Here is a 576716-nt window from a genome sequence, read left to right as displayed (position 1 = left end):
AGTGGAAAACCTTTCATTTTCTCTTAGGAGAGCCTGTGTGTGTGTGCTCCTGAAATGAGAATTTCCCGCCTTTCTATTGAACTAGTAAGAACTTGTCAGTAATACAGTTAAGTACAATTTGTTGCCTTAATAATTCAATGATGATGACAACTGAGGAAAAACTCAGAAGAGGCAGAAAGAGTTTGCTTTTGCTCAGTTGAATGGAGCCCAGAGGCTTAAATAACCTTAATGTACTTTGAGGAGAGATTTGACTGTGATTAGGACCTGCTTCAGAGATGGATTTTGGCATATTCTGGCTGAGGATTGAAAATGCTTTATCTTGTTCAATTTCTTTCTCACCTCATCAAAGCTAGGCTGGGTGGAAACTTCGTTAGTTAAAGCTTGCTATTTTCAGTTCATCCCTGCACTTTTACAAAATTAATTTTGTCATAAAATTTATTGAGACAGCCACACCTTCAGGCTGCCTCTGCATTGAAGATCAAGATTTGTGGAAAAAAAAAACCACTCTCCAGAGTTCTGTTTTTCTTCTTTGATGTCCACGAATCCAATAACAAATGTTCATTGGACGTTGGTCACAAAGCTAGACATTGTTCCCTGCCCAGGATATGCAGAGATTGGTAACATGCAATTTCTGTCCTTAAGGGATTATCTCTAGTAAGTGTATTCATATGGGGACATGGGGTAAATGGGAGTAAATAAAAATGATTCTGTCCTGGGTAACTGATGTCTTACTTTTAATTAAATATAGCTTAGGGGCCTGGGTACTTAGTCAGTTAATTGTCTAACTCTTGATTTTGGCTCTGGTCATGATCCCAGGGTTATGGGATTGAGCCCCACATCAAGCTCTGTGCTGAGTGTGGAGCCTGCTTGGGACTGACTCTCTCTCTCTCTCTCTCTCTCTCTCCCCCCCCCCCACCTTCTCCCCCATCTGCTCCTCTCTCCCACTTGCTCTCTCTCTCAAAGAATTAAAACTCAAAAAATATATATATAGTTTAAATGTTTGGTTGTCATCCAGTTCTTGATTTTAATAATTGATCATTGTTAGCCACTGTTTCCTATTTGAATGTCTCTCTTTCCATGTCTTTCTATCTGTCTGCAGGGAGGTGTTGTGGTTGCATTTTCGTCTGCATTCTCTCCTGCCTCTCTAGACACTCCTCGGAATCTTCCTGAGGTCCCACTTTTAGTGCCTCTGAAATCTCTGAAATATTGACAATTCTGAGGATTCTGTTTCTATCTTGACTATTAAACTGGGAGAATTATTTCATTGATATATGTTAATTTACATTCAAATTATAATTGGTCTCGAAGCACTGTCTCTATTTAACATCCTGTCCTCACGTCCACAGTGTTTATTAATGTGGACATTCCCAGTACACTTAGAACTCAGCAAAATGATCCTGTAAATCTCCCTCCTTCTCTTGGGTTACCTTTCTCAATAAATTGCATTTCCAACTCCCTTGTATCCCTCAGCTACTCACATTCAATGTATAAACTTTAATGATTCTACCTCCTAAATAGCCTGCAACTCTGCCCACTTCTGTCCAACACCCTGTTGCTACCCTATGGCCGCTGAGCTATAATAGTGCTCTGTCCTCGGACTGTCCTCCCTTCCTCCTGCCTGGCCTCCTCCAGTTTATTCCCCTACCACAGCCAGAGATAATTTTAAGGGCAAAATGGATCATGCCACATCATTGTTTAATATACTTAAAAGATTTCCTCCAGGGGAGGTCATGCCCATTACAATTTCAGGAATGGATATCTCTTATGGTGTAGATCACAGCTTGCACAGCTGGATAAAACTGGCCAGTCTTAAAATTGCCACGAGGAATATTCCTGATCTGCTCTGATCCCAGTTAGGTGCTTGGCTGGCCACAGCATTCCTAGGGCTCCCATTAACACCCCCATCCTGATACCATCCAGTTTCTTGTCTGTTGCATTTGTCTGTCTCCCTTCAGATGCAGGCAAGGACCTACCTCACTTACCCTGTTGCTCTGCCTGTTTATTGCCTACCATATAGTATGTGCTTCATAGATACGTATTTTTATTAAGACTTGTTTTTTTTTAAGTTGATTTATTTTGAGAGAGAGAGAGAGAGAGTGTGAGTAGGGAGGGGCAGAGAGAGAAGGAGACAGAGAATCCCAAGCAGGCTCTACACTGTCAATGCACAGACCCACGTGGAGCTCTCGAACTCATGAACTGTGAGATCATGACCTGAGCCGAAGTCAAGAGTCAGACGCTTAACTGACTGAGCCACCCAGGCACCCCTAGTAAGACTTGTTTTAAAAGTAGTTTTAGGTTTATAACAAAATTGAGGTATAGAGATTTCCCATACGTGTTCTGCCCTCACATATACATAACCTCCCGTATTATCCACATTCCCCCACCAGAGTGGTACATTTGTTGCAGTTGATGAAGCTACGTTAACACATCGTCATCATCATCCAAAGCCCATAGTTTAAATTAGGGTTCATTCTTGATACTGTACCTCCTATGAGTTTGGGCAAATGTGTAATGACATATATCCATCATCATGGTGTCATACAGAGTATCTTCACTGTCCTGAAAGTTCTCTGTGCTCCACCTAGCACTCTCCAGCCCCTGGCAACCACCGATCTTTTTGCTGTTGCCATAGTTTTGCCTTTCCTAGAACGTCATACAGTTGGAACCATGTAGTATGTAGCCCTCCAGGTTTGGAAGTAATTTCTGTGGGCTCACGTGGAGGGTTATTAGAAGTAATAACAGTCAGGGGGCACCCAGGTGGCTCAGTCTGTTAAGCATCTGACTCTGGGTCTCGCCTCAGGTTATGATCTCAGCGCATAGCCGGCTTGGGATTCTCCCCCTCTCTTCCTCTCTGTCTCTGCCCCATTTGCACTCTCTTTCTCTCTCTCTCAAAATAAATAAATAAATAAACGTTTTGAAAAAAAGTAACACAGTCAGCTATTTTTCATACTGGGAAGAGAAAGCAATAAAAGAATATTTTAACATAGCAGGGGGAGAAATGTAACTAAAACATTAGAAAGATGTAGTTTCACCTAAAAATAATGTATGGAAGGATATGGAAAGTTATTTTCATAGCAAAGAAATGTTCTGTCAACATATGATTTCTTTACCGAAATGATGTTACTCATATATTTCAATAAATCATTTCCGGAACTAGTGCCCAAACTCAACATTACTTCTAGGTCAGAAAAAGAGAAAATAAGAGGTATCACCCATTTATTGAATAATTACTGTTGCAGGTATTGTTTTTGGCAGTTTATTCTTTCATATAATATGATCATTTACAATTTTGCTCCCACAGTACCTTCTCAGAGTTTAGACTGAGTATAAAGACACATATGCTCCCTTGGACCCAATATGAGGAAGTACCATGGATTTCTTGCCCCCTTCTAGCTCTGTAGCCACAAACCCAGGTCATGTTGATGAGTCCTTCTGATAATCCACACTATCTGTGATGCTCTCCTAGCTGCCCAGCTCCCTGCCATGGCTCACCTACTGGGAGGCCTGGTTATGACACTCCTCAACACCCCTGAGCTCTTTGCCCAACCACAGAACCCAGCACAGAACCTGCACCACATAACTTGTGGTGTGTAAGAAGGTGTACCTCAGCCCCGGGCCCTACACTTCACGCCTCCTCCTGTCTGACCAGTCCTACAGATGAGAGAGGGACAGGGAGAAAAGGTAGACCTTCTGACCATTTGTGTATAAGGGTTAGACAATATCAGGCTTCCCTGTCCCGTGGGGTGAACTGAGTTCCCATTGAGACATGGGAATAATTCAGTGTAATACCTATCAGGAGAATCATTACATGGACTTTGATTTCATGTAATCCTGGCGACCTCATATAAACCTAAAAATAGACAAAGTTATATTGAGGACACAGAAAGACACAAAATCTTAGGAACTTAAAACAGCAAGTCTATTTCTCATTCATACTACATGTTTTTCATGAGTCACTTGTGACCCGTGTTTCACTCTAGTAGTGTCTTCAGCCTGGGACCCATGCCCGCCCCATGGGACCCGCACCATGCACCATGCCTGCATACCCTCACATGCTAGGAGGGATGGTAACAGCAAAGACTGCAGGGGTAAACCTCTGCCCATCACTTATGCTCCTATTTCCTTAGATAGAGCAAGTCACATGGCCATGATGTATTTAGATGGGAGAGAAAATAAAATGCCTTACAGGAAGAGGAAAAAACACATTGAGGTTCAAATATTGGCTCTACCACTTATAAGTGTTTTGATATAAGGACATTTATACAAACACTCTAGGACAGTATCCTCCACCGTGAAGTGAAAATGATATGATCAGTAGGCACCACGTGGGATTGTTGGCATGATAAAAAGAAACAATGCAGAGAACTCACTTGGAAAGTGTGAGAATGGGAATGATCACTGTGTTACATCATGATTGAGAGGACAGGCGGTTCTGGAGGTAGATAGGTTCACACCTGAGCTCCACCACTCATGAGAATCGCAAACTTCGAAATTTATTTAGCCATCTCAATTTCAGTATCGTCATCTGAAATAATAAAAAAAAATCTTCATAAAATCATATCTAACTCATAGTGTTTCTGAGAAGACTAAAATCAAGGATTCTGATTAAAAAAAATTTTTTTTTAATCTTGATTTGTTTTTGAGAGAGAGAGAGAGACAGCGTGTGAGCAGGGGAGGAGCAGAGAGAGAGGGAGACACAGAATCCAAAGCAGGCTCCAGGCTCTGAGCTGTCAGCATAGAGCCCGACGCGGGTCTCGAACTCACAAACTGTGAGATCATGACCTGAGCCGAAGTCAGACACTCAACTGATCGAGCCACCCAGACGCCCCAAGAATTCTGATTATTTATCAAAGTGCCTAAACAAAATAAAAACCCAATACACATCAACTAATGTTGCTACTGTTATTTGAATTAAAGAAAATAAGTTGATGGGACGCCTGAATGCCTCAGTCTGTTAAGCATCTGACTCTTGGTTTCGGCTCAGGTTATGATGTCACAGTGAGATCCAGACCCGCGTGAACTGGCAGTGGGAGGCCTGCTTGGGATTCCTCCTCTCTGTCTGTCTGTCTCTCTCTCTCTCTCTCTCTCTCTCTCCGCCCCCCCCCACTCCCACGAGCACTCTAAATAAATAAATAAATAAATAAGGAAGTAAGTTGGAGTTAGCCACTTACACTGGCCTGCAGCACAGCATAGAAAAATAATACTGTGATTGGATTCGTGATTTCATGTCATAGAAAAATAATACTGTGATTAGAAATGATTTGAGTTATCATCTGGGCTTTTTTTTTGTTTCGTGGTTTTTTTGTGGGTTTTTTTTTTTTGCCATTTTGAAGTCATGGGTCTAGTTGAGACTATGATATGGGCATGGTCCCTTTCCTTTTAAAGAAAACATATAAAGACAAAACATTACATAAATATTTGGGGTGTTTCCCAGGACCCCTTTTCTAGTTCAAGGTCACCATTTTAATCAGAAGGAAAGAACACAGTGACATACCCTCTTTTTTTTTTAAATATAATTCATTGTCAAGTTAGCTAACATATAGCACATACAGTGTGCTCTTGGCTTCGGAATAGATTCCCACAGTTCATCGCTTAACATGCAACACCCAGTGCTCATCCCAACAAATACCTTCCTCAATGCACAACACCCATTTTCCCCTCCCCTCCCTCCACACCTTCTCATCAACCCTCAGTTTGTTCTCTGTATTTAAGAATCTCTTATGGTTTGCCTCCCTCTCTGCTTGAACTACTTTTTCCCCTTCCCTTCACCCATGGTCTTCTGTTAAGGTTCTCAAATTCCGCATATGAATGAAAACATATGATATCTGTCTTTATCTAACTGACTTATTTCACTTAGCATAATACCTTCCAGTTCCATCCATGTTGTCGCAAATGGCAGGATTTCATTCTTTCTCATTGTCAAGTAGTATTCCATTGTACGTATAAACCACATCTTCTTTAGCCATTCATTAGTTGATGGACATTTGGGCTCTTTCTATAATTTGGCTATTGTTGATAGTGCTGCTATAAACATTGGGGTGCATGTGCCCTATGAATCAGCACTTCTGTATCTCTTGGATAAATCCCTAGTAGTGCTATTGCTTGGTCGTAGGGTAGTTGTATTTTTAATTTTTTGAGGGACTTCCAGAGTGGCTGTACCAGTTTGCATTCCCACCAACAGTGCAAGAGGAATAGGAGAAGATATTTGCAAATGACATATTGGATAAAGGGTTATTATCCAAAATCTGTAAAGAATTTACCAAACTCAACACTGGAAAAACAAATAATCCAGTGAAGACATACCCTCTTTAAAATTGTGTACCGTGGGCTGGGGTGCCTGGGTGGCGCAGTCGGTTGGGCGTCCAACTTCAGCCAGGTCACGATCTCGCGGTCCGTGAGTTTGAGCCCCGCGTCGGGCTCTGGGCTGATGGCTCAGAGCCTGGAGCCTGTTTCCGATTCTGTGTCTCCCTCTCTCTCTGCCCCTCCCCCGTTCATGCTCTGTCTCTCTCTGTCCCAAAAATAAATAAAAACGTTGAGAAAAAAAAAATTAAAAAAAATAAAATTGTGTACCGTGGGGCGCCTGGGTGGCTCAGTTGGTTGAGCGACTGACTTCGGCTCAGGTCATGATCTCACAGCTCGTGAGTTTGAGTCCCGCGTCGGGCTCTGTGCTGACCGCTCAGAGCCTGGAGCCTATTTCAGATTCTGTGTCTCACTCTTCCTGTGCCCCTCCCGACTCATGCTATCTCTTTCAAAAAGAAATAAAACATTTAAAGAAATGTCATCATCCCTTAGAGAAAGAGGCCGTCTCACGCTAGACTTGTCACAAATCAGCACCAGCACTTGCCGCGGCATCTTGTCCCTTCCACAGGAATTCATGTCAAAGGGAGTTGGCCAAGATCCTTTGGAATAAGACAAAGATGACATAGTATTCTCACCACTTGCAAATCATGTGGCTTTGCATTTATTTTCCCTCTCTGAGCATCTCTTCCTTTCATGTGCAGTGAGCATGGTCAATTGTGAGGATATTCGAGGGTCAGAAATAATACATTAACAAAGGGGACAGAATAGGTGCTCAGTGAATGAGAGCTATTTGCATTAACACTGCCTCACAATGCAGAGCGAGTTTAGGTAGAAACCTGTGCATTTGTCTTATTTCCGACTATCTCCAAGGTCATCTCTCTGAGCCCTTCCCAGAGCCCCATCTTCTTGCAGGCAGTGAGCCCTTCCCTCCCCCTTTGCCATCATACTTGTTTGCACATACTTCTGCGTATGGAAGAAAACTCCGTGAAGTCCTAACAATGCCAGATACGAGGCATTCAAAATAGACTCTGCTCCCGGGTAGCTGAGAGTGGAGAGAAAGAGCTCAATGATGGTGTAATTACAGAAGTGCACATTCACACAGCAGCCTAGGAAGACTCACATCAATACTTTCAGTTAGAGCAGAGGATCCTTGAGCTCCATGTGGTCAAGTATGCTGGTGGGTCAGAACTCAAACTCAGCTGTTCGTGGAGAGCCTTGTGCTTTTCCATAGTGGTGGCCCGTTCAGCCTGCCAGTCTCTGGTTCATGTGCAGTCCTTCAAGATGAGCCTCAGACGTGTGACGTTTCTTCTTCTCATACATTCTTCCTCTTTACTACTTGCCATGACTTACACTTACTGAATACTTTCTATGTTCTAAGCTCTTTTCTAAATGCCTTTTGTGTTTTATCAGTTTTCTATTGCTGCTCTAACAAATCACAAAATTAGGGGCTTAAAACAACACGGATTGATTATCTCATGCTCTGGAGATCAGAAGACTAACATTTGTCTCACTGGGTTAAAATCTAGGTATCAGAGGACTGCATTCTTTCTGGATGCTCTAGGAGAGAATCCATTCTCTCTTCTATCTTGAAAAGCTCTCTGCATTCCACGGCTTGTGGTCTCTTTGTCCATCTTCAAGGATGAAGATGTAACATCTTCCCATCTCTGTGTCTAACCTCTGCTTTCATTACCTTTCTCTGACTCCCACATCTCTGCCTTCCTCTTATAATGACCCTTGTGACCACCTGGGGCACACTCAGATAATCCAGGATACCTTTTCGTTTCAAAATGCCTAACTGAATCACATCTGCAAAGTTCCTTTTGCTGTGGAGAGTAACGCATCCATATATGGACATATTTTGAAGGAGCCATTTTTCTATCCAACACTCGTGTATTACTTACTTCATCCAGTCCTTATCCCAACCCCCTCAGTTAGATATGCTTATTTTCCCCACTGTATATATGAGGAGACTGAGACATGGAAGTAATTATTCCGAGGTCATATAATCTGCGGGAGCAAGATGCAACCTGGTTACTGGATTCTTAATTGTGTTGTTTGTGGGGGCTTTTTAAATCCAAACTCCAAACTCCTTAGAGAGAGGGAGCATCCCATACTCATATGCTGTGTGATAGGGATACATTTTTAAATCAGTGGACAAGGTAGGGTAAAAAACACGACAAGCAAAAAAAGGAGGGCAACAAACCAAAAATAACACCCCAACAAAATCCTGTGATTTTAGTTTGTTTTAGAAAAGGGTGATGAGCCAGAAACTTTCCCAGAAATAAGACCAGATGGAAATCTGTCCGTTGGCTGCCTCAGCAACTTTCCACACACATTTTGGCTTATCATGGTCAAATGAACCCAAAAGACACGGATCGATAACACTTGAGTCTCAGAAGAAACCACACAGAACTTTTCAGAAATTTTTTCTTGGCCTACACTCAGCCGGAAGGGTGGGCAACCTCTCCATCTGCCTGTGAGGAGTGCAGTGTGTGATTCAGCCCTTTGCCCCTCTCCTGTGTTTCAGTTATCACCACCTTTCACATCGCTTTATAGAACTTTCTCTCAAGAGCACACACATCTCCCTGTGTTCTTGGATGTGGAAATCTCCCCTGATAGGTGTGTTTGACACCTTTCCTTTGCCTGTGCAGTGTCCTGCAGAAAGTATGATGCCCCCGGTCTCTGACCTAACCTAAGACAGTGACTTTCATTTGTCTTCATCGTCCCCTTCTTTTTAAAACCCAAACAAAATCTGCCAAGAAATCTCAATACATAAAATAATTCCACAGTTCTTCTGCTGAAATGAGGAAAGGGAGTCTGAAGTCTTCTGTGCTCTTCCTGACTCCTGCGACCAACCAGCTGCTCCCTTCCTTCAGCCATGTCTCACTACACACTGTTTCCTTGCTAAGCTGTCATGAGACCTCGATTTTCCAAGGAGCAGAGTTAGAGAACCACGTGTTGGAATCTGTCGGCAATCCAGCATTGGCCCCTTTGTTACTGGTTTACTCAGCTTGAAGATACGCAGCAGCAGTACCCCCGGTGACCAGGTCCGGAACAAAACCCAGCACAGAATTCAGGCGTTCTGCATCGTGGCTGCTTCTCTCCGATTCCAGCAGCCCCCAGATCTCTGCTTGTTGCGCGTGCATCCCCAGCTCTGGGGCCCTACACTGTGTTGCGCATTTTCAAGGGCCAAACACGCTTACAAGTGCCTAAGAGGACTTCTCACTGTTTAATTTCTTAACTGGGTGCCGCTGCTATATGCAGGGGGTTCTATTTTTCCTTTGCCACCTGGTGCTGTGAGCAGCAAATTCATCAAGTTGCTGACTGGCTTGAAAGGTGCTTATAGTTAAGAACACATCAGTGAGTGACAGCTATGGCTCTGATTCAATGAAGGTTTAGGGGAAATCCTGCTGAACGATATCCTGCATCTACAGATGAGTTTAGCGGTGTTCTTTTAGGCTGGAGCAGCTGGGAGAGCGCGAGGCACTCGATCTGTTTTCATCACCCCGGGCTACTCACCTGGGTCGCACCAAGAAACTCTGGAAGTCTCTGGCTGATCCAGGTGGTGTGGCAAGTGGGAGGGCTGAGAGGTTGAATTTTTAAAGTTAATTAATTGAGTTATTTTGTGGATGAAAGGGACATTGAGGGCTATTATGTGATGTTTTCTATATTGACAATCAATTTTGGCCAAAAGAAACATTACTGATGCAGCAGTGGTCTACATTGCAATAGGGAACAGCCGTCAGTATGGTCTCTGGCCATGAAATCCTCAGGAAAACAAAGGGGAATATGGTAACATGTTCCTATTCAGGCCGTTGCCGTCTCATCATATAATAGAGCCTGTGAAAAATTTCTAAAAATATATGTAGGCTGATTTTCAGTGAAATAATTCATTTCACATATACTGCTAGATGATAAGCATTGTAGCAGCACTGTAGATCAAAAGTTGAAAATAATTCACATCCCTAAGAAATTACAGTTCTTTAAAGGAGATAAAGTGTAAACCCAAATAATGGAACTCTAACAAAACGTAGAGTCAGCATTTTCTGAACAACGCAGGGAGATACAGGGAATCACTTTGTAAATATAGAAAACAAATCCCACTATAGTTGAATGATTTGCCTAAGATATCATAGGTCATTTGTGCATTGATGGTGTTGTCCAAAGGCTGAATTTCTCAAAGATATGCCCTTTCCTTTCTTCAGCTGTATTAGCCAGAGTGCTTTTGCCGGTAAGTATCAGAGTCAGGTCAAACCAATGTGGCATGGAATGGGTAAATATATTAGCTCTTACAACTGAAATGAAAGTCACAAATAGCTTCAGGCTTGGCTTCATCCGGGTGTACAGACAATATAACCGAGGGGCTGAATCTTCATTTCTTACCCAACATTTTTTTCCAAATCGGTGGCAAAGGGTGCTGCAGGAGGGTCTAGGAGCCAAATCCTTCTTCCTGTGACAACTCGGAGGAGCAGAAAAAGAGCGGTTTGCCTCTGTAGTGCCAGGAAGCTCTTTCGGGGATGCTTGTGATCGGCCCAGCTAACGCTGTGTGGCCAGAGGAATTGCATATTTTGACGCAAATAGGTTATAGGTACTCTGCTGTGGAGGGGTGGGGGAGCCAATCCGCCGCAAGTTTTATGGGAGGTGGGGAGGAGCTGCGAAAAGCCCTGAGAAGGAGTTGGTGGTTAAACAACCGAAAACAGAACGACAAACAAACAGAACAGTAGAAAACCAAGAAGTGCCTCACAGAAAATCATTTACCCTGACTCTGCACTAACCTGAAAGGAGCTCGAGGTGGCCTTCATCGACTCCTTATGTAGTAGATGAAGCCACTGGCCGAAACCACACAAGTAGAGGGACTTGTCCAAGCTCTTGGCTCTGGCCAGCAGCTGAGCTTGGACCACGGGTTAGGTCTTCAGAATGGTTCCGTCACGCCTCACCCTTGCTCCCGGCATCCCTGTCCTTACTTGTCCAGTGAATGTCACCGCATATCTGAAACTTGAGGTAACTGTCATGATAACAAGCAGAACCTGCCTCTGCTTCCTAATACACACATATTTGCTTTCAGTCCTGTGGCTCCATGAACCAAGTGTCCAAGCTGAAGAGAGAATAAAATTATTAAATATCCCTTCAGATTAATCTGTTTCCTAGTTTTATCTCAAAATAGCCTCATTTCTGCCACTGCTGGGGACTGAAACCAAATCATGTGTATCTACGTGTCTCTAGTTACGAGAAGCACACGCACAAGAGTGATTTACTAACCTTTGAGAAATTCTTCCAGTGAGGAGCAATTATCTTTTTTATTTGTTTGATTTCACTGTAGAGGAAAGTGACAGTTCTTGCAAACCATTAGAGCCAGTGGGAAGTTTCTCATCCTGAAGTGAGACTGTGAACATGAATTCATTTCACACCTATCTGTATCAGGACTACCCTTTGCCTGGTATTCCCTGGCCATCCTTCCCCACTGGCCGTAGATCCATCTCTGCTTCATACGTTGCTTCATGGTGTATTATTTCTGCCTACGATTGATTGGCAAGGCTTAGACGTCAATGCTTCCAGCCCTAACCCTGTGTCAGTGGCATCTTACATGTATGTTGCATTTAGCACATGACATAAATTAACTTACTTAATCTTCCCAGCAGTCATATGGAGTAGATTCTATTCTTATGCCCTGTGTCATAGATATGGAAAGGAGGCACATAGGGTTGAATAAACTGCCCCCAAGTCACATCGCTGGCAAGTGACAGAGCCGGGATTTAAATCCAGGCAGCAATGTTAGTGTTCATACTCTTTAACTGTCATGGTATGTGGTTCCAAATGGCTATAAGACTGCATCTCAGAAATGTACTTAGGAACAAAAATCTGCTGCATTTGGACAGCATTATCACTGAAAAAAGTTTTCATTACCTGCTGCCTCTGTCAGGGAAGACATGACTTGAAGAAGGAGAATGATAAAGTGGTTAAGAATCCTAACTCAAAAGTCAGCCATATTTGCATGGGAACCCCACCCTTGTGATTTCTCAGAGAGCCTGGGTCTAAGTGAGCTTCCACTTTTGAAAAATGCCAGGGAGGGGCGCCTGGGTGGCTCAGTCGGTTGGGCGTCCGACTTCAGCTCAGGTCACGATCTCGCAGTCCGTGAGTTTGAGCCCCGCGTCGGGCTCTGGGCTGATGGCTTAGAGCCTGGAGCCTGCTTCCGTTTCTGTGTCTTCCTCTCTCTCTGCCCCTCCCCCGTTCATGCTCTGTCTCTCTCTGTCTCAAAAAATAAATAAAAACTTAAAAAAAAAATGCCAGGGATCCTAATGGTAAGAATACTTCTATTCGGGGCACCTGGTTGGCTCTGGTGGTTAAGTGGCCAACTTCAGCTCAGGTCATGATCTCATGGTTTGTGGGTTTGAGCCCCGCATCAGGCTCTGTGCTGACAGCTCAGAGCCTGGAGCCTGCTTCGGATTCTGTGTCTCCCTCCCTCTCTTTTCCTCCCCTGCTCACCCTCTGTCTCTCTCTCTCTCTCAAAAATAAATAAAGATTAAACAAATTTAAAAAAAAGAATACTTCCATTAGATATCTCCACCGTTGGATTTTCTGAATGCAATTTCCTTTCCCCTGTGGGAAAATTTTTCATCAGGTGCAATATTTGGGGGAAATAAACTCCTACCTACCAGTCTCCTCACCATTACAGTCTTCTCATGAAGTCTAGAGCTATTCAGTTCAGTTATAGTGTCATATGTGATACTTGTGACATTGAAAGATAGATATGAGTGTCCCCATTGTACTGATGAGTAAAATAAAGACTAAGGAATCTAAATGATATACTGAAATACTTGCTTTTAATAAATTATAGTTGTATGGGGCACCTGGGGGACTCAGTCGGTTAAGCATCCGACTCTTGATTTTGGCTCAGGTCATGATCTCACCATTCATGAGTTTGAGCCCAGCATCGGGCTCTGCGCTGACAGCACAGAGCCTGCTTGGGATTCAGTCTTTCCCTCTCTGTCTTCCCCTCCCCCACATCTCTCTCTCAAATAAAAATAAACTTTTTTAAAAAAACCCAGAAATTTATAAATACATACATGCACACACACACACACACACACACATAAATAAATAAACAAATCATCATCTGACACATCTGCAGTTGCCTTCATAGGGACTTACACACACGTGAGTCATTTTCTGGTGTTTCCTTACAACTGTGAGTCTTAAGGGGTAGGAGGCATCCCCGATTTCTCTAGGAAGGGTTAGACGCTTGATCCTGATACGTGTTACAGACACCTATTTAGAGTAAATATGGGAACTCATGTAATTATAAGCTTGCAATTCCAGTGGTATTATAATCGTTTGTTTGCATGCCTCTCCCACAGTTGCAGCGTAAAATCTTGAAGGCCGTGGGGGCTTCTTATTCACTTCCTTGTCACTAGCAAACAACAGAATATACAGCCTGCAGTGCATATTGTGTTAGCCACTGATCATTCCTCACCCTGTCTACCAGATCATATTATTTTAACATGTAAAAGCACTTTTAAACTGAGGTGAAGTAGCAGATAACCAGATTTTATCAGCGATATAAGGACAAGTTGCTAGAATGTTCCTGTCTTGAATCACTGAAAATTTAGACCTATGTGTTGTCCTGAGTCATAAGGCACTTAATAAAGAGGCACAAACTAGATGTTCAGTAAAGACTGATTTTAAATTGTATCAGAAATCATGCATTGGCTTGTTAGAGAGGTGAGAGTTCAGAAAATTAATCTGTCATTTTATTTTTTTGTATTTGTTACTTGCTTGTGGATCTTAAAGTCTGATGTGGTTTCACTCTCTCCTACTAGGCAATTCTACATAAATAACACATTTTTGGATCTACATTTTAAAATACTTGACTAATAACCAGCATTTGATTCCCCACCCTCCTAAGACCCCTGTAAAATTACAATAAAAAATCAGTGTTTAAAATGTAGTATCTTATAAGGTCCAAGGAGGCAGTTATAACAGAAAAAAAGTTACATCAAATTTCAAAAAGGTACAGCTGCAGAGAAAGTTATGACACAGAGACGGTATAAGGGTATTCTCTTAAAATCCAAAGCAGTTTCCCCTGAAAACACTCCAAAAGGAAACTGAGTGCCCTGGAATATGAGGTGGCTGTGAAACGTGTGGTGGAAGGTAGGGTGGGAGCAATGGTTACCAGCTGTGATTCTCTGCACAGACTGTGTGATTCTCAGGCTCCTGGGCCCGCTCTTCACGGCCAGCACGCACGTGAGCCATCGGAGGCTGCGTCCTCAGGGCTGATGTTGGAGATGCTGTTGTCCAATATCAGAAAATGGAAATGGGCCAGTGAAAAGATGCTGAGATGCTGATATTTGGGGATTCACGAAGACAGAGGATCCGTAGTCTGATCAACTTTCATTTGAAGCCACTGGGTGAAAAGACCTGCTCTGTCTTATGATTGTCCCATGACCAAGCAGTCCACCTCTCCCAGGGATTAGTAACACACCAAGAGCTGTTGCCAAAAGGACATAAACTCTCTTGCTGTGGATAAAGTGGCCTGCCACCTGCCACGGCATCACAGGGACCTGCACTGTGACCTCTGCACTGGAGTTTGCTACCGGCTGCATCCCGTCCCTTTCTCCGCTGCTGACCCCTCACGGCCACAGGCTCCGCCGTTCTGTTCCTTAGGGGCTGGAAAGTTCCAAGTCTCCGTTTCATCAGCATCAGAAAAGACAACGTGCACATGCTCACCTGGGAACTGCCAGTGTTCTGAGCGTCGGAATTTAACATGCCTGTTCGGGCAACGCCAGGGGACGGAAGCAGGCTCCGCCTTTTGAGGGGTAAGATTGTCAGAGAGCCGTGGACACATTTTAAAACGACCGCACACACCCCAGTGTAAAATCCAAAGCAATTTTTCAGATCTCTGAACTTGTGGTCTGGTGTCTCCCTGCAGAGAAGACGACACTGTACCTCCCAGTGTGTGATTTTTGGGTGGAGTGTGCTGTGGAAAACAAATCAGAGAACCGATTGAAAAGGACCCATCAAGGGTTTATATAAAACCTTGCATTTACCCTAATGGCCAAAAAAATAAAGAAAGAAAAGGAAAGAAAAATTTTACATGCCAAAAAAAACACAAAAAAACAGTTGCTACTCTCTCTGTACATTTGTGTTTATAGGCCCTATATTCACTACTCCAGATTCTGCCAATGGAATTTAAGGGGAACGAAAATAATATGTGGAGAAATATCGGGGTGCTTGGGTGGCTCAGTGGGTTAAGCATCTGACTCTTGGTTTCAGCTCAGGTCATGATCTCCAAGGTTCGTGGGTTCAAGCCCCATATCTGGTTCCATGCTGATAGCATGGGGCCTACTTGGGATTCTCTCTTCCTCTCTTTCTGCCCCCTCTGCCTCTCATGCTCTCTCTCTTCCCACCCCCCTCAATAAATAAACTTTACAAAACATATGTAGAGAAATATAAACCCTTAACTTAAGCATCCTTCAGTAACTGCTAAACTGTCTTAGGCAAGTGATCTCAAACTGTATACCAAAGAGAGTAATACGTATCAGAGTGGATTGAAAAATCTCATTTAACTTATTCAATAATAAATTTTATACCAAAGAAGGATAAACACTTTAAAATTCATTTGGTAAGTGAAAGGTTTGTCAAAGGTTTTACTATTTTAGTTGCACTTGGAATTTTCGTGAACACAATACAGATCCCAGATTTTACAAATGCATTTGATTCTTTCAACCTTATTTTTGTAGAACACTTATTGTAAACGTTTGATAAATTCTGGTTCGAGGTTGAGGTAATCATGGGCTGGAGAACGATTGACGGTCTGGTTCGTCAGTCTGTCTTGGCATGAATGCCTTTTGCTCTCGTGCCCTGTGCAGATACCCTTGCCTCTCACCACGGCGGCTGCGAACTCGGGACTTTACAGCTATTCCAGTTACGGGCTGGTCCCTGCAGACATTTCTGTGTATGGCACATAATTTACATCTTTCAATACACAGTTCATGAATTTAAGTTTTTCAGGATACCCCGTAACATGATTGCAAAATAGCCTCACTTTGAGATAACTCGGTTGTATAAATGAGCATTACAGAGTAACAGGGGTGGAAAGAAAAGTGGAATTAGAGCAAGGAGACATAAGTTAGAGACCCATCTCTGTTCTTTATTAGTTTATGATTGCTTCATTTAACTTTCTTCGCTGACATTTTTTTTCTGTATGTGGCGGGCTCATTAATCTCCAGCCTGCTTATTTCATCAGAATCAAGGGAGATAAGGCAAAAAGCTGGGAACTGCCAAGTGTTCTGTATGTGTCCAAAGTTAACAGATACCTGTTGAGGCAACGCATCGAACAGGTTTTGCTTTTTGTTTTTCCCAGTTAGGCAGCATCGTTAATAGGACAAGATGTGACACCCAGCTCATAAGTGGATACAGAACCTCGCTTCCCACATGAACCAGACACCCGTGGGGAACTATTTCTTTAGCAATGTCTCTGGCTTAAAGTATTGAAAGAGGCATTGGTGGAATTTGTGAAATAAGCCAAGAATTAAATTCCTTCCACTGGGACCGAAGGCAAGGCAGAGTTTGGTATTAGCCTCCCTTTTTGTTTGGATCAAGGGATAATGAGTATCTCTATAGAGAACAGTGAAGAAATCACACACAATTCAATAATTGTCAGTGCTATCCAGACGCCTCTCTTTCAGCTCAGTCAGATAAGAAGAGAAGGAAAATGAGTGCTGTATATTCATTCTGATTTTTTTTTCAGAAGACATCTGAAGCAGGGCTTAGAATTATGAGAGAAAACATACCAAAAGGGAAAGAGAGAGAGAGAGAGAGAGAGAGAGAAACAGATATAGATGTAGACACAGATACAGATGTGTGCATAGGAAAATTCTGACTTAAATGAAGGATTCTCATCATGTAAAAATAAATACAGTATGATCTGGATTTAGAGAAATCTGAAGTTTGCATCTCAAATCTATTTATTCGCACTGTGAACGTGGATGTATTATTTGACCTTTTGAATATTGTTTTCCTTGGGTGTCAGATTGGTTAAAACGATATTAAGCACTCACGAGGTTGTTGTAAAGATTGTGAGATGATACATATGAACTGCCTGACACTCCACCTAACACAGGGACACCCTGGAGCCACTGTTGGCATTTCTTAGTAGTGGGCGTATTTGTGGTACCTTGTGCACCGGTGATTAAAACCGTGCCTTTTGCCTTCAGGAAATTGCAGACAGATCGTAGAATGTAACACAAGGTGTGCTGTGCTGTATGACGCGTGTGAGATGCTGTGGTGCGGCGGGCGAGGGAGATGGAGATTGAGGGTGGAGGGTCAGAGGAGCCCCGTAGTGAAGGGAGCATTGCAGACGGGCATCAGAGAGAGGCAAAGACTTGCCCCGGTGCCTCTGTGTGAGTGAGCTTGTTTCCCATGTGCTGTCTCGTTATTTATTATTTATTATTTTCTTTTAAAGTTTATTCATTTATTTTGAAAGAGAGAGCGGGAGCGGGGCAGAAGGAGAGAGAGAATCCCACGCAGGCTCCGTGCTGTCGGCACAGAGCCCAACACAGGGTTCAGTCTCACCAACCGTGAGACCGTGACCTGAGCCGAAATCGAGTCGAATGCTCAACTGATGGAGCCCCTCCGGTGCTCCTCCCATGTGGTATTTTGAAAGACCGTGATGTGTGGATTCAGGCAGGCCTGAGTGACTCTGACAAGTAGGTTTTCACTTATTCTTCAGGCACTTATTGAGCCAAGCACTGTGGTAGCCGCTGGGGATGCAACAATGACCAGGCTGTGCTTCATGACCTGCCAGGAGGGACTCACAATGTAGGGGAGAAAATAGGTTAATATCCATGGCAGGATAAGAGTAGAGGGATCATATAATTTATCATCCAGACCACGTGCTTTTGAGTGTGTAAGTGGATCACTATCAATAATTGTCCCAGGACAACAAGCTTATACCAGGCTTGAGGATCAGACAGAACCTTGTGCCGACTCCACGCCCAAACCTGGGAGCGATCCTTGACTCCTCTCTCTGTCACTTACCCCATTTCCCATGCAAAGAGACACTACCACATCAAGGTAGTGGAGAGGTAGATAGAGAATAAAACGTATGTATATTTATAGTTTGAGCATTATGTAATTTTATAAAATCAAAGAGTTCATATTACACGTAGTCATGTCTTTGCATTAAAAATATTTTATTTTTGTGTTTGATGACTTTTTTCTTGCCATACTAAAATGCAAATTTTAATTATATGGAGTATGTATAGTATAGGATGCTTTACTTTTGTAGTAAACTGAGTTCCTAGTAAAAATATAGGAAAGCCAATCCGTTACAGAGGAAAACCATATTAATGAGGGACAGATGAAGAAAAAGAAGAAAGAGGAGGAAGAGATGGAAAAGGAGAATAATATTTCACATATGTAGTGTTTCAATGCATAAAACAGGATTTTAGGTATATTTGTAATATATTACTCAAAACAGCAGTGTAAACTGGTAGGCAGTGATAAAATCATAAGCAAACTCAGACCTCTGCGGTTTCCTATTATCCTACAGTTCCTTCAAAAAAAATTTTTTTTAATTTTTTTAATGTTTATTTTTGAGAGAGAGATGGAGCATGAAAAGGGGAGGGGCAGCGAGAAAGGGAGACGCAGAATCAGAAGCAGGCTCCAGGCTCTGAGCTGTCAGCACAGAGCTGGATGCGGGGCTCGAACTCACGAACTGTGAGATCATGACCTGAGCCAAAGTCCAACGCTTAACCAACTGAGCCACCCAGGTGCCCCTCCTTGAAAATTCTTGAGTTCAGTTTATTTATCATACTCTATTTTTCGATTGAGAGACCTAGTTGCTAATGTCCTTTTTATTTGCATCTTTCTGCAGATATAATTGTACTAAAAAGTGTACTTTTGATTTAGGATGAACACAATGTGACAGCTCCTTCTGGATGCTTGACTTACAGGTAGCTTCATGCAAATACTGTTGGTTGTCATCAGTGAAGACGTCTCTTTTTCCTATTTGGAAGTCCCTTTGGCATTGTTTTGTGAGCTATACAGAAAAGCCAAGTCTGTTAATTTTATTCATACCGTATTTTCACTTTAATTGATAGACGTCTCATGAATCAGCTGATTGGCATCTAAACGATTTTCAAAGAATTTGAGAATCGAAGGTTGTCAAGGCAGAGGAAAAGTCTCTTGGCGTTGGGCAGCTACTACAGGATGTACTGTGCCTCTTGAGGGTCCTCTTCTGTTAGAGAGCCTCCCTCTTTTGATCCAGATCTCTCTTTGGTGGCCTCCATGGCAGTACTGTGTGGTGGAACAGTGGTCTAATAATTCCAATCCTGTGGGCTTACCATTATGTTTAATTGCTGAGAATATACAAAGTTCTGAAGTCAGAAAGTGTCAGTGCAGATGCAGAGAATTAGATTTTTAAGTTTTATTTTTTTTATTTATTTATTTTTTTAACGTTTATTTTTTTTGGGACAGAGAGAGACAGAGCATGAACGGGGGAGGGGCAGAGAGAGAGGGAGACACAGAATCGGAAACAGGCTCCCGGCTCTGAGCCATCAGCCCAGAGCCCGACGCGGGGCTCTAACTCACGGAGCGCGAGATCGTGACCTGGCTGAGGTCGGACGCTTAACCGACTGCGCCACCCAGGCGCCCCAGATTTTAAGTTTTAAAGAGTAGGATCCAAAGAGGTTGGTGAAGATTGTAGTATGTATGACTTCCAGTTGTCCATAAAAAGAGGCTAGGTAGAGGTAGGGTAAATGATGTTTGAGGAGGAAAAAATGTTGAGTCTGATTTTGGGTTACACTCAGCAGTTTTTATAAATCCCACGCAGGAATCCTTAGGACCCGAATAGCCCCATCATAATAAATTTCAGCAGACATGGTATGAAAATCACTTGGTCATGCCTTCTTCACGTAAACCAGCACCTTCCAGCTGAGGTCTCTCTCACTGGGGACCACACACTGATAACTAACTTCCAAGATATTTGGTATTACCCTGTTTCTAGGAAATTGCCCCATGACAAAACCAAATCCTTTCACATCATTTCTTAGTTCATGCTTTCTCTATAGTCCTTAAATTTTAGGGTATTGTGTACATCTTGATTTTGTGATGGGGAAGAAGAAATAGAAACCCAGAGATTGCTATAGATTTGAGACAGGGTCCCAGAAGTGAATGTAATAGCAAAATCACGTGCATGTACTGGGAGTTTTCTCCTGGTGTATTGATGACAGGACTGACCAATAGATGTCAGAGGAAGAGGGAGCCATATATCAAAGGCACCAAGTATAATTTGGGCAGCAGATGCCTGTATGATGTGTCATAGATCTGGTGATCCCATGCCCCTTGCATTAGACACCCCTAGTTCAAGCGAAGCAAGAGATGTTGACAAAGTCTATTCAAATGAGAGCCTCCAGACAATACAGTGTACAGGGCTAAACTTTGATGTCACACAAACCTGATCTCCATGGCATGATAATGCCAAGTTAAATAAATTCTCCATCCACCCTCCCCTCCAGTAGCAAGGTAGGAGAGACTTCTGAAAAGGAAGGTATCTTTGTGTAAGTGTATAATACATGAGTGCCCTAGTGATTTTCTTTGATGTGTCTAAGGAGCTGTCTGATTTCATGATCATATCTGAGCTGAGATGTTGGGCTTCTCATAGGGACCTCTGGTGTTACAGTCAATCGCTTCATTCACAAGGCAAATAGAGAGAAAGGAAACAAAAATTTGTTTAGGGTCTATAGTGAACAAGGCACTACTCTAATCTTTTTAGTATATGCCTTCACATTTAAAGCCCTGTAATTACATTGCAAGAAAGTTAGTTAAGTTGGTAGAATAGAAAAACTTTAATCAGAGGTTCAAGAATTCACGTCCCCTTTCAGTGGATGCTTCATTTCATGGACAGTATACCATAGTGATCAAGACACAGATGTCAGAGCCAGATAGCCTGGCTTTGAGTGCTGGTATTACCTTTTACTAGCTGTTCAGTCATAGACAGTTTACCAGTTCTTTCTGTAATTCAGTTTCCTCATCTGCAAAATAGGGGATGATATTAACCTATCTGATAGGATTATTATATGACTTAAATGAGTAAAGGGTTTAGGATAGCACCTAAGCAAGTAGAAAGCACACACACACAAAATAAAGATCTGCTATTATTAGTATTTAGTTCTGTTAGAGAGATAGAGAAACTGAGTCTCAAAGAGGAGCTGTATCTAGCCTGAGGTGATAGTGTTAATAGTAAAGTGGATGAGCCAAGGTTCAGAGCTGGATACAACAGGCTCCTGGCCACTACCAAATTAAAAAGATGGAAAATATACAAACAAACACAAAACCAGCTACTTTCCTCCTCCCCAGTAGCTAAATTGGGACTTAAAACCATGCCAAGAGTAAAATACTGACGTTCATAGGCACACGTCCAATTTAAAGTTATTAGCACAATTAGTCATCTATTACTTCAATAGGGAGTGATTATTAAACCCGTAGTTAATGAGACAGAACCTCTATTTATAGTCTAGAGATATCTACGGTACCCAGACTTAGAGGAGCACCAGGCTGCTTTCTGGGGAGGAAAGCATCCCACGCTCATTAAAAATGCAGTGTCCTCACGCACAGCCACTGACCAGCGTCATGAAGGACAGATGGACACTGAGTTCCTGACATCTCAATGACTGGCCCCTGCCTTGATTGGCTACTCTGTTTTTTTTTTTTTTTTTTTCACATTTAATCAACCATGTTTTCAGTATAAGAAGGTCTGGGGATCAAGATATACTGAGATTAAAAATATAAATAGTATCATAGCCAGTGTTTATTGAATAACTAACACTTTGTGTGTACTATATAATATTTACCCCATGGACCAACCCACTGTAAGTAATACATGTTTTAATTATTCCTATTTTACAAATAAGAAAAATGAAGATTAGAAGGTGGGATAATTATCCTTTGGCCATTCATGGTAAGTGACAGCTGACAATGGAACTCAAGAGTAACTGACAGTAAAATGCATTTTAACCAGTCCTCTGTACTGATTCTGAAAACTTACCTTTTAGACTTTATAGTGTGTTGACAGCTAGGTTGAATACGCATGTGAACAAAGCCACAATGAACCTGCTGAGTCACAGATAGAGAAGGAATTACTTAATTGATTCATTAAAAATATTTATCGAGTGACAAATATGTATCTGATAGTATTCAACGTGATAGATATAAAAGCAACGACTAAGAATCCTACTTGCCATGGAGTTGGCATCAGCTGGAGGGAGATAGGTCGTAAATACATGTTCATTTTAGGTGCTGATGCATTCTTTGAAAGTAAATTTGGTGCTGTGTTCCACAGATAATGTCTGATGACCTTGGATAGGGTGCCCAGAGAAGGTGACATTTAAGTTTAGTGAACTGAATGAGCCAGCAGAGATGGCGGAGGATAATTACAGAGACAGGAAAGAGCTGGTACACAGGGATCAGCCAAGAGCTCTTATTCTGTGTCTAAGTAAAAACATTTTTTTTTTAAAAAACCTTGTGCATTGGCTGTAGGAAGACAATTACCATATGGGAAGGAAAAGACAGTTGTACCTTATCATTTTGGACTCCACAAATTTAACTCATTCATATGAAAATTGAGGAATACCTTCTACTAAACAGAAGAAGTTAATAAGTTTACTTTTGTCTATTGTATATAAATTTTCTTAATAGGTGTTTTACAAAAATGAGCTTATCCTGTTCTTATTCTGATTGTGTGTGGTGTGTGTGTGTGTGTGTGTGTGTGTGTGCATGCACACGTGCATGCATGCCTGGAGAGTGAAGATCGCTTACTTTGGTAGTTGCTGGTTTTCTACAGCACAATAAACCACATCTACACCTAACAGAAGGGACTGTTCTTCACACAGAAGCCCTGAACATTTAGTTGGATATGGTAACTGGGATGGATGGTGGGCCACTTTCTTTACGGGCAGATGCTTCAGTGCTCTTTGTTTAGGAAGGTTTGGTGAACCAAAGTCTGTACTGTAACAGAGATTGACAGCTCTTGACAAAAACCTGTTTCTTCTGTACACAAAGCTAGACTACATCGCTCAGCCTCCCCTGCATTCAGAGGTGGTTTCAAGACCAATTCTAAGCCACTGAAGCTGAACAGTGGTGATGGGGTCTATTTCTAGAACCCTTATGCATGCTTCTCTGTTCTTTTAACTCTAGCAGCTGAACTTTAATGGACACAACCTTCAGGATGACTTCAAAACTCATGCGTTGAAGAGGGCAGAGCCCCGTCAATCAGGAGTACCTCTATCGTAATGACCCGTTGTTCACCCACGTGATATTTTTACATGAGCTAAAATAAAGTTCTACTTCTTCTATTATATATTTGTGTATTTTACAGGCAAAACTTATGGGGGCTTTATTTATGACATTTAGCTTACTAACTAATAAAGAAGTGGAGGAAATTGAGAACTTCTCTTCTTTGACTAACCCCAGAAAAAAAAAAAAAAGAAAATAACAGAAAGCTGAAGTAGTGTGTGGGGGGACAGAAGGATGTTGCCCAATACTAAAGGGGTACACCCCACAAGAGTAGAGCCTGACCCTCTCAGAGGTTACTCAGAGAAGTGAAGATTGTTGGAGAGTGTTTGAAGGAATAGTGATCTTCCCCATGTGGTAATGAAGCAAGTATGGAACTCTGGGCAAGTGGAACAATATATACGAAAGCATGGGACGTGGCAGCACGTGGTTCATGAGGTAGGAAATTTCCTACTATACAGGCAGAGGCAATACCTAATGGGAGAAAAGCTTATGGATGAAGGTGAGGGTGTGACTGTCACAGGATTTTCATTTGAAGCAAGTAATGAAAACTGGGCCCTGCACCTGTTCCAAGGGATAGATCATTTGGAGGCAGAAATCTGGTCACACCGAGTACCAGTAGACGTGGGCAAATTGATGGAGCTCTGTCCTCAGGTGACTTCTTCCTCATGAACAGGCATGCATAGCCCCTTCCATCAGTATGTGGTGAAGAGAAAACACATGAAGAGACACGTGGAATACTTACATCGCTACTTAGCCATCGAGCTATGTAGCTTTGGTGAGGTCACCCCAGCTTTTACACCTCAGGCTTCTTGGAGCAGGAGGGGTTAAGACCATATGCTCTGTAGGGCTTTCCACCTACCAGGGGATACTTGTCAGCATTCTTTTTATGCCCCAAGTCCCAGCTCGTGTGTCATCCAGCTCAGGGGCACAAGGGGAGTATATTGAATGAGAGACTGATGAAAACGAAAACGAATCAGTGCAGCTCCTGAAGATCAGACCCTAAGAGAATCTCAATTTTATACCCACATGCAAAATGGAGAATCTTCCTTGAAATTGCCACTGACCGGGTTGAGGCGCCCGATGATTAAGGACAAAAGAAGATACAATAGGAAAAGTAATTTAGAATATGATAATCCACAATAAATATAACCACATCTAAAGCAATTTGGGGCAGGAGTAATCTTGCTGAGATTCAACTCAAGTGTGCAGAGATGCCCTCGGCATTATGAAAGTGCGTATTTACAGCTTTTCATTAAATAAGGCCTATCTGTGCGGGCCCCAGTGCCCCTGTGTCACATGCGAGGTCCTGAGGAGGCTGGAGGGAAAACAGGACGAGGCAGAAAAACGTCCGTCTTGGCCTGGCGCACAGAACGTGAGTGGGTGGCCCCGTGTGCTTGTGGAACGCCGCCCGGTTCCTGCCAGGTTTCTTGCCCATGGTGAGGTCCCTGGTTCTGCTTCTAGCTCACCGGCGCCCCCTTGGCTGGGGTTGGCTCTTAACTGTCTTCCTTTTGCGTTTTTTTACACAGCGCTAGTCCCCCTGTCTTCAGGTCAAAGTGTCCCTTTGAAAATTGAAACTATATAAATAAGAACCTAGGAGAAGCGGATTCATTCATCTGATCTTGTAAATCTCCACTTGTGATTCTGATTCCCTTCCAAGATTGAGGACTGCTGGCTTGGCCGGGTGCCTGGCTCACATTTGAACTCAAAACCCGCTGAACGCATACATGCCTGTATAGCTGGATGAGTGAATGTGTCAGTACGTTTGGTATCGGCCACTTCCGTGATCATGTGTATGATGCTGTCATAATCTGGCCTCAGGTTCTTTCTCTTCCACATATCATGCTCCAACCACACCAGACGGCCCGTGGCTCCAGAAATCGCGGGTAATTATACAAAGGCTCCCAACTGGAGAAGACGCATCGGTAAGATGGCAAGGGATGCCATGGGTAGTTTCAAGGCAGTTGATTGCAAGAGCTTCCAAATTTTCTCTTTCCTTGTATTGACCTACCTTCAAGGGCTCTTGGGGGAGTCCTTCCTTCCCCACTGTTCCTTTCACAGTTGTCCTTAAATTTCACAAAACAACCTGTCGGGCGCTCATCTACCCAAGCCCTTACTCTGGTACATTGCCCTGGGGTGCAGAAAACTCCCCAGCATATTGGATTGGTTGAGGTGTAGTCCATTCAGCACAGACCTTGCTGTCAGCTTGGTCCTGCAGCCTACTGGCCAGATGATTCTTTTAAGATATCATTGACATATAGCATATTAGTTCCATGCGTACAACATAACGATTTGTTATTTGTATACATTGTGAATTAATCACTGCAAGTCTAGTTAACATCTATCACCATACATAATCACAAAAATTTTTGTCTTGTGATGAGAACTTTTAAGACCTACTCTCGTAGCAAATTTCAAATATGCAATACAGTATCATTAACTATATAATCACCATGCTGTACATTACACCCCAGGACTTACTTATTTTATAACCAGTAATTTATACATTTTGACCACCTTTACCTATTTGGCCCATTTCCCACCTCCCACCTCTGGCAACCACCAATCTGTTTTATATATCTATGAGTTTGTTTTTGGTGGTTTTTTGTTTTTGGGTTTTTTTGGGTTTTTTTAGATTCCACATATAAGTGAGATCATATGGTATTTGCCTTTGTCCTTCTCTGTCTGACTTATTTCACAGCATTATGCCCTCACGGTCCATCCATGTTGTTGCAAATGGCAGGATTTTTTTTTCTTTTTATGGCAAAATAATATTCTGTAGTGTTCACACACACACACACACACACACACACACACACGTTCATCTCTTGATTAGCACTTAAGTTGTTTCTGTACCTTGACTATTGTAAATAATGCTGCAGTGGAGACAGGAGTGCAGGTACCCCTTCAAGACTTATTTCATTTCCTGGCGATATACAGCCAGAAGTGGGATTGCTGGATCATATGGTAGTTCTAGTTTTAATTTTTGAGGGACCTCCATATTGTTATCTATAGTGGCTACACCAATTTACATTTCCACTAACAGTGTGTAAGGATTCACTTTTCTCCATATCCTTGCCAAAATTTACTATCTATTGTCTTTTTGATGATAATCATTCTAACAGGCGTGAGCTGATATTTCATTGTGTTCTTCTATTTGAATTTCCCTGATCATTAATGATGTTGAGCATCTTTGCATGTACTTGTTGGCTATTTGCATGTTTTCTATGGAAAAATGTTTATTTGCTTCTTCTGCCCATTTTTTTTTTAACGTAAGCTTCACACCCAGCATGAGCCCAACATGGGGCCCAACGTGGGGCCAGGGCCCAAACTCACAACGCTGAGATCAAGACCTGAGCTGAGATCAAGAATCAGATGCCCAACCAGTTGAGCTACCAGGTGACCCTCCTCTGCCCATTTTTTAATTAGATGGTTTGAATTTTGCTGTTGAATTGTATTTTTGGAGTATTAGTTTTATATTTTTGGAGTATTAGTACCCAATCAGATATATGATTTGCAAATATTTTCCGTCTTTCCATCGGTTGCTTTTTCATTGTGTTGATTATGTCTTTTGCTATGCAGAAGCTTCTTCCTTTGGCCCATCATGTGATATGTCTGCATTTTCCTAATCTGAACATAAATGCAAAATCTTAAATTCATTAAAAGGGACATCAATTAGTAATAATGTTAGTGTTAATGTAGGCACGGTTATGACTCTAATAGTAACTGATCATTTAGCAAGACAGGTAGGTTTCCATTCTTCCCTGTGAACAAAGTAAGAGAAGGTTTGGCTCGAGTTGTCACCTAAGAGATTTAAAATATGATGAGAGAGCACTGTGATTTGTGACATGTAACTTGGTAGGAGTTTAAACATTTGGATGTTGCTAGAACAAAGCTTCTTCTGCTTCCATACATTTATTCTTGTGTACAAAATATCTCATACTTTGAAGCATAAAAATAAGAAATAGAAACAGAACTGAAACTGGCATATGTCTTATTCTGAGAATAAGATATTTTAAATCATGAATAATAACACAATTATATTTTGTAATTATTCCATATCAGATCTATTTTATATCATAAGGTATATATGGTTGTGCAAAGTATTTTTGTGCTAAAAGTATTTCTGATAATGATGAAAAATAAAATCAAGTGTTCTTTTAATTTAATTTTATATTATTAGAAACATGACCAACAAAAATAAACGTAATTTTGTTGCAGAGAACTATGGGTATTGATTGATGAAATACTTAAAGCAAAAAAAATATTCATTATAAAGAAATTCGGAGAGAGAACTTCAATAAAATGATGTTTTAGGAGAAAAAAAAGAATACTGCAATATTCTAGACTGTTAAAAGGAGCTTATTTATTGATTGCTATCAATGGATGTTTATGGCTATCAAGTTATTTTAATACTTAACTTCCATTTGACTCATTGTACTCAAAGTATCCTTTGCAAGTACTTTGACCCAAGATAAAAGATTTTAATGATTTCACCTAAAAGTATGAGGGAGTATACATATTTTTTCAGAAATTATTTTAGCATGTATGCAAGCAGAAAAAAAAATTGAAAAAAAGACTTCATTAATCTGCTTTTGTATCTGGCTCCTGCTTTGCCTCATCAAGTTTAAGGTTACTTACTTACTGTAAAATTGCCCCCACCCTGTGCTGTTCAATAGAAGATACTGGCCACACGTGGCTACTAATGTAAATTACTTACATAAAATTAAAAATCAGTTGCCCTGTTGCCTTAACCACATTTCAAGTGTTCAATAGCTGCCTGCGGTTAGACACTGTGGTATTGGCAGGATAGCAGATATAAAACATTTTCATCAACACAGAAAATTTTACTGGGCTCACTTCTCTGGACAGAATTTGTATTGCAGACTTTGCTTTTACTGGAATAGAGAGTTCTCTAGGATTGATAGGTTCATTTACTTTGTTTTCAAATGTCTGTTTCATATTAGACTCACATACATTTTTTAAATAAAATAAATTTACTATAAGATAACATAATTAGTGACTCCCACTGACATATTTAACTAACAAATCACAATCATACAAATTTCATAAAATCTTCTCAATGGTAGAGACTTTGGAAATGATTTAAATATATGACTTTAAAAATCTAAATTTATATCATAAACTATCACGGATAAATTTTTCACTTCTAACTTCTTTATTATGCTTGGGGTAAGTGAAGATCAGACTGCATTGCATATTTCCTCTTTTCCGGGTGATTAACAAAACGCTTTTCAAGTGTGGTCTCACCTGGTACATCTAACATTTCTGAAGGAGGATCAGCTTGGCAGGTGAAGACTCTCAGAAAAGTTAAGCGATTTGCCCACAGGTACCAGGAGAGAATTTAAACTCAGGTCTATCTCACAGTAGAAACTGTACTCCTAACTTCATGTGAAAAATGTCACCTAGAGAAGAAATAACAGTTTGCACAACTCATTCAGATACTTAGTGACCAGAATAGACATGCAAGCTGTGTCCTGATTTCCAGATGAAGTCCCCATCCCCACACCCCCTGCAGTAAGGGGTAGTATGTGTGCTACTTTAAGAGCAGGACTTGGAGCTGGGATGCCTGGGTTGTATCTGGACTCTGCTACCTGCTGATCATTGCAACTATATGCCATTTTTTGATCAGGACTGAGATACTGATACTGATACAACATTGTGTCAATTCATACACTTAATACAATGAATGTAACAACCTCACTCCTATTTCTCTGGTATTACTTATACTGGTGTATATGTATGCATGTACTTCCTCCTATGCAATTTTATCACATTTGTGGGTTTGTGTATCCACCATCAGAGTTAAGATACTGAACAGTTTTGGGGGTGTCTGGGTGGCTCGGTTGGTTAAGTGACCGACTTCAACTCAGGTCATGATCTCGTGGCTCGTGAGTTCGAGCCCTGTGTGGGGCTCTGTGCTGACAGCTCAGAGCCTGGAGCCTGCTTCGGATTGTGTGTCCCCCCCCCCCCACCTCTGCCCCTCCCCAGCTCGAGTTCTCTCTCTCAAGAATAAACATTATAAAATGTATATCAAACAGTTTCATCACCATGAGGATCCCACACTTGGCCCATTTATAACCATTCAGTGGCTTTTCTTTTAATCCTCTTTGTGTGGACTTTCACAGAGCAATTAAAAAACATTTTTTACGGCAGTCAAAAGGAATGAAATCTTGCCATTTGCAACTCCGTGGATGGAACTAGAGGGTATTATACTAAGCGATATTAGTCAGAAAAAGACAAATATCATATGACTTCACTCATATGAGAACTTTGAGACACAGAACAGATGAACATAAGGGAAGGGAGGCAAAAATAATATAAAAACAGGGAGGGGGACAAAACATAAGAGACTCTTAAATATGGAGAACAGACCAAGGGTTGCTGGAGGGGTTGAGGGAAGGGGGATGGGCTAAATGGGTAAGGGGCATTAAGGAATTTACTCCTGAAATCATTGTTGCACTATATGCTAACTTGGATGTAAATACAAAAAATATAATTAAAAAAAAAAACAAAAAATGGAGATTATAATAAAACAAGTTTTATGAGATCTAGTCTTTGCATTCTTTTTTCCTTTTATGGATTATATTTTTGGTATAAAGGATAAAAATCTATTGCATAAACCACATTCCTCAGATTTCTCCTATTTTTCCTAAAATGTGTAATTTGTTTTCACATTTATAATGTGACCCACTCTGTGGTTGTTTGATACAAAGCATGGGGTGTAGGATGAGGTTCATTTTTTTTTTTTTTTGGCCAGTTGTTCCAGTATTATTTGTTGAAAATGCTGTCATCCTTTCATCAAATCGGTTTTGCTTCCCTGCCAAAAATCAGTTCAGTATATTTATATAGTTTTATTTCTGTGTCTTCTCTTCTGTTCCATTTATCTATGTCTCCACAAATACCACATTGTCTTGATTACGGTAGCCATATAGTAAGCCTTAATATGTAGTAGAATGTAACCTTCTACTTTATTCTTCTTTTTCTAGTTGTTTGGGAGCATTTTAGGCCTGTATATTGCCATATAAGTTTTATAATAAAGTTGAATGTGTCTACAGAAATCTTTACTGAGATATTGCTATAATTTACATTTAACCTTTAGCCTGAAAGTAGATTTGGGAAGAATAAATATCTATATTATGTCGAATCTTCCAATCCAGGGATATGGTATTTCTCTTAATTTCTTTAGGTCTTCATTGATTTCTTTCATTGACATTTGATAATGTTTAACATACAGATCCTGTATATATCTTTTAAAATGTACATCTATCATCTGTCTATCTTCCCCCCACCTGGATCAATTGTAAATCATATTGAGTGTTGAGTTTCAGTTTCTTGTGTTTGTTAGCATACAGAATTGTGATTGGTTTTTGTGACCTTGTGTTCTGTGGTTATGCTGAATTCACTTTTGTAGAACTTTTTTTGTACGTTCCTTAAGATTGTCTATGTAAACAATCATGTAATCTGAGAATAGGACCATTTTATTTCTTCCTGTTCCACCTTTATACCTTTTATTTCTTTTTTCTTGCGTCATTGAAGTGGCTAGAGATTCAGTACTCTACTGGAAGAAGACTGCTGAGAGTGAACATCCTTGCCTGGTTCTTGATCTTGGGGGGAAAGCATCATTCAGTCTCCCATCATTAAATATGATGTTAATGACAGGTTTTCTTGTAGATGCTATTTTATCAAGTGGAGACAGTTCCCTGCTATTCCTGACTTGTTGAGAGTTCATGCCATGAATACGGTTGGATTTTGTTTCATGTACCGTTAATGAATATTGGATTCTGTCAAGTGCTTTCTTTACGTCAATTGATATGATTATATACCAGCAGACGCTGTTCTACTTTTGTGAACTGTTGATTTCAGTGATTTTGAGAGCCTTTGTAGTGTTATGTTGACTTTTTTTGAAAATCTGGTATCTGGAAATCCCATCGGTCCCTGCCGGTTCTGCCTGTTGGGAAGAAAGGCTTTTTTCAAGCTGGGTTGCAGTTCTTTCTAGAAGGGGGAAGGGACTTTCAGGCCCTGGTGACAGAGAGTTTTCCCTCACTGGGCTGCCTGTTGCTCCTGCCTTCCTCTTGCCAGTTTCAACTGTTCAACTTAGTTTCTCCTGTTGGAGAGAGGGAACCATTTTTGCAGATTTTCTGTGGACACTTTTTCATATGCTAAGTTCAGTGCTCCCACAAGACAGTGGTCTGGAGGGTAAATAGAACTCTCCTCTTCAAAACCAAGGAACTCCAAGGTAGCCATATTGCAGTAGAGTGGCGAAGCCAAAGGGCATTATCTGGACCATTTAGTAGAGTTAACATTGCATAATCCATTTTCTGTCTGGTTAATATTCTTTTGAAATAGAAGTTGATTTTGATTCAATTGATCCAGCTGAGATCTATGTCTAGAGAACCATAGGATAAATTACAGATCTCTTTTTCATCTTGTAAACGTAGATCAGATAAAATTGTTGATTAATGCCTTTTGAAAAGCAAAAAAAAAAAAAAAAAAAAAAAAGAAAAAAAGAAAAAAGATTCTTTTGTTTATACACTTTCAGTTTTAGCATTTCATGTGTTATATAGAAGAATTAGTGTAAAACATGACAAATGGAGGCAGACATGATTTAATCAAATAATTATTTAGCACATGAAAATGTTTAAAAAGCACATTTAAGAATTTGGCTTCATTTCATCACCATTTCTTACTTCCCATCCTGACAGAGAAATGATGCAACTTACCAAAACTTTTTAAGAAGACAGTATCCTAGAGTGACTGCTCTCATAATTGACTCTGTGGAAAACTAAACCTGAAGATGTTTCTATTAAAAAAAAAAATCCCCTGTAAACACTGCTCATGATCCTCTCTATCAGATTCATGTTGCACATCCTCGTACAAAAGACTTTGAGGCCCCCTCCAAAAAAGAAATGTGTTTAACTTGTTTCCAAACAAGTGTTTACTATATTTCCAAAATGTATTTTATCATTAAACAGTGTGATTTTTTTTTCACATGTGACCTTTACTAATCACTAAAGGATATAGAATATAGAGTAATTGGGAGCTAAAACAAAAGAAATAAACAAAGAACCTTGGAAAAGAATGGGAAACCCTGCTTCTGTTTATGGAGATGCCTTAACATTTCCCTACATTTGACCACACTGTAGGCAGGCTTCTTTGTTTTAGACCCTGACTCCCCTTTCCTTAAGTATTTACTTTAGAAAACTTGCATTTGTAAGTTTTTTCTCTGCCCTTTTGAGCTGTTGGTAAATCTTTTTAAAAGTCTCTTTATCAATTTTACAAAACAAGAATGTCTTTCCCAGATACTTGAGAGCCACCCCTTTGAAATGCAATCATCAAATAAATTATCCCTCTCCCACAGTCTCTGCAGGAGGGTAGCAGCTAAGTTGGGTGGGCACCAATTAGCAAACACAGATGGTCTGATCACAGTTGAAAATATCTGCCAAATCAGGAGATAATGTGTTAACACATCCCGTTGATCATCCTCACTCCTGAAGTCCTCCAGTGCTTTGCTGTTCATTCGCTGCCCCGGCCCCGTGCCCCCCCCCCCCCCCCCAGTGCCCTTTGTTTCAGCAGCTGAGTTCTTAGGTCTGGTCTCTCTGTCCTATTGCAATAGCTTTGAGTAAAGTCCTCTTTGACTGCTTAACCTTGTCCAGAGAAATTTTTTCTTTGACACTGTTGATCCATTTTTGCCCCAGTTCTAATCCCATGAGTACTGAAGAAATCAGTATTAAGTAGTTGGGGCCTAGGAGTCAAATTACGGTAGGACAATAAAAGTAGATAGAAAAACAAAAGAGAAAGAATTTGGCAAGATATCTATAAGAGAACTGAGGAGACAAGAGCCATAGAAACAAGCTTTAAATAATTTCTAAAGAACAGGAGGCAAGAGAGAAGTGTGGAATTAGAGAAGATTAGAAACCAGTAAAAAGATAATTAAAGATGGTTCCAAATAACAATAATCTCTCCATTTAGGAAATATAATTAAAAAAATAAAATTTAAGGGGTGCCTGGGTGGCTCAATCAGTTAAGCATCCGACTTCCACTCAGGTCATGGTCTCATGGTTCGTGAGTTCAAGCCCCGCGTCGGGCACTGTGCTGACAACTTGGACGGAGCCTGGAGCCTGCTTTGAATCCTGTGTCTCCCTCTCTCACTGCCCTTCCCCCGTTCACACTCTCTCTCTCTCTCTCTCTCTCTCTCTCTCTCTGTCTCTGTCTCTCAAAAATGAATAAACATTAAGAAAATTAAAATAAATAAAATAAAATTTAAGAATTTGGCTTGTTTTTGATACATGCAGATGCGTTCCCTAATATTTTTCTCTCCTATCTTGATCTCATATACTATTGAGTAATTGTGGCTAACTGTGTGACTTCAGTCATGTAAGATATGGGTGTTCTGGGATTTCTTAAAAGATGGCAGGCAGGCCATTTTTGAGAATTTTTGGACGGACAGAATGATACTAGTATTTTACATGGAAGCACTGGCATTTGCTGTGCTTTGCAGCATCAGCATCACTGATATGACCTTTTCTACTGACTCTTTTTTGTTGTTGTTATCAGAGATTTTCTGCAAAAAGAATTGGATTTCAAGCTGAGCCAATGGTTTTTATCAGCGATGCAAAAAGTTAATATTGTCTCCTTATTCCTAGATTTAATTTAGCCTTGATTCTGTAAACATATGTAAAGTTCTGTTAATGTTATTTTTTTGCTTTATATTCTGTGTAAAATTGCAAAGGTACCTTAAAGTTGAGATTAGTTTTTGATTTGTTTAATTTTGTTTTGTTTTCTTAATGCAAATTCTGAATTTTATTTCTGTGTCCTGATTTCCAATGACTTTACACCACCTTGAGATGTTATAGAGTTTTTCAATAACTTCACTGTGAACTTAAATGTAATCCGAAGACCTATGTGATGTCAAAACATATTTAATCATATTTACTAATTATTAATGAAAACTAAAGGTAGGTTTTGTAAATAAAACTGTCATGTAATCATGAACTATTTTTATTTTTTTATTAATTGACATACAACATTATGTTACTTCCAGGCATACAACATAATGATTCAGTGTTTGTATACCAGGAGTCAAAAATATCCCAACAAACAAAAGTCTGGGTCCAGATGGTTCCCAGGAGAATTCTACAAACATTCAAAGAAGAGTTGATACCTATTCTTATCAAACTGTTCCAAAAAAATAGAAATGGAAGGAAAACTTCCAAACTCATCCTAAGAGGCCAGCATCACCTTGATTCCAAAACCAGACAAAAAACCCACTAAGAAAGGAGAATTACAGGCCACTATCCCTGATGAACATGGATGCGCAAATTCTCAACCAGAATCTAGCAAATTGAATCCAACATACATTAAAAGAATCATTCACCACAATCAAGTGAGATTTATTCCTTGGCTGCAAGGTTCAGTATTCACAAATCAATCAACATGATACACCACATTAATAAAAGAAAGGATAAGAACCATATGATCCCCTCAGTAGATGCAGAAAAATCGTTTAACACAGTATAGCATATAAACTTGGTAAAAGTCCTCCACAACATAGGGATAGAGGAAAATACCTCAGCATCATAAAGGCAATATAAGAAAAGCACACATCTAATGTCATATCAATGGGGAAAAACTGAGAGCAACATACAGAAATCTGTTGCATTTCTATATACCAATAATGAAGCAGCAGAAAGAGAAATCAAGGAATTGATCCCATTTACAATTGCACAAGAAACTAGAAGATAACTGGGAATAAACCAAACCAAAGAGGTAAAAAATCTGTACTTGGAAAACTATAAACACCTATGAAATAAATTGAAGAAGACACACAAAAAAAGTGGAAGAACATTCCATGCTCATGGGTTGGAGTAGCAAATATTGTTATGTCTATAATACCCAAAGGGATCTACACATTTAATGCAACCCCATCAAAATACCACCAGCATTTTTCACAGAGCTAGAGCAAACAACCCTAAAATTTGTATGGAACCACAAAAGACCCTGGATAGACAAAGCAATCTTGAAAAGCAAAGCTGGAGGCATCCCAGTTTTGACTTCAAGTTATATTTACAAAACTGTAGTGATCAAGACAGTATGGTACTGGCACAAAAAGACACATTAATAATGAAACAGAACAGAAAACCCAGAGATGGGTCCACAACTATATGGTCAACTAATTTTTGACAAAGCAAAGAATATCCAATGGGGGAAAAATCTCTTCAACAAATGGTGTTGGGAAAATTGGACAGCAACATTCAAAAGAATGAAACTGGACCACTCTCTTACACCATACACAAAAATAAATTCAAAATGGATGAAACTCAAAATGAACTAAACATGAGATAGGAAGCCATCAAAATCCTAGAGGAGAACACAGGCAGCAGCATCCTCTTTGACATTGGCTGTAGCAACTCCTTACTAGACACATCTCTGGAGGCAAGGGAAACAAAAGCAAAAATGAATTATTGGGACCTCACCAAGATAAAAAGCTTCTGCACAGTGAACAATCAACAAAACTAAAGGGCGACCTATAGAATGGGACAAGATATTTGGAAAAGAAATATTTGGTAAAGGATTAGTATCCAAAATCCGTAAAGAATTTATCAAACTCACCACCCCCAAAACCAAATAATCCAGTGAAGAAATGGGCAGAAGACATGAATAGACATTTTTCCAAATAAGACATCCAGATGGCTAACACACATGAAAAGATGCTCAATGTCACTTATCATCAGGAAAATACAAATATAAAGTATAATGAGATACCACCTCACACCTGTCAGAATGGCTAAAATGAACAACACAGGATACAGCAGGTGTTGGCAAGGATGTGGAGAAAGGAGAACCCTCTTACACTGTTGGTGGGAATTCAAACTGATGCAGCCTCTCTGGAAAACAGTATGAAGGTTCCTCAAAAAGTTAACAATAGAACTACCCTATGACTCAGCAATTGCACTAGTAGGCATTTACCCAAAGGATAAAAAAGACTGATTCAAAGGGGTATATCTACCCTGGTGTTTACAGCAGCACTGTCAACAGCAGCCAAATTATGGAAAGAGCCCAAGTGTCCATGAACTGATGAGTGGATAAAGATGTGGTGTACACACACACACACACACACACACACACACACACACACACACACATTCACACAAGGGAATATTACTCAGCCATCAGAAAGTATGGAATCTTGCCATTTGCAATGACGTGGATGGAGCTAGAATATATTATCCTAAGTGAAATGTCAGTCAGAAAAGACAAATACCATATGCCTTCACTCATATGTGGAATTTAAGAAACAAAACAGATGAACTTAGGGGAAAGAAGAATAAAGAGAAGGAGGCAAACTGTAAAAGAGACAAACAGCGTTGCTGGAAGGGAGGTGGTCAGGGGATGTGTTAAACGGTGATGGGTATTAAGGAGGCTGCTTGTTGTGATGAGCAGTGGATGTTGTGTATAAGTGATGAATCACTAAATTCCACTCCTGAAACTAATACTACACAATATGTTAGCTAACTAGAATTTAAATAAAAACTTGAAATATTAAAAAAAACAGTATTTGTATGTACTGTGAAATAATATGACAGTAAGTCTAGTTACCATCCATCACGATACAAAGTACCAAATTTTTTTTCTTGGAATGAACATTTTTAAGATTGCAAATATGCACTACAATATTAATGACTATCATCATACTGCTGTATGTTACATTCATGTTGTTACAAACGTCAATGTTTTATCCTTTTTATGGCTAAGTAGTATTCCGTTATGTGTATATGTGTGTACACATTTTCTTTATTTATATATTACATATTGACTTTATATCAGATATATATATATACATATATATATATATATATATATATATATATATCTCACCTCTTCTTTATGCATTTATCCATCAATGAATACTTAGATTGAGTCCATATTTTGGCTATTATAAATAATGTTGCAGTGAACATGAGGTACATATATTGTTTCAAACTAGTGTTACTATTTTCTTCAGATAAATATCCAGAAACATAATTGCTGGATCATATAGTGGTCCTGTTTTTAATTTTTTGAGTAACTTCCATAGTGTTTTCCATAGTGGCTGCACCAGTTTACATTTCCACTAATAGTGCATGAAGGTACCCTTTTCTCCACATCCTTGGCAACGTTGTTATTTCTTATCTTTTTCGATAATAGCCATTCTAAACAATGTAAGGTGATACCTCTTTGTGGTTTAGACGTACATTTCCCTGATGGTTAGTGATATCAAGCATCGTTGGCTATCTGTATGTTTTCTTTGGGGAAAAAATGTCTATTCAGATCCTTTGACCAATTTTTAATTGGATTGTTTGTGTTTTGCTATTGAGTTGTATAAGTTCATTATATTTTGGGGGTATTAACCCTTTAGTGGATATATGACTTGCAAATATTTTCTCCCATGCAGTAAACTGACTTTTCATTTTGTCGATGATTTCTTTTGCTGTGCAGAATTTTTTGGCTTAATGTAGTCCCTTTGTTTATTTTTGCTTTCACTCATTTTTTTTTTTTTTTTTGTGGATTGAGATCTAAAAATAAAAAATAATTGCCAAGATCAATGCCAAGGAACTTACCACCTATGTTTTCTTCTAGGAGTTTTATGGTTTCAGGATTCAAGTCTTTACCCTCATTTTGAGTTAATCTTTGTGTATGGTGTAAGAGAATAAGAAATAGTTTCATTCATTTGCATGTGACTCTCCAGTTTTCTCACCACCATTTATTAAAGAGACTGTCCTTTCCCCATTGTATATTACTGGCTCCTTTGTTGTAAATTAATTGACCATATACATGTGGGTTTATTTCTGGGCTCTCTGTTCTATTCCTTTGATCTTTGTGTCTGTTTTTATGCCAGTTTCATACTGTTTTGATTACTATAGTTTTGCAATACAGCTTGAAATCCGGGAGCATGATGCTTCAGCCTGGCTGTTCTTTCTCAAGATTGCTTTGACTGTTCAGAGTCTTTTGCAGTTCCATACAAGTTTCAAGATTAGATGTTCCATTTATGTGAAAAATGCCATTGGGATTTTTATGGGGATTGCATTGAATCTGTAGATTGCTTTGGGTAACATGGACATTTTAACAATACTTTTTCTACTAATCCATGAGCGTGGAATATTTGTACCATTTATTTGTATCTTCTTCAATTTCTTTCATGTTTTATAGTGATTTTCAGTGAACAGATCTTTCATGTACTTAGTTTTAGTTATTTCTAGGTATTTAATTCTTTTGAGGCAAATGTAAATGAGATTTGAAAAAAAATTCTCTTTCTGATAGTTCATTCTCTTTCTGATAGTGGATAGAAACGCAACAGAATTTTGTATGTTTATTTTGTGCCCCGAAATATTACTGTTTACAGAATTTTTCTTTACAATTTTCTCAATATAAAATGTCATCTGCACATAGTGAAAGTTTTAGTTCTTCCTATCCCATTTGAACCTTTATTTCTTTTTCTTGCCTACTTTCTCTGGCTAGGACTTTTAATACTATGTTGAAAATGGGTGTCCTTGTCTTGTTGCTGATCTTAGAGGGAAAGTTTGGAGGTTTTCACCATTGATCATTTCTTCTGCTTCATCTAGTCTGATGTTGATACAGTATATTTTTCAGTTCATTTATTGTATTCTTCAGCTCTGTGACTTCTGTTTGGTACTTTATTATTTTTTCTATCTCGTTGTCGAAGTTCTCACTGAATTCACTCATTCTTTTCCCAAGTCCAGTGAGCAATTTTTATGACCATTTGAACTCTATCAGACAAATTACTTACTTCCATTTCATTAAGGTTTTTGCCTGAGGTTTGACCTTGTTCTTTCATTTGGAACATATGTATTAAGGGAAACCACTATCTATTCCAGTCCTGAATGAGTGGACTTGTGTAGGACATGAACCTTGTCTTCCAGCCTTGCCCTAGCTCTTGTTTGTTTCTCAAACCTTTGTGATTGTCTAAGCAGCTTGATGTGTTATTGATGGGCCCAAATTGTTAAGGATGTGCCAAGACCTGTCAGTGTTCCAAAGGGAGGGATCTTAGCATCTAGTTTCAGACTGATTGGAGCCAGACCCTCAGGAAGCAGCTTTTAAAGTATACAAATACCTATGATCCTTTGTAATTGCAATCACAAACCCTGCTGGCCTCCAGACCAGAGGATCTGGACATGTCCCCCGGGCAACAACGGCAAAAATCAGGGCTTCAGACCAGTGGGAGTTACCGAAAAGCCGTAGTAATGCCCAGGGAGAGCACAAAGATGGCATCCCCTTGCCTACTTTTCCTGAGAGCTGCTCTTTTGCCTCTTGATATATGGCAAATCTGAAGTCTTCCCCTCAGGCTGAAGCTCCAGGACAAGTAAATAGGCCTTTGTCACAGAAAGACTGGGTATATGTTTCAGTCGGCTCTATGTGTAGTGTCGAGAGCTATCTTTGCAATTGTTACAGTCCCGTGGGACCCAGGAATGGAAGCCTGCCCAGCCACCAGAGCCAGGCAATCAAGGAGGGTCCTCTGGGTGGCCTGGGTGTGCCTGCCACATCTATAGGGCTGTGGGAGAGCACATGGCTGAGGAATGGCCTCTGGTGCCATTAAGGCAGAAGGAAAGTGCAGAAATGGCTCCGGCCCCGACCTCTGTCCTGGGGAGAGTCCCAGTAAGTTCCTGCCCCTCTGGCAGCAACTTTGAGATTAACAAATGAATAACCCTCCTGAGTAGTCTGCCTGCTTTTGAACTACTGCTTTCTTGCTGGTCTCTGGAGCAAGCAAGTCCAACTGCAACCCTTTATGAGAAGTGCCTTAGCTCCTGCAGCCTTTGGATCTCCTGGACTTGGTCCCCACTGGTCTCTAAAGCCAGACATTCTGAGGGCCTGTCTCTCCATTGCTGGTCCCAAGGTTTGGGGTGCCTAATATGGGGCATGAACCCCTCCATCCTCAGGAAGAATCCTTAGACTTCTGAGGTCCCTCCTGATTGTGGTCCCTATGCCAGGGGTGGGGTTTTGGGCAGAACCAAATTGCTGTCTCTCTCACCTGTCCTCATGTGGCTCTTTTGCTGTTTGTTGTGAAGGACATGTTCATCTAGTTTTCAGGTCCTTTTCAGAGAGAATCATTTCAGATGAGCTGTAGACCTGGTGTGTCTGTGGGAGGAAGTGAGTCTGTGCCATCAGGTTGAACCATCCCTTTCTCCAAAAAGCAAAATTGAGACTTTAAATGATCCTAAGATATGATCACAGTAAGTAGCTTAAGAGAAATATATATATATATGTGTATATATATATATATACACATATATATGTGTATATATACGTATGTATATATGTATATATACATACACATTTGTATATACGTATATATGCATATATAGAGAGAGAGTTATTATAATTATATATGTAATTATATATATATATGATTATACACATACACACACACATATGGTTAGAGGAAGGAGGACAAACTTTTCACAGGGAGCATGATTTTAGAAAATCACTTCTGAAATAGAAACAGCTGGCAGCAATCTCTGTAGCTGGCTTTGAGAACCAGTACTATGCTGGTGAAAAGATGGAACCATGGGGCTTCTACGACTGATAAAGTGTTTACTGCTCCAGGTGGAAGTATGACCAATAAATACTAAAGGGCCTTGGAGATATCACGGCTGGGAGCACCTAACATATATTATTCTTCTCTTCCTCCTTTTCCGTCTGTTTGCCTGCCTTGCTCTATCAGTGGCGTTTGTTTATTCAATGAAGATTAATCTATCTAACAAAAGCTTTTCATTCAATATAAGTGGAGTACCTACTGAATACCTTATTGGTAATTGAGAGTCAATATGCCGCAAACTCTGTTTTCAAGGAATTTAGCAGTCGGTTGGGGAAATCTGATAAAGAATCAAAGCAAGCATGGAATATTCACCATTATCCCTACATAATCTGAGACCCAGGGAGCTCAAGTAACTTGTCCAAAATAACAGAAAAATGTAGCAGAGCTTTGGTTTTGACACAAGGCTCTTATTTGAAATTTAGAGACTTGGCCATAGTTAAGGATTTTGAGGTTTATTTTGTGTGGTTGAGTTGTTAAATGTACTTTTACTTTCTGTTTTTATAGAGCAAAGTTCAGGAATGATTGAAGTTGGACATTATTTGAGAAAATTTACATTTATATTAAAATTAAGCATTTAAATGGACTCAAATCATGTGGGGATTTAGAGAACAATGATGGTATAGATGACTTGAGTGGTTATTGAGAAGAAACAGTAAGTATGGATTTGCCTGATTAGATTGATTACCTGCATAATATTTGCACCTTGAGGATTGTTACGAACAAACAGCAGCATCATGTATTCTAGATGGTGTCCCTCAAATGAGAGGGTTGTGTGAAAATGGATTGGTAAAGATCAATTAATCAAGAAGCTGAGTCAGCATGCAGCGTAAGTCACATTAAGGATGATGATAGCAATTCTGTAGCAAGATTCAGCAAATATCTGATCATTTCCAACATTGTCTCTTGGTTTGTGGAATTTTTTCTTCAAAAAGAATGATGAAAGAACTTCTACCTTCGTCCTTAGCTCCTTTAATGTATGTTTTCCTATATTCAAGGACCATGTCAATTTTTAAGTTTTGTTAATGTTTATTCTTTTTTTTGAGAGAGAGAGAGCATGAGTGGGGGAGGGGCAGAAAGAGAGGGAGAGACACAGAATCCAAAGCAGGCTCCAGGCTCCGAGCTGTCAGCACAAAGCCCAACGCGGGGCTCGAACTCATGAACTGTGAGATCATGATCTGAGCCAAAGTTGGACACTCAACCCACTGAGCCACCCAGGAGCTTCAAGGACTAGATGCCACTTTTAATACTCACTAGGAGTCTTTCCTTAATATTAAAGTTGACAAGAATCTTTCCTTCCATGTAAGCATTTCTGCATTTATACTCAGAATCAAAATTTAGTATTTGTTTATTCTTTTTCAATAAATTCACTTATGCAATAAAAATTGTTGGGCATGACTACTTTATGCCAGGAGGAGTTAGATGAGAAAGGAAGCAGGGGAGTGCATTTCCAATAATAAAAAAAAAAAAGATCATGAACAAAGACGTGGGAACTTTGGGTGTATGCACTATAGGCTGGAGGAGCAGAGCAGTGTGATGGGGCAGGTTTTCACAAGAAACCCAAAAAGGCTTCACAGTAAACATAATGCCTTATAAAGAAACTGGAACATTTATCTCAGGCAAGATGGAATATTTATTAAATAGAAATTAAACATAAGGCAAATTGGAAAAATTCAGAAAGCTTCATGAGAGGTATTAGATATAATTAGCCTTATTCTTAGTTGTGGAATACTCAGGATAAGTGTGGCAACACAGAGGTTTCTTTGTTGTTCTAGTACACATAAGCAGTTCATAGGTACTACTGTGGCTCCATAATTATCAGGACACTTCCATATTACAGATCCATCCTTAATTCACAGCCTCCAGAGCTCAAGCCAAGGTGGCTGTCCCATCCCAGCCATCAAATCTGGATCCTAATCAGTAGGAAGGACAAAGTGACAGAGGGCAGGCACATACAGTATATTTGTTCTTGTTCCGTGTGTGTGTGTGTGTGCACGCACGCGCGTGCATGTGTGTGTGTCTAGCAGGTTTCAGTTCCAGGCGTTGTGGTAGGCCCTTGCAATACAAGAATGAGAAAAGCTGACTCCATATGAACTGATTCTATATGGTAGGAAGTATTTAGGTTTTATATACATTCACAACCAGATATATGAGCATACATATTTAATAGATTAAACATTGGTGGTAAAGTGGAAGAGATATCAAACATAATATACCTGAGGTGAGATATGTCTAGATCTAGATACAGATATGTGAACTGCAGAGCCATTAGAAAACCACACTTGGTGGAAATGATCATAAAATTTATTTTGGACATGCTTGTTTGAGGTGCCTTTCATATATCTAAGAGAGAATTTTAGGTGGCCAGGGGCTAAGAGAAGCAGTCACAGGGTAAAGACAGAAATGCAAATGCTTTTGGCATAAAGCAAGTAATTGAACCATGCTGATTTATGACATAGTTTAGAGTTAGGAAGGGAAGGGAAAAGAAGAATAGGGACTTGACTGTCCACTCATACTCCTCAGCATGAAGTTGTCCCACATATACCCTCATCTCCAATTTTAGCCATTAACAGTATCCCAGTAAACACCAAGTTATGTATCTCAACATGCTGGCCTCTGACTCCTTGGTGTCCAGTGACTGGAATATATTAGGTACTTAGTCATTACTTGGCTTCTCAACTTGATTCACTTAGGCATATATCTATGGATAGTTTTTACAGTGAAGAACTGTGCTATACCTAGGAACAGCAAGTTACAGTCCTTGACCCTAAGAAACTCATAATCAAGAGCAGGGAATTCTCCAAAATACATCTGGAGGTAAGCCTCAAGATAATTCACAGACGCCCAAAACTAGATATAACACGTGTCTGTGTGAGGCGGCAGGTTCGTTTATTTTGGAGTGAAACTCCATAAATCTCTACAGATACCCAAAGGTACCTGTGACCCACCAAGTGTTGGGAATGACGTACTTAGCTGTGGCATTGTCCATGAGAACAGGGTAGTGGGAGCGACGACTGGGGCCCCTTGCAGAACTTCAAAGCTGGGATCAGGAAAAGGCTACGTGCAGTAGCCAGAACCTGCCTAACCAGAAGCAAGTCAGGCGAGGAGGAGGAAAATGACTCCCAAAGGAAACAGCTGAAGCAAAGAACATATCAATGTGGTGATCTACAAGCACTTCCTCTTAGCCAGGAGATAAATCCAAATGAAAAGTTTGGGGAGTTTAACGGGATGAGGGGACAGATGATGGAGGCCCTTGTGTGTTATGTTCAGTGTATTGAGACCAATGGAGGACCATGGAAGGATTCTATGCAAATCAGTAATAAAGGCCAATGTAGCATGAAGAATGATTGAAAGGTGAGGAGGGAGCAGGGTTAGTTGGCATATGGTAATAAAGTAGGGTGGTGGCACCATCACCACCATGGGGAGATCACATGGGTCCACAGTGTCCCTTTGGTGCCCTTACAGCCAGTCGGAAGGCAGTCATTGAACCACCTGCACACAGTGCTCTCTCCGCTTTAAACTTTCAGATCGTAGAGCGTTCAGTCAGACTGTTGGAATTTATTGAATGAATGAAGTGTGCGTGGGAGACTGCTATTCAGACAGACAATTTTAAATGCCAACAGCAACTTAATCTTCTTACCCAAACAGGAGGTAATTCAAGGCCAGAAATTGTTTTCTCCAACCTTTTCCTCCTGTAGGTTGCCGCGTGATTACAACAAGTATTTCTAAAATGACAAATTCCTTTCCGAGTGAAAACAAACCAAGGATAAGGCTCAAGGAAAGCATTTCTCTGAGAATTACAGACTGAGGGATCCAATTGTCCTTTTCTCATGCAAATGAAGTCCTGCTGGAGCCTAGCACATTACTCCATAAATCATTGTGCGCTCTTGAGCAGACTGAATGCAGTTCCAAATGTGATGCTACGGCTGTGTTTAACTGAGCACTGACAAAGTGGTACGGCCGGCTGAGGTGAGCGCACTCCTGAACATGGAACTTGTCCTTCCGACAGAGCACATATGCTGGACCGCCACGCATTTGCGTAGTTATTAACTAACATTCTCTCCTCTACACTCTGAGCTACTTGAGGGAAGGAATGAGGGCAGCATCAAAATAATAAAGTAACTAATTTTATTTTATTAAAAAGAAATTTTTTTTAACTTTTATTTAGTTTTGAGAGACAGAGAGAGACAGAACCCGAGCAGGGGAGGGACAGAGAGAGAGGGAGACACAGAATCCGAAGCAGCTCCAGGCTCTGAGCCCGACACCGGGCTCGAACCCACGAACTGCGAGATCATGACCCGAGCCAAAGTTGGATGCTTAACCGACCGAGCCACCCAGGCGCTCCTAAAGTAATGTTCATTTATGAAACAATATAGGTTGTGCACTTTGAATTCATTATCTTATGTAAATTTTTCATAGCAACCATGTGACGTTGAAATAGTTGTCTTCATCTTCAAATGAGGAAATTGATGTTTGAAGAATTTGTGTATCTGAATTTCAGCGTCAAGGGTGTCGAGATACAAGAGTAAGATGTGAATTGAAGTCATTTGTCTTCAGACCAGTACATACAAAACTGTTATTCATGCTCAGGATCAGGGACCGTATTTCTTTCTTTTTTTTTATTTAAAAAAATTTTTTAATGTTTATTTTTGAGAGAGACAAAGACAGAATGCGAGTGGGTTGGGGCAGAGAGAGAGGGAGACACAGAATTGGAAGCAGGCTCCAGGCTCTGAACTGTCAGCACGGAGCCCGATGCGGGGCTCAAACTCACAAACCGCAACATCATGACCTGAGCCGAAGTCAGACGCTCAACCGACTGAGCCACCCAGGTGCCCCATGGGACCATATTTCAGTATCAGTGATTACCCCTTATCGGGGCGCCTGGGTGGGTGGCTCTGTGGGTTGAACATCTGACTCTTGGTTTCAGGTCAGGTCATGATCTCAGGGTGTGGGATCGAGGCCCTCATCAGTCTCCACACCGAGCACGGAGCCTGCGTAAGATTCTTTCTTAAGGTTCTCTTTCTCCCTGTGTTCGTCCCCTGCTTGTGCTCTATCTAAAATTATCCTTACCACCTCTGCAAATGGGCAAGGCAGTTATTTTATTTTGACAGATCAAGAAAGATGTTAAGTAACTTGTTTCAGATCTCATACTTAGTGATAAGGCTGGGCTCCATCTGAAAGTGATTTTTTTTTTTAATTTAAAGACTATATCATGTCCAATAGTTGGTATGATAATTGGTATCATGGTATTTACATTTTAGGCGTCTATGACCAGAGTGCATTGAAGAAAACCGTGTCTGTGTTTCCTCAGTGTGGAAGTAGATTTCTCCCGTCAGAGGCCCCAGGTGTGCATAAACACCCCTCCTACCCCATGGAGGAGAATGCACTGCAGGAACTGTGTCCACTCCTGTCTGTAAACCTTCCGGCTTGTACACGTTTCCGTTCATCTCTTTGCTTTTTTTTATCTTTCTCGATGGGATTTCCTGTACAAAGTGTTTTTATTTTCCTTCGTTACTGTAAATACAATGTATTAGGAACATATTTCCTATGGTATGGGAGCAGGGAAATGATGCATTAGTAGTACGAAACACGGTGTGAAAAATTTTGCATGATTTTTCTGTTTCTATTTCATCGGAAAACTCCCAAGTTTATTCTCTGTCTTTGCAATTCCATAGCCTCTCTCCGTAATCTCTCTTGAGCCTAAGAGGCCCTGGGTCTTTATATTTGAAACTGGGTCTTTATAGAAAGGATCATTGTTCAGGTTATCAATTACTGCTTCTTGCCAAATCCAGTGTTAAATTCTTAGCCATCATACTACTTGACATTTAACAACATTTGACACACTGCTAAGCCTTTCCTCTTTGAAATTCTTTTTGTAGTTTCAAGGGCCCTCTTCCTTGCTGGCTCTTCTGTTCTCTCCTGCTTACTTATTTTCAGTATTCTTTTCTGGATCTTTCTCAGTTTTATCATTTTCCAAAACATGGTGTGGCCTCAGAGCTCAATCTTTGCTCTCTCTCTGTCTCTGTCTCTCTGTGTCTCTGTCTCTCTGTCACTCTCTGTGTCTGTATCTCTCTCCGTGTCTTTCTCTTTTTGTGTGTCTCTCTCTCCATCTCTATCTCTTTCTGTATCTCTCTCGATACACACACACACACACACACACACACACACACACACTGTTCTATTATATGTATAAATATATACTGTTTTTCCTGTGGAATTCTACCCAGTGTTATGGCTTTTTAAAGTCATAGCTCCAGCTCTGATTTCTCTCCTGGATTCTAGTCCCATATTTCTGATTACCTTTATTATTTCCCCTGGTTGTCGTCACAAATTGCCATAAACTGGGCTGCTTCAAACAATAGACAGTTATTCCCTACAGTCAAGACTGCACTTCCCCTGGAGACTCTAGGGGAGAAGAGGGAAAATGCTGCTTTTCTCCTTCCTGCTTCTAGTGGTTTCAAGTCCTTGGCTTGTGGCTGTATAACCACAACCTCACCTCCACCTTCGCTTGGCTTCCTCTTCTGTTTCTCTCTTCCACATCCCCCTCTGCCTTTTTCTCATAAGGATGTGTGTCACTGGATTTAGTTCCCACCCAGATAATCCAAGGTGATCTTATCCTGAGTTTCTTAATATACTTACATCTGCAAGAACTCTCTCTCTCTCTCTCTCTTTTTCAGATAAGGTCCCATTCATAGTTTCTGGGAGTTGGACATATATTTTAGGGGGACTTCCTTTAATTCACAACAGCCTGTCCTATGACCAACCCCCCCAAATTCTTGTCCAACCCCCATGCAGCCTACATTAATTCACCCCAGCATAGAAAAATCTCAACTCTAGAGTATGTACTGTGTCCAGAGTCCTGTTTACATATCATGAACTTAAAAGTCCCAAATGTATTCATCAGAATCATTTAAATAAAGTATGGCTAAGATTCTGTGTAGGGTCCATCTTGAGCAAAATTTGTCCCCATCTATGGATGTGTAAAACTAGAAATTAGAAAGTAAGTTATCTGCTCCCGAAACGCAGGCCAGGCCAGGGATGGAGGTTCCCGCTCCAAAAGGAAGAAAATTGGAAGAATAAAGGGGTGACTGGTCTCAAGTAAGTTGAAAATCAAGCCAGTCAGTTTCCGTTAGATTCCAAGCTTTTAAGTCACCCTCTGGCTTCACGTTCTGCCCCGTGGTCCTGTGGGGGCTGCATGTCCCTGGGAGAGCCAGGGACTGTCATTATGGCCTCTGAGCCATTACAACAGTTCATCCCAGCACAGGTAAGTAACCAGTACACCACTTCCCAGTGTCCTCACCTCACCTAGTGTCCTCTTCAACTTAACTGCTTTTTTAAAAAAATTTTTTTAATGTTTATTTTTGAGAGAGACAGAGAGAGAGAGACAGAGCATGAGCAGGGGAGGGGCAGAGAGAGAGGGAGACACAGAATCCGAAGCAGCTCCAGGCTCTGAGCTGTCAGCACAGAACCCGTCGCGGGGCTCGAACTCACAGACCACGAGATCATGACCTTGCCTTCACCTGCATCTCCTCCCCACCGCATTTCCCATGGCAGTAAGTGGCAGTCATCCCTTGAGTCGCTCCGACCAAAAAATCTAACAGTCATCTCTGACCCCTCTATTTCTTTCCTACTACACACTAAATCAATCAGCAGACCCTGCCAACTGACTTCAAAACGTTCTCTGAATTTGACCACTTTGAGGTATACCCTTGCCATCACACCTCTGGTACAAGTGTCCTTTGTTTTTTAGCAAGTAGACCTGCAGGGTCTGAACCTTGTCCTGTAATTCGTTGTTTGGCAGCCCCCCACAGCCACCTCATTACTTTTCCAAATCATACATTTCTGGTCTGTACAAAGGACATGTGCCTAGAGATATTTTGTAAGCTGCAATAGTGTGGTACTCCCACACTTCCCAGCTTGATTTAAACCAAGAAAAATTATATAATGGAAAGGAGCAAGAATGTTAATTGGCATTTTAAATGCTTGTTATGAGAATTAATATAAAAATGAGAAGAGGGGCCCCTGGGTGGTTCAGTTGGTTAAGTATCCAACTTCAGGTCTGGCCATGGTCCCGTGGCTCGTGGGTTCGAGCTCCTTGCTGGGCTCTGCTGTCAGCACAGAGCCTGCCTTGGATCCTCTTCCCCGCTCTTTTCCTCTTTCTCTCTCTCTCTCTCTCTCTCTCTCTCTCTTAATTTTTTAATTAATTTAGAAAAATACGAAGAGATAACATCCTACTGGTCACCCTGACCTATACTTGACCCTCAGAAACCTATCACCAGGAAGGCAGGTAGAGGCCTTACAGAGATCACGTTGTGTGATTCTCTCTGTTTGACGTCCTCTACTACTATTCCTGCAGCATATTTATTAAGAAAAATATGTATTTGTGCAACTAACAGAATGATAGTTTTAAATACAAAAGTAACAATGTTGAGTATATGCTAGGTTCTGGATGGTAATCGCTCATTCATTCATTCATTCATAATCATTCATTCATAATTAACACTCCCTCAGTGCCAGGCATTGGAGCAGACCTTTATGATTCAATAAATGTGATAAGCAATGAGTAAATAAAACATAATGATTTCATTTTAGGATGAGTGTAAAGAATTAAATGAAAGCAGATTTAAAGACTATACGGGGATTGCAAATTTGACGATGCTATTTCACTTAAAGTGGAATTTGCCCTAATCTTCCCATATATTATTTTACTCAATCTTTACAACAACTTTGGAAAGTAGGTATTTTTATTTGCATTTTAAAGGTACATTTATTTATATTTAGTGAGGTTAGTGATGTGCCCAATATCATGCAGCCAGTGAAAGCAGAATCACAAAGTGATTTCTCAACTTTTTATTTTTTTATTTTTTACAAATATGTATACTGCCAAGTCATTCAGAATAGTAATTGTGCCTTATTTGTTCAGGATTCAACAATAGTATATTGCCTTTCTTTGCCTGAAAGAGCTTACAGTATCTCAATCTCTCTCTCTCCCTCTCTGTCTCATTTGTTCATCATAGTTCATATAAAAAAACACACTGTTTTTCAGAATCTCTGACCAAACATGCTTAATTTTTTCTCATTCAAAGTTGTTAATTCTTCCCTATATTCCTTGAATAGCAAAACTTTTGCTTTAGTAGGTGAAAGGCATGACCCAGTAAAAGAAGAAAATAGAGACAGAAACAGGTTTTGATGTAAAATAAGGCTGGGATTGAATCTCCACTCACCAAATGTATGACATTGAGGTAGCCAGGTACCCTATTTGTGTATTAAATTCTACATAGGAGTGAAATCATATGGTATTTGTTTTTCTCTAACTTATTTCACTTAGCATCATACTCTCTAGCTCCATCTATGTCATTGCAAATAGCAAGGTTTCATTCTTCTTTATGGCTGAGTAATATTCCATTGTGTATCTATACCTTCCTTATCCATTCATCTATTGATGGACACTTGGGTTGTTCCATAATTTGTTTACTGTAGATAATGCTCCTATAAACATTGGGGTGCATGTATCTATTTGAATTAGTATTCTCTACTTGGGGAGTAAATATCCACTAGTGTGATTGCTGGATCGTAAGGTAGTTCTATTTTTAACTTTTTGAGGACCCTTCATACTGTGTATGCCCTACTTATAACTGAAGTTCCTCATTTCAAAAATGGAGGAAGGAATATTTACTTCTAAGTTTATTCTGTGATGCTTAAATGAGACAGGTTTTCAGTGCTTAAAATAGTAGGTATTCGGTAATTAAGAGTTCTTTACCTTTTAATGGGAAAAGTATGCTTCAGTTTCCTCGTCTGCAAAATAAGGATAAAATTGTCCACTTCTTAATCCAGTTGTTTTGAAGATAAATAAGATCATATGCACTATGCTTAGAACCTAGAACATACTAATAAGTGTTAAATCCCAGTTTGAGATATTTAACACTTACTTTAATAATAGTCGCTCTGCTAGGTCTTTATAAGTCTTGCAAGAAGTCTGGAATGAGACACTGATCATCCCATGTTATAGACGAGGACACGGGCCTGGAGGGATTGATTCAGTGTCATGTCTCGCTGATGGCTCCCGAGTTCACACACGAGTGGTAGAGCTAGAACTCAAATCCAGGCAGTCCGACCCCAGCATTTGCATTTTGAAGCGTGTTTCTGCTGTCCTGTGCAGAAGGAATGTGGCAGCCAGAATGCTACATTACCATTCTAGTCCTGCTTTACTTCCAGAATTTCCATCTTCTATAAACTGAATGTCAGCAACCAAAAGGATTTTGAGAGAAAAAAAAAACTATTTATATCAGAGTCTTGGGTTGTTTTCCTTTCCTTTTCTTTTCTTTTTTCTTTTTTTTTCTTTCTTTCTTTCTTTCTTTCTTTTTTTTTTTTTTTTGGTTGTTTGGTAGTGTTGAATTAAGAAAAAATGTGAGGAATGAAGGCTTAAGCATAGTTAATCATCAGTTTCCCTTTGTTGCTTCAAAAAAAATCCTAATATATGTAAAACAAATAATGTATAATATCAAAGTTTCTGATCCTGTCTGCCTTCTTAAGTTGTCAAGAGTGGCTTTAGAAATTTAAATCCATTTGTATTTTCTCAAGACAAAGGAAAGGGGGGTGGGTCATCGCACACCAAATATGACCATATATATAAGGTCATATTTAGAGATGAAACCTAAGATTGTACGAGCAGTGATGACCTAGTGGTACTGAAATTATAAAGCTGCAAGATTCATAGACGTCGTCAATATTGTTGCCTGAAGAACTGAGTCTCAGGAGAGAAAAAGGCGTCACTCTAGGTCTTACAACTAGCCAAGCAGAGCAAGGATCTGCCCCCGTGTCCTATCCCCTCACCCCCTTAAAAGGTACGTCCTCTGAAATTAAGTTGCTTTGCTTCTCCCAGTTACACATTCCTTATTTATGGAAAGGTCATCATAATACCTCCCTTGTAGGATTCCTAGAAGGTTCCATCGAGATTATGGATATGATTTTTATTTTACGTGTGAAATAGTAAAGTTTGCTTTACTACTGTATAGTCACTGGTTTCATTTAAAGCCGTCTGGTTACAAGCGGAGCACAGCCATCAGGTGGCCTCACTAACCACGCTGTCTGTAAGGAGAGAGGAGGAAGAACTCAAGAGCACTTGGTAGACAACGCAACATCGTTGCCAAGCGAACGGTAACGTGACCAGAGCACTGCAAAGTAAGGCTTGGGCAAAGTCAGGCTTGTCAGAAGGCTAGGAAAAGAGGGCAGGTGCGACGAAGTGAAGAGAGCTGTTAGTGTCACCACGCAGTGTTTAAGAAAACGGTATCAGTGTTGTGCATGACACTTTAGCTATTTACCAACTAGGAGTAAACTGGGAACAACAGATGCAAAACTGTGAAAAGGCCTGAGGGAAACCAGTAGAGAAGAGTGAAGTACACCAAGTCAGTTGTTAGAGCTCCATTGTCAGTGCAGGTAAATGACCTAGTATGCCATTTGACCGGGCATCCTTCAAAGTCTGTTTTCTTTGCTCTACATGATATTGTACGTTCTTTAGATTTGCAAGAGGATTCGTTAACTTTGCCCTTGTCACGCTAAGCACGTGATGGAATCTTTCTATAGTACATACTGATGTCAACATACTGATACGTCCTAATTCTGCCCCTGGGACTATCATCTCTTGCCTCCTATTACTGGATCATTTGTTTTACTTTATCATTGTGCTTTATTCTCTGCCCACTGTCTACACTGCTGTGCTTACTGTGTCTTCTAAAAGAGGTAAGACAGTCTTGGGGGCAAATATCAGAAGTTTGAGGTATTAAGAGAAATCTCCCTGGAACCAAAATAAAAGTCATTTCTTTAATCATAATTGATTGGAATGTCATTGTCAAAATTCACCAAGATGTTTATGATACTGATTCAAAGTAATTTACCCCTCTGGATAAATGACAAGGTGACAAGATTATAGCTGGCATCATAACTGTGCTCAGTGTCTTCTGCCTCTGGGCCAGCATCTCCTCGGCTCAGCTGCCAGGGAGAAGGGACTAAGATGCCAGCTGAATTGTCCCTCCAGCCTGAAACTCCCCTGAGAGACCGCCACAGACTTGTAATAAAGTGCCACGTCCTTAATTTAGCACCGAAGCCTGTTCATCATCTGTTGTTTTTCATTTTCACTCTCTTTGTAACTTCATCTTCCCTCAACTCACTACAGATACTCTTCCCTGCGGTGTCTCACATTCTTCACATTGGGCCATTCCTTCTCACACGGATTTGTTACCTGCCTAGGGACCTCTTTCCACGTCTGACTTCTTTTTGCTCATGCCGACAGGTTGACATCAAGCATCACATTCTGTCCCAGGATTTTCTGGTCTTCCTTCAGTTCTTAGTGTGATTCCAGAGACTAGCTTGGTCAGTGACGTGCAAAAGGTGTTCAGTCTGTGCATGTTGAGTGAAGAAATGGATGAATGACCCAGTGGAATCAGTCAATAACACATTGACATAGAGAGTAAAATGTGTCCTGCTAAGCAAGAGCGTACTGGATATTCCTACTTAATCTTCTTTTTAAGTGATGAAAAGAAAGGAAGCAGTACAAATTTTCAGTGCACAGAGTGGTGGGAAAATATTTTTGACCTAAGAAAACCTTTTTTTGTATTAACCTCTTATGGGAGATGGGGACTCCTGGGCATAGATTGATTCAGGTTTCTACACTAATAGTGCTGATAACAAAGAGATTAAAAGGGCACCAGTGGCACTAAGCTTTATGTTCATTTTACATCCTTCAACAAATCTGGTGGCTTGTCATAGAATATTTGCTAATAAAAGCTCCTACAATTTTTGTCTTATCAGCCCAGAACCCTGGAAAGTATCAGGTAAAGAAGATAAATGTTTGTTGATTAAGGAAATTAGTTGAATGATGGAACAAATTAGATTTCTGGGGAAATATTAAAATTCAGGTCAAAGTAAATGGTTCTTTGTTGCAAGAGAAAATAAAGCAGTGAAGGGATTGCTCTGCACGAGTTCTGTTCCTCACTGTGCTATTCTGTCTGTGTGAACTTGACTCCTTCCGGAAGTCTCTTTAATGTCTCTGACCTCCAGCCTAAATCTCACATCTTGCACTGTTCCTTAAAAGTTAACATTCGTACGGGGCACCTGGGTGGACCGGTCAGTTGGGCATCCAACTTCAGCTCGAGTCGTGATCTCATGCTTCATGAATTCGAGCCCCGCATCAGGTTCTGTGTTGACAGCTCAGCACCTGGAGCCTGCTTTAGATTCTGTGTCTCCCTCTCTCTCTGCTCCTACCCCACGCACACTCTGTGTCTCTCTCTCTTTCTCAAAAAGAAATAAACATTAAAAAAAAATTTTTTAAGTTAATATTCTCTCTCCGCATTCCATACGGTTTCTCTGTATTCCAACCTCTTCGTTCCAATATTTCTTAACTATATATTTGCAGCCTAGAAATCTATGGCCATAATTCACTAAACAAATATTTTTTTATTCTTCCCATATGCTGGGCACTGTCCTCTAAATATAATACAATTTGATTGTATTATATCACTCAAAAGTTCACTCAAAAGTGAACAAATGATCTCTACCAAAAGAAATTTCGTAGGCGTATATTCTCTGTCCCAGTTAATGAAAATGGAACCCAGTCATCCAAGGGAGAAATCTTAGAGCCTTCTTAAGTTTCCATTCCTCCCCTGACATTCACGACGTGCCACTCTAATGCCACTCCTCAAATACCATGCAAAACCACCCCTTGTATAGATTCACCACTACAGACTTCCCTCCAACCTCTATAAACTCTCCTCAGGGTCTCTGTCTCCACTACGGCACTACGATCCACTCTCTACGCTTGCCATGGTGTTCTTAAAAAAAATTCCAAAGCATACAAACACACATATGGACCATCTATGATTATGTCCCCTTCTTGCTGAAGATTCACAGATACCTTCCTGAGGTTTTCAGGGTAGAGTTCCACCTCCTGAGCACAGCACACAGGTGGGTCTAGGGACAGCCCTCCGCTTCTCTCTCTATTATCCACTCCCGTTACTCCTCAGTTCAACCTGTAGAGACAACTCCAGTGTGTTTCAGTATACCATGTACTTTTATACTCCCATGGATTTTCATACACTCTGGCCACTGATTTAATTGTTCTTCTCCCTCTCATCTTCCTGGGTAATCCCTACTTCACTTCAAGATTACAGAAGTGGGATGTGTCTGGGTGGCTCAGTTGGTTTAGTGTCCAACTCTTGATAAGGGCTCAGGTCATGATCTCATGGTTTGTGGGTTCAGTCCCCACTTTGGGCTCTGTGCAGACAGTGCAGAGCCTGCTGGGATTCTCTCTCTCTCTCTCTCTCTCTCTCTCTCTCTCAAAATAAGGAAACATAAAAGATTACAGAAGGGGAAAATAAGTATCTATAGAATTGAATTGATTTAGAATGTGGTATGGCAGAGTGGAAAAAGCACTGTACAAATTATCTTTATGACAACATCTCATTTTCTTTTATTTTCCATTTTAATACTAAGAATTAAGAAAGTTACCCAACCTCTTTGTACATCAGTATTTTTATCCATAAAATGATATTTTCAATTCAAGGAACGGTAACCTCTTTTTCATTGCAAAAATCCTAAACATGAACGAAAGTTGAGAGACTCATTTTGATCTCCTCCCGTACTCAACAAACAAATGTTTGAACTATTGCTGATGTATGGAAATGTCATTCTGTACAAATAAAGATGTAAGGGTCAGTGATTAGTTTTCATTCTTACAGTGTAGGCATTGTGATTTAATGGTTGTTGAGAGCTCTCACGATACAGAAAATAAAGAACCGCACACATTTTGTTTCTCTATAAATGTTATTGAAGAAAGAATATAGACAGCAGGCAAAGGTCATTGATAGGTAATTAAGTAATTTAACTGCCATTACATACCAGCATGAAGTTAGGTAGAGACAGAATGTATGCAATTAAAATCAAGTAGTTACATTTTGATAACTGACCTTCTAGGACTTAAAATCTGTAATTATTTATAACAAGTCCAGATTGTCTACGATTGGGCAGAACATTTTAGTTTAGACAGGGCATGTAAAGGAAGATATAAACATCTCTAGCATTGTCTTCTTAAAGACTGCTCTGTACCTCCTTCTCTGTTACTTAGAGTAGATAAAACTCTCCTGCTGCCCAGTGTTGATTGACGGAAGATAAAAGACTCCAGTTGTGATGAAAAGTTACCAGGCGAATTGCAGTCTCCATTCAAATGCAATGTCTTTTATGTTAAGAACTCATGAATGGATGGAGGGCTGCTTTTATGTAAAACACATCAATTACAACAAGGCCTTAGTAACTGTTCTTCTAGTTAAACTAAATTTGACTTTGAGAATTAACTGCATTTGCCCTTTAAATGGATGCTTGGGGTGGGGGGGGGGGAGGTTTTAGTGAGCTGTCCTGTGGGGGTGGAAAAAATCGGATGGGAAAAGATTGGAATTGAATGAAGATGATATTTGGCCTGAAATACTTTGGCTGTGTATCAAAAGAAAAAAAGATCAGTGGCTTGAGTTCTACCAAAAAGTAACTGGACTGTACATGCATTCATTTATTCATTGTTTAATTTCTTTAGCCAGCCATTTAAAAAGATCCAGAGATAAAACCTATGAAAAGTTATTGAAAACTTAAGAACAGCCCCCTAACCCTTACTAAAGGTGCCATGTTGATTATGAAAGCCATTTAGTATCTAAGCCTCTTAGTTTTCTTATGTGCCAAATGGGGAAAAAAAAAAAGTCCATTAGTGGGAAAAAAAATACATTTTTAATAGAGAAGTCCAAGCCTCTTTCATTGTGCTTGAGAAAAGAAAAAAGAAATCATAATTAAGACTGAAGAAAAAGGGCACAAATTTCTGGACACCTTGAGCTGAGAATTATTGACTTAATAAGCCTAGAGTTTAAAGAGTCCCATTCCATTAACTGTAGTCTTAAAAATGTACTCTTTAAAATGTCTTTTCTCTAATGAGATCAGTGGGGTAAGAAAAGTCCAAGGCCTCCTCCCCTTTAAAAGGATTTAGTTCCCTTTAGCAGCTAATAAATGACAATTGGAAGTCCAGCTATGGCTAAGTTGAAGCAGAACTCATGATTTTAGGGGGAAAAAATGTTTGGTACAATTTTTACTGTTTTGTTTATTGCCTTTTCTTGTTTATTGGAGTTGTGATAATTCCAGTTTCATTTTTATGTGTATTTTTTAAATAAAAATACTACACATGAACAAAAACATCTGCTTAGTGATTATAATCAAAATTATAGTTTGGGGCTACTTTTATAGGAAGTATATCTATTATAAAGAACCCTTGGTAATATCTCTTCTAGTTAGATAAAGTCTACCTTTGTAAACTACATTTGCCCTTTTAAGGCCTTTGTGTTGAACAAAATTGTAGTGACCCTTTATGCAATGGAGACAAAATCAGATGTTGGGAGATTAAAAAGAAATAAAAGTGTGTGATTGAAAATACTTAACCCTGCTCAGTGCCATAAACAAATATTGGAATTAATTCATTTCCACTAAAACTTGCCTAAATTGTACACACTCCCGAGGACGGACTTAGTTTGATATAGAAGCAGACTAGAGGTGCTCAAAGTGTGGTTGGTGGACCTTTGAATGTCCCCAACACTCTTACAAGGAGTCCATTAGGTAAAAGCTCTTTTCATAGCAAAATATTAAGATGTTAATTAATACACTTTTCACTATGTTGGCATTTTCAGTGAGGACTTGACAAGAGCGATGTTAGTAAAATGACTGGTCCCTCAGCATGAATCATGACTGTGGCACCAAAAGTTACTACAGGCATTAGATTTGATGAAGCAGTAGCAGTAAAACATTAATTTAATTAAATCTCATGTCATGAATATACAGCTTTCCAGTATCATATGTGACAAAATAGGAACTGTGCATAAAGCATTTGTGAAATCTGGTGGGTGTGTCCAGAAAAAAAAACCAACAAAAACAGATCAAATCCTATTATCATCTTGGATGATCTTTGAGGTTTCTAAAGTTGCCAAGTTGGACATTCTTCTGCTTTACTCAAGTGAAAATAGGAAGTATAAGCGAGATCAAAATGGAAATTTAGTTTCAACATCCTAATTATATGATCTATTTAAATCACCTAACAGCCCTGTGTATTAAGTATGTTTATTTTAAAGATGAATCCCTTTCTTTGATCATATTCTACTCGAAAGACAATTCTAGGGAAGGAAATAGTAAGGATAAAGAAGTAAAAAAGAAAAACATTTGGGGGGGTGCCTGGGTGGCTCAGTTGGTTAAGCAATTGACTCTTGATTTTGGCTCAGGTCATGATCTCACGGTCATGGGATTGAGCCCCGTGTCAGGGTCCACACTGAATATGTGTCTCTCTCTGCCCCTCCGCTCGTGCACGCTTTCTCTCTCTCTCTCTCTCTCTCTCTCTCTCTTTCAAAATAAATAAGTAAACATTAAAAATAATAAGCATTTAAAAAAACTTTAAAGAGAACATTTGACATATAATATTTGCAGAAAAATTATCTTGGTTTTATAGTGAAGGTTGTTGGGATTAATGGACATGTTGTTGTGTTGCTGTTAAAGGGTGTATAGTTTTTGGCCCACTATTTTTGAGCAACTTCCCTGTATCAGATACATACTTTTTGAGCATCTTGTGTGGCTAAGTTCCCACTAGACACTTGTGAGGCTGTGGAAGAATAAATAATGACATTAAGCCGGTGTGAATTTTGCCTTCAGATATGAGTTAGGGGAAAAAGACAAGTGATAAAATAGGGAAGAAGTGATACTGAATTTGTCAAAGTTCAGTTGCAGAGACAGAATCTGCCCTGGCTATTTTAAGTGTAAAAGGATTTATTGCAATGGATTACAAGATTCTTTTCAGGGTTTAAAAAAAAAAGAAAAGAAAACCACCCCCTAGATTCAGCTTTCAGAAATCACTCCTTAAGCTCTGGATCTCCACCCATGCTGCAGCCCAGAGTCTGGTGGCTATTGGAGGCAGGTCTAGAGCTAGGCTGCGGTTTCCCCAGAGGAGAATGGAAGCCTGCGCCCTGCATCTCAACAGCATGAGGCTGGTGATCAAGCACTGGAAGGTGCCAGTGCTGCCTTGGGAAAAAGGAAAAGCTCCAAACTGAGCTTGCTGAGGGATAAAGCAGAAGTCACACCCTTCTCACTCCTACCTTCTGGGTCACCTTTGTGTGCATCAGATTGACAAACCACGGAGTCACATCTAGGACATCCAGCATCCTTACTACAGAGAGCACCCTGGAGGGAAGACGCTGGAATGGGTATTGACTGTTGATTCACCATGACTGAATTTTCGTGATATTAACATAAGAATAATAATTATTATTATTAACGAATGTTGGGAAAGAAATGGAAACAAAATGGTAGACTTATGTCTTTTAGAAATGTGGCCATAAAGAGAAGAAGACAGATAGAGCAGTCATTTGAAAGAAAGGTATAATTAAAATAAAGCATATATATATATATATATATATATATATATATATATATATGTACATATATACATATATATATATATATCTATATATATATATCTTTTTCTTTTAATTTAACATGGGGATAATTTGAACATTGAGAGGCAGAGATAATGGAAGGGAGAGTAGATGGTGTGTTATCAGCAAAATTGGTTAACGGGTTTAGTTACTGCAAACTAAGTGGCTGTGTAAACATTGAACATTCAGTCCCCTTCATAGACAATGAAATTTTTCCGCATAGACTTGATGATGTCCTTTATACTCTACTCATCCATTACTCGTTGAGTTGGTGAGCTGCCTTCAGAGTCAAGCATCTAAGTCACTGGTCTCTGGAGTCCTTTCTTTCCCTGTGTCAAAGAAATGGATATGTTTTTCTTCAGGAGAAAATTATCCTGTTGATATTTTGGGCTACTGAAGAAGGACAAATAAAAGCGATCCAGAACTTAGCTCACATTCTTAAATTTCATTCCAGACAATACCAAACTGAGGGAGAAAAAAATCTAGATTTTTTCTTCCAGAACAATTCAGATTTGTGTCATAGAAAATAGCATATTCCAGTGGTATCGATTAATAGTCATATGATTCTAGAAAGATTCCTCAAGAGTTATTATCATAGAGGGACACCTGGGGAGCTCAGTCGGTTGAGCATCCAACTCTTGCTTTCAGCTCAGGTCATGATCTGAGGGGTGTGGGATCAAGCCCCATGTCAGGCTGAATGCTAAGCATGGAGCCTCCTTAAGGTTCTCTCCTCCCTCTGCCCCTCTCCCCTACTCATGCTCTCTCTCTCTTGGAAAAATGTAAAAAAGTTTTTGTCATAGAATAGCTTAAAAGAATAGCTTTGATATTCTCATAAAGAGGGGGGAAAAGGCTCTTACTTCCCAGTAAACTCTTTAGGGAATTCCTTATATCAGCTTACAGAAAGTGTTATAATTGTATAGTTATAACCATCTTTACACTTCCTCTACCCTGTAATTTTTTTCTTTTCCTTTAAGGGTCATTAATTGATCACTGAGCATTTTGAATATCCAAAAGTACCACATTCTGTTTTGAAAAAGAAGAGTGCCCAGTGATCAAATGCCAAACACCTTGTGATTGAAAGACAAACCAAAATAAAATAAGAATAGTCCATTAAACGTTTACCTGGAATTCATAAATTCGCAACAGTCATTTCATCAAAGCCTCCCTTCTAATTAGCAAGGATATTAGGATCTGACATTCTGAGGAGGATAGAGTGGTGTCAAAGGGACGGAGGAAATTGGGCAGTGGGAGAATTTCATCCAATTTAGAGGAATCCCAGATGGCCCCATCTTAATGAATCTTACTCCACGCTTGAAAAAATGAATCAGAGGAACGCAGCAGCCTAAAGGAGATGGTGCTTACTAAGGATAGGAACCCTGAAGGAGAAAAAGAAATTCATGGTCTTAGAATATGTGCATTGTCCAGGCCAGAAAAACCTTTCAAATACACCACCTAAATGCTGCTTGTTTCCTTCACTAAGTAGAAGCTCCAAGATGGCAGAAATTATTACCAATTGTTTTCATTTTTGTATCTCTAAAATCTGGAATGCTGTTTGGAAAATAGTGGGTACATCATGCATGTTTATTGAATGCAACGAAAAGTCTCTGAACTTGACTTTCCTTCCCCTAATCTATTCTCACCTTCATTATCAGCCATATTACTATTAAGACAGCACTCTAAACTTAATTTTACAATGGAAGTCTCATTTCTGGTCTCAATAAATCTGTAATTCAAACTGGAGCACATATCCCCAGGGGACTGGGGAGACTCAATCAAGATTATGGCATTCAGTAGATCTTTTTAACTGGCTCAAGGAAAAGAACTTTAAGGAGTGATTTTCCCACCAAAGGAGTGATTCTCCCACCGAAGCTGATGGACTAAAAAATATATTTGTAGTTGAATAAAAAACTAAAGGCAATATAATAGATGTCACCCATACTTCAATTAAAAAAAACTACAGGGAAATAGTGGAGTAAGTAATATATCAGAATTAGGTTTCCAAAAAAGAAAATCTGTGTATGATAATTACCACATAGACTTCATGGGATTCAAATACATTGAAAAGAAAAAAAAAATTAAAAAGATGGTTAAATTTCTGAGAGAGATGTATTGCCCAAAGACCTACCAGCCTAGACTAAAAAAAGAGTGAGATTGTTTGAGATAGAAACCACTCTGTATCCTTCACCTTTTTAAAGCAGGAACCAACCTAAGAAAGCTTATTAGCAACCAGGGAAGATGTACTCCCCCTTGCCCATTTCAGATGTAGTTACAGAATCAGAAAATGGGGAATGAGTAATTTTCCCGAGAGTGATCAAGTGCCCCAAAGAATGATGGCAAAGAGGTCTACTCCCAGAAAATAAGTGGATTATAACTGTAATCAAGGAATTTTTCCCACCCCAGAAGTAGGTAAGAGGGGTATCAGAATTTCTAAGAGTAAAATCTGATCTTGATTTCCCATAGTCCTTCCAAATGCAATTGTTATCCTGCTCCTGTTTTCTTTTCTCATGTTGGGTATTCCTGATGGAGACAACTTGTCTCTAGTTTGCTGGCCTCCAAAATACAGAGAACTTCTGCAACTGATGTAGAGACTATGTTCTGATAGGTAGACTTGTCGTCATAAGTGGATATGATACCTGATTACCTTTATTGATAAAAGGGAGTTGTGTGAATGTATTTTGTGTGTGGGAGGGAGAGTGAGGCAAGTATTTGATGACTAGAATAGCAGCTGTATCTCCTGTGTTGTTAGTTAAGCTGGACTATATTAAAATCCCAAGCCTTTTTTACACTTTTCTGCATTGCACACTAAAAATAGTCCCCTATGGTGTTTCTCTTTACCCCAGTCTCTCTGGACCTCACCCTGATCCTGCTTGGTTCTAACAGTTGTGTAAAAAGGGGGTAAATAGAATCTTCAATGTAGAAGGTTCAAAGACAACTGTGACTTATCTCAGTAGGTGCCATGTGCTATATGGTGTCCTTTAGCAGAACAGTCTCAATGACCTAGACATCATTATTGACCCATATCCAACTCCTACATCCCTTGAGGTGAAGAGGACTTGAGCCCCATCTAGAGGCTGGCATGAAGAACTTACATACAAGGAATTGTACAGAAATTAAGGAATCACCATTAGCTAGGATTGACAAAGTAGAATTTGATCCTAAGTTTCTTTTAAAGAATACTACAGTTGTTTCTGTTAAAAATGTGCAGAATGTAATAAAATAATACCAAGAAAAGTGCTTGTAATATGTCTGGAATGTACTAAGCTCTCAAAAATGTTAGGTATTGTTGTTGTTACCCCTGGAATTTGCCACCTGCATTCATGGAACCATAATTAGGCTACCAGTAAGCGAGTGTTCTGTTTCTGCCTTGATATATAAATGTTAGAAAGTGACAAGTCACAGCATTATAATACAATTTTAATTTAAAAAGTTTGTCACTAAAATCAGCATCAAGCTCATCAAGGTCAAGTATTCCAAGAGATTGCTGTTTGGAATCAGATTGTGTGGTTTCTTAAGAGACATATAAGCAAGTGCTAATCATCATGTAATCACCTTGAATTTGTATTGTAAACACTTATAACTATCAATTTTAAAAAGTTTCCTTGTAAAGCTCTAAATGATATTCACATAATTTCCTCATTGCGATGCATTTTAATGAAAGTGGAAAAACACCCTTGGAATTCTTGGAATTGAGCTACATGCTGATTCTGTTACTATTTCAGGGTATATTTGAAATGGGCATATTTTTATAGCTAATCATAAGAGGAGGGTTTCAATGACCATAAGTGCTTATTTTTATATCAGGATTTCTTTTTTTAGCCTAGTAAAAGTCAGAAATAAAAACCATGATACACAAGAGATGAGTTCCTATTCCTTTGAAGGTCATACCTCGTATGTTTTGAAATTTGTGCTAGAGTTCAAAATGTCTATCAAAGGAAATTTATCCAACATTTCTGTGTGCAGGAAGGCTAATGGATGGATAATAGATGAAAATTGGTAGGACTAAAATCCATTCTACTCATTTTTTTCCTCCAGCTATCTGTTTTGACAATTCACAACAAGTTATTAAGAAGGAAATAACAGTTAAGAATTTTTCTCAGAGTGCAGAAAAAAGCTGGCCTTTAAGATAAAGTGTGTTAAAACATAAACTGAGGCATATTAAAAATTTTAAGAGTTTATCTGAGCAAAAATCAATTCGAATCAGGCAGCATGAAATCTAGCAGATAGAAAGGAGCTCCAAGGAGCTGAACAAGATGAAAAACTTTTATAGGCAGATGGGACTGGGAACAAGGAAGTTATACCAGGTAAAAAAAAAAAAAAAAAAAAAAAGGCAAGCTGGTTATTGCAAGATTACTTTCCTTCAGGGGATGAAAGGGGTCTATTTTGGGCAGATTACCTAACTAGTGCTGATCAGGTCTTTACAGATTGACTGGTTTAAGATTCCCATTTCTGGAGGAGCCAAAACTGTAGTTTGATGACCTGGGTTTGGTGACATGGGGCTTACGTAGCATAAACAAGCCTACTTGGGGCCTGTTGTCTTGTTTTTGACAATTGTAAATACTCTAGATATGCCACTTAATAACATGTGGCACTGTCCAAGTCACTGTACCTCTCCAAACTTCATCATTCTTATGTACAGGTAATAATAATTCTTACTTTTATATGGTTGTTGGAGATAATAATATGAGTCAAAATATGGTATTCCAAGCAAAGGTTCCGGGACATAGTCGCAATTCAACCACATTTTACTTAAATGTAGACTCTGGGATGATGAAATGTTCCCAAGGCTGGTTATCTGATTGAGGAACCTCATGTGGTGACATGTATCACACAGTTGGACGGGCTTTATGGACAGAATCAAGCTGCTGTCAAAAAAATTACAATAAAATAAAATAAATTTAAAAATCAAAAAAATAAAAAGGATGAGGCACCTGGGTGGCTGTGGGTTAAGTGTCCAACCTTGATTTTGGCTCAGGTCTTGATCTCACGGTTTGTGGGTTTGAGCCCTGTGTCGAGCTCCGTGATGATGGCATGGCACCTGCTTGGGACTCTCTCCCTCTCTTTCTCTGTCTCTATCCCTTTTTTCTCTGCTCCTCCCCTGCTCACATTTGAATCTCTCTCTCTCTCTCTCTCTCTCTCTCTCTACATAAGAAATAAACTGAAAAAAATCTTTAAAAAATGGAATCTAGGGATACCCAGATGAATTTATGTAAAACTGGAGAAATCTGAATACGGCCAATGGATTATGTCAGTGTCGATTTTTTTTGGTTGTGATGTTGTATTAGAGTCATGCAAGGTATCATGACTGGGGGAAATGTGAAGTGTACATAGAATCTCTTTATATTATTTCATACAGCTGCATGTGAACCTAAAATCATCTTAAAATAAAAGTTTTTTTTTTTTTTTTTTTTTTAATGAATCTTAGAATGGTCCTCACTGCTATGCTAACTTCCTATCACTCTATAAATATAAGGCCAGAGACAAGAACGGTGAGTAGAGGGTGAGTCGACATCACCAGGTATATGATGGTTCCATTAACGAAATTATAGAGGACCAAAGAAGGTGGATAATTTGTGGATGACTTCTGAAGTTTGTCAACACTTCTAGAGAAAACATCAAGAGAGCATTTGTGGTTTTTTTGACAGAGAGGTGGACGTTTGTGAATTTAAAACAATCTGGATGTGAAGCTTTATGCCCTCAACCCAGGATATGCCAAAAGCTGTAATTTAGTCAGAAGATTCAAGTCAGTCACTCTGTCACCTCTGTTCAGTCCCCTCAATTACTGGCCTTGTTTTTATGTGTTCATTGTTATTTCGTGGATTCTCCACAGCCACCAACTATTCATTTGTTCATATGTTATTTGCCTAAAAATCAAAGAGAAGTATCTTAGCATATGCTGTTAGTTGTGTGCAAGTTGTGTGGGCACAGAAGGTCATTATGACATGTTCCCTGCCTTAAGTGCTCCTGGAAGGAGAGATAGAGAAATAAATCGACATGCACGGCATAATGTGATAAATATTAGGAAATTCCTGTTACCTCATTTGTGTATCCACCCACAAGGTTTTTTTAATTCTTTTTATTAAAGATTTTTTTTAATGATTATTTATTTTTGAGACAGAGACTGAGAGACAGAATGCAGGCGAGGAAAGGGCAGTGGAAGAGGGAGACACAGAACAGGAAGCAGGCTCCAGGCTCTGAGCTGTCAGCACAGAGCCCGACGTGGGGCTGGAACTCACGAACTGTGAGATCATGACCTGAGCTGGAGTCAGGTCCTTAACTGACTGAGCCACCCAGGTGGCTCTTTAATTATTTTTTTAAATGCCATGCAGTAAATGTACATAGTTTCAAAAATCAACTTGTGACAGAATGATGGGAAGTTAACACAGGATTCCACATTCCCCTCTATTTCATCCTCGAGTTTTGTGTCACAGGGGAACCACTTTCAGTTCTTAGGGTTGTTCATTCTTGTATCCTGCTATATTTTAAACCAATAAGCTTATGCTATTATTGCTTTCTGTTTTCATTTCCTCTATTATTATAATTATATAATTATACTAAGCATAGGCATCTGATGTTTTTTGCTTACATCTTCCTTCTGTACAACTTTTTGTTTTTCCTAAAGTTAGTAATTGCCTCCTAACTCTCCTGGGATTTTCCTTCACCTGGATTGTAGAAGTTCACTTTGCTTCTGTTTATCTTAGAGCCCCTGCAGGATCCCACACCTTCCTTTTCCTTGTTTTAATCTCTCCTTTTGGTGGAGAACAAATCTCTAGTAGATTCCTAACAATAGGTGAAGAGACAGTAAACTTTGGAGTGCCTATAAAAATAATCTTCATATTAATTGACAGTGTAGCTGGATAAGGAATTCTAGTGTCCTTATAATTGCATTATGAATAAATGTTCATCTTTCATATTCTGTGTTCTTTTCCATTCTCTTTGTCTTTAGAGACCAATACATTTTTCTCCCTTTAATATAATTTAGGTTATGATATTTAGTAATTTTTCCAAAGAGGAGAGGGAAGGTAAGCATATTTATCCAGTGTGCAGTTTCTAATTAACCAAATTGCTTTTCTATTCATCTATTTCCTTCTTTTTCTCCCTCCCTTGTCCTTTGCACCCTCAAGAGACTTGGACTGTCTTCTATTTGGGGAGATTCTGCTTTTGAACCAGGTCTAGGAAGATTGGAATGAGATGCATAAGGAAAAGAGGGCATGGTGTGAGAAATCCTAGACTTCTCCCTTTCTCTCTTCTCTCTTATAAGTGAAATGAGACGATCCATAATGCCCAGGTCAGACTGGGCCGGGGGTAGGGCGGGGAGGGGTCAAGGAAATGATTTCTTCTGCCTCATAAAGTTAGAATGCAGAAATCATCTTTGTAATTCACACATGACCTGAAAACTTCACAGATGGCCATTTTTATAGACAGATTTTCAAGGTATAATTTGTAGATTCAAGGTATAATTTACATACTGTGGGGGCACCTGGGTGGCCCAGTCAGCTAAGTGTCCAACTTTAGTTCAGGTCATAATCTCATGGTTTGTGTGTTTGAGCCCCACATCGGACTCTGTGCTAACAGCTCGGAGCCAGGAGCCTGCTTCGAATTCTGTGTCTCCCTCTCTCTCTGCCCTTCCCCAGCTCACACTCTGTTTGTCTGTCTGGATCTCTCTCTCTCTCTCTCTCTCTCTCTCTCAAAAATAAATAAATATTAATTTTTTTTAATTTACCCTTTTCATTGTACAGTTCCAGGAGCTTTGACAAATGCACGGAGTTGTACAAACACCACCAAAATCAAGCTAAAAATCTTTCCCTCACCCTCCAAAATTCCCTCACCGTTCTTCGCAGCCAGCCTGTCATCCTTCTTCTACCCTTGGCCTCGGGTCTGATTTTAATAAACTGGAACAATTAGATCTGACTGGGATTGCAGTCTTTTAGAGCAAGGAATTCTTACCCTGTTTTGAATGATAACTAATTTTAGCTAAATAAGCAGAGGATTAAGAGGGTATTCTGGTACAAGCAGCCACATGTGAAAAGGCCTCAAGGAAGCATGAACTAGCATGTTGTTGAGCTGTCAGGGCTGAGCAGAGCTGAACCAAAGGCTCTTCGGGATGAGGCAAAGAGCAAAGAGGACAGAAGTCTGGAAAGGAGAGCAGAAGCCTCATTCCAGCGGGTCTGGGGCAGTTTATGAAGGTCTTCGAAATTAGCGGGAAATCTATTTACCATTTAAACCATGGGTGACATCGTAAGAACCTCTCTTTTGTTCTCATTTGTGAGTATTAATCCAAATCTATATCCTAACAAACACAGGAATAAAAAAGATGTCATCCAGGAGCTTGGAGTGAGGAAATAAGTTCAAAAATAATTGCAAGTTTGATTAAAAATGTCATTATTGGGGCGCCTGGGTGGCTCAGTCGGTTGAGCACCCAACTTCAGCTCAGGTCATGATCTCACGGTTCATGGGTTCTAGCCCCGCGTCGGGCTCTGGGCTGACAGCTCAGAGCCTGGAGCCTGCTTCGGATTCTGTGTCTCCCTCTCTCTCTGTGCCTCCCCTGCTCATGCTCTGTCTCTCTCTGTCTCAAAAATAAGTAAAAACATTAAAAAAAAAAATCAATGAACATTAAAAAAATTCCTTTAAAAAAAATGTCATTATTGTGTGAAGTTATTTTATATCAAGTGGAGTCCAAAAGGAACAAAGGGAAAATGTGGCATGTAATTTTTTAAAGTTTATTTATTCATTTAGTTTTGAGAGAAAGAGAAAAGAGAAGAGCAGAGAGAAAGGGAGAGAGAGACAATCCCAAGCAGATTCTGCACCAGCAGCACTGAGCCCGACACGGCGCTTAAACTCACGAACCATGAGATCATGACCTGAGCTGAAACCAAGAGTCAGATGCTTAACCAACTAGCCACCCAGGTGCTCCCGGAATGTAATATTTACCCAGTTGGTGTCATTTCAAGAATTTTGAGCCTCTGCTGGAAGAGGCACTGTGGGAAATAAAGAGGAACCTGGAAATTTGCAAAGTAGTTGAGAGGCATTCATTCATAATATCATAATTCATAAGTCTGCCAGAGGCAGAGGGGTAGAAGGACTGTGAAAACTTCTCCTTAAGCATTGTCAGTTTTCTATATTATTACCCTCCTTTTATGGTAAAGAAACTGAAACTGAGAGAAATCGAATAAGTTCCCAAGTGTCAGAGATAATAAACGGCAAGTAAGGTTTTCAACAGATCTCAAAGCTGAGGCTCTTTCCAGTATAATCTTTTTCCTTCCACAAATCAGGAGACTCGTACTTTTGTCTCACTTGTATTCTCTCTGTAGTTTTAAACTCAAAACACACACCCTTGTCTCAAAATCCCGGTTATCTTTTCAAGAATGTTATTTTATTTAACCCCACTCTCTCCCAGAGCAAGCCTTTCCATCTCTAAATGATGGTTAAGACCTGTGCCAGCATGAACATACTAGAGTCCGTTACACGTAATAACGTAATAACGACGGTAATATGTATCTAAGTACATATCACACGCACACACGTTACTCTGTTCCCTTTCACAACAAAATTTCTCCAATGAATTTGGATGTGCTCTGTCCACATGTCTTCAATTCCAATTCTCTTTTTCAGTGAGTTCCCATCTGCTTTCAAATCCAAAACTATACAGTGTTTTTTGTTGTTGTTTTTCTTTCACCATAAACTTCACATGCTTCCAAATCCTCTGCCTTCTGCCCTTCCCTTGCCCAGCCCTCCCTAATCATCTCTCTCTCCCTCAGGGACTCTGCAAGCCTACACTAACCTTCAAGCCTCCCCCCCCCTCCCCCCCCCCCCCCCCCCACTGATGGATTACTCCTTCATCCCTTCCCGCAGGGACACTTTACTTATTCTTTGCCAATCATTTCCCCCCTTGACTTCTCAATTGCATTTCGTCCTGGAATCCACCCCGATTATCTCCTTTCTTATATTCTCTCTCCAGGTGATTTCACCAACTCCCAAGATTTTAGTGATGTCTATGATTAATGATTCCATGCCTTTTGCTTAGGCTTCTTACTCTTTCCTAAACTCCAAGCCAGTAGATTTAAATGCCTATTTGGATTTTCCATTTGCATGTCTAAAGACACCTCAGAGTGAATATCTTCAAAAGAGAGCTCTTGATTGCCCATTATACCTGGCTCTCTCCTACCTAGGCTTTATCTTTTTGTGTGAGTTGCAGCATGAACTATTTATTTCATAGCCAAGGCAAGAATCCTGGGAGTCATCTTAATATTTCTTTTTCCCCTCCCCATCCCTACACACTTTATTTCCAAATCCATGAATTCAGTTTCAAAATATAGTCAGTCTCTGCCTTATTTTTTTTCACAGCCTTTACCTTGGCCCAAGATGGAGTTATCCCTAAGCTGGATCACCACATAGCCTTGTAATTGGTCTCCTTGGACTTCAGGCCTTTCTCTCCCCAGACCATTTTCCGCATATACTAAGAGTGGTTGTTCAAAATGTAAATTATATTGTTTCACTTTGTAACTTAAAACCCTTCAATATCTCCCTATTAAATCTGAACTAAAACTCAAACATGGACCATGAGGATGAATAACCTGGCCCAGAGCAATTTGTCCCACATTTTTTACACTTAACACTTCTCTCTGCACAGGGCTGACGGGTTTTATGTGGGAGCTCAGAGAGGACTAAAGTGACAATGCTAACTAAAATAACCAACCTCAGTTAATCTCTGAATCATAATCCTGTTTAGCTCTGTCATTACACTTAGAAAGTCTCTACTGGTCTTATTCTTGGGTTGCATACTCTTTGTCTCTCTGTTCCACTAAAATATCACCTCTGTCAAGATGGGACCGTCTCTATATTAACCACTTCCTCCCCAAGGTACAGCAGGACTTGGTACCCATTAGGTGCTCAGTAAATACTTCAGTGAGTTAATATAGATGAAATTCTCAGACCAGTGCCTGCCATATTGTGAGCAATAAATCAATCAATGTTAGCCATTGATTTCATTTCTATCAATATTTGTATTAGTTGCATAATTGAATGAATGAATGGAGTGCATGATTAGTTTCAGTTTCCTCATTTGAATGTGAAAGACATGAACTGAATATTCCTTGACACCCCAAATGTACGATTAAATTATACTTTAAAATCACATGATGAGAATTTTCAAACACTTGCCCATTTTCCATCTGCTTCCTGTAATAAATGTTAATTTATGGCGGCCTACTAGATCCAAGATACATGGTGAATAATGGTAAAAAAAAAAAAAAAAAGATACAGCTTGAGTGTATTAAACTGAGATGTGGGTACTTGAACTTCAAGGGGGTGGATGATCAGCCCCAAGTCATTGCGTTACTGTAAAATTCAGGTGGGAGAGTGTGTGGTCATTTGCTGTGGACGTAGGGTCAGTTGAATGTAGGAGTCTCGTAGCTGCTGGACTTGGGAAGCCTTGCATGCTACCATAGAAGACCATGGAAGCTGCTAATTCCCTGCTGGAAGGAGAATGTGCTGAGCTCTTTTCCACTGTAGATATGTCTTCCCGTAGTCAGGAACTGATAGGAGGAACCGGGCGGGAGTTTCAGGTTACCTTAGAAAGGTGAAAACTATCTTCATGTATTTTAATATTTTAATATGGAATAGCCATCTAAATGTCACCATAATTCCCACTGCAACTATTTGGTGAGCCACTGGAGAGCCGAATGGAAGGTTAGAGGGATGAGGGCAATCTGTTAGGAAGCTATTCCTAATAAAACAGCAACAACAACAACAACAACAACAAAATATACTATCTGGGAATTAATAGTTGTCCAGTGATTTAAAATTAGTGACCATGTTTCAGTTGGTTTATTTCCCTGAGCTGTAGTCTCTTTATTTGTGAAATGGCACTGATAACACCTAAAATGTGAGCATGTCCAACACTGTTCCCAAATGATACTTAATAATTGATGGTTTATTTTCCTTTCCTTTCCTTACCACTGGCTTTCATCTAAACCACGTGCCTGTTCAACAGATTTCCTTGTCACAAGTGATATGATCTAACAAAATGCACACATTTACACACAAGGGAGATGGTCTGAGAATAATCCCTTCTGGTTTAGAGATGACAAAATTCAATTGATTTCTTCCCTTCAGACCTTCTCTGTAACAGCATGTTCACAAGACAGAGAACCGCATTGTATGATTTTCTGATGGGAGGACAAAGAGTTCAAAGAGCCCCTCACAATGAACCATTCGAACACAGGTCTCCCAGAGTCTTCCTGAAGTTGAATTGTGGTCAGGTTTAATTGCCTCATTGTCATTTGGGATCCATGTTACACAGAAAATTTATAAACTTATCGAAATGTTTTTGCCTATTATTCAGTAAGGAAGAATGTGTTTCTGCCTTCAGACAGAAATGATGCATAGTCATTACACCCCTTCAATGTAAGTTCTCATTTATCTTTATATCTTTTATATCTAATTCAGAGCTTGATGTACAGTTAGATGCAGTACATGTTTATTGAATTAGATGTACAAATGCCTGAATGGAATATTTTTACACAGCTTTTTAAAAATTAAAATCCAGCAACTCATTCTCGAGCATTTTCAGTGTTTGTGACATTAGATTAGGCATTACAAGGGATGCAAAGATTAATGAGAGAGCTTCTTTCCAGCAGTTTATAGTTAGCAGGCAAAGGTGCTTACCTAAAAAAGATCCTAATATGAAACTTCCTGTGATTACTGCTATGATAAAAGTAAATTTATCCAGGAGTGCACTGAAAAGCAATATTAAATGCAGCTGGAAAGAATTTGAAAAGTATACACGGAGCAAAAGGGAGTTGAAACAGCCTGCCTGCCTTCTTCTTTCCTTCTTTCCTTTCTTCCTTCCTTCCATCCATCCATCCATCCATCCTTCCCTCCTCTCTGTCTCTGTCTCCTCTCTCTGTCTCTCTGTCTCTGTCTTTCTTCTGTTATGCCCAGAATTCATGATCCCCAAAGACCACCAGGGAGCCGAGTCCGACGCAAAAGCAAAAGAGCCTTTATTCGAGCTAGCTAGAGCTCAGTCCCCTACCTGCACCGACGCAGCGGTGAGATACCAGGGAGAGAGAGTGAGTTTCAAAAGCACAAAGGTTTTATAGGGGTCTAGGGGCAGTTGGTGAGGTAATGGCTGTGGCCTCGGCCGATTGGCTGGGGAAGGGTCGGAGTCCTGTTACGCAGGTCGCTGGGCGTGTTTTGATCAGGAAGTTTGAACGGGTGAGCAGGAGGTTACTCAAGGGGAGGAGGCGTGGTCTAGGTGTAGGACACAGAACAAGATGGAGTCGGCCGGCGTAGGCCCGCCCTTTCACTTCCGATGGGTTCGATTGCAGGAACAAGCAAAAGAAGATAATGGGAAGCATAAGGTGTTTTAGGAAATGGTGGAAAAGCTGGCGTTTCTAAACAAAATGTCTCGTGTAGAAGTGGGAAGGGAAGGATCTGGCAGGGCAGCTTGGGGGTGAGACAATACCAAGGATATTATGCTGGACAAAGAAGGCAGCTGTGGCCTTGAACAGTGCCAATGTACTGTGCTCCCAGTGTACTCTGTCCCAAGCCTACGAAGAAGCGAGCCAACCCAAGACAATGTTCTTTAAGGGATCCTACTCACAGGGTACCAAACCCCTGACTATGAGTCGGCTGCTCAGCCACAACAAAATCCATTTACAGAGATCTCTTCAACTTAGCCTTCTTTACACCGTAGGGAGCTCATAGTGAGCACCTAGGACATGTTTTTCAATAATAACCAGAAACATTACCTGGTAAATCTGATTACATAATGCTATCAATGGTATATTCAATTTCTCCTCTGTAAGGAGGCAGTAACTCATAAGTCTGTGACTAAGGGAATAGTAGACTAATGTGTTCCTCTAGAACTCAGAAATCGTCATGTGCAACCAAGCACCCTTGTCCCGATTTCTTTACCCTGGAACTTTTCATCTTGCTCTTACTTAAGTTCCTACTCACTCATCATAGATATTTTTATTTCCTTTAAGTGCATCTTGAGTTAGTTTTTTTTAAATGTTTATTTTTGAGAGAGAGAGAGAGAGAGAGAGAGAGAGAGCGCGAGTGGGGAGGGGCAGAGAGAGGGAAGGACACAGAATATGAAGCAGGCTGTAGGCTTTTGTCAGCAGGGAGCCCAATGCGGGGTTTGAACCCACGAACCGTGAGATGATGACCTGAGGTGAAGTCGGATGTTTTAACTGACTGAGCCACCCAGGTGCCCCTCAAGTTATTGATTTTTTTAAATGCCAAATATTTTATAGTAAGTTTTCACAATTTTACCTTATTATGCAAAGTGATGCTGACTATTGTAGGACATACAGAAATTACCAAAAACTGACAGAAGTGGAAACAAAATCGCCGATGATCATCAGATAATTGAGACCACAAATGGAAACATTTTACTTTCAGAGATGCTTCTAGAACATTTTCTTTACTGACTGGAGCTCATATTCTATACTTGTTATTTCATTCTATACTTTTTTCTAACATTCTACCACAAGCGTTTCCCATCATATTAAAAATTATATAAAGGTACTTCCATTGGGTATATACTATCTAATTCTGCTCTCCTGACTTTTCTTAAGATAAATGATTTAAGGCCGAGCTCTTGAATAAGTTTGCATGAAGTGCAGGAAAATGTCTTTATATCCAATGCCAAAATTTCCTTCAGCTTCTTGCTATAATTGATTTATGAGGGTATTGTTTTATTTTTCCTCATATATAAACTTACGACTATTTTAATATGCAATTAGTGGAGTCCCTATCATGTACTCATTTATTCCACAACTAAACATTTAACTGCTATGTATAGAAACTCTTAGATATTAATAACTATAAAAATGAGCATAGAAGATAAAGAGATAATTCAAAAATAAGAACAAATGGCAAATACACATAGAAATACCTAATCAATGTTTATTGGTAAAAATGTAAAAGTACCGAAAATCAAACAGCTATTCTGTTTCACTCATTAAATGAAAAATAAAAATCAAAATGTACTTTTTTTTACAATAGATTCCAATTTTATTTTTTTACTTTGCTGTTTTCTATTTTCTGTTATAATCAAGTCTTGTATGTTTTCCCTTAGAAACATTTTATATAGAATTATCATTTTTATAGGGCCATGCTATGTGTCTAATTGTCTTTAATATTTTTATTGTACATTTTCATTACCATTAACTAAACCACAGTGAATATCTTTTAACTACATATGTGTGTACTTTCTTAATGTAATATTTTTAGAAGGAAATATTCTTTACTGCTTAGGATGAAAAGGAGTTAAAATCTCATATGACAGCTATGACTTTCTAAATCTTTCAATATGATTTAATTACTTAAACTTTTCAGTACTCTTTACTGGGTTTTTACAGGTTAGGGCAATTATGTACTCACTGTAGCTTATAAATCTAATCAGTATATTACAGTCCTAATTAGTTCATGTTTTCTTTTAAATTTTACTTTGACATTAATAAAATCTCACATGTGTTAATGTACACAAATACACTATGTATTTGCCTTTTCTTATATTAAGCATTTTAATGGAGCATTTATAAAATACTTGTATATGTATTTTAATAATTTATAAAATACTTATATATGTATAAGAAAATCTTTTCCATTACTTGAATCACTTACATCTATTTCCATAACTTTGATTCTTGGTTATCTTTTTTCAAATTATTTTCTATGTAGTGGTGTGTTTTTTGTTTGTTTTTGTTTTTTTAGTTTCTTTTTTTTTTTTTTAAGTTTTTATTTAAATTCCAGTTAGTTAATATACAGTGTGATATTAGTTTCAGGTGCAGAATTTAGTGATTTTTTTTTTTTTAATCCATGAGTTCTGCTTTAGGATTCAAGTATTGTTGTCTTTGAACCAACTGAGAAGTAATACATTAGGTTTATTAATTTAACTAATACCTGCCTTTAATTTTCTAATACTTTTGATCCACTGGTTTCTGATTATCCATCTTGGAAAGAAAAAAAAAAGCTCCTTTAAGTAGCATGATTCATTTATCAAGAATTTACTTTCGTGAATTTTTCCTCTGTCCATGTATGTTTTCCCTTTTGTTAAATAACCAAGGTTTTTAGCTGTAGGTATTTATCAAATATATTTGCATTACATTACATGATTTATTTGTATCTCAAAACTACTTTTTATAATGGCATGAGTATGCATATATTTAAATTCATATAGATCCATATACAAATAATTTTACTTAAATACTGCCTTTATATATAATTTTATCTGATACTCCCTTTATAAACTCCCTTTATAAACTGATACAGTTTATAAAGAACTGTCTTCCCTTTTTTTGAAGAGTTTAACATCTCGGTAACTAGAAGGTACACACATATATTCATATACACATGCACGTATGTGATATTTACATATAAAATACATACACACGCGCGCACACTTCTTCTGAGAAAAGGCATGTGAGTGACCCAGAGCAGGTAGGTATGTCGCACTACTCCAGAGGCCATCTAGAGTGTATTGTGTGTTGGTAGATCTGCCTGGACTTAATGATGCACACAGAGGACATTGGTAGTACACTCGTAGAGGCCTGCTTTCCGAAAATACTTCATTGACACATTAATGACCACTTGTTTAAGAACATATTTAGGGTTCCCACACACTGTTAGTTGGTATCTTTTCTTTGGATGTTTAGTGTTAAAGATGATGCTGGCAAAAACCCACTGCCCCTCCCCCATTGCTAACCTGTTTATCTTTTCTAGGACAATGTGGCCAATCTTGAATTCACCTGTTTTACAGAATTATAAGCTTGTGTTCATTTTATTTATGTTTGGTTGAGATGTGCTTACTTTTCAGTTTTAGGTCTTTAAAATTGTCTACGTAGTTTTTAAGGTAACTCTTTGGAGATATAATTTATATATTTCCATTAAAAATAATCCAGTTAAGGGCTGCCTGGGTGGCTCAGTTGGTTAAGAATTTGACTTGGGTTCAGGTCATGATCTCATGGTTCGTGGGTTCAAGCGCCACGTCAGGCTCTGTGCTGACAGCTCGTAGCCTGGAGCCTGCTTCGGATTCTGAGTCTCCCTTTCTCTCTGCCCCTCCCCCACTTGTTCTCTGTCTCTCTCTCAAAAATAAATAAACGTTAAAAAAAATAATAATCCATTTAAGTATATATATTTTTCTGAGTTTGATAAAGATAAACACGCATTTAACACCACTGTGATTGAATTATTGAATATTCCCATTACTCCAAAAGGTCATGTATTCTCCTTTCCAGTCAAGTTGCATCAAAATCTGACTCCCTCACCGAAGCCTAATTTTACCTGTTATTGAACTTCATACATTTGGGAATCATGAAATATATATTCTTTATATCTGGCCTCTTCTGTCACTCACCATAATGCTTTTGTGGTTTACCTGTGCTGTCGCATGTGTCAGTAATCTGTGCTTTTTTCTTAGTTGTGTTCCACTGTACTTATCCTTTTACCCATTGATTGCTATTTGGACCATTTTCAGTTTTCTGTTATTGTGAATAAAACCATTCTTATCTATGCACAATCTTGCACGGGCATGTATATTTAATTCTTTTTTGGTAAGTACATGAAATTCAGTTGCCGGATTATAATATAAATGTTTGCTTGGCTTTCTAAGAAACTACTAAACTGTTTTGCCAAAGCAGTGCACCATTTCCCATACTCCCCAACAATGGAAGAGAGTTTCCATTCCACAAACCCGTCAACATTTGGTGTTTACAGTCTTTGCAGTTTTAGCCCTTCAGGGGTTGTACACTGATAACTGGCCGTGACTTAAAAAAAAAAATTTTTTTTAACGTTTATTTATTATTGAGAGACAGACACAGAGCATGAGCAGGGGAGGGGTAGAGAGAGGGGGAGACACAGAATCCGAAGCAGGCTCCAGGCTCTGAGCTGTCAGCACAGAGCCCGATGTGGGGCTCGAACCCACAAACTGTGAGATCATGACCTGAGCCGAAGTGTGTTGCCTAACCGACTGAGCCACCCCGGCGCCCCTCTGGCCGTGATTGTAATTTGCATTCCCTAGTGGCTAATGTAATTGTATGTAGATTTCTAAAATGGCGCCCAACGATCTTCACCTTCTGCTCTTCATCATTCATGCCCTGGTTATAGGCCCCTCCTTTTGAGTGCGGGCTGGCTTTAAGGCTTGTTTCACAGCAGTAGAATACAGTCAAGTTATGTGATGTCATTTCTGAGGTTAGCTTACAAAAGATTATAATTTCCATCTTACTAGCAGAGACTCTCTGTGGCTGGGTCTGGTGAAGCGAGCTGCCCTGTTGGACGGGTGCACACCGGCAGGAACTGAGGGTGGCCAGCAGGGAGTCCAGGCCTTCAGCCCAGCGGCCCACACGGAACCGAATGCTGCCAAAACCTGTTTAGCTCGGAGGAATATATTTTCCCAGTTGACTCTTGAGATGAGACTCCAGCTCTGGTCAACTCCTTGCAGTCTCGGAGTACCCAGAAGTCGAGAAACAAGTTAAGCTGTGCCCAAATTACTGATCCATAAAAACCGTGAAGTAATAGAAGTTTGTTTGTTTAGCTGCTAACTTTTGGAGTCATTTGTTCCACAGAAACAGATAACTAATATAAGTAAATTTTTCTTTAATTCTTCAAACATTTTCAAATTAGCTTCTTAAAAGCCGGGGCTAAATTCAACCCCCAGACATTTCAGGTTTTCTACTCCGTGACACTTTAACTTTTCTTTGGTTGTTTAGTAATATTTGATCATATGTAGGACATTACGACTGATACACCGTAGAAACTCTCGATTGTGTTGTGGTCCTTTGCTATTTTGTTCTAGGAGGCAGTTCAGTTATTGAATGATCACCTCACACTTGTGAAGGTTTAGTTTTATGTTTCGTTCGGGCAGATCTGTGGAAGCCCAACACGGCCCCCATGTTCCACCTTCATATTCTGTCTTTCTGGCAGATCAAGGCTTCATCTTTGGCTTTATTAGGGCATGTCTAGAGAACATCTTTTTTTAAGGTCTCAGTCTTAATTTTAAGGCATAGAATTTCTGATGTCTCAGTTGGATATCTAGGGTGGCAATAGACGTTAAAAAAAATTCCTGCCCTCTACCTCAGTCGGAACCTAAACATCATCCAGAGCCTCCCAAGCCCTAGTATCTCTATTAGGCTCCCAACCCACAGCTTCTGTCCAGAGAAACTTGTAAGTGCTTGCCTGCCTACCACATTGTCAGCCAGGCCTCAAGCCAAAGACGCCTGGGGAATCAAACATGGACTTTGGTCCTCTTGCATAACTCCTTGGCCTCTGATGTTTTGTCCTGTAAATTTCAACTACTTTAGCTGTCCCCAATTTGGCTTTCTGCCTCCTTAGCTCAAAGAAACTATCCTGTTTTTCTGGGAAGAAAGCTTACGGTGTGATAATTGAGAAATCATTCTAGGTAGAAGCAGGCTGGGCTCCTTATGGGCATCACCTCATGAGATTCGCTACTTTTAAAAATCACAGGTGTCTTCCAGTGCCTATAAACTGTTGTCTCATAAATTTTCCTCCAGTTTTATGGCTGTTTGCAGTTGAGGAGACAGTCTGGTACCCATTAGTCTGTCAAAACTTCAATCAAGTCTTACTCTCTGGGTTTCAGTCCGTGCTTCTGTTTTGTTTACTCTGTTGTCTTTGTTGTGTTATACCGTAATTCTTTTATTAATGCCTCATTTCTTTCGCCTTTTCAGTTTTGTAGCAGTTTCTACTTTTATGTTTGGGAGAAAATTGGAAATTTGACTTCTCCTGGCGTTAAGTTTTTAAAGGCTTCAGCATACACTGCTTCTAAAATGTCAAAATTTGGAATATTTTACCTGGTCATGAAGCTCATATGTCTTTCTTGATTTTAAACAATTTTATTTTAATAACTACTTTCTCTGTTTTCATTTGACGCAGTGTCTTTTCAGTTTCTCTTGAGAGTTCCAGTTAGCTTTTAAAGTCAGCTCCTATGTATATTTTCATCTTTTGGAGAGTAAAACATTACTTTGAGTTTTCAAAGAGCTTCTCTTCTACAGAATTGCAGTACTAAATGAGTATATCTTTCTAGATTCGGTGATTTTTCTCTGTTTTCCAAATTAGGTACTTAATCTAAACATTTAAAAATCGATTTTGCCAACCATTAATATGGGAGTAACTGCTATTCTTTGTACGATTGGATTGTTTAAGCATATTGTTAATGAGAAGCACATGTTCAGAACTGCACTGACCTAGACCCTTGAGTGGTCCTTGGAATCATGGGCATTTTCTGCAGTACAGTTCGCCTCCGCTTTCCTTTGCCGTATTTAATGAAGTCAAGTTGTGCAGGCACAACATAGGTTGAGTGCCTTGGCTATCTACTGAGTACTCCAGTTCACTTTCCTTACTATTTGCTATCTTGTCATCCCATCCCTCCTCTGCAACCACACACACTGAGCACGATCCCTAGACCTTGCTCTAGGCAGGCGGGAGTTAATTTGCTCTTCCAGTGTTTTACCTCCCACCTTTCCTCTAAGTGAGAGTTATAAAATGGTTTGTCCTGGGTCACTTCCACTTACCCTTTGGCATATTGTCCTTTCTTGGAAACTTCCTCCCAAGCAGTATAATCACCCATTTAGCTTAGAAATTAGTGGTACTTTGGGTTGCTTCGATAACATCCCCAAGATTTATATACAGCAACCTCCCCCAAGACACACACAGTTTATTCTCATCCATCCATACATATATATATATATATATATATATATATATATATATATATACACACACACACACACATATATATATAGTTATTTAATATATATATATATATATATATATATATATATATATATATATATGTATATTTACTTATCGTCCTCACTGAAACTGCAATGGTAGAAGGAAACAGATAGCTGAGCTCACTGTCATCGTACCCGGAGAGTAAAGGGAATCTTACTGAATGTAGACCTGGTATTATATGCACTAACATAAAAGCTCGTTGTCCAACCAACCCAGTGAAGGATCAAGGAGACGACATAGAATGGAGCCATTCTACTGGACTACATAGAATCCTGCAATATCATGACACACTAGCGTACTGGGAATTAAGCTACGGAGAAAGAAAGTGCTAGCCGGTAACTATTAGAGCAGCCATTTATGTGAGGCCAAGATGTACCTCTGACAGCCCAATTATGAAAAGTGACATATTTACAAGGTGTCAATCTGTCAAATAAACGGAGACTAAATTGTCTTTGGAATAATATCGTGGAATTCTTTCTGCCATTTCTTTGACTGATGTACCTTACTTTGGCCTTTTTTCCTTCACATACTTCGGCTGATTTGTTGGTCCAGGAACTGGTAGGTACATCTGGAGACCAGGGCAAAGGGGGAGTCAACCTGCATTACTGTTCACTTATGATCAGGTTTGGTATTAGTTTAATTACAAGGATGACTGCTGTTAATCATCATAACACCTAACGTGGTTGGTATCATTCTGGTTAAAAAATTGCAAACCCGTGGTATCTAGCAACTAGCCCGAAGCTAAAAGGGAAAGAACGGACACGTTTGATGATTCTTGCTCTGATATATCATTCTACCTTAGTGCAGGTATTTAATACTGTCTTTACTTCCTTCCCTTGTGGTCATTCATCACATACCTTTTTTCCTTAATGTAACACTTTGAAGGCAGAGGCTATTTTATCTCTTCATTTCTTATGTGGAAATTTAGCACAATGTTAATAAGAAAACATCGACTTTATTCCAAAACCTATAGAATAACAAGATGGGTAAATTCCCTGGGAGTTGGAGACTTAAGTAAAAGTCTACTTTCTACCTCTTAATTGTTATGTGATTGCTTAATCTATACAAGATTGTGACTTAAATTATAATCTGCTCTCTGCCTCTTAATTGTTACGTGATTTCTTAATCTATATAATGGGTCTAACACTTGACCTGTAGGAACACTGTAAAGATTAGGAAATACAACACAACAATGCAACACAATACAATACAAAGGAGAAAACACCAGTGTATAATACATAGACTGCATCCATGGCTCCTTCTATGATCGACACTCTCTAAACCTCATGGAAACACACATACATGCACATTCTAAAATATGGTATAAATTGGGATTTTTAGGAGGAGGATTTCAGTGCTGATAGGGTCAACATTTTAAAAGTTCTATCTTTATGGATTTACCATAATATGCTTAAACATTTTCTTGCTGTTTTACGATACCATCTATTATGTGTTATGCAGCACTCAAGATACTTACACATCGATCTTTGTTTTAAAAGTGTTTTACTGAATTATTTGGTTTGGATTCTGAGAAATAGCATTACAAAATTAAGGATGAACATCTAATTGTGCTACTAGCGTGGTTTCTAAGCTTTTGCTAACAAAGAGTACCAGGGCTATCGTTAAGATGCTCTTCCAAAAATCAAGACTGTCCTTTGGTGAAATAGTTAATGTGATTACTCACAAGATCAAAGCTTTAAGTACGGATTAGGCGTTTGTATATTTTGTTGGGTGAATTATTTCTTTATGTTATTTGATCCCATGTTCATTGTGATCTTTCTGATACCTTGACAAGTGAGCTAAGTTTCACATCCTTAACCCTAAAAATCACTGTAGATTTTTAGACAGGGGAAATGTGAGGCAGCTGACTTTGACATTTTGTAAATACATTGTTTTTATGCTTGTTTTTGCTTGGATGGTTACCAAGGTTTAGCAAATTTTTATAAACAAAAACATTTAATTAGTTAATTACTTTAAAATAGATATCAGACATTGCAGACAATAGATATCAGATATATTGCAAAGTACATGGCAATATATTACACACACTAATCCTCTACAATGCATAGGAAAGCTGAGTGTGAACAATGCCTTTATAGAGTTATGGCCAGTTGGAGATATAGGCAAAGTGCAGACAAAATGGAGGACTTGGGAGGGGGATTGAACACAGCCAGTTAAGTGCGCTCTGATTTCCCCCTTTTTGAGGAGGTCTGACCCCTTACCTCAAGCTTAAAAGGACTTCGTGAAGAGATAAAATATCTGACCCTTCGGTTGGGAGGCAAACTCCTACCCATGAAATCCTCGAGATAAGAGAGGCCTAACCACCATGGGTAAGCCAGCAGAGCTGTGTCTTTCTTGAGATCTACGTTTATTCCCAGGGTGTGTTTCTTAGGGGGATGTAAGGATTCACCATGGACTGTCCAGTAGAGATCCAACAGTGTCATCTGGGCCCTGTCCAACAGAACTGCCAAGTGGATCAAAGAAGCTAAAGATGAACACTAATTTCTTAGGTGCTCTGGAAATATTTGCAAGAGATTTCTTGGAGTAGTGATACATCTACCCAGGCAAAGGAACTTTATGTCAGAGAGGCAGAGCAATTTCCAGCTATAGCCCATCAGAGAAAAAGCATCCACCTGTCCCCAAAAGTACCCATCATGAGATCATCCGGAGACTAGTTCGTTCTCCCTCTCCCCACTTTGCCTATGCACAACCTCACAAGCATCTGTTAGAGCAGCAAGACAGCGAGAAGGAAGTAAGTGCACAATGCGAGGCTGTCAGGGCATGGGCAGAGTGTGGATATGGACAACAGCAGTGTTTGAAGCCAGTCTAGATTTTTTGCTTCTTAAAAGAGTTGGCCATTGTAATTATGAGGATTGGAGTGTTTCATGATTTCAAGCGACTTTAAGACAGTGACTTGACCAAGAGTGAACAGAAAAGTCATAAAGTCTGTCCATTTATTTCTTTCCATTAATGTAAGAAAAAAAGCTTCCGTGTCTTTTTTTTTTTTTTTTTGAAGTTTTTATTTATTTATTTTGAGAGAGAGGGAGAGAGAAAGAGAAAGTGTAAGGAGGGGAGGGGAGGGGCAGAGAGAGAGGAGAGAGCAAAAATATCAAGCAGGCTCTGTACTGTCAGCACAAAGCCCGATGCGGGGCTCGAACCCATGAACTGTGAGATCATGACCTGAGCCAAAGTTGGACGCTTAACCAACTGAGCCACCCAGGCACCCCCAAAAGCTTTCATTTCTGAATGAATTTTAAGGGAAAAGTAGAAGGAAAATAAAAGCGCTCTTAATTTCATTCCAGTAATGTGTCTGAAAGACATATGGCTTATGGATGTATAACATCGATGATTTAAACAATGATAGGGGAATTCTGTGTATTAACAGAACATATTGATGGGAGATGTGATCTGGGAGTGAGTAGTCCATCAACACTGCAATATGAAGGATATACATGAGTAGAAAGCTGTAGGATGGGAGATTATTCCAGGTAGCGTGACAACCGGGTAGGAGGGGTCTAGAATTGCAATCTTGTATCTTGTTTATGTGGGTGTACTCTGTGTAATGTGCTTTACGTTCACTTGCTTTCTGTTGTGCTTTATCTAAATTATAGAGGTAGAAAAATGTGACGTGATAAAATCACATACCTTAAGAGGGCCAGGCTAGATGTGAGGTCTCCACAGTTTTCTTGAGAACATGATTGCTGTATACACGTAGCCTTTATCTGAATGAATAATAAGATACGTTATGACTGAGGTAATGTTTTTTGTACTTTAAAAAGGGATTTTAGGGGCGCCCGAGTGGCTCAGTTGGTTAACGCCTGACTTTCTCTCAGGTCACGATCTCACGGTTCATGGGTTCAAGCCCCGTGTGCTGACGGCTCAAAGCCCAGAGCCCGCTTCAGATTCTGTGTCTCCCTCTCTCTCTGCCCCTCCCCCGCTCATGCTCTGTGTCTCTGTCTCTAAAACAAATGAACGTTAAAAAATTTTTTTTTAAGAAGGGGTTTTAGCTTTCTCATAGTAATATACTTGCTTTAAAAGTACCCAGATTTTGTTTTAATTAGGTAAGGTAAGACACACAGACATGGAGATGCCTGTCGTGAAGGAAATTCCAAGACGCAAGAGGGCACTAGGGTCAGTCCGGAGCTAGAAGAAGGGACAGGAAAATGTGGACAAGAGCCTTTACTGTGGTTTCCCTGGGAAAGAATGGTTGAAGCAGGGTCATCAGGCTTGGGTCGGCTAGTTTGAATCAGTGGGCTTTGACCGTCCTGAGCTGACTGATTCCTGGCCCCGGTGTTCAGGGGCGACGTGGGGCAGCAGGAGGTAGGCAGGGGATTCGGGCTTTGGATTGGCTGGTGTGCACGGGTCAGGTGTGTTCACAGGACGGTCATTTGCGGTTTGTAAGAATTGGGTTTGTCCCGGTGGGAAAGCCTCCCCCAAACCCAGTCAGCGAGGCCCCACATGCCAGAGCATCAGTAGAGAAAATAAGAAAATCCAGTTAATACGGTAGTTAGTAATAATAAAAAGTTTTCACTTCACACGAGTTCACCTGAATTCCTCTTCTGTAGACGGGTATGCCCCACTTCCCGAAAGTTCACATCAGCCCATTGCACTTTGATGACCCGTTTTTGTTCACCCAGAGGAATCCCCAGAGGGATTTCTTTATGAAAAAAAGAGAACGAAAAGTGAAAGTCGTGTTCAACATTTGTTTTGCAGCAAGCCCTCAGAAAGGCAGTGCGCCCTAGTGGGGAGAGTAACGCCACCCAGCGCCTTCCCCGGGAACTACCCTCAGCGTCTCAGCATCGAGCCCCAGGGCTTTGACCTGGGTCTGTGGGCATCTGTGCTTGGTCTTGATTTTTATCATGCGTCTACTAGCAACATGTGTGCTAACGTATCAGAAAAGCCGAGAAAAGGTGTGGGGGTTTTTTTTTGGTCAGGAGCACTCAAAAATGTTTCCATATAGATTAATGGTAATCCCTTCTTCACTTTATAGCATTTTGGCTTCCAAAAGATGTCGTAGCAATAGATATTTTCAGAAAGGGGGGAAACCTGTATTTCTGGATCCAGATTATATAATGTTCAACTGAGGAACAATATTTACCTAAGATGAAAGTGACTGGATTTGTATTAGGAAGTTCATGGTCCTTGACCCCATTTTAAGATTACCAGGTAACATACAGGATGAACAGTTAAATTTGAATGTAAGGTAAGCAGTTGATTTTAAGTATAAGTGTGTCCTGTGTCCTGAAGGTTGCATGGGACACACTTCTACCAAAACAAAAAAAAAATTTTTTGTTTATTTTTGACAGAGAGAGAGAGAGAGAGAGAGACAGAGCATAAGTGAGGGAGGGGCAGAGAGAGAGGAACACACAGAATCTGAAGCAGGCTCCATGCTCTGAGCTGTCAGCACAGAGCCCGACGCGGGGCTCGAACCCAGGAACTGTGAGATCATGTCCTGAGCTGAAGTCGGACACTTAATGGACCGAGCCACCCAGGCTCCCCAAAACAAAATCGTTTATCTAAAATTCACATTTAACTTTGGAGTTCTGCATTTCTATTTGCTAAATCTGGCTACCTAATTTCATATCAAAATACCAACTGTAAGGCCTACTTCATTGATTACTTCACATCTCTGTAAAAGCCCATCTCTTCCTGGCCTGTTCAGCACAAGCGGTTTGAGTAAACTTTGCGCCATGCCTATTTTAGCTTTCATGGAAGATAAATCTTAAATGAATTGCAATTAATGTATCTTTTCTTCCTTCCCCCAAATATAAGGCATATATTTTCCTTGATAACTTGTGTAACATCCACATTTTCTTTTTAATATCTATATATCTGCAATAGATAATTCATCATACATTTCTAATTAACATCTAATTTGGACTAATTTCCTTTTTCTTCCTTTGGGCTTTTCTAATGAGACAATAAGCTACATTTGCAAAGGGCTGCCTATATTAACCATACTTGATTGTCACACCTTGTGGGTCGTTATCATATAATTGTCTTTTTAAAATTATTATTCTTGTTAGATATTGGCTGCTGCTGATTCTGCTGCTAAATGTGTCACAGTCTCACCAAAGGAAGCAAGTTTTTCTTATATTATTTATCAAATTTCCCTGTGGAGCCTTTACAGAAGTTTTGGTTAAAAACATATATGTTTTATACATATGTTTTATATATATACACACACACACACACACACATATGTATAAAACATATATTTTATATGTATATATATTTATATATATCCATATACACACACACATATATATGCGTGTATATATATATATATATATATATATATACACGCATATATATGTTAACATTTTTAGAAGCCACCAGAATTAATGGCTAAGCATCCTGGGAGTTACATATAATTGGGAGTCAAGGGTCAGGGTTCAAGTCTCTGTTTTAGTCTGAACCACCGGGTGACTAGTCATTAAATTTTCCTGGCCTCAATTCCCCCTTATGTTTTAAAAGGAAGAATAAAACCCACACATAAAATGATGTAAAGATAAGAAGACACGCTGAAATTGAAAGAAAGCTTTTTGTAAGTTATAAAGAGCTATGCACATAAGTGATCACAGTGATTTTTTTTTTCCCTCCAGTGTGAAAAAATGCCAGCGACATAAAAGCAGTGACTATGTCCACGTTTTGTTTCAGTTCTATAAATGCTTATTCAATCCCTTTTATGTGCAAACCCCTGCCTTGGGAAGTTTAAGAGATGGAGAACTTAAGTCAACCAATCAAAGCTCTTTCCCAAGCTCACAAAGTAGTAGAAGCATCAGCAATGCACTATGTCCTTCGATAAGCACTCACCAAGGGCTCATTTGGGATCAGGGATAGTGTAGATTTAGGAGACAGAAGTAGAATGGGATCTTTAGGGGTATGCTTTCTGGGTCCCTGTCATCTCCTACAAGGGCACCCTGAGTCAACAGAGAGGTTAGGCAATGCACTACATTCTTTAGCAATGGCCCTCCACCAGGGCAACACATTAGAACACAATGAGGAGCCTGCACTAGGGATGAAGTAAATCAGAATATCTGGAGTGCTTCCTAGGTGATTCCAATGGGCATGCAAAGTTTGAGAGCCATTGCTCAAAAACAACCTGCAATTATCTGTGATTCTCATCCTCCCTCCAGGGCTTAGTAAATGTTGGCTAATTTGGCTTCAGTTTGCCCCCCCCCCCTCCGCCCCGACACTTCACCGTTCTCTTGTCCCTTTCCCTGTGGTCCCTTGTAATCAAGATCTGGGTAGGACTGAGGGCAATTCTTTTCTTCTTGGGCTCTCTGGCCTTTTCCTCCTCTTTTTATGACCATCTCTTCCCACAAGGGGGCACTTCAAAAAAACCACTTTCAGAGCACCTTGCTTCTATTCTTTTCCATGCTGGAGGAAGGAAGACCAAAAGAGGAAGATGAGGAGAAAATGGGATTAGTACACTCCAAATAGCTCTGGGTGAGAGTGCGGGGATTGGGGGAGGCAAGGCAAGGGTTGAGACATGAGGGTTGTGATATTGAGATATTGTGATTTATAAGACAAACACATATTTGGTTATTCAGACAACCAAAATATTTCTCATATATACTTGGTATTTGTTCATGGTTTCTGCCTCTCGGCTCCCACAATCTTAGGAATTTCCTAAATGTTGAGGGAAATAAAAGGGTCTTTTATTATGTTGATGAGGTGACTTTTGGAATGCCCATAGGTCAGGTAAGGTTGGAGCTGGTGGCCAGTGGATCCAGCCTGTGATAAGAAGGGTGACTTTTTGTTCCACCCCCACCCCACCTCCTGGGGTGAAAGAGGGGCTGGAGTTCAGTCTCCAGTGGTCAGTGGTTTATTCAACCATGCCTATGTAAGGAAGCCTCCACAGAGCCCAAAAGAACTGAATTCAGAGAACTTCTGTGTTGATAAACGCATGGAGATTCGTCAAGAGGGAATGGAAGCAAGCTCCTGCCATTTCCCCGCACCCTGCCCTGTGCATGTCTTCACCCTGGCTGCTCCGAGTTCTGTCCTTTTATAATAAACAGGCAATCTGTAATGCCCGAAGTTCCTAAACCTCCCACAAAAGACCACCAGAGTCGTGAGTCAAAGCCAAGCGGCAAGGGGCGTTTATTGCAGGTTCGAACCTGGACCTCTGCGCACTCGTTGCCGGTGACGCTAAGAGGCCTCGATCAGAGTTGGTATAGGGTTTTTTATAGACAGGGACAAACAGCATAGGTGAGGTTTCAAATTATGAGGGGCCTGATTAGTCGATTTTAAAGTACGGACATTTGTGGTTTTCTGATTGGGCGTCCTTTGTCTGTCCTTTGGCGGGAAGGCTTTGTCCGTTACTTGTGGTGGGAGAAAAAAAGGGGAAGGGGATAGGTGAGGAATGTGCTAAGCAAGCAGGTTTACAGAAGCGAGAAACGGCCAGGTAGTTTATGTACAACCACTCATTCCATTACATATCAGACTACATTTAGGAAGGTTTACAACCCATTCTACTACACAGCGGGTTACATTCAGGAAAGGTCTCACAATGCTCATAGCAAACAGCAAGCAAAACAGACTTCTCAGCAATTGTATTTCTTATCAAAGATCCATAATAAGCAGAAAAGAGAACCCAGCTTTAAACTAAGGTAGGGCTGTCATTTGGATTGTTCCTTTCAAATCTATTAAGTAAAATGTTCTCGGAGTTCTGGAAGTAGTTCTAGTTAATTAATACGCCCAGGGATGGGGTCCTGGGAACCTCTGATTTATAGCCTGTAGCATGTGAAAAGCACAAGTGACCGTAGGTAACCGGGCCCAAGTGGGGTGGGGGGACAGTTGTGTAGATCAGGCCATTAACCTGTGGACGGACTCTGATGCTATCTCTGGGTAGAAGTGTCAGAATTGAGTTGAATTCTAGGACCTGATGGGGAGAACAAAGGCAAAAAGTAGATAAAATTCAATCTCCTTACAACTTGCAGCCCATTGAAGACCCACAGAGTGTGATATTCCTCCAGGAACTCCCAAATGTCTTCTGTTAATGTCTTGCTAGAGGCAAAAAGTAACATTAGCTTGACAATAGCCAGACCTGCAGGATCCTGTAAGTTTCTTTTAACATCTGAAAATCCTTTTGGAAACTTCCTTTGTCTCTACCCCACCCCCCACCCCCCCAATTTAGGAGTAGTTAATCAATTCCTCCTCAAGATACCAGGGCAGCTGGGATTCTGCCCTTGGGTCCTGTCCCTGTGCTTTAATAAAACTTTTTTTGCACTGAAACTGTCTCAAGAATTCTTTATTGACCATTCACTCCAGGACCCCCACATCAAATCACATCAGGACCTGACTGGTGTCCTGAGAATTGCTTGTTGGTGTAAGGAACCCACTCCACATTGGAATTGGTTCCAGAAATCCAAAAAGCAAGAAACTGAATGTAACTAATTCCTGAAAACTGTATAAAAGGTGTGTACTAGAGTGCAATGGGAATAGGAGATTCCAAAGAAAATGATTGAAAGAATTGGCCGAAAATAAGATACAATAATTCTATAATAGAACATTGCCAAGTTTTAACATTCAAAACTTGTGTAACTCTGGTTACACGAGACTCTCAGTGTCTACTGTGAAAATTAGTAAAGGAAACCTCACTGAGAATGGGGTAGGGACGCCAGCAGGGGGAGCTCTCATGCCCTACAACTCAGTTGCAGCCCTAATATAAAGAGAGGGACCCTGCAGGGTCCCACTCCAGCAGGAGGAAGGCAGGCTTTCCTCCTCCCGAGGCAACAGCCCAGCCAGTAAGACTCGCAACTCAGCCAATGAGAAGCCACTTTACTTCAAGCTCCCGGTCTACTCCAATGGACTTGGAGTTTGCAACATCCCCTCCCAACTCCCCCTTTCCTCTAGAGCATACCTCTCTTTTGTTCTGTGGACTTGCCTATCATTTTGCCAATCATTTTGCCATGGCTTGCATGTGCTGGGTTGTAAATTCTCTGCGGTTCCCGAATAAACCCACTTTTGCTGGTAAAATAACTGGTGGTTTATGTTTAAGGTTAACACCACCCTAGGGAAGTTCAGAGTCTGGCTGGGGAAGCAAAACATATAAATAAATAAACACTGCAAGGTTTAAGAAGAGTTGTGCTAGAAATCTCTGGAATCTAATGAAACATAAAATATGGATGCAGCAAATTTTACAGGGGAGATGGATCAGAAAAGAATTCGATGAACAAGTATCCTTGATAAGAACAGTGAGCATTGAGCCGAATAAGAAAGACAGAGACAAAGGGAACCTTTGAGGAAAACTTGGGACTTTTATTTAATGAGATAAATGTAGAACAATATGGTTGAAGGGTAATTAAAATTGGAATGTAAGAGGGGAATTGTCTAGCTGGCATGGGAATAACAATGCCTCAAAAATCCTCTAAGTTCTAGGTTAGAATATTGATCCAAAAGATATTAAAATGTTTGACCTTGTGATCCATCGTTATTTAAACTCGGGGCGCCCGAATGGCTCAGTTGGTTGGGTGTCTGACTTCAGCTCAGGTCATGATCTCACCATTTATGAATTTGAGCCCTACGTTAGGCATTGTGCTGACAGCTCAGAGCTTGGAGCCTGCTTTGGATTCTCTGTCTCTCTGTCTCTCTCTCTCTCTCTCTGCCCCTCACCACTCACACTCAATCTCTCTCTCAAAAATAAATAAACATTAAAAAAATTAACTTCACTACATGTCATTGTGGTAGGTATTGATAACACTTTGTATAAATGGGAAAACTGAATGCAGGAGAGTTACGTGAACTTACCTGAGATCCAACAATTATTGTAGAATTGGGATTTGATCTGGTATATCTTTATCTTTCTTTGAAAAAGATAGTTTAAATTTTTTTTAACATTTATTTATTTTTGACAGAGAGAGACAGAACACGAGCGGGGGAGGGAAAGAGAGAGGGAGACACAAAATCCGAAGCAGGCCCCAGGCTCCGAGCTGTCTGCACAGAGCTGGACGTGGGGCTTGAACTCATGAACCGTGAGATCATGACCTGAGCGGAAGTAGGAAGCTCAACCGACTGAGCCACCCAGGCACTCCAAAAACTACAGTTTAAATTCTTCCAACTATAGAGATCATTTTAAGTTGAAGGAACTATTCTTAAGGCAAAAGTCTTCAAATTACTCAGTTAAGGTAAATCTGTTTGATTTCGGCTTTGTAGCAAAGTTAAGACTGTGTTTAAATTTTATTTCCATCAGTCATTAGCTGCTGTGGATTGATTGTGTTAATGGTTCTGATTAATAACCTTCTTATATCTGTTGCTTTCTCAATAGCTTATAATTTTCTCCCATTCTGACGTGGGGCTCTGCCATGGCCCCATGCCCCTTGCTTTGGCTAGGGGGTTGTTATCAAATGGGACACAAGTGGACTCTTGAAATGTGTGTGTGCATTTCTACTTCTACTCTGTAACATTGAGTTTGCTCTCTTTTCCTTCTCTTCAGTTACCAGTCTTTAGGAGGGATTTAAAAGACATGTACTGATAGAAGTCAAAATGCCTACAATTTGTTGCTCCTTCCATCAAAAGGTAGAATCCTTTTCACCTTCCCTTGCATATGGCCAGGACTTGTGACTTGCTTTCCCCAGTAGAATATAGTAGAAGGGGATCTTATGACTTCCAGATCTGGACCCCAAGAGACCTGGCAGCATTCACTGTCACTTCCATGCAGCGTAATGTCTTCTATCTGAAGAAACCCAAACTAGCCTCTCTGAGGTTAAGAGAGCATTTAGTGAGATAAGAAGAATCATTGCACTCAGCACCAACTGCAAGATATATGATTAAGCCCATCTTAGAGTATGCGGACTGAGCAGAACAATGTGAGCTTTTGGGTAAGCTCAAATAAGACTGGCTGAGCATAGACCACATGACTGATCTACAAAGTCAGGATGACATAATGATGAGTATTGTTGTAATCATTCAAGTTTTAGATGATTTGTTACATAGAAAAAGATAATTGGTGTAAATCTGGAGGAGAGCCTCACAGTATGATCTAGAGCCACCCTAGAATAGTCAACCCCTAACTAAATAGCCAGCCCACCATACATACATGAATAAGCCCAGCTGAGGTCAGCTGATCTTGGGCTAAATCAGCAGAACCACCCAGCTAGGCTATAGGTTCAAGACTAGTGATAGATTTTGTTTTGGTGTGTTTTGTTACACAGCAAGTAGCTCACTGATACAAAATCAGTACCAGAAGAGGAATGCAGTTATTAAAAAAAAAAAGTGGCATTGGCTGGAAATACAGCAAGTAAAGTTGCTATAGTAGAGGATTGAGAAACAGGAAATTATTTGTGGATTTTGAGAAAGTGGCTTGGAAGTTATAGGAGAGTAGCAAAATAGTAATCCGTGTTATGTGGTAGAAAACATTTGATAAAAGTGTCTTCAGTGATTAGTTGGAAGTCAGAACGACTTACCAAGTGGAATTGTGGATTCGAGCAACAAAATTTCCCGGTACAGTGTTACCAGAACCCACCCATTGCCTAGACTTTGTATGATAAGGGGTTATAAGAATGAGGTAAGTCAAAGGACAAACTGGCACACTTCAAAATGTGACTTAGAGTGAACATATGTGGGAAATAAATGAAAACTGATTATCATCTCTAGCCTTTCAAGCTGGTAAAATATCAAACACAAGGCACTAGTCAGCACAGAAGTTAAGTCAGGATTGTAGATTTAAGGCCCTTTATTAAGGCTTCTGGATGAATTAGGAGAGTATTATTCAGCTGTCACTTGTAGACAAAATAACTTCAAGGAATTCCATGGGCATTTTCCCCAAATAGTAAGACATCCCCAAATTGGAGTGATTCAGCCTAGACAAAGAGACATGTTTTGGGTGTGACCTTTGTCAAGTGGATATCTAAGTGACTAAGGATCTGTGGAGTATCAAAGCAAGTTCACGGCAAGCCCAAAAAATTTCTAAGAGGATTGTACAAAGGGAGGTGCCAGAGGCTGGACTAAAATAACTGGGAATGGTTAATTTTGAAAAGAACTCGAGGTCTCCAGCTCTTTGCAGGGAGGAAGCAGGCTGAAAACTCTGCTCACTGGCATATTTCCAACATCTTCTTCATCAGTGAATATGGAGGACAATGGAAAAGGATAGAGTCATGGTTCTTGGGGCACACATCCAGAAAGACGTGCAGAAAGCCTAGTCAAAGGCCAGTCAAGTAATTTTTCTACCTCTGAACTCAAGAGTTTTGTAACATTTGCCCACATGGATTTTGAATTTACTATTTACCAGTGTCTGTCATGCCCTTATTCTTCTATTTTTTGAGGGCAAATGATAATAGAAATTTCCATCGCCCCATTACTGCTTTATCTTGAGTGTGTAGAGTGAGGTACCTTGATTTTTCAGTTCCTAGGTCTGTCGAGTAGTATCAGGTCTGATGTACATGATGAGACTCTGGAATTGGAGACTGCATTCCAATGGATAGTGTGGCTGTAAGAGCCTTATTAAGACCTTTGAATGTATCAAGGAAATGTGTAGTCATCCTTCCCATCTAGACAGAACTACTTCTCAGGAACATGACTTAAGCCAGAGACCTTGGGATGGAATTTTAGTTTAGTGTTTTGCTTTGTTTTTAATTTTTATTTTTGTTAGTTTTCCTGACAAGTAGCATTTAAGGAAGAGAAAAATTGTAAAAAGTGATGCTGGTATGGAAGTCATGGTCAAAATCGCAGATGGAATATTTAGTTTTAGGAAGGAGGGATGTCCCTCTTCTTCTGGCCTAGCGTGAGGAGGGAAGGCAGGCGGAAAGAGTAAACAGTAGAGGTAGGTAGGAGGGGAAAAGTGGACCTATGTCTTGTATCAGTATTTATTCACTGTAAGAGACAGTGTCCTCACCTAAGCAGTTAAGGCAGTGACAGTTAACAATTTAAGGACAGCAGAATGGGAAAGAGTCCATGAGGAATGACTAAAAGGTCAAATGTTTAGCAAGAAGGTTTGTGCAAAATGAAATTCAGGTATTAGTGTAGGGGCCATCTCACTATTTGGATTAGTTTCTTCTGTAGGAAGGGAAATAGAAGGAAAATAAGGAAACGTAAGAGGAAATGCAGTGGCAGGAAGTGATTTTCATGTAAGCAGAAATTGGACTGTGTCTTTTCCTTATTTTCTCTGTGGGAAGTCCTTTTTTTTTTTTTTTTTTTTTTTTTTTCCTTTCAAAGAAAGAGAAAAACTTCCTCGAATGTAATGCAATCAAAGAGATAAACAAAACCCCTTCCTGGCAGGGGTTGATTTGAGGATTAAAGTAGGTAATGTATAAGAAATCACCTACAGTGGTCCTTGGCATATAGTAAAAACACAGTGAATGTTAGGGAGCAAGCTCCCTCCTTCCTTTTTCCCTTCTGTCTCTACCCTCTCCCTGTCCCTCTCCTTTCTTCCTTCCTTCGTGTATTCATTCATTCCTTTCTTCCTTGTTTTCTTTTCCTTCTTCCAGCATGCTTTTCTCTATTTTTTATCCTTATTTTTTTCATCTTCTCTTTCTGTACTTATACTCAAGAATATCCATATTCTTGTTTTATTTTGCAACATTTGATGGTCTGTATCATCATTTGCTTTTTGAATGCTGATCATGTTACCGATTTATGCAAACTTCTCACTCTACACCATTAAAGTTCTTCAACTAACATGATGTGATTACATCAATCAGATTATCTCTCAAGAAATGATATATCACATGAGTGAAGTATCAGAAACAGTAAGATGAGCTTAACTTATTTATGCTTACATTTAAAAAATTTTAGCCCCCCTTACAAGGGCATTTCTAATCATTCATTTTGTTCAAATCTACTCGTTCTGTAGATTTCAGCACCATGGATTGGGTTGAAAGGTTCAGTGACTAATCAGGAAAGTCAGATCACTGTGGTGTCCCCGAAAAAAAATAAAAGACAATTTTAATCACACTGCTAAGAGAAGTCATTAGGAGAGAGGATCTTGTATCGGATGAGATTTATGTTATCAACCATGGTGCAGTCTGAGTTCTTTCAATGAAGATAAATGAATAACTCCATCATCTCCATGTGTAGTCTCTTTAACCAACACACTGTCTGTTCTATGATTTGTGATGGTTTTACACGGGAAAAACTAACTGAGATATATCATGGCTGTCAAATCTTGGTTTTCCTGTGGGCTTTCCGAACAGACAATTGTACTGCTTTCATTATCTTTGTGTTACAGATAATGGATAATAAACCAGCTTATGGTACCCAAAGGAGAACTTCTTGGACCCTAGAAAAGTCTTCAAACACACTGTATACACATTAAACTTTTCTTGCCCTCTGAAGATGTCTTTGAATCACATAAAAATCGCTTTACTTTCAAAATCAAGAATCAATTTTCCAGAGTTCCCTGGTTGAAAAGGGTACTTTTATCTGTGGTCTCATCTGATTCTTGAGGAATTTAATCCTCCATTTTTCAAAGGTTTGTTGGGAGTGCTCTAGGATTCACCTGGGGCTCATTTTGTAACCCAGATTGCCTCCCAAAGCCCTTCTTCTTCTTCTTCATTTTAGATTCCATATTTGTAGCCTTCTGTTCTCTTTCCAAGTCAACATGCCCCCATCTGCCCTTTGGGGTTTCTTTAGTCCAAAATCAGGCTTTAAAGTAAAATGTGATATCTCTGTCTCTCCACCTATCCTACACCAGAAGGCGAGTGTTTATTTAATTATTTGCTCATCTTGGTTGTACACAGTTAATTCATGCATGTACTAATTAAATAAATGAGCTTTCTCTCCCTCTCTCTCTCTCTCTCCGTCTCTGTCTCTGTCTCTCTCATTTTTAACACCATCTAAATTAAGACATTGTTCTTGGCCCCTGGGGTTCCAGATAAATGAAATATAGCCCTTTCTTTCCTGTAGCTCATAAGCTTCTGGAACTCTTGCCCCTTTCTGTTGCACATTTATTATCATTGAAGAAGAAAGGGAAAAGATGGACTATATACAAATATATGGCAAACTTGAGGAAGATTTGCAAGCTTAAGGAATCATAAAGAATTCTTAGTTTAGGGCCTTTGTTTTATAGTTTCTGACTCCTTTTCTTGGAAAGTTTCTGAGATCTCTGTTGTCTGTACTCCTTTCCTTATCGTATGTTAGTGTTGACTTAATCCAGTAGGTCTCTCTTGACTGCAGACTCTTCATGAATTCATGTTGATACCTTCTTCCTAAAAATCTCCATGTTTCCAATTACAGAAAGAATGGAATTAGTGATGCATGTAGGCTTGTCTTATGTGCATCTTATATATTGATAAGGAGTTCTAAAAGGAGGTGGAATATTTCTTTGAAAAGCAAATACAGATAATTCATACCTAAAGACCATTTCACTGATGACGGACTAATAAGTGACCAATTTACTACAGATACAAAGTTTACCTGTGTAACATGAAATTTAAATTATAAAGTTTGTAACACTTGAGAGCTGATTTTGGTATCTGAAAATTTTTGCACAGATTTAGTTGAGCAGATTTTATTTTGTTGTTATTGGAACATTTTTAAAATGTTTAACGGGGGCACCTGGCTGGCCTAGTCTGTAGAGCACACAACTCTTAATCTCGGGGTTGTAAGTTTGAGCCCCACATTGGGTGTAGAGATTACTTAAAAATAAAATCTCAAAAAAATGTTTCATTGACAGAAGTTAAGGGGCTGTAGAGTGATTATCTTTTCCTGGGTATACTGATATTGAGAAAATAATACTTCATTACCAGCACGTAATGTCAGCATTTATCATGCAGTTTTTCAGTTTATATTGATTACTTTTGAATCCCTTTTTAAAACATCATTTCAAGCTTTGTCCACATTTTTAAAGAGTTCTTTCACGAATATATAAAGTTAATGTTGGTTTATTAAGCTTAGATTAGGAAAACTATGTCATTGCTATTATTTCTTGCTTTATGTCTATGATTTTTAAAATATTTTTGAACATTCCATTATAATTTCATATTTATGATTAATGGCTGATTTATCCACGATGCCCATTATAACAGTTAATTCTGGACAGTCTTCCTCTCTGCTCTTCTGCAGGGTTTTACTTCACAAATCAGATCTTTCACTAAACTCTTGCCAAGTTGATGTATCTAGGTTGCTTCTTGTTAGAAGCAACATTTCAGTATTTTATTACTGTTTGGAGTTTTTAGGTTACTTCCAATTTCTTTTTTATGTTTTTAATTTTCATTTAAAATTCAACTATCATTTATGAAGTTCTACCAGTTTCATGAAAGTCCTATTAAACTTGACTTTGTCAGTTGATCATTCATATTTTCATACTTTCTTTGGTGGCTGGGTTGCATCAGCCTCTGAGAATATACCCACATTCTTTAAATGTCAAATGTTGCTAATCTTTAGGTGATTTTTTAATTTTTGACTCACCAATTACTCAATTCTACATCAAACTTAATCCTAGATTCTTAACTATTAGTAACTAAATATTAATTTGCTGTATTTTTTCAGAATGAATCCCAAATATATTACATTTACAGTAAAAGTATTTCAGATACAGAATCCTATTTCTATCCTGATATTTTGGTTACTGATTAAATATTTTTTCTTTTTTTTTTAAGTTTATATATTTATCTTGAGAGAGAGAAAGAGAGAGAGAGAGAGAGAGAGAGGGAGGGAGGGAGCAGGGGAGGGACAGAGATAGAGGGAGAGAGAGAATCCCAAGCAGGCTTCTCTCCAGCAGCACCAAGCCCAATGTGGTGCTCAAACTCACGAACCATGTGATCATGACCTGAGCCAAAACCAAGAGTTGGACGCTTAACCAATTGAGCCAGATGAACCATGTGATCGTGAACTGAGCTGAAACCAAGATCAGACACCTAACTGATGGAACCAGCCAGGCACCCCTATATTTTTCTAAACATTAAATATTTTGTTAACAAATAGTGCAAGCTTACTTATGACTCTAGGCTTTGAAGAGATGATCCATTGCTTAAACTTCTTTTTTTTTTAATTTTTTTTTAACGTTTATTTATTTTTGAGACAGAGACAGAGCACAAATGGGGGAGGGTCAGAGAGAGAGGGAGACACAGAATCTGAAACAGGCTCCAGGCTCTGAGCTGTCAGCACAGAGCCCGACGCGGGGCTTGAACTCACGGACCATGAGATCATGACCTGAGCCGAAGTCTGCCGCTCAACCAACTGAGCCACCCGGGTGCCCCTAAACTTCTTATGTGAAGACAGACTAAAAACAAATCAAGAACTTTTCCCCAAAAGAAAACCAATCAGAAGTTGCTAAAACAATCCTAATCTTCATAAATACTTAACATTAATAAAATAAACTTCATAAATACTTAGCATTAATAAAAGTTTAGTAAATCAGTAATTCGATAAAATAAACAAACTGGTTATTTGAAAAAGTTGCCATTCAGGTAATCAGTTTTTTTGGTGGATTGAACCACAGCCCATGCAAAATGGTCTCAAGTGATTTTCTCTGCTTCCTTTCTTCCTTTCTTCCTGTCCTACCCTTCCTGTTTTTAACCTCTGTGCCTGTAATGGTTGAAATGAAAATAGTACCTATTTACACTGTGCCTGAGCATAGTGTCCTGGCTGAGAGACTGGAGGTGATCCTAGCAATCCAGAGTGAGCACCAGGGTCACTGGAAAATGCTATCCCCTGAAACTCCTGAATAACGGAGAATCTCAATTATAAGAGGGATGACACAAAGAGAAGAAAAACTGAAGTTTATTCATTCCTTCACAAGACCATTGAATAGTTGCTGTAGTGATGTCTCCCACTTTGATATCATACACACACACACACACACACACACACACACACACGTGTATTTCCTGCTCTGTCTAGCAAGTAAGCAAGTCTTTTCCTGATATTTGCTAGCAGATAGTTCCAGTTTATAAGATACAGTCTTATCACTAGCAAACCTCTAGTTTGTAAATTCAGGATAATGACCTTGTCTGTGTGGTATTGTCAGTGCCTAGTACAGTACCTGGGTCATAGCAAGTGAGCACTTGTACTTGTTGAGTAAATGCACATTAGGCTCTCCTCTGGCCCTTTCATAACTTCTGCAACTTAACATAAATGTAACTCAAGTTGCATCAACCAAAAATTTCCATGGTTATTTTTGTACCTGTGTTTTCCAATCTTACTACGCTAATGTAATTGATTCTATTCTATTATATGACTAAATATGTTCAGATTATGCATGTGATGCATCATATATAAGTCATTTTATATATGCACTATTTATATAAAAGTAGTCTATTTTCCTTAAAAAGGCATTCTGCATCAATGATGTCTTTTTAATGCCAGATAAAATATATATTTATGCATTTACTGCTATAGAAAAATTGTCAAGCTCTCTTCTACTAATATAAAATTAGATACTAAAATCCCCTTATTTAAGACCTATGAGCTACAGATAACAGCCCAGCCAGTGATCAAGGCCCGTTGCTTTCAAAAATTTAATTAAAAATAAGTGGACATCACTCGTTCCATCTCCTACCTCCATACTTTTTTAATAGGCGTTAATTAAATCATTAGGTCATCTTGGGAATGGCATCATTTTAAAAACGACATTAAACTTGTCATCTGCAAGCTTTTTCCCCAAAACTCAGCTATATCTTTTAAGCATCCAGCACTTAGTATGAATTGCCAGTAAATTAGCCAAAACAACCCATAGGAAACAAGAAGAACATATCATGATTCTTACGATAGTTGGCTTGCAGTTACACTTGCAAGGGAAGGTAGAGAATAGGAAATGTTATAGGTATTTCAAAGCATGGTACAGTTCCCTTCATAGATTAATCAAGAGGACATTGACCTTGGGATTAGGGAATGAATTCACTCTCCTGACTCCACCACCAAGTAAAAAGTAAATTTGTCTCTTTGGACCTCAACTTCTGTTTCCCAGGGGTTGCTATGGGGCAGGCTAATTGTTCCCAGTCTTTTCCTCATTTAAAAATTATATGAATATATATTTATTTCTGTGCATTCAGAATCAATGTTCTGAAACTACTAAGTGCCAGACTGCATTACCTCGTAGCTTCTGTGGCTTTATGATGGACGTTTACACATTTTACTGTAGAGTGTTTGATATATACAAAATAGCTCATTATTAAGTTTCACAACCATAGATAGGTTGAGAAGCACTTAGCTAGATGATCTGCAAAGACATACAGGACTTGATTACCCTGTAAAACGGGATAATGCATATGCAGCTAGTCTTTTCAGATTAATTTAAGTCAAGCTTGCAGAAATGCATATGATAAAATATTATATGCTATCACCCAATTAAGATTATTCTGAAATCTCGAACAAATTTTTCTGAGTAATTTTGAGAAATTATATAGATGCTTGCATGTGTGTGACATCTATTTAATTTGATTTATTCATCCTTTTTTATTCATTGATTCCATCTTTCATCCATAAACTGATTGACTAATGCAACAAATAATGACACTGTGGATGGCACTATACTGTGTTATGGACCCAGAACAATGAAGGAAATACAGAATAACAAACAGAGCAATGGAGGAGACACAGGCTAACAAATTAACAGAGTATTTTAATAGTGTGATAATACTATACACCTAGCAGAGATGCTATGGAAGGGTCAAAGAGGGTGCCCACAGTGTGTGGGAAAGGGCAGGAGGTTTCTGGAAAGAAGTGACAGCTAAGAGAATCTTGAGGAATGAGTAAGCATCAGTCCACAGGAGAAAGGTGGTTTGCTTAATTTCTTTAGTTCACTCAGTGCTCATTTGTGATCATGGTTTTGTTTGTTTGTTTGTTTTTAGTTTTTAAAAATTTATTTCTTTAAATACAAATTAGTTAACATGCAGTGTAGTATTGGTTTCAGGAGAATTTAGTTATTCATCACTTACATATGACATCTAGTGCTCATCCCAACAAGTGCCCTCCTCAATGCCCATCACCCATTTAACCCATCCCCCCCACCCAATACCCTACCAACAACCCTCAGTTTGTTCTCTGTATTTAAGAGTCTCTTATGGTTTGTCTCCCTCTCTGTTTTTATCTTCTTTTTTCTTCCCTACCCCTGTGATCATCTGTTGAGTTTCTCAATTCCACGTGTGAGTGAAATCATATTTCTGTTATCTGTCTTTCTCTGACTATGTATTTTGCTTAGCATAATACCCTCTAGTTCCATCCATGTTGTTGCAAATGGCAAGATTTCATTCTTTTTCATCACCGAGTAACAATTCAGTTATATAGGTATGCACCACATCTTCTTTATCCATCCATCAGTCGATGGACATTTGGGCTCTTTCCATAATTTGGCTATTATTGATAGCGCTGCTATAAACGTTGGGGTACATGCGCCCCTATTAATCAGCACTCCTGAATCCTTTGGATAGATTCTCAGTACTGCAATTGCTGGGTCGTAGGGTGGTTCTATTTTTAATTTTTTGAGGGACCTCCACACTGTTTTCCAGAGTGGCTGCCCCAGGTTGCATTGCCACCAACAGTGGTTCCCCTTTCTCCGCATCCTCACCAACACCTGTTGTTTCCTGGGTTGTTAATTTTAGCTATTCTGACAGGTGAGAGGTGGTATCTCATCATAGCTTTGATTTGTATTTCTTTGCTAGTGAGTGATGTTGAGTATCTTTTCATGTTTCTGTTAGCCATCTGGATGTCTTCTTTGGAAAAGTGTCTATTCATTTTACAGCTTTGACTATCCTGAAAAAAATGTCTCATGGATTTATTTTTGGTGAACTGAGTCATTGGTTACCGAAAATATCTCCGCTGAGTCTTTAACTATGGGCAAGGCACAGCTTGAGTGAAAGAAGATTAAAATTCAAGTTGATTTATGATAAGGAAAAATGCATATGTGTATTCCTCCAGCTCTACCTTCCATATTGTTCCATTATTTGAATATCTATTGAAATATTTGCTCCACCTCGATATTTTATATTCCACCAATATGATTTATACATATTGACAGTTTTTTTGGCATGCCAATTGATATTCTTCCATGAAGATGATGTGAAGATAGCAAATTAGAGAGAGGAGAAATGTTATTAGTCGGAGATAATAATGTAAATGATGTTTGTAGCCTTGTATCATTTACCTTAACTACATTATATAATTTTCTTTTCAAAAGAAAGTATTTTGCTGGCATCCTTTTACATTTGAGAAGTTAAGTGTAAGTGTAATGCTGCCCAGCTTTAAATATTCGAGTTGAGACCTGAACCCAGGGACTTTGTCTTCCTGTTTCAAGAAATAACTATGAGTTACGGTGGCCGGAGAAGACTTTACGGATGAGATGGAAGTTCAAAGACAGGAGAGTTGATTGGGGATATTAATCGAGGAATTTGAGAAGGACTATACTTTTCATAAAAGGGGAGTATCTATTCAATGTGAGCCAGCATTAGAAATGCATGTTTTATGTCCAGGAGAGAATGAGTTATACTATTTTGATATGAGCGGTTATATCAGCTAGACAAGTGACAAATAATGCAAAAAAAACGTAAGCTTCAGAAACCCTCAAATATCAGACTAAACTACACTCTATACTGTAGGCAAAGGAAAGCCACAGAAAATACTTCCCTTCATAATTTTGCCTTGAGCAAGCCCTGGGTTTGGTTAGAGAAGTGAAACTTCTGATGAGAGTTACAATTTTTCAACTTTGAGCTCATTTCTACTCAATGCACTGACGTTCTCTTGCCTTTTTTTTTTTTTTTTTTTTTTTTTTTTTTTTGGTATTTTTGTGAGCTGAATGCCCTGAATTTCTGAGTAGACGCTGGTGCAGGGGTGGTTGTCTAGAGGACTTTCCATGGTTATTGTTGCCATGGTGACTGCCTTCTTGATATTCACTTGTTCCTCACATCTGTTGGTGTTTTGTTTATGACCATTGGAGAGAAGCATCTCTGCGTGAGGCCAGCAGAAAAAGAGGGGCTCTATGACTATACTCAGAGAAAGCAGTATTTATACAACCCATAGGAAAACATTTTGTGATATCCTTTTTCTGTCTTTTCACACAAACTGGGATCCATTGTCAGTGGAAGATGTCAGTGGTTTGGTATTAAAGATGGAAATGTAAAGAAAGTGTAAAAATGAAAGAGATTAGTGACATATGTAAAGAATTTCTGATCTGAGTTTGTGTGACTCTCTCAGTGGGATATCTCAAGTGAAGTATTTTTATTCTTCATAGCATTTCTAAGACTAGTGTTTGTTAATGTGCATTTTCTCATATATAGAACATTCAGGACTGGGAAAAGGAGTATGGAGGGGTCTAAGTCTTGATAGTAGTAGAATTAGTAAGAAATTAACCAGTTTTAATAATGAACCCTCATAACACAGAGGCTTATAATAAAATTATCTGGTGGAGAAGGGTAGTGTAATCATATCCCACCCAGGCCAAAGGCGTTAGTTTTGGGAGAATGGATTATGAAGACGAATTCTCAGATAAGGACTTACAGACACTCAGGCCTTTTGGCAGAAGATAGGATCCAGTGTAGATAATTATTCACCTTGATAAAACATATTACTAGCAGTCCTGGCAGGCCTTCAGCTCTGAGAGGCTTGTAGGAACCTAAAACAGGAGAATCCAGCTTTTAAGCAATGCGTTTATGGTAGAGTAGCAAATCTCTGTCCCACTAGAAAATAGAATAGAACCTGAAATCCAGAAAAAAAGACAGCCCTAAGAACTGACTACAAGTTTTGGAAGTGAGGAGGTCAGTAGGTGCATGATTCCAAAGAAGACACAGGCACACTGTACTAAAATCCCAAGAATTTCGGTAGTGGAGATGAGTGTCCATTTCAACACTGGAATTAGCGATGGCAGTTGGGTAAACCAAGGCCAGAAATGTTCCGCATTGAAAACCAGCCGGACTAGTTGGTGTCACCATAAGAGACCAAGATCGTATCGTGTTCGTATCTTTGCATCTCCAGCATGTACAACGGTGTCTGATGTGTAGTAACAAACAGTTGGGAGAATGAATAATGAGTATGTGGATGATCACCTTGCACTGGGGGGTAGGGTGGGAGGAGAAGAAGGAGATACTAATGAAGGTGGGGCCACACTAGATGTGTACACAGTAGAAATTGTCAAGGGGGGCTACATTGTCAAGATTAAAAAAAGAAATCACTGCCTATTTTCTGATAAGATGTCATTTCATAAATATCTGGAAATATTTGCAAAGTGTTTGCCTGTAGGGGACCGATTCTGGAAAGCCCATATAATAAGAGCATTCTAACCACAAGCTCTACCCTAGACAAGCTGAGATAAGTGGGGCGTCATCATCATATAGAGATGGATGGTGGCCAAGCAGCATGGCAGACATAACCCCCCACACCAGTGTACCTGAAACCCCACCTGTCTCTCGGGGGGCTCTATCATGTATTGATTAAGAACACAGGCTCTAGAATTGTACTAACTTGGGTCAAAAACCAGTCCTGACACTGAATTGCTGTATAAACTTGGGAAAGTTATTTACCCTCTGTATTTCACCTTCTATGGCTCTATAATCCAGGTAACCTTCATCTATATAACTTAAGGTTCTTAGGAGAATAAAGTAGTAATACTACCTAACATGTATTGAACTGAATGCTTACTAAATGCTAGTTGTGATCTTTTCCTTTTTTCAAGTACCCCTTTTATTCCTCACCTTTGTGGGGTAGGTACTGTTATGATTCATGCAAAGAGAGGCACAGAAGGTTTCCTCCACAGCCTCATAGTGAGCTAGCGGCTCAGGGGTGAAGACCTCAGTAATGGGGCTATAGGTTCCATTATGTTACTGCTTCTCAATTTTTTCTGGGTCTTTGAATGCATGTAAAGGGGTGAGAAAGCATACGGTTAGTGTCAACTATTAATATTTCTGTTAATTTTTCTTGTGCTACTGGTGATCAACTGTGGCCTAGTAAATAATAAGGTTAAATGATAATGCGGTTGCTGCTAATACTGCTACTACGACTAAAAATAATCATGTCTCTTCTAATTTGTGTACTCTGTACCAGGCGCTGTGCTGTGCATTTTACTTGTACTGTCTCATTATATTGTGTCTAGTATAGTATAATATCTCATTTAAATAGTAACAGTAAAAATGTAAACAATAATGAGTCACAGCAAGGACTTAATACTCCGATTATAGTATTTTGTATAATTTAGCTCATTTATTCCTCTCAAAGACCTTACCAGAAGCACTTTTACCATCCATGATTTACAAATGAAAAACTGAGACACAGAAATGTTAAGTGCCTTGCCTGAGGTCACACCCCCGAGTAAATGGCAGAGGCGGGTTTTGGACACAAGCGGTGTGGATCAGAGTGCATACTCTTCATCGGCATCTAGAACTGAGGAGAAACTGACCTCTGGGCAGGATGCTGCAAGTCAGGATTTTGCTGCGTGATGTGATGTGTTCAAAGCCAGCACTTACTATCTGCGGAAGGAACTGGAGTCATTAATACCTGAACTGGGCACCCTGCCCTGAACTACGAAATGCAGACGAGAGCATTACCCTTGTCCATGCACATCATTATCTATTCAGCAGCTGCTCTGCGAGCGCTGATGTGGGCCAGGCCCTGGGCAGATCCAAGATCTTGCTGCAAGACAGATGTCGCCCCTCCCCCATTCATTCCACAGACACTCTGTGAGGGTCCAGTGCAACTTCAATGAGAGCCATGGATGGCTGTGCACAAGCTCCTCTGGGGTGTACAGGCAGGTGACGGGATCTACTTTCAGGTTCCAGAAAGACCACCTTGAAGAAGGAGTTTTGATAGGAGCCCCAGGGAATGAGGTCTTTGCATCCAGATGAAATACGGTCCCATATGTTAGAATTTAACTTTGGGAAAACAAGTGGGAATTCTCTGTAAACGTAAAGAAATTCAGATGCCAAAGACAGTATTTTTCTGGCTGAATCCAGTGAAGAGACAATAAAATGCAAAGATTGGAACATTCATCCTACTGTCACTTTTAAATTAGTTAAGTAATTATCCCAGAAAATAATCTGTTTCAATGGGTTTATTTTATTATTGAAATAATATGGTTGCTTAATACAATTACTGCAGTCAGGTCATATAACTCACTGTGATTCCTAATTCAATTGAGTATAACATCTTATTTGTATAGGGATATGTTTGTGGGCCTTTAAAACATTCTCTCCTCTTTTACCTCTTAGGTCCTTCTCAATAGATTTTATGTAGTTTGGGTGGATGTATGTATTTAGAGGGTAATGGCAGCTGTCTCACCATGTATGCAGAATGGATTGAAGGACTCAAGGTTGAACTTCAGGTAAGCGGGTGAGGGGGAAACATTGGAGAACCTCAGTGTGAGGAAAGGACGGTGTGGGTGAAAGAAAGGTAGACGCAGAGAGCCGGGCACTGTTTAGTTACACTCAACAGAGATCATGCACTGATTAGACAGACAGGAGGTGGGGAAACCATTCTAAAGAAGGGAGAACTAGGACGTCTCTCAGAATGTGAAATGCGGTAGCTGAACCAAATTATATTTTTCCTTTCAGTTTCTAATTCCCTCCTTTTTGTAAACTCCCATGGTCTTTTATCTTTGCCTCTCTCTAGCACATACAATTTTTCACAGACACACAAATACTTATGCACACAAATACACACACGTGCCACGTATGTGTGGCTTAGTTTACATTCAGATCACGCACACCACAAGGCAGAGTATCTGTTAGCTCTTCTCTGCCCTTCTTTCCAAAACTCAAAGCCAGCAGTGCTCCTTGCAAAAGAGACCTGGAACTAACTTCTCTTAAATACTGTCCACGATGCTTAGTGTCTTGCATCTGCCATTTCACTTTATGATCACATTATTTTTAAGTTTTTATTTAAATCTCAGTGAGTTAACATGCAGTGTAATATTAGTTTCGGGTGTACAATATAGTGATTCAACACTTCCATACATCACCCGGTGCTCACCACCAGTGCGCTCTCTAATCCCCATCACAAGAATTGTAATAAACACAATATTCCCCTTGCTTTGCTAATGGACTGACGTAGAAGATTAATCACTGGGTACCTTTCCCAAGGTCAGAGTTACTAATTGTAGAGTAAGGATTAGAACCTACCTGATCCTCTATACTTCAACAGGGTATTTTCCCTTCTTTCCCTCATATTTCCTACCTCTGGTCAGTGTCATTCTCTGTCATGTCATCTCCTCTTCCATCATTCTTTTATTTTAATGCTAATTATTTATTTTGAGAGGGAGAGAGAGAGGAGGAGGAGGAGACCCAGGGAGAGGAAGAATTCCAAGCAGGCTCTGAGCTGTCAGCGCAGAGCCCAATGGCAGGGCTGGATCCCAGGAACCACTAGATCATGACCTGAGCCAAAATCAAGAGTTGGGCACTTACAGGGCACCTGGGTGGCTCAGTCAGTTTAAGCATCCGACTTGGGCTCAGGTCACGATCTCATGACTGGTGGATTTGAGCCCCACGTCGAGCTCTGTGCTGACAGCTCAGAGCCTGGTGCCTGCTTTGGATTCTGTGTCTCCCTCTCTCTCTGCCTCTCCCCGACTCGTGTTGTGTCTCCCTCTCTCTCAAAAATAAATAAAATACCAAAAAAAAAATAAACAGTTGGGCGCTTGACTGCCTGAGCCACCCAGGCATCCCTCATCGTCCATCTTTCTTGAAGAGAGATGCCAATGGTCTCCTATTTGTTTCTCATCTTTTTCTTAAAGGCTGTGTTATTTCCATGGTTATACGTCCGCCTGAGGACGTGATGGGTGAGTCCCAATCATTACCTTGGAAATCTCTCGTATATTAACAGTAACAGTATAGTGTAAGTCACCTGCTGCTGATGTATCCCAATCTTATGTAAGTTTCTCTGTAGGAGTCAACAAGTTGATTGTTTCAGAACTGAAAGTCCTTCCTTAGAGAAATATGGCTCATGCACAAATGAACAAAGGAGTATTTATGGAGCTGAAGTAAATGAACACAAATTGGATAAGTACTGAATATGTTGACCTTTAAATGACAAAGCAAGACTGCATTGTCCCTAAGCCACACAGGGACAAGAAAATTACCTTAAAAGGTAATTTCAAAGCCACAATCAATCACATGGCATATGCCAGGAAATGCGTAGATCCTCTTAGAAAACAATGGATAGTTCTCAGTAAAACGTCACCTGGGTTGCAGGAACCCATCCTGCATCATTGTTATTCATCCCGTCCCAAAGCTACAAACGTGGATAAGGCTTGTGTTTGAGCCACACAGCAGGATTTGCAGCTTATGTAAGAAAGGCCTCTATGCAGATGCTGATGGCCACAAAATGTAACAAAAATTCCCATCAGGCCATTGTTCTGTTTAATGGTGTTCCCACCCTTCAGCTTCTCAGAGCAAGGGCTTCTTAGGTCTGTTAGAACCACAAGGAATGAGAATTTTTTTTTTTTAAACATTGTACCCTCAACACCAGACTCAGAAACTACTTCAAGTGCTAGTCGGGTCAACGTTGGGAGAACACAGACAGGTCTCCTCAATACCGGGTAGGCAGATACGAGAGAAATGCCAGTTCCTGTGTCACTTTTTAGAGAGGCTTAACAAATAGTATAAAGTTGAACATCTTTTTTTTCCTGTACGTCTGTTTGAACAGGAACACACATTTTCCACGACAGTATCCATTGTGTATCATTTGATTTCCTTGGACAGATGTTTGTATGCTCTTTGCACAAAAAGTATTTAAGTATCGTACAAAAGATCTCTAGAACTTACTCATTTTGCATAATTGAGAGTAAACATTGAGAATAAACATGCAATGTACGTTTGTTTTCTCAGTTACAGATTTATAATAACTCAGTATGTGAATTTATAGAATTGCTAGAGGGGCAGTATCGTGGATGGAAAGAGGAGAGTTTCATGATGTGCTATTAATTAACTAATTTATTAATTTATTTATTTATGATGTTTTAAATTCCAGTTCAGCCACTTTCTACTTATGCGATCCTAGGAAAGCTATGTAATGTCTGTAAATCAGATTTTGTCTCTAGGACTTCCAACTATTATATTCCATGCTGCAGTAAAGAAATCAATTCGTGTTTTTTAAAAAATATTTAAGTATTCAACCATGTGTCTAACATAATGGAAACAGGCATTTAGCAAACACTTGGATTTTTTTAAATTCATGTTTCAGTTCTACCTTTTGTTTAATTGGGATGGCAGATATGTATGTCTTTATAACACCAAGTATTGAGGTCACACGAATAAATACAGTGTGGGACAGTGTAAGAATGGGTTTTGGTGGGGTGCCTGGGTGGCGCAGTCGGTTAAGCGTCCGACTTCAGCCAGGTCACGATCTCGCGGTCCGTGAGTTCGAGCCCCGTGTCGGGCTCTGGGCTGATGGCTCAGAGCCTGGAGCCTGCTTCCGATTCTGTGTGTCCCTCTCTCTCTGCCCCTCCCCCGTTCATGCTCTGTCTCTCTCTGTCCCAAAAATAAAATAAAACGTTGAAAAAAAAATTTTTTTAAAAGAATGGGTTTTGGAGACAAACTACCGGGAATGTGGACTCTAAATCCTTAAGTTAACATCTATGTGAGCTTGGGAAAGAGACTTAAATACTTTTTGGCCTGTCTTTTGTGACTTGCAAAAAAGATATCAAGACCAATCTTATTTGACTACTGTGGACACTAAAGTTTGTGTGCTAGGTGAGAACAGCAACTTTTTCCTTTACACTGATGTAACTAACCTCCAGAGTTTAGTGCAAGGCAAGAATTCAAATAGTTATGAATTTGTAAAATGATGAATGGAGTCAACTGTATGTCCAACTGGCACCTAACAATCTCCACCAATACTGTTTTCTCCTTACGCCCATAAAGGAAAGTTTCCATTAATTAGGTTAAACAATGAATTTCCTTAATAATCAGGGTAAAGAGAGTCATTTTTTTAGAGTACTAACATGACATGGAAAATCTAACCGCACCTGCTGATTCTGTAATTCCTACTAATGTAAACCAGCTGTGTGTCATGTATATGTACCCTCTTACATGCAGACACCCTCTTCCTACTCCCGATCACCTTTGACGGCTTGATTTTTTTCCAAAACATTTGTTGCTTCCCACCATCCTAAATAATTTACTTCTCTCTCTCTCTCTCTCTCCCTTCTACAGTCTCTCACTGGTCTGTAGAAAGACAGGATTTTCTTCCTACTGCTTTATCTCCGGCAACTAGACCATGGTAGGTGCTCAATAAATATTTGTGGAAAGAATTAGCCAAAGAGTATCGATATTATTTTAAAACTCCGTTCAAATCCTTCACAGATTTTTCTAGCACGTATTTCCCATCATTACAGCCAGAAAGCTCTAGGTACATACGCCGTTGCTTTCACACAATGCCCAAGGCAGGTGCTATTCACTGAAAAGTGCCGTTGCCTTCAGCATGTGACCACACATCCTTTACAGCCCTTCCAGTGCTCCAAGTGGGCTACTTCCAGTGGATTAGACTCCCCACTTAAAATGGAAATACCAGCACTTCCCAAAGCCTTACTCTACCTTCCTTTAAGATTTTTTATTCTTACCATTTGTTTTGCTCTTCCTTTTTCTTTTTTAACTTTAATTATTTTGAAAGAGAGAGAGACAGAGACAGTGTGTGAGTGTGTGTGTGTGTGTGTGAGAGAGAGAGAGAGAGAGAGAGAGAGAGAGAGAGAGAGCGCGTGCAGAGGAGAGGCAGAGACAGAGAGGGAAGGAGAGAATCCCAAGGAGGCTCCATGCTGTCAGTGCAGAAGCAGATTCAGGGCTTAAACTCGTGAACCGTAAGATCATGACCTGAGACGAAATCAAGAGTTGGACACTTAACTGACTGACCCTCCCCCCAGGTGCCCCTTACTCTTGATTTTTCTTAGAAGCTAAGTTATTAAATCAAGTTTATATAGCCTGAAGTTAGGCAGAGGGGCATGATACCGCAGTAGGAAGGGAACTTGCATATCAGCTGACTAGGTCACTGGCTAGTTTTAAGACAGGGAAAATGGAAAGATGCATACCTCAGCGCATGTAAGGGAGCATTCTGACTGAAATAACATGTTCTAAAACACCGAGAAGCTTGAAGATTAATACGGCATTTGAATGAAGGAAAAGGAGACAAAACATAACCTACGACAAATACTTGTTACAAATATTATGGAAAAGTGTTGTTAACCAGGATACACAAAGAATCACTAAAATTCAGAAAGACAGAGACAAAAAAAAAAAAAAAACCATGAATTTTCAAAATGGACAAATAAACGGAGGAGACTTTAAACAGCAACAAAAAATGGCAACAAATGGGGGTGGGAAGAGGCTCAACCTATTCATAATCTTCTAACTACAGTGAGACATAAGTCCCCACACCTCTGATTGGCAAAAATCCATAATTTCAAGTGATTTTTAGGAGGCAGAGAAAAAACATACAGCGCTGATAGAAATGAAAAATTGGTTTACATTATCTGGTAGCATAGAAGGTGCACATTCTATGACCAATTCTGTGGCTGACAGATGTAGAGAAATTCTTGCCCCAGGACCCCCAGGAAACATGTATCAGTATGTTCGCATACAACAGGTAGTTAGAAAATGTGCCAAAATAGCAACCCCAAAAGTCTAAGAGAAGTTGATACTTGAACTTCTAAATAAATTGGGATAGTCACACACTGGGATACCACATAAAAGTAAGAGAGAGGACAGGACATACAACATCACGGCCATTCTCAGAACACAATGTTGAGTGAAAATATTAAGCTATAGAGGAAAACATAGTTTTTGTCCTTCTATGTAGAATTCTAAAACATGAACAACTTGAGAAAAAAAATGCACATATTGCAAATACTTCAAGACATACAGAAAATAGAAATAAAACACTAGCACATGAGACATACATAATTGGGGAAGGTCAGATCTGAGCCCAGAGTTAAATATCATACCCTCTTTCCTAGATTTCGGAAATATGGAAGACTCAGACTTTCTGTATCATTCTTTACACATGACACATGTTAGAAACATTCTTGTATATAAGCTCAATATCTAATAAATATGTAACACAAAATTAAAAAAGGAATGATATGGAAAAATAAAAAAATATATATGACCATGTTTACTAAATCCTTGGTGCTGACCACAGATTTGTACTTGATTGCTTGGTGACCAATACTAGAATAGGTCCTATTCAGGGAGAAGAAGCAAAGAGAATGCAAGAGAAGAGATTATATAGGGAGAGGGTAAAAGAGGAAGGAAAGGAAGAAAGGAGTGAGAAAAAGAAGAAAGTGAAGAAATCCAAAGAGGCAGCAGAAAGAAAATGAAGATAGGGTAGGGAAATACTGTATGGGGCAATGTGTTATAGATTTTGGTATGCTTTATTTAATCCTTATGTCAGCACTGTGAGGAAAGTATATATTCACTTACATTTTAAATATGGGGAACAGGGGTGCCTCGGTGGCTAACTTGGTTCAGCATCCAACTCTTGGTTTCAGCTCAGGTCATGATCATAGGTTTGAGCCCTGCGTTGGGCTCTGCGCTGACAGTGCGGAGCCTGCTTGGGATTCTCTCTCTCCTCTCTCTCTGGCCCTCCCCTGTTCGCACATTCTGTGTCTCTCAAAATAAATAAAGTTAAGAAAAAACTCTAAAAAATGGGGAACACTGAAATTAAACATATTCAGATATTTGGAAGGGAGGGAGTGAAGGAAAGAGAGAGGAACAGAAAGAAACAAAGAAGGAAATAAAGAGAGGAAGGGAGCACAAGATGGAAAAATAAATTAGAAATTGAAATGGTAGGATAATGTTCACTAGAATAGTGTTTTCCTCCAGCAGTGTTTATGAACACATACAATTTTAAATACTATTCTAGTTTTATAGGGAAAATAACTTGGAGGTTGATAGCTTTAAGTGTAAAATTTCTTCTACATACCTATGAGAGTTAAACACTCAGATAATTTTATTTTCTGTGTTTAAAACTGTTGAGAGAGAAACGGTAGCTTGTTATTTAATCTAGAGCCGTTGAATTCTTGGCTCCTTTGGATGATGGTATCCAGTTGACCAAATTCTTAAACATACTTTTTGTTCTTAACCTAAGTCCTCCAGGAAAGGGCAAGTTTGGATGACCTTGACCTCATTTGAGACAGGAACACTGTAAACCAAGGAGATTAAGTAAACTTGCAGACGTCAACAGTTGTCCAGTTGAACTGGACAAGGGCTCGTATCAGTTGACCCTTCAACAAGGAGGTTAGGGGCCCCTGACCCCTACATAGTTGAAAATCCATTTATAATTTTTGTCTTCCCCATAACTTAACTATGAATGAGCCTACTGTTGACTGGAAGCCTCACCAATAACAAACACATCAATGCATATTTTGTATGTTATGTGTATTCTACTCTATTGTTATGGTCAAATAAGCTAGAGAAAAGAAAATGTTACCAAGAAAATCATGAAGAACAGATAATACATTTACAGCATTGCATGTATCAAAAAAAAAAAAAAACAAAAAATCCACGTATAGGTGGACCCATACAGTTCCAACCTGGCTGAAGAGTCAACTGTACTTCTTTTCATCTTTTCATATTCTTCATGAACGTATCTCAGCGATTTTTCCCCCTTGGATTTAAAGTAATATTCATTATGTGCGTATAAGGATTTACTAAATTTATGTAGAATTGAGAACAGATTAATGGTGTTAAAACTTCTGTTGCATTTGCTAATTACATTAATATGTGTTGGATAGGAAGCGGAAGCATGTGAAAAATCATAAAAAGAAGAGAAAGGGTGATAATGTGAAGAAGCTAACTATGCAGTGGGGGATTTGCTCAGTTTCAGTTTTCAACACTGGGGTTGGCGTCAGTATATTCTGGTTCACATTAACTCAGCTCCTGCACCATTGCTGAAAGAATGAGTTGCACGGCTGGATTTAATAGAGAGATAATGACTTGCATTCGGGGTGGCTATTTTGAAATCAAATGCGAAAGAGACTTTGTTTGTCTTTCGCAGCGTTGCCCCAGTGTGGGGCCACAGGTCGTCATAATTTGTTCCTTTTGCTCTGCCGGTTTAATCAGCATTCTGCAATAGCGGCAGCTAACTGCTTGTAGCATTATTTCTCAGTTGCTCTGAAGCAAGCTTTTGGATTTTTAAGATGCTGCATTCTCTCGAGTTCTTTGAAAGGACGTATTGTAGCTAATGCACTTTATCAACTACAAATCCAACTAAACAAACGTAAGTTGTGGCTCCTGCTATGGCGATTAATGGGAACAGAAAGGCGGGTAAGGGCTGGAAAGGAGAAGTATAGGAGAACAGGGTGCTGTGCCTAATTATGACTGTGAGAGTCCAGGGCAGACACCGGAAGTCCTTGACACGTGTTAGTGGAGGGAAAAATCCCTCTTTGTGGTAGGTATGTTCATTATTTCCAGAAACCCAAAACTAGAACTCAGAGAGGGTAAATTGTATGGCCCAGGTCGCACATTGTTATTAACTAGCAGAAACAGATCATGAACTCTAGTTGTCTCCCCACTGTGTATATGTTATCCCTGCAAAACGGAGAATACAGTGTCTCTATTTTATTGTCCGTTATTTACCCCAAATTTAGGACAGTGCCTGATGCACAATAGAGATTTTATGAATATTTGTGCTCTGAATGGATGTGTGTCCACAACCTCTGTAGATAGTACCCTGCAAAGTTGCGTCGGTCCTCTTAAAAACCTCTTGGATGCACCTTCGCACCTTTTTTGCCAATAATCTGATCAGGGACAGGGAAGCACAACCAGCCTCCCTTTTATCTTCCATGCCTTCTTTCCCCTAAACCCCATTCTTCCGCGGGTGGATTGAGCTTGTATCTAGATGGGAGTGTTGTATAACAAATTCAAGAAGTACGTCTTGATTACCTACAATGTGCCAAGGACTTTGATAAGCAGTGTGGAAAGAACAGAAACCGCTGATGGATTGGATCAGAAAGATCAGCTAGGAAAACATCTCCGTAAAGTGATACTAGTGCCAGAAACCATGACCAGTATCCTTAAGATGAGGAGGCAGAAAATATCAAGGGAGGGAGCCCAACCAGGTATCAGAATTCCTTCTCAGTGTTTTCAGTGCACGTACGCCTCTTTCTGCTTGTTTGACACTGTCTCCAGCTTTGTTCCATTTCTGGAAAAGGTTTCTACCTCTTGAATAAGCCCTTACATCCCTTTGCCTTTCCCAAATTTACCTTGATTCGCCTACCTGGTTCCTAACCTCAGCACACTAGTGACCTAAACACAAAATAGAGAAAATAACACAGTGAATTCCCAGATCTCCATCACAGTCCCAACCATCACCAGCATTTTGTCAGTCTTGCTTTATCTGTCTCCTCCCTACTTTTTCCACCCCCTAAGTATTTTAAAAGCAAATCATGAACATCATAATATTTCACTTGTGAATACCATGGCATGCATCACTATCAACAAGAACTCCTCCCCCCTCCCCCCCCCTTTTTTAATCACTTTCCCATCGCAGATTTTTGGTGTAAGTCCTTGTAACGAAGGCTGGAAACTAAGGAAGCTTATGTAGCTCACATTTGGTAGTACTCAGAATCACATCCCATTCATTGTCTTTGGGGTAACTCCTCTCTTTCTTTGGTGAGATTTTTTCTTCTAGAAGGCTGACCTTAGTCTTTCATAGAAATCTTTTGTTGGACTGACCCTTTTACTCTATATTTCTCAGTCATTTACTGAGTACTTGAAGAAGTGTACCTCTTCTGAAACTGGGAATTCTGTGTCATAAGAATTTGACGGAATGCCATACCAATTAGGGCTTCTGTGGTTAGAACCAATACTGGGGAAGGGGTAGACTCAGGATTTCTTGAAAATGATCAGGCAAATCGAATCTCGTCATCAGTTGTGATATTCGGAACATTTACATGTAGTAATGATCCCACCTTTGCCCTGTGGGTGGAGCCAAGCTGAGGGGGCTGTCTTGAGGCAAAAATGTGAAAGAATCATTCAAGACTGCTGTTTATCCAATGCTTCTGACCCATGGCCGGCAAGTGGCAATCTGATGTGGCATAAATATCAGAGGGTGACAAATAACACTGACATTTTGTCAGAAGCAAAGACATGACTCAGACCCAGCAACTTGGCAGAGATGAGTGCCAGCGTCTGGTGACAAATAGCTTGAATCTGACAGCATGCTTCACTGCATGGACTTTCATCCATCACAGAGATACTTAAAAAAAATCACAGAACACAAAACACACGACACTCAAAACTGGGTGACAGAAGATTGAGGCTGAGAAGAAGGCAAGTCAGAGGCAGTGCTGAAGACAGAGAGCCTGAATCACAAAACAGCCAGTTTTACTTTATTTTAAGAATCCCATTTTTCACCATTCTCACACTTCATAATTCAGCAGTGCATTTACTGATTCTTTGCTTAAAAATCACAAAACCAAAGAGTGTTGGGAGTGTGAGTGTTTAAAGTGGTGATCTCAGCCCCAAGCATGATCATCAAAGGGTTAAGACTTAACTGAGGCATTGTTTATAAATATACATATGTATGTACATATATATAAATATATAGAAATTATATATATACATATAAGTTGTGTATATATGTGTGTGTATATATATTATATATGTGTGTATGTGTGTATGTGTATGTATGTATGTATATATATATATATATATATATCCAAATATACAAAGATCTCATACAACTCCATAGCAAAAAGACAATCTGTTTAAAACAGTCTGGGGCACCTAGGTGGCTCAATCAGTTAAGCATCCGACTTTGGCTCAGGTCATGATCTCACAGCTCTCGAAAGTTTGAGCCCCACGTCATGCTCTGTGCTGACAGGTCAGAGCCTGGAGCCTGCTTCGGATTCTGTGTTTCCTTCTCTCTGGTCCTCCCCCCCCCCTCTCAAAAATAAATAAAGCTTAAAAAAATAGAATTACCATAAGATCCAGCAACCCCACTTCTGGGCTTATATCCGGAGGAAACTAAATCACCATCTTAAAGAGACAGTTGTGCCTCTGTGTTCATTGCAACATTATTTACAATAGCCAAAAAATGGAAACAACCATTGATGGATGGATGGATAAAGGAGAGATGGTATATATAAATAATGGACCATAATTCAGCCATAAAGAAGGAAATCCTGCCATTTGCAAGAACATGGATGGAACTTGAGGGCATTGCTCTAAGTGAAATAAATCATTCAAAGAAAGACAAATACTGCATCTTCTCACTTATATGTGGAATCTAAAAACAAACAAACAAACAAAAACAAAATAACCCTCATAGATACAGAGAACAGATTGGTGATTGCCTGAGATGTGGGGTGAGGGTGGGGAAAATGGGTAAAGGTGGTCTAAAGGTACAAAAGAAAGGACTTGACAGAGGTGTTGCCTCTGTATATTTCCATGTATATATAAAATATACATATATTTTTTTCTTATATATCGTATATTGTATGAGGTGATCTGCTAACCTAATAGCTCAATCTGCTGATAGCAGAGTTTACTGGAAGTTGGTCATGATGCAGTGAGATGCACATTGGACTTTGCCATAGAAAGCCCTAGTTTGTGTTGCACATTAACTGTGAGAATTAGCTTTTCTCCCTAATCCTCAGTTTTCTCCCTTGTTTATTCATACATCTGATATTTATTGAGCACCCTGTGTGGCAACTGCCATCCTTGTCCCTAAGATACAGTGGTAAACATGGGAAGAAGATGGTTTCTACCCTAGTGAGATTCCAGTGGCATCATACAAAAAATGAGCAAGTCAAAAAAAATTAAGTAAATAAAAAGTCAAAGTAAATTTGTGTTATCTACTTGTGGACAATAATGTAAGGTAATTTGAAAATGATCAGACCATGTTGAGGAATCAACTTCAGATTGGACGGATGAGAAGTGCTCTCTGAAGGGGTAATGATCTTGCCTGAACTTTAACAATGAAAAGTCCCAACCATGAGAAGATAAGAAAGAAGGAAATTCCAAGTCAGAGAAAACATTCCTTAGAGAATATGTAGTGTCAAAGAAATAAAGTGGAAGCCAGTCCAGGCATAAATCCCTGCCAGAATAAGCGTTCTCAAAATGAGATTCCTGGGAACAGAGTTAACAAATGTGGAAGGAAGTGTTTTGGCCTTGTGCAATGTGTGTTGTTTAGAACTCCTTCAATGCACATGTGAAAAACAATCTAATTAGCATCTGAATTTGTCAGTTACTAGTCAGTTGTGTGGTAAATGCTAGAAACCCAATGTGAAATGACACAGCACTGAGAACTTTTACTGGGGCTTTCTTTTCATAAGGAACCAGGGAAGTCCTGGTGTTGGGTCTTTTCTGGATGTGAATACTTTCAGGAATGAGTTGCTCTTAGGTATGTACTAGGGGAAGTAGTCAGTATGTTACATTGTGAATCTGAAGACTTTTTTTTTTTCAATGTTGATAAGCATTTGATTTTTCTGTTATTGTCGCCGGTATTGATCCTGGGATTAGAAAGAATCAAACTCTAATTCTCTGAGGCACATTACACAACCTGAGTGTTATATATCCTCAGAAGTGCTAAAACTCAATATTGGTGTTATTACTGAAGGTATATTTACTCTGGACTTAATGTCTATCCCTGATCCTCCTTCTCCAATTTAAACCATCCTTTACATAGCTGCCTCAATGTATTTCCAAAGACCATGTTTAAATCCTACCTTTTTCTGTTTCATATCAAAATCTCTCAAAGGCTTCGTAATTTTGTAGAGATAATTCATTCAACACTTAATTCAACAAAACTGTCCTAAGTATGTAATAAGGGCCAAACCCTGTAGTTGATTTTAATGATGTATCATTGAATAAGTTAAACACTGTCCTGCCATCAAGGAGCTTTTCTTCTAGTTGAATAGATATTAAACCAAGCAATAACAATGTAATAATAATGACAATACATAATAATGACAGTGAATAATAATGATGATAATGACAATAAATTAACATTGTGTTAAAAGTAGTATCAGGGGCGCCTGGGTGGCTCAGTCGGTTAAGCGTCCAACTTCAGCTCAGGTCACGATCTCGCGGTCCGTGAGTTTGAGCCCCGCGTCAGGCTCTGGGCTGATGATGGCCCAGAGCCTGGAGCCTGCTTCCGATTCTGTGTCTCCCTCTCTCTCTGACCCTCCCCCGTTCATGCTCTGCCTCTCTCTGTCTCAAAAATAAATAAAACGTTAAAAAAAAAAAATTTAAAAAAAAAAGTAGTATCAAACCTCCTCTAAAACCAATTGTAATATACACAGAAAAGATACATAAAAGTAGAACAAATACAATGGAACTTAACATGGTTACCATAAGGAAGCTTATGGTAGTGGAGAGTAATATTATCTCTGCCAGTTACTAGCTGTTACTGTTTTACGTTACATAAAAAGTAAACCACCAAGATGTGATGGCTTAAAATAACAGTTTATTAGCTCATAGTTACTTGGATCAGCTATTAGGGCTGACTGAAATCAGTTGGGCAGTTCTCCTTCTGACTTGTCTGGTTTCACTCATAAGACGGCAAATGTCTGGCATCTCAGACCTGAACTGGAGAATCCCGGGTGTACTGAGGCAGGCACACCTAGAAATTGGAGCTGACACGAAGGTTGTGGGTAATACAACATCACTTCCACTGCTTTCTATTAGACAAAAGTCGAAGACCCAGTCCAGTTCCAAGAAGTGGGGAGATAAATTCACCTTCTTTTTTTAATGTTTTTATTCATTCATTCATTCATTCATTCATTCATTTATGAGAGAGGAGGGGAGGGGCAGAGAGAGAGGGACAGAGGATCTGAAGCAGGCTCCACACTGACAGTGCAGAGCATGATGTGGGGCTCAAATTCATGAACCATGAAATCATGATCTGAGCTGAAGTCAGACACTTAGCTGACTGAGCCACCCAGGTGCCCCTAAACTCAACTTCTTGATGGAAGGAGAAAGCATGTTTGGCTATGAGTAGTCTACTTCACAAAAAGGACTTATTCTTCCTGCAACTTAGCTTACTTAACTGTAGCACGAAGAAATAACACCTACTTCTCAAGATACTTATTAGAATCAGATGATGTAAAGAGTGGAAAATATTGCATATATAGTATGTATTCAAAAGTGATCGCAAGGTATCTGATACATGTTTTATACTCAGAAAATGATATGTCACTTTCCCTACCCCTCCCATTTACTGAGAAACTATTGTGTATAATTGTGAGGAATGCTGTGATGAAGAAAATATGATCCTTTTCCTTAAGAATCTCTCAGCTAAAGAGATTGACTTACAGGCATCATTTCCTGTAAAGGAAATACAAAATTATACATCTTGTATAATTAACAAATTGTATGTGAAGTCAGTGTTTTCTTATTGCTTGTTTCATGACTTTAATTTCTAACATGTGTCTGGGATCGAGTTCATGATTTTATCCAACCAGGTATCTTCACGGAGCGGACCTGTCTTTCATGACATCATTCATTTACCCTTCATTTACTTTCTTACTCATTCCGTGAGCAAATTTTTACTGAGCACACATCAGGTGAAATGGTGCAAAAGGCTAGTGATGGAGGGATGAGTCAAATAGATCAGTGACCTTAAGGAAGATCTTGGTGGTTTTAGATATGGGGGCAGAGGAGGAGTAGAAAATGATTGCATATGGTTATTCCAAAGAAGATATTGTTGATCCATCCCAAAGAGGTGGCACCTAGATTTTAGGTGAGCAAAGAAAAAGGGGTTTTGGTAAGATCATACTAGGCAGCAGTAAGTGCAAGGAAACAGCATCCTGAGAGACGATGATTGTTCATTAGGAATGCCAGTTCAACTAGGCTGCAGCAGAGGACAGGGATGAACTGGAGTGTGGGTGGCAAAGAGTGAGAACTGAGTCTAGGAGAGAAAGCACGAGCCACATAATTTTGAATGCGCCATGAAGGCCTGTGGATTTCACCTTGAGATAAGAGAAGTTTTTCTCCCCCTCATCTACTGAATTTCTTTTTTTAAATTAATTTATTTACTTAGAGAGAGAGAGAGAGCGAGAGAGAGCAGGGGAAAGCCAGAAAGAGAGGGGAGGAGAGAGAGAATTCCAAGCAGGCTGTGCAGAGCCTGATGCAGGCCTGAACTCATGAACCGTGAGATCATGATCTGAGCTGAAATCAAGAGTCAGACGCTTAACTGAGCCACCCAGGAGCCCCCATCTACTGAAATTCTGAACAAAAGTCTTTTATGAAACTAGACAAAGATCAATATTTTCACTAATCCTGATAAAAACAGGAGAGTTCCCCAGGAAATTCTGGAAAAACTGAATTTTCTATGTAGTATGCTCATTTCCTCCTGTCTTTTATATTCCGTTGTACCCTCCTCTTTCTCACTTCACCCCTTCCCACAAACATTTATGAAATTCAGGCACCGTGCTAGGGGTGTTTAAATACAACTTCTTGATGTGCATCCAGGGCTCTGGTTTTCCAAATCAAGCCAGCCCTTCCAAATTTTCTACCTTTCTAATATGAAGTTCTGTCGGAGATGGCATTTGCCTTTTTTTCACACTAAGTAGTCTTACTCAAGGCTCAGTTCAGACTTTATTTTGTTCAGCGAGTATTTCTCTGGGTCCCCATAAAGTGAACCACATCTCACTTCTCACTCTACCCCTCTTCGTGTACATCTGTAGTTATATTACCACATCGTATGGAAAGTGTTCTAGGCGAAGGGCCAGGGGTACTATAGATGAACCCACTGAAACATATACACACAAGTTCAGGCAAGTACCCTGACACACACACCCACATACCAGCACACAGATGGCACTAAGATGGTGCCCTTAGTCACTGCAAGATCGCGTCGAAGCACATGTCTACTCAGAACCTCAGTTTTTTCATCTATAGAGGGAAGAGTTTGAAATGGTAAGCTCTTTATCCTCAACGCCAGTGATTCCCATAAGTGAGACGTCATGTGACATATTCTTTAAGCGATATTCATTCAGCACCTAACCTCATCTGATGTGTTCAAAATGATTAATATTTCTGCGTGAGAGTACTAACAGGAAAAATAATTGGAGGAGACTAAAATATCTACCAGACCCAGGTGTATAGAAGGTGAGTGTTACACAGGGAAAAACTGTCATCTTTGAGGTGCTATGAGCCAGTTTCAGAAAGTGATGAACGTGAGGGTTGTGACACATGGCACACTAATTAGAATGCCCTCTGCTTGGCTAATTCTCTTTTGTTCTTTCCTTTTCCCATGTAAGAATCTACTTTGGAAAAGAGGCTAAGAACTTAACTGTACCTTTGACTGGCATATAACTTTATTATCCTGGATGGTGGCTAATTGAGAGATACACTGGTTCAGGCAGCTTGTGACATTTATTGCCTCTCCTTCTGATGTCTGATATTTTATGAGAATTGTGGGGTCTCAGAGAACATGTGTTAGTGTTTATTTTTTCAAGTGAGCTTTTTAAGCTTAAAGAGACACTTTTAAGTGGGCAGACCCTGCCGGCACTCTGGCCATGGTGATCGTTTTGAAACCAGCGAAATCACTGTGACAGCTTCAGTTCGATGGGTCTTTTATTTATTTATTTTTAAAATTTTGTTAACATTTATTTATTTTTAAGAGAAAGAGAGAGACCGAGCAGGAGCAGAGGAGGGGCAGAGAGAGAGGGAGACACAGAATCCAAAGTAGGTTCCAGGCTCTGAGCTGTCAGCACAGGGCTCAATGCAGGGCTTGAACCCATGAGCCATGAGATCATGACCTGAGTTGAAGTCAGATGCTTAACTGATTGAGCCACCCAGGCGCCCCTAGCTGAGTCTTTTAGGAAAAAAAGAAGAAGAAGGAGGAGGAGGAGGGGGAGGGGGAGAGGGAAGAGGAGAGACTTTTAGTGTCATTGAGCCGAGGGTTTAAGTGTCCTTTCCATTTTTTGCTAATTCTTTTAACCTTGGGAAAATTTCAAATATATCTGCTCTTTGTTGCCTGCACCTATAAAGTGGAGATTCGAATACCCAACACAGAGATTTATTATGAAAACCCAATGAGAAGTAGATGTGCTACATTTATTGTATCACTGGGCACACAGCTGCCTTTCACAGACCCCTTGCCTCTGGAGTCCATGTTTCCTTCGGGACTTATTGGTCATTAACTCCCCAGCAACAACACCAGCATTATCAATGAATGCTATACTTAATGATGCATATGTTAACATGAACTAGAATAATAAAACTCAGAGCTCTTTTTGTTTGTTCACCCATTTGTGTGTTTGCATGGAACTTAAGCTAAGGGATTGCATGAACACCAAATTATAAAACAAAAAAGAATTCTAATTTGTAAATACGGCGAGGATGGGTGACTTACCAGCTAATCAAGGGCAGGGATCCAGGAGTCTTGACCACTCACCCAGAATCCTTCAGTTTTTTGCAGTTTTATTGCAGTGGCACTGCCAGTTCGGATTAAGCAAACCCAGGACCAAAATGGGAGAAAAGGCAGGTATTTGGGCAAAGGACAGAGAGCAGGGCCTCCAGAAGGAAGGGAAGAAACTGCTGTTGCAGCCTGTACTCTTGGTTCCCATTCCTCTTGCCTCAACAGCCTCACCACGAAGCTGCCTCCTGCCTCTGACTCTTCATCACCAGAGGTTTGGACAATCCTCTGTTGTACGTGAGGGAGCACTCCTCCGAATTTGCTGGTCCCAAACCATCGGCAGTTGACCCGATGGCAGAGTAAATCACTCCCTCCTTTCCTCACCACACCTTATTCTATTACAGAACCCACTCGACTGGATAATATCTGTTTCTGTGTCCCTGTCTTCATCACATTGTGGTCTCCTCTACACCAAGGCTGTGTTTTATCTTGGGGCATGTGCGGCACCCAAGTTGTAGTAGGAAACCAATTACATTGATTACATGAATGAATAATAAAATGAGTGGATGAAAAAATGCGTTAAGAGGCATGAAATGCTCTCTAAGAAATTTCAGCCTCTCATATTCTGTAATTCTATGCCCTCTTTGGATATACATATAAAATATTGGGGAGAACCCATCATCATTCATTGAGGGGCAGCGGATAGAACAGAATCCAGTTGAATTTTCTTCTGAGCTAAAGAGTTAGGTAATTTAATTCTCATTTTGCCTATAAGGAGAAGAAAGCTCAGAGAAGGCGAACAACTGACATAAGGTCAGTGTCGGAAGGTCTACCTGTCTCCTACACTTGTGCGTTTTTCAGTCGTCCAGACTGCCAGTCACGGTGGAAAATCCCTGATCAGTTTGCAGTTTGCGGAGCTGTTTTGCAAGGCAATTCCTGATATTCCAATGATATGGATGCTTATCTTCCATGTGGTACCACTGGCCCACAGGTCAATAATTTATTTCAAAGTGTTATATAACCACGTTATGTTTTCAATTTGAAAAAGGAATTTTCCCCCCTCACCTCCGACTCTTTATATCTTCTGGGAAAATTCTTATCCTTCTCACCAACGTAGGGTAACTTACTTGTCAGCTGAAGACGTCCTGAAGAAAGCTCATGGCCACTGCAAGGAACGTAAAATCAAAGGCAAAGAAATTGACAGGTAGATACAAAAATAACTATTTTATGTTAATCCCCTGGACAGCAAGCACCCTCTTCCCCTTTGTCTTTTGTGGCTCCTTACAAGCAGTCCATTTCTTCTGCTTCAAATGCCCACATTCCTTTGTTACCCTGTCCCCTTGGCCTTATTGGTCCTTATTCATTTATCCTTAGCTTTATTCCACGTAGTATTTTCTAGCTCCTCCTTGCATGGCTTAGGTCTCCCCCTCTGCATGTCCTTGAATTTCTCTGCCTTTATCTTTCCATTCTCCACATTATATTATAATTTTCTGTGAGTCTGTATCTACCAATAGAATGAGAATTCTTAAAAAGTGTCAACCTTTTCTTTTATTCTCAATGGCGGTCATAGTGCTCAGCACACATGAGGTATTACAGAAATACTGTGCAAGAAAGGTAGAATAGGAGAAAGGAGACAAATGGGAAAAATAAGTCACAGAATTAAGGCATAATACCTAAGAAAATAGGAAATGCATGTCCCAGCAGCCAATCCCCTTGACTTGATGCTTTGACAGAAATCCCTTCATAATATGAGATGGAACTCATCTCCCTGAAAAAATGGACACTTTGGTCCGAGATCTATTTCTTATAACAATTTAATACAGATATTGAGAAAATAATGTTGACTTTCTCAATTTTCCCTCCCTAAGCCTACTTCTCTACCTCCCAAGTTCTCGGACATTTGTACATATGAAAAAAGGCACATAAGCCAGGGATTTGTGTTTCCCCAGAACTCACTGACCTGTGAGAAATCATCAAAAGGAGGGTCAGCGTTGAGAGTAAACTGTGACACAGTGACACACGCCTCATCGGGAAACCTGCATCTGTCACGACCAGTCGTGATACTGGAAATCTCTTTCATCTCATCAGCCATAGAATCAGAACATTTCATTCTCATTTATAAAATCAGAAGGGAAAAAAAAAACCTGGTTTGTGTACAGAAGATGTGAGATCACACGTGATTAATTTTGTATGGTTCCTTTTTAATGTTTATTTTTGAGAGAGAGAGAGAGAGAGAGAGAGAGAATATGCACTCATGAGGGGGGAGGGGCAGAGGGAGTGGGAGACAGAGGATCCAAAGTGGGCTCTGTGCTGACAGCAGCGAGTCGGATGTGGGGCTCGAACTCACAAGCTATGAGATCATGACCTGAGCCAAAGTCGGACGCTCAACCGACTGAGCCACCCAGGTGCTCCACTTTGTATTGTTCTTGACGCCTGCCCTTCCAGATGTCTCTCAGAGCTAGAGTTGTATAAAGTTGTATCAAGTTCTGTGTGTGTGTGTGTGTGTGTGTGTGTGTGTGTGTGTGTGTGTGTTTGAGTGTGTGCACATGCGCACTGGGAGAGTTACTTTCTGAATTCAACGGATACAGAAGCTTGGGATATTTGTACCGTGCACAAAAACCTAGACGTTGTACCCTAAATAAGGTCACTTGCAGGAAAATGATCTCTGAGCTGAGAACCAGGAAATGTGAACTTCAGTTTCAGCTTCCCTACCATCCAACTGCATGATTTGGGAGAAATCTTAGGGAAATCTTCTAAATGGCCACATTCTCCATATTTTTAATATGGAGAAACCGGGCCAAACAATTTCTATGATTACCTTTAAGTATTATTATAATCAAAAGTTATTCCACGACAGAAGCAAACTAGTAAAATTCCAATGAAATCTAGTAAGTGCTGAGAAATAGCCCCAAAGGAATGACGAGGGTGGTATCGAATCCGGGCAGTTGAAACCATCACTATTGTAAGTGTAACTCTTTCGCCTCCTCCCCCGACCCCCGCCCCTCACGACCACTCATGAAACACACTAGAGTTGACCTCAAACAGATACTGTTACTATAGGATACACAATAAGTGTGATAGGAAGTCATCCCAAGTCGCTCCGTGTTCTTTAAATCTCTAATAACTTGGGGCACCTGGGTGGTTCAGTAGGTTAAGCGTCTGACTCTTGATTTCAGCTCAGATCATGATCTCCCAGTTCGTGAGTTCAGGTCCCAACTTGGCCTCTGCACTGTGTGGAGCCTGCTTCGAATGCTCTCTCTTTCTCTCTCTCTGCCCCTCCCCTGCCCATGCTCTCTCTCTATCTCTCAAAAATAATTAAATAAACTTAAAAAAATAAATCTCTAATAGCTTGGTGATGTACGGAATGGCATCCTTCATATCTAATTCAAGTCATATCCAGTAGCCCCATCAGTATGGAGAGCATGAGGCATACACATTTAGATTTAATGTAATTAGTAATGAACACAAATTTGCTTCCAGGAATTGGGACATAGTATTAAAATAAGTGTCCAGTTTCCTCTCCAGCGCTGGTAAAATGCTTCTATAATAAACACATGGAGGAAAGCTGTGTGTTTTGGGTGAATGTCTATTTCAGTTGATTCAAGAAGCACTCATTAAGTTTCTACATTGTACTCAGCACATAAGGACAGTGTTAACATAAACAAGGCCTTCTCTTTAACAAAGAGTGCCCACCTCTGTGATGCCTCTTATCTTGAACCATTTAACTTCAGTGTCAGAATTCCCAATGAGTTGAATGATCATAAGTTGGTCTTGAAAAAGTGAACATCTTACACTTTTGGTCCCCAGAAAATACCCATTGAAAGAAAGAATGACATAAAATATGAATGTACTTACTGAATATTTACGGGAGTATACCGATGTGACATGATACACCCCAGACACTGCTGTATTTTGAGAGAGGTTATGTCGTGTTTGAAACTGACATTGGTCATGATTCTGCTAAATTACTATAATTGTTAAAAAGAACAACAGCCTTTTCTTTCATATTTATAATTTTTATTTAAATCATTTTACATATACACTTAAAATGTTTTTGTCTGTTCCTCCAGGTAAATATTGGGTTGTAGGCAGAGCAGGAACTTTGCTTCTGTGGAAACTGAACTTCTCCAAGTCAGTTGTTGCAGGGTCACCGATGCCAGTGTGTCGCAGAAATAGGTTTTATCTAGAGCAGTTTTCATTTTTGTTCTACTGGTTGAAAGAAAAATGTTCTAGTTCAGAGTAATTCTAAGGGAGTTATTTCAGATGTGGCAAATATGTGGGGAAAAGACATTTGGACAGACCCCCATTCCTCCTCGCGTTATTGTGTGACTATAATGGCCCTGCCACCTATTAGCTATAGCTGGAAAAGAAGGAGCCTATCTGAGTGGTCAAGAGTGTGAAGTCTAGAACCAGACTGTCTGGATTCAGTCTTGAATCTGCCATTCACTAGTTATGTGCTCTGAGACAGATGGGTTAGCCAATCTGTGCCTCAGATCCTCACTGTGAAACAGAGGGGGTCATAGTACCTACCTAGAAGGTTGCTGTGGAGATTAGATGAGTTAGTCCATGTAAGGGGGTTAGAGGATTGGCACATAATTAGCACAATGTTAAGTGCTAAATTAAGAGTGACTGTTTTTTTTTCCTTTTCAAATTTTTATTTAAATTTTAGTTAACATACAGTGTCATATTGGTTTCAGGAGTAGAATTGAGTGATTCATCACTTACATACAATACCTAGTGCTCATCACACTAGGATGGACTAATAACCATCACCCATCTCGCCCATCCCCACCCACCTCCCTCCATCGTCATAAGAGTCTCTTATAGTTTGTTTCCCTCTCTCTTTTTTCTCTCCCCCCCCCCACTCCAATATGTCCGTCTGTTTTGTTTCTTAAATTCCACAGAGGAGTGAAATCATATGGTATTTGTCTTTCTCAGACTAACTTATTTCACTTAGCATAACACACTCTAGTTCCATCCACATTGTTGCAAATGGCAAGATTTCAATCTTTCTCACCACCAATTAGTATTCCATTACACACACACACACACACACACACACACACACACACACACACTCACCATATCTTCTTAATCCATCCATCTGTTAATAGACATTTGGGCTCTTTTCCATAATTTGGCTATTGTTGATAATGCTGCTATAACCATTGGCATGCATGTACCCCTTCAGATCTGTATTTTTGTATCCTTTGGATATGTATCTATTAGAGCAGTTTTCAGATGATAGGGTAGTTCTATTTTTAATGTTTTGAGGAACCTCTGTACTGTTTTCCAAAATGGCTGTACCAGTTTGCATACTTACCAATAGTACAGTAGTGTTCCCCTTTCTCTGTAGAGTGACTCTTAGGTTTTAAGAAACCCTGAAATTCTTTTTTTTTAAGTTTATTTATTTATTTAGGGGGAGGGGGAGGGGCAGAGCAAGGAGAGAGAGAATCCCAAGGAAGCTCTGCACATGGAGCCTGACATGAGGCTCAATCTCAAAAACTGCAAGATCATGACCTGAGCCAAACTCAAGAGTTGGATGCTCAACTGACTGAGCCACCCAGGTGCCCAAGAAACCTTGAAATTCTGATTTTTATCATCTAAAGCAAATTGAAAAGTATACTTGAAAGATAATGGGACTCAGGAGCCTAAACACTAATTCTAGTTCTGCCACTATTAAGCCATTGATCTTTGTCATTCACCCCTGTCCTAGACCTCCTTTTCCCCACGTGAGAAAAGTAATAGTCCTGGACAAAATGGTACCTGGGAAACTGAGACATAGACACTAAAGCATGAGTTACAAAGTGAAACAGATTCAGAGGTAGACCCCTTCTCAACCATGTACAAGCTATTTGACCTTGAGCATCTAGCTCATTCGATAGCTGTTTGGGTGGTTGTGGTTTCACAGAATCACCCAATCAAAGCAATTGTTATCCATAATGTTATTTAATAAATATTAATTGCTATTTTTGACATTTGCTGGCCAAAGACTTCTTATTTCAATAAGATTATATGATGCCAGGAAGTATAATCCATTTGTAAAAGGCTAAGTAAATTCTATATTCAAAAGAGAAAAGAAATAAGTATAAATTGTACAAATCCAAATTCCACATTAGCAAAATATATATTGATGTGTCCTACCCTTAAACACCTCCTGTCTTTTCACGTTAGTCATTGCACAATTGTCTGATGAGTGCCTTTTCCATAGAGGAACTGGGTAAATGCAATGAGGAGATGAAAAGGACAGGTGATTAAAAAAAGAAAAAAAGGAAAGAAAGCAAAAACACAGTCCTCATGGTTTTCCTTTGAGAATGTCAATCTCAAGAGGTCAGACGTGACTTGTATTTAGAGTTATGCATGTCACATAAAGGAGTGACTATATATCGATCACACATTTTTATATGTATGCTTGAGCTTCAGGCGTGACTTGTAGACTTTAAACACACCATAAGGATAGAGCCACTTCAACCATTTTTGGACCTCCTTTTTGGAAATGGAATTCAGAACCCCTTTTTAAGAAGCATACATGGAAAATGTGTTTCAACATCAGCCAATATTCTTCCACGAGCTTATCCATGGTGATTATCAGGTTTAATTCAGTCTCCAAGTGCTCTAATCAGTCATTCAATCACTGTAATCACCATACTCCATTTCTCAAATTTTCTGCCCTTGCTACAACCTTTCCAATCTTTGGCCCTTGGCTGTTCTCTCTGTTTACAGCGCCTTCCATTCATCTGAGTATATGTCTCCTTGCCCTTTGCACCATCTTTCGGCTGTAGGACATAATGCAAATAAGCAGCATCTACTGCACTCTGGTTCAAATTGTGTCAGTGACGGTGGGCTCAAGAGACAGATTTTACCTGATAATGAATTATTGCCAGGAAGTCTAATTGTAGTGCTTTTTGCTGTTTGTTTGTTTTCCTAAAAGTCAGCCACTGTGTCTAGCAGATATTCTCCAAAATTTCTCTGTATTTGACTTTTTAAAATGTGAAATAAGGGGCACCAGGGTGGCTCAGTCGGTTAAGAATCTGGCTTGGGCTCAGGTCATAATCTCACGGTTCATGAGTTTGAGCCCCGTGTTGGGCTCTGTGCTGACAGCTCAGAGCCTGGAACCTGCTTCAGATTCTGTCTCTCCCATGCTCAAGCTCTGTCTCTTTCTGTCTCTCAATAATAAATAAACGTTTAAATTTGTTTAAATAATAAAATATAAAAATAAATAAAAATAACGTATCCTATAAGTATAAACAATAAATATTTCCATTCAGTTCAGTATATATTTTGGGGACTCTTACATTACCCAATCACTGATTCTTTCTTCATTCAGTAAGTTGGTGAGTGCGTATTTGTGTGTTTTACAGTATCCTAGTCCCTGAAGACACACGGAAATATTATACTCTCCCCATTTTCTACAGATTTAGCCTACTGAGTGAGAGGCATAGGGCAAGAACCACATTGCAAGGCTGAAGAACATTCTACTGTGGTATCCAACTTAAGTTCTCATATCACTGAGGCTGGAGCAGGCATTGATGTGGCTCTTGCCCTAAAGAGTTAGGGGTATCCTGTCAGGTGGGAAGAATGGAGTGGGGAGGAATTTCTAGTAAATTCAAGGAAGTGAAGGACAGGGAAGCAGTCACAAAGACGGGAAATATTAGGAGATATTTCAGAGATTCCCAGTAATTTGACAAGCCTACAGTATATTAGGTCTGAAAATGGGGGGAAAAAAAGGAGCTTCAAATACTGAGGGTGCAGTTTCATGGAGGCGACTATTTTCTCTATGAAGCCAAGCAGTCACAGCTGTCGAGACAGAATAAACCATCCGGGACAAGCAGGGAAAGATCTGGGGGCACAGTCATGAAAAGCCACGTGTGCATGTGGCTGGCTTGTTTTAAGGACAAACATATAGGGTGTCTGCTGTGTGAGCACTTAGTCTTAAGTCCCAGAGGCTAGCAAGTACAGTGTATGAGGAAATGGGCAGCAGAAGTTGAGACGAGAAAGGTAGCCAGAGGCCAGATCTTGAAGGATTTTGTATCCGGTGGTGAGAAGTTGGGTTTGTGAGCGATAGGTCTGCACTACTTAATATTTTTCACCGACATGACTCTAAAGACAGAGCAAAGAGAGCATAGGGAAGTCTAGTAACCCAGCACACAGCGGCCTGACATAAGTTGAAAACTTCTTTGAACTCTGATGTTTCATCTTTAAAATGTAAGTATATTCTGTGGCCAATGATACATCGCTACTCACTTTGATAGGATCGATCTCTCCCGAATCTGTAGGCAGAATTGATACCCCGGGGATCCCGCCCGTGTTTAGCAGTGCCTGGCGTGTTATTCCTCTAACACACCCCCATCCCAGGGGGATGCGTACCCTGTTTGAGGATCATGGTATGGGCGGCGAGGACCCACAGGATGGTGTTACACTGTTCAGAACATTACAGGGCCTCGCCCTGTCCCTTAATGAGAGAATCAGTGTGCCACGTGAGGTCATGTGATACGATGGAATAAACCATAATGCACCCAAAGTCCACTAGGCTCTAATCCCTGGAGCTCCACGTTTAAATTAGCTCTGAACTTACTGTGAAATTAAAAGGGTCTGCATATTTTATGCTCTCCAGTGATTTTACTGCTCGCTAGAGATTTGCTATATTAAAAAGCACCAAAATTACTTCTATCAATTAATGGTGTGATACTTAAAGTCTAGACAAATTAAGGGGGTGGTGTTTGGAGCTACTGTGGGAAAAGTCTGCATTAAATAAGAAGATGCTCCAATGCCCTTGCTTTATGTGAGTACGCGAGTCACTGTATATGTCTCCATTAAATCGTCATGATGAGGATGATAGTGATAATGGTGGAAATGAGGGTGTTTCGGGTGCATTAGGAGAGACCGAGGCTACAGAGCTCACAGATGAAATCCCTGGCCTCACATCTCCTCACATTGGCTCACATTGTGGTGAATAGATCAACCCCACAGTATGATACAGTACGATCAGTACAGCGCAGCTGAGTCCGGCGTGCCATCGACGGATAGGATAGGACTTATCCTATGAAGAGGCTAGTCATGCAGGCACAGGGGCAATGACACTTTTTTGAAGAGTAAGACTCTTGACCTGAGTTTCAGAGATGGTTGGAAATGACTCTGCCGCGCTGGGCTTGGGCTCCGTAAAAATAAACTTTGAAATACGGCACCACAGTAAAAATAAAAAATAAAAAATAAATAAATAAATACATACATACATACATACATACAAAATAAAAAATAAGGAGAACTCAAAGTGCAGAAACCGGCAGTTAGTTTTATTTGACTAGGCTCCATGGTCTAAAAGAGAAAATGGCAGGTGGTAAAAGGTCTTATGCAATATGCCTGGGAACTTGGCATCCACCTGCAAGCAAGGCGGGTGAGGTGAGCCTCTTCAGAATGTGAAATACATGCATCACCTGCACGAAGAAGCAGCTGAGAATAAAATTTCATTCGAGCTCTATAAGCCAAGCCAAGCCTTGTCTCCTAAGTCTGGTACTTAAAACAATTTTTTTTTTTTTTTTTTGGTACAGAGATTCCTTGTTTTACTAAGCCATGTGCTCATGAGGCTTGTCCTCCTGGAGCTGTCCCTTTTTAAAATCTGGAGAAAGGATAAAGGCATCATAGGCACAAGTAGCGACCTCAGCAAGATGTGAAGAATATGGCGGATGTAGGGTTTAAAAAGAAGATTCTGGTAGCTGTGTGAAGCCTGGAATAGATGCATGGAGACTGGAAGGGGAGAGAAGAAAGAGCTGGCCACTGCAGTTACCCACACAGACTGTGACAAATTATTCAGTGGAAACAGAGAAGAAGGGACACGTTTTCCAGATATCTTTACCATAGTCTTTACCCCTAACAGCCTGCAACGTGTGATTAATTCTCCTGGGTTAACCATGGATGGATATCAATGCCCTTTCTTTCTTTCACTTTATATTAAGGCATTCACCAGCCTTTTTTGTTTCCATATGAGCGGATTTCGCAGAGATGCAGCAAAATGTGTGACGATCGAGTCATCTGCTGATAAAAGTGGTCTGTCAAAGCTTATAATCTAGGGGCGCCTGGGTGGCGCAGTCGGTTAAGCGTCCGACTTCAGCCAGGTCACGATCTCGCAGTCCGTGAGTTCGAGCCCCGCGTCGGGCTCTGGGCTGATGGCTCAGAGCCTGGAGCCTATTTCCGATTCTGTGTCTCCCTCTCTCTCTGCCCCTCCCCCGTTCATGCTCTGTCTCTCTCTGTCCCCAAAATAAATACACGTTGAAAAAAAAAAATTAAAAAAAAAAAAAAGCTTATAATCTAGTAGTGGACTTTAGGCTTCGGGTTTGGAGGTGCTAAAAGTTTGGGGCTGGGAGGCTGTTTAAAGAAAATATATAAAATATAAACAAAAAAGTAAGGCAGGAAACTGGGTATTTAACCAGGATGATTAAATCACTCAAAAGTACTAAATGAAGAAGCTAACATATATCACATCTATAAAAAATAACCTAATATTTGTATTAATTAACTGCCAGACAAAATCTGGTAGTAACTGTCTTGATTTTTACTTGCGCATTTTGTATTGTGCCTTCACTTAACAGTGATTTTGTGATATAATTTTCTTTGGAGATAATTGACGGTTAACTGAGTCACCTTTCCCTAACATTCTTGCTCATTTTATTTGTTGGCGATTATTCACTGTTTGGAAATGTTTTTTCTGTCGGTTCTGGCACCAGCCGTTAAGACTTGGGGATTGTCCGTTGTTTTTCCCTTTGAAAAGCAGGGCTGAGGCTTTAGCTTTCCCAAGATTGCCCGTGACTGTGTGTGAAGAATGGAACCCCAAATGTGATCGTTGTCTGCTCCCCTGCTTTCTTTGAACTGAGACAGAGAGATGCCGGTGTATAACACAGCCCAGCCTACCTGCTAAGGCCATGGGCTCTCCTAATTCTGAATACACTAAAGCAGAGGCCTGTGACAAGCCAGCATTCAGGAGCAGGTGCAGATTGCCACGATTTTCACCTCCTTGGCCGGCCCCGGCAGTTGGGAGGAGGACCATAACCACCTTTTTAGACAGCAAAACGGAGAGAGGCCGTTGTCACACGTGACCCATCAGCACTAAATAAGCAAAGAAGGCAGGACGCGCAGTGATCCCACAGGGAGTCTCGTGCTGGCAGAAATACTGTGTTCGAGCTGCTTCCCTTCTGGGCGAACAGCTGGGTTGCCTGGCTGCGAATCTCTCCTAGGGTTTTCTCCGGAGCAGATGAAGCCATCTGAGAAGTGAGCCAATCACTTGGAGGCTTTAATTAAACAGTGGAATCCAAGAAGTACCCGAACATTTATGTGTGAAACTCTGAAAAACAGAGTTATGTGTAGTGTTACCCCAGAGCGTCAGAGAGAACACACTCGCGGTCTCTGAGCCCTTTTGAAGATCCAGCCACAAGGCAGGTCGCCAAAATAGATGCCCAAATTCAGTCTCTGCAGCAACATCCCCAGTAGACAGGTGAGAAGCCTGAGTGTCAGAAAGGTTAAGTTTCTTGGCCAAGGTCACACTGATGAGAGACGACAGTTGAATATGGAGTTTAACTCTGAGGAAGGAAAAACAAAAAGTAGTCCCTGACCTCTGGAATGTGGCCAAGCACTCACCGCCTGACCATGTGATTCTTCTGTTGGATATACATCGTCTCATGGAAAACCAACCTCAGACAAGGTTAATCTGATACCATGATTCAATGAGTAAGGTCGCCTTCGCGCTCTTGTGTAAGTGCAGACGAAAACGCAGCGTCAGCATGTGCCATCCACCCTATACCAAATACCCCCCCGCCCCCCACGGGGACTTGCTACTGAGCGATTGCTACTTCTTTCCCAATTAGATTTATTGTACATTCGAGCCTGCCCTCCCTGTAGATAAGATTTCCAACTTATTCAACAATGGGCTTGTCCCTGGTGTTTTTGCTGAAAGAAATTGACAGTTGGCTCCCCCGTTTCAAGATCCAAAGACCCTGGTGGGAGATGTGGTGAAAAGCAACATAGATATGGAAAAAACGTAAGTCAAATCTGGGAATACTAGTCCCTATGTGTGAATGTGGACAAGTCAGGGACCGTGAGGTTCCTAATGTAGGAAATGTATGGTTAGGCAGTTGGGTCTCCAGGACCTTCTTGGTTTAAGGCTATGATCCCTTTAATGGCATGTACACGTCTGATACCTGTTCATGTGGCCGGGTTAGGTTTTAGTATTTGCATTTCACAGAGGGGAGTAATGAGGCACAGAAAGTCTCAGTGGCAGATCTGATATTCAACAAGCCGCTTATTGGAAGCCCTGAGAATGAAACGAAAGCTAATTTCCAAGCTTAGAGCATAATTGTACATACTCTAGTACAGGTGATAAAGCAAGTGACAGGAATGGAGTACTTCCCATTTGCCAGTACTCATGGCAACCCTATTTGTCACACACTACCTGTTAGACATTATCATCATCTCTTTTCCATGTGAGGAAACCGACACACACAAAGGTCGGGCAACTTGCTGATGTTGATAGTTGATGAGTGGCAGGACCCAGATGTGATATGAACTTGGGCCAGACGGTTCAGATTGACACTCTTCATCCCGCACTTTACTACCTCTTAAACACAACGAGATTCAGAACATCATGTCTCACGTATTGTAGGTTTTCAGTTAATGCTAGCTTTATTACTGTCTTACTTAAACATACCAGTGTGCTTACGATGCAATTACTATTGGTATTTCTAGTTTAGAGAAAGCACAGAGTCACCCAAGGTCACACAGACAGTATATAGGAGACCTATGACTTGAATCAAATTAGTGAGTATAATACACGACCTCTAACTGTTATTACTCACTTATTCCATCTATAATCTATTAAAAACTGTATAATTGATAATGCAATATATGCCTTATCCCCCTAATTCTTATAGCAAGAGTATGACATAAGTCCTATTATTATCTTAATTTCACAGATCAAGAAACTGAGGCAAACAAATGTCAACTAATCTGCTCAAGATCATACATCATGTTTTGGAGTCGAGAATTAAGATGAATTTTTCAGTGACTTCAAATATCATTCTCCTAATTATCACATCATTCTGCTCCAAAGCTGTCTTGCTTCTGATTTTTAATATCTCAGATTTTATATGTAACTGAAGCCTCTTTGATTCTAAAAAAAAAAAAAAAAAAAAAAGTAATCACATTTCAGAAACTTTTGAACCTCTATGTATTTTATGAAATTGGAGAGCATAATACAAACAAATTATTGTATGTAGTCAAATATAACTGCAAACGAATCACGTATTCTAAGAAACCAAATGACATTTATTTTAACAAAACCAACTAATATAGTGATTAAAATTTTTGTATTAAAATGGGTTTAAAAAGACCCCTTGTCTTAGTAATTTAATGGAACCTACTTCAAATAAATGAGGTTTTTTAAAAAATTCTAAATTTTAGAATTTATATCTAAAATATGTAAAAAATAAAGGTATTCTGAATATCTTTTTCTCCTGTCATCCAAACTGAATCCTTACATTTATATAATTATCAATTGTGGAAAGGTTACATTTATTTATGGTTGTATTCATTAAAAAAAAAAGAAAGAAAGAAAGAAAGAAAGAAAGAAAGAAAACATCCATGCTATTCCAGCCACTTAGTATTCTCAGTGGCTCCAAGGGAATGTTGACTCAGAAAACTTAGTAACTTGCCTGAGGGCATTTAAAGTCTACTCTTTTAACTCTAGGTCCTTAGCACACTGAATCACATGTGAATCATAAAATGTTTTCTCAATAAACTTTCTATTGGAGAAATTTCTTGCTAATATTTTGTGGACACAATAAAATGAATTGACTTGGAGTGAAATTCTTGTACTCAAATTCTGGCCTGACCTTTTCAAACTATAATACTTGGAGTGAGTTACTTCGGTTCTTTGACCCATGTTTCTTCATTTAAAAAGTGATGGTGATAATATATATGGTGCAGGATCCAAGGGAAATATTTAAAATTTTCAGCATCAAACCAGGCACACACATTAGGGAAAAAAAAGTCATAACCAGTTTTGTAAAATTTACGTGCAGTCTTAAAAATAAATGTGTTCCGTCATAACACTTCTGTTTTATAAGCAGTTTGTCATATTTTCAGTTTTTCTAGTCGGGAACCTCGTTTTGATTATATTATGTGCCACTGCTGGCACAAGCCTCGATAAATATATGTGGGTAATTGCTTTAAATGACCCAGCTGATTTTGACAACTAAAATTTTAGCTCAGGTTATCTTTAGGGTTTCTAATAAGCCTTGAGACTGATCACTCAAGTAAAAATTGAGAAGATTTTTGTTTTCCTTTTTGTTTTCAGTATCTCAGAACCTAACATAGTCCTTTAGGCTGAATGGAAATGATGTCCACTGGAAACTTGAATCTGTACTGTGGAGGGTAGAGCATTGGGGGTGGGAAATATGTGTGAAATTATATTTCCTCTTCGTCAGCTTCTTTAAGAGACACTTGATTCTTTAAAGCAGAAATGAGAGCGATGCATTGTAATGTTTGTTACATAAGTAGAAGTAAATGCATGAGAACAATAGAACAAAGGACTGGAAATGTGTAAGTATACTTCTATAAGGTCCTTATATACTACAAGAAGTGGCATATTAATTCATAGCAGATGATACTTAGCAGATTCCTACTAAGTATAGGAAACTATAAAATCAGTATTCATCTAAAACCAAAGGAGGAGGGATAAAAAGGAATACTGGATAGATAGATATATAGATAGATAGATAGATAGATAGATAGATAAAATTAGATTCACCCAAAACATAGCAGGAGAGGAGAGAAAAAAATAAATCAAATTGATAATAAATAACAATATGATAGACTTAAAACCAAACACATCAATATATTAAATGTAAATTGACTAAGTATTCCAGTTGAAAAGCAGTGACCATCAGACTGGACAAAAACATAAAACCTACTATTTGCCTTTTATGAGAGAAGTGTTTTAGTATAAAGAACTAGAGACTAAACAAGTAGAAAATACCTGAACTCCAAAACCTTGGAGTATAATAATATGCTATATTAATTCTGGACAGAGTAAATTTCAAGGTGAGAAGTGTTGCCTGAGGTAAACCTGGCTGTTTCATAATGACAAAAGGAACAGTTTCGTCAAGAAGACTTAGCAGTCCAAAATAGACACTCAGCAACAAAGCTTAATAATAAAGAAGTATCAGGGCATCACATCACGGTGGCTCACTGTTTAAGAGTCTGACTTTTGATTTTGGCTCAGGTCATGGTCTCATGTTTTGTTAGTTCGAGCCCTGCATCTGACTCTGCGCTGACAGTGTGGAGCCTGCTTGGGATTCTCTCCCCCTCTCTCTCTGCCCCTCCCCAGCTCATGCTCTCTCTTTTTCTCAAAATAAATAAATAAACTTAAAAAAATAATAATACAGGAAGCACCATAACAATAACAACAACTAAACAGGAATTATGTGAGGGATGCATGATCTATCTTTATTGTGACAAGCATGTCACAATGTACATATGTATCAAATCATCACACTGTATACTTTACACAATGTTATATGTCAATTATATCTCAACAAAGCTGGAAAAATTCATGAAGCATTTAACTGACAGAATTAAATGAAGAAATAGAAAAATTTACAATAATACTTGGAGATTTTAGCAGATAACAAAATAACAAAAAAGTTATTAACTCAAAATTATAAACCAAAATAACATAAGTGACATTTATAGAAACTTATATTCCACAACAGCAGAATGCACATTATTTTCAAGTGCACATGGAACAGTAAAGAAGATATACTACATATTGGATCATAAAAGAGTTCTCAACGTGTTAAAAATGGAAATGATACAGTATATATCCTCTGATTTTAAAAAAGAATTAAATTAAAAATCAATAACAAATGATATCTGGAAAATCCCCCCAAACTTTATACTTATGTACAACACACTTCCAAATTATTCACAGGATGAAGAAGAAATCAGAAGTTATTTTTAACTGAGCAATGATGAAGACACAACATATCAAAAATTGTGCAATACAGCTCAAGAAGGACTTAAAGGAGAAATTTATAACTTTATATGCTTTTATTAGAAAATACAGAAGTTAAATAAATGATATAAACTTCCAACTTAAAAAAAGCTAAGAGGGGCGCCTGGGTGGCGCAGTCGGTTAAGCGTCCGACTTCAGCCAGGTCACGATCTCGCGGTCCGTGAGTTCGAGCCCCGCGTCGGGCTCTGGGCTGATGGCTCAGAGCCTGGAGCCTGTTTCTGATTCTGTGTCTCCCTCTCTCGCTGCCCCTCCCCCGTTCACGCTCTGTCTCTCTCTGTCCCAAAAATAAAAATAAACGTTGAGAAAAAAAAAAAAAAAAAAAAAAAAAAAAAAAAAAAAAGCTAAGAAAGAAGGACAAATAAACTGAAAATATTAGAGGGAAATGAAAAAAAATTAGATAATACATTGACAAAATGATAATAGGAAACTAGTCAAATATATATACGTATATAAATATATTTATATACTTATATTCCTACAGGGAGATTGATCAATAAAAAGCATATTAGCAATGTCAGTAATGATAAAGGAAAAATTGCTTCACATCTAAAGGACATTAAAAAACCGCAAGGGCAGGGGTACCTGGTGACTCAGTCGGTTAAGCATCCGACTCTTGATTTCAGCTCAGGTCATGATCCCAGGGTCGTGGGATGGAGCCCCACATTGGATTCTCTCTCTTCCTTTCTCTCTGCCTCTCTCTCTCTCTCTCAAAAGAAAATAGAAATAAACCATAAGGGCATATTATGACCAAACTTCTGCCAACGAATTCAACAACGTGGATGGAATAGATGAACTCCTTTGAAGACACGGGAAACTGAAACTGACAAAGAAATATGAAATATGAAGACTTTCCCCAGAGGAAAGCTCCACACAGAAATGCCCTTATTGGTAAATTTATCACCAGTTATGAAAGAAAGAATATAAATTTCACTCAAACTCAGGAAACAGAGGATGAGGAAAGATCCCCCAACTGAATCTACGAGGCCAAGACATCCATAACACCAAAGACAGACAACACATTGCAAGAAAATAAACTTCTAGGCCAGTACCCCTCAAGAAAATGGGTTCAGATATCCGAAACAAAATATTAGTGGATCAAATTCAGCAATATATGGGAAGGGATAATACATCAAGACTAAATGGGGTTCTTCCTGGCATGGTTTAACTTTTAAAAACCAGTCAAAATAATCAAGCACATTGGCAGCATGCATATAAAATCCTAAAGGGTGTTGGGGTGAGATTTGATTTGAAAGACTCATAAGGAATAATAAAAGTTCTTTTAATGTTTGTGTATTGTTCTGGATCTTTTTTTTTTTTTTATTTTTTTGATGCTTTTAAATTTGTTTTTGAGACAGAGAGAGACAGAGCATGAGCAGGGGAGGGACAGAGAGAGAGGGAGACACAGAATCTGAAGCAGGTTCCAGGCTCTGAGCTGTCAGCACAGAACCGGATGCGGGGCTCGAACTCACGAGCTGTGAGATCATGACCTGAGCTGAAGTCAGACACTTAACCGACTGAGCCACCCAGGCACCCCTTGTTCTGGATCTTAATGCGGCTATGTGTTATATGGGTGTATGCATTTCGGAAAACTCCTCAAACAATAAGCTTAAGACCCATGTATTCACCATATATAAATTACGCTTTAATAATCAGATCTATTCATCAATGTATGTTATTACATATTCTTTAATATTTAGAATTGTCTTCTCATAGTAGGATGAACACTCTCCTTGATTTCATAAAATCCTGACACAAACTGTTTTTTTCTATATAATAGAGAAGTGATTTCCCCCCCACGTTTGTTAATAGCTCTGAGCCTTAAATTTTTTATGCTATAAATTGGGAAAAAATTGTGAGGAACCAATTGGTTGCATAAGGGTAATATCTAGTATTATAACTGAAAGTCACTATGCTACCTTTCTCTGTGCTGTGCTGTGTTACAATGCAGCTGCTAAGAAATTGCAAATACTGGGGCGCCTGGGTGGCGCAGTCGGTTAAACGTCCGACTTCAGCCAGGTCACGATCTCGCGCTCCGTGAGTTCGAGCCCCGCGTCAGGCTCTGGGCTGATGGCTCAGAGCCTGGAGCCTGTTTCCGATTCTGTGTCTCCCTCTCTCTCTGCCCCTCCCCCGTTCATACTCTGTCTCTCTCTGTCCCAAAAAATAAATAAACGTTGAAAAAAAAAAGAAAAAAAAATTAAAAAAAAAAAAGAAATTGCAAATACTGTGCTCGAGAGTAGGGATTCCCTAATAATCATCCAAGGTGCATCTCGGCATCCTCTCCCTCAAGTAACCCTCTCTCTTAGCTACACTAACATTAGTATTATAGTCTCCGTTTCTGTTGCAGTCCCAGTTTGTACGAATATTTACGCTACTATTTTTTACTCCTATCTCTGAATTCTCTCCTGCTAAACTACCGTGGCATTTGCAGCTTGGCAGCACTGTCTCAATCATATACTGTGTAGTCTCGTATCTAGAAAGGACGGCGTGATAAGAAAGCGTCTGTCTGGGCGGAGGTGTGGACTCCTGGGCTCCGGCTCCAGCTCTAGACTCTCCAGCCTGGCCTCTGGGAAGGCGACTTCACATGGAGGAATCTTAGTAGCCCCATGCGCGAAACAAGGAAGTTGGGTTTCATGCTCTCCAAGCTGAGCTGCCTTTCACCTCTGAGATTTTACTGTTTTACTGGTCTCTGGAGAGCTTTTTACTTGCGGCTGCCTAGAAGCACACTGGAACCCAGGAAGACGGTCAGGGTTATTAAACTTTCCTCGATGGCTCATTCTTTCCCAAGAGAGCTGTAGACTCTGGGGCAGCCAGAGTGCACAGGGATAAGTTTCAGGGATGGAATTGGATCAAGGTTCCTGGCATACCCATCACGACAAAAATGGCCTTTCTCCTGACCTTGAGAATCATATATGCCTGTATTTGAAATCAGTAATAAAAGTTTATTCCAATTTAGTCTTCAGCATTGACCTTTTTAGAGAAGCTAATTTGCCTAATAAAAGGAATAAGCTGGTTTAGAAAATAACAGATTTTTCCAGCATCGACAGATGCCAAAATTTGGAAGTTTAAGAGAGATTCTGTCCTCGCTGTGATGGAAACGGAGTGGAAAAGCACCTAGGCTGACCATAAGTTTGTGTGATCGGTAAGACATGCTACCGGGGTGATGTCCTGACAAGTAGGCATGTTCTGTTATTAAAGCCTCCTAGCCAGTACATGAACGAGCATCTCCCTGGCACATGTTTCAGAGTTGGAAACCATGGCTGAGTCAGGAAAACAGGCAGTCTGATGCAGTGAGAAAATCACAGAACACTATAGCCAGAGAAAAGCATGAGACTAATTCGGTAAAAGTCTTTATGTTTTAAGAACTTACCCGTCCCCAGCAAATATTCGCGTAAATAAACACGCACATTCACGGACAGAAAACTAACCTTTGTGATAATTGCCTCAGATCTGACTTCACCTGGTGATTACATATTGTCCCTTGATTGTTCCAGCGTTGAGCTTTCTTTCTTTCATAGAGTGGTATGCTGGAACCATGCTATCGGCTCATGAATGTCAATTGTTAAATTTTCCGGAATTTTGTAAACTGATCATTAAACATAGCCATTCTTAAAATTTTAATTATATAGACACTTGCGATTATGTACGTTTTAATATGTTATGTTAAAAACGTAGATCAACATAGGGACTCATTGCTTCCTACATATTTTACTGCACTTCAGTATTATCTACATTGTTGAGTATCTGTGTGGTGGACATATTATATGATGGTGACAGTGGTGACCCCTGTATCAAATCCCTCTTCAGGGAGGTCAATGTCATACTGGTAACTTGAAACAGTCCATGGTGGGAATATTTACATCACAGAAATTGGAAAACGCTACAAATCAGAGCTTGGTGGACAGCAGTGTGAATCACAGAGATTAAATAAAGTGTGTCATGTTTGTAACCATTCCATTGTGAATAGCACAGAATACTGAGGAATATTCATTTGGTTAAGATGATCCTAAGTTCAACAAAGAAGTTGCTCACGGTGCTAACTGATCAGTAAGGGGAGTTATGACATATACCTTTGATGTCTTCAGTTTCATTTCACTTGCAATATAAATAAAACATTATTTATATAATCAAACATACATTATTTTGTCAATGATGTGAGCAACGTGTTTGCTTACATGGATACTAAACAATTATTCACGAATTTGGTTTTGTGACCCTGCTGTTGTCAATAAAATCGTAAAAAGTTATGCTAGAATTTGCAAGAAATGGGTCACGTGGAAGTTATTGGCGTATGAAGTTTATAATATATATTACTGCATATTTTATGATTTTAAAACATGTGCAAAGATGTGTGCAGCACATTCTTCATACGTGTTGAATTTAAGATACATATACATGACGTATATGACATATCTTAAATTATAAATATAGAAAGCCAGTCACTGGGACAGCACTGCTGTACTGTCAATCCTAAAATCCTGTCTTCTCCAGCCTTTTCATCCCAACAGTTTAACCCAACACAACTCTTTCCCAAGATTTGTTTCATCTCACTCCTCCAAATTCAACCACACACTATGTTTTCTATCTGCAACTCGTTGTTTACTCTCCACGCCAAGTAGAGATCCCTAGTTTGGGACTCACAATCTTTCGCCTGGGTAGTTACAGTAGCCGCCTACGCGGAACTCTGGCTCTGGTCTTACCTCCTACACATCCTCTGTCTTGCAGCCTGAATGATCCTTCTAAGTTGCAAGTATTGTCATAATCTCCTTTGTTTCAGTCTCCTAGAGATCCTTCTTTGAGGCAATGTCCATGTTCTCGCCATGGCATCTTTCTCTCCAGGTGTGCTACTAGGCACATTTTGTATTCCAGTAGTGTGACCTTGGGCTCCTCTGGTCCATTCAAGCAAATGACTTAGAGACGGGTAAGCTGAGTCTTTCAGTTTCTCTGCATCAGGTATTTTCTAGATGCCTCCTTATTGTAAAGAAATAATATCATCTTTCTGTATCCAGTTATCATTATCTCTTATTTAAAAATTTTTTTTAGTTTAGTTTTTGAGAGAGAGAGAAATGGGGAGGGGCAGAGAGGGAGGAAGAGAGAGAGAATCCCAAGCAGGCTCTGCACTGTCAGCACAGAGCCTGATGTGGGGCTCGAACTCCCAAACTGTGAGACCATGAACTGAGCCGAAATCAGGAGTCACATGCTTGACTGACTGAGCCCCCCAGGTACCGCCAAGTTATCGTTATCTCCTAAAAATTATCAAGACTAAGCTGCCTCATTTTTGGAATTTATTGCCTGCCAGTGGCACATTTCTATTTATATCTTAACTTTCTTTCTCCTGTTTGACTGAGCAAACAAGAGTGGGTGATGAGTCACAGAGGATGAAGTAAAACTGTGTATCTAATATGCCACAGATTTTATCCCTCTCCTCTCCCGAGGCTAATTTCTAGAGGAGCTGCCCATTCATACTGTGATCTCTGTTCCTTGGTTGGTGATCTAGGTGATGTGGAGGCCAGTAGGTGGTGAATTTCTCACATCTTGAGCAATGTATTTTGGATGATGGAAAAGTGGCTAGCTGGGTATGAAGGAGACGCAGGAGGTGGTTTTGTGGGAACAGAAACCACTAGAAGGAGAATTAACAGACCTCTATTTCTCAACTCTGCTCGCGATACCTATGATCACAGGTCAGGTAGCATCAGTCCTATAGCTTCACTTTCCCCATGTGCAACATTAAGAATTTTGAATTCCTGTGCGTATAATTTATCACCTTTAACAAGTACTCTGCTTTAGCTCCATAACAATAACAGAACAGCAGCCACTGTGACAAAGATCAAGACTTAAGGATGTTCACTGTCCACACATTGTTCTAAGGGTTTTTCGTGTATTATCTCACTTAACCCTCATAACAAACCCCTAAACAACTGCTCTTTTCCATTGGTATTTTTCCAGAGGATGTCACTATGAGTCAGGGGACTTAAACACACTGACCATATTAGCAGAGCCAGTGCTGTGGGGGTTTGAATCAATTTAAGCCTGCTAATTAAAAAAAAATATTTTAATGTTTTATTTTATTTTTGAGACAGAGAGAGACAGAACATGAGCGGGGGAGGGTTAGAGAGAGAGGGAGTCACAGAATCCAAAGCAGGCTCCAGGCTCTGAGCTGTCAGCACAGAATCCAACGCAGGGCTCGAACTCACGAACTGCGAGATCATGACCTGAGCCGAAGTTGGATGCTCAACCGACTGAGCCACTCAGGCGCCCCAAGCCTGCTAATTTTAAATCACTAGCCCTCAACCCCAAATATTAATACATACTCATTGACACATATTCACATCTAACAGTTCTTATCTTTAAGGACTCCCTTTGGATATTACTTCAAGCAAAACTTCTTCAGACATTTATGGATGACCTACTATGTGACAAGTGGCTAAATTTGAGTGAAAACATTCCCTGCTAAATCTTCCCAAGTCCTTTACAATGGAAAGACCCACACTGCTGTGTGCCATTATACACCGTGTGCTCACTGCTTTCGTAGGAGGCACTTAATACATGCGTTTGTAATTGTGTGTTTACTTGACATCATTTGGCGGGGGAGTTGTATCTTTCCTGATTACTCCTAAGCCACTAACCTAGTTAGCACCTAACCCAGTGCTTTACTCTTTGTATAATCTCTATAAACATGTGATTGGATGAATCCAAGATCTCTTTTGAGTCAAGGGGAAATCAGGTAAGTGATAACAAGTGATATTCTCAACTGTCTTCCCCAGAGCCTGGAATCTAGACCACCTTGGGTTAAGGCAATCTCTCTTCAGGAGGCTGCTGCTTAACATTCAGAGTGTTACCTGTCTGGGCTTTTGTGTGAAGTCATTAGAAACTATTAACACCTTAAACATTACTGTCTTACACCAGTGAGTACTTAAAGACCTAATGGAGAAGGGCACTCAGGAAGTGTTAGGTAAAGCTAAGGTTAGAAGAAACTGAAATTGAAAAAAAAATATGCATATATATTTTTCAATGTATATATATAATATATATAGTATAGTATGTGTATATAGTATAGTATATATAGTATATGAAATATATATGATCTATAGTACATATAGTATATATCATATGTATATATATCCCCTGACTTTTATTAAACCCTTCCCTTGTTGTCTGTAGTGCTATAATAGATAACTGCACTCATCACTGAGGACAAAAAGTTAGAGTCACTGTGTTGAGTTCATAGTCCAGTAAGAGATGGATGAGGAGCTCAGTGATTATAATACAGTTTAATATGTGTTCTACAAAAGTCTATTATGGTGACGCAGGGTGGGGGGCAGAGAATGCTTTAGATGGGTAATGATGTCAGAAGGTACAAACTGGCACAGAACAAGCCTGCCGGTTTGAGAAGGACAAAAGGGCCTTCCTGCCACTGGAAAGTTCATGTTGGTGGCTGCTAAGAGGATTTAATGAAGGTATGCGTGTGAAAGCGCTGGCGTACTTCACGCAGGCTGAGAAGCGATAACATCCCTCAACTCTGGTGTACCCATTGTACTCACTGTGTACACGCTGGAAAATAGGAGGGATACCCTTCCCCGGGTCGTTATGAGATGACAGATCGGGTACCATTTTGTAAGCAGTGTGGTGCAGAGGTGATGTGGGTCGGTTTTAGCAGTGGGAGTACCCAGGGAAGTTGTCCAATCCCTTAACTGTACTGAGCACTGCAGGTCCTGCCTGCCCTCCCCGCTTCCTCACTGCCCAGACCCTCCAGACTTGTCTGGTTCTCCATGTACCGAGCGTTTCCCTTTTTGATTCTTTACACTTGTTTTGCCTTCTTCTCATTTCATTCTCTTCCCCATCCACCCCCAGAGATTTCCGTGCCATTTCCCTTTATGTTATTCAGATCCCCACTCACTACCACCTCCTCGGATGACCTGCAACGACCATCCCAGGCAAAGACGTGTGGAGCAGTCACCAGACTCACCATGCTGTCCCATTTTCTTCACCCCTAAATTTACCTTACTTGTCCGCTTTCTTATAAATTGGATGCTCCCCGAACTGGGGCAGAAGTTCCGAAAAGACTGAGGCTTTGTTTCCCTTGTTAACGTCTGTGTTCCACGTGCCTAACACGCTGTCTGTATCCTAATAAGCATCAGGTGAATCAATGAATGAACAAGTGATCGTATCCATACAATCTTTGTGATTGCTTGGAGAGTCCATTGCACGAGCAGGGTGTTAAAGAAAGGGCTCCCAGCTGCAGTAAAGGTACAATGCCTTGTTGTACGGGTTAAAAATTCCAGAAGGCGCTATATAAACCTGGGGTTGTTTTAGATTTGGCCTGACCACTCCTTTAAGGTATGTGATACTTCAGTTTTTCTCAGCAACAAAAACACTAACATTTGAAATAATTGCCTTAGCAAAATATTTTAATCTGTTCCACGTGCCATGGTCAGAATGTAATTGTTCTTTAGTCATATACTCTTTTTCCTTTAAAGGGAAGCCATTCCCCTCTTTCTCTCTAAAGGGAGAAACTAGTCTTACAGCCAAAACCTTTTTTTTTTTTCTCCAGCTATCTATTTTTTTTTTTCAGTCTTCACTGTGGACAGATTATTCTTGCTTTTAGCAAACATTCTTCCTATGATCTATTTAATGCATTCATCTTTGTCAGGATGCAAGGACCTAATAACCAATTCTCCATACCCCTTGCCATGTAGCATCTAATTTGCCTCCCCTTGAATGTCGACCCTGTTCCTGTTTGTTCATTCCCCAATAGTACTCCCTTCTGCACTCACACGTCAGATCAAATCCATTCCAAAAGATTGTTTTCAAGATTTATTACTCTTTTCCAACTCATTTCCTTTCTTCTTTCTGATGGCGCTGTGCTCAGGCTGCTCAGGGTGCCAGCTCTTCATGCACTGCTTCAGTAATTGAACAGGCTACAGGCAACCACAGGGCCATCCTCGTGCTCTTTCCAGGAGCGTCAGTACCCGATCACCAGGAAGGGGCACCATCAATCTGAAAGGGCAGAAGAAATCAAATGGGCACACGGATAGAAGTTATTGTAAAAGAGAGAAAATAGTATACAGATTCACAATACGTAGTGACGGTGACGATAACAATAGTTAGTGCTTTTATGGCTCTCTGCGACCGTACAACTCAGTTCCACTCAGCATAAAAGAGCCATCTCTACTCAAGGGCATACAGCCATCACTCCCCATGCATTCCCAGAACAGAAGGTTTACAGTGATTTCTCTCTTCTTGTCTTCCAGATGGAAACATTGGCCAGAGATTTTTTTTTTCTTTTTATGTACCTTATTTGATTCTTACAGTGGCTTTGTACAGCTATGTGATCTCCGTTTTATAAATTAAAACAGAAACAAAAGTACATTTTGGACACAGGAAGGGACTGGCTTACGTTTGGGTAACAAGGCAATGGCAGGACAGTGATTCAAAATGATTATTTCTATCAGAGCCCAGGGACGTTTTTTCTTCAGACTATGACATTTGGCTCTTGTCATATTTTTAGAGCAGCTTAGAGGGGTCTTCTTAAAGGAACAGTGAATTGCTTCATTTAATGAAGAAAAAGTCTGCAAGTCAACATGTGATTTGATCTGAGAATTCAGCAGGTGCATTTCCTGTCTTCCAGGAGAGCTGACAGTCTACTGGAGTAGATGGCCTTTAATTAATAATTATTTATGGTGGGGCGCCTGTGTGGCTTAGTCGCTTAGGCATCCAGCTCTTAATTTCAGCTCAGGTCACGATCTCACAGTTGGTGAGTTTGAACCCCACATCGGGCTCTGTGCTGACAACATGGAGCCTGCTTGGGATTACCTGTCTCCCTCTTTCTCTGCCCATCCTTTGCTTGCTCTCTCTCTCTCTCTCTCTCTCTCTCAAAATCAGTAAACTTAACAAAACATATATTTTAAAAATAAATAGATATTTCCATAGAAAAGTAATTTAAAATTACTGCACGTGAAGGGTGTGCAGCTGCTAAAGGGGAGTGATGGTGCCACGGGCTCTTATTTCACTTGGGAAGCGGGCGGAGGGATGCCTGCAGAGGTCCAGAAAGGACTGTCCGAGTATTTGAATTGAAGCTGAAGTCGGGACAATAAGGAAGAGCAGCGCAGGAAAAAGGGTGCATGGCAGAGGGAGGCCCTGACGTCTGGTGTCTTCAGCCTCAGCTACAGGAGCCCACGCCTCACCGTGCCTCGAGGGGCCATGGAAATGTTTCTGTAGCTTTAAAAATCCAAAGACTAAAATAAGTGATATCCGGCCTGGACAATATTTGACTGCATTACCAATTCAGTCATAAGATACAATTTTTAATTTTTCTCTGGGCTGCCTCTGACCCATGAAAGCCATCCTGTGGCCTTGCCCGAAGTGGGGAAAACAAAAGACTGAAGAATTTGGAGATGCTGGGTAGAGCTGGTGTTGCTGGAGCAGAGTATCTTGTGTTTGTAGCCATCCCTTTTTAGAGGATCTTGAAAAAGAGAGAGAGAGAGAGAACCAGAAGATTCCTTTATTCCTTCTCTCAACTTCTGAGGGTAGAATTCCCCAAACATCACTTTGAGTATTACCCACTCTTCTGCCCTGAGGCCTCCTAGTTTCCTCCCCTCGTCCCATCATGTCTACTGAAATGGTCAATTGAGGTGGGGGGGGGGGGTCAAAAAGAATTATGCTGAAATACAAGAAGGGCTACATGCATTGTCGGATGAATGAATAGTGAGTGCAAGCAAAATTGTCGCAAACTGGACGGAGCTGATAGTAAGTGACAATAGAATTCAGACAGAAAGCTATTCGTCTGTGATGAATTTTAGCAACCACCTGTTGTACTGTTCTAAGTACAGAGAACATCACGTAAGTGGGCCACACTCCTGTTCTCAAGGAGGGCCCAGTCTTTGGGATGGAGGCAGATGTGGTTTTAATTTACCACAATTCACTGTGGATGGTTCTAAAAACAGTATAATCGGGATGCGATAGGAAACTGTGAAGGAAGCAGTGGACTTTGAGTGATCTGGGAATGAATGGTAAGTTGAATATGGAAATGTAGGGGATGTGAGGACTTTCCGGCAGAGGAGATGGTGTGACCCATAACGAAATGGCAAAAAAATGTAATGTGGCCGGACGTGGGGCATGTGTCGGGGATTCTCGCGCACACTGAAAAGTTGGGGTGTAGACAGTTTGAGGGGCCCCGATCCTTCCTTAATCTAATAACATTAAATGTGGAAAATTGCATCTTGAAACTGAACAGTGGGCAGGTATTAACAGAGACCGTCATTATCATAATTTTTGCTACAAACATTACCAAATTGATGTAACACTTTGCATTTTATATCAAACTATTGTAGACAGATACGTCCTTGGGGACTGTGATGTGAGAGAGGGCAAACACTGGCTGGTGAAACTGATTCTGAAAAGGACAGGAGAAAGAAGGGTCATGAAAAACAAATGTTTGCAGCATAGGGAAAACGCCTTATATGCAACAATGTCCCTCGTGTGATCAGAGAACATTCACATTATGATCCGTATGTTGAGTGTGATGTGGAAGAGAGGTGGCAGCCCCAATCACTTCGGATGGATTTCTTTCCAGGCACCGTCTCTACAATATAACTGCAAAGACATGCTTCATCGATGTAAGAAATTTACTTCGATGGAACCTCCCGTTTCCTCAAATTCTGATGTAAATAGTATGCTCCTTTCCTCTTTGCTAGGATTTATTTTACATGGATTATAAAAGAAAGGCTATCATACTTCCACCGTTCTTTTCCCTGCCTGCAGACTTTTACTAAAGTGGCCATAATTTGTACTTGAGTCCCAGGGCTGCGTGTTTTATTTTAGCAAATGTACAACCGTACGAGCCGCAGCATCAGAACATTTTGTATGTAATCATTAAAACACAAAATCGCTGTCTGGAACCAAGGATCATTATTTTTCCATTTATTCAAATCCTGGCACTCAAAATGATTCAGCGTGATTCTCAGTCCTGAGATGATCTCGCTTGCGAGTCACTATCCAGTATAAAACTTCCCACAGGCGAAGACAAAACCAGAGTGTTCAAGGTCGCTTTGTGCGGGGAATGCTCTAGTCTTACTCTTGCACCTGTCAACAGCATTAACCAAACGTGTGGCACGTTGTCCGCCATCCAGTCTCACCCAGCTCAGTTCAGCTACACTACGTGAGTCACCCAGTTAATGAATATAGGTACTGATATATTGTGATCTCTCAGTCCTTGGGAGATATAAAAATGAGCAATTTTCTGTCTCCCCTAACTACTTATATGAATCATTCTTTTCCTTACTGGATAGTTTGAAGAATGGTTTATCAGTCTGTCTGTCTGTCTATCTATCTATCTATCTATCTATCTATCATCTATTTTAACTTTATTTACTTCTTTTGGGAGAGAGAGACAGAGAGAGAGAGAGAGAGAGAGAGAGAATATGAATCCCAAGCAGACTCCACACGGTCAGGGCAGAGCCCGACATGGGGTTCAGGACCTGAGCCGAACTCAAGAGTTGGATGCTTAACCAACTGAGCCACTCAAGTGCCACTGAAGGAAGTCCGTTTAAATGAAGAATCCAACCAAGTGAATAGGGCAGGTAAGGAAGTGATAGAGGTTCATTTTTTTTTTTTTTCAGAACTGGTCATAGACATATTTTTGAAAAAGCATAAAGAACCTGTAAGAGGAATGAGTGTGTAAGTAAATATACATGTAAATAAATAACTCTTCACAATAGATCCTCATGGAGAAACTGTAGAACACAAAATGACAAAAATAAAATTTTAAGAAGCCAAAGGGAGGAGGGAAAAACAGTGTGCGTACCAAAATGGGCAATTAGGATGTCAGTTAACTTTTCAAAAGCAATATTAGAAGACAAAATGCCATTTTCGATAGAACAAAATCAATTATACATAGAAAAAATACCTTTTTAAAAATGAAAGCAGAAGAAAGATATTTTTAGATAAACAAAAAACTCATTGGTGGTTTTTACTTTTTTTTTTTTTTCCTTTTCTTTTATTAGCAGACTTATACCAAAGGGAATTCTAAATGATGTGTTTTGGGATGGGATGTTGAGTTTGTAAGAAGGAATGAAGAACAAAGGATGTTGTAAATATGTGGATAAAACCATGACCTCATGGCCCTGAGAGTTTACCGCTTGTAACTCTGGTTATGGATCTGGAGTGCCAAGAAGATACGGGTGTGCCTGGCAGAGAATAATTATCAACCCCTTACAAGGTGCCACAAAAACATTAAAAAGCTCTCAAGTCAGAGAAAGAGGGGGGCTGGACTGGACATTTTTTGTGAGATTGGTAGCTTTGGGGTAGTCAAATTCACTGAAATTCATACAAAATACATGCAGAATTTTTAAGGTCATCCTTTTTTATCCCCACCCCCCAAGAAATGCCGTCAAGCCCACACAAGAAACCTTCATTTTAATTGTAAACTCTGTATGTAGCAGACTCCGTAGACATCTTCTCAAATTTCCTTGACATGTCACATTAGGGCACTGATTCGCAGTCTTCCAAGTAACAGCAGCTGTATCTTTTGCCGGAACTTTCTCTGGTGGCAGGAATCCACTCTGGCGGGCAGTAAGTGTGAAGAATCCTGCCAACCGCCAGGGGTCATCAACCAATGACTCATAGCTGTTGATCCAGAGGCATGCCTCACCTTCGGAGGAGAGACCGAGAACCTGAGTTGTCTGCTCTTCACGGATTGCCAGGATTTCCCGCCAAGATTTAGCTCTAGGCACTCACAGCAGTAACTTGCTTGGGTGCATGCTCTGTACTGGCTGCCTTTCCTTTCCTGTGTCAGTTCTCCGTTCCCCTCATATTTCCTGATGTCACACCCAAATGTGAACTACTTGTACTCGTATCTTTGTTTAGCATTTGACTCTTACGAAACATGAAGAGCCATAGGATCCAGCTCTAGGAAACACGGACATTATTAGGAGATTCTATGAGGACAGAAGTGAAAGCTCTCCAGGCCTCTAATGAAGCCTTAGGGAAAGGTGTGGAAACCCAGACTTTGTTGCTTACTTTCTGAAAGTTCTCCAGTGCCATCTGGGGTAGGATTTGCCCTGTAGACTTTATAGCTCTTATTTATTTATTTATTTTTCATATTGTTGTATTTCAACAGGAGCCTAGTGTCCCAAATTCCTGTCTATAATAGGTAGTTCATCTTGGGTAAGTAAAGGTGAGACTTTAACATATTCTTACACATTACAGAATTTTGTAATTTTTTTAAAATGTTTATTTTTGAGAGAGAGAGAGAGAGAGACAGAGAGAGAGAGAGCAGGAATGGGGAGGGGCAGAGAGGGAGAGGGAGACACAGAATCCAAAGCGGGCTCCAGGTTCTGAGCTGTCAGCACAAAGCCCAACCTGGGGCTGGAACCCACGAGTCATGGGATCATGACCTGAGCCCAAGTCGGACGCTTAACCGGCAGAGCCACCCAGGGGCGCCCTCACTCATGGATTCAGCATGAAATCACTCGTTGTCATGAGTTTCCTGTTTCATACTTAACCAAGACAGACAGCTTACCCCATATTCCCCTGTGTGAAGGTATGTTTTGTAGAACAAATTACGGTGCTAAACACTCTATGAGTCAAGGTAGGCTTGGAAAAAGAAACCACTTGAAGAATTTCAAAAAGGAAATAATTTAAATCAAGAGAAACAGGAGCTCATGAAAACTCTGAGAGAGCTGGATTAGTGACCATGGAAGAAGTGGCTTATCAAGAGATCAGAAATGGGAAGCCACAAACACTTGAACAGACCACCGCCGGTTCCCTCGGGTGACATAACACTCACTGAGGAGCGGATTATAGGACGTTGCCCGAAAACCGGTTCCACAACCTCATGTGCTCCATCTGCCAAAAACCACGTACCTGCCCTTCCCACAACCAGACCCAGACCCTGCCAGCGCGATGATGGCGTCTGCCTCTTGGATGCCTCGTGAAGCCACACGAGTGCCTCCCGATGATGGAATTTAAACGGTGGCCCTGCCGGTCCATGAGCCCCTGAGAAACGTGGTTTAAGGCTCCTCACTTCAGTCCAAGTAAGGGAGGCAGAGAAGGGGGTAGGGATTATAAGAGATGCCCACAGCCCATCTCTGACAGCAAAAGTAAGGCATGGAACGATAATATTTGTGAGATTGAAATAAAAAGAACAGAATTAGATAACAGCCTTATTAATGGCAATCTGAGGGGGCAGAAATGAAACAGTGTTCTGAAACTTGTGTGGTTTGGGTGTCGTTGTACCAAATTAGCTGTGCGTGTTTTAGTTTCTTGGATAACACGAAAATGTCCAAAATACAGCATGTGAGTTAAACACGACCCGAGGGAGAAGTGAAGTGGTAATGAAGCCAGGAACACAAGAAAGGAGAGAAGGGAATCATGGAACATATAAGACAAATAGGAAGTATGGAACAAGTTGACAAATTGAAATTGAAATGTACACATAATCACTTTAAGAGGATTAAATGCGCCATTCAAAACGACAAAGATTGCCAAGTTAGATAGCACAAGAACAACCAGCACAGAAATGGAATTCAATTACATGGTGTTTTTAGAAAAGACATCTAAAATATAAGCATACAAAAAGATTGAAAATGAAATGATAGAAAGATATATTTTATGCAAATCCTACCCCACACAATGTAAATGATGAGTTTGATTATTATACTTGAGCTCCATAGCTCAGATTTGCTTCTTTATTAAAAAAAGAAATGTAGGCAAAAATACTCTTGGACAGCTGATGGTATCTTTTTTCTTTTTCTTTTTTCCTTTTTTTGCTCCTCCACTTTCCAGAAGGTCACATTTGCATAATAGTTCAGATTGCCTGTTCATCCAATAAAGGGCAATTTCAGGGCAGGTAGATTCCTACATACTTGAAATAGAGAATCTGAGAACATCTTAGAAAAATATTATCTAGGCAGATTTATGTAGCCACTACAAGATGGCAGCAATATTTATTACGTACTCTGTAATGGGCACATCATATGACTGGTAATTCCTGGAGCCAGTGTAATACAATCACTGTAGTAGCTACTTCCTTCATGCCATAAAGCACAGAGGCAAACAGCATAAGAGGAATTAAAATGGGGTCATATGTATTTAGAGGTTTTTTGAGTTAATCATCAGAGAAAACCATTGGCTAATGATCTGCCCTCTATGGCTGTGTTCCTATTAATGAAGGTCAGGTTGAGCCCAGGATGTATATGGTATGAAGGGGGATTAGAGGCTTTTTGTTTTCTCCTTGTCCTGGTGGAACTAAAATCAATCCAATCATTGGGATCAGATTATTAAATGTTATGCCACGAAGAATAATTATAAGAGTTCCATGCATTCAGCAAACATTTATTGAATTGCCTCTTGCAGGCACTGTGTTAGGCACTGGGGCCATGCAGAGAAATAAATCATGGCTCTGGACCTCAGGACCTCTAAACGCTCAGCACACATCGGTATGGCTTGGTTTTTCACTTCCTCTAAGAGGGAGTGTTTTGGATTCTGTCCACATGCCATCTCTTTGGGACCACCCTCCTTCCCAACCCCCCTTGGCACTCCCAATCCTGTTACCTTTTTTTCCTTTTCCCAGAGCACCTATCACCTTTTGCCATATTGTGTCTTAATTAACTTTATGACTATCTTCTGTAAGAATATAAACTCCATGAAAACAAGGACTTGGCCTGCTATTCCTTTTGTTTATCTTGTGCCTAAATTATGACCAAAACACAGTGGGTGGTCATGGTATATATTGAAGAATTAAATGATGCATAAATGTGAAAACATAACCACAATGTAAAGCGATACATGCTATTAAAAATATAAATATATATTGCCACAGATGATTGAAATCAAACACAGGGTGAGGGAAAAGAGAATTGAACATACTCAGAGATGCAGTTCAGTGGGAATGACATTTTCACCTGAGGAATACTGACAGCCCAGGCAGAAAGAGTAAAGCTTTGATTATGTTGATAGAACAGAGATTTCTAATGTGGTTCGCATGAAGGCATCTGTGTTCTCATTCGGAGTTTTCACATTAATTTTGTTATGTGCTTGGGGCAAAAATGAGCAAAGACTGAGTGAAGGGCTTGTGAGTTGGACCTTCACTTAGTGAATCAGCAAACATACATTAAGCAACTGTTCCTTTACAACCTTGAGCTACACACAAAAACACTGAGAGTGATAACTTACCATCTTACCCGACACTGAAATTTTTCATAGTCTGGTTGTAGTTTTATCTAGTCTCACTATCGTTACAGGATGTGACTTCATCAAGATTTTTGAGAGTAGGAAGCAGATTCATTATAAAGGACTTGGCTTATGATGGCTTCACTCTGCATGTCTTATTTCTCTTTCCTATTAGAGCTCTAGTGCTGTCCATATACCCATCCCTCTTTACTGTATGGAGCTCATGTGACGTAGGATTTGATCCCACTTCCAGGATGGTTCTCCTCGTTAAAATAAACATTGCATCCTTTACATTGTAATTTGGGCCAAATATGAGAGGAGAGAGGTTTTGTATGCTTATGGATTAGTTCTTACTTTTCTGGAAGGGCATTCCTCCTTTTCCCACTGGATATGAGGACTAATGTGTCCCCATTTGCAACTGGCAGCACAAATATGATTTCAGGTGACCTCATAATTTGTCAACTGTCAAATCGGGACACTTCTGAGACAACAAGAGAGCTGTTAATGATTATCCTGGGTAAAAGGTCCGAAGGAGTCTTTCCCAGCAAACCAGGTTGTTTGGTCGCCTTATTATGATGCTAAGGACCAAGCTTAGAAGGAAACTGCTACTCAAGGCAGCACCTCCAAGCTGGGGTCATGGCTGTGTTAATGAGCTACTTGGATTTCCTGCTGTGAATGTATCAAATTGCTTTGATTGGGTTGGGCTTCTTTTGGGTCTAGTCTCTGTTGCTTGCAGTTGAGAGCATCTTAAGTCATATATTCAGTCACATTTTTGTTTACTTGTTGGTTTGTTTTAGTCATCTGGGGGCGGGGGGTATGATAACTATTCTCGGATTAAGAGATGTAACTGGACCAATGACAGAGAAGAAGTAGGTCCGGGAATGTATTATTTGATCTGACTTCCAAGTAAGTGCAGGGAATAATCTGGACTAGCCTGTGGTCAAAAGCATGGTTCTGCGGAGAGGCCAGTTGTGCAAAGTGGTGGTTTTCATTCCAGCAGCACCTTAAAGACACACAAAGGCACCAAGGGCCTGGATAATTCACTCCCGCTGCCTGTTGTCACCCTCCAGAGCTGAGGGCCTTGGACAAGCTGTGTTCTCCTTCTGGGCATTCAGTTCCTTGTAATAGCCCCCATCATTTCCCTTTTCTCATATCTTTCTGTCTTGCATCAAAGGAAGAGCCATGGCTTGCATCTCCCAAATAATTTACTTTAACTGTTAAACCTATCTTAAATTTGTAAGATGCGCGTGCGCGCGCGCGCACACACACACACACACACACACACACACACACACACCTACCTCTTTACATAGGAGGCCTGCAGCAAATAATTGTCAAACTGATCGTTATCTCCCTCACCTCTGGTGCTGTGGCCTGGCCTTCCATCCACAAAGTGTCTTAAGTATTAAGATGATCAAATCCACTTCTTTTGGGGGTACTGAAGGAGGGTGGGAGGGGTGGTTTCAGATTTAGAACTGTATGGCTGTCATCTACACTGATGGGCTTGGGGCTCTGAGAGAGAGACAGTGCTGCATAGCCAAGTGAGAAGATGAGTTGCATGAGAATGAGTGCTGTTCATTTAAGATCCAGGGACCAGAAACAAAGCTACGGTCTCTAAACTCAGAAACACCAAATAATAAGGGACTGGGTTCTTTTTCAACAACAGCAAAAATTGCCCAGATTTGTTTCTGAAGAAGTGACGTGTGGTATATGTGACCACAGCACATATATGTGACCACAGCATGAATGCGGTTGGCCGGGTGACACATCAAAGGTCAGAGAAAGGATGGGTCTCAGGTGATGCCATAGATAAGAAGGACAAGGGACTATTGCCAGCCTTCAGAGTAAGGAGGTGAGCGGCCTGCCCAAGGTCATATAACCATTATGCAGAACCAGATACTGTCACACCTTTCACAAACACAAAGTCCTGTTGCCGTCCCAGGTTTCAGCCATACCTTTTCTTTCCCATAAAATGTGTTCACCACCAGCTAAATTGATCTCCAAGTAAGAAAGGAAAAATCAGCAATGTTGCCCTGGAGTAATGAGCATTAACAATTAGGATATTATCCAAGCAGGTCATAAAAAATAAGCACTGAGACATTAAAAGGCAGGAGTGTTATCATTAAAGACGACGACCAAGCAGTGGCCCATAAACATCTCCAATGATCCAAAACCACAGTCCTCTAGTACCTGGCACTATAATGAGTTGCAAGATTTTATCTCTAAAAATGTCTGTTGGAAGAAGAGTTATTGAAGACTTTCTCCACCATTAAATCCATTGACTATATGAAGTGATTAGTTCCCCCATAGATATAGCCTATCTGACCTACATAGCATGCATTTTATGAATAAATGAGAATGTGGCAGTCAATTTTGCAAATTTTCTATGCTACAACGTTCATGGCATGCTCCTACAACCTTTGGTCTGTCAATACCTGTTACATTTGTCTGGAATGGTGTATTGTAATTCTCTCTGATGTAATTGACAAGGCTGCTGTTGTTATAAATTGTAAGGGGTGAAATAAGTTGACGTGGTCATTTATTTTTGAACAGAACATCAATGTTTAAAACAGAAAAGACTTTAATCATTTTCTTCTTCTTCGGTCAGGACAGTTTCTCAAATTAGAGTGTTGTAAAAGTTACATAATTTTATGGTTGGAGAAGAAAAAAGAGTAAGAGATACAATTTCTCTTCTCTAAGATGGCTAACATTTTAATTGACATCCTTTGCACGTGTCGTCTCTCGATGCCAGGTCACCCATAATTAATCACATAAGATGGCTCACCATCAGCCCCTGTTTATCTTGGCTCCTCCTAGATGAATGATCTGATACCCTTTTTCCCTAGGATTATCTTTGTCCAGTTACTGAGCCAGACCACCAAGGTCTGGGGTCTGGAATCAGGCTGGCTTGTTATTTCCATGCTTCTCAGTTACCCATGGTGAGCACAGGGGGCATCACCAGGCTTACAGCGCCACAGCATTCAATGTTCGTCTTTTCCTTGACACTTTGACCTTGGTTCCATCCATAGAGACAGTCTTCTGGATATGTTTTTTTCTACAAAGTTCTCAAGTTTTCCACTGGTGATGTAGCTCCCATAATCCAACTCACCCGGATGTCCCTACCAGTACCTGATGTCCAGATTGCTGTCACAGGGCATCGAGTTTGTGTCTCACCTGCTCACATCCTGCCATAGAGTGACCGCCCAGCAAGTAGACAGTTATTATGTAAATTTTGGACTGCCACCATTTTGGATTATCTCTTACTGCCCCTATCAGATGGGCCCGCCTTAGAAACTAATAAAAGGGTACCCATATAGTTATCATGACACTTCCGTCAACATAAAAGTCTCAAAAGGGAAAGTACCAGTAAAAGAAGGTACTATTATAATGAACTAAAATTGTCATTCATTGTTCCTCATTTGTAACCATGGTCAGTAGTAAAGATTTCTTAAAATATTCTAAGAATTAAATGAAACATACATGTAACGTACAGATTATTATCACAACCCTTACAGTCCTCACTGTCAACACGTTGAGAATTTTAGTACAGTTGGATATACATGTTACATGCTGCAGATTCTTAGTGCAAAACATGATTCTGATCTCTAAGGTATTTCCTGTCCAATCAAATACAAGATGTGTTTGTACAAAAACAATCATTAACAGTGTAAGAAAACTTACACCACAAAATTGGTAGTGTCATGCTCCATCTATTTGAAAATTGAATGTCAGGATAAACTTGCAGGGACTTTTTTTTTCTTTTTTCCAGTAATATGATTGATCTCCCCCAAATCATTATCCGGCTTAATCCAGTTTTCTTTCTCTGTCATCAGCGTGTATTGTGGATTTTCCCAGAATGCTTTCACTCAGGTCTTTGCTTGAAGCAGGTTTTGGATAGCCATATCTCTGTTAGAAGCACGATTAGAGATTAGCACGATTAGATGTGTGGCAGGAGACCAGTACAGTTTCTTTTCTTTTTTTCATCAGCGCATACACAGTGCCCTAAGTAGTGCCTAACTTAATACTTAAGAGAGTAGGAAATGAGGAAGGAATGAAGTTTTCTCCTTTGTCCTCTTGAAGCTGTGTTCTCAGTATACCTTACTGACCTATCTCTTTTGACTCTTGCTGTATATAAGAAGAAACATTCCCTGATAACATTGACCTATATTCTGCACTACCCTCCACCATATACACAATAGGGAACCTATTTTATTTCGTCTCTAGTTGCTGCTAACTATTTGCCTGAGCTATTACTTTCTTCCCTTTTCTCTGATCATTATTTTGAGGATTTGTCTAGTTCTGTTTTCCTCATGGATACTTTTTGGATATTTATTGGTTCTGTAGTTTGCCACCCAGAGATGAGACCTGCCCTCATTCAGACACCTTGTCTCATCTTTGGCACCTGAGACTTGGAATAATACCTCAGCTCAAACTTGCCCAGGAAGGCAGTGCAGTGTTTAATATTTACCACCCTGCCTATCTCCCTTTGGTCTATATTAGTTCAGAAAATAATCAGAGGCCAGGGTTACTGGTTCTCACCTAAGATACAGAATTTCAAAATCCTAGAAGAGTGCAGATTATAACCACATCATTTTAAATAGTTGTATTATATTCCATATTTTAATCATTTCCTATTGTTGGCTTTTCAAGCTTGTACCAGCTTCATTTAAATGAAAGCTTTATACATGAAGCCATGAAAATTGTATGTGACCGATTTCTTCCAAATTTAGGATTACCCTTTCAGGATACAGGATATATTAATGAAAGTGGGTTTTAATAGGGCAGAAGGCATATAATTTTAAAAGGCTCTGTTGAAATATTGCCACGTTTATTGCTCCTGCACATGCTGTCATAGCAATGTATGAGCTTGCTGGCCCAATTTTGTCTGTTCTTGGATTGGGCACTGCTATTTCCTTTTAAAATTCAGTCATTTGTGTTAGTGCATCGGGGTAATAAAAAGTCGCTCTTCATAAAAAGCATGCTGGAGAAGAGAAATTATTTGCCTCATTTACTTATCCAATAAATACCAGTGGGCACTTACAACGTGTTAGTTATCGTTCTAGGTACTGAAGATATAGCACAAATAAAACAAGCGTGGGGCCCTGATCTCTTTGAACTTGATCCTAATGGAACATACTCTATTAAAAAGCAAAAAGAAGGGGTGCCTGGGTGGCTCGGTATCTTGAGCATCCGACTTCAGCTCAGGTCATGGTTTGGCAGTTCGTGAGTTCGAGCCCCGCTTTGGGCTCTGTGCTAACAAACAGCTGAGAGTCTGGAGGCTGCTTTAGATTCTGTATCCCCCTCTCCTCCTCCCCCTCCCCTGCTCATGCTCTGTCTCTCAAAAATAAATAAATGGTAAAAAAAAATTAAAAAGTAAAAAGCATGTTGACATTTTGGGTGAGTTTTGAAGAATTCTGAAAAACAATTTTTTTTCCCCTTGAGCTAATCAAATTCCAAACATACAAATAGAGGTCCCGTCTTACACTGAGAAGAGTTTTTTGCTTTGTTTTGTTTTAAATTGTCTGGACAGTTGATGGTCATCGTTTTAATGGCTTCTGCAGAGCCAACTTTCTTTTCTGCTTTTTTTTTTTTTTTTCCTGGCCAAGTCAAGGGCAGCTGAGCTAGCTGAGCGTTCACACAGGTGGGCCCTCTGCTTCTTTATGATGAGCACCGGTGAAGAAAACAATGCAGCTGGTGGTGTATTTCTAGTGCCAGCTAACTCATCATAGGAAACTAAAATTATTTCAGTGAGCCAGTCTGATAAATGTGAAAGCTTTCCTTCCTGTAATGCAACGCATTAAAATTAGAAACTCATTTTTTTTCCCAACTCTTTAAGTCAACCTTTTGTTTCCCAGGCCAAACCCAAGAGGAGGAAATGTATTAAGTGGCAGAAAATATAACACAAATGGCAGCTAAAGAAGTCCTTAGCTGTGCACACCCACAAACTTAGAACGCTTTTTATTAAGGGAAGAGCCTTAGCGTAGCCCTCACACCCATCAATGCCTTCTACCACCACCAAGTAGTCTGCTTTACGGAATTGTTAAAGATGTCAGAGTGCATGGTTCCTCTAATGGTCACTATCCTGGTGAACCGATGATGATCTCTTCAGATTAAAAGGAAATAAAATAAATGGGGCATCTGGGTGGCTCAGTCAGCTAAGCGTCTGACTCTTGGTTTCACCTTAAGTCATGATCTCACAGTCCGTGAGTTCAAACCCCGCATCAGGTTCTGTGTTCACAGCTCAGAGCCTGGAGCCCACTTCGGATTCTGTGTCTCCCTCTCTCTCTCTGCCCACCCCTCCCCCATCTCTCTTTCTGTCAAAGTAAATAAACTTTAAAAAAATAGCTTTATTTAAAAAAAGGAAATAAAAAGTTCCAAATCCCTACCAAACACATACACTTGGCTTCAAAATTTTTGTGTCGTTGGGATGCCTGTGTGGCTCAGTCAGTAGAGCATCCGACTTCAGCTTAGGTCATGATCTTGTGGTTCCTGAGTTCGAGCCCCACATGGACTCTGTGCTGACAGCTTAGAACCTGGAGCCTGCTTCAGATTTTGTCTCCCTCTCTCTGCCCGTCCCCCACTTGCACTCTCTTTCTCCCTCCAAATAAATAAAAATTTTAAAAATTACAAAAAAAAATTTGTGTGTGTGTGTGTCGTTTTATCCGTAAGAACCCAATAAACCAGGCATTGCCATACTGTATTTTAGAAATGACCAAAATAAATTTCACATATGTATTTGCTCTTTGTCCATGGTTCCTGGCTCACAGCTCTTGAAACCCTTGGAGTTTCCTGTGATAAGAATGATAAAGGTGTCTTTTGTTGTTAATGAGATGACTTTTGGAAAGCCCTTAGGTAACCTCAGGGTGGTAGCTGGTTGCCAGAAAAAGCAACCATGTGATTAGAGGCTTGACACTTTCTGTCCCACCCCACATGCCCACCCCAACCTCCAGGAGGGGGAGAAGAAATGGAGGTGGGTTCAATCTCTAATGGTCAATGATTTAATCAAACCTGCTGATGTAATGAAGCCTCCACAAAAACCCGAAAGGACTGAGGTCAATGAGCTTTCCAGTTGGTGAACACATGGAGACTTGGGGACAGTGGTGGGCTCTGAGAGCCTGGAAGCTCTGTGTCTTTTCCTCATGCCATTCCCTAGGTACCAATTCCTTCTGGCTGTTTCGGAGTTATATCCTTTTATAATAAACTGGTGATCTAGTAAGTAAAATGTTTCTCTGAGTTCTCTGAGCTGCTCTAGCAGATGAATCAAACCCAAGCAGTGGGTCATGGGAACGTCTGATATATAGCCAGTTGGTCAGAAGGACAGGTAAGTACCTTGTCTTGTGACTAGAGGCTGGAAGAGGGGTTTTGTTGGACTGAACCCTCAACTTGTGAAATCTGATGCTATCTCTGGGTAGATGGTTTTAGAATTCAATTGATTTGGGTTGAATTTTAGGACACCCAGCTGGTGTTGGAACATTGCTTCTTGCAAGTATAGGGAAACCACCCTCCCACAACACACTTGTTGGAGTGGGTGACCAGAATACCTTTTCAGGCATTATTCTTTCCATTTTGTGAGTAAGGACACTGGGATGCAACAGAGGTTAAGTAATTTACCCAAGGAGTGGAACCTAGAATGAAAGTCAGGGCTGCCTGACTCAGAGCCCATGCATTTCGGTATGGGGCACTCCCTCATGCCGTGGAGGGGGAAAGAGTTTTCTAACTATGCAGCTTGACATAAAATGGATGTGGCAGACCAAGCTTAAGTGACTAAAAATAATTCATATTTTGTGTTTGTGGTTATGGGGTCCATTACTGACATCCTAAGTGATCATCTAACTAATCATCTCCTTAGCATCTTGAGGTATACAAGGTCACTCCCAGGAAATAACACGACCCTGTAATGAAGAAAAATAATGTAGGAAATCCTTTATCATTTTTTCTCCCACTAAAAAGGGGACAACAAGCCTCAGGTTAATGTCATATAAATATTCAATGATAAATACTGTTTTTTTGTTCTTCTTTATCACCTTGTAATTGAACCTTCAAATTATTACCCTGTCAAAGTATGTCACACTATATTTATGGTCCATTATACCATATTACAATTATTGATTAATGTTTCTGACCTTTTTTTTTTTTCCTGTGAAGTTTTTGGTGATGAAAAACATGTTTTGTATTTGTATTCCCTTTGCCTAACATAATGTGTGTTCCAAATAAGCTGTTAACAATTTTCTATAGAGCTGAATTCTTTTGGACAACTTAATTCTGTCTGTCTTTCTTTCTGTCTTTCTTTCTTTCTTTCTCTCTATCTATCATCTACCTATCTCCATAATTGATGTCTGTGTTTATTTCAGTTTACATCCCACATACACAACCTCACAGATCGTGACTGTAAAGAAATAAAAACACATGATTACTTGGGGGTAGATCTCAATTTCCTCATTTATTAAGTGAAATGTATACAGCACAATGTTCCTTAAAGCAAGATTTTGTCTCAACTAAAACATATCCACAATACTAAACACACAGAGTAATTAAAGGTCGAAACGATATAGCAGGGCCAATGTATTTTAAAAATTTACTGTAGCTACTTTTCCCACATAGTAGTTCCAAATGCAGAATCACTGGTAGGAACTTTTAAAAGTTGACTACAGAAACCTGAGTTTCTGGGAGTGTGTTTCAGCAACTGCATTTTTCGAAATCTTCCCAGGTTACTCTGATAGGAAGATTCAAGTTAAGAACCCTACTAACCCAAGGTGAGTGTTAGGTCAAGGTCTTGAATGAGCAGCACTTACATTCAGCTCATCAAACAATAGACTGGTGGCCTTTAGCGAGGCAAACTTCTATGTATTTTGTGAGCATATTTGTCAACGAGTGGATTTTTATGTAGAAGAATTCTGTTGAAACATACTTTAAGATATATAGTATATTATTCAGATAGATGTTTATTTAGATTTTCTGAAGAGAGTACAAAGCATCGTTTGTTTTAGAAGTTGGTCTTCCTTCAGGATCCATTCCTCGATGTCAACCCTTCCCTAAATTTCATCCAAGGATTATTGGTTTTTATTCTCTTTTCATAATTCTTATAAATAATATTTCCTATGAACAAGGATTTACTCTGTTACTATCCTTCAAATTTGATTAAAACTACAGTGAAAATAAGTCAGCAAGGCATAATCCAGAAAGTTGGTGTGGCCTACTGGCTGTAATTAGCTCTGATTTCTGCAATATTTCAAATACCATCTATCTCCCTTAGAGAGGTTGACTACAGATCAGAGAAGAGAGGTTGACTGTAGATCAGAGAAGAGTTATTATTTGTATAGACATATGTGATAATTTAGTAAATCTTTAAATTTAAATTTAACAACAACAAAAAATGTTCTAGACTTTTGAGGAGACATTTCAAAGAGAGAGAAACACCCCTACAATTGATGCCTTTATTAAACTCAGAGGGGAGGAATATACCTGCTCAGCCAAATTCTTGATTTGACATAGAATACAAGTAGGTCAGACCCTTCAAATAGTACTCTGTTAGAGGAAAAGTTTATAATTAAAGGCTGAAATGTATGATTCTATAAAAGGGGTTTATGTACTTTGCTTGATTTCTGAGCAGACTGTGAACCTCTTGGGAACCAAGACTTGGACTCACTCACCCTTGTGTCCCTGTCACCCAAGATGAAGTATCATGCAAAATCAGCCCCTAGTAAATGTATGTTAATTAGATGCAAGAATGGAAAAATATAATTCAGATGGTGTGACCTAATCGCAGGAAAAACTATGTATTAAAAGTTATGATATAAATGGCTCTGCAGGTTGGTTACTTCCATTTGGCAGGAGGTTGTAGCAATGAAAAGGATTTATTTGACTTTTATATGTAGACCAATCCAATAATGCTAAGGGTTACCAATCTATATGGACTCTGAGGCTACCTTTTTTTTTCAAGCTCAGGGCAGGGGTGACCCCCATAAGTTAATTTTTGAGTACATAGAACTGATACCAACTCAAGAAACAGAATAGGTCTCCACAAAATGCATGTCCTTTTCAATTTCACAGAAAACTATTGATTTTTTTTTACATTGCTGGTAAACCACAGAATTTCTAAAAGTGTCATGGAATCTGAATAAGCCCCATTCACATTTACTAATACTGAAACCATACAAAGGCTGGTTATTCCATAATAGCTTGAAATAAGTCCTCTCCTGGCTGAGGTTTCATTTTTTTTGTATGTCTGGAAAACATATTTATTTGTTACATTTTTCAGAGTGGTAAAATTGGATGATCTTATTTTAAAGTTCTTCTGGTTTGAGTTCTCAGAAGCATTAAATACTGCTGAATATTCCTACATTATTGAAGTGTTCTTTCCCTGGATTAGTAACATCACATATGCTTGGTTTTCACCACCTGCTCTGACGGCTTATTTTTCTCTAATGTACTTTAAATGTTGCGGTTCTTTAAGGTTTTGTGTCAGTCTCCTTTCTTTCTCATATTCCGAGTGGATCATACCCTTAGTCACAATTATTACCCTTATCTTGATGCCTGTCAATATTATATATGTAAACTCAACGTGCTCATGTCTAAATTCCAGTGACACACTATTGCATTTGGTTCTTCTCCATTTGCTGTTGTTATGTTGTTGTTGTTGTTGTTGTTGTTGTTGTTGTTGTTGTTTTGGCTACTGGCAAAACCATAGGCATAGCTGATCATAGTAAATTCTTGATTGTTGCTCCTTCTCTGTCTCTTGGCCGTACCCAATTCATGTGCATTTAATTGATCATACACAATTAATCTCGAAGTCATGGCGAAGCTACCTTTGTAATGTGTCTCAGTGGGATGTTCCTTTTTATCCCAACTTTACCATCCTTGTCTCGTTTATGAGCTAGCATCCTCATCAGGAACTTGTTCTTCATTAATCCATTATTCAGAACGCTAGAAAGTAATTAATTTCAAGACATTTCAATATCATCCCCTTGCTTAAAAGCAGCTAGCCACTCTCATCTGCCCCTAGAATATAAATAGAATATAAATGCCTTACTTGGTCTGACAGTAACCTGCTTTCCACCCTCATCATGTGTCTGTCTCTCACTAAGTCCTGCTACAACCATATCTCACTAAATTTACTTATTAAAGTCCCCCTATTCTTACCCACTTCAAATTCCTTTACACGTGAACTATCTGTCCCTGAAATATTTTCCCTCACACTTTCCTATCTTGTTCTTCTGTGTATAAAATTTGACACAAAGGAATTCCAGTGCTGGCCATTGTGGAGTAGCAAATATCTTACTGTAGTCCAATAAACTTGGACAAAATGTGGTAAGGCTCTTTTTTCTTAAAACAGACTTTATTTTTCAGAGTACAATGTACAGAGACTTCTATTTTCTGCTCCTGCACATGTAAAGCCCTCTACACTATCAGCATCTAGGACAAGACTGGTAGGTACATTTGTTGTAATAGATGAATCTACATGAACACATCGTATCACCCAAAGTGTATAGTTTACCCTAGGGTTCACTCTTGGTGCTGTACATTCTGTGGGGTTTGACAAATGTATAATGACATGTATCCACCACTGTAGTATCATGCAGACTAATTTCACTGCCCTAAAATCCTCTGGGCTCTGCCTATTCATCTGTCTACTCCCCAAACTCCTGGCAACCATTGTTTTTTTGTTGTTGTTGTTTTTGTTCTTTGTTTGTTTGCTTTGTTTTGTTTCACTGGGTTGTGTTTTTGTTTTGGTGTGTGTGTGTGTGTGTGTGTGTGTGTGCGCGCGTGCATGCTTCATTTTGTTTTTTTGTCAAAACTATTTGCCATAATTTTGTTTTTCCAGCAAGTCAGATAGGTAGAATCATATAGTCTATAGTGTTTTCAGATGGTCTCCCTTCATTCAGTGATATACCTTTAAGGTTCCTCCATATCTTTCCATGACCTCATAGTTCATTTCTTTTTAGTGTTGAATAATTTTCCATTGCCTGGATGGACCACAGTTTATTTACCTACTGAAAGACATCGTGGTTGCTTCCAAGTGTTGACAATTAGTAATAAGGCTGATATTAATATACAAAGATTTCTGTGAGGACATACATTTTCAACTCATGTGGGTAAATTATCAAGGAGCATGGTTGCTGGATTAAATTGTAAGAGTATGTTTCGTTTTTTTCTTTTTAAAAACTGCCAAACTGTCTTCCAAAGTGACTGTACCATTTTGCCCTCCCACAACCAATTAATGAGAATATCTGTTGCTCTATATCCTTGCCAGCATTTGGCAATTTTGTTTTTGGTTTTGGTTTTGGGTTTTTTGGCTATTCAAATAAACATGTAGTCATATCTCCCTAATTTGCAATTTCCTAATATCATGTGGACTGTCTGCTGATATGTTTATCTTCCCTCTGTATATCTTCTTTAGTGAGGTATTTGTTTAAATCTTTGCCTCTTTTTTAATTGGGTGGTTAATTTTCTTATTGGTGAATTTTAGGATTTCTTTGTATATTTGGATAACAGTTCTTTATCAGAAATGTCTTTTGAAATGTTTTCTCCCAGTTTGTGGCTGGTCCTCTCGTTCTCTTAACGGTGTATTTGCAAAGCAGAAGTTTTTCATTTTAATTAAATTTCAGCTTATAAATCTTTTGTTTCATGGACTATGCCTTTGGTGTTATTTCTGAAACATCATCACCATACCCAAGGGTCATCTAGATTTGCTCCTATGTTATCTTCTAATAGTTTTATAGTTTGCATTTTATGTTCAAATCTGTGATCCATTTTGAGTTATTTTTTTTATGAAGAGTATAAGGTCTGTATCTTGATTTATTTATTTGCCTGTGGAAGTTCAGTTGTTCCAGCACTGTTTGTTGAGAAGACTGTCTCTGCTCCATTCTATTATGTCAAAGATCAGTTGACTGTATGTGAGTCTATCTCAAGCTCTCTCTTCTGTTTCATTGATCTATGTGTCTATTCCCTTATCAATACCAGACTGTCTTATTCAATGTACCTTTACAGTAAGTCTTGAAATCAGGTAATGTCAGTCTTCTGACTTTGTTCTTCTCCTTCAATATTGAATTGTCTCTTCTGGGTCTTTTGCCCCTTTGTATAAACTTTAGAATCGGTTTGTTGATTTCCACGTAATAGCTTACTGGAATTTTGATTGGTATTGCATTGACTCTATAGATCAATTTGGGAAGAACTTACATCTTGACAATATTGAGTTCTCCTATCCATGAATACGGAATATCTCTCCATTTATTTTGTTCTACTTTGATTTCTTCATCAAAGTTTTGTAGTTTTCTCATATGTATTTTTTACATATTTTGTTAGATTTATACCTAAGTATTTCATTTTGGGGAGTGTTAACACAAATGATAGTGTGCATTTAATTTCAAATTCCACTTTTTCATTGTAGATAAGAAAGTGATTGACTTTTGTATATTAAGCTTATATTCTGAAACCTTTCTGTAATCACTTGTTAGTTCCTGGAGGGGTTTTGTTTTGTTTTGTTTTGTTGACTGTTTTGAATGTTCTGCATAGATAATTATGTCATCACCGAAGACAGTTTTATTTCTTCCTTTCCAATCTATATGCTTTTTATTTCCTTTTCTTGTCTTATTGTATTTACCAGAACTTCCAGTACAAAAGGAAGTTGGAAAGGAGTAGTGAGAAAGGACATGTTTGTCTTGTTTCTGATCTTGGTGGGAAAGCTTAGAGTTTCTCACCATCAAGTATAAAGTTAGCTTTAAGATTTTTATGGATGTTCTTTAAATTGAGAAAGTTCCTGGGGCGCCTGGGTGGCGCAGTCGGTTAAGCGTCCGACTTCAGCCAGGTCACGATCTCGCGGTCCGTGAGATCGAGCCCCGTGTCGAGCTCTGGGCTGATGGCTCAGAGTCTGGAGCCTGTTTCCGATTGTGTGTCTCCCTCTCTCTCTGCCCCTCCCCCGTTCATGCTCTGTCTCTCTCTGTCCCAAAAAAAAATAAATAAACGTTGAAAAAAAAAATTTAAAAAAAAATAAATAAATTGAGAAAGTTCCTCTCCATTCCCAATTTTCAGACAATTTTTACCATGAATGGGCATTGGATTCTGTCAAGTGCTTTATCTACATCTATTGTTATGATCATATGATTTTTCCTTATTTGTTTATTAATGTGAAGGATTATATTAATTGATTTTGAATGTTGAACTAGCTTTGCACACCTGGAATAAATTCAACTTGGTCATAGTTAATAACTCTTTTTATACATTGTTGGATTTTATTTGGTAATATTATTTTGAGGATTTTTGCATCTTGTTCACGAGAGATAATTATCTATGGTTTTCTTTTCTGGGAGTGTCTTTGTCTAGTTTTGATATTAGGGTAATACTGAACTCATAAAATGAGACAGGAAGTATTCCCTCTGCTTTTGTTTTTGGAAACATTATATAGAGTTTAATTTCTTCATTACGTGTTTGGTACGTTTGCCGGTGCATCCATTTGGGCCTGATTCTTTCTGTTGAAAGGTTATTAATTATTGATTCAATTTCACTAACAGAGAAAAGGCCTATTCAGATTCTATTTATTTTGTGTGAATTTGGCAGACTGTATTTTTTTTTCTTTTTTTTTTTTTTCAACGTTTATTTATTTTTTTTGGGACAGAGAGAGATAGCGCATGAACGGGGGAGGAGCAGAGAGAGAAGGAGACACAGAATCAGAAACAGGCTCCAGGCTCTGAGCCATCAGCCCAGAGCCCGACGTGGGGCTCGAACTCACGGACCGCGAGATCATGACCTGGCTGAAGTCGTACGCTTAACCGTCTGCGCCACCCAGGCGCCCCAAGGCAGACTGTATTTTTTAAGGAATGGGTCCATTTCATTTTGATTATCAAATTTGTGAACATAGAGTTGTCCATACGGCTTTTTTTTTAATTGTCCTTTTGATCTTGTTGGGAACTGTAGTGATGTCCCCTCTTTTGCTTGTGATATTAGTAACCTGTGTCTTTTTGTCTTTGTTTTTTTATTATTAAGTGTGGCTGGAGGCTTATCTTTGTTTTTCTTTTTTTATCTTTTTAAGGAATTTGGTTTTGTTGATTTTTCTCTATTGATTTCCTGTTTTCAGTTTTATTTATTTCTTCTCTAACTTTTGTTTCTTTTACTCTTCTTATTTTGGATTTAATTTGCTCTTCTAATTTTTTTTAATGTTTATTTATTTTGGGGAAAGAGAGAGAGAGAGCAGGGGAGGGGCAAAGAGAAGAAGACAGAGAATCCCAAGCAGGCTCTACACTGTCAGCACAAAGCCTGACATGGAGCTCAAACTCACGACCCATGAGATCATGACCTGAGTCATGATGCGTAACCGACTGAGCCACCCAGGTGCCCCTCTCCTTTTTCTTTAGCTGGAAACTAAGTTATTGTTTTTTGATCTTTCTTCTCTCCTAATCTGTTCGTTAAATGCCATAATGTTCCCTCTAAGTACTGCTTTTGCCACATCTCACACATTTTATTAAATTATATATTTCATTATAATTTAGTTAAAAATATTTTTAATTTCTCTTGAGATTTATCTTTGACTCGTGTTATTTAGAAGTGTGTTGTTTAATCTCAAAGTATTTTGGGATTGTCCAGCTTTCTTTTTGTTATTGATGTCTAGTTTAATTCTTTGTGGTCTGAAAGCATACATATATTGTAATACTTACATTTTCTTTCACTTTTTTTTTACATTTGTTAATGTGTTTTTAATGGCTAATAACTTGGTATATCTTGGTGAATGTTCCATGTGAGCTTAAGAAAAATGTATATTTTGCTGTTACCGGATGAAGTAGTCTGAAAATGTCAATTATATCCAGTTGACTGATGATGTCTTTGATTTAAACTATATCCCTACTGATTTTCTTCCTCTGGATCTCTCCTTTTCTGATAGAGGGGTGTTGAACTTTCCAACTATAAGTAACTCTTCCCAAACAATGGAAAGCGATGATCCTTGAAAGGAAAGACACAAGTGAGCTTTACATCCTATTTGGTTTTCTACCATAGGGCAGAAATAGTCTGCCCACTAATTGATTAAATAAATAAATAAATAAATAAATAAATAAATAAAACCAACAAAAAAGCACCTGAGAAAAGCCATGGGAAAAAAGCCTTTTTAGCAAATGGTACTGGAACATTTGGATATCATATTGGAAAACAAATATATGAATCTTTCTTGTGTCAAACAATTTAAAAAAACATTTTAATATCAGATAAGTCATAAACCAAGGGTAAAAGCTAGTGTATTGCAGAAGCCATCAGGAATTATCTGTGCAAACTTGGCATATGGAAACATTTCTTAGAGAAGATACAGAGTGTATTAGTCATAGAAAAATGCAAAAATAAACATGTATTGAACTTCATCAAAATTAAAATTTCTGTTCATCGAAACTCACTGCTATGAAAATGAGTAGTCTCACCACAGACAGGAATAAAGTATTCACAATATCTGTCAAAGGACTTATACCACAATTATACAAAGAACTCCAACATCTAAATAATATAGAAGGAAAATCGCCAATTTTCTTTTAAATGGGCAAAATATTTGAACAAACATTTCACAAAGAAAGCTATACCTTTGGCCAAAAACACATGAAAAAGTGCTTAATATCCTTTCTCCAGGGAAATGCTGAGTTAAACTGCCTGTGATATCCCCATACCGTCCCCTTGAATGGACATATTTATACATACTGGAGACACTAAATGTTGGCAAGGCATGTAACAGCTAGATTCTTAAACATTTTGGTAGATATGTAAAATGGTATAGCCACTTTGGAAAATTGTTAGCAGTTTCTTGTAAAATTAAATATATAATTTATTTGTGAGGAATTATACTCTTAGCTGTGTCCACACTAAGATATATGTGAGCATAATCTCAAAAGCAACTTGATTATCCATCAACAGAATTGATTAACATGTTGTATATTTGGACAATGAATGATTATTCAGCAACAAAAAAGGATACAACTGATGAAACCTGGTATAACATAAATAAATCTAAAAATCATAATGCTGATAGGAGAAGCCAGATGAAAATTTTGTGATATACTAAGCATTTCCAAAACAGCTTAATAAAATAGGTGGTGGTATAAATCAGAAGAGTGGTAACCTCTGGAATCTAAGTGAGGACAATATGGGCAGGCACAGGAAGGAATTTTGAGATGATGAGAATGTCTTATTTTTTGATAGCAGTGTAGGTTAAACAAGTGTACATGTTTTTCAAAACTCTGCAATCTCTACTCTTAAGCCCTGGGCATTTCCGTGTGTGTGTGTGTGTGTGTGTGTGTGTGTGTGTGTGTGTGTGTACACATTATCTCAATTTTAAAAAATGAAGCACAGAGAAATTACCCTGTCAGAGATGTATCTTGGACAAGATTGTTTTTGGTTAATTTATTATATGCCTATCTGTATATTGTCCGTCTTATTTGCAGACATTTGTGAATTGTTGTTCCTTCTATGTTTCTTGGTATTTTGCAATCTCTTGGGCTTACAGACTCAGTGGTTCAGTGTTGGAATGGAAAGGGTGTATGATTTGGAGACAGACATGTCTGTGTGTAGCTGATTCCACTCTTTCTGATAATGTTAACATGAGTGCATTTCTTCTGACCTCCAGGGTGCTACCTACAATGAAAATATGTCATCTGAATCTTACTAAGGTGGAGCGTGTTGGTTTTAAATGATGATCAGCAAATGGAATTGGAAAATTCATGGAAGTGGTGGGCAGGAGAGGCAGACAAGACAGTTCGGTGGTGCTCAATGTCTGAGAGTTGAACCCTTAAATAGGGTATTAGGGCAGAGACGTTGGGTTTCTCCAGGGTATCCCTGACACTGGCAGAGTGAGTGAGTCAGGCAGAGGGGAGAGCCCGCACTACACATCTCTGAAAGATGAGGATTGATCTTCTGTGTCTGTAAGTATAATTTTTAGGAGGGTGAGGAATTTGGTCCTAATAACAGCCACTTAACTAGAAAGTAGAGTTTGAAAGGAAGCTGCCCTTTTGAGTAGAAGCCAGTTGCAAAAACTTGAATGAGCTTTGGTGTGTTCACTGATGGGGATAGTTGTAGTTCGTATTTCACAGAATTGCTGTGGGAATGGCACTGAAGAATATTTATAATGTATATTTACAGTATTATTGCAATAAACTGTGCCTCATGCTGTACTGTCATTACACCGCTTTCTTATATACAGTTAACCCTCGAGAAACATGAGTGTTAGGGGTACCACCCCACCCTGAGCAGATGAAAATCCCTGAATAACTTTTGTTTCCTCCAAACTGAACTGCTAACAGCCTACTGTTGACTGGAAGCCTTACTGATAACATAGACAATCCATTAACGCATATTTTGTATTTATAGGTACTATATACTATATTCTTACAATAAATTAAGTTAGAGAAAGGAAGAACATTGTAAGGAAGATGGGGCACCTGGGTGGCTCAGTCAGTTAAGCATCCAGCTCTTGGTTTTGGCTCAGGTCATGATCTCACGGTTCACGAGATCAAGCCCTGTGTGGGGTTCTGTGCTGATTGCACGGAGTCTGCTTGGGATTCTCTCTCTTCTTCTCTCTCTACCCCTCCCCTGCTTGTGTGCTGTCTCTCTCTCTTTCAAAATAAGTAAATAAACATTAGAAAAGAAGAAAATTATAAGGAAGAGAAAATACATTTGCAGTAGTGCACTGCACAAAATCTGCATCTACATGGACTTGCGTGGTTCCAGTGCGTGTTGTTCAAGGATCAACTTGAATACAATTTAAATATATCAACTAGAATATAATTTAAACAAACTTGAATTATAATTTAAACAAATTGTCCTAGAGTTTTTGCTTTTCTATTTGCTTGTTTTCTTTTCAACATTTTGGTCATGAATCTTGCTCAGATTCCACGGCAGAACTCTCAAACGCTTCTTACTCGCTGTTCACAGGAGGCAACCCAACGGGATCCCCTCTTTCCTAGTGATGCCCCTGTGGACCCTCTGACCTGCTCCTGAACTCCTGGCCTCTGCTGCCATGGGGCATTCCCAGCCTCCACCCTGGAGTTCTTTCCCCTCTTTGTACTTGACCTTTAATCTGTTTCCAGATTTCATGACTTTTTTTAGTTTCTTTACCCATCCTAGAGTAATGTGTACCCTAAGCATGATGGAAATTATGTAACAAGAAGTCAGTTCTTCTAACTTTCCATAGCTTTTCTCTGTTTTCCCACTTGGGTAATGATTTGCTTGAGTGTAGACTTCTATGCTAGATATAAGCTTCCTTCTGAATCTTTAAGACATTCAAATGACTTCCACCTTCTAGTGTTGTTGCTGAGAAGGCTAATGCCATTCTGACACTCTAGTATATTAAACATATTTTTTAACTCTTCTCTATAAAGGTTTATTATTTTTTAATTTTAATCTGATTTAATTAATATATATTTTTAATTTTTTTTTCAACGTTTATTTATTTTTTTTTTGGGACAGAGAGAGACAGAGCATGAACAGGGGAGGGGCAGAGAGAGAGGGAGACACACAATCGGAAACAGGCTCCAGGCTCTGAGCCATCAGCCCAGAGCTCGACACGGGGCTCGAACTCACGGACCGCGAGATCGTGACCTGGCTGAAGTCGGACGCTTAACCGACTGCGCCACCCAGGCGCCCCTAATTAATATATATTTTTAAGGAAGCTCCAAGTCCAACCTGGGGCTTGAACTCATGACTTCGAGATTGAGAGTCGCCAGCTCTACCAACTAAGTCAGCCAGGCACCCCAAAAGTTTATTTCGTTTTTTAAAAGATTTTTTCTTTAGCGTTCCATTCTTTATGTTCTATGTTCCTTTCTAGTTATTTCAGGCATGTTCACTTATTAACTGCAATGTTTATTTTTTGTGATTTCAAATCCCAAAGTACTAATTCTCCTGATGGTTGTATTTCTGCGATTTTAGCATCTTAGAGATACTGTGTCTTAAAGTTGCTTGCAATTATAATTATGTACTAGTTTTCAGCAGTGGTTATTTTACACAGAAGGGTTCTTTGGGCCCACCTTTGTGACTGGGTTCTCTCAAAGCACTGCCACCCTTTATTTTTTAGAACTCTCTTAAGGTTTTCAAAGGCACGACATCAGCTTCCGTTTCTGGATATGGGATTATCACACCTTGCTTAGTGTAGTCAACGTATGTTTAAACCTTCACCTATTTGTGGTGTAGGACTGATGCCGTGACTCACTTCTTCTTGGCACTATTTTGTCTAAAAGCTTTGTATCACAATCCCAAAGCCCCATCCTGAAGGCCTATGTCTTTTTTTTTTTTTTTTTTGAATTCTATGAGTTGCTGCAGGATCATCACTTGCTTATTAATGTCTTTTGTATCTTCTTTAATTCTTAGCATCTGAAACTTCTTTCTTTTGAATCCAGCCATGCATTTTTGTTTTGGGTGGGGGGGTGGGGACAGTGTCTGTTTATAACCACTTAAGTCTCTAGCATTTATATTTGTTGTAATCATTCTCAAGTCTTCATGCCCTATGACTCGAGGTTGGATCTGTTCTGCAAGACCATGCTTCAGTTTCCTAAACTTTTGTCACTTCAGAATTCTCCCTAGAATTTCTCTGTAATGCCCCATACTCGTATGTCCCATGCAAACACACGTCTGATTACATATTGTTCCCAAGAGTAATTATATACAACTATTTTTTTTTTTGCTAAAAACTATAAATTGCTTTTAAAAAGCATGTGTGCTAATCTTAAATCCAATGTGACAATGAGCCAGTCTCATAACAGGAGTTTTTTGTTGTTTTTTTTTTTCCCCCTAATCAAGGAAGTTTGAAAAAACTGTAAATTTCTAAACTAAAAATAAAGACTTACATCATACAATACATTCCAATATATGAAATACATTCATCTTCACAGTAGGCTTTTTGAGTCAGATTTCATCATTTAACTTTCCGTAGTAAACAACTAAGCCTCGGGGGCGTAGAAGTCTGAGGTCAGACATCCGTTTATTCCTCTCAGTATCTTTGCTATTGCACATTTCCCAGACTGTTTCCTTGCTTATAAATTGGGGCTGTTGTGAGAACCCAGGGAGGCAATGTATGTTTAGTTGTTTTGTAAACTGTGGAGTACTACATAGCTGTGAAAAATGGTGATGGTAGTAATGCGGGGTGTCAGAACCTCATCCAGACAGAGAAACCAGGTCTCCTGTAACTTGTTTGTACATCATTGTCTTATCTCGGTTAATTACCGTAGTGACTGTCTTGACCAGACTACCCTGATGGAATTTTTATGGATGGTCAAAGCATTCTGAAGAGCGTGGCCCAAGCTAATCTCTCCCAGTCTTTATTATTTATCAAAAAGGGGGAAAATGACATCATTTCTTTCCTCCTTAGCTCTTTTGTTCCCCTCGTCAAGAGCATGTCTTGTCCTGCTGGTCTGGATCCCTGTGGGATTTTATAGCTCTTTCTTTTTGGCTCTCTGCTGCCTTTGTTATGATTCGCCTTCTAGCTAGGTCTCTACTGTGACAATGAATGAGTGAATTGAGGTTATTAGCCAGCTCATTCCAGGCAGAAATATCTTCACTATACTTGCCGGGATAGGTATATAAGCCCTTTCTGTATCGTTAGAAAAGCAGAAAACCATTTCAAATTGAAGTGCAATTAGAGTCAATATACTTCAAAGCAAGTGTATTTACATGCGGGCTAATTAAAGAAATCTTTAAAGAATTCAACATTACAGATGGTACACAGAGGAAAAATGTATATTTGGGTATATCTCCCTTTCTCTCTCTTTCTCTCAATGCAAAATTGTACAATAAACACATCTTCATTTATAGAACTGTCTCAAGTTGTTATGGCAACTGGAATTTGGGGTCAGGCAGAGAATGAATTGTTATCGTTGTTCCCTGAGCCTGGAGAAATAGAATTTTCACATCTGATATGAGCTTTGAACATCATTGAAAAAGGGGAAAGTGTACTTTTAGTGCCCTGGATTCCATGTCTAAATACTTTCTTCTCTGATGAACTTTACTGTGCTTTAAAACCTCTGCCTCTTCTCAACCAAGCTTGCTCTGCAAAAAAGGTCCAACAGCAAGTGATTCATACTTAATTTGCTTGCATTGAAATCATGTTTGTTATTTCCAGGGAACATTCCTTTCCTCACTACTTATTTAGGTAATCTTTAACGATCTTGGAAATATTTCACATAGTTTCCACATCTATAAAATGGGTCTGATAAAACATGACACCTTAAGAAGATGAGAATAATAAAACTACATAATATAAGAGGACGTTTTTGGAAGGCAGCAGACAAGTATAAAATGTACTTCATATACAATTTTTAATCTTTTATTTCTTCATTCTGAAAATATGGACGATGGATTTAATATGTGCCAAGGCACACTAAGAATACAAAATACAATAAGATTTAGTGTTTGTCCTCAAGAGCTCAGGGTCCAGCTAAAAAAAAAAAAAATTAGTCAATTATCAGAGTATGTGCAGAATACTATGACCGTTCACCGAGAAGAATGTCTCACCCTCTGACAAAGAAAAGGTACCTGCTTTCTTTTTTGAACCTGCTCATGTTGTCTCGGGCTCAGCTCTGGTTCTAGGTACATGGTGGCTGTGGCACACGGCTAGCACACACGCTGGGTTGGCTCACTTCTCACAACGCCTACCACGTGTTCTTCCAGCTTCCTGCCCTGGAGGGTCTCTGCTACCATAGCTTGGGAAGTGGGCAGAATCCCGCTCATATATACTTGCACACACAGGCAGAGTTTAGGGGGGTTAACACACCCCAGGGCAACCCCCAAGCAAAGCGAGTCTGGAGCCGATAGATAACTCGTCTTTCCCTGTTGGGCAGAGCACCTCCCTCCTGTTCTCTGGGATCTACTCTCAGATGTAAACTGTGTGCATAAATGTATTTACTCAGGCTCTGCTTCAGGGAGAATTGGAGCTAAGGCCAGCAGTCCTAGGAGTTGTCCCGGGAAGCCCATCTCCGAGGGAGATCTGGCAACTAGATCAGTCACCGGTGACATGACGATAAAGATAGTTTTGTTAAAATAAGTTGAGTCGTGGTAACCTCGCTTGCACATTCCTGCATCACAATTGCGAAGACACCCATCTGTGGCAGAATCAGCATGTGCTCCAGGCGGAAGGGAGAAGAGTTGGGTTGTGTGGCGACTCTATCCTTTGAACTCGATGAGGCAATGGTAATCACTAGGCTTTCAAGTTGTTCAGCTTGGGTGAGCTGTTTTGGAAGACTTGCCAAAAAGGAAATGACAGGTTGAGGTCAGGCAAGTGTCATCTTAGGACACCCTGGAAAACCACACAGTCTATTAACTACCATGTAAAGATCATTTTCAGGTAAAGAAATTCCTATCTCCTGCAGTCACAGAGAAAAAAAAAAAGTGTGGTTAAAGTAAAACCTAACTTCCAGTTGATAATGGAATGCATTTGAAAGCCTTAGCTAAACATCAGCCCGAGAATTAGCTCTTGCCGAAGTGGGGTCTGTCCTACAAGATGGAGTATATGCAACAGACCAAGAGCTGACACAGAGCGTTATCGTCCTCACGGATGGAATGGACACATGTGGTCTCAAAGGGCCCGAGTAGCATTAGCTTGCCCTTTTAACCCTTTTCAGCGACCAACTGAAGTCTGCCCTTCTCCCCCATGACCTTAGGCTCCGTTGGTTTAGAAATCCTTGTTCCGGTGGGTGAGTTTCCATGAGAGGACATAACAAGGGTTCCACTACATTTGGAGCTACATGCTAGTATCAGGTCCTTTGGGGTTCCCCGGGCATGTGAAACGACTAATAAAATATTACACTGAAATGGGTAATTGAAAACAGTTGCAGGAATGAGCTGCGCCGTGAGGCCACAGAGGGTTAGGTCTGCAGCCAAGGGGTGTTTTTGTTGACAAATGGTGGATGAGAACTTGCTGCAATTATAAGCAGCAACAGCAAGCAGCCAAGATATTGGATCCATCAGGAATGGCTCACGGATCAGGCAAATAACCTAGAGAAGCGGAAAGGTGAAGGAAAGATAGAGTGGGGTATAATAGCAAGATAATGAATTTTAATGATGGCCTTCATCAGTGGAGACGTAGCTTGTCTCATTAACCTGCCTGCATTAAGTCATCTTTATAGATTTGCTGCTGTTACCACCTGGACGACTCCGTGAAATAGTAGACTAAAAAAGTAGGACGCACGTGAGCCAAGCGAGGGTGGCCTGTATCCACCATGCGTCATCTCACATCCTCATCCGGCCTCACAGTGAGTCCCCTCTGCAGCCACTGCAAAGGGTTCTGTGTAGGTTTTGAACCACATTGCCCTGGTCCTGTTCAGGACCATACTAGCCATATGTTTCTGGCTTCCTGAGTCTTCTGTGCCATCACAGTATTGGACAGCAGGGCTGAAAGCCTGGCATGCGAGCACATTTAGCCAAAACTTAACGGAGAAGTTAATGGCTCCAGAAGCCATCCTTATAGCTGGTCTCAGGAGACGGTAAATGCCTCTCGCCATCGTTGCCTGGACAGATCATCTGGGGAAGAATTCCAGGTGTTACTCAGAAGCTGTTGCTCAAGCCACGCCTCTCATATAATAGCAGTGACCATGTCATTAACACTTTCTTAAACTGTTGTCTTCACCTTGTCTCAGTCAGTGGACTCCTCCTCCCTGGGATTACTTCCCAAGTCAACTACCTGCACAAAGGTCTTTGTCATAGACTCTACCTCATGGGAAGCTGAGACCAAACATGTCACAAAATTGTGATTATCAATTAGTCCTGAGAAAAGAGGTCCAAGTTCTTGAGCAAAAATGAGTGGTGGACAAGGGAGTTGGGACATTATAAGCAGACACAGGAATAAAGCAGCTTATGTCTTCACTGTCTAAAAAAACTAAGTCATCAGTGATGGAGAAATTCACACCAATTCCTCACATATGTTCAAGGATGAATCACTGGAGTTGCTTCTCAATGTATGAATTAGATGAGTTTTTCGTTATCCCAGAAGGCATTGTTCCCATGTTATGGTTCAGCAGATTTTAGATTGGTGTCACCAAATTAAATTTGTGTAAGGGCCAGCTAGGCAATTCAAATAGTTGTTTTGTCTAGGTGGTGATTCTAATAAACTGAAGGTCACATGTCATTCTGAAGTGGGCAGAGTTAATCAGCTAAAGCTGATGGTTGTCCCATGAGAAAGTAGGCAGATATTTCAGATCTGTAAGGTTCTTTACTTTTGTTTTTTAATAAAATTTATTTATTTGCTTTTAAAGACAGAAAGAGAGAGAGAGAGGAAGAGGGAGAATCTCAAGCAAGCCTCAGCACAGAGCCGGACGTGGGGCTCAAACTCATGAACCGTGAGATCATCACCTGAGGTGAGACCAAGTCGGACGATCAACCATCTGAGCCACCCGGGCGCCCCTGCAAAGTTCTTTTCTTGTGTTATTTTTAAGTTGCTTCAATTTGATGTGGAAATTCAAGGCTACTTACAGGTTGGTCTATGACTATCACTCTTTGTAAAGAAGTAATTATAGGGGTGCCTGGGTGGCTCAGTCGGTTAGGCATCCGACTTCGGCTCAGGTCATGATCTCGTGGTTCGTGAGTTCAAGCCCCGGGTCAGGCTCTGTGCTGATGGCTCAGAGCCTGGAGCCTGTTTCAGATTCTGTGTCTCCCTCTCTCTCTGACCCTCCCCCGTTCATAATCTGTCTCTGTCTCAAAAATAAATAAACGTTAAAAAAATGTTTTTTAAAAAAGAATAATTATGAACAAGAGAAATGACAACCAACAACATGCTTATGTGCAAAATTTGCCCCAACATTTGTGTCTTGTCACTTAGCCATTGCTGTCTTTGCATTTTACATAACCTACTATCATCTGCAGCCAAGTTCCCTGAGTTTCAACCTTTTGGGGTGTGGGATCAGGAGCAAACGTGGATTTAGGAGACCTGAAGCCAAGTCCTAAGTATCCTTGTCTTTTTGTGAGTGTAAGACCTTGAATATCTGAGTCCCAGTTTACTCTTTTACGTCATACTCCAAAAATAATTTTTTTAGAGTTTTGTTGAAAATTAAACAAAATAGTAAACCTTAAATCCGTTCACTTAACACAAAAGTAGATATAAATGAGGAGCATCACATCTATAACTCCATGGGTCTGGATACAGGCTAAAATGGAAAGATACCTTTCAGTCCTGAGTTCAAAGCCTAACTATAAAGTAAATACATGTGAAAAATATAAATATTAAAGAAAATATAAAATTAAAGTAATATACACTAGCTTCACATTAATAGCATGAATTCAGTAACTTACATAAATTCTCTAACACAGCTCTTTGTACAATGGTAGGTATTATTATTCATATTTAATAATATTCATATTTAAGGGATTATTAGTTGTTACTCTTATTTCAAATAACTATCCTATGATTGATTAATTTGACCACCAGTTTTGTTTAGTTATTTAACAAACCTTTATTGAGATCTGTTATGTGATTATGCATTCATCATGAATTTAAACAAATAATCACAGTTGCCCTCCCTTCCTTCCTGCTTCCCTTCCTTCCTTCTCTCCCTGCTTCCTTCCTTCCTTCCTTCCTTCCTTCCTTCCTTCCTTCCTTCCTTTGTTCCTCCCTCCATTCCTTCCTTCCTACCTTCCTTCTGTCTTTCTTTCCTTCTTACTGCCCTCTGCATGTCACATCTCTTTAGTCCCTAGTTCTGAAGAGACATACTGCTTACAGTGTTGTCCTAGGAGGCACCATTTGAGAGGAAATACCTTCATTGCTTATAAGTGCAAAATAATGATAAAAATTCTCCTCTAGGTTTGCATTAGCTACCACAGTCATATCAAGAGAGGCAGACTGAGAAGCTCTGCATTGTCCATTTTCTGCCCTTAGTTTTGGCCGTGTCCAGTAGGTTCAGAAGGGTACTATTTTACCAGAGGGTTCGGAATCAGGCCTTGTTGGTGAGAAGTTGTGGTAGACAAAGAGACAATTCCATGGCACTTGCAATCTTATTAAAGTGCTATCAGTCTAGAAGAATAAGCTTAATTAGCAGAGCAAATAAACTGCAAAACCTTAACCCGTTGGCCTGGAGCATCTCTTTAAAGTCCTCTTTACATACAAGGCTATAAATTGAGAGACATTAGCCAGGCTTTCCTTAGGTCCTACTTACTTTAAGTTTTTGTTTGTTTTGTTTTTTATTCAACTCCCTTTGCACGTGGGAGCACTTCTAATAAATGTATTCAGGGGAAAACTTCATTTGATTCAAAATAAGTGTATGGTTCTACTTTATTAGGCCCTCAAATTAACACAATGGTGAGTGACTTTGTTGCTTAGTTGATGATAAAAGGCTGAATAACATCTTCTTGGGAATTTCTCCGAATTTCCACTTCACCCATTTAGTAGAATAATATATTGGCATTTTTAAATATAGAAAAAAATAACATTTGTTGTTTTTAAATCTGTGAATATGCCATCCATGATCAAAATAAACATGACACGAGCATTTTGGCTCAAAGATCTGAGGAGACTGTTTCCCTCATCCTACCTGAAACAACACATCTGTGCCTTTAATGGTGCTTTTCTTTGCTGTGGGTTTCCCATCTCTGGTATTCATTTCTTCATTCCACAGTAGCAGCCAGCAAATCATTCAGCCCCCACCAAGTTCTAGGCATTGTGCTCAGTGCTAGAGAATCAAAAGGCAGTAAGGTTTCCTTGTCATAGAATAGCCCCATTGAGGGGTGCCTGGTCGGCTCAGTAGGTTAAGCGTCCGGCTTCAGCTCAGGTCATGATCTCGTGGTTCATGAATTCGAGTCCTGCTTTGGGCTCTGTGCTGACAGTTCCGAGCCTGAAGCCTGCTTCGATTTTTGTGTCTCCCTCTCTGCCCCTCCCCGCCTTCTCAAAAATAAATAAACATTTAAAAAATTTAAGAAAAAGAATAGCCTCATTGAGGAAACAAATATATATTTAAAAAGTTTGTATCAGTGTCCTCACTTCAAAAATACATGCGTATATTACAGAACAGTTCATTTACATATGCAAAACACATATGTCTACATATGTGTAAATGAGAATATTCTCTCATTGACGTAGGTAACATTGCTCGGAGACAGGGAGGAGCTTTCACAGGCACTTTGGTGTTGCATATTGGAGGAAATCCTTGAGTTCATTAAGCGAGTGAGGAGCTATGAGAATTCAGACAGAAAAGGAGCCACATAAACCCACTGAGGATTTAAATACTCCCATCATTTGAAGATACTGGAGCGTTAGAAATTTCTGCGTTTTCCAGGAGCCAACAGTAGCCAAAACCGTGGAAACTAAGAGCTTTGCTGATGAGTTTGATTCTGAAAACAGTGGGAGCCAGTGAAAATATGAAACATTGGAATGATAGGATTACATGTGCAGCTCAGCAATCAGCAGTAGCAGTCCCCCATCAGTAGGGGGCGTGGATTCCAGAAAGGTGAGAACCGAGGCAGGGAGAAAAGCTATGGCGTATTGCAATGATCCAGAGAAAAACAGTGAGTGTTCTGAGGTAAAACCGTTGTAACAGGGGTGGGTATGACATGGGGAGGAATTATATGAAATAGAAAAAAAGTTAATAGGACTTACTGTCTCATCATCATTGGCGTTAAATAGGAGAAGTCTAACGCAACACCCTCATTCCCTTATTTCTGGTAGTATTACTCAAAATAGATAAGCAAGTAGCATGAGTTGGGGGACCGTAAAACGATTTGGGTTTGGAACATGCTCAAACAGAAGAGTCTGCGAGGCAGCCAGCCTGGTGGGGAAGTCTAGGAATCAAGGAGGTAAAAGCATCTAAGAAGAGTTTAGGATGCGGTTGTAGCACTATGGCTTACACTGGTGAGTCATCTCCTGATGTGGACGATGGAAGAGATGAGCATAATGAGCTCTCTGTGGAATCAGGGCACTTCCTGGGAAGCTAAGAAAGGTAGGTCAAGGTAGAGGATGTAGAGAGGCAATGAGATTAGCCCCAGTGGGAAACACAGAAGAATTTGAATCCCTGAACTGCCTCCCACAACTTTTCCCCGAGAAGCCATCTCTTTAGCACCTAACCATAATCACATGCCAATGAAATTGACACTATTTAAAATTTTAACTTTGCATTGCAGTTACTTATCGCATGTTTTATTTGCTTTACCAGTCGGTAACGCACGAGGCAGGGATGAGGGCGAGATCCATGACTCTTTTCCCTTTTGTTTTTTCTGTGTTTCACACATTTTTTGAACAGTTGTCACTGCTCATTGAATATATTGAGAAGTCACCATCGAGTAAATTATTAGCATATGATACAAAAGAAAATAAATCCCCAACGAGGAGAACATGGGTAAAATGGAACATTGAGATGGCAGATAACTTTTAAGATTAATGCTCTAGTTGATGACACAGTGTTGTGTCATTGAAATTTGTTAAGTGTTCTTACCCAAACAAACAAACAAACAAACAAACAAAAAGGACAAACCATAAATATGAGAGATGATGGATGTGTTAATTTAATTAACTCATGGGGAAAATCCTTTCACAATGAATATGTGTATGAAATCATCATGTACACATTAAATACCTTACTATTTTATGTTGGTATAGAGAGAGAGTGAAACCTTGGCTTGCAGGGGACTTTCATTCCAGAAACACGCTTGTAATCCAAAGCACTCTTATATCAAAGTGAATTTCAAGAACCATCAGGTCAGTTGTGATGTGATGCTTGTCATCACGTACTACTCGAATTGCAGGACATCACTCGTTAAAGTTGAAATTTATTAGAGATGTTTGCCCGTCTTGCGGAACACTCACAGAACAAATTACTCACAATCCAAGGTTTTACTGTTTGTGTATGTCTATATACACAAACAACACCCCCCCCCCAAAAAAAAAACAAACAAGAGTATCATTGGGGCAGTTACTTGAACAAAGCTGTGAGTGGATTCCCACAAACAGGGCATAGGGAAGGGCATTTTGGGGACTGGCACCTGAGAGAGCATGAGCCTAGTGGTCAGTGCTGAGGAGAGTAGAGGCACAGCCCATCACAGCCGCCCCTGGGGAAGTTGCAGACCTACTCGTAGGAACAAGGAAACGGCTGAGAGTAGAAAAGAAAGCCTATGCTCTTGAGTGTTCTAAGGCTTAGTATCTATGTAGCAGAAAATCAGGAGGGAAAGATGGAAAAACAGTTGAGAGTCCCCCATGAGGAATTATGTGCACCGATGTGCACATGTGTGTACATGCGAGATCATGTGAACTCCAACTGGTTTGTACGAAAGGCTTTCGCATCTCCTATGATGTTTGATCTGTACTCTCTTAAATCTTCTTGTCCTCATCTGAGGGGTACATACAGAGGAGTCCAGAGAGGAAGTCGCTGGTCCAAAGTCACACATCAAATGAGCTTCCCATCCAGGCTACAAATTCTAGATACTGAGACCCTAACCCTGCCATCCAAATAGTGTTTTCTGCCACAGTGGTTTAATAACCTACAGATAAACTGCTTGAAGCCTCTCGGCATGGCTGTCTCCTGACAATTAGCAGGGGAGTGTGTCCCTGCAAAGACATGCGGTGAGTCCAGGGAGCTCGATGACTTCAGCTTGTCTAGAGCCGCCCTATATGTGCACGAAGGAGTTCTTGTGATTGAGGCTGTGGGCTTAATAAAGGCATAGCTTAGCTCAGAGCAGCACCGAGGGCTGTGAAGAACGTATTTTGAAAAGACCTCCTGTACGTCACGCCTGTCTGCCCCATAGCTTGTGTTCTTGTTGAGAAGGCAGTCTTGCAGAAACCTGTTATTTTCTTTATTGTCAGTCTAGCTACCGTCCAGATCTAGCCGTATATCCGTGTCCTAAATGTTTCCCCATTGTCCTGAGGACCATCAAAGTTTAAAGCAAGAGAGCACTTTACGATGATCACATCTACTTCTCTTAACTTACGGTTGGAGGAACTGAGGCCCGTTTTCTGAACTATGCAAATCACACATGTCGTGAATGAAGAATCCATAGTGGCATTCATAACATTATGCTTAAAACAACTTCAAAGGTGATCTAGAGAAATTCCCTTCTGAATGTAACATTTCCTTGTGAGATAAAGAAGACTCTCTCTCTCTCCCTCCCTCTCTCTCTCTCTCTCTATCTCAAAATAAATTTAAAAAACATTAAAAAAAAGAAGACTCTGAAAGATGACCATAAACACTATCTTAATTCAATTTAATACACGTTATTGAATACGTACTAAGTGTCAAACACTTTTTTCTCATGACAGGAGATTCATAGATGAAATGCAATGGCTTGTAGTGAAAGCCCCACCAAAAACCAAACACTGACACAAAGAGGTAGAGTTAGACAAACACAAGTTTTACAAAACTCCATAGGTCTACAGGGTAACAAATCAAGTATTAGCATTGAAACTTATACTCGGTTAATATGCATTTTTTGATACAAATCAGTAACACATAAGACAATGACAATTTTCTGTCCCACTATGATGCAACACATCTGGGCATCAAAACATAAATGTACTTAAAAACAGTGAGATACATCTCCCCAATGTTTCAGTTCATCCTATTGTTTTGTATTTGGACCACTTACACCAGAATCATCTAATGAGTGTGTTTGTGAGTCAACAGTTTGTATAAGTAAGTGATGCCATTTAATATTTTAAAAAATTTAATGGATGAATACCCAATGCTCAATTTGAGTACAGAAGAAGGAAGAAAAAGCTCTTTATCCATATTTTATTATGCCTGCTGTGCTGTATGTCTCTAAGGACCCCAAAACATGTAATTAGAGGGAAATGCTGGTTGAATGAATTTCCTGTTTAAGGAAGAGTATGAATGTCTGCACTTCCTTTTTTTTTTTAACGTTTATTCATTCTTGAGAGACAGAGAGACAGAGCATGAGCGGGGGAGGGGCAGAGAGAGAGGGAGACACAGAATCCGAAGCAGGCTCCAGGCTCCGAGCTGTCAACACAGAGCCCGACATGGGGCTGCAACCCACAAGCAGTGAGATCATGACCTGAGCTGAAGTTGGATGCTTAACCAACTAGGCCACCCAGGCGCCCCGTGAATATCTGCACTTTTTAAGAAAAAAAATAGCAAAGCATTGACTGTTGAAAAATATAAATGATAAAGTTGGTATTTGGCATAAGAAAAGTAGTTTGGAAACTTTTAGTCAGGGTCAGAAGGGTATTTTTGTCAATAGGAATAGAAATTCTGATTTGAGGAGAAGAGTTTTATAGGGCTATTACTCTAGTAATTTCTTCAGTCCTTTCTCAAGTACAGTAAAGGATAAATATTTGTACTGGTCTAGGAAATTTTAACTTTCCAAGCCTCTTTGTAATGCATTTCATGGTTAAACAGCTTCTGACATACGGTAATTAAAACTGGGTTTTCTTAAAAGACACATGTAAGCTTTTATTTTCTACTTTTTTCTTCTGGAAATATAAATACAGATGAATGTATTGTGATCGGAGTATGAAAAATCTCATAAATACCAATATTATTTTCTCTTCCACTTTTTGATATTCCTTATCTGAGTAGCTTTCTAAGGATATGGATTGAGATGTTTTTGTGTTATTGATGATGGGATAGAGGTAATGCTCTATGTTCTGTTTTTCTTCCCTTTTATCTTACTCTGTGTAGCTTAATTAAATTTTCCTTAGGGAAATTTTTACTTGTTTTATATATGCAGAGTCTAAATGTTTATTTTTTCTCTCGTACTCACATTTATTCCATTTCTAAAACAAACAACGTGGCCTATTGTTCAGGGTTTTTCTAGAATATTTAAAGAAACAGAAACATGTCCTGTTTTTCTCACCCTGAGAGCTATTTGAGACCAAACCTAACCCAAATAAGAATCTTTATAAATTTATTTTATTCTCTAATATACCTAAACAAGCAAGATTTTTTTTTCCTCTTTAAGACCAAGATTCCTCGATAAATGTAAGGCTTTTTACTAATTTGCTATCATCGTTGAGAATTTTGTTTGAGCATTAAAACAATACTTCCTGTACTTTCTTGGCTATTTTTTTTTCCATTGCAAATGTGTTATTTCAGCTACACAAAGGGTCAATTAGAATTCCATTTTGAAATTTTCAGTTATAATCAGATAACATTTTAGTTGTAAGTAGTGAGAGGGATAAACTCTCTAGATGCAGGGGGAAAAAAGTAGCTCATAGACTAGTTGAATATTTATATTAATTTGCAAGTAGTTACCTTTCTCCTTCAGACCCTGCAGATTGTTATATTCACTCATAGACTGAATATTCTCTCAGCAAACTATGTGAAGATTTGTAAAAGGCAAATGCTCTGATACACACTATGGGATTCAAGGATGTGTGGCCTGCAGGTTGTAATCTAAACTGTATCTCCACCTCCATGCATAGTTTGTTTGATGGTTTGTAGGGTAATTAATAATTAAAACTGGGTTAAAGTCCATGGAATGCAGACAAGTTGCAGATATAGATATAGATACAGGTACATACAAAATTATGGATGTATAACTTACATGTGCTACTTATATGCATATATTATATATATAATCTTAATATGTTAATCATAAAACTCATAAAAGGATTTCTGCTTAAGAAATCAGAATGCTAACACACATTATTTCATGTAACCCCTTTAGTCATCCAGAAGAGTTCAGTGTTCCTCCTTTCCCATAAAGCTCAGGAAATAGATTGTTCAAAGAATTGAAGAGATGTCTCAAGAGTCATGCAATTAGTAAGTCGTGCAACCCAGTGTAAATTCTAAATTCCAGATTCCCAAGTCCAAAGGCAGAGTTTTGTCCATGCTGCATTTCAGCATTTCACTGATTCAGCACCACAAAATCAGTGTGCACAGACTCTGTGGGCAAACACCAGATGGAATAGAAGCTTCTGGAAACCGTGACGGACATTTCTGTAGTGGAGCTTCTTTGATGGCCTGAGGGAGTTAACAGAGCTTCCAGAGCTGACTCACTGGGGAAGGTGAAGCAGTATGAGCATCAGCAATGCCATTGTTTATATACGGCCACTACTCGAGCACACATGTTCAGTGGGAATGAATCACGAAGCATTCAGTTGAACGGAAAGGGAAAAATAAAAGTTCACTGAGGCATTTATTTCTTTTGAGTTCTTACTTTGTTTTACTTCCACCATGACACGTAATCCTTCTTCTGTATTTATTATGGACTTCCAACACGGCCGAATTTATTTCATTTGTTTCCTTTGTCATAATAACAATTTTCTGCTCTTTGTTCAAAATTCTCCCTTTTCCTCACTCTCCCTTTTCTCTTCTTAAAAAGTTCTTGATGTATTTTCATCAATCCAAAAGATTGGACAGAAAAAAAAAAACTTGTGTTTCTTAAATGAGAAAGAAATAGGCCGCCAACCATGGCTGTAGCCTTTTTGCCTTTGCTGTGTTGAAAACCAAGCAGGGCATTAGTATTGGTTGGGCAGGATGCTACTCTTATACATGAACCAAAAGTGCAAATATAGTGATCCTCATGGAAATCACGTATTTTGCTTATTTTAAGAGATGGTAATACTGTATGGTTGTATAGATATGATGACACCAGACCAAAGTATGAGTATTTGCGATGGAAATATAATTAACAGGAAACTCCTTAGTAATAGAGTGGTTGTCCCTCACGATGCAATTTCTAGCCCAGGCATGCTTTTACCAACCGCCTTCCGAACAACACACAATATATTGCCTTCCACAAGGAAGGGAATGTAACCGCCATATACAGACATGTCTGAGAAGTCCCACCCAGTGCCTTTTGTAGGACAGGCAGCTGAGATTTAGAGGAAGAACATCACCCTAAGGAAGAGAAATCCCAGATATCTGAGACCTAACCAAGTGACATTTAGGTGAAATGGTTAAATACTTTTATTGTGGGATTTTTCTGCCTGTGTCCTATAGACTTGCCACTAACAAGAAAGTGTGGAAGTGAAGAAGCAGGAGAAGGAGAAGGGAAAGGGGAAGGGGAAAGGGAAGGGAAGGGGAAGAAGAAAGAAGACAGAAGAAGACAGAAGAAGAAGAAGGGGGGGAGGGGAGAGGGAGGGGGAGGAAGAGGAGGAAGGGGAAGGGGAAGGAGGAGAAGGAGAAGAAGGAAAAGAAAGAAATATTTGCAGGAAATTTGAAAAAGTAATGTATAGAATGTATATGCATCATGATAGAATATTAATAGTACAATAAATTGAGCAAAGGACATAGACAACTAAAAAAAGAAAAAATAATTACAGAATGGAATTTAAAACAAATATTTTCAGCTGCAAAACTGGCAGAGCTTTTTAAATATTGATTTTTAAGTAAATTATTGTACATTCACTTATTCTATAACGATTTGTGGCATGCTACATGCCAGATAGATCCTCAGAATAGAATATTAGAAGGCAAATAAAAATAATACTTTAAAAGATTGTTAGCAATATGGACATGAACTCCAGAAGAGTAGCTGATAAAATAACAATATGTAGCATTTATTCAAATTATTTATTCACATTTTATATGTATAATTACCTGTATACATTGACTTAGTGTATGTTTTAATCCTCAAAACTATGGCTTAGATACATTAAGTAGCTGCCTAAAGGTCACGTGGGCAGAATGTGAAGAAGCAGGAATGTTAACCCGGATCTGCCTGACTTCAAAGTCCACATTCTTAACAATGACGATGGCCTTCTCTCTGTGTTAGGTGTATAAACAGTGAAAATGTGACGCTACATTCTTAGGTTTAGAGATCACATACAGATATACGTATATATGCGCACACACACATGCACATTTCCATATACCTAAGTATTTGGAACATAGGTAATTTTACTTTCCACATCCTGCTTTTCCATAATAAGTTCGCATTGATTTTATAGCCGTTAACTAAAAAGATCAAAGAGTGAGAAACTGAATGGTTTTGTGAGCCACAAGAGAAAAAATATTGCAGGTTCGACAAGAGACCTCCATTTTCCTTGCCTCATTCTTGGAGGTCACTTTGGAATCTCGTATGACGGAAGAGAAAGCCGAGGGAACTGTGGTCACCGCAGAACCTGCAGAGGGTCAGCTCCCGAGTATTATAGCACCTGGCCTAGCTGGGGTACAGGAATGAGAAGCAGACCATGCAGTAGACAACTGGAGGTCAAAGATAGGGGAGAGAGAGGTTTGTGTCTTCAGCATCTGGCACTCGGGAAGGCCACAGGACATGTGAGGCATGCAACGAGTGACCTTCCTTTTCTGCCACTTTATGAACTGCCTTATTAATTGGGGGTGTTCGGGCTGTGACAAAACTTGATGTTCTACAGTGGGATGGAGAGAGGATAAAGAAGACAGGGTTAGAAGCGAACATTTGTTAGCTGAGTCCTATTTTCAGGAAGTGTGCTGGCACATTTCAGAAGCAACATCACATACGCATTACCAATCACATTTTACAGATGAAAAAAAAAAAAAAAAGGTTCCGAAGGACAGTACACGGCCCAAGATGCCACAGCTCGTGTTGGGACGGTGCTTTCTCAGCTCACTTTCGCTCGAGTTCATGTGACCTCCCCTGGATTTGTCTGCCTTTGTGCCTCACCTCCTCGTGCCAGAGAAATAATAACCCCTAGCTTCCATATTAGCTCTGTGTCTCGTGGTAGAAACTAGATTAGTGGAGGCTATACACAAAATTGATGGTTCCATACTTCCCAACATAATGCCTGCATGTAATAAAAGTCAACAACCCTGTGCCTCCCGAAGCTACTTTTCTTTGTATTTAAAAAGAGTTTCCACAATGCTAAAGATCTGGACTGTTGCTGCTCAGTGTGTTTTCTGAGAGCCAGTACGTAGTCATCAGCTGTGAACTTCCAAGAAATGCCAGTGGATCTGCATTTTATCTGGATTCCCTTTGAATTGTATTCATATACGAATTTAAGGCAGCTACTGTTTTTTAACTAATGTATTTCAACGTACACAGATAGTTGGCCCTCACGTGTGACATTGTGACATGGGCTTAGAATAATATTGATAAGTGTAGCTAACATTTATTAGCTACTCACCACGTATGCCAGATTGCATGATAAGGATTCTGCATGCTTATATCATATAATCTATGAAAAGTCTTATCTCCATGTTAGAAATGAGTAAGATAAGTCTTCAAGAAGGTACACCAACTGTAAGTGGCAGAGCTGAATTTTTGACCTATTACTGTCTCCAGAGAGCAAACTTCTAACTAGTGTATTTAATTGTATGTCCTCAAGGTTCTTACAATATGTCTGTGGAGAAAGACAAGTAGGCCTAAAGCCATATTTGAAGGTTATCAAAGAGCTAATTTAGAGGCACACTTTTCTGTGGTAGGAGACCAAAATGAGACACGAGATGATCTTGGAGATTCAGGGTAATTTTCATGGAGAAGATTTTTGACTAGAATGGTGCAAGAGAGGGCACCTCAGACCATAAATGTCTTGTGAGCAAAGGAATGCAGGTAGGTTTCTGTAAAGTGTGCTTTTTAACTCATCATCCAAATTGTATGTCCTAGAAGGTATGAGTGAAATCTCTCATAGATGGACCTAAAAGAAGCAATAAGAAATAATCAAGAAAATGAAAGAAATATCTGGGCTTCCAGGAGCCTAGAATTTATATTCAGAGCCCATCCCAGCTTCGCTTCAAAAATAAACAAATACAGAAGGCTGCTACTCAACACTGTTTAGGGAAGCATTCTGAAGTCTAGGACATTTTATGGCCTTTGGGTGAATGAGTGTGAAAAGTGGATTATGCTGGGCCTTAAGTGGAAGTGTAGGCACACCAGGCGTGCGTGTGTGTAACAATGCCTGGATAGGTCATGGCTTTCCCAGCTGATGATAATTTTAGCACATTCATCCATTCACAGAGCTGGATTCCTCATCCTGGGCTCGATTGCCAATCACAGACATTACATGATGGGCATCACTGAATATGAAGGTGGACGCACTCCATGCCCACTGGGATCAAAACACACTTTTAGAACAAAAGCGTAGTACATCTCAGAGGTCCTGTCCCACGTTGGAAATGTGCCAGAGCTCTTGGCTTTGATCCTGTCAGCTGCAGTCCCCAAACGCGACTGATCATAGAAGCCTCTTGATCAAAGAGCCTCCAGTGGCTCAGCACCGAGTACAGAATAAAACCAGTGTCCAAAAATCTCAGGGGCTCAGACATCCAGCAGGAAGTCCTGTTCACTCTGCCTCTAAAATACCCTAGATTCTAACCACTGGTTATCATCCCCTCAGGAGCCTCCCAAATAGTCCAAGCCCAAGGTACCACAGCACCTTTCTCTCTCCAACACGCACACCTGCACACACACCTCTATTTTTATTATGGGACATTTAAACAGATATCAAAGTAGATGGAATTTTTAAAAACCCAGATATATTCATCACCTACATTTGACAATCATCATTTAATAGCCAGTGCTATTTTGTCTATACCCCCACCCACTTTCCTCCCTCACGCTTTATTTTGAATCAAATCCCAGATGTGGTATTACTCCATCTGCAACAATTTCATTATGTCTCTCTAAAAGATAAGGAATTTTCTTGTAAACATAATTACAATGTCATTTTGACACCTCAAAAACAACAATCATTTTTAACATTGTCATGTTTCATTTTTCATAAATATTTGTATAGGTAAATACCAATTGATAGATGGATAGATAGATGATAGATAGACCTATAGTTAGACAGGTATAGATAGATATAAATACGTAGATATATATACAATATGATAGTTTATTTAAATCAGTATCCAAATTGGAATTGCTTGATATGTCTAAGTGTTTTTTGATCTGTAGGGTTGCCCTCTATTCCCCTCTCTTTCTTTCAGAGATGTTAATATTATTATGTCTTAATCTGGAGACAGGACTCCTGTCACAGCCTCCAAACTGGACTTCCTGCTTCCGTGTCTGTCCCATGACACACTATTCCCCACCGAGAAACCTGAATTTCACAGTATTTTTAAAAAAATGTTTGGGGCGCCTGGGTGGCTCAGGCGGTTAAGCAGCCGACTTTGGCTCAGGTCATGATCTTGCGGTCTGTGAGTTTGAGCCCTGCGTCGGGCTCTGTGCTGACAGCTCGGAGCCTGGAGCCTGTTTCAGATTCTGTGTCTCCCTCTCTCTCTGACCCTCCCCCATTCATGCTCTGTCTCTGTCTGTCTCAAAAATAAATAAACGTTAAAAAAAATTTAAAAAAATGTTTAATGTTTGTTTATTTTTGAGAGAGAGAGAGACAGAGTATAGTGGGGGAGGGGCAGAGACAGTGAGAGACATAAAATCCAAAGCAGACTCCAGTCTCCAAGCTGTCAACACAGAACCGAACGTGGTGCTTGAACCCACGAACCGTGATATCATGACCTGAGCCAGACACTTCATTGACTGAGCCACCCGGGTGCCCCAAATTTCACAGTATTAATCTGATCAGCCCTCTCCTAGACCTCACAAAACTTTCCCATTACACTTAGAAATCTCCAAACTCCCTACTGTGGCAGTAAGAGCCCTATAGAACCAAATGGTACCTAGAGTTCTTTCAGGACTTAAAATTTGTTATTCTTTCCCAGCATAGTCGTGGAACCCCCTGGCTTTGGGGAAAGTTTGGGTCTGAAATGGTCAAAGTAAGACCCAAGGAACTTTCCCTCTGCCCAGAAGACGCTCCTTCATTGTCACGTGACTGGCTTTTTCTTAAAATTCCGGGTCTGTCTTATCCTTGGCTTTTCTCAGAAAGCAAAGCCTGAGACATCGGCTTGCATGTAGGTAGTTTAGCCTGGGAAATAGTATCAGGAAATAAAGTCAGTTGATAACAAGAGTGAAACAGAGAAGAAGGAAGAACGTTTTTAAGTCGGTTTCTGCTGTGGACAATTGGGGCTCTGTCTATGTCTTTTGAAAAGTCATGTAGAATGAATGTTATAATTGCCCCCCCCCCCCCCTCACCAAAGGTGGAAGGAACAAGCCCTCATCTCCTGCATGCCATCTGCCATTGGTCAAGTTTCCCCACGGTGTGTTAATTTTCTGGTCCGTGCTGGCTCAGACGTTTGTTAAGGATCTGATGGTTTCCTACATGTGTGTTACGGTATGATTCCAGAGAAGCCCCGAGCGGCACAAGCCATACAAGGTGTAGCTGAGAAAAGGAGGCAGCAGCTTAGACTTCTGCAGAGCTGATGGCTAAAGCTAGAGCTAGAGCAAGACGTAGACAGGGAGGAGGTGAGGTGAGGCTCAGAAGAGTTCAGTCCCCAGGTGACTTTCTGGGGCTTTCCTCAACAGTCCAACCTAAAGTGTAGTCCACCACCCTGGCACTCTCTCTCAACATGTGTATGTTTTTATATCACTTAGTCCTCTCTGGAATTCTGTTATTTTCTTGTGCATTTACTTATTTCCCGTCTGCCTCCCTCCAGAACATACGTCCACCTTGTCCTTTTCACAAACCCAGGCATCTGGAGAACATCTGCTTTGCAAATGGGCCCTCCACAAATAATTGATGAGACCAGATAGAAACGAAGCGGGAAAATACTTGGGAACAGCTTGTAAAAGTCATGTAAGTCACACTAAGCTGCTCGAGATTTTATCTCTGTCTTAGAAAGCATTCCGTAAGCATTTTTGCTCTCATTCCACGGCTTCTGTAGAAAGTGGAGTTCAGAGTATTTGGTTATAGGCCACAGTTTCACAGCCACGCAGCGTCTCTTCCAGCACGGAATCACAGGCACCATGCCTCCAAGTCCAAGAACATCCTCCTATCAGAGTTAAGAACACTTGGATCAAGAAAGTCTTCTGGCCTGTGGCTTCAAGAGAAGCATGCTCACTCAATTGTGAGAAGACTGGCTTCAGTTTTGCTCAGCTGCCTAAATCACACCATGCCTCTGACCATCAGTATTTTTCGTTAAAACTAAGGGCTTGAGGGACGCCTGGGTGGCTCAGTCGGTTGAGTGCCCAGCTTTGGCTCAGGTCATGATCTCACAGTTCGTGAATTCGGGCCTGCTGCTGTCAGCTGTCATCACAGAGCCTGCTTTGGATCCTATGTCCCCTTTCTCTCCATCTCTCCCCCCCCCCCACTTGCACTCTCTCTCTTTCAAAAGCAAATAAACATTTAAAACAAAACAAAACAAAAACTAAGGGCTTGAGTTATGGCCCTGCTATGTGTTGTGCTACCCTGGGATTTTGAGAACCTTTGATTTGTAACAGCTTAGTCTGCCTACAATGGGTCATCATAGGATGATATCTGGGCTCTGTCCCTTTACTCTATTTGCATATGGTACAGGCCTCTTGCTTGTGTCATCAAAGGAATACGTAAGTGAAATACAACGCAATTGATGAGTAAAACAAGATGCCATATCAGGCTTATGCACATCTTTAGTTTTCATATATTTTATACTATATAAGATACATAAAAGAATCACTATATCTCAAGGTGTCTTGGGGGCTCAGTCGGTTAAGTGTCGGACTATGGCTCAGGCCATGATCTCACGGTTCGTGAGTTCGAGCCCTGCATCAGGCTCTGCGCTGACAGCTGGAGACTGGAGCCTGCTTTGGATTCTGTGTCTCCCTCTCTGCCCCTCTCCCACTCGTGCTCTCTCTCTCTCTCAAAAGTAAGTAAGCATAAAAAAATAATTACTATATCTCAGTATTTTCTGTATGATAATCAATGCGAGATCCTGGTGTCTGCTTTCTTTCTTTCTTTCTTTCTTTCTTTCTTTCTTTCTTTCTTTCTTTCTTTCTTCTAAATGAGTGAGATATAACATATGTATAGAAAAGGGCACAAGTATTAAGGTTCCACTCAGTGTATCTACATGCACATTTGTATACATATATAATAAAGTTTGAGCTGCTTATGTAACACCTAGACCAAGATACAGATCAAGGAGACAGAAGTCTCCTTCATTGGCCTTCCCAGTTACCATCTCACCACACTAAGATAATGGTTATCTTGACTTTGAGAGTTTTGCTTTTCCTTGCACTTCATGTATGTGGAATCATAAAATAAATACTCCTTGATATCTGACTTCTTTTTGCTTAATATTAAATCTGTGAGATTTATCTATATTGATACGTATAATAGTAGTTTACTCCTTTTTTTTAATTTCTGGGTATTTCAGTGTATCAATAGCTTACCACTTATTCACTGTTGATGAATATTTTTTTCCTATTTTTGGCTATTATAAATAAAGCCACTATGGACATTCTTTTTGTGTCTTTGGTGGACATGGGCACTCACTGCTCATGTATAAATAAATAAGAGTGCAGTTGCTGAGACAGAGGGTAGCTGCATGCTTAGATTTAGTAGTTACTACCCGTTTCCCAAAGTGAGTATAACAAATTATACTCCCTTCAGCAATGTTTGGGAGTCCAGGGGTTCCAAGTCTTTGAGGACAAAGGGATTTTTATTATATTTATTTGTATCATCCATCATGTATTCCATATGCTTGACTTAGCAGGTGCTCACTAAATATTTGTTGAAGAGCTGATCCAATTCCTCTCCCATTGTGAGGAGAATATGTGACCAAATGGTGAGACTAGCTTTTGCCTAACCCAAGGCATAGCAGGAGCACCGCCAAGATGGCAGCCTTGTGAACTGGGGTGGCTGAAGCTTAACATTTTGTTTCACTTTGTTTTAAGAATGTTTCCATCCTAATAGACTGTCATTCTTTCCATGATGAATCATTTCATGAATAATTTAGACTGATCAAAACCAGAACCAGATAAATGACTTTCTCTGCAACTGGAGTCCTTAATAAATGTGTAGTGCCTTGGAAGCAGGCATTGTCTGAAGACCAGACAATGCCGGCCACATTCTTTATCTGAGAGGACAATAGCATCATAGAATGCAGGACCATAAGTCTCCCCACAGAGATCGGAACCACAGTCCTAACTCTCCTCTGACCGCAGGGCTGAGTCGGAATATATGAAGAAAGGACATTTGAATGAAAGAATAATAAAGGTTAATGAGTTTCAACAGTGTCTTTGCAACAAGGCGACCTTTGTGAAGATTTTAAAGACTCGAAGCCTCACTTCCCTCACGTGTAAATTAAGGATAATAATATTTGTTGTGTTTTTGTGAAGTGGCATTGATAACAGGAATACAACACACAAACCATAAATGTCCACCATTGGATGCCAAGCACTTTGTAACTTTATCATGTTTTATCTCTTTGAAAGGATACAATGCAGTATGCTATGGTAGGGATGAATAGTCTACTCCAAAAACAGAAAGATCATCTGGTTATGCCCCTCCCACCACATAGTCTGGGAAATGTGTTTGTTTGTTTGTTTGTTTTTAATGTACCATATGGTATAATTGGACTAAAATCTTAAGTGCTATAAAAGTATTTTACCTATCTGCTTAACATTTAGAACATGTTAAATGAAACCAACCAACCAACAACGATAACTAACTATTAAGTGTCAGTTAGCTTAATAAACAGCCTCTGTCCTCAAGGGAAAAATAATTACATGAAAGTAAGATAAGAATTCCTAGAGGAGGCGGCACTAAAATTGGGCTCTGAAGAATGTGAGGCATATTTTAGGCAGGTATGACCCTGTGTGCAAGTGCTTGGAGATACGAGGAATCATCCTTTATTCTGGGAAATACGAGAACCTCTTTTGTTAAGGAAGCCAAGGCGATGGGGTGGGCAGGATGGACGTGTCAAGAATTGAGGCTGGAATATATGTTGGATATTATCTTGGAATATATGAGGCCAGATATATGTTGAGGCGCAAATAGGGTCACAAAGTAAAAAAAAAAAAATGGAGATGAAGAAGAGGAAGGAGTATTAGGCTTAGAATCTACTTCTCCTGGGAGGCTTATTTCCTATGGAATGTCTATATGAACAACTTGCCTGGTTTGCAGAAGATGAAATATGGCTTGGTCTTGATCATTACTCATCAGAGTGTTCAGGGGTGTGCCCCACCTGATTTGTGTGGGGACGGGGTTGGTGCAATGTTTAGACAGTACAGCTTTAATTCTCTGCGCGCAGTTAGCATGGGAGATTGCTCTCTCTGACATTATTATGAGCCATGAAGTTCTCAGATTTTACTGCTCCAAGTGAATCAAGCCATTTTCCAAAATGAATTATGGATCATAAACCCTTGGGGTGGCTATAGTGTTGCATTTTTGTGAAATCCATATTCTGGGTGGACATTTATTGAGCACATAACTATTATGAAGTGTTAGCTGCAGAGCAAACGTGGCTCGTGGTTGACTCATCAGGGGAGAAGATTAACACACTCATGTCTGAGTTCTGGATTCCAGTCTTCTCTGAAATTCCGTCTAAACAGGGCTTGGAACTTTAGTTGCTACTCTGTGTGGTGAGGATCAGACCAAGGGCCCAGTGAAGGTTCTTCCTACAGGCTCTGAGCTGAAAAATTCAGCATCTGCTGAATAGGATGTTTTTGAAGATAGAAGTTATGAGCTAAAGAGAGTGACTTCAGTCTAACCAACCTCACCCACACTGACCATCTTCTACAGACTAGATGTTTGTGGAACCTTGAAAACGTATGTTGAACTCCATTCCCAATGTGGTACAGTTTGGAGACAAGGCCTTCTTTGGGGGAGGCAATTAAGTCATGAGGCTGGGCCCCCATGCTAAGATTCATGCCCTTGCTTAAGAAACCTCAGAGTTTGTCCCTTCCACCACGCAAAAGCACAAGACAGCCATCTGTGACCCAGGAATCAGGCTTTACCAGACACGGAATCTGCCAGCACCTTGACCTTGAATCTGCCAGCCTCCAAAACTGTGCGAACTGAATGTTGTTTAAGCTTCTCATTATGGTATTTTTGTTATAGCAGCTTGAACAGATCCAGACACCATCATCCTTCCCTATGTTCTGCAAAGCAGTGAGAGAGAGAAAGAGACAGAGAAGAGAGAGAGAGAGAGAGATGTGAAGATGCCACTCCTTTGATTTTGAAAATGGAGGAAGGCACCCAGAGCCAAGGAGTGTGATCAGTATCTCAAGGCTAGAAATAGCAAGAAATTGGACTCTCCCCTGGAGACTCCAGAAGGAGCACAGCCTTGTCAACCCAATTTATACTTCTGACATCCAGATGTAAAGTAATGAATTTGTGTTGTTTTCAGTCACCAGATTTGTGGTAATTTGTTACAGCAGAAGAGTTCTCACATACATCATTAAAGGATATGCATAGTTTCAAAATATGAAAAAGAAAAGAGAACATGCAGTCAGCAGGCTATGGGGTCCTTTATGGGGTCTCTGAATGTGTTGTAATTGGCATTAGCAGATTCTGACTTTTTGCATCATGTTCTAGAATGTACAATACATATTCTCCTTACAAAGAATCAATCAATGGGTATATACATAAAGTAAAAAATCAAAACTACTCTACCCCCCATTCCTTGTATTCCTCAGGGGTAAATGTAGAATTATGTTCAGTGTTCACCGTTAATCTCATTCATCCTAACCTGCCCCATTCTGGCACTTTTTGGGAAATACAATTTAAAAAGCAAACAAAACAGGGGTGCCTGGGTGGCGCAGTCGGTTAAGCGTCCGACTTCAGCCAGGTCACGATCTCGCGGTCCGGGAGTTCGAGCCCCGTGTCGGGCTCTGGGCTGATGGCTCAGAGCCTGGAGCCTGTTTCCGATTCTGTGTCTCCCTCTCTCTCTGCCCCTCCCCTGTTCATGCTCTGTCTCTCTCTGTCCCAAAAATAAATAAACGTTGAAAAAAAAATTTAAAAGCAAACAAAACAAACAAAGCACAACCCAGAAAAATTCTCCACAAAAGTACAAGAGAAAGAAAGCAGTTTTATTGTTGGAAAGCATTAAACCAGAACATAATGCACAACACAGACATTCCAGTAGGAGAATGTAAAGGTAGAAAGAAATCTCATCTTTTTCTGTACTCAGGAAGATACAACCCATTGTGTACATGTTCACAAGAAAGATATTGACTAGTCCCTAAGTCAAAGGACTTGATGGTACCATCTGTCACACATGGTTTATCCTAAATTCACTTGGTGGTTGGGGTGACAATGGATGTTAGCCAATTGGCTTTGTCCAAAGGGAAAGAAAGATACACTTCTCGTATCTTTACGACAAGAAGTGATTTTCCAACCTGGAGCTAGGCTCCATGGAAGTTGGAAGTTAGCTCTCTATCCTCATAGGAGCAGGAAATTAGGCTTTTTATCTTTTTTGATGATTACATTTCAGTTTTTTAAACATTTATTTTTTTTTTAGAGACAGAGCAAGACAGAGCACGAGTCGGGGAGGGGAAGCGAGAGGGGGGCACACAGAATCCGAAGCGGGCTCCAGGCTCTGAGCTGTCAGTACAGAGCCCAACATGGGGCTGGAACTCATGGACTGCAAGAACATGACCTGAGCCAAAGTCAGCCGCTTAACTGACTGAGCCACCAAAGTGCCCCTGATTATTGCATTTCAGAGAGATACTACCCAAGTCCTTGAGAAAGATATGCCTGGGTTATAAAGCTGGCAAAGAACTAACTTCGTTTTTGAAAAGATTTACATACATTTCAGAGACAGAGAAAGAACCTGTGATTACACATTTCCTAAAGTAAACGCTCTAAGAAAAGGTGTGTGTGGTGGGGGAGGGGGGTTGGGGAAATCTCTTCTATATTTTCTTTCTTTTTTTTTTTTTCAACGTTTATTTATTTTTGGGACAGAGAGAGACAGAGCATGAACGGGGGAGGGGCAGAGAGAGAGGGAGACACAGAATCGGAAACAGGCTCCAGGCTCTGAGCCATCAGCCCAGAGCCTGACGCGGGGCTCGAACTCCCGGACCGCGAGATCGTGACCTGGCTGAAGTTGGACGCTTAACCGACTGCGCCACCCAGGCACCCCTCTCTTCTATATTTTCAACGGGAGAATTAAGCCTTACGTTGCTAATTGGTATTTGCCCTTACCAGCTAATTTTTTTTTTATTAATCTCTCAGTTCTCAGAGGGTAGGTCTTTACCTCAGTTTCCTTATCTATAAATCAAATATATAAATTAAAGAGTGAATATGTACAAATCACTTAGAATAAGTGCCTGGCATCTAATATGAACAGTATCAGTAGCATTAATGATTCCTCCTCATACTGCATTGGATATAGCTCTTCATTATCTTTATCTTCCTTTCTAACTAATTTAATGATTGCTATTTTTAAGTTTAGTCCACTCAGCATATATTGAATTTTTCGGATGACAAAACTGTCTTCTGGACCAAACGGCCAGGGTCTTTGAAGTGTTGTTCTAGACTAGGCCTGGACCTTGGGCCTCGTCCTCGGGCTGGCATAGACCATTTTTAGCAAGAATCCTGCTAAGTCGATTTAGTGAGAATCCCTCACCCCCTCAGTTTAGTGAGAATCCATCAATAGCTGATCAATACCTGATCAAATTCCTCATTTCTCCCCATTTCACAGGTGGTCTGATTCCCCTGGTCTGCCTTCAGCAAAGATCCTCTTAGGTCGGGTCCTTTTAGAAGGAATCCCCCTACCTGTGATGTCTCCCCTTTTAATTTATCATGCACTCACTCTGCTCTTTGCCTATAAATCCTCACTTGTTCTTGGGGTTTTCAGAATTGAGCCCACTTCTGTATGGAGTTATATTTTTCCCCTCTATTCTAATTCTTCCTCCACAAAATCTGTTTTTACTCCTTTAACTACTGTCCAGCCCTAGTTTTGTTTCTTTGTTTGTTTTGTGTTTGTTTTTATTTTTTTTTTTTGGACACTAGCCACTAGCCACTAGCTGGCCAGGTGGAGGTCCAGAGGAGCTAAAGTTGAGCTTGACCAAGGTCAAAAATGATCCCACATGAGTCTGATAAAGGGAAAGGGGCAGGGTGCTGAAAGTTTGTTAGAAAATGTGATTTTAATGAAGGACCATGAAATGCAAGCTCTGAATACAGAATAACTTGAGGCCACCATGAGGCCACCATGAGACTAAGGGCAGTGGACATGTGGGAAAAGCAATAGGAGAAAGGTTTCTGCAGGGACAAATAATTGTTTTCATCAGACTGGAGGTATGGGAAGACTAGACCAGTAGAACCTTCACTTGGGATAAGAGAAGTGAGGCAGTTACTGGTAATACAAGGTCTGGGGAGTGACCATGGGTATGAGTTCCTCAACGTGCAAAACGAGATCATTGCAAGATGGGTTGAGAACTTGGAAGCCAAATTATCAGAATAATTATCAATGGGCATACTTACCGACATAGATCAATAATAATTATCGATATAAATCACTGTGACTTACTAACAAGAGCAGTCTTGGAGAAGGGACATCATCATGGCAGGGACTGAAATCTCCAAGGAGTTGAAAATGCTCCTCTAGGTTGCAAATAGGTGTAATATTTGCAGTACATACAGAAATGATTGAGTGAAATGATTTGCAACTTGAGAGTCTTTTTGTGGGAAGAGAAGATGTTCTGGAATGCAACAGTAGGGAAGAAATGGCCTGTCCCTCCTGCATCCTCAGGGCTACAGAAACGACCTGTGGGCTGATCTAGGCTTTCAATATGAACAGGAAGGAAGGGGCATATGGAGTTTGCCAGTTGTGTTTGGTGCAGTCCCAAAGACTCATGGGAACGATGTGGACATTGGCCAAGGGCAAGGGATGGGTTTAATTGGGGGTGAATGTCTCTATGTAGGTAAGATGAATGAATGATGCAACAAGAAAGCACAAACTTGTTCCATCTCCACTAAGAAGGGGCTCTGACTTGTTACAGATGTGACTTGCTAATCTGACAGGTGAGAGAGCTGGAGGCACATTTATTCTATCTTCTCTCCAGCCCAGCATCTTGACTTAGAATTTGCCTGTTTCACCCGGGGCAAGGAAGAAGCGTGCTCCTAGTTAATTACCAGCCAGCCGTTGACACTGAAGCAGAATTCTCCTTTCACTGCTGAATGCAGTCATTGCTCCCCATATCACCATAATGAGAGCCCCCTCCCTGGCCTTCTGCCTTTAAGCCTGGATTTAGAATCTCAATTGTTATGGATAAAATTTAATGCAGCACAAAATATCACAGAAGAAAAATGACACCGTAAAACGCACCTTTTGGTGGTGAGTCATTTTAGTGCTGGGCAGTATTTCCTTGGAGACAGGTCATTAACAGCCTGCTGCACCCAGGCTGTTGTTCTGCCGATTGTTGCCCTGTAGGCAGATGTGGGCATGTTGTGCAAAGGAGATCTTTGAGACGTACCCAGAAGGAGTTGTCTTGAGGCTGCACATTTAGCAAACATCTATTGTGTGAGCTCCAGGCCCTGTGCTGAGCACTGGGACAGATCCAAAGATAAATGAAATGCAGTGGCTTCTCTCACAGTCTAGCTGTGCAGACAGACTGCTCCAAGGGTTGTAAAGGTGACAGTAGTAATAATAATAATAATAATACAAATAATAACATTCATTATTCATTGCTTGCTCTATGCTAGGCACTGCGCGAGGGGTTTCACAGTCCGTATGTCAACATGTCGTTCTAGCTCTGCAAGATTGGCTTGTCATAGCTTTCATGACCCTGCAGGAACCCAGGCACTTAACTTTTGGAAGGGGTCACAAACCACCAGTCATATCTCTTTACTGAAGACGGAACGTAATCTAGTATAGGGGGAGCATGCTTTGGGAGAAAACTGTGGGTGGAGAGAGGTAGAAGAAAGGATTTGAGAGTTCTGGCGAGGGTAAGTAGAGAGGAAAGAACACTGGCCACCACAGGAAACACACACAGCCTTGCAGAAGAGTGCACATAAATCACCTTCGAGCTCGCAGAGGACGTCTCCACGGCTGCATATTAGAAGGTCGCACCAGAGGAAGGGGCAGCAGCCAGAATGGTTTAAAAGAGGATGTAATGCTTACAGCACTCAACTTCTTGAATGTACGCCCGTGTAGGGAAACAACTTGGTTTTCTTCGTGGGCTGGGAGGGAGGCCCTGTTCTAAAATATCGTTAAGGTCGTTCAGATTATCACGGATATTACTTTAAGATTATTCATTGTTGGGTGTTCTCCAATGGTCTTGTGAAAAATCACTGGTGTTTGTGGAGCATGTACCACACATGCCTTTATTTTTTTGTTTCAATTTTTATTTTTTATTATATTTTTTATTTTTTATTTTTTATTTCAATTCAAGTTGGTTAACATACAGTGTAGTCTTGGCTTCAGGAGTAGAAATCAGTGATTCATCTCTTACATATGATACCCAGTGCTCATCCCAACAAGTGCCCTCCTTAATGCCTGTCACCAATTTAACCCACCCCCCACCCAACCCCCCTCCCAGCAACCCTCAGTTTGTTCTCTGTATTTAAGAGTCTCTTATGGTTTGCCTCCCTCTCTATTTTTACCATATTTTTCCTTCCCTTGCCCTATGTTCATCAGTGTTGTTTCTTAAATGCCACATATGAGTGAAATCATATGGTATCTGTCTTTCTCTGACTGACTTATTTTGCTTAGCATAGTACCCTCTAGTTCCATCCATGTTGTTGCAAATGGCAAGATTTCATTCTTTTTCATCACTGAGTAATAGTCCAGTGTGTGTGTGTGTGTGTGTGTGTGTGTGTGTGTGTACATATATATCGCATCTCTTTATACATTTTCAAAGCGTGTCCTTGGGTGGTCACACTTGCTTCTAATAATTACCCCCTGCAGTAGATTCTTACTCTAGCTTTTTAAAGATGAGAGGGCAGAAGCTGAGAGAGAAGTTCAGGAACTTGCTTACTGTCACTTTTCCATCTACCCAGAATTGGAAGAGCCTTTATAAAGGATTTCGCAATAACCCTGCATCACTTTGACCTCTGTTTCTGTCTTCACATCTTCTCTGAATCTGACATTCCTGCCTCTCCCTAAGGCATCTTTGTGATGACACTGGGCCCACTTGGATAATCCAGGATAATCTCTCTTCTTCAAGATCCTTAATTTAGTCATATACACAGGAAAGTCATATTTTGCCACGGAAGGTGACACATTCACAGGTTCTAAGGGTTAGGATGTGTGCATCTTTAGGGGACCATTATTCTGCCAGTCACGATGTTAAAATTGTAAATAGCACTTGAAGACTGTCTTTTTATGAATTTTTTTGATAGCCAACTCTATGATTCACTCAGCAATATGAATTTGGTGACTGCTGTGTCAGGCATTGTACTTGGTGTTTGTTTGGCCCCTCCTTCTGAAGGAGTGGCCCTCAGAAGCTCTGCTTAGGTCAAATGCCCTCCTTTTCCTTCCCTCCAGTTAGATTTTCTCCCTGGAGATCTTGAAATGTGACTTATAGAAACAGAGAGACCTAGGAGTTTATGGAGCTGACATCTCAATGGTAGCTCCAAGAGAGAAGAACCATAAAGTTCTGCTCCTGACTTCTTCGTTCTGTCTTGATTGATGCCTTTTCAGAGGGTAATTCAGCGCTATTAAAAAAAAATGTAATGTTTGTTTATTCTTGAGAGAGAAAGAGAGAGAGAAAGAGCATGAGCAGGGAGGGGCAGAGAGAGAGAGAGAGGGAGACACAGAATGCGAAGCAGGTTCCAAGCTCCAAGCTGTCAGCACAGAGGCTGACGTGGGGCTTGAAAAATCATGAACCGTGAGATCATGACCTGAGCTGAAGTTGGACACTTAACCAACTGTGCCCCCCAGGTGCTGCTGTTTTCGATTCTAGTTGCTACCTAATTTCTTACCTAACAAAAATTTTTTTCTTTTTTTTTTTCTCTTTTACCTAGCCAGAGTCTGTTTGCATCACTTGTGTCCCAACGAGCATGCCACAGCTTCAGACTCCCAACTTTTTATTGATTGCAGGAGTCTGCTACTTCTTTTGTGAGAAATATTTTAGATTTCAACATCATATAAAACACTTTTATTCTTTTATTGCCTTAAAATTCATTACCTGTGGTGTTTTACTATAAAGTATGTAAATAAACTCAAAGAATTTTATTCTTAATAATGAGTGTTGTTTTTTAAAGAGTAAACTTGAATATGTCAGACTCTTCTTAACAGTTTTTGCTTCAGTGTTTAAAGATATAAAGCATACTTACTGTAATTAAAGGGTAATTTTCTTAAGTGTCACAACTTCAGAAAATAGCATAAGGAAATGGAAAGTATCCATTATCTATTGGTTCGTTAAACCTCCCACAGAACTTAGCAGCTTCAAGCAGCTGAAAGCAGCCCTCAGATGTCATCTCACAGTGTCGGTGGATCAAGAATTCAGGCATGACTTAGCTGGACCCCTGCTTCAGGATCTCTGAGGTCTGCAATAAATGTGTTGGTCAGGGATGGTATCATCCGAATTCTTGACTGGGGAAGGGTCCACTTCTATGCTTATTTGGCTGTTCATAGGATTCTGGTTTTTCAAGTTGTTGGACTGAGGCCACAGTTTCTTGCTCATCATTGAACTGAGTCCGTTCCTTTCGTGTGGATACAGGTCACAATGTGGCAGCTCGATTTACCTCTTGGAATCTAATCACAAAAGTTACATCCTCTCAGTGTTAGGGTATTCCGTTGATTAGAAACAATTTACTGAAGGGAAAGGGATTCTAAAGCCACAGGCACCAGAGGCAGAGATCATTAGGAACCACTTTAGAAGCTGCCTATACACAACTAGCTTTGACAGAGCAGAGATTAGTGACTTATACTTTTCAGTACTAGCAGTTTCCTTAGTTCTCTTCCCTGGTTGTGTGCATTTTCTCTTTTGAGCCATGGACTGGGCATGAGGTACACTTGTGTCTTTGAAAATTTCTCAATCTCAGGACAGTAATTTACTGCCTGAACTCACTCTTGTTAGCATACAGACAAAGGAATTTGGCTTGACGTGTTTTCCTAACACTATTACATCTCCAGATTACTAAACTATCTGAATGGTCTATTGCACACCTCAGAAATGAAGAAGAGGGACGGTTTATGGAGGCTATAGGAGGAGAGGAGCCAAATCACAATAGTTGCCAAGGAGCCAGTGGGTAGTAGGCTAGACTGTCTTCACCAGTCAGTAGACTGTGCTTAGAAACACTAGTTAGGATAATCTTTTTAGATCCCAGGTTGGTTAGCCTTCTGTTTTCTGAATCCTGGGTTACTAAAGTGAATCACAATACGCTCTTCAGGGTGGAACGTTTTATGACAATTAAAGTTTGTGTTTGCAGAGATCTGTGATGATGTGATCTGAGGAAATGCTGGCCGAATAGCAGGATGTAAAACAGCGTTTGCATCCTGGTCTCGGCCAATAACATCTCCTGCCTGAATTATGACAACGGCTTCACTGATCTCACGGCTGGCCTTCTTACCACCTTTTCTCAACACAGCATCCGGGAGGATCCTGTTACGAACCCAAATACCTCTTTTCTTTCAGAGTAAAAACCCAACTCTCACAAAGCCTACGTTATCTGGCCTCCACGGTCTCTTACTTCATATCCTGTTATCTACTTTTACTGACTTTCACGCTTATCTATGTGATCCTGCTTGAATTCCCTAGATGCTATGTCTTGGGCACATGCATTGGTTGTTCCTAATGCCTGGGTACCATTCCTCAAAATATCCACAATGTTAACTTCATCATCCCATTCAAATCGTTGTGCAAATATTTCTCAGTGACATCTCCCCAGAGTAACCTACCTAAAATTGCAGCCTAAGCTTTTCCATTTGCGTGTATGTGTATGTTTCCATAGCACTTCCATTGTAATATGTTATATAATTTGCATATACAAGATGTTTACTAGATCTCTCCCCAGTAACATTTAGGGTCCCAAGAGGCAAGGATTTGTGTCAGTTCTGTTTACTAATGTGTTCCGAGTACCTACATAGCAGCCATTTAATAAAAAACTATTGAATTATGTTTGTAAAGTATTTTGTAGAAAAAATAATTGAAGGAACTATACCAAAGTAAAATTATTGAACACTGCTTAGTGAATAATCTATGTTTTTAATTTTGTTTTTAAACTAATTGATGCTTTCTAAAACCCTCACATTAAGCACTATTACTTTTGAAAGACAAGATAACAGATTACACAACAGGAAATCAGGTAGATTAAACAATTTAAGTTTTCATTTTGTGTACCTCAGAATCTGAGGTTGGAAACGTTCACCTTTAAAAGAGGAAATAAAGGATGGGTTTTGAGTTCATTGACACTTACAATTTTAGCTTATCAGAGAGAACTATAGATAATACAGAATAAAGAAAACAACACTTAGATGGGGCTGCTATAGAATAGTGACCCCCACTCTAGAATGCGTCCTTTCATATTTAAAAATGTAAACCTGAGGTTAAAACAGACTAAAGTGTAGAGAAAAACACAAGCCTTTCATCTAAAATCTAGAAGATCTAAAATGATCTAAACTCATTTATTATATAAATTTCAAAAATAAAAATTCAGATACTCAAGTTTTGAAAAGCGTTGCTAAAGAGCAATTAAAAAATTTTTAAGACAGATTTTCCTATACAGGTATATTCAATATTTATTAAACACCTATTATTGGCAAGTTATTGTCCTAAAAGCTGATTGCTAAGGGTTATCTCATATGACCCTCAAAACATCCATCTAATATCGATATTTTTAACGATTTTTCCAGGTAAGGAAATACAACATTATTTCTCATTTTTCCCTGCCCAAACCCTTTAGCACACCAGCTACAGTGGGGATATTGGCAGTAGACAGTGAGGGAGCTGAAACTATGTGATTCAGAAATAGATTATTTTATAAAGCATTTGAATCAGAACAAGACTTATTCATTTGTGCGTCCATTCCTTCATCGATCTATTGCCAAAAGAAAAAAAAAAAAGGACATATTGAGAAAATGTATTCCAGGCCCTGTCCCAAATACTAAAGATACAGAGATGAATAAATATTGCATGAATGTCGAGGAAGAGCTAGTCTAATAATAAAATATATTGAGAATGTGCTAGAATCCATTGTATTAAGTACTACTTTGGAAGTATGGGGTAGGCAAGGCCATCTATTCTCCCTGAGGTTTGGAGGAAGATGAGAAAAAAAAATCACAGAGGCAGTAAAAGTAGAGTTGAACTTAAAAAATGGACAAGAGTTACCAGAGCAGAATATGAGAAAGGGATTCTAATCCAATTACCTGTTGAGGTGTGGTCCGGCATCAAGGCAGTTGCAAGAATTTTCCGAGCTATTGTCAATACCAACCTCTGAACTGCTGGGTCCAGAGATGTCGGGGAATATTAGAATGAAATTTGGATGAAAACACCTAATGGAATTTTTTAAATCCTATGCAGAGCAGGCCTGAAACAAACCATTATTAATATTAATAAGATTTCTTCTGTTATTAATTCTGCTGTTTAAGATCAAGGCTTTGCCATTAAACATAATTAAGACTTGAGATGAATTTACTTAGTAAAATTCTTTGACCTTACATAATTCAGATGATGAAAATAAAAAACCGTATCATTAACACTACCGTCTTCTCTTCATCCTGCATTTGTTGGGGGGAGACACGTTAGTAAAGCACCACTATACTTTGTCACAGAATTGCTCACCTTGTCTGGGTGCACACTCTTCTTGGTTCTCCCATTTTCCATCCAAGTACGATGGTCGTAGCTCACTACAGTTGCATCCTCCCATGCACTTCCATATAATCTACACCTCTTCCTAAATCCCAACACCCATGCCAGCCTACCCTCCCTCTTATGGCTCAGTCTTTTTTCCCCTCTTTTTTTATTATAAATATTTTTTAATGTTTAGTTTTGAGAGACAGAGTGTGAGTGGAAGAGGGGCAGAGAGAGAGGGAGACAGAATCCGCAGCAGGATCCAGACCCTGAGCTGAAAGCACAGAGCCCGACGTGAGGCTCAAACTCATGAGCCTTGAGATCATAACCTGAGCTGAAGTTGGATGCTTAACTGACTGAGTCACCCAGGCGCCCCCTATGGCTAAGTCTCAGGTGATCTTAAAGTTCAACTTAAAAACCACCTCCTTGACCCTCCTCTCACCCCTAATCATTCTCTTCCTCACCGTGCTCCTAAGAAGACCCATGTCTCATTCCCTTCGAAATAGGGAAATTCTGTAGCTATCTCCGGCGTCTGTATGGAGAGGCCCTTGACCTCAGGAGAAACTTTCTCCCTTGGCTACAATGGTTGATGTATGATTCATCCATCTACCCCAAATCAGCTAATCAGAGATATCCCCTGGCTTTTCAAATTGGAGATTGACGGAAGTTATTAGTTTTATCTCTTGTAATCTTGCTCTAACGCAGTTGGAGAGAATTCATACAACCCCTGAAGACTGGATAGTGAAAGAGATTCCTGATCTTCAAGATGCTGGATCCGGTTTTTTTCTGAAGACATCCTCATTTCTGTCCTTTTATGTAGACCAATGCATTCCTTTCTCTCTGTCCGTCTCTGTCTCTGGCACTCTCTCTTCGTTAAAGCTAGTCTTAGCTGAGTTTCTGTCTCTTGTAACTTAAAACGTATTTTTATGGGTTTTTGTTTGTTTTTGTTTTGTTTTGTCTTTATGTAAGCGCCACACCTGATGTGGACCTTGATTGAACTCACGACCCTGAGATCAAGAGTCCTATGCTGTACCAAGTGAGCCAGCCAGACACCCCCCATAATTTAAGAAGTATTGACAAGTACAATACTCCATAGCAATCATTTATTTTTCTTGGCACTGGACAGCAGACTGATAGAAGGCAGTGTTTTATTTATCTCTTATTTACTCCAACATTTGATAAAGCATCTGACATCTTAAGTGCTCTCTAAATATTTGTCAAATAAGAGAATAAAGGCCTGTACAGAACTGTTGCATCACTCACTCCATTGCACACCTGAAACTAATATATTACTGTATGTTACCTATAGTGGAATTGAAATAAAAACTTAATAAATAAAGAAGAACGATTCTGAGAAGCTAAAAAACATCTCCAAATAATGTTCAAATTAAAAAAAGAGAGGCAGAGAGGGAGTAGAGATGAAACCCATTTCATAGAGATAGTTGCACGATGTAACATTATGTCCATTGTAAAGAGTCCTCATGACTGATAAGTTTAAATGCAATAAGAGATTGATTTTATTTTATTTTAATTTTTTTAATGTTTATTCATTTTTGGGAGAGAGAGACAGAGCATGAGTGGGGGAAGGGCAGAAAGACAGGGAGACACAGAATCCGAAGCAGGCCCCAGGCCCTGAGCTGTGAGCACAGAGCCCAATGCAGGGCTCGAACCCCCAAACTGTGAGATCATGACCTGAGCCGAAATCAGACGCTCAACCGACTGAGCCACCCAGGCACCCCGAGATTGATTTCATTTTTTAAAAATTTTTTCCTAAAATCAACAAGACACCTGTTAAATGTAATGAAAAGATAGTCCAAAAACTAAACAAATAATGAACAAAGCAAATCTTTTCCTCTTTAACTCTACCATTATGTCTTTAGACACACACACACGCACACACACACACACACACACACACACACACTCTCTTCATGTTTCCTCTGCCCATAATACCTCTGACCCCTTAATCCCTCAAGCAAACGTGCCTTCAAACTCTGCTCAAATACCAAAAACCTTTGCCAAGTATTCCATGCTACAGCCCCTTTAAACAACACTAGACGTTCTTTTACCTGATCCTCTGGTACATTTTGTACTTTAGCTCATCCTACAGAAATTACTTATTTTCATTTCTACCCCCTCCCTTAGAGTTGCAGCTCACCGGCAAGGGTGAGTATTGAGTGTCCTTGCACGTCTTCGGCCTCTCATGCACAAAGCAAGTGATCAGTGAGCATTTGGGGAGAAATCACTTTACAGAGAGTGCTTGCACAAAGCCATTTTGTTTGAAGGCACAGCAAAACTGAGGCAGTCCGTAGTGTTCCATCGGTTTTATAGATGACAAATATGGGTGTAATAGTAGGCTTATGTGCATAGGGCAGGAATTTCGTTCTGTGTCTTAGACGCCTAGCATAATTGACTGGCACAAAAATGGTCTTTATATAAATAATAAAATCAATGAGGCTCAGTTGCTTTTAGTAGCACAGTCCCCATCTAAAGTTAGATTTACTATCTAGGTGCTTGACTTTGTCATGCTGTCACGCCATCTCTCTCACTAGGCAGATTGGGAGGTATTTAGGGGAGAAGTGGCGACCATGTCAACCCTACATTCTCCCCATGGGCCTTGCTGACACTCAGATGAATGTGTGCCATGAGTCCAGAATTGTGTTAGATGCTTTCATGGTTTGAGTTGTAACTGAAGGGGAGGAAAAATTCTTCTCCACTCTCAAGGTCTTCCGGCTGGACTGAGAATTAAATTTGCAGGAGACACATCAACGGGAGAAAAACACAAAGTTTTGTTAAGTGTGCGTGAGGCCCAATAATGAAATTGAGTTCTAAAGAAATGATCAAGGCAGGCAGTTTTTATAATTTTCCGACAAAGAGACAATAAATCTCTGAGTGGATGATGGGACAAAGAAGACAACTTCGAGAGCTTCAGTGAGTAAGGAATTCTGAACAGAATTTGGCTAAACTAGTAAAAAGTAACAGGGTTGTTAGTACAGGCTTCTGGGTTCTATATTTTCCATCTCTGCTGATAAGGATGCTCCTGGGACAAGGAGGTTACCTTCTAAGTGGAAGATTTATTTTCTGCCTTCAGGGAGACAGAGGAGGGTGTCTTTCCTGCACTTTTATTGAATATAATCAATATGCCAGAATGGCACATTTGGGGGCCACCTGCCCTTGGCCCCTGTATAATTATTATAATTCTATGAAATGCGTATTATATTCTCATTATACACAGAAGATCAAGGCTTAGAAATCTAAGCAATTTCGTTTAATTGAATAGAAACGAAGTGAATTTATTTTATATCATTACATAAAAAGTCTCAAACTCACTTTGCACAGAAACATCTTAGAACAAATAAATACACCAGAAAAGTTAAGCAAGGCCTGTGTTCAACTGGGCAAAGCCTTAGGGAAAATCTGGCACAATGAGGACTTCCTTAATGGGCTTTGCCAATTCTTGTTAATACTTGACCGGAGTTCTCAATACCGATTACTTAGAAATGGAAAACAAACATGAGGGCGGGGACAAAACAAGTATCCTGTGTGACTTAGCACAACAGAGAGAAACATTTATTAATCACTGCACCGACTGGAGCGGTGGACAGGACGCTCAGCCCAGTGATGTCAGAAACACTGGGCACAAAATCCGTGCTGGCCACTGTAGTTGTTTCTTTGCTTCTTCCTAGAGATAAAGCTTCCCTCCAAAACACTGGGCCATGTCACGGATTCCTTCAGCCTCCTGTAGTCAAAGTCAGGAGACAGACGTTTTAGAAAAATGGGCCCCTGATACACAACCAGCTCTGTTGTCATAATTTAGACTGGTTCATGGGCATGTGCCATGTGCAGTCACACAGGGCCCTGTGGGCATGGGGATCCATGAATGACTTAATGTCTGGCCGTAGCTCTACTGAAAGTGTTGACAGTTTTATCTTTGAACTTGGTGGTTTTTAAGTGAAGTCCTGTGGAATGTAGGGGAGGAAAAATAATTAATTTTCCCTCTACCCTTCTAGGTCCTTTGAGGTGGTAATTCTGCCCCCCTTCAATGGCGATGGAGCGTAGGCACCAACACAGGAGTTAAGCACTTCTGGCTCTGCCTTTATAGTCGGCGCCCACAGTGTCCTTGAGCAGAAAATCCCGGTGGCTCCCAGGTGTGGTGGAGGTAAGTAGAAGGCAAGCATATTACATCTGTGACTGAGTGGGGTGCAGATACCCCAAGAAGCCGTGCTTTCCATTCAAGCCCAAACTCAAAGAAAGAAGGCAGCGATGTTCCAGGAACACTGAATGACCAAGGACCTCTGTCATAGGCTTGCTTTCTTCCTCATAGTGCTTCCTGTATTAGCCAGCCACTTCAGCTGAAATTATTACTGAGACAGAACAAAACAGCAACCCAAGGGCTTTTGCTTCTCAGTCTTTCCTTACTCATCAGGAAGCACAGGTTCAGAGCGTCCCTACAATGTGTGCGTGTCAAATCCGATACAAACCAGGTGAGTTGACTCTGTGCACCATTTACTTTGTTCTGGTGGAAATGAGGCACGTGGACACGTACCAGCAATGAAGTATAAATCCTTTGAATGACTTCGTGTGACTTAAATATTTTTATGTTTGCATGTCAAACTGCCCTTTCACGAGACAGTTCATACAGTTCATGCTAAATAATTTAAAAGTTTATTTTCGGGGCCCCTGGGTGGCTCAGTCGGTTAAGCCTCCAACTTCAGCTCAGGTCATGATCTCGTGGTTCGTGGGTTCAAGCCCCACATCGGGCTCTGTGCTGACAGTACAGAACCTGCTTGGGATTCTCTCTCTCTCTCTCTCTCTCTCTCTCTCTCTGTCTCTTTCTCTCTCTCCCTCCTTCTCTGTCCCACCTGCCTCATGCTTCCTCTCTCTCTCAAAATAAATACATAAACTTTACAAATAAAATAAATAAATAAATAAATAAATAAATTTTTATTTTCTCTTTCCTTAGAATGACATTAAGTAGCAAGGAAAAAACACCACCGCAAGCCAAGAAAGTGACTAACGGGAAGAATACAAAAGCTGTATAATATTCATTCTACTCCAGAAATCCATCCTAAACAGCGTCTTCCCGCCGTATTCTTCCCAGATCGCAGCAGTTCAGGCCCTAATTATCTCTTGCCTGGAGAGAAGAGACCTACATGTGTCTTCTCTCTCTTTTCCCCGCGGCTTCCTGTATCACCTGATCTCACCTTTGTTCAAGCATGTCCATTTGTCTTCCGTGGCCAACTAGATACGTTCCAAAACACTGCACTTGGCATAAGAGATTCCTCACATTCTGGAGCTTCCTATCTATTCAGCCATAAATTTTACCACTTTATTATGAAGTCTTAGAACATCTGAGGCATTTAAAAGCATGAGACGGAGGGACATATCATTTGAAGTTGTAACTAGTCAGTAGAAGAGCGACGCAGGAGTCAGAGTGCTAGCACCCATCTTTAGTTAACCTGAAGAGAGAAGAAGAAATGATTACAGAACTCCAGGTGTCTATTGAACACCCCAGAGCTTAGTAAGTCACAAGGTTGTATGTGAAAACGCCTGGCATGTTTGTTTCTTCTTTGTCAGTTTGTTTTTTCCTTTCTAATTGGACACTTTGCGTTAGGTAAAATAATCCACATCAACATTTTTTTTCCCCACTATATCAATCGGATGATTCACATGGAGTTTCCAATTAGTTTAAATCCCTGCATTGACCTTTTTTTCTTTAAAGTGAGAGCCAGAGTCACCTCTTCTCTTATCTGTGGTTTTCTGTACCAGTGATCTTCCCTTTAACAATATGTTAGAATCACTTCGGGAGCTTTAAAGGACACACAGTCCCCACCTGCAGACTCCATCAAATGCTTTAGGTGTAAGATTTGTGCATTTTGCCACATGTGTTTTTCTTGAAGTCTCTCAGATGATTGAGATTTGCATTCCCGGTTTTAAAAAATTGCTGGCTGTCCTTCTGTTTGCTTTCTTTTGTGAAAAATGGCTACACCATCTGTACCTGCTATTTGGTGACATCATTAGCCACCTGGCATGCCTGTGACGGAAAAAGCTTCAGAGCATCTAACACGATGCCTATTATTATTATTAATTATTATTATTCTTTTGTCCTGACTTTCCCTAACTGGCATACTTAAGAAGCATTATAAATTCTAAGATACCAGAAGAAATCTTTCTCACATTTTTGTAGTGGATCGTCCCCACTTTCCTTCTTTTCCTTGTGAGACCTATAAATACAAATGGAGGATCAGATTCTCTGCAGAAGACAATACAGCTGTTGAGGTTTTACTAGTGAAATTAACAAACACCGTCACCTTGTATTTCTTCGGCCTAATTTGTAGTTACCAAATGAAACCGCTAACGCCATTTCCGCGTGGGATCTTAGGGGCCTGGGGATTCTATTAGATTCACTGCTTTGGAATTGGGCCAGGGTGTCAAGGTGAGGGAGTGGCTGTTGTTTGATAGACCAGTAATGGCTGGCGGATGCCTCTGAAAAAAATCCACATTCAACTAAGAACCCATCCTTTTATCCCATCTCCGCTTCACTCTGTTTGGGACGTATAAAATATATCCCAGAAAGCAATAATAATAAGCCTTGTTAAAATCGCCTGTGATGAGAAGTCTGTTTACCTAGTTTTCTTCATCATGCATCAGAGCTTTTCTGAAATGTCAGATAATATACACACAGACTAGATAACAACCTATACCAGCATCTGAAGTCGTGCTTTTTACCTCTGGATTTTATAAGAATAATAAAATGCACAATAAAGAATGAGTGAACATTTGCTACGGGAATACAAAGCATGTACGTTTTCATTCTATGTTAACATCGTCACAAATGTGTGCAATAAACAACAATGGGAATGTGTTTATAATGTAAACTTCCAAATTGTGCTTAAGTAATGGCTAAAAGAGAAAGAATTAAGAAAACAATACGGCATATTCTTCTTTCCTTACATTCTGCTGTTTCTCTTCTGCCTGTAATGCTGGTCTACTTCGAAAAGTCATTTACTTTTCCTGGGAGCACATCTTCAATCTTTTCTTCTACACTTGGGTCAGGCTCGAGTAGCTATCTGAATATATGTCCTTATCAAATACTTACTTTCACTTAACTTTTTTCTTTTTTTTTTTTTTTTTTGTTGCATACTTTTTTGTTTGTCATATCTTGAAAGTTGAGTAGAATTTACAATTTCGTTGCATGACTGACATCTTCTCTAGAGCAGGGCCAGGACCATGGTGGGGCAAGGGAGCTGCTTGGGTGACTCTCTCCCGGTTTGTAAGCATAACACCTGAGAGTGAGGAGCTCCTTAAATCTCTACCCTCGCCACCTCTCTTGGCATACTCTAGTCAGAGCCCTTATCTGGAGTCATAAAAATAATAACACTGAGGCCCTGCCTTTCCAAAGTGAGCTCATTCACCTGATTTTGAATAACCACAATGGAGTAACTCTGTTCTTTTAGAGAGTGATTTAGCTAAATGAGATCTTTTTCTTATTAGTTGTACCCCCAACAGAAAAGAAAGAAAGTCTTATTTTAAATATTTTTATGAGCACGTAGTGTATAAGAGCTATTAACTTTTTGTATCAGAGAGTTCATGTTACTCATTGAAGATCTCACCCACCACATTGATGAGGTTTTGGGGGTGATGGTCGGGGACCCGGAGCCAACGGCCAAGACAGAATTCTTGAAGACCTCTTTTGTGCAAAAAGCTGATTTTATGAAAGCATGGGGACAGGACCAGTGGGCAGAAAGAGCTGCTCTGGACCCTGTGGAGAGACTGCTTGTATATTTGGGAGTTGGGGGAGGTAAAGTCCAGGGGAAGTTCCCAGTGAGATTTTCATAGGCTAAAGAAGACTCCCAGGATACTGGAGGCCTAGCTATTGTCAAGCTAAGGTTATTTTTCCCTCTAGCAAATCATTAGCATTAAGAAGTAGGGAGTTCCTGGAGAACTGTTTTACCCTGCCAGCCTCAACTATCTGTCAGTGGGCTTCAGGTTATGAGGAAATTTAATTTTACCTGCCATTTCCTTCTTGCCTTTGTTCCCCCACATCATTATGGAGGGGTGATGTTGGAGCTCCAGGAAACTGAGTTTATAGGCTTCTGGAAATTAGGCTATTGATAAGATTGCCTTTTTCTTGTAATTCACTAAGATATTTGTAAACTGATGGAGACCCACTGCCTGTGATCTCTTATCAGGTAACCATTTGTTTTCTTTCCTTTCCTTTGTCCTTGGGCAACCAGTAGTGCCTGAGGAATGTCACACACAACCCACCTGGCTTGAGGGGAGGGGTGCCCTAGCTTGCACTGTGTCCTCAGCCAGCCCCAGGCTCTCTCATCAATATCTATGCTGTATAAGGTATTGGCTCAATTTGACCCCTCTGTTTATTGATACAGGTTACACCTGATTAAAATGAAACATTTTATTTTGCTTTTTTCGTGAAATGTTTTAATAAGTAGTATTCATTGCATTGACCTCAATAAGCGTAACATTTAAAACCAAGCAAAACTGAGAAACACACCCAGGAAGTCTTGGCTTTTTGCCTCTCCCAGTTTGTGAACTTTCATGTAATCTCCGTCTCTATATAACTCCTCAAAAGGGATGAATTCAAATTCTTGAATTCTTCCCTGGACTTATTCTTCGAAAATTGTTTAATTGTATTTTCATAGAAGCCTCCTCAACTAACCTAATTATTGCCATACCAGGTCATTAGGATTTAAGGGATTCATAATAGTGTGTGATTCCCCCTGATTTCCCCACCCAAATTCAGACTGCATATAAGGAAGACAGGAAATAAACATAAAGAAGTCAAAATGTCAAGAATATGGGGAATGTGGCTAAGGAAAAGCAAATGAAGCTTCCAAATGCTGCATCTCAGATTTAGAGACTCAGCCACCCATCCCAGACAGCAGTGACCCACAGTAGGGCCAGGGTCTTTATCACTGGGATGACTGGATGGTGGAGAGCAGATCAGAGAACACTGAAGTCAGGAGCCTAGAAGATAAACTGGAAACATCTGAGCACTGCACATCCCCCGTTTCTTGTCCCGTAGCTGCAAGTGGGTGGTTCGCTTCTGCCTGGGAAGTGAGCAGGGCATAGAAAGAAAGAAGCCAAGGCATTAATTTAATGGGCGTCCCTCTTTTTCAGAATAACACGATGACAGCATTATAAAAGCTGGGATTGATCATGCAGTATTTGGGGTGTAGTTATACTACAAAAATACTTACCATTTGCCCGAAATTCAAATTTAACTGGACTTCCCATGTGTTTATTTGTCAAGTACAGCAGCCTTACGTGGGGCCAAAGTGTGCCTCCCAGATTTACCATTCTTCACACGATTCTCTGAATTTATTTTGCTTCTCAGTTGTTATTTTATCTATTAATTTATTTACTTAAAGAATTTTTTCACTTATTTTTTATTTTTTATTTATTTTTGAGAGAGAGAGAGAGAGAGTAAGCATGAGCAGGGGAGGCACAGAGACACAGAATCCCAAGCAAGTTCTGCACTGTCAGCACAGAGCCTGATGTGGGGCTTGATCTCACAAACCTGTGAGAGCATGACCTGAGCCGAAATCAAGAGACCAATGCTTAACTGACTGAGCCACCCAGGTGCCCTTGTTTTGTTTTGTTTTGTTTTTTGTTTTGTTTTGTTTTTTTTGAGACAGAGAGACAGAGCATGAGCAGGGGAGGGCCAGAGAGAGAGGGAGACACAGAATCCAAAGCAGGCTCCAGGCTCTGAGCTGTCAGCACAGAGCCCGATGTGGGGCCCAAACTCATGGACTGTGAGACCATGACCTGACCTGAAGTTGGACACCTAACCAACTGAGCCACCCAGGTGCCCCTGTTTTGTTTTGTTTTTAAATTTGAAAAAACCACAAGAGTCCCTAAAGTTACTGAGGCTTACATTTTTTATATCCCTGGACTAGATGGCCAATATAGTGTCTCAGAAGTCACAGTTTGGAAGAGAGTTGCGTGCTGGGGAAATTTCACTATCCTCAAAATCCTGATCTGTTCCGTTAACTTTATGAGGATCCGCAGAAGAGAATATCAAGAAACACACTTCTTTTCCTTCTGTTAATATTGCAGACATGATAACTAAATTCAGATTTTTCTTCTCCCAAAGTGATAAAACACTGGGATTGAGCACTCTACTCTTCTACACCTTGATCTGATATTCCTTCTTTTCCTCCATGGCACTGTCCTCACCACATTCCCTGCCCTGATTGCTTAGAGCTCTAACCATGGCCACTGCGTAGTTCCCAGCCCTACTCATACCTCTACACCGTGCTTCTCGCAGTAATCATCCCTAATAGACCTTACAGCACACTAACATTGAAAATATCCATTTCTCATTAATAGATTAGGCAAGAGTTGCTAACTAATGATGATAGTAATAATCATATAAAGGGTCTAAATGCAAAATAAATTTTGAATCAGTTTCGAATGCAGAGGAAAATTCAATTTTCCAATTTGCACTGCCAAGAAGAGAAACTGCTGCCTGGTGGAATTCAATACAGGTCTGTATGTTTAACTGAGCAAATGAGACCTGCATGCCATAACTAAAAATAATATAAATGCAGGACGCAAGCCTGGACTCAGGGCACTTCATTTACCACCGTGTCTCTGTGCATTTGTGCTTCTTGTCTTTGTAGGTTGACTACAATAGCATTGAAATACTGAACATGCTTTTGCTTAATTTTGAATGATCGTAAAAATATAACCCGACACTCCCTTACTTTAAAAATCCCTTCATTCACTCTCCATTGCTTGTATGATAAAGAGGTGCCTCCATTTTATGACATACTGGGCTCAATCTCCATCTCGTACCTCATTCTTTCCATGTCCCCAGCATAGTCTTTGCTTCCATTACACTGAATGCTTTCCTGAACATAGTAAGGTTTTCTATGCAGGTGGCTTGAGGGGTGTAAAGAAAAATTAAGTAATATTCATCTTTAATCACCTCCTAAGTAGTTCTGATTGATGGGGGATTAGATGGACAGCACTTGAAAAAAATACTGACTCAGAGCATTGTTATGCCCAGAATTCGTGATCCCCAAAGACCACCAGGGAGCCGAGTCCGACGCAAAAGCAAAAGAGCCTTTATTCGAGCTAGCTCGAGCTCAGTCCCCTACCTGCACCGACGCAGTGGTGAGATACCAGGGAGAGAACGAGTTTCAAAAGCACAAAGGTTTTATAGGGGTCTAGGGGCAGCCGATTGGCTGGGGAAGGGGCGTGGCCTCGGCCGATTGGCTGGGGAAGGGTCAGAGTCCTGTTACGCAGGTCGCTGGGCGTGTTTTGATCAGGAAGTTTGAACGGGTGAGCGGGAGGTTACTCAAGGGGAGGAGGCGTGGTCTAGGTGAAGGACACAGAACAAGATGGAGTCGGCTGGCGAAGGCCCGCCCTTTCAAGCATAAAATATAAACAGTAGTACTGTAGTACTTTCCAGCTCATTCTATTTTTCCTTCTTAACGTTCCAATTTTTAGTCCTTATTGTAAAGGGAGAGGCAGCCAGATGCGAATGTCAGCTTAGAATTTGTAGGGGTCTAATCCACAGGTGTGGCATCTACCAAATCCTGTTCCTGGGGCTGCAGCATTCACATATATGGTACCTCATTACTTTTAACCCTCACATTCCCACGGAAGATCAGCCATCTTACAGATATTTCACAAGTGAGAAAACAGCCTCAAAGAGATAAAGTTGCCCAAGTTACACGCTCTAGATATGAAGCAGTAGGAGTTCTCATGCACAGCAAATGACATAAGTCTCTCTCCTTCCAATTGCACTGCTGATCGGAGATGTTTTGGCCACCATGACTGTTCATGCTGCTTCCTGGATTATGTGAATAAAATGTTACGTTTGACTTCTTAGGAACAAGAAGTGAAGAGTGGGCCTTCTGAGCCACTCTGTTTTACAAGTAACAAACAAGACATACATATTTTTAAATCTTACAAAAGTCCTTCAAAATAAGGTAGGTGTCAGTTGTAGTAACTTCTTGTCCTAAATCTGATACCCAATAGCTTTGTGACCTAAATTAATTTTGACACTAATATCTTTGGAGATTTGTTTCCATACCAGGAAAGGTGCCGATATTTTTGGGAAATATTTTTTTTTTTGGTCTTGTTTTTCGATTAGCCTTCATTTGTTGTACTACATCCCACACATACCTCAGATTCTGGTCTAATGGATTGGTCTCCTTTTTATGACGTTCATGCCTCACCGAGAATTTTTTGTTGATATTTGAGAATACAAATGGGGTGCCTGGGGGACTCAGTCAGTTAAGTGTCTGACTCTTGATTTCTGCTTAGGTCATGATCTCACGTCGTGAGATTGTGCCCTGTGTCAGGCTCTATGCTGAGTGTGGAGCCTGCTTAAGATTCTCTCTCTTCTCCCCCTGCTCTCCTATACTCATGCATGTTCTCTCTCTCACTCCAAAAGAGAGAGAGAGAGAGAGAGAGAGAGAGAATACAAAATAATCTGTCCTGTAGATATTGAATCATTTGAGAAATATACGTTTGAAACTGGTAGTAATTCAAAATCCATACCTGCTGTATTACTAACAAGTCTGAATCTGAGAATAGGTTTATTTATGAGACAAAAATATGCTTCCTACCACATTGGAGATTGAGGATGGATATTAATATAGGTACAGATATAGATGATATAGATACAGATATAAATGATACGGATATAGATGATATATAGACATACAGATACAGATGATATAAAGATACAGATGATAAAGATCTACATATGGAATCTCTATCTTTGGGTCCATGTGTGGTGTCATGGCTTTAGTATATTCATCCATTCAATCATTTTTCAAAAATTATTTTTTGAGTATCTATTATGTGTCCGCAACTGTTTAGATGTTTGGTATACAGCAGAGAACAAAGGAGACAAAATCCCATGCTGTCATAAACCTTTTATTATTGAGGATATTGACCTAGCCATCCAGGGAGCATTCAGCCTGATTCCTAGAAGGGTGTGCAAGCTCTGACCTGTCAGGGTTAATATATGGAAGCAGGTTCAGAGAATACAAGAGAAGCATGCCCTATGTGAGGTTTTGCTGATCTGAGGGAAATTCAGAAGAGGTTAGACCACTCATACTCACTCAGTAGAGAAACACAGCTAAATGAGTGTCTGCCTTTCCCCCCTCTCCACTACAGAGAATTTCGGGAGCATTTTATAATATAATTCCCCAAAGGGAAACGTGTTAGAGGATGTTATAGTTGCCTTTGAAATAAGTTTCAGAGGAAGAAGCTGCTTCATCTATCACAGTTCCCCAGATGCTTGTTCTTGAAACCCCACTGAGCTTATCAAATAAGCTCATGGTCAACTAGTAAATTCCTCTGAAGGAGGAGACCAGTAAGTTGAGGAAAATTCAGCTTTTGTTCCCTAGAAAGTTCTGAAATGGCCAGAACAAAGCACAAATAAAATTAACTTGAGGGTTTATTCATTCCATAACTGGAAGTCACAGGATTAAAAGCGCAGCATAGGGAACATTGTCATTGGTACTGTTATGGTTCTATAAAGTGACAGATGGCAGTTATGCTTGTGGTGAGCATAGCATAACATACAGAGTTATTGGATCACTTTGTCGTACACCTGAAACTAATGCAGCATTGTGTGTCAGCCATGCTGAAATGAAAAATAAATAAGTGACTTCAGGGCCTCTATGCTTGAGGCTAAGCATTTACTCCCCATCCTCCTTTCTCCCCATTGAGGAATGTGAAGCGAATAGTTTTATACAGTCATCATCTAATTACTGTACCTGTCACACACTGAATCAAGATATTATAATGAAATTATTTTAAGAAACCCTTAACCAGTAAGTTAGAAAACTTGTGTTAAGTGGAAAGTTTTTAAAAACAAACATATTATAAAACTATAACATTCTGCCTCAATAATATAAAGCCTCAATACTGTAACTATTGAAGTGACTTAATGAGTAGTTACAAGTCTTCCCAGATAGAAAACTCCAACCATGCATGGCTTTATCAGAATATTCTACCACACCTTCAAGAAATAATTCTAAGTGCACATAAACATTGCCAAAGAATTGAAAAAGGGAGAATATTTATGTATACACACACATACTATATGTATGCACTATATACATATACTGTTCTAGTAGGTAAATATACATGCACACATTCTCTCTCTCTCTCCCTCCCTCTCTCTCTCTCTCTCTCTATATATATATATATATATGTATGTATATATAATTCTGCTTCATTAGAGAATGCTGACTAATACAGAAAACAGTTTTTAAAATCTAAATCTTCAAAAAAAGCATAGTAATCACTACATTTAAATGTGAAATGTTAATCTTTTTAATAGGCTTTAGAAATAAAAAAGGTTGTATGTTCTCACAACTGACTTTTAACACAATACAGTGGGTCTAAGACACAATGGTGAAGCATGAAGGCTACCAGAATTGATTTGAAAGAAATTTAGGAAACATCATGTGATTTTTTTACACAAATTTTAAAAACCTACCTATTTATTATAATTGATGACTTTAATAAGATTGACATATAATAAAAATTAAGTATCTTTCCACATACCAGCAACAACTAGCAAACAAAATTTTAAAAACTAAAATTTCATAAAAACGACCAAGTACCCAGGAATGAGGCAGGTGATGCCTACACAGAAAAAATTCTAATACGAAAGTGCTAGTCATAAAAAACAAAACAAATAAATAAAAACAAAACTCAAATAAAAGATAAATAATGCAAAATTTTAGATGGGCTTGTGCAACTGTGTTAAAATATCTTTTCCCCTCATATGAAAATATCAGTCCTCTCTTTATTCAAATGTCAGTAAACTTTTCAAGAATCAGACAAGCTGATTAAAAGACTCATAGGAAGTTTGAATTTCTATGAATTCAAAGTCTACCCACCAGACCATCTTGATCCTACATACTCTTCTCTATAATTTTTGTAGCTTTCTTTACCTTCTAATATTTTTTATAATATAACTTCATCATCATCATCATCATCATCATCATCATCATCAAGGACACAAGAAATGTACTGTTGTGGCCTATTCTTCCACATACACTTTAGAATGTAAGAGCCACAAAAATGGAAAGTTTGTCTCTTTTGTTGCATGATGTGGCCCACATACTTATAATAGTGCTTAGCACATAGTAGGTGATTTGTAAACACCTTTGGATACTGTTTACAAATGATGTAAATATATAATTGGAAAACAGTAGCATAAACACTGTTGAATAAAGATTAGGATATTCTTAAGACTTATGAAATTATATTAAGTAAAGCAGTGCAATTTTACATAAGTAGAAATATACAAATCAATGGAAGATGAAGGGAAACCTAGAAAGAGATTCAGTTTGTGCATGTTTGTACCCCTGATATCATCAGAGAGAAATGAGGGATGGAACAGTCTTTACAATAAATGGAACTGCAACAATAGGGCAAAATCATAGCAAAAGGCCTAAACAAAATGGAGATAAGTAATATGCCTGGTAGAGAATTTAAAGTAATGGTCATAAACATACTCGCTGAACTTGAGAAGAAGAAATTAATAACTGAAAATTAAAAAAATACACTAGGTGGTAAACTAGAGGAAGCAGAAGAAAGGATCAGTGACCTGGAGAACAGAGTAATGGACAGCAATCAGACTGAACAGGACAGAAGAAAAAAATGATATATGAAAATAGTGACATAATCAAGCATAATACCATTCATATTACAGGGATCCCAGAATGAGAAGAGAGAGAAAGAGGGGGCAGAAAATGTATTTGAAGAAATAATAGCTGAAGATTTCCTGAATCTGGAGAAGGAAACAGAAATCCAAATACAGGAAGCACAGAGTACACTCAACGAAATGGACCCAATGAGGTCTACATTAAGACACATAGTAATTAAAATGGCACACTGAAGTGATAAAGAGAGAATTCTAAAAGTAGCAAGAGAAAAGCAAACAGTTACATACAGGGGAAACTCCATAGACTATTAGCTGATTTTTCAGCAGAAACTTTCCAGGCCAAAAGGGAGTGGCATGATATATTCAAAATGCTGGAAGGAAAAAAATAAATAAATAAATAAATAAATAAATATTCAAAATGCTGGAAGGATGGATAAATAAATAAATAAATAAATCCGCAGCCCAGAATACTCTTTCCAGCAAGATTATCAGTCAGAACAGGAGAAGTAAAGAGTTTACCAGACAAACAAAAGTTAAAGGACTTTTTCACCGTGAGACCAGTCCTACCAGAAATTTTAAGGGGAACTCCCTGAGTGGAAAAGAAAAACCACAAGTAGGAGTAAGAAAAGTAGGACGCACAAAAGCAGTAAAGTTGAGTATAACTATAAAGATCAGTCAAAGGTTTCACAAAATAAAAGGATGTAAACAATGAAACTATATATCTAAAATGTCAGAGGGTCGGGGAGGAGGAGTAAAGAATAGGTTCAAACTTACGTGACCATCAACTTAATATAGACTGTTATATGCAGAAGATGTTATATACAAACCTAATGGTAACCACAAATCAAAAACCAGTAATAGATCTGCAAAAAATAAAGGGCAAGGATCCAAGTATATAACTAAAGAAAGCCAGCAAACCAAGAGAGTAGAGAGCAAGAGAAGAACTACAAAAATAAAACTGAAACCCCAAAATCCTCATAAGACAAGTAAAAAAGTGAAAATAAGTACATACTTACCCATAATTATTTTGAATGTAAATATGGTCAATGTAATGGTCAGTCAGAAGACATAAGGTGAAGGAATGGATAAAAAAGCAAGTCTCATCTATATGGTGCCTATAAGATACTCATTTCAGACCTAAAGATACATGCAGACTCAAAGTGAAGGAATGGGAAAGCATTTATCATGCAAATGAATGTGAAAATACAGCTGGACTGGCAATCCTTATATTAGACAAACTAGACTTTATTTTTTTTTAATTTTTTTTTTTAATTTTTTTTTTCAACATTTATTTATTTTTGGGACAGAGAGAGACAGAGCATGAACGGGGGAGGGGCAGAGAGAGAGGGAGACACAGAATCGGAAACAGGCTCCAGGCTCTGAGCCATCAGCCCATAGCCTGACGCGGGGCTCGAACTCCCGGACCGCGAGATCGTGACCTGGCTGAAGTCGGACGCTTAACTGACTGCGCCACCCAGGCGCCCCCAAACTAGACTTTAAAACAAAGATGTTAACAAGAGACAAAGGACACTTTATTATCATAAAGGGAACAATCCAACAAGGCAATATAAATGGGAGCAACTGTACACATAAAGCAGCTAATAACAAACATAAAGGAAGCAATGGATAGTAACACAATAATAGTAGGGGGATTTAACAACCCATTTACATTGATGGATAGATTATCCAAACAGAAAATCAACAAGGAAACAGTGGTTTTGAATGACACACTAGACCAGGACGATCTACCAGGTGTATTCAGAATATTCCATCTTAAAACAGCTGAACACACAGTCTTTTCAAGTGCACGTGGGACACTCTCCAGAATAGATCAAGTATAGGCCACAAAACAAGTCTCAACAAACTCAAAATAATCAAAGGTTATTTTGGAGGTTAAATAATGTACTACTAAACAAAGAAATCGAAGAGGAAATCAAAAATTACCTGGAGACAAATGAAAATGAAAGCACAATGATCCAAAATCATTGGGATGCAACAAAAGTGTTCTAAGAGGGAAGTTTATAGCAATACAGGCCAAATCAGAAAGCAAGAAAAATCTCAAATAAACAACCTAACCTAAAGGAGCAGGAAAAAGAAGAACAAACAAAACCCCAAACCAGTAGAAGGGAGGTAATAATAAAGATTAGAGCAGAAATAAACAAAATAGAAAGTAAAATAAATAAATAAATAAATAAATAAATAATAGAATATATCAGTGCAGCTAGAAGCTGGTTCTTTAAAAAGATCAAGAAAATTGATAAAACATTAACCAGACTAATCAAAAAGAAAGAGAAGACTCAAAATAAAAAATGAAAGAGGAGAAATGACAACCAACACTACAGAAATACAAAAGGTAGTAAGAGACTATTATGAAAAATTAATGCCAGCAAATTGGACAGTCCAGAAGAAATGGACAAATTGCTAGAAACATATAGCCTATCAAAACTGAAGCAAGAAGAAATAGAAAACTTGAACAGACCAATCACCAGCAATGAAATTGAATCAGTAATCAAAAAACTCCCAACAAACAAAAGTCCAGGACCAGGGGGGATTCACAGATGAAGTTTTCAAAAAACAGAAGAGGAGGGAAAACTTCCAAAGTCATTCTATGAGGCCAGCATTACCCTAATACAAAAACCAGATAAAGACACCACAAAAAAAGAGAACTAAAGGCCAAGGCTTTGATGAACATAGATGCAAAAATCCTCAACAAAATATTAGCAAACCAAATCCAACAATACATTAAAAAATTATTCACCAAGATCCAGAGGGATTTATTCCCAGGATGCAAGGGTGGTACAATATTTGCAACCCATGGGATGCCTGCTTTAACCCATTATTAAGCATCCAACTCTTGATTTCAGCTGAAGTCATGATCTCACAGTTCATGGGATTGATCCCCATGTCAGGCTCTAGGCTGACAACGCTGAACATGCTTGGGATTCTCTCTCTCCCTCTCTCTCTCTCTTCTCCCCACTCGTAGTCTCTCTCTCTCAAAATAAGTAAATAGACTTAAAAAAATTGCAAACCAATCAACGTGATACAGCACACCAGTAAGCAAAAGAGTAAAAGCCATATACTTATTTCAGTAGATGCATAAAAAGCATGTGACAGAGTACAACATCCATTTATGATAAAAACCCTCAACAAAGTAGGTTTAGTGGGAATGTACCTCTACATAATAAAGGCTATGTATGAAAATCTACAGTTAACCATACTCAGTGGTGACAAAATTAGAGCTTTTCCTCTAAGGTTAGGAACAAGACAAAGACGTCCACTCTCACCACTTTTACTCAACATAGTATTGGAAGTCTTAGCCACAGCAGTCAGACATACATACATACATATATACATACATACATACATACATACGTACATACATGCATAAATAAATAAATAAATGGCATTCAGATTGGTAAGAAAGAAGTAAAACTGTCACTATTTGCAGATGACATGATACCATATAGAGAAAAATCCTAAAGACTTCACCAAAAACTACTAGAACAGATAGATGAATCCATTAAAGTCACAGGATACAAAATCAGTATACAGAAATCTACTGCATTTCCATATACTAATAATGATGTAGCAGAAAGAGAAATCACAAAAACAATCTCATTTACAATTGTACCATAAATAATAAAATTCCTAGGAGTTAAGTTAACCAAGGAGGTAAAAGACCTGTACTCTGAAAAATATAAAATACTGATGAAAGAAATTGAAGATGACACAAACAAATGGAAAGATATTCTATGTTCGTGGAACATATTGTTAAAATGTCTTTACTCCTTAAAGCAATCTACAGGGTTATTATAATCCTTATCAAGTTACCAACAGCATTTTTCACAGAATGAGAGCAAACAATCCTGAAATTTGTATGGAACCACAAAAGACTCCAAATAACCTAAGCAATTTTGAAAAAGAAAAGCAAAGATGAAGGAATCATAATTCTAGACTTCAAGTTATATGACAAAGCTGTAGTAATCAAAATAATGTGGTACTGGCATAAAAATAGACACATAGTTCAATGAACAGAATAGAAAGCCAATAAGTAAACCCATGATAATATGATCCCTTAATCTTCAACAAAGGAGGCAAGAATATGCAATGTGAAAAAGACAGTCTGTTCAACAAATGATGTGGGAAAACTGCCCAGTTACATGCAAAAGAGTGAAACCGGACCACTTTTTTACACCATACACACAAGTAAACTCAAAATGTATTAAAGTAAGACCTGAAACCGTACAAATACTGGAAGAGAGCACAGGCAGGAATTTCTTTGACATGGGTGATTGCAACATTTTTGTAGATATGTCTCCTTAGGCAAGGGAAACAAAATCAAAAATAAAGTATTGGGACTACATGAGAATAAAAAAGCTTTTATACAGCAAAAGGAACCGTCAACAAAACTAAAAGACAGCCTACTAAGTGGGAGAATATATCTGCAAAGAGTTAATATCCAAGATATATAAAGAAGTTATACAACTCAACACCAAAGAGACATATAATACAAGTAAAAAATGGGCAGAAGACATGAAAGATATTTGTCCTAAGAAGACATACAGATGGCCAACAGACATATGAAAAGATGCTCAACATTACTCATCATCAGGGAAAAGCAAATCGGAACCACAATCAGATATCACCTCACACCTGTCAGAATGACTGAAATAAAGAAGACAAAAAACGAGTGTTGGTGAAGATGTGGAGAAAAAAGAACCCTTGTGCTGTTGCTGGGAATCAAACAGGTACAGCCGCTGTGGAAAACAGTATGGATAATCCTCAAAAACTTAAAAAATAGAATTCCCAGTAATTCCACTACTGTGTATTTACCCAAAGAATACAAAAACAACACTAATCTGGGGCTCCTGGGTGGCTCAGTCAGTTAAGCGTCCGACTTCGGCTCAGGTCATGATCTCACAGCTCGTGAGTTTGAGCCCCACGTCATGCTCTGTGCTGACAGCTCAGAGCCTGGAGCCTGCTTCGGATTCTGTGTCTCCCTCTCTCTCTGCTCCACCCCTGCTTGCTCTCTGTCTCTCAAAACTGAATAAACATTAAAAAAAAATTTTTTTTAATGAAACAAAAAACAACACTAATTCAAAAAGATATATGCACCCCTATGTTTATTGCAGTGTTATCTACAATAGACAAATTATGGAAGCAGCACAAATGTCCATCAATAGATGAATGGATAAAGAAGTGGTATATATACAATGGCAGATTATTTAGCCATATAAAAGGATGAAACCTTGCCATAGGCGACAGCATGGATGGAAAGTATAATTGTTGAGCGAAATAAATCAGTCAGAGAAAGACAAATACCATGGGATTTTACTTATATGTGGAATTTAAGAAACAAAACAAATGAACAAAGGAAAAAAAGGAAGCGACAAACCGAAAAACAGACTCTTCGCTGTCGAGAGCACATTGATGGTTACCAGAGGGCAGGTGGGTGGGGGATGGGTAGAATAAATCAAGGGGATTAAGAGTACACTTATCATGCTGAACATTGAATAGTATATAGAATTATTGAATCACTATGTTGTACACCTGAAACTAATCTAACACTGCGTGGTTAACTATACTGGAAATAAAATTTGAAAAAAAGCAGACACGTGTAGAGATTCTGGGTCAGGGCAATATATACTTTTCCATCTGGGCGGTGGCTAATTAGTGTATATTTTATAATTATTCAATTATACAATTTTGATTTTATCTTTTCTCCATGTAGGTTATATTTAAGTGAAAAAATTGATGAAAATCAAAATGATCCTTAAGTTTACTACTTAGGGAAATGAAATTAGATATCACACTGAAAGACATTCATACCTAACGTTGACAAAATACATGTTTTTAGACTTAACACTATATGAACATTATTGGGAAGAATGTGGAGTGACAGAGACCCTGGAGAGTGGCAATTATGGGCAGTTACACAGACATTGGTTTGCCAGTTACGAAGTATTTTCTGGCAGAATTGGGGGATGGAATTATTAAGTGATGAAGCTAGGGTTTTTGATTCTTCGTATCCAAATTTAATATCTTAATGCTTTGCTGTTCCAATACATAAAGCTAGTCTCTGTAATTCTATTTTTGAAATAAATACTGAGTTTTTGCTAGCTATATAAATCGGTGCCTGTGTAGTATTTTCTCTAGAGAGGTGCATAAGTGTGAAGTTGTATAGGCTCTCAGTCATTCATCTAATATTAACCAGCCTGTGCTCTTGGCCCATCAGTCTGATGAACACTTGTTAGTACAGACCGAGCAAGATCCCATTCCTCATTTAGAAGAGTTTAGAGCCTGGAAAGAAAAAGAAAAAAAAAAAGATATGCTAAAGTTTTGAAACTATGTGTGAAAGTAGACAGGATTCTGGATCGGTGTTTGTATAAATCCAGTAGAGGGATCTGTATCTCAGGTGAGTTAAATGGCAATATCTAATTGACTGCATAAAAGTATAGGTCTTCTCAGGTAATGTGAGTAGTTCATAATTCCTGGAATATGCGATAAGCTGAAAGAATTGGAGAAAATCACAAATTTAGATTAGATTTTGTTAATAATTTGAACTGTTTTTCCCTTTATGTAAATGTGAATTATCAAAAACTTAATGTTCTTACTTCATTATTGATCCCTTTATCCATTATATATATATATGTGTGTGTGTGTGTATATTTACATACATTATATATGTATATATATATATATGTTATATATGTGTATATATACATTAAATACACACATATATTTATACACATTTGTGTACACATACCTGATTATTAAAACAAGGTCGAATTTCCAATAGTAATGTTGTGTCTCCTATAGCTATTCCCATCGGTTCTTGTCGCCCCAAAATAACACAGTTTCACGCTTGTAGCAGATGATCAATAGATGTTCGGTAAATCGTTGAATTCTATAATTTTTAAAGAGCAGGTGAGTAGGAAACTCCAAATTTCTCTTTAAAAACTGGCTATAACAAGTTGCTTTCTCGTTTCACCCTTTGGTAGACTTATTTCCCCATGAATTAATAGCTTACATAAAGAAAACTTCCTAGCCCCTGTTTTATAACATATTAATTCAAGAAGACAGGAGATCTATATATAGTGCCCGTAGGATTTTGTATCGATTGCAACTTCATAGGTCAAATATTATTATAACAAATAGAGGTCTGATGGAACACCATCTGGCACCTTCATTCATATTCGTGCATTCACCTAACATTATGGAGCATCTATCTTGAGGCGACTTAAGTGACCAAAGGTTTAATTAATGGGAAGGTGGCAGATTTCCGGACCATTGTGCTGTGACCGTGCTGCAAGAACCTATTTTATTAGACATGAAGCTTAAAGAAGGGCAGTAAAATCAGAGACGCAACAAAATCTGTATATATTCTATTTCCCAGACCTAGTAGGACCAAGGCAAGGCAAGGGGAAGATGCAAATAATTACACAGCTGTTGCTCTGGGATCATTCCCCAGAAGCTAATTGTGCTTCCATCCTTTCTTCTGGCTCAAAAGTAGAGGGACTATAGCTTTGACTTCCCAAATCTCCATCAAGACCTCTGTCCTGTGCGCTTTTATTTCTTTTGTGTAATTGAGGGGCTGAGAAGTTATGCCAAGGAGCCTAGGGGGTACCTGGCTTCACACTTTGCCCAGAAATGTTCTGAATGTCTGCTTCTGCACCCCTGCCCTTCCCCCTCAGTGCTGTGCCTGTGACCTGAGAGATTCACCAGTGCTTTTACTTCACCGCCACTTTGCTACTCTTGCTGGGCAAGGGACCTTCCTGCTCATTCCTTCTCCATTTCTCACGCCTCCTCATGTTACAGAAGGAATAACCTCTTTGGGAATTTAAAATGCAAACTATAGCCCAGGGCGTCAAAACAGACCCTGCGGAAAGCAGGCAAAGCTTTATGCTTGGAGAAAAGTAAGTTCTCCATTCGTAAGAGGAAGGGAGAATAAAGAAGGGTGTCCAGGCCAAGATGACAGAGGAGCTGAGAGATGCTGCTATAAAATCTCTTCCTGAAAGTTCATGATGTCAGGGCACCTGGGTGGCTCAGTCGGTTAAGCATCCGTCTTTGGCTCAGGCCACAATCTAACAGTTCCTGAGTTCGAGCCCTGCGTCAGGCTCTGTGCTGACAGCTTCAGATCCTCTGTCTCCCCCTCTCTCTGCCCCTCCCTGGCTTATTCTCTCTCTCTCTCTCCCTCTCTCTCTCTCTAAAAATAATAATAATAATAATAATAATAATAATAATAATAAATAAACACTAAAAATAAAAAAGCATGATATTGCTTAAAAGGATTTCTCACTTCTTAAAAAAAAAGTTAATAATGTGTCAAACTTATTGGTATGAGTGGCTTTTTGAAGAATTTCAGCTTTGCAATTTGGTAAATGGAAGCAGCCTGCAGAGTAGAGACCAAATATGAATCTTCAGAGGAACTCCAGTCTCAGAGGCCGGGAAATGCTCTCAAGTTTAAGCCAATTATACTGAAATCATTGAGGCGAGTAAGAGAATCCCAATTTTCATTTAATATCAATTTAATAAACATTTACTAAGAAAACATTAATGAATAAAACAGACGTGGCTTCCTCCCTAATGGGGCTTAATGACTGATCAAGAGACAAAAAAGAAGAAAAAAGGTAACAAATAAATATATAATTACAAATTGAGAAGAATTATGGAAGAAAGTATTAATGGTAAAAAAAAAAATGACATTATAGATGGATTAAATTGGCATTTCTGGAAGGCTTCCCATGTTCCAGGATTATGCTGACCATTTAAATGTTTACCAAATTTCAGTCTTCCCAAACAACCGCGCAGAGTGCCTTGTGTTAAATCCCATTACTTGTATGAATGAACTCTGTCTTACAGAGGTGCTTTGTGAATGAACTCAGTCTCATGAAAGTTAGTGCTTCTTAGACCGTCATTTCTAGGGCCTAGGCAAATCCGGGGGCTTTATTTATCTTCTCTGGACTCAGACTCTGTGCTCCTCCTGATTGCATTCTGACTTTGGGAAGCTGAATCCCTACTTCCTGCTGCCTTTGATTAGACCCCCTCCGGACTTGCCTTTGCAGATCAACCCTTGCCTTAAGATGCCCTTCCAGGCTGTTGTGGCATGCCCCTACACCCTAGTCTTCCCACTGCAACAGAGTTCATGGGGCCAGATTGAAGCTCATCCAAGCTTGGTTCCTGCCTTCCTTCGGTCTGTTCTTTCTTTCTGTTTTAGTTTTTATTTTGTTAATGTTTATGTATTTTTAGAGAGAGAGAAAGAAAGAGAGAAATTGTGCCTATGTGAGCGGGGGAGGGGCAGAGAGAGAGAGAATCCCAAGCGGGCTCCATACAGTCAGGATAGAACCTGACACAGGGGTTGATCCCACAAACCATGCGATCATAACCTCAGGCAAAACCAAGAGATGCACGTTTAACTGACTGAGCCACCCAGACACCCCCTTTCTTTCTGTGTTTCAGTCACATCATAATGGAACGTGAACTCACATCTCTTGAACATGTTGAAGGTAATACTTAACAGGGGAAAAATAAAACCAGTGAGGAAAATAATCAGACATATATAAAAATTTATTTATAAAATTAATGTAAATCTCACACATCTGGCAATAAAGAATGACAGTATAAGTTTCACCAGAACCACGTCCTGGAAACATTAAAAAGAAGTTTTGAAAGAACTTTGAAGGTCTTGTAACTCAAACTGTTAAAAACTAGAAAGAAACATCTAAACATTTAGAGTTCTTATCTCTAGAAAGCAGAATATTTCAATAAAAATATTTTTCTATAATGTGTATGTTTTGGTATTAAATCAGGAACATTAGATCAATACCATTAAATAAATTTATATTATGAGGAAAGTATTATGCCATCTAAAATGTGGATAAAGATTTTTTTAATTTAAAATAGACAGTGTGGCTCAATATTGTATTTATTTGACTTTTTTTTTTTCCCAAAGAGGCAAAAGGCAAAGAAATGAATTGGTTTCCTAGAAGTCACACATTTGTCTGTAGAGACAGCCCCTGGAGCCGATGTCCTGCCTCTTAGGTCGGTGCTCTGGGTTCTTATCAATGCAGTACAAATTATCTGTTCCATGAGGCCCTTGGCAACTCAAGGGTTAGGACACTGATATTCATCTTTGCCCTTTTTGTCCTGATACAGAGTACATCAAATGTTTAATAAATACACAGAGTCAGGGATGGGGTTAATTTTTCTTTTGAATTCCTTCTTAAGCAGCTAATGTAGTCCATGGTGTAGAGAAATATTCAGGAAGTACATGCTAAATTACTTTGAGTGAAAGCTTAACATCAGATAAATACAAAAAGAAACCCGTGATATTTATACGGAAAATTAAAATCAGCCTGAAGACAGGCATGCTGTGAGGTAAGCTTAACGCTCTGTTGGTGGTTGTAGGGTAAAACACAAACTTTCTGTACTCAGAGAATAGCATTTTGAGTATGTTTGCCTTTAGTAAATTTGTGACTGAATATGCAGAGTCAATGCTAAATCAATCAGTCAATCTATCTGGAGCGACTTTCCCCCCCAAAGATGCAAATGGTGTAGATTGAATGTCCCCCACTCCCACTTCCCAAATTCATATGTTGAAACCTAACCCCTGGTACTTAGAGGTGGGGCCTTTGGGAGATGATGAGGTTGTGAGAGTGGAGCCCTCGCGAATAAGATTAGAGCTCTTATAAAAGAGAATCCAGAAGGTTCCCTAGCCCCTTCCACCATGTGCAAAAAGATAAACTTCTGTAAGACACCAACTTTGTAGGTGACTTGATCTTTGCCAGTTTCCAAGACTATGAGAAATATATTTTTATTGGGACACATGGGTGGCTCAGTGATTAAGCATCTGACTCTTGATCTTGGATCAAGTCGTGATCTCACAGTTCCTGACATGGAGACCCGTGTTGGGCTCTGTGTTGACAGTGCAGAGCCTGCTTGGGATTCTCTCTGTCCTTCTCTTTCTGCCCCTCCCTTGCTCGCTCTCTCTCTCTCTCAAAATAAATAAATAAAAGAACGAAAGGAATTTTTATTGAGCTACCTAGTCCATGATATTTTTATCACAGCAGCCCCATCGGGACTAAGACAGATGCCAAAGCATTTCTTATATTTTTATTCAGAAGCAGGTGGTGGGAAAATCAATCACTTCTCCAAGAGAAAGTATTAATTCCATAAAGAAAATAAAGTAACTCTCTGTCGGTCTACACGTGTGGCTTGTTATGGGTGCAGTTGGGCAGAAGTAGAGTTGAAGGGTGTGCAGGATCAGGGAGACTTCATTAGGACTCAGGGTTCAGTGTGAACATGGCAGATGGTGGCAGAAAGCAGGGGTGGGTCCAGGTTCTTTGCACTCCGAGTCAAGTGTGAAACTTAGAGAAGACATTGTAAAACAACAATAAAAACTGCCGGGATTTATTATTTGCCTATTGATTGCCGATCTGTAACCTATTATTGAAAACCTCAGAGGAGAGGTATCATTAACCTCAGTTAGTCAAATAAGAGACAGGTGCAGAGGGGTTAAGAAACGTGCCAGAGGCAAGATTTAAATAGCCTGTGTTGTTTTGCTTTCCTCAAACACCAAGTCTGACAGTAAAGGTAAGTCTGAAAACGGAAGCAGCCAGGCTTGTAGAAATGCCATCACCAGATGGCCCAGAATGGTGTGAGTTAAGGCTCTTTACTCAAAGCCAAAGAAAATGTGCCTTGTAGGCCATTCACATACTTGTCTGTGTGTGTATATATCTCAGACTTTTGGTGTATCAAAATTGGGGCGTGGTGCTTGCTAAAAATATAGGTTCCTTTCTCTAGAGCCTGAAGTTTATAATTTAAGCAGTTTGGGGTACACTTTGGGCATATGTATTTTTAGGCAACCCCCTGGCTGATTCCAATAGACAAGAAAGTTTGAAGATAACTCTTAGGTATAGTTTTCTGAAGTGGGTAGTGCTGCACAGAAGACAGGCTTGAAATGGCTAAATTGGATTACATTTTTGCTTCAAACATGGACTATTAGATTATTTAAACTCTGTGCACCTTGGTCTCTTTATCTGTGCAGTGAAGAAAATACTACTTCTGTGTTTTGCTTTGAGGGGGAAAAATAAGACTTTTGTGTGTGTGTGTGATGTGATGAGGGGCACATCATAATTAGGGCCCATGGCCCTAATATTCACAGGTAGTATCCAGACCAGGCCATGCAGAGGCTGCTGACCTGCTAGAACTTTGAGATGAACTGCTGAAGGTACACCTGCAGCCCCAGCCTGGAGCCATCACTGTGTGAGAAGGAGTGCCGTGTCGCAGATCACAGTGCGTGCACTGAATCAAAGCCCATCATATGGATCTGTGTTTCCAGGAGAAAGAATATGTGAATCCAGGAACCAAGAGGTGAAAGCAGGAGTTGTGCCCCTTGACATCCTAACTAATGCACCCCCGTTCTGCGGGGTCAGAGGTCTCGGGCGCATTTTCATAGGAGCCAAGGAAGGCGTCCCGTTGAGTTATTAGCTATGCTGCTACCCAGCACCTTTGCCTCCTGACGTTCTAGAAACCGGCAGGCAGGAAGAGCAGCCATCTTTCCGGTAGAGTAACTGACCTTATTATCAGTTGTTACATCATTGGAGCAAAGGGGAATGTGTGTGGAAATCAAGTGATCCCCTTGGGTGCTTCTCAGTCCCCAGCTGTGACTGGGAAGAGACAGGTTCAGAAATCTTGCACGGAGGAGGGTGTGGTGATTAGGCACTCCTCTTGGGGAGCCTTCACTGCAGTTTCCCTAAACCTGCTTCCTCTTCTCTCTCGTGCTGACGAGTGGAGAGATTGAGGAAGCATCAGAAGTTTGGGTTGGTGGCAAGTGTGAAGGACATAACCTTCTATGTTTGGCGAAAGGGGGAGAGAGAGCCCTATCACTGGTGCAGCCTTTTAGGCTGTAGCCTTGAATGATATACTGCAAACTAGTTGACATAGTACAGTTCACTGTGGTTCCATTCACAGGCCCAGCTAATGAGGAAGTGCCCCCTTAATTTTTAATGCCTGTTGCCCACTTTTCGTATATTTTCCTTGACACTGAGTGGTTACTGGGCCAAGGTTGGATTTAGATAGTCCGTGTTCTCTTTGCGCACATACCGCCTAATAGATCTCCTGTCTCTTTCTCTAATGCATAGAGCCCCTCGAACATTTAAAAATGCAGTCCATTCAATGTCTATTCGGGCTAGAATGCACATTCCACGGAAGGTGCGTGTTGAAAAAGAGAGAGGCGGTGGCTGCAGAGACCCACAGAGAGCTCGATGTGGTTCTCTCCGCAGAGCTTCATGCTCAGCCTCAGACCTGGCATCTCAAGGTCGGCCATGCCCTTTACTCTTGCCGTTAGGTAGAGTTTAGGGAAGTTGCTTGAGAAATTGTTACTGGATGTATCGTTTTTGTCATTTTAAAAGCACCACAAGAGCATGGAATCAAAAGTTTCTTCGTCCATCTGTCACTAATTAAAAAGGATGCCAGAAAACATATGGTCATGGAACAATCAGGAAAGACAGATGAATGAAAAAAGGAGCACACTAACTACAGATCTGAATAATACTGGTTTCAGCAAGTGGCTGACAAATTCTCCAAAAGGGAAGAATCATCTGAAACAAAGACTACCCAGAGCATGGGTGACACGACGGTTTTGTCCCTCTGTGTGTTTTAATGACATTTCTTGATGCCTATAGCACAGATAGTATCTTACAGAGACTCATCTGCTAAGGTGTTATCAGGCTCTCTCTGGGTAAACACTAAGTAAGTACACAAGGCCTTGTATTAAATATATTTTCTTATTTTCTGTATTCTTGATGCTCTGGCATTTGGAGCTTTGTAGACTTGAAAACTGCCCATCCCAGGGTGAACTAATTCCTAGAGATAACAAACAGCTTGCATGCCAGAATGCATTTTGTTATAGACTGAATGCGTTTCCCCCAAATTCGTATTGAAGCCTAGCTCCCAATGTGATGGTTTTTGGAGGTAGCGCGTGTGGGTGGTGATTAGGTCAAGGACCGATTCTTCATGAATAGAATTAGTGCTCTTGTAAAAGAGGCCTCAGAAGCCTCGCTGGTCCCTTCCACTCTCTCAGCACACAGTGAGAAGACAGCCATCTACGAACCAGGAAACAAGCCCTCACCAGACTCCAAGTCTTCTAGTGCCTTGATCTTGGACCTGCCAGCCTCCAGAACTGTGGAAAAACAAAGAAATACATTTCTATTGCTTATAAGCCTCCCAGTCCATTGTATTTTGTTATAACAGCCCCAAAAGGCTAAAACACTTTTAATATGCAAACTAACCAATCCATAGTCCATATCTCTCATGGGTCTCATAAATTCCAGAACTCTGTTTATTTCTGTAATCACTGCAGGGCCAGGTACTGGACAGCTGTGCACCAGACCTCCATAATTATTCAAACTATTCAGTCGTAAGTTGGTACTTTTTGTTTACCTAGCTTCATTCACTCCATTCCCTGGAAAGTGCAGTAAAGGCTCCTGTCCTTAGTTCTCTTCTCTCTTTGCCCGTTCTTTTTGCTTTTGTGCCTTACCTGTGCAGCCCTGCGTGGCATGCCTTCTATACCGGGACATTGAAGTACAAGAGAAACTTCTTCCTTGATGGAAATCATTTTCATCTCTGTGGGTCTCACTATACCTGCTCAAAGCGAGTCCCGGGTACGTTCTTAGAACTGCCTGATTTCAACACTAAGCAGGTAAGTAGGCTAAACCACGCAGATTTTAGACATTGAGAGGTGGTGGCTAAATAGACATCTCTACTTAGACTCTGGATTATTTTAAAAGCTTTTATTCTTTTTGTACACTTCTTTCAATGAAAAAGTGTTAATTCAGCAGTAGGGTAGTAGCTCTCGCATTAGTGACGACCATGTAGAAATTGCCACTCAAGACACAGAGGAGTATATAGAGTTTAGGGCAGATTTGGTCCCACAATGAGACCAGAATTAAAAGATGTACACAGCACAAATACGTATAATTACTTACAAACAATGTCATGTTCAAAAGTAACCAAAACAGGAAGCCTTTACTGACACTGATAACTACAAATGTTTCCGTCTTTATCTAATCTGCCAGAGAACTTTAAGCACACCTTTTTATGGCATTTGTGACCCTTTTACCTGCTACCAGGCCCACTAGTATGCAAGTCCTATGATACCGATAATATACAGAGTTCTTGCAGGGCCAGGAGACAATCTGGTGCCCTTAAACATGCACATAAATCCAGATGGGAACGCTGGTTCTGCCACTTGCTGGCTCTGTAGTGTCGAGTAAATTACTGAATTGTGTTCCTCCTCATTTTTCTTCTTGGTTAAATGGGGAAAATAATATCTCCTGCAGTAGATGGCTGGAAAGATCAAATGAGAAAATGCATGTAAAATGCATGAGGCACAGCGCATGCCCAGTAAACCTGAGATTTCTTCTTTTTTAGGAATCTCAGGTAATCACGAGCTACACAGTGTGCTTCTGCAGCCTTTAATAAAGGTTATCACATAAAGTCTCGGTTATTTATAGAGAAACAAAGATCTCTTTAGCCATATCTGTCCATCCACAGGCGGAAGTGGAGGGTTTTGGGTTACTATTATCCTGTACACCCGCAATTGTGAAATCTTGTACCAGAAAAAAATAAAAGCAGATGGTATATAATGAATACATCACAGAAATGCATATGCTGATACACTATGCCGTGTGGTAAAGCACGCCATGTAAGGAAGACAGGGGTAGTGAGTGGTTTCCCAGTATCCAGCACTGTGCTGAAAACACACGGCATGTATCACTTGCGGATGAAATACATGCCACTCGTCCTTCTCTTTCTGACAGAATGCTGAAGACCAGTAAAGTCAAGTGACTTTTCCAAGGTTATACTGCTAATGTTCCCGAGAACATATTTAAACTCCGTTACTGTGGCTCCGGAACCCAAGATAATGACATCCCCGTCACTTTTTTTTTAAGTTTCTTTACTCATTTTGAAAGAGAGAGAGACAGAGTAAGTGAGCAAGGGAGGGGCAGAGAGAAAAAATCTCAATGCGGGGCTCAAACTCACGAACTGTGAGATCACGACCTGGGCCGAAATCAATAGTGAGACGCTTAACCGACTGAGCCACCCAGGTGCCCCCACCCCCATCACTTTTGTGTCCCTGATAAGCTCCTCTGTATTCTGGGAATTTATGTTTTGTACGTATATATGTTAAATGTACAAAAGTTGATTAATACAACAGATGTCAAACCCCATTCATTCTGAGCTTCTGGCATATTCCTGTGTTGCTGCAGGGGGACACGTAATCCCACGGTGTACGGGACCCACAGGTATCTCTATCTCACCTTTCTCTCCCAACTTCAGGCCATATTTTAGCGTTTAATTTTAACAGTTTAATTTATTATTTTTCCCCATTTTGGTTAATAATTTTTGTGACCAGTTTATTGGGGAAAAAATGTCTTTCTACTCCATGGCCGTGCAGATACTATTCTGTTTCCTTCCTTCTCCTCTCTCATATGAGTACAATGCATCCCACACTGACCCAGCTCCCTCTAATAAAAAGGTCATGCTTTGCCACTGTGCTCAATGTTCACCTTTGTCTAAAATCAATTGGCCTTATATGGGTGGGTCTGTTTCTGAACTTTCTATTTTATTTCAAGGATATATCCTTATCTATCCTTTACCAACACTGTACCATCTTAATTGCTATCCTTTATGACAAATAATAACATCTCATCTCCTAACATTATATTCTTTTTTTTTTAATTTTTTTTTTTAATTTTTTTCAACGTTTTTATTTATTTTTGGGACAGAGAGAGACAGAGCATGAACGGGGGAGGGGCAGAGAGAGAGGGAGACACAGAATCGGAAACAGGCTCCAGGCTCTGAGCCATCAGCCCAGAGCCCGACGCGGGGCTCGAACTCCCGGACCGCGAGATCGTGACCTGGCTGAAGTCGGACGCTTAACCGACTGCGCCACCCAGGCGCCCCTTTTTTAATTTTTTTTACATTTATTTATTGTCGAGAGACAGAGTGAGACAGAGCACAAGCGGGGGAGGGACAGAGAAAGAAGGAGACACAGAATCTGAAGCAGGCTCCAGGCTCCGAGCAAGCATTCAGCACAGAGCCAGACGCGGGGCTAGAACCCACAAACCATGAGATCATGACCTGAGCCGAAATCGGTCACTTGACGGACTGAGCCACCCAGGCGCCCCTAGCATTGTATTCTTCAAGATCATCTTGGTTATTCTTGTCTCTTTGCATTTTCACATAAAATTTAGAATGAGTTTGTCATTTTACACAGGCATACGCAGACACACACATACACACATACATGAAAAAATTGGCTGGGATATTGATTGGGATTTTTTAAATGTATAGATCCACTTGGGAAAATGGGTATCTTTATAATAGTGAGTCTTCAAATCCATAAATATAGTCTCTACATATATTTATATATCTTAATGTAATTTGTATATAGAAACGTGTATACCGTATATAACATATAATATAATATATAATACATACTATATAATATATATAATTTAGAAGCATATATATATACAGCATATAATAAACTATATTATACGTGCACTATTTTGTGGTTATTAATGTAGTAGTCTCATGCATCTTAGACTTCTCTTTAGGCACTTGATAATTTTGACTCAATCTTAGTTCATATTATTACTTTTTTGAGAGAGGGAGAGAAAAAACAAAACAACTCATGCGTGCCAGCAGGAGGGAGGCAGAAAGATAGGGGAGAGAATGTTAAGCAGACCCCACACCCAGAGCATAGCCCAACTCGGGCTCCATCTCATGACCGTGAAATCATGACTTGAGCCAAAATCAAGAGTTGGACGCTGAACCGACTGAGCCATCCAGGCACCCATAGTTCCTATTATTTTTAACATTATAATTTCTATTCATTTATTGTACATGATAGATGCATAGATACAAACATAGACAGATAACTGTTGAATTTATATTCAGCAACTTTATTAGCAGCCATTTTGAACACCTGATCTATGCTCGTTGCTAGGAATGGGCAGAGTGAAATGTGCATTTTGTACCCCCTTTCCTTGAGCAGCTCCCAGTTCAGGTGGAGAGATGCTTGATGTGAGAAATTAGTCCTGGAAGGAGCTACCGAATTACACAGACCCTGCATTCAGGGGACAGACACTTCATTGATGACTTACTTCAGTTTTATTCCAGCTAGGCGAATGTCACTATCTCGATTTGATACCTGCTTCCTAGCTCCTCTCCCATTTGGATTATCTTTGGGCCCCAAATCCAGTCCAAATTCATGGTTAGTCTGGTTTTCATGCTAATGTGTTATTTCATTATCCTTTTGCACAGAATGTAAACTGACCAAGAGCAGGTATAATATGTTTACTGCTCTATCCCTAGTACCTAGAAGAGTGTCTGGTAAGTGAAGATGCTCAATAAATATTTATCTTTGCTTATCGTATATTTACCCCTTTCCTTTAAAAATTGTCTTCTTTTCTCCTTACACTTTTGATAAAGAGTACGTGAAGATTTGAAACAAAACAAAAACTTCTTTGCTTCCATATCGTGTTCCAGTGTCACGTCTCTATGAAATCTTACTCTGAATTCAGCAATTAGAACTGGGAACTATGTCTTTTGGCCCTCACTCTATTCTTCCTGGTGCTAAATTCCAGTAAAAATATATCTAAACCTCTATCTCCTCTCTCTTTGCTGGGAGAGACACTATCTTATTTATTTTCACTTCCTCACTGCCTAAGCTGGTAGCTGATCCACAGTAATTTATTTTTCATTAAAAAGTAAATAATTGAAAGAATAAATGAGTAAGTGAAAAAATGAAATCAAGGGTCACACAAATTGTAAGAGTTAAGACAAAAGCCTGTGGTAACCAGCTGACGTCCACACAGTCAGATGCCAGCAAGTCAGGTCGACGTTCTAATTCAGGGTCCCAAAGAGCTCCCTTAACTGAAACCAGATTTCCTTGCCTTTGGTTACTAGGAACTTCATTTACACTTGTCTGACGTCTAGCTTCCAGAGGAATCCATCAGATTACTGTTTCTAAGTGATCACATTAATGTTGTTCTTGGTCAGACGCAAGTTCCCAGCCCCTGTCCGCTCTCCCATGATGGGGATGTGGGCTCGGTGATGTGTGGATACAGTAATAACAAAATATAAAAGTATTGACTTCAATCACAGCCAACATTTCTGAGTCAGTGAAATTATAATGAACATTTTTCCCCAAAGTAATTTCTACTTCTCACAACAAATCTGTGACGTAACAGGTCAAAGTTTTTTTTCATCCTGGGTGGGGACTGAGACGGTGAGGAACCTTGAGACTGGTCTCCCAAGGGGCACTGATCAAAGGCAGATCTATCTCTCACCCATCCCCTCACTGCAGAGAGATTTTGATAAAATATATCAGTCACTCCCCATACATGATTACTACCCCACATAAAAACCAGTTTAGTTAGGAACCATTTTCCTCATTTTATGGCTGAGAGGATTGGTACTAAAAGAGGTGAGGCCACCCATCAGCATGGTGTAATGCTATTTAGTGCAGTGAAATTTGAACTCAGGTTTGGATGATGCCCAAAACTGCCCTTTTTATGAGACCCTGATAATGCCTCCCTGTGACAGAAACATACAATTACTCATCAAGTTGTTTTTTTTTTTTTAATATCTTACACTTTAAATCAGGAGAATTGCATTCCAATATTTTGAATAATTAATAACAGGGCGACGAACGTATTCTACTAGAATGGGAAATAAGTGTTATTTTATTACTAGTACTTATCATTTACACTGTCTGACTCAGTAAGCACATCTCACATTTGTTCCTTACTGCTTGCATAATATTTTATAGCATAATTATAACTTAATCATAACTCAGACTTACTAAAAACTGGTAAGCCCTCGCTGTTGATGTGGTTACTTTCCCCCCTAGTTATTTGGATCTTAAGTCTTTCTCTCCATTCAAAACAATTTGCAATCTCCTTCCTTAGGGAGAATTCATGACCTTTTAACACATGGGCAAAAATCTACAAATACCGGAGGCAATCAATGCGATGTTTCCTCTTTAACGGTATAGTTCAAGTCTCTGTCCAAAAGTTTCGAGGAGGTAGAAAATGTCTTTTTTGGTAGATGACTTTTGCTGAGGTAATGCCCACATATCTTATACATGAATAAGGCAGATGGCACCAAATAGTGTACCGATTTATAAAGAATGCCCGGCTACCTGACTGCTTCCTTCTGGTGTAGGTCTTTTTGTCTGACATCCTATAGTACTTCATCTCTACCTTTCTTGTAACACCTTCCCTTGCCACCTCCCCTAATGGTTATGTGTGTGTAGTGTGTATTCAGCATACACAACAGATGGAGAAGACTGACTTGAATTTAAACAGTTTCAGCTCTCTGCATGATCTTAGGCAAAGAAGTTATCACTGAACCTTTGTAAACTCATAGACTCATTTAGAAATTAAGAGTTGCCATGTGAACTAAAGGCTTTAACATGTTTGTATTTATTTCTGGAAACTAATAAATGATTCTCATATTCCCCACTAAGCTGTAAATTAATTGGTGACTGAAACTGACATATTCATTATTATCTTTGCACCTCCCACAATTACCAGGGAGGCAGAAGGAAGTTGATTACAATTATGAAGAGAAGGCTAATAGAGTTCACTTAGTTACTCTGCTTGGAATAACGAAGTCATCTCAACATCACATCCTCAGATTGTCTTTTAACAAATTATACCTGTTCTTCAAAAGTCAGTGCAAAAGTTATGTATATCCATATCCCTTTCATGCAGCTGGCGGTCATCTTGATGCAAGTAACACATCTCCTATGCCTATAGTTGGGATTTATTTCTTTCAACCCTTAATTATACATTTGAATTCACAATTTATTCTTCTACTAGGTATCCCAGTGGCTAAGGGTAGCCTCATGGGATTAACTCCTTTACACTCAGGTTGGACATTAGTAAATGGCAGGGTAGTTCCAATGGACACTCTACCTATAACATCAAAGACCTGAGGCAGAAAAATAAGGCGTCTGGCTTAGGCTCTGTGAATGTGCGCCTAGTAGAGGCTCTTGAATTTGAGAGTTGATGGCTTTCATCAGTTTTGGAAAATGGCAGCCATTATCTCTTCAAATATGGCTCCCATCCCTGTATCTGCTTCTCTCTTTCTGGAGGGTCAATATATTGGTTCGTCTGGGTCCTGCAAAGCTCTATCACTAAACTGTTATTTCACAGGTTGTTTTATGTGTTTGTTTTGTTGTTTATTTTTGTTTTGTTTTTGGTTGAGTTTGGTTTCTCTCTTTGTGTTTCAATTTAATGTTTTCTCCTGATCTCGCTTCAGGTTCACTAAACCTGACTTCTACTGTGGCCAATCTGTTGATAAACCCATTCAATAAATTCTTAATTTCAGAAATTGCATAATCTTCAACTATGAAATACTTATTTGATGTTTAAAATGGTTTTCAGCTTTCTTTTAGAATATTTATTTTTTTATGTTTATTTATTTTGAGAGAGAGAAAGAGCATGAGTTGGGGAGAGGCAGGGAGAGAGGAAGAGAGAGAATCCCAAGCAGGCGCTACATTGCCACCGGGGAGCCTGATGTGGGGCTTAATCCCACGAACCATGAGATCATGACCGGAGCTGAAATCCGGAGTTGCACGCTTAGCCAGCTGAGCCACCCCGGCGCCCCAAAATGTTTTTCAATTTTCTGTTGAAATTGCCACCTTTTCATCTATTTTCCTTTCATTCCCTCTACTTTATTTCAAATCATTCCAGGTATTTATTTATTTATTTATTTATTTATTTATTTATTTAGAAAGAGAGAGTGAGCTTCAGCAGGGGAGAGGGGCAGAGGATGAGAGAGAGAGAATCTTAAGCAGGCTCTAGGCTCAGAGTGGAGCCCAACGTGGGTCTCAATCCCATGACCCTGGGATCATGACCTGGGCTGAAATCGAGAGTTAGATGTCAACTGACTGAGCTACCCAGGCACCCTGCTTTATTTATTTATTTTAATGTTTATTTATTTTCAGACAGAGAGAAAGAGAGAGAGAGAGAGAGAGAGAGAGAGCACATGCACACGTGAGCACAAGTGGGGAAGGGGCAGAAAGGGAGAGAGAATCCCAAGCAGTGCCCCTCATTCCAGTAAGTTGGAAGTCTTGTCTGACAATGCCAATATGAGGATGACCTGGGGGTTTGCTTCCGTTGTTTGTATTTCTTACTCTTCATTATCCGTCAGAAAGCTGTGCCTCCTCATGCATCTGGTTAGTTTTTATTATATTTTTTATTACATATCAGGAAAGTGTATAAAAGAACCACAGAGGACCTTGGTGATATGTTTTTCGTTTAGACTTTTCCTCTTTTCTGTAAGTTTGTAGAGTGAGAGGCTGATCCCCACCATACCATTATGCATTGAGATGGGATGGAGTGGTTTTGCATTTTTCATCAGACTTCTGAGTTCTTGTTCATTTGTATTCTTCAGGTGATAGCCTTCTCAGCTTTTTTATTAAGGATCTGGATGCCTTTTGCTTCCTGAGCCCTGGGATCCCTGTCTTATGGAGGTTTTAACCTAGGTCTTTAACTTTCCCTCAGTTTCAAAATCTTGCAAATAGTTTGAGAGGGAGATTAGTTTTGTTCAACGTAGGCCACTCCCTCTTCTAAGCCCTCTGCCTTCCTGGCTCAATACCCAGGCTTCCCACATCACGAATGGATTTATTCTGCACATATCCTATGGGAAGACTTCAACTTTCATTAAAGACTTCTCTACTGTCCAGTCTGTTTCAGTTAATACTGCACAGCAGCCAGAAGCCTTCTCTACCCCAACAGGATCACCCAGCACGGTCCATGTCAGATTCTCAGCCTGAGCTCGGTCTCTAAATGGCTCCAGAGGTAAATGGTTTAAGAAAACCAGTTTACCTGAGAAGGGTGTTTTCCTCTCTTGGATTTTTTAAAAAATCTTTTTATATTGAGATTGTTTTCTGCTTACAAAAGTTATAAAAATAGCATAGATAATTTCCATATACTCATTACCACATATCACCATAGATCATCACATTTAATAAAGTAATCATAGTGTAATACTATTACCTAAAGTACAGACCTTTTTTTTGGGGTGGGGTTCATCAGTTTTCTACTAATGCCCTTTTTCTGATTCTGGACCCCACAGTGAATTGTGTTGTCATGATTCCTTTATCTCCTCCAATTTGTCATAGTTCCTCAGTCTTTCCTTGCCTTTATTATTTCGATAGCTCTGAAGATATCTGTTCAGACATTTTTTAGAATGTCCCTAACTTTTTTTTTCTGTTGCTTTTGCATGATTCATCTGGAGTTATGGGTTTGGGGAGGAATATCAGAGAAAAGAGGTGCCCTCCTCATCACTGCATACCTGATGGCGGGTTAGGCACGTGACATCAACATGATTTACACTGTTGATATTAACCTTGATCATTTGGTGATGGTAGTATAAGCTGGGACAGAGCCAGGAAATGCATAGGTGCGTACTTACCCATGTATATACACACAAACACATGCACACACCTGTAATTAGTTCTCTATGGATCTATGTATGTATGTAACTATCCATCTGTCGATCAGAATAAACATGAGTTTGTACTGATCTTTCTCATTCTGTTCCAACACCACAGGGTTCATTCTACCTTCTCCCTTGTCTATTTGTAACTTCTTAATCTGACAGCAGGAAAACTGGGTCTCATAATTTACAATTTGTTTATTTATTTGTTCATCCCTTGTTTGTATGCAGGTAATATAGTTTTAGAATCAATAATCTGTACTCCTGTGAGAAACAAATTCGTCAACTGGAGTACTGTTTACGTACAAAGTTACTTTGGTCTTTACTCTTATAGTTTCCAGTGGAAAAATTATTTTTCAATGTTACTTAGGTTATCCCCTTTCTTTCCCTCCCCTTCCAGCATGGTTATGTGACTCATTTGGAATACAAATGGATTCATTTGTCCTCTCTCTTTTCCCAAGTCCAAGCTGATTTCTGCTTTCACATACTTAGAATAAAATCCACATTTTTGTGGTGTGGCAGGTGGCCTCTAACGTCACCCCCATGATCCCTCTTCCTGACATTGGCCCTCTGTACTCCCTTATGGGAGCTTGACTGTGGGCTGAAATTATTGGCTCACTGCTGATAAACAGCCTGGCAGAAGCAGCAGAGACTGGGCTACTAGAAAGCTGTGGTTTCTTTCTTGGGTGCTGTCTCTCAACCTCTCTCTCTGAGTCCTTGCTCTGGGGGAAGCCAGCTCCCATGTTGCCAGTAGCCCTACCAAGTTCTCCATATAGCAATGAACCGAATTTCTAGTCAATAGCCAGTGAAGACTGAGGCTTGGCAAGAATCATGTTGAGAGTAAGTTTATTTTATTTATTTTATTTTTTAGTTTTTTAATGGTTTTTTTTTTTTGAGAGAGAGAGAGAGAGATAGAGAGAGACAAACAGAGTGCAAGTGGGGAAGGGGCAGAGAGAGAGAGAGGGAGACACAGAATCTGAAGCAGGCTCCAGACTCTGAGCTGTCAGCACAGAGCCCGGCATGGGGCTCAAACTTGTGAACCACGAGATCATGACCTGAGCTGAAGTTGGATGCTTAACTAGGTGCCCTAAGAGAGATTAGGTAAATTTAGAAATTGTATTCTTGTGCCCTACTCCATCCCTACAATGGCCACCTGTGTTTGTAGGAAACATATTGATATCAGGAAATGACAGAAGCGAATAATAATACCACCTAATATTATTAATAGGTAATATTTGGTTGCTCTAAAGATCAAGATTATATGGCATGAGAGAATGTATGTAAAATGCTTAACATAGGGTAAGATGGCATTGATAATAAATGTTAGCTGTCAAAAAAAATACCTTTCACTAATTTAACAGTTATATGTACCAGGTGCTACGATAAGCTTGTTGATACAGAACTGGGAATGTAGCTGGAATTAGATAACCCTGCCCCTCCTTATGTCTCTAAAAGTCTGGTTGAGGAGCTAGAAAGTAAATAATTACGAAAAATGTTATTGAGTGCTATGAGAAGTAAACCACAGGATGCTTATCATTAAATTATTATTTAATAGTCAGTCCCTGAGTGATTACAGAAAAGTTCAGCTAGCTGGTAGGTACCAGTTGTCTCGTTATACGCGAAAGTGTGCATTGTTTCTGAGCTGTGCTCTGAGATGCAGGGCTTCTCTCTTCTGGGATGGTGAGGGCTGGCTCATGGGGAAAGGTAGAAAGGTGATGGAGACAACAAACTCTCCTCAAAGGAGCTCACAGCTTACAGGGGGAGACAGAAAGATAATAGGCACCAAGGCAACTTTACAGCAAAATTGTCACAAATAGTAATAGCTTAAATGTGGAGAACTACAAACTGTGAGTTTGGGGACAATTCCTGTAAGTCAATTGTAAGTCAAGAAACCACAGGACCCTTTTTTGTTGTTCACCTTGCAAAGTGAAAAAAAAATGTTCAAGTGTGTTCTTTTGAAGAAGGACCGGACGTATATACAATTTTTACTTAAAATGTTTAATGTTGTAAAGCAATTTTTTTTGTTTTTGCTACGTGAAGTGGAAAATTTCAGCCACTCAAAAAACTTGCCCTGTGTGGAACTTTGGGCTGCTTGATAAGTGAAGGTTTGCTCCATTGTTTAGGATGACAGCTTATCCAATTTGCCCAGGACCATCCTGGTTTTAAAACGGCTAGTCTCCCATGCTGAGAATCCCAACAAATCCAGAGCTGCTGGATGTACCTTCCGTTGCATTTGGAAAATCTCACGTAAAGAATTCTCTATGATACAAAACGACATGATATGGAGAGATTCTATCTAGGGGAAGAAAATAAGATTACCATAAGTCTGTCTTCACTTCAAGACCTCTGGGAGTAGATAAACTCACAGATCAGAACGAAACGTCATTGTCCAGAGAGTTACCAAACCATTCTGAAAATGGAAGAATTCTCCAGAGAGAATCTCTGCAGAAAAGAAATGAGAGCTCCTGATGTTTTCCCTTCCAAAACGCAAAAACGCAAATGGAACTTTTTTTTTTTTTTTTTTTTTTTTTTTTTTTGCCGAAACAGTATACATTCCATTTTTGTCAACATGAGAGCATCTACTTATGATAGGAATTGCTTTTAAAAGTTTGTTTGGCTCATATTTTTATCTTTCTCTTTCATTGGTCTTTCTGTAACTATGGTTTAAGACATATTTTTAAAATACTGTATTTTCCGAACAATAAACACCAATAAATGTTGAGGAGACAATGATTGGAAAGCAGAGAAATTTAAAAATATGAACGAATGAATGAATGAATGAAAAATGCATCCCATGGGCCTTGGGATAATTGTGGCTGTTTTCATCTTGACAAAAAAATGTATTACTAGGTTAACAAAAAAACACATGCAGTTTGAATTATTTTGGAAAAAAATCTCGCATTATGAACAGATTATATTAAAATTCTTTGATGTTAAAAGATGGCACATCCATGGGATGGACAGCTTTGTGACTATTAAGATGAGCCACCTTGGGGCGCCTGGGTGGCACAGTCGGTTAAGTGTCCGACTTCAGCCAGGTCACGATCTCGCGGTCCGTGAGTTCGAGCCCAGCGTCAGGCTCTGGGCTGATGGCTCAGAGCCTGGAGCCTGTTTCCGTTTCTGTGTCTCCCTCTCTCTCTGCCCCTCCCCCGTTCATGCTCTGTCTCTCTCTGTCCCAAAAATAAATAAACGTTGAAAAAAAAACATGAGCAACCTTTAGGTAATTGAGATACTATTGATAATATGACTAAAATTATTCCACTTGGTTACACGGATATGTCAATGAAGCAAAAATCAGGAGATTATTCACCCATGGAGCAGTGTTCTTGTTCTGTCTGATACTCTACCCTTTGGCCCAGTCTGTCTTAATACAAATTCATCATTCACCCATTCATTTGATTGGCATTCTCATTCTCTTTATTGCCATCCTGAGAAAAGGTTATGTGGTGGGAATTCTACCTTTGCTATTTATCAACTGGGTAACCCTAAATAAGTTAGCATTCCCAAGACCCTATATGGATAGAAAATCAATACATAATTTGTACGTTTCAGGCTTTCCTGAGGTTTAATAAAATATTTCCCATTTGCAAATACTACTCTTCGTGATTGGAATTTTATTTATTTTAATGTTTATTTATTTCTTTTTGAGAGAGAGAGAATATTCGTGCGAGCGGGAAGGGCAGAGAGAGGGAGAGAGAATCCCAAGCAGACTCCACACTGTCAGGGCAGAGCCTGACATGGGGCTCGATCTCACGAATGGTGAGATCATGACCTGAGCTGCAATCAAGAATCAGACACTTAACCGACTGAGCCACCCAGGCACCCCTGTGATTTGAATGTTCTTAATCATCACTCTTGATTTCTAATGAAGAGTCTCATTACACTCATGTGTCACCATTTTAAGATAAATCTGTCATATTTTGTTACAAAAGAAATGTACGTTAAAATGTGTGCCACAGTACCTTCGTTCCTCACGTGTCGTGGGTACCTCTTAATACTCCCATTTTTCTTTTTTCCTTTAAAGCTTTCATTTCTTACTCTTTCACCTCCTTATTCTTCTCCCTTTTCTCTACCCCATATTTTCTTTCCTTCTCTCGTTCTTTGTAGTAACTATGTACTTCCCATCCTAGTGAATTTAAAGATGACAAGAAATGAATCCTGCTCTCAAGAAGCTGATAATCTAATATTGGCCTTTAAACATATACCTACTAATTTATTTTACTTGGGAGAAGTGACTTCAGAGACATATGGATATAGTGCTGTGCCTCTTCTGGCCACAGAAATGAGAAGAGTTTTAATGGAGTAGAGACATAGGAAGGGCAGTGAGAGATTGAATATGAAGTGATACCATTATCCGTCTCTTCTCTCATCTTCAAAGTTCCAAACCAATGGCTTTGAGTGGCCCTGGGGTTCCAAAGGTGGGGAGTTTAGAGAACGCCAATCCCTTCAGCTGGAAAAATCTTCAGAAAGTAGGTCCTACCAACAATACTAGTCATGAAGAGTAGAACTTACCTTGCTATGGATGAACGTTGAAATAAACCTCATGGTTTGTGAGGTTTGGTTGGAGAGGAAAAAAATAGCAACAAAGTAAGGAGCACTGTGGAAGTAAGAAGGCCAGCTGAGCGATTGGTGATCACTCCAATTACACCACATCGACTTGAATCCCCTTACGTACAGGATGTGCAGGAGATCCCTTAAAAAAACGCAAAGACAATGGTGGCTCATTGCTAAGTGTCCTTTCACCCCTCCCTTCCAACTTCTGAAATAGGAAGACATAATTGAGGGTATGCAAGGCAATGTTTTAAGTGAAATTGCTCTCAAAATTCTGGAGATAGAATTGGGAAAGATTAAATATATTAACAAAAGCTTAAATGTTAGTGGCTTTGAGATCTCAGAAACCCAGTTGTGTAGCACTCCTCACGACCTGTTCCACCAGCCGTGCTAAACTGAGAAACAGAAGCTGTGGACCAAATACACCTTCATAGGTATTTATTTGTTTTGTTTTGTTTTTTGTGTTTCAAGTATTTTGTTTTTTTAAATTCCAGTTAGTTACCATTCAGGGTAGTACTTCCAAGTGTAGAATTTAGTGATTCATCATTGACACAACACCCAGTGCTCATCACAAGTGCCCTCCTTAATCCCCATCACCCATTTAACCCATCCCCCTGCCCACCTCCCCTCCTGTTTGTTCTCTGTAGTTAAGAGTCTGTTTTATGGTTTGGCTGTCTCTTCTTTCCCCTGTGTTCATCTGTTTTGTTTCCTAAATTCCACATACAAGTGATACCATAGGATGTTTGTCTTTCTCTGACTGACTTATTTCACTTAGCGTTATACCCTCTAGCTCCATTCACATCATTGAAAATGGAAAGATTTCATTTTTTATGGCTGAGTAATATTCCATTTTTTATATACCACATCATCTCTATCCATTCATCAATTGATGGACATTTGGGCTCTTTCCATAATTTGACTCTAGTTGATAATACTGCTATAAACATTGGGGTTCATGCATCCCTTTGAATAGGTATGTTTGTATCCTTTGGATAAATGCCTAGTAGTGCAATTTCTGGGTGGTAGGGTAATTCTATTTTTAACCTTGTGAAGAATCTCCATACTGTTCTCCAGAGAGTTGCACCAGTTTGCATTCCCACCAACAGTGTAGGAGGGTTCCCCTTTCTCCACATCCTCGCCAACATCTATTGTTTCCTGTGTTGTTAATTTTAGCCATTCTGACAAGTATGAGGTGGTATCTCATTGTAGTTTTGATTTGTATTTCCCTGATGATGAGTGATGTTGAGCTTTTTCTAATGTGTCTGTTGGCCATCTGGATGTCTTCTTTGGAAAAGCGTCTATTCATATCCTCTGCCCATTTTTTTAACTGGATTATTTGGTTTTGGGGTGTTGAGTTTGGTAAGTTCTTTATAGGTTGTGGATACTAACCCTTAATCAGGTTTGTCATTTGCAAGTATCTTCTCCCATCCCGAAGGTTGCCTTTTAGTTTTATTGATTGATTCCTTCACTGTGCAGAAGGTTTTTATCTTGATGAGGTCCCAGTAGTTCATTTTTGCTTTTATTTCCCTTGCCTCCTGAGACATGTCAAGTAAGAGGTTGCTGTGACCAAGGTCAAGAGGTTGCTGCCTGTTTTCTCCTGCAGGATTTTGATGGTTTCCTGTCTCACATTTAGTTCTCTCATCCATTTTGAATTCATCTTTGTGTATGGTGTAAGAAAGTGGTCCAGTTTCATTCTTTCGCATGTTGCTGTCCCTCATAAATTTTAATCTGCCAGTCGCACCCGTGACTAGAGAAAGACCGCATCTGTGTAGAGAGGATTCTGGCACTAATGGATGTAATGGGTCAGAGTTTTCTGACTATTTTGGCACTAATTTAATTTTTGCCTCGTAACAGCTCATAGAGAGAGAAAAAAGATCAGTACTCTAATTTTGGAGGGGCCTAGAAAACTACCTTCCCTAACCCTACATCTTCTAATTTTTTTGTCTATTAGGTTTTTTTTCTTTCCTGCAGGATTCAATTTATGTCCACCTTCCCTGGCCTCCCCAGATGGAATGAGGTGCCTTGGCCCATGCTTTTACAACATGTTACACCTCTCACTTATTGTGCTCGTTCCAGCTTTAACACATTTACAACTTGCAAATGTTTTTCTTAAAGATGTGACTTCCTTACTTGAACAGGAACCACATGTACCTAAACAGGAATTACATTTGTCTTATTCCGCATTGCAGTGCCTATCACAAAGCCTGCCATATAGTAGGTGCTCTAAAATATTACTTTAGGATAAATAAATGAATGATGAATCAGTTAAATTTACAACAAAGGAGAATTGATATTCAGAGAGCTGAAGAGTATATTCGAAGTCACACTCAGAAAATGTGAGAAGGCCATGCTGGCACCCACATTTTCTTTTCCAGATTCCAGTGTTTTACCTAATACCCTTTTGTGTTCTTCAATATAAAGTAGAAAAGACAGTACATGGGCAAAAATATATAGAAACACGTATTATAATTTCAGAGAAATGAAGAGAAGTTTTAAGGCACGTGTGTCTGAGAATATGCTCAATACTGAAACTCCCAAGCTTAGTTTCTAGTTTCTTCTACTTCCTGAACCAAGCTTCACAAAAGCAATTATCACATAATTTGTTGATTTCCTTCCCAAGTGAGTGTTTGCCAAACACTCCCCATCAAACATTTCATATGCATTAAATATTTATGCCCAATCTGTTACATAGAAAATTTGAGTATATACTTTGCTTTTAGAATTAATTTATTTCTAATTTTTTAATGCAATGTAATTAGCTGAATTGCTCTTAGAATATAATCACTTGTTATATATTTGAATAAGTTAATCATGGTTTTGTGGAACTGTGACTGGTTTATAATTATCTAGGTGCCTGAAATGTTCTTTTTGGCTAAAAGAGTATGATCAAACTTAGTGGCCACTCAAATGGAATCACATTAAACATGACTTTATGCAAAGAGTCACTCTTGGAAAACGCACGTTGTTTCTCTATGTCAATCAAAAATGAAAGTGGGAGCTTTTGAAGGAAATTCGTCAGACCATGTCACATTTGTAGGTGAGGCAGTGTGACTGATAATGATCTCAAAGACTGGGAGGCAGAATGCACTGTGTGACCTTGGTCAAAGTTATTAAGATTGTGCAGCCTTGGTTTCCTTATGTTGAAATTATCACATTAGACTAGCTAGTCTGTACAGAACTTCCTTAGTTTCACTCTGCACATTTTGTGATTTTTAAAAATAGATCATGTACTAAACAGGGTCTAATAACATTAATGATGACCCTTCATATTTGCACAAAGGTAATGCTTTCCTACTAGATTTTCACAACAAGGCCAGAAGGAATTATATTATTACCCCCAATTTACAGCTTAGGGAGAGAATCGAGGTTGAAGGATCAGGTCAGTGCCTGATGGCTCACAGTTCTAAACATTATTGGACAGAGAGGCCATATCTCTCTATTTTTATTGTGGCCTCACTGAAGCTCAGAAATTAGCCCTTTCATTTCTGACCTTATTGTAGCATGTAATTTATCTGAACTACATCAGGTAATTGTCTGGTATACCTTTCCCCATTCAGATTTACTCTACAGGGTACCCTTTAAGACTCTCAAATCCAACCAGGAATCTGGGCTGCATCTACAGGCACACTATCAATGGCCCTGCCTTCTTGATTCTCCAGGCATGCAGAGTGGGGGAGGGGCTGCATGACTACGGAGAGGTGGGTGATGGGGAGGCCTGTGTCCTGGGGTCAGTCCTGCCTGCCATTTGCATTGAATTCTTTAATCCATCTGAGAACAATTAAAGGAGCCCAGGGTGGAGAAGCTTTGAGGCAGGACATATTTGCTGGTACATTCGTAGTGGAACTAATACTAAAATACTAATAGAATTTTGATGTGACTCCAAATCTGTCACAGATAGGATATAACATCTTAGCAAATCATTTATCTATTCAATCATCAAATAATTACCACTCATAATGATAACAAGGATACAATGAATGGTTATTATACTGCTACTTTTTTTATTATTTTCTACATGCCAAACAATATGCTAAGCAATTTTATATCCACCATTGCACTTAATTCTTCAGATTTCCCTGTCACAAAGGTATCATTTTACCAATTTTATAGATGGACTAAAACCAAGACTAAGACTAAATTTATGTGGCTGAATACTTTCTGTGCTCAAGTTAGTGGTTCTAATCCTGGCTATACATTACAGTCATTCTGAAACTTAAAAAAATGTTATGTCCCACCTCAAGAAATTTTTATTTAAATAACCCACTGAGTGCAATAATGGCATTTTAAATGTTCATTATATTATACAACCAGGTGGGAAGCTAATGTGTTTAGATGCTAGTTAAGCAAAGAAAGAGGAACTGACTTCAAAGTGGTTTGAGCGTTACAGAGAAATGCCATAGAAAACCATCAGTAGAGTATTACAAGCCCAGTAATAGTGATGTGCAAATACTGCATTGGAAGAAAGAGTGGAACTGTCATTTGCACAGTGTATCTAATCTCGGTCTTTCTCTCACCTGTAAATGAGGATCAAAATAGCTGTTCCCCAAGGTGGTTGGGAGATTAAGTTGGAGACCGTATGTTGAGGATCCTTAGCAGTTAGGCTGGCACATAGTAAGTGACTAAAAATGGATTTTCCCCTCTATATTTACAAAGTGCTCTGGGAACCCCCGTTTTCCATTGGTGAAATAGTGATCCTAATACTGCCCTTACAGGTTCCTCTGAGGATCAAGCAAGACTGGACAGTTGAGTCTTGAACAATGCAAGGAGGTTAGGGATACCCACCCCACAATGCAGTTGAAAATCTGCATATAACTTTTGACTCCCCAAAGACTTAAGTACTAATAGCCTACTATTAACCAGGAGCCTTATGGATAACTAAAACAACCAATTATCGCATATTTGTATTAATATACATACACATATGTATTATATACTATATTCTTACAATAAAATAAGCCAGGGAAAAATAAAATGTTATTAAGAAAATCATAAGGAAGAGAAAATATATTTTCAGTACTATACTGTATTTATCAAAATGAGAATTTCATATAAGTGGACCAGTGCCGTTCAAAACAATATTCAAGGTTATCAACTATAGATGTGAAAAGGGTTTTGCAAAGTGCACCAAACAAATGCAAATTGTTCTTATGATTCTAAATGTATAAGCTGGTTGACATATAAGATCTTTCTCCATGAAGCCAATTTCCCCGTCATCCTAGCCACCTTGTGAGGGCCTTGTTTCGAGGTGTATTGTGGTATTTATGAAAATATATTCTCTAAAGGTGCCTGGGTAACCCAATAGGTTGAACGTCCAACTCTTGATTTTAGCTCAGGTCGTGAGCTCATGGTCATGAGATTGTCCCGCATCAGGCGGAGCCTGCTTGAGATTCTCTCTCTCTCCCTCTGTTCCTCCCCTACTTGTGCACTCTCTCTCTCTCTCTAAAATAAAAATACTAATAATTAATTAGTTAATTAAAAATATATTGTCTTGGAACCTCCAGAACTATGTTTGGGCATCTGGCTTCTTGCCTTGAAATATCCATGTACAGTCAAAATAAGGACAGCAGGGCTGGACTTGATGGTTATGTTTTGGAGGTGGAGTAAATCAGAACCTGGGAAGTTCTCACTCTACTTATTGTAGTTGTTTTTTTTTTTTCTTTTTCCTTTTCTCTTTCTTTCTTTCTTTCTTTCTTTCTTTCTTTCTTTCTTTCTTTTTTCTCTTTCTTTCCACTTTCAATGATTCTTCCTTTTCCACCCCAGCACCCTAGTAACTGAAGGCTATAGGCACGCTGACTTTCTCTTTTAAAACTGCAAAATACCAGATCTATATTCTGGAGAAGTTAGCTGACTCGAGGCAATGACCCACTTAAGTTTCATTTCATCATCCTTCCTTTTGAACTCCCCATGCCTTTTAGGAGGAAGAAGAAAAAAAAAAAAACCCAAACTCCACCATCCACAAAAAAAGACAGCACTGTTCTTTAAAATAACTCACATAAGACTGTGGATGAAGTGTAAATTACATGGAAAAAAAGAAAGAGCCTGGGCCTGGGTATCTGCATCCTGAATTTCACTCCTGTGTTTGCTATGCAGTCCCTGGTGCTTGGGAGGGCTGGGCTGGGAGGAAGAAGGATGATGGGTTAGGGAAACTCCGAATTAGCTGTCTGCAAAGGGGTGGAGTGAATCCAGAAGACACTCTTAAACAGGCGATTGCATGGCCAAGTTAGAGCTAAGGGCTTGGTGTTCGGACCCCATGACCACAGGGTGCTCATATGTACTCTGCGTCTCTCCATGACACATCCTGTGTGAGCCAGCTTTGCAGTGGAGAACCAGACCCTGAAGCTTCCGTACCAAGTTTCCACCACTCCAATCTGGTGAGGGACTCCGATCCATTTCCATAAGAAAACTAGTCCCAGCCTCTAGACAAACTTGGAATTTTCTACCCTTAGTAAAATGAGAAATGGCTTTCCTCTTTTGGAAATGTAAATTCTTTCATAGTTACAGCCTAATAATAATTATTTTTGAGGATGCTTTGTTATTTGTTTGAAACAAGACAGACTTCTAAATGCTTTCTATTACTCCATCACTCACTATCTTAATGAATCTCCCTTTGCATAGATACTAGACTGTAGCCCTTCTGCGGTCTATTGGCATTCCCAGCCATGACTCCCCAAGTGTACCATTCCTTTGTGAGTATCTGCTCTCTCCAGGTGCATTCTCGTGCAGGCATCGCATGGGACAAAACAGCTCCTGGTCCCCGTCCTCAGGGAGTTTGTGTCTAGTAGAAGCAGCAAATCCTTCATGCTTCTCAGAACACAGTGCTATCGTTTGCTTTGTGTCTTATCACACTGTTCCCAACTCTCTGGAAGGGTCTCTTCCTTGTCCAGGCATCTGCTCGTAGCAGATGACTTTTCAGTGCCCAGTGGTCCTGGACAACATTTCTCAGTGCAGCTCTCCCAAAGACCTTTGCCCGCAGTCTCCAGGTGACAATCTTACCTATGCCAAGGGAGCACCAGGTATGACAGTTGTCATTAGTGTTTCAGTCTTCCTTTTTTTTTAGCTTATTTCATTATTTTGAGGTGGGGAGAGCAAGTGGGGGAGGGGCAGAGAGAGAGGGAGACACAGAATCCGAAGCAGGCCCCAGGCTCCCAGCTGTCAGTGCAGAGCCCCATGCGGGGCTCAGGTTCACAAACCATGAGTTCATGACCTGAGCTGAAGTCGGATGCTTAACCGACTGAGCCACCCAGGCGGCCCTAATCTTCCTTTTACTTGACTGTTGTTCTCACAGCAAAGTGCTCTTTGAGGGAATGAACTATGCGTTTTGCTTGCCCCCAGCCCAGCACAGGGCCTGCATAAGAAGTTCTGAATTACTGTGGATGAGAATCGTTAATGAATGATAAATCTATGAATGAATGATTGTAATGACAAACACACCTTTCAAGGCAGACATTACTTAGGGAGGGTCCCATTTGCTTCCACATGTTGTAAAATTGGTGCTAACTGAACACATTTATTGACGAGATCAATAGTGCATTTCCTTCTATTCAATAATTAATCCTGCGGTGAAACAGGAAGTCAAGGAAAGAAACTTAGCGTTTCTTGCTTTTGCAAAACTCTGAACACTTGCTGGATCTGAACAGTCTCAGAGAAGATGCCTCATCTTGAGCTGACCTATTACATTTCTCTGAGCTGGAGAATTCCCCTCATCAAACCTGAAGTAGGGGCAGCTACGTACTTTCAGCCAATAAATTTGGGGTAATGAAAGGAGGTTAGTGGTTATTTAATAACTTTAAGGTAATTATTAAATAATGGAATGATACTTTCCGTAACTATGTATTCCTGCACTATTACAATTCCTTTTTAAGAGTTTCTTTTAATGTTTATTTGTTATTGAGAGAGAGAATCAGTAGGAGCAGGGGAGAGGCGGAGAGAGAGGGAGACACAGATTCCGAAGCAGGCTCCAGACTCTGAGCTGTCAGCACAGAGCCTGACGTGGGGCTCGAACTCATGAACCATGAGATCATGACTTGAGCTGGATTTGGAGGCTTAATGACTGACTGAGCCACCCAGGCGCCCCTGCAGTATTGTAATTCCAATGTGAAGAGATCAGAAGAAAGCTTTACTTGGAAACTGAACGCAGTACACAACAGATTTTGGTCATTTTTGAACCTTGTCCATCTTGGTGAATGTAGAAAATGAATTCGTGTTAATATTACTAAGTATAATTTCCACCATTTATTTATTGGTTGTTATGTACTTTACTGTGTATCTGGTGTGCCCATATACGGTATCAACTAGTTTTCTATACTTTATCTCATGTAATTTTCAACATTAGTCTACTGCTACATGTATTACATTATCCCCATTTAGCAATGAGGAAAAAGGATGTGTCAGGCTATTACAGAAGATCTAAGGTCACATATTTAACAGCGTAGACTGAAGATTCCAGAATGCGTGTACTTTCTACAATCAGAAGGGATCTCTGACAAATCTATGAAGTGATTACTTGTTTCCCGAAAAGGTCTATTGTCACAGAAGCAGATGCTGTTGGTGTCTAGTTAAGTCCCCTCACCTCATGCCTTCAAGAGACGCCACCCTCCTCCAAGGGCACAGGGGGAAGTGGAGGCATCCAGCCGTGTCTTTATCCTTAAGTTGGGAAAACTCTGAGGTTTGTCCCACCGTGTCTGCCAGCAGTTCGCAGTGGGAATCGGCTTCAGTTGCCCATGGTGACTCCCAGATAATTTTGCAAACTTTATTGACCCTTTATCTTCCCTTATCTCAGTTTCCCACTCAAGTGCTGGTAGTTCTTGAGATAAATTCACCAGTAAACTACTGTTTCTCAGATTCTTGTCTCCGAGTTTGCTTCTAGGAAATCCCAAACTGAGAAAGTAGTCTCAGATTTCTTGAAATTTCCGTATATTTCACTCATTGCAGGTTAATTGACTTTCCCAGTGCTTCCATATTTCCCTCTTAAACGCGTTCCAGTTGGATCATGTGTGTCCTTGAAGCAATCCCCCTTGCTTCGATTGCGTCGGGAAAATCCCAATCCTGTAATTAATACCTATTACTAGTACACGCAGGGAAATGTTGTCTGAGGCGATAGTTGCTTATTTATCTGCTCTGTAGACTTTTAAAACCGTGCCCTCTTCCTAACCAGCCCCAGGGCACGTGTACAATAAAAGATTCTGTTAATTAAAATGCAGCCAGCACATTAATAAAACATCCGACGAAGAGTGTAGAGGAATCATCCATTTGACCGCCCCACTTCTTTGTTAGGACAGACATTTGTTCCCCCCACGCTTTTTCTTTCCTTGATAGGCCTGTGATACTCCCTGAGATATCTAATTTGGGCTGAGGAACAGAAACACCTGAAGCCTCAGAGGGAGCTGCACCCCCTTTAGATGAGTCAGGAATGAGAATTAGAGCATGCTTTGGGGGAGCATCTGGGTGGAACTCAGGGGGGAGAGAGAGAGAGAGGGTTCCCCGGGATAAGGAGTTGGAGGGATTTTATATTTCTTCTCGCTCTGCCATATGGCTCTTTCCTTCAATTTTTGTCTCCTCTCCTCACCTTACAAAGCACTGCCCTCTTGCCTAGCAAGACAAAGCCTATGGTCTTATAGCACGCTCTCTGAATCTCTAAAATAGGAATGATTACTCAATGCACTTGGCCAAATATGTCTGATTCCTCCATGTAGCCTAGGGAGGGGATGTTTTATGTCATGTTCACTCACTGCTTTCCCTCCTAGGTACTTGCTGAAGTTGCTTCAGGACTATCTTAAAGTGGAAATAACCGGATCCTAAAATTACAGTCGTACAAAGTACAGGCCATTTCTTAATTCTTTCAAGAGCTTGCATGCTTCCATGTTGGGGGACATGGTGTTTGACCTTCATGGAGTAATAATACCTGTACCTTCAGAAGTATGACTGTTGCTCTTTATAAAATGACTCCTACTTGCTAAGCATATCCTAAGCAATTACCATCTCATACATTTTTCATTTACTCTTCATCATAGATCAGTAACATTGGCTCTATCATTAGTCCCCATTCGCACAGGAGTTGGTGTATCTTTTCAAGTTCCATCTCCATGTAAGTGGCGGGGGAAAAAAATCATGCATTATTAAAAATATATCTGTGGCGGGGCGCCTGAGTGGCTCAGTCAAGCATCCGACTTCGGCTCAGGTCATGATCTCGCGGTTCGGGAGTTTGAGCCCCGCACTGGGCTCTGTGCTGACAGCTCAGAGCCTGGAGCCTGCTTCGGATTCTGTCTCCCTTTCTCTCTGCCCCTCGCCTGCTCACACTGTCTCTCTCTTTCCATCTCAAAAATAAACACTAAAAAAATTTAAAAAATTAATAATATATGTATATATATATATGTGTGTGTGTGTGTGTGTGTGTGTGTGTGTGTGTGTATAATATATATCTGTGGTGTCCACTGTCCATGTTAAATAAAATACCCAAATTAAGTTAAAAGTAAAATCACATTCGAATTCATCCTATTAGCCAGATTCTGCTGCTCAGTAACCAACTGTCAATGGCTACTGTATTGGACAGCACAGATTTTCCATCACAAAAATTCTAATTGGACAGTACTGTTCTTTTTTGTTATTATTTTTTTAATGTTTATTTTATTTATTTTTGAGAGAGAGGGAGAGAGAGAGAGTGGGGGAGGGGCAGAAAGGGAGACAGAATCTGAAACAGGCTCCAGGCTGAGAGCTGTCAGCACAGAGCCCAATGTGTGGGACTCGAACCCATGGACCGTGAGATCATGACCTGAGCCAAATTCGGGCTTAACTGACTCAGCCACGCAGGTGCCCCTGGACAGTGCTATTCTTTATGTTGACATTGGAATTGTCTATTTGGACTTGTTTTATTGTTTGAATTTTATTCTGTTGTTCTTATATTTGTGAACATTATATGTAAGCTAGATCCTGTTTTTAATTACAAAATCATGAGCATTTTATGACAACATCAAATTTTATCCTATTTTGTGTGATTTAATATGATTATATCCTAATACACTAGCTATACAGGTTATAACTTTTTTTTTCCTTATAAATTTGAGTGAAAAGAAGCTTTGTGTATAACATATTTTCATATTGGGATTATTTGAGAAGGTGGCTCAAAAAATGTTTGTCAGGGGTACCTGGGTGTCTCAGTCACTAAACCTCCAGCTGGTTCACATCAAGATCTCATGGTTTGTGAGTTCAAGCCCCATGTTGGGCTCTGTGTTGATGTTCAGAGGCTGGTTCCTACTTCAGATTCTGTGTCTCCTTCTCTCTCTGCCCCTCCCCCATTCTCTCTCTCTCTCTCTCTCTCTCTCTCAAAAATAAATAAACATTATTATTTTTTATGTTTGTCAGTTCCCAGTTGAGTAACTTCTGAGGGGCTTCCTTAGATAATCAAAGGTGCTTTTTTTTTTCCTCTTTAGCCTAAGAGAAGGTTCTCTATGGAAAGAGTGGGGGGAGGTCTGTTTACCTGGAGCTTTGTTTCTGTGGCATCGCCTCTCTGTTACAGACCCTCCACTCTGCTCTTTCTTCCTTACCAAGTTCATGGGGCTTGACTGAACCAAGTTCATGGGACTTGGTTGAACATATGTTGTATGTTCCCAGTCTGCCCTTGCAGAAAGTCTTTGTAGCGTATTTTTGGTATGTGATCAAATTGAACTCCCGATTTCATTTCATTCTGCAAACTCAGTCAAGGTGATTTACCTTTTAGAATCTCAGTCTCTAACACAATTCTTGAAACAGAGTAGGAGCTCCATATTATTATTATTACTATTTATATATTTTTTTCGAGAGAGGCAGAGAAAGAAGGAGAGAGGGAGAGTCCCAAGCAGGCTCCACACTGTCAACACAGAGCCTGACGTGGGGCTTGATCCCATGAACCCTGAGATCATGACCTGAGCTGAAATCAACAGTCACTCACTTCACTGACTGAGCCATCCAGGCAGCCCTATTATTTATACATTTTTGAAACGCGGCCTCCACTGATTTCTCCTCAATTTTACCCTGTATCTTTAAAGCTGGCGTATGCTCCCCCTGCACAGAAATGCCCACGGCAGTCGGGTCAGCTCCCATGGGCAGGATCCTGACTGCACTGTAACCCGGGCTCTATTATGAGCACTTTTGTTCCACCAGCTGTGCTGTCCATTACAACATGATAGTGGACTTTCAGATGCTCTTGTAGCTTCTTGTAGCTTCACACCGGTTCCTTGGATCCTGCCTGTCTTGAGGTGGCTCCACCTTTTCAGTCTGTGTCTGCACCCAGGTGTTCCAGGTTACAGACCCAGCCTGAGCCCAGGCCAACCATCCCCAGCCTAAACCACCAGCCTTATCCCATCATGTTTACTCATATTCACCCAAAGAGAATTCCTCCATGCATTCCCCACCATTTGCTGTCCACTTATTGAGATTTTTATAAGCCATTAATTTTATTTCCATAGAAAATATAACAGTAGGATCCCATCTACAGACAAGAAGTTTGTTCTGCACGGAAATATTTTTTAGAAAAAGGGAATATTACACTATAAATCTGTCACATAAAAGTGATTTCCTATTTCTGTCTTAACTTGGATGCATCTGAACAAGAAATATTATCTTTCTTCTATGTATGGTATTCTCTAACTGTCCTGTTTGTATGTTTAATGAATATAGTTAATGACAAAGCCAGGGAAGGGATGACAAATGGAGGCATAGAAGGCTGGATAAAGATGCTGATAAATACAGACACCAAGAAATCCGCAAGAAAACGTAGGGCACAGCTTGGCTTCATGTTCTTCCGTTACTAGTGAGATGAGCCATTCTTTTTTCAACACTGCAGTTAGTGGGATACTTTCAAAGTATCCCAGCCCTGCAAAGGGGGAGAAAGGGTCTGACACCATCCCTACTCACGAGGAGCATGAAATCTGGTGAGAGGGACAGACACAAGGACTCACTTTCCAGCACCTTCAGACATGGGAAGCAGCTCAGCAAAGCACGGAGAAGAAAGGCAGAATGTATTTGAAGACCTGAACGTTGCTCAGGATTACAAAATTATAGGCAGGGAGCGTAGTGCTGACAAATATAACTAAATACAGATATACATAAATAAAGAAAATGCAGAGGGGGGAGGAGGGAGAGAAACAATCCCAGTGTTGTATCTTTTCAACTTCAACAGAATCAAAACCATTGTTTCCTCTCTAGTCTACTGTTGTATCCATGACTTATTTACATTACCAAAAATTTCCTGCCTTCGTTTCTCTCCTAATTATCATTCTTTGTGGATCAGGGTTAATTCTTCTCAAAGACGAGCTCTAATCTGGACTCTTCCATTTTTCACTACCTACTACAGTTCTCTGTGTTTCTCACGCCATCACATTCAGTTAAAATAGTTTAGCCTAGTGAAGTTTGGGCCTCGTAAGTTAAAAACCACACTCTAGGATGACTGTCAAAATCAGGAGCTAAACAAACAACCAAAAATTATTTTATTTGTGGTAGTGAATGGGCTATGTACCAAATGTTTCCAGTTCTCCTAGTTGCAAGCACAAAGAAGCAGGAGACTTCTCTGCCTCCTTGGAGTGACAAATGGTCATGCGACTTAAAACTCAACCCTAAGTGATACATGCCACCATGGGGAAAATATAAGGAACCATTGCTTGATTTTTCTTAGAAACCAGTAATGTTCACGATGGTGGCTGCTGGATCATCAGAGTCATTATAGAATATCAGACATTGGGTTTCCATGAACAATGGCATACTTTCAAGACAGCAGCAACAGCAGGAACAGCAACAACAACACCACACACACACACACACACACACACACACACACACACAATGTAGGAGCTGGGGAGGAGGCATTAAGGATGCAGTTATCAAAGGCTAGAGGGAAAAGAAGGCATGTTGTGCAGTAGCAAACTTTTGGTGAAGCTGCTGCTTGCTCTAACTTCAAAGGCAGATGATAAACCCAATATGTCTTTAATTTTTTTGATGTTTATTTATTTTGAGAGACAGAGAGAGAGAGGGAGACAGAGAGCACAAGTGCACTACAAGGGGAGGGGCAGATAGAGTGAGGGAGAGAGAGCGAATCCCAAGCAGGCTCCACACTCAGCACAGAGCCCAGCACAGATCCCACTTTGAGATCATGACCTGAGCTGAAATCAAGAGTTGGACCCTCAACCGACTGAGCCACCCAGGCGCCCTCTTACACGGCTCTTTTATCATTACACACACTCTTCCTTCAGCCCTCTTCCCTTGACCCCTGGAAACTACTCAGGGAAGTTACCCCAGGGAAACTTTGCCCTGCAAACTTACATTTCTCTAGTTTTGTTATCACAAATAAAAACATACCTTATGTAACCTGTTGGCATTGACTTTTTATTCACTCAAAATAATCCTCCAGAGGTTCATCCAAGCTGTTGCATGCACTGATATATAGTTCTTTTTTTATTTGGGTATTTATTTGCATTTCTCCAGTAGCTAATCATATTGAACATTTTTTATGCCCTATCTGCCATTCGTATATACACTTTGGTGAGCTGCCTGTTCATCTTTCATGATTGTTCTGAAACCCAGTTCCAATATGTGTGTGGGAGGGAGCTTTCCCACACTACCAGGAACCTGCAATGCCAGCGGGCTGTTCAACAATTAAACTCGGTTCTGACATTCTCTACCTAGAGGTAGAGTTATATCCCAAAAGGTGAGGGCTCAGTCTTTCAAGACTGCTCCCTGTACCAGGCGCTGCAGATTCCATTCAAAAGCGTAGGTTAGTGCTTGTGATTCTGACTGTCGGCAATCGACTGGAGGTTCCCACAACCCCCCACTTGGGGTTAGTTCAGTTTTCTAGAGAGCTCCCAGAACTCAGAGAAACATTTTACTTACTGCATCATCAGTTTATTACAAAAGAACCTAACTCAGGAACAGCCAGATGGAAGAAATGCACAAAGCAAGGCATAAGGAAGGGGCTTTCATAGAGTAAAAGGGTTTCATTTCGATGAGACCCAATATATCAGTTTTCTTCTTTGATGGATTGTCACTTGGTGTGAAGTGTACGAATTTTCTGCCCGGCACTATAGCCTATGACCTTTCTCTTTTCCTTGAATTTTTATTTTTTATTTTTTATTTTAGAGAGAGTGTGGGGAGAAGGGCAGAGGGAGAGAGAATCCCAACCAGGTTTCAAACTCAGAACAGAGCCTGATGTGGGGCTCGATCTCACGACCCTGGGATCATGACCCAAGCCAAAATCAGGAGTTGGATGCTCAACTGACTAAGCCACTCAGGTGCCCCCAAAACCTTTCTCTTATGTTTATTTCTAAATATTTTAGAGTGTTTCATTTTACATTAAGTCTGTAACCTATTCTGAGTCAATTTTTGTATAGGTTGTGAGGTTTATGTTCTCCTATTTCTTTTTCTTTTTCTTTTCTTTCCCTTTTTTTTAAATTGCCTACAGAAATTCAATTGCTCCAGACTATCTTCCCTTCCTGCACGGAATTGGCTTTGTGTTCATGCCTTTATCAAAAACAAGTTGAGCATATTTGTGTTAGTGTACTACTGAGTTTTTTTTTTTTAATTTTTTTTTAAATTTTATTTTGATTAAAGATAGTTGACATATAGCATAGTATCAGTTTCAGGAGTAGAACTCAGTGATTTATCACTTACATATAAACCCAGTGTTCATCCCCAAAAGTGCCGTTTATCCCATCCCCCCACCCACTTTGCCTCCATCAACCCTCTGTTCTCTGTGGTGAAGAGCCTCTTCTGGCTTTCCCCCCCTCTCTGTTTCTATATTATTTTTCCTCCCCTTCCCCTATGTGCATCTGTTTTGTTTCTTAAATTCCACATATGAGTGAAATCATGTATTTGTCTTTTTCTGACTGACTTATTTTGCTTAGCATAATACACTCAAAGTCCATCCACATTGTTGCAAATGGCAAGATTATGTTCTTTGTGATTGCCAAGTAATATTCCAGTGTGTATACACACACACACACACACCCCACGTCTTCTTTTTCCACTAATCAGTTGATGGAAATTTGGACTCTTTCTATAATTTGCTTGTTGTTGATAATGCTGCTGTAAACATTGGGGTGCATGTGCCCCTTTGAATCAGCATTTTTGTATCCTTTGGATAAATTCCTAGTAGTGCAGTTGCTGGGTCATAGGGTAGTTCTATTTTTAACTTTTTGAGGAACCTCCATACTGTTTTCCAGAGTGGCTGCACCAGTTTACATTCCCAACAGTGCAAAGGTGTTCCCCTTTCTCCACATCCTTGCTAATACCTGTTGTTTCCTGAGTTGTTAACTTTAGCCACTCTGACTGGTGTGAGGTGGTATCTCATTGTGGTTTTGATTTGTATTTCCCTGATGATGAGTGATGTTGAGCATCTTTGCATGGGTCTGACATCTGGATGTCTTCTTTGAAAAAGTGTTTATTCATGTCTTCTGCCCATTTCTTTTACTGGCTTATTTTTTTTTTTTTTTTTTGGATGTTGAATCTGATAAGTTCTTTATAGATTTTGATGTCTTTTATTCTGTCCCATTTCACTGTGTCTGTCCCCCTCCAATATCACACTCCCTTGGTTACTCTAGCTATATTGTGAGACTTAAGAATAGGTGGAGTAATTCTTTCTACTTTATCTTTCTTTGTCGAAATGTTTTAGTTATTCCAGGGCTTGTGCCTTTCCATATAAATGTTAGAATAAGCTTGTCTATATCCTCACAGAAATTTTTGCTTGGCATTTGTTAAGAATTATATTAAATCTGTAAATCAATTTTGTGCAGAATTGAAATCTTTATGATGTTGAGTGTTCCATCTCATAAATAGAGTGTATCTGCCCGTTTACTTAGGTCTCCTTTGATTTCTTTAATCAGCATTTTGTAATTTTTAGCATATATGTATTGATAAGTATATATTTAAATATTTAATTTTCTTTGGAGCATTTGTAAATGCTATTGTGTCATTAACAGCACATTCTTTATTACTAGATAGAAATGTGGTTGGTTTTGGTGGTAAGCTTGTATCCTGTGACCCTGCTGAGCTTACTGATTGCTTCTAGGAGTTCTGTATAGATTCCATGGAATTTTCTCCATAGACAGTTATGCCATCTGCAAGTAGGGGTACCTTTATTTCTTCTTTCACAATATGTATATGTTTTTCCCTTTTATTGCTTTGTGGTGCAGGCTGGAAATAACTTCTAGCACTATGATTAATAAGAATAACAAGAATGAATACCTTGTCTTTTTCTCAATTTTTGAGGGAAAGCACTCAGTCTTTCACCATTAAGTAATATGAATTGTAGGATTTTGTGTATATGCTTTTTACCAAGTTGAGATAATTTCCCTCCAGGCTTGGCTTCCTGTTCCAACAACAATTTTCTGAGCTTCCCCAGTGTTATTTTGGTTTGCTCGGTGTATCTGGTGCTTCCGGGCTTCCTCTGAGCCCTGCAGATGTTGTAAGGGCTAGGTCACGATGCATCTCCCACTGAGTGGTAGCTATGGTAGGATGTCTCTACTGACATACCCCAACTTGGTGGATGGAACTACAAGTTACTGGGGAGAAAGAGGCTTATTGTACCATGGTACTTGCTCTGACTGAGTCTCTTTTTCCAGCTCCATCAGTCTACCTAAGGGTCTCTTGTTGGAAGAGAGGAGTCTTAGACCCAGCAGGGGAGGAGAGGACCTCCCTTGGCTTCTTCGTTCTGTCAGGGCTCCCATTCAACCCCCTTTGTTGCTGCTGTCAGATTCACCAATGTTGTCAAAAGGACTCATGTTCAGTCTGGGAAAAGAGTGAGTCCACTTGGGTTACCATCTATTTCTGGAGTAGGCGATCTGTAAATACTAAGTCTGGGTGGACTTCCTCCCTTGGGTACAGGGTTCTAAATACCCTGCTGCTATGTTTGTGGTTCTTCCACTCCAGGAGTCTCTAAAAAGCTTACCTTCTTATTACCATTCAGAATTCTTCTTTAGTTTTCTCTTGTGCCATTTCCAAGGGTTATAGTTGTGCTTAGCAGAGAGAAGCAAAAACAAAACAAAAAATACAGGAGGGGGCTATGCCATGATGTTCAAACAAGAAGTCTAAAAAGGATTTTAATATGAGTTCTTGTCCCTAATAAAGTTTTATCTCCAGGGAAAAGGAATGAAATTAAAACATAATATTACGTGATTTTTTTATTGGTTGTATTTGACAGGTTATTACAAAAAGGAGATGAGTTGAGAAAAGAATTGGCCTGTCTTAAAGCATGTCAAAAAAAGAAAAAGAGAAACAAAAGGGAAATAGAAGTGGACCAGAAGTCTGGGGACTTGCAGTTACAGTAGGTGACTGCTTCTCATAAGACCAGTAAAATATAAACTGGAAAAGACCTTGGACTGGAGTTGAATCAGCACATGGTTCGCACACCTATTGTTAAGGCATCTGAAATGAAAATGAGTCTCAGAGTCATGTGGTTTATTTTGTTTTTGTTTTTGTTTTATTTGTTTTGATGGGGAGAGGAAGGCTTTTTTTCTTGCCATTTTTACTATAACCACCAAGAATATTATGGTCATTTGTTATTATAGCACAGTCCAGCTTACCCAGACTGATATGCCATTGATGGTATACCAGCTGGCTAGCAAAGACATCATGGAGACTAGGACTTAAAAATCACCCAGTTAAAGTCTTTCACCATTTTACATTCCATCTCCACGTGTAGCCTTCCTCTAAACAGTACAAAGCTCATAATATGCAGTGGGGTTGGGGAATGAATGTTTCCTGGAAGGAGGCAATGAACCATTTCAAAACAATAAATTGATGTATGTTTTATGTGTGATCTCTTTATATTCTGTGCCATTCAATTAGATATCTCAATACCCTTATCATCCTTCTTGCCTGCCAAGTATCAGCCTATCCGATGAGGAATGAAATGAATAGTCCATGAGATCCGTACACCCCAGTTTAACGTTGACACCCTCCTCAATGCGCTCAGTGATGCCCTCAGACTTCCCAAAGTATAATTTAAAACAATTCATGATAGAAGACATGACCTTCATTTTTTTTCCTTTGACAACCAACTTTTAAAATCCTCTTGGTCCCCTATTACTCTTCCCTATGCCTCACTCTCAAGCCACCCAAACTCCTTCCTCTTAATAAGGAGACCTTCTGCTCCTCTCCCTCCATGCCTTTACTCTCAATGGTTCTTCTATCTTAAATTGTATGTCTTTTCATTCTTCACTGTCACTGGCTCATACGTCTAGATTTGGCTTCTTCCTCTGGGAGGGATTTCTTGTTGCCATCACTCCACCTAATATGGTTCCATCTACCTATGCTGTAATGTATTCCTGTTATAAACTTTATGGATAATTTAAGCTATATGTGCTTGAAAATGTTCTTATAATACCTCCTTGACTGTCTGTCCCTCCAAACAGAAATCATTCCTTTTTCAAGTCTCTCTCCCATATATTCTTACTCAATAAGCCCTCAATAAAGTTTCATTTGTTGAATGAAAACTACATTGAATGTCTCCCCTAACTTACTGAGTGAAAGAACTTGTCCATGATGAGTTAGACCAAGTCAGGGAAATGGCATTCATTCCAAGGTGACCAACGGTCTTTAAAAGAGCATCCTCCTTCAATTTATTAGCAAAATTACTATTTATGCACTTGCTTAACAAAAGCTATAAATCTTAGCCACATGCCCTCCATCTTTCTTAGTGGGAGTAAAATTCTTTTATTATAAATAAAATGGATGGGACATAAAACATGCTAGCTGCCCACACTTCAACCTTTGAAGGAGTTTGGAATGAGAACTTCACTATTAAGACCAGCCAGACTAAGCATCAGTTCCACCCACAACAAAATGCTAAGTTAGCAGCAGAGTCATATTTTCCTCCATGATGATTCTAAAGGAGAAGGCTTCCTCTGGGAAACAATCGTGTAGGAAAAACTAAAGACATATGAGAGACAGTGATGGACAGAGGGTCAACAGATTTGGTAGCAGCTTGAGCTGGATTTGATTCTTATCTCTGTTGCTTATGAAAGGTTAACCTCGAGCAAGTTACTGAGGTCTTGTGTCTCTCTCCAAAGCCCATGTGCTGAACCGTTAGTCCTCGCGGCCTTCTACGGTCATGATTGTAGTGGTTCGTGTGGGCCAAGTGGCAGTAATAAATAAAGCCCAAATTTCAGATGCTGAAGAACAAGAAGTTGATTTACCTCTCATTTAACAATGCAGGGAAAGATTCAGTTCCTTATGTGACCATTCATAGATCAGAATCATCAGCTGCTCTGCTGTCTTCCCCAAGCTGCTTCCCAGATTACATGTGCACTAACGCTCTTTTCAGATGGAATCTGAAAATTCCTCCAGGAATTTCCTGGGAGAATACATGAAAGATTTTGCTGTTGTTCTTTTTTTATCTTTTTTTTTTTTTTTTACAAATGTTTATTTGTTTTAAGAGAGAGAGAGAGTGCATGTACACACACATAGGCAGGTGCATCAGCCAGGGAGGGGCAGAGAGAGAGGGAGAGAAAGAATCTCAAGCAGGCCCTATTCTGTCAGCACAGAGCCTGACCCAGGGCTCAAACTCAGGAACGGTGAGATCAGGACCTGAGCCAAACCCAAGAATCAGATGCTTAACCTACTGAGCCACCCAGGTGCCCCTATTTCTTTTTTTTTCTTTTTCTTTTTAATGCACCAGGCCTGAGAATGGCACAAATAGTTTTCTTTTACATGTCACTGGAGAAGGCTTATTCACATGGTAACCCCTAATTGCAAAGGAAACTGGGAAATGTAAATACAGCTGTTTGCCCAAGGGGGGACAAAAAGATTTAGTAGGCAGCAAATGGTTTTCTGCCCCAAGACCCATGTTGTACACAGAAGTTGCAAACACATTTAAGACATGGACCCAGAGCTCCAGTGGTTGACAAGCTAGAGAAAACGTCATTTAATATGCATTATGGGCAATAATGAAATAACAGATGTCATGTATTTACTTATTCATCATGTTCCTGGTCTTGTTGCTGACTGCTTTACATAGATTATTTTCTTTAAAACAGGAGGAGGAGATGATACTGTAAAACTATACGGAAACTTGGAACATTGAGACTTAGGTTTAGCAATTTCTCTCTTGCCATCTCTGTCTCAGTCTCTGTCTCCCTCTCTGTCTGTCTGTCTGTCTGTCTCTCTGTCTCTCACCCTCTCTCCTCTCTCTCTCTCTCTCTCTATGTATACATACACACATATATATCTACACAAATATATATGTTACTTGACCTTTTTGTTTGCCGATTCCCTTATCTTAAAATCATAAATCATAAATTCCTTATGCAGAGCATTGGTTTTAGGACTATGTGAAATAATGTGTATCGGGGACCAGGGCTCTTGCTTTGAACACTGTGAGATTATGTAGCAAAGGAAGCTAGCTAGTAATTAAATAGTCATGCCCCGCCCCCCGCTCCGTACTCTAAAGCTGCCTTTCAAAGACAGTTACCCTAGAAAGAATAGCATTTTAAAATTCTCCTTGTAGTCATCTGTGACCATGTTTACATTCTAGTAAAAAAAAAAATGCGAGCATAAGTTATGGGTGTCACTTCAAGGCCAGTGACTCTAAGAAGCAGATGGGGCTTTTCCTCTCTCACTCCCCCACCCCATCCCCTGCCACCTGCCTGCGGATACTTCAAGACCCTGGGATGGTGGAGTCATAGGATGAAGGGACCAGGGTCCCTGAGTCACCTTGAGAGAAAACCAACCTGCTAACGAGGAAAATAGCAATGTAGAATTATGTGCAAGAAAATAACTTTCTATTACGTAAGCCACTGACATTCTGTAGTTTTTTTGCTTGACCAGTGTTATTGAAATTAATGCAACGCTTAATCAAGATTATAATACAACGCAAATAATACATCAACTTTTAATACTACTAGGTTTAGTCTAGTTTATTGCATTGTAGCTTGGGTGTCAGCAGTCCCCCCCAAGACAGGAATATGCTTAAAACCTTATCCAGTCACTCTGAGAGATATTTATCATTTCTGTCCCCACTGCCTCCATATTCTACAGTCATCACCTAGTTTCACCCTTAACCTAAGACAAGAATTCTGTTGTGAGAAATCCCACCCACCTGTCCATGCCGTCTCCATCCCTTCAGGACTTCAAAGCTTTGGAGCTTTATGACATGAGTTTGGTTTTGCCTTTTACTACCTTTTTCATTTAAAAAATTCTTTTTTAATATTTATTTATTGAGTTAGTTAGTTGCCGGATATGCCACTGGCACAGGAGACAAAATTATGAGCAAAGAAACAAACAAAGCTGGTTTTGGTTTTTCATGGTTCGGATCTTACATTTCATCAGTGGAGAAGGAGATTAACAAAAGAGTCACACACCCAATTATTTAGATACAGGACCCACGGCTGACACAGTCATGTCTCTACTTTCGTGTGGTCATAAATCATCCCTGCAATTTAGCGATTCAGGCCTTTTCAAAGCTAGTTCAAAAAACTAACAATTAAATGATCCAGATTAGGCATATTAAATAACGCTAATTTTAGGGAAACCCATCACAACTAATGACTTTCCACAAATTAATAAGTAATAAAATTAGGGTATTGGATTTCAAAATGTACTTGGCTGACATATTTTGTCAAAGGTAGCTGGGGAGCAATTATTTATTGTGTTCCATCATTCATTGTAATAGGAGCTCTCCTCCCTGGGATATATCCTAAATAATAACAGTCAGCAATAATGAGCCATTCGGTACGCATCTGAGATGTGTTGTTCCTGCTTGATAAATTGGGAACCTATTTTAAAAGCGTTTTCTCCAGGCCTATGAACCTAGAGGTAAAGTCAACACTGTAAGTTGAGTAGAATGTAAAAGGTCCTCCTCGATTTATTCTCACTTGCCAGAACTCCATCTCACCAAAGTCTCTATCTCTAGTTCAAAGATTTAATGTTGCTCAGGATGCTTCTTCGTTTTAAGCAATTTACAGTGATGGCTTAGCGCTGGAATTATTCTGGATGAGGTAGTGACTCTCAGGCTCACGTCCTCCTGCCGGGGACAGCACGGGACATTCCCAACCAGGAGCCATGCGTCCACCCCACTCTCCTCCACACCAGTGTTCTTCTGATCCGGGACCGCTTTCCTCTTCCACCCCCGTGGCTATCTGCTGTCAGAAAATTCAGCTTCAGAGATGTGCCTCTCACATGGAAACTCTTCGGAGTTCTAAAATGAAGACAGAGTGGTTTCACACATGAGTCTGAGAAGTATGACAGGTTAATAAGCCCTTTATTCTTCGTTCCACTTACCTACTCTTCAAGCCTTTCAAGGCCCTTCCCATGCCTCCTCATCATAAACACCCCTTATCAGAATTCATACCAACTTTTCTTAAAATCTCAAATTATCAATATGCATATCTAATGAGCACAGACTTTGGTTTTCATCTTATGTTTTGCCAAGAGGAAAAGAACTAGGAGTGATTAAAAGAACTTGAATATGAGGAAATAATACTTATAAAAACCAGAATACTTGAAACTATGTAGCATTACTACTTCCCAAAACATATACATGCACAGAAAACACACACAGACACACCCACACCCACCCCCCCCCCACACACACGTATTTTTTGCATGAGCGTGTGTATCAACATAATTTTTGGTCCTTCTGGATTTTGTGAACCTATATCAAGATACTAAGCTGAGGCATTGAGTTCTGCCTCACTCGCTTTATGAAAAAAAAATTCCCAATTAAGTGAGCAATCAGGTGACCTGGTTCTCGCCCCCAGAAGCACTGAGCATATTTCAGTCATTTACTTGACTTCTCACAGTAGTTTTGTTCACTGCTTGCCTTTTTAAAAAAAAATGTTTATTTATTTTTGAGAGAGAGAGAGACAGAGAAAGAGCAGGGAAGGGATAGAGAGAGATGAAGGAGCAGTATTGGGAAACATTGCATAGTAAGCTAACTAACTAGTTACATGTTACTTGCGCTAATTGCTTAAAATCAATTAGCCAACTGGGAAAAAAAAATCAATGATTTCTTTGAAAGAATCATAAAAGGACAGTGGAATGCTTTTTTTCCTGCATAAATTACTAGCTGGTTTTAAGAGAGAGTTACATCGTTTAAAAATCAAATGATTTGGGGGCAAAGTAAATAGGGAATTTAACCTTTTTGATCCAAAAGAATATTGATGACGTTTACGTAGGCATATTTCAAATGAGACAAACTTTTTCTTTCAATGTACTTTATCCTCTTAAAGTTGTTTAAGGATGATAAAATAGACTATCTTCTCTATATCCCTCAGGTTATCTGATTAGGTTGTGTGATGAAAACTAGGTACATCAGGGACAATAACCCAGGTCTTTTCACTACGAGGACAGCTCTTTTTCTGTATTTGTAATTTTATTATGTAGAGATCATTTTTCTCTGGAAATCTGAACTACTAGCTATAGGCTATTCTAGAAACACCAGTAGGGGGACATACCACTACCCTAATAAAAAAAAACTAGTATTTATTGAACAGATCATAACTGGAACTTGAAGGATCGTATTGTGTATCCATATGACCATTCTACATAAGTAGGATTATTCTTACCAGATAGCTGAGGAAACTAGATCCTGGACAGCTTAAATATTTTAACCAAATATACACATACACTAAATGGAACAATCAGAACTCAATGAGGGGTACCTGGGTGGCTCAGTTGGTTAAGCGGCTGACTTCGGCTCAGCCCCGAGTTGCTGACAGCTCAGAGCCTGGAGCCTGCTTCGGATTCTGTGTCCCCCTCTCTCTCTGTCCCTCCCCCACTCCTCCTCTGTCTGTCAGTCTCTCTCAAAATTAAGTAAACATGAAAAAAATTTAAAAAAAAGAACTCAACAATTATGTTCTACAATTTTCAGCAAAATCACTGAGGTTACATCAATTCATCTAGCTTAGCATGGAAGGACAGGACATGAACAGATGCCATGTCTGGGACCTTTAGCTCTCAAATCACAGGTCTCACTTCAGGAAATGCACTTCAAACATTTGCTCAGCACACACTGTGATGTCAGGCATTTGGTGAAGCAGCGTTGGATGCCATGGAAGTTAAAGGTGGGTATCCTCTCAGCAGATCTCAGGATCTAGTCATAAAGACAATGGGTTACAAACGTCTCCGATCTAATGAAGTTAACGCCTACTAAAAATAAATGAAAAGTTCCGTAGGACCAAAAAGGACTTAGCAACTAATACAGGCTGGGAGGATGGGAAGACTTAATTTTATTGACAGCAGTGTGGCCTGGGGTCATAGACAAAAGCAAACTTCTCGATATAGGATAGAGGAGTAATTTCTTATTAATAAGAAAGTGCATGCAATGCACAAAAGTGTAACAACGGGATTTGTTGCAAAATGAGAGGGGGAAAAGAGTGCGCAGGAATGATTTTGCAAGGGCAGTGGAAGGAGATCTGACTCGAGAGATACGTCGGGCAGTCTTCTATGCGCTTCCGATTTTCTGCTGTGTTTCAAACATCCTAGGTCATCTGTAGCTACTTTGACTCCATTTTGTAAGCTCCCCGTGGACCCCTGCCACTGTCCCCTCAGGCTGCTGTTCATCACCGTGAGCGGCTCTGATTCACCCCCCAGAGGCTGTAGGCCCTCACCCCAGGGGTTTCTGTTACTTGCCATGCTGCTCACTGACCATGTCAACTTTTTCCTGAGCCCCATGTTCCTGGAAAACAGCTACGGTCAAGAAATTCTCCACCTTTTGTGTCCTGGAAACGGCTCACCCCAAAGAACTATCTTTGTCCATGTGACTTAGGTAAGACTCAAGGATGAGCCCCCTTTGTTTAACCTATGATAAGACACAGGCACTGCAAATTCTCTCTTGTCGCATCAATAATTACCTGAACTGTTTGTCCACACTGACCAGTCTGGACAAAATGTCCCCCACTTTGATTTGACCAGACATTAGCCAGGCTTCTGTCCTTCTACAGGGCGCCTGAACTTTGACCCATTGTTAAGCTTAAACAAATATTGGAACTTTAAACAGGCATTGAAGGATGGAACAACTTCCTTTGGATAGCCCCTCCACAAAATCGACTGCCGACAGAGATATTTCTTGCTCAACTCTCCGATTGTGCCACCTGCTCATCAGATTCCCCTGCGTCTGTTTTTTTCTTCCTAGCCTTGTTTGATCCTCCCCATGAAAGAAAACTCATTTCTGCTTGAACTGTGAGATGCTTATGGATCTTATGGTTCACATATTCTTCGTGTTGCAATAGACCCCCTCTCCCAATTAAAGTAGTTTTTTGTTTGTTTGATTTTTGTCCCAAAGAAAATGTCTCCTTACCCAAGTTCAGATTCATTTTTTTTTTAATTTGTCATTGGCCAACATGGGCTATTGTTACCTGTCCATGGCACTCTTGGTACTCAGCCACCATGAACTGTTTTCACTAGCACTGCACAGGATTCTGTTACTACCCTGTCAGGTGCCTCTGAATTCAAGTGACAAAGTGCTTTTCCAGAATTGTGCCAGTAGAATAACATCACCCTCCCATCCACAGTACCCATATTTTCCCACCAAACCAAGAGGGGAATTGTAGATACTTAACATGTGCTAAAAATCCCGAAAAATGTCTTCCCCCATGGAAAAAAAAATGAGAAAGTAATATTCTTAATCAGAGTAGATGTAATCACTTGAACTACTTAAAAGAACATTCGTTATTAGGAATTAGGGATCTCTCATGGCAGGGGTATTTAAAAGGAATGGTATAATTTGTGAATACTGGATCTACCTTTGAAAAGTCACTTGATGTTCAAAGGGTAAAATTACATGGAAAAACTGCACAAAAGACTACTGAAAGTCATGAAATTGGATTACTGTTATCTCTGAGACTCGAATCTTAGTATTGTGGTTACATGAAAAGTCATTGAATTTGGGGGCTGGAAAATCTAAGAACTAACCCCGAGTCTGTGCATTACAAGGCATGTAACTTTGGGAAAGTCACTTCAATTCTTTGAGCCTCTGTTGCCTTGACTAATAAAATGTGTCATGATAATCGGATGGTGTTGAAAACCTCCCTGGAGGGTTTCAGGTGCACAGGGATGACTCAGTAATTGCGTTTCCATCCTTCTTGATTTTAACAGGCGATTTTGATTCTCCTATGATTTGATGTTTCCCAGCCAAGAAGTGTTCCATGTCTGTATATTTTTTCAGCCCAGACTTTTTGTAAGCACCCTGAGGATGGAGGTGGTATTTTGAGCATCGTTGTGCCTCTAATAACAGAATAACTGACCCAGAGTAGGAACTCATTATAAGTCAATTCATTCAGTGACTGATTAGAGATGACTTACTCAAAACGAGCAATAGAAAGTTTAGTCTTACCATCTGGGAATTTCTTCTAGGTTAGAGACCGCCTGGGCTGCTTAATAATCTCATTATGTATAGAGAAACATTACAAAGGATTTAGCTATTTAACTTTCCCCAGGGCAAATGAAGATATACAAGCTTCTTATAAAATGCATTTCTGCTTGAATATAAAAGAAGATCAATTTTGGTTGCACAGGTGATTGTATACCAGAAAAATTGGCGCCCATGTCTTTCCTCAAATGTTGCCTCAATAGAGGCAACAATAACAGTAATAATAATACCTAATGTTTCGGAAGTATATTAGGGGAAATCATTGTGTACGGAGAAACCTGTAGATTGCTTATTCCACTGTATGTTATGTTCCCCTGAAGCCTGTATATCCATTAAGGCAAGTTGTGATTCTTATTATCTTAATAAAAGTGGGTACCACATAGACAAAAATATCAATGAACAAGTTCCCACCCAAAGGGACTTTCTTCAAACATCACTGTGAAAAATAGTCTTGAATGCCAAGCTTGATAGAAAGAAGAAAATAATTGTTTTCCTATATTCTAACGATTCCTCTTATGTAGCAAGTGTCAGGGATATTATATTTCTATACACGTAATAAGTTACAACAAACTTAGTGGTTTTAATAATGCCCATTTATTATTTCTTAGTTTCTCTGTGTCAGGAGTCTTGGGATGGCTTAATCGGGATCTCTGTTCAGGGTCCCATAGGACCACTCTCAAGGTGTTATGTACAGCCCATTCTCATCTGGAGCTTGACTGGGGAAGATTGGAAGAATCTCCTTCCAAGTTCATTCAGATTGATGACAGGATTCATTTTCTCTCAGGTGTTAGATGGAGTGCCCAGGTTTCTTACTGGGTGTTGGCTGTTGCCCGTCCTAATGTTCTAGAGGCAGCCTGCAGATTGCTGCCATCTGTCTCTCTCCACAGGAAGTATGTAACATGGCAATGTGCTTCATCAAGCCCATTTTTTCCCTTAGCTTATTTTTAAGATCTCTTCACACTGATTTTAGCAATGTCATTATGATTAACTTGGTTTGGTTTGCTTTGTTCTTAAGTTTCACTGAACTTCTTGAATCTGTAGATAGATAGTTTTCATCAATCTTTTTCACTTATTTCTTTAATTTTTTTCTGTTCTCCACCTTTTTTTTTCTTTAGGTATCCCAGTTATACCTATATTAGACTAGTTTATATTTTCTTTGATTCTTTAATTTGGATACTTTCTTTTATTCTATCTTCAAGTTCATTGGTATTTTCTTCTGCAGTGTCTAATCTGTTGACAATCCCAGCTAATTACTTTTAACATTAAAATATTGTATTTTTCAAAACTAGAAATTCAACTTTGTTCTTTTTATAGCTTTTGATTTATCTTGTTTATGTGTTTATTTACTTTTATGTGATTAAATCTAATCATAATAGATGTCACCCAAATCCTTGCCTATTAAATCTATCATCTCTGTCATCTTTGGGTCTATTTCTATTTACTGATATATTTTCTATTTATGAATTACTTTTTTCCTACTTTACATGTGAAGTAGTTTGTTTTGATTACAGAGATTTGGAATTGTACACTTTTTTTTTAATGCCAGATTTTTTTTTGTTGTTGTTTGTTTGTTTTTCTTTGTAGTATGTTGGACTTTTTTCTGTCAGGAAGGTTAGTTAATTGTGGATCAGTTCAATCCTTTTGAGGTTGTTTTCAAGTTTGTAAGAGGGAGGTCAGTGTAGTTTTACTCTGTGTCTACTTTATCCCTAACACTAAAAAATGACCCTTGCTGAGTCCTAGTGAGTATGCTGATATTCAGCAAGGACTCTTCTTTTCTGCCTGGCCGGAGTTCACGTGTCTCCCAGCCCTACATCACTCGGAATCATTTGGTTTACAGATCTTTATCCATGTGTAGCTTAATTTTCATCAACAGACTCAAGAGTATAACTCCATGCTATTATCAGCACCTGTTTGTGTAGCTCCCTTCTTTCTGGCACTTTTTAGTCATCTCCTACTTTCTGTATCCAATTTCTGCCTTTTCAATTCAGCAAGACCACTTTGTTCTTCCTGGTATTCTTCTGCCTGTATTGTGGTCTGGGAGATTCTCCAGGTGGAGAATCATTACTTTGTTTCCCTTCTTTTAGAGGTGCTTCCCCCACCCCTCATCCTTTATAGAAAGCTTCTTAATTTCTATTCCTCCAGATCAAGAATCAAATATTAATGTTTATCTGGAGTCGTGTTTCCCTTAAATTTCTTTCACCTCCATCTGATCGTATGTTCATTTGTTCCACCTTGTAAGTTAATGACTATCTCCTGCATTTTAGAGAACTAGTTGAGATAAGCATATCTCTGTTGAAAAGCTGGGTTTGAAAGTTTTAAGTCTACAAAACATATTTTCTCACTCCAAGTCTGGTATGTCTCTGTTATATCAAGTCTTCTTTAATTATCTGTTAAGTTTGCAAAAGAAAAAAAAAAAAAAAACTACAAGGCCAAGCTCCCCTGTCTCAAACCCTCTTGTTATTACTGATGAATGTCCTTGACAGTTTTGAGGAAAGCAATTGAATGCTGTTTACACTCCCCTCTTCACACCCCCTCAAGCTCCTCCGGGAACAGTGAGTTCATTAACTCTTTCTTCAGAGAGCTGGTCTGGCACATGTTGACTGCCTTTGTACTTCTCTCCAGTAGCTTTTCTGTAAATGTCAAGGACCACTCCACAGACACTGAAAGGGACATGCCGTAGAGACGCCAACACAGATGGATAGCAAATGTAAACTTAACAAATGGCTTCTTCAATAACCAAGTCTGCCAGGGAAAGAGACCTGTGTCAACTGTGTCCCCAGTGGAGTGTAGAGATTAATACCTGCTCTTTTCAATGGGGCCAAACTGGATAAGCCAGATAACTGATAACTTTTAATTGTGATTTTCCTCTTTATTTATCAAGCGAGAAAATAACTGCTGATTGAATGCTTCCTATGCGTAAGTTTCTTTAAATAGATGATTGATGGACTATTTTAACCACATAACGAAGGCATGATGTACCTTTATATTTTACATGTGAAAAATCTGATAGACAGGAAGTGGGTTTCCCAGTGTTGCACAGATCATAAATGTTGGAGGGGCCATCAACTCTTCACTGCTTGATTGAGAAATGATCTTGATTTTTCTTTGTTTCATTAGGTCTCCCCTAATGTCCTTGCATGTATCTCTAGGATGTTAGTTACTGTACTTGTTGGGGATTTTGAATTATATAGAACAGAAACCAAATCTTGCTTAATTTAGCAAATTATAGAAAAAAAATGTAAAAGCTTGTAAAAACATAAGGCAAGCTAAAGAATCCGGCTTAAAAAGATTAACAGGCAAGGTACTTCTGGGATCTGGGGAAACGGAATGGAAAATGATAAAACAGTACTATTAGGTGATTACCATTGGGATTCATTGGTCCCTGCCATGTTTTAATTTTAATTTTTTTTAATGTTTTTTACAAAGTATCCCAAACTTATAGAAAAGCATACAAAATAACAAAAGAGATACTCACCTATGTGCCAGAGTTAACTTTAATAGCTTGACCCTTTTTACTTTAAATATATTTTATTAGAAAGTAGTTTAGACAGTAATAAGGCCTCACCCTCTATTCTTTCCTAAGCGTAATCTGTATCTTAAAGTTGGCCTACTGCTCCTCCATTCATGCTTTGTATTTTGTGTATATTAATATGCCTAAATATAAATGAATGACATATATTTTATATTGTTTTAACATTTATATAAATGTTACCATACTGTGTGTATATTTTCCAACTGGCATTTCCCATCTAATAATATATTTTTTTAATTTCCCATGTCTATTTTTCTTGATCTAATTTATTCATTTCTGGTATCTTCCTAGTGTTTCATTGAATAAATCTATTTATATAATTGCTTAGTGAAGAAAAAGGTAAGTCATTTGCCCTTTTTTTCTTTACTGCAACAGTCTTGCTCTATCTTTATTCATAATTTTCCCTCTGGGAGATAATTACTAAGCTATTGAGTACACCCACTTTGACTTCACCAGGCTTTACCAAATTGTACTTCACAGGGGTTGTTATAACTAATAGACCTATTAGTGTAACTGAGCTCTCTTATTTTTCTATGTTCTTATTGATATTTGGCAATTCAGAGCAAGTCATTAAATGTTTATTGAGCACATGCTGTAAGTGAAGAACTCTTCAACATTTTCAGAAGCAATAGTAAACATAAGAGATAGAAATGTGTGTCCTTAGACAACCTATACATTGACGAGGCAATACATATAATAACCAACAATTATAAATACAAGTTTTTTGTTTGTCTTAGAAGGTTGTGTTATTTGTTGGGTAAAGGTTGCCTCATATACCGCCTCTGAGCCCCTCTTGGCAATATAGGAATGGACCTTGGACCTGGAACACTTCCTTACCTACCGGTAAAGAGCCCACACAGTCTGTGAGGGGTTATCACCTTACCTTGTGTGGGAATATCTGTGCTCACTGTAGGACAATTAGTACTCTTTTTTCTCTGCTTAAAGTGTGTGTGCTATGTGGCACCCAGCCAACCCCCTGCTGTATCTGTCCTCTGCAGGGAAGGGACAGGGTTCCCTGTGGCAGGACAGGGCTATGCATGGGTAGTTTGCCCTTCCACTGCGGCCTGGAGGGGGCCACTGGCCATGGGGGACCAATGGTCGCTATTGGGGCTGGTCTTCCTCCATCTCTACTTTGTGTAGGTGGGTCCATCCGGTGGTTGGCCGTGCTGTGTTCTCCTTGGAGACTCTTATACCTAAATGCAACGGGTGGGGGGTGTTTGGAATCCTCCCTTGGACTGATAAGCAGTGCACAGTACTCTGATCCACAGTTATGGAGAAAAACAAGGAAAAACAAAGGAATAGTGTCAGAGGGAGGCCGATATTGCATTTTTAAATTAACAGTTAAAGGAAGCTCTCACTTAGGAAGGGACATGCAAGCAAAGACCTGTTGACTCCACAGAAATGTGGGAACAAGCACGCTCCTTATCTAAAACTTGCTAGACAGAGGGGAGAGCCAATTAACTGAAGTGAAAGTATTCCTAGTTTTTTGTCTGTTTGTTTTTGAGGAAGTAGGGAGACCAGCGTGGCTATGAGACAGAGTAGTTGGAAAGGAGAGGAAAAGAATGATAGGAGTGTTCTTTGGGGTCCTGCTGACTATCATAAAGACTTTGGTATTCATCTGAATGGGATAGGGATCCACTTCAGGATTTTAAATACTGGATGATACGATCATATTTGACATCTGGCTGCTATACTGAGAGTTTCTAGGAGGGCAAAGATGGAAGAAAATCCCAATTAGGAAGGCAAGGAAGAATAAATAGTGTGTTGAGCCAGTTTGACAACAATGAAGGTGATGAAGAATTCTTGGGTATTATTGGGCTCTTTAAATCTTGCCAACTGATTGACCTGAACTGGCTTCTCACTGTTTAGTTCATTTGCATTTCCCTAGTTATAAGTAACATTAAACTTTTTTTTCATCTGTCACTTCTTTTTATATAGTTCCATAAAGTAGCAATATGATTTCTTGTTGATTTGTAGGTAATGGATTCATTATCCAAATATTTTTATTATATTCACCTCAAATATCTCCCAGAAATCTGAATTCTCTTTCCACTTATTTGTGACATAAGTGCACTTACGTATTTCTTTACTTGTAATAGACTATCTAGTAATACTTTCTTCTACCATTTGTGAACTTCCCCTTCTCCCTCCTATTTCTCTTTCTTCTTGTTCTTGTTTAAATTGCTTACAGGGCTTATATTTATGTTGGCACATCCATGAAATCATTGGCTCATGTGGAGTCACAAAGATCTACTCATATGTCTTCTTGCAGAGCTTTGAAAGATTTAGATATCTGTACCATTTTGAGTTAAATCTGTATATGGCATTAGAAAGGGGTCCAAACTAATCAATGCATGTGTGTATCCATTTATCCAAGCACTTTCCCCCATTAAACTAGCCTTACATCTTTGTTGAAGGTCAACTGAAGGTGAGGAATGAGGATGAAGCATGTCCGCCTTTATGTCAGTGTTTCTTGATTACTGTACTTTTGCAATAGATTTTGAAATAAGTGTAAGTCTTGCAAATGTGTGCTTCCTTTCAGAATTGTCTTAGCTATTTTGCTGCTTTCCATTTCCATGTGAATTTTAGGGTCAGCTTTTCAGTTTTGGCAAAAACAGCCGATTGGGGTTCTGACGGAGTTGGGTTTGTTGATAGATGTGGAGAACAATGTTATCTTAACACTGTTAAGTCTTCATGTCTATGAATATGGTTGTCTTTTTTATTTATTTTGATCTTCTTTCATTTTTTTTTTTTCAAAATGTTTAACTGCAGAGAACTGAGGGTTGCTGGAGGGGCAGTGGGCAGGGGATGGTCTAGATGGGTAATGGCACTTGTGAAGAGCACTGAGTGTTGTATGTAAGTGATTAATTGCTAAATTCTACTCCCGAAACTAGTATTACACGATATGTTAACTAACTGGAATTAAAATAAAAACTCGGAAAAAAACTTTATGGTTCTAGGATACAATCCTCACATTTCTTTTGTTCAGTATATCCCTAAGTATTTTATTCTTTTTGATGCAATTGTGAATGGAAATATTTTCTTAATCACCAGCTTTCTTTCAATCAGTGTCTTCCTGGTGTAGGTTTAGAGCTACTTTTTCCTCACTGAAGATCCATCCTTTACCTTTGTCAAAGCATCAGAAGCATAAGCTTCTGTGCTGCCCATGGGAAATGGTAGAACATCTCCAAACTCTTTTGGAGATGGCTTAGTGGGGTGGCATCAGGTCCTGTTTTGATCAGCCCACGGCTTTCACTGGATGCTATGTGCAAGTTGGAACCCAGTAACAGCTAACTACTACTGGCCCAGTCCCCACCCACCCCCACCCCTCACCTGAGGGCTGCTTTGCACTGATTATAGCACCAACACTCTGGTTGTCAATTATCTCTTCATTTCTTCCATCTGAGTTTTATATTGTTTTCTTGCAATCTCATCTATGTGTTCAGAATATTTTATAGTTATCCAGAGGTTGGAGATTTTATAGGGATGGCTTCCACTATTGGTTAATCTGCCATATTGATGAACACAAAATCCATTGATTTTGATTGTTCACTGATATTTAACTTCAACAGTACTTCAAGAATGAGAGGAGAGAATTCAGCTGCTGCAGAGCAATTTACTTGTTACCGTCTATGGTGAGGATATAACAACCTGTTTGACCCCTCATGAACTCAAGGTACAGTTATTCCAAAGGGAAACAGGGATGCTATCAGTGGATCTCTTCATTAAAATAAAAGGGTCAAATCGGCTGCGAGGGAGAACAATGCACCTCCTCTCCAACAACAGAGACAGGAAGCACGTGGCCACCTTTAGCAGTAAGGGAACCCTTGATTTTAGCTGAGCCTAGTTCCTTCTGTTGCACGGAAATGGGAATCTGTTGGTGAAACAGAAGGGTGTTAGTGGAGTCAAAAGGTACATTCCAAGATAGGTAGTCATGAATGCAAATTTTTCTGCCCCACTGATCTCAGGTGTTATGACTTGTTTTGCCCAGGGAAATGTGGCCAAAAGTGATGTGTGGTCACCCCCAGGGGAAGCTTTAATAAGTATCTACTTTGTTTTCCTCTCTTTCTCTCTGTCCTAACAGTTACCAGTATTCCAAACCGTGCTTTCCTGTCAGGATTGGTTGGAGAACAAGGGTACCGCTGGCCTGAGAACAAAGATCTGGTCGTTTTCTAATGAATGATAAGCTTTAGCAAGAAGCACATCTTTGTTGGGGCACCTGGGCAGCTCAGTTGGTTAAGTGTCCAACTCTTGATTTTGGCTCAGGTCATGATCTCACAGTTAATGAAGCTGAGCCCCACGTCGGGCTCTGCACTGACAGTGCGGAGCCTGCTTAGGATTCTCTCTCTTTCTGTCTCTGTCTCTGCCCCTCTCCTGCTCATGCTCTCTTTCTCAATAAGCAAATAAACATTAAAAAAAAGAAGTACATCTTTGTTGTGTTATGTCTGCCTGAGCTTTGACAATTGTTCACTATTCCAAGATCGTAGAGCCATGGAGACCATTACAGAGATAGAGAGTTTTATGTGAGCAATTAGCATTGTCTACTACAGGTGGGTACTAAATGACTACTCAATTTTATAGATGAGGAAACTTAGCTCAAGCAGGTTAAATCATCTGCCCAATTGCATGTAGCTAATTAATAGTGGTGGGATTGTCCTCTAAAAACTATATTTGTATAACTATGCCATGGTAACATTATTTTTATGATAAAAATGGCTCAAACTAGTAGGTACTAAAATGATTTTCATATTCAAAAAATCCTCCTCTCAATCATATCCCCCCAGACAACCCCATAGCATCAAACACGAAGCAACCCTATTTTTATTACAAATTGAATCTCTTGGAATGTTATCTGGTACACTTCATTTAACAGCAATTAAATTTTTCATAGGTTTGCATTAAATAATGTATTAATGAACAGTGTTATAAATGTTCTGTCATTATGATTTGCAATTAACATGTCCCATAGAGTCTTGTGCTAATGATAATAACTAAATTACTGACACCTTTAGGATCCCTGTTGCTTTCAAATCCTTGGGACTGGTATGGAAATTCAGCGTGGTCAATATTAACTTCAGCTGTCATATGATGCAAAACTCCTCATGAATAAGCATTGTTCAACTTATTTCAAAATATATTCCAAAACACCTGTTTCAAAATCAAAATAGAAATCTATTTTCAAAGGCACCAGGAAATGTGCAAGCATATTAATATAGGCTAAACTTTATTTCCATGAGTTGATCTGCACCTGTAACATTTATCACATTGGATTGGGACAATAAAAATACAGTGGCCACTTTGGAATCTCTATTTAATGAATTTATCAATCGATGGCCTTAAATTGTCCCCTTGATATGGCTAACCTGCCATTAAGACAAGTGTCTAGGGGCACCTAGGTGGTTCAGTTGGTTAAGCGTCTCACTCTTGATTTCAGCTCAGGTCATGAACTCCCAGTTTGTGAGTTCAAGGCCCACACTGAGATTCTCTCCCTTTCTCTCTGTCCCTCCCCCTGCTTGTGCTGTCTCTCTCTCTCTCTCTCAAAATAAATAAATAAACTTTAAAAAAGACAAGTGTCTAACAATAATATTAATGTATAAAATTTGTATAGCACTTTTGACCTTTCAAATCACCTTTATATAAACTCTCCAAAACATTTTAGTGTAAATTAACTTAATAGCATTCTAGTAATTGAGAAATTGAGGTGTAGAAATATCAAACTCTGAAGGGCATAGTAGGTAGGTAGACGTGATGCACAGAAGGTTCTTCTGACTCTAAGCACAGTATTCTTGGCATTAAATGGCAGAACGAGAGTCCTTGCCAAAGACTTCAAGAGAGGAATTACTCAGAGCCAAAGTTCTATTGGGAAGGGATGCATTCCACAGAGTACCAGGGGAAAGCTGTGTGACCTTGTAAGACCCCTATCACTGTTATTACAGATAAACCACCACTGACCCAAATGAAGTAAAACCTTGAGGTGAAAATATTTAAGATAATGAGGAGATGGTCTGGGGCACTTGGGTGGCTCAGTCAGCTAAACATCTGACTTCAGCTCACATCATGATATCTCCGTTCAGGGGTTTGGGTCCCACGTCGGGCTCTGGGCTGACAGCTCAGAGCTTGGAGCCTGCTTCAGATTCTGTGTCTCCCTCTCTGTCTCTCTGCCCCACCCCTGCTCATGCTCTGTCTCTCTCTTGAAAATAAATCAACATTAAAAAACTTAAAGAAAAAAAGATAATTAGGAGATGGGCTCTATTGGTGGTGGAAGTTGGATCCTGAAAGAGCAGATATGGAGTGTAAATCAAGGAAAGGGAATGAAATTAAAATGGTTCCACAGATGCTCCGGTTGTCTACTGTGCAGCAAAGCCCCACCATATGATAGCTGCTTAAAGCCAGAGCAGTCTTGTTTAGACCTCTGCTCTACAATGCAGAGATTGCTCCTTTCTGCTCTGTGTAAAATCCTCTGGGTCTCTGAAACAATGGGTTTGGAGTCCTCTGAAGGATGCCAGCTGCCTGCTTGGACCTTAACTAGGACCCTCAACCAGAACACCTTCAAGTGGCCTCCTCTAGGCTTGCTCATAACATGAGAGCTGGGTTTTGAGAAGGAAAATCCAGGGCACGCCAGTGAAGGCTGTGATCTTTTAAGATCATGTAAGACCCAGCCTCAGAAGTGATGCGATGTCGGTTCCATCACTTTCTATTTCTGAGACTTGCCTAGAGTCGTGTGGAAGGTAATATGACTCACCTTTCGGTGGCAGGAGTATGATATATCGACAGACGTATTTTAAAACCATCACAAGCTTTTTAAGGACTGATAAGGAAATATCATTAAGACATAAAATAATGGGAAAAAATAATGTACAGAAACCATGTGCTTAATTTTCTATCATTTATATGAAAATGGGAGAACATAATACATATTTATATTGTTATTTCCCCCAACACGTAGAGCTCAGTAAACATTTGTTTATTGACTGAATACTGAATGAACCCAAATCGTCTCTGTCACTTATCCTTGTGGGCATATCAAAGGAGGAGTAGAGAATCAATAGTAAACATTCTTTTGCTCATGAAATCTCAGTGAGATGGACACAAATACAGGCCTCCTGAGAAGGGAAGGGTCATTTTGGAAGAGGCGTTTGAGAAAGGGTGTCGAATACATGTAAAAAGCAGATGTATCAGGTTTTGCCGTGGTATCAGGGTCCTTAAAGGAGTTAGAGAAGGAATAGTTGAGACACAGGTAAGTGATTTGCAGAGAAAAAAGTCGGAACATGTGTCTCATGAGGATTTATCACTGTTGGCTCCATGATACAGAAGAGAGGAAACACATGTTACTTTTATCTGAGAGGCAAACGGAGTTAAATAAGTAAATTCAAGGGAAATTCCATTGGGTCAAACTGTGGATGGTTTGCATTTGTTTAGGCATAAGGTTAAGGATGGCAACTAGCAGGGCGTATGGAGACTTGAAGCAGAGAGAGGTGAAGAAACATAGCTGAAGTGCTTTGTGCGTAAACTTCTTGGCAATAGTGCCCAACTTAAGGTCATGTAGTGATGAGTTTGTGGAGCTTAAGTCTTAGTTTTATCTGACACATTCATTCATATTCTGGACACAGTTCTGGTGTTCTTCAAAAAAGATCAATTTCAGGGGCGCCTGGGGGGCTGTCAGTTAAGCGTCCGACTTCGACTCAGGTCGTGATCTCACAGTTCGTGGGTTCGAGCCCCGCGTCGGGCTCTGTGCTGACAGCTCGGAGCCCAGAGCCTGCTTCGGATTCCGTGTCTCCCTCTCTCTCTGCCCCTCCCCTGCTCGTGTTCTGTTGCCATCTCTCAAAAGTAAATAAACATTTTAAAAAGATTTAAAAAAACGTATCAATTTCTTTCCACCTCATAGCATTATGAGAAAGACACCAATATTATCACTTCCATTTTCAGATGAGGAAACTGAGGCACAGACCTCACATAGGCAGCATGAGGCAGAGCCAGCAAGCCCAGAGACCAGCCTCTCTATACGTTGAGCCTTGCATAGGTAAAATCAAAGTTCTGTGAAGCCATCATTTGATCACCACACCAAGCTCCCTCTCATGCATTGGAATCGTTCAAGGCTTAATTGAAATTATCACAAGCCTAAATTTATAGAAGAAGAATACAAAGAGACCCGAGTAGTAGTAACATCAGTAGCTTCTGGACTAGTATATTCCCCTCTCTAAGGAGACAAACTCAAGCCTAGAGACGAGGCAAGTGACCTGTAGTGACCATCTAACTGACTGAAGGTAGATCCTAGGCCAGAAGCCAGCTTTTAATAGAGTATTTTAATAAAACTCTAACCATACTGACTTTATTTTCCATCCCAACTGCCTATCTTTGTGAGAAAAGGTTACAGTGAGAAGTCTTAGTGTATCCAATTCTGACCATCCACCTTTACACTCGGAACTGAAATCTGGAATCACCCCATTTCAATCCAACTGGTAGGTTTATCTCCCCCTCGCCCAGGAATTGATTGTCAATTTGTCTTTCTTTTTGCCAATACTGTAGAAAAGACTTTCTTCCCTTTTTTTTTCTTTCAAAGGGATTCATAGAGCCTTGTAATTAGGCATGCTGATTAGAATATCTCTAATAGTGCGCAGAAGATTGCCTTCTGAACAAAAAATGAAGGAGGGTGGCATCTTGTGGTTTTCTCTCAGAAGATGCAGAGGTAGAAACCCCCTACAGGGCTTTGTTAGGAACCACCTCTTTTTGAAATGGACCCCTACTTCCCTTTGAATCAAATCCTTCCTCAAGCCAGAATAGACCCACCTAGTCATGCAGGGTGACAGTTACTAGATATAAGGAGGAAAACAGCAGGAGTCATAAGAATCCATCCCAAGATAAATAATTCTAACACGCTGCTGACTTACAACAAAGATTGACTGTTCTACCACTCATCTAAGGAAATATCTACCTATTGGGAACCTGCTCCTTTCCAGTATATTAAGGATTAATTGCTTGCTTTATGTTTGTTATTAGCCAGGCTAAATATTCCGCTTACAACACAGAGGTTCCCAGACACACTGAAAATATGGAATGGAATACAGTGGAATGGACCAATAATAAATATGGTCTTATTCACTTGCTTCTTTTTAAGATTCTCTGTGAAACACTCTCCTTTTCATTTCCCATGGTTCTTGACCCTTATTTGTCTCTTCCTACGTACTGAACTCTTCTGGGTCTTCCTCTTCTACTCTACCCTCATATACTGTGCCCTTAGGGTTTTCTCTGGGTCTCTCTTTGTTTTAATCTCTGGATCTCCTACTCCCATGATTCTAACTGCATACTACATGACCATGACTCCTAAATCCATCTCCCATATAGATCCTTCATCTGACATCGGACCTGAATGTGATGTTACATCTAGTGACCAGCATCCCAGATAATAGTGACAACAATATTAACCACATTCTCATAATGTCATCATGGCCATTGACATTGTTATCATATCATCTCTCATTTACTGGGTGCTCATTACCTGCCTGGCATTGTGATAAACACTTTAAATGCATCAAATGACCCCTTTAGAGATTAAATAAAATAAATGAGTAAGTATGAACTTGAATCCAGGTTCATCTGAACAAAATCTATGCATTGGACCACTCAACAAAACTACTTGTAATCCTGAATTAGTGACGATCAGAATGAGTATGTTTGTCCATTTTGAGGCCCTTGGACTTTCTCTGCTCAAGAGTACCAATATCCTGTTTTTAGTCTCTCAGGCTATGGAAAGATTAGGTTCAGATCTTAATGCCCATGCAATCTCCCACCTCAGACCAAGTAGTATCGCTTTTATGGGCTCATGCACAGCAAAGATAATAATCCTAACCACCTGCTACTTAAACCAAGGAGTTTGTTACTTTTGAAACTAAATGTCAGTTGCTGGGACAAGAAATCCCCTTACTCATGGAAGTGGAACCCTAACTTGCCATTGCTGCGCAAATGCTAGTTGTCCAACATGTGTCACCTAAACAGTGGCCAAGGCAATGAACCCAAAGGCTAACATCTCAGTGGCAAAGTTGCATATATACCTATGGCATCTGGACCCAGAAAATCTGGCAGTATATTGAAATTCATTTTATAGTTTCCACAGAATTTGTGAATTCTCCTGCCAATGGCATCTGCTCACTCACACATCAGAATGGCCAAGTATGACATATAGATTCTCCATAAATACCAACAAGGATGGATTCTTAAAATCAGCTATTGACAGAACTTCAGGCAACAAGGCATATCCAAAGGTGCCTACTTCAAATACACATGGGCCTAAGAGGTGAAATCTTAAGGTATCTTCCAAACAATTTATAAATAGAGGGGCAATTCCTTTCCTTTCTCCTTTATGAAGACAGCTCATCGATGCTGGCTCCTTATTACAGATAGTCATGTTTACCAGCATGTGGTGTAAGGTTTTCAGGACATACCATGGTAGGCATCAGGTATGGCAGGTACCAGGTTTTGGGATGTGCTTGCAGGTAAGCAGTGAGCATCAGAAGTAGGTGATGATGGGGTGCCTGGGTGGCTCAGTCAGTTAAGTGTCCAACTCTTGATTTTGGCTCAGGTCATGATCTCATGATTCAGGGCATCGAGCCCCACATGGAGCTCTGTGCTGATGGTGTAGAGACTTCGTGGGATTCTCTCTCTCCCTCTCTCTCTCTGACTCTCTCCCACTCATGTTCTCTCTCTAAATAAATAAATAAATAAATAAATAAACTTAAAGAAAAGAAATGGTGTTGATCACTTAGTAAGTTATCTTTCTGTTACATTTCCATTTGACCTTGAACATGCTTCCCTTTACACTAAACTGATTTTAATAATATTAGGTACTTATGAGAATATCTTACTGGGAAGAAAGAATTAGTATTATTTAACTTTTCAATCTCATAATATCATGGAATGTTTCTATAACTGCTAATATATTCCCTCAAAACATCATTGCTTCAAACAATGACAGAGTGCATTTTACTCAGAGGTCTATACATGGGGTAAGGTTTGGTGAGGGTAGCTCCTTTCTGCTTGTCTCAGCATCTTCCAGGGTGACCCACAGGCTGGTGTCATATGAAGCCTCACTCACTGACATGTCCTACAAGATGATGTTATTAGTTGAGATTTGAGATTGGACTGTTGGCAAGAACATCTACACATGACCTCTCCATGTGGTTTGGTCTTCCTCAAAATGTCATGACTGGGTTTTAAGGGCTGTTTCCCTGAAAGAGAATGGAATGGGGGAGGCATTCACTGTATCAACTTTTATGGCATAATCTTAAATGTGACACAGAGTCACTCCCATCACATGATGCTCATTAGATTGTAGATTCAAAGGCTGGCCCATGGCCATATTCAAGAGGAGGCAATACGATTGCTTAATGAAGTCATGTCAACAACATTTTATAGAAAGAACATGTGGGTTGGAATATAATGCGGAGACCATCTTTGGAAATTCCAATCCAACACCTACTGTATCTGGTGTATAGGATTTTTTTGTAAGTTTATATTAAAAAGAATGGATATAGAGAGAAAAGAAGGGTAGGAAGGATGTAGATAGGATAACTTACATCTAGTAATCACCTCCTACTCTCCTAAACTTCTACATCAAATGAATAAGTCCTGTACATTGGCATACTGCTGAAATATTTGCTACATCTATGCCCCAAACACGCACACTCTCTTAACTGTTAAATCTTGTCTGGACAATCCCAGCAGTAGTCTCTTTGTACTCCTTGCCTGCAGTTTTCAGCTTACTTTCCTCTGTAATACAGCTAGAGGATTCTTCTAAAAGAAGAAGTTGATTATGCCCAATATTAATATTCTTTAATCTTGCCCAGCCACTTACACTATAAACCCAAACATATATGGACGGTGAGAAGTTTGCAGCACCCTTTCCTTCTCTTGTAGGCTGATACTGGCATTATGTTTATGCCAGATTGACTTCAATTCAGTTTTGGGATCAAGTGGGAGGGGTAGCATGAGAAGTCACTGGCCAAGTTCATTCTTTCCTACAGTGGAAGGACCACCTTCATTCTTAGAACGTGACCTAGTACATAAACACCCACACGTAGCGTCGCTTTGCTTTTTCTTTCTCGTTTTTCTTTCCATGCCACCAGTTCCATCAGAGGGAGATAGTAATTGCTGGATAAAACCCACTGCTATCGGTTTCCCTCTTTAGGAAACAGGACACCACTAATGTAGGTATCTGTATCCCAGCATGGAATGGAGGGTTTTGGTATGGAGTGCCACTTGCTGGGTTCTCCCCATGGCAAAGCTTAGTCCTTGAAACAGCGTTCAGGTCTGCTCCCTTGACCTCTTCACACAAGATCACAGCTCCCAACGTTTCAACAGCGCTTACCCAGCTTGCTCAGCTTCGGCAGGGGAAAGGCTGAACCTGCTGACGAGACATTTCCCGGGTCTGGGGGAGGCCGCTGCCCACACGCTCAGAGCAGTTTTTATGGAGCTGCCTCTCCTCCCCATACTGTGTGCTTGTTCATTTTGCTGTTGCCAGAGGGAATGAAAGCATTTATGAAATTGAAAATATCCAAGCAATCCGTTTTGAGAAAGGGCTCTCTCTTTGAGTATTGAAGTGCCCTGAGAGAAGGGCAAAAGCAACACTCAATATGAGTTTACAGAATCACTTTCCTGGAAATATTTGTTTTCAGTGTAATCTTTCCTATGAGTATTTGGCCTAAAGCCCAGGTCAACCTATTGATAAAGACAATTGCTCAGACATTGTGTGTTTTTTAGACACGCTCAGCATGAATTCAAACAAAGAATCCTCATGCCCTCTCAGAATCCTAGAAGATCACAGGTGGAAAATACCTGACCTTATTTGCAGGATACTCACCTGTTCTGAAAAGTGAACTACCAAGGCCCCTGATGAGACAGCATTGGGCACATAACCATCTCAAATGTGGAGTCCTGATCTTTTTTCAGACTGAAAAAGATCAATCTGTCGTTCACTTATTCGTTATTCATTTATTCATCCATTCAACATTCACCGAGAACCTACATTCCTGAGCATTTTGAGATGATCTACTAGCTAACTCTTACCAATTTGCCCGTCATGTGCCAGGCTTAGTTACAACCGTGCAATAGCCGCATAACAACTTTGTAAGCTTAAAGCAAATGTCTGCCTCCCTGCTTACCGATCAATTGAAGGGAGTTCGGATGGCTTCAATAACTTGCCAAAGGCCACATGATGGGTGACTTGTATACCCGGGGGCACTCCCAGCTGTGTGACTCCAATGTCTACCCTCATATCCGTGGCTATCATACAGGGCACGGCTGGTCTGCCAAAATTGCTCTGGTTTTGGTAGAAGGAGCGTACAAACAATATAATAACAAGTGTTATAATAGGTGGGCATATCATGGAGAGCGATAAATGCAATTTATTTTTCCTCACTTCAGGAGTGAGTGGTTTAGAAGATAAGAAAGTGAGTCATTATAGCTGTTTTCAGCCTACCAATTTAATAGTCGAAAATATGCACCAAAATTCTTCTTATTTATTCTGAGGCATGGTCTATTTACGTTTTCCCTGAGTAAACCTTTTTGCAATCGTGTTAGTGCCTTCTTTGTTATGACTAAAATATGTGTCATAAATGCTCAAAAACTTCTTTAAACCAAATTTCTCTCGTGAAGACATATATTCTGACTTATACATCGAGAAATTTACAGTGATAAGAATTTACTTGCCGTGGATTGTGCATGAAGATCTTCTCGTAAGCTTAGTAGCTATATACTGAGCACTGGCTATGTACTAGGCACGTCATCTGTATTTTGTGTTTTGACACAGCATTATGAGGCAGGTGATTTGATCCTCTTTTAAGTAAAGATCAGAGCTTTCGAAATGGTGAATGATGAGCCAAAAGGATATAGAAAATGCAGAGTTCTAATCCAGTTTTCTGACCCCTAGTCCAGCCTTTTTGCTGGCAATACCGTGCTGCCTCATTAAAAAAAAAAAAATGGAGCACCTGCGTGGTTCAGTTGGTTAAGCGTCCAACTCTTGATTTCCTCTCGGGTCATGATCTCACTGTTTGTGAGTTCAAAGCCCCGCATTGGGCTCTGCACTAACAGTGTGAAGCCTGCTTGGGATTCTATCTCTCTCCTTCTCTCTCTGCCCCTCCCACATGCTCACTCTCTCAAAATAAATAAATTAAAAAAGAAAAAGCCTGAGACATTTGTTGTCTGTTCAAACTGTGCCACCTCCCCTACGTGTTTACCCGCTAACTTCGGAGAAATAGAATCCCACAGAGTAAAGAATGAAATCAGCTTTAGCATCCCAACACATTTAAGAGAGATAAATCCTTATGTAATCAGATCAAGGCAGATGTATACAAAGTTCATATTTTAAAATTATATTTTGCTCTTTAAAAGTCATGGTAAAAGATGAATTAATCAGCTTATGTTCTCTGAGATGTCGGAATGCTTTAAGTATCATCGTCTTCCCGAATAACATAGGTCTGTGGCAGCGAGCTAACTTTTGTGGTCCTCAAACATACCACGCACTCTGCCTGACACTAACATAAAGTGCGCCGTCAAATATGTAAAATATATGGATTTTTATCTTAATTTTACAGCAGGAGTTGAGACACACAAAAAACAAGGTAATTTCCCAAGGTTACACGATTATGTAGTGGTCATCCAAGAATCAAAGTCAAATCCATCTGACCCCAAGATTAAATTATAAGAAACATCTCATGGAAGAGACCTGATGGTTATATTTGTTTGAAAATTCTGGATGTCACTAATAGTTTTGTGATTTCCTTCTAAAATATCCTGAATTTCCATTGTGTGTGTGTGTGTGCGTGTGTGTGTGTGTGTGTGTTTAAGCTGTACAACAGACTTAGGAGACCTATACAGGTAAAGAGTGAGCAACAATCCCTCTGTGAAGGGTTTTCTGTTTTCTTAAAAGTTTATTTATTTTTGAGAGAGAGAAAGGCAGAGCATGAGTGGGGAGAGGGGCAGAGAGAGAGAGAGGGAGACACAGAATCGGAGGCAGGCTCCAGGCTCTGAGCTGTCAGCACAGAGTCCGACAAGGGGCTCAAATTTGTGAACTACCAATCATGACCTGAGCTGAAGTCGGACGTTTAACTGACTGAGCCACCCAGACACCCTAGGGGTTTTCTATTTTTGAAGCTATATGTATTTACTCAAAACTTTTACCAACACAAACAGAGAGAGCATTTGAGTAACTGTGGCCACGACATGGACTATCCTGTACAGCCAGAGTCGTGGGCTTCCAGAAATTGGATGAGGGCAGCTGAGCAGGTATAGCACTCCACGAATGGCAGCTAGTATTTCTACCTTGGATTTTGACAGATACCCCCTAGATTCAGTGTAAAAACTGATTACTTAAACACACACTCTTTTGTTTTTCGACTTTCATAAAGTGAGGTCACTGTTCTTCTATCACACCACATCTGCAGTGGAGTTCTAACAGTTACTATTTCTTCCTCTGTCTCTGACATGCCAGGCTCAAGAAGGGGAACGAGAACTGGAGAGGAGCCCAGGCACCTGCTCAGGATCAAAGTCATGGCTGACATAACAGCAAAGAAAGGTCAGCACCTGGTCCCGGTGCTTGCTAGAGACCCTCCTCTTCACCCTGGCTGTCAGGGCCCTGGTACTGGGAATGAGGGAAGTTGAAACACGTAGCTGGCTGGATAGAGAGTGAATGAGTCGAGAGAGCAGAGCGGTGCATGATCAGGATGCCTGACCAGAGCCTGGAAAATCTGTTTAATGCGAAAGTTGGTGAACATTTGTCCTGGGTATCCAACTTATGTTGCATCTGCTGCATATGTGTTGGTTCATTTGATGAGTATTTGTTTTCCTACCAGACTGTAGGCTCTGAGGGTAGAGATCCATTTCTTTTTTTCTCGTATCATATCCCTAATGGCTATCACATTGTCCAGTACCTAATAATACCAAATATACTTGTGATAAATAACTGCATAAATGGCTGGATAGATGGACAGATGAATGGGTGGATGGACGGACAGACAGGTGGATGGATGGACTGACTACATGCAGTTTTCCCTGGTGAAAGAGTCTGGGTTATCATTTGCTATCGAATTGGACAGGATCAAGTGTTAATGGTGGTTTTGACTTTGAGGTAGGAAACCTCTCTGTGTGTAAGCTTAGTTGGATAATAAAATATCCTGTATTCTCTTTTAAAAGGTTTATTTATTTTTGAGAGAGATAGAGAGAGTGCAAGCAGGGGAGGGGCAGAGAGAGAAGGGGACGGAGGATTCAAAGCAGGCTCCACGCTGATAGCAGTGTGCCCAAGGCAGGGCTTGAACTCATGAACCTTGAGATCATGACCTGAGCTGAAGTCGGGCATTCAACCAACTGAGCCACCCAGGTCCCCCAAGATATCCTGTATTCTTTTTATAAGTTGTTTTATCAAGTGCTAAAATAGCTATGTATTTAATATTATAGAGAGAGGCATATGGCAGAGATAATGTTCCTCAAGTGACTTCTGTGTTTTAGGTGATGATATCATTATAAATAGGATATTGCCATTGAGTCCAGGGCACTTGTAATCTAGGCTGTGGGGTAGAGATTCAGGAGTTCAAATAAATTCTGATGTAAAACAAATTAAGATGTATTCAGGTCTGTATGGTGTGGAGGTGAGATTTGGACATACTGATGTGTAGATTTAATTGATGTCCTATCTCTGCTCCCTTTCTCTAAGATGAAGCCACTGTGACTTTTTCTTGGTTATGTAAACATAGTAGGAATTTTGAATAAACTGGTTCTTAGACCATAAAACTGGAGATCAGACATTTCACCCCATCTTGAAAGAGAAAGATGAAATATATACATACTCCCACGAATTTTCATTTTTCTTGGACTTCTGAGTCTCCTTACTTCGATCAGTGGGACTGGCCACATCCCTTTATTTCCATGGCCTCTAGGAGAAGTATGGGAAAGAAGATGCATTTTGGCCATTCAGCATTATTAAGATCTGTGTGACAACCTAGGGTAGAAAAGACCCATGAAATAGAGTATTGGGAGAGACAGTATGTCAATGACAGAAAGGAGCATTGTAGCCAAGTTAGAGTTTAGACACAGAGGGCCATGATAGCAGAGCTTTATGTAGGAAGGAATCATGAGTAGAGGTGAAGCTAGACATTAACCCCCCAATCCTGACCCTGTCCCATTCCAATGAATGCCCCGCCTGCCCTGGGCTGCATCCCACAGGACCCAGTGACTTAGCTGATGTATTTGGTAAACCTGGAACAACTCTTATCAAGAAACCTTACTTTGCTGTAGCACCTACACCCTTGTCCGCATGAGGTAATGGTAAGAAAGCCGAGTCACCTGCCAACTGAAGAGGAGAGAGGTGCATGGGGAGGGACAGAAGCAGACTGTGTCATGATCCTGAACAGATGAAGGGACCTGCAGGGCCATTGTCACGGGATAGTAGGCAGAGGCGAAATTGGTGAGCTGGATGTGGTGTGAGTCTCTATGCAGCTTTCCAGTGGAGGTGGCAGCAAGCTGGATTAGCAGGGAGACGGAAGGTTGAACGCGTGAAAAATTGGGAGCACCATGATAGAGCTACGGCTGGCTGCGATGTTCAAGTTATATGGGAAACAATTTTCCACACAAACTCAGGGACTTTGGGGAGGGAAAAATACTCTTAAAATGATTCTCGTCAGCATCCATAGATCAGTGTTGCCGTCAAGAAGGCGCAAGGGTAGCAAGTCTCATATGCTGTGATGGGTGCCCAAATGGGAGAAGCACACGCCAAGTGTTTTGCCAGCCATCTGTTCTGTCTCTGGTGGTCAGGGAGATGACATTTGAGCCGGCCTTGAAGGATAGGGGCAGCGTGTGTCTTCTGATTCCACAGCTTCTGCTCATCCCAGAGACCTCTGAACTCATCCGCTTTATACAAAAACATTAGTGATGGTTGGCTAGCCGGAGCAATAGTAGTTTTCTGTACAAATCAAATCGACTCAAGTCTTCCTCATTTTGCTGGGGAGTGTTCAGACACTGTGGAGTAATTTGGCTATCCATCTGCATCAAATGTTGCATTACCAAAGAAAATCATTTCTTCCATTGGACACAGGAAGTTCAAGGCTGATTGCAGACACGATTCGTCTGTGAATGCGATTTTCCTTTGCTTGCCCCCATGATTTACTAGTACATGGAACTCCATGGGACGTGGGATCCAGGGTGCATCTTTTATTTTGAAGCCTCAAAAAAGGAAAAATGATAATACAGCCTTTGTGTCACATCCCTCTCCGTGAGTTTCGCAAGTAATTTGTTTCAGGAAATAGTCCCCTTTTGTGATATTATCCATAGCACCCCATGCAGAAATCAGAAATTGATCTAACAGCAGTTATGTAAGCCACCTTCACTGCTGCCCCATTGCAACTTAACAGGCAGTGTCGCCCAGAGGTTAAGCATGCCCATTCTGGAGCCAGTCTCTTGGGGTTCAAATTCCAAGTCCTCTACTTACAAACTAACTGTTCCCTGGCAAGTTACTTGATCCCCCTATACCTCACTTTCCTCATTAGTAAAAAGGGGTTCATGCTAGTTCCCATTTCATGGTTGTTTTGAGGATTAATTGTAAATCACTTCTAAAGCTCAACAAATGTTGGCTGTAGCAGATTCATTTCTGAACTAGTGGAGTTCCTGGTTGAGTCAACATCAAATCTCTCATCTTTTCTGAAATCTTTCCTTTCCCTGACCTATTGCTAACTCAGTCCCCAAAATGGATCATGTTAATAGTTGACTATATCAAAGAATCTGCCTATAAAAGCTCTTAAAACAACAGTGATTAAGATGATTTTAGTAATGGCATACTAATAGCAGCAGGAATGGAAATTCTCTAAAAACAGTCACATCTAACAAGCTTTGGTGATTATATGCTCTGTGTTGATTGCTTTACATACATTATATGATCTAATCCTTCTCCAAACTCTATACAATTGGATTTAGGATTATTCACATTTTGTGGAAGGTTTAAAAAGTGAGGTTCATAACAATTCGGTTAATTGACTGCACATCTCACTGCTGATAAGTGACGGGGCCTGTATTTGAATTAGATTGGTCGAATCTGTAGAACCTTCAATATTAGCCAATTACTCCAGTCTCATCTAGCATCTTGCACTGCATTCATTAATTTAAAATATTCTCTCTCTCTCTCTCTCTCTGTAGATTGACATAGAAGCTGTATTCTTTCTCATTTATCCTATACCTTGTGCAAAGCCCAGATTTTTTTTTTTTTTTTTTAGAGAAACAGAGTGTGAGTGTGTGCATGGGATAGGGGCAGAGGGAGAGAGAGAATCTTAAGCGGGCTCCATACCCAGTGCAGAGCCCAACACGGGGCTCAATCTCACAACTGTGAGATCGTGACCTGAGCCAAAATCAAGAGCCAGACACTTAGACGACTGAGCCACCCAGTGCCTCAAAATCCAGATTTTTTTTTTTTTACATTATGCCAGGACCCTTAACACTACTTACGACTTATTCATCTTTATCCCATCATTGGTCATTTGGCATTGAGTTTTCTCTCTTTCACTTCATCCCAACCCTGCCCTTGAACTCAAATCCAGTTATATGTGGAAGATTCCTCACTGCCTGCCCATTTTTCTTGGAGTAAACACCACATCTTTATTTACCTTGACTTGCAAGCCTTGCAAAATTCTGCCCTAGTGACCTCTTCAATCTCATGTGACTTGCTGTTCCCTCTTCTCCATATTTTGACCGAATCGCTTTTGTTTTTTCTCTTTCTAAAATGAGCTTTGATGAGTCAAATGATAGGGACTCTGGTGTGCTATCCCTGCCTGAGTGCTTTGCCCTGAGAGTCTGCCTGAGAGTCTGCCCAGGCTCTCCAGTGTTTTCTAGAGATCTTAAATCAGCCAGCATTTCCTATCGGATGCCTTCCTGAGACCCCCTGACTGGACCAATTGCCACTTTGCGTGTCTTCATGGTTCCCTGCCCTCTCCTTCGTAGCATGTGTTACACTGCCTCTCCCCCTAGACTTTAAGCACCCTGAGAGCAAGGACCAGGTCTCTTATTAACTAATCACCATTGTCAAATAAGAAAATGATTCATTTTGACAACAACTATTAATGTGCTTAAAAGGGGCCTTCAGTTCACTCTCATTAAAAAAATATATGTTTTCACTCTAATAGAAAAGATGGGATTTCATGATCTCTTTCTCTCTCTCTCTCTCTCTCTCTCTCTCTCTCTCTCACACACACACACACACACACACACACACACACACACAATTTCCCAATGAATTGTTTTTTCTAAGCATTTTTTTCAATCAACTAAATGCAAAATTGAAGTCAGATAGTTATGGGACCATAGCAGGGGGATCGGTGTCCCAAAGGATCCTCATGGGTGCTAACTTTTGCTATTTAGCACCTCTTACCATATGACTCCACTGTGTCTGTTTAACCTCATGACAGCCATGCTCTCAATCCCACACAGTATACAACACTCTGGCCCTGTGTACTGCTCATTCTCACTACCAGATCCCATCGTTATCTGGGCTTTCACATACTCTGTTTCCTGCCTCAATGTTCTCCATTTCCTTTCTAGTTGTCCCTTTAGCAGTGCCATCTGAAGAACATAGATGTGGAATCAGTGTTCAAGTCCCATTTATCAAATGGCAATGTCACTACTGGGTTTCCAGGGATACTGTGAAGGCAACCAGAGATGGGGACTGGTTTATAACAGCTACTGAGTAAATATTGTTCCCTCACCATTATTCAGAATACTGGAGCTAAGGCCAGCTTTTCCAGGAAGCTTTCTTTGATTGCACCTGTCCGGTTTGACTTTCCACTTCTACATGTATAGCTTAATGACTATCTCCATCGTGCACCCCTAGCTCATTCTCTGGGATGATTCTATAATTGTTTCACATGTGTACGTCTGGTCCTTCAAATAGATTGCTCATACCCAAGGGCAGAAAACTTGTGTCATGCTAAATTTATTCTCATCCACAGAGCCCATTAATATGTTAAGTGAATATTACAGTAGCTTAACTTTTACAGAATGGAATTTATATCATATGCTATATATCAACTGTCTAGTATTGTGTGAGGGTATTAACTATACCTCCTCATTAATCTCTGTGATAAAGATATTAAGCCTCTGTGGATTTCTAACTTCAGCTTACCAACTAAGCACATAGTCATTTTGGTAATAAGGAGCTTTGGCTTAAAGGAAGTATCCATATGGGAGGAAAGATTCTGTTAATATATTCATTTTAATCCTATCACTGCATGATTACATTAACACACCTAAATCATTTTATTATTGATTTACGCATGCAGGCATAAACATCTTTGACAAAATTTTTAATGATAGGAAAATATTCGCAGCATAATATTAATTGAAAATAGGAGGGCATAAAATATGTAGTGTGATCTCAGCTCTGTGTAATGTAAAATTATAAATTACACACTAGAAGGGAAGTCATTAAATATTAACAGAGACTGACTTTGAATGTGATTTTTTATATGATTTTTAAATATTTTTTACATTCATTAGCATTATTTTCAATCCATATAATAAATGCCTATTGCTTTTGCAATCAGAATATTTCAAAACTTATTATAAAGATGTGAGCTCCACATGTTATAACATATTACAAATTCTTTTTTTTTTTTAATTTTTTTTTTTCAACGTTTATTTATTTTTGGGACAGAGAGAGACAGAGCATGAACGGGGGAGGGGCAGAGAGAGAGGGAGACACAGAATCGGAAACAGGCTCCAGGCTCCGAGCCATCAGCCCAGAGCCTGACGCGGGGCTCGAACTCCCGGACCCCGAGATCGTGACCTGGCTGAAGTCGGACGCTTAACCGACTGCGCCACCCAGGTGCCCCTACAAATTCTTAATAAAGTCACAATATCCCACATGAAAATTGAAAACATACTCATTTATTACTTAATGTGTTTCCTAATTAAAATTTTTTTAGTGTCCATTATGTGCTTTTGCTGGTGGGGTGTATAGTACAATTTATTAGATACAGAGAAAATGATAGCAAAAAGTCACCAGGCGGATTCCTCAAGTATTTGCCCTTAGAGGGTGACCAAAAAAAAAAAAAGTTCAAATCTAAAAAAATATGAAGAGTGAAAGTGAATCAATACAGTGCGTTAGTTGGGCTTCTCCAGAGGAACAGAACCAATAGCATACATGTAAAGGGATGTGTTCTAAAGGACTGGCTCACATGATTACGGGGGTGAGAAGTTCCACCGTCTGCTGTCTGCAAGCTAGAGACCCAGGAAAGTGGGCGATAGAGTTTGAAGGCCTAAGATCCAGAGAGCTGGTGGTGTAGATTCATTCCTAGTCTGCAGGCTGAGAATCAGGACTTCTGAGAGCAGAGGATGGAGGTCCAGCTCAGCAACCAGGGAAAGAGCGACTCCCTCTTTCCTCCACCTTTTTGTTCTATTCAGGCCCTCAGCAGATTGGATGATGCCCATTCATGCCAGGGAGGGCCATCTTCTTTTGTCAGTCCACCCATTCAAATGCTGATCTCATCCAAAGCACCCTCACAGACACACCAGAAATCGTGTTTAACCAAATACCTGGGCATCCCTGTGCCCTGGCAAGCGGACCCATAAAATTAGCCATTGCATACAATGAGCGAGTTGATAACGAGGGCCGCAAAATCTTTCAAGGAATCGGAGGGGCAAAACAAGGTACAAAGGATGATACGTGCTACGTAAGCAAAGAAGAGAAAGCGTGTGTAATTAATGTACATGCGTATTGGTGTATATTTGTGTTGGTATGTGTGCGAAGGAGGTTGGCAAAGGAGTCAGCTCAACTACATAAATAGTACAGTTCGGGGGGGGGGGTGGGTGGGTGGGTCTTGAGAAGAACAGCCCTCAAAAACTTTGGAAATCAGCCTGCCCCTGAGAGGTAAGCTCTAAATTTAATTTCAATTTGATCACAGCAGAGATTGTTGAAGTCACCCGTATACACGCACCCCCACATGCACAGGTACGCGCACACACACATATATACACTCATTCAAGCATTCGGAGGCAAGCAAGATTTTGCTAACTCCTCTTTTTATTAGTGAATCTTAAATACAAGGATTTATGCAAATGCCACCCTGACTCAACGATGTGCCACTTACTCTGCCCTTCTGAGCATTGTGACCCTGTGACAGTGATACCTGTCATTGTTTTAGTATTAGAAGTACATACTTATTATCCTCATTTCTTTGTACATATACTCTCTCACTTACTTTCACAGAAACCTCCAAAGTATATACTATTCTTATCCTATTTATAAATGATGGAATTGAAGCTTAATTTAAGCTTTCATCAACTTATCCCTAGACACACTTTAGCCTCCCTTAATTCAGCCTGTTCTGCTTGAGGCACAGTGGACATCTTGTGTCACTCTGTACTTTCTGGTCCCAGCCGGTCCCTGAGAGATACGGTCATTCGTTTCATACAGGTTGTCCCACTGTTGGACGTATGTTACTAGTCCAGATTCTACTGAGGGGGACAAAGTTAGCTAATAACAAGAATAAAGGGTTTGAATTAAGAAGTCTTTATTTCAAGACCGTATTCTGTCACCTGCTGACTGAGTTCTCAAGTCAGTGGCAAAGTTCTCTGAACTTTACTTCCCTCAGACTCCAAATGGCTTTGGAAGATAAATTGCGTATCAGTGGTAAAACAGATTACTGTTCAGCAAATGTTGACTCCCTCCTCTCCCATCTTCCTGAGAGTAGAATATCACCCTTATATTTGTCTTCTGGGGCTGCCGCACATAACAAAGCACCACAGACTGGTGGCTTAAGAAAACAGAAACGTATTTCTCACAGATCTGGAGGTTGGAAGTCCAAAATCAAAGCGCTGGTCAGGTTGGCTTCTGGTGAGGTCACTCTCCCTGGCTTGCAGATACCCACCCACCTGCTCTTCCCGTGTCCTCATGTGGCCCTCTTCTACTTCTTGTAAGGGCATCAATCCTTTTGGATTAGAGCCATTTTTATTACTTTATGTAGCCTTAACTGCTTTCTTAAAAATCCTGTCCCCAAATATAGCCACCTTGGGGGCTAGAGTTTCAACAAATGGGGGGACACGATTCAGCACAGAATAACTACCTCCTAATTTATGTTGGGCATGGCACTTACAGTGGCTTCATGGCGTGTGGAATGTGCTTCCCCGTCTCGATTGCTCATGTGTATGATCTGCTTTAAACGAGATATTAGCAAGGTGACATTGGTAGGTCCCTCAAAGTTGCCCACACCTTAGGCTTTCTCTTCTGAGTGTTTGCTGTAGCATGAGAAGGATAGGCCCTGCATCTGTGTGTCAATCCAGGAGAATGAGTAACCACAGAACAGAGAAACGCCAACTGGCTTACCGCCAGTCCCGCAGCCAGATGTAGAGTTGCCATCAGTGACCTGCAGGAATGTGAGTAGGGTAATGTGTGCCTTATTGTGGTGTGGCTAACCTATATGGCATCCATTCCCTTATATTTTCATTGATTAACTCAGCAGCTGCCTACATTGCTGCCATATTCTGCTGGAGCCAACAGTGCCAGACAGGCTAAGTTCACCCAGCTGGTAAGTTACAGAAACAAATCTAGGAGCTTAGCCCTTGCCAGAGCCACTTACTTCCCTGGAGCAGCTGCTTACTCGAAAGAGAAAGAAATGCTGCTGCCTGGTCTCTCAAAAAATTACAATTTATTCATGAAATAAACACACGCATTGAAGACAAATAATTATTTGTTCTGAGTAACTTCAAGAGCCTCTGATGGCAACCCAACACTTTAACCTTTTAATGCAATGGCATTACTGTTCCTGAGGGTTTGAGGCACATCCTGGCATTATTCATTCATGATTAGAATAGGCAGGACAGGGGCACCTGGGTGGCTCAGTGGGTTAAGTTCCTGACTCTTGATTACGGCTCAGGTCATGATCTCACAGTTCGTGAGATTCAGCCCCACACAGGACTCTGTGCTGTCAGCTGCTTAGGACTCTCTCTGTCTCAACATAAATAAACATTAAACAAAAAGAATAGGTGGGAGAAACAAGGACCGCTTTATGTCGATGATTCTGTGTCTCACAGGTAAGATGATCTTAAGTCAGACTCAATATGAAACACAAGGGGTCAAACTAAATGATCTTTAATGGTACTCTTACTCTAAAATTTAAAACTTTGGTGATTAAAGCAGGTCTCTATTGCTGAGTTAATAACAATAGACTGTGCCCTTCAGATATCTACTATTTATTCATCAACATCCTTTTTTTTTCAAATTCAAAAAAATTACATACATTTACTCTTTCAATGAAGGGTGCTTTCTTTTTTTTTTTAATTTGTTTTCTTTTTTATTTTTTTAAATTACATCCAAATTAGTTAGCATATAGTGCAACAATGATTTCAGGAGTAGATTACTTAGTGCCCCTCACCCACCTAGCCCATCTCCCCTCCCACAACCCCTCCCATAACCCTCAGTTTGTTCTCCATATTTATGACTCTCTTTTGTTCTGTGTCCCTCCCTGTTTTTATATTATTTTTGTTTCCCTTCCCTTATGTCCATCTGTTTTCTCTCTTAAAGTCCTCATATGAGTGAAGTCATATGATTTTTGTCTTTCTCTGACTGACTAATTTCACTTAGCATAATACCCTCCAGTTCCATCCATGTAGTTGCAAATGGCAAGATTTCATTCTTTTTGATGGCCGAGTAATACTCCATTGTGTGTGTGTGTGTGTGTGTGTGTGTGTGTGTATGTGTGTGTATATACACACACATATATATACACACATACACACACACACACACACACACACACACACACACACACACCACATCTTCTTTATCCATTCATCCATTGATGGACATTTGGGCTCTTTCCATACTTTGGCTATTGTTGATAGTGCTGCTATAAACATGGGGGTGCATGTGTTCCTTCGAAACAGCACACCTGTACCCCATGAATAAAAGCCTAGTAGTGCAATTGCTGGGTCGTAGGGTAGTTCTATTTTTAGTTTTTTGAGGAACCTCCATACTGTTTTCCAGAGTGGCTGCAGCAGATTTCATTCCCACTAACAATGCAAAAGAGATCCTCTCTCTCCACATCCTCGCCAACATCGGTTGTTGCCTGAGCTGTTAATGTTAGCCATTCTGACAGGTGTAAGGTGGTATCTCATTGTGGTTTTGATTTGTATTTCCCTGAGGATGAGTGAAGTTGAGCATTTTTTCATGTGTTGATTGGCTATCTGGATGTTTTCTTTGGAGAAGTGTCTATTCGTGTCTTTTGCCCATTTCTTCACTGGATTATTTGGTTTTTGGGTGTTGAGTTTGATAAGTTCTTTGTAGATTTTGGATACTAACCCTTTATCTGGTATGTCATTTGCAAATATCTTCTCCCATTCTGTCGGTTGCCTTTTAGTTTTGCCGATTGTTTCCTTTGCTGTGCAGAAGCTTTTTATTTTGATGAGGTCCCAGTAGTTCATTTTTGCTTTCGTTTCCCTTGCCTCCGGAGATGTGTTGAGTAAGTTGCTGCGGGCAAGATCAAAGAGGTTTTTGCCTGCTTTCTCCTCGAGGATTTTGATGGCTTCCTGTCTTACACTTAGGTCTTTCATCCATTTTGAGTTTATTTTTGCGCATGGTGTAAGAAAGTGGTCCAGGTTCATTCTTCTGCATGTCGCTGTCCGGTTTTCCCAGTACCACTTGCTGAAGAGACTGTCTTTATTCCATTGGATATTTCCTGCTTTGTCAAAGATTAGTTGTCCTTATGTTTGTGGGTCCATTTCTGGGTTCTCTATTCTGTTCCATTGATCCGAGTGTCTGTTCTTGTGCCAGTACCATACTGTCTTGATGATTACAGCTTTGCAGTATAGCTTGAAGTCTGGGATTGTGATGCCTCCTGCTTTGGTTTTCTTTTTCAAGATCACTTTGACTATTCAGGGTCTTTTCTGGTTCCATACAAATTTTAGAATTATTTGTTCTAGCTCTGTGAAGAATGCTAGTGTTATTTTGATAGGGATTGCATTGAATATGTAGATTGCTTTGGGTAGCATCGACATTTTAACAATATTTGTTCTTCCTACCCAGGAGCATGCAATATTTTTCCATTTTGTTGTGTCTTCTTCAATTTCTTTCATAAGCTTTCTTTAGTTTTCAGTGTATAGATTTTTCACCTCTTTGGTTAGATTTATTCCTAGGTATTTTATGGTTTTTTTGTGCAACTGTAAATGGGATCGATTCCTTGATTTCTCTTTCTGTTGCTTCATTGTTGGTATAGGAATGCAACTGATTTCTGTGCATTAATTTTTTACAAAAATTTTAAATGTTTATTTATTTTTGAAGGAGAGAGAGACAGAATGTGAGCGGGGTGGGGGGGATGCAGAGAGAGAGGGAGACACAGAATCTGAAGCAGACTCCAGGCTCTGAGCTGTCAGCACAGAGCCCAACATGGGGCTCGAACCCACAAACCACGAGATCATGACCTGAGCCAAAGTCGGAAGCTCAACTGACTGAGCCACACAGGCGCCCCTGTGTGCTGATTTTATATCCTGAAACTTTGCTGAATTCATGAATCAATTCTAGGAGTTTTTTGGTGGAATCTTATGGGTTTTCCATATATAGTATCATGTCATCTGCAAAGAGTGAAAGTTTGACCTCCTTCTGGCTGATTTGGATGCCTTTTATTTCTTTGTGTTGTCTGATTGCAGAGGCTAAGACTTCCAATACTATGTTGAATAACAATAGTGAGAGTGGACATCCCTGTCTTGTTCCTGACCTTAGGGGGAAAGCTCTCAGTTTTTCCCCATTAAGGATGATATTAGCATTGGGTCGTTCATATATGGCTTTTATGATCTCAAGGTATGCTCCTTCTATCCCTACTTTCTTGAGGGTTTTTATCAAGAAAGGATGCTGTCTTTTGTCAAAGGCTTTTTCTGCATCTATTGAGAGGATCATATGGTTTTTGTCCTTTCTTTATTGATGTAATGAATCATGTTAATTGTTTTCCAGATATTGAACCAGCCCTGCAGCCCAGGTATAAATCCCACTTGGTCATGGTGAATACTTTTTTTAATGTATTGTTGGATCTGGTTGGCTAATATCTTGTTGAGGTTTTTTGCATCCATGTTCATCAGGGAAATTGGTCTATAGTTCTCCTTTTTAGTGGGGTCTTTGGTTTTAGAATCAAGGTAATGCTGGCTTCATAGAAAGAGTTTGGAAGTTTTCCTTCCGTGTCTATTTTTTGGAACAGCTTCAAGAGAATAGGTGTTAACTCTTCCTTAAGTGTTTGGTAGAATTCCCCTGGAAAGCCATCTGGCCCTGGACTCTTAATTTTTTGGCAGATTTTTTATTACTAGTTCGATTTCCTTATTGGTTATGGGTCTGTTCAAATTTTCTATTTCTTCCTGTTTCAGTTTTGGTAGTGTATATGTTTCTAGGAATTTTTCCATTTCTTCCCGATTGCCCTTTTTATTGGCATATAATTGCTCATAATATTCTCTTATTATTGTTTTTATTTCTGCTGTGTTGGTTATGATCTCTCCTCTTTCATTCTTGATTTTATTTATTTGTGTCCTTTCCTTTTTCTTTTTGATCAAACTGACTAGTGGTTTATCAATTTTGTTAATTTTTTCAAAGAACCAGCTTCTGGTTTCATTGATCTGTTCTGCCGGGTTTTTTGGGGTTTTTTTGGTTTTGATATCATTAATTTCTGCTCTAATCTTTATTATTTCCTATCTTCTGCTGGTTTTGGGTTTTATTTGCTGTTCTTTTTCCAGCTCCTTAAGGTGTAAGGTTAGGTTGTGTATCTGAGATCTTTCTTCCTTCTTTAGGAAGGTCTGGATTGCTATATACTTTCCTCTTATGACCACCTTTGCCGCGTCCCAGAGGTTTTGGGTTGTGGTGTTATTATTTTTGCTGACTTCTATATACTTTTTAATTTCCTCTTTAACTCTTGGTTAGCCCATTCATTCTTTAGTAAGATGTTCTTCAGTCTCCAAGTATTTGTTATCTTTCCAAATTTTTTCTTGTGGTTGATTTTGAGTTTCATAGCGTTGTGGTCTGAAAATATGCACGGTATGATCTTGATCTTTTTGTACTTACTTAGGGCTGATGTGTGTCCCAGTATATGGTCTGTTCTGGAGAACGTTCCATGTGCACTGGAGAAGAATGTATATTCTGCTGCTTTAGGATGAAATGTTCTGAATATATCTGTTAAGTCCATCTGGTCCAATGTGTCATTCAAAGCCATTGTTTCTCTGTTGATTTTTTGATTAGATGATCTGTCCATTGCTGTGAGTGGGGTGTTGAAGTCTCCTACTATTGTGGTATTACTATCGATGAGTTTATGTTTGTGATTAATTGATTTATATATTTGGGTGTTCTCACATTTGGTGCATAAATGTTTACAATTGTTAGGTCTTCTTGGTGGATAGACCCCTTGATTATGATATAATGCCCTTCTGCATCTCTTGATACAGTCTTTATTTTAAAGTCTAGATTGTCTGATAGAAGTATGGCTACTCTGGCTTTCTTTTGTTGACCATTAGCATGATAGATGATTCTCCATCCCATTATTTTCGATCTGAAGGTGTCTTAAGTCTAAAGTGGGTCTCTTGTAAACAGCATATAGATGGATCTTGTTTTCTTATCCATTCTGTTACCCTATGTCTTTTGATTGGAGCATTGAGTCCATTGACGTATAGAGTGAGTACTGAAAGACATGAACTTATTGCCATTATGATACTTGTAGAGTTGGAGTTTCTGGTGGTGTTCTCTGGTCCTTTCTAATCTTTGTTGCTTTTGGTATTTATTTATTTATTTATTTATTTATTTATAATTTTTTCTTATTTATTTATTTATTTATTTCTCTCTATATATTTTTTTCATCTTTTCTCCCCTCAGAGAATCCCCCTTAAAATTTCTTGCAGGGTTGGTTTAGTGGTCACAAACTCCTTTAATTTTTGTTTGTCTGGGAAACTTTTCATCTCCTTCTATTTTGAATGACAGCCTTGCTGGATAAAGAATTCTTGACTGTGTATTTTTCTGATTCAGCACATTGAATATATCCCGCCACTCCTTTCTGGCCTGCCAAGTTTCTGTGGGTAGGTCTGCTGCAAACCTGATCTGTCTACCCTTGTAGGTTAGGGACTTTTTTTTCCCTTGCTGCTTTCATGATTCTCTCCTGGTCTGAGTATTTGATGAATTTGACTATGATATGGTTTGTTGATGGTCGGTTTTTGTTGAATCTAATGGGGATCCTCTGTGATTCCTGGATTTTGATGTCTGTGTCTTTCCCCAGGTTAGGAAAGTTTTCCGCTATGATTTGCTCACATAACCCTTCTACCCCTATTTCTCTCTCTTCCTCTACTGGGACTCCTATGATTCTGATGTTGTTCCTGTTTAATGAGTCACTGATTTCTCTAATTCTTAAGCCATGCTCTTTTGCCTTAATCTCCCTCTTTTTTTCTGTTTCATATTCTCTATAGTTTGTCCTCTATATCGCTGAGTTTCTGTTCTGCCTCATCCATCATTGCCGCCGTCGCATCCATCCATGATTGCAGCTCAGTTATAGCATTTTTTAATTTCATTCTGACTATTTTTTTACTTCTTTTATCTCTGCAGAAAGGGATTCTATTCTATTTTAGACTCCAGCTAGTATTCTTATTATCGTGATTCTAAATTCTGGTTCAGACATCTTGCTTATATCTGTGTTGGTTAAATCCCTGGCTGTCGTTTCTTCGTGCTCTTTCTTTTGGGGTCATTTTGAAGGGAGAAAAGGAATTAATGAGGTACTTAAAAAGAAAATTAAAATTAAAAAAATATTAAAATTAAAAACTTAAAAACACTCACACACACACAAAAATCTAATGAATGATGCTAGATCCCAGGTGTGTTTTGTCTGGGTGTTGAAAGTGGTTTGACAGATTAGAGAAAAAAAAGGGGGAGGGAAAGGAAATTGTTTGAGAGTTTGAAAAAATGGATACACTAAAGTAGACTAAAATGAGATGATGGGAGTAAAATAGAATTTGAAAAAATTTACACAAAAGTAAAGAATATAGTAGGAAAAAAATTATGGAAAAATATTTTTAATACAGTTAAAAATAAAGATGAACTTTTTTCTCCTTCTGTATTCAAGAAAAACAAAAAAGAAAAAAACCAAATCGTTTGAAAATTTGAAAAAGTGAATACACTGTAGTAGACTAAAATAAAATGATGGAAGTAAAATAGAATTTGAAAAAATGTACATAAAAGCAAAAAATATATATTAAAAATATGAAAGAAAAATCTTTTTAATAGAAATGGAAAGTAAAAATGAAGTTTTTCACTTTCTGCATTCAAGAAAAGAAATGAAAAAGAGAAAAAAGAAAAGGAAATCGTTTTAAAATTTGAAAAGGTGAATACACTGAAGTAGACTAAAATAGAATGATGCAAGTAAGATAGAATTTGAAAAATTTTACGCAAACGTAAAAAATATAGTAAAAAAATTAAAGGAAAATATTTTTAATAAAATTGCAAATGAAATGAATTTTTTCTCTTTCTGTAGTCAAGAAAAAGAATAGTTTAAAACAGAAAAAAAGAAAAAAAAAAGAAAATTGAATAGATAGACCTGCTAACAGATTGAAATAGGACTGAAATTACTTTGTTTTCCCCTAGAGGTTAGTCCATGTAGTTCTTTATAGTCCATAAAGTAAGCAGGAGGTAAGACTTGTGTTCCTGAAGAGCGAGGTTGGCCCAGTTGGGCGGGGCTCAGTGTAACGGCTCTGCTCTCCACTAGATGGCACTGCTAACCTCCTGGGGTGGCGTGCTGTGGGGCTCGTGGGTGCACCTGCGCCTGCGCGGGAGCGGTGAAAAATGGCGCCACCCAGCCACCCAGTGTGTTCTCCCGTATCAGCAATCGCGCACCGGTCCTCCGTCTTCAGCTCTCGTCCACTCCCCGCTTTTTCCCTCTCCGTGACTGGGCCCCGGCAGTACCTCTCTCCCGAGTTTTGTCTCAGATACGGCTGCTTTCCCCGGCCCCTTACTTCCGAAGGACCGCGGCTTTGACCCGCTCCGCCCCTCTGCGGGAGGGTCTCACTGAGCAGCGGCCAAATGAGCAACGGCCGAATATCGGCTCCCCCGGGAATGCCCGCTGGACCCTGTTGTTGCCGGTGCCCCGAGACTGCGGCCAGGTGCCAGCCCGTCCCAGAAAATGTTCACGAGACAGTGTAGAAGCAGCATCTCGGGGGTGATGGAAAATCACAACGCACGTCTGGCACCGGGCTTCACCCTTAATGGTCTTATTCCAGCACCAGCGAATGTGGCCTCCTTCCGGGGTCTGCCGGGACCAGGAGGCCTCCACAGTCTCCACCAAATGTCCTTCCATCAGTGGAACCGCTTTTCCCCGTGTGGCCCGAGAACCTCCCGGACCCCACTCTGCTCCTGGGGATTCGCCCTTCCCACCAGAGCACCGCCAGGTAGGGAGCTGCGGGGTTGCAGCCTTTGCGCTCCCCTCGTTTACAGTCTTAATGGAATTTAAACCCTCTCCTTTCTCCTTTCTCCCTTTTTAGTTTAGTCCCTGCGGCGGTTTCCAATTTTCCACTTTCTCTCCAGCCGCTTTTGGGGAGGGGTGCTTTTCCAGTATCCTCCTCCCGTCCCAATCTCCATCTCCGTCCCCTCTCTGCCTGCAAAGGTGGCTCCCTGCCCACTTCTCGCTCCCCAAGTTCACCTCTCCGCGCCGCGTACCTGCTGAATTCTGTGGTTCAGGTCGTGCAGATTGTTGTGTTAATCCTCCAGTTTTCTAGGTGTGCGGGATGGTTTAGTGTTGGTCTGGCTGTATTTCATGGACGCGAGACACACAAAAAGCTTCCATGCTGTTCCGCCATCTAGGTTCCTCCCCCTGTGAAGGGTCTATTCAACATTTTGATAATCACAGGGAAAGAATTTTACTATTTGCAAAGTTTTTCATCGCTTAGAATTATACTTTATATTTGTGTGATGCCTGATAATTTCCAGTATACCTCCAATGTGTATTATCTTCTTATACCCACAAAAATGTCCCATGAAGTAGAAAGGGCAGAATTTTAATCCTTATTTAATGGTTGAATGGACAATGTTCCTGAGTAGCACCCAATGGCTGAACATTAAATGGAACGTTGAGGGTATTCTTAGAGCTGGAAGTCAGCTATCCTAATATCTAGTAGCATGTTTTCAGGACACTGTCTCTAAAGAGGTCACAGACGTGTTTAGGGTGTGCAGACAGAAACATTTTCATTCCATTCTTTATTCGTTTATTAATGCAGTGATTCTTTCATTAATTAATGCACTCATTCCTTCAAGGAGTATTCAAAGGGTGTTAAGACGATAGAATCTGGGGGCACCTGGGTGGCTTGGTCGGTGGGGCTTCTGACTTCGGCTCAGGTCATGATTTTGCTCTTGGTGAGTTCAAGCCCCACATCAGGCTTTGTGCTGACAGCTCGGAGCCCAGAGCCTGCTTCAGATTCTGTGTCTCCCTCTCTCTCTATGACCCTCCCCTGCTTGCACTTTGTCGCTCTCTGTCTCTTGAAAATAAATAAATGTTTAAAAAAATTAAATAAAGGAGTACAGAATCGGTAGCCAGTTGCCAAGGTTTACACCCCAGGGCTGCTAGTATTTACCTGTAGGTGGTCCCCATTTCTTCACCAGCAGAATGGACTTCATCACAGAACCTGTGTCATAATTTGTAAAGATGATGGAAAAGTTAACGTGTACCAAGGCTCAAGACAGTGCCTGCTTTATGGTACATACTGTAGACCAATTCCTATGCCTCTGTATAGGCGACTGAGGGTAAAAAAAAGCAAAATAAAGCCTAGATCCTAGTTTATATTTGGGAATAGAGGGAGTCAAATGAATAATCTCATCACTCTTCTTGGTTTATCTCTATAATTTTACAAACATTCGTACAATGTTATGATGAGGTTGGGTGCACTCTGAAAGTAGGTGGCCTCTTGGTGGTTCTAAATGCTCCCCAGTAATCGTGACTTTAAATTCTGGGTTTTGTGTTCAAACGATAGCTTGGAAACTTGAGAGTGTGTGTCTGTGACTGCTTCCCAGGCTCCTGCTCTCCATGATTCTGCTGCTCTCAAGGATCCTCCTTAGGAATCTCCCCCAGTAAGGAGCAGCTGCTCAGCTGGAATGGAGTCACCTGCATCCCTGTCCCCAGCAGCAGGTCTTGGCCCGCTATGGCCAGCTATGTGGTAAGCACAGTGGTGAGTCAACCTTAGGATAAGGATGACTCCGTGGGAGGCAGCAAGAAGAGAAGGAAAGAACCATATTCTTTGTTTTTAATGTTTTTTAGTTATTTTTGAGAGAGAGACAGCGACAGAGACAGAGAGTGAGACAGAGAGCAGGGGAGGGGCAAAGAGAGGGGGAGACACAGAATCCGAAGCAGGCTCCAGACTCCGAGCTGTCCGCACAGAGCCCAATGTGGGGCTCGAATTCATGGACCGTGAGAGCATGACCTGAGCCGAAGTCGGACGTCCAACTGACTGAGCCACCCAGGCGCCCCTGGAATCATATGCTTCTATGCATCTTTTGACCTGATAAATGCACCTTCACCCAACACCGACTCCAAATCTGGACTTTATAGCAAATAAGCCAATGAATCCAGTAACTAACTTCTGTTGTTTAAGCCACTATAGGTGTGAGCTCTGGCTTACACCGTTAGTTGCCCTAGCTGATATAAGCTGTAACTTGGATACATAGAACTGGGAAATTAGACTTCATGGAGTCAAGCACAGAGCCTCGTAGGCATCCGGGGGTTATGGCCCACCAATACCCTCCCCGTCACCTTCCCCAGTCCACATCTCCATGTCAGGAGATGAGCAATCAACTTTGACCTCACTTATCCTTTCTCTTCAGTGTTGGGTTTATATCTGAAACAGGTAAGGGCTTGCAACTTTAATTCCTGAGTGTTTGTGACTTAAATTTCATTTATCCCCATCCCATCCTCTAGTTCATATTAACTCTACTCTGCCATTCATATTCTCTTCCCAGCACAAAAAGTGATCTTTCTACCTCTTACCTGCATATCAGATTTGTATCTAAAGAATATAATAATACGTTAATAGTTAATAAGAATCCAAATTTCCATAAAAGAAGAACTAAAAGGTGAATGGGTTTTGAATAAATGTTTCAGCAACCATTATGATCAGTAAGAGTCAAATTCTAGAAAGCGCTTCTGGCAATTTCACTTCAAACTTTAAACTTTTTTTTCTTCTTACTCTCAGGCTCCTGATAATGTTAAAGAGATTTCCAAGTTCAAGGCTTACTTTGATTTATTTGTTTCCTGCTCATTAAAATATGTAAATAAATAATAAAAAGAACTCAAAGCAACTGACTTGTCTTATAAAGACATCTAGTCCTTTCTAACATAAGCTGAAAAATCTTGATGCTTTTTGCATTGGTTCTCCTCTGTAAAACTGGCCTCACATTTATTACTCTGTGAATTAAAATGTCTATTTTTTAAAATCTCATATTTCTTCCTCTGGATCTTATCACTATCTGGTCCTGCCTGCCTGATTTTCCATGGTGACTTAACTAATTTATTTCCATCTCCTCATAGCAAATGAAATTTCCTTAACCTTTCTCTGTGAGACATTACAAAGGATATTACTCACAGTGCTTAATTCCTTCCCACCTTTCTGGCAATTATATGCTCAGTGAGGTATCGTCAAAGGCTACAGAGAATTCTCTGGGTGGTATATAAACCCAACTTCATCCAGAAGAAATAGATCCCCCTGTGGTTTGCCTTATTTTCAGAATCATATCTACTGCAATGTTTGTTCTATCGACTCTATATTTCACACTTGTGGGTTTTATTCCCTTTAAAATCTTCTCCTCTTTGCTTTATGTCTACTGATAGAAGAGGCTGTATGGGCATAAACTATCTTAGCCTTTCTTTGAAGACCTACTGAAATAGAATTTCACATTTATTGAATTCCTATTAATAGATAAGCACATTACAAGTTATTTGGCAATTATAATTTTTATTTATTTTATTATTTTATTTTTTTACTTTTTAAACATTTATTTATTTTTATTATTTTATTTTATTTTTTTTAATTTTTTTTTCAACGTTTATTTATTTTTGGGACAGAGAGAGACACAGCATGAATGGGGGAGGGGCAGAGAGAGAGGGAGACACAGAATCGGAAACAGGCTCCAGGCTCTGAGCCATCAGCCCAGAGCCCGACGCGGGGCTCGAACTCACGGACCGCGAGATCGTGACCTGGCTGAAGTCGGACGCTTAACCGACTGAGCCACCCAGGCGCCCCTATATTTATTTATTTTTAATATAATTTATTGTCAAATTGGTGTCCATGCAACACCCAGTGCTCATCCCAACAGGTGCCCTCCTCAATTCCCATCACCCACTTAAATAATAATAATAATTCTGAATTATATCTCCAGGCTAGACTCTGTTCTGAATTCTAGATTTATATATCCAGCTGCTTACTTGGCCTCTCCACTTTGATGGCCAATGGCATCTCAAAGTTATCAAGAGCAGTTTAAATGTTCTCCCAATCCTGTTTTTTCCGTGGGTTTCTTTATATCCATTTCTTATTTCCTTTTCCTTATGTGCACATTTAATCCATCTCCAAGTCTTGTTATGACTTTCTCAGAAATATATCCAGAATCTCATGAATTCTCACCAACTCCACCAGTATCACCCCTGGTGTAAGCCATGATGATGTCTGGCCTTGACTGATGCATTATTGTCTTGATTATTTTTTGTCCCACTTCACCAACATATCCATTCTCTGCACTTCCTCGTTGTGTGCTTGAATGGTTGATGTCAGTGGTCTGTATCACCACGCTGGGTTGCTGATTGTTTTCACTGGATTCAGTTAGTGGGATCACCAGGTAGAGATCAGTAGGGATAAATCTGGGTAAAATTATAAGGATATTATCCTCTGCAATGTCTGCTTTGGAACCATTAATCTTGCACTTGCTTGGTCCTCTGAGACTATGTAGTTCCTTCTGTGTGCTCTGTTCCTAAGATCCAGCCATCCCTGAGCTCTTGCACTGCTAATAACTCCTTTGAAACTTTAACCCTATGGTAGCATTGGCTTAGTGTTGTTGCTAGTCTGGGTGTTTCAAAATCCCTTACTGGTCCTTTAACTCTGCTCATGTCTCTCTCAGTCTCTTTGTTAAAGTGATTTCATTTGAACTGTATGAGACGTATTCTGTTTATAATTCTGTCTGATAGAATGGATAAAACCAAAGAAAGAACCCTCAACACTGTATCTAGATATTTGTTGAATGCATAAATGATCTTACAGATGAAGTGGGATTCTGAAAACCAAGATGTAAGTGGTTTTGCTATTACCCAGATTATCTCCAGACGTGGGAAAAGGTGGAGTTTGTTTGAGGTCAAAGCTTTGGATGAGCAAATGGCCACTGAGTTTGATGGTTATAGAAACAATTATGATTATAAAGTTTGTGGGACCGGTTGGCTTCTTTTGACTGTTCTAGAAAGCTTACAAAGATGACAATAAACTTAAATCTACCGACTCCCTACCCAAATAAGTTCTGGAGTGACAGAGAATTTCTATGCCATCCATAAGGTTGCCCATTATCTTATGCAATTTTAGCATAGTTTTATTACTGGAAGGATTTCAGCAAGTGCAGAATTTTGTGGAGTATTCTGTATGTAAATCAGACATCCTTTTTACTAAAAAAAAAATGCAGAAACGTCACCTGGAACAGGCACTTCATGAAGCAATGCCTACTCTCTTTAAAATTCTTCCTCAACACATTTTATTTTTTTCAGGCCCATAATGAAAGTAAAATTCCAGTATGTTCAAGGAAACAACTGAAAGTTCTATAATAGGTGGGGGGAAATAAAATAATGAATTATAAAATCTTGTGAGCTTTCATCATGAAGAAATTGGGAAGCATGTATAGGGATAGATCCTCATTGTGGAAGATCAAAAAGGATACAATGTAAGATTATATGAGAAAAAAAAAACTTTAGTAATTTGGGCATGTTCAATCAAGATTTAAAATCCAGTGTGTTAGCTTGAGGGACAGGTAATATTTGTAATAAATTATTTGGAGAATTAATAGGAGCCTAGATAAGCAGTGGTCTATAATCTAAAAGGTTGACACGCCAGAATTTTCCTGTCTTGCTGTAGAGGAAGGAACCATCTGAAGTGACTATCAGAGTGAACACTGAATGGGTCTAGTGTGGGTAGACTCGGTCACATCCCTAAAAATAACTTTGGGAGGGCCCAGAGGAAGTTCTCTTCATTGAGTCAATAAAGATCTATTGTGGAGGAAAGCATTAGCATCATGAAAGCTCTGTGGTGATGCTCCTATGTGGACTGAAAACGGCGGGGTGAAATTCTACAAGGGAATTGGGCTCTTTCATTTTAGTGAGAGTAATAGGACCCCATGGTAGCAGGGTGCGGATGCCGGTAACACTTAAGTATCAGAGATAAGTTTGGCACGTTACTGCAAAAGATTTCAAGGACAGAGTGTTTGGACCCGTAGGAATCTGTGATGGTAACTAACTGATCATCTGTCCAAAGTAACAGTATGGATGTGCAGCTGACTGAGGGGTTACTTGATGCACATAAATCATATGTCTGGTGAGCAGAAACCCAACATGAGAAAGTATGGCGTGAAGTCTCATTCCCACGGTTAACCAGGTCAGAGCCAGAGGCCCCTGAATGAAGAGGAGACTAGATGCATTTGAAAATGATAGCAGTTCTACATACTCCTGTCTTAAATGTGTACCGTGGCTCTTCCTCTTAAGATTTTCCCCAAGGCACCTGGAGCCATTTAATAAGGTTACTGTATACTGCAGAAAGGGATATACCTGCACCTTCTGGAGTTCTGAGTTAACCCATCAAAATCCAGAGAACCTGTTGGTCAGAACGAGAGCTTACGGAGATCAGGCAATAAATGGAAACTTGGCCTAAGTCAGTCACACGGTGGGTGCAGAGAGCCCAAGAACCCATTCTGTGATTATTCCCCTAGTTCTTCAATGTACATTTGGGCTAGAAGTACTCAGAACCTGGCAGAATCTCCATCTTGATTCCTTAATCTGTTGAGTTAAATGCCAAGATTGATTTTGAAACATGACTGTAGATTATAGTGAACTTTGTCAGGTATTAACACTAATTGCAGGGTGTTTTCCGAGGTTGGTCTCTTTACTCAAACAAATCAAGCAGATTCTGGCAACAGATATGAAGCTACTAATTACTTATTAAGTAATTTATTTCTCATTCCCAATTAATATACTCAATTGGGAGTAGTCCAATTTCACCTGGCAAGGGCAGCAATATTCCTTCACTGTGTTATTTCAAGATTATGTCAACTTTAATGTGCTCTTTCTGAGCAGAATATTCAATAACTGAACATAATATTCAATAACTAATCATACTTGTTCCCCCAGCACATTGTGCTGTTACCTAACAGAGATGACATTTGCATTAGATAAGAGAATATGGGAAACCCTAGATGCTTTTAATAGGAGACATTTTTTTTCAGATAAATTTCAGTGGTATTTATACATTAATGAAGTTTCTAGGGGCCTCATGGTCTGGGCCAGGTTTGGATATAGTGTCTAAAGTAAATGAAATGGTACGTTGTTGTACCCTATCACATCCAACTTGGGGGAAATAAGTCATAACTGTTGTTGTGATTCTGGATCTTAGAGACAACTTAAGCCATGTACAGGTGCTGCTCTGGTCCATTTATAGAATAATTAATAAACCTGACAATTTTTTTACGTTAACAGATTTTATTTAGAGCAGGTTTAAGTTTTAGAAAAATTGAGCATAAAATACAGAAAGTTCCCATATACTTCCCTCCAACACACAGTTACCTCTATTATTAACGTCTTATACTAATGTGGTACAATTGCTACAGTTATATTAATACATCATTTTTAATAATATTAATACGTCATTTTTAACTAAGGTCCGTAGGTCACTTTAGGGTTTGCTCTTCGGATCGTAATGTGCTGTGGGTTGTGACAAATGTGTTAAGGTCATGTATCCGCCTTAACTGTGTCCTACAGAAGAGTTTCACTGCCCTAAAAATCTCCTGTGCTTCACCTACTCATCTTTCCCTACCCCAAACCCTCGATGACCATTGGTTATTTTTCTAATTGTGGGAAAATACACATAGCATACAGTTACCATCTTAGCCATTTTGGATGTAGTTCAGTAGTATCAAGTATATTCGTATCGTTGTACCATCGGGCTCCAGAACTCTTTTCAATTTGCAAGACCGGAACTGCACGCATTAATCAACTCCCCATTCCTCTCTCCTCTCAGACCCTGGCATCCACCCCTCTCCCTTCAGTCTCTAGGAATTCGACTTCTCTAGGTCCTTCACAGAAGTGGAATCATACAGTATTGTCCTCTGGCGACTGGGTTCTGTCACTCGACGTGATGTGTTCACGCCACCCATGTTGTGGTGTGCGTCCGAATGTCCTTCCTTGCGAACACGAAGTAACATTCCATTGTATATTCGCATCACTTGTCGTTTTTTATCTACTCCTCCATCAATGTGCACTTGGATTGCCTTGACCCTCGGCTATTATGAATAATGCTATGAATATAGGTGCACAAGTGTCTCTTCAAGATCCCACTTTCAGTTCTTTTTGTGTCTATATTCGGGAGTGGAATTCCTGGATCATGTGGTAGTTTTGCTTTTAAGTTTTGGAAGAACACTTTTAATTTTTTTTTTCCTTTCCCAAGGAATGACCCATAAGTCTGACAGATTTGGGGGTTATTATCCACCTTTATTATTTGACTGAAGATGCCCTGACACATGGGTCTTATGATCCAAGAGCTTCAGTGGTACTTTAGGTGACATATCAGATAAGGATGCTCTATAGTGCCTGTATCTAGTAAGGCTAAAGTAGTGATCACAGCCTAAACTATGGCTTTGGAGTTGAAAACTGTTTCCTGCACATTTGCCTTCCTTTGTTCTACCAGGCTCTGGTGGAGGTAGACTGCTTGATTGTAAAGCACCGAGAGACTATGCTTGCTGAGCTGCCCAGCATGAGCTCAGTACTATCTGATTTAAAAAAATCATGAAGTTGGGTATATACAATAGCATTCATCCACAAACACGAAGGATATGGTTGAGATCAGGTCTGTGCAGATCCGGAAATCACGAGTAGATGACACTAGTAGGGGGCTCGCGTTTCTCTAGTCCCTAATCTTGCTGTTGCACTGTTCTCCCTCAGCCTTTAAAGAGTCCTAAAGGTGGGCCTTTAAAAATTTTTTTGTGTTTATTTTTGTTTATTTTTTTATATTATTTTATTTTTTTAATATATGAAATTTATTGTCAAATTGTTTTCCATACAACACCCAGTGCTCATCCCAAAAGATGCCCTCTTCAATACCTATCACCCACCCTCCTCTCCCTCCCGCCCTCCATCAGCCCTCAGTTTGTTCTCAGTTTTTAAGAGTCTCTTATGCTTTGGTTCTCTCCCACTTTAACCTCTTTTGTGTGTGTGTGTGTGTGTGTGTGTGTGTGTGTGTGTGTGTGTTTGAGAGAGAGGGACAGAGGGAGAGAGAGACAGAACGAGAGCAGGGGAGGGGCAGAGAGATAGGTGCTCTGGTGCTCTGGTACCTGCTATATGGGCCTGTATATGAAGTGACCACGGAGACAGGAGATGTTATACATGGACACCCCAACTTGGCTACTAAGGAGTGCCCAGGTTGCCCAGAGCAGAGGCCAAAGCTGAAGCCCTGTTAATGCACCGTGAGTGAGTTAGTGAGTTAGTTGTGTGTGAACTAACCAGCCACCTGGGCCCAGATTGGTCATACTGGTCCCCCTTCTATCCCAGAATAGGAGTAGGTATATATTCAGGATATGGATTTGCTTTTCCTGCCCTCAGATCCTTGGCCATCTTCACTAGTAAAACGATGACATATTCACTTATATGTTCTTCCACTCAGTATTGCTCTGTACTAAGGAAATGATTTTATAGCCAACAATATAGTCTGCCTTCTCATATCACTTAGTAATTTCCACATTCATTCCTTTGGTAAATTTCATAATCAGCGACTACTGCTGGCTAGTGATTTTAGGTTCTTCCCTATTTTAGGAAGTTCTATTATTTTTATTTTTAATTCAGAAAGTGTTTTTTATATTCTTTAGCCTCTGAAGACACTTTAAAAATGATGGTATAGTGAGTTCAATGACCCTGATGCGGGGAAGAATGCTCTTGGTCTTTATTTACCCAAAATAAGTGAGAATTTAAAAAATAAGAAGGAATGAATCAACATGTGCAGGAAGATGCACATTTGTAATGTTTCCATAGTCATAGCCCAAATCACAGTGAATTAAGGCCAGGCCTTTAATCTCAGACTACTGGATGGGCTGGAGAAGAAGTTCTGTCAAAATACTCTTTACCTGAAAAGTATTAATTTAACTGTAATTCAGGTCTTAGCTGAGATTTTGAGAAATAACAACTTTGTTCTCTAGTTTGAATTAAAGCCTTAAAAAAATATCTGATACCATATCCTCCAAAGACTCTATTGTCTTTTTAGACTTCCCTGTTTCATATAATCCTCTCTCAGTCATCCTGGGCAATCTCACTTGGGCACATTCCCATTGTCTTCTTTCCTCATTTGCACAAGCAGATGGAGACCGATTATTTAATGTCTTGTGCTTCCTCCTTTACTCTTCAATCCTAAATCCCAATCACCATTCTTAAGAGAACCCTCTCTTTTTGTTTCATGTTGTTTATCATGAACAAGAAAAAGATAAATTGTCTTTGTTCCGAGAGACAGGTTACACATAAGTTATTACAATTCACAAAAATATCCAATTGTTTTATTGAATGCCTTCTTGTTTCCATGACTTTATGATTGAATAACCAAGGTTTCTAATTAGCAGTTGATTTGTTACTTTTAAATGTTTCTAGTGTTTCTTACTTTCTTGTTTACTTTATGGTCTTATGTCTCCTGCTGTCTTTTTTGTTGACAGTTAGGACACTAGTTTTAAAACAAGTACATCATTTCCTTGACAGTGGTTGGAAGGAAGAGTACCTGTCCAAAGTAAATTACTAGTTTTCATAATTCATAGTTCCCACACCCTATCCCTGGCAAAAAAAAAAAAAAGTTGTAATTATCATCGTAAGAAAGTTAACATTTCTGTGAATCATAAATTATGTTTTTTTTTTCATTTCATATGAAAGATTATTTGGGGGAAATATTTTATTTACATTTAGATTCCTGCATAGATATGAAGAAGCAATCTATTGAAATCTGTTTAGATGTGTCTAGAGCATATAGGCTTTAAAGATTTTCTGAACTTTAACCTTCCAATTAGGCAAGCCCTTTTTGTCAAGCTTCTCTCTAGGCAAGACAGAGAAACACAGTGTTTTTTTTTTCTTTTTTTGTTTTGTTTTTAATTGTTAGCAAGCCTCTCAGATTGGTATTACTTAGCCTTGAATTGTCTAAGTAATTCAGACCTCGAAATTAATAAATCCAACACCATGCTAGACAACTTCATTATATATTGCAGATATTTATAAAATCAGTATATCCCAAGCCAGAATCAGTGTGTCTTTTTTAACCAATGCTATCATTGGTTAAAATACTAAATTTACCAAAATACTAATTTACCAAATTTACAAATTTACCAATTTACTAATACCAATACTAATTTACTAATTTACCAAAATACCAAAATACTAAATTTACTATTTTCTTAGCCTCAAAATCTAACCAGGTAAGAGGGGAGTTTCCTTGATTTGATAAAAAAATACCTATCAAAAAATCCTACAGATAGTATCATATACAATAGTGAGAAATTTGAAGCTTTCCCACTAAAGTCAAAAACAAGGTAGGGATTTCCCTCTTACCGTTCCTTTTCAACTTTGTGGTGGAAGATCTAAGTTAATGCAATATGAAAAGAAAAGGGAGTAAAATGTATACAAATTGGGAGGGAAGAAATAAAACTGGAATTGGTCACAGATGTTATAATCATCTATGTAGAAAACCCAAAACACTTGATAAAAAACTCCAGAAACAATAAGTGATTGTATGGTAGGATTGTATGCATGACTGTATGATATGCAAAAGTCAGTTACTTTCTTATGTACTTTTTTTTTTAATTAAAAAAATTAAAAGCACAACCCCATTTATATTAACACCCCACAAAGTGAAATGTTTATGTGTTAATTTAACAAAATATGTATGATCTATATGAGGAAAACTACAAACCCCTGATGAACAAAATCATATAAGAACTAAATAAATGGAGAGATATACCATGCTCATAGACAATAAGACTTAATATTCAAGATGTCATTTCATTCCAAATTGATCTATAGATTCAATGTGATGCCAATCAAAATCTCCCAGCAAGTTATTTTGTGGATATCAATAGATTGATTCTGAAGTTTAGATGGGAGGACAAAAGACCCAGAATTGCCAACAGAGTATTGAAGGAGAAGAATAAAGATGGAAGACTAATACTACCTGACATCAAGACTGACCAGAAAGTTACAGCAATCAAGACAGTGATGTATCAGTGAAAGAATAGACACATGGATCAGTCTCTGAATTGAGAGCCCAGAGGTAGACCCACATAAATATAGTCAACTGATCATCGATAAAAGAGCAAAAAGAATGCAATGGAGCAAAGATAGTATGTTCAATAAATGGCATTGGAAAAACTGGATAAATGCATGCAACTGACTTACCTGTTCTAAATACCTGAGGACTTCCATTACCATCGAGATTAACTTCCAAAGTCCAAACTTCGAGGTAGGACACCATATCAAAGATTTTACACCATCTGCACCTGCTGTTGTATAATCTGTCTTTGACACATGCAAACTTGAGTTTTCCCCATCTATGCTTTGTTCATGGTGATATGTTCCTCTTTTGACATTACATTCTATAACATCTCTGCCTGGTTTCATACTTACTCATGTCTCATAATCAAAGCACATGTGGAATTGTGCTAGATTTTCCCAGAAGTCTTTATAGCACAATCTCAAATAATAATGGTTCCCAGAAATTTGTGGCACACAATAAGACTTTGTAATTTTTGATAACACTTTTAAAGTGACTACAGGAGTCAAGTTATCAATATTTAAAATGTAATGACTTTACTGAATTTCTTTATTCTAACAATTTTTCCTGTTGTTGTTGAGTCTTTAGGGTTTTCTACATCTATAATTATGTCATCTGTAAACAGAGAACTTCCAAGATGTGTTGAATTGAAGTGGTGAGAGTGAGCACATTTGCTTTATACCAGATCTTAGGGTTTTATGTTTTTCTTTATTAATTATAATATGAACTGTGTGCTTTTAATGAATGGCCTTAATTATGTTGAAGTAAGTTCCTGGTATACTTACTTATTGAGAGTTTTTATCAGGAATGGATGCTGAACTTTCTCAAATGCTTCTTCTGCTCCTACTGAGATGATGATCATGTAGGTTTTAATCTTTCTTTTTTAAAAAATACTTTTTAAGATCTCAAATATATTTTTTAAGTTTATTTATTTATTTTTAGAAATCGACAAAATGTGAGTGGAGGAGAGGCAGAGACAGAGGCTGAGAGAGAATCCCAAGCAAACTCCTCAGTGACAGTGCAGAGCCTGACGTGGGGCTTGAACTTACAAATTGTGAGATCATGACCTGAGCTGAAACCAAGAGTAAGACACTTAGCCAAGTGAGCCAGCTCAGCATCCCTAATCTTTCCTTTTGTTAATGTATTACATTGACCTCTTTGTGTATGTTGAACTGTATATGCATCCCTAGGATAAATCTCAATTACCTGGTATATATAATCATTTTATGTGCTATTGGATTTGGTTTCTAGTATTTTATTGCAGATTTTTGCATCTATGTTTGTTAGGGATATTGGCTTGTAGTATTCTTTTCATGTGATAGCTGTGTGTGACTTTGGTATCAGGGTGATGCTAGGCTCATAAAATGATTTTGGAGTATCCTCTATTTTTTGGAAGAGCATAAAAAGTATTTAGTATTAATTCTTCTTTAAATGTTTGGTAAAATTCACTTGTGAAGCCATCTGGTTTGAGCTTTTCTTGGTTGGGAGGTGTTTTGATTATTAATTTATTTTTTATTGGTCTACTCTGGATGTCTGTTTCTCTGTGGTTCATCTTTGGTAAGTTGTATGCTTCTAAGAATTTATGTATTTCTTCTTGGTTATACAGTTTGTTGGCACAGAGTTGTTCATAATAGTCTTTTATGATCCTTTTTATTTCTGAGTTATTGTTATAAGGTCTTCACTTCCATTTCTGATTTTATTTATTTGAATATTGTGTCTTTTTTCCTTGTTAGCCTAGCTAAAGATTTGTCAACATTGCTTATATTTTTAAAAGACTATTAGTTTTGTGATTTTTCCCACTGTTTTTCTATCCTTTATTTTATTTATTTTTGCTTTGTTCTTTCAGTGGCATTTCTATACACTAAAAATGAATTATCTAAAGAAGGAAATTAAGAAAGCAATCCCATTTACAATAGCATAAGAGAAAAAGAGATACTTAGGAAAAACCCTTAACCAAAGCGTTACAGGACTTATGCACTGGACACTATAAAACATTGATGAAGGAAACTAAAGAAGACACAGTTACTGGGAAGACATCCTGTAATCATGGATCGGAAGAATTAATATTTCCAAAATATCTATACTACCCAAAGTGATCTGCAGATTCATTGCAGTCTCTATCAAAATCCCAATGGCATTCTTAACATAGATAGAAAAAGCAATCCTAAGAGTATATAGAACAACAAAAGACTCTAAATAACCAAAACAATGTTCAATAAGAAGAATAAACCTAGGATCATCTGGGTGGCTCAGTTAGTGAAGCATCCGACTTTGGCTCAGGTCATGATCTCATGGCTCATGTGTTCCATTGCCTCCTTGGGCTCTGTACTGACAGTTCAGAGCCTGGAGCGTGCTTCAGAGTCTGTGTGTGTCTCTCTCTCTGCCCCTCCCCTGCTCAAGCCCTGTCTCTCTGTCTCTGTCTCTCTCAAAAGTAAATAAACATTTTTAAAAGTTTTATTTAAAAAAAGAATAAACCTAGAGGTAATACTCTTCCTCATTTCAGAATATACTACAAAGCTATAATAATCAAAACAGTGTGGTGCTGGCATAGAAACAGACACATAAACCAATTTAACATAATGGAGATTCTAGAAATAAATCCACACATTGCAGAACTCATCTCCAGCAAAGGTTCCAAGAACACACAATGTGGAAAGAATAGTTTCTTTTCAATAAATAATGTTGAGGGAACTGAATAATCACTTACATGACAGCAAACTATAAAAATCACTCCAAAATGTATTAAATATTTAAATGTAAGACCTGAAATGGTAAAACTACTATAAAAACATAAGGGAAAAGATTCTTGACATTGATCTTGGCAATAATTTTTTGTCATGCCAACAAAAGTACAGGTGACAAAGCAAAACTAGACAAGTGGGATTGCGTCAAACTAAAAAGCTTCTGTTTAACAAAGGAAATACCGACAGAGTGAGAAAGCATCCTATGTGATGGAAGAAAATATTTTCATACCATGTACTTGATAAGGAGTAATATCCAGAATATCTGAGGAACACATACAGCTCAATAACAACAAAACAACCAATGAAAAAATGGACAGAAGGCCTGAATAGACAATTTTCAAAAGAAGATGTACAAATGACCGACAAGTACTTGAAAAAGTGCTCAACATCATTAATCAACAGGAAAATGTATCAAAACCATAATGATCTATCACACCACACCTGTTGAAATGTTGGTTATCAAAAAGAAAAATGATAACAAGTATCAGTGAGGATGAAGAGAAAGGGAACTTGTCCTACACCGTTGGTGGGAATGTAAATTGGTAGAGCCATTACGGGAAACAGTATGGAGATTCCTAAGAAACTTAAAAATGAAAGTGCCACATGATCCAGCAATCCCACTTCTGGGTATATATACCCAAAGGAGATTAAATATGCATCTTAAACTCCTGTATTAATTGTAGCATTATTCACAGTAGCCGATATATATATATATGTGTGTGTGTGTGTGTGTGTGTGTGTGTGTGTGTGTATAACTCCATAGTGGAGTTATATAGTTATATGTTCATAGTTATATATTCATCCTTAAAAAGCAAGGAAATCTTGCCATTTGCAGCCACATGGATAGAGCTAGAGAGTATAATGTTAAGCAAAATGAGTCAGTCAGAGGAACACAAATAGTATATGAACTCATTCATATGTGTAATTTAAGAAACAAAATAAACAAGGAAATGAAAGAGAAAGAGAGAGAGACTGACAACCAAAACATCAGACTCTTAACTGTAGAGAGCAAACTGATGGTTACCAGAGGGGAGGGGGATGAGGATGGGAGAAACGGGTGATGGGGATTAAGAGTACTCTTATGATAGAAAAGAAGGAAGGAAGGAAGAAGGAAAAAAGAAAAAGTTACTTAACACTAAAAAAAAAATAAAAATAATACATTTGCTTTAAAAGAAAGAGAGAAAGAAAGAAAAAGAAAGAAAGAAAGAAAGAAAGAAAGAAAGAAAGAAAGAAGAAAAGAAATCTCGTCATTTGCATGAACGTGGATGAACCCGGGAAGACATTATGGTAGGAGAAGTAAGCCAGACACAGAAAGACAAATATTGTATGATCTCACTTATATGCTAAATCTAAAATAGTCTAACTCATAGAAGCCAAGAGTAGAACGCTAATTGCCCGCAGTGACAGGGAGGGGAGGGAGAAGGAAATGAGATGTTGGTCAAAGGGTGCAAAGTTTCAGTTATGAAAAATAAATGAGTTCTGGAGATCTAATTTATGGCATGGCAGCAATAGTTGACATTATTGTACTTTATCCTTGAAACTTGTTCAATTGAATTGAATCTGCTCACCTCATGCACACAAATGGTAACTATGTAGAGGTGTTGATGTGTTATTTATTTTGATTGTGGTGCTCTTTTCACAATGCATACATATATCAAAACATCACGATTGTACACTTTAAATGTATACAATTTTTATATGTCAAAGATATCTCAGTAGCATTGTTCAAATGTAATTACTACCAAGTAAAAAAAATATCCTTCAGTATCTATAGTTTTCTCATACACAGTTATGCCACCTATTATTTGATAGTTAACGTTGTGGTGTTGCTTTGATCTTTGAGCAAATCCCTTTCCTGCATGGCTAGTACTTCTTTTTAAAAAAAAAAAATTTAACATTTATTCATTTTTGAAAGGCAGAGAGAGGGGTGCCTGGGTGGCGCAGTCGGTTAAGCGTCCGACTTCAGCCAGGTCATGATCTCCCGGTCCGTGAGTTCGAGCCCCGCGTCAGGCTCTGGGCTGATGGCTCAGAGCCTGGAGCCTGTTTCGGATTCTGTGTCTCCCTCTCTCTCTGCCCCTCCCCCGTTCATGCTCTGTCTCTCTCTGTCCCCAAAATAAATAAACGTTGAAAAAAAAAATTTAGAAAGGCAGAGAGAAACAGAGCGTGAATGGGGGAGGGGCAGAGAGAGAGGGAGACACAGAAACAGAAGCAGGCTCCAGGCTCCAAGCTATCAGGACAGAGCCCCACGCGGGACTCGAACTCAAGGACCGCGAGATCATGACCTGAGCCGAAGTTGACCACTTAACTGACTGAGCCACCCTGGGGCCCCTAGTACTTCCTTTTATAAACACAAATAATTCCCTGGTTCTGGTTAGAAGCCACCCTAAACCTCTCACTTCTAACAGCAAGTTACCTTATCTACATGACGCTTAAAAGCAAACCAACCTCCACGAGTTATCTGATTCTTTTCAGCACAACACTGAAATTGCCTGCTTTTAGACAAAAGAAAATCAAGTTTACACACTTGTCAAGTTTTGGGATATATTTGAAAAAAAATTAAATATAACGTTTCGCTTAGCACATAGGTAGAATGTGCTTTAAGAAACTTCCAACAGGGGCATCTGGGTGGCTTAGTCGGTTAAACGTCCAACTTTGGCTCAGGTTATGATCTCACTGTTTGAGGGTTCGAGCCCCATGTTGGGCTCTGTGCTGTCAGCTCGGAGCCTGGAAACTGCTTCGGATTCTGTGCTTCCCTCTTTCTCTGCCTCTCCCCTGCTCACGCTCTTTCTCTCTCAAAAATCAATAAACATTAAAAAAAAAATAAGAAAACATCAATACTCTATAATTTATTAGTTATTTTTCTGTAAGTCTTACTTTTTAATTCACATTCCAAGCTCCTTGAGGATGTGAATAAGCTTAGACACTAGAGAATACCTCTTTGGTAATAGATCTAACAAAACTAACTTGCAAATGTCTGCCATGTAAGTATCCTGAATTACAAGCAGAAACATCTGGAGTCAAGTCCCACATTGACTGTTTGATCTCAAGGTATTCAGTTCACGAAAGAAGTCCTCTTTCTTTATGTAAGAAAGCAAATAAACTCAATTGATGGATTCTTCAGCAGGTCTGGAGTGAGCTGGGAAAGAACCATTTTAAGGTGTGATTTAGCCAGCTGGGGGTCAATACTAGCTAAGAGAGGTGGCAAGCAACTTCATCAGTATTCTTTGATAGACTGAAAGATAGAAGGGGCAAAGTTATATTCAAAGAGGTCCATTGCACTATAGGTTAACATATTATGAATGAGCAGAAGAAGTATATTCAATGCTCAGTTTATGGCTAGTAATCAGAACACTATTTTTTAGGATATTTGGTAGCCTAATTATAGCAGCAGGTGTGTGGCCTTATAAAAGACAAAAGTGGGCAGTTTCCAAACTTCTCTATAAGATTCAAAACTCTATTTATAAATTGCTTTTGAAAAAGCAGATATACAAGTTCATAAAAATAACAGCACCAGGTATGAGCCTCTTGTTAATAGTTTGCATGAATCACATCCATCTCATAAAATCATAAGATTGCCATTGCAATTTTAATATAGAAATTCTTTAAAGTCTGCTCCAGTTAATTTGCATATGTAATTGGCACCTCATTGGAAATGATGAAAGCATGATTATGAAAACAAATCTAAAAGAAAGGACAAAGTCTCCACTGGTAAATTATTGCTAAGTGTATATTTCACTTCAGATTGTGGACTTATTATGGACGTAAATTAGATGTTTTTTCCTCCAAGATCCCCACTTTAAGAAATTAGAAAATGAGATGCAAACTCATACAAGAAAAATGATAAGCACTGTATTCATGGTCAACTAGAAAGTCAAAGCCTCAATTTTAATTTTCAACCATGTCAAGTCTCAGATTATATATCTATTATATAAATAAAATAGTAATTCTGTTATATTTAACTAAAAGAAAACACCCAGAATTCCAGTTCAACAATAAATTGCATTGCATTTTACTGTCAGGATTACAACTGTCTCCTAAAGGTCTACGGACCTTCCCCATTAAGCTTTCTAAGATATTTCTGTTAACTGAAAAAGTAAATATACTTATGTGTTCATTCATTTAATTTATGTTTGTTAAATGTCTTTCACTCGAAATCCTAAAACAAGCAAAGATTTAAAATAAGATGCAATAAATTTAGGACTGCCTCACTAATATGTAAATAGCTCCTACAAAGTAAAGGAAGACCAACCACCAGATTGGCAAATGGGCAATATAGGAGCAGATAGTCCACAGAAGGATAAAGACATTTGCTGTTGAACATAAAGAAGTGTTGTGTTTTTGTTTTGCTAATATTAGGAAAATGCAAATTAAAACTACATAGAGAGACAGCTTTCACATCTGGTAGCATGGAGTATCTCCTCGTGAGTTAATTACCATGCAGATAACTAGACACTCTTGAAACATAAATAACAACTAACGAAATGCGCTAAGGAGTGACCAAAGCAAGCAGAATCTAGATGACTCCCTCAACTTGAAAGAGGAACAGCTATATTTATAACTTTTGCACTGACGGTAGTCTCTACTGGAGGCATGAGGGATACCTGGAACTTGGAGAGAAATATAAAGTCTTTCTTTTCTAAAAAGCCATTGGGCAGAGTTCTAGGCAACTGCAACAGCTGGGAAGTGTGTGGAAGTATTGTGGAAATGGGAGAGCTAAAGAGATGAGGCTAGCAATTCTGCACAGAGTGTCTGCCCACATCTTTGGCTGACTCTCACAGCTACTCATGTGTTCTGTAGATGCCAGGCATACCAGTTCAGGTTAACATGAATATTTCAGCTACAGCTGATTATAGTAGTGAAGACATTGGAATTTGAGTTCAACCACAGTCACTGCCTGCTAAGGAAGGAAACAAAACAAAACAAAAATGATACTAACATAAGGAAATCTAAAATATATCATTCACAAAGGCCAGGATACAATTTTAAGTTATCCAAATGATTAGGTATACTTTAAAAAAGAACCATGACCCATATGTAAGTGACAAGACAAGAAATAAAGATGAACCCTGAAATGACTCAGAGGAAGGAATGAGTACATGATTTAAAAACAGCTATTATAACTATCCTCAAAGTATGATCATAGTGAATCAACAAGTAATAAATATTAGCAGGAAAATGTAAACTATAAAAAATACTTAAATGGAATTTCTAAAAATGAAAAGCACTATATCTGAATTTTTTATAGACAAAAGAAAAAGATACACTGTTTGCATGAGGTTATCAACAGATGGAAAATGAAAGAACCAGCAAACTTGAAGAAAGACCAAGAGAAACTACCCAGTCAGAAGAACTAAGAACAAGTGTAGTATCCTTAAAAGCACTGTGTGGAACATTATCAAAAATTTAACAGACATGTTATTGGAGTCCCAGAAAGAAAGAGTTAAGAATGGGTAGGAACATTTTTTTATAAGAACTAATGCTCCCAAAGTTCCCCAGCTTAGCAAAGCATATAAATTTAAAGATTCAAAAAGTTTATGGGGCGCCTGGGTGGTTCAGTTGGTTAAGCATCTGACTTCGGCTCAGGTCATGATCTCGTGGTCTGTGAGTTCGAGCCCTACGTCGGGCTCTGTGCTGACAGCTCAGAGCCTGGAGCCTGTTTCAGATTCTGTGTCTCCCTCTCTCTGACCCTCCCCCATTCATGCTCTGTCTCTCTCTGTCTCAAAAATAAATAAACGTTAAAAAATTAAAAAAAAAGATTCAAAAATTTTAATAAAGCCTAGGGAAGTGAAATTCAAAGCTAGGAATAACATGATCACATCATTAAAGATGAAAGTTAACTTTTACAAGGATTGAGAGAAAGGTGAACCTTTTCTTAGGGAGAGAAAGGTGAACCTTTTCTTAGGTGTGAATGCCCATGACTTCTCATCAGGAAGGAGGCTGAAGAGATTGAAATCACAATCTAAAATGGAACAAGGAAAAGTTCTCTCAGTGAAAAAAAAAAAAAAAAAACAGTAGTGTCAAAGTTCTTTAATAATAAAGGCAAAATAAAGACATAACTAATAAATGGAACACAGGGAATTAGCTACCAGCAGACCTATACTATTTGAAATGCTAAAGGAAGTTTTTCAGCCTGAAGAAAACTATATAAATGGAATCTTCAACTGTCAGAAGAAATCCAGAGTCCTGTCAAAGGTAAATAGGTAGTGGGTGAATATAAAAGGGTTATCTCTCAATCTTTTCAAAATACAAAGTTGAAATCCAAAGACAAACATTGTCTTGTGGATTGTCTTGTATATATCAGTGTAAGTGACATGACAGATTTGGTACAAAGGAGAGGGAGGGTGGTAAATCCACCTCTGTATTCCCTGGCTCCTATATTTTATGTTTAGTGTTTAAATATTATCCCTGATGTTGCATTGCTTTGGACAGTCACTGAAAATGCAAGAAGTTATAGCCAAAAAGAAAACTGATAAAATACTATCCTAAAACAATACTGAAATAACTGAAAATAAGTTTCTAAAGGAGAATATAGAAGCCCCCCACCCAATATTTGGAAATTTAACATGTTTAAGCAATTCATGGGTCAAAGCAGAGATCACACTAGAAACTTTAAAATATTTTAAAATTAGTGATATTAAAACTAAAACATGAAAACTTATAGAATGTAAATAAATCGGTGCTCAGTGCAAAAAAAAAAAATACAGATTTTATGGCAGTATTCTGGAAAGCAAACTGTAAAAAATCTAAACCTAAAATTCCTTTCTAAGAGTCTAGATAAAGATGAGCAAAGTAAATACAAAATGAAACAGAGGAATTAATGAAGATAGAAGCAGAAAGAAGTGATGTAGAACTTAAATAATGAAGAAATTTAAGATTGCCAAATTTCGAAAATTGATTTTTAATTTAAAACCCCCTAAGTCCATGGTTTCACTAGTGATTACTTTCAAATACTAAAATAAAAAAAAAAACTTATACAAACTCTTTTAGAAAATAATAGCGGTGAGAGTGCTTTGCATCTTGTTTTATGAGGCAGGTATAAGTCTTACACCAAAACCTGACAAAGAAACTACACACACACACACACACACACACACAGATAAAACTATAGACCATACCTTCCATGAATATATATGCAAAGATTCCTAACAAAATATTCACAAATCAAGTCTTGCTATGTATGCATATCACCGAAGATAAATAGACTTCTCTTATTCAGCAAATTGGCAATTAAAGAGAAAACATTAAACACTTATCCTACTTTCTTTTGATAAATGCAAATTTCACTGAATAACTATGGTTGACGAGGGTTGGTTCTGTATACAACAATTACTGGTAATAAAAGCAGAAGGAATTACAGACTGAGTAAAACCACCTTATTGCCATTTGGCCTGCCAGGCAACAGATATCAATGGATAAAATCATTAGAGGAAATATTTATTAAAAATTAAAGTATCTATCTTCTCAACTGAGTCATCTTTCAGTCTCCTGAGATTCTGAGACCACTGATAAATTACAGCTTCATTAAAACTGGGATAGCAAAAGATTTTATGATTGCTGATGTTTGTATATAGCACAACACGTGAAGTATTCTTGCCAAAAAAGTTAAACTTGAATCAAATTAACTGTATAGTATTAATTTCTTTCCCTTTCTTTCTCCTTCCTTCCTTCCTTCCTTCCTCCCTTCCTTCCTTCCTTCCTTCCTTCCCTCCTTCCTTTTCTTTCGTTATTTCAAGACAGAAAGAGAGAAAACAGGTTAGAGGCAGAGAGAGGAGGGAGAGAATCCCACGTTGGCTCCACACTCAGCACAGAGCCCAAAGTGGGGCTCCATCCCACGACTGTGACATAATGACCTAAGCCCCAATCAAGAGCTAGACACTTAACCAACTGAGCCACCTAGGTGCCCACTAATTTTTTTTTTTTAATAAGAAGAACAGAGGACAGAGGGCTAAGTTAAATAACACTTTGAAATAGCAAACATACCAATATAGATAGAGTATGGAATAGTCCATTAGATAAGATCTAGGTTTTTCAAACAAACAACTCAGTGATTAAAAACAAATATGTATATTAAAAATTAGGAGAGGAGTTTATATTAAAATTTTTAATATAATTATTTTTTTCAGTGCAATGAGTAGAACCTTTTTGGATCCTAACTGTAAAAACAAACAAACAAAACACATTTTAGACTATTGGGAAAAATTGAATACAGCCTGGATATTAGATAATAGCACATAATCACTCTAAATTTCTTAGGTGTTATGTAAGAATATGTTCCAAAATCTTAGAGATTTGTGATGGCATATGAATGGGTAAAATCATGTGAGATCTGGTTTTTTTCTTTATAATACAAGAAGATGTAAAATGAAGAAATAAAATAAGATAGGAGATTAACAGGCAAATATACCAAAATGTTGATAATTTCTAGGTCTAGCTGATAGTTATATAGAGATGAATTAATATACTCCTCCTTACTTCTGTAAATACTTAAAAATACTCATAATTAAGAAATATATCTACACACACATACAAACACACACACTTATGAAATTTTGGCTTCTCTATATGCATGTCAAATCAAAATTAATTTGACATGGATTTTCACACATTGAAAAACTTGTCAATTTAACTTTTCTCCAACACCAACAAAAAACAATTAGGCAAAATTTGTTAAAAATTTAAAAGATTTCTCAAACTACATTTGTAAATTTTTTTTCATTAAATTGAGAAAACATTTCTTATGCAAAATTTTTTATTCATTTTGAACTGAAAAAAAAATGGATGCAATTCTCTAAGGTTTCTTTGGTTCTGATCCTACCCATATTAGCAAGAGGACTTGGAGAAGTATGTGTTTCCAGGGGCATCGGTTTTTAATCTACCAAATGGGTTATTAACTATTTGCTTCATAATTTCACAAATCTTCTAACATGAATCAGATGAAGAGGTAATTGAAATGCTTTCCTAGGGACACCTGATTGGCTCAGTCAGTAAAGTGTCTGACTCTTGGTTTCTGCTCAGGTCATGATCTCATCATGGTTCATGGGATCAAAGCCCACCTGCATCTGGCTCTGTGCTGACAGCATGGAGCCTGCTTGAGATTCTCTCTCTGCCTCTCTCTCTGCTCCTCCCCAGCTAGTGCTCTCTTTCTCAAAATAAATAAATACACATTTTTTAAAAAACCAGCATAACATTTAAAAAATAAAATAATAAGATAATAAATAAAATAAAATAAAATAAAATGCTTTCCCAGACCACCAGTTCAACCATACAAAAAAAAAAGTGATTGTGCCTCCACTGTCACCTGAATGCTGTTCACTCCACACCTACAAAATTTAATTATGCCATCTTCTACGTTTCAGTGCCACTGCTTTTATCCTCCCCTAGTCATATACCTTCACGTTCAGAGGTCTATTTTGCAGTCTTCTTCTGTCCTTGCCTAGAGATGTGGACAAGGTAAAGGAGGAGGAAAAACAAACAAAAACCTCTCATAAATTCCACATAGGAGTGAAATCATATGGTCCACTGTCTTTCTCCAACTGACTTATTTTGCCTAGTGTGATAGTTCACTACCGTCCACATTGTTGCAAATTTAAGATTTCATTATGTTTCATGGCTGAATAATATTCCATAAGAAAGAGAGAGGCAAATCCAGAACAGACTCTTAAATATAGAGAACAAACTGATGGTTAGCAGGTGGCAGGGAGTTGGGGGTTAGATAGGTGATGGAGATTAAGGAGGGCACTTGTTACGATGAGCCACAGGTATTATACGAAAGTGTTGAATCGCTATGTTGTAGACCTGAGACTGATATTACATTGTATGTTAACTAGCTGGAATTAAGATACAATCTTAAAAAAAACTCTCACAGGAGACCTCAATGCACTGAGAGACTGGAAAGATCAGAAGTTCATTGCTACCCCTGGGGCTGAAGGATCAAGGGGAGGAAAATTGTTACTGGAGCCCAGTGAGAACCGGGGCCAAGAGGAAGAGCTTCCCAGAAGACTCTCTGAATAATTGCCGTAGAAAGACCTCGCTTTGCTAGAGAACGTGCCACATTAAGGAAGCAACAGAGAAGAAACACCCTTACTTCTGGTGTTTTAAAATCCTCCCTAGAATGGAACCCAAATAGAAACCAAGGAGAATAGAGACCAAATGAAGCAAACAAGCTTGGAAAAGCAGACGAGGAATTCCTGCAGTACGTGCTCCCTCATGATTTTGATGTCATTAAACTGAGTCGCCCTAAGATGACTGGTCCTTCGTGTTCCTGAGTTCAGAAGATCTAGATTTTTATTCTCTTGCTCCTTCCTCTGTATCACCCTCTCGACCAACCATAGGGAAACAAAAAGCAGGAAGTTCTTTTACAGTAAATTCTTTAACTATATGTTTCAACATCATGGCACAGGCTCTTGCCTTCTTTACTGCTCTAATAATTAATGTGGCTTTTCCATCTCAGCCTCCTGCATCCTGCTGTGTGGACAGGGGTCTGGGGTGTGCATGTGGAGAATCTTGTTCAACAATTGAGGCAGGTCTGAAGATGGCACATGTCTTCCGTTACATTGAATGGCTACAACGGGCTTCACTCATACACGAGAGGATTAGAAGCTGCGGTCTTGTCTAGAAAACAAAACGACTTGGTGAACACAAAGCAATGACTCTTCCACTGAGGGTAGTCCTGTCCAGTAACTCTACTCATTCTTCCTGTTTGCTGTTCTGCAAGTGTACAGTTATTATTTTGGTTTACATATCTCCCTAAAAGAGATGGATGGGGCATATCTTTTCCACAAATGAATCATCAGATATTGAAACATATGATTAAAAAAAACCTGTTCTCTGTATCAAATCAACATGGATTTTATTCTAATTATACTCGGAGGATAGCTATCACGTCCTCTGCACATATTTGAATGCTAAGGAGATAACATGCTACACAAGAGAATATTTGCCAGAACACCCTGTTTGTGTATGATCCCAGATTTCGCTTTCCCTCCCATTTTTACCTACTCATTGCTTTCTGGAAATAACTCACTTGGTGTTGCTGTTCTGGGTAGGGGTTGATTTCAGCCTGATACCTGAATCACTTTCCATGAGAATTTGAGTAAAATCAGTTCGGGTTTTCTAGAGCTGTTTTTTAGTTAAAGATCTAAAAGCAAACGGTTGCTTATTGCATATATATGTACCTCCAAAACTGCTGAACATCAACTTTTTTAGAAGTGGAACAGTTGAAAAATTGTCTTAAAGCATGGCACTCAATCAAGAGGAAAATTTCATTGCATCTAAATGAGTGTTTCCACTGTCAACATTATCGGCAGGTTCATTACCGTTTGAAGTAGCTATTTTTCACTGCCTGTGGTTTCTTCCAGGATTATTTACCACCTTGTGGGTCATCACCTAGGAGGGTTGGAACGACATCGGAGAAACCGTAGTAGAGCCCTGTCAATACATAGGAGAGGGAAGAGCACCAACAAAGTTAGACCCAGCCAGGCTCACAGTATAAATCCATGCAACCCTAGATTGGAGATAATGTCGACCTGGCTGGAATCCAGGCGCCAAAACCCTGTTACAAAACAGTGGTGGTAACAACAATGACAGTTCAGACATCTTTCCACAGCTTTGTCTGCTCTGTTCTACTCACATTGGTTACCTTGAAATTCTGTGGATGTGTCATACTCATTTTCATCCATTTTCATCCATTTTCTTTAGCGTGTGCTCTTTCTACTCCCTGAAAGCTACCAGGACTTACGATCTTGAGTTTTACTCTGGGCATTGACTTTTCCCTGAATCCAGCAGTCACCTGCCTTGTGTTGTTTCTGCTCTATAGACTCTCAAACATTCCGATGCACCTTCTCCCTCTCTCTCCTTCCTTCTCTCTTTCTCTCTCTCATTCTGTCCTCCTTCTCCTCCTCCTCCTCCTCCCAGACACTGGAATAATGTAGGTTTCTGTCTGTATTTTTTCACTTCATATTATATCATAAATTTCACCCCTAGACATCGTAGAACCCTGCATAGTATAGTAATTAAGAGCTAAAGATTGTGAATTAGAAAGTCTCCTGTTTGATTTCTAATTCAGTTGTTTATTGACTGTTCAGTTATTAGGCAAGTCTTAAAATGTCCTAGAGTTTAGTCTCTTAATATAAAGTAGAACAAATGATACTTTGTTCGCACAGTTATGGAGAGAAGTAAATGAGATAATTCATCTAAAGCAGGGTTGCTGTATTTAGCAAATAAAACTACTGGATGTCCAGGTAATTTGAATTTTAGATGAACAAGCAAATAATTTTTTTAAATTTTTTAAAGGTTTATTTACTTTTGAGAGAGAGGGAGAGAGCACGCACGAGTGGGGGAGGGGGAGAGAGAGACAGAGACACAGAATCTGAAGCAGGTTCCAGGCTCCTAGCTGTCAGCACAGAGCCTGACACGGGGCTCGAACTCACGACTGTGAGATCATGACCTAAGCTGAAGTTGGATGTGTAACAGACTGAGCTATCCAGGAGCCACTTTAAAAAAAATTTTTTTTAATGTTCTTTTATTTTTTTAATACTTAATTTCTAGAGAGGAAGAGAGAGTGGGGGAGGGGCAGAGAGTGGGAAAGGGGGAGACAGAGAATCCCATTATTTTTGAGAGGCGGCGGGGAGGGGCAGAGGAAGAGGGAGAAAGAGGATCTTAAGTGGGGGCGATGCTTAGCGCGGAACGCGACGTGGGGCTTGATCTCACGCTCTCCGCACCCTCACTCAGCAGAGCCTGACACGGGGCTCAAGGTCACGAAGGGTGAGATCATGACCTGAGCTGAGATCAAGAGTTGGATGCTTTATTGACCGAGCCGCCAGGTGCCCTGACAAATAATTTTTGTCGTTTATGTTGTATGGGTTTCCTGGGCTGCCTTAACAAATTACCACAATCTGGGTAGGTTAAAACAGAAATCTTTTCTCGTAGTTGAGGAGACCAGAATTTTGGAATCATGGTGTTAGTAGGGTTGGTTGTCAGGGCGTCTCTGATGGAGGGTCTGTTCCACGCCTCTGTCCTAGTTCCAGGTCACTACTGGCAATCCTTGCATTTCTTGGCTCACAGGCGGTCGCCTGCCCTCTGCCTTCATGGTCACATTGACTTCCTCTCTCCTCTTCTTATCAGGACGCCTGGCGTTGGATTTAGAACCCACTGGAAATCCAAGACAGTCTCATTTTAAGATCTTTAACTTAATTACATCTGCAAAGGGCCTTTTTCCAAATAAGGTGACTTCACAAGTTCTGAGGATTAAGACTTAGACACATATCTCTTTCGTAGGGTCATTCTTCACACCCAAAGAGGTATGTATCAAATATTGCATGAGACTTATGCTTATTAAGACATATTTGTTGCTTACCTGGAATGAAAATTTAACTGGGCTTCCTATATTTTCTCTGGTAACCCAAAATCTAATGTTCTCAACACAGTACTGGTCCCATAGTATATCTAAAATGAATGAACGAATACATAACTGTAGCTATGCTTTTCAATTTTTCTCTATAGAATTTGTTTCAGTAGCTTCATAACTGCATAGTATTCATATATGTTAACTAAAATTAATATGGTTGACATGACACTTTTCTGGAACTTTTGAGTTAATGTTTTAGAAAACACTTCAATAAAATTTAACATGTGGGTACTTCATTGTTCATGTCATAAACATATTTCATTGCAATTTCTAATGATTGGCATTAACTTTCCTCCTTGAATATGGATAGAAAGTACTTGCCTTTGAATCTCTTATACTGTAGTGAGAAAATATGCAAATATATTTAAAAATATTTACAATTCTGTTTTATCACTCACTCATAACCCACTTTAATGTAATAAATAATTAAAACTGATAAGAAATAATTCAGGCAAATAAATAAAATTTGGGAATAAGGTAAGATATCATGTCTTTTTATAGAATACTTCCTAAATTGCTGATATTATTATTAAAAATGAAATCAAGAGAGAGAGAGAGAACACATAAGCAACAGAGAGAAAATTCTTGATGCTCTAGATATTTTCCATAAATCTTAAAAGTATTTCTGTCATCTTTCAATGTTTCTCTTTGTAAGGGTCTTTGCCAAAATTTAACTAGGATATGTTACACAGAGTTCTTAAATTCTATATAACCACCCATCCCATATCTGCTGGCCTCTTTCTAATCCAGAACTTTAATTCTTTTTTTTAATGTTTATTCACTTATTTTTGAGAGGCAGTGGGGATGGGGCAGAGGAAGAGGGAGAGAGAGAATCTTAAGTAGGAATCATGCTCAGCGTGGAACCTGACGTGGGGCTTGATCTCACAACCCTGCAATCATAACCTGAGCTGAAATCAAGAGTCAGGCACTCAGCCGACTGAGCCACCCAGGCGCCCCCAGAACTTTAATTCTTATGTTACCATTTTTACAATGAACTAAAACTTGTGATGTTCTTTTCTCAGATACTGTTAAAATGGTAACTAATTTATGTTTTTCCTGACTGACAAAATGGGTGATACCTTTCTTGTGTTTTTTTTTTCTCTGCTGCTTCCTTATAGTCTCATTATTCAGATGTCAAAGTATCACCAGTACTCTCTTGTACAACTGGAGTTTTAATTTAAAACCTCTCTATATGGATGTGCATGTTTTATGTCAAAACATTAAAGAGAGCCAGCTGGCCATGAAGTGAAAGGAGTTCACATGGAGAGAAACCAATAGATTTGTACAAAATAATTCACCGTATTTTTAATAGTATGGCCAAGGAGTAAAAATTGAATTCATATAAATAAGAAATCACATTTTTTTCTGTGATTTAGATAACTGGAATCTTGGGGCATCTTAATCCCAAATGAAAAAACAGTGTGTGTGTGTGTGTGTGTGTGTGTGTGTGTGTGTGTGATGTTTCCTATTATATATTACATACGTGTATCTATGTACAAAATATTATATATATTATATATATTACATTACATATTATATCTTACTTTATATATAATATGAATGGGCTTTCCATGTTCACACAGGTAGTTTGTTTTGAATACTTACAATTCTGTGCAGTTAATCTACCATTCACTCTCAACTCAATATAAGAAATAACTGAAACTCACACGTACCCAGGTCTTACCAAAAAGCTCAGTCTTCCTCCATAATCCCAGATTGAGAATGAGCAAATAAATAAAATGCAAAAATATGGTAAATATACACACTTGAGGCTTTGATTTAAGTGTTCTCCTTGCATTCAGCAAAACAAAATAATATTGTAATATTACAATATTGTAAAATACAATAAAATTCTTAGGTGCCCTTAGGTGGCTCAGTTAGTTAACTTGAGGCTTTGATTTAAATATTCTCCTTGCATTCAGCAAAACAAAATAATATTGTAATATAAAATATAACAAAATTCTTAGGGGCCCTTGGATGGCTCAGTTAGTTAAGTGTCTGACTCTTGATTTCAGCTCTGGTCATGATCTCATAGTTCGGGAGTTCGAGCCCCACATCAGGCTCCACATGGACAGAAGAGAACCTGCTTGGGATTCTCTCTTGCACTCTCTCTGCCTCTCTTCTGCTTATCCTCTGTCTCTCTCAAAATAAATAAGTAAAACTTCAAAAAAGAATTAAAAAATAAAATACAATAAAAATTGTAATCTACCTGGTGAGAGAGCATTCTGTTTTTCTCACGTGCTTCAAAGTCCTGTTGAAATGCTATCTCTTTTGGGGACTGTCTCCTGCACTCTCTTAGCCAAATAGTGCATTGCCTGTCCTTGGGCACCCTGGCACCATGCACATGCCCTTTGTGACTCTCATCCACTATATTAGCTCACCCTGTCCTCCCCCAAGTAGACCGGTCAGTCCTCTGGAACAGCATATCGTTTCCCTGTGTTTCCTCAGGGCTTAACCTAGTGCCTGTATACAGTGTCCACCCAGACAATACTGAAGTGATTAAACTTTGTTATCTTCTGGATGCCGCCTTCAATTATCTGCTTAATAAAATCATCACTCGTCAGTAGATGTCCCTATCCCGCCATTGGCCCGATGCTGACGCACAGTCTCAGATGAAGATCTTCCAGACAGATTTCAGGAGCCTCAGATCTTTGGGTCCGTAGGTTAGACCTCTTACGTCAGATGAATTTTCTCTAAATCCAGGCAACAAGTGTTGTCTCTCACCTCAGAAAATCCTCCTTCAAGTGGGAGCAAGGAGCAGGGATTGGAAGTGAGATGACCTCAGTGTCAGGGAGGGAAAGCACACGGGAAAAGGGGGATATGGGCTATAGCTAGTGACTTCACGGGGAGAAGTATAGACTGTGTTTCTTTAGCAGCTTTATCAAGTATAATTGCCAAACACTAAACTGCAGACGTATAAACGTATAAACTGCAAACGTACAGTTTGATAAGATTTGACATACGTACACGCTTGTGAAACCATCGTCATGATCACAATAAACATTAACAGTCACTCCCCAGTTTCCTCGAACCTTGTCCATAGAGTCATAGGTTTCTAAGGTGAAAATAAAACAAAACAACTTTCTAACCATAGATCAAAACCAAAACTCAGATATTCTATCTGTAGGTAGTTACGCATTTGAGCATACTTCGCTTTCTCATCTTTGCAGATTTCATCCTTATCGCTTGTATGCTGTTCTTTATGGAGAATGTGTAAGAACAGAATTCTAGGGACAATCTAACTGGGCTTTGTATGTGACCTTGCCATAGGATTCCACGGCTCTGTGACGCTGTGTGTTGTGATCATACCATGTACTGCAAAAATAGCTGCATACTAAACATGAATGACAGAAAGATTTCTGGACAAATGCCACATATTTGAAAATTGAACATCACACCTCTAAAAGATTTATTTTTGAGAGAGAGAGAGAGAGAGAGAGAGAGGGCACAAGGAGGGTAGGGCCAGAGAAAGGCGAGACACAGAACCTGAAGCAGGCTCCAGGCTCCAAGCTGTCAGCGCAGAGCCCGACGCGGGGCTCAAACTCGTGAACCCTGAGATCATGACCTGAGCGAAGTCAGAAGCTTAACTGACTGAGCCACCCAGGTGCCCTGAAGATCACACTTTTAAATGACTCAATGGGACAAAGATAGAGCAATTAAGGAAATTAGAATATGTTTGAATTTAAAGAAATAAAAGTACAGACCAAAATCTAGGTTAATGTTTCACTTAAAGGAATTTCAATACATTAAATGATTACATGAGGAAAGAAATAAATTCTCAAATTGATAATCTAAACTTCCACCTCAAGGAATAAAAGGAAAAGTGAATTCAACCCAAAGCAAGCAGAAGAGAAGAAACAATAAAATGAGAACAAAAATCTATAAAATTAAAAACAGAAAAACAACAGAGAAAATCAATGAAATCGGTTGGCTTTTGGAAAGATCAAATTGATAAACCATGAGTCAGGCTGATCAACAGAAAGAGAGAGATAAGACCCACATGCCCGATCTCAGGAATGAAAGTGAGCATAATAATAAAGAACTCACAGGCATTTCGAGCCTGGTAGAGAAATATTATGGAAATATTATGCACATAATTTGGCAACTTACGAAACAAAAAAGAATATCTTGGAACACAGATACTGACAAATCTCACTGAAGAAGAACTAAATAATATGACTTGTGTCCTATCTATTAAAGACAGTGAATTTGTAATTGAAACCTTTCCGCCAATAAAGCCTTCCAAGAATGAAAGTTCCAGATGGCTTTACTGGCAAATTGTACCACACATCTGTCGGTTGCAAACTCCGGAGGTTCCCAGGTGAAATGTGAAAATGGCCCCCAGAGGCCAAGAGGACACAGAGGACAAGAAGAGACCCAAGGAAGTGTCTGGACTCTTCAGATCAGTAGGTGGCAGGTTGAATAAGCAAGGAGACTTTCTTAAGAGGCTTGCCTTGGGCAGCCACAGGAGATCTTTGTACCCACCCAGGGGAATCTTAAAAGTTTATAGAGAGGCTTTGATGGGATTCAGTCATGTACACCATACATCCATCAGTCTCTCAAGTCTGTGTCCTTGAAAATGGTGCTCACTGTTGGAACAGGGGTGGGGGGAGCAGGTGATATCTTCTAAAGGCAAGGGAGGGAGTAAGGAGTCTCTGCTTGCCTGGGTTCTGCTCATGGGTCAGCTGGTGATCATATCCTCTCAGTGACCTCCTCCAACAACATTTAAAGAAGAAATAATACCAATTCTACACAAACTAATCAGGGTAGCCCAAAGTGTCAAACATTTTCAAAAATCGGATTGGTACTTGATAACAAAGAGAGGCATAGGTTGTCATCAAGTTTTTTTGTAATCAAGACCATCCATTGGCAAACATTTCAGGGTACCTTCATTTGAACTGTGTATTTATAAATATATGTATACATTTTGGCAACTATAATTTTAATTTCAGTGGTAGATTTATTGAAGCCTGTTCAATGCAATCATGATTATCCATTATGCAAGGAATTTTTTAATTGTGCAGCAAAATCGATTTCAAGTATATATCTGCTCTGTTGATTTTTTAATTTAGTAAGAATATTGCTTTTGCCATCAATGTGCTCCACCAAAATTGTTTATTTTTATCACTATAAAAACAAGTAGTTTGTATTTTCCTTTAAAAAATTTTGGAATGAATTTGCGGAGCACTCATATTAATGTCATGTTAATGTTCACCCTTCACAAAATGAACTTCAAAAAGATTTACTTTGATTCCATGAGTTGGATGGGAAAAACAAAGAAACCAAGAAACAAAGAAACAAACCAGTATTGGAATTAACAGACATCATATTTGAGACATCTAATGACAGTAGTTTAAAACCATCATTTAACTGTCTGCAAAGATCTTCTGCTAATGTAGCCAAAGCATTAATGATTATCTTTTACTTTTCATGCTGCACAAAGAAACTTGGAGTGGAAAAATAAGCAACTTAGTTTAGAACAACAGGCATTTCATTTACAGTAAGAGCCCTGTGCCACACTGTGATGAGTGAAAACAGCCATATATGTGAAATTGTTGTGTTCAGGCTGCCTTAAAATTACTCCTAATGTTTTAAGTAGATTGATGATTTTTGTTTTTAATGTGGTCAAGTGCTATTATGATTGACTTCCATGATGCAAGGAAAATGCCATCAAATATTTTGTGAAAGTTTCATATTTTTTCCTCTACTTCATTGAGAAACATAAAGGTGGTGCTTGATTGTCTTTGTTAAACTTCTACTTCATTGCTCCTGAAAGAGTTTATTTCAATTAAATATAGTTATATTTAGACTCTTAGTCTATATATAGACTCTTCTCTATTCCAGGGATCAACAGACATTCCTTGTAAAAGGCAGATATTTTAAGCTTTGCAGGTCATATGGTCTCTGTCACAACTACTCAATTCTGCCTTTGCAACACAAAAGCGGCCAGGGATTATAAAGAAAATGTTGATTACGGGAAAAACTTACAACTAACAGATAAATAAATTCTGGAGATCTAATGCACAGCATACTGATTATAGTTAACAATACTGTATTATAAACTTCAAAGTTGCTAAGAGACTAGATCTTACTTATTCTCACCATAAAAAGGAAATGATAATTAAGTGAAATGATAGAGGTGCTAGCTAAGCTACAGTGGCCATCATACTGGGATACAAAAATGTATCGAACCAACAGGTTGTACAACTTAAACAATGTTGCATTTCAATTATATCCCAATAAAAAAAATTTTAAAAGAGTGTGCATGGATGTGTTCCAATAGAACTTTATTTATAGACACTGAAATGTGACCTATGTAGTTATTGTGTGTCATGAAATATTGCTCTTTCTTTGGCTTTTGCAACCATTCATAATGGTAAAGGCCATTCTTCATTGTTCAAGTTTTTATTTAAATTCCAGTTAGTTAACATACAGTGTAATATTAGTTCCATGTGTACAATGTAGCGATTCAACCCTTCATACAACAGCCAGTGCTCATCACGAGTGCACTTGGTAAAGTCCGTTCTCAGTTTGCAGGTGATACCAAAATTTTCAGCGGGTCAGATTTGGCTTGTGGGTAGTAATTCGCTGATCCCTTCACTGTACACTCTCTAGAACAGACTTTTTTCTCCCTGAATGTAATGTCCCAGATAAATCTGGATGGATGGGCCTGATAGTTACAGGTTAAAGTTGACAGCATTGCACAGGAAAGATATTGTGAGAGAGCAAAGAGTTTTGGAAGCCTGGAATAACACATTATGACTGTCAGAGGTGGTCCTTAAGGACCCAGCAATTTGGGGTTATCAGGAGGCCGTAAGAGGATATTGATACAAATCATGGCAGTCGCATGTTGGGAGCAGGGGCAGGAAAAGATTACTCCCAATAGATTTGCAGGTGCAGGATGTGGATGAGTGGGAGTTGGAGCAGGTGAGAGACAACTGGGCCATCTGAGATACGCCTGGTAGTTGCCACTGCTCAGGAAATGGTTTATTTGACCTCTTCGTGTCTCTCAGAAATCCCAAGGGGATTTTCATCTCAGAAACTGCCGCCCTCCGTGGAGTGGACTCACACAGACATCTGTTTTTCTGGAAGGTTCCTCTAGTTCACTCCAGGGATTTTATTGCTCCTTCCTCCAGCCTACTTCTACCCTCTATGTAATTATTATTGCAGGTCTCAAAGGTGGTGGTACTCATTTACTTCATGTCAGTCTCTCCAACTAGACTGAGCTCCTTAAAACTATGGGCGGTCCTCTGTGTGTCTCTGTTAACTTCAGGAGCTGTGACGATGCCTGACGCGGAGTTAAGAACTCCATAAATAATCTGTTGTGCAAACCCTAATGATAGCATGAATATGATTTTGCATTCTGTTTTTGTCACTCGCTCTTTTATTATAAGCATTTCATTTTGGTTTATTGTCTTCATAATTAGAATTTCCATGGCTACACAAAAGTCCATCAAGTTCATGTGTCGTAATTTGGTATATTATCGCTGCTTTGTACATTGATGTTGTCACATTTTTACTATTCATTAAGTATTTAATTAGATATTACTTTGTCTTTTTTGAATTTTGAAAGCTTGAAAGCATGATTTGGATTACTCCTGCCTCAAAAAATTCTTATAATGGGGGGCGCCTGGGTGGCTCAGTTGGTTGAGCATCCAGCTTTGGCTCAGGTCATGATCTCACAGTCCGTGAGTTTGAGCCCTGTGTCGGGCTCTGTGCTGACAGCTCGAAGCCTGCTTCAGATTCTGTGTCTCCGTCTCTCTCTGTCCCTCCCCTTCACTCACGCTCTCTCTTGCTCTTAAAAATAAATAAACATAATTTTTTTTTAATTCTTATAATGGAATTTGGCTACTTCTCCTAAAGACATTTTCTTGTCAGTCAAAGAATTTAATATTTACATTTATATTATATGTAAGGATATGTGTATATGAACAAGTACTATATAATATATAATATATGCAAATATATATACAATGATAAGTAAATACACAATATAAATTTTAGATAGGAATGTTCATTGAGGTATAATTGACATATAAGGAATATTTAGCTACATGTATAAGAGATGTTTACCATTTAAATTGGAAAAGAATATTGGGAAAAGAAAGACCTTATAATCAAGTTGAAAAAATTCTGAAGCAAAGCCTGTCCAATCTGTGCTAAGAAATACCTAGCATCAGAGATAGGAAAGAGTCTGTCTCCAACCACCCTGAATGCATCCAATCTTCTCTGATCTCGGAAAGTAATATACAGGGTCAGGCCTGGTTAGTGCTTGGATGGGAGAGATAGGAATGAGCCCATCAGCTTGGGAACACAGTCCTCAATAATCATCCCTGGAAGCCAAGGAGCCAGCTGAGGAACATATAATTTTCTTTCTTTTCTAATCAATTTAATCCAAATATAGTTGGCTAGAAGTTAAAATTGTTTATGTGTAATTATCAAATTTCAAACACCATTTCCAGTAATTTATTTTTTAAACAATGTTATTGAGGTATAATTTATATACAGTAAACCAAGTACATTGTACTGAAAATGCTTTGACACATGTATATGCATGTGAACCATTATCACAATCAAAAGTATGAACAACCCTATCACCCCCTAAAGCTTCCTTGTGTCTCACATATTCTCTCCTTCCAACCCCTCCCTGCAGCCCTTCATAACCAGGGCACCACTTTCCTGCTTTCAGTCACTATAGATTAGTTTGCTCTTTCTAGAATTTATATAAATGGAGTCTTACAGTATTCTTTCTGTCTGGCTTACTGTGTGTCAGCAACTATAATAAACATGTTTATATATGTTAGTGTGTCACTGATTTTAAAGAGTGTCAAACTCTTTAGATGGAACATGACAAGAGACAGGTTTGGCATTTCACTATGAAAGTAAGAGTCTTACCTGAGTTATCATCCTATTTTATGGTCCTCTCACACTATGGACTATGGACTATGGAGATGGTCTCTGAGAACAGGAAGAAGTCTGACTGTCTCTTGTACGGGTGGTACTTATCCAGAAACCCTGTATCTGGTCCCACAGAGCACATTTGTGTTGATTTAAACCATACCGACATGATCTGAATTTAGAGGAGTAATAGAGCACTATCCAAGAAATCATGAATTCCCAGTTTAAGAAAAGTCACACTAAAGAATAATCAGTCACATTGAGTGGTCTTGATTTCTCACAAGCTTGGAAACACAAGCTGAAACATTGGTCCCGAGTATGTGTCAGCACACATTTATACTGTTCATCATTCACGTGATCCAGAATATTCTCCTATTAATTATTTTCAATATCAATTTTTTAAATCGAAAACTTGAACTTTTGAAACCTTGAGAATATATTTGCATATCTAGGTTTCAGAAATATAGACATAGAAAAGATCATCCTGAATAATATCAAAATACAAAGGTTCAAGGCCTGGTTCTAAAATTTCCTACTGCGTGATCTCTGGGATTTCTGAATCCCAGCTGCCTCATTTGGTAAATATGGATAATAGGAACCAATTCACAATTGTGAGGATTGAGTAAAGCCAGGAAATACGCATGAACATTAAGCGGAGTGTTTTGTCTATTGCCTTTGATGAGTGTGAGTCTAACCAAGTGTGAAATTAGAGGGATTCTGGGCACTTAAATTTGAAAACAATGGCAGGGGGCAGGGAAGCCAGATATAACATCCCATAGCATTTGAAGCTTGACCTCAGTAAGCCTCTTTCAGTCAATGCTTTTGACCTATTTATGGCAAATCCACATCATTGTGAACCTAGAGACAAGAAGGCTGTTTAAGCCCCTGTTAATCAATGGCCAGCTAGTCTTGGGCAAGGCATCCAGTCTTTCCCAATCTCAGTGGACTTATTTATAAATTGGTAATAATTGCACTTACTTGTTTTATCTCACCCGGTCGTTTTGAGGAACAAACAGGATAATACAAGTGAAGTTCCTTTGTAAATGACCACAAATACCGTGCGAAAATTGTCCAAACATGGCTCTTTATTCAGCCCTAGAGCAATCATCTGGGTGATTGGCTTTATTCACATCCACCCTTTTGGAGCCAGGTACCTTTGGTTCCACTGCAAAGGGTTCCACAGCATTTGACTGACTATACCCAGTACTCATACAGGGCATCCTGACACGTCACTTAACCTGAAGTCAGGCTGGAAACTGACACGAGGGAAAAGACTCTGGTTACTGACCGAGTCGCCCAAAGCAGCTGCAGGACCTCGCGCCACCAGGAAGGGGGTCTGTTGCAGATGACATCCCCCTCCCCCCGCCAACCCAGTGCTCGGTCCTCAGTGCCATAGCTGTCCCTGGGCAGCTGTCACAGGCGCTGACAGGCAGCATCACCTGTGTGAAACAAACTGATGCCAGAACTTCCCCCCAAAGATTGGTAAATTTGTCAACAACCGTCACCTCTCATTACAAGTGCCACAGCCATCCGAGGGTCTTCTTTGAATGTGTCACACTCTTGAAGTCATTTTCTGATGATCTTTTCTGCCAAGTATCCTTTTGAAGGAAACAGCAGAGGCAATTGGCGCAGGGATGATCATGCGGACTTTAGTGTATTCCTAGAGCAGATTAATCAAATACAACTGAAGGAAAATGCTGCACGGATTCCCCTAGTGACATAGGCAGCAAAAAGTCTAGAATATCAGGATAGTTCTACAAATGTGAAGGGGTGGAAAAGAAGTTATGTTTATTATCAAGGATATAAGTAGAATAATACAGATTTTTTTAGTCATAAAAAGCACTTGATTTACTATGACTTAGTAATTAATATTATTTTTGATAAATACATTCCAGTGACTATAGAGGCAAATGTATAGCCCTCTGCCTGTGTTGGTGAGTGGCAAATAGAACAGAAATAGTTCCTGTTCAGGGCGCCTGGGTGGCTCAGTCAGTTAAGCATCCAACTTCAGCTCAGATAATGATCTCACGGTTTGTGGGTTCGAGCCCCTCATCAGGCTCTGTGCTGACAGCTCAGAGCCTGGAGCCTGCTTCAGATTCTGTGTCTCCCTCTCTCTCCTGCCCCTGCCCCGTTCATACTCTGTCTCTCTCTCTCAAAAATAAATAAACATTAAAAAAAATAGTTCCCGTTCCCTTGAAACTTATATCCCAGTGTAAAAAGCACACATAAATCACACATACACACGCAAACACACACATAAATGAAATAATGAATGAAAAATTTTGAGGGGGTCATGATTCCACACCAAGTTTATTTTAAAAATATACGAGAAAAGTCTCTACACAAGAAAATTAACCCTCCAAATTGAGCTAAATACCGATTTATTGTCAAATTCTAGGAGCAGAGTCTACAGCTATGATTATTTTCTATGTTCTTATTTCTCTTCCTGTGGAAGCAATCTGTTCTGTTTTGTTCCAAGAGCCTGAGGAGAGCACAGCATGTTAAAGGTCCTGGAGTTCTTTTGGCCAGAGACTATAAGATATGACTAGGCATTTAGTAGGAGCAAAAGATGGATATACCTAGATACACCCTGGACAGGGCTGGTATTTAGAACTACTGTGTTTGTGTGTGGGAGAGGGAGGATAGGAGGAATTGGAAGAAATAGATCAGATTCCTACAAATCTTTTATGATTTTGCTTTATGATATACACAAATACATCCACCTCTAGCACATGCAGCACCCCCCCCCCGCCCCCACTGCTATCCAAACCACTGATGTGTCTCCAAATCATTGATGTGTTCCCAGGTAGAATAAGGGTACAAACCATGGTAGGGTATTAGATTTAGGCAACTCCTGTTGTAGTCTTCCAGAAGGAAAATAAGTAGCAATTCAAGGCATTCAGAAATGTCCAGGAATAGGCAACTGGGTATAGCAGTCCAGACAAAATCATCAAGACTTCCTTTCTCTTTTGATCTTTTGCTATGATTTCTTTTGGGTTGACTTCATGTTAAGGCAGGTCCTTGGGGCAGGTTTCCAGAATTAGTTTGGTTACAACATTAAAAGAAAAGAAGAAGGAAAAATACTGAGAGAGATACAGAAATAGTGAGAAACAGGGAAAGACACACAGAGACATAGAGACAAAGAGACATAGAGAGACCCCTGAACACTTGGAAATCTGGGTGTAGAATTAACATCGTTAATATCACTGCACGGTTGTTGTATGACTAGAACGAAGCCATGCATGGGAACTCGTCCAGTCTTGTTAGTGCCAGCATTTCCTAGATACTCAGTATATCTTTACTAGCTGAATCCAAGTTCAATGAATGCCTGTTCAGGAATCAAAATACTTTTCTTCATTTCCTGGTACGTTCCATTGCAGATATAAGAAATATTAATAAATGACCACTCAACTTCCAGAATCTACCAAGACAGAGAGCTACATGAAGCCAGTGTAGCTTCTAAGTTCCTGTTCAACTAACACAAATTAGGGTCACTCTAACTCCTTTTTCTAGCAATATCTGTTGCAGCTCTTCTATGCTGAAAACTTCTAGGTGAAGTAGAATAAAAGTCATCAAATATGCCATCATATATTCGTAGTTTCAATTCTGGGTCCTCTATTTCCTGTCTTTGTGCCTTTAAACAAATTACTAAATCTTTTGAGCAGATTTCTTCAATCAGTACAATGAGGACGGTATTACGTATCTTGTCAGTTCATTGGGAGAACCAACTTTGAGAGGGTAGTACCGTGTCTATATAAATGGATGTTACAGATAAATCTAAATGACAAGGTGGCATAAAGCCCGTCTCCCTAATTTTCTCACTTACTTTGATTCCGTTAATTCGCATAGCTTATGATGCTACATTCCCAAAGGTTGATTAAGAATTTTTAAGTATCTATACCTTCCTTTAACATTTGCTAAACAATTTGTTACTGATGCCGTTTTAAGTAAGACTGCATTTCATAAATTGTAATCCAGTTCAGACGATAACAGCATAAGGTCGATAAAAACATTTTTTTTGGAGAAATTAAATTCTGATTTTAAGGAAGAGACCCATTGAGATGAGTTGATTTCTGATCACCATCCTTGTACTTGTTGTTATGTACTTATTTCTGAATTTCAATAAAAGCAATTCATCACAGATTGGGCAGCTCTTGAGTATTGTGGTCGTGAAAACGGATCCTGATGCTAGTCTTCCTGTGTTCACATCCCAGCATTCCTACTTAATATTTCTGTAACTCTTCATATTTCTGTAATAATCTCGGGCAAATTGACTGTGCAATTTTTGTGAATAAGCTTTCCCGGTCCTCCCCTACCCCAGCTTCAGTTAGATGCCATACCTCTGTACTCTTCTTCTCCGAAATAACTTTGCAAGTAACATTGTGCACTGTGGAAAACAAATGAACAGTATTTTATTTGTGTTTCTGTCTTGCCAGTAGGCTGGAAGGTACCAGAAGGGATGACTTTATCTCCTAGTCTGCCACAGAGGAGGTACTCGGTAAATAATCATTGATTGGATGAATGCACATTACACTTGAAAATAGTAATAACACGTAACAGTAACTATAGTTATAGCAGTATAAATTATAGTAATAATAATAATAATGTAAGACAATTAACATTTAATTAGTGTTAAACACTTACAATTTGCCAAGCACTGTTTAAGGGCTTTATATTGTTTAATCATATCCCCATTGCAACAGCTCTATAAAGCATTCATATTATTTTTCATTTTAGAGATAAGGAAGCTGATACAAAGGAAACTTTATACCCTGCCTGGCATCACACGATTACTGAGTAGTGAAGCTGGGATCAAAATGCGTGTCACCTCAATTTTCTGAATATCCTCACATGTCCAAGGGCCCAGTTAGTGTTAGGGGCATATGTGTCTGAATTTCTTGGCCTCAGTTTTCTCCAGTGAGGAGTCTGGAGTCTGCCATCTCTAGGATACGGTCCAACTCTGACTTCATGACTCTTTCCTTTACTCTCTTCTTCCGTCTCCATGGTCCTGGGGCCACCCACCCCCACCTCCTGCCTAATCCGTTCATGGTCACCTTTACAGTGGGTGGCGGTCTCCATTCCCCTTGGGCTCAGAATCCTGCGTCAGCGTGAGTGTGCTGCTGTTTAACCTTCTCCTGCTCATTGCTTACTCCAAAACTTGGAAAAATCAACTGCATTCAAGGGGATAATTAGCCACTGATTACTGCTGATCTATTAATTGGGAAGTGCTGTAAGCCCTATTTAGAGTGATCTGACTAATGAAATCACAGTATCTTTAATCAAGGATTCAGTGATGCTTCTAGATAGAGGATGGAAATTGGATATATTTCACTGGTGAAAATACTCCTCCTCCTCCACCGTGATGTTTGCTGGATGGAGCTCCCCATCCAAACTCCTGGCCCCCAGACTTTCTGCCATTGCTTGTATGTTGACATGATTGCATCTGAGTCCCCAGGATCACTGCCTCGTGCATGACAAGGACTCAGTAAATATCAGCAGGATAAGTAAATGGGCTACTTAAGCCTAAGTTCTTCCATTTTGTACAAGGAAGAAAATAATAGCTACTTGTTGCATTATTAAATGTATGTCAAGGAGCATATATAATGAGCCTGGCCTGGCCATCATATAAGAAATAGATGGCAAAAGATGAGTGCTCTTCATATCATGATTATGTCTGATGAAGAAATTATTAAGATATCACGAATGACTACCAAGGAATGAATCAATAAGTGAATTAATATATTATTGAATGAAAGACAGAATAAATTAAGCCAAGGGTGACCTGTAAGTCTAATCTTCCTGGTTATTACAGATATTAATTATAACAGATGATGTTATAATTCCTTTCTTAATAAAACTTTTCACCTCTTCTCATTTTAGCTATGATGTCCTAACACATTACTTCTTGAATTTTTGTTCTCCCTTGAGGAAGCCTAGTGTATAGAGTTTCGTTTTGTTTTGCCCTTTGTGATAGTGACTAACCCACATTCCTCAAAGAAAGCAAATGCTTTTGGAGAAGTGAGTTACTACATGTAGGCCTGGGCTAAGCTGCTTTGCTTGTTTCCTGAGAGAGAAGACGCTAGTATTCTGGGTACGAGGCACTATTACTTCCACCTTTATCCCAACCTCCTTGTCACCACAGGAGTTAAAAACTCGAAAGCGGTATTTCATAGACTTCCTGTGACCTGGATTCTGGATATAGAATAATTTCCACCAACTAAATACACTTGTGTGATATTCAGCAAGCAGAGTGGGGCAAAAACCACTTTTTTCTTTTTTCTTTTTTCTGATGCCAAGCAAAACCGCAGAAAACGTGAGGTTTTCTGTGACCTTACTCCAGTGTTCATTACCCACCTTCCCGGCCGTGGGGGGACACTGGGAAGGCTTCAGTGGCAACAGTTTCTTGGTGCCAGACAGGAGCCGTGGGAGCCTCAGAGGGGGTGGCCCGGTGGTGGATCTCTTCTGGGTCAGCGTGGGAGTCATTCCTGGACACGAGGCCTACAAGCCACTCTTTCAGGCCCAGTTGCCTGTATTAAATCACTTCCTGTTTAAAACAGCTAGAGTTACTTTTCTTCCTTGCCCCTAATTCTGGCCAATATGGAGAATAGTCTCCCCATTTTACAGAGTCCAAACCTATGCCTCTCAGAAATCAATACACATGTCCAATGTCAAGTGAGTGGGAGAGGCAGTATTTGAAACTAGAGTTCTCTGACTCCTTTCTCTGTTTTTTTTTTTTTTCCTTCTGTACATCTACATCAAAATGACACATTGGAAAAGCAGCATATAATATTGTAATTTTCTTTCATCTTTGCACAAGAGATAGACAAAAATAGGTCTGTAGAAGTTCCAAGCAGAAGACGTTTACCAAATTAGTAGGTCAGGGAAAATAATATCCTTGAAGAATGTATAGGCTTTGGTCGTACAGATAAAAAAGATGGGAGCACAGTCAGGAGGTCTGAAAAGAGGGACAAATGTGTGGGGACAACACCAGCTCTTCTCAGATTGTGCATGGGAGGAGCCATGGAAACATCAACAGAAGAAGATCATTACCTGGTTGGGTTCGCTCAGACCCCCAGAACAAAGCACCACCGGGTGTGGGGGGAGCTTAAGCAGAAACGCATTTTCTCCCGATTGTGAAGACTAGAAGTCTGACGTGAAGGTGTTGGGCAGGTCTGGTTTCTCCTGAGGCCAATCTCCTTGACTTGTGCATGGCCGTCTTCTCTGTGTCTTCACACGGTCTTACTTCTGTGTGTGTTTGTGACCTGATTTCCTCTTCTTACAGACACCGGGCACTGGACCATGGTCCACCCTCATGACTTCATTTTAGCATAATTATCTTTTTGTTTTATTTTTTTTAAGTTTGTTTTTTATTTATTTTCAGAGAGATAGAAGACAAGGAGGGGAGGGGCAGAGAGACAGGGAGAGAGAATCCCAAGCAGGCTCCGCGCTGGAAGCACGGCCTGAATTCACCAACAGTGAGATCGTGACCTGAGCCAAAGTCAAGAGTCAAACGCTTAACTGACTGAGCCACCTAGGCCCTCCCATAATTATCTTTTTAATAATCTTTAATAATTACCTTAATGATTATTAAGATAATAATAATCTTAATAATTTTAATAATCTTTTTAATAATTTTTAAAGATTTGTCTCCAAATACAATTACATTCTGAGGTAGTGGGGTTAGGACTAAAACATATGAGAGATTAAAGGTGTTTCAATGAGTTTCTAAGTGAGAAGAAATGAGAACTAGCAAATTGCTTCATATATGTATGTCTTAATGTCTATGAAGAGTTTAAAATACCTGCAAAACTACCATGTTTTTCTCTTTTTGGAGCAGTGGTTCTCAACAGGCGTGACTTTACTCCCACTGAGATATTTGGCAGTCTGGACACATTTTTGGTGTCACAACTGAGAGCCTGCTACTGGAATCTGTTGACAGAGATCAGGAATGCTGCTAATTCCTCTCCACTGCGCAGGGCAGCCCCTACCACAAGCAATTATTTGAACCCTCATATCAATAGTTTTGAGGTTAAGAAACCCTTTTTTTCCAGAGCGTGAGTGTGGTTATTTTGAACAAACCCACATTGAACTGCTATTAAAGTTCTTAAATTTCACTTGTTTCTAAGAGTCCCTAGTAAAAATAGTTTAAAAATGGTATTTGACAATCTCCATTCCCCCCCCACCCCAGAAATGTAAATACTGTGTGGAGGTTTTGTTGGGGCCCAAGTATCTGAATAAAAAACCACAAACCAAAACAGATAACCAACCCCAAATGATTCTAGTGCAGAGAATCCCTGGATCTTACTTTGATATATAGCCCAGGAAGAAAAATAGTCTGAATAAGATGATATGCAGCACAATTTTTGCTCATATATCATAATTATTTATGTGTCTATCTCCCGTTCTGAATTGCAAACCAATTCTGTTTATGAAGAACCTCTAATTTTCCAGACACCACAAACTTATTGGAAATACAGCAGTAAAGTACTTGGAGAAAGCCCCAACCCCCTAATACTTCAAGGTGAGCAGACTGTCTACAAGGTCACAGAACATGCTGAACAAGGGACTAGTGAATTCAACTGCATTTTGCACTTCTGCATCCCATCAGTCCCTAGAAGTACCCTCTCTATGCAAGAGACCCTCACTGTCCACTGCTCACTCTTTCTTTAACAGGCCCAGTGTGTAGAATTGTGTAGAATATGTGTCTTCCACATACTCTTGCAGACCCAGAACAAATATACCTGGACACAAGCATAGCAACATTCTTTCCTATTAAGTCTTGTTAATAGGGCATTCACATGTTTGTTCTCGAAGAGTCCCGGCCCATTAAAAGAGTTCCTACCTCCCAAGTGTCATAAGATTCATAAACAATATGTTCCATAACCATCGTAATTGTAATTCTAGTTTTTGCATAATCTTTCATCCAGTTGAAAAACCATCCCTTAGTTAAACATTTCTTTATTGGTGGGCATTTAATATTGTTTTGATTTTTAATAAAATAGAAAAACAAATGATTTGAGTATATTCTCTTTTTCTTTTAATTTATTTTCCCTTTAGGGTATAATCCTATAAAATTAATCAGATCAAAATGTGACCCGTAATTGATGTAAAAATAAGTCACTTACCTTCTGCTCAGCCCTCCAACTTAACAATGACTCGGTGGTGGAGAGAGAAATAGGTTAATCTCTAAATTGCATGATTCTGTTGCAAATCTTTTCCATAATTTTCTTCTTTCCCTGTGTTATCTTGATGCCTGGCAACAAATCCCAGGGTAAGAGATATTGTGAGAAAAAGCATTTTTTCTCCAGAAATGTTCTTTGGGATTCAGTGAAGGTAAAATCTTTCACTAACAAGAGGGTGTTCTCATAAACTTTTCATTCATTTCTCATAAGTGGTTATGGAAATTAATGGATAGCTATTTTTATACTTTGAATGTGGCTTTCTGTATAAAAATTATCTGTTATTTGTTATTCGCCTAAGATTCAATATTCTTATCTTGATATTATAAACTATCAGCCTATAGAACCATTGTTTTAAGGCCAAACTGGTTGGCCAGGTTCATGGAAGCAGGATATGGATGAGGGCAGAGGGTAAAAGGTATGGACGGGGCTATTGTTTCCATTTGGTACATAGAAAATGAATGCATAGATAGGTTACAAAATGGGCCAACCATCACACAAATAGTTGCTAGAGGGATCAAGGATCCAAAGACCTGGCTTTAAAGAAGGAAAACATACCACACAGGGAGAGAGGAGGAGTGAAGGAAGAGAACACACTCTTTAATTGCAAATGAAGTTTTCCCATGGCTATATTAAAACATGCTGCTAGATTTTTAACATGAGACCAGCAAGCCTAGAGACATAATTTGAGCTTGGGCTGGAGGTGGGTGCTGGGACTTATACAGGCTACTTGGGCAAGCTTGTTTAAGATCTCGTTCTCAGGGCACCTGAGTGGCTCAGTCAGTTGAGCATCCGACTCTTGATTTGGGCTGTGGTCATCATGTCACAGTTTTGTGAGATCAAGCCCTGCATCTGACTCTGCGCTGACAGCACGGAGCCTGCTTGGGATTCTCTCTCCCTCCCTCTTGCTGCCACTCCCTTGCTCGTGCTGTCTCTGTCTCTTTCAAAATGAATAAATAAACAAAAAGATTTGTTAAAAGCTATTTCTCAGGGCGCCTGGGTGGCTCAGTCGGTTGAGCATCCAACTTCGGCTCAGGTCGTAATCTCGCGATTGACGAGTTCGAGCCCCGCGTCGGGCTGGCTCTGTGCTGACAGCTCAGAGCCTAGAGCCTGCTTCGGATACTGTGTCTCCCTCTCTCTCTGCCCCTCGCCTGCTCGCGCTCTGTCTCTGTCTCAAAAATCAATAAATATGAAAAAAATTAAAAAGATATTTCTCTCAAACTGCTCTTAATATCTTTGCATCCTACTCTTCACAACCAACAGGCCAACATCTTACTTTAAAAACACTGAAAGAGCATTCCTTTTGGAGATTGTGCTAGAGAAGTCACCGCTCCCACAGCATATGTATTCTCTCAGGCAAATAAGCTCCATGGCTGAATATTTGGGGTTTAATCCCTTGGGAAGTTCTGTCTGAGTGAAATTCCTAGGAGCACAAAGGCAGAGACTCTGCCCTAAATGTTAGCCAGCATGTAGGAAGGAGGCAAAGATGCCATTGGGTTCTGACAAATGCAACAAATGCAAGGCACCACGAAGCAGAGCTTGCAGGTAGCACAAGGGAGGGAAGAAAGAGCTCTGTCCTGTTGAGGCACCGTCAGGCTCCTGAGGAGCATGGCATCTGGCACTGTAGTGAAGGTACAGAGAGGTTGTTCGGATAGGCCGGGCGTAGACAAAGTCTTGGCTGAGCGGGGATGAGGTATGCGGAACGGTGAGCACCGGTGAGGCACCGTGTCGTGTGAGTGCACCATGGATGGTTAGGGTCCAGTGGAACAGACGAGCCACGGTTCCCAGTGGATGAAAAACCAGTGGTGCACTTTTTCCCTTCTGTTTTCATAGTTCTTTCCCCTTAATTTGAGCTTCTGGCTATTTACGAAAACTTTTCCTGATTTCAGTTGCTTTTGCAATCTTTCTGGTAGCATAGCTTTGGTACTCTGCAGCCCAAAGGGAATCACAGACTTACTTGATTCTGAGCACTGTTGATTCTAAACTCCATTTGTACTTTTTAGTTTTGGTATTCAATACTCTGCTCTCCTCTCTATATTCCTGTACTGCTATCCAAACGAATAACCATCCCTTTCCTAAGCACCCCTTACTGAAGTGTAACACAAGGGGTTCTGGACAAAGCAATCCCTGTGTACCACTCCAAAGTGGAGATTGAAGGGAAGGAGAAAATGGGGAAGAGAGATAATGAAACGTTATTTTCTCATTCCCTGGAATTTCAGGGTTTGAAAGCCAACAGGCATTTAAAAGGAAAAGCACTAGGGGGAATGATTCCATCGTTCATATCTTATAATCTCATTTTAGGAGAGTGACAGTTGCAAGTTCTCTTTGGCACTAATTGCCTTTCTCCGATCAGGCTCTCCCGTCTCTAACCCTGACAGTCTGTCTCTGGTCAGGTTTATATCTATATCTGCATTCCACAGCCCTGACCAAAAGCTCTTCTGCGTTCAGTGGTCAAGTTTGTCTCTAAGAGGAGTGACTATCTTGTCACAGCATCTGTGTTTCAAATCACACTTCTTCAGAAAAGTGGATTTCTAACTGTTGGATATTAGATTGAATTTATGGTAGATTGTATGTTCTCTTTTTATTAGATTTGGTAATATTTTGTGCAGAAAGGAAAAAAAAATTGTTATGAAAATAATGAGAGACAATATCGGATATGAACTGGCATCAAATGAGAATCTTTGAGCAGCATGATGAACATGAGTTTTTACTCTTGTCCCTAATCAGACAGCCAATGGATTTGAATCTCAGCTTGCTGTTTAATTAGGCAAATTAACCTCGTTTTTCTAGCAACCTGCTCTTTCTTTCACCTTCCTGCTCTGCATTTTTGGTTTCAGGCTATGTGTCTGCCTTGCCCGCTGGACTGTGAGCTTGGAAGGAGAGGAATGGAGTTCCAGTCATCTTTAAACCCTGCCACCCAGCTCAGTGCCTGCTCAAGGATGTCCATAGGACACATGCTTCCTAAAAGAGCAAACTATCCTGTCATGTTCCTCTCATTCTGCTTCAAGTATATGAAAAAGTCATTGATCCAGTTCCTCAATATTACTGAATACTTTCTTCTGCCCCTCCCCACTCCAGAACCCTCAGGAAACACTGTTTGGCACGTTGATTTAGGAATCTTTAAAAACAGAAGAATTTCACCCAACTCCCAACATCGTGTTACCGCCTTAAGGGTAAACTGTGCTTTAGGCAAACGTAGTATTGTCATCTCCATCAGGAGGAATAAAGTTGTGGACAAGAAAGTTCTTCTCTTTGGACATCTGAGATAATAACATAATTTAGAGTTAGTGATGCATGTAGCCAGGGACTGCCATGCAGAATTGATGGGGTTGACTTTCAGCATCATGGTGATCTGGTCTCTGAGACGAGCAGTCCTTGTTCAGTATGGGAAAGACATGATCTGCTTACCCTCCACGGTGTTTATCATCAACTTCAATTTTTATTCCAGCGAAGTCTGGGTACTTCATCTTAATAGGTACTGATGAAGCAAATGACAGAAGGAGGCTAGCTTGATTTTGCATCACCAATTGGCTGTGTTGAAAATTTTAAACTCTCATTTTTGACAATTATAAAATGTTTAAGTAGGAGCTACAGAAGGGATCTGCATTATTATTATATATTATAATTATATATTGTAATTAAATATATGTTGTATTATATATTATATATCTATTGTAATATATATTGTAATTACAAAATAGAATAAATTATACCTATTATATATAACATATATATGAAAATGCATAATCTTTCATTTAATTATCAAGTGGAGGATCTGTTAAGTGTTGGGCAAACCGCTACCCTGAAGATTCCCAGATCCATAGGATATAGCTTTGGCCTTAAAGGAGCTTGTAGACTAGCTGGCAAGACATGTATTTAAAGGAATGATTGCAAAGGACTGTGAATAAAAGCTTTGGTGACCAACTGTGTAGGATTCAAGGATCGCACAAATGCATTAACTATGCTCAGGGGAAGGGAAGTCAATAAGGCTTCACCAAGAAGAAGCTGCTGACACTTTAGAATCAGGACATGACGTTCAAGCTATACAAAGAGTCTAGGACATTTCAAGAAGAGGAACGCAGGTTTGCAGATCCAAAGATAAGGAAAGCATGTGTGTTATTAGATGTCTAAATAAGTGAAGTAACCAGAGTATAGGGTATATGCAGACAAGCAAATTTCATTATGGAAGTAGATAGGGTGCATGCAGTTCATAAAGGGATTTGGACAACACACAGAAGAGTTGCAATTATATAGAGATTAAGAATAGCTGGGCCTATTTTCTGCTTTCATGTGAAAAGAACAAATCCCCTATTTTTCTAAGGAGAGCTAATAGAAACACTCAAGTTGCCGAATACAGAGAGGCTCTTGGTCGATGAAGACTTTCATATAAGTACGTTCAATTAGCTTTACTAAATCCCTATACCTGACCTGGCCTGAACTTAGCTGATTGGACAATCATAATGTGGTCATAGACAGTGAGAATGTATTGAATACATTATTAATCACTGAGAGAACAGAATCTAGTTTTCTGGTCTTGGGCTTCAGAATGTACCTTGTTACTAATTAAAAGTAAAAAGATGAATAATTCACTCCACACAGACTGCAAACTTGCATTGAAAAGGTCAGCATTTCATTGGCTGTGTGGCTTAAAAAAAATCATTTCCAACATTTAAAAATTAGGAATTTTAATACAGACAACCTGATTTGGGGCTTCTCCTGGAAAAAGTCATGATAAGATGGAAACAGATGCTCTCAGGCAATAGTGAGCAAGGAGTGCAATAGAGCTGCCAACGTAGATGGAACATGAGTGTTCTGGTTCGCCACGATCCCGTCCACTTTCTGTTGAAAACTCCACACTCAGACCGAGTGTCATGCATCACTTACCATCATGGATGCTTTGTTGACTTTCTCAATTCAGAGTTACAAGCAAAGGGAAATACTTGCTGAACTCAGTCCTCAGAGTTACAAGCAAAGGGAAATACTTGCTGAAATGGAGTGGGGAAAGAAAGTTCTGGATATACTGAGTGTTTTTGAAAACATGTATCTTTCTTAAAGTGAGAAATATTTCTCAGATTTAAATGTATGACTCAATGGAGCAAACATGAGATAAAGTTGTGAGCACTGTCCTTATTCATTCCTTTCCTTCCTCATTGACTGTTGGAACTGCCATGACTGATTGAAACTCTCTGGTGTCCCTCTCCATCTGGGGCCCCAGGTTCAGTCTCAGGCACAGTACCACCACCGCAGAGTTCTAAACTAGAGTTCTCACAGAAAGGAACAAGGAACTTCTGGGACTGACCTTCAGCTAGTTGGTAAAATTTTATTGTATTTTTTTTCTGGTTTTTCTTCATTCGTTTCATGATATGACTTTTATTTTTAATTTTTTTAAATGTTTATTTATTTTTGAGAGAGAGTGCAAGCAGGGGGAGGGGCAGAGAGAGAGGGAGACACAAAATCTGAAGCAGGCTCCAGGCTCAGAGCTGTCAGCACAAAGCCGGATGCAGGATTCAAACCCACGAGCTGTGAGATCATGACCTGAGCCAAAGTCTGACGTTTAACCAACTGACCCACCCTGGCGGCCCCATGACATGACCTTTAACACAAAGAATGTTGATAAGCCAGCAGGGTTTTTTTTTTTTTTTCCTTTAAAAAAATCTTTCATTTTTTCTTCTTACATTGTCATATAAGGTAGTTAAAACAACATACATCAGATCTTAATGATCAAATGTAAGGATTCTTGAGAGTCTTAATGATCAAATATGGCTCCTATTTGTTGGAGTTATTTATTGATCAGCTTAGAACTGCTGAGTATTCTGTGATATTATTTATCAAAATAAGCACATGCAGATGGGGAAACTGAGACCTAAGAGTCAGTAGTTAATTTAAAATTCTACATCCTTTCTGTAGTAAATCTTGTAGTCTTTTAGTTAAATTAAAAGTGTCTCTAATGCAAAACTAGTAAATAGTGGGTCAGAATTTGAGTCAAGTATGAATGGTGTTAGCTGTAGGGCTAAAACCGAATTTTGCGTTTTTTTCATGCCTTGTTTGCCTGTTGTCAAAATCTAATGTATAAATGAAGACTACTTTAGTGAGTACATAGATGGAATACATATAGAATACTTAAAATATGTATGTACAATGATGATTATATGTACAAATGTGTGTTTGTAAACGCACATATAATTTTGGGGGGAAACATTCTAAAATTTCTAAATTTATAGTTTAAAAACATAGCTGAGGAAACATGTCTGGTATTTGATGTATTATGGTAATGGCACTGTCTTAATATCTTCTTTGCTCGTGTAATTTTGAGTATAAAGATACAATTTCAAGCTCACTTAAGGCTTCTAGCAAACATTCCACATTAACAAACTGCAATAACCATCATTTCCTGAGACACCTATGGAGTGAGGTAATTTATATGCACTGTCTCTATTAATATTTGAAGCTTCCTTATGAAATTACCGTATGAAGCTTGTCCGCTCATCTTTATTTTACACAAAGGAAACTGGAGTTGAGAAAAGTGGGCCCATTACCCCAAGTTTCACAGTTAAAAATTTGCAGAGTTATATTTTCACCCCAGGTATCTGACTCCAAAGATGTGCGGCCTCCACTTCCGGGAGTGCCACCAATCGACTTCCAGTACATGATATAGATTTGCTGTGTGTAATGTCCAAGTGTCAATTACAGATAAGCAATCTTGGTCGAGCTGGTCCCAAAGGAAGATTTGACCGTAGAAATGGACATTTTTCTAGTGTAATTTTAAAACTGTTTTCTGTGTATAATCTACTCTCTCAATCCACTTTCCAGCTCAAGGGCTCTCAGATTATCAGACCAGAGGAAGGTTGTGACAATTCGTCCCGATAAATCTGTTTGATCGGGGCTAGTGCAATGAGGCAAGTGGACATTAAACTCCCCTTCTCTCTGCCTTCTATCTTCATTTGCCCCTTCACCTGAAAATTCCCAGCTCAATTCAACTGAAGGCTGCACTGGGACACTACAGGCCAGGACCCCGGTAACTCAATGTGCAATATGAATGATGGCAGATCTTTGATGAATTGAACAGATGAGCAGTGCTCTTTGAAGGAGCTCTTGCCCAGCCCTGCAGAATGGCAGTGAGGGATGGTTCTAGTTCATCCATGGCTTGCTGCAACTTGAGCAACTCCAAGTAGTGATGAAAGAGGGAAGGGTTGAGATTAACCAAATGTGGGGCTTCGGAACCACAACCTTAAGGGGTGAGCGATGCCTGGCCACGTGGCCATGCAGTCTTGCACACAAGGCCCACTGCTCAGTGCTTTCCGAAGATTCAGCTTCCTCCTCTCCTCCATGAAGACTAAAATATCTCCCTCTGAGAATCTTTGGGATAAGATGAAATAATTGCTTTGAAATGTCCAGTTTCGTAAACAGAACATAACAGCTGACCATTAAATGGTAGATAACATTATGGTTAGATGAGATTAGACGATGCATATTTCCGTTATATAATGCCATAGAATGATAACAATAACAAAGTGCCAGTTCAGGTAGAATTAGACAAAACTACGTAGCAAGTCCAATATGGTGGGCAGTCGCAGAACAAAATGCATCGGGGAAAGAGCAGAGAGTAGAATTGTATGGTGATTGAGAACTAGGACTCCTGAGTTAGCCAAACGGTATATTTGCCATTTCAGAGCTCAGTGATCATCCAGTTATTTAAACTTTAAGCCCAGTTTCCCTGTCTCTGAACTGGGCACAATAACAATTTTATCTCTGAGGTTTTAAGCAAGAGTGTATATTTTTCACTGGTTTAATTTTGTTAAATTTGTGGGAAGCACTTAATTCAATGCCTGACACACATTGAATCCTCAATCGATATTAGATATTACCATTATGATTATTTATTAAAAACCACACAATACCCAACAGTTGTTTACAGTAGCAAACCTCATTCTCTCCACTGTCCAGACCCCTAAATCTGCGTGTTTTTCTCTAAACCAAGATAATTTACTCATTATACCTGTGGCTGGTTTTCTCTGGAACAAGTATTCCAGGAGAAACTGGAAGAAAACCATCAGACTTGTTGCGGTCCAGCTGGAGAAATCACACATTACCTCTCTTGCATTCTATTGGCCAAATAAGTCCTTAAGGCCCACCCAAGCTCAAGAAGATAGAAATTATACCCCCCTCTCAATGAGAGTGGTAGCAGTGAATTTGTAGCCTTTGACCTATCTCAAGAAGTAAATAATGAAAAGCTTTCAGGAACTATTTTTTTCATAGTTCTGGAGCCTGAAACACATCAGGGTGCCCGTATGGTCAAGTTCTGGTGAGGATTCTTTTCTTGTTTTGCAAATGGCTACCTTCTCATTGTGCCCTCACATGGTCTTTCCTTAGTATGTGTGCACGGAGAGAGAAATCTCTCTCTCTCTTCCTAGAAAGACCCAATCTACCAGATTAGGACCCAGTCCTTGCGATCTCATTTAACTTTCATTAACTCCTTAGAGACCCTATCTCCAGTTAGAGCCACATTGGGGGTTAAGGCTTCATAATATGAATGTGGGGAAGGAGGGCAAAATAGCAAAAACCAGATCCACATGCCATCTACTGATGTAGATATATCCAGCCATGCCTAAAATTAAGCTTACTCAGTCACATCCCATAATTGAGAACCCATAAGCCATGCTTTGTTTTATATAAGACAATTTTGATCAGATCTTTTATTTGTAACACAAAATGCCCTGGTCGATATGACTGCCTGTTGTTTTTTTAATTTTCTTTTTTTGATGTTTATTTATTTTTGACAGAGACAGTGTGAGCAGGAGAGGGGCAGAAAGAGAGGGAGACACAGAATCTGAAGCAGGCTCCAGGCTCTGAGCTGTCAGCATGGAGCCTGACATGGGGCTCGAACTCAAGAACCATGAGATCATGACCTGAGCCGGAGTCGGTCGCTCAACTGACTGAGCCACCAGGCACCCCGTGACTGTCAATTATTTAGTGCAGTTATTTACAAAGGCAGGAATAGGATTGATAAAAAGGAAGCTGAGGCCTGAAACAAAGCATAGGCAGGACATGATAACATTGGTGGGTGTGCAGGATCCGAGGACTTAAGGTATAATATGACCAGTTCCCACAGGTAGTCTCTAACTAGCTTGAGGATACCTTTAGAAAACAAGATATGAACTCTTAAATGCACTGTGGAGAATCTTAAAGCCATCGTTCGGTATCTGAGAAACAAAAGCACAAACATGCCATAATCGAATCAAAACACCTTCTGGAATGTAACCATAGATGCCACTTAGAGACTCTCGAGTTTGATTAGATACACATTTATTCTCACCAGTGATTATTTCACTTCCCTCTCTTTAGGGAAGGAAAAAAAAAAAAAAAAAAACAATGACGAGAGAGACAGCAATTTTTGCATCCTGGAATACAAAAAACACGAACTTTCATGATAAAGATCTTGGCTCCTATCTAGCAGGAGGATGGGATTTCCTGCTTTTCAGAAAGCAGAAACTCCTCCGTATTTATGACAGCTCTGTCCTCCCTCTGACTATTCACTTCACAGGAAGGACAGTCAGGGTGAATCAGTGGCCCCCAAGGCAAAGACTGGTGTTGTCACGGGCAGGGAGGGACATCAGGGAGTATCTCCAAACAACAAAGGTGACCTCACGTTCAGTAAGGTAAGATGCCAAGAATAGATGCCCATTAATCCCTGTCACACGGGTCACGGGCACCTCTGTCAACCAAAACACGGGGCTGTCTACCTAACGGTGTGCGTTCAGCCAGGATATTATGGCACAGACAGCAATACGTCTCCCTGCCGCTCCTCCCGCCCCTCCTGAATGCTTTAGGTCAGTGTCCCACTTTGCCTGCGAACGGGAAAATGACACTTGCACAGAAGAGCGCGGAAAGGAAATGAAAGCAGCTGAACACAGACGAGAAAAGAGATTATATTATATGATATATTAAAGAAGAGAGAAAATTCAGCAAGTGACGACTCTTCAAGCTTTAATTAATTTACCAAAAATTCAGGTCTTTATCTTAATGGTGTCCCTATGCCAGTCTTCTCTTCCAAGGGCTCTCTTGGCTACTTCATGCCTTGTACTTGGAGATCACTTCTTCTTATAAAAGCACTAATTGTGTTGCATAGAGATCTGCTGATTAATCCAACTTTCCCCTCCCACGCTCCCCATTTCAACAGGCAGTAGTTTGTCCTTACAAAAAGCACGGTTTCCTTTAAAAATAGGGTGCGTCCTGGAGAGGATGTGGAATAACGGGAACCCTCTTGCACTGTTGGTGGGAATGCAAACTGGTGCAGCCGATCCGGAAAACAGTGTGGAGGTTCCTCAAAAAAATTAAAAATGGACCTACCCTATGATCCAGCAGTAGCACTGCTAGGAATTTACCCAAGGGATACAGGAGTACTGATGCATAGGGGCACTTGTACCCCAAAGTTTATAGCAGCACTCTCGACAATAGCCAAATTATGGAAAGAGCCTACATGTCCATCAACTGACGAATGGATAAAGAAATTGTGGTTTATATACACAATGGAATACTACGTGGCAATGAGAAAGAATGAAATATGGCCTTTTGTAGCAACGTGGATGGAACTGGAGAGTGTTATGCTAAGTGAAATAAGTCATACAGAGAAGGACGGATTCCATATGTTTTCACTCCTATGTGGATCCTGAGAAACTTAACAGAAGACCATGGGGGAGGGGAAGGAAAAGAAAATGGTTAGAGAGGGAGGGAGCCAAAACATAAGAGACTCTTCAAAACTGAGGACAAACTGAGGGTTGATGGGGGGTGGGAGGGAGGGGTGAGTGGGTGATGGGCATCGAGGAGGGCACCTGTTGGGATGAGCACCGGGTGTTGTATGGAAGCCAATTTGACAATAAATTTCATATTAAAAAAATTGTGGCAATATGATATTTTCACTTGGTGAAGAAAAAAATAAGGTGCGTCTCAGGATAGCTACTGGAAACTCTTTGTGCATTTGTTTTGTGGAAGGTTAGGGAGCCAAATGATGTTCCAGAGAGCGACTCTTACTGGTAGCACATGATGGTCTCTGGCTCACCTGGTGCTGGAGCTCCCCTTACCCGGACCCAACGCACACACACACACTAAATGCAAAGTGTTTGGGCAGTGCGAAAGAGAGTCCATGCATGCACTCTAACATGAATGAATGAAATAAAACACAGGGTTTAAAGTTGTGTATTTTGATCTCACCGGTTGCTTTTCCATGAGTAGAACAGCTCTGAGGTTCCTTTATGTGCTAAAATTGTATGGATGTTTTTCTAAGTTTCCTTGGTTCCTTTATCCTCAGGAAGCTCATCTTTTAACAAAATTCTTTTTAACATTTATTCACTTTTGAGAAACAGAAAGAGACATGGCATGGGCGGGGGAAGGGCAGAGAGAGAGGGAGACAACAGAATCTGAAGCAGGCTCTGGGCTCTGAGCTGTCAGCACAGAGCCCGACGCAGGGCTTGAACTCAGGAACCATGAGATCATGACCTGAGCTGAAGTCGGACAAAATAACATTTCTTTAAATATGATATTTAAATTTTCTTTAAATACAACATTTAAATAAGATCTGAGAAATACATGTGAATGAAATTAAGAAGTGCATGCATGAATACATATTGTTTAAACTGTCTACCCAGCCCCTTTATTTCTGCCTGTATTATTTCTCTCTATTAAAGCCCTGATTTGAAAGTTGCCAAAAATTCTGTACTTTAAATGGCTTCAGCTGTGAACCAAAATCAAGGATGGGATTGAAATGGCTGGAGGGGTGCAGGCAAAGTGTGTGTATTTGAGTAAGAACTCAAAGTTACTGGAACGTTTGGCGAATTGAGACCCTAGAGATTTGCATTTGGGTGAACTTTTATATTTCAGTTCTTATCAAATGATTGCAAATATTTATGTTCCAGTCTTCTTTCATCAACCTGGCTGATTGCATCTTTTGCCTAATGACTCTGGGGGTTTCCAGATCTTGGGCTCATCAGTGTTCGTTGTGTGGAATTTGATGTTGGTACGAATGTTTTAGGGGGTTCTGAGTTTAGAATGCAGATACCCATGAACTTGTGGTTTGGGCAGAATTCCAGAAAATGGCGGAGAAATGCAATAATAATGTAATCCATACTGTTATTTGACTTGCATGATCCCATTCATTTCTAAAAACCACACGAGGAGGTTAATGCCATGAAACCCTTTTTACAGATGATGAGCTACTGGCTTGAGGCGGAGACTCTTAGATACTGATATTCCTACAAATCGCCTGGAGATCTTATTAAAATGCCAACTCTGATTCACGTACCTGGAGTAGAGCTGGAGATTCTTCATTTCCAGCCGGCTCCTAGACAATGCCAATGATTAACATCTCGAGTAGCAAAGACGTAGAGAAATTCCAGCCCATTACCTAGTTTAAAGGGTATGCTGGCATTTGTGAGTCTAGACCACTGTCCTTGACTGCCACCAGGTTCAGCAACCGTACCATGGAGAGGCTATGGGTTTCCTTTCTTCTTTATGGCAGACACTAAGGTTGCCCTCAGAATTCTTTCCTGCCCAGCCGGGACATACAGTCACATTTCTTCTCAGTACGAAGCTTCAGAAAATTCGCTGGCAGTCAATCCATCAAATTTGGTTTGCAACACAAAGTATATGGTTTCACAGTGCTACTGATTTTAGTTTGGCCCAAAGGTTTGCCTGTCCCTTTCCCTTGAAAAATGATACATTTGATTGTTTCTAAAAGTCTTACTTTAAAACAAATTCCGTGAGAAGCATACATTCTTGTGGCAGTACATAAAAACAAAAGGAAAAAAAGGTCTATAACGCCACTATCTACATGGTGATTTCCTGTCTGTGATTATCTTATGCACGAGCTTTACTTACTATTTTTTCTTTTGCATAGATTTGATTAAGTAAAGCAGACTTTGTGTTCTAATAAGTTACATTATTTGTCTCTTTAAAATGAGTCCAAGGGCGCCTGGGTGGCTCAGCAGTTGAGCATCAGACTTCAGCTCAGGTCATGATCTCACAGTTCCAGAGTTCGAGCTCTGCATCGGGCTCTGGGCTGACAGCTCAGAGCCTGAATCTGCTTCGGATTCTGTGTCTCCCTCACTCAGCCCCTCCCCTGCTCGCTCTCTGTCACTGTCTCTCAAAAATAAGTAAAAAACATTAAAATTTTTAAAAAATGAGTCCATACTACTCAAAAAAGTAGGTATATTATAGGTTAATTAAACATTTTCATGTGAGTTCCCCCCAAATTTTACTATTAATTGATTTATTTTTACTCTTAATAATAATACTGGAAATGACATATTTGTGCTAGGTTTTTGTTTTTTTTGTTTTGGCTTTTTTTTTTTTTACTGTACATCAATATTATGCTGGGTTGCTGATTTGTAAATTCTAAAGTCATCCTCTCTTACAGTTTGTGCTTCGAAAGAGTAGGACTGGCCACTTAGGATAAGCATTTGGCAGATCTTCCATTTTCCACTGATCAGACTGCCGCACAGCGTACTCTTCCTGCTCTGTGATTCACGTTTGGTAGTTTTCATAGCCAAACACATACCTTATCTCAGAGATTATGCTTTAATACAAAAGCTTCTGTTTGAAGAGAACTCCAGGTAACAGAAGTAAAATAATTGAAATAATTGTCCTTTTCAAACCCTTAGTTAAAAAAAAAAAATCACCTCTAAATGAAGTCTCTACTTGAGTTGCACTTCAGCATCTTCTCCTGCTGCCCAAGACTTGATTAAAACACAAGAATGTAATTATCTGCTAATTTGGAGTCTCCACTGATTAAAACAGAAAGAATTTGCACAGGTCAGAGGTTATCGCGGTGCATAATTAATTGTCCGACATCATCTTAATCAACAACTCTTCAGTTGGAGCATCTTGCATTTGTTGGACAGGAAGCGGGAGGAGAGAAGTGTGATTTAATCAACTGTGCCTGCGTTGTCAGAAATGGATCTGGGGAGGCGGCATCCCCGGTTACGAGAGAAGGAGCTGAAGTGTTTCAGCCTTCAGTGATGGGTCATGCATGACCACGTCTGTAAGATACAAAGTGAGTTATTGAACACAAGGCTTCTAGTAAGTGTCTCACTGCAACTTGATTAATACATTGAAGTTGAATCTGAGAAGAAAGGTATGCACATACACATATTGTCTACCCTGACACGAATCATTAGCCACAAAAAACCATTGATTTGCACCAACACTAGGTTGTTTGTGCCATAACCAATGTGGGTTAAACTGTAGAATCTGTCCTTTAAAAAAAATCACAATAATGCGCCTTTTCACGTTTCCATAAAGATGATGAAAGAACCGTGAGGAATATGTTCCAGGCAAGATCAGTCTGGGCTTACACACTCAGAAGAATATTGAACTCTAGTGCACGCTCAAAAACAGAGCATGGGATAGCTCTGGGATTTTCAGCAGTGGGGCGGGAAATGAGTATACATTTTTACCTTATTTAATCAGAATAAGGTGGTAAGGTGGAGGTTACTGTGTCCATGTTACAGATGAGGAAACTGCAATTCAGAGCGGTTCAGTCTTTCCTACTAACCTTGAGCTTAGAAACGGTGGAGCCAAACATTGACCTTGCTGCCCTCTGCCTCCCGCCAGGCCCAGACACGGCGTGGCCTTGGCTGCTGCCAACATGCATTTCCACCTTGCTGGGTCGTCCTTTCATGCCATGGTTCTCTCACTAGGGCTGATCTCTCTTCTCTTTGTTCCGCAAACTTGCCATATGTGTCTCCTATCATAACGTGTTTGAACAACTGTCATTGGAGTTCCGGAGTCATTTTCCTGAGGGAGAATTATTGCTATTTTTCCACTTCCACATTCACTCTGAGTGAATGTGAGCTGTCTTAGGGTGACTTTCATGTAGTTTCTTTCTGTCACTTCAGAGCTTACATCAGCATCCAGCACAAATAATATACGCAGTAAGTGTTTGGGGAAGGAATTAATGAAAACGAGGAATATATGAATGGGTGGATAGATAGACAGGTGGATGGACAGAGAGATGGATGGTTGGATGAACAGATGGATGGGCGGGAGAAAAATAGTCAAGTTTCCAAAAGTAAATTTAGAAGTGGAATTTGTTGAATTTGCCTTGTGATTTGATGTCAGATAAAGGAGAGCTGCCAGTGCAGTTGAAAGTTTAAGTCAAAAGGCTTTGAAGCATCTGGGTGGCTTAGTCGGTTAAGCATCAGACTTCGGCTCAGGTCATGATGTCACAGTTCGTGGGCTCGAGCCCCACATCGGGCTCTGTGCTCACAGCTCAGAGCCTAGAGCCTGCTTTGGATTCTGTGACTCCCTCTCTCTTTCTGCCCCTCCCCAGGTCATGCTTTCTCTCAAAAATAAATGAACATTAAAAATCGTTCCGGGGCACCTGGGTGGCTCAGTGGGTTGAGCGTCCAACTTTGGCTCAGGTCATGATCTCACAGTTTGTGACTTTGAGCCCTACATTGGGCTCTGTGCTGACAGCTCAGAGCCTGGAGCCTGCTTCCGATTCTGTGTCTCCCTCTCTCTCTGCCCCTAACCCACTTGCGTTCTGTCTCTGTCTCTCTCAAAAATAAATAAAAAACATTAAAAAAAATTTTTTTAATCTTTTAAGTAAAAAATAAATTTAAATAAATAAATAAATAAATTTAAATAAATAAATAAATAAAAGTTTAAGGCTTTTGAGGGTTCTCTCCCCTCTGCTGATTGTTGGCAATTACCACTCTCGTTGATAATGCAGGCAGTGGTAAGGGTTGTCATTTTATTCCATTGTGGTAATCATTAAAATAATAGTTTTGAGTCTTTAATTAGTTGGTGGATAATTTCATTATTTACATATGAAAGCCAATAGGCTATATCTATGATTTATATTTTTATAGAAAAATGTGTGTGTGTGTGTGTGTATGTGTATATGTGTATAAGGAATTGGCTCAGACAGGTACAGAAGCAAATAGATCCCAAGATCTGCAGAGTGAGTCAGCAAGATGGACACCCTGGGGAAACAATGCTGTAGTTCTAGTCCAAATCTGAAGGACTGAGAACCAGGAGAGTCTATGGTATATTTTCTATCCAAAGGTCATCAGGCTTATGCCTCAGGAAGAACTGATTTTGGATCAAGCCTGAAAGTGCTAAAAAAAGATGATATTTTAGTTCGGAGACCATTAGGCAGGAGAATTATCTTTTATTCAAGAGAGAGTCAGTCTTTTGTTCTTTTTTTTTTTTTGGTTCTTCAACTGGTTAGACGAGGCCCACCCACATTATGGAGGGCAAACTGCTCTACTCACTCTACTAATTTAAGTGTTAATCCCATCCAGGGGCACTGGGTGGCTCAGTCGATTAAGTGTCCAACTCTTGATCTCAGCTGAGGTCTTGATCTCAGGGTCTTGAGTTCAAACCCCATGATGATCATTAAGCCTACTTAAAACAAACAAGCAAACAAACAAACATGTTAATTCCATTCAAAGACATCCACATATCTAGGATAACATTTGACCCAACATCTGGGTGCCTCATGGCCCAAACATGTTGACACACACATCCAACCATCACCTCATGTGTTTTTTTTTTTTTTTTTTTAATTTTTTTCTTTAACATTTATTTATTATTGAGAGACAGAGAGACATAGAGCATGAGCAGGGGAGGGGCAGTGAGAGAGGGAGACACAGAATCTGAAGTAGGCTCCAGGCTTTGAGCTGTCAGCACAGAGCCCAACGCGGGGCTCGAACTCAAACTCACAAACTGCGAGATCAGGACCTGAGCTGAAGTCGGTCGCTTAACTAACTGAGCCGCCCAGGCGCCCCTCCTGTATTTTCTTAATTCACTTTCTTTCTCCCTCGTTGGTTGAGAAATATGCTGTTTGAGCAAAAGTCTGGGGGAGGGTGTCAAAGCAGGTTGGCGTTTTGGGAACTGAAACTGAGTCAGCTGAATGGTAACTGAAGCCAATGGTCAGAGCGGGGGAGAACCAGAGAGGAAATGCAGTAACATTCTACATAAGAAAGTGGTGCAAGCCGAGAAAGCCTCATGCTATTAAGTCTAAAGTCCGTGCAAGGACCAGAATACACAGAAAAAGTTAAGTGGTTAAAAATAGATGGAGCATAAAATCGACTTTCGGAAGAGAAACAAAGTAACGCAGGCAGGCACGCAGGTGCAAGAATCGGGAGAGACAATTTCGAGAAATTACACCGTTTCTCTGGTTTGTAACCAGCACTGTGGACAGAATTTTTGGAGAGCTGGGACCTGTCTCTTGTTTATCACATTTCCATTTCTTTTTAAAAAGTTTTTTTTTTTTAATTTTTTTTTTCAACGTTTATTTATTTTTGGGACAGAGAGAGACAGAGCATGAACGGGGGAGGGGCAGAGAGAGAGGGAGACACAGAATCGGAAACAGGCTCCAGGCTCTGAGCCATCAGCCCAGAGCCCGACGCGGGGCTCGAACTCACGGACCGCGAGATCGTGACCTGGCTGAAGTCGGACGCTTAACCGATTGCGCCACCCAGGCGCCCCGTCCATTTCTGACTTATGTTGCCACCAAGAGCACATGCAAATATCCATGGTTTCTTTAATCAGTGAGTGCGTGGATTTATATTAACCAATCATCATATGCCTTCTTCAAATACTAATGAGGCTTTCAGCATTCTGCCCATCACTGTTTATATGGGGCTCCTCTCCACGGCCATTTTCATGGCTACCTCCTTGGCTTTCAGTTAAAACGGGGGACATTTCCGGCTCTCTGGGGTAGATCCCCCACCACACGACTATGTATTTGCATCTTATGCAAAACTACCCCTTTATAGGACTCTCTACATTTAATGGTGTTGATTTGTTTCAATGTCTATAAGCCCAACTGAAGCCAGCAACCATTCATTCATTAAATATTCACTGGGTGCCTACCACATGACACAGGATCTAAGAGTGAGGAAGCCGAAAAGGTCCCTGCCACGACATTTTATCAGGGACACACAGAAAGTGTCTTTGAAAATGCAAAGTAGGGGTGCCTGGGTGGCTCAGAAGGGCTAAGCATCTGACTTCGGCTCAGGTCGCAATTCGTGGGTGGGTTCAAGCCCCAGGTCGGGCTCTGTGCTGACAGCTCAGAGCCTGGAGCCTGCTTCCATTTCTGTGTCTCCCTCTCTCTCTGCGCACCCCTCCCCCCCCCCCACTCACCCTCTGTCTCTCTCTCCCTCGAAAATAAAGATTTAAAAAAATTTTTTAAGTAAAAAAGGAAAAAGAAAATGCAAAGTAAACTTGTAATATTCAGAAAGTGAATGATTACAGAAAAGGAATAAAACCCTGGAGCATCTCGTGGGCCACATGACACTGAAGGGCCAGGTGAGCCCTTTGAGAAATAAATGACAAAAGATTTGGGGAAATGACACTCTTTGCAAATAGACCGATTCTCCTGGTTCAGAGCCAGAAAGCAAAAGCCCTAAGATGGAGACAAGCTTTTCCAGTCAAAGTAAGAAATTTGGATTATGTTTTAAATATGATCCAATCTATGACCTTTAAAGTTCACCCTGTCGACAGAGTGGGGGATGGTTGTTGGGGCCCACAGGAAGAGTTCCAGCCGGAATCTTGATCTTTCCTTTAGCAGTGATGGTTGGCATGGTGCCAGACCCCTAACAAATGCTTGGTATTTGTTAAAGGAAGTGATTTAATAAATCATTCTCAAAAAGTTAATTTCCTTTTATTGTAGGTCATCAGTGCTCATACAGTTGAGCTTTTTTTGCTTTTTAACTCAGTATTGTTGGAAAGGAAAGACATCAGAATATATTCAGAAACGGGCACCTAGGTGGCTCAGTTGATTGAGTGTCTGACTCTTGATTTCAGCTCCGGTCATGATCTCACGGTTTGTGAGCTCCAACCGCGGGGCGGGCTCTGTGCTGAAACTGTGGAGACTGCTTGGGATTCTCTCTCTATCCCTCTCTGCCCCTCCCCCACTATCACACACAGGCTCTCTCTCACACAATAAATACACTTAAAAAAAAAAAAGACTATATTCAGAATCATAGGCCACCTCAGCCAAACCTGTTCTCACAACCCTCATTCAGAGTCCTGGCCTCCTATAACACTTATGAGCACCATTGTTTTCTGCCATATAAGTTTTTCTTGTTCACATTTTCAAGTAGCACCTAATGTAACACTGCAAAAGTAACTGTCGCCATCCACATGATTTGCTTAAACTAACACGACTCACAATTTTTTTCTCCTATTTTTATTTAATAAAATGCTCCCAATACAGATTAACTTTATTCCCCAGTATTCGTTCTTGTTTTACCTGCTCGAAAACACAAACGGAAGGTTCTTTGATAAACGACTGTAAAAACTTACTGGGTTTCAGTTTAGCGTTGGCAACTTCCACATGTTTTCTCATCCAAAATGCAATTTTATAACCTTCAACAATACAGCTCAACAGAACTCAGTCAATACCTGTATCACCGAGTTTGTTATCACATGGACTCTCTTGCCCTCCATGCTGGAGATCTGGTTGCCCTGACCCAATGGGGACTTTCTCTGGTGAGGATGCGCTGAGCACGGGGCACCAGTAGAGACCTGGGGTGAGAGGAGACTTGTCAGTTGGGGTGGAAAGAAGGTCTGAGTCCAGAATCTGTCCTTGGAAAGACTTCTCCAAGGTTAATAGTACCCAAAGATGTGATAAAGTCCAACAGGATGCAGGATGGGGGGGGGGGGAGCTGAGTTCTGCAAACTGGAAGCAGTACAAAGTCATGCAGTCTGAAATGAGATTTTGTTCATTTGTTTCTTTTTAAGTAACAGCTTTATTGAGATGTAATTGACATGATGTGAAATTCACCCCTTTGAAGTGTAGATTTCAGTGGTTTTTAAGATATTTACAGGGTTGTGTCAACATCAGTGTTGTCTAATGTTAGAGTTTCTCTGTGTCACCACAAAAGACACCTGTTACTACTCACTTTTCTTGTCTTTTCCTTCCATCCTCTGGAAACCACCAATCTCCTTTCTCTCTATGGATTTGCTTATTCTGCAATTTTCACCTAGATGGGATCATACAGTAAGTGGCCTTTTGTAGCTGGCTTCTTTCTCCAAGCATAGTGTTTTCAAGATTCTTCTATTTTGTAGCATGTTCAAGGACTTTATTGCACTTTATTGATGATCAATATTCTATTCTATAGATATATCACATTTTGTATCTATTTATCAGTTGATATGCAAGTGGGTTGTTTCTATTTTTTATTATCATGAGTAATGCTGCTACAGATATTTGCATACAGGTCTTTGTCATGACATGTATTTTCAATTTTCTTGAGTATACCTAAGAGTGAAATTGCTGAATCATATGGTTTACCATTTCAAAAAACTGTCAAACCATGTCTATGGAGGCTGGAACATTTTCTATTTTCATCAGGAATGTATGAGAGTTTCAATTTCTCCATAGCCTCAGCAAATGTTATTGTCTGTCTTCTTGACTTTAGCTCTTTTAGTGAATGTGAAGCAGGATCTCATATTTTATTTTCAGTTTCAGTTTCCTGATGACTAATGATTAAGTATCTTTACAGGATTTATTAACCATTTATATATCTTCTTTGAAGAAATGTCTGTTAAATCCTTTGACCATTTTATTTCGATTAACTACCTTTTTATTATTAAGTTGAAAGTGTTCTTTCTATATTCTGGACACAAGTCCTTTATGAAATATATGGATTGAAAATATTTTCTCCCATTCTTTGGGTTGATTTTTCACTTTATTGGTGGTTTCCTTTGAAGCACAGGCACTTTTTTCCAGTTTGTACAAAATTCACTGTATCTACTTTTTCTTAATTGCTTGTGCTTTTCTTGTAGTGTCTACATAACTATTGCCTAATACAAGGTCATGAAGATTTACTTCTATATATCCTTCTAAGAGTTTTATGGTTTTCAGTCTTATGTTTAGGCCTATGACTCACTTTTAATTAATGATAGCATGTAGTATGAGATAGGAGCCCAGCCTCATTCTTTTGCTGTGGATATCCTGCTCTCCCGGCACCATTTGTTGAAAAGACTATCATTACCCCCATTGACTTGTTTGGGTACTCTTCCTGGAAGTCAGTTGACCATCAGCGTCCTGGTTTTATTTGGACTCTCAATTCCGTTTTATCTGTGTGTCTATCCTTATGACAATACTACACTGTCTTGATTACGGTAGCTTTATGAGAAGTTTTGAAATCAGGAGTATCTCAAATTTGTTCTTCTTAAGATTATTTTGGCTATCTTGAGGTTTTTGAATTTCCATATGAATTTTTAGAACCAGTTTGTCAATTTCTGCAAAAAAGCTACCTGGTATTTTGATAAGGATTATTTCTGGGTGTTGTGAGCTTAGTTTGCTTTTTATTGTTGTTGATAATGTTTTGGTTTCTTAAGGTGAAGAGGTATGTTATTGATTAGCCACACTAATTTTTAAATATAGGTATTGACAGGTCTAAATTGCCCCCTAAGCATTGCATCCTATAAGTTTATGTGCATCCTGTAAGTTTCGGTACATTGTTGTCTTTATTTTCATTCACTTAAAAATCCTTGATAATATCTCTTAAGGTTTCTTGTTTGACCCACGGCTTATTTAGGAATATATTGATTAATTTCCACATATTTTTTTAAGGTCCCAAATATTTTTTTCTGAAATTGATTTGTAATTTCTTTCCATTCATGTCAGAGAACATACTTTGACTTCAATCCTTTTAAATTTATTGAGACTTGTTTTATGGCATAGCATATGGTCTATCTTGAATAATATTCTATGTGCACTTGAGAAGAATGTGTAGTTTGCTGATTTTGAGTGGAGAATGTCAGTCCTGCCACTTATTATCTATGCTTTTTTGGAAAACGTATTTAATTATTTGTTAATTGAAGGTGCTCAATTTTTCTCAAGCTATTTCCTCAAATAGTTATGTCAGTTTGGGGGGATGGTAATCTTATAGGAAATATTTTATTGTTGATGCTGTTTTTGATGTGCTTCTGGATTTACTTTGTTTTATCTGTTTACTTTTGAGCATTAAATAACATTATATATGTAATAGAGTGAGTGGCCCTAAGCATATGATAGACTCAGCATAATTAGTACCATTAGTCTACTCCTGTGTAAGATTCACCTTTGAAAAACTATTTCTCTGTCCAAGCCAGCATGGTCTTTCTTAAAGAAATTCTATGGTGATAAATTGACATCAGAAGATCGAATGGTTCTCTCTGCTCTGAAGGAAGGAAATGCCCGATTTCCAGTTGACACAGAAGGAAGAATTGTTTATTTCTTGAGAATATATCAGAAACTCATTGAGAAGTTTTGGATGCTTAAAAAAAACAAAACTGTTTTGAGCAACTTATTACAAATCCAGAGGAGCTGGATGATACACAAGCATTCGCCATGACCAACTCAGTTTGAGGACCTCGTTGCCCAGGAGGAGAGACAACATGTGATACAAATAAGCCCACAACATTTTGTTCCATTCTTCCTGGGCTGAGAATGCCCTCTTCCCTTGTATCACATGGTTAAGTGGCTATGAAATGTTTCACTCATTTCTTTCTTTCATGAAACTTCTCACAATTGAAAATATGAGGCTTCTTTCAAATAAACCAGTGTTTATTGAATTAAGTCTCCTTCAAGTGAGCATCTGAATTTTGTTTTAAGGTGTAAGTATTGACTTAGTGTATGAAATGGGAATCTGAAAAACAGAGACCATGTTCTGGATTTCTATGAGCATCTGTATAGTTTATGTAAATTCTTTTAAGCCGTAGTTTCTAACTCCAAAAAAATGGAGATAATTATCTCTTTTCAAATTTCTACCACCATAGTCCAAAGGGCCCTATCATTTAGTGAGCAAAAGAATAGTATTCTGATTGTAACTAAAAATGTATATCCCTACCAGTGAGAACTTCTGCCCTACCTGAATCCATAGGCTACTATGTCATGTTGACTTAACTCCATTCCAAAAAAAAAAAAAAAAAGAAAAGAAATTATTGCATGTTTAAGTCACCTGTTGACAATAAATTTGGTAAGTGATGTGGCATAAAATCTGGAGCCCGATGTTTTGTTTTTAATTCTTACTCCGTGACGATGTGACCTTTGGCTTGTCTTTGCCATTTCTGTGCCTCAGTTTACTCAGCCTTATGAGCCATATTCTAATTACCTACTTCATAAATTTGGTATGGAGACCAAATGAGAAAAACAGATAAAGAGCTTATAACAGTGCCAGGCCAAATAAATCATTATTGTCATTATGATTTTATAGCCATTTTTTTTAAATGTAATACAATTTACATTTTTCCATTTTTATGATCTCTGGAAATCTGAAGACCCAGACTATGTACCCTTAGACCAATTTGACTGTGAAATTTCTAGTAGCTCTCTTAGATTCTGTGACTGAGTGCAGAACATCTGACCAGTGGGTGGGGCCATGGCTTTGTGGGGAGCTGATGGTATTTTAGACTCAGGTATTTTACTAGAAGTTTTCCCAGATAAGAATATCCAAGTGGTAATCGAGTTCCCCGTCCTAGAAAAACAATTGAGAGTCAAAGCCCAAAGAGGAAGGGCTGTGTTCACTAAACAGGTGATAGAGAAAAGATTTAGACTTGAAGAAACCAGAGCGTAAGCAAATGTTGTTTCTTTATCCCCATCTTTGCACACTTGTGACTAAAAAGGTAATTATTTAGAGTGATGTATCATACACATGTCTTTTGCAGCGCATGTTAAGCCAGGTAAGGACACAAACTGCAATTTTTCTGTTCATCTCCATCTGTGTGTTCAGGGTCCAGCACTCGTCATTTGTGCCATGTGGATTGATTTAATAGATGAAGCACGCTGAGTTCCTTATAATTTAGGAGAAATAGCATGGATATCTAAGGTTTCTCCAAATGAACTGGCATTTTCATGGTCCTTGCACTTGTTTTGTTCCCTAAAACAGCAAGATTAAGACGGACGCCTATAAGCCACAGGCACAAGGGGACCAATATGAGACCATAAGACTGCAATGGAAGCAGAGACATTCCATCGTGTTCAACATCAGATTAAAACTAGTTTGTACTTTAAGAGCATCATTACATTTCAAATTGGTCTGGTTTGGGAAATGCCCGTCTGAATTCAGAAGCTCGATCCACTTAGCTTTGTGGTGAGAATTAAATTTGATAATGTATGTAAAGCACTTAGTTGAACACAGAGAAAGCAGCCGCTCCTGGGGACTACGTGCTTCTTTTATATGTGTTTTTGTGCTTGTTTCCCATCTCTTTATTTCCAGAGCGTAACCCAACAAGCTCAAAATATGCATTCGGTAAATGAATGAATCAGTGCAAAAATGAATGGATAGACGGTTGGATGGATGAATTGGTGAAGGGAAAACTGCCTGCTATTCTAAGATTATTACTTGCTTTCATGTCATAGCAGGGAGAAAAGGATTATTCAGGACAGGATTCAGTGGACCTCTTGACTTTGCAAAATCCCTAAGAATGAGCATGTGGTCTTCTCTCTGGCCTCATTATGCAGGTCTTGTACTCACTTGGGCAGAGGCCAGGTTACACCTGTCCCCATTCTGTACCCAGCTGGAAACTGCTCTCTCATGATTTCCTGGCTATTAAAAATCTCTTGCTGAAGCTTACAAATCTAGTGTGATCCAGATCAACGTGCTCAGACACATGGAGTAGTTCCAGTGATCTCAAAGCCAAGCCAAGAATGCCGTAATAACCCCTGTGCAGGTAGGAAACACGATTTCCTTGGAAGCCAGTACGACCGGGTTGTTATCAGACCTTCTCTGCTTGCTGGTCGACTACTTGTAATTGAATGTTGACTTGCTCCTATGAAGCTTTTGAGGATCCCTCCCAAACAATTTATTGGCCTCTCTATGCTCTCTGTAAGGGTGTTTCCTGACAGTTGTCATGCAGTCAACAAATACTTACTAGCATACGTTGTTTGTTGGGCCTCGTGTTAATACCTTAGTTTAAAAAATGAAAAATTTGATTCTCCAATTGGACAGTTGTCCTCTTGGATAGAATGAAAACAAGACTTAAAAACAGCGCAAATACAGCACGTTCATTAATACAAGAGAAGCATCACAAACTGAGTTACTGTTATGCCAATGTTTATTTCTTATACTAAAAATAACTTATTTGCATAATACATATTCATTTTTAGAAAACATCTCAATTAATTTTGCATGTGGGATTGTCACAATGTAAAAGGACTACTATTATCTCCATATTTGTTTGCATGAGAATGTGGTCTCAGAGACGTTCTGTGAATTACCCAGAAAGGCAACGAGTGAATGACAAATGGGTTCAAAACCCAGTCTTCCAACACCAAGTGCAGTGCTCTCTCCTTATTTCCTTATTTTCACAGGATGTGCACCATTTTGTGGACCCCCTAGAACCTGGCACTGTGATGTTCGGGTATGTAATATGTGGACCAAGTCTGTGAACTATGAGATTAGGCCTGATTTTGAATCCTGGTGGGTCTAACTTAACAAGTGGACAGACTTGTCTATAGGTGATTTGAGTCTCTTGCCCCTTGTCTGCAAGATGCAGATAAGAATATATATCTGTCTTTCTCTGCATGACTTACTTCACTTAACATAACACCCTCCAGTTTCATCCACGTTGCTACAAAAGGCCATATTTCATTCTTTCTCATTGCCAAGTAGTATTCCATTGTATATATAAACCACAACTTCTTTATCCATTCATCAGTTGATGGACATTTACATATGTTTTCACTCTTATGCGGATCCTGAGGAACTTAACAGAAGACCGTGGGGGAGGGGAAGAGGGAAAAAAAGTTATAGAGAGGGAAGGAGGCAAGCCATAAGAGACTCTTAAAAACTGAGAATAAACTGGGGTGCCTGGGTGGCTCAGTCAGTTGAGCGTCCGACTTCAGCTCAGGTTGTGATCTCATGGTCCGTGAGTTTGAGCCCCACATCGGGCTCTGTGCTGACGGCTCAGAGCCTGGAGCCCGCTTCGGATTCTGTGTCTCCCTCTCTCTCTGACCCTCCCCCGTTCATGCTCTGTCTCTGTCTCAAACAAATAAATAAACATTAAAAAAACTGAGAATAAACTGAAGGTTGATAGGGGGTGGGAGGAAGGGGAAAGTGGGTGATGGGTATCGAGGAGGGCACCTGTTGGGATGAGCATTGGGTGTTGTATGGAAACCAATTTGACAATAAATTTCATAGTAAAAAAAGAATATATATCTCTACAGTTATTATGGAAAAAATGAAATGACAAAAAGATAAATAAAAAATAAAGTTCGGGCACTTGGCTGGTTCAGTCAGTAGAGCATGTGGCTTTTGATCTCAGAGTCATGAGTTCAAGCTCCACGCTAAGCATAGAGATTACATAAAAAATAATAAGGTTCAATACGAATTGAAGAGAAAAAATAATATATATCTCATTGTATTCTGAGGATTGAACGCCAAAGTATGTAAACACTTCAGCGTACCTCCTGAGCTGATGGAGGGAACTCTAAGAAATTTGCTTCCTTTATTTTCCTTCGTATCCTTCCTTTGAAATTGAGGCAGTGAACTCTAAGCGGTCTCCTTGTTTCTAAGTTCTATGATACTGCTTTTGTTCTGTGCCATTTCCACAGGAAAGAATAGGAATGTGTGTCCCTTGAGAAGCTCAAGGTCAGAGAGCTGGCGAGTGCGGGAGGTGAAGCCAGGCCCCTTAACTGGGATCCCAGCAGCCTATGGGCCCCTGTGCTTTGACCAAGGCCCAGCAGAGGAATCCATCCACTCTGAAGTGTGCCTGTATCTTTCCCCAGTTTGCTTCAATCCTTATTGAAAAGCCGATGGTCCAGAGGTGATTAAATGATGGATGGTGACAGTGCTTGACTCACGGCCCTTTATATCTCGTCCTATTTCTTTTTCAACTGACAGTCTGGGCAACCCGATTCTAAGATTGCCAAGGCAGTGACAATTTTCCTTATAAGCCTTTTCTTGAGGACTTCAAACCCTTCTGTGCTGAATGACATGGCTATCTCTTAGAAACGTGGAAATGTGATAGCCTACGTTTCCCCATTTGCCCATATCCATTAATTTCTCCCTTCTATATGTACAGTACTTGCAGGAGAGAGAAAGAGATTAAATCTTTTCCAGACTTTATTGTTTGCTAGGTACTGGCTCAGCATGAAGACATTGTGCAAAGTTCTAACATAAAAGTGCTGTATTCCATATACAGCACTGCTATCCTGCTGTTTCTTCAAACAAACATGATCATCTAATGAGTATATACTAAAGAGCTGTCTGGGTTAATGTAATCCACACTGACACCTGCATTTGGTGCTGGTTCAACCACTTGACATCCTCTTGGATGATTAATAACAGGTATGGATGTCAGCGTTAGAGTTTCCTGAGAAGGATGGTTTTAACCCCGCCCACACTCAGCATTTCTCTGCTCCTCCCCTCACTGTGTGCTTGGCATTCAGTGACCCTCTGTAGCCCTGACTGGCCTGGCACGTCCCTTAGAGTACTGTCTTTTCTGTGCACACCCTGTCTACCCAGGAAGGCTACTAACCAGTCAGGCCCAGCACCCACCAAGTCCCGCCTGATTCACAGAGACAAAAGATTCAATAAGAAAATGAGTAGAAAAGCCTTTTGAGTGGGGATTCTCTCTCTCTCTCTCTCTCTCTCTCTCTCTCTCTCTCTCTCTCTTTCCTTCGCTTTCAGCTCCTCCTTTTTTCTCTCCCTTTTCCTCCTCCTTTCCACTTTCTTTGATGTGCTGTGCTGATGGTTGACAGCAGCAACAGCAGCAGCTATAAGCTTTACTCTCAGACTGTCCATGGTTCAAATCTTACTCTGTCACTGTTTGGTTATATAAACAAGTGATTTAGCTCAACCGAGATGTTTTGATCTGCCAAACAGGAATGATGCATATTTCAAAGGGCTGTTTTGAAGAATAAGTAGAAACATAAATTCTTATTAGTATAGTTTGGGCACAGCAATATTTCAATAAAGGAAAGCTGTTGTTACTAATGACCTCATCATTCTTATCTTCTACTCACGTATTCTCAGGAGAAGCATTCTTGCAATTCTGAATCAAGTCAATTTGCAGCATCACTGAAACCCCCTCTGCCAAAGCAGTGTTAGGACACCCATCTACAGGAAACGTGGAGGCTCCAGATGGAGATGGAAAAGGATTGAATTTGCATAAGAAAAAAGCTGGGGAGGGGCCCCTAGGTGGCTCAGGGGGTTATAGTGTCCAACTTCAGCTCAGGAAATGATCACACAGCTCCTGGGTTCGAGCCCCACGTCGGGGTCTGTGCTGACAGCTCTTAGCCTGGAGCCTGCTTTGGATTCTGTGTCTCCTTCTGTCTCTACCCTTCCCCCACTTGTGTTCTGTCTCTCTCTCAAAAATAAGTAAAAACATTAAAAAAAAAAAAGATAACCGAAGATATACTAGGGAAGAAAAGAAATCCCACAAAATTAGCTTGAGACTTCCAAAGAGAATTAAATTCAAGATCTTTGCACTACTCACATTTCCTACTTTCTTTTTAACTTCTGCACTTTTAATGCACTTTCAGGAAACAACGCTGTTTCCTCTGTCCAGGCAAGAAACCTGTTTCCACTTTTCCTCTGTCCAGGCAAGAAACCTAGGGCTTGAGGGTCTGGTTTTGAGTCCCATTCTAGAGCTAACCTTCTTCAGGATGTCAGGCCTGTCACTCCCTTCATCTGCAAGGCTGTGGGTATTCCTCCGCGGGATAGTAACTGTCCTGCCAACGAATGGTCCAACCAAATATGCAGAAGCAGTCAGTATTTCTTAGAACCGCTGTTATTAGAGGTGATACATTTATTTTAGCTCTTTTTGTCAATGAGTAATTGAATGGAAGCGAAAACTGAGAACATAATAATTATAAGTCTCTGTGCACCTTCCTTTATCTTGAAGAAGACAAAATTAATAATTAAATAAATAGAAATGATTTCAGATACTGAAATCATCATCATCATAAAATAATTAACCCAAAAACATTTCAATAGGAAATAATGGGATTCGTGAGCTTCACCGGGGACTTCACATAGCATGTGAGGAGGAAGCCTCTCTGACAGAGTAAATGTAAACTGAGAGGTGTTGGGAGATGACGTGGGAAAATCTGGCCCATGACCATTGGGCACAAGTGTGGTGAGGCAGAAGAGGTTGTTCTTTTAAAGGAGCAAAGTTAACATCTGTGTGGCTGGAGGAGACTATGTAAGAGGGAGATTGATGAGACATTTGGTCAGAGCCAAGAGAAGATCATAAGGGGCATTAGAAACAACCACTGTAAGATGTTTCAATGTCACTATATTTGTCATGGGAATTTGGGAGAAAAATTTAGTAGGGGTATGCCATGATTAGCTCGGAATTTAGAAAGTTCATAGTGGTTAAGGAAGATCATGGATTGTAGGAGCAACTTTAACACAAGCTTTAGGAGATAAACAATAGAAATGATAGGAGCTACCTCTTGGCATGGTAGCTGGGTAGATAATGGTGACAGGATTCAGGACATATTCTGAAGCCAGAGTTTACAGGACTAGTTTATTGATGTGATGTGTCAGTCATAACAAAGAGGAGAATCACAGATGATTTCCAGTCCATTTATTGTCCTTTATTTCCAGCCATGGTTTTCATGGATCTTGATGGAATTGTCCACTTGGTTCTGAAGGAGAAGGGCAACCTGAGCCTTGGCTCTTCCCCGAACACCCATGAAGCATTCATCCAGGGTCATTGGCCATGGTGTTTTTCTTGTCCGGTCCTCCCCTGCTGTACTTTTCCTCTGGGGATTCCACATAACCACTCTTCAAAAAATCAGTGCAGCGTCACTAACCTACATGGTCCTTTCCAGTGGAAGACACTCTGATTTAATGAGAGGTGAATGCCATGGACTAGTCCAGAAGATGGGATATCTCGTGTAGCAAAGCCTAAGCAGTATACAGGAAGTACTTCTGTTTATTGGGATGTACATCCTGTGATTTTAGGCCAGGGGCAGAAACTGAGGAAAGTCCACATCTTTCTATTTTCCTTCAATGTTACAGGTTATCTCTATGCAGATATCAAATAAATACACACACTACGATGCATATGTTTACTATTCTTGGTTCTGCTAGTCTCTAATCTGTACATCTCCTTTTAATGCTATATGATTTCATTTTAACATATCGTGCATATATTTTATTGAGAAGATAAGAAATCCTGAATCAAAGTCTTCACTGAGATTTCTGGGGGCAGTTTCTTCGTGTCATGCAACTCTGAACCCCATGAAGCACCTAAAATAAAGGCTAACCTGGCATAAAGAAAACACACAGTAAATAATTATTTGCTTTAATAAGTTAGTTGTTAGGGTCTGCTAAAATTATTATCTGCATTAATTAAATATCAACATACTAGCCAAATTTGGAAGAGAGCACATCTAAAATACATTGCATTTCCTGATTCTCTAATTAAAAATAATTATTCACTCAGTGCAGAGACAGACGAATACAAAATCTAATTTTAATTAAAACCAGTGGAAGTGCATGTGTGTAAAAGTGGACTGGCTTTGGAAAGATGACTTTGAATTTTAAATAGAAAAACTAAATGAAATGTGTTATTACTCTTCTGGTGATAAAATACATACACTTGTAGTCAGGAAATAAGTTTTTTAAATTACCCTATTTTTTTTTTTATCTCCATGGATATTTTGATTTGTAAGCAGTCTTACTACAAGGAATATCTGGTATCTGATATTCTTCTAGATTTTGTATTTTTTTCCTTACTTGATGTCGTGCCATCTTTCTCTGTGTATTACATTATCTGATTTTTATAACAACCGTGTTAGGTAAATCAGAAAGTACCTTTGTCCTCATTTTATATGAAACTGACTTCTCCAAGGTTAACATGGAATGGAAGGGGCAGAGCCAGGACATTAATCTTATAATCCTGGGGGAATTTCCTCCCCTTAATTCTTTTACATTTTATGTGACGCCATAGCAGGTACCCCAGCTTTTTCAAGACATTTAGATAATCTGTGTCACTGTTCCCACTAGAATTTTCTTGGCACATACATACTTGAAGTATGTTTTTGCATGGGAAACTATGGTGACCATAATATATTACTGAGAAATAGCATTCATTTAATTAGATAACTTTCCCCCCCTAAAATCATGGATTGAGAAACTACAATGTTATAAGCATCACAGAATAATCAGATCCAACTTCATTTTTTAAAAAAAAGCAAAGTCGGGGGACTTATAAACGAGTGTCGTTGATCTCAGTTGATCAATTGATTTTTCTTGTTTCACTTGGAGAAATGCTTTCTACATAATTCTGCAGAAAAGACTAACAATTTAACGTATCAGCAGCTCCATGAGATAAGCTGTAACCTTTGAATAATCATCCTGTCACCTGGGTCCTCAATGCTCGAATGCTAGAAATATTAACAAAGATTTAATTTCCACATTAAAATTCTTTTTTACATAGTTTAATATTTCATTCTATCAATTTGAAAAGATTAATATTTACTAGGATCTGCTTTATCTTGAAATCCAATACACTGTGTTCTAAGGACATTATAATTTAGTTGCATTTGACATGCTCTGAGAAGGGCATAGATTAAATCCCTGATGTCTGGCATTAAACATTAGGAAAGTGGCTGATATTTCTGAGGAAGAAGAATGCCCAGTTATGATTTGTTATTAAAAAAATAGTAATTTACAAATGCATTCCTGTTGTCTGGGAAGACATAGAGAAATAGCATAGGATAAGGCTTCCGCTGAATCATGGGAGCTGTGAAAGCAGATAGGCTTTCAAACCCACCCTTAGAAGATGCTGCTTCTTACTTCTTGCCCATCCTGTGGCTGAGGGGATGGGCTGAGCGATTTCAGAGTTGGGACCTTGTAAGGTCTGCTGTATGGGAACTGGGAAGACCAATGCCTTGGCATCAATCTTTCTTCCTCTTGGTGACAAGCACGCCCTGTGAATACCACCACCATACCTTCCCAGGAAACCTTATGATTAAGTATCTCTTTCCTCTTCACTCTTCTTGGAGATCCTCTGAACAGGTGAATGCTACCTGTGTACTTTTAGGCAGTTGGCGGACGTTCGTTGAATGAGTGAGTTATGAATGAGTGGAGTAAAAGTCCTTTTAAGACTAAGACTGTTTTAAGTATCTATTCCATTCCCGTCATTGGATGGAAATACTAATGTAAGAGTACCTACCTCAAGCACTTGTTTAGTTACAAGACAAACAAAACCCACCATAAAGAAAAGTCTTGAATCGGTACCTGAAGTATAGAAGGCACGCAAAGTTCTCTTATTATTTTTCAAAGGACAACAGGAGCCAGTGTGGGCTCTGAGTGTCGAGGATAACAGGGGAGAACAGACTCAACAAATGGGAAGGAGGGAGAGAAGCGTGTACTACAGGCACCTTTGCTGAGCGCATCTGGAGGTGGGTCTCAACTGTGCCGCAGAAAATTGTTGCAAACCCTGCTCTGAGTCAAGAATCTTTGATTCTAAAATGCATTCGGCAGTCTTGGCACTGAATCTCTCTAGGATTCAGTTTTGGGTTTAGTTTGGTTTAAGTTTTTGGTTTTTATTGTTTTCATATGTTGAAAGAAGAAAGGATTGGGTTAAAATCTACCCTTGAACAACATGAGGGTTTGGGGCATCAGTGCCCCACACTGTTGAAAATCCACATATAACTTTTGACTGTCTGAAAACTCAACTTCTAATAGCTTCCTGTTGACCAGAAGCCTTATCAAGACCGTAAACAGTCAATTAACACACATTCTGTATATTGTATGTATTATAAGAAAATTATAAGGACAAGGAAATACTTTTGCAAGACTGAACTGTACTTATTGGGAAAAACATCCATGTATAAGTGGAGTGATGCAGTTCAAACCTGTGTTGTTGAAGGTCAATTGTTTTTTCAAAATCTTTTTCTAGTTTAAATCTCCAATTCACTTTATTTTAATTGAATTCAGCAGTTCTTGGTATGATTCTTTTTAATCTACCTCAGGTTACAATAGAAAATGTGTCTTGAAGTGCATTAGAAAGATATGGTAGTCAGCTGGAGACACAGGACACGTACTTAATTAGTATCATGCAGTATAAGGACCTGCAAAACCCATAGACACAGAACCTGCAGCTCTTCGTTATAGCCAAGTTGCTCCTTGTACAAGGCGCCCTGGCGAGGCTGCCCAGAGACGATGATGTCAGATATTGAGGCTGATTGCTGACCTTGGGGACATCATGGGCAAATGTACAGTGGTTCAAAATATAAGCTTTTTCCCCTCAATAACGGGTTATATGTTGGGGTGCCTGGGTTGGCTCAGTCAGTTGAGCATCTGACTTCCGCTCAGGTCAATGATCTCATGGTTCATGGGTTCGAGCCCCACGTTGGGCTCTGTACTGACAGCTCAGAGCCTGGAGCCTGCCTCAGATTCTGTGTCTCCCTCTCTCTCTGCCCCTCCCCTGTTAGCACGCTCTCTCTCTCTCTTAAAAATAAATAAACATGGGCGCCTGGGTGGCGCAGTCGGTTGGGCGTCCGACTTCAGCCAGGTCACGATCTCGCGGTCCGGGAGTTCGAGCCCCGCGTCGGGCTCTGGGCTGATGGCTCAGAGCCTGGAGCCTGTTTCCGATTCTGTGTCTCCCTCTCTCTCTGCCCCTCCCCCGTTCATGCTCTGTCTCTCTCTGTCCCAAAAATAAAATAAACGTTAAAAAAAAAATTAAAAAAATAAATAAATAAACATGAAAAATTTTTTTTAGAAAAGGGTTATGTTATGTACCTACTACACCACACACACACACACACACACGCACACACACACACACACACACACACACACATTTGGGTAAGCCCTGAGCTATGCGCCTCAAGTTCAGAAAATGCCAATTAAACTCTGGACATCTAGTGGCCATGGGTCATGATAAGTAGTGTGATAAAACAAAATTGGAAAAGTACCTTGATCCCACATTTTGAAAGGCCTCGGATGATTGATACAAGTTTTGGATTTTATGTAGTAAATAATAGAGAACCAATGATGTTACTTGTGCAGGTAGTGAAATAACTTATATCAAAAGATGATTCTTGTTTCAGTGTGGGAGCCATACATTAGGGGTTAGAAAGATTAGAGTCAGGAAGCCCTTGATGAACATAGTTTAAAAAGATGAAATTAAAATTAAACCTCTTCCTGGAATCATATCTCTCTTCTAATATTGGCCACAAAATCCCTTCTCCTGGACATAATTTTGATTTGTGATTTAACTTAAGACATATGATAAAACGTTACTATTGACTGCATAATGCATGTCACTTCCTCAAGAAATTTGGTATATCATTTTAAGATTATTCTAGGAGAGTTACCATATCTCTCTTGTAGTTCTTTCAGTTATTTTTTCTGATAATATCTGCTGTCCATCGAGTTCACTTTTCCCCCATAAATTATTGCTTAAAGTATTACTTACTGAGCACTTCCTATGGATTAAAAACAATGTTCAACATTTTGCATATATTACCACATTAATCCTCACAATAAACTTTTGGGCATTGCTTACCAGTTAGAGAGAAGGAAACAGAGAAGACACAAAAGCTTACATAACTTGACCAAGGTCCCAAACTCTTTACAAGTGAGTGAAGTCCAAAGACCATGTTCTTTCCAGAAGAAAGATCCATGATTTCTTCCTCCTCAGAGCCAGACCCAACTAAAACAGACAAAGGAAATCATATTTTAAGTCAAAAAATTTTCAATATGTAATACTCTCTTGATCTCTCTCACATGCACATGCGCGCACACACACGCACACACACACACACACACATACACACAGAGGCTGTATGTCTTTATGAGACAATTTACGTATGCTTTTAGTGTTCTTATATATAAAATGGCACCAACAGTGTTGTAGACTCTGGGTCTGGAGTTCTCTCTTGTCCAGCAAGAGAGTGGGTGCAGGATTAAAATGCGAGAGAGGCTAATGTCAAGGAGGAGACAAGAGCCCCGAGTAAGGGTCCTTGCTCCGTTTTTATTCAGATCATAAGTCTAACAAGCATGATGGATGTGCACAAAGAGACAAGGAAACCATGAACATTAACTCATGGGCATGAGGGAATTGTGAGGGGGTATTGAAGACATGTGTTGTTAGGGGTTTGGGTCAATACAAAACAAAGTTCAGAGTCAGAGAGGGGACTGAAAAATACCTAGCATGTTCTAATATGATATATAAAACAGATTAATGCCAATTCAAACAGAAATCAGGTCTTTGGAAAACAGGAATAATAAAATGCACTGCCCAAGAGGACGAGCCAGGCACCAAATTAGTCTTGAAATTTCTTGGTTACCATGGCAAAAAGTAAAGTTGGCTAAATAATTCTGATTATCAGGAAGGAAGACACCTACCTAAAATTTTTCCTGGCACCTAATTATAAAGACATGTCACAAAGGGGGCTTGTCAGATGCCAAATTCAGAGCAACATATCTTTAGAAAATTAGAGGCTCTGAGGCACAGTCAGCCAGTGGGCTTCAGAGATCTCATCCCAGCACATCTGTGGGAAACCTTTGATACCAAGTGCATCCCCTCTCTAGCCCCCAAATTAGCCTTCACCTTGACTTATGAAACATTTGCCACCCCCACATCTTCCTCACATGCATTACTCCTCGTACTTAATCCACTTAGATTTTTTAAGGGGTTCAACTTCCATAACCTCTGCGATCCTGTCCAGATTCTCCCAGAATTCCTCTGTCTCCTGACTCAGGCATCTGACTTCCTTCTACTGAGGACACAGATTGCAAATATGTGCTGAGTTTATTTGTGTAGCTGTCTCCTTGACAACTCTGACATTTTCATATTCAGTGCTATGTCCCCCAAACCCAGTACATTGCCTGTCACAGAGCAGGTGCTCAGGAAAGGTAGTGAATATGCTGTTGAGGGATCTAGTCTTGTTAACTGCCTGGAATGACACAGGACCCCATAGATGGGACTTAGTCTTATTTAATGGATAATATACTCGGGAATGAGTCACGAATCGGCTGCCAAAGGATAAATGCAAACTTAGAGACTAATAAGCAGCAGGACCCAAGCTGAGAGGAAATTGCTGTCCTTTATCCTACCTAAAGAGTAAACTTCAGCCTTCTTAGCCTGATATTCAAATCCCTGAATAAAACTCTGAAATCTCTGTTTTGTCTCTTTTCACATTGCTCCTACTTCAACACCTAAGACTCTGGATGGAGCAGACTCATTGCCAAGAAATTTGTATTCTTCTCTGCTTATGATACCATCTGTTCACACAGCCTTGAAGAATCTTCCTGTTTTTTTATTGTCCGGTATCTTCAGGACATTTAACATGACACCCTCTCTGTGAAGACTTCCTTGATCTTCTTCTGTTAGAATTAACTCCCTCTGGGCTCCTACAGACATTTTGCGTATACTTATAGTTACATTCTTCTTTGGATGTGCCTAATCAGATTTTTTTCTACTAGATTGAAAAATCTTAAAGACAAAAACTAAGTGTTAAAAGAAAAAATCTCCAGGCTTCCTCTCACAGCTCAGTAGCTTCAGCCTTAGAGATTTGCACACAGAAAAAAAACAAACTCTATAAATATTTGCTGAATTAATGGATTTCAGACCATAGTTATGGTACTTGGGTTTTTTTCTGCATAATTATTTCATTTATATTACGTACACTTACTGTTTTAAGTGGGACGGTCTGACTAAAACGATTTCGGTGGGGGAGCTGGTGTGCGACCAGGCACCAGAGGCTGGATTATTATCTTCCTCATTAGCTGTGGCTGTGGTCAAGGATGCTTCTCTCCTCTTGCTTTTCCTCCAAGTCCTGGTCACTTTTTTTGGTTTACATATATAAAAGCTGTATGTATTCAGTGTATACCGCTTGATGAGGTTGTCCATAAGTAAACACCCATGAAACTGTCACTACAACTTATACCAAAAAATTATCCATCATCTCTAGAAATTTCCTCCTGCCCTCTTTATCATCATTAGCAGCAGCAGCAGCAGCAGCAGCAGCTTATTTGTTATAAGAAATTTTTTGTGTAGGTGATAAGAAAATTTAGCATAAGATATATCCTGTTAGCAAATTTTAAAATATACGAATTAATATTTAGGCACCATCTGTACAGTAGATCTCTAGAATTCTGCTCACTTTCTTTCTTTGTTAAGTTTATTTATTTATTTTTTGAGAGACAGTGCAAGCAGGGGAGGGGCAGAGAGAGAGGGGGAGAGAGAGAGAGAGAGAGAGAGAATCCCAAGCAGGCTCTGTATTCTTAGTGGGGAGCTCAATTCTGGTTTCAGACTCATGAACCGTGAGATCATGACCTGAGCCAAAATCAGGAGTCGAATGCTCAACCAACTGAGCCAACTGGGTGCCCCAGTTGTGCTTTCATTCAGTCTTCTTGGAAGCACCTTTTCCTCTGCTGGGCCCTTGATATTGGTTTATTTTGTGGCTCTCATATTTGTTCCTCACTTGATATACACTTTCTGAATGATCACTTTCTTTCTTCTATTATTACTCCCTTTTCTGGCTGCAAATTAATATGAAATACTACTTTGGTTTCCTGGGTGAAAACAAAAGAAATTAAAAGAAACAAAAATTAAATAAATAAATAGAGAAGGGAAGGGAAGGGAATAATACCAAGACAAAGCAGGCATGTAGGCTTAAGAGAATTCATCTTTCAAGACAGAATGTCAGTCAATACCCAGGACGGACCTGGAACCAGAAAATGAATTCATGTTGGAAGCCTAGTTGTGTATCATTCTCCCTCCATTTCTTTCCCATTTCTCTTTTTATATATGATTTATTCTCTTTCACTGATTGCAGTTTGTACAGAAGAAATTGGCATTCACAGCTCCTTAGCTTATCCTTTTTACACATCCAGCCACACTGAACATCTGACTTTCTCTTTGGATCCGCTCCTCATTCTTTAATTTTTTTTAACATTTATTTATTTTTAGAGACAGAGAGAGGCAGGGCATGAGCAGGGGAGGGGGAGAGAGAGAGAGACACACAGAATCCGAAGGAGGCTCCAGGCTCTGAGCTGTTTGTTAGCACAGAGCCGGACACGGGGCCCGAACCCATGAACCACAAGACCATGACTCGAGCCAAAGTCGGACGCTCAACCGACTGAGCCACCTGGGTGCCCCAAGATCTGCTCCTCATTCTTAAGGGAAAAGACTCTGGCATAGCCCGGAATGGCTGTCCACTTGTCCAATCAATCCTGGCCAGGCTCACAGGCTCATCCTACATGCAAGGGTGCTGGAAACCCACTCCTGTGGACTTGAAATACTTCAGGAATTCTGCTTAGCTAGGTAGACACTCCAAAATTGCTGTGGCTCCAGTAGTTTCTGTTCTCATTCTTGGGCTGGGATCACTCATCACTGGTTGTTAGCACAAACTCATCAACTCATCACGTCAATCTCCCGGGTATTTTAACTGAGGTATCCCTATGTTCACATAAACCTCAGTATCTAAAGTGCACCTCAGTTTCTATTCTCTAACTTGTTCTCTTGCTCTGATCTAACCAAGAAATCAGGAGATTAAATTCTTTCTCATTTTTAAATCTATCCACTTGATTACAAGTTTCTTAATGTATACATATGATGTATAGAGTGTATATAATGTCCATTTGTTTCTTTGAGTTCCCAGCATTAGGCCACCATAATTTCTAACTTAAATTCAGTAGTAAAATGCATTCTCCCTTCCTCCAATCGCTTTGCTTTGACGTATTTGCAAATTTTTAGTATATATGCTTTAGGGCAATTTTTTAAAAGCTAAAGTTATTTGCAGCTGAAAGCTGCAATGCATTTTCTCATCATTGTGTTGGCTCTTTGTAATAGTCCTTTGAAGAAGGTAGGAAAGAAACTCTGTTTTATGGAGAAAAAACACCCCAGTCTCTGAGAGACGAGCTGGCTGACAGACATATGGCTTGTTAAAGGTGAGCACAGGTGTGCAAACAACACCTTGATGATATAACACATCAAAAATGTGGTTGGCTTAGGTGTGGAGTTTCTGAAGGGGGGGGTACTGGAAGAAAGCAGGAGATTCATTATCAATAAAAATTATGCAACCTCGGGAGGTGTATCCGACAATGTTAAATTTTGGTGTGGCTTACAACCTGACGGATGTTTAAATGGCTGGTGAGGATGTTTTCTACTATGGATTTGCATAAGACTCAAATAAGTCAATGATCCTAAATTCTAAGAACAATTCTTTCCTCACATTAATTGTGAGAAGCAGTTAGCTTAAACTTAGAATCATTTCACTATAGTCTGTGATACTCCATTAACCTTATAGGTTACCTTAGGCACTCATCTGAACTTTTTAGAATTTTCCTTGTTTTGTTTTGTTTTTCCAAATGGAGATGTTGGGGGAGCTGTCTCCCATAACCCACTCCACTCTTACCTTGCGTGGTTCCATTTTGACATTCAGCTAATAAAGTATAGGTGTTAGATAAGAGGTGACTTTTTCTTTTCAAAATGACTCATTTTTCCTGATAAATGATTTATCCAACCTAGTTCCCAAGAAGAGTTTTTATTTCAGGCTGATGATGTACAGCATGCATTTTACCAGTAATATAAGTTTCAATAGTTAATGAGCTATGGCTATTTCTAAGAGTGATATATCTCTGTCTTTCCACAGCTTCAGTAAGAGCACCTTGCTGTAATTCAGCCATACTTAAAACTAAGGTGGCCCCCTTTTCGTTCAAAGCAAAATTTCTGAAGCCTCAAATTCTAATAGAAATTGGCTGGCAGTTGGAGTTATTTGTAATTACGTATGTCACTTTTGACTCATAAAACTCATCGCGATATGAAACCGATATTAGCAAACCTTGTTCCGACTTAGAATAAATGAAGAGAAACACTGCGTGTCCCAAACCCCGGATCTTTAGCTCAGATCAATGCACACGCAAATTATGTAGCTGGCAATTGATAAAATAGGGTGGTAGGTGGCCAACAGGTCCCAGTTCCGGACAGAACATGGAATGAATCATCTTTTCTCGGCCTGCCTTTTTGACCTGTTCCTTTCTCCCTGTTCTTTGTCTCTCTTATAACTTCTGTTTCCAGATAATACATTCTTTCCTTGGACCTGACGGCATGTTTGGCTTTTCTGGTGTGATCATATGTTCTCTGTCCTGTGCCCAGTTTTGTTTTCCTAATCATCTGAGGACATTACTCTGGCTGTTGAACCTTGCAATAGAAATCGCCCCTGGTACCGGTCAGCTTGGCGAGCTTTGTGCCGTGTATTCTATAACCCACGGAAAGAGGATTTGGTGACCATAGCACTTTAATCCTGTTGTCTGTGTCAATGAGATAATGTATCTGAGAACACTTGTAAACGACAGGGAATTAGTCAATTATTTGATTTGTAAAACCATCTTTGACTTTACTAAATACATAGATGTATGTATGAGTATATATGTGTGCATACATGCACGTGTATATGGACATGCATATTTCTGTGTGTGTGTGCATATTCATGTACACATGTGTGTGCATGGCTAGGTTTATGTGTATGCTTTATTATACATGCACACGCAAATAATTACGTGCACATTTGTATGCATATGTTCTGTATGTATATGTGCATGTGTTTATATTCGTGTTTTTGTATGTGTGCATGTCACAGATTTACTGAGTGTACCGGACCTTTCCTTGCTGAGCAACTATTACTTGCCCATTTAACCTCAGCCTTGACCCACATTAAGAGTACGTCTGTTCATTTCTTGGTCTCCTGTCTCTGCATATCTGTTCTCTCCAGAGATGGGACTACATAATTCCCACACGGAGACAATCCTGCCCATTCTCTAAGAGAGGTCCCGTGGGGGGTGAGGGTTTTTAACATTTACTTCTCTCAGACAGAGTGTTTGATGTTCCTGACAATATTTGAGCAATTCCACATCCCATTTGGAGTACCTGGCTTCTTTCCCTGTCACCACATATTTCCAAACCTTTACCTCAGTTTTCACTAACATCAGAATTTTCCCTCCGGCCAGCCCATCCCTGGCCTGTGGCTGGAACCAGCCCTTCCATGAGAACCACACTCCTGCTACTTGTCTTTATGACCACACATCACCAGCTCAGGGTTTTCTAACGTCACTGCCTGTCTGACATTGAATGTTCTTGACACTGACAGTAATCTGTTATTTAACCCTTGAGACAGCAGTGGTCAAAAACATCAGGATCTCTTTGCTTCCAGCAGATACATTTTAAGATTTTTTTTGAAAAAGGCAACTAATACTAGGAAGGGTGAGATCGTTGTTTGGCCTGGTTTCCTCTGACCCACAACCAAATCCTGGTGAGATCATTATCATTCTTGGGTGAATCCAATGGGGAAATGATGAAAAATTAGATAGAATTCGGAGATGAAGGCTGCCCAACAGATGAGTTGAAGGCATTGAGTACATATTTACTTGGACGTTTAAGTAATGCTGGAAATACAGTGATTTGGCATTCTGTTGCAGAAATGACTATGCTACATCTCGAATATTCCTCCAGGGTCTTTATTCTACCGCTTAAAAGGTTTCTTCTGAGCTTTACCTGCTACACAAGAAGGGGTTGCCCTGCTTCTGAAAATCTGTCTGGATCCTGAAATGTGACTGTTGCCTATTACTTTCGACAATCTGGATGTGTTGGTGGTAGCGATATCCAAGCTACTTCTCTGGAATCTGAAATTTCCCCAGGCTTTTTTGCAAAATAAGAAAAAAAAAATGAACCCATAATAACAGAAACAAGAAACACTAAGAACGAAAATTTGAAGGCCTTACAAAACAATAAAAAATGTTTTCAGAAACATGCACACAATTCCAACCACACAGCGATTGGAGGGGCTCCTCTCCTTACATGGGGACAAGGTGTCTAACCCCAGGGAGTCCAAAGCCTCTTCAAGCTCCAGTGGCCTCAGTTATAAATTTGGGATCATCACAGGTACCTTTTTTTCAAAGCAGACAATTTCTTATGCTTTTGCATCTCTAATTATGCAATTCCTCCCGACTTCCTCTAATAAGAGGAAAAGGCAGAAGTAGGAACATTAGAATGCTTCTTTCCTGCCCAAGTTCAAACCAGACTCTGGTGTGCCTATTATTCTCATTGCCACAACCTGGGCGAGCTTTTCCATGAGGCACAGTGGAATCCATTCATGCTCACCAGGAAGAAGGAAATAAACACAGGAATACAGACCACACTTCTTCCTCCACACCCATACTTTATCCTTTATTCTTAGTCTGCTGACTGCAAAGCTACTTGCCAGGCTGCCTTCTGCACCTCCCTAGGGGTAGGGTAGATGCCTCTTCTGTGTGGTCTCCTAACAATGTGTGTTCAGCTCCCATACCCTTAACCCACTGCATTGTATTTCCATGTTTTGTTCTGTCTCCACCACCACATGCTGCTTCTGGGCATAATGTGTGTTCTTTTCACTATTTCAATTGCCTTACAAAGGAATACACATAGTAGGCATTAAAGATGAGTTGTTGATGGAATTAGTGAACATACACAGAAACATGCACATATACACATGCGTCAGTTCTTACACGATACGAATGGAAGCTATAAAAGTTATAACTATCCTTGGTTTGGATTTCTTCACTGATGGAAAAAGCAAGACCTCATAGAGGGTCATCCTCATTTGTGAATGGCCGTCGTTATGACAAGTTTTCTTTATGCACTGAGACAAAATATTCCTTCCAGTAGCATTCACAAGAGATCGTAGTGCTGTTTTCTGGGTTCGTATGCGATGACTAGATCTTATTCTACAAGATTAAAATTAACAGCTATGCTACACGTTATAATTTAGGGACCCTCTTTTTTTTACGTAGTATCATTAAATTGTTAAAACTTTTATGTGATAGATTTCATTGATGTCCACATCATCAGTTAGGGTCTGATTAGGAGATAGAAGCCACGTTGGTTATTTTAAGAGAGGAAAATGAATATACTAATTGTTAACCATGTTTTGAGGACCTGGAAAGACAAAACAGGAACAAATGAAGAAGTTGGAATTATTAACACTTAGAATTCGGAGGAGGGGGCACCTGGGTGGCTCAGTCCGTTAAGCCTCCCATTCTTGGTATTGGCTCAGGTCATGATCTCAGAGTTGGTGGGGTGGAGCCTCCCACCAGACTCTGTGCTGAGAGCCTACTTGGAATTCTGTCTCTCTCTCCCTCTCTCTCTCTGTCCCTTCCCTGCTCTCTCTCTCAAAATAAATAAACATTTAAAAAAAGAAGTTCAGAGGAGGAAGGCTGCCGAGCAGGACTCAGATGTCTGAGCAGAGAGAACTGGTCAGTTAGTGTGGGTGTCTCAAGGGGCAGACAGGTAATGAGGGTGGTACTGTGAGTTTTGGAAACACTGACGACTGGAAGAGACTGCTTACTTCTGGGTGAAGAGCCATTGCTTTAGGGATACACACAAACACAGGAAGCAAAACCAGAAACAACAGACCTGGAAGAATGCCGTCAGGGGTCTCCCCCAGTCTTCCAGCCTGTATCAAGCACCCCCTTGTAGCAGATGGTGAAATGAAGCCAGCTTCCAAGACGGGTGTCATGGGCCAAGCAGTAGCTCAACACCAAGGAAACAGTATAAAAGGGTGGGTGCGCTGCCTAGAGACAACAGCGTAGCAACTGGCACGCTCATTCTGTGTTCCAGAGCATCGAAGATAGAGGCTCATCAAGAATATTCCCATAGACAATCCAGTTAGTAACAGGTACAAGATGGACTTGGATTTCTGTCTGTCTTCTCCAGATGCAGTGCCAGATTATTAAAGCATTCCTCATCTTTCACATCAGGGAAAAGTGTGTGTGTGTGTGTGTGTGTGTGTGTGTGTGTGTGTGTGCGCGCGCGCGTGTTGGGCACTAGGTACAGTAATGATATGGAAATTAAAAGACTAGGGTTTGTGTTTGTTGACAGTATCGAGTGCTCACTAAAGATACATTATCTTTCTGAGCCTCAATTTCTGCACCTGCAAATGCACATACTGGGCTTTCTATACAAAAAAGATTAAGTCATTCAGTGAATAAGTATTGCATATTCACGATGTGCAGAATGCAGTGCCATGGGGACAAAATGACAAAAAGGACAACCAAGGTCGCCCTCTCCAGAGGTTAGAATCTAGTGGGGTCAACAGAATCAAGGAAACAGCCATACAAAGTATATAGAGTAAATAGGAGACATGATTTCAGTTGAGTTCATTGCTTTGGCAGAAAAGCCCAGGCTCACGAAATCACATAGAGCGAAGGATCCTGACTTGGAGTGCAGTCAGGGCACACGTCCTGAGGGAGGTGAACAGGAGTTGGAGGTGGGATAGGAGAAATATGGGGGAGAAGTAGCCCAGTGGGGGAGGGAGCAAGGCTCATTCAAAGACCTGAAAAAGGGACTATGGGGCTGGGTTGGGAGACAGAGATGAGACTAGAGAGAGAGAGAGGCAGCAGCCAGAACCTTGAGTTGATAAAGGTGAGAGAGCTTTATAAACCACTAAGTGCCCATAAAAAGTATGTATGATTATTGTTCCTGATATTAAAACAAACAAGCAAAAAAAAAAACAAAAAACAAAAAAAAACAAAAAACTACCTGGATTTTTTTTTTCACTCTCTGCCATTTAGAAAGTGGGTGGTTGGAATCACAAGGAAAGGCTGCAACTGGCCAGAAATCAGAAGCATGAACATTCAGGAAAACCATGTGTGTCTCCGCCACATCAAAGGCGCCTGTCCACCCACCGCGTTGACAAGCCTACGTGCAGACGGAGACCCACGCTAACACCTTACTGTATAAGGTCTTTCAGCAGATATTTAAAATGTAATAATAATGTGGGCTTAAAAGGTTTGATTGCTTGATCACAGTAGCTTGTTAATTAAAGGTGCAAAGAGGGGAAATTTGCACCTGAGGGAGAAATAGGATTAGTTTGCAGGAGAAATCAGATTAGTGTTCCTGGCAGCAGGCCAATTGCCAAGGAAGAGCACAGAATCTCCGGAGAAATGGAATCTATCTTTCCAAGTGCTCTGTGGGAGGACAGGCCTCCCCTCCACATGTCCAAGGGCAGGGGAGGAATAAACCCACTCTGACCGCTCACCCCCGCCCTTGACTGGTTTCCCCAATATTAAATGTGCGACTTGCTAATTGCTCTCGGTGGAGATGCCTGTGTTTGAAATTCATTTGGCTGAGAAGTGTGGCTGTGGAATCTCTGGCAGCACATGATTAATGAGGAGGGCAGGGTTTTCACATCCTCTGTTGGAGAGATTGGGCCTCGTCCCATCCTGAGGGCCCCCCTGGGTTTGGCTCATGTCACCGTGGCCTCTGTTTCATTAGGCTGAGCAGCTTGGTTTCCGGAGGGATGATTAGGACAGCGATGATAAGGTAGGGCAGATGGGGGAGGTGGGAGCACAATGAGAAAATCCCATCATAAGTGAGCTGGTGTGAAGCAATGGGTGCAGGACGGGCCTGGGTCAGAACCCTGCCTTCCACGGGTCGGGTTCTGTGACCTTGGCAAATTAACTTAACCTCTCTGAGCCTCAGGTTACCTGTTGTAACATAAGAAGCACAAAACCTACCTTGAGGGTGCTCTAGAGAATTTCTAGCTAATGAAGCCAGGCCGTTTCTGGCATAAATACTCTTGTTCAATAAGAAAGGCCACTGTTACTATTACAGCAAAGTGTTTTCGTACATGTTTTTTTCACTCTGCTGAGATCAGTTCCAAAATCTCAGCCCCTGGGACTCCTGACTGAGCATCCAACTGTCAATTTTGGCTCAGCTTATATCTTGATTTCGGCTCAGGCCGTGATCCCAGTCGTGAGATCGAGCCCTACGGCAGGATCTGCTCTAGGCATGGAGCCTGCTTGAGATTCTCTCTCTGTCTCTCTCTCTCTCCCTATGTCCCTCCCCCTCTCAAAAGAATAAAAAAAATCTCAGCCCCTAAAAATTTGTAATTCTTACTATACCCTGCTCACCCCACTTTGGGCATTCTACCTATATGTTCAGTAGTGTTGCTCCCAGGCCTCTAGGAGACAGTCTCTGCCTCAGTTTCAATGATTTTAGTCAATAATTCCTTTGCCCTCCAAAGTCACCTCCCTCCTAAGTCAAGCCTCCTGTGGCACACTGACATCACCTTAGTCTCCAACGGTCATTCCTACTACTCGGCCCAATGTGACTATTAAGTATAAGGCAGTGGGCACACATGCATCGTTTTTTGTTTTATTTTTTAACCATTTGCTCATGATTGTGTCTTTTTTCCTTTCAACATAGCATCAGCAATGTATCTTTCTTATCTTACTTTTTCTCTCCCAGGGAATTATTGAACATGTGGGGCATTATAGGAGCCCCCCACCCCCATGCCCAGACTTCTATCCAATTGGTCAGAATTTGGGAGGGCCTGGGACCCCACTGGGGCTCACTTCTCAAGTGGGGACAGTCTTGTTGGGAAAGGTGCCCTTAAACCTGTAGAACCCGACACTTACTCTGGGTAGTGTCAGAATGGAATTGTACTACACCAGCTGGTGTCAAGATAAGTGGAAACACATCATGACCTGGACTGTCTAAAACTTATTTATGCTCCTTAGCTATGTGGACTTAAAAGCCTTCCACTCTCTGAGTCTCATGCTTTCCACCTAGCAGCCTGCTACAATGGCAACTGCTTGCTGGGTTGTAGGTTGTAGGTGAGGGTTCCAAGTAAGGTCACTAAAGCAGCATAGACAGTGCTTCGAGGATCATCAATGCCTAATAAATGTCATTTTTGGTTATGGTTATGTCATTTTGGCCATTTTGGTTTGAATCTATCACACTGGGTTACTCAAAGTTTTCACCACCGTTTCCCAATTTGTGGCAACACAACAGAGCACTTGAAGGCTCAAGGTACTGGCCAGCTGGCCAGGTGGGCGGACAGCCCATCACTGCTGTTGAGGAGGGTGGTCCATAAGCCAGGCTGGTGGATGGGGAGATGCAGAGTTGGACAAAAATAGACACAGCTATGGTTCAGCTTTGACCTTGGTGGTTTGTGTGTGGCAAGGTCAGCGGCATCATTTCAGTCTATTCTTTTTTTTTAAGTTTTATTTATTTATTTTCCGAGAGAAAGAGAGAGAAGAGGGAGTGGGAGAGGGGAAGAGACAGAGGGAGACAGAGACAGAATCCCAAGCAGACTCTGCACTGTCAGCAGGGAGCCCCATGTGGGGCTCAAACTCACAAAACTCAAGATCATGACCTGAGCCAAAATCAAGGGTCGGAGACTTAATCGACTGAGCCACCCAGGTACCCCCATTTCAGTGTATTCTAAAACAACTTGATGTTTAAGATTGCTTGCTCTAGCATTAGACGAAAACAAAACAAATCAAAAGCAGACCAAAAAATATCCTTTCTGTGCTGTGCTGTTGGAATGAAGTTACTTAAGTTCCTTAAATTCATGTGATGGGTTGGTATAAAGCCCTAAAAAAAAAAAGTAACATTGCAAATGAGCTTTGACTGCAATTGGTACCAAGTCAACACCAGTTAATACCATTGTAGACTCAAGGGCAGACCTGTATTTTCATCCCATAATCTGATAGCGGATGGTATGTCGTATGAGGTCGTAAAACGTAGTTGGTTTCAAGACGCTGTTCTCTGATCCACCACACTTAGCACTGTTCCTGTCACACTGCAGGCACTGAATAAATAATTATGAATAAATATGTTAGAATTTCTTCTTAACCTCGCAAATGCATAGTTTAAATAAATTGCTTTAATCCCCCCAGTGATACCCTGAAGATAACGTACAATTTATTCTGTTTTAAGGAGCTTGAAAGGTTTCATGTTAGCACTGACAGTTGTAATAATCATCATATTCATCTGTCCCATTATGAGCCATTAACACCATTTCATGGAAGGAAATGAAAACTTCTGAACATATGAATAAGTCCAAGTTCCATTTTTTTTTCTGATTGACAGCTGGGATTTTATGTCTGATTCTGTTTATTCATCGAGGCATATTACATTTTTTCCCTAAGAGTAAATAACCTAAAAAATATTGGATTCTTTCAATATGTTATATTCCTGTATTCCTTGCGAGGAGTCCAGTAAGGAACTAATTGAAGATAGTAAGCAGAGAGGAAGACTTGTGCATTCACACCCAGGCTTGAAGAACCTGGCTCTGTCTTAATTCACTAAGCCTGTATTAAGTAATCTGTGTAGCAGGTCATTATGATAGATAATTAAACAAGTTTATATATGTCAGAATGCTTTGGTACCCAAAGAAGTTGGTGATACTAATGTGCTGGTGGGTGGGAATGATTTCCCCAGTACCCGTGTTTAATGAGATTGTGAGTTCTTCTTGGAGAACTGACTCCATTATCAGTATGTAATTAACACCCCTCTTTAGTTTTGATCATTTCTTTGTTCTGAAACCTGTTTTAAGATTAATATAGTTATATAGATTTCTTTTAATTAGTTTTAGCCTGATATATCTTTATCTCTTTGCTTTTAATGGGTCTGCATCTTTATATTTAAAGAAACATAGCCAAGTCTTGCTTCTTTGTTTTATCTACTCTGACAATCCCTGTTTTTGTGTGTTTGTTTTTGGTGTTTGTTTTTTTGACAGTCCCTGTTTTTAATTGGTATACCTTTCAATTTGACAGTAGTTGGTGTAGTTGGATAAAATCTATCATGTTTGTAACTGTTTTCTATTCTTTATTCCTCCCTTCTTTCTGATTTCTCTGGTTTTAATTGAGCATTTTGTATTTCATTTGATTTTTCTTAACATATTAATTATACATGTAATTATACATACATATGTGTTTATACATAAACTTTAATTTTAGGTGTTGTCCTGGAGTTTTCAAGTTTTCAGTATACATTTTAAACTAATTTAAGGGTGCCTAGGTGGCTCAGTTGGTTGAGCATCCTACTCTTTTTTTTCTTAATGTTTTTAAGTGTTTATTTATTTTTGATACAGGGAGAGATAGAGCATGAGCAGGGGAGGGGGAGAGAGAGAGGGAGACACAGAATCCAAAGCAGGCTCCAGGCTCTGAGCTGTTAGCACAGAGCCCGATGCAGGGCTCGAACTCGCAAGCCTGTAGATCATGACCTGAGCTGGAGTCGGAAGCTCAACCGACTGAGCCACGCGGGTGCCCCAAACATCCAACTCTTGATTTCAGCTCAGGTCATAGTCCCAGGATTGTGGGATCGAGCCCCATGTCTGTCTCTGTGCTGAGCGTGGAGTCTGCTGAGGATTCTCTCTCTCTCTCTCTCTCTCTCTCTCTCTCTCTCTCTCTCTCTGTCTTCCTCTGCCCCTCCCTCCACTTAAAATAATGAAAAACATTTTAAACTAATTTAAGTCTACTGTCAAATTACACCATACCACTTCATGTTAGTGTAGGTGCCATATAACATAATATTCCTGTTTTCTCCCTCTTATCCCTAATGATAATGCTCCATTTCTTTCCCTTACCTGTATGCTGTAATTACCAATTACATTATTATTATTACTTTCAACAAACAGGCAAGCAGGTGCTTTTTAGATCAACTAAGTATAAGAAAAATAGAACGATTTATCTACACTTCCTTCCCTTTCTCAAACGTTCTTTCTTTTAATACGTGGATCTGAGTTTCCAACCTGTATCATCTTCCTTGCTTCTGAAGAACTTCCCTTTCTTGCAGGGAAAATTGGCTGGCAATTAATTCTCTTTTTTGCTGTTTATCTGAGACAGTCTTATTTCCCGTTTACTTTGCAGGGATAATTTCATTGGGCATATAATTACAGTTTGTTGTTGTTTTTTTGTTTTCTTTTGTTTTTTGTCTTTCAACAGTTTAAATATTTCACTCCATTCTTTTCCTCTTTGCATGGTTCATGACCAGAATCTTTCTGTAATTCTTTTGTGCTCCTCAAGAGGTAAGATATTCCTCCCCAACCTCTGGCTTTTTTTAAGATTTTCTTTTTATCTTTGCTTATCCACAGTTTGAAGATGGTATGTCTAGGTGTAGATTTTTTTTTTATTTATTTTTGAGAAAGGGAGAGACAGAGCATGAGCAGGGGAGGGGCAGGGAGAGAGGAGTGTAGATTTTTATTTTTAATTTTGTTATTTATCATGCTTGTGGTATTCTCTGATCTTCCTGGATCTGTGCTTTGGTTTCTGTCATTAACTTTAGAAACATTTTGGGGCATTATCACTTAAAGTATTTCTTCTGTTCTGTTATCTTTCTTCTCCTTCTAGTATTCTAATTAGACAGATGTTACATATTTTGAAATTTACCCATCAATCTTGAGTGTTCTGTGTGTTTTTCTATTTGGTTTTCTTTCCATTCTTCACTTGTCAGTTTGGGAAGTTTCTATCAACCTATTTTCATGAAAAGCTCACTGATTCCCTCCCTGTTTTCAGTCTACGATGAATCCATCAAAGTCTTTCTTCATTTATGTTACAATATTTTTTTACCTCTAATGTTTCTCTTAATTTTTTTTAGAGTCTCCACTCTGCTTATGTTGCCCACCTGTTCCTGCATGTTGTCTATCTTTTTCATTAAAGCACTCAGCACATGAATCATACCTATTTAAATCCCCATCTGATAATTCCAGCATCTGTATCATATCTGAGTCTCGTTCTGATAATTGCTTTGTCACTTTAGATGTGTTTTGTTCCTGCCTTTTGGCCTGATTTGCATTTTTGATTGAAAGCCAAACATGACGTATTGGATATTAGGAACTGAAGTCAGTGCCCTTTTGGTGTGAGGTTTTATGTTACTCTGTCTATGGGTTGGGATGTTTTCTTTTTTTTTTAATTTTTTTTAAGTTTATTTATTCAGAGAGAGAGAGAGAGAGAGAAAGAGAGAGAGAGAATTGGCAGAGGAGGGACAGAGAGAAATGGATAAAGAGAATCCCAAGCAGGCTCCACACTGTCAGTGCAGAGCCAGATGTGGAGCTCGAACTCATGCACCTGTGAGATCAGTGCCGTGGGCTGAGATCGAGAGTCAGACGCTTAACCTGCTGAATCACCCAGGCGCCCTGGACTGTACTAAATTTTTATAGTAGTTGAGGTGTCAGAGGCACTGAATTATTCTAGTGTTCCTGTCTCTGTCTTCCCTGTTGATGTTAGGTTTCCCTAATTACTCCTCCTCAGAGAGAGCCTGTGTCTTCTGGCCCTTTCAGCTGTCACCCGCTGTGAATGTGCTGAAGTTCTGTTGACGTGGTGGCAAGGTCTGCGGGCTGGGGAGGCAACTGCTCTGTAGTCTTTTGAGTAGGTCATTGTTTCAGTGGCCCTGTGTTTTTTTGAGCTGCAGTCTTCACACATATTTTTTAACATTTTTCCCCATCCTAACAGGAGACACAAATTCTAAAAGGGGATGGAGTAGGAGAAATGCTCTTTGCGCATGTGGGACAAGGTTCTGAGAAGTTCTTTTGCTCTGGAGAGTAAGCATCTGCGATGGAGAGCACGGTAAGGTGCATTCCACAAAGATTTGCCTTCCCCTCCTCCCCCTGGCGTCACAGGGAATCTTTGGTATTTTCACTATAAGAACCTGGCAGGGTTCTTGTTGCTGAGTCATGAACATGTGGTACCCTTCTCCCCCCCGCAAAAAAAAAAAAAAAAAAAAAAAACAGACCCCCCAGGAGCTTCTCATTCTCACACTGGTCCAAATGTAGCCTCCAGCCATTCTGCAACATTCCCCTCTAACAGCTTATGGCTCCCGTAGTTTCTGTTCCAGTCCAGTAAACCTCGGCTATGACTCTGGATTCACCTGTCTCTAACATTTCAGAGTAGCAATTTGTCATGCGATCCAGGTTCTCTGATAGATAAAAAAAAAAAAAAGTTGTTTAATATCAGTTTTTCAGGGGATTTTTTTTAGAAGGACAAGAATAACAAGTTTCAAGTTCTTTACATGTTGGGAGTGTGTGGTATGAGAGTTATATCTCATTTAAGTCACGAATAGAATATAGTTGCAAATACAGTTGGTTTTATTCCAGCTCTGTGAAAAAAAAATGCTCTTTAAATGAGAATGGTAATTGTTTTCATTATGTGTGTTTATTTATTATATTACAGTGAAGTATTTTGTGCCATGTCATGCTCGTCTTCCCTTTATAGTAGTAATGTAAAGTTCATTCTTTTAATAAAAACATTTAACTAAGATTTGAGTTAAATAAGGAACAATGTAATTAAGATGATATCATAAAGACTGTGCAGGAATTACTCAAGTTTTGGAAGCCCTCATTCATACCATGCTAGCCTCTTCCATTGGACTGACTTTGCAACATAGTCTGCCTGAAATATTTTCTAGAATCCTATCCACTTAGAACAGCTACTCAGAAACCAGGACAGGCCTAACCCAGTCTGGACATCTAGCCTCCTCAGATCTGGGAAGGCAGTTCTGTAATTCGTCTCATATTAAAGAAGTGTTGTCCCATGCCTGCTAAAGCTGCCAAGGCACCCAGTGGGAGCCAGGCCTGGAGGCAGCTTCTGGGGGCATGGAAGCATAAGGTTAATAAGATTAAGGAAGACTTCTCTTGCCCCCGTTAAAGTCCCCAGTCTCTTGCCTGAGGGTTGAAGCCATCAGCAGTGACACAACACTCAGAGCTTTCCTTTAAAGTCCCTGTGCTTGACAGAAATGTCTTCCTCTTGCACTACAATCTCACCTGTGAGTTCTCAGAAAAGCACATACCTGCCGGCATTTTGGATATCATGGGCTCTAGCGTTTGGAGTGGGAAACCAATAGGGTAGAGTAAGGTATAAGGGGTCCATCAAACTGAAGAAATTCTTACATAGAAATTTTATTTTGTCTGTTAACCAAGAATGTAATATTCAGTATCAGCAATCTTTAGTTTGGACTAATAAAATCCTGAGGTACTTGGAAAACAAATTACATTAGGGACACAGAATGCTGAAAGGATCCTATTCCAGGAGAACATGATACCAGGATAAAATTATTACACTTAAGGTACTCCACAGTTTGGGCTTCAACAATAGCCATGGTTAGGATTGGGGAAACAATTTCTCCTAAGTGCGTCAACTCAAGGACAGAAGACAGTTGTGCACTGAGCCAAGATCCAAGTACGAGGAGATTTCATTTTTGATAAAAGCACCAGAGCTGAAGAATTGGGACCAATGGGATAAATTGTGCACTGAAGGAAGCTCAGATCAAATCAGATCAGTAACATGTTGAGAGGAGCTGGATGGAGGAACAGTTACAGAAAACGAGAATGACCGCGAATAGTAATGTCATACGGTAACTTCTAGAGTACAGGCAGTCCCCATCTTCCACCTGTTCAACCCTGCAACCAAAATCGCTCAGCAGAGATCATATTTGGAATGTGGATCTTTTCCTGGGTTAGCGATATGCGGGATACCCCTCTCCCCTGCGGCGGGTGGTGGCTGTGGCTGTAGCTCCCTGCCAGCCAGCAATCGTCACAAGGGCCAACAACCAACGCACTGGCAACCATTCTGCCCCCACACAGACATTTGCACTTTCAATACAGTACTCAAAAAATTACCTGAGAGAGTCAACATTTTAGTATAAAATATGCTTTATTTGGGGGATTTTGCCCAACTGCAGGCTTTTCTGTAAGTGTTACAAGCACATTTTAAGGTAGGCTAGGCTAAGTAAGGCATGAGGTTTGGTAGGTTGAGTGTACTGAATGCATTTTGATCTTAGGATATTTTCAAGTTAGGATGTATCAGAACATACCCCCTTGTTAAGTCAAGGAAGATTTGTAGTGGGTTATGGGCTCTGGAAATGCAACCTTTGTAATCAACTAAGAAGACGTAAGTTTGAATCTGGTTTCAGCCTTCTTGCAGCAGAATGAAGTTGAACACTTTCGAAGATGAAGCCAACTCAGTGTTACCAAGCTCACTGAGCAGGCTGAGATTCGCTTCCAGCTTTGTCTCCATTAGACCTCCCTTCACAGGCAACAAAAATAAACACAGGTTTCAGTCTACCCGCTTAAGGGGTTTCAGTTTGCTCCTCATATTCCCTCCTTGCCTGCTGGCCTGTGGGCATCAGTCTGTAGGAAAAACACCTACAGGAATTGTTATCCAGCTCCATAATTGCATAAGCTCAATTCCTGTTAACAGATGCGTGTGTGTGTATGTGTGTGCGTGCACGCGTGCGTGTGTGTGTGTGGTGGTTCTGCTCCTCTGGGTGATCCCTGCCTGATAGGGATGATTAGTTTGAGTGTCAAGAAAATGAATCTGCAGCAATGTCAAGCATATGTGGGAGAGAAGATAATTCTAGAAGGTGAGTTATCAGGAGCCACTTAAGAATTTTGAACAGAGAAATGAATCGGTTCACTTCAGCTCACTGGGCATTGTGTTTGGCCCTGGAGATAAAGCAGTGAATACAACATAGTCCTGTCCTGGTATGTGAGGAACAGGAAGGAGGGGGAGGGAACCAAGTGGTCATAGGACATTCCAAGTAATTACCAAAAGAACAAATATGAGGTGAAAATGCCCATAAACAGGGCCATAAAAGCAAAAACTGAAAGATGATGATAAGTTATAGAAAATTACATAGACCTTTCTTTTTCTCATAGTAAATAAGGTGAAACCTGTGGGTATAGGAAATGAATATCCCTAGCTAATAGAAGACACTGAGCCACGAAAACCAAACCTTTTGTCCTTTCCAGCCACCTACAGCCCTAACCCGGCCTTCATGGGTGAGAGTCTTGGGTCATTAAAGGACATTCAGAATAGCTGTGTTTTTGGGAAAAGCATCTGATAGGTATGAGTCCAGAAGTGTGGGTAGAGGGTCATGGACAACTGGCATATTTTGTCATGTTGCCTCTTGGCTTTTAGTTACGGGACCAACTTTATATGCCCAAACTCAATGGCTTAGGAACCAGACTTATGGAGGCATGATGATTATGTAAACTTTCCCATGTATAAGCATCAATATCTGAGAGAAAAGACATTTTTAATTCATCCAGATTCAAAAAACAGAAAGTAAAATGTTCTTCTGATTCATCTCCTAAAGTCTCATGACCACACATCTCATGGCACATGGTAAATTCACAACATGTTTTAGCTGTGATTTTGGTCATGATTATGAGTAAAACTGCATTTGAGGAACTGAAAGTTAGCAATCTTCTCAAATATTATCAAAATGAAGAGACTTGATACAGTGAGATGACATGGGTTTGAAATCTGAGGGAATATGGCTCATGTCAAGGCTCTACATGACTCAGCCATCATCTCTCTCCTCCATATGGGGGGTAGAGGAAGACATATCATTACAGTGCCTCATGCTGAGTAAATGCATTTGTTTTCTTTTACTCTCCATCCCCTTCAAATCCCCCATTTTCTTGCCGTGTGACCTTTGAAAGTTATCTCTCTTGGAAACAAATGCTCATCTATAAAATGCTTACATTGAGAAGTTTCAAGGAAAATTGGATATATATTTAAATATAAGTGATCCAAAAGTATTTAATTATATCAATCAGTGACAGTAATTTAAAAAAACCATTTTATCCTTTAGGAAGAAAGGAAGTTTTGTTCTTATCTGAACAGATGAGAATATTCAATCTGTAAGCACATTAGTCCCTCCAATAATGACCAAATGACTTCTCCTACTGCAACAAGAAGGTTGGGGGAAGAGGCAGTGATATGAGTCAAAATCTTTCAATAAATATTGTCACATTGTGATGAAGGATTCTACTAGCTCATTGTTGAAAATTCCATGTAATTGGAGATTGAGCAGACATCCTGCTAAACCTCAGAAACTTAACAGAATTTATTTATATATAAAAAAAATCAGAAATGGAAAAAGATTCCATGCTCCTGGATAGGAAGAACAAATATTGTTAAAATGTCGATACTACCCAAACCAATCTACACATTCAATGCGATCCCTATCAAAGTAACACCAGCATTCTTCACAGAGCTAGAACAAATAATTCTAAAATTTGTATGGAACAAGAGAAGACTCCTAATAGCCAAAGCAATCTTGAAAAAGAAAACCAAAGCAGGAGGCATCACAATCCCAGACTTCAAGCTATACTGCAAAGCTGTAATCATCAAGACAGTATGGTACTGGCACAAGAACAGACACTCGGATCAATGGAACAGAATAGAGAACCCAGAAATGGACCCACAAACGTATGGCCAGCTAATCTTTGACAAAGCAGGAAAGAATATCCAATGGAATAAAGACAGTCTCTTCAGCAAGTGGTGCTGGGAAAACTGGACAGCGACATGCAAAAGAATGAACCTGGACCACTTTCTTACACCAGACACAAAAATAAACTCAAAGTGGATGAAAGACTTAATGTAAGACAGGAAGCCATCAAAATCCTCGAGGAGAAAGCAGGCAAAAACCTCTTTGATCTTGCCCGCAGCAACTTCTTACTTAACACATCTCTGAAGGCAAGATGAAAGCAAAAATGAACTACTGGGACCTCATCAAAATAAAAAGCTTCTGCACAGCAAAGCAAACAATCAGCAAAACTAAAAGGCAACTGACAGAATGGAAGAAGATATTTGCAAATAACATATCAGATAAAGGGTTAGTATCCAAAATCTACAAAGAACTTATCAAACTCAACACCCAAAAAACAAATAATCCAGTGAAGAAATGGGCAAAAGACATGAATAGAAAATTCTCTAAAGAAGACATCTAGATGGCCAACCGACACATGAAAAAATGCTCAACATCACTCATCATCAGGAAATACAAATCAAAACCACAATGAGATACCACCTCACACCTGTCAGAATGGCTAACATTAACAACTCAGGCAACAACAGATGTTGGCGAGGATGTGGAAAAAGAGGATCTCTTTTGCATTTTTGGTGGGAATGAAATCTGCTGCAGCCTCTCTGGAAAACAGTATGGAGGTTCCTCAAAAAACTAAAAATAGAACTACCCTATGACCCAGCAATTGCACTACTAGGCTTTTATTCACAGGATACAGGTGTGCTGTTTCGAAGGGACACATGCACCCCCATGTTTATAGCAGCACTATCAACAATAGCCAAAGTATGGAAAGAGCCCAAATGTCCATCGATGGATGAATGGATAAAGAAGATGTGGTATATATATATACAATGGAGTATTACTCAGCCATCAAAAAGAATGAAATCTTGCCATTTGCAACTACGTGGATAGAACTGGAGGGTATTATGCTAAGTGAAATTAGTCAGAGAAAGACAAAAATCATATGACTTCACTCATATGAGGACTTTAAGAGAGAAAACAGATGAACATAAGGGAAGGGAAACAAAAATAATATAAAAACAGGGAGGGGGACAAAACAAAAGAGACTCATAAATATGGAGAACAAACTGAGGGTTGCTGGAGGGGTTGTGGGAGCGGGGGATGAGCTAAATGGGTAAGGGGCATTAAGGAATCTACTGAAATCATCGCTTCACTATATACTAATTTGGATGTAAATTTTTAAAAATAAAAAATAAAGTAAAAAAAATTAACAACAACAACAACAACAACAAAACAGTATCTTTGGCACCATTTTATGAGGAGGAGAATCATTCTCAATAAGTCATGGAACAACTCTAGAAAGGGCTTAGCACTGAGCCACAGTTTAACGTCAGCTGAGATGTTGTAACTCTGAAGGGTCATCCAAGCATCAGAATTCCCCTTTGCTTGAGATCCCCAATGAGTTCACATCACAGCTGCACATGTACTTTTGTTCAAGCTTGCGTCCTCACTTAGCTTCCACAGGTGTGGACCCCAAGAACACTTCGTATTAACCCTCCTACAGGCTACTCTCTAACTGCCATCTTCCTGGGAAACTCCAGGTGCTGCAAATGAGCTGAGGAAGCTGATGCTGGGATGAGATTGGAAGCAGGAGCACCTGCCTTTTGGCTGGCAGTGACTCGTACATACCCCACCTTAGGAAACTCTTTACAGGCGTCCTTGGTTTAAAATACCCATGTGGGGGCGCCTGGGTGGTGCAGTCGGTTGAGCGTCCGACTTCAGCCAGGTCACGATCTCGCAGTCCGTGAGTTCGAGCCCTGCGTCAGGCTCTGGGCTGATGGCTCAGAGCCTGGAGCCTGTTTCCGATTCTGTGTCTCCCTCTCTCTCTGCCCCTCCCCCGTTCATGCTCTGTCTCTCTCTGTCCCCAAAAAAATAAATAAACGTTGAAAAAAAAAATTTAAAATACCCATATGGTCAGCTGAGAACCCCACTGAGACTATATTATGGCTCACCTTCTTCTTCTGTGCAAATGTACTTTCTTTTCATGGTCATTGTTTCCATAATCCTGAGATTTCCATAATAAATATCTCACTCATGCAAACCTGTCTTTATCCTCCAAGGAACCCACTCGGTGATAGATACCACCTAAATCTACATCCGTAACACTTCTCTGCATCACAAATTTGTTTCTGTCTTACTTTCTCAACTCTCTAAAGGACACTTGCACTTGTGTGTCCCCAGAGGCCTTTAGTTATGGACATTGGAAATACGGGTGTCACCCTTAACCCTTCCCCTCGTCTGATTTCACCTTCTTGCTTTGGTAAGAGGCTAATAATAAAATTTAGGATTTAATGAGTATTCAGTATGTACCAACACTATATCGAAATGAAGAAACTCAAGTGGGGTTCTCATGTGTCCCCACCATTTATAGAGCTTGAGACCCCAGGTGCATCACAAACTCTCTGAGTTCTTTTTATTGGACTATAATTTAATATAGAGAATGTCTCCTTCACAGTAATGGAGAGGTTTACGCTTATTTGTATATGACAGCAAACTGGGTACCTCTCTAAGTAGTAAGGGGACACTTAAGGACTATCAATGTCACAGACATTTGTTAGCCATGAAAGCAGCATGAATCACCAGATCCCTGGGGAAAATGATGAATTTAACAACACATTCACATTAATAATAATCCGGGTAATTTTTTTTTAAAGTTCTTTCTTATCAACAGCTAGAACATAGGCTTTGGATTCTGAAAACTTTTTATTTGATTCCTGCTTCTGTGACTTAATTTCTAGGTGTATTTGGAAAACTAGCTTAACTTTTTGAGGCTGGTTTTCCTTACCTATAAGTCTGTAAATAAATAGTACCTGTTTCACAAGGCTATTGTAAGGACTGAAGGAGAAAAGTACTTAGCACAGAGCACACTTATAGGAAGCCCTCAAGGAATGAGAACAATTTCTAGTTTTATTTTACTAGTTGTTGCTATTACTATAAAAACTTACATTACACCTGTGAGATAGGGTGAGATTGTTACTTCCATTCGTGGAAAAGGACAAGAAATGGAAGTCAACACATCATATAATGAGAGAGAAAGCAGTGGGGCTGCCTTTTGAGTCATGCGTTCTATTTATCTGCATGTCTGCTAATTGTACTAGGCCCAGTCCTGTTAGAGACGTGGGATCTAAATGATACCGATGAAGAGCAATTCAGATTATCTTGAGTGTTCAAGTGTTGGGTGACACAGAGGCAAAAGGTGTCAGCCCTTAACGTTTGGTAAATCTGTCCATTTCTCAGGGGTCTCTACCATCCGCCACACAGTCCTTTAGGGGATAACCTGACTTCACAAGCCAATCATCTGAATCCACAGCACCTTCTTACATTAACTGTTTTTCTGAACCCTGCAATTGCCCTCTGGTTGATGCCTTTTTAAGAATACCTTTTCTACAGAGTTGTTTGGCTGCACCTAACCCAGTAGAAAACTCCCCTCACAAGGAAAACAGGAAATAAAGAAGCAACAACATGTCTTTGATTGCACACTCTACACCTTATAGGGGTCATCAGGGTGATGGTTGATACAGATGCCTGATTCAGAGGAACAAGGAAAAAAAAAAAGAAAGAAAAACAAAAATACCAAGTGCTGAATGGCAGTCTATTTATAGCATCTCAGATGTCTCAACATACTTGGAGCGGTTCTGTTTATGCTTCTTATTCCAGCGTAATTCTTGAAAGTGTCCCCCTATCACTTTCAAACTGGTTCTGGTATGGTATGCAAGTGGAGGAAATAGAACATACGTGTAAAAGAGAGACAAAGGCTATTTTATGGACCATTATAAATTTCTTTAAAGAAAACGGAACAGAGAATTAACCAATCAATATACAATTGGAAATGAAAGAACTATAGGCAAGGTAATGACAAAGTAATTACCCTGGTTTGAACTCAAGGTCTAAACTTTTCTAATCTATTTTAATGAAACACTGTGTTCTGCCTACATAAATCATATATTTCTATTAAATGGTTTGTTATAAAATGCCTATTTAAATAGTTGAAAAGAATGTCTGGCAGCAAGTAGGTGCTGGTGGGGATAATTTTGGGTCCAGACTTACTATTTGCATTAACAGAGGAAGAGAATCTACAGCATTTTAATGAAAATTTGAAATGAAACTAAATTAGGTATTGAAATTAAGTGTAATTTCTCAAATAAAGAATAGGAAAAAATATATATTAAGTGGAGCTCTTTATAGCTTAGAGACATAAGAATAAAAGTTTAACTCAATTTCGTTATTCTCGATGCTTCTCTCTAGCTAAAGATATCATCTCCCTCTTACCCTAATTGAGTTTTCCTATCTCACTTCCATTAATAACTATTCGAGTGAGATATTGGTCAAATGGGAGAATGACCATAGATATTTTCTTGTTCTATAGAGGGATTAGGCACTTCCAATATGTATGGAATGATGGTAATTATGACCCTTGTTGACCTAGTCCTAAAGGGAAAGGTGAATGAAATTTTTTAAAAAAGAAAATATGTTCTCACTCTTTAAGGTTCAGGTACAAACTCAGCTTATTGAGCAATCCTTCATTAAGCATTGTTCTGTGTTAGCTAGTCTAATAATATGAGAGGAAAAAAGCAGACAAAAACAAGTAAGAAAAAAAAACAAAAACATTGTCTTTACCAACCCACCCCAAAACACACAAACTAGTGAGAAAGACACATGAGACAAGGGAGAAATAACACAAATACCATATGTTACATGGTCTAGTCATTTGTGTAAAATGTGCTGGAAGGTCACAAATGAGGGATCGGCCAGCTTTCCCAAGGGAGTCAAGGAAGGATTCAGGGAGCGTAGCTTTGGAGCAGGTGTCTTAAAGAGTGATCAAACATTTGCGGGGACAGAGTATCCCCCAAAAAGTATTTTCTGAGAATTCTTGTGCTGAGTGGGTAACAAAGCACCATAAACCTGGGGTGTGTTCAAGGAATGGAAAGGGGTTTGACAAGTCTAGAAAAATGGCAAAGGTGGTGTAGTGTGGCAGGGACAGTGCTGTGGGTTCATCCCACCTGTGCCACTTCTACATCCTTGAGCACAAGGACAACCACTTCCCAGACCCCTGTCAGTTGAATAGGGCTGCATGACTGATTCTAGCTAGTAAAATGTGAGCAGGAATAATGTTTGTTTTATCTGAACCAGGGATTAAAAGCCCTTTTCATACATGATTGTCCTGTGTAATTCTTCCCCGAAACAATTAACCTGGGAGCCTTTGACATTAAGGTGTCAAAGGGTCAAAGCAAGTTGATTTACTGAACCACCACACGAAGGACAGCTGCACAGAGAATCATCTACCCTACATCAGAGTTCATATGAAGGGTATTGAGTAGAGCTTTGTACTAAGCCATTGAGATTGAGGGATTGTTTGTTATGACAGCACAAGCTTATTATCCTCTCTCTACCAATACTGGAGACCATGGTGAGAGTTGGACCCAGACAGTACAATATGGCAAATGGCATATCATGTGGCACTCAAATGAACTCTTTGATTCCCTAATGAGAATCAGACTTCTCCCCAAGAATCTAACTGGCTTCCTATTCAGCACTTAACTTCATTCTGAAGGTTCTAGTTCATTCTTTGCCTGCCTGTTTTCCCCATTATATTCTACCAGAACATGGTTCGAGTCATATATGATATAGTAAAAATTCCCTGTATAAAAAACACACTAATGTCGGAATAACTTTTCACCAAGAACACCTAAATGTAGAACACAACTAGAACCCTTTCAGGACTGCAAAAGAGGAAGATGGAACAGAGGAAAAATCAGTTTCTTAGGCCAGGTATTCTCCATTGTGTTGTATTTGTCCTTTTAGCAAGCCTCAGAGACTCTGCACTAAGCCCTTTATAGGTCCCGAAGATACAAATGAACTAAAGACACAATAGCCTTACCCTTGAAGAAACTGATATCTCAGCCAACACAAGGTTTCTTAAGAAAGGATGAAAACTGTTTGCTCCACAGGTAGTATTTTAGCTTAATGTGGATCAAATTGAAACACAGAAGCAGCCTGGGTTTGCAGTGTTTTAGACAATCTTATCAGAGTTTCATGGATGGTCTTTAAGAGGCCCACAAAGGCCAGCCATGCAGTAATTTCCCCAATTGGATGTTTATGCATGTAAGCAGATCTATTTGGGAATTAGATTCAAAACTTCCTGTAGGTACTCTAGGCCACGGTCTAGTTGTCCAAGTGCTTAAAAACCACTTTGGTAGTCAGAAGCACACATATAAACTGTTATTTTCAGTATGATGTAGGAAGAAAAACAATAAATATAGAGAAGTTTTTGTGGCTTTGTATAAGATTGATTGAGATCTTGATTACTGTGTAATCACAGACCTTTCCAGAGCCTGTTTTCATATACGATTATATCTTTAAATGTATTGATGTGAAAAAAAGTGACTAATAATTCATTTTATTATTTGACATCTTGGCAGAAAACAAGACTCATATTTGCATACAGATCATTTTGAATTTATTTAGGATGCCCACTAAATGGATAGACTTCTTATCAACTGACATGCCAACATTCCTACAGGAGAAGCTCTGCTCTATAAGCAGTCAACTCTTATTGCTTGAAACATCCATAAAATATTTCCAAGTTTCAGCACAAGATGTTTTGGCCTTTAGACAGAGAGAAGTCGCCATGCCAAATCAGACCTATCTCTATTCTGACTCTATTCCATGCATTCCCGGTTTCTGAATGCAAATGGAATTTAAAGGAATCAGCAAATTATTAATAGCATTCTGCATCTTAAAAGAAAATGGGAAAAGCCACATGCCTTGCCACACAAGAGTTGATAGCATCCTTGTTCCAGGCATTTTGCTCTTCTCTTTGTCAGATGGCCCCTGTTCAGTTCTTCACCAAATTCTTTTGTTTCTACCTTCAGAATGAATGCAGAATCTGACCAATATTCCACAATTTGAACAACCACCTGCAAATGTGCCTTGATCCTAGATTCCTTCCCTCACCTCCACCTGATCAAAAACTGGTCTTAACCTTCTCTTCAAAGACATGACAAACCAACTCCATCCACTTCTCCACTTTTCCACAGGTACAGCTCTGACCATGACCTCTCCCCTGAACTACTATCACAGCCCCTGTGTTAGTCTCCACACATCCATACTTTAAAATGTCCATTCTCTGTAGACATGAAGAGAAACACATATTATAAAATGTCAATCTACTCCAGTGACATTCCAAAGGATTTAGAATAAAATTTAAAGTACTGCCATGATGTGCAAGGCTTGACCTAATCTCCACTTCACCTGTCTCCTTTCTAGATACAGGTCATGGCAGATCCCACTATATTCAATATGTTGCGGTTGTGTGCTATTTTCTGTGTTTTTTTTTTTTAAATTGTTAAACATGTTCCAACCTTAGGTCCCTTGCATTTAGGATCCATTGTTTCTGAAAGCCTCTTCCTATAGATTATCTCCCAGCTCATAACCTTGAAGTTCTCGGCTGACTACATGACCTAAAGTATTTCTTCTCAGATAATTACCTAAAGTGTTTCTGATTTCCTCTAATCACTGTTCTCATGTTATTCTCTTTTTTTGTAAGTGGTAGTGCTGTATGAAAAACGTGTTTACTTCCTTCTTCCTTTATTCACCATTGACTGACTTCTTCATTGCTGAGTCGCTGGACAGTAGATGCCACACATGTCATAGAAGCACATAAATACTGAATAACTGAATGAGTTAGGGTGAGGAGTCAAGGATGAGGTCAAGGGAGAAAGTGAGAAGACTCCATGGGATCTTTCTAGATTCAACTTCTATGGAGCTTGGAACCATTACACCTGTTCTTATAATGAGAAGGAAAAAAAAGGGCTGAACAGAATGAAATTCAATGACTTTTTATATCCACCAAATAACAGAGGCTCCAGGATAAATCGCCACCTGAAATCTGGACAGACAGATGGCTACAGGGAATAAAAAACAACCAAGATAAACTCACCTGAAGTGGAAGCCCCTGGAGCCACTAACTGGTAGGAAGATGTAAATGAGAATATTGATACATTTCTGGAGCCTGAGTGTGGACTAGTTCCAGAGTTAAAAACTCTAGGGGCCCCAGTCTCAGGGAGGTCTACAAATCATCAAAGATTTTACCTCCAGAAGCCTGACCAGGGCCAATGGCAAAGATCAGAGAGAACTCAGGGGACAAAAAAGAAAGAAACAAAAACCCCAAGGAAGCTAGAGGAAATGAGCCTCTGGCATCTGTAGCTACAACAAACTGGAAACGCAGACCAAATGCTAGCCAGCCTAACAAAAAACTTACACTGGAGGGGCACCTGGGTTGCTCAGTCAGTTGAGTATTCGACTCTTGATTTGGACTCAGGTCATGATCTCACAGTTCGTGGGTTTGAGTCGCACATCAGGCTCCACATTGTTATCCGTGGATTCTCTGTATCCCTCTCTGTCTCTGCTCTCTATCTCTCAAAATAAATAAATAAACCTATTAAAAAACACCTTAACACTGGAAAACAAATTGTCTAAACTTCTAAAACCCAATACATCATGCCCAGCTTTCAATAAAATATTCCAAGCAGTGCCAAAAGACAAAAAACACAGTCTGAAGAGACAACACAAGCAATATAACCAAACTCAGATGTGATATGTATTTTTGGAATTATAAGATTGGGAATGTAAAATATCTGTGACTAATGTGCTAAAAGCTCTAAAGGAGAAAGTAGACAGCACGCAGGATCAGATGGGTAGAAAGAGCGGAGATGGAAAGGTGGAGAAAAAAAATCACTATTTTAATAAATGGTGTTGGAATAATTGAATATCAATATGTAAGAAAACATAAATGCAGACTAAATCTTTTACAAAAATTAACTTAAAATGGAACATAGATCCAAGTCTTGTGCACTCAAGGGCACAAATACACAACTCCTAGAAGATAACGTAGATGAAAATCTAGATGACCTGGAAGTTGGAGATGAATTTTTAGATACAACACCAAAGCATACTACATCAAAAGGAAAATTAAAAAGATCAGTTAGGCACTAGTGAAATTAAAAACTGATCTGAAAAAGACACTGTTAATACAAATGAACAAATTAAAAAAAGAGACAAAGCAAGAAACACACTCTTAAATACAGAGAACAAACTGATGACTACCAGAGGACAGGTGAGTGGGTGATTGGTGAAACAGGGGAAGGAGATTTAAGAGCACACTTACCATGATGAGCACTGAGTAATGTATAGAGTTGTTGAATCCCTATATTGTACACCTGAGACTAATATAACAGTGTATGTTAGCAATATTGGAATTAAAATTTAAAAATAAAAAAAATAACAAAACAAAAAATACTGTTGTAGAGTGAAATGACAAGTCACAGACTGAAGAAAATATTTACAAAACACATATTTGATAGAGGACTTGTATTCAAAATATATTTAAAAAAAAACCCACTGAAAACTCAACAATAAGAAAACAACCTAATAAAAAATGGTCCAAAGATTTGAAGAGAAATCTCACAGAGATAAAAGATGGTAAATAAGCATATGAAAAGGCATTCAACGTTTTCTGACATTAGGAAGTTACAAATTAAAACAACAATGAGCTACCATTACATACCTACTAGCATGGCAAAAATCCAAAAACAAACAAACAAAAATGACAATACTATATGCTGGTGAGGAGGTAGAACAACAGAACCCCTGGTTAATAGCTAACAGATTGCAAATGGTACAGCCACTTTGGAAAACTGTCCAGCAGATTCTTACAGAGCTAAATGTAATCTTATCATATGATCCAGTTGTTCTAGATACCCAATTGTGTTGAAAACATATGCCCACACAAATAGATGCAAACCAATGTTAGAGCAGCTTTATTCTTAATCACAGAAAACTGGAAACACCCAAGCTGTCCTTCTATAGGTGAATGAATATGCAAACCATGGCATGTCCATACAGTGGCATATTATTCAATGATAAAAAGAATTGAGGTATAAGACACAAAAAGACATGGAGAAATCTTAAATGCATATCGCTAAGTAAAAGAAGCCAGTCTGGAAAGGATGCATACTGTATGATTTCAACTATATGACATTCTACAGAGAGAGGAAAAAGATCAGTGGCTCTGGAGAAGGAGCAAAGGATCAACAGATAGAGCAAAGAGGATTTTTTTGGACAGGGAAACTACTCTATGATACTGTAATGGAGAACACATGCCATTATAACAGTTCTCAAAACCCACTGAACTTTACAACACAGAGTGAATCTTAATGTAAACTATATAATTTAGTTAATAATAATGTATCAACATCAGGTCCACTAATTAAAACGAATGTAGCACACCAATAAAAGATGTAATAATAGGGGGAATTGCTTGTGGTGAGTTGTATATGGCAACTCTACAATCTGCTCAGGGTTTTTGTAAATCAAAAACTGTTCTAAAAAAAAATGCTTAAAAAAAAAAAAAAAGAAGGAAAAAAGACTCCAAGGCTTTGAGTCTGAAAAACTGGGGGAAAATGGGAAAATGGTATTGCCATTAACGGAAAGAGTCAAAGGAGGAAGAATTCATACATTTTTTATAATCCCTTTTTCTGAACTGGGTGCTTCAAAAATCAGAGCACAAGTCATTTTAGATATAACAGTTACATTGACAAGATGACGAATTGGTCTGATGATTCCTTTTAAGATCTTAATCCTAAAGTGTCACAAATTTTCATCCTTATAAATGCACTTGCTGCCCATTTGGTTCAGATGATGAAAACTTATTCAGAAAAACCTAGATCAATGGAGAGCAGTAGAGATTTTTCCAACGGAACGTGGTTTGCAAAGGCTAAGAGGTTTTGCATCTGGCGTCGGACATGACCCAGGCAACTGTAATGAGAAAAGCCAGGCAAGCCCTGCTGAGGAGAAGAGTCCTAGAGGAAGGAATAGGCATACCCAGACAAGTGGTACAGCGCTGTAAGGTGGGGCCAGCAGGGGCTGTGAGGTGGTGGCTGGAGTCTGCCCCCAAGCGGAAAGGTGTTAAGAGCTTTGTGACTATCACTTAAGAAGAGGTGCAATTACCTAAGGCCATAGCTGCCTCCTCCCTCAGATGTTCAGGAGAGTGGAGGTTGGGATGGGGCCATTGGTTGAAATCACGGTCTCTTTGGTCAGCTCCCTTGCTACACAGATGGACGGTGGCGATGGATGGCTACAGTTCACTTGCTAGTGGAGACTCTAGTGGATAATTCCTGGGGTTGTGCATAATTTCCATTACTTCGGAAGACATAAGCTAATTTTGAACAAATCCCTTTGCTGTCACCTAGTATTACACAGCCAATTTAGATAAATCCTTGAACTGGGATTCCACATGCATAATATAGTCCCCTAAACAAAGAAAGGCGAGTTCAGGACATTAATAGTATCCAAATGATTGCTTAGTATTTCATGCCAAGCTCCTTTAAAAAAAAAGTCCAATTTCCAATCTCATCTGTGCAAACAAAGACTTGATCAGAAGATTAAGAGTGTTCGAGAGACTGCTAACAGTACAAAGAGGGCCTGTATTTTAAACAACAGGTGGTACCCATCCTTCTTACCTATTTTGACCAAATAGTCTGGCTGCCGATTAGGCATTCATTAGAAGGAAAGAGCCATTTCAGTGCTTTTTGCTTCAAAATACAATGAGATAATACACCTTTGCTAGCTTTATCATCATGGCCCCATAAGCAGGGATAATGGGCCAATGACTGTATCTTGAGTCCATTTGTGACCACATATTTAGATTTAAATGAGATTGGACTTCAGTCCTCCCAAGGTCTTACACAACTAGTTCTCCTTCCTATTTACTATGTTATGGTAGTTAAGATCATATGATCGTATTTCTTGACTCCAGTCCAGATTGTGACTCTGGGCAAATTATTTAATCTTTCTGTGCTTTAATTTCGCATCCAAAAATGGAAATGACAGTATAATTTACTTCATAATTCAGTGAGAGAACTAAAACAAATGTGCATGGAAAAGATTCATCACTAAACCCACCCATGTACATACAGGAGCTTGTACATACATCCAGCAAAAGCTGGACCTCATAAGAATGTTGATAATTGTAACTGACAGGAGCAACCTATTTACAGGTCATGGTGCTGGAGGCTAGAAACACCCAGGTATAGCAGCAGCCCCAGCTCCTCCCTGCCTCTCCCCTGGACTTTCTTTCCTGGCTCTTCTAACCACTGATTTCTTCCTCAAACAAACTCTTAACACCTTTAAAAATAGAAGTATAGTCATTAAACAAAATATTTATTGAGTGCTTATAATGTGCCAGACCAGGTGCTAGTCACTGCGGATACAGGACTAAAGATGATAGGTATTTGTGTTCCCTTGTGGAACTTACCACCTGTTAACAGGAACAACCATTTCTTGGTGTCAAGGCAGACTGTGCTTTATGCTAAGAGGACTACACGTATTATCATATTTGTCTCATTGTCAGTGAGTATTGCTATCTTCATCTTGTTGTTGAGGAAACTAGGATATGAGGCACTTGCTCAAAGACACAGCAGGTGGCCAAAAGGGACTTAGAACTTACTTGCTTTGAGGCTTTGAAGGGTTGGAGAATACGCTAAGTGCTCAGCTTTTGACATATTGAGTTTTAGATGCTTATTGGACATACAGTTGAAAGCTTCAAGTAAGTAATTGCATATATGTACCTACGTCTCAGGAAAGAAGAACAGAAACATAGATATAAGACTTACCCGCTCAGAATAGGAATTTGGAGACATGGAAATAAAGGAAATCACCTAGGGCGCACATGTGAGTCCCCTGAGGGGACTTACACAAAATAGCAAATGTCAGGCTCCACCTCTAGAGATTTGTAGTTAATTGGGCCTGGGCAAGAGTCTTTTTAAAGTTTACAAAATGATTTGAATGCACAGTCAAAATTGAAAGCCATTGGCTTAAAAAGACAGTGACATGTTAAAAGAAAAGAAGGCTCAGAACAGAGTCCAGAGGCTCGACTCCAACATGAGAATTCACACAGAGAGAAAAATACAGCTAAAGTGAAGGATGAGCCGTGGGAAGCAGACATACATTGCAGCTGGGACGATAGGGGATAACAATGATGTAAATGAGAATTTGAACAATAAATTGGGAAATACAGAAATGGAACTGACTGGGAGTTGGGGGAAAAGAGGAAATGATTCTTCCACTGGGATAAACTCTGTGAACCTTACCACAGGCTTGGGAAATCACAAGAAAGATCTATCCTGATCAGTCAACTGCTAGACACGTGTAGGTCATCAGCTGCTAGCTCCCCAGACAGACTTTGCCCCATGTCCCGTTGGCCACATCTCCGGTCACACTGGCTTCTCATCCATAATGCAGAATCAGGTGACAGTTAATTTAGGTCATCAGATATTGTCTGGGAACTTGAGATCCATCTACTTTTTCCTATCATCAATTTCAACAAACTGACATCACTGTAAATTTCTTGCAAAGAGCTGCCACTGATCGAGCAGGCAGACACAAAAGAATTCTCCAGATTGATGATTGAAATAACTCAAGAAAAAGATCTCACTCTGAATGCCTGTAGTGGGATGTGCCATGGAAGAAAAAAAAAGTTTCATTTAGGACACGGGTGATTCTTTGACCCTTCTGTTTACCTATTGTGCTGCATGGATTTTTTGCTGTGTTTGTATCTTTTTTTCTTATATTTGTGTCATAGCTTCCTCCAGAAGGTAAATTTTGCTTAAAATGGCAGTGATAAAAGTTGGCTCGTTATGAAGGTAATGCTGTTTAAGGATGAATCCTTGTGAATTAGTCCCAGCTCTGTCACTTACTGGTTCTGTTATCTGGGACACATTACCCAGACGTCCAAAGGCTTAGTCTCTAATGTGGAAAAAGAGTGGTAACAATGGAAATAACCTCATTTATAGGTGTTTCAAGAATTCCTGGTACATGGTTAGGATTCAATATGTCTACATTGTTATAACACTACCATTATTTGTATTGTCTCTTTTTTGCCTTGACTACCAGGAAGTTCATAATTAAATGTGTTTTCTGCAACATAACCTTGAGGTAGCAATAGAAAAAAAAATATATATGTATGCATATATATATATGTACCTATATATAGGTATGCATATATATAAGTATATATATATAAGTATATATATATATGCACATATATATAGGTATATGCATATTTATATGTACCATATATATATACCTATATATATATATATGTACATATATATGCATATATACATATATATATTTAGGTACATATATATACGCATATACATGTGTATATATATATATATATATACACACAGGTACATATATATACACATATATATATACACACACACACATTATACATACTATACACATATATGTATGTATGTATAAGAAATGTCCGTCCCCTTGAGGAACATATAGGAATATGATATATTGCTTGTGGAGGAAACTATAAGTTATTTAGTGATTAGTGTAACACAGAAGTGCCATGCACCATGGAAATCCTCATTTATCTGTTCACTCCATAAATCGTTTTCTGGGCTTCTCATGTGCTAGTGTCCAAAGTACCTGGCACATAGTAGGGATTCAATAGGCAAGACAGATGCCCAGTGCATGGATAAATCACTAACCTAACCCGTTCGTTTACAGTATGACAATCCCACATAGAAGACTGCCTCCGTGTCCTATGTCACATTATATCTGATAAATGAACATTGAAAGTCCAACTTCAGAATGGAAAATTCCCGTCTGTTCCAATTTCTATCAACACGTTGTTTTGTATGCATAACGCACCAGTCTGTCATGCTAAAGTAAAGCAGAAAAGTCAGCTCTAAAGCCCCTTCATCAATACTTTTTGTCTCAGAATGAGAACAACACAGACAGATTAAACGAAAGAGGACAAAAGACCCTCTCATTTTTCATGTGAGCTCATTCTGATCCCGTGAGATAAGGTTCTGTGCTTAAAAGAGGCACTTCTCACTCTCACAAAGCCATGATGCCACCTTCTTCACTTCAGTATCTGAGTGCTCCTGTTCTCTTCACCTTCCCAGAGGAGGGAGGCCTTTCCCCGCTCTGAGGATGCCCTGTATCAGTTGTCAGTGGCAGCGTTGAGAGAGTATCCTCCTTTGAAAAATGTTGTGGTCGTTACTAACAGTGTCACTTCAAGTTAGGGTTATTATTAGGAGTCAGTGGGGCCCTTGGGATGAACAAAGGGTGGAGAGACGGGGCTTCAAGTGCAGTCTGAGTCTGGAAATGAGACTAATGACCTGCTTGGACCCCTGCCCATAAAACCCCCGGAGGCTGTGCACATGCCTCACATACGTGGACAGATGTGACTGCCTGACCCTGACTCCAGCTCTTTCTTACTCGGCTACGGTTTCCTGTGATCTAGCCTGCCTTTGTTTTGGTAGCATGGTGGGGAAACCACATAATCATTCAATCCTGGAGGATGGCAAGACGGACTGGTCCAGGGGTTGCCTCCCAAGAAACAGTACGGCGAGAAGAGGATGTAGGATGGCACTTCCCAGTGGACACATGTTAGAGCAGAGTTACGGTGGAGAACCCTGAGAACAGAGCACTTCTCCCCTAGACATCCCCAAACTTTCAGGAAGCAGTAAATATCATTAAATTTCAAGTGTAACGAGATTTCTTGTGGGAAATCATGGTTGGAGGTTACCAGTGAGCTGTTTTCGTGTTTTCACCAACTCCAGCTCCCTAGTTACTATGAAAAAAAGCAAGAATTGTCTTTAGAGTTCATTGCCTTCATGCAATGTGTTCATCATACAAGAGTAAGGTGAGTCCCTGGTATGTGCCTTACAGGTACTTGGCCTACAGAGGTGAACAAAATTACATGTCTGCTCTCTTGGAGCCCCCAGTTCTATTGCTAGAAGAGAAGCCATCAAGAATGCATTTAAAAAGGTGCAGGGGATCAAGCCAGGTGTGTAGGATTTCACACCAGAGTCCAAATTTCATTAGTCACATGAACACAAGTCCTCTCTGGACAACAGATTCCTTGTCAGTGAAATGGGATAAAAAGGGATGAAATCAGCAGCCCCAGACATCTGTGAAATGGAAACAAGGAAACCTCATTGCGCACGGAGTCGGGAGGCCAGCGTGGCAGGGCGGGGGTGCTCTACCACTGGTCAGGGCAGACCCCAACTGGAAGACAGATGATGGCTTGCTTTCCCCTGCAGCTCTATCTACTACCCCAGCCAGAAGAGGACAGATTCTCTCCTGCCCCAGCAACAGCCCAGCCAATGAGAGACTGACAAGACTCAGCCAATGAGAAGCCATGACACTTCATTCTCCGTTTACTGCAACGGACTTTGAGTTTACAACAGCCCTCCCAACTCCTCCTTTCCTCTATAAAAGAGCATTCTCCTTTCTTCTGCAGACTGGCCGTGGTTTGCCATAACTGAAGTGTCCACAGTTTGCAATTTTCTGTTCATCCCAAGGAAGCCCATTTGCAGTGGTAAGATAACTGACAGTTGTATTTTTTAAGGTTAACAGATCTTGCAGGGAGATGATAAAGGATAAAATCATGCAGATGTGAGAACAGTTTATATAGCGTAGTATATGTTTCCCAGTTACTGCTGTTGCTGCTGGGGGGGTGGTGACTGTCACGTGGCTTATGAGTCTGGGTGTGGATTATCAGTGGCTTCTGTGGGATGCAAGAAAGAGGGGGGGGGGTGTTAATTATGGTAAAAGTGCTTTGGGAACCTGGGATGAGATCAGCCCCAGTGGTAATTAGGTAAGTGGTCATCAGCACTGATTGCCATCTTTACCCCCGGCAGAGCCTGCTCCTGGCAGAGGAGGGGAGCCTTCTCTTTAACTGGAACAGCCCTGGAAACCTCTCTTTAACTGGGAGAGGATCCTCACCCACAGAAGGGAGTGCGTAATAATCAGACTAATCAGCCTCTAATTACCGAGCCTTCATAGAGAGGTGCGTACAGCCCTAGGTCTGTGTTGTCCCTAAAACATGTTTAATGCAAACTGGCCTATATTTCCCCTTGGAGAAAGTCTCCTGTTCTCAAATCTTTTATAATCTGTCAGGGTAGATCAGGGCTGGGGGAGAAGCCGAGGGCAGCAGTTATCATATAAATAATTTAAGAACATTTTGAAGCTGAATAGTTTCAGATTTATTTACCAAGGGCACACATTTACTCACAATTAACTCAAATATGCAAATAAAAGAGTTTTTTTTTTCCCTTTAATCTGATGTTTTTCAAAAGCCTCAGCCTTCTGAGTAGTATAGAGAAACTCTGACTTTGTCCATGTTTATAAAATCTCTGAGAGTTAATTATTAAAGCATTATCTTAGTAATGGTCTCGGGGAATTCAGCCCCCACCTCCCTCTCCTTCCCCTGGTGGTAGTATGTTCTTGTGGGTCCGGGAGGAAGAAGGCTTCTCCTGTGTGATGCCTTCTCCGGATCCACTGTGCTTTGATGTGCAGTAGCTGGCCTGTTCTCCTGTCCAGACTGGTGGCTCACGGGGTGTTCCTGAGCCTTATGCGGCGACGTTGTGACACCCGGGATGAGAATCCATGACACCAGTTGTTTGCTGGTCCTAAAGCCCTTTAACACCAGAGCCTCTTCACTTTGACCTTGGGCTCTGCAGCCATCAGCCTTCTGGGACCTCCCAACCCCTCCCAGGAGCCTGCAGGAGCCTGATTCACATGCACACATTGGAGTCAGGCCAGGCGTCCAGCAAAGTGCTCTGGCCAGATTCCTGCAGGTATCCTCTCCATGCATGCCATTGCTGTGACACCACACTGGGCATGATGGCCGGATGAAGAGAAAGGCTCTCCTAGATGACATCAAAGTGAGCAGGTGGGGTGAAGGGAAAGGGTGAAGATCCCAGCCACTGGCCTTGTTCTTCCCTGTCTCATTTCTCAATGACTCCATCACTTGGAGTCAGGAAATGTCTTTTTTTTTTTTTTTTTTTGCCTTCTATCTTCTTTTCCTTTCTAAAGAAGACTTCTCATAAAAGTTGAAAAATATATTTAATTAGGCCCAATTTGAAAAAAAATATCATTATACTATCTTAGGGATAAATGAAGTCTTGAAAAAAATCAATAGCACAGAATTATTGGGGATAGTATTTTGGTGGAGTCAAGGCTTGTTATTTTGATGAAAAAGCTTAGGACTTGAATCGGTGGTGGTTCAAAGGTTTTAAATAGCCCCAGAGGAGAGCTTATTGTTGGGGCAGCTACAAGAGAAAAAGAAGTGAAATCAGAGGGAAGGCTGCATTGAGTGTGATATATTTATTATATTCCAAGGAAGGGATATAGTGAAGTGGGGTATTGGATGGATCCACATATAACCAGACCCTGACCCCTCAAAGCTGAGTGACTTTGAGCAAGTTCCTAACCTCTCTGAGCTCCATTCTAACTTTGCAGTAATACGTATCCCTTAGGATGGTTGTGGAATTGCAAGTACTTAGCATAGGTCCTGGCCCAGAGAATGTATTCTCTCCTTTTTCTTTTCCTAATAATGCACGAAAAGCACTGTATAGGGGTGGATAAAGGGATGACTGTGAGTAGCCCCTAATAACAGCTATTCACTTGCCTCCTTTTGTAACATTTACAAAACGAACGCTGCCTTTTTTATAAGTACCTGTTCTGGCATAGAAATTAGGGGCTTAAGGAGGCTGGCAATTTCCATCCAAGACTGCCGTCAGCTTCCCCGAGCCTACCAAGTGCACTTCTGAAAATTATTCCCAGTGAACAACTTCTCCGTGTTCAAGTTCCTAATTGTGGGCTTATCCTGGAAAGCAAGTCAAGGGCATTTATTAATGATATTTCAACTGCACGAGCACCCCGATGGCAAGTGCCGAATCAATTAGAAAGTTACGTTGGAAATGCCTCACCTGGGGAGGCCACAGTGGCTTTTGGGAAAGCACATGTGGCTTAGATGAACTCCATCCCGACCCTGCCAGGGCACTGACTTCTGGACCTTCACCTCTTGGTTTGTACACCATGGATATGTTCCCCATACCATCTATTTTCCGCTGTTGCAAATTTATTATTAGAAAATTATGCAACCTAATCTGTGAAGTTTGCAAATTTCTAAGTAGATACTGGAGGTAATTCACACACACCTAATGCATTATATATGGAAAGTCCTCCTAATAGTAAAGATATTGCCTAACATTTCCTAGATATTTCTTGTCACCCCTAATAATATCTGCAGTCTTAAAAACAATCACCCTGGTCCCTTGTAAAAAGGAAAAGTGATGAGGAAGTAGGATGAGAAGTAGGACAGCCAGTGAGGAAGCACAGTTCATTGGTGTCTTTCACAGGGGATGGGGATTGGACTTATGCCGTCATTTACACTCAGCACTTAAGGGGCCTGGAGCAGCAAGGAGCCACTGGGGTTGTTAAGTGAGGTAGTAGCATGTTAGACCGAACATTGGTGTGATAGACTAGAGGGAATAGTGGAACAATTCCTGGGTGGGATCCTTAGTTACACCCCTACAACCTGACCAGGTTGATCCTCAGAGAAGGTCTTCAGCAATTGCACCAGCAAACTAATGCCTAGGACAGGGAGGCACCACGAATATGGAGGAGGACCACCCAAACCCATCTGAGGAGTCAAATTGGGTTTCCAGGTGTGGTGATGAAAGCAGAATTTGAAAACCTGGACAGGACTCATTTAGGCAAAGAAATGTAGGGGTTCACTTCTGGGAACACACCAAGGCAAGTCAGAAAATCGTATGGTAGCTTCAAGGAGCCAGGAGGAGGCTCTCAGTGCAGAAGTCCCCAGTGAAACAGCAGCGGCGACATGAGTGGGGAAGCAGGCACAGACCAGGCCATAGGAGGCTTTATACAGAACTAGGCCTGGGGTGCCTGGGTGACTCAGTCGGTTGAACGTCTGACTGCGGCTCACGTCATGATCTCAAGGTTCATGAGTTCGAGCCCCGTGTCAGGCTCTGTGCGGATGGCTCGGAGCCTGGAGTCTGCTTCAGATTTCATGTCTCCTCTCTCTGCCCCTCCCTGGCTCATATTCTCTCTCTCTCTCTCTCTCTCTCTCTCTCTCTCTCTCTCTCAAAAATAAAAGAATCAGCCTAAAGATTTGTCCTGAAAGGTGTGTCCAGTTGGACCCCCCACATCATGCTCAACCTCTCTGGCTTCGTTCTAATTCTGCGAGGCAGGAAATCTATCAGCAACTATTCCAAGCTCTGTGCAATTCTGCTTTCTGTCCCTCCTGCCTGTGCTGTCACAGACCCAGTAGGAAACCTGATTTGTTACATTCACGGCATTTTTTTTTCTTAAGGCAATACTGACTGCTCAAGAAAAGTAATGACTAAAAAGCACCTTCTCCCCAAACTCTCTTGTCAATAGAAGAGGGGGAAAAAATAGAAAGAAAAAATACCTGCTTGGCATAGGTATTATAAATGGAGCCATTGGATCCCCTCTGGGTTTTTATGATTAATGCACACACAAGGCAGGTATTTTGGTGAAAAACTACTTCTATTTTCATGCAAGAAAGACAGACTGGTCCATCAGCCTTCTGCCTCTTAATTCTCATAACGTCTTGCCTCATTTTGCCCAACTTTCCTCTTTGCTGTAAGACGAACTCTTTCAATGTGTTCGTGGCAGGCATTGGGCCCAAGTTACGCCTCAGTTCAGGGCATAACCCTACAGAGCAGTTTTCCTATAACATCCAGAATGAACTGAAGGTCAGCGAAGAAAACAAAACTCTGCTATACCATTCTCCGAACTCCTGGTGACTTTGTATAAGCTGATAACCCCTGCAGCAAAGATTACTTTTGCCCCCCACCTCCAACCCCTGATTTCTAAACCTGTCTTTCCCAAGTCCCTTGTTTGGAAATCCCAAGGAACAGAGTCTCGAGATGGCTATTCCTCCTGGAATGGCTAGGATTCTCTGAGTTTGAATCCACAACTAATGATTTATTTCCTGGGCAAGACACATTACACCAATGTTATTGGGAGATCTATGATAGATCGAGGCATAAGCATACTTTCCTTTAGAAAGTAAGATGCTTTCTCTTGGTCACTTTGTTCAGTCTGAAGACAAAAACTGGAGAGAAGGAGGGAAGGGAGTGTGCACAGCACTTCCTTTCAGCGTCTTGCACCCCTTTGCTTTATGGCAAGATGGGGGTGCATGCAGGGCAGGCCTGAGCAGCACTTGGTTTCTTGGAAAAGTAGAGCAAGTAGTCAGGGTGGCATCAGAGATTTCTAAAGAGCCAGAGTTCTAGAAAGATATTTTATCTTGGGGTAACTGAGAGTTTTTCATGTGCTCAGTAGGGTATTGCTGTGACTTAGGACATAATTGTTAGAAGCCGAACCACCCTTTCCAACTGCTGGACTCTTGGCTCAGACCAAGACACCGAGTTTTCCCTCCCCACTTTCTTAGTACCCTGGGGCCCCTGACTTGACAGGTGATCCTCCATCTGTATCCTTGATAACTTTCTATACGGATCGTCACAGCTCCAAATTACACTTAAGGCCTTTGGCAATTCTCCATTAGCATTAGGTTATTCACCTATGTGAATGTGCACATGTTGTCTTAATCTGTTCAGGCTGCTATCACAAAACCCCAGAGACCAAGTAGCTGATAGCCTACTTTATTTATGTGCTGTTGTTGTTGTTTTAAGTAAGTCCGATGGCCAATGTGGGGCCCAACCCTAATATCAAGAGTCACATGCTGTGCCCACTGAGCCAACCAGGTGCCCCTGAGACCAAGTAGCTGGTAAACAACAGAATTGCTTTTCTCAAGTTCTGGAAGCTAGAAAGCCAAGATCAGGGTGCCAGCAGATTCAGTGTCAGGTGAAAGCCCACTTTCTGGTTCATAGATAGCACCTTCTCACTGTGTCCTTACATGGTGGAATGTATGAGGGAACTCTCTGTGGTCTCTTCTTTAAGGGAGAGCTCCACCCTCGTGTCCTAATTTCCTCCCAAAGGTCCTACCTCCAAGGCATTAGGTTTCAACACATGCATGTTGGGGGTACACATTCAGTCCAAAGCACATAGCACATATGGGTGCATTCACATTGGATCAACAGAGATGGTAAACACATACTGACGCATATATTTGTGTCTACATGCAGATAGGTGGATAGATAGATAGATCTACCTACATAGAAAGGAAAAGAGGTGATGCATGGGGACAAGGAGAGCAGATGATGATATTCTTATAAAGTCAACATTTATGAAAATAGAAGGAGGTGGATTTAAGAAATATGTAGAAACAACATACTCGAATTTGTTGACTGACTAAATGTGGGAAATGAAAGGGGAAAGTTTTTACCACCAACTAGAGTATGAGAAGAGCTACATGTTTGGGGATATGTAGAACATAAATCCATCTCTGATATTTTGAATTCTAAGTCCTTATTGGGAAGAAAATGTTTGGACTGAGATGTGCAGAAGGCCGTTAAATATGTGCTTCTGAATTTTAGGAGTGGGGAAGGAACTAGAAATAGTGATTTTAGCATTAACATAACTGAACATAACTAAATAGTTGAAAGTAGGGTAACAAATGGTTAAAGCTTTTCAACGAACATGATGGTCCATGTGTGCATCTCTGGGAAAGGTAGGAGGAAGCAGCCAGTGAAAGGAGAGGAACAGGGGAAGCAAATTAGGTGACAGAAGCATACAACGCTGTGAGAAGGAAGAGAGCACTGTTGAACTGGGAAAGATCTACGATGAAAGGCATTATCAATATCCAGGACTGATCCTATGTTTATTTAAAATATTGATATTTTGTTCCTCATGCATTTTTCCATTAATTTTGATTTTTCTAAAAAATATTGCATTAAAACCTATCTATCTTGACTACTATCTATCTTGACTACTGACTCATTTGGTGTGCCCCCTTAAACTTTGCACCTGAGGCGAGGCCCTCCCTCACCTCACTGACCTTCCAACCATGCCAGTAAGCTCTGGGTCATCTGTGACTCTAGTGAGAGCATTTTCAGAAGGGAGAAGGGACAAATGCCATATTTCAGAAGCTTAGATGTGAACAAAAGGGAGTGAGGAAATGAAATCATGTAGTGTAGCTTATGTTTTTGAGAGGTCTTAAGGTTTAAAGGAAAAGGTGGGGCAACTGATGCTAGAAAGATCTGCGCGATTCACAGAGAATCAAATGAGGATTCACTTTCACAACACAGTGCATCTTCTGAGGCCCCCCACAAGAAAGTGGTAAAGCTTTTCTCACATGTCTACCCCTGCTATTGGGCTAAACCAAGGACCTGTCTTTCCTTTCTCGTATGAGAACAGAACAGCCTCTAGAAAAAAGTCATAGCAGTGGTCCCACAAATTGAGGATGCTTGTATCCTTACTGAGACATGTGGCCTCTTCTGAGTGGCAGAGTCACTCTTCTCCAAAGCAATGCCAATGGAGCACAGACTCCTTCCACTGTCCAAAGTCTCAGCATTCATTTCTCAGATGGCTTTTGAGGCAGTCAGCCGGCCAATGCACTGCCATGTTTTCGTGACTGGGCATGTGCTGACAATGTCTGTATCTGTGTGCCCAACCAGAACTCTCTCCTGAAACTTAGTTCTGTGTCCCTAAACACATCACACCCACCCACCAAGCCCTCAAGCTCCACATGGCCATGCTGAAAAGTATCACCTGTGTTCCTGCAGTAGTGACAACACATGGGATCCCATGTAGGCGCAGGAAGAAATAGCAAACTGTACCCCAAGTCCACTTTTCTCTCTTCCTGAGCACCCAGCTCTACTACCATTGCCACCCTCCCTGGCGGTTTGGTGACACAGAAAGTTTCTGGCTAGTAATGTGCACTGATGTACGCTGCTTCCATACCTGGCTCATTAAAAAACAGCAAAAACTACACCTTCTCTTTTCTACCAACTGTTGGTCAAAGGGAGACCATTCACAGAGGATCCAGAGGCCTTTGGGGATAATGGAGCCACAGGATGAAAGACCCTGTGCTCAGAATCACCACGTGGAAAACAGACCCAAGTGCTTCATGTAGCAAGGAGAAAAGATGCTGTGTGTACTCTATTGATTCACTAGATTTAGGAGTTCATTGTTCTAACAATTAGCAAACTTAATACACAGCATACTATGGGAACTGAGTGTTCAATTGAAAAAAATGAACATTAATCTCAGATTCTGTTTTGATTAACCCTCTATATTTAATTAATTCACTTAACTCTGTAACAACTCTTCGATTTCTTTTTCCACTTCGGTGATCTGTTTATTTTACTACCATATCTCCTCTAGATTATTGTAATAGTCTCTTAACTGACATCATTGCCTAAAGCAGCACTGTCCAATAGGAACGTAACTCAAGCCACATACATGATTTTACATTTTCTACTACTACCTTTTTTTCAAGAAGTAAAAAGTAACACATAACATTAATTTAAATAGTATATTTATTTGAACCAATATGTTCAAAATATTATTTTACTTTGTAGTCAATATAAAGACATTAACGAGACAATTTACGTTTTTTACTAAGTCTTTGAAATCTGGTGTATGTTTTACACATAGAGCACATCAATTCAGACTACACACGGTTCAAGTACTCAGTGGCCACACCCATACAAGCGGATACCATAGCCCTGGCGGATAGTATAGGTCTCCCGTCATATTCCCTTCTGAATAACTATTTACATTATAGTCAGAAGATAGAATTTAATAATTACACTCCCTGCCTCTAATATTGAAAAGACTTTACCAACTGGGCTTCCATCAGCTCTGCCCAAAACCATCCCAAGTAGATGTTATAAAACACCAATGCGCTTTCTAAGCAAATGCACATCCAAGAGTGGCTTCTCATCTGTTCTCTCTCCTTTCATGCTTCCTAGAAGGGCTGCCATAAATGGGTGCGATCCAGAAAATTTTGTATTTCCAGCTTTCTCATTCATTCCTTTCTCTTTGTGGTCAATTCCCAGAGAATTTCTAATCCTTCTCATGTGAAAATCTCCTTTGTCTCCTGTCTATCGCATATATCAGTCCCCATCTTAAAACACCTATGTATTCCCACATACCCTTCACAGGGCATTATGTAGTGCATTTTTGTTTGTTTATTCAAGAAATAGAACAGTTAACTTAACCTGGATTGAATAGTGCATTTTTATTTCACACATCAGGGATTTCTGAAATTTCAGGACCCTGTAAATTCAGCAGCTCAGGGACAATGCCATCACTTCTTTGAGCTGTCTTTTTCTTTCCCCTCATTGTCAAAAGATGGTTGCCACAGATCCAAGCATCACGTTCTCAGACAGCAGCATATAAGCATGGGAAGAGATAACTTGGGTAGTTTCCATGAAATTCTTTTTTAGGAGGTAAACACTTCCCACAGCCCTCCTCAGGTCTCTGCCAGGATTGCACCACATGCCCGTGAGGTAGCTGCAAGGGAGGCTAGGAACGCAAGCATATCGCCTTTCAATCCTTTTATGGTGAGAGCTGAGAACTTCAAGTGTGGAAGAAAGGAGAAAACTGTAGGGTAGTCAGCCACCAAGACCATCCACCATATTCCTGGGTTTGTCTGGTCACTCAAGGCTCTCTCAGACACTACCACTTCTGAGCTCACCATGAAACCACATTTCCCAAAGGGGACCTGTGCCACTCATCTTTGCTTTGTGCCCTGTGCCTATCATCACCACACCCCTTATGACATTGTTCTGAAATTGCCTGATTGTGTGTCTGTATCTCCTGATAAAGGGTGAACTCCTGGAAGGCAATGAAATTGTCTGGCTCATTATTGTATGATCACTGCTTGGAACGCTGCTTGGAATTTAATAGACATTAAAAAATAGATAGTATTTAATTGAATATTTTTTATGATACATCTCACTTCTAATTTGACAGTATTTGGATTGCATACTGAGGGATAATTTGTCTATAGGTTTTGATTCTTCCGACCTAGCTTTTAAACAAAAATAATATGAAACTGAAGGAATAATTTGTTCCAGGTCCCTGCATTTAATCATTTCATTAGTCTCACTAAAGAGATAAATTAACGGAGGTCTCAGAGAGAGACTGGCTCTAGCAGTTTGGGCTCACTGCAGGAAACAAAACACTCTATGTATTTTAAGCTGAACGTGAATTAATGCAAGGAATTAAGTGCTTATGGAATCTTGGAAGGACTAGAGGAGCAAGAGTCAGGGACATGGAACAACAGGTTGAACACACTCCAGCACAGGGACTGGGGGATCAGAGAGTGCTGATACAGCTGCCACGGCCATTAGACAACTGCTCTGGGCAGCCACATTGCCATAATGTGGCTGGCCAGCGGCCAGCAGTAGGAAGGTCGCCTCTTCAGTCTTCTCTTCTAAATCACTTAAGTGCATACGATTGGCAGAACCAAATTTGCACGCAGAAGGCTTGTTACTATTGAGCCAAGGTATGTTGATTTCTGCTTTCCAGCTTCTGTTATACAGAGAATGGCCAAGAAAAACGAGAGTGGATGCTGAGTGTCAATTGACCATATCCAATGTACTTACCTAGAGTTATACAACTAGTAATTGCTAGAGAAGGGACTTATCCGCTGACCTCCAGACATAATGTAATATTGACAACATCCACTGAGCTTGCTCTCTGGTATCTCTCAATATCATTACACAGTGGAAAGATCTTTTAGGGTAGAAAAGCCAGCCTCGGGTTTCCAGATAGAGATATTCTTGGCTTCCCTTTCTCCAGTTAGTGGCTTTGCTACTCAGATGAGAGATCACAACACACATGTATGTAGTTGGAAACTTAAAGTTTGATGTTACAGTCTATTTATGCCTACTAGGCAAGGTGGAGAAATAGATATAAAAAACCCAATTGACATTATTGGATTTAAAGAGGTATTTATGTTAATTTAGCATTCTAGAAATTAAAGCATAAGGAGGAAAATGGAAAACTAGGTCTTCTAAACAAGGCTCACTCAGTGAAAACCTGGGGCGATATGGTCACTTTGCTTATATCATCTTCTTAGATCCCCATTTGCAGAAGACACAAAGACTAGAGGAAGCTTTTGCAGTGAGTGTACCTAGTTCTGAAGTCCAGTCACCATGGGCTGTGGGCACTGGGAAGGAGGGCATGTTTCAGGTACCTGATTTGTCAAGAGTCCAAACTGGCATAAAAATTGAGAACCCAGAGGTGATATCTCAGAGTGTTCTGGCATTCTGTTCATTGCCTACAGTTGTAACGTCAGAGTCCTTCTGACTCTGCCTTTGAAATGCTGCTCATGTCTCTACATATGACATACCCAAGCTTGTACCTAGCTTGTTCAATTGTCCACTCATTCAGCTATTAATTAAAAATCAGATAATTGAGCACAGAAAAAAAAATATCTCTTTTATTTTATTTGAGTAATCTCTACACCCAACATAGGGCTCAGATTCATGACCCCGAGATCAAAAGCCACATGCTCTTCTGACTGAGCCAGCCAGGTGCCCCAAAGAGATCGCTTTAATAGACAGTCCATTCTCTGTATCAGGCAGTTCATTCTTCCATCAGTTCTAGAGATTATTTCTTAAAGCAGAGGCCCAAGATTTCAATATTTTGTCTACTTATAATGACCCAGAAACTATTTGCTAAAAAGCAAATAAAGCTCCATCCCTGAGGAAATTCACAGCTCGATGAGGAGATAGCAGATGATTAAACAGAAGAACATGAATGAACAGACCTATCCTCTACTTAGCAGCCACGTGGCCTAAGTAAGTTACTTAAATGTTGTCTGCCTCAGTTTCCCAATCTGTAACATGAGGATACTAATAATAACAACAACTACAGTTTTAGGCTAGTAGGATAATTAGGTAATTTAATGCATGTACAGTTGCTTGGAACCATGGCAATCACAGGGAAATTGGCCAATGTATGTTGGCTATCAATGACCAAAACATTGTACCTCTGCTTGAAGGGTATAAAACCACACTAGAAGTAGTCTATTCAGTCACTTTGAATTCCCCTAATATTTTCCCCTTTACCTGGAAAGTAAGTGACTTATTTTTTATTAATTTCAGTTTATTTTTAATTCATAAATTCAGTTCATTCATTTCATTGTTTCAGTTCAACAAAAATTTGTGGGGTGCACCCATCTGTGTGTCTGGCACAGATAAACATGTTTGTATTTGTTATTTTAAATGTTGTCCACACAGGGGCACCTGCGTGGCTCAGTCGGTTAAGCACACGATTTCAGCTCAGGTCATGATCTCAGCACATGATTTCAGCTCAGGTCATGGTTCTTGAGTTCAAGTCCTGCATCAGGCTCTGTGCTGACAACTCGGAGCCTGGAGCCTGCTTCAGATTCTGTGTCTCCCTCTCTCTCTGCCCCTCCCCTGCTTGTATGCTGTCTCTGTCTCCCTCAAAATAAATAAAAACATTTAAAAAAATTAAGTGTTGTTCACAGAACTGTATTATTATTAGATGAGTAAAATTATCTCTCATTCCAAACTTAGAAGACTAAGCCTTAAATTGTCTAAACTAGACAGCAAGTAGTATAATTTAGTGATTACAATTATGTTCTCTGAAAATAGGAAGCAAACATTACAATCTTGTATTATTTTAGGCAAGATCTTAACTCTCCTGTGCTTCTTTAGTTACCAAACCCCCCAAATCTCACTAAAAATGGCTCACAAGTCCTGGAATTGCTACAAGCATAAAACAAGTAGATTTACACCATGTCTTAGAGGACTTATTGGCACTTAGGAAGTGGTCTAGAGTCAGTTGCTGTTATCACGTAACTTGCCAAAGTCCTCAGTGTTCAAATGTGACGGAGCTGGAATTCGAGCCCAGACTGATCTCCTTCCTGAGCTCATATCCTTTTGACAACATTACATATGCACCTCTTCAACAGGGTTTTGTTGTTTGACAGGGAGGGTAAGTAGCAACACACCCAGGCCAAATGTGCAGTCAGATGCGTGGCTTAGATAGCCATACTGTTCCAGATTTGAGAAATTAGAAAGTCGGAGGGGCCTGGGGAAGCCAAGATCCTCTTATTAGAGCCTATCATTTGCTAGACTGTCTGCTAAATGCAGTCACAGTGAATGTCAGTTTAAAAATTAATGTTAAATTAGTGACTGTAAAACATGCTTAGTAAATATCTATCAAGTAAGTAAGTAAGTAAATCAGGATTGAAGATATTCTCTTAACTGTGTTATTTTGTCATATCCAAAAATTCCCTTTCCTTAGTAAGTCCATTGTCAATTCAGAGTTTCAGTTTTTCCTTGAGTCAAATTTCTAACTCTAAAAAAAAAAAATTAATGCTTATTTATTTTTGAGAAAGAGAGACAGAGTGCGAGCGGGAGAGGGGCAGAGAGAGAGGGAACACAGAACCTGAAGCAGGCTCCAGGCTCTGAGCTGTCAGCACAGAGCCCAATGTGGGGCTCGAGCCCATGAACTGTGAGATCATGACCTGAGCCAAAGTCAGACGTTTATCCAACTGAGCCACCCAGGCGCCCCTCAGATTTCTAACATTTAAAAAAATGTTTGCTTCATATAGATTATCGAATACATTATCATGATGTTTTCATGGAATTCTTTTATTGACTTAAATTTCAACGCTATGAATGTCTCATTTTGTTTATTCCTACTTTGTTTTATCAGGTTTTATTGAAGTATATGTTTCTATACATACATGTATATATGAACCATTTATTTGGATTATATATATATATATATATATATATATATATATGGAAAAAGTTCAAATATAGAGCTCAAAGCATTATCACAAAGTGAACATGCTTGGTGATTAGAATGCAGCTGAGAAATAAATCATTACCGACACCTAAGAAATTGTCTCATGCTTCTCCCAACCACTAACCTTTCTGTTCTACTCAGGATAGCCATTATCTTGAATTTTAACCACAAACGTACTGTTGCCATCTTTTTTCACCTTTACATAAATGGAATCACACATCACTTAGTATTCCCATTCTTTTTTATTACTATTATTTTAGTTGTTTTGTGAGTGTTTTGTGGAAATCTTTATGGTTTTACTTTACATTTCTTTGAACATGTGGTATTTATTGGACATCTGTAAATCCTCTCTTGACAATGTAGGTTTGTGTCTTTACCCACTTCCCATTTTTAATTGGGGTATAGGTCTTATTTCTTATGGATGTGTTGGCGTTCTTCATGTGCATTCCAGTTATGCGACTTCTTTATTATAGGTATTCGTAAATATCTTCTCCCACTGCGTGGGCTTACTTTTCACACCCTTAATAAAATACTCAGATGAATAAAAGTTCTTCGTTTTAGTAGAGCCTACTTTATTAATATTTTTCCTTATGTTTAAGAATTTTGTTCCCTAAGAAATCTTTCATGATAATATTGTCTAAGTTGCATGCTACTTTGTCTTTTACATTTAGATTTACGTTTTACATTTAGATTTAGAATCAGGTTAAAATTTGTTATGAGGTTGGGTCCATTGTAATATTTTTCAGTGTCTGCACCTAGTTGTCTCCACAATATGTATTGAAAACCCGTCCCTTTCCACTGCTCTATAATGCCACCTTTGTCACATGCCACCTGTACTCGGCGAGTAGGGAAAATTTTCAATTCTCTCATGTGTTACTTTTTCCTAGGCATCTGTGCTGATACCACACTGTTCTAATTACCGTAACTTTCTCAAGAGTCTTCATATTGGGAAGGATAAAACATCATATTGTGTCATTCTTCAATCTTGTAGAGATAGGTTATTATTGGCCTTTGCATTTCCACATGTATTTTAAAATTTTGGGCGAAGCCATCTGTACCTGGAGTTTTCTCTGTGTCAAGATTTTACATTATAGATTCATTTCTTTAAAGGTATAGGACTATTTAGAAACATTCTTTTTTTCAGTGTCAGTATGTTTTTCTAGAAATGTGCCTATTTTCCCTATTTACTCACATTTACTTACATAAAGTTGCTAATTATATTCTGAGATATTTTATTGATATCTAGTTGATCTGTAGTAATTTTTTTATTTCTAGTATTTATCTCTCCAATCTCATTCATTCTCTCTCTCTCTCTCTTAAAATAGTGAACATTAAATAGTTTTCCCCTGGGACTGGAAAAAAGACAAAGATTTCTACTTTGACCACTTCTATTTAAAACTGAATTAGGGGCGCCTGGGTGGCGCAGTCGGTTAAGCGTCCGACTTCAGCCAGGTCACGATCTCGCGGTCCGTGAGTTCGAGCCCCGCGTCGGGCTCTGGGCGGATGGCTCGGAGCCTGGAGCCTGTTTCCGATTCTGTGTCTCCCTCTCTCTCTGCGCCTCCCCCATTCATGCTCTGTCTCTCTCTGTCCCAAAAATAAAAAAAATAAACGTTGAAAAAAAAAAAAAAAAAAAAAAAGAAACTCTCTAAAAAAAAAAAATAAAAATAAAAAAAAATAAAACTGAATTAGAAGTTATAGGTATTTCAGTAGGCAAGCAAAGTAAATAAAAGGTGAATATTTAAAAGCAGGAGGTAAAATAGATTTTATGGTCACAACACATTATGGCATATGTAGAAAATCATATGGAAACTATAAAGAGGTTCATAGAAGTAAAATGTAAATTTCACAAGGTCGTGGCAGGTAAGTTCAGTGTACAGAAAGGAATTATACTTCTATACATAAATAGCAAGCATAAAGTTAAATTTTAAAATATTGCCAGTTCCAATTGCATCTAAAAAAAAAAAGTAATAGGAACAAATTAAAAAAGAATTGTATGTGTAGGACCTGTATACTGAACAACTGTCAAATGCTACTGAGAGAAAAAATGAAATATTAAATGAAGATGCATACAATGCTTATGAATTGGAAGAACCAAAAGTTTAAAATGCCTATTTTCTCTCCTTAAGCTTTACATCCAATTCAATCCCAATCAAAATGCCAGCGGTCTTTCTTGTGGAAAAGACCGTGTTATTGGACATGTATATGATGATTCCAAATATCTGGAGTAGCCAAAGTAATTTGAATAAGGTTAACTAAGTTGGATCACTTACACTATTTGATTTTCAGACCTGTGGACAAAGTTTATGAGCTGTGTGTGTGTGTGTGTGTGTGTGTGTGTATAAGTATATACATATATGTGTGAAAGTTTCTAAATTGTGTGCATATTTATTTCATAGTAAAAAGTAAGTTACAACAACCTAAAACCAAACAGACTAAAAATACCGGTGGCTGAACCATTGTAAAAGGACATCACATGCCTACAGTGGATTCAATCCTAATCAGGGCGCTGAGATATTCCTTAATGCCCCCATGGCCATGAAAGATGCCCACATCCTCAGATTCTCTCCAGGGGCTGACAAGTGCCCAGGACTCTGGCTTCTGTTATTGTCTAGGTTTGGATGGGAGGCATCGTGGTCCACACTTGAAAGAAGCTGGGTGCTGAGTCCTGGCCATTGTCCTCCTTCTAACATCTCTTCTTCCCCCTTGAAGGGAGAGGTTTCCTTTCTTCTTCCAGTCCTTGCTCTCTCTCTTCCTAGTCCTCCTCTCCAACCTTCTGTAACCATTGGGATCAATATGATTTGATCGGCACTCAAGAATCAGTATCTATCTCTCTGTTTCTCTGCAGCTTTGTTTCTGCTCCAAGGTGCTCGAAGGGTGCCCCCGGGGTACCTGTGGAAGGGCAGCAGTAGCAGAAAGAAATGGAAAGGCTGACAAAACAAACACAATCATCATTGCAGTTATAAATCTGTCTCCAAACAACAACAAAACCTGGGGAAACAATGATTGCATGGGTACTAAACCTTGCAGACACTCTCTAACTTTGTAATTCTATGGTCTTGTGAATCACATAGGTGGCATTTCAGCTACATCTGGAAAGATATTATTGACTGTGTACAGTAAAAGGTAGGAAAAAAGTCATAAAATGCCACCTAGCTAAATAATTAAAAGAGGAATAAGAAAACCTGATATAATACCTGAAATTTTCATAGATAAAATATTGACACTGTTCATTTGTTTCTGTCTTTGTTTATACTTCAGCTCAGGGAAAGAGAAAAATCCAACTTGCTTCAAAAATGTAAATAAAAAAATATGTTGTTCAGGATGAAAGTGGCCATGGTGTTTTTGAAAAAGAAAACCAATAATGTGTTATTTCTCCCTTTTATATTGGCTCCCTCCCCCTTGTCCCACAGAAATGACATTTTATAATTCATCTACTTTATGGAAATTTTGAGACTTTTTAAAGCTCTGGATTTACCTTGAGTTTCTTTTATTCAATTTCCAATGATGGAGGTGACAGAAGATTGAAGATATTTTAAATCTAATATTTTAATAACACATAGGAAATTGGGGCTTCCAGTTTGAGCACAGAATTAGAATCAGCTTTACCAGTATGCAGTTTCAATCCTGCTTAAGACAAACAAACAAACAAACAAACCCACTAAAGTGTTATTGAATGCTTTCTTTTTTTTTTTTAATGTTTATTCATTTTTGAAGGAAAGAGAGACAGAGTGTGAGTGGGGGCAGGGCAGAGAGAGAGATGGGGACACAGAATCCAAAGCAGGCTCCAGGCTCTGAGCTGTCAGCACAGATCCTGACGTGGGGCTTGAACCCACAAACCACGAGATCATGACGTGAGCTGAAGTCAGTCACTTAACCGACTGAGACACCCAGGCACCCCTTGAATACTTTCTAAGGCTAAAATTTGTGCTGGCTTTTTTCCTTACTTCATCTTAACTAATCCTCCCAAGAGTTCTGGGAGGTAGACCTTTTTATTCCTATTTTCAGATCCAAATATTTAGAGTGATTTCTTTATAACATAGGTAAAAAATATATAGGTAAGAGTAAACACAGAAAATCTTAAGAATAATCTATGTAAAGTTTTATTCAAGATATCTTCATTATAGGGGCGCCTGGGTGGCGCAGTCGGTTAAGCGTCCGACTTCAGCCAGGTTATGATCTCGCGGTCCATGAGTTCGAGCCCCGCGTCAGGCTCTGGGCTGATGGCTCAGAGCCTGGAGCCTGTTTCCGATTCTGTGTCTCCCTCTCTCTCTGCCCCTCCCCCGTTCATGCTCTGTCTCTCTCTGTCCCAAAAATAAAATAAACGTTGAAAAAAAAAATTAAAAAAAAAATATCTTCATTATAAAATTAAATATATATGATGATTTGGTTATTATGTGGCAATATTTAAAAGTTACTTGGAAAGCCCACCCTCCCATTAGATTCCTACTACTTATTCCTGACGTCTTATGACCTTTTTCCAAATAAAGGTGTTTTCTGGTGAAGAAGAAGGAACAGTAAATATTTTATAAGCTTAAAGTAGTTAATTAGAGTCATTCATTCAAAAAATGTCAACTGACCTTCCAAATCATATTCAAGGCATTCCTCTGGAGGATCATGTTTTAAGAGGAATTAGCTCCCATCTGATCGCAATGAAATGGCCAACAAGATCCTTTTAAGTTAGTAAGTGTGTAGTCAGGGTTCTCTAAAGATTTATTACAAGCAATTGACCCATGGGATTATGAAGACTGAGAAGTCCCTTGATCTGCCATTTGTGACCGGGAGGCCCAAGAAACACCTTAGGGGTGTAGTTCCACTCTGAGTCCAAAGGCCTAAGAACCAGGGGCCCCAATGCTATAAGTCCCTGTCTGAGGGCAAGAGAAGACCAATGTCTCAGCTCAAGAAGTCAAGAAGAAAGCAAATTCTCCTTTCCTCCATCTTATTGTTCTACTCAGTGCCTTCTAAACAGGTTGTAAGGTACCCACCTATATTGAGGAGGATAATCTACTTTACTCAGTCTACCAAACCAAATGCCAGTCTCACCCAGAAACGCCCTCACAGATACCTGCAGAATAATGTTTAACCCAAATATCTGGGCATCATGTGGCCCAGTCAAGTTAACCCATAAATTTAAACATCACATCAGGTTATATTTTTCTTCTGTTCAAAACACTGTAATGGAGTCCATTCCCCCAGGAATAGGAGCCTGGTCCCCAACCAAGGGCTATGCCATGGGGCCAGCAGATGTGCCTCTGGACATCCCAAGGCCCCCTCCCTCTCACCTCAATGTGCCCTGAGTTCACTTGGCTCACACAGTCCCATCCCCCACTTCAAGGGTTTTCCACCTGCATTTCTTGATCCTTCAGATACCTCAGGGTTGTTTCCTCACCTTCAAGCTCTGACCAAAGTGTCACATTCTCAGTGAGGCTGCCCTTGACAATCCAACTGAAAATTTCTACCTCCCTCAACCCTCCGTCTTTCCCTTACCCACTTTATTTTCTCTTTAGCATTTATCATTTTATACTTTTTTATTCTGCTTGAGTGTTTGCCCAGAATAGAATATAAGCTCCAAAGTGACAAGATAGGCATCGTCCCTGCCCACAGCGATGCTACATTCTTTTAAGGAAGATATACAATTAAGCTGATAATGACAATGTTCTAATTGCTATGACAGGATAAGTATGTGGTGTTAGGGGGCACCCAAAATAAGGGCTGCTAGTTCAGACTTGTTTAGAGAGGTAATGAAGTGTGTTAGAGTATTTACCATTCTTCACTGTCTTTTAGGTGTGATCATCTATTCATGCTAAAAGCACAATCAAGTTTGAGGCACCCAGGATCTGAGTTTAGAAGATCCAGGATTTTGCATTAATCAATCACTCACAACCAGTGTGAAACCAACTTGTTTAAAGCCACAGGCATCCAGTCAGATATGGAAACAGTAGGTGCTTTGGGACATGTTGTGTTGTGAGTATCAAGAGTGATCAGTGATGGATTGTTTGTAAGATAATGTAAAGAATCACATGTCATGCAATTGATAGTCATTGTTACTGGATTCAAGGGACTTTCTCAAACATTTGTGCTCATCCTCAGGTCCTGAGATGACATTGGAAAGACAATCAAATACAGATTGCATTAAAATATTCTAAAACTCTCAAGTAGCCAATAGACTTCACAGGAGAAACCAGACTAGAAGGTTCACCTCAAAGAAGCACATTGTGACCCTTTCAAAGGTTTATTGCACATTCCCTTCTTCAAAATGCAGACTGGTGGTGAGACTTTTGATGTTTCTCTTCTTTGGGACCTTATCTCTTCTGGCACCTGCCATCTTTATTTTAGATAGTCCAATGACCCCCTTGACTTTCTAGAATTCACACAGGCATTTCATTGCAGAAAATCATAGGTAACCAATACGTGTAAACCAGGAGTACGGAAGTTTCTACTGGAGATTCATAAAGAAATGTAGAGAGAGGGTCTGTAAATTTATTCTAAAACAGATGGCTAGGAAATTGAAGAATTTGTTGGGGAGCGTTTATGCTGATACCTGGCCTGTAGGCTATTCTGCGTTATGATAACACAAAATCCTTTGTTGGCAATAAGTGGGAGAAGAAGGTTAATGCCGAGCAAATACTAAAATATTTTAGCACTAAGCTTCTTTGACCTCAATATGTGTTAATTATTAGAGCAGGCCTTGGGGGGAAATTAGCGTATGACTGGTGCTCATCAACATGGCGATTCCTTAGCTACTGATCTGCTGAGCAGGACTCTTTCCTGCCATTATTTTCCCATATATTCAACCTCTTCTCAACTCCGAATGATGTCTGGTATGGGATGTTTTTCCTAAAATGTGGTGATTAACTCCTGATAATTATGAAAAAGCTTCAATTATTAAAATGCTGTTAAAACATGCAAATGGGATCATATGCTGGGCAGAGAAAAAGATTAATTACCTCAATTACAGGTTATGAGAGAGTTTAGTAAGGCATTTCTCAGACAAGAATAAGTAGAGAGAGCCCACCAATTACAGTAGCCCATCTCTCTATCCCTGCGAAGTCTTCTTATCTCCTGTAGGTCACCAGAGCTCATGTACACATGTTTCCAGGACGTGTGATGGGACACCTGTGTCATTGCTGTAATACCGGATGCCCCTGCCAGTCTCTTAACACAAATCTGTTTGTAAGGACCTGAGAATAAACCCGTTTTCAGTATGTGTTTGGTGAATGGCTTATGAAGAGTTCCTGCTTGGGTGAAGAGATATCTGAGAGATGGGCATCCCTTCTGTAGATCCCTGTGATGAAGGCCGCCCACCTGCCACGAAGGTCAACTTTGTTTCCGTAGCTCCCTGAAAACCCCCACTGTTGTGATCATTAAGGCAATCTGTCATTGCAGTTTTATTGACAGACAGCTGCCTCCGTCTGTCCTGGAAGAAGTGACACAATGTGAGTTACTAGTGCATCTTCATGACTCACCCCTCAAATGGAATGTTTGATGAATAAACTTACATTGAATTGAACTGACATGAAATTGCCATTTCAGCCTTAATTATAGCAAAGCTATGTCTTAAAGTATGGAAGGAACAGCATGTCTTTCACTGGTGGATGGGAAGAGGGACGTTAGTGAACGCTTTTCTCAGATCTACAGAGCAAAGGACTCTCTAGCCCAGGAAGAGTAAAAAAAAAAAAAAAATCCACAAATGTCTGGGTCTCTGGTCACCTTTCTGTGTTTATTGTGTTTCTAATTTCTGTTAGACTGTGATGTAGAGCAGTAAGGTCCTTGAGGAAACAAACAAAACAAAAGCATGCCTTGGTTTAAAAAATTATTTTTTGAGAAGGAAAACGGGGTTTCTGGATCTCTCAGGTGGTCTCAGCAGTCAGTGGACAGAGTCCAGTGCAGAAGGCTGACTGCATCCCCTGGGTGGCTCAGTCGGTTAAGTGTCCAACTTCAGCTCAGGTCATGATCTCGCAGTTCATGGGTTTGAGCCCCACATTGGGCTCTGTGCTGACAGTGTGAATCCTGCTGGAGAGTCTCCCTCTCCCTCTCTCTCTCTGCCCTTCACCTACTTGCACTGTCTCCCTCTCTCAAAATCAATAAACTTTTAAAAAAAGAGTGTTGAATGCATCCTTGGAATCTAGAATATGTGAGAGCAGAAAATTCTGCAGATCAGGCCTGGAATGGAAGGGCAGCCATCTATAAGAAAAAATTCTTGGAACATCTACTGAAGAAGGTAGCATCTAGCATTTATCATCCAAATGTATCATTTAAAAGGGAAAAACTGTGCTTTAAGGAAAATGATAAGAAATTTTGAAAATACAGAATATGGAGCAGTTTTTTAAATGTTTCTTTTTTGAGAGAGAGAGAGAGAGAGAGAGCGAGCATGAGCAGGGGAGGGGCAGAGAGAGAGGGAGACACAGAATCCAAAGCAGGCTCCAGACTCTGAGCTGTCAGCACAGAGCCCGATGTGGGGCTTGAGTTCATGGACCATGAGATCATGACCTGAGCAGAAGTCAGACACTTAACCAACTAGGCCACCCAGGTGCCCCTGGAACAGTTTTTTTAAAGAAAGGAAAAAAGAAAGACAGCAAATAGCTAGAGGAAAGTAAATTTCCAAGTCTACCTCTCCCTCTACTAATTTCGCAAACTCTGACCTCTCTGCTCTGGGGTTATTTTCTTATTTGCTCAGTAAAGGACATATAGATCACTCCATTACACTTACGGGTTTTCACAGACACACATAGACACACACACACACACACACACACACACACACACACAGAGTGATTTAAACTATTAGAATGTGCTCTGTAAACCTTAAATGATGGCATATATTTCCCTAAAGCGTAATGAAATCATAGTTTTGCTTTAAGGATTAAAAATAATCCATGTGGAAAAACCTAGCAGAGTACGTGAGACACGTAAATGTTTTGTGTTTTCTTACTGTTGTTGTTATGTATGATTATTACTATTTTTTATTACTACTAAGCCCAGTGACTTCCAGATGCCCTTGCTGAAGGACTCCTGGCATTAAGAGGAGGTAGCCATTTGTTAGGCAGTGGTTTGGTTAGCCTGTCTACTCTGATTAAAAACACCCCCCCACACTGGGCCCTATTCAATCTGAGGCCGTGGCAGTGACAGAGTCGGTGGGATTTGGGTTCCCTCAGGGGTGGTGAACCATACTGTTGTATGGATGGATCTCTGAAAAGCCAGCTATCCTTCAAGCTTGGAGCTATTAAACATGAAAGCTCATTACAACAATAATGACTGTTTTGATATTTCCAACTACCTTCAGTGAGGTGGTCACTGGAGGGTCCTCAATGAGGCGGAAAGCATTGGCTGTGCAGTAGGTATGAGGACCAACTGGCCCATTGGTTTTCACAGATCTTACCCTCCAGGGATAATGTAAGTCTGGGACGACTTGGCACATAGTGGCCTCATTCAAAGTCAACCACCCATGTTCTTTCTACCGCTCACTACTGGGAAGGCTTGTGCATTATTGGGTTCTCAGCACCTCTTATACTACATAGCACTGTATATGGCCATTGTGATGCTATTATTAACATTTATGTAACTCTATGGCTGAAAACACTCTGCCAAGCCCATTTTCCCATATAATCCTCAAAATAAGCCTGTGAGAACAGAACAGCTCATTATTTCTTTCTTTCTTTCTTTTTTTTGGAGGGGGGGGAATTTTCGTTTCATTTCTTTTTTACAGTTTCCATTTCTCTGCTGAGATTCCCACCTGTTAATGCATTATATCCATCTTTTGCTTTAAATTGCAGAACAGCTTATTATTAACCACTATTATTCATAGGATGCTTCTGAGTCTCAGAAAAGTTATGTGACTCATTCACAGTTAAGCATGTAATAAGAGGCTTCAGGAAGACACATCCGTGCCCAGGATGACTGCTGTGCAGATCCCAAGAGAAAAGAGAAGGGGGATGCCCTTGAGGAGTTTCTATATCTCAGGGATGGAATGAGATTTGTTCACTTAATTTTCATGCTTCCTCTCATTGGGTTAACCTACTTTGTCCAAAGTCCTGTACGCTAAGTGTATGAAGCTAAAGGATTTGGGGTGATTCCATGTAGAGCTGACAGTTAAGGGGAGGGGAGTCACTGTCCTCTCACCTGTCAGAGGGTAGTGACCCAGTAGTATGGAAAGTGTTAATGGAGGTCGGGCGTGAGGCAATCACAGAGCAAAACCAGGTGACTACATTGTGTGATATGTGATACATGAGAAAATGAATCTGTGACAAACTGCAGTGGCCACATGATCCAGGCTTTCTGGGACAAGCCCAATTTTCAATGTTCTATGACAGTGTTCAGCCATGGATGAGATGGTGTTTTCTGAGTTCTGGTTCAGGGCATACAGAAACACCAAGATACATTGCCAATGTAGACAAGATTAGAAGAAGGTTTGTAACTGCTGACAAAGTAAGAAAGCCATAGCGTTTGGGAGTACAAGCCTTTAGTGGAAGAATAAAAGCATTATAAATATTGAAGGGGAATGATGACATATCCAAGTGCCCTTACTGTACTATGTACTATGGCTTATGTTTCCTTAAAAACTTGGGTTCTCCTGGGCATTCCTGGTTATCATATTATATAAACATATCATATATTTAAACATATATTAATTATATTTATTAATTTATTATATTCATTTATTATATTATTAATTTGTTAAATTTATTAATTATAATTATTAATTTATTACATTATTAATTATATTAATTAATATATATATTTTTCTTCCTTTGTGCCATAAATGGCCAAAAGGAGAGAGGCAGCCAAGAGAACTTGTCTAAAACTGGTCATGGTAGTAAAGATGAAAAGGGAAATTTGTTCTTGGGATGCCCATCCCTCTTTAGCCTGGAAGGGTAGAAGAGAGGGCCTGAATTCAGAGCAAATACACTTAGGCTTCCCCTCTCATCAGCCCTTGAGTTCTTGTACATTGAAGTGCACTGGGAAGAAAACTTGAAAGTCGAGGGCAACCAGGCCCTTATCAAATACTAGGTTTGCAAATATTGTCCCCATAAATGACCTTAGATGTATGTGTTTATTTATGGAAACTCAATGTTATTCCGGTGATCTATATGATCTACCGATGACCTACCCTTATGCTGGCACCACACTATTTCGATTCCTGTAGCTTTGTGGTAAATTCATTTAAGAGATAAGGAAATATCTAATGATACAGGCCTGTAATGTTGTTTAACCGAAGAACAATTGCGACCATGCAAACATGGATTCTCAAAAGTGGAGTTAAGAAGAGTCTAGTTCCGGGGCGCCTGGGTGGCGCAGTCGGTTAAGCGTCCGACTTCAGCCAGGTCACGATCTCGCGGTCCGTGAGTTCGAGCCCCGCGTCAGGCTCTGGGCTGATGGCTCAGAGCCTGGAGCCTGTTTCCGATTCTGTGTCTCCCTCTCTCTCTGCCCCTCCCCCGTTCATGCTCTGTCTCTCTCTGTCCCAAAAATAAATAAACGTTGAAAAAAAAAATTAAAAAAAAAAAAAAAAGAATAGTCTAGTTCCAAATGATACTACCCCTAAAGCACGCTAACGTAATTTGATAGTCTAATCCAGTTTGCTGTGTGATGTGAGGTGTGCAAATGGATTTAGATTTTAGAAAATAACGTTGGAATATTTGAGGAGTGGCAGCACTTGGGAGTGGCCTCTGTGTCCTGTGCTCCACTGTTACAGGCACGCCGTGTGCACATGGCCACGGTTGGTCCCGGATTAAGCAGTATCACAGACCTCCTGCGTTAGATATTCCCTTATATCTTGAACAGTTACCTGGTGATAATAAGCATTCCTTCGTTATCTTGGTCAACTTTCCTCCTTTGTATTATTTATGATCAAAGGACGATGAAATTTGGGAAAGATACAAAGGCCAGGCTGTTGGTCTGAGAGAACAGATGAGGAAAATGAAGGATTTACTTCAGAGTAAATACTTCCACATTAATGATAATGGTCCAGTGGAAAGCTGGCCCCTTCCATGGCCGTGTGGCCATGTGATCATAGTGGCAGAGTGGAGTCGAGGAAGGGAGGACGTATTTGCTGGAGGAGGCATTGGGACCCACGAAAGTGGGTGTGAAACACTCAAATGTACTTGGTGTCCTCCTCTCTGTGCCTTATGCTATGAACCCTTTTTCACCGGGGCCATTCTGGATGAAACCTTCTTTATCCATTGTAAGTACCCTGTCCCTGTAGAGCACGGAAGGCACCTAAAGATGACCTGGAGGGCATGTTGCATTGACCACTGAAGAGTCTGACCGGGAAGGACTAGATGACTTTGGTGTCTGTGAGCTACAGGATCATCAGATCTTTACCTGCAAGGAACCTCCTGTGTGCTAGTCAACCTTAAATAAGTAGGGGAATAAACTAACTCCAGACTATTATATCTTTGCTCACATCTACATATATATCTAACTATACTTTGGAATTTGACTTAATGAGATCTGGTTTCCCCTTTTCTTTACTTCTGTGGACTGCATCTATTTAATAAGGGAAACAATAATTATTATATTCGCAAAATCTTCTCTATTTTATGCACCTTTTATTCATATATACCGTTCCATATATACCATTTTTGCTTCACAAAAATGAAACTGTGGAAGGATGTTTATTCTGCAGTTGTCAATTTTCAGAGCAAAGTTCAGTTTTACCCCCAGCATGGGTAAGAAAACCTAAACTCACAATTCGATTAATTCCATCTTTTGCCACTTTTTTTTCATGATGTAATCACCACATCTCCTCCACAAAATTATTGACATAGAACTAGTACATGTGTCCCCTTGAGGGGAAAAACTCACTGTAAATAACTTCTTTTTAAAGAGAAAGGCTTATTGGATTTTTATGCTGGACATCATGAATGCTGGTTAAATACAGAATGATGTTCATGTCCCTTCTGGCATTCAAACGGTCATTGTCAAGGTCTCTCAAGTCCACAAGTAAATCAGGGAGAAAAGAAAGCTGCTTTCATCTTATTAGGATGGAATTCTGACTGTAACTTGAAATTAAGAAAATACCTAGACAAGAAGCCTGTCTTTATTTTTTTTTAAAAGCATTTTTTTTCCAACGTTTTTATTTATTTTTGGGACAGAGAGAGACAGAGCATGAACGGGGGAGGGGCAGAGAGAGAGGGAGACACAGAATCGGAAGCAGGCTCCAGGCTCTGAGCCATCAGCCCAGAGCCTGACGCGGGGCTCGAACTCACAGATCGCGAGATCGTGACCTGGCTGAAGTCGGACGCTTAACCGACTGTGCCACCCAGGCGCCCCAACCTGTCTTTATTTTTAAGGTTATAATCTGGTTGTGTTCTCATGGAGCTAATGAAGGAAAAGTTTCAGTTAATTCATTTTAAATTGGCACTCACTGCTTCTCAATCACGACTTTTTTTTTTTTCTAACAAAGGGAACCTTTTTTTTTTAAGCCTGGAGCTCAAAAATATTAAACTCTATGTTGACAAAGTGATTTAAAATGTTTGGAAATCAGTCTGCCATAAAGAGCAACACAGACATGGACGCTTGGGTGGCTCAGTCGGTTAAGCGTCCAACTTCAGCTCAGGCCATGATCTCACAGTTCGTGGGTTCGAGCCCCACGTCGGGCTCTGTGCTGACAGCTCAGAGCCTGGAGCCTGCTTCAGATTCTGTGTCTCCCTCTCTGTCTCTGCCCCTCCCCTACTTGTGCTCTGTCTCTTTCTCTCAGAGATAAATAAACATTAATTTAAAAAAAAAAAAAAAGAGCAACACAAACAGAAATACACCTTTTTAATGTCATCTTGAAACAGGTGCTGCTTGTCCTGCTGTGCCCTTTGTGTTTATAAAACCACTGTTTAGATATTTAGGGATCTTCTGGGTGTTTGGGTGCTTGAACGTGTACAGTAAACACAAACTTTTTCTCTGTCTGCATTCTGAAACAAATGAGAAATAACACTTAGGAAATGCTCAGCAACCTGGGGTCCCTGGGTGGCTCAGTTGGTTAAGCATTGGACTCTTGGTTTCAGCTCAGGTCATGATCTCCTAGTTCCTGAGTCCCAGCCCCGAATCAGGCCCTCGCTGATAGTGAGCCTGCTTGAGATTCTTGTTCTCCCTCTCTCTCTCTCTCTGCCCCTCCCCCACTTGCTCTCTCTGTCTCTCTCAAAATAAATAAAATAAAATAAAGTAAATCATAAAATGCAATGCAATGAAATAAAAAAAGAAAATGCTCAGCAACTAAACAATCCACATGCCATATTTATTGCTGATAAAGGTCTAGGCTGGAAGATGCAGCATGCCATGAGAACTAAATGAGCGGGCTGTCTCCTCACCTACTTCCCCCACAATCCATCTAGATGCGGGATCGCCCATCCAAGTGAACATTTGAATCTACAAAGTCACACTCAATCCTGTGTGTCCCCGACTTGTTCAGGTGCATGGGGATGAGGAGAGCAAATAAAATGACGGCAGTTACGATATTTGATAGATTTTACGACATCCAACCAGGACAGAGGGGCTGGGGCTGTGTTAACTCCCTTCATCTCTACATAGATGCTTTCGATGGTTCAAAATGTGAGGAGAGTTTAGGAAGATCTCTTACAATGGAGACTGGGTAAATCAAGAAGAAAGAATTCTTTTCTAACATTAACCACCCGAAAATATATATTGCAAAATATCTAAATGGGTCTATTAATAAAATCACTCTGATAATAGCTAGAATTATTTCTGAGTCTTGCTAAGCTCATGGTCTAAAATTTACCAAATATATATTTAATGTCTATTTTACTTTGTGTGCTTATAGAAAATGGACTATCAAGAATAAAAAAATAAGAGTTAACATACATTGAGAGATTACCATGTGCAACCTACTTTTCTAAGCACCTTGGAACATTCTCATTCAATCTGCTGGCAGGCCCGATAAGGAAGGTGTTATTATGTTTCCTGTTGGATATATTTGGAAACCGAGACTCGAGACTTGGGGAAGTAGAGTGACTTCCTAGGTTAGTAAATGATGGAGCTGAACCTGTATCTGGGAGGCATACTTTCCAATTCAAACTAGGTGGGTTTAGCAACAGATTCTAATATACCAGGAGGGTGAGAGAATGCTTTGTCCCCATCTGCCTCCTCATATGTGCATTCTGAGCTGCTTTTGTGTCCCAAGGAGCCCTCTGTGGTGTACGTGCCTTTTGGGTCTTATTAAATAGGTATTGGTCTTATTTACATTCTTGTAAAAATTAAGTCTGTAAGTGGCATGTTATCAATAGATTTCTAAAAATTGATTCATTCTTTCAAATGTCCTTCTGGAAGTTGTGGGCTGTCTTCAGGCGTTGGACAATAAGAATTGCTGTTTGAATTTTGAACCCTTGGTCTCTCTGATACGGGGTTGGGAGGGTTGTTTGCAACTGAATTTATCCCAGGTCCATGTCCTTTGGCTCAGAGGAGTCTGCGTTTCTGCCTGTTTTTCTTCAGTTAGGAAGAACATCTCCCTGAATGTTCTTAGGAAAATATGGCATTGACTAGAAATATGTCCACCCAACACCATCAGTCTGTCCTGGTGTATTGTACCAAGACTCTAGGATGCAATTGTGGCTCAAAACAATCACAGATAAAACATTCACGGAAGAGAGAGTATTCCAGTAAAGATGAACTTACACAAACAAGTGAGGGTAATTTGCCAACCTCTACTTTAAACCATACCAATGGCCAAGTTAAAAAGGCTAAGTCAAGGATTTGCACTTATGACATGGAAATTCATTTAAAGATCTGAATTCAGAAAAGAATGTGGTGGCTCTGTGTAGGCTCAAAGGTAGTGGTCCAAGTACAAACTTTGCTTTTCTATTTCCTTTTTCTTTTTAACTTCCTGTCTGATTGTGGCCACCACTGAAACTCTAAGAACAATAAATAGATTCCCTGTCGCTGGGGGGAGCATGAGTAAGGTCCAGTTGATTAGACACCCTGACCTCCTACTGACCTAAAAAATTCTGATACCCATACCTGGAATCAGAGTGAGATTCTTTGTCATAATTTTTTTTTTTTAATTTGGAGCAAGTGGAAAATTCTTCTAAGAGCCAGACTTTCAAACTTACTATTATTTTCATCAAAAAAAAAAAAAAGTCTTTCTGGTACAGTGGAAATACAGACATGTTGGACACAGGTGGTTTTGTGCACAGTGCGTTTATTTTCCAGAAATGCATTCATTTGAGACGTTTTCTTAAAATTCCTGCACCTTGTTGTAGGCACTCTTCAAGATACTGGGGATAAAATCAACAAACTACAGTACATAGCACAGGTTCTTGGAGCACGTAGTGTACAAACTGTGTGATCTGGCTGAAATTAATCGACTTTTCTTAGGTTCCATTTCTTCATCTGCAAAATGTGAAAAACGGTTCATATTTTGGGAGGTGACGAGGGTTCAGTGAGCATTTACTATGTGAAGTACCTCACATAAATAAGGGAAATTACTAGACGCCCAAAAGATAGTGATTCCCTTCCCCGACACCTGGACTCCTATTCTCTTATTCCTAATTGTGGGTTCTAACAGATCCTCAGCATATGACAAGTTGTTTTCAGTGTAGGTTAAAACCTTAGTGCATTAATTAAGTAGAAGAAGAATTACAAATTTGTTATTGATTTTTAAAATGTAGAAGATGTAATTACTTTTTGAGCATCTTAGTTATATATATTTGTAGGTTAATGAAGTGAATTATTATAAATGAATATGAAAGGTAAATCTGGCGTAAGATAACCACTACGGAAATGGAAGAAAAAAGAAACCTCTTGAAATCTGATAAGTACTCAAAACAGGCCCACAACTATGTGGGAAGATGCCTGATTGGTGGAACAGAGGAAGGGCTGACCTTTAGATGAACAGCTCCTCCATTCTGCAGGTTTTGGGAGGGACCCCTCTCCTTTGTGTGTGTGCATGTGGGAGGGAAGGACCAGGTCAGGTGGAAACGTGTTTTCTGTGGTTTACAGAGTTTCTGAGCCATAGATTCTGAGTTTGTCCAACTAATACTTCCAGACACTGCCAATCAGAATCTAAAAGAAGATTCCAGATTCTTTCGTTCTTTAAACATTATGATGTTTGGTCATCATTGCCTTACTATTTTTTGAATGTATCAGACAATTCTGAACAAAGTTCCATCAGGTTGGTTTTTGATGTTAGGAAGTCTCATGATCACAGAAAAGAGCCAATAACTTTTAGATACACATAATTCACTTAAAATTATATTTTTATTCTATTTATTTTTGAACTTAAATAATTTTCAATGAATTAATATAATAAGCATAATAATCATTAATTAATACCTTTTTGTGATGACTAACATTATTATACCATTTTATTTTTTAAAGTTTATTTATTTATGTTGAGAGAGAGAGAGAGAGGCAAAGAGAGAGGAGGAGGCAGAATCCCAAGCACTCTCCACACTGTCAGCACAGTGTGGGGCTCAAACTCACAAACCATCATGACCTGACCCAAAATCAAGAGTCGACCACTTAAGCCGAGCCACCCAGGCGCCCCTGTTGTATTTTAATAATAACACTCACAGCTATTAGTAAGTCAACAGAGTGTGGTCCTGGAAGGAGCAAGGCAGAGAAGATAAGTACATATCAATAATTTGTGTTTCTTCCAGTGACAAGACTTGCTGCTTTCATCACAGTGAGAGAGTACAGAGTTATCCAGTTGGTACCAGGGGATGCTGCCATATTGGGGACTTACCATTGGTCTATGCTATGGGTGGGGTAGGCACTCTGTTTTGCTAGACCAAATCTAGAAGTCCATGTTGTTAAATCCATATCTAGCAAGTCTGCCTTCAAGGCCATTTGTGTTATGTTCCTATTAAGCAAACGCAACAATGACTAGGAAGGAGGCTGACTGCTATTTCAGAACATACCGCCTTGTATATTTCCTTATTGACAGCTTTCTGAATTTGGTGAGAAGTCATATCAAATACAAATTCTAATTTGTTACTTGCCAAGACATAACTATCTAAATGAATTATTAATATCTACTCATGAACTAACAAGCATCTGTACATCTGACCAACTTTAAGTCCAACAAAGTGGAAAATTATGTTGCTCAAAGTTCTGCCCATGGCTAGCGTGCTCCCTCATGCCAGTTTTTCAGAAACACTCCTGAAACACTTTCTAAAACTGTAACACTGATGTTTTGTTGGATGCCAGCATATCTATCTCAGCCATCTGAAGTAGACCTAACCAATGTGTGGGTGTTTATTCATTTGTTTCTTAGTCAACTGGTCATAAGGAGTTTCCATTATGTCACAAACATGAATTGAAGGAAAAAGAGCAATGTAAGAGGATAGGCATTGGTTGGATTGTGAGCCAGCTGCTCATGCAACCATGCAACTTACTTCTGACATCTAGGCCAGTTTGAATGTGATCCCTTATATACCAGTTGATAAAGAATTTCTGCTGGGCATGCTGACTCGATGGGCAAGATGGCACCCAGCTAAGAAAGGGCAGCTCAGACCACATGGCCATTAATGGCCATTGGCCAGAAATTCAGTCTCTTCAGGATACAATGGCATGTCAGAAATTCTTTTTTTTTTCCCCAAAAAGACAGTAGTTATGTTCAGACAGAGAGTATGGCTTTGTGCTGCAACACAGTGTGTTCTATGATCTACTGATTGGAGCATATCAAATATCAAAAGAGGAATTTTATAGAGATACATTGAATTTCATTGGATCTATTGAATCCTAGTGATTAAGTAGAAGAGTTGCTCAAACTGAAGCCTGGCCTGATGCAGGTTCTTTCTTTTGCCATAATCTATTAAAAGCTAGAAGTCTTATGGGTTACTTAGAAAATGAGTTAGAGTCGCAGATATGATGAACCATATATTACCTCCCAAGTCCAGAGATCCACTTAGTATTGTGCTAGTTTTTGTTACAGCGGTAGACAGTACATTGTGCAATACATTTTCTTTGACTTCAGGAGGAATATGCCAATATCTCCCAAATTGGATTCCCAAGAGCTTCAGTGAGATGTGGGCCACTGAATTTTTATGTGGTGTATTATCCTCTTTGTAGATCATGTTCATCTTACCAAGGCATCCAAATTTCTTGGTGGTTCCTACTCAACATACCTAATTGGCATGATGATTGGAGATAGCACGCCGGTGGAATGTTTCATGGAAAGTTGAGGTTATTAAGATTCCTAAAGACAGTTATGAAGTGGAGCAAAAGAACCGGCATAATCCTGGATAAGATGCTAAAGGTGTTCTGCTCTTTCTACCCAGTGAACATGACCCCTTTTGATAGTTTTTCAAATAGGGAGAGAGGAAAATGCATCTTCAGGATAAGTAGTAGCTAACTAGGTGCCTGGGACTGTGTTGATTCCAATAAATACACAACATCTGGATTAGCCACAGTAATTGATGTCACTACTGAATAAGTTTATGGCAATCCATAGCCATACTCCAAGATTCATCTGCCTTATGTACAGGCTAAATAGACTTAAATATGGCCATAATAGACATAAACAAGTCTATATTTTGAAGGCTTTAGTGGTAGCCCTAATTTCCTCAGGAAGGTAGTGTTGATTTCCATGTTCTTTCTTGGTAAGGAGAGCAAATCCCTAGTACTTACACTTATCTTTTTTTTTTTTTTTCCTTTGCATAATTGCCTTGATTCAACAGGTCAGGAAGCCGGTGGGGGATTTTGGCAATTTCAGATTATTGGCTGGATCGTTAACTACACTGGACCCACTGTCAGAAGGACTTGGACCAAACTTCATTTATCACAGGATAGCCATACAGTCTCACTGCTTTGAGGGTCATAAAATCAGAGTTAGGATCTGAAAAGCCTGGGCCTATCTTTCTCCTTAGTTACTGTAGTTAGAAAGGAAAAAAACAGCAGTAACTACAACCGCGTCTGTATGTTTAAACAATGGAGGAAGTTTTACACAAACTTGTTCAGAGAATAAGAGATGAAAAATTCTCAACTCATATCTCAACCCAATCTAGTGCTAACAGCAAAACCCAGAAGTACTTTAAGAGGAAAATTACAAGCCCATCTTCCTTGTAATTAGAAGCAAAAATCTCTCCCTCTCTCTCTCCCTCTCCTTATCTATGTATCTATCTATCATCCATCAACTATCTATCTAAATTACATCAATTACAATTGAGTTTATTCTGGGAATGCAGAGCTACTTTAATAATCAATAACCATTTTTATCACACAGCCAAATGGAGGATACAATCATTATGTTATATTAGTAGATTCAGAATAAATTCAGATACAAATTTGATGAGTAATCTTAATAAACTAAAAAAGAAAAGTGAATTTTTCTGAATTTGAAAACTAAACCAACATCTTCCTTGATGGTGAAAGTATAAATATTGCTATATACTTACCTTGGTGAATGTTTTATAATGTATGTATTTGTTGAAGCACTGTGTTACTCACTTACAACTAATATAAAATTATTCAACATATTTAAAAATTTTAAAAAGTGGAAATGTTTCTTTGTGAAACTGTACTAAGACAAGCATGCCTGTTATCATAACTTCCATCTAAATATATACTGTAAGTCCTAGCAAGTGCAGCAAAGCAAGAAAAAAACATAAAATGTGTAAGTTTGGGGCACCTGGCTGGCTCAGTCAGTAGAGCATGCAACTCTTGATCCTAGGGTCATGTGTTGAAGCCCCATGTTGGGTGTAGAGAGTACTTAAAAATAAAATCTATAACATAAACACATGCATACACACATACATACATACATAAAGTTTGTAAACTAAAAAAATGAGACATATTAATTACAGACAAAAGAACTATGTACATATAAAATCCAAATGAATTTACAAATTATTAGAATCCATAAGTGAATTTTGCAAGATTATTGAACAAACATACCAAAATCAAAATATTTCTGTATACCAGTATGAAACAGTGACAAATTGAAATTTTTTGAAAAAATTACTATCAAAGTAAGAGTAATATATACAGAGAAATAGATGTAACAAAATTTCATGACCTCTATTCAGAAAGTTACAAAGTACCTTTTTTCCCCTCAAATTTTTATTTAAATTCTACTTAGTTAATTCAAACAGTGCAATATTGATTTCAGGAGTAGAATTCAGTGATTCACTACTTACATAAAATACCCAGTGCTCCTCACAAGTACCCTCCTTATTACCCATCACCCATCTAGACCACCCCCACCCACCTCCCTCCATCAACCCTCATTTGTTCTCTATCCTTAAGAATCTCTTATGGTTTGTTTCCCTCTCTCCCTGTCTCTTTTTTTCCCCCTTTACCATATGTTCATCTTTTTTCTTTCTTTAATTCCACATATGAGTAAAGTCATATGGTATTTGTCTTTCTTTGACTGACTTATTTTGCTTAGTATAATATATTCTAGTTCATCCACGTTGTTGCAAATGGCAATACTCCATTCTTTTTGCTGGCTGAGTAATATTCCATCACATACATATACATATATATGCCACATTTTTATCCATTTACCAGTTGATGAACATTTGGGCTCTTTCCATAGTTTGGCCATTGTTGATAATGGTGCTATAAACATAAACATCAGGGTGCATGTACCCCTTCAAATCTGTATTTTGTATCATTTGAGTAAATACCTAGTAGTGCAATTGCAGCACATAGGGCACAAAGTACTTCTGAAATCAATTAAAGAATATCCAAATGAATGGAAACATACCATATTTAAAAAGTGGAGGACCAAAGTTCACCTTTTTCAATAAACACATCTGTAATTTAAATACATTTTCCATCAAAATACCAATATATTTGTGTGGAAAATAATACATTTTTTCCCAAATCTTATATAGGAAAAAGGGTTAAGAATACGAAAATAATGTTTAAAGAAGAACATGGTGGGGAGATTTGTGCTCCCAGATATCAATACTTAATACAAAGGCCATGATCAATCTCCTATGGAATCTGTACAATGAAAGACCAACAGATGATTGGAATTGCAGACCTCTGGTAGAAACTCAGTCCTATTTGGACATTTGATTTACGGCAAAGATATCACTTGAGAGAAATACATAAGTAATGTTGCTTTCAATAAATATTGCCTAGAAAGTTGGTTATCAATATGAGGAAAAGCTGAACATTTACTTCCACTTCACTTCATAACCAAATAATTTTCCAAGTGTCTTATAAATAAAATGTTAAAAATGAAAACTATAAAGTTTCTGTGTTATAGAGCAAAATGCCTTCAATACATCCAGGCAGAAATAGTTATTAATAGGGACACAAAAGCACTAAAAATAGAAATATATATTGATAAAGTTGACCACACTGAAATGAAGAACTTCTAGATAGGTGTATTAGTGAGGGTTCTCCAGAGAAACAGAACAACATGGTGTGTGTGTGTGTGTGTGTGTGTGTGTGTGTGTGATTAAACAATGTTCACATACTCTAGAACACTGATTCCTAGAATAAACAAATAAGGAGAGAGAGGGGGAGAGGATGAGAAATGGATTTATTGGATTTTAAGGAATTGGCTTCGTGGAAGGGCGGAGGCTGAGTGATCCCAGAATCTGATGGGGGAGGCTGACAGTCTAAGACCAAGGGAAGAGTTGCAGTTCAAGTCCAAAGAGTACCTGCTGGCATCCCTTCAAGGGGACGGAAAGGATTAACCATCACAAAAGACAAGCCACTGAGTAGGGAAAGAAAGGTATGGTTAGCACAGATACCAGTGATCTACAATATGTAAAGAACACAAGTCAATAATAAGAAATGACACATAAGTAGCAAAAATGGCAAAGAATTTGTACAAACACTTAAGAAATTGAAAGAGCTAATCCAGAGATGCTCAGTCGATTCACAGTCTGGAAATGAAAATCGAAACCACAGTGTTAGAATTAAGAGAGCAGAAAATCCCTCGTGAGGGTGAAGGTGCAAACACAGGGAAAGCTTGTACAGTGCGGGTGGATGAGGATGTGGTAAGCTCTCTTGGAGATTAGCCTTGGAGATGCCTTGGCATCTAAGCTGCCTTGGAGATTAGCTCACGGTCTCCTGAGGTGCACCTTCGCCCCCTTGGAGGGCTCCCGGGCCCGTGGCCTGACTCCTCAATGGCTGAGGAAGCCAGAGGCCAAAGATTCCCTCTTCCCCCTCCTCTTCCACCCACGTCCTCTCTGGGATGGAGGAGGAAGGACTTAAGGAAAGGTGTTCCCTGTCCATATTTATCTCCCCTGCCACATAGCCTCCCAGACCTTGTACGTGTTTACAGAGCTGGTCCTGTCAGTAATTCCCTTTCCCCGTTGACTAAATCCTCACTGCTGCCCTGATCCGGGCCTCTGGCCTCTCTGCAGGGGAGGGGCTGTTGCAGGGGCAAAAGATGGGAGGGGACAGGCTTAATCCTGGGAATGTGGAGGCCAGCAGGAAGCTGCCCAAAAAGGGAAGGGACCTGTCACTAGGCTGGAAAGAAGGGCAGACGCTTCCTGTTTGACTGACAGCCCAGCTTTTCCCATTGTTCCTGTTACCTCCGTGTACCCTTGTGCCCAAAAGTGCTCAGCCTCTCAGCTGCAGAAAACACATGAGAGGTTCCACTCAGTTTCTAAACGCCCAGGACTCCTGGGCTCTGCTCTCCAGAATCCTGCTCCCCAGAGTTCTGCCCTAGGCTGTTCCCCAGGGGGACAGAGAAGGTCACCATGTACCACACTCCAAAGAAGGGAGTTGGGCAGAGGGTGGGTCACACAGGCTGTGTGTTTAGCAGCCTCATGACAGCCGACCCAGCCTTCCCAAAGCAGCAGCCAACCCCACACCCGGGCTGGGCCCAACCTACAAAGCAAGGGTCAGCGTAACAAAAACAAAACCTTGATTTTTCTCCTCTGCAGTGAGCCTTATTCTGTAACACGACTTGCAGATATTTATATAAAAATTAGTGTTACAGTGAAAAAGGGGAGGTATCTGTTAAGATTTTTGACCCCTTTTTAAAAGCTTGTTTGTTTGTTTATTTATTTATTTATTTAGAGAGATGGAGAGAGAGAGAGACAGACAAAGAGCAGGAGAGCAGCAGAGAGAGAGGGAGACAAAATCCCAAGCAGGCTCTGAGCTGCCAGCATAGAGTCTGATGCAGGGCCTGATCTCACAAACCATGTGATCATGACCTGAGTCGAACTCAAGAGTCAGAAGCTTAACCGACTGAGCCATCCAGGTGCCTCAATATGGTTCTTTTTGTAGCCAAAAACTGATAGCTTCATTACTAATATTTTATATGAGACCGATGGTCAGTTCAGCTACATGTGACACTTAACGAAAACCAGAATTTGTTCCAATGCAGTTGCTGTATAAGGAAACCATTTGAGCAAAAGACTAACTTCCTCACTGATCAAATGCCATTGACAAGGGACACTTCAGCTGAACTCAGCCCCACGGGAATACAGAAAATATACACGCTTCAGACACCTGTGAGCGACCGCATTTCACCACCTGGGTTATGAGCGGGACCCACGCAAAAGTGGTGTGATCATTTTCCATCTGGTGTCAGGTAACGCTCCTTGCACCTTTCATGACAACTCCCTTCCAGAGTTTTTCTGAAGCCCAAACCCATCAGTAAGCTCCAGGTCTTTTTTCAAGGCAAAAGGGATACATTTGTTGCAGTATTTACGTAGGTTTCAGCCATTTACCATGTGTAAAACTTGCCATTTTTATTAGATCTCTGTACTTTTATTATTTATTCATTTATATTATTTTTAATACTATTTTATTATTATTTTTTTGTTATGCTGTCATTTGTATGACTCACAAAGTTTTGGAGTCCTGTGCTCCGATTACCACGTTTTTCCTGTACATTGTACAATTGCCCAGAGTGCGGTGCTTTTAAGGAACACAGATGTCTCATTATATTAATGATTCAACCATACATTACTTTGTTCAACAGCAAATATTTATAAAAACCTCTGACTCAAAACCACGAGTTTGGATATGCTGCTTTGTGTCTGACTCATGGAGTTTTGTGATCAGCGCCCCGCTTTCCGGGACAGCAAGTAAAAGCCCAGCTCAGTTCCCAGACCAGGGATGGAGTCAAGGCTAGGGAAGGATGAGCCATGCAAACTCAGTGTTTGAATTCCTACTAAGCATTATGTGTTTTACTTCATCAGGTTAGGGTTTAGTTGAAACCCCATGAGATGAATTGATGAGCCCATGTTTACAACCAAAGAAACAAAGTCTCCCCTAAGGGTTTCACGGTTTTATCCAGTCTGTCCAGACTCACACGTTTATGACCTGGTGAGATCAGAGCTTCACCTCTGATCCGCTAACCCATCTCCATGGATAAATGCACAATACGGTTATATCTAACTCTTAGGCATGCAGTTTTAATCAGATTCTCAGCAGCTGACACAGAATTTGTTATAAGAGAAAACTTAAAAAAAAATGATGTGGGGGCACCTAAGTGGCTCAGACTCAGTTAAGTGTCTGCCTGTTGGTTTCGGCTCAGGTCATGATCTCACAGTTCGTGAGTTTGAGCCCCGTGTCGGACTCTGCGCTGACAGCATGGAGTCTGGGATTCTCTGTCTCTCTGCCTCTCCCCTACTTGTGCTCACACACGCTCGCTCTTTCTCTCAAAATAAATAAAAATAAACTTAAAAATAACTTAAAAATACAATAAAAAATAACTTTTGAATGAAGAGATCATTCATGGTTTTAACGCTGTGGCTCATTACTACAAGAGTGAATCGCTTTGGTAGTTTACAAAAGTAAATCCAGGAGCTACCAAGTTGAGGACATCTTGATGTTCTGGTGTGTACCACAAACCTTGATTATAGGCAGGGAGGGATGGAGGGAGGGAAGGAGGAAGACAGAAAAACAAAGGCACAGAGAAGGACGTGAATTAATAAGGAAATGTCATTTATCTGTAGTTTATATTTCGTATCTAAGTTCTTCCCCATGCAGGTCATGTGCTTGTGGAAAGCAATGCACTTTTCTTGTCAGAATAAATTACCTTGATTATTCATGTTGATGAATCCCAGGACTCACTCCTTGTAATACAAAGGATTTTATGGTCTCCAGCTAGTCCTTCAACTCTACAAAAGCATGCAGACCACGAAGGTTAATTACAATATGTGACTAATTGTGTTTCCTTGTCCTGTACCACATGGAGACAATGGGACAAATGTGCCTATAATTAAGGCTTGAAAACCCACCACTGAATGGCCAATGAAAGCTTCCTGACGCAGGAGGCCTCAGATGAAGAGAAATCATCGTTTTATTCATCTTTCAAAAATGAATATATATCTGCCAACAACCAGCATATTCTTGGATTCCAGATCGGATTTGTAGCTTGAATTGCTTATAGAACAGCCCTTCTTGGACTTGGGACAGTTGGAAGTTGGAGGTGGGGCAACTGGGTGGCTTAGTGGCTTGAATATCCAACTTCTTCTGAGGTCATGATCTCACAGTTCACGAGTTCGAGCCCCACATCGGGCTGTGCTGTCAGCACAGAGCCCACTTTGGATCCTCTGTCCCCCTCTTTCTGCCCCTCCCCAGCTTGTGCTCTCTCAAAAATAAACATTTAAAAACAGTTGGAGGCATTTGGGTTCTTAAATAATACTAATAATGATGATGATGACAACATTATCACAATAATTTAGAGTGAAATCAGTTCTGTTCTCTTAGAAAGTGTACCTTGATGTACAATTTACCTTTCATTTGTAATTATGATGTCATCTTGCATGATCAAAATAAAGCTATGGATTTATGCAGCTATATCTTGAAATAGAGTAAATGAAATACAAAATATGTGTACAGAAATAAAAAGATGGTGAATTTTTTTTTCATTAACTCCGATTTCATTCAGGGTCACTAAGCCTCAACAATCCTTCCCCATTAATATGCAAGAAAATATCATTGGAACCAAAGCCAGCTGAGTACCAATTTTATCCTCCTGGAGATGTCTGTGATAAACAAAAGGAGGAATGAAATTGTCCACTTAAAGGAGCCAATTATTTTTGGAGGCTTGTTGTGTGAATGGAAGCCATTTTAGCTTTATCCTAGTACTTATGTAAAAACCAGCTTCTAGGCTTAAAAGAACTAACTTACAGATGTCCTCAAGTGAAGTGGCTAAATGGTGTGATTTCAGAAATAAAAGGCTTTGAATATGTGATTAGCTGCCTGTTCCTCATTCAGTCATTTGCTCTATCTAGCTGTGAATTCACCTAACTTCCTCTTTGAATATATGTGTTCTTGATCCACAAATAGGAATGCATAGCATTTTCAAAGTTCTTCAAATAACGAATCTGTGACCATTTTTGTTCCTATCAATCAGTTGCCTGATCTAAATACATTCAGTGGTTGGTTCTGCTAAACTAAGAAAAGTGTAGTAGCAGGTGCTATAAGAGGGACTGATGGAATTGCATTTCCACACTACATTTATTTATGGACTCTACCTCTCCTTCCCACTGAGCTGGCTTGGAGCAGTGTGTAATAATGGGTTAGCTGAACAACGGATTTGCATAGTGAATGTTGGAAGCAAAAGTTTTGATGCTTACGTTTGACTCTGGGTCCGGTCTTATGCAGTAGGTTTGGTAGGTAATTGCTCCTGGTTTGCACATTGGAAATGAGGAAGGTAACGATTAAATAGTCATAGTAAGATTGTACATCATTTCCCCGTGGACCCAGAGTTCACATCCACATCTGAGATAATAAATAAAAAAATGCAAAGTGGTTAAAGACAAATCTTGAAGTCAGATTTCCTGGTTTTGAAATCTGGGTACAATACTTACCAACTCTTAGCGTAGGGCAAGAGTCCATTGATGTCTTAGATCTCAGTTTCCAATCCATCAAATGGATTTATTAGTCTTAACTACTGGGATGATCTGAGGATTCAGTGACTTTATACAGGTTAAAATCTTAGCACAGTATCTGCATTTAGCATGACATACTATGAACTAAGTCATATATTCAGTAAATATTGATTTAAAAAAAAAAACCCTTACATTTTGCAGTTTATTTTAGAGCTTTCAAAGGAATTTTATTTAATCCTTAGGGCAAACTTTGAATCTGTTAATATCCTTACCCCAGTTTTATTCATCACTGTGGAGGCAGGAAAGGGGGAAAGGAAAGAAGAACGTCCACTTTCTATCAGACAATAACAGGCTGTGTTCACTTCTAGGTCCCTTTTTGTGTTTGATTCTGTGACTGGCTCAGCATCTGCATTTGCTAAGAAAAACAATCCGATGTTGGGCAGGAAAGCCCCATTGCTAGGGTCACAGAGCTGTGTAAAAGTACAACCAGAACTGGGACCCGGTTTTGAACAGCTTCTAAATCCATACTCTTTCTCTACAACAGCCACTAGTAAACCTTGGCCCATGGACCATATCTGGCCCACTGCCCATTTTTGTATGACCTGAAAGCTAAGGATGGTTTTTACCTTCTAATGTGGTTGGAAAACATAGCAAAAGAAGACTATTTCATAACACATGAAAATTACCCGAAATTTAAATTTTACTGTCCACAAACAAAAGTTTTCTTGGAACACAGCCAGACTCATCATTTACATATTGTCCATGGCCGTGTTTGTGCTCCAACTATGCAACAGAGATCTTAGGTTCCTCCATTTTAAGGCTGAATCATATTACATTGTATGTATGTGCCGTATTTCATCTGCCCATATTTCATGTCCATTTACAGAGCTTCTGATGTGGTAACTACATATCTGGTGGGTGAAGAAGAATTCAAACTCAGGACTTTCCACACACAGAGCTGCCTTGTTTAGGGCTGTCTCCTTATAGGATCAAAGACTCAAGCTAGTGATCTCTCAAGGGCGATCTGAATCCTGATCCACATTCCTTTCCTTCCTCTCCTTCCTGGAAATGAGCTACAATTTCACTCTTTCCCTTGGCCTCTAAAACTGTTCTTCTGGGCCTGCTGAGAATAGTTATACCCAAAAGGGACTGTTGCCATTGACTTATCCCTGAGGGTAGTAATTGGCTGGACAAGGATCAGTGTTGGGGGCCCCACAGAGTCAATATCCTATTCAAATCATGGCAGAAGAGAACTTCAAGGGACAGTAGAGGCTATCTTGTCCCAATCTCTCACTCTTTGGATGAGAAAACTGAGCGATGGAAAGAAAAAATAATAATAATTTCCCAGAAACACAAAGAAAATCACACAGGAAAAGCCAGAACTCTAAGGCAAAGCCTCTGATGGCCAGGCCTGTGCATTTTCTTCTAGACCTTCAACCCAAGAAGACACTCCAGGGGCAACCAAGGTGGTAGAAATAATAGAATGTCTATAGGACTTCTTGTCACAGCATCTGTCTGCTGGGATATTTAACTAATAACCAATATACATACAGATCTGCCTCCACTTACCTTGGGGTTATGTCCCAGTAAACTCATCCTAAGTGAAAATGCATGTAATACACCTGACCGACTAACTATCACAGTTGGGCCACGCCTGCCTTAAATGTACTCACAACCCTCACATGAGTCTACAGTTGGGCAAACTCATCTAATACAAGTCTGTTTCATACTAAAGTTTAGGCCTTCTCATGTAATTTATTGAACACTGTGCTGACAGTGACAGACAGAATCGTCGTACGGGCGCAGGACCATGGTTAGCGTGTCGGTTGTCGGCCCTCGTGATGGCTAGCTGACCGGGAGCTGCGGCCACAGCCACTGCCCAGGATTCTGAGAGGGAATCATTCAGAAAGAGAAAGCCCCGAAAGAGATCCACATTCCAGATTCCAAGTACGGTTTCCACTGCATGCAAATTGCTTTCACACCACCATAAAGCTGATGAATTGTTTAAGTTGAACCACTGTAAGTCGGGGACTGTCTGTACATTACAGAGCACAGGCTTAAATGAAGATATCAGTTCTTTATCTTCATTTCTGGCAAGATTATTTCCACCACCCACCACCCACCTCTCTAAAGCAGTGTGAGAAGGATTCATAACACTTCTCTTGACATTCTTCCCACACTCAATTTAGTTTTCTTTCCAAACTATCAGCATCTTCTAGACATCTCTATTCCCCCTGCCATGTGTGATTACATCAGAGACTGCCTTCTCTTCCCTCCTACTTGTGGCCACTAAGGACAGGTCAGAAAATGTGCTCCCTGAATGCAGACAACATTGCCTTCATCATTAGATCATCTGCAAGTAATTGGTTTATTGTTGTTATTATTGGATTTTTTTTCCCCTCTATTTCTTTCTATGTGTCTGATGCTCTCCTAGGCAAGACAAAGATATATTTTGCTAAATGCAACTAATAACATCACTGGCCGATAAAAGGTACAGTTCTCTTTGCACAAATGACTTAATCCTGAGCTGAAGGTTACCTGCCTGCCTAAATGAACCTCACTACCCCCGAAGCAGTCTGTGATGATGGCCATGGCAATGGAAATACTACTGTCTGTAAAAACCTCTCCACAAATGTATAATATACCTGTGAGGCTGGTAGCATCTTAATATTTGTAAACTGTGGCCAGACCCTTGCTCTTATGTGAACTTATAGTCCCATGAGCCTGCAGTCCTATGGTGGGTAATGATTTATCTACTTAATAGATGAAGATAATAAGAGCAACACAAAACAAAACAAAAAAAAAAAAAAACAGACGAAAGGGAACGACTATCCCCAGGTTATACAGACAGTGATGGAAAAATTATAGGGCTTCTTTCTTCTTGGGCTAAATGTTTAGTCAGATGCTGGGCATGCAGGTAGGAAGCATGAGTGCCATCTGCCACAAGCAGCACTGCTGGTGTCCCCTGACTTGAATGATCGGATTTTTAGTGGGAACATCTGATTCACAACCATTCAATCTCAGCTCACGTGTTCCACCCCATTTGACAAGGATGCCTATTTTCAACTGGAGCCATTTGAGTGAATTTCTTTGCATCCAAACTAGGATGTCTATGGATTCAGTCTATGGCAGTCCAAGTAGCTTATTTCACACTCATTCAAGGTCAATAGGGAGAAGTGGGGTATTCATTTCTCACCGAGTATCTACACGCCTGAGATCACGTCGGGCTCTGTTCCAAAAGCTGTGTTCTCCCATCAGAGGTCCTCACTGGAGAAAGTTCTCTGCACAGCCACCTGTGTGCACCGCCACCCCTGAGTACTTCTTGGTACCCAAACCTCCGCCAGCAGCTGTCATCTCTCTCCCTCTCCCTGGCATAACCTTCACTCTTTGGTTGGAAACAACCTGTGTTCAAATAATAATCTTTTCCTCCACAATGATAATTCACTTTGTAACAACACAACCCCCAGGAAATCTTAATTCTACAGTTTAAAGGGTGGGTTAGAACAGAATGGGGAAGACATACTGTGCCACTGGCTCAGGAACCGAGGCCAAGGTCATAAGTAACCATGAAGGTGAATATTATAGTGGAAAATGAAACATGGACCAAAGAAGAAGCACAGACAAAAACCCTGATGAAAGGACAGAGGTAACAGGAGACCACTGAGGCTTCACAAACTGAAAGAAGTCTTATCAAGTGCATAAGATTAAATTATGCCCGGAAGAAGATTATAAGCCAGCTGCAAACGTACCTCAGAGATATCTCGGGTCTGGTTCCAGACCACTGCAGCAAAGCAAATTTCACAATAAAGGGAGTCAAATGAACTTTCAGGTTTCCCCGTGCCTATAAAAGTTATGTTTACACTGTGCTGTAGTCTATTAAGTGTGCAATAGCCTTATGTCTAAAATAAACAATGTGCGCAACTTCGTGAAAAGATACTTCATAGCTAAAACTGCTAACCAACATCCAAGCTTCAGAGTGGTCATCACTGACCACAGGTCACCACAACAAACGTGATAATAGTGAGACACTTTGAAATATTATGAGAATTACCAAAATGTAACAGGGGCAGGAAATGAGCAAATGCTGCTGGAGAAGGCATGAGCCTGTCTATACACGTGCTCGCTGCAGGGTTGCCACCAGCCCTCAATTAGTTAAAAAAAAATTCAGTGTCTGTGAAGCACGACAAAGTAAAAAGCAATAAAATGAAATACACCTGTCTATATATGAACAATGAGAACGTTACAGGCTTGTGAAAAAGCCTAGGCAAAGGCCCGACGGTAGAAAAGAGTGCGGTGTCTTTGAGCAACTGATTGACCCACTGTGCTTTGACAGAGACTTAATATGAAAGAATATTGGTTTTTTTAAAGTTTACTTATTTATTTTGAGAGGGAGAGAAAGAGAGGGAGAGACAGTGTGCAAGTGCATGTGAGCTAGGGACAGGTAGAGTGAGAGGGAGAGAGAGAGAGAATCCCAAGCAGGCTCTGCACTGTCAGCACAGAGCCAGAGGCAGGGCTCGAACTCACAAACTGCGAGATCACGACCTGAGCCAAAATCAAGAGTAGGACACTTAGCCAAGGGAGCCATCCAGACATCCTAATATGAAAGAATATTGTAAACTCAGATTTGAAAGATGAGTAAGGACCTCAACACGGAAGCCTTTGAACGACAGGGCTAGGTATTGGGAATGTGTGCGGGAGGCAGTGCAGAGGCTGGCAGTGTTTGAGGATGACGGTAAATGACACATGGCCGAGAGCTGGAAGCCAAGTCCGACGGTCTAGCGAGGACTGGTGGAAGACCAGAAGCATACAGGTCTCCACGTGGCCAGATTACAGAAAGCCTATGAATCTCGTTGAAAACTTCCTCTTTGCCAAAGAGAACCCAACACATCCCGTAGAGGCTCTCAAGGGTACTGACAATGGCTCTGGTTTTCAGTCTCCTCCACTGGGAACCAGCATGCCTCCCATCTCATGGAAATCTCCTTTTACTTTGAACTGGCGACTCCGGGCGAAACCCAGGGCCAGACCACTTCATGGGGCTATTGAAGGAGAGTAAGGAGATGTTACTAGTAGTTCCTAATGTGCATGAGGAGCTCTGTAAAGGGGAAGGAGGGTCAAAGGAATGGACGCTGCTCAGCAGCCCTAGAGAAATTTCTGGACCATGCCTGCAGTGTCAATTAGAAGGCCCTGAACAATAAATGTCATATATTTAAAAAAATAATAACATAAAATAAAATTCAAAAAAATTAAAAAAAATGATATGCTGTATACCTGGGAAAAAAAAAAAAAAAAAAAAAAAAAAGAAGGCCCCGAAAGGACTTGACCTCTTCAATTGCAGCAAAACAACGTATGGACTCTTGAGAATCAAATATCAGTGCTGTTCGGGGTCAGAATCTTTGTCATCTTCCCTTAATGGACTTCAAGTAATAAAGAGAAAGACAGAATTTCCATTTTCGAATTTTTATCAGAGGTCCTGTGGCTGTGAAAAATGCAGACTCTGATTCTGTGGCCAGGCGACGGTACCAGAACATTTGTTGCAGTGAGCGTTCGAGTGATTCTGATGGCGTAAGGGTCCAATACGCACGGATCGCACTCGGAGAAATGCCACTGTGCCCGCGACTTATTGCAATTGACCCTGGAAAAGGCCATTTTACAGATGTACATGAAATATATCCTAACTCCTAACGCAAGTGCTATTTCTCTGTCTACAGCCCTTTAGTTTGCAGACGCGGAAACGAAATCCTCAACGCCCGTGTAGTGCCGACGGCTGGATTAGAGTCTGTTCCAGAACCCACACTCACGCTTCCAGCTCCACAAACCCCCCGTTACTTCCACCTGCAGCCGCCTCAGGAGTTTCCCCTGACTCCGAACCCCGCATCACACCGTCCAGCACCACGATGCGTACACTCGCACAAGTTTTGTGCTTGTGTGAAAAAGCTGTGGCCCAAGAATGAAGTCACCGAAAATGTAAGCAAACGGGCATGGGTTTGGGCAACTAGAGACAGATTCAGGGAGAAGCCTGACTCCTGTCTGAAGAAGACGAAGAGGGAACAGAATCATACAGGCCAGAGGTCAGGATACAGTTGTGGCTCGGGTCCTCCGTGCGGAACAGGGATTGAAACTGGGTTAATGGTTGGCTGGGCTGATGTACCAACGAGGGGTGGATGCTTGTTAAACTGCCTTGGCTCCTCTTGAAATCAAGAACGCGGATCATCTGGTTGCCATGGGCACGATGCAGTTAAGTCCAGGCTGAGGGCTGCAGCTGGCTGAAAAGTTTCTAAAAGTTTATTGTTTCTTGAGAGGAGGACGTGCATGAATTCCTCCTCCCATGTGGCCTCCCGGTATTTTTAAGAAGACATCTCTTAGCTAGGCTTCCTTGCTCCTTCTGGAAATCTCCTTTCACGAGGTCCACTCCCACTGCGCCCTGAAGTCCTGGTAGGGAAAACAAAGGCGGTGTTTTGCCTGTTTCTGTCCTGGTTCTGGGTCCCTCGTGGGTGGATGTGTGTGAGGCTCAAGGTAGAGGTACAGGCCACTGGGGCTCTGTTCTGGTCCATCTCGCTCATTTGGGACAAATGACTGCGCCTCTGTGTCCGGGGACAGCTCCATGAACGGGAATGGGAGAGGATCCCACGGGGTCAGGGAGACCTTAGCCGGGAAGCTGGAGTCTACCTGAATCCGCATCTCACCCTCTCCTCCACCTTCAGAAGTGGGGGGCTTGAAGATACATTTTAGCAAAGGCAGAGCCGCGTCTTCAAAACAGATCCTTGACCCAAACGGATAAAAGTGGAATTGTAGCCATTGTAATGCAGCCCCGGTGCAGATCCTCAGGTGGCCGTTAGACTTACCTTCTGGAATGTTCCCAACTCTGAGAAGCTCAAGGGGGAAGCTTGCGGGCCTCAAATTCCAGAAGCGAGCAGTGAGTAGAGCCAAGCGAGGGCCCCAGGGCATCCGGGAGCGACTGGGCACCTGTCCCACTCTGACAAGAGATGCTTTGCACAGATCAAATCACTTTGCTGAAGCTGAGCTCAACTTTTAGGAATAATCGTATTGTACGTGCTGAGGTTTCTTCCAGCAATTCTCTTCTACATTGTACATTATAATGCATACATGAGGTCAGTACTAAGGCCTGAAAATCCCCCCCGCAGATTGTGAGCCCTCCTGAGGGCATCTGCCCACGTGGGCCCAGTGCTGGCTGCAGCAGGCGATGGGGAAACAGAACAAGAACGAATCGTGGTGGCTTTAATTGTATAAAATGTAGACGACCGCAAATCCTGTGTGGTTTGGAAATGTTCACACTTAATTTAAAAATGTTTCTTGGGGCACCTGGGTGGCGCAGTCGGTTAAGCGTCCGACTTCAGCCAGGTCACGATCTCGCGGTCCGTGAGTTCGAGCCCCGCGTCAGGCTCTGGGCTGATGGCTCAGAGCCTGGAGCCTGTTTCCGATTCTGTGTCTCCCTCTCTCTCTGCCCCTCCCCCGTTCATGCTCTGTCTCTCTCTGTCCCAAAAAAAATAAATGTTAAAAAAAAAATTTAAAAATGTTTCTTATGTTTGGCTTTATATTGTCAGAGAATGTTTTGGGATGTGTTTTATATATCGCTCAAACCACCAGTATGAATGTGTCCATTATATTCCTTCATGTTTAAAATTTGCCATTTATAATCTCAGTTTCTGTAAATGTGTAAATGTGTGTGTGTGTATGTATATATATATATATATATGCCTCAATGCCTCATACATGGCAAGCACTCAGTAAATACTTGATGAATGGATGTACACTTATCTATGTACTTACATTTAGATTTAAATATGCTTATGTGTGAATGTAGCTATGTATGTGCGTGTGCATGTGTGTATGTGGGTGTGTGTGTGTGTAATGATCTGACTCCCAAGCGTGTCTCCATCTGTGGCTGGGTAAGGAAAAAGCCAGATTAACTGATCCCTGTTACAATAAATCTTTTATTCAATACCTATCTGACATCTTCTAGAAAGCCATGAGAAATGATTAATGAATCCTTAAAAGACAAATGTATGCTTTGTTCCCTGCTATTTATTTAAATAGCCCACTTTAGCTTCCAATCAAGACAGAAATCAATGCATCAAACATTGAGAGCTCACAGGTTGAAAGCGGCGTTAGAAGGCATTTGCACTCAAGCGTTCCCCCCGCTCACACACACACTCACACACACACACCCCAACAGGCTGGCATCTACATACATATATTTTTGAGTACGCAATCATCCACCTGACTTAATGTCCAGGCTCTACCTGCAGAGATATTTGTGTTAGACATCCCAGTGGTTTTTAAGTGCCAAGACTGGGCCTCAGCACGGGCTTCTAAGTCCCCATTGTGATTATTTCCTGTGTAACGCGCAGAGTTCTGTGTGTGTCCACGTCTGTCTCTGGGCACCCGTTACACAGGCGTGTGGTCCGGTCCTCAGGAAGCGGGGAGTGAGGGTGTGGCCATCTTTCACACCAACACCGGCCCTGACGGTCCACTGTCTATGACACTCCACACCTCAGCTCATGTCACACTTCACCTCCAGAAGTTTCAGGAATGCCTGTCCGTTAGGTCTGACTTTGGCTTTCCCCTTCTTGAACAGGATACTACTTCGCTGTTGCATCAAGAGGCCTTGTGCCTTGCTGGGTCCATTCATCTTCTGGCTTATCCGGCTTCTAGCACCCCGGTCTCTGGCACAAGCTTTCATGACTAGAATCCTTGCCAGCTTCCCTTGGGCCCTGGGAATTGGACTCGAACACCCACAGGTCAGGGGCGCCCTATAAAGGAGGTCAACGTGACACGAATGTGCGGCAGGCTCTTGAAAGACTCTGAGTAAAGTCCAGAGAGGGGAGGGGACTCCCCAGATCATGCACTTAAAGTGGTTGCAAAAACTGGGTCTCCTCACTCCTAAATGGATAGCAGGCTGGTTTTTGGAGAGTTTTGTTTGGTTTTGTTTTTAAAGCCTGCAGATATGCTTGCATAGAAAAACCAGTTTCCCTTCAGGCAAGAATCAAAAGGTGGCTCTCTACTCGTTTAGCTGGACACTCCGTTAATTCTTCCACCAAAGAAACCCGAAAGCTACTGGTATTTTCCAGTGAGAGAAGGTCCTAATTCCTAGCTAACTCCCTCCATCTCTCCCTCCCTCCCTCATTCTCCTTCTCCCTCCCCCTCTCTCTCTTTCTCTCTCTCTCTCTCTCTCTCCCCTCCCTCCCTCTTTTCCTCTCTTCTCAATAAAAAGGATCTAATTGCTGCAAATGCTAGATTCCATCCTCACTGACAAGTTTGAGGAAATGGGGCAAAACATCTGATTCAGCCCCAGCTTCTCTCATTGTCTGTGATTAGCATTCCGCCATCCAGATGGGTTCCCGGAGCTTTACAGTCAAGAGTCTGTTAACTCTGTTCCTGCTGAGTTCTTCCGAGAATCTCCCCGGCGAAAGGAACATGAACCTTCAGCAGCTGCTCTCCTAGCCAGTGGAACCCATGCGGTTTGTCCTCACACCCTGTTCAGTTTGTCTTGAGGGCCAGCAAAAACGAAAGTCTGGGGGCCAAATCTGCCTCACTACCTGTTTTATACATAAAGTTTTATTGGAACAGAGCTATGCCTGTATTTTTCATGCGTGGTCGATGGCTGTGATTACACTGTAAATACAGAGAGTTAAGCAGGCCTGACTCCATAGCTCACGAGCCTAAAACACGGCCCTTTCCCGGAACGATGTGCAATCTTGGTTGTAACCTTGTTACCGCTTCGTATTTGACTGGCCACATACCAGAGAATCAGGGCACCTCGGTTTTCTTACCCAGCTTAGTCCACTTAAGAGATGTGTCTGTCAAGGCATCACCAGGGAATAAGAACTATACCAGTTAGCTCCTTAGAGGAGATTTGACGTGGAAAGCTTGTTGCAGGTATGGTGATACCTGGGTAATGCAGACTTCACCCTTGGGTTGGAGGGATAAGGGAGGAGCTGGCTTTACCAGAGGCTGGAGTGGAGCAAATGGGTGAAGCAGGAACCTGGGAGGAGGGGCTACTGGAGGAGGTGGGACCCAGAAGGAAGGCTGGGCGGCAGGAGCTGGAATCACACAGACCCAGCGACTCTTCCAAGGTGCCACCTAAGCTGAGAGAGAGAGACAGAGACAGAGAGGAGACAGTAGCCTGGATTTTCTTTTCTTTTTTTTTTTTTTTTTCAACGTTTATTTATTTTTGGGACAGAGAGAGACAGAGCATGAACGGGGGAGGGGCAGAGAGAGAGGGAGACACAGAATCGGAACCAGGCTCCAGGCTCTGAGCCATCAGCCCAGAGCCTGACGCGGGGCTCGAACTCACGCACCGCGAGATCGTGACCTGGCCGAAGTCGGACGCCCAACCGACTGCGCCACCCAGGCGCCCCAGTAGCCTGGATTTTCTGATCATCTAGCTTTCACTGTCCCATCAGTGCCTTCCATTCGTTGAAACCAGTGGGAAATTAGAAGGCAATGCAGTCTGGGAAATGTAGTTATCAGGGATCAGAATGCCGCCAAACAGAAGAGCAGAGCAAGGGAGTGGAAGGGAACGGAGAGAAATGGCCCGTGTGGGTGTTGTGTGATTTGGGGATAAGTCACTTCAGCAATCCCAGGCCTCAGCATCCTCAGGTGCAAAACCGAGATGCCTGTTTCTTGGGCATGAAATCATCATAAGGGTTTACCTAAGGTAACATATTCTAATACTTGTGGTGTAGAAACCCATGCCCAGCAGGTGCTGCATTTCATCTGTGGACCCTGTTCTTGACTATGCCTTTCTGGATTATGTCTTTCCTTTCCCCAGGGCCCCTCTGTACCCCTCAACCCTGCTCTGGCCACGGCGATGGCCGCTTTATCTTCTGCCCACAGACAAACCTTCCCAAAGATACTGTGTACCATCCCATGGCTCATTAGAGTCCATGTGAGCCCCACAGTTCCTCAGGATTAAACTTGAACTTCATCCTGCAGCTTATTTTGCTCTCTTTTCCAAGGCTTTGGGACTGCAAGTCCCTGGTTTAGGGCTTTGCGTCTGGGGAGATTCTTTCCTGCATTTATTTGTTTCTTCTACCAGAGGTCCACTTTTTAAAAAAAAAAAATTATGTTTTTACTTTTGAGAGAGAGACAGAGAGAGTGCAATGGGGGAGGGGCAGAGAGAGGGGGAGACACAGAATCTGAAGCAGCCTCCATGCTCTGAGTTGTCAGCTCAAAGCCTGACACGGGACTCAAACTCATGGACCCTGAGATCATGACCTGAGCTGAAATCAGATGCTCAACCGACTAAGCCAGCCTGGCTACTCATACCAGAGCTCCACTTCTGCGGGGCCTAATGGGTGGTTTCCCTTTCTTAGCATTCTGCTATCTCTTCTATGAACCCATCAGAGATTAAACCTGGGGCATTCAATCACAAGCCCGTGACACAGGGCCTGCTTCCTGCTGACAGATGCTGCTAGGAGACTAAATTTGTAAACTTGCAAACAATTTCAGATTTCCCTATAAGCCGATAAAAAAGCAAATCTCTCTCGATGATTTGTTATGTCTTTGTGACTGTGCTGGATGCCTTCGGTCAGCTCAGACTGGTCAGAAAACTCAAGTAAACAAGAACCTATGACCCAATGAGACAGGTTCAGCACTCACAGCGGTGCAAGGTGCCAGGGAGGTCTAGAGCAGGCACACACTCATTCTATCTGTCACTGTGAAGAGGGCAGTTCAAGAAAGACTAGGGAGGAGGAATTCATTGGAAAGGAAAATGAAACAAGCCTGGCCTATCCTGAGAAGGGGAGGAAAAGCATCCCAGGTTGTAATAACATTATGGGCAAAGGGACAGGGGGAATAGCCAGGCGTGACTTATTGAAACATTGGTGAGAAATGTGACACATGTGGGAACATGCTCTGAGTTTCCGGTTGCATAGACAGTCTACCGTGTTGGGACCATCCCACAGGGTTCCTCACCCTCTCCTGATAAAAGGGAATCGATACGGGGTGAGATTTGAAGTGCACACCCTCCAAGACCCAGGATCTGGTGGGCTGGCCAGGGCAACAGGATTCCTAGGAGGCTTCTCTGCTCAGCTTTTTTGCCTCCAACCTGGCCCTAATGTAAATGGCCATACCCAGCGCTCGGGAATGTGCTATGTCTCCTTCTCTCCATCACATGCGTCTCCCATCTCTGGAACTGGAATTCTGCCCCTGTCCTTTGCATTTCATCCCAGGAGTCTTGGTCTCCATGGTGGGGTTTCTGTTTCGTTTTTCTTGTCAAGATCTGTAAGCCACATAGCCATGTCTCGGTGCTCTTCTCTAATTAACATCAATTTTGGAACTAGGAAGTGATTTTATTTGAAATTTGAATTGAGACTGATATTGCATTGCTATTTGAAAATCTGTTACAAAATGGATTTTGCTCTCTTTCTGTCTCATTCTGTATTTCATTTGAAAGTCCCCACAGGTTCATTCATGCTCCTGGATGTTTCAGGCTGTCCCCAGAAGACCCTCCAAGGCCCACCTGAGGGAACCTCTGGAGCTTTATGAAGAGACTCAGAGTTGACTCCCGTAAAACCATAGCTCTTGCATTAGCCAAATACCCCATTATCCTCATGGGGTATCCCAAATTTTCCAGTGACACAAAGAGGCTATATTTGTGGCTAATAAACTCTCTCTCTCTCTCTGTATATATATATATATATATATATATATATATATATATATATGGCTAATAAACTCAATCAATAAATTGAATCCATGAAAATCTATCCTTTCTCTCTCTCTCTCTCTCTCTTTCTCTCTAATGTGTGTGTGTGTATATTTATATATAACATAGTAGCAATAAAATTATATTCAAGACAATTACTGTGGTCAGAAAATATGCTACAAATGTGTCTTCAGAATTTAAGTCCTCTCAAACATCTTAATAAATCTTTTTCTTGTATCTCAGTGGTCAGCCAAATTAAATGACACCTCTTATAAACTGTGCTGGGTTTTAATTACAGCCAGATCAGTGGTAGATCGGAGCTAAGTGCCTTCACAGGAAGACAATATGTCAGAGCTGGCAGGCGCACTCCGTGCAGGTTACCCTGGATCCCTTGCAATCTGTGTCTTGTTGGCCAAAGGCCTGTTCTTGAGCTGGGAACTCTTATTCTGGCTGCCTGTCCATGGGTGTGTGAAAAATAACACATGTAATCATTCTCTCAGGGAACGCAAAGCTAAATTTACGTAGAAACAATGCAGTTCGTTGCCTCAGTTCTACCCTGAATCTGATACACCTGGAAACACACCATCACTTAGTTTCCCGGTGACTCAGATTCTGCGCATATCTACAGGGTTGTGACCACCCCACTGGGGTTCCTAACCCTGTCCTGATAAAAGGGAGTAAATATGAAATACCCTGGACTTTCTTAGATTCCATAATTGTATGTACCTGTAGGGTCAGGCTAATCTGAGTTCCTGGCTCTGGTGCAAAGAATACCAAACGTTAGTGAAAGAACATGAATGTTTCTATCATCCCAGAGTCATGGGACCTCATACTCCGTGGCTAAGCCACACGTAAGAGGAAGTAAGGAAACAAAACTACTGTTTCTTGAAGCTACTATGTCCTGCTCCATGTGTATTTGTAATTCTCCTAGTAACCAGAGAAGAAGATATTTGTAGCGTCATGTAAAGAAAACTCATGTTAACAGATTAAAGGTTAGTGAGATTAGGAAAAATGCCAAATCATCACCAGTAAGGAATGACTAAAGATTGAAGTCTATGTCTGACCCCAAGCCTGCACCTCTCCCAGTGGACAGTCATATCCCAGGGCTCAGAATCCTTCCTCCTCTTCAGCTTGGCTAAGTTCAAAGAACGTGTTTCTTTTGGAAGGACATTTTAGGGCTTCTGCTTTACACATGACGAGAGTTTTGCCAAGAGCTTGGAGGACAGAATCTCATAGAATTGCCAGCACAAACTTGTCAGTTTGTAAACTGGAGATTGCCATTTTACAGATGCAGAGACTGAGGCTCAAAGAGTTTAAGCAAATCCCAGAGGGTCATGGTCAGAGGAGGTTCCTGGACTTTATTTAAGGTTTCTGTTTCCAGAGCTATCTCTTTCCATTCTACCACTCACCCCACCTGCTCAGGGGTGCACTATTATTAAAGACGTTTGAAGAGGCTCTTTGCCTGTTGCTAGATCTGATTTCTTAAATTGCTTTAAAGTAGAAGATGGAGTGATTTCAAGGATGATTATGCCATCTGCAAGACATAGGCTCTGTTCTAAGGAATGTGGGCCATAGTCAGATGGCTTTTTTTCAGAGGACCAAAACGTTATAACCCCTTCCCAACACAATCACAACAGGAGACGTTTATAGCATTAAGTGTAAGAAAGGGTATTAAAATGTTGTTGGTACTCATTTTCCCCCTCCTGGTGTGTGTTTCATGCCCACTGTGCCTTGGGCATCATCTGTTGCCCTGCAGGATATAGGAGCATCCTAATTTGTTTGGGCTGTGGTTTCGGTTGGAATTTTGATGAACTACAACGGAATCCTCGAGCTCTGAGCCCTGCTTGGGGGTCGCTTCCCCCCAGACACTCACAGGCAGTCTACTGCTCTTCTAACCAGTGACAGGCATTTTTAGTCAACTCTTGTCTAGTACCTTGCAAATTTCTAAAGTAGCTGGGGTCTCTGGTTATTCAGGCTCTGGGTTTAGTTCTATTCTCCAAACCTAAGTGTCTGTTATGAACTGAACTGTGTACCCCCAAATTTCACACGTTGAAGCCACGTCACCTCTTGGCTATATTGGGAGATGAGGCCGTTAGAGAGGTAATTAAGGTTAAATGAAGTCATTGGACAGGCCTTGATCTGATAGGAATTGGTGTCCTTATAAGAAGACAAAAGGACACCAGAACTCTCTCTCTCTCCCTATATATACACAGAAGAAAGGCATCTGAGGACATGGCACAAATGTGGCCTTCTATAAGCCAGGAAGAGACACCTCATCAAAAACTGAATTTCTTGGGGTGCCTGGGTGGCTCACTCGATTGGGTGGCCGACTTCGGCTCGGGTTGTGATCTTGCAGTCTGTGAGTTCAAGCCCAGCATTGGGCTCCATGCTGACAGCTTGGAGCCTGGAGCTTGCTTCAGATTCTGTGTCTCCCTCTCTCTCTGCCCCTTCCCCATTTGCACTCTGTCTCTCTCTGTGTCTTTCAAAAATGAATAAATGTTAAAAAAAATTTTTTTTTAAACTGAATTTCTTGGCATCTCGATCGTGAACTTCCAGCCTTCAGCCTTGGAGAAAATAAATTCTGTTGTTTCAATAGCCCAGTCTGTAGTGTTTTGTTATGGTAGCCCCGGCAGACGCATACTGTGATTTTAGCCCAGTGAAGCTGATATTGGACCTCTGATGTCCAGAAGGGTTATCACACATTTGTAATCCTCACATCTTGGTGTGGTTGCCCAATTAATGTCACACAGCCCTAGGCTTTGAACTGTCAGGGGAGTCCTTGACTGTGTTCACTTGCACTTGCCTTCTGATCTATCGCAGCTTCCAAGAGAGCATGTGGGCAACGGTAGGTGCCCAAACGTATGTATTGAATGAGTAAACTACCATCGAAGAACATAAAATGCCTAAAATAGTGTGACGTTCAAAATTATGGGGGTGATGACATTATAGACTCTTAGAAATCCATTTTTTTTCAAAATGGTTAGGTCGAAGAACTTATCCAACGGTCTTTCACGGGCAGGGTATTATAATGGTGAAACGTGGAGATTCTGGAGCTAGACAGGCTTCACGTTGAAACGTGGGTCACTTAATAACTGGGATATTTTGTCATATCATGAAGTCGGTGGGAGCCTCACTTTCCACATCTATGGAAAAAGCATAAAAATATGCAGAGGGGGCATTTATCATGCCAGAACGTAAGTGTTAAAAAAGTAAAATAATAGTAACACTGGTACATGTGGCAATTTCTGTGAAGGGGGCACAGGAACTCAGCAAAAGACCCACCCCCCAGTGGCCAAAACTGTACCAAACTCAGCACCAAAAGAAATTATTGGATTACAACCCAAAGTATAAAATCAGTATCTCTGAGTCTATACTGATGTGAATAAATGACTCAATAAATAAATAAGTGGAGGAAAACAGACACGTCTCCCGTTCAGAAGTACAAATTATTTGTTTATTCACTTTACTCGCAAGGAGGTAGAGCATAGCCCCTCAGTCCTAAAATGTGAGCTGTGTATAGTGACTTCCTTTCAAAGAGTACAGTATGAAAGGGAGAGAGGTGGGTAAATTTGCAGTGGAGAAACCTGATAAAGACCTCAGCCATGGGAGTAAGGTTGAGTTGATATGTCACGTTGATAATATGTGCTCTTAATATGATGTGATGAAAATGGCATTTTATCTCTGTGGTCTTCCTCCCCCAAACCCATAACTAATTACGAGAAAAGCATCAGACGAATCCCAGTTAAGTGGCATTCTACAAAATACTTGACCGGTAGTCCTCAAAACTGTCAAGGTCATCAAAAATAAGGAAAGCCTAAAAACCTGTTACAGTCAAGAGGAGTCCAAGGAGACACGTAGCTAAATGTAATTTGATATCCTGGATGGGATCCTGGAACAGAAAATGGACATTAGGCAAAAATTAAGAAAATCTGAATAAATGATAAACTTTACATAATAATAATGTACCCATATCATTTCATAAATTGCAGCAAATATACTGTAAGATGTTAGTAATAGAAACTGTGTAGAGTATATGGGGACTTTCTGTACTATCTTGAGAATTTTCTGTAAATCTAAAATTGTGCTAAAATAATTTAAAAGAAGTCTGGCAAAGAGCAATACAATAAAGTTTCAGAGCACCAATTAAAAAATAGGGGCTTAGCAAAAGGCTTCATTTATAACACTTGACCTGTAGAAAATGCCCAGTTAATATCATGGTACGGGCTCGTCATGACAGAAGGGGCACTCAGCATACATATGGATGATTCCCAGAATTGTAAGCCGCTTGTATATAGGAAAGGCAAGCTGCTCTCTCCGTCATCCCCACGGTCTCAAAGACAGACTGTCCCCAATTAGATTATTATCGAATGTATTTCCTATTTCTCTTGTCTTTAAAATAAATGGACCTGTATATATGCCACGTCTTTTCTTTAAAACTTGGATGATGCGTTACCACCTGTCAGAGCCCCGTGCATGCGAATCCTCCCCTAGCATCCGCGGGCAAGAGTGATTCATGCTTCCATCCACACCCTTACTCTTCAGTCTTACTTTGTTTTCATTGTTTGATTTTGCATTGGCTACTGCTGTGGGACGCTACCATGACTGATTCTCATTTTTCAACACATCTAACCCTCCTATTCGACCTGAAGTCTTTGGGGGCAGAGATTATGCAGTATTTATGCTCTTTTTTTTTAACCAAAAACTCAGTATAATACTTGAACATAGCTTATCAAGGATGAATGAAAGAATGGATGTCTGAACGGGGAAAATGATCAAAGAGATGAAATTTACAGTCTGCCGACAATCAAAATGAAGATTGCATCTATCAAAGTTTGCTATTTCTTTTTTTTTTTTTTAATTTTTTTTTCAACGTTTATTTATTTTTGGGACAGAGAGAGACAGAGCATGAACAGGGGAGGGGCAGAGAGAGAGGGAGACGAAGAATCGGAAACAGGCTCCAGGCTCTGAGCCATCAGCCCAGAGCCCGACGCGGGGCTCGAACTCACAGACCGCGAGATCGTGACCTGGCTGAAGTCGGACGCTTAACCGACTGCGCCACCCAGGCGCCCCTGCTATTTCTTTAAACTCTGTCCTGTCAACCCCAGAGAAATGTGCAAAACGTAATACATGTTTGTTCCCTACAGATGCATCCTAAAAGCTTTCAGGAGACACTGTCTGGATTGTCCAAGAATGACTTGTCTAATCAAAAGAGGCGTCTTCCGTTAGAATTAATGAGTCAGCACATGGGGAAAGGATTGCATTTAAATGCTTGTCTCTCTTCTTATCTATTCAAGAGGCATCTTTATATTTAGGGCTGAAAACTTATGAATCGAATCCCTGGTTCACTGGTCAACATTAAGCAGTGTTAACAACTAATATCTTTCTCTGATGTGAAACCTTTAGTTAAACATCACAGCACCATCTTCCACAGAATGTTTTGTGCCTGTGGAATCACTGGATTTCAAAGCTGGTGAATGAAGTGAATTCACTCACATTACTGCATTGGAGTCAGATTATAAAGCAAACCCCTTCATTTCCTTATTGTACCGCGACTTTGACTCTAGAACCCTTTAGTCTTTCTAAGCTCTTTGAAGGGAGTGCTGTGAAGAAGTCATTTGAGATCTTCAGTAGCTGTGCTACTGCTTGGAATGGTAAATGCATGGTGAACATGAGCTTGAAAGAGACAGCGGACACCAAATCAGGACAGACACATGCCGAGAATAAGAATCCCGGCACTCTGGCAGGCACCCCAGTGCTGTTGCAAAGCATCCTGCGGAAAATCAGAGCCACTGGTGTCATAGCCAGGGCAGGCACTGAATTAGATGTCTCAGATACAATATTTCCATTAACCCTCACCACAGTTGAGAGGTAGGTTTTATTTTGCCAGTGCGCAAACACCATCAGTAAGGACATCACACGCTTAAGAAGGATCAGAGTTCGCTGGCTTTACGCCAAGGACTTTTGCTGTCACGTTGACAAGACCTTGTGAATCTACACAAATTTCATATTCATATGTGTGCACCTACACAGACACTACTTCAGCAGACGAGGAGGCAATTCAGAAGGTTCACCATTCAAGTGTAAGGTTTGCTCCAAAAACCTCCATTGACAAATTTATTAAATTTGCCCTTTGACAAAGAGCATCATATAATGAACATTGGAAGAAATCAAGACTCTGAGAGAGGACAAGATACCTACCCATTCTTATCTCCACCTACTTTTTCGTGGAGTTGAGAGTGCTGGAAAAGGGTGCATTTGCGATGCTTGCTGGCTGTATGAGTTTGATAAGGAAGCTAACCAAGGCACCACAGATTGGGGGCGTAAACAGAAATTTATTTTTCCCAGTTCTGGAGACCTGGAGTCTGAGATCAAGCTGTCATCAGATCGGTTCCTTCTGAGGCCCAAGAGAAGAGGACCCCCCCACTACTCCCCTGGGTTAGTGGGTGACCACATCTCAGACCCAGTTTCCCTAAAGGCCCCATTTTAATTGAATTACTTTTGTAAAGACCTTATCTCCAAGTACACCTGCTGAGGTACTGGGCTCAGGACTTTAGCATATGAATTTCAGAGGCAAGGTGTGGGGGTAGGGTGCAAGTCAGCCCTTAAAGGTAGGTTTTATCCCCACAGAGTTAAATGGATGGAATTTGAATTCCTATGCTTTCCTTTTCTTCAGGAAACTCAAAACTGATCCACGCTCAAGAGAAATACAAAAAAACTCTGCTCTTTAATAAAACAAGAGGATGAGTCATGCCAGTCACCACATCTCCGAAATCATAGAGAATTTGAAAACTATAAGCTTTGGGCATGGAAATTTACGGAAAATTGCAATTCCATCTTGGGGGCGGGTCTCCTTTCTTAAGTATGCTCCCTTTTTTCCTCTTTCATTGTCTAGGACAGTTCATAGAATTTCCACTCATTTTGGAGTTTATTCAAATCCCTTTTGCCTTGTTGCATCATCTGTGCATGGAGTTTCTCCCCACAGACAAATTAAGCACTCCTCAGGATAACAGAGCCTCATCTTAGGTGGAAACATCGCACACAGTCCCCCACACTGGGTTGGGATCACTCTGGAAGTGATACATGCAATTTGAGACACCTTCCAAAAGTAACATTCAGAAGAACAGTCCGGAAACTGGGCTGTGGAGAGAGAGTCTTGGTTCTCTCAATAATTTTGTTCTTTCTTCCACACCTTGGACAAATAAAAAAAAAAATCACTGATAGTTATCGCCAGCCACATGTATCTCTCAATCCTTCATCACAAGGGCCCGGAGAGTGAGCTTTAATGTGCCACATGCAGATGAGCCTCAGATGGTTGTGCAATCTATTCAAAATCAACATTTAGTAAGAAGATTCCGAACAAAATAAAGTGTTGGTCTGACGAATTTCAAAGCCCAAGTTCAGGCTTTTCACACTTGCTTGTAGAATCTGGATCATCAGCTGAGATTTGCATCGACATTGACCTGTGGATAATATTTCTCTCTCTGTGTTTCACAGCCTTCAAAGCCTTCCAGAGATTACCAGGAATGTTCCAGGCTGACAACCCATAGATTCCCTCCCTCTTGGGCCCTTTGTTGACCTCTGCTATGTCTGTTCCTCACCACTGACAGGGAATCAAACCCAGCCCTCCTCTGGTTTTTCAAAAACTTACAAAGCACAGCCTCCAGGTCTGTCCTAAACTGTGCCGAGGAATTGAGAAGGACCCAACATGAAGCTTAAAACAAACGAATCCAACACATGCACTCAACAGGAAACAAAGGATAGAGAAAACACGGGTTTATGTTAAATTTTAAGATCTTCTTGTGTTCATCAATCCTTTCTGACCACATTCCCCCTGCAGTTTCTTCTTTTGGGATCTTCGATTTAGCTCAGAGACTGAACATCATGGTTTCTTCTCCTCCACCAATCTGATCTCTTTCCTCCTCACCCCCTCCTTCACCTCCTAGAGGAATCTGCCAATTTCCTCCTAAGTCGCCCTCAGAGAAATCCCCTCCTTTTCTGAATCCTAAGGAGGAGATTGGAATAAGAATCTTATGGGAGAGGAAGACACCAAGCTCAGCAGTGCAATGAAGAGGTTCAGTGAGACGGGAGGGCTCCAGGGGGGACGGTATCTGGGTGAGATAATGACCAGATGTGTCTTAAAGAAACAGCAAGAGTTAACCCAGTGAGGCTTGGGGCGGGGAAGGAGGGACAGGCCATTTGAAGCACAAGAGACCATCTTCCAGAGAAAGTTAACACTTTCCCCTAAGGCATATTTTGCAAAGTCCGCGCCGATTTTCTAGAAAAACAAAGTAAAACAAAGCAAAACAAAACAAACAGTCTTCATACTCCCATACAAAAATTTAGGGGCACCTATGCCCAAAACAGTGTTCACTAAAAATGTGGGCACCCCTTCTTTACCTACCATTGTGGTGTGTGAGTGTCTGAGCAGTGGGCGGGGTCTGTCTTTCCTCTCCCATCAAACGGGGTCTGAGCTTTTCACCCCAGCGTGTTTGCAGTGCCCTTTGTCTAAGCATGCCTCTGTCCTGTGGACACTTGAGAATGTGCTGCTGGGCTCCTGTTTGCCTGGGGCCTAAGAAAGCCAGCAGAGTTGTCTTCTACTCAACAATTTTGTGTGAAAGACACAGGTTCCATTATCTCTAATGCCTCTGAAATATTATAATTAAGGGTGACAGCGCTGAAAGAGAATTTCAGATTTTCTCCGGCATCGAGGCTACAAATTGAGGCCAGTACAACATTCTGGACAATTGAACCCCCACGTGGGCACTCAGTGGTAATTGGCATTGATTGAACAGCCCACAGCTCACCCCCTGCATCATGGATCGATTGGAAATGACAAGGGACTAAGATGAACACCTTTTAGGGACCACATTCTCCCTAAATGAATATCAGAAGGGATACTTCATATCTCTTTCTATCCGTGAAAATCCCACCAAAGAGCTATAAACAAGGACACCTTTCCCAGAGCAAAGTGGGCGACTTCCAGGAGAATCCAGCAATGTTAGTCTCTAGCTGAGTACAACCTGAAAGGGTTACTTAAACCAGGGGTATGGGAGGGGGGTCCTGCTCCGTAACCACCAGGGATTGAACAAGGGTTTATGTCTAGAGCACTAGTTTGTCTTGGCCGTTGACGGTGATCGTTGGGGTGAAAGCTTTGGGTCTAGAAGGCCTCGGTTCAAGGGCAACTGGGTGGCTCATTTGGTTGAGCATCGGGCTTTGGCTCAGGTCATGATCTTACAGTTTGTGAGTTAGAGCCCTGCATTGGGCTCTCTGATGTCAGCTCAGAGCCTGCTTCGGATCCTCTGTCTCCCTCTATCTCTGCCCCTCCCCCTCTCGCTCTGTCTTTCAAAAATATATTTTTTTAAATAATAAAAAAAGTCTGGGTTCAAATCCATGTGTTCCTTCTATGAGTCTACATCACTGGATACATAACTTACTTGATTCCTCTGAAACTTAATTGCCTCACAGTTGAAGGGACAGTAATAACAGGGACCTATCTCACAAGGAGGAGGAGGAGATTAAGTGCCTTAGTTCATGTGAAGCATTAAGAACGTGTCTTTGTGGGGCCCCTGGGTGGCTCAGTCGGTTAAGCGGCCGACTTCGGCTCAGGTCATGATCTTGCGGTCCGTGAGTTCAAGCCCCCCGTCGGGCTCTGTGCTGACAGCTCAGAGCCTGGAGCCTGTTTCAGATTCTGTGTCTCCCTCTCGCTGACCCTCCCCTGTTCATGCTCTGTCTCTCTCTGTCTCAAAAATAAATAAAACGTCAAAAAAAAAATTAAAAAAAAAAAAAAAAAAAAAGAACAGTGTCTTTGTGCCACAAAGGTTGGCTGTTAAAATCAGCTTCCCAGTCAAGGAACCTGGGTCATGACAGGGCCTCGGGGACAAGGGGCTCTGATTAATCCCTCACTTTTTTTTTTTTAAACATTTATTTATTTATTTTTGAAAGAGAGAGAGAAAGAACAAGAGGGAGATGGTTAGAGAGGGAGACAGAGAATCCCAAGCAGGCTCCTGTCAGCGCAGAGCCCAATGCGGGGCTTGGTCTTGTGAACCGTAAGATCATAACCTGAACTGAATTCAGGAGTCTGACTTGACTGAGCCACTTAGGTGCCCCAATCCCTCACTTTTAAGGAAGATGAAATTGCTTTTTACATTTTGAATATTTAAAGAGTTACCTAGTCAAAATCTACAACATGTAAAAATGTACGTAAGGGAAGCTCTCACTTCTGACTTTTCTCCTGACCCAGGGGAACTGTGTGAGGTCATAAATGTGTACTCGTGTTTTATGCCACCAGGATTGGGTTAATTTGTTACACGGCAATAGATAGTTAATGCACACCACTAGAATTTTAAATCCAGGTTAGCTATCTTTAAGCTACTGATGTTATAGACAAAAATATTAAACATACATGAAACCAGAGAATATTTTTCCATAATGTGAATTTGCTTTTTATGATGATTGTTCTCCATCTGTTTGTAAGTTTTGTTAATCTTTTCATATATTTTTTTATGCTTCATTCTAAGCCCTCTGTTCATTCCAAGCCCTCTGACAATCTCTGTTTTTCTTCTCTTCACATAAATACTGTGACTCTATTAAATATGTGATCTTGAACTAGTTGCTCAACGGCCCTGTGCCTGCCTTCCATGTCTACCCTGGACACCAGATGCCTTAGGCTTCACTTCTCCAAGAAGGTATGGAGTCAGGGATGTGATTGCAAGCGTTGATTTGTGGGGTATTTTCAGGATACGCCAGTGGGGGGAGTGGGAGGCTAGGCAAACCAGGGAGCAAGCCAGGGGAGGGTGCATTAATGACCAGGTAACATCTGGTATAATCAGCATTCAGCCCTCCCAGGACATGCAGGAAGTTATATGTGACACACTCCAGCATTGTCCCATCTGAGAGGGGAAAAGCTGGGGTATTTCTCTACCAATCCCAGCCGTCACTGACTGAAGGCTGCTCCAGGGGATGCTAACTGCCAGAGCTTCTGACCTTCCCCACCTCCCTAACCATAAGCCGGCCAAATAGCATCTCCTTCTCTCTCTCTCTCATGGATAAAGCCCTCAGATGGAGTGACAGGTGCTTACAGTAGAAACCTATAGGCAGACATAGGATCTAGAAGTACAGGGACATGGGGGCCCCATATGAGGCTGCTGTGAGGCCTGAAACAAGTGAAAAACTGAATCTGGACTCAGTCTGCAGATGCCAGGTCAGCTTAGAAGGAATATATTGTTACTAATACTAATTATAGTAAAAGTGGTTTGCGGGGCGCCTGGGTGGCTCAGTCAGTTAAGTGTCCTACTTCGGCTCAGGTCATGATCTCGCAGTTGGTGAGTTCAAGTCCCACGTTGGGGCTCAGCATGGAGCCTGCTTTGGATCCTTTGACCCCTCTTTCTCTGCCCCTCCCCTGCACTCTCTCCCTGTCAAAAATAAATAAACTTAATTTTTTTAAAGTGGTTTTCATTAGTAGTTAAGAAGGAGCCACTTACACAAAGAATTCTGTGATATTCCTACAAGTATCATAAACCTTCCTACAGCTGTAACTTGCTCACTCACTGCAGTGCAAGGGCTTCTTCCTTTGTGGATGCTGTGTTCTGGAACATCACTACCTAAGCCCAAGAGGGTGTGCCAGACACTTTAGTCATCTTTCCACCTAGATGCTTTGTGTCCAATACTTAGTAGGAAGGGTGGAATATTTGTTGAATAAATGGGCGCCTTCGCCTTGCACCTTACTCTCTTTGATGCTCCGTATGCTTCTTTACTTCATTCGTTTTACACAAGCACACTGTCATTTCCTGTAATATGTCTGCTTGTTTTCCCCCAAGAACTGACACAACCAAATTGACTCATGCAGAAGCATCCTTTCGTGTATTCTGTGAATAATGATGTACACAATCATTAAGCTTCGGTTTTTCAAACTCCGAGAATGATTGCTCTTTGTGAGCATCTCCTTTGGAGTTTTAGTCTGATCCATGATGGAAACATACTGGGACCCCAGAGCATACTAATCCACGTGGCCCACGGTTCCCCAGGGCTGCATAATGCCTGGAGCCTGAAGACTAAAGTCAGTCCCTGGTATTCTCCCCACTAAATCACCCAACAGAAGGTCACGAGGAGAGTAGGATGAGGTGATGTGATTTTTATGACGGAGTAAATGTTGTCAGGTCTACTCGTGTGTGACTTTAATTTGCAGTGATGGCAACCATCAGGAAGGACTGTTCACCACCCCGTCATGGAGAATGGTGCGCAGCTGGGATTGCACTGGTGATCTCCATGGGCAGCGCCCTCTGTGGGAAAAGGGCTTCTGGGACAGAGGGAGCCTCCAGAACCTGTGCTCAGAAAGAGAAGGAACAATCGTGGCCATCTGGGACTGAACTGCAACTGATAACCTTAAGGAAAGAAGTCACCAGGAATACGCTGCAGCGTTGAACAGACTAATGAGATGCATTTTTCCCCTCCTCTTTGCTATGAGTGCTTTTCATCACCTGCTATTATGCTCTTGAAAAATGGAATTCTGCTCAGATAAAATGTGATTAGAAGCCCTTCCTCGGTTCTTTTCCAATTTTGAGCTTTTTGCTTTTCATTTTAGCTATCCAAATGTGCTTCTTTTTGGTTCTTATTACTCCTGTGTCCTCCTGGACTTTTTGGATATGTGCTTTTGACTTCTCATTCATGGGGGCAAACGTACTTAACATACTCGATGAGATCTCATCTACCATATTTTCTTAAAATTATCTGAAAACCATTGGAAAAGGACTTCTTTCTACAGATGCAATGATATATTTTTACACATTTAATATGTATGAAGTGTCCCTTTTTAACATGCCGATTCATTGAAAAATTCATAGTCATATCCTCCTTAGACTAACAGACCCAAGGCTAATAGACATTATGTTAGGACACAGCTTCCCCCAATCTTGTCCAGCCAAAGCAAACTGAGCCATAAAAAAACTTTTCTCAAGTGTTTTGGGGTTCTCTGGTTGCCATTAATGATTCCCAGTGCCCTCCTTGGGAAAGTTAACCTTTGCTCTGCTTTCTAAATGTAATGCTTTTTGTGTCCGTCTATCATTAGATAGTAATCTGCTTGAGGGAAGGATGAGATTTTGCTTATTGTTGAGTTAGTTTCTCCAAGCCCACTCTCTTAGGGGAAAATGTAAAACCATTTGTTGAGCACCGATTGGATGTCAAAAACTGGTCTTGCTCTTGAGTAAAAGGCAGTTAGAGGGCACCTGGATGGCTCAGTTGGTTAAGCATCTGACTTTGGCTCAGGTCACGATCTTCCCAGTTTATGGGTTTGAGCATTGCATCAGGCTCTGTGCTGACAGCTTAGAACCTGGAGCCTGCTTCGGATTCTGCCTCTCTCTCTCTCTCTCTCTGTGTCCCTCCGCTGCTCACACTGTATATCTCTCTCTCTCAAAATTAAACATTAAAAAATTACAAAAGGCAGTTAGATCGGCCTGCACAGATTGTGTGGCAGATTTCCCCTCCAGGGAAAAACTGTTTTCTCAGAGGGCACCCATCTCACGGCTGCTCTCCACCAGTGATGTGCATACAGCGTGGCTGGTAATGCAGACCCAGTTCTGGGAGACCTGGGCACCATCCATCAGCCAACTCTGGCTCAAGTGCATGATAGCTTTGCTTAACTTTTCTTACACTTTGCCGAAACCTGGGATGTCCCCACCTACTCCTCTCTCCTGTCTTCTTCAGTGGGAGTCAGACTGCCGTCACTCTATGGTACATCTCCCTATTACCCTACACACGGGCATTTCCCCTAAGAAAGTCCTCATACATGTAAACCTGTTATGGCATTTGCTCCATGGTTGCCCTAGACTAACATAGCAGCTAAAATGACACTTGTGGTTTCCACTTCTCTGGAGTATATACTTTAGTGGGAAGAAAAAGAAGGAAGGAAGGAAGGAAGGAAGGAAGGAAGGAAGGAAGGAAGGGGAAAGAAAGAAGAAAGGAAGGAGAAAGAAAGAAAGAAGAAAGAAAGAAAAGAAAGAAAGAAGGAGAAAGAAAGAAAGAAAGAAAGAGGAAGAAAGGAAGAGAAAAGGAAGAAGTTGAGAGAGAAAATAATGGAAGGAGGGAGGGAGAAAGGAAGGGAGGATTAGGATGCTCAAGTGACATTCCCAAGGGTCACACAGCTGGTAGCAGGGAAAGCCAGTATGTGCCTCACCTCTGACTCCATGCTGGGAGTTTTGAATGCCATTATGCAAAGAGCACCACTGTACGGTCTCAGACTGTCTTGATTCTGAATCTATGGTCGTACATCAGTGTTACACAGGTCCGGCACATCACTTCCCGTGGTGGGCTTATGGATCCTCAGACTCCACTCAGAGCCCAGCTATGTCTCCCCTAAAGAAAACAAAACAAAACAAAAAATCCCAGAGCCAGCCCTGAACAACCAGGTCCCTCTCCACCCCTCAGCCACAACGTGTACTGCTCACAGTTCCCTCGAAGGCCTTGAGGAGATCAAAACCTTCCATGATAACTGTCAACATGTTTATATTTATATAAGCGTGAGAACTTCTTCAAATATAATTTTGGAGGGGTGCCTGGGTGGCGCAGTCGGTTAAGCGTCCGACTTCAGCCAGGTCACGATCTCGCGGTCCGTGAGTTCGAGCCCCGCGTCAGGCTCTGGGCTGATGGCTCAGAGCCTGGAGCCTGTTTCCGATTCTGTGTCTCCCTCTCTCTCTGCCCCTCCCCCGTTCATGCTCTGTCTCTCTCTGTCCCAAAAATAAATAATAAAACGTTGAAAAAAAAATTTTTTTTAAATATAATTTTGGAGAAGTCGTCAATAAAGCCTTTATATTTCTTCATGCCACCCACCAAATACCCTACTCCTGGTCTGAAGCACTTCACTGGGGGAAGGAAGGAAATGGGGGCAGTAGAGAGGAGAAGGTCTAAGAACTTCTCCTCGCTTCCAGTTAGTTCCCTGGGTTTAGGGGTTAGCCTGGAGGGAAAACAGTGGACTGTCCAGAAAGAATGTTGGCTTTGATGTGAGAAAGGTCTGTAGGAATTTGGGGAAGTTAACGTCTTTTTCCTAAAATCTAAGTTGGGGGTAATAAGAGCTGAAACACAGTCTTGCTGAGAAGATAATATAAAGAAGTGTGAAAATAATACAAGGAAGAAGTGTGGCCGATGGAAAGTACACCATTTCAATAGCAGGCACTCCTAGTAACTCTCCCTAGTCTTTCTCAGACCAAGATGATTCTGAAACCCTGCAGTCCTCAATTCCACACCCTTGTGTATATCAGCTATGTGCTCTAAGGGGCTAAAAAGTGTAACACCTCAATAACAATGAAAACCACTAGTGTGCATACATTGGTTTTCAGATCCATTTCCAATAAATGAAACCAGGAAGCCTTGGAGGAAATGATTCCAGAGAAAATATAAGATAAGCCCAGAATGCACAGTCACTTCAGAAATTAAAGCAGTGCTTACACAATGATGGGGTCATTTGTGTTGAAAGGACACAAAAGCCAACTTGGAAATCCCAATGATGACACCTGAGATGATTTCTGCAACGATATAAATAATGATATAAAGGGATAAAATAAATATCCACAGGGCCAGACTAATATGAATAAATAACTGAATATGTAAATAAATGGGAGAATGAGGGAGGCAATTCTTTCTTGAAATTGAATTCTACGTAATAGATGTAGAATGGATGATAAAATTAGACAACTGTCATTTCGCAAATGTTACAGCTGATAATGGTTGCAGATGAGAGTCGACGATGGATGCTGAAATCAGAGGGGGAGCAAATGATAAGTAAAAGAGTATTCATATGGCCTCGAGGAACCTCCCCCAAATAATGTGTTGAGTTACAAAGAGAAAAATAGTAACAGCAATGGAGAAATCTGGCAGCTAACGCTTTAACTGCATGATCACAAATTACTATCATCAGGAATGAGACACAAGGACCCCATGTGCCTTCTATGGATGTGCCAAGAAGAACACAAAATCACATCTGTGCTACTCCGCCAAAGGTCCATCACCTCAGTGTAGTCAGCAGAAAGCATCAGAGGAACCCACATGGAGAAGTTACTACATAATTACTGGACAGTACTTTTGAAGAGACAAATTGTGAAGGGCAAGGAACATCCGAGGAGCTGTTCCGGGTTGAAGGAGGCTGAGTTCATGACAACTGAATGCAGTGTGTCGGGAGGCCGGAAAATGACATCGGTGAGACCGTGTAGGAACTTTGACTTATAGACTGGTAGATTTATTAATTTTATTAATGACAATTTTCTGGTTTTGTTCATTATAGTTGCTCATGAAAGATGGAATATTTTAAGAAGATGGGTAAAGGGCTTATGGTATAAGTCTGAAATTATTTCAAAATGCAAATAAATAAATAAATATCAGATACAACAAATCATCTCACAGTGAGAGCTAAGTGAATAATTCAAATAAGATGTATAGAATGTGTTATCGTCTGATAGTCACTGAAACTCAGATCGGAATGCTCACGGAGAATGACTATGCAGATTGGTGATGTTAAAGGGGGGGTAAGTGGGTGAGTGGCAGCACATTCCAGGCAGAAAGGTCCGCTGGAAATGAACTTGGCATATCCTGGGTCCCAAAGAAGGCCAGTGTTGTCTGGAAATGGGAAGGCCAGAAGGAAATGAGGCCAGAGAAGTGGTCAGGATCCTGAGTATTTAGTTTAGGACTGGAAAATAAATTTACTTCCCTCCACCCCCAGATTCTTTTTTCTCAGTAGTTGGAGAATTTCCAGTAGAGCTGAAAATCATCACGTACTCAGGAGCTACCATCACCTTATAATTTAGGTGAGCTGACCCGACCTATAATTTAGAAAGACCTCTCTGGCTACTCAGACTGAAGGGGGGGGGGGGAGGAGACACCGTGGACGTGGACGTAGCAGGCTCTTGCTGACATTTAGGTCCTGGCTGATGGCCACTTGGATCGGGCTGGTAATAGAAACTGACAGAATCGGGTTTGAGACATATTTTGGAGGTAAAACTTGCTGATGGAGGGAATGAAAAAGATTAGAGAAAGAGGAGTCGCTGGCAGATGTTCTAAGATGAAATGAAAGGCCTTAAGAAGAGTGTGGCATAATCCAAATTGGAATTTAAGAATTCATTCTGGGAGCACCTGGGTGGCGTAGTCGGTTAAGCGTCCCGACTCTTGATTCCGGCTCAGGTCGTGATCTCACAGTTTGTGAGATCCAGTAAGCCCCTCGTCAGGCTCTGTGCTGACAGCACAGAGCCTGCTTGGGATTTTTTTCCTCTCTCTCTGCCCCTCCTGGCTCGCGCTCTCTTTCTCTCTCCCTCAAAATAAATAAAAAATCATTCTGGCTGCAGAGTTTCCTAAACCACTTTTATTATAATATGACCTTTATAATTTTTGCTGTAATCATATAAATCTCTAGTGTCATTAAACTGATGTGAGCTGCTACCTTTAAATATATTTATACTGTTAATTTCCATGGACTCATTGTTTCTGCTTACACGTGTATTATGTTAAAATGAAGCTTTCCTTCATTATGAACAAAGGTAAGCTGGTGGTAGTTTTATTTGCTGAAGATTCTACTTTGGTGTAATCAGGAAAAATTAAATACAATGTAAAAATAGAAAGAACTTACTCGTGCATAATTCAGTATTTGTTTAATGCCATGTCCATATGCCTATCTAAAGTCATTAAGAAACACCAATTTAATGGAGTATTATTCAGCACTAAAAAGAAATAAGCTATCAAGCCACGAACCAAGGATGCCAGTCTGAAAATGATTCATACCATATGAGTCCAACTATACGACAATCTGGAAAAAATAGGGCTGTGGAGACAGTAAAGAGATCAAATGCTTGCCAGGGATTGACTGAAGGCCAAGAATGAACAGGCAGAACACAGAGGATTTTTAGGGCAGTGAAAATACTGTATATGATACTATAATGGTGGATACGTGCCATTGTAAATGTGTTCAAACTCACGGAATGCACAACACTAAGAGTGAGATCTAAGGTAAACTAGGGACTTGGGTGATCGTGATGTGTCAATATAGGTTGACTGATTGTAATAAATGTACTCTTCTGGTGGGGGATGTTGATATTGAGGAAGGCAATACATGTGACGGGGGGGGGGGGTGGGGGAGGAGAAAGGATATATGGGAACTCTCTATATCTCCTGCTCAATTTTGCTGTGAACCTAAAACTTCTCTAAAAAAATAACATCTCTTTGGAGAGGGGGCAGAGAGCAATTTAAAAGAAGGAAAGCCAGTCAGGAGATAATTAAAGCCTGCCAGTTGATGGCGTCTTCTGGTATAATCCAACACTCTATCACTGTACACTTTCTTTTTCTTTTTTAATTTCATTTTTTTAAATGTTTTATTATTTATTTTTGAGAGAGAGAGGCAGAGCATGAGTGGGGGAGGGTCAGAGAGAGGGAGACACAGAATCTGAAGCAGGCTCCAGGCTCCGAGCTGTCAGCACAGAACCCCACGCAGGGCTTGAACTCACCAAATGCGAGCTAAACCTGAGCTCACCAACCTGAGCTAAAGTCAGATGCTTAACCGACCGAGCCACCCAGGCACCTCATATTACTGTATGTTTTCTGAAACATTTCTTATGTGGAGTGGGACCCACAACAACAGAAAATGTATTGATAATTGCCCTTGTTCTCAAATTAATTTTAATAGCAAGCAGATCTATGCAATATAAAATAACCTACTGGTGTGAAACAGTTAATTCCCTAGGCTCCCAACTTGCTCACAGGAAATGAATTAGGTTCTGGAAAAAGTCCAGCTCATTTATTCTTTTACTCAAGATTCATTCACTGGCCTCAGGCTTATGATTACTGGTGAAAAAAATAAATATAAAACATTTAAATTCAATATGGAAGTTAAATAAGAAGGCAAGGACGAATCCCTGTAGTTAAATCACCAACAAAATAGATTCTTGTACCATTTACTGAAAGCTGACATGGAAGCCCCAGGGAGCAGGAAAGTGTAGTATATTTAGAGAAAAACACAAACCATTTAGAATTATGATGTGTGCTGGGTCAGACTTTCAGGAGAGTATTGTTTGTGAGTTCAAAACAGACATTCCTATTCATGACCCACTAATAGAAGCACTGCCTTCTCTTATGGGGTTCCTAAAAAAAGTGTGCGGTATGCATGCGTATACGGAAATGAGACTCCATGTATGTGACAAAATGTGACTCTGTGTATGTGATAAGATGAGTTTATCCCTCGTCTGACTATATTGCTTAAGACATTATAGGACAGGGGCTCCTGGGTGGCTCAGTGGTTTGTGAGTTCCGAGCCCCGCGTCGGGCTCTGTGCTGACAGCTCGGAGCCTGGAGCCTGCTTCGGATTCTGTGTCTCCCTCTCTCTCTGCCTCTCCCCCTCTCATGCTCTATCTCTCTCTCCAAATAAATAAACATTAAAAAAAACTTTAAAATAAGAAGTTATAGGATGGTGTAGCTGGTGCAGGGGTCCCAGTGAAGGCTGTATCTTTTCTGGTTTTCAGACCTGTGAGATTTTTACGCCAGGCATAGTACTTCCACTCTCCGCCCATCTCTTCTTATTTGCAGGTTACGTTCTAAGCACCCAGCCCTCCAGCCTTTCGCAGTGCTCCCTGCAGACTTCCAGCTCTGTGCACGCGCCCTGTCAGTTTCCTCTACTTAGAAATTCCTTTCTATAACTGCACCCCAGAAGTCCTACCAGCTTTCACATACCTGCGGAAATCCCACATTCTCTGGAATTCTTTCCCTAATCTTATTTACCCAGTGTGTCCACACTCAGAGCTTACCCTGAATTGTGGCCTCAGGCTAAGGGAGGGGTTGGCCCCGACTATTCTTCAGCGATTGTTATCATCAGGAAATGCTGGAAAGTTCTGGAGCCAAAATCCACTGAGGAGGGCACCTGTTGGGATGAGCCCTGGGTGTTGTATGGAAACCAATTTGACGATAAATTATATTTAATGTTAAAAAAAAAATCCATCGACCAAACTTTTTACCTTTGTTGCCAAAAGGGGGAGCGCTCACGCCCTGTCACTTGTCATGAATTGCAGACCCACCTGGAAAGGATGTGCCTTGCATTGCCTTGAATTCCCAGCAGGAAGAAACCTATACTTTGCTGCAGCAGAAAGAAGGATAGATTTTTCCTTGGGACAAGCTCGAACCAATAAGGAAATACCTCGACTGAGCCAATAAGAAACCATCAGCACCCTGAGTGAACTCTCCCTTTCCTCCAGTGGACTTTCCTTTCAAACAGCACCTCCCAACACCCTCCTTTTTCTTTGTAAAGGGAGGCTCCTCTCCATTGTTCTCTGGGATTGCCTATCATTTGCCATAGCCTGCTTGTCTGGTTCCTCTCCTATTCCCAAATAAACCCACTGTGCTGGTAAAATACTGGCCGTTGTAATTTTAAGGTCAATACCTGTTTTCCAAATGCTGATAAAAACTTTGCAAAATAAGAATTATTAACTCAATGTACCGAAGAGGCAACCCTTGATCAGCAAAGGTTAGTGGCTTATATGGAGCCACACAGCTAGTAAAGTGGTAGAGTATATTCTGCTCTATTTTAAAGCCGGAACTCTCCATTGACAAACATTTGTGTTACGTAACAGCATTTTTTATGATATTTCATTTCATTTCAAATAATCGTGCAGTGATTTTTATTTTTATTTTTTTAACGTTTATTTTCGAGAGAGAGAGAGACAGAGGGAGCAAGCGGGGGGCGGGGTGCAGAGAGAAAGGAAGACACAGAATCCGAAGCAGGTTCTAGGCTGTCAGTGCAGAGCCCCACGCAGGAATCGATCCCACAAACCACGAGATCCTGACCTGAGCCAAAATGAAGAGTCAGGGGCTTTAACCAACTGAGCCACCCAGGGGCCCCCATGCAGTTATTTTTAGAGATTAGTATCTCTGCGTATTCCAGGAGAGATAATCTACCTGAGGCTTCTCAAAGCCGAAAGCATTGTGGGGGTCATCTCTCATCCCCAGAAAACACTTTTCAGATTTCACTCCAGGCCACTAATACCATATTAAAACCCATCAGATTCGGTCACATTCCTGATTGAGATGGTGGAAATCTAATGTGAGGACACACAGATCTGACTGATCATTTGAAAATTAATTATTTGATAATAAGCACCAGAAAGAAGCTCTGGAAATGTTAAGCTGCATGTGAGCGTTCTGTAGGGGACAATTCTTCAGCCATTTCCTCTGCCCTGTGGCCCTTTCTGAATCAGGCTCCTTTTATCTGCCCAAGACGCCCAGTTGATTGCTTCTCCGTGTCCCTTTTCAAGCTCATTCCCAAAGCCAAGGGTCATTGTGCATTCAGCATTGGTGTGAAAACCCCATGATCACGTTAAAGTAATTGTAGCTTTTCATTCCCTGGCAAACAAGCTTTAAGGCAACAAGAGAAAATTTCATGTCAGCTCTAAACAGCTCTCTTTTTTGTCCTTAAAACATTTATCAATGTTTAATTTTTGAAGAGCCGCATAGTCGTGAAAGGTGGTGGACATAATCATGGCAAGAGAAAGAACCCCAGGAGAAGCAAAGCAAAGAAACGGCAAACAGTATAGCTGGACATTGACAGCAAATGAGCTGCTGCAGCCTGAATTGGGAAAGCGCATGGACCTGGTGTTGTGAACAACGCTGGCATCCAGCTGGCCTGAGGTTGTCATGAGAGGAACTAGAACTGATTGGTCAGGCTCCCTGGGTAATGGGCAGCAGGATACCTGCCCTTGGCTCTCCTGCATTGGAACTGCCTCTCTTCCTGAAAGCACTCGATCAACGAGACAAATTGGGAGGTGCGCTCAAGCCCCCGAAGGAGCCAGATCAAGGGATGGTACTAGCTTGAGGACAGCCTGCACCTCTCACTCTCCTGTCGTGGATTAATCCAGGCGATGCAGAAGAACAAGAAACTAGCTTTTCTAAATCAAGGAGAAGTGATCTTGGTTGCCATGAACTCTTTTGAGCCCAGTCAAGCAGCAGCCACTTAGTAGGCCCTCAAAGGGAGTTGAATGAACATGCATGAAACATACGTAAATGAGAAGATTGACGGTTTTACTTTATTAAAAAGATTGCTCTCATACATACTGATGGATTCTGGAAATCAAGACTGAATATCAAGCAATGTGATTAGACAAACGGTTCTTTAATGCCTATCATTTCCTTTACCTATCCATTCATTTAAAAATATTAAGCGAGTTTCAGATGTTAGAAATTCTAGAATTAGGCACTGGAGATATTGGTGAAAAATCTCTGTGGGACCTTGGGAAGACCTCCCTGTTTCTGTATAGCCAGCATTATCAGCACGACGGGAGAGGGATCTCCAGAGCTCTGCATTCTCACGGGGGACGTCTATCCTGATCTTCTACCAATGCTCGGAGGCATGACCGCTGTGGTCCTATTGGGGTTCAAGGACATGAAGGTCATTTGCCACCATAATGTCAATAAGCCTACGTCCCCCTGTATCCCTTCGATTCTTGTTCTCGTATGGCTCTGTATGTTGTTAATCTGACCTTTCTTCCAATCATCACCAGTGTCCTCAATACTGCCATTCTAACTTTTGGACCTGTTAGTCACCAGCACATTCTCATATATATACATATATATGAGAATATATATATATATACACACATATATATGAGAATATATATATATATATATATTATATATTCTTACCTTTCTTTCTTTCTTTCTTTCTCTCACTCATTTCTTAAAATTTGTTGCTGTTCTTGTTCTTACTGGACTCTGGTGCACCACAGAGAACTCTGCTTCCTCTGAAATCTTCTGGAAACCACAACCATTTCCCCATCCACACCCTTCATGCAGCTCAAGGAGCTCCCCTCCTTATTGCTGTTTGCAAAGTTTTGATGTCAACTCCTTTCATTTAGCCTCCTCCCTAAAAAGTCCCTAGGTTTGGAATTCATGGAATCAAATATTACCACACCTACCCTGTTGGGTTAAGCTGCCTACAACCCCCCCAATCCCTGTTCCTTGTGGATTTTATCGCCTGCCTCATTATAACCATCACTAATGATATACATATTTCTTGGTTAGTGTAATATCCACATAAACCAGAGTACTAATATTTTTAAGTTTATTTATTTATTTTGGGAGAGAGAGAGCTTGCATATAAGCCGGGGAGAGACGGGGGGGGGGGGGGTGGGGAGAGAGAGAGGGAGAGAGAGAGGGAGAATTCCAGGTACGACTTGTCCTGTCAGTGGAGAGCCTGACGCAGGGCTTAGTCTCATGAACCGTGAGATCATGACTTGAGCCAAGCTCAAGAGTCAGACACTCAACTAACTGAGCCACCCAGGTGCCCAGAGTTCTAATATTTTAATTAGATCTATTAAGGTAAAATTTACACACGGTGAGTGTACAGTTCATAAACTGATAAATGCAATAGGTTCTGTAACCACCACCACAATCAACACACAGAACATTTCCATTGCCCAAAGTGCCGTCCTTCCTCTATGCTGTCAACCTTTCCACTTACCCGCAAACCTTGCCACCACGGATCATTTCTACCTCCGCCATTTTTCCTTTTCCACAATATCCTACAAAGGAATGATAGGGTGTGGAAATATTGGCTTCCTTCACTTAATATTATGCACTTGAGATTCTTCCACGTTATTTTCTAACAAACTATTTTTGTTTGTTACCTTAGCAGCATTCCATTGTGTGGATATATATCACTGTCTATCCAGTCACCATTTTGAAAACCCCAAATCGATTCAGGTTTTCCAGCTTTGGTGATCATAGTGCACGCTGCAATAGATATTTGCAGATAGATTTTTGTGGGAACTTAAGTTTTCATTTTTCTAAGGTAAATACATATAGCTAGGAGCACTAGACCATATGATAACTGTTTAATTTTGTAAAAAAATAAAAAAAAACTATTTCTCAAAATGTTGGAACCATTTTACATTCCTACTAGCAATGTATGTGAGTTCCTTTCTCTCCGTATCTTCTCCAGTAATGGACAGGTATGTGCAGGGTTTTGTTGTTGCTTTTTTTTTTTTCTTTCAGTTTTTCTAATAGATGTGTCATTGTACTTTACTGTAATTTTATCCTTGATTAATGATGGTGAACATTTTTTTTCATGTGCTTATCTGCTCTTCTTATGAAGTGTCTTCAGATCTTACGCTAATTTTTTAAATTGAATTTTTATTTTCTTGTTGAGTTTTGAGAGTTCTTTACATATTCTAGATGCAAGTGGTTTATAAGATATGTGTCTTACAAATATTTTCTATCAGTCTTGGGCTTATAATTTTCTTTAATTAGCAAAGACTTTTGAGGAAGATAAGTTTTTAATTATGATGAAGTCCAAATTATAATTCTTTCATTGTAGAGATTTATGCATTCAACACTCTTCCTAAAAAATCTTTCCCTCACCAAAAGTCACAGTGATATTTTCTCTGTTTTCTTTAAAAAGTCTGTTTTTGTTTTTACATTCACATTTATCATCCATTTTTTTAGTTATATTTTGCAAATGTGAATGATACAGCTTAAAGTTCTTTTTCTTTTCTTTCTTTCTTTTTTTTTTTTTTTTTTTGCGTGTGGATGGATGGTCAATTGTTTCAAGACAATTTGTTTTAAAAAGCTATCTTTTCTCCATTGATTGGCTTTTGTTGAAATCAATTGCCCGTGTATGAGTGGGATTATTCTGTATTCTGTTCTGGAAAATTTTCAGCCTATACTCCTTTCAATAGTTTTCTGCCCACTTTCTCTCCTTTGTGGGCTCCAATTGTTTATTAGGCTACTTGGAATCATGCACATACTTCACTCGTGTTTATTATTTAAAAAAAATTTTTCCCTCTGTGTTTCATTTTGAATAGTTCCTATTGCTCTATTTTACAATTCAATAATCTTTTTTTCTTTTTAATGCTATGTGTAGTCTACTATTAAGCCAACCTTGTGTATTTCTCATCTCAGATTGTGTATTTTGTTTTTGTCTCTGAAAGTGCAACATTAACACTTCTTATATCTTCCATAACATTCCTCATCCATTTCTCTAGATTCTTGGACATACAGAATCTATTCATGTCAACTGTTGCAATGTCCACTAATTACATTAGCTGTGTCGTTTCGGGGTCTGGCTCCTTATCCCTGCTTCTCTGTAGGTCTGGTAATTTTTTTTTATTGGATCTGGCATCAAGAATTTAACATCTTTGGGTATTGTCTATTTGTTTTGTACTTCTGTCAATAGTTGTGAGCCTCCAGAATAGTGTATAACACCTCCTTCGATAAAGACCATCCAAATCAATACTCTCTACCAACCATTACCAACCAGTAGTGGTCATTACCAACCAGTTGCATACCCTTTGTAATCTGATTTCTACACTTTCTATCTTCTGGCCAGCATCTCCTGCTTTCCCAATTGGTATCCAATTGGATATGAATTAGTACCCAATTCCAGCAATTCTTTCCTCCCTCAGAAACCTGTACTGCATTGATGCTACCCCATCATTTTTGCGTTTCCCACTGCCCATGACCTTACATTAATATTTAGTTCCACATAGAGTCTGAAGTCCATCATTAGTCTCATTCATTTTAATCAAATTTCTATATGCCACCCTCTTTCCCCTGCATGTACCAAGTATAAACGCCTTTATACTACTCTGCACCAGCACCTGTAAGTCTGGGTGTGGCTGAAGAAAAATGGAATCAACCCGTGGCTTCATGTCAATTCTATAATCTCTAATCTCAAGACGGCTGTTAGTGTTGATCTTCTATCACTTCCTCAGTCTATATAAACTTCCACTTTCCTAGATAAGTGTCTTATAGTTTACTCTCTCCCCCTAAACCCTTCAGTGCCACCTCCAACCTTCACTCTTATGTCATAAGCTTCTACTCATCGTATTGAGGAACTAAAACATGCTCCCATTGTCACATTCATTTTCGTATGTCCCTTCCTGCACCAGTGCCGGTGGGACCCAGGCTCAGAACTCCCCAATACTTTAGGTAGACTCATACCTAGGGGATTCCACTCATTCATTTATTTAAACTATAGCTAGACTTGTTCACTTTTGTGATTTTAAGTATCTTATGAATTCTGAAAACTCCCAAATTTGTATGTATGGTCCACATTTCCCTCCTGATTTTATTTTAGTTTATCTTTTTAGAATGTTTGTTTTATTTTATTTTTTTATTTTGAGACAGAGAGAGACAGAAAGAATGAGAGCACAAGAATGGGAGAAGGGCAGAGAGAGATGGAAAGAATCCCAAGCCGGCTCTATTCTGTCAGCACAGCCTGACACGGGACTCAAGTCCACAAACCCCGAAATCATGACCTGAGCCAAAATTGAGTCAGACGCTTAACTGACTGAGCCACAAGGTGCGCTCCCCCCTCCCAATTTTAGAGTCACGATTCAACTACCAGCTAAGCATCTCTAGCTTATATGCCTAAAACATACGTAGACTTATTAACATCACTGCTTACCTGACCCATCCTCCAATCATCCAGAAGACATCTGTAACTAACATCCAAACATGAACGCTTCCTTTCTCTACTCCTATCTGCCCCTTCCAGTCTTCTCTTCTTCAGTGAATTACACAACCACTCAATTTTTTGGCCTTCTCATACCAGCCACATTCAATCTATCAGCAAATTCTGTTGGTTCTACCTTTTAAATAAATCTGAATATATCCACTACCTGACCACGTCTTACTTGCTCCACTGTCACCACCCTGACTCTGTCCCATTCTTTCTCCCTTTTAATGCATTGGCTCCTTTCCCTTACAGCTGGTCTCTCTGTTTCCTCCCTAACCCCACCTCCAGTCCCCCACTCCCCCACACCCTGCCATCAACAAGGCAGTCAGAGTAGGAATCCAGTTAAATCTTAAATCAGATCGTGTTACATATCTTCCGAAAATTCTCTCCTACCTTCTCATCTCTATCTACCTCTCTGTTGTCTACAAAATCCCAAGACATCTACAACCTATACTTGTCCTTGATCTCACCTTCTTGGCTCCCCCTCTCAATGGCCCTCCGGCAGCCTTGCTTGCTTTCTTGTTGTCTCTCAAGCACATTCAACCTGCTTCCTCCCCAGTGTCTGCACACCTACAACAGCCTGGGGCTTGACTCTTCTGGGCTTGTTCCCTCCTTTCCTTTAGGTCTTTGATCAAATGTGACCTACTTGATGAGGCTTCTGATGAGAATACTTTCCCACCCCTGACACTTGTCAGTATCTTCGCCTGAGCCTGCTTTATTTTTCTTCATGGTATTCATCACAATATGTATACACAAATGCATCTTCCAGCATACATAGATGTGAGTTTATTATATATCTCCTTCCATAGAATGTGCTCTTTGAAGACAAGAAAATTTTATCTGTTTTGATTATATCTCAAATATCAAAGCCTAGAATTAAAAAAAAATAGTGTAGGGGCTTCAGAAGTATTTCTTCTTAAAAGAATGAATAGGTAGGTGAATGAATTGTTTCCATTCTCAGTGAGTCAGAGTTTAGGAGGGAAGAGGGATCTCATTGCTTTATAAACTTTCACAGAAACAATTTAACAATCGTAATTTAATTCCTTCAAATTCGTCCTGCAAAAGGCACAAAACTCAGACGTCAGTTAAGGCTATATTTAATGAGATGTCTTAAGTTTAAATAAGATAATTTCCTAAAATAACCTGTATAAGCATCCAGGGTACATATGGCAAGCATGTACATATGGCTTCTAATTTATGATCTCTGTTGTATTTTTGAAACCTATCGCTTCTAGCTCAAGAAACAAAACTCAGGGGGTAAAAATTTTATCTCCATGACACCTCTTGGGATCTTCGCAATCATCCTGGTGTAAGTTCAGCTCCTACAAATTTTGCTTTCAAGGTCGCAGTCTCCCCTTCGATGCATCACACTGCCGTGTCATCTTCTCTCAGCGCTCACGGACTTCTGCCTGAGCCCTAGACTAAGAGACAAAAATGTCATAAGTGAAAATGGGGGTGGGGGTTAAAATGGGATAATGGGCCCAGCCAGCACCCATAATTAATAAGGATTATGGATCACATCTCGACATAGACAAAGTGTCCTTGGTAGAGCTCTGCACATTCATCCCCACAGAGGCAAGGTAATACAGGAGGGAAGGAAATTAGCAAATAGCATGAAACACTGGAGCGTCACCAACCCTGCAACAGCCTTAAAGAAATCTTCCTGCTGCACCCAGAATGAGGGGTTATCTTCTGTGATATCATTTCGTGTCCAAGACGTAGAGTTAGGTCAACCGCTGAGTGTAGGGAGAAGTACCCTGGGAAGTCCGGGGAGAAAAGAGGAGCTATGAAATACACATCTCAGACAGCAAGAGAGCAAGGCCACAGGAGCAGGGTGATATGTATTCCCAGCTGCTCGCAGAGTCTGTTAGGAGTGTGAAATCACAAAATTAAGCAAAACCCAACTTCTAGGCTGCGCAATTTTCTCCAGCGATGTACAGCCACTCTGGCACAAGCACACAGAGGCTTATTTTATCTGGGATTGGAGTTTTGTGAAGAAGGAAGAAAGGGGCAAGGAGATTTGAGCAGCACAAGCAGGCAGGAATTCACAGCGGGCCAAGTACTGTGAGAGTAACAGTCCTTGGGCAAGAAAACAAAGGATAATTATGGCGGCATATTTTCAATGCAGGTCTGCTTTTGAAAACGTTCTCCATTTGAGTAGTTACAACAATCAAAATACTATTGTGCTCAATATAAAAGAAAAGTACCCCGTTCCCACTAAGAGCAAAGCAGTGCTAGAGCCTTGTTATTCTCTGAATGGGCTGCCAGCTTCTTAATCCGATAGGCTCTCCTGCCTGTTGGGATCCTGTGGAGCTAATGGCCCAAAGTCTCCCCTCTTACCACTTCCTGTCGGCATGACGTAGCCTCAGCTATCACTGGAATCAGACAGCTCCTGCGACCTGTTTGGCCCAAAATCTTAGTGCAGGATAGAGTTGGAGAAAAGAATTCCAATTATTAAGCACCAGCTGCATGCTGGACTTTGTCAGGCAGGAACAACACATTGTACATCTACACACATTACACGGAGACTTACACGTAGCAGATACTCAAAAGGACTTTGTTAACAACAAAATGAATGATGCTATTTTATTTGCCAACGCGTAGAGTTTCTTTGGTTGCTTGCTCACTGGAGCACACTTTGTCCTCAAAGTTAATAACTACTTTTTTTCAGAAACTCTTTGAAGATACACAGTAGCTGCCATCACTTCTGCTGTTCAGTTGAAAAAAAAATTAAATTAGAAATACATTCTGAACCTCTGCAGTTTAAAATGAATAACAAAAAAAAACCCCATTCTAATCAAAAGCTCTGTGATATAATATTTAAGCTCACAACTGGCTGCTCTCAAGCTTAGAAATAAAATATCCTAATGGAATAGGTGGTACTCTATAATCTTCTTCCTGGGATTCATTACATCTTGCCTCTCAGAGAGGACAGCTGGTGGATAGAAAATGAAAGTATTTCAACAGCAGATTTTTCAGCTCATAGCCAGCATTATTTACTTTAAAACTTGCGCTAAGAACACAACCGTAGAGAATTATCAATGAATAGTGCATTGGTATGCAAAGAGATTGCCAACAATTTGCTAATATTTAAGTGAAATATTATCCTACAAATAATCATAGGGACAGACTCATCAAAGAACATTTTTATCTTCAGGTTTGAGAGTTAGCATTCAATAATGAGATGTACTCGTAGACTGGGGGAGAAAAGCGCAAGCGAAAGAAAAGGAGAGTGATTAGTGTGTTTGAGGGATAGAGAAGGACAGGAGCACTTTCAATAATTTTTAAAAAGAATGAGACAAATTCCATTACATATACGTGTTGCGATTGCTACAATTCAATAAACTAATATTTAAAATAATTCAGACTAGGGGTGCCTGGGTGGCGCAGTCGGTTAAGCGTCCGACTTCAGCTCAGGTCACGATCTCGCGGTCCGTGAGTTCGAGCCCCGCGTCAGGCTCTGGGCTGATGGCTCAGAGCCTGGAGCCTGCTTCCGATTCTGTGTCTCCCCCTCTCTCTGCCCCTACCCCGTTAGTGCTCTGTCTCTCTCTCTGTCTCAAAAATAAATAAACGTTAAAAAAAATTTAAATAATTCAGACTAGATGATCTAAGCTATGACTATCTTTTTGTGCAAAGGCAGACAAACAGTGTTGCAGTTGTAATATCTGATTGTGGCTTTGGTGTATCCTCTTGTGTCTGTATCACTGGGGTCCAGAGTGTGTTCTCCATGCAACATCCATATCAAAAGCACGAACGATCCGCCATATTGAAGAATCCACATATTTTAGCCCTTCTTTGAATACTTAGAATGCATCTGAAAGGCTCTGGGGGCTTCACGGTAAACATACCTAATGAATTTTATTTTAACAGACTTGCAAAGAAAAAGCTTCCCCTATCTTCTTTTACGCTCACTATAACACACAACACTTCTGATGCGTGGGTTTATTCCCCACACCAAGCAATTCTCTGTGACACCACCTGGGCACCCTACAATTCAATTCCATTTTGACGCTAAGTTGGCACCAACCCAGGATCCCAAGAATCGCCTTACTAAAACAAAAGGCATTCCTATTACTCGCAGAATTCCCAGAGTTTTAGGAACCCTGTCTCAGGAATTGGGAGTAGAGACCAACCTATGGATTTTCCATGATTTTACAGTACCAATTCCCATCTCGGTTGACTGTGTAGGTGTGTGTCCACCTATGTATTCATCCATTCCTTTACTCATTCTGTAGCACCTTTTCGCATTGTGGAAACAAGTGCTATGTGTCACAGACCAGGAGTACAAATGGACTGGCTCAGTTTTTCCCCTGAAACCTATTGTTCCAGCTTCCAGACCACTTTACCTCGTTTAGCCTGTACCCTGTGGACGTATGGAAGTGTAAAATGAGAAGCACATGTGGCTGGTGAATTGTAGCAAACTTTGTTAGTCACTGGAACCACCGTGTGCCAGTGGAGTAATGTCCCGGTTCTAATGATCCAGAGATATTTTCACAAGAGTTCTGAGATCCTAAATTATAATAGCTTCCAGACATCCCCACTAATCACCTCCCCTCCCTAATGTGACCTGCTCACTTTGCCCGTCCATATCCACGTAACGGGAGACGGTGTGGGGGTGTAGGAAGAAGACACTCACTGAGGCAACCTTTCACTGGAAGGCCTCGCTCTGTCCTTGGATGAGCCAAACAAGCCATGTTGAGATAGATGTTGTTCTCTAACAATTGCACATTATGTTTGTTTGATTTTGCCTAGCTTTTGTTTCTACATGGGAATAAGGAGTGTAGCTATTTTATACTAGGATACTCTATAGTATACTAGTATAGTATATAGTATATGGTATACAGTATATAGTATATCATTGGTGACTGTCAGTCCATAATTAGGTCTAAATACAGAGACCTGAACGGAAGAGTTCTTTCAGTGTGCTGTGAAGAGAAAGAAAGAAAGAGAGAGAGAGAGAGGAAGGAAGGAAGGAAGGAAGGAAGAAAGGAAGGGAGAAAGAAAGAAAGAAAGAAAGAAAGAAAGGAAGAAGAAAGAAAGGAGCCAGGATTGGGATTTGTAGCCTTTGGCAGTTGTTACCTTATTTACTGCTTGTTCATACTGAGATAATACAAGGTCCTATAATGAAGGTAATGTTTTGCAAATATGAAACTCATCCATTTTAATTTATTCCCAAGCCAGGCTCCTAGGCTGTCTTCCACCTCCCTGGTTGAAGCCTCAGTTTCCTTGCTGTGTCCTAGAACAGGGGCCATGGAGAAGCTCTGAGGCTTGAAGCTGACTTTTTTTTACTTGCTAGTTGATATGTAAAAACAAAACAACAATAAATGAATGCAAAATCAAACTGTCATGTTAGGGGAGGAAAGGATTTTCAAATTTCCTGTAGTTATGTTTTTTACACTCAAGAATGGGTCATAAAATTGATTAAGTGACATTAAGATAAGTTTCAGTGTGCTGTTTTGTTTTGTTTTGTTTGTGGGTTTTTTTGGTGTTCTCTTTGTTTGTTTTGTTTTGTTTTTCTTTTTTGGTGCGTTTGTCCCCAGTTATTGATTAGGACACAACAGAGCCAATAGAACAGAATGCATCATTCACAACAAGAATACATACTGCTTTGTGACGCGTACGTCTGTGAAGCAGGTTATGGCAATCGGTGCAAAGGCCCAGAGAGGGAGGAGAGCAGAGGTGCTGGTGAGGAAAATGACAACTCCAGGCCTAAGGTCCCTTTCTGGGACTCTAGAAGGAGATGCCCAGCAGATTGCCTCCACATGCTCGCTTACCCATTTTCTCAACCCTTACACCAAACCAGGGGCAGGCAGGTCCCTGTGAGCTGGAGAGCAAGGTTTGGTGAGGCCGACGGGGGGCTTATGTTTCTCGCCAACAGGGTGTGGCAGGTAGCCTACTTTCTCCTCGGTCCTGTGGAAAGATACGGTGTCAAGGAGAAAATGCTAAAAGAACCAGAGTGCTGGCCATGTTGCCAAAGACAGTGCAGCAAAGCCCCTTGTCTGAAAGCCATGCAATCAAGAGTATGGGTTGAGCCGGGGTCTGCTCCACAAACGGGTTTGGAGGTTTTTCTCCTTTTCCATTTTTTATTTTTACTTGCTTTTTTTTTTCCTTTTTTTTTTTTTTTTTTTTTTTTTTTTTTAAAGAGAGGTGGAGTGAGGGGCAGAGAGAGAGGGAGACACAGAATCTGAAGCAGGCTCCAGGCTCTGAGCTGCCAGCACAGAGCCTGATGTGGGGCTTGAACCCAGGAACCGTGAGGTCATGACCTGAGCTGAAGTGGGACTCTTAACTGCCTGAGCCACCCAGCAGGTGCCCCTGAATGGCAGCATTTCTGAATGGATACCACCACCCAAGAAATTTATCTGGGTTTGCTTTTCTTCTCACTGTGCGTCCTTCACACCTCCACCTGAGGATTTCAAGAAAATTGGACCTGTCAGCATAGAATCCCACTCAATACTGTATCAGACCCAGGAACTCATTTTATTACAAAGGAGAGAGATAACAATGCACATGATTATAATGTGCTCCAAACTCTGTGAAGTGGCCAAATGAAGTATATGACCTTTAGCTTCAGCTGGCGTGTTCCTTGAAGCTGTGTATGCATGTGGCATCTATTGTATGCATTGCCTCAAGAGCTGGAACGCATACATCTGTATTCCAAGAGGTCAAAGTAGATTGTTCCCTCTCCACAAACCACCAATATCTCATTTGTGGAACTTGTACTTCCCAACCTTGAAACTTGGGCTTCACTAGTAGAACTTGGGTCATCGTCTCAAGAAGAGGCTGCATCTCTAGGGCCACCATGTAAGAGAACCACCGAACTGAAAACTGCCAATCCCATCCTGACATTTTGGGTGAGCAGGAGGTCCAGCAGACCAAGTTGGTGTTACTCTATTGGTAAGGGTCAGTGACCCCGATGACCTTGATTCTCTAGCGTTGTTGCTTACCTACGGGGATAGAAAGGAGCGTGTCTGGAACCAGGAAGCCTGTAGGAGTAGCTCCCATTCTGTCCTTGTTGAGGACAAACATAAATGGGCAACTCTGGCAACCATGGCCCCCCCGGGATGGTAACAGAAGCCTCAGAGAACCAGACTCAGGGTCCCCCCACTAACTACACGACCCAACAGCTGAGGTGCTGATTGAGGAAATTCGGAATGGCTGTTGGCAGATGTGTTGAGTAACAGTTGTGGGCTTGAGAATAGAGGCAGGTAGGGGGAGAGTTTGTTCTACTTTCCCTAAATTGAGTCTTTTATAGAGGTTGAGCTGGTCACGCCATGGAAGCTGACTTTGGGGGCTAAAGGAGACACAGTAAATCCCAGCTGTACTCCCTGCCTCACGCTTCCCTGTTAACATGTTAGGGCTTGGGAGAGCCCAAGTTTCTGTTGCTTCTCCCTTTCCTAGCAGTATCATAGTCTGCACCTAGAAGATGAGGTGGCTGGTTGCTGCCTTGGGTATCACAGGTTGGCCTGACCTTGCTAAACGCCCATCCATGGATTCTCAGAACCCAAAGCCTCCCCTTTGCCAGTCTTGTCTTGGGGGAGCCAGAGCAGGACAAGCCAGGATGCAAGTTTGAGTTTTTGTTTCAGAAAATTGAAAATAAGGGAAAGAATTCTAATCAGAAGCAATGCAGGAGACCCAAGAAGCCTGGGGGCACACTCATTCACTGGTGAAAGTGAGAGTCTAAATACTGAAATGTCTGAGGCCAAAAACCAAATGCAGGGGACAAAAATAGATACTCTGGTAAATGGCATTGATTCTGGAGGTCAGATCTGGGCAGAAATGTAATCTAAATGGAAATAGGTCAAGTCAAAGAAAATACAAAAGCAAAATAAAAATTGCAATAAATAGCAGAGTATATTAGTCAAATGTATATGTGTCTATCTATCGTATCTTTCCATCTATCTTTTTATCTATCATCTGTCTAATTTTGTGTTGTGTAACAGAATACTCAGAATCTCAGTGGCCTCCAACATCACATGTTGCTTTCCTTGCTCAGCAGGGACAAGGCTGATCTCATCTGGGTCCGGTGAACTTGTCTACAAGGTACAGGTAAGATCAAGCTTTGCTCTGCTTCTGAGGCCCAGTCTGCAGAGTCAGCAGCCACCTGGAGTTTGTGCCTCTTTTGGAGGGTTGCAGCAGCACAAGAGGACACATGAAACCACATAACATGATTAACCCATGTCATATCCCTTTACATTCCATTGTCCAAGGCAAGTCATGGCCAAATGCAAAGTCAGTGGTTCAGGGATATACACTCCACCCCAACTGATGAAGGAGAGGAGGGGTATTTGCCGAACAACAATCTATCACCAGTGGCCACATTGTGGCTTTCTTGAAAGGATGGGCACAGGCGACTTGTGTATGTGTGCCGGGCTCACCAGGCCATTGGCAGGGCTAGAGCACACCCGAGGTTTGCCCACCCACCAGCTCAGCTTTGTCACTTCACCAAGAGTGAATCAGACATCCTGGGACTCACCTCAAGTGGAGACAAATGTGCACATCAGGATGCCAGTTAACTTATACAAGAGTTGACTATTTTTGCTAAAGTAACCTGAACATTTGTTTCAATTGATCAGAACATTTTCTTCTTAAAAGCAAATCTATGAGGATGTCAGGTTAACAACAGCTTCTGGCTTAGTGAGTATGAACTCAGCACAGAGCTCTACTGGGTGGTGTCTCTCGTAGCCTTAACCTGTGGATCCCTAATAACGGGAGGCACCACTGGGGTGTCCCAGCACCGGAGAACATGATGCCAACAGGACTCTGTCATTTGGATTTATGTAGACCACCCTGCGCCTAATTGAAACGATATTTCTTTGTATATAGGAAACAACTCGTTAGGATGGAGATTGCCATCCTCTTAACCTAAAGGCTATATCGTTTATTTTTAAGTGAACTTTCTATATTAGAGCATCCATATCCATATGAGTTGCTTTCATTTGTCAAGCTGAATTGTGAAGGTGTTCATTTGCACCATCTATAGTAGCCATGCATATGCAACGGCCTGCATGCCTTGTTCATTCTGGGTCACTGAGGTTCAAATATTCTCACTGTTCTCTCTCATACGCCTATTTTGAGTTTGGTAAATATGGCTACTCAGCATGTGAAGAGTTAGTGAGATCTTTTGGGTTAGTGAGTTTATTTTTTCAATTCTGACTTTTTACGATAGGCATGAAAATATTCGTTGATAGCTGCCTTCATGCTACCGTTTCATATTATGTTACAAATACGTTTTTGGCATTTGAGAAAGTTTCATGAGTATTTTGAATATCTTGTTTTCTCATTTGTAAATTGGCAGAAAAAAACCCTGCTTTACTTGTCCTATACTGAAAAGGAAATTAGATAATGTATGAAACACAGCTACTTGGTTCATGGGAGGGGCTCAACAAATGGTTGATGAATCCGGTTAAAATTTTGAGATGTTTCTATTAACTTTCAAGCAATATATATATATATATATATACATATATATATATATATATATATATTACAAGGTAAAATGTTTTAATTCTATTTGGCATTGATTGTTACTGTTGTTTTACATCTTCCTTGTGTTTTGTTTTAATGTTTAGAAGCCTTTTTGTCAGGATAGCAAATCAGGTTACACCTCCTTCCCTACCCTTTGTGTTTTGGACCTATTGTCCTCACACATAGAAAAATCTTGATTGATTTGTTCCTATTGTTTCATCTGTCAACACATGACAACTCAAGTCAGCAAACAATAGGAAAAGAAAATATCAAAAACAGTTGAACAATAGACCCAATTTTAATTTTACTGCAAAATCTCCCCAAGGAAGATAGCAACAGAAATGCCACTTTCAGCATTAGCAATGCGCATTTTTCTACTTTGTTCTTCTATTGTGAGCCTCCCTGGCTCATTTTATTCCTGACAGAATTCTCTATAATGGTCATTAAATTTCAAAGTACTGCACAATTAAAGATTAGTTAACTATTAGACCATATAATGCCACTCTGATTTATGCAAGCTTCATTAAAATCTTTTTCAGCTTAAGATCTGAAGGGGTTAGGAAATGCATCAGATTTAAGAACCCCAAACAGCTTAATGAGACTTTTCCTTTCTTGAACTCCAGCTATGTGCTTGTGTGGTGCTAGATGCTTCTGAGAATGCAAAGAATTATAAATGGTTGGTAATAATGACAAAAAAGATAATTTGGTACTTACAGAAGAGAAAGGAGTTTAAATGTCTGGCCAAAAAAAGGTATTTATTTATTTATTTATTTATTTTTGCATTAGCATAGTGGTAGAAGGCAAAGGTTTTTGATTCAGACTAAACTGGGCAAGTTATGCAATCTTTCTAGATTCTATTTAACTGTGCATTAGTTTTCTATAGATTTGTAGCAAATCATCACAAACCTGGCAGCTCAAAGCAATACGCATGTTAAATTTCAGTTCTGTAGGTGAGATAATAGGGTCAAGGATGAGATAATAGGGACAATAGGATGGTCAAGCTCTTATCTGCAGGATCGGGAGAAGAATCCACTTTCAAGCTCCTTCAGGGAACTGGCAAAATCTAATTCCTTGTGCTTGGAGCACTGAGATCTGTTTCCTGAGATTAGAGGGGGTAACTGAAAGTCCCTCTCTTCTCCATATCGTTCATATTCTTTCTCACATGGTCCTCTCCATTTTCAAACCAACCATGCACAGCTGGTCCTTCTCATGCTCTTTCTGACTTCCAAATCTTCCTGACTTCCCTTTGTACCTTCCTCTTCTACTGAATCCCAAGAAACTCCCACGATTTTAGGGACTCCTGTGATTAAGTTAATCCTGCCTGGAAATTCCCTCTTTCTTATGTCAACTGATAAGCAATCCTAACTACAAGTGTTAAGTTTCTTCACAGCAGTACCTACTTTATGGTTTGATTGGGTAGCCAGAAAAAACAGAATCCTTGGGGGTGGGGCAGCACCTTTAGCACGTTGCCTACCCCAAGACATACGATGGGGGTAATAGAAGGATTTACCACTGGACTCTTAAGAAAATTAAATGGCGTTAAGTAGGTAAAGAACTTATTGCTAGCACATGGTACATTTAAGAAGAATGAGTGTCACCATTTTGGTTACTGTTATTATCACTACTTTTATTATTATTCGGATTTGAAAGATTGGAGAAATCATAAATGGACCTTCAAAGTACATTGTGGTTCCATGCTAGGATTTGCCTCCCTCTAGCAGAGAGTTATTTTGAATAGAACCTAAGCTATGCCACCCTATATAGAGAGAAAGAGTGTGTATATATACACACATATATATAATTTATATTATAAATACATATAATATTATTTATATTATAAACATAAATATAAATAATATTGTATGATATTCCGAGTTTGTGCCCTATCTGTTTACTTTAAGCTTTCAAAAGAAAAGGATACCTGTTCTTTTTCACTTGTTTGTTGGTTGGTTTACATAAAACAACTTAAAAATAAAAGTATGGGAAATGGCACACCATGCAAACACTAATCAAAATAAAACTGAAATGGCTGTATTAATAGGAGAAGGAAGCTTCTGAAGAAGTGTTATTACTAGATGTAGAAGGACATTCATAATAATAACACGATGATAAAGGGGTAAACAGCAAAACAAGACAAAATAATCCTCAGCGTGCATGAACCTAAAAGCAGACCTTCCTTAAACATGACTCACAGAACTCACAGAGTGGAGAACAGAGGAATCCAAAGTTACACATGGGCACCCTCATTCATTTGAAATCATACAAGACATGTTCTCTGACCCTACAGGATTGAAACTAAAATCAGTAACAGAAAGAGAGATGAAAAAAATCCTAAGTTTTGAAATTAAACAATATACTTAAGAATAACACATAGGTCAAAGAGGAAGTCACATGGGAAATGAGAAAATAGTTTTAATTGAGCAAAGTGAAAACTTAAGAAAGCAAATTTGTTGAAAGTAGCTAAAGCAGTGCTTAGAAGATTGATGGCATTAGATGTTTAAATATTTTTAAAAAATAAGTTATTTTTAAATGGTAAGAAAAGCAATACTCTCCATTTCCACCTTAAAAAAACCAAGGAGAAGAAGAGCAAATTAAACCCAAAACAAGCAGAAGAAATGGAACAATAACGATGGGAGCAGATTGGAATGAAATGGAGAACAGCAAAACTAATAGAAAATTAATGAAACAAAAAATAAAATTTGCTAAAAAGCTCAATAAAACTGAAAAATATATAACCAGGTTGACCCAAGAAGAAAATGACAGAAGTCACATATTGCCAATATCAGAAATGCCAAAAAAGGCTAACACCAATGCAAGAAAGAAACATGGAAAAAACACAAATGATACATGCCAAACATTCTACATCTTAGATGAAGTGGACCACTCACTCGTAAGACACAAACTAGCAAAATTCAATAAATGAAAAATCGATAACGTGAATATTGCTATCACTTTTGAAAAAAAGATGGAATACCTTCCAAACAAGAAAACTACTGGCTCAGAAATCTTCGCTAGGAAATTCTACCTAACTTTTGAAGATAAATTACCCATTTTATGCAAACTGTTCCACAAAAATAGAAGAGGAAGAAACATTTCTGAATTCGTTTCTTGAGGCCAACACGATACCAAAACCAAAGACATCAAAAGGAATAAAAATTACAGATCAATATGACCTGTTAATATGAACACAAGGTATTCTTACAAAAATATTAGAAAGTGGAATTCAGAAATAGATTAAATGGAAAATATGCCACGACCAATTTGGGGTTTGTAAGGCACTAAAATATGAGAACTAATAAGTGAGTTTATTAAGATTACAGGATACAAAATCAGTATACAGAAATCCATTATATTTCTGGATACATGTAATGAAAACGCAAACCTGGTAGAAATACAAAAAAAAATAAAACATTTGAAAATATATTTAATATATGTGCAAGATTTGTATACAAAGCAGTGCTGAGAGAGTTGAAAGGAGGCTACATTAAAGGAGAAATGTACCATGCCACGTTGAATTGGAGGACTCTATACTCTTAAGATATCAATTCCAGTAGCTTAGTCTATAGATGAAACACAATCCTGAAGAGAATATTAGCAAGACTTTTGGAGAAATCAACAAGCAAATTCCAAGTTTATTTTGAAAAGCTAAAAAACAAAAATAGCAAAAACAATTTGGAAGAAAACAAAGTTGAAAGACTTAAACTACCTGCTTTCAAGATGTAGTCTAAAGCTACAGTAATCTAGACAGCCACCTATAGGCAAAAGCAAAGAGACATAAATCAATGGAACATAATAAAGTGCCCAGAAATAGACCCACACACATACGATCAATTGATTCTCAACAAGATGCAAAGGCAAGTCACTGGAGAAAGGATTGTATTTTCAACAAATGGTGCTGGAAGAATTGGTCATCCACAGGCAGAACAATAAATCCTGACCCATATCTCCATTTATTTAAAAATTGTGCATGATACTTACATATTTACCTTAGGTTGGGTCTCCCAAAAGTAGACCCTAGCGAAATATTCAGGTGCAAGTATTATAGTGAAGTTCAGTAGGGATGGTATTGGTGGGAGAATGAGGAAGGAGAACAGAAAGGAATCAGATAATTAGGGCACATTTTCCATGTGAGGGCTAAGGCCCAGGTGAATCCTTCAGGGATATCTGGATTGTAAGTTTTATAACAGAGATGGTCCTGACTTGAGGCAAGAGAGCTGGATGTTTTATAATCATACACTGGTGATTGCTTGGCTAAGAAAGTATAAACTCCAAGGTACTTGTGGCTCTTCATGCACACAAAGCAGCTTTGGTAGCCCTGGGCCGCTTGTCTGAGTAAAATCTCATATGTGAGCCTTTAGCAGCAAAGTGCACAGAGGCTAGGAGTGGACACATAGGAAGTGTCCTAAAGGATACATGGGGACCTGAGTGGGCACTGAAGCTGTGGACAATTCCAGACTACCTGCTAGGTATACATGGGGAAGAGATAAAGACACTAATGATAAGGATTCACAGGCCAGAAAAGGGGTACAGAACACCTAAATAAAAGGTGAGATCCAGTTCCAGATCCAATATGTGAAGTACCTGTGAGTTACCACTCCTGTTCCCACAACAACAGGAACAGTTTAAAGAAACTGAAAATCATGAGGGACTGAGACCTCAGGGCAAATTGCCATCATGAAATCCAGAACGATAAGTGAATCTGGAGAGTCACAACTCAGATTTGCTTAACCAGAGCAGAAAACACTGGAGCTAAAATTGGTAGGAACACTTAGGTGGCAATTTTGATAAATTGCTGGGTACAGAAAGAAAAAGAAAAATACAAATTACTAATATCAGACATCAAAAAGGTAACAAATTCCATTAGTGACTCTGTGCCCACAAATTTTTAAAAAATGTTTATTTATTTATTTTGAGAGACAGTGAGTGTATGCGAGTAGGAGATGAACAGAGAGAAGGAGAGAGAGAATCCCAAGCAGGCTCTGCATTGTCAGCACAGAGCCTGATGCAGGGCTTGATCTCACAAACCATGAGATCATGACCTGAGCCAAAATCAAGAGTTAGATGCTTAACTGACTGAGCCACTCAGGCGCCCCTATGCCCACACATTTTGTACCTTAGATGAAGTGAACAAATTCTTTGAAAGTCATAAGCTACCAAAGCTTACGCAAGGAGAAATAGATAATATTAATAGTCCTACATCTATTAAATAAATTGAATCTATAATGATAACCTTCTAAAAAAGAAAACACCAGGTCCGGATGATTTCAGCAGTGAATCTTACCAAACATTTAAGAATAAATTGTACCAATTCTTCACAAACTTTTCCAGATAATAGAAGCCAAAAGAATATTTTCTAACTTATGCAATGAGTCTAGCATCACTCTAAAGCCAAAAACAGACAAAGGCGTTGCAAGAAAGGAAAACTATGGACAAGTATCTCTCATGAACATAGATGCAAATGTCCTCTGCAAAATATTAGTAAATGCAATTCAACAATCAAAAAAAAAGGACTAAACAGCATGGTCAAGTTGGGTGTAAAACACAAGGTGATACATTCTGCAGGGAAGCTCCACAGATTTCTAGGAGAGCATCTGTGAGGGTAATGTACAGACTGCATGTAGGTTGGGGAGAGCTTCCTGGAGAAGGGACATGGCCCAAGATTTGGAGACATATAGATATAGGTATAAAGAAAGATGATAGATATATATATAGATAGATAGATAGATAGAAAGATAGATATAGAGATTGTTATAGATAGGTAGGTAGATGATAGATGATAGATGATAGATGATGATGATAGATGGATAAATAGATATAGAGATAGTTATACATAGGTAGGTAGATGATAGAGGATGATGATAGATAGATGGTAGAGATAGAAAGATAGATAGATAGATAGAGATAGGTAGGTAGATGATAGATGATAGATGATGATGGTAGATGATAGATAGATGTAGAGATATAGAAATATAGAGATAGATATATATAGGTAGGTAGATGATAGATGATGATGATAGATAGATAGATAAATAGATAGATAGATGATAGATAGATAGGTAATCTGTATCCAAAACACCATGCATCATATGGCTGAAGTTTAGGACCATGAACTGGCAGAGGACGCAGAGCTCAGCTTCTAAGGTTAAAGTGGTTGAGTGTGAGAGGTGCCTGGGTGGCTCAGTCCATTTAGCAACCAGCTCTTGGTTTCAGCTCAGGTCATGATCTCACGGTTTCATGAGTTCGAGCCCTGCATCAGGCTGTGTGCTAGCAGCAGAGAACTTGCTTCAGATTCTCTGTCTCGTCCTTTCTCTGCCCCTTCCCCAGCGCTATCTCTGTCTCTCAAAAAAAAAAAAAAAAGTGGTTGAGTAGGTAAGAGCACAGATTTTGCAATCATAACCTGAGTTTGAGTGATAGCTCCCCACTTGCTGGCTGCACGTCCCCTGGAGAATTATTTGAAACTTCTGTGCCTGAGTTCCCTCACCAGGGAAATGGAAATTTCTCCTAGTGTTTTGATGTAAGTTGATGTATGTAAACCACTCAGAACACTGGCACATAGTTAGCTCTTACCCTCTGTTTGCTACTAATGTTATTAATCTAGAACTTAAAATATATTGGCAGGAGTGTATCCTAAAGGCAGCTTGGAATCACTGAAATATTGTAAATAAGAAGTTTGCAGAGTGATATTTTCATCTTAGGAATAAATGTAATCACTCTGGAAGCAGTGTAGAGCTGCAAAATGAGCTATGGAGAGGGGGTTAGAGTCTTTAGCAGTTGTCAACCAGGACAGAAAGAATGAAGGCGATGCCCACACCATGCCTTTAGAGAGAGATCTGAGTGGGGAGACAGCTCTGAGAGGTGTTCAGGAGGGAGAATCAGCAGCACTGGGCACCTGATTTAGTGTGGAGATTGTAGGAGAAATGCCGCCTGGGGAAACAGTAAATAATCTGCAAAGAAAGAACACGCCTACCAGACAATTCTTTATTGCTGCAAACATCGCTCTGGAGTAACAGCTTTGTAAATCACTGGCATGAATGTCTTCAGGAATGTGAAGAATCGGAACAGGAGCGGTAAACCTCACTGGTCCCTGACATAAGCAACAGAAACCCGGGAGAAGAGACCTGGAAGGCCGGCTGGGGAGTGCACAAAAGTGGAGAAGAGGAGTCAGGATGGTTTCTAGTAGCCACAAGGTTCTGGCAAATCCTAGCAGCTTACAAGCATAGAGACCATTAGAAAGCCCCTCTGCCCTGGACACATGGGCTCATCAGCTGAGATGCAGATTCCAAAGGAGGAAATATCACACACGCAAACACACACACACACACACACACACACACACACCCCTGGATCAGTGTCTCCAATACCTGCTGTAGGTTTGAGGATCTCCCTAAAATATCCAGCACCGCTCGACTTAACTGTCTTTCTGAGATGTGCAGTAACTACTCTGAAACAAATCATTTAGCTCAATGTTCTCATTTTCCAGGTAAGAAAAGCTGAGGGTGTAGACAGTTACCAGTGCTCCAAAGCAGAGCCCACAGCGCCCCCCTTGTGCAGGGAGGCTCCTTCTCCACTGCTGCACTACTCTGCCATTTTGCTCCTCTCCCCTTGGCCCCTTCTCTCCATCCTTCCTCAAAAAATCTGATACGTACTACAGAATGGAAGGCATTTTTCCATGTGTAAGTTTTCCTGAAGTTCTTTCCTACAAGATGCCGTACTCAGCCCACAGTCATAAGAGAAAATATAAATACAGGGGTGCCTGGGTGACTCAGTCGGTTAAGTGTCCAACTCTTGACCTCAGCTTAGGTCCTGATCTCATGGTTCATGAGTTCGAGCCCTGCATCCAGCTCTGTGCTGACAGCAGGGAGCCTGCTTGGGATTCTCTCTCTCTCTCTCTCTCTCTCTCTCTGCCCCTCCTCCTCTGTTTCTCTCTCTCTCAAAATATATTTCACTACACACAGAGGAGAAGAGAAGGCATTCCAGGCAGACACATGCATATCCAAAGGCACAAGGACAGGAGGGTGAGTGGTATAATCAGACAGAGGAGGAATAAGTAAACAGTCCGGGCTCTCCAGGCTGCCAGCCCACCCTGCAGGCTTTGGATTTGCCAGTCTCCATGGTTGCATGAGCCAATTCCTTAAAATCTTTCTCTCTAGGGATGCCTGGGTGGCTCAGTCAGCTGAGCATCTGCCTCTTGGTTTTGGCTCCAGTCCTGATCTCACAGTTTGTGGGCTCAAGCCCTGTGTTGGGCTCTGTGTGGACAGCATGGATCCTGCTTGGGACTCTCTCTCCCTCTGTCTCTGCCCCTCCCCTGCTTGCTTGCTTTCTCTCTAAATAAATAAATAAATAAGTAAGTAAAACCTTAATTAAATAAATGAATGGATGAATGAAGGAATGAATAAATAAATAAATATCCTTCAAACGTGAATGGCGTGCTTGTGCTTCACCCACAGGTGAAGAGAAACATCGCAGTCATCTAACGATCCCCTTCTGTTCCCTAAGAATCCACCTTTGGTTTCCCGGCTTCTGAGTGTCCTCCCTTATTTAGCTAATCAGTCACTTGCCCGGGACATGCCTGGAAGATGGGGCGTGGGAGCAAGCCTCCTCCCTCTGGCATGCTTCCGCTCGGCGGTCGCCCAGGTGCTGTTTGCCAAGACTGCCCCTGTCACATTGCACCTGCTGGGCCCTGCCAGCACTGCTGTTTCCATCTGCAGGGCCCCCATCAGCTGCCCATCGTGCCCCATGAACCCCAGATCTGCAGCCACTCATTCTTTCCTTCCAGCCACAGGAGAGCCCTTGCCTCCCCAGCACAAAGGGCAGAGGCAAGTTCCCCAGAGGCCTGGGGAGGCCCCCTGAGGTGTCTCTTTCTGGGCAAACAGGCAGAGCTGGGGCGGCCTGGAATGCCCTGCGTGCGTCCTTGAGGACTCTCAGCTTAGGCTTCTCTATTTTCCATTATAAAACACTCTCTATTTGGTCAGGTAGTATTTATTATGTCTATTTGCGTCCTGTCCACATGATTGACTCTTATTTTCTAAAATTCAGTCCTGTTGTTTATAATTCTCTTGTGAGTTCTGTCACCTAATTTCGGTGGTTTTTATCAATTCTGATGTACATTTTCCATTCATGCCTTGTATGCATTTCTTAATGTGTTTCAGCCAGTTTTGAAGTAGTGTGTTCCAGTTTTGATCCTCCACTTCTGGCATGTTTTCCTCGTCTCTGTGATCTCGTTCTGCTGCATTTTGCTCACAGTGACGTTGAAGGGAATTTGATCACTGCACTGCTCTCATGCTCATTTGAAGTCAGTTTACTTCTTCTGAAGTTTAGGTCAGACTGCTATCCTAATTTCACAAACCCCACACTCTGTCGTCATCCTGGAGTTTTAAAAATGTGGCAATTTGCTTTCTGACCTTCCAGAGACATCTTTGATTTTATGACTCCCCTTTGTAACAGCCTAAACCTCTGAGCATGGAAAAAGTGGCTCTTCCAAAAGCATTTCCCTAAATCCTCTCTCCAACCGGATCTCTCACTGCCTCCCACCCTGAATGTTCCAAGTCAGTTGCCCAGGACTCTTTACTTCTCCTCTGTCTGATTATACCATTCGCCCTCCTGTCCCTGCGCCTTTGGGTGTATCTGTCTGCCCAGAATGGTCTCTCTTCTCTGTGCATAGTGAGATCACGTTTCCTTTACAAGATCCAGATAAAGCGGTGTCTCCTTTGGAAAAGTCCTCTGCTGCCTTCGGGGAGATTGTCCCTCCTGAGGTAGTGAGCTCTCACCTCTATTAGCACTCAGACTGCCTGCAGACAACAGTGGGCTTTGTCGCTTATGAGCTTTGTCCTTTATTAGCTGTGTGAGCACGGATGAGTTAACTCTTTGAGCCTCATTTTACTCACACGCAAAAGGGTTTAACAATCAACTATTCTCAGAGGCTTGAGGAAATATTTTTTTAATTTTATTTATTCATTTTGAGAGAGACAGGGATAGCACAAGTCGGGGGAGGGGGGAGAGAGACAGGGAGAGGGAGAGAATCCCAAACAGGCTCTGTGTTGCCAGTGCAGAGCCTGATACGGGGCTCAAATCCCCACAGCCTTAAGATCATGACCAGAGCTGAAACCAAGAGTTGGACGCTTAACTAACTGAGCCACCCAGGTGCCCCGAGGCCCAAGGGGATATTAAATAATATAATAGTAGTGGTAAATATTTTCTCTTTTCTTTTTTAAAAATTTCTCCCACAGTAGATCATAAGATTATTAGGTCAGAAACTGTCCTCTCTTCCATCCCATTCAAATGCCTTTCTTTCCATCCTCCTGATTTCCTCTTGTCTTCTTCTCTGCTCTCACACATTTACTGGAAGCCTCTGCTAAGTGACATGTGGTAGAAACACAAAACATAGGGAGGCATGATCTTTTCTCTGAGAAACTAACTTCCCGAGTTAAGTTGTACGACAACTGCCACAGGGCACTAGAGAGTGTGAAAGACAGTGCTGTCATTGAGGAGATGGGGGGCGCCTTTGAAGGAGCAGTGTGGGGGAGTTAGACAGACACACATCTGGTCCAAGCGGAAAGTGGCTAGACAGAGAAGAGGGCCATTCAGGAAGGGACACACCATGACACACACCATGCCTGACATTTGCCAGAGGTGCGTGCAGAGAACACAGAAGGCTGGAGCACATGGGTGGAGCGGGATTCTGGCCCGTCTTGAGTGCCTTGGATGCCATACCCAAAACACTTGGATTATTTTATTCGTGAATAGCCAGCTAAAGAAGCCTAAGCAACATATCCAATTTTTCCAGTTAGCTCTGGCTGTCCTGCTTCTGTATACAGGACTATGGGGGAAAGACAGAGAATCAGAGAGACACAGACAGAGTCAGAGAGCTAGGCAATTCCACATTTAGGAAGGAGCTTGGGCAGCATTGCCAGAAGAGAAATGATGAGGATTTGGACTGTGTTGCAGCAGGAGAGTGTTTGCTGAATACATGAGGCATTAAATCAGTCATTAGTGCTGGGCTCAGCGGGCTCCTTCCTCCTCGAGAGCCTGCCTTTCTCCTGTATGTGTCCCTCTCTTCCTTTGGATTAACGCCACCAAAGTGGCTTCTCACTGACTCCAGAAGTGATGATGTAATTTCCTGCCCTAGCTCAGACTTCACTCTCTTCATTATAATTGTGTTTTTATCTCTTTGGCTCCAACCATTTATGCAAGGGCTCCAAAGAATGGTTCGTTCTGCTTTCTGGTTTTATGTCTTTTTATTGCACCACGGTGCAGTCTTAAAAACCCCTAGTCTTTAACAGTTCCAAAACAATCTGCAAATATTAGCTAACTCGATTTGCACCTCGGCCCCGGGAGGCTGGGTCAGTGTGATTATTTCTGCTTTATACACGAGAGCACTGGATGGAGAAGGTTGAGGAATTTGTCTGAGCTTGCAAAATAAAGTCAAGACCAAATGCATGATTCACAGGAAGACTACTCCTGACTGATCTCTGTTCTGTTTTTGAGAAGCAGAGGAAAAGAGGGGTTGGAGGCTGGTCAGGGGAATCCAAGGACAAATTCCTGGCTTGAGCAAGAGACTCCATGAACATTAGCCAGCTTTTTCACTGGAGGTCATATCTGTTTATGTGTCTCTCGCCTGTGAATGCTCCTTGAGGGAAGTAATGGACATGCACCCACCTTTACAATTAGCATGGTGCATAGTATGTATTTAGTAATAATATATGCATCTGGCAATCCCCAGTCAAAATTGCACCAGCATTCTTCTCGAAGCTAGAACAAGCAATCCTAAAATTTGTATGGAACCACAAAAGACCCCGAATAGCCAAAGTAGTATTGAAGAAAACCAAAGCGGGAGGCATCACAATCCCAGACTTTAGCCTCTACTACAAAGCCGTAATCATCAAGACAGCATGGTATTGGCACAAAAACAGACACGTAGACCATTGGAATAGAAAAGAGACTCCAGATTTGGACCCACAAAAGTATGGCCAACTAATCTTTGACAAAGCAGGAAAGACTATCCACTGGAAAAAAAAACAAATGGTGCTGGGAGAACTGGACAGCCACATGCAGAAGAATGAAACTAGACCACTTTCTTATAACATTCACAAAAATAAACTCAAAACGGATAAAGGACCTGAATGTGAGACAGGAAACCATCAAAACCCTAGCGAAGAAAGCAGGAAGAAACCTCTCTGACTTCAGCCACGGCAATTTCTTACTTGACACATCTCCAAAGGCAAGGGAATTAAAAGCAAAAATGAACTATTGGGACTTCATGAAGATAAAAAGCTTCTGCACTGCAAAGGAAACAATCAACAAAACTAAAAGGCAACCGATGGAATGGGAAAAGATATTTGCAAATGACATATCAGATAAAGGGCTAGTATCTAAAATCTATAAATAACTCACCAAACTCCACACCTGAAAAACAAATAATCCAGTGAAGAAATGGGCAGAAGACATGAATAGACGCTTCTCTAAAGAAGACATCCAGATGGCCAACAGGCACATGGAAAGATGCTCAACGTCTCTCCTCATCAGGGAAATACAAATCAAAACCACACTCAGATATCACCTCACGCCAGTCAGAGTGGCTAAAATGAACAAATCAGGAGACTATAGATACTGGCGAGGATGTGGAGAAACAGGAACCCTCTTGCACTGTTGGTGGGAATGCAAACTGGTGCAGCCGCTCTGGAAAACAGTGTGGAGGTTCCTCAAAAAATTAAAAATAGATCTTCCCTATGACCCAGCAATAACATTTCTAGGAATTTACCCAAGGGATACAGGAGTGCTGATGCATAGGGGCACTTGTACCCCAGTTTATAGCAGCACTTTCAACAATAGCCAAATTACGGAAAGAGCCTAAATGTCTATCAACTGATGAATGGATAAAGAAGTTGTGGTCTATATATACAATGGAATACTATGTGGCAATGAGAAAGAATGAAATTTGGCCATTTGTGGCAACGTGGATGGAACTGGAGGGTATTATGCTAAGTGAAATAAGTCAGTCAGAGAAAGACAGATACCATATGTTTTCACTTTTATGTGGATCCTGAGAAACTCAACAGAAGACCATGGGGGAGGGGAAGGGAAAAAAAAAAGAGAGAGGGAGGGAGCCAAACCATAAGAGACTCTTAAAAACTGAGAATAAACTGAGGGTTGAGGGGGGTGGGAGGGAGGGGAAAGTGGGTGATGGGTATTGAGGAGGACACCTGTTGGGATGAGCATTGGGTGTTGTATGGAAGCCAATTTGACAATAAATTTCATATTAAAAAAATAATAATATATGCATCTGCAATACAGAAGGTGCCAGAGATTTCTTCCTTTCCTTGACCAGAGCAAAATAAGTAGCATTAGACACATTTTCACTTCTTTATTTGTGGGATCTGGAGTCAGCCTAATTCCGTATCTTGGCTACACCCACGCCTTGCAAACTTTTTTTATTAATATTTAATTTTTTAAATATTTATTGCTGAGAGAGAGACACACACACAGAGCACGAGTGGGGGAGGGCCAGAGAGAGGGAGACACAGAATCCGTAGCAGGCTCCAGCCTCTGAGCTGTCAGCACAGGGCCCGACGCGGGGCTGGAGCCCACGAACCGCAAGATCATGACCTGAGCCAAAGTCAGACACTCAACCGACTGAGCCACCCAGACGTCCCCCCACACCTTGCAATCTTGGACAGACAACTTAGCCTTCCTAACTTTATTTTCCTCACTTCTGAAACAAAAGAAAACAATGACAAACAGTAATAATACTCCTTCAAGGAGTTGATGTGTAAGGGCAACTGAAATAATTAGAACAAAGCAGAACACAGCCGGTGTGAACTGCGCGCTCTCCTGCCTCCCGTCTTGAACACACGTGGGCACCAAAGCATCCGTATTTCACGTCCCCTCACCATGCCAAGTGCACAGGTATCAAATGGTGAACGTGAAATACACGTGCTTTGGGAAACTTAACTGCCTCCATCTGAAAATTAGAAATAGCTGAGCACTAGTTATGCTAAGGTAAGCTGTACAGTTGTCTTTCCAGGACTAATCCAGGTGGTTGTAACCAGTAGAATTCTTCTGAATTAATACTGAATACTTTCGGTTGGGCAAATGCTTTTTGTTTTGCCAGAGAAATTCTGGGAATAAGATTTGCCTCGTACAAACATTAGGACAGCTGCATGTGGCAACAGCTTGTTCGTACCTCGTGTGGGACTCTGCACCCATGGGTGCTCGTTCAGTGTTGACTGGCAATGAGGATAATTTGGCCATGAGGCAGCGTTTTTCACTAACAAACACGGAGAACTATATAAGATAAAAAAGATGCTCACTGTCTCACCATGTGATACGGGAGTGGTCGGAATTGTTTTTTAAGTTTGTTTATTTATTTATTTTGACAGGCGGGGGGGGGGAGAGAATGGAGGAGACGCAGAGAGAGAAGGAGAGAGAGAGAATCCCAACCAAGCTCTGCACTGTCAGTGTGGAGCCAGAGGCAGGGCTCGATCTCACAAACCATGAGATCATGACCTGACCCCAAATTAAGAGTTCGGTGCTTAGCCGACTGAGTCACCCAGGTGCCCTGGGAGTGGTCAGAATTTTTACATCCAACTCATACTTCCTGAACTCTGAAGATAGAGTGGATTCTTTATATTCACAGATATACAAGCTGGTACACAGATCTGAAGATGACTTCACACTGAATGCCAATTGTATCTATTCTTTTATTCTAAAATGTTTTCTGTGTTTTGAAATCTACAGGATGAAAAGTGTTTATCAAACTGACCAGATGTCGAATACACTATTTTTTAAATTTAATTTTTATTTGTTCTTTGTGTGTGTGTGTGTGGCATCATTTCCCCTAAAGTGCCATATGGTATTCCCTTGCCAGGTTTTGAAGAGATGAAGAATTTTGCTCAGGTGTATTTTGAGACACCTGTAAGACCCTTAGAGAATGGAGGGAACCGCAGAGGCACAACCAGAATTGCAAATCACTCACATTGGAGTTTCACCGGCAAAAGAGGAAAAAATTAAGTGGGAAATGCAGAACAAAGTGTTTTCCTAGTACCTATATTCTAGGCTGTCACTTTGATAATTCTGATTCAGGTTTCTGATGCATCAGGACGAATAACCAAGAAGGCAAAAGAGACAGAGTTTTAAAGGAAACATCAAGAACTTGTTTCCCAGAAGTAGATTATGCATGCAGTATGCAAATTACTTCTTGAACTTCTTGCTGAAGCAGGAACACAGAACAGCAAAGGCCATGTGAACAAGGCACATTCTCTCGATGACCTCATCCTTTAAGTAAGAAAAAGGGGAAACAGGAAGCTAAGCACGTAGCAAAGAGAACATTGCAATCTTTGCTAAAAGGGTCATTTATGTGGGTGTGTTATATTGAAATTACAAGGCTTTTTCCATCCTAAATTTGAGTGCCATGAGAGGAGTTTTCATTGGATGGGAGAAAATTTATCTCTTAGATGGTTTCATCTCATTCTTGGTTTTGAGAAATAAGAGGGGGCTTCATGAATCTCTTTAGGGTTGCTTGTATTTTGGACAAACATTGACACCAGGGAAAGCCTTGTTTTGGCTACATGGCTTTGACCATGATCTTACAATCCAAATAAGCAGACTTTCTATAAGTAATGCCAAATGTATGAAAGAAAATTCATTCTTTCTTATTCCATCTATTTTTTTACTGTTTATTTTTTAATTTTTGAGACAGAGAGAGAGAGAGAGGGAGACACAGAATCCGAAATGGGCTCCAGGCTCCGAGCTGTCAGTACAGAGTCCAACGCAGGGCCCGAACTCACGAACCGCGAGATCACGAGCCGGAGTTGGACGCTTAATCGACTGAGCCACCTAGGCACCCCATTATTCCATCTATTTATAGTGCAAAGGCTCTGACTTCAATATTTTTTCTCTCTCTGCTTCTATTATTAACTTGTGCATACCTCCATTGTGACAAACACATTTTAATTACATTTTCTGCTTGATGAATTTCCAATTCCCTGTCTTTTATTCTACATAACCCCGAACATAGAAGAGGGACTGAATAATTGAAGAATCTCAAATGCTTAGTGAATTGGAGGGAAAATAAAAATGGGATGATTTTCTTCAGACATCTAAAACCTTACTATTTGCTAATTATCACTGCACCAATTGTTGTTTGGCTGGACCCCCAAACACCCAAAGTCCACACTGTTTTCAGAGGGATGTATCCAAAGCCTTAGCATGTTAATTTGATTTAGACTTTGATTTTGCTTCTTAGGAAAAGAGAGGCCATGTTCCTTCCAGCTCTGATTAAAATGGCATGGTTGTCCTTCCGTATGCCTCTAATTGGCCCTGGTTGAATTCTGTTATGGATGTGGGTGGTGGGTCTGTGCCACGAGCCAGATGCTGTGTCAACCTCTGCTGAAATGAGCTGGAATAGACGTGGCCTCTGAGATTGAGATCCTACAGTGCAGCTTGGGAAATGGTTTTCCATGCAGGAAGGGGTTTATGAAAAACACGGTATCTTCCTTCTAAACTGTGTTCTTCACAAACTTTTTCCTGCCTCTATGTATGTGGTGACATAGAGCTATAACAGCACCCAAAGGGGCCTTAGCTGAGGGAAAGAGGGATAGACTTCTGGTGATGGGAATGGTCCCTACATTGGACACCTTCTGCTTCACTGCTTATCATAGTGATAACATTTAAATTTGTCTCTGTCTTCTGTTTTGAGGCTGGCAGGGTCCAAGGGCCTAGAGGGAATTAGGAGGGATAGATTCCTAAAGATGACTACTCAAGGCACTTGTAGACCTGGGAACCAGGGCTCCTCCTCTGGGTCCCCAAACACTGGAGTGCCCCATTCCATCCCTCAGCAGCCGTGTCCCACCCCACAAAGCACGGAGTCCATGGAGCCCTGGGACGCACTGCTGTACCTACTGAGAACCTAGTTCTTTCTTTTAAACCACTGTCTTGAGACACAGCCCTCTTAAATCCCTAACAGCTTCCCACCTCCTGCCAGGCCTATCTGACTCACTTTCTAAGAACCTTTCCTTCCAAAGGCAAGCTGCCCTAGAGGTGTATATACTTCCCAGCTGCAGGGGTAGGAAAATGTACGTGTTCTCGAGGATTGGAGTGCTGTGGGTGGGACTCAGGTTGGATGGGTGGGCAGCTTGACAACAGGTGTGCCCACAGGGCTCCAGTGAGGACAGGGTGGTGACAAGGCTGAGGTCTCTCTTGGAAATCTTGCTCCCGGCTCCGTGAGTGTGAGGGCTGGGCCTGAGGCTGTGACTTCGCTTATACAAGAGAGGGAAAAAAGGAAGGTCAGAAGCGATGCGTGGATCAAGGCCCAGAACGCTGGTAGTAACAACAGCCAGCACTTACATAGCACTTGCTGTGTGCCAGGCTCTGTTCTAAGCCCATTACAGTTACTACCCCACCTTACCCTTACGACTGAGTCATACAGACTCTGGTGTGAATGAAACCCCTTGGATTGTGCAAATCACAGCATGACTTGTGAGTCCTACAACGTTATGAATTAAGGCCAGTATTAACACCCCATTTCGTAAATGGAGACACTGGGGTGTGGAGTCAAAGCGACTTACCTACAGACACCTGGTAAGGCTTGTTCCCAGCCCATCCGCCTACAAGTCCGTGTTGAGCCATTTCCCCGCTCTGCCAGTTGAGAATCCATATGGAAGATCCCTCTGGGACTAGGCGTGGGCTCCTTCATTCACTGGCTTTCGCATCATATTTTCAGGACCTGTCGCTTTAAGTGTCAAGGCCTAGAATTGGAGAAGCAGAGTGACTTACTGGCAGAAGAATCCTGTGTAACCTTTGGCTGAAAACCCTCAGTGGTTCCCTGCTGCCCTCGGATGAATGGAATCCCAACCACGGAAGCTGACTCACAAGCCATGTTAACATCGGATGGCCTGTTTCGCTTCGGAAGTGTGTCACATCATTTCCATTGCCTTTGGACAGCGGCACACGGGTCCCTTGTTACCAGGGTCTGTGGGCAGTACCTCTCCCCCCAGTTAAATCCCACTCATTCTTCAATTGTCAGCTTCCACATCGCTTTCCTCCAAGGGGCCTACCTCCGCCAACATCTCCCTTGTACTACTACATATTTGTTAGTGGTCCTGTGATGTTCCAGATTGTCCATCCTGGTTGGCATGCACGTCTGTTATCTGTGTCCTTCGTGAAATCGCGACTATCTTCAGACGAGGGATCATGCTTGGGTTTCCCATGGAGTCTGCCAGAGCCTAGCACAGAGCCGGCAAAATTCAGAGTTGAACAAAAAACTGAAAACACTCATTATTTAGTGCATAAGTTAATAAAATCGCAACAGCTTCCAAATCATTAACTGTAATTTTAGGAATAATTAGAATAATTAGAAGAAAATATGACTGCTTCTCTACATTTAGATAACAGAAGGTATAGAATTTAAAAATGCAGGTTAGGATTTAACAAATTCCAACTTGTTCAGAGTTTTTTGGAAACCATAGTCTTATCACCACATTTTTCCTGCCTTTGCCTCCCATCCTCTATTTCAATTTTAACAGGCACGTGCAGTTCATATCCACTTTTCGGTGTGGGCCAAAAAATTCAACACATTTTTCAAAAACAAATGTAAAAGGAATTAAGTTTATTGCCTCTCACCAACTTTTACCATGAAACTGAATAGCCACAAGACATCACCAAAAGGAAGAACATAAAACAAAACAAAAGAACTCACATACACACACACACACACACACACACACACACACACAGTCTGGGTAGGACTGAATGTGACTAAGACAAAACCAGCTTTGATTTTTTTAAGAAAATCTCCCTAAATAACCCTAACTTCATTCCCAGTTTATAACAAGTATGGAGTGATATTATATGCAATACTAAAGAAGGTGGATGGAAACAGTGGCAAAAATGTAAAAGTGTTTCTAAATATTTACATATGCTTGGAGTTTCCCAAAGAAATCACTGATTTAAGGATTAGTAAATGAATGAGCAGTTTTAATAACAATGCAGTAACGACACAAAGACAAACAATTCTGAAGACAGCTGCCTCCATTCTGAGAAGCATGTGGCGTGTACACATTTGGCTTCAAGAATAAGAGGAAATTCTTAGTGAAAAAAACAGCCCAGGAAAAAAGAACAGCGAGACGTGGGGACTGGTGGATGGAATAGAAAGCGGAAGGTTGATGAACACTGCTGTAATCGTGATACCACAAAATATGGGGACCTGGGGAGCCATCATCCACCCAAATCTATAAGGTTGGGTTATCCCTCTCTCATTTCTCTATAAAATTTGTACATAACATTTTAAAGCTCTAAAAATTACTCTCAGACATATAATAAATAAGTTGTATTGCCGTTATCTATTTCCTAAGTGTGCTGTGTTATGAGGAAGTTATTATGGAGAAAAATAAAAGCCAACCAAAACATGGCAGAAAGAAGGGACAATGTGGTAGGGGTGGGAGCCCCAAACCCTCTTGGGGGTGAATAAGGCTGTTTGGCCATCTGTAAAGTGGGGTGATCTGGTGGCATGAATTTGTGTGATCTGATTCAGACTCACTTATCATTAAGCAAGAGTTGAGTGAGTGTCTCCTGCTGGAATACACATTGTTCTCAGCACTGATACACAGTCTAGGTGCTGGTGGTAAGAAGATAATCAATCATAAGAAGCAAGTAAGTAAATAAAAAATAATTTAAGACAGGCATTAATATTCATAATCAAAATATAATACGGTCATGTGAGAAAGTGACTTTATATAAGAAGAGGGTGGATTGATACAAGAAATCTCAACGAAGAGGTACCATAGGAGCAATACCTACATGGTAACTAGGATGCAGCTCTAGTAGAATGTTGGGGAAGAACGTCGTGAAAAGACAGGGCATCCCGTGAAACAGGCTATGAGATCAGAAAGAGCAGAGCTTTTTCGACAAAGGGAAAAGACGGAAGGACAAATACTGCATGATTCCAGTTATATGAAGTGTCTAAAATAACCAAAGTCATAGAAACAGAGAATAGAATGATGGTTGTTGCCAGGAGCCGGGGGCACAGGGAAAATGGGGAATTATTTTGCAATTCTGTTAAGCAAGATGAATTCAAGTTCTAGAGCTCTGCTGCACAACTTGGTACCTATAGTTAACAACACAGTATTTTGCACTTAAAAATGTGTTAATAGGCTGGTTCTCATGTTACGTGTTCTTACCAAAACACACACACGTGAACACAAAGAAAGTTTTGGATATAATGGATATGTTTAGTATTTTGGTTGTGGTGATGATAGCGTGAGTGTATAATACATATGTAGAAACTCATCAAGAGGTATATTAAATCTGAGCAATTATTTGTATATCAATTATATCTAATGAAGAAGGAAGGAAGGAAGGAAGGAAGGAAAGAAGGAAGGAAAGAAGGAAAGAAAGAACGAAGGAAAGGAAGAAAACCAGTAGTATATATTGAATGGAGGAGAAAATGGTAGGAAGCAGGTTTGGCAAGGTGCAAAGGACTATCATGTGTAGATTCTTTCCAGTCAAGATGAGTAAAATAGATTTACACTTCCTATTAGAAGAAGCCACTAGAGGGTTTTACATTGGGAAATATTAATTTGGCTTAGGTTATTAAAATCCCACTCTGGCCACTGTGTGGGAAATAGACTCTAGAGAGGCAAGAACAAAAGCTGGCAGGCCAGGGAGTGGACAATTTCAGCAGCCAAGTGGGGACCATGAGCGAGGATACAGAGGGAGCCGTGGAATTAGACCCTCATCATATGTGGGATGTATTCTGCACACAGTGAAGATCGGAATTGCCCATAGATTGAAGGTAGATGCAGGTAATATGAGGGATCAGGGTAAATACAAATTTATATGCAAATGTGTTTGCCTGTGCAAGGGCATGCATGAACGTGCATGTGTAGTTTTTCCTTTCTCCGAATGAAAAGGATAAAATATAAGCATCTAGCTCATTAAGGTTGATGCATCTCAGTTAAAAGATTTTCTCATGAGAACCAACCTAAATCACTCATCTCTGCATTGCCTCGTTCTCAGTGTACATGGTCTCTTGGGATGGCCTGGTAGGTAAGGATATAATGGCGTTGGCCCTAAGCTTCAGTTACTATACTCGGGTACATCTGCCCAAATCCTATGCTAATATCTGAAAAGACCCACCATTCCCCGTCACAGACAATGAGTAGCTAAGACATTTCGTTCACAAGAAAGAATGACCTACCGCCAATTACTGTATAAGGATATTGTATGTGGGAATAATTGTTTAGGATAGTAATTCTAAATATGGTGTGCAGAAAAAATCTGCAACAGGATGCAAAAGGGAGGAAGGTTGAATTGAAGTTTTCAGAACAAAGAGATGAGACGGTGATATAAGACATCTGGGTTGCCATGGGAATCAGGGAAATTAAATGAATATAAAGGTGCAGAACAAATATTAGTTAAGTGCACACTATGCATGAAGCACGCAGCTAGCACAGGAGGCCTTTAGGGAGGGATTTCAGACGGACTGACGTGGAGGCTGAGAGGTTATGCAGCTCCCTCCAAGTCTCACAGCAAGGAGCTCATAGAGCCAAGGCTCCCCGCAGATCCATGGAGGTGAGCCTGTGACTGTCTTACTGCATAATACAGTCTCTTGGTGGCGTCTTCTACTTCCCAAGGCAAATCCATTCACATGCGGTTGGTGATTGATTCTGTCTTCATTCACTGGTCTCTGCCATTTGCATGGCCCTCATTTCCACCCCTCTCGTCTCTCACCTGGTGCACTAGACATATGAGTCCATTTTCTAAAACCTAAGAAGGGAGAGAAGCCAGACATTCAGGTTTAAACAATGAAGGCGGATTTTAATATTGGAACCCAACCACCTGAGGCTTTGTGTGTGCTTTCCAAAGCATTCAGTGTGGCCCCCACACTAGAGAAACATGATTACTTAAAGGTATATTTTGCATAAAACCGGGTTAGGAATCTGGTAGCACTTTTGCATGTTTGAGCCAAGAATGCAACTCTCCTGATAAACATTTATTCTCTACAAACATTGGCAACAGCAGGAAAATCAGAAAGCGCCTGAAATTTTGCCAGACACATCACTAGCTTGTTCACTTACTATGAATTGTAGGGAACAATTAGCTGCACTCAGTTTGAATCAGATAAATCATGTCATACTTCCGGTGTCCTGGCATCTGTATATGTTGTTTGTCTAATTGGTTGAAAAGTGCTTGTAGCTGGATTTATGGAAGCTTTGGTCTCTGTGCTTCTCCAGATAGCAGGACAGGTGGTGCCCCTGGGAGGCAGGGAGCTCTGAAGACTGTCAATCCAAATAAATCTCTCTAATGCTAAGCAAATGAATGGATGAGTCCTGTGGCTGACTCAGAGTTCCTTAAGTAATTGGAATGCTCTCAAGTTTCCTGAAGTATTTTTCTAAGGTCTCCAATTCCAAGCCTCCAATTCAGTCATGATCACACTTTATTTTCAAAGTGTCAGTTGGATGACACCTTCATTAAAACCATTAGGACCTTAATACTGATGATCATTCCGGGAAACTGACAGCCTACAGGCATTAGGAAAAGATGGACTATTGTTAATCTATAGCTCTTGGTGTTCTGTCAAAATGGAAGGCTGCCCAACCCGTCTGTCCCCGGCGTCCAGTTCTCTAACCTGAGCAAAAAATTGTAACTAGTCAAGAGATTGAACCTCAGATTCATTTTCTCTTTATCTTGCCTCTTTCTTCCACCAGTTATCACTTTCCGTTATTTCTCACTTGGAGAGATCTCTTAAATAATCCCCTTCTCCAATTTCCTGTCTGCTAACTTAGTGAGCAGACATCAAACTGTGCTTAAGGAGGCATGGTCCCCTCAGCTACTCCATGGTTTTAAAGTCATCTTTCAAAGTCATACTATTTAGGAAAACACACATGAAATATCTTTAAAGGCATCCACAAATAGTAACAGCACAGAGGTCCTTAATAAGAGTATGAGACTGGCTTCAAAATAGAGAGACGGAGACAAAATCAGAAGTGCAGAAACACTTCAAAGTGTGTGCGTGTGTGCACATATTTATTATTTTTTGATTGTTTTCTCTGATAAAGTGAATTAAGTCAAATCTGAGGAATGGGAGAGGTTTATCAAATAAAAAAAAATCAAGGGAACCTGGTTAATTATTGGGGAAAATCTGGGACCTAATTCAAGTATCTACTAATGTGATTTCAAGTTTAAAATATTACCAATAATATTTTTAAAGCACTATAAGGAAAATAAATAATTTTAACCACAGGGTGGGAAATGCCTCTCTAAGAATAATGCCATGGGGGAAAATCATAAAGAAAAATGTACATAGGATTGATAAAATAAAACTATAAAATTATTGTACATAAAAGGACATAATAAAATATTCAAAACCAACAGATTAAGAAAAATATATTTCCAACACATAGGAAAGACACAGAGTTGATATTTTTAAAGGGCTTTAATAAATTAGAAAAGCAATATACCAATAATAATATAAGCAAAGAAGAAATCCTCATTCTCTCTCTTTCTCTCCCTCTCTCTCACACACACAGACACAGTTAAAATGTCATGACTCAAAAGTTTATAATAAAAGTAATAAAAAATAGTTTTCAATTTAACCAGTAAAATAAATATATCTTACATTTGAAAAATTAGTTCTTTTCATTACACACCAAATTGGCAAGATTTAGAAAAAAAATAACTAGTGTTGATTCAGAATTTGTGTTTTTATCCCAATTAAATTAGAACTATCACATATAGAAGATTTATCAAGAAAATTCCAAATTAAAAAAATTCTACCTTCATGTGTTTTCTAGAACTTAACTGTTTCTTAGAGCAACTGTCTTCATTGTCACTTCAGAATACAGCTGACCCTTGAACAACGCACGGGTCAGGGTCACCACCCCACTGTGCACTTGAAAATCCTCATATAACTTTGACTCCCCCAAAACTTAACCACTAATAGCCTACTGTTGACTAGAAGACTTACCTGTAACACAGTCAATTAAGACGTATTTTGCATGTTATATGTATTATATACTGAATTCTTACAATAAAGTAAGCTAGAGAAGAGAAAATATTAAGAAAGTTGTAAGGAAGAGAAAACACATTTACAGCACTGCACTGCATTTATCAAAAAAAAATCCTGATATGAGTAAACCCACCCACTTCAAACCCACGTTGGTCAAGGATCAACTGCATGAAGTCAGCAAGGAGAACTTCTAAGGGCATGTCTATGCTCATCTGTGGAGCTACTCAGTACACAGTCTTTATCCACTCTATCCACTCTATCCGGTGCTGGAGTGGCCAGTGGCCTGGCTCATCCGGTTGCAGACCTGGGGCAGGTGAGGAGCTTCAGTGCCCATCTCCTAGTCTTTCAGTTCAACATATGTCTCTTTTCCTCCATTAGTCATACCACATAGAACTTCATGGAGGTGGAGTCTGAGCCTGTCTGGGTCACTGGTGAGTTCTCAGCACACAGCACAATGCCTGGCACGCGGTGGGTGCTCAAAACTTGTGTAGGTAGTTTTGCCCTTCCCTGAGTGTATTTGCAAATGGTTCAAGCTGAAAGGTCAGGGGTCTTCTACAGCATTTAAGAGAATCAGGGTTCCAGAGATGTGATAGAGGGAAATTACAGTCAATGCTTGGGTCCATCTAAATGCTCCCTTTACTCACGCTTGGGTGAAGACAAAGCGTAGGCGTTAAGAAAAACATCCAATGAATGATGGTTAGTCTTTTTCCAAAGCCAGAGAGGCTCAAATTAGAAAACACTGAGGAGACAATGTGAGTGGGCAGTCCCAGTCGTGCCTTTGTTGTTCTTAGAAGGGAAATGCCCTTTGGCTCAGAGGATTTGCCATCGACATTTGCTCCGTGAGAATCGGAAGACACGCATTCATTAATTGTGAGAAAATAAAATAGCAAGTGAAATAAAATACAAATGAGAAATTTTATGCCGTGGAGGACATTAGGAGACTTTATTTAAAATTCCCCTCCTCTTCTGATTCATATAAAGGGAAACTAGCAATTGCAGGGGAAATGTGCCTTGAACTAAGGTCACAAAGAAAGTTGGTTTATGCAAGCCACAACAACAAAAAGAATCTCTGGAAAAAGTGCCCTGCTCATAATAAATAATATTTATTTTCATTCCTCCCAAGTTCCTTCAATGTTTTTTTTTTTGTTTGTTTGTTTTTGCTTTTGTTTTTGATAAATGAAGTCTATAGAGAGAAAGGGAGGCTCACAGAAGTTACGGCCTCTTCAGGACTGTTTGGTGGAGGGAGTGAAGGGTAGCAGATATTGACATAAGCTTTTCATGTCATGAGGGTAGGAAGCAGGATTTACAAAAGTCTGGATTTCCTGGCCTTATTTACATCTAATAGAATCTCAGTCCACAACTGTGCTAACGCTTGTGTGTGATTTCCAGGTCCAAAGTCACCCTCGGTCTTGTCCCGCTCCTCTACCTGTATTTCCTCATTACACAAAACCATCCAGCCAAATGTGTTTCCTCTTTGTGTTGGAAAGCTTCATCTGTTCCCTAGATGATGTACATAATTTCTGATTCTTTCCTCTGATAATTGATGGCTCTCAGTTGGCAAGGATGCAAGCACTAAGATGTCTGATAAAATCTGCCTCTGGGTGGGCAGGGAGGATGGCCCTTGCTTATCAGGGGACGTAGGATAAGGAATAAGCACTAGGGATGGGTGATTTTTCCTTCCTTTCCTGAAAATATTTCCCCTAACTTTCCATGTTTTGGGGTAAGTGGTTAATACATTTCAGTTATTTTAATGTTTATTTATTTTTGAGGGAGAGAGAGAGAGTGTGTGTGTGTGTGTGTGTGTGTGAGCTGGAGAGGGCAGAGAGAGAGAGGGAGACACAGAATCTGAAGCAGGCTCTGGGCTCCAAGCTGTCAGCACAGAGCCTGAACATGGGGCTCAACCTCATGCACTAGGAGATTATGACCTGAGCCAAAGTCAGACGCTTAACCGTCTGAGCCACTCAGGCGCCCCAAAGTGGTTAGTTAATATTTTAAGGGTGGGGGGTTACTTGGGAGAAGAGTGCAATCCCACTGTTGAAAGGTGTTTTCTTTAGATAAGCCTGTCTCTGCTCAAATCTTTTTTTGAGACTTGATAAACAACGTGGCCTATGTTGCATATTGCATGTGGCTTCAAAATGAAGAGAAGACCACTTTTCTACAGCCAAAGAGCTATGCCTACTTAAAAAGTAGGTAGAATTTGAAGGTAAAATTAACTAAAATACCCAGAAAAAAATGATAAGTTATGACTCTCCTTTATTGTATCTTTTAAAAAATCAGTTATTTTGGGAAAGGGAAGAACATGTTATACAGTTTAAGTTATGAACCTGTATATCTATCTGCTTGCCTTACCTCCCCCCAAATCCTTCATAATAGCTCAGAAAAATACAATTTTCAAGCTCTCCCCATCTTGAAAAAATTGTGAGCTAGCCTTCTTTATCTCTTGTAAGTTTCCTTCACTGCAAGAACACTTACCATTATCTACAAATGTGGGTCCGATTCCAAGTCGGTCCCTTAAACCTGGCCCTCCTGATCAATTTCCCTTAACCTCTCTGGGCTTTGATTTCTTCGGGTGCTAAGTGGTGAGAGTATTTATCAGAGGCTCATTTTGTGAAGTTTTTAAAGATGACATATGGAAAATAGTTATCGACACATGTGGCACTAAGAAGGCGATCAAACGTTTGATATAAAAAGCAAGTCTAAAAATAACAGCCACCCCACTACGATCAGTATCTCCCAGTAAAGAGCCCAGGAGCATCCTGCACCATTTCACGGTTCATGAAGACTCCAGGGAAATACTACACTTACCAAAGCAGGCTCTGTGGACCACAAAGCCCAAGAATCTGCATTTAAAAAAACATTTTTTTAACCGTTTATTTATTTTTGAGAGGGAGAGAGACACAGAGTGAGAGCGGGAGAGGGACAGAAACAGGGAGGAGACACAGAATCGGAAGCAGGTTCCAGGCTCTGAGCTGTCAGCACAGAGCCCCACGTGGGGCTGGAACTCACAAACCCTGAGATCATGACCCCAGTGGAAGTCGGACCCTTAACCGACTGAGCCACCCAGGCGCCCCAAGAATCTGCATTTTAACAAGGTCTACAGGTGTTTCCTATGTACTCCAAATTTTAAGAAGACGTGTAACTTTCTACAACAATCCAGACTTCACATAATTCTAATTTTTTAACTTGGAGTGTTTTGTTAAATGCATATTCATAATTTAGTCATTTCAAAACCTTTTGTTTAGACTTCCCTTAAATTGAACATTAAATAAAACGTTATAGGAAGGCTGAGGAAAATGCAACTAACCCAGCTGGGGAATGCTGCCAAAGATTTTATGTCCTCAATTATCACAAACATGTTATCAAGGAAAATGGCAGCAAGGAAGCAATTATACAGAAAAACTAATGGAAAACATGCTAATTATCTGGATTGTTCAGGTGAAAGGTGTTTTTTTTTTTTCTTCCTTTCTTTTTTTCTGTCCTCCATTAACTGATTTATTGGCAGAAATCCCAACTTGGGTTTATTCCATTATGTTAAGTATGAACATTTTGTCTGAGGAAAATCCCCATTATGAGATAGTAAGCGAGTGCAATTCTATTTTTCAAATGATGTTCCTGGCCACTGGCTAGATGCCCTCATAGGATCCTCCCACAGTGAGACAATTGTATTGGGAATTGGGTATTAGAGCCAGTCATGGATTCTGAAGGTCATTCTAGGCAGAGCGCCCTGCTGTGGGTGACTGTGGCCCACTCGCCATGGGGACAGGTGCCACCTTCCTTCCAAGCCAAGTTAAAGAGCCCGCTGGGTGCTTTCCACCTGCCCGTTGCCCGGGGGCACTGGTGAGTGGCTGAGTGGAGCCGCACCGGAAAGGGCGGGGTTTAGGAAGAAAGCCTGTTACCAAAACCAGGAGGCCAAAAGGCGTCGCAAGTCCTCTCCCAGGCAGGCAACCTGATCCAGGGGAGCTTTTCTCCAGAGGTGCCCTTGAAAGGAGGTGGGACAAGCAGGGGAGGCCCAGTGGGGCTCTGCGTGCGCAGGGCTGTGGGAGAGTGAAGACAGCCAGCCTCGGTGGGGACGTGTCCTCAAGGCAGCACATCCGTGGGGCAACACAGCCAAAAGGGCTCAACCCAGTGTCAGCGCATGAGCAGTGTCATCAAGTTCTAAACGCCACTGCGGTGCAGGACAGTTGGGAGCCTTCAGGTCCCCTGACGTCACCTCCATTCCCTGGCTTTCACTCTGCAGGGATCTGTACTAATCTACTCCTGCTACAACACTTACCACAAACACAGTGGCTTAAAACCACGCAAACTTGGGATCTCACGGTTCCAGAGGTCGCTGCACTGACATCAGGTGTTGGCAAGGCGGCGTTCCTTCTGGAGGCTCTAGGGGAGAATCTGATTCCTTGTGTTTCTCTGCTAAAAGGGGCCACTCACAACCCTTGTCTTGGCCCCTGTCCCCATCATAAAATCCAGCCGCATCCAGTCTTCCGCAGACTGCCTTCTCTCTGCGCCCCGCCCCTTCCATTTTTAAGGACCCATGTGATTATGTTGGGCTCACCTAGGTAATTCAGGATAATCTTCCTACTTTAAGGTCAGATGGTTACCAGTTTTAACTCTCCTGAGCCCTGTGGCCTGCCATATTGTTCATAGGTTCTGGGGATTAGGACAGAGACTTCTTGGGGGTCCGTGATTCTACCTAGCACAGGCTCCAACACCGCCATTCCAAAGCCAGGGACCAGAAGTCAAAGTTCTGCCTCAGGGGAGTGAGAATATGACAACCACACCCTCAGTCTTCCCCCTGGAGGCAGGGAGGGGGGGGGGCGGGGTCAAGAGGAGAGTTCTCTGCTGTCAACTATATTCTGAGCACTGGGGTTTACACAGACCCACATATTTGAATTAAAAAAGAAACTTATTTATTTTTAATATAATTTATTGTCAAGTTAGCTAACATACAGTATGCTCTTGGTTTCCAGGGTAGATATTTATTTATTTGTTAATTAATTAATTTGAGAGAGAGAGAGTGTGGGACAGGAGCAGAAAGAGAGGGAGAGAGAATCCCAAACTGGCTCTTCACTGTCGGTGCTGAGGCCCAGGCAGCGCACTGACTCAGGAATCACAAGATCATGCCCTAAGAAGTCCCACGCATAAGCGACTGAGCCACTCAGGTGCCCCCCATATATCTGAATTTGTGAATTTTGTACCTTAAAATGACCTATGAGGGTTTGTTTTTGTTTTTGTTTGTTTGTTTTTTAAAAGATGTGAGTAGATAAACTATAGAGCTGGCCAAAATTTAATCCACTGGAGGATTAAACTCATGAGCAAATGTAAAAGAACAAGTCAGGGGCGCCTGGGTGGCGCAGTCGGTTAAGCGTCTGACTTCAGCCAGGTCACGATCTCGCGGTCCGTGAGTTCGAGCCCCGCGTCAGGCTCTGGGCTGATGCTTCAGAGCCTGGAGCCTGTTTCCGATTCTGTGTCTCCCTCTCTCTCTGCTCCTCCCCCGTTCATGCTCTGTCTCTCTCTGTCCCAAAAATAAATAAACGTTGAAAAAAAAATTAAAAAAAAAATTAAAAAAAAATAAAATAAAATAAAAAAAAGAACAAGCCATTTGACAGTTTCATGTACATTGCTCAGGGCTCCACATAAAGAAAAACAATACCCTGTTTGAATTAGTAAAGACATGTTTCTGTGCAACACTTTGCAAACTGACAGTGTTGGTTGCTGACTGTGTTTTGTCTGGGGACATACGATGTTTATTTTTTTTTAAGTTTGCTGCCCACATGTTAAAATTGGAAATTTCACTTTAACAAGATCCAGTGTTCTGACTTCTTGATGTAATTGGAAGATCTGCAAAACGTTGACCCTAATTCCCACTTGATGGCCTTTCCTGGAGAAGGACAGTGGCTGCCAATGATGCTTCCCGGTGCAGTCAGTCCTACTTGGACATCTTGACTTGTGTGGCTCAACTGTCTGACCCCTGAAGACATTTGAGCTTGTGATCTGTGTAGACCAATACAATACCTTGCATAATGTACTTTGTCAAGTGAATATATATTAAGTGTGCTGAATTAAAAAAATTGAAAGGAACAATCCAAATAACAGCCCTACCTTAGTTTAAAGCTAGGTTCTCTTTTCTGTTTATTATGGATCTTTGATAAGAAATACAATTGCTGAGAAGCCTGTTTTGCTTGCTGTTTGCTATGAGCATTGTGAGACCTTTCCTGAATGTAACCCGCTGTGTAGTAGAATGGGTTGTAAACCTTCCTAAATGTAATGGAATGAGTAGTTGTACTTAAACTAACTGGCGTCTCTCGCTTCTGTAATCTTGCTTGTTTAACACATTCCTCACCTATCCCCTTCCCCTTTTTTTTTTCTCTCTCTCCCACCACAAGTAACAGACAAAGGACGCCCAGTCAGAAAACCACAAATGTCCTTACTTTAGAATTTACCTATCAGGACCCTCACTCACCTATGCTGTTTGTCCCTGTCTATAAAAACCCTATACCAACTCTGATCGGGGCCTCTGTGTGTCACCGGCAACGAGTGCGCAGAGGTCCAGGTTCGAACCTGCAATAAACGACCCTTGCCGCTTGGCTTTGACTCACGACTCTGGTGGTCTTTTGTGGGAGGTTTTAGAACATCGGGCATTACAAAATCAGGAACCTGGTTAGAATATTTGGTTTAGATCCTAGCTCTGCGATTTAAAGCTTGTGTAAAATTAGTCAAGCTGGTTAATCCCTCTGAAGATGAATTATTCATCCATTAATTGGGAAAAAAAAAATAATACCTCCCCAAGAGGATTGCAATGGACATTAAGAGAATTGTGTCATATAAATCCCTTAGCATATTGTCAGGCACATTAATAGCATTCAGCAGATGGTTTCACCAGCAACCTAAAGTTTGAACAGAATTGTCCAAGATTTTCTGAAAGATATGTAGAGTTGATGACAGTTATTTTTTTTTATCACATAAACATATATACACCCTTCCTCCAAGACAACCCAACTCTAGACTAGCAAGAAATAAAAGATGGCAAGAGCATTTATTTTTTTAAGTTTCTTTATTTATTTTGAGAGAGAGAGAGGGGGGGGGAGGGGCAGAGAGAGCAGGGGAGAAAGAGAGAGAATCCCAAGCAGGCTCTATACTGTCATCATGGAGCCAGATGCAGGGCTCAAACTCAAGAACCCTGAGATTATGACCTGCACTGAAATCAAGACTCAGAGGCTTACCCACCTGCCCCTAGAAAGAGCCTTTAAAATCATTTATTTTACAAAGAGGAAACAGAGGCTTGCCAAGATAATGTGCTTGTTTGTGACCACCTATCAAACTATACAAGAGGTATGCCTATTATTCCTACCCCTAGCGCCCCATCAACTACTCTACATGGGAGAAATCTGACTGGTGTATTCATAATAAGAGAGATGGTTAGCCTTGGGAGACCCTGATGTGAAAAACCAGGGGAGAATGAGAGTCTTTAAGTGCAAGTGTGACTTGTATTTCCTGCTGAACTAAGCCTGGGGCTTAACTTTGAAGGATTGTATCATGGTCCTATTTGTGGTTCTGATTCATGATAAAGTCCCACCACCTGTACAGTTTATGAAATATGTTCCCATATGTGACCTTATTTGATTCCCCATAATCCAGCGAGATTTACTTTATTATCCTCATTTTACAGATGATGGAAAATCAAAGCCAAGAACCTAAAGGGATTTTGGAAGTAAATAGACTCATTTTTAATATTAGAAAAATAATATTGGAGAAGCAAATAATCCTTTGGAAATGAAAAGACACGTGTGGCAGAATCTGGACTAGATGCCTGACTTCTAAGTCCAAGCCTTGGCCTGGATATTCATCTCTACACCTGACTCTGCTGGCATCGAATTCATCCAGGGGTCAGTTTTACGAGAGCTAAGAATACAGATTATAATAATAATTCATCATTTGCAATGGACTTGCCATTTGCTGAGCATTGCTTTTGTCATGTATCATATTTGCAACCCTCAATTCCATTTGATGATGTAATTATGATGATTGTCGGTTTACAAGTAAGGCAGACTCAGACTCAACTGTACATAGTGGTAGACTCAGCACTGGGATCCCACCTCTCTGATTCTAAAGGTCATGGGCTGAGTCATTTGCCAGTTCTTAGGTTATGTCTCCTCTAAACAAACTCTACTGGCCAACTGCCTATCAGGATGCGGGCAGGGCGTTTTGATGGACAGACTTCAACAGCAGTGACTCCCTGCCTGTCTTTCCAGTCTCTGTAGCATAGGTGGTGCAGTGCATGTTATGATGAACCTTCAAAACCCAACCCTTGTCTAGACAGAGGCCCCAGTTCCCTCAACTGCCAGGACAATGGCCTCCGAAGTCTCAGAGCTAAGTGTCTTCCCAAGTATTGCCCTTCTGTCGAAGGGGGTACCTCGCGCAAGCTTATGCACCTTACACAAGGCCAAGCTGCAGCCACTGGCCAGTTGACATGGGGGCACAATGGCCAGGCTCCAGGCATAATTTAGGGCATCTCAAAGGCCCATCTGCACTCTAGAGCTCACATGGGATCACCTGAGATCTTTGTTGCAGCTACTTCATATTTAACTTGGACTCTTTTAATCCAATCCTGCTTCTCGAACTTCTTCTAAAGTGTTAATTCGTTGAGAACCCTCTAGTAAACTTCTTGCACATATATCTACAATTCACAGTCTGTTCCTGGGAGAACTCACCCAGGAAAGTTGGAACTGGAAGGGACCAAAGGAATGGGGTCTGAACTGGAACTTTGCAGCTGGGTTGATTGCTGATTGGTTGGCAGAAAGGCCCTTGCTGCTCCTGGTAGGTGGGGCACTGCTGAGTCCCTTGCAGGCTGTGGTGGTGCCATTATTAATACTCACTAGTTTTAAAGTGGGATGGTGTCTTATCTCAGGCTGCCATGACAAAATTTCATAGATTAGGTGCCTTAAATAAGCCAGAAATTTATTTTTGGGGTGCCTGGGTGGCTCAGTTGGTTAAGTGTCTGACTCTTTTTATAAATTTTTTTTTAATCTTTATTTATTTTTGAGAGAGAGAGAGACAGAGCACAAGCTAAGGAGGGGCAGAGAGAGAGAGGGAGACACAGAATACGAAGCAGGCTCCAGGCTCTGAGATGTCAGCACAGAGCCTGACACGGGCCTCAAATCCACAAGCCGTGAGATTGTGACCTGAGCCGAAGTTGGTCACTTAACTGACTGAGCCACCCAAGCACCCCAGTGTCTGACTCTTGATTTCAGCTCAGGTCATGATCTTGCGGTTCATGAGTTCAAGCCCCAGCCCATGTAGTGCTTGTGATGCTTACTGTGCAAAGCCTGCTTAGGAGTCTCTCTCTCCCTCTCTGCACCTCCCCCCAGCTCCTCAAAACAAATAAACTTAAAAAAAAAAAAAAAGAAATTTATTTTCTCATGTTCTGGCGGCTGGAAATCTGGGATCACAGTGCCAGAATGGTCAAGTCACGGTGAAGGCCCTCTTCCTGGCTTGCAAGCAGCCACCTTCTACCTGTGTGCTCATATGACCCCTTTGTGTGCTCATGGAGAGAGGGAGTGAGAGGAAACAAGGTCTCTGGCATCTCTTCTCACCAGGGCACCTATCCCATCATGGGGCCCCACCCCCACCCTCTCCATCTAATCCCAATACCTGCTAATGGCTCTATCTCTGAGTGCTGTCGCACCAGGGATCAGGGCTCTAACATATGTATTTGTGGGGAAACACAAACATTTGGTGCATAACAAATGGGAACCAGTGGAAAGAAAACATTAGCATCAGCAATCTCTCAGGCTGTTTGACTTCAGTCAAAAGTAGAAACTTTAAGGATCATGGATTTGAACGGCTCTTGCTGTGCTCTGGGTGTACTGGAACAGGTCAATGGAAAGTGAATGGTAATTAATCAACAACTTAGGAAAAGTATGGGAGACAGTGGACTTCCTTGGCAACATATAAAGAGACCACTAGCTAAAGAATAGAAAAAAGTGAGGGTCAGGCTAAGCATGTAATTACAAGGGTTGTGGTGCTCCAGGAAGGTTGAATTCTCAGCCCCAGTAAATTAGCTGTGCTCAGCTCATGGCCTGCTTGGGAAGTAATGGGATCCAGAGACTAGGGATGGAAATTCTTGAATCAAAGCACTCAAAAACCTTGAATCTCAAATTCCCTTGACCACCCTGCATGGGTGCAGCCTAATGCTGCCCTTTTGCTTTGAGGCAATGCAGAGACATCTGACTTACAAGATGGCACATGCATCTCTTTGGGGTCTACTTCCATTTCTCCCCCAGAGTGCCCAGCTAATAACTAGGGTCCAGCTGACTCTATAATCTGATGACTAAGTACAGGGCCTGGTAAGGGAGAGAGGAGACTTGATGCTGAAGGAGGTTCAGAACCTGGGAAACACATACCTTCAGCAGCAGGGACCACGGATAAGACATGGGATTCTGAATGTACAGAATCTAATGGCAGCAGAACATCAAGTTCAATAGGGAATGAGTTCATCGACAAAGAGCACTACCAGGACATGAAGGCTTTAGCAGCCTGGCAACGTCCCCGGAGATGATGCTAATGCATGGTTAGGATGTCAATGAAGATTGGATACGGTGACGGCTCACACTAAGTGGAGTAGAAACTTCAGAGCAACTAAAGCAGACTGTAAGGGGAGGGATAAAAAACAGACACAGAGGGGATGCCTGGGTGGCTCAGTCGGTTAAGCGTCCGACTTCAGCTCAGGTCACGATCTCACGAGTTTGAGCCCTGCGTCAGGCTCTGTGCTGACAGCTCAGAACCTGGAGCCTTCTTTGGATTCTATGTCTCCCTCTCTCTCTCTCTGCCCCTCCCCTGCTCACTGTCTCTCAAAAAAATGAATAAACGTTAAGAAAAATGAAAAACAGACCCAGAGGTGTGCTACCAAGGATATTCCATATAAAGCCAGAAAACCACCAGCTAACTGTACTCTGCAGAAATGCTCAGAGGGAGTTGTTTAATAATGCAACAGAAACGTGTTCTCAGGAGGCACCAGTATCCATGAGAAGCTCAGGAGCGGTGGCCATTGTCTCGGTGGAGACCTGGATCTCTGGCAACAAAGGAGTTAAGACTCTAAATAATAGAGGCCAGGTGTTAGCTTTCAACCATTCAGAAACCAGGTGGACACGATTACAGTAATGAGTTGCAAGATTGGCTTGGCAGAGAGGAAGACCTGACCTACTGCGAGTCCTTGAGATAATTAAAGAACAGGGAGTTTCCATCAGGAAGAGATGGAAGTCCAGAAAGAGTATTGCTCAACCTACGTCAGTGAAAAGAAATCAAGCATGCATCATTAGCAAACTGAGGACAGTCACTCTAATAAAGAGGCATAATCTTTCACCCAGCTTCCGGACGTGTGCCAACTGACTCATAAGGAAACCAGGTCCCCATGGGGAAGGACTTGAAACACGACACTAATGTACGTGGTGGTGCTTTCTCCAGTCACTTCTCGAAGGGGTCTCTAGCCACTTATGTAATTGGGCACTTAGGAGAAATTAATCTCCAGTCATTTGAGGACCGAGGGAGACAGGATTCTAGTCGACACCAATAGCTGAAAATCCAAAGTATAATGACAGCCCCCGTTCGGGTAGGGACGTATAAGGGCCACATAATGAATAGAGCGCTAGAAACATTGGGGCTTACAGGAAACATATACTAAGTCCGTGAACCCACCCAGTGATCATTCCCCTGTCCCTAAGTATATAATTTAACTGGAATGGACATGCTTGAGAGGTGGCAGAAACCAGACATAAGTGTTTTGGCCTCTGGTATAAATAGCTATTGTACTTGGAAATACCAAGGGTCAGTCTCTGACATGCCCCTATTTCGTCAAGATCATAAATAAAAAATAAAAAATGAAAAACACGGCATCAGGGAAGGAATGGTGGAGATTAGTGCCACCTTAAAGGATGCAACAATTGTGTGTTTTTCATACCTCATTTAATAAAAGCAAACACAAAAAAACAGAGCGACCCTGCAAGATTACAGGGGCTAATGCACACTCACACAAGAAGTGGATCCAAGTGTAGCTTTTGTGTCAATATGGCGTCTTGACCGGATCATAAGCCCAAATCAGGTACATGGCGTCCAGATACTAATCGCGAAAATAAGTGTTTCCAACCCTATGATGAAGGAGAATCCATATAGTTCACATCTATACGGAGCCAACAATACTATACCCTTGCGGTCTTGCCCTCGGGCCGTGTTAACCCTCACATTCTCTGTCCTAACACACTCTGAAGGGACCTGGGTCATCTAAATATCTTGAAAGATATCATGCTTGCCCCAAATGCCAAAAGCATCACGTAAATAGGGCCAAAGGAGCAAGAAATGACAAGATGGCGGTAGGTCTTGGCGAGACACCTGCACTTCCAGGGGTGGCAGGGAAATGATACCAAGTTTCTCAGACTTACTACCCAGTGAAGTTTCTGTCACACCAGTCGCATCCAGTTCTCCAATGTGGAGGTCAAATTATTGCATTTAACGCTCCCCCCTGCTCCCCCACCCCCAAACACACACCGTGAAGAAGGAAGCTCAATGCCTGTTTCCTGGTGGACCACACGGAGTTCCAAGGCAGCAGGGGATTTTGGGAATTCGGGTCAGACCTGTTTTCTGAATGACAAGGAAGTCTCTGGGCTTGGAATAGGGCCAAGGGTAGTGACAGGCTTTGCAGCAGACCAAAGCCGTACTTCAAGGCAGCCCCGCGCCCGGCGTCATGCGGCCCTGCGAACACTGTGTTATCTATTGGTAGCAAGAGATGGAGTGCATTTTCCAGCAAGTTCCAACAGGTGCATCACGAAAGAGAACCCCGCAATCCCACAGCAGCACTGTGCCATCTGTGGCAGAAAATTTCACAGCCGGGTGATTTTGATTCAGGGTTTCTCATGAGGCTGTGGTCAAGCTGCCAGCCGGACCGGCAGCCACACGGAGATTCGGTTGGGGCTTGAGAATTCCCCTCAGGAGCTGATTAACATGGCTGTTAGCAAACCCCAGTTTCTCGTGGGCAGCAGCAATGAGCGTTTCTGCTTCTTGCCACGTGGGCCGCCCCCCCCCCCCCCCCCCCCCCCCCCGCCCCACAGGTCTGTATGAGTGTCATCCGGATACAGACGGTTTCTTCCCCCAGAGCAAGTGGGTTTGATATAAAAAAAGCAGGAACTCAGGACAGAAGGCACCGTCTTTCTATACCCACCCAACAATGGCATTTCATTGACATAGCTGTATTCTGGTCATTACAGTAACTTACTGTGGCCAGCCTACCTTCAAGGGGAGGAGACTGCAAGAGATTGAAGACCAGAAGGGGTGGGGGGTGGCTGAAAGATAGCTCCCGGGCTGTGGTGGTTGCTGCAAAGCACTTTAAAGAATGCCTCTCCCACCACAAGAGAAAGGCATCTGTTCCCCAAGCTGCCAAGGGAATTTTCCACTGATGAATTACAGCGGATCTCCTCCCCTGGAGTTGCTAGTGACCAGAGATGCCTCACCCAAGTCTGCAGCCCCTCCTCAGAGCGGGGTCTTGTATCCAGGGACTTATTCGTGTGGGCTACAAAGACCCGTGCCATGTGGCTCACCTGGGCGTTATTTCCAGGATCCACCCTAGCTGCTGAGCCCTCTGGGTGGGGCCGGCGGAGGCTTCTGTTGTGGCAACCACACTGGACGTTACCTTTTCTTCATCCAGCCCCACTTCCGTCACATCCTACTGAGTGTTATGGCCGAGTCTCCCTAACCCGATAAGCGGCCAGCATGCAAATTGTCATTCTGTTTCTCTTGTCTGGGAAGGCTAGTCTGAGACGAGCAGGTCAAAACCCTACATCATCGTTCCTCTGTGTTAAAGTTAAACATCTTAAGGGCATTGTATTATCTGTGTCTGTTCATCTTTCAGCCAACAGAATCAGCTGCCTAGTAGGTAACTGGGAAATGTTTTTCAAGTAAATGTGTTCCTTTTTGGAAACATGGAAAAAGATGTCAAGCATGCTTCACAAAATCCTTCTTTGCTCCTTTGGGTTCTTTGGATCCTGGTCTCTTTGCTAATCTTCTGAAAGCCAAGGAAACATCACCTTTAAGAAAACGTGGCAATGCATAAGAGCAAAATGGTATATATGTTTTCAAGGGGTGGATTGAACTACTTGAACTTGCCCTTGGGTCAGCTGGAAGCCCTCTGATTCCCAAGTGAGATAAAGACGAGGGTGGCTCAGGTCATGATCAGATAAAGATAGGGTGCGCGGGTGGCTCAGGTCATGATCTTGTGGTTTGTGAGTTCGAGGTCCACATGGGGCTTGTTTCTGTCAGCACAGAGCCCGTTTCAGAGCATCTGTCCCCTTCCATCTCTGCCCCTCTCCTGTTCGCATGCTCTCTCTCTCTCTTTCTCTCTCTCTGTCTCAAAAATAAATAAATATTAAAATATTTTTTTAAAAGATGATTCCAAAAGACATAAAAAAATGAAATAAAGGCATGAAGAGAAGAGATAATGGCAGTGGAGAAGACACAGGAATGCGAGATAAGGTCAGGTATTTGCTGATTCTGAGGGGTAAAGTACAGCCTCTCCACTGTGATGTCCTGCTTATTTCACAATAGCATTTCCCAGTACGCCTGGTGAAGACACTCATTTTATAATTTTTATTTTTTTTTTAATATTTTTTTTTCTCAACGTTTATTTATTTTTGGGACAGAGAGAGACAGAATATGAACGGGGGAGGGGCAGAGAGAGAGGGAGACACAGAATCGGAAACAGGCTCCAGGCTCCGAGCCATCAGCCCAGAGCCTGACGCGGGGCTCGAACTCACAGACCTCGAGATCGTGACCTGGCTGAAGTCAGACGCCCAACCGACTGCGCCACCCAGGCGCCCCTATAATTTTTATTTTGAAAGAGAGATAGCACAGGCTGGGGAGAGGGGCAGAGAGAGAGAGAGAGAGAGAGAGAATCTCAAGCAGGCTCCACACAGCATGGAACCTGACACAGGGCTCAATGCCATGCCCTAGGCATCTCGATCTGAGCAGAAGTCAAGATTCAGAGGTTTAACCTACTGAGCCACCCAGGTGCCCTGCTCATTTTATAATATTTCTAGGAATGCTACCTTTAACACTTAGGCAGACTCTTTAGGGGAAGAGCCTTGATATCTGCATTTTAAGAGGCCCTGGTGATTCACGTCGGGAGAAACTTTTCTGAAGAAACCGTCCTGGACAGCCACAGAGAGATGCTGAAGAGGAGAGGGAACATGGCGGCCCGGGCAGCGGTTGGGAGAATGCTCCAAGGTCTCTGTGGAGAAGGCTGTGCACAGTGACTTGTGGGGAAAAGAAACGAGCACTACCCGAAGAAAAGGCAGGACGGAGTAGATAAGATGCTGGGAAGCCTGCACTGAGTGACTAGGCCCGCCAGGCCCTCTGTCTGTACCTACTTTCAGTGTCCAGAAGGACAGGTCTGCACGTGGGACCTCCTCAGCTTCCCTTCCGGCTGATGGTTTTGTGATTCGCTCTCTGAATCCCTTCTCCCTCAGGAGTTTAGAGGGCAGGGCTGTTTAGAGTCTGGCTACGTATTCACTGTGATTGTTTCAGATCCTTAGGAATTGTTTCTCTTCTCTGTAAACTAAATACAATATACCTACATGACACAGGTTTTATACCTATTTATACCTATTAATAGAAGCTAATGCTTAAATATTCCTTACTGTGTGCCAGACTCTATATTAAGGGTTTTGCATATCATAAGTCACTTAATTCTTACAAGGACTCTTGTGGTAGGTACTTTTTTTTCTTATCTTTTTATAGATAAAGAGACTGCTTTATTTATTTATTTATTTATTTATTATTTATTTATTTATTTATTATTTATTTTGAGAGAGAGAGAGCAGGAGAGGGGCAGAGAGAGACAGAGGGAGATAGAGATAGAGATAGAGATAGATAGAGATAGAGAGAGAGAGAGAGAGAGAGAGAGAGAGAGAGAATCCCAAGCAGGCTCCACACCATCAGTGCAGAACCCTATGTAGAGTTCGAACTCACGAACCATGAGATCAGGACCTGAGCCGAAATCAAGAGTCGAACGCTTAACTGGCTGAGCCACCCAGGCTCCCTGAGACTGCTTTAGAGAGAGCTAAGTATACAGTATGATCACCATCACCATCCAATAAGTGCTTGTGGTCACGCAGACACCAAACTTGGCACCTTACATATAAATGCTTCATTGCCACACCTGCCTTAGGACCCAGGTATCATTTAAAATTGCCTCAGAGATAAAAACCGGAATGGGAAAGAGATGAATGGGGTTGCACCGGGTCACACAACTGGAATGAGAACTTGAAAGCGGGTCTGGAAACCTTCAAGGCCCGCGTGCATTTGGCCATAGCAATTTCTATGCCACGAGATACAGAGTTTCTGTCTGCTGAGTTCCTGACACACCTCGGGCCCTCAGCATGTACTCATTCTTGCCTCTGCCCACATCCGCCCCAGCAGCAGAGCTCCACGTAAGGAGGAGCTCTGGGCTGATATTTCAGACAAGATGTGGCAATGGGGGCATGTGGTGTCACAGTCTCCCATGAGTTGAGGGGTAAGTGGCCAATTCAGGGCAGCTATACGGCCTTGAGAAATTATGAAGGTTGTTTTATTTTTTTTTTCCGCCTTAATTACAAAATGCCATTTCGTTTTGGACCTGTTCAGAAGAAGCATAAGGCCAAGTAATAAGCTATTCCTAAATCCATTAGTAAGTTCGGGGTGCACAGTCTTCATATAAGGCACAAGGATGGCTGTTTTGATTGGAAAGAGATTGTAGCAGAGAAAGAGTGGACTTTGCTGCTTCATCCAAGGCCCTTCGGTACGAGGACCTGCTGATAACGGAAAGGTCATTGAACATTTATCAATTTTACATTTTCTGTGTAGCTCACTGAGAATCTATGAAGCACCTCTGCCCTCCAAAATACATTTTTTGTTATGGTTGTTGTCGATAAGCAGGCATTTCCCTATGTCTGGATTAGTCTCGCCTTGTTAAATTTGCCCATAGATGACGCTCAGTCTTTAGGCCCACTGGCCAGTCAAGAAAGCTTCTGTTTATCTGATCCGGGAAGCATTTTACCTGTGGCAGTTTTGTCTTGGAAAATCTATTCATGGCCTCCAAACACTGTGGCTGTGACCACGGCCCACAAAAAAAAAAAAAAAAAAAAAAAAAAAAAAGTAAAAAGTAAAAACGAATGTGACCTTTTATTGGCACAGCTTTATTTATTTTTCCTTTCTTTCTTCCCCATGGGTAATTACCTTTAGAAAACTGTACCCGTATATGTTGGGCATGTTGTTAATTCACTTTTGCCAAAAGCCATCCTCAAAAAGAATATATAAATGAGCCAATTTTTTAATTCAACAAGACGCTAAGTAATGGCTAGTCCCACACTGCCCGTGGTAGGATGAAGTGAAAATAGCATGGGCTCTGGAGTGAAATGAATTAAGATTAAATTCTGGTGTGATTTAGGGAGAAAGTTCTACCTTTTGAGACCACAAATATCTCATTATGCGAAGTCTTCTAGGATGCTTTTAGATGAAAATTGGCGTAGATTTAAATCACCGTCCAGGTTAAATGTTTCAAATATGTTTAGTGCTGCTTCCTGAGAGCATGATCGAATATCAAAAGTACATCTTAGTGGAAATCTATCCCTCCCAGGCACCTAGGACCCAATCCTGAGCTTAAAGATTTTCTGTTTTCTGTGTATACCCATCTCATACATTACATCATAAATATCGATCTGCCCTATTGACTACCTTTACAGCTAATATGATACACTGTTAAATAAAGCCATCAGGTAGAGAAGCATAGTAACTATATGGTGCTCAGGCAGAGAGCAATATTGCCAGTGATTAACCATGCAATTGCTTTCAGGAAAAAAAAATAACCGAAGCAGTTTTATGCATGGACTTCAGCCTGAGTACTTCTTGTCGCCTGTAGCACTGCCAGAATAAAAATGCAAAGAGAATAACTTATCATTAACTAATATTGACTTCTAGGGGAGTGATATCTCACAAAGGCGGAAGGTTCAAAGCCCTGTGTCACATTGTTTGAAAATTAGTGTCGACAGGCCCAGATGTCTACATGACATCACGTGCCCTGCTTCAGAAAATACCTGTAGAAATCATTACCAAAGTAGCGCCATTTGGACTGTGTGCTTTTAACAAACGGTACATCTGTGCAGAGGGGCAACGTGATAATGACGATGCATTTTTAATGACATGAGTTATTCCTTTTCATAGTTTCGTTTTAGAACTATAGACAGTAGACATCATTTAGATTCCTACTTCATCAAAAGAAAATCAAACAAAGGTGCATGTAACGATTTCCTTCAATTCCTCCTCTCTCTGTTCTACAACGTCTTCACCCTTTCTTCCCATCTGTCTCTCTCAGAGGTGCCTTGTGAAAGTCAGTGTAAGTAGTCAAGGGGGTGGATTGGGACATCAAGCAGACGTGAATTCTCATCGTGGCACTTCCCGACACACGCCGAATGAATTTTGGCGTGTTACCTAAGTTGGTGAACCCTGTTCTTCTCATCTTGCAACTGGGGATGATAAACATGGGCTAGTGTAGACACTTAGATGCATTAACACATGAAGACCACTTGACATACACAATGCTCAGTGTAACGGGGGGGGGGGAGGCGGGAACACTGAAGACTGCATTAGCAGAGATGGCTGTGCCCACCTTGCATGACGAAGCATATTTGCAATTTAAATACAGGAACCTATGCAAGGCTACGTAAAGTATTATACTTTTATAATGTTTAAGTCTTTGAGCATGTAGTCTCCTGGATCCCCTGGGGGTATACAGTACTTGCTATTTTCATCCTTCCTGTGACTTCAGCCTGGCTCTTTCTCCTAATTTCCAAGTATTTTGAATTCTTTCCATTGCATCTCGGTTGATAACTTGTATTGCTGCTTACTGACAACAACAGAGTGTTTGAAGACGTCTCGTCTTACTGGCTTCTCTTTTAATCCCACTTACATTGATTTGTTCTAATAGATTTTATTGCCATTCAAATTCTACCCGGTTGCCCAAGACTTCAAATCTGTAATTCATGTTCCAATCTACTAATTCCTAGAAAATCCATTGCAATTAATAATTAACTGACAAATAGGTGTCCTAGAGGCACCTGCAACTCTCAAAATTAGACCTGGACAGGATCCCTGATGTGTGTATCATGCAAACAGGAAATCTCTAGACACCTCCACCTGTGCTATTCACTCAGATCCACAGTAGTCGTCAACCAGTCCTTCGGACGGCCCCTTCAGCGTCTTTCTCATCTGCCCTCTCCTTTCCATCCATGGGGGGCTGCCCTGCTTTCTCAGCATCCCCTCCTTTCACCTTTGCGTTTCTGTTCGTCTTTCCTCTCTCTCGGTGTTTTCTTGCTTAAATCACAAATCCTGTAACTTGAAGAAATCTCTCTTAGAAAATCAATAATCCCAAAACCTCATATACATTTTTGTCTATATTTTATCTATCCTTTTAAATCTAAAAAACTCTTGAATATAATAAATACATTTAATTGCTAACTAATTACTATATATTGTATGTACTTTGGGATCCACAGTCTTTGTTTCCAAATTCTATCACTCCTGAGGGATTGTGTGAATTCAACGGGGGAAAAAAAGTCAAGTATAATTCACTTGGCCATTTGTAACAAATGATAGAAAAAAAATTTAATTCCCTATTGGTAATTTTTAACTGATTTAGTTGTGATTTGGCCTGTGGATGAAGCATGAAGAACCATGGGGTTACATTAAGTGGAATCTCTGATCCATGTAGCTCATATAATCCCATTCTGAACTCATAATATCTTTTTCTTTATCCATTTTTGTCAATATGATTCCACGACATTGTTTGTTAATCTAAGAGCACCTTAAACGTATACCACCAATATGTATTTGTTTATATTTTTATATTAAATTGAGTAAAAATGGAACTGCCATGACTTCCCCCATGGAGATGGGTAATCCAAAGAAGAAGCAAATCTGCTGATAGAGAAATGCCATAATTCCGGAATTCTCTTACAGCTGAAGGATGTGTAAGCATGAAGAGTAATGGAAGTCCTAAGAAATATTGCCAAAACAAAGATGTAAGTCGACCTGTACCTGCAGGGAGACAAGGGAACTCCCACCTAGAATGTTCATGTGAACCTCCTCTGGACGGTGTTCTTCCCTCACCCTCACCTACTGCTTGCATTGTCCTGTTTTTATCTAGAACAACTAGAGTTGTAGTTATTTTGCAAAACAACTATTATTGTCTTGCTGAATATCTGGTTCACTCAAGTAAAAGCAAACAAACAAAAAAATATGCTGGATTCTGTCTTACATGAAAAGAGGTAGCTATCAGGTTTCACAGAGAGGTCTGTTCCGAGGGTGCCATCCAGAAATAGCCTTTCATTCATGCATTCATTTCTCAAAAATATATATAATCAACACCTTCCATGTTCCACCTGCTGCACTGTTTAAAGGATCAGTTTGTAGAAAAATAAAATCCAGGTGCTGGCCATGTGTCCTGTATAATGTGGTGAAGGAGGAAGGACAGCACTACGGGTATCCCTATTTGTAATTACATATATTTTCCATTGATGTGAATACAGTCTGCCCTCTCCACTAGACAATAAGTCCATGAGAAAAAGGGATTTTGTTTCTATTATATTTGTCTCTATGCCCACTAAATAGCCCGGTGTCTGAAGGATAGACGCGAAAAATATTTGATCAATACTAAATAATTTTCTCCTGTGGGAAGTTACCTGCCTTAGTTATCCTTCCACCAGATACCGTTGCCAAATACTTTTGCTTGTTTGGAAATTGGTCACCAGGTAGTCCTGAGTCAAATAATAGCATGATTTTTCGGTTTTAGTAAATATTGATCCTGTCCAGTCAATCAGTTGGTTTCTCTAATACTGCCATAGTGTCCCGGATCTGCTTTTTGGAATCACTCTACAAACACATCCCCTGGTAACTGGAGAGAGGATTAATGGTGTCTGCACAGGCTACACTTCCTGTATCTTCCTTAGGATACCATGGACCGATGAGAAGGTATCACATGACGGCTTCATTGGCAGATGTAGGTCAAGTTTACAGCTGTTAGCAGAAAAACTGGGAGAATAGCCTCATGCTGTTAAGCACGAGATTCCACCAATCATCCTCCCGGACTGAGGCAAATGTCCCTGATCACATTTGTTGCTAGGAGACAAAAATGAAAAAGTGTGCTTCCCCCCCCCCAACCTGGTAGCGATTTTTAAATGGATATAACAATAAGAAGAATAATGATGATAATGATAATACCTAAACCAGATGGATGTGCAAAGGATTGTAAAATCATAATCTTTACAATTTCCAAGCCATTGAATTCCCTGGTTGAATGGCACAAAAATGGGGACGCATTTTCAAATATTGCTAAACTTAATACCTATTTGTATCATTAATATCATATTGTACAAAGTAAAATAGGACCTGGAGATTTATGCCGAGAAAATTGTTTTAGAAAATCAGGTTTGATTATGACCTAAGCATCATCTCACCTAACCTTTATTCAACCACTGAATCCAATCTGATCTCCCGAGAGACTGTTTATCCTCTGTGGGAATCAGCTGATGCGCATATGACTCATTTCACTGAAAGTTCTCTAAACATCGTAAAAACCCATCAGGGTAATTTCAGAACTCATGCTTCAACCCCGTGCTCTGATTTGTTATCTAATGGTAATAAAAGCAATGTATTAGAAATACAGAAGGAAGGAATATCAAGCCTCAAAGCGTACACATTGTTAAAGAGTTTTCCTGGCTAAATTAGCTAAAGGTACTGTGGCAGATTTTTTTTTTAATTTTTTAAATTAGTTTTTTAATGTTTATTTATTATTGAGAGACAGAGAGAGACAGAGCGTGAGCAGGGGAGGGGCTGAGAGAGAGGGAGACACAGAACCTGAAACAGGTTCCAGGCTCTGAGCTGTCAGCACAGAGCCCGACGCGGGGCTCAGACTCACAAACTGCAAGATCATGACCTGAGCCGAAGTCAGTCGCTCAGCCAACTGAGCCACCCAGGCGCCCCTGTGGCAGATTTTAAGTGGCACAGAAGAACAGAAATGGGTGGGCACCAGAGTGAAACTCCAGGCGTGCAATTTAGGGAGGGGTGGTAAACCCAGAGGTAGGAGAGAAAGTCAGTGGAAGCATGCCGAGGGATGGCACGCTGGGAACATGTGATAGCGTGGACTCGGGTTGCTATTTGTTCAAGACTCCCTTCCAGCCAAGTGAGCGCCCCTGCCCCTCATGAGCACCCCATCAAATCAAGAGAGGTTAGGCTCTTCCTGTCTCGCTCACCGTGCCCCTAAACGGTTCTCCACCGCTGGGGTTACTGCCACTACAATATTCAAGAGATGAAACCTGAACACATCTAACTCGGCAAATGAGATGAGATGCTCGTGTGCATTAACATACGTGGCGTCATGCTGTCCCCCGTGGCATGTGAAAGCTTGCTATTTTCTGAGCACCAGCAGCCTGACTTACAATGCAGGAACTGTCCCGCTGTGTGAGTTTAGCTACCTCCCACTTGGTCACAGCTACAAATGGCTTTCACAAGACTCACTCTGCAGTTACTGTGTTTTGACATGTCTTGTGCTCAGAGCGATATTGGGAGGCTTTAGAACTAAGAAACACCGCGTTTGGATTCAGTGAGGATAAGCATGTCAGACTTTCTGGCTTCTGGAATTTAGACATTTCTTCATGAGTGGTGGGTATGACTCTTCTACTGGTGTTCTTTAGCCCAACACTTGCCTACCATGGTTTGGTTTGTATCATGGGGTCATAGAAGGTCAGCTGAACTCGGTAGGTAAGACTTAATGTTGATTCTGGGTCCACGATGTGTTCTGATCACTGAACATGGAACCCATTTCAACTTTTTATCAAAGGAGATAAAATTGTTTTTTTTTATAAGGTGATTACAACAATTGAATTATTCATTAGCTGTGAAAATGTTTTTTTTTTTTTTTTTTTTTTTTTTACTGCTAGACAGGTGAGATATTTCCATATGACAGTTCCTTCTAGTTTCTTCTTAGGACGATAAACTTCTGTGGCTCATATTTCACAGGCAACAGCCACACTGAGTCACATAACCATTGCTATGTCTGCATCACGCCATCAGACCTCAAGCTAGACCTCAGAATGAGATATTCCGACTGAGGAGAGAAAAAATTGTAACCCTCATCCGTAATTTTCTTTCCTTAAGTCACTTGTGTATTTATTTACTTAACAAATTGTAATCAAGCACCTGCTGTGTTCAAGGCCCTGATTGGATTGTGTGTGTGTATGCACACACACAAACACATGTGCATATTTTATTTATGCAGACTTAGACATATGTACTCATAAAGGCATGTGGATTTTTTTGTATTTATACATATCTGTGCATTTATATGCATGTACATACACGTGTGCGTGCGCGATTTAACATGGGGCCCTCGACAGAGCAAGCACTTGATACACATATGCACGCTATTTTTTTCCCCTTCAGCTTTGGGAGATTCTAAGGCCAGGTTAACTTACTTCTATGAGATAGAGCTGTAATAAGTTCTCCTATAAATAGACATTGAGAAGGGAGTGCACAGTAGCGTGGGATGGTGAGGCAGGTCTTCACAGAGGTTGGCATCAATGATCTTTATCTGGAAGGTTAAGTAAGAATTTGGCTCTTTGTGGAGAGTGGGGAAAGTAAGAAGGCGTATTCCGACATCAGGAATAGCAAGTTCAAAAGCACAGAGGAAGGAAAATACGTTTTTTCAGTTTACACTGAGAAATTCAGTGAGCTTAAGCAAGGCTGGTTTGTGCAGTGATGGAAAAGGAACAAAGCTCTTAGTTCTGTATCAGAAAACCCAACGTTGTAGGGACATGATTCCCATATAAACATTAGTTAGGAGCTAGGAAGCCTGAGGCTGATACAACCAGCTTTGCAGTCTTTAAGGACTAAGGTTCTTTTTCCATTTCAAACATGACTTTGTATTTCTTTTTAAAAACATTTTTTTAACGTTTATTTATTTTTGAAAGAAAGACAGAATGCAAGTGGGGGGGGGGGCAGAGAGAGAGGGAGACACAGAATCCGAAGCAGGCTCCAGGCTCTGAACTGTCAGCGCAGAGCCCGATATGGGGCTTGAACCCACGAACCATGAGATCATGACCTGAGCCGAAGTTGGATGCTTAACTGACTGAGCCGCCCAGGCACTCCATGACTTTGTATTTCTAAATGACTTCTGCGAATCCAATCATTATCTCCGTATTAAAAGAAGGAAGGAAGATGGGGCACCTGGGTGGCGAGTCGGTTAAGCATCCAACTTCAGCTCAGGTCATGATCTCATGGTCCATGAGTTCGAGCCCCACGTCAGACTCTGTGCTGACAGCTCGGAGCCTGGAGCCTGCTTCAGATTCTGTGTCTCCCTCTCTCTCTGCCCCTCCCCCACTCATTCTCTCTCTCTCTCTCTCTCTCTCTCTCTCTCTTTCTCAAAAATAAACATTAAAAATTAAAAAAATAATAAATGAAAAAAATAAAAGAAGGAGGGAAGAAAGTAGAAGGATGTGAGCTGCACTCTTCTTGGGCCAGCTTCTCTAAGGAGGCTTCTGGGGCATCCCCCAAATCATAATCCACCCAAATCTCACTGGATACACCAAACTGAGGAGCAGGAATATGAGGTTCTTAACTGGGAGTAATGCAACCCTGGGTAAAATTATGGATCTGGAAGAAGTTGGAACAGAAGCCATTCGGGCAATTTAGCAGTCTCTGGACCATGTTCCTCTGGGGACAGCCTCATCTCGAAGGAGCACCTGCCATGTGCCATGATCTAAATCGAAAGTCTTGACCTATGATGTTTCATTTAGTCTCCATACGAGCTCTTTGAATTATGTTCATTATTTTCAAAAAAAGAAATTTAAATTTCAAAGAAGTTCAAGTATCCGCCCATGATCACACAACAGTGAGTGAGACGTCGCAGCCATTTTGAAGCTGGATCTGTCTGAAGCCAACTGTTCCCACCACATGATGTAGCCTCAGGAAGTTAACTCAGAAAAGACCCATAACAGGGACAAGGCTTTTCAAAACTGTTGCATAAGTAATAAATGGAACACCCTGTTCTGGCCGATGGATCACTAAATAATTTAGCTAGAGGATAATGGTGTATGTCTCCATTAAATAAAAGTTTGGCATAATTATAATTTCATTTACAGGCCACTTAACTCATGCTCACTGGAGCATTTTTTTCTCTCCCTAAATTGCCACTGCGTATTCTCATATTGCTCATTGGGATATTCTGGTGGCCATAAGGGCTGCAGA

At 40.3% G+C, this 576716-nt stretch overlaps 1 long non-coding RNA gene across 1 annotated transcript; it reads right to left on the bottom strand.

Moving 5' to 3' along the window:
• Positions 1–344334: 344334 nt before the first annotated feature.
• Positions 344335–350620, bottom strand: LOC123586735. Its single transcript, XR_006706916.1, has 3 exons — positions 350551–350620; positions 345312–345423; positions 344335–344607 (listed from the first exon to the last, which is right to left on the bottom strand). It is a non-coding gene; the product is annotated as an uncharacterized LOC123586735 (long non-coding RNA).
• Positions 350621–576716: the final 226096 nt, after the last annotated feature.

The sequence above is a fragment of the Leopardus geoffroyi genome, chromosome C3 (genome assembly GCF_018350155.1).
Source record: "Leopardus geoffroyi isolate Oge1 chromosome C3, O.geoffroyi_Oge1_pat1.0, whole genome shotgun sequence".
Lineage (NCBI taxonomy): Eukaryota > Metazoa > Chordata > Mammalia > Carnivora > Felidae > Leopardus > Leopardus geoffroyi.
The sequence above is the reverse complement of the archived record's forward strand: the minus strand, read 5'-3'. Positions and strand labels throughout refer to the sequence as shown.